The 576716-nt window shown below is 38.3% G+C and overlaps 1 protein-coding gene and 2 non-coding genes across 11 annotated transcripts; 1 reads left to right on the top strand and 2 right to left on the bottom strand.

The window, feature by feature from the left end:
• Positions 1 to 270750: 270750 nt before the first annotated feature.
• On the top strand, positions 270751 to 270940 carry LOC119260060 (U2 spliceosomal RNA). The gene has a single exon (XR_005128694.1). It is a non-coding gene; the product is annotated as a U2 spliceosomal RNA (small nuclear RNA).
• A 28596-nt stretch (positions 270941 to 299536) lies between these two features.
• On the bottom strand, positions 299537 to 523871 carry CCDC85A (coiled-coil domain containing 85A). 9 transcript variants are annotated; one of them, XM_054701516.1, is made up of 7 exons: positions 523617 to 523871; positions 515540 to 516497; positions 338635 to 338711; positions 312485 to 312619; positions 309339 to 309458; positions 305925 to 306023; positions 299537 to 301353 (listed from the first exon to the last, which is right to left on the bottom strand). In XM_054701516.1, the coding sequence occupies exons 1-7, from the start codon at positions 523869 to 523871 to the stop codon at positions 301264 to 301266; spliced, it is 1734 nt and encodes a 577-aa protein (XP_054557491.1). In that variant the 3' UTR covers positions 299537 to 301263. The 9 variants fall into 9 exon arrangements, 8 of the variants coding, with proteins under 8 accessions (XP_054557491.1, XP_054557493.1, XP_054557494.1 ...); XM_054701518.1 differs by lacking the exon at positions 305925 to 306023; XM_054701519.1 differs by lacking the exon at positions 312485 to 312619.
• On the bottom strand, positions 337593 to 337727 carry LOC119260078 (U4 spliceosomal RNA). Its single transcript, XR_005128696.1, has one exon. It is a non-coding gene; the product is annotated as a U4 spliceosomal RNA (small nuclear RNA).
• Positions 523872 to 576716: the final 52845 nt, after the last annotated feature.

Genomic DNA, 576716 nt, shown 5'->3' with positions numbered 1-576716 from the left:
ATTCCATTTGCTCATATGATTGTTTTCTAACCTTTTACTTTCAGTATGTGTTTATCTTTTGTGGTTAAATGTGTTTCCTGGAGACAGCAGAAGGATGGATTTTGTTTTTTAATCCTGCATGCTACTCTGTGTCTTTTAATTGATGAGTTTAATCCATTTACATTTAGAGTTAATATTGATATATTGGCATCTATATTTGCCATTTTGTTTGTCTTTCTTGTGATTTTCTTCCTTGCTTTATTCTGTTCTTCTTGATCATTCCTCTATTGGTTTTGGCTTTTGGACTTCTTGTAGAATTTTTTGTAGTGGGGGTTTAGTTGTAATGAATTTCTGGAGTTTCTGATGTCTGAGAAGTTCCATATTTTTCCTTCACAGAGGAAGGAAAGAGCTTTGTAGGGTAAAGTATTCTTAGTTGGCATTTGTTGTCTTGAAATTTGTTGAATATGTTGCTCCATTCTCTTCTTGCCCATAGTGTTTCTTCAGAGAAGGCTGAGGTTAACCTGATTGATTTTCCCTTGTAAGTTATCTGTTTCTTCCCCCTTGCCAGTTTCATTATTTTTTTTCCTTGTCTTAAACTCTTCAAGCTTTACTATTAGGTGTCTTGCTGGAGTTTTCTTTTCATCGTGGTGATTGAGTGTTCTTCTCACTTCTTTTATGTCTATATTCATCTCCTTTTTCATGCTTGGGAAGTTTTCTTCCATTATCTCCTTGAATAATTTCTCAGCTCCTTTGTCTCTCTTCTTACCTTCTGGAATTCCTATAATTCTTATATTTCCTCTCTTCATTGAGTCTGATAATTGTCTAAGGGTATTCTCATTCTTCTTCTTTTGCACTTCTCTCTCTTTTTCTCTTTTGGTTCTTTTTATGTCTTTATCTTCAAGAGTACTGATCCATTCTTCCATTTCCTGGGTTTTGTTTTCAATAATTTTCCAAGAGCTATTTGTCTTCTCCAGTAATCTTTTAGTCTCCTCCTTTTATTTCCTTTTTTAAGGTCTTATTTTTGTTCTTCAGTTCATTGGTCATTTGTCTCATTATACTTTTTAATCATGATGATTATTAATTCTCTATCTGACAGGAAGAGAATGTCTTCCATGTCATTGTTGTTGAGTTCTGGTGACTGATTTTCTTTTTGTGGTGTGTCCTTCTCCTGTGGGCTTTCTTGGTTCTTTGTACTTTTCCTTCTCCCTGATGTTTGCTTTCTAATTTGTTCTATGCATTGGGATGTTGGCCACTGGTATTGACAGGCATCTCTTTGGATTGCTCCTCCAGAGGTATCAGAAAATGTTTACCAGACTGGGACCACCACTGGTACGCCAAAACTCCACCAGGGTGTTGATGCTGTGGTTGTGTTGCTGGGCACTGTCTCTGACAGTTCCCTCCCTCTGTATTTTCTCAGTTCCAGCAGGGAATCAGTTAGTTGGTCATTTTGCTCTGGTCACTAGGTGGTGCTAGAGACCTGTACTTACCAACCTGTGCTTTCCCCCTGTAGTTCTCTGAGAAACGGAATAGGGGAGGGGAGCACCTCAACACAGGGCCTATTGCTCATGCTGGGTGCTGTGTCTGCCCCGTGTTCACCTGGTGCTGTGCCCGCAGCAGTGTGGATCCCATACCCTGAATTCTGTGCTCTAGTTCTCAATCTCAGGGTCTCAGACCCAAAACAACCACTGTCACCCTGTGCAGTGTCCCTGTTATGGCATGTTCCATGCCCCAAATCCTGTGCCTGGCTCTCAGTTTCAGAATGGGATCTTGCTCCATGCCTTGTTTCCCTTCTTACTCCCATTTGCATGGCCCACCCTCTCTCAGAGCCTGAGGGTGGTTTTGGAATCCCTGGCTTCCAACTATTAGGAAGCTGGTGATTTTGTTCTGGTCACTAGGTGGCGCCAGAGATCTTTCCTAGTATCCTTCCAGAGCTGTGCTTTTTCCTGTGGGTCTCCGGGAAACTTTTTCAGCACAAGCTTACCAGCTGGCCTTGGGTTATCTGTAGGTCTCTCTTGGATTCCTTATCTTCCTCCAATGGTGCCTGAGTCGTTTGTTCACCTCAGTGGTGATTCCCACAGGGTTCTCCACAGTTCCCATTCACAGGGTGTGGTGCCTGCAGTAGTTCCTATCCATTCACTGCCCCACATGATCTGTAGTTTGTTCTTGTTTTTTTTTTTTTTTTTTTCTTTCTGTTGGTCAGAGTGTACTGGCTTTGTGGGTGGGGTGGGTAGCAGGGTTCAGAGCTTTCTTCTCTTTTAGTCCTCTTTTATGGCAACTTTCCTCTTTGGGCTGTTTATCTTCTGTGTCCTGGTTTTCACAGGGACCTGCCACTTTTCCTCCCTATTAACTTTTTTGTATGGGAGGACTTATTGGCAGCGTTTCCCCGCTACCATGTTGATCTCTCTCTATATAAGATACATTCTTTATAATATGCATCAGTTCTATGAAGGAAAATTAAAGAAGGGAAATTTAAGTGTATTATGAGAGAGTATAATGGGGGAACTAAATTAGTTTTGGAATGCTGTTTAATATATCTAATAAATCTTTTAGAAGGTGAGACTTTTTATATGACCACGAGTTGTGCAGACAAACAGATAGAAGGAAGAGGGCCTTTGGCAGGAGTAATAATACAAGTCAGAGATGTGAGGAGCTGATCACACTTGATAAACTAAACCTGTGCTCACCAGGGAGATGCTTTTCCCTCTCTTTTTGGATCCTATCTGTAGACATTTGGTTGCTATTTCAGTGGGATCCAAACAGGAAACAGATGCCATTAGGATAATTTAGAAGGGGTTTAAAACATATAAATATGTGGACAGGTTGAAGTGGAACATAATGGATTTTTTAATTAACCTGAGATTTGTAATGATGGAGCTATTACTACCCTTATAATCAAAAGGACAAGGCAAAATCATATTAACAGAACCCAGTAATGGAGTATTGTGTAGAAAAGACTACTTGAACAGAGCAAAGACCTATCCAGGCAAAGTTGGAGCCACACTAAGGAATTCTGTCTCTCTCTTCCCTTCCTCTCACCTCCTGCTGGGACACCTCATTCACCAGCCTAACCAGAAGCCTCAGGGCAGAGGAGTTTTTTGCTATTGTCCATGCAGTCTACACAAAATAGGGTAGATAGATGACAGAATGTTGATCTGAGGAAGGAAACAGAAAATGCCTGGTGCAGTTAGTCATTTCCACAATGAAGAAGGGATACCAGAAAGAGAGTTTTTCCATAGGTCAGTCATATCTGATAAAACAGAAAAAAATAGATGCTCTCCATTTTAGCTCCCATTTTTATTTAACAAGTTTACTCATTTCTATTATTTCTCTGTCCATTTGGATGAATCTGCTTCTTACTGGCCAGATGGTTTCCATATTCCTTCCTAGGAATAACAGACCTGATAGTGCCCCACTTCTCAACAGGGGTCTCTAGCTTTTTTGTCAGCTCCTCTAGATCTAATGTTCCTGGTACAGCCATGAATATTTTCACCCATGATATTGTGTTCATTCCCAGGGTGTATGAGAGTCACTTGGGAAGTCTGAGTAAGCAGAATCTTGTCCTCTGGGGTTCTGGATCAGTGGGTTTGGCCTGGCAGTGGGTTTGGCCTGGGACACTGGAATTAATGTTTAAAACCTGCATCCTAGGTGGTCCTGAAGCATGTGATGAAAGGAACACTTGTTGAGAAAGTCTGGTATTGTTGCCACAGTAAAAATAGCATGTTGTTGACACAGTACATATCTGAAAAGACTCAATATAACAATATTTTGAAAAATGGAAGTTTTGGAAAAATGAATTTGGTGCAAAACTAGAAACATAACTATGCAGTGATTTACTTAATTTACAAGTAAAGCTAAAAATGAAGCCATGACATTGAATCCTGAGTTGCTAGTGACATATCATTTGCAAAGGTTTTACCAGTTTCTATGATTAATCTTCTGTGAATAATGGTTCATGGTGCGTTGGCTTTACATTTATCTAAACACCAACCCCTTTGCCATTTAATGAATTTTAAACCAAAACTTAAATTCACTAACGAAGATCATATTTTCAAAGAATCTTGCAAATTATTTTATGTTGTTATATATTTTTAATGTAAGCAAGCATTCCCTACACTGTATGTCAGTTTTGTACATTATAATTTCTGTATCAGACTTGGCTTTAGGGCAGAATCAACACACATTTTCTGTAAAGAGCTAAATAGTGTGGGGTCAGTCTCCCCAAAAGTGTCAGATAGGTTTTTCTAAACAGGCAAAGAGCAGCCTCTTGTCACCTTAGTATGGGAACTAAGGTAAATCAAGATCCTGTGAGCCTCAAGAGGTCTGTTGCCACCACTAAAGAATGCAGATTACTTTGTGTTGACAGCAGTGAGTCCCCTGAGGGCAGGGGAAGTGCCTTTCTTTTTCCTTCTTTATTGGAAGAAAAGATCATTGTGTATTTAGTTTCTGCCTTTTCCCTGATAAAAAGCAATTACTCATCTCCCCAGAACTTTGTTTTAAAATCCTCTTACTCATCACTCAATATTGTACTCAATATTGATTGCATGTGGGAATCTCTTAGGAAGATGTTTAAACTTTTGAGGATAGAACTGTTAGGGGGAAAAGGATGTCCTAAAGCTAATTCTGTTATAGAGCAACCCCGATATTAAACAGGTTCCTGGCTGTGGGTCCTCACCCGCGCGCTTTAAAGGGACTTATGAATACTCTACTACAGACACACACAAAAGGTTAATAAAAGGTTTATTTACAAGAGAAAAGGAAATAAGGAAAATGTACAACTCAGGGAGAAAAAAGGGAAATAAAGTCTTTAATGCGTCCTACCCGATCCAATGACCTGGAAACCCAAAGTCACTCTCAGAGCTGGCCGGACGCTGCGAGCTGACGGAGAGCCAAAAATGGGGGATACCCAAAGCCCACGTGTCTGCCTTTTATATCCACCTGGCTGCTTAACCCCACCCTCAGGTCCCAGCCACCTTCCCTTTGGTGGTGATGGGATTTGGAGTTCCCAGTGTCTTTGGCTTTGACCTGGGGTGGGGGTGGAGTCCACAAAGCCTATATGGAATTAGCTTTGGGGCATCCTTTTCCCCCTAACAATTCCACACAGGCTTTGTGGACTCCATGCCCACTCCAGATGAAAGCCAAAAGACATTGGGAGAGACAAATCCCGTCACCACCAAAGGGAAGGTTGCTGGAACCCGAGGATGGGGTTAAGCAGCCAGGTTTGGTATAAAACCAGACATGTGGGCTTTGGGAGATTCCCTTTTTGGCTCTCCGCCAGCTCGCAGCTCAGCCAGCTCTCAGAGTGCCTTTGGGCTTCCAGGTAGGTGGATTGGGTAGGACGCATTAAAGACTTTATTTCCCTATTTTCTCCCTGCATTGTACATTTCCTTAATTCCCTTTCCCTTGTAAATAAACCTTTCATTAACCTTTTGTGTGTGCCTGTAGTGGAGTGTTAATAAGTCCCTTTTAAGCGCGTGGGTGAGGACCCACAGCCAGGCAACCCATTTTATATTGGGGCTGCTCTGTAACAGTTTGGCACCCAAGGTGGTTTCCAAGCTACACCCGTGGTTGACCAGCCCAAAGTAATTTTCCTTGCATTGGTCACCATAAAGTGCACTAGGTCTGCAGGACTCACAGTAAAAATCTTTGTTTCCCATCTTGAAAAGTCTGTTGTTGTTTCCCCCCCCCCCCCCCCCCGTTTGTACGGCTCTTGTGGGTGTGGTTTTGACCCAAACGTGGCCTCAACCATGGAGGCTGCTCCGTAACAGAACCACAACCCAGACCTTGGGGGGTTGGGCATAAACTGATATTTTTACTGCTTCCCATATGCAACTTTTTTTTATCTTGCTATTTTTAAAAGTGAAAGATGGTAATTTTGTCATGGTCATACAATGTTTGAGACTTTGGTTAGCAGTTTAATTGGTCATTTTTATTTCTGTAATAGTCTTCTCTTCCATTTCTTACCCAGCTCCCCTTCCTGACATAGTCACTGCAAGCCACTCCTATTATTCTTTGTCACTGATCACCTGCAATGTCTGTTACCCTTCTCCCAACATATGCCACTTCCCTGTGCAAAAACCTATGAGGAATGGGCTTGATGGGAAAAGCTCACTACAGGCCTCGGCTGGAAGCATCTCCTCAGAGAGTTGATCAGGGTCACAGATTCTTCTTTGGAATGGCAAGAACAGAAATCAAAACTGCCTCAATAAGACCTTTTAAGCAGAACAGACAAGTTACAGAGAGGCAATTAGTGACAACTCCATTCAGGGGACTAAATGACAAGAAGATGCAGAAAGCCAGATGCACTGGCCACATCTCAGGCTTCAGGTCCAAGTGACCTCACTGGTCCCAAGATGGAGAGGGCCAGAGTTCAGTCAGGAGAGCACAGAGATGTCACTTAGTGGCTTGCAATTTAAACTTAAGTAGCATTTTTGTTTTTTAACTTGTATACTATTTTATAACTTTACATTGGAGACACTATGTTCTAATGCTAGTTTTTAAAAAACATTAAGTAATTAAATTGATAATTTTATAAACAAATTATACTTACTTTTTCCATAAAATTCCAACTTGCAATGCCACTAAATTTTAAAAAGAAGTTTTGTCATTTCTTTCCACCATTGTAATCACTATGATGCTTGCATGTCTCCTGATGCATGCACTGCTTTAGAGGATCTTTCTGTCCATTCTTACTGTCAGTACAAGCAAAGCAACAGGCCCTACAAACTCCATAATCTAGAATTTCTCTCAGTTAGCACTAATGCCTCATCTGTATGAGCCCAGCTAATGTTTCTTCTCTCACTTGCCAAGCCATCACACACATTCACCAATGTTAACAGAGTTCTCTCTTTCGGGGTCTATAGACAGTGAGGTGAGCCAAAGACTCAGAAAATAAAGCATATTTGATTGACACCAGATCAATAAATCTTGAATTCAGTGGCTCTGAAGGTGAAATGAAAAAATGGACTCTGTTAAATGTAAAACCAGCAGTGGCAGAGTACCACCATGAAATGAACGTTAATATTATCTCTGAACCCTGACAGCCGTCTGACACATGTCATGATTTTTAATATTAGGGAAAATCTGGGCACCTTTCATGTGCTTAAGGAAACTGCTGCTTCTTCCTTTCAGAATTATTTCTTTGATGACAAATGCATTGACTACAGAGAACAACTTTTCATTTCGTTTTACCTTCTACTTCTTTCCATGCTATTCTTCCATCTCATTCCATCTTATTTCCCAATTTGTTTCTCACATTTCTAAAGAATTGGCAAAGCTTTTGTTTTTAATAATTCATGGATTTAAAAATTCATAGTTGAGTATGTCTCTAGTCACAGTAAGCCAAATAACAAATTTGAAATGAATATGCAATTTCCCTTTGCTTACTTAGAAGCTAAGAATGATTGTGCAAAGGCAACATTTACTTGAGCAGGGATTTTCTGCCTGCTGCCCAAGAAAGGCTTCCTATAAACATGTAAACAACTTAACTAATGGAGATATATTTGCCCAGACACAACCTCTACAGGGGTCCCACAATTCTGCTGTTCCTATTACATTTTCTTAAAGATAAAAAATTAACTTTAAAAGTGATAGATAAATCCTCATCTTAGGAAAACTGCTTGATTTCTGTTCTCTATATTGCAGAGATTTATTGCACCCCTAAGATGATTATGAAAACCTAGTTACTATATTTCTAAATGTATTGTGTTATTAAAAGACATAATTTAGAAAAAAGTTCAAGCATTTATGGTCTTGCTATTTTTGAGTTGCTCTCAAGCTTGATTGATATCTGCCTACTGATGCTGTCTGCTACGATAAGTGGAACTACCACAGATCTTTAAAAACAACTATGTGAAACAATCACAAAATTATAAAAATCTCAGAACTAACATTTTCCTAAAACCAAGAAAAGTACTAAGTTCTGTTTTCTTTTTCTAGGCCCAGGGTGATGCCTCCCATAAAAGAAAAATGAAATGCTTCCTTTCTTTGCCCTTGTACTCTCAATCAGAGGTCCCTGGAAAACATTTACTAGGCAACCAAATCTTAAAATTATGCAGTGCCCCCACCTCAGTTTCTCTGGGAAAACCTATCAACTGATTAGTCATAACCATGGGTCCTTTGGCCCTGTATGAGGGGGAATGTGATGTCTTGCTGGGACATGAGCGAATTGTAGTGGCCTACAATTGTAGGGAGCTGGTAGATCCACCAGGCTTCTTTGCTTACCCCAGTGCATCCAGCACCTCAGAAACACTGAACTCGTGGGCCTGCACCTGATTAGGGTTTAGAGAGAGCCATGTCACTATTGAGCAAAAGCTACTGATTAAAGCAAAGTTAGTGGATGATAAAGATACTGCCTCATACACAGGAAAAAAATTACTAATTTCTTGAATACCTTGAAGGAGACTTAAGGGACTACAAATTCCAGTATTTTAGACAACCAACAGAGAAAAAAAATCACTGAACTCATTTTCTATGAACTTATTAGAAGAAAAAGCAGAGAAGCTGAAGTCTGCACATTGCTCATTTGAATATCAAAATGGAAAGAAAATTGCCTTTTTAAATCTCTCTTAGCAAATTTTATTGGAAAGTTTGGGCCTGATCTCAGAAAGCAGCCATTTCAAATTCTGATGGAAAGCCAGCAAAGCAGGGAACAGAACCACTTCTCACCTAGTGAAATCATCTTCCACACATTTCTTTTTGCAGAGTATGGATCGATGTAATTTGTCCTTAAGGACAAATTAAGTAGAAAACATTGAGATTTCAGGGTTTTTTGTCTAATGCCATATTAAGTCTCAAAAATGGACTCAAAAAAGTGTTGATAGGTGCTTACTCTACTTAGGGTACTTCTCCACATCACTCTGTAAACCTCCACCCTTGGACAGCTAGTGAGAAAATACTAGAAAAGTGTTATTTTTCTAAATGAGGAGAAAAGTTAGATAATTCATTATCTAACTTCCACAAGGCAGGATTGTCATTATAACTGCTATTTAGAAAACTTTAACTCTGTCTTCTGGTATAATATTCAAGACTATCTAAATGAAGAAGAATAAATTTCTATTATAAATTAAATTGGAAATTGGTAATTTTTAAAATGTTTATACACATTTTAAATAAAACTAAAAAAATAAACTCAATACAAAAACAAAGGAGATCACAATGAAAATCATAATGTATTTAGAACTTAAAAATCATAATGCACTTAGAACTTATAGAATTGGAAATATTATATAACAAGATGGGTATATCTTCATTTAGAAGTAAGACAGAATCTTAAATCCATTCATTACATAAGAAATATTGAAATGAGTTAAGCATTCAATCAGAGTTAGAAAAACAATTAGTAGACTACACAGACGGAAATGGAAATATTAAAAGTAAGAGCAGAAATCAATGAAAACAGAAAAATACTACAGAAAAAAATAATAAAACCAAAAGTTAGTTCTTTGAAACTATTACTTTTTATAAAATATATTATATATAATATTATATACAGAATATAGAAATATATTTATTTCTATTATAGTAAAATGAGAAAAGGTAAAATAACCAATATATTATTAAAAAACAAGGCTGACCAGCAAAGTGATGATTTAAAACCAGAATAATGTGGACAATTTATATGAATAAACCAGATAACCTGGATGGAATGATAATTAAGACTATGTAAGCCTTTCCAAAATTGACTTTAGAAGAATTTCAAACAATGTGAAAAAAAGAACAATCATGAAATAAATTGAATAAGTAGTTAAAATCATATTTTTCCAGCTTATTATTGATGGTTCTCCATACCTGTGCATTTATTCTAGCATGTACACATATAACACACATAATCCTTCCCCAAAAGACTCATGCCACATAATATTAAGAAAACATTATAAGAAATGTTAGAGGTTTAAGAAAACCTGTAAGAAGCATATAAAGTTTATACGATGCAAATTTTTTCAGACTTCAAAACAAAGGAAACTCATTCTGTAATGAGTATAATGTATCCAACTCATTGTATAATGAATAAATAATCTGGACTCAAAATTGTAGAAAGAGATACAATAAACACAGTAACATCATGCAAAATTCCTACACAGAAGTAAATCAAAATTATCAGAGTAAAAAAAAAAAAGCAAAGAACAAAAACCCTTATGACATATAGTACCAGTGTCAGAAATGGAAAAATGATTGGTTCATTCAGGACAAAAAGTGATAGCAAACCAGAGAAGGTAAGCTGGGGGCTGTTGTACTATACTGATGAAAACCCATTTTAAGGGTTAGAAGTCCTAAAAGAATAGGCAGTTTCTCTGTGGTGAAGTTCTCTATTCCATGAGAACTTTTCTGTTAATTGTGGAGTTATGGCAGAAGTAGAGTATAAAACTCCCAATGGCTTTCTGAATATAAACTAAGGACAAAAGAAGGCAATTAGCTTGCTTAAAAGCATCTCATACTGATTCACCAATCTCACTACTCATCAGAGTAATTTCTTTCTGCTAGGGCAACACGTCCAAGTGTTTAAAGAAGTAAACCAGTCATGCAGGAATAAGTGGTCCCCAATAAGAAGTCCATGCTGTGCCTAGGGAGGAATGTACTAGCCATCTGGGAGGTGTTCATCCAAATAGACCTTCACCACCATAATGTACAGTTGTCCCTGCTTATCGGTGAGGGGTACATTCCAAAACCCAGATGAGTGTCTCAAACTGATATTAATTACTAAGCTCGCTCGCACTTGCTTGCTCTCTCATTCTCGCTCTCGCTCTCTCTTTATATGCATTCATATTCTTATGTAATACATACCTATGATAAAGTTTAATTTATAAACTCGTTCTTAACCTAGATATTAGCAATCTAGCATATGATCTCTTTTCTTTCCTTGTTAAGTAAAGAACATTCACCTTTTCATGGATTCTCTTAGGTATCTCCTAATTGCCTGCATCTGTTGCTTTTGCATGTTGGAGCCATTATTGAGTAAAATAAGTGTTATTTGGATACAAATGCTGAGATAGGAGACAGTAGATATGGATCTGATAATGCACACAGCTCCTGGTGGTGAAGTCTACTGCACAGGGGCTTCAGTTCAAAGCAGACCTGTGGGACCTGAGGGGCCACTACTCAGAAAAGCCTGCCATTGAGAACCACAGATTGATTATTTCTGGAATTTTCTGTTTAATATTTTAAGACCAAAGTTGAACATGGATAATTGAAACCAATATTTGGTGAAATAACAGATAAGGGAACTATTTTCTTGAGGAATAGCCTGAGTGCTTCATAACCATGGGAGATGCCTCAGGACACAGAATGTCTTCAAAATTTTCAGTAAAGTGGTTGGATATTTCTCTGGAAACGTTTGAAGAAATGGAGCAAAGAAAGGAAAAGATTGTCATTGTGTTATGCAATCCACTTCTCTCCCACCATCCTGTCCTCAAGGTGTCCCTCTTGAGAATCAGTATTTGCTAATTTCTCCCCTGAACTGCCCCTTCCTTTGAAGACATTTCAACAAAATCTGTTACATGAGTCAAAGATTTTTTTTTTTTTTGGTCAGGACACAAAGCTTATGGATCTTTGTAACATATGTGTTTGCCTTTTGGTACCATCCACCTTTAGTTTCACAAAGGTGTAACTTAAATAGAGGGTATGAGGCAGTAGGTAAAGGAAGGTCTGCAAATGATTCCATTAAATAAGCAACCGTGATTTACTAAATATACTTCACATAGAATGTAAAATTAAAAGTAGGAATTGAACAGGGCTTAAATTAAGGAGCATCTCACAGAAACACTGCATCTTGTGGGAAGGCTCTGAGGAGAAAAGGAACTCACTAGATTGTTAGAGAACAAAATGACAAGTTTCTATAACTGTTAAGTTGCTGTTTGTGAAAGTTGTCATAACACAACTGATGTGTGTCAAGGCATATCAGGTACTGCAGCATCAGAGCATTGTAGAAAGAAAGCCACTGTATGCTGATGTGGACTGGAATGGTCCCTTATGGAACTAAATAGCAGTTTCTGGGGAAAAATTTCCCTTCCAATCTCAAGCCCCCACTATGGGTTGTGAAATGGTCACTTCTGATCCCACTGTCTTTATCAGGTATATGCTGAAAGCATGAAAAAATATTAAAGCTAATCAGAATGTCAGTTACAAAATTTAGAACTTAAAATATGTGATCCCAGAAGAATGTGCTTAGGTGTATAACAGAAAAATATGTCTACTGTAAACACAAGTAAGCATTTACATCATGCAAACATATCTAAAATGAAAGGAAAAATTTCACTGACTTATGTCCACACTCCCCTTATAAAGGTAGAAAATATAGTCAATCTGTCAACTGCTCTCATTTGATTTGTCAAATATTTATTTCAAGTCTAAAGTGACAAATTATGTTGGACACTAGGCAGAAACAAATACATAAAAGTATACTTTTGTTAAAGCATACTATTAACAAAGGTATAAAATATTATGTGGGTTGTAAAGTAGAAGAAATTATTTATTTATAGGAACTGGAAAGGTCAGAGAAACTGAAAATGCAAAGGGAAAGCCTGAGTGAAAAATGTCACACTAATAAGTCCAAAGTGTGGTTGGGAGTCTTGATTGGTCTCCTTAGCAGGAGCCTAGAGTACAGCTGCAAAATAATAAGAGGCTGAGAGGCAGGGTGGAACTGTGTTATTTGTTATTTGTGAAGCTTCTAATTCCTAAACTGAAAATCTTATTCTAACTCATTGGGCAATAAAGAGTTATTGATGACTTTTAAACACAGAAGAGTATCAAGTAGTAAAGATGCAATAAAATAGTGTCCATAGTGCCTCCCCTGGTGGCACAGCGTTTGAGCGTTGGGCTGCAAAGCTGTCCACAGCCTCTGCAGAGCCGGTTCTATCCCCAGCCACCGGCGACGGTCCCACATGGCACACAGACCTCTCTTGCCGTGCCTGCTGCTCCCCTCAGCAGTGTACTTCGGTCCTTCTGCCTGTTCTGCTCCCCGCTCTGGCTCTGGTGAATTCTCTTACCCTCCTGCGCTTCTGACTGTATCCAGTGCTTATATGGATAAATAAATAAATCTTTAAAAAAAAAAAAAAGAATAGTGTCCATAACTATGGACCAGTATTCAAGATAGTACCAATAATAAAGATAGCACTAATAAAGATAATTTCAGTGTTGCCTATTTATAATAACCATACAGATAAAGAAAGCATTGCAAGCATAAATCCCTTTAGAAAACCTTTAATCTTTAAGATGCCTGAAACCTGCCCCAAGGCCTAAGCATATCTTTTTTCTCACATGACCACAACCTATGTGTTCTTTCTTTTCCTACTTACTGGTTAGAAAATAGCATGTGTTAGGATAAGCTGGAAAAATTGTCTAGTTCTCAAGCAAATATTTGATTTTAGCAATATATATTGGCAAGACCAGAAAAACTAAAAGAATAGAAGAAAGATGAGTCGTTAGTTTTAATTAGTGTCAATTGTTGTTTTCCCTGCAAACAACTCCTGCTGAGGAAGCAATAGTATGGTGTAGGTGGAATGTATGCCAACAGCTTTCTCAAATTTCACCTGTCTTACATTTTTTTAAGAACTTGAACATCTTATTTTATTCAAGAAAATTGATTGGGGTAAACAGCTTTGCTTAATAAGACATTATTGCATTGAATTATTGGCCTTTGTTTGGCTGTCTGGTTTCAGAAGAGGCTTTCCTCTGTTGGTTCTGTTTTCTGACATGAAATGAGCCTTTAATATCAGTCAGCCGTTTGGTGTGTGTGCCCCCAATATCATATATTGTCTTCTATTTACTGTTAACAGGAGCCTCTTTTTAAAAATCTACCCCAATCATTTGCCTAACTTCAGGGTGAATCTTCATATCAATATAGAGCCAGAAAATTGCAGCAATCAATTATGAAACAAATGCACTGTGTCTGCAAAATTTCCTATTGCCCAGCTAATACCTCTCTGTGCAAACCTGTCACAACTAATGCACTGGACAGTCTTTCACATCCAAAATAATCTCTCTCTCTCCCTAGGGCAAAACCTAAAAATAGCAGGAAATTCAAGAATGTGCCACAGGCCAATAACAAATTTTCAGGTTGTTTTTGTTTCTAATTTAGTATGATAAAATTACACATACATCATTAGCTCTTCTTGAAGCTAAAGAAAAAAGTATATATGCTATTAGAACACTGTCAGTAAATTTTTCTTCTTGTTTTGATTGCTGTTGTTGTTGTTACTACCATTGCTATTAAAATATCCATGTCTTTGATTTTCACAAAAATTAAATACTCCTACAAAAATCAGTTTATTGTATAAATTAGTAAATGTTTATTCTTACAACTATTGTGGATAGCCATCCTCCCCACATCCCTTTTGAAATGTACTTAGAAAAAGCGTCATCTTAAATAGGATGTGACTTTGTTTTTTATCTCACTTTCTCTGAATTTTTCCATCTCAAAATGACCATTGATATGTTAACAGAAGTAAATATGAACTGGAAGTGCCAAGCATGACTTCTGTAGTTTCAAGACTGCTCCTGTGACTGTGTGATTTTGATTTTAATCTCTACTACCACCTCTTCTTCCTATCCTCTCATACAAAATTTGAGCTAGCTCATCCATTTAATTTTTTCATAGTTCTCCATGGACAGTGCACAAAGTTTGTAAAAATGCAACTTAAAAAGTAACTGTGCTCTTACAGGCCAATCTCCCTAATGAACACTGATGCAAAAATCCTCAATAAAATTTTAGCTATCAGAATCCAACAATGTATCCATAAGATAATTCACCACGACCAAGTAGGATTCATTCCAGGGACACAAGGATGGTTTAACATCCAAAAATCAATCAACGTTACCCAACACATCAACAAAAAGAAATATAAAAACCATATGATTGTCTGAACCCGCAGACTGATCAAGAGGTTCTTGGTGGGGGGGAGAGCAGCGACCTGAAAGAACAGGGGTACACCATGGAGGGAGACACATACATTCGGTTCAGCTAAAGCATGTCTCATTTATTTTTGGTTTCAGCAGGGCTTTATAGCCGGGGAAAAGCGGAAGAAGCAGGCCAACAGTGCCTAGCCAATGATTACACACATGACCTTATTTGGTGCTCTGGAGGTCATCATGCGCACTGGACCAGAAGGAGCACAGCTAATCCCGGAAGGAGGAAATGTCCCGATGTCACAGGGCAAGGCGCCAACATATGATAATGTCAATAGATGCTGAGAAAGCTTTCGACAAAGTGCAACACCCATTCATGATAAAAACCCTTGAAATTCTTGGGATACAAGGAACATACCTCAACATCATAAAGGCCATCTATGACAAGCCAACAGCCAGTATCATTCTCAATGGTGAAAAGCTGAAAGCAATTCCATTAAGATCTGGAACAAGACAAGGATGTCCACTCTCACCACTGCTTTTCAATATAATACTGGAAGTCCTAGCCAGAGCAATAAGACAAGAGAAAGACATCCAAGGAATCCAAATAGGAAAAGAAGAAGTCAAACTATCACTATTTGCAGGTGATATGATAATATACATAGAGAACCCCAAAAACTCCACAGAAAAACTAATTCAACTAATCAATCAGTTCAGTAAAGTGGCAGGATACAAAATCAACATGCAAAAGTCAGTAGCCTTCCTATACACAAACAATAAATCTGAAGAAGTAGAAATAAAAAAAAACATCCCTTTTATTACCGAAACAAAAAAAATCAAATATTTGGGAATAAATCTAACAAAAGAGGTAAAGGACCTATACAAAGAAAACTATAAAACACTGTTAAAAGAAATAGAAGAAGACACAAAGAAATGGAAAGACATCCCCTGCTCATGGATTGGAAGAATAAACATTATTAAAATGGCCACCCTACCAAAAGCAATATACAGATTCAATGCTATTCCAATAAATATTTCAATGTCATTCTTCAAAGAAATAGAACAATTATTGATGAGATTCATATGGGATCACCAAAAACCCCGAATAGCCAAAGCTCTCCTGAAAAAAAAAGAAGGGAATGGAGGCATCACACTCCCAGACTTCAAACTATACTACAAAGCCATAATCATCAAAACTGCATGGTATTGGAAAAAGAACAGACATACAGACCAATGGAATCAAATAGAAAATCCAGAAATAAACCCACAGATTTATGGTCAACTAATCTTTGACAAAGGAGCAAAGACTATGCATTGGATCAAAGAAAGTTTGTTCAATAAATGGTGCTGGGAAAACTGGGTCACTACATGCAAAAGAATGAAGCTTGACTACTACCTCACACCATACACAAAAATCAACTCAAAATGGATTAAAGAACTAGACATAAGACCTGAAACCATAAAATACATAGAAGGAAATATAGGCGAAACACTACGTGATTTGCACATCAAAGACATCTTTACAGACATATCACCCAAAGCAGTGATAGTGAAGGCAAAGATAAACAGCTGGGACTACATCAAATTAAAGAGCTTCTGCACAGCAAAAGAGACAATAACCAAAACAAAGAGAAACCCCACCAACTGGGAGAACATTTTTACACCCAACACTAATGATAAAGGACTGATCACAAAAATCTGCAAAGAGCTGATGAGACTCAGCAACAACAAAGAAAAGAATCCAGTCAAAAAATGGGCAGAAGAGCTAAAAAAAAACTTCTCGGAAGAGGAAATGCAAATGGCCAACAGACATATGAAAAAATGTTCAACATCACTTGTCATCAGGGAAATGCAAATCGAAACTACCATGAGATACCATCTTACACCAGTGAGAATGGCACATATTAAAAAAACTAGCAACAACAAATGTTGGCGAGGGTTGGAGAAAAAGGAACTCTTCTGCACTGTTGGTGGGAGTGCAAACTGGTCCAACCACTATGGAGAGCTGTGTGGAGATTTCTGGACCTACTAAACATAGAGCTTCCATATGATCCAGCAATTCCACTCCTAGGTATTTACCCAAAGGACACAGAAACATCAATTCCAAAGAACACCTGCACCCCTATGTTTATAGCAGCACTATTTACAATAGCTAAGCTTTGGAAACAGCCCAAATGCCCAAAAATAGATGACTGGATCAAGAAGATGTGGTACATCTATACCATGGAATATTACTCAGCATTCAAAAAAGATAAACACATGCAATTTGCAGCAACATGGATGGCACTGGAAGGGATCATGCTCAGCGAAATAAGCCAGAAAGAAAAAGAAAAATACCGGATGGTCTCACTCATAGCAGGAATCTAGAATACCTAAATAAGGGACCAGGAAAATGAATAACTATAAGAAAGTGAATAACCAGGAAAATGAACAACTATAAGAAAGTGAAAATCATAATCAACAAAAAACTATGAAACAGAGACACTTTTTTGGGGGGTGGGGGGAGGAGGGGAGGGATTGGGGTCAAAATAAGGGGGTTTCAATTGTATGGGGAATATAAAAATAAAATTTATTATTTTAAAAAAAAGTAACTGTGCTCTTCCACTTTTCACATGCTTATGTAAAAATGTGCAATCTGAAGACATGTACAGTTCCCATTTTTAGATGGGTTTAGTACATGTACTCAACCTGCAAATCATCTTGAAAACTTCATTTTAAAATTAGTTCTTTGGAATTACATGTATGAGTTCCACCACCAAATAAACCCACTTTAATTACAGCTTAAATTTATGATTGGAGAGATGGGCTCTAAAGATTAGTGCCTGAGGTCCTGGAGGCTTCTGGGTGGTATGCATGTCATGGAAGGAAGATGGAAACTTAGAAGGATGTGTGCATCTTGGAGGGATGATTCCAGGAGTTCTCATCTGTGAATTTATGAAGCCATGGGTTCAGAGTGCCAATGACAGCAGCAGTGTGGGGCCCTGCCAAAGGATTGTAGGGGTCATGCATTTAGGGGCACAGATATCATGCATTTAGGGGTGACATAGGGCTCTACATTCACTTATCAGAGTCCCTTGTGAGAGTTGTGTTTTGATTGTTAGTCAACAGAGATGTGAGCTGGCTTTATTTATTTATTTATTTTTTACTAAACTATTGATCAGAATACTGTCTTGCCACCTCTAGAAGCACTTAACTCATAAATTTCATATTTTTATATTTTTAATCTTGGAATGTTACGTTATTTTTGTGTAATAAAGTTGACATACAATATTTTGTAATGTTAAGGTATATACTATGTTGCTTTAATGTATTTGTATATTGGAATGTGATTGCTACTGTATTTATCATATTACATAATGGTTTTGATGTTAGCCTATGCAAGGTACATTTAAAATTCATACTAATATCAGTTTTATATCTACTATATTCCTGACTTATAGAAAATTTTAAATACAGAAAAATGAATAAAGTCTATGTTTGCCCTCAAACTCTTCATTGACTGTTAGTGTGTGAGCTACTGGGAGTATAATAATAATTCTGATTCAGTCTAAAAATATCATAATAATTGGATATACAAGTTAGTAATACAAATAGATGATTATAATTATATTTGGTGAGCCTTTACTCTAAAACAAGTGTTTTTTTATTTTTTTAAAGATTTATTTATTTATTTATACAAACGCTGGGTACAGTTAGAAGCGCGGGAGCGTGAGAGAATTCACCAGAGCAGAGCGGGCAGACTGATGAAGTACACTGCTGAGGGGAGCAGTGGGAGCGGCAGGAGAGGTCTGTGTGCCATGTGGGACCCTTGCCAGTGGCCGGGGATCGAACCGGCGCTGCAGAGGCTGCGGGCAGCTTCGCCATCCAGCGCTCAACCGCTGCGCCACTGAGGAAGCCCAAGTACTCTTTATTTTATTGTATCCTGGTTAACTACTCAATAATGGAGACATTTTTATTATTATTTTAAATATGGGGTCTCAGTTGAGACACAGCATAAGAAAGTAACTTATCCAAGGTAACATAGCTACTAGAAGATGGTGTAAGGATTTGGTCCTAATTAGCCTGACTCCAGAGTGCCAGATTAGAAGACTTCAATACAAAGGAGAGAGTGATTTATCTCTTCCTAGATGAGAGTTTTGAAAGATGACTAGAAGTTAACATGGTCAGTGGGGATATGAAAGCAACAGACTAAAAGGGGAAATAGTCTGAGAAAAAGCACAGAAACTGTATATAATCTTGAAATTCTAGATAGCTCAAATAATTCTAAATCTAAAAATACAAAGAAATAAATATTGACAAACGCAACTGGAGAGGTGAGCAGTTGAATGAAAATGTGGGGCCCTGAGTGGCACTGAGGGCTATTGAGAGACAGGGAGGTTTGTACAAAGAGGAGAGAAGTACTCACATTTGTGGTTTTTAAGTTGGCCATGACTATAGTAAGGGGGACGACTGGTTGAGTGGAGGACGATCCAAGACCAGACGATAATGAGGGGCCCATTGCACTGTCCAGACAAAAGAAGAGTGTGGCCTTGAGAGCCTGGGTGCAGCTATGACGGATGCAAGAGAAATCTGAGAACAACAGATCTGAATAATGATTTGACAGAGAGCAGGGACAGAGGTGGTTTGTTTGTGTGACTGCAGATTGTGATACAATTGTAAATAATTAGCTGTGGGTAAAGTCACTTACGTGGAAGACAGAATGGGCATTTTCTTTTGAAAATGGAGCAAATATAATGAACTGTTTTAAGTTCTTTTGAAAGTCTAGTTAAATGTAGCTTCGCTGACATTGTTATCTGATAGGCAACTGTTACAAAACTGCAAGGGAAAAACATCACCACAGTGACAAAATAACACCTCTTACATTGCATTAGTTATCACTGGGTAAGAGGGGCTTCCCCCCTTTCAAGTGCTTAGGTTAAATAACACTAATTCTTAGTTTCTTAATCCACAAAATAAACAGAGTGTCTCTAATACCAAAGCCATCTACTGCAGTTTTGCTACCTTGGCTGGTGCTGGAATTAGTTTCTTTCCTGTTTATGGAAACCCAGTCTCTCCTAAGCTTCAAATAAACACCCAGGATGTTCATATTGGCTTTCCAGGAGTTTTTGGAGATTTGTGGGATGCAATTTAAGAATCAGTGCTCTATGAAACTCAGAAAATCTCCACGGGATTCTGTTAAATGGCTATCGATTATAAACTAATTTTAGTTCATTTGCTTCTAAAGAAAAAAATCTGGGATGAATGCTTATTAATCCTGGGAAGAAACAATCATGAGAAAAATTACCCCTTACCTGTTTCAGAGACATGATAAGAAATCATTATTATTTTTAAAAAAGAAGAGATCATTGTTTGCTTGTCTACATGATTGATTTTATGGATGTGGACCTTGATAGAGGACAAGATTTAATTAGAATAACCTTACAATTATCCAGATAAAATGAGTAGTTAAAATGTGGATGGGCTATAGAAACAGGAGAGAGGGACAAACCAAAAAGACCAAAACAATAGTCCCTTTCACATTGTATTAAAAAAAAGTAATATTTTGTTCCTTCCCAACAAATTTCTATTGCAAGTTCCTAAACACTAGTACCAATCCTAGCTTACCAACTCAAGAGCTCCAGAATATCCAAAGGTAACAGACCTAAAATAAAGGACTGATTTATTCAATCAAGCACGCAAGTGTTTCACCAATTCAAATAAAGTCACAGAGTACAGTCATTAAACTACAATCAGTGTTCATAGACCCAAAACTAAAGGAGCAAAGCTCCAAACTATTTCTGTATCAGACTGAATCTTAGTGATATGTGTACACACAGACACACAATGTTCTTTATTCAACTGTGTTTTAAATACTTGTATTTTTCCTCTAAGGAACAAAACACAGCCTACAAGGAAACTAATATAATAATCGAAGAACTAGCAGTTCTGCTTAAGGACTTCTTATCTGTCACCAGTAGGAGAGATGTAGTATATTTCCATCCTCATCAGCATAGCTCAGAAGTCTGAGGCTCCTTTATGACAGGATACTTGAGTTCAGAAAAATTAATAAGTCTGTCGACTAGGATTGGTGTAAAAATGATTAGATAGATAGATGGATACATACATACATGTTCATTTAATTTTATAAATTAGAAGATCTTCTGCTGCTATTTTAGGGAAAAGAAAAATGATATTCAATCTAATCAATAATTCTGAAGCTATGGATATCTATAAAAGGTAATACAAATGAAAACTAGATTTCAGATTTCTTTGTAATTACAGAAGATTTTGTTATATGCAAGAAAATATGAAAGAGTTTAGTTTTTTAAAAAATTCTATAAGAGGGGCCTCCCTAGTAGTGCAAGGGGTTAAGCATCAGCACTATGAAGCAATCCACAGCTACTGCAGCACAAATTCCATCCCAGGCCAAGGACTTCTGTTGCCTGCTGCTCCCCTCAGCAGTATATTTCAGTCTTCCTGTTCTGTTTCCCACACTGCCTCTGGTGAATCCTCTCACTCCCCGGCACCTCTGGCCTGTACCCCAGTTCTTATGTGCATAAATAAATAAATCTTTAAAGAAAATAAAAGAAATGAAGAATTTTTGACTGTGTTGTTTGTGAGTATATTTATGCATTTATGTAAGGCATATAAAATTTTGAGCAAACAGTAAGTACACAGGAGGAAAGATCTTTTTATTTCCAAAATAATTTGTTGGATTAAAAGCTTTACATATCTTAAAATATTTCCATTCTAATTTCCTCAATCAAAATTTCAATTACATGTATAATACAACATTTAGCAATATAAAAATAAACCCAACTCCTAATGTATCATTTGTAAAGAGGAAATCTTAATACAAAGGATATTGAACCAGTTATACACCCAGCAGTTACTCATCTTAATATAAGATTAAATTTTCCCTACTCTTAAATGAGTCAAAAATGGGTCAATTATGGGGAAAAGAGGGCACAGCCCAAAGTGATGGAACAAAAGAGCAGCAATCAGAGTGAGGCTCAGCTCTTTCCACTGAAAAACGGGACTTTTAGAAAGAGTTCTTAGGCTTTGAATCTTAATCATTGCCTTTGGCTATCTCCTTCATGCTAAAGTCAGCTCCTTCTTTAGTTACAAGTTTCTTTAGCATTAACTGCCTGGGCAGTAATATTTTACTTTATTTCCCCACCCCCATCCCAACTGTTTATTAACACTGGGGAGAAAAATCCAGGCATCTGGGAGGTGTCAGCCTGTCATTGCCACAGTGACAGAGCAGCTATAAATGTTGGCAGAGATGTGACTTGCCTTGCAATAAAGAATCTGTCTCCTGCAAGGCACACGGCAACATATGAGTCGTACATCTAGCTTGAGTTGTCAACGATGGAATGCAAAATGCTGGTTTATGTGCATCTAAAGATATTTATCTTTCCCAAATAGCTTTAGTTGGTTTCCCACAGGGCTAGATCCAGAACTGTTAAATTTTTTGATACTTTCCCTTTTAATTTATCACTTGTGCTTGCCAGAGACAATTAAAAAAGATTAAGAATTTGGACACTTGAAGTGCTATTATACAAGCATTTTTCCTAGAGGAGGATTGTAACTCAGCATACTTAAAGAGATAATTTCCATGCTCTAATATCAGCTTAGATACAGCCATTCTATACATGTGTACTTTATATATTAAAATCTACAAAACACTTTAATGTACATTATTTCTTGCATTCTTTAAAGAGAAAAGAAGATGGTTCATTGTAGAGGGTAAAGTCTTTCAACAGAGCACCAAGATTCTCAGATTCTTGGAATGGTCAAGTCATTACACGTAGAAATCAGAGTTCTTAGAAAGTCACCTTACCTTTTTTAGGCCTGCTTCCTCTTCCCTAAAAAGTAAAAAATATTAGATAGAAAATAACAAAGGGCCCATGTATTTCTAACATTGTGCTATTCAAGGTAAGACAGACTTCACTCATTGAGTGAATTTCTTTTCTCCACACTAATGAGAACAGAAGGCTAAGAGCATTTAAGTAATCTGGCCTAAAGCTTAGATTTAATAAGTGTCTGTCCTAACATCATTCAGACATTGGAATGGAACCTCCAGATACCTACCCCATTCTTCCCTAGAAAGGTGAAGAAGGGCAGCAGACAGTGTCAGTGGTTCTTAGGGTGGTCAGATTCAACAAATAAAAATATAGTATACCTAGCTAAATTTCAATTTCAGATAATGAATATATTTTTGGTGGAAATATATTCTATGTAATGTTTCAAAAATACTTATGAAGTATTTGTTATTTACTTAAAACTGAAATTTTATATTATGTGCTGTATTTCATCCGGCAACCCTACTCTTCTTCCTGCTCCCTGAAGGAAAGGGAGAGAGAATTCAGACCATACAAGTGTTTGCTGCTTCCAAAGTTCATGTGAGAATTCTAGGTTGTGGTCTCTGAGACATTAAAATGTTTCCCTTCCACAGCATTGCTTCACTCCAGAACACTGGTGCTCCAGAAAGAAGAAATACTTCCTTATTCCTTTAGCTGCCTTGAAAAGTCTATTCTGTCCATCTTTCTTCTGTCAGTTCTATTTCTGTAGGCATGGGTCATGTTTCTGGCCCTTTTTTCTAAATTATATATTCTTCCACTTGATGCATTCTTTGTCTGACATTACAGTTGTCTCTATGGTATAGTCTCAACACTGCCTTCCACTCCTCCAAATCAGAACTCTTATTCTGGATTCTTAGCATATGGCTTGGAAATAGCTGGATTTCTGTCATCTCTATTAGAATTTAGATGAAATCCCTGATACAGGAACTTTCCATAGGGTTGTCCTCCAGCCATATCCCTCTGCCAAGACTTTTAGTGCTTCTAAACATAACCCATCACTCCCAATTTGGTGTTTTCACTCCCATTCTGCAGCAGAGCTAACATTAGCTAGACCCTCCAATGTGAGGTGTGGAATAAGAATTGGTCTACAACATTTGCCTTTTTATAAAATGGTCCATGGGGTCACAGTCAGCTCGAATTGCACTGTTCAGTATGGTAACCAACACCCACTTGGAGCTATTTAAATGTAAAATAAGTTCAATTAGAAATTCAGTTGCTCAGTCATAGTAGCTGTATTTCAAGTGCCTAATAAGTCACATGTATTCTGATAATGGCATTGATTAGCAAAGATATGAAATATTTTCATAGTCATAGAAAGTTTGAATGGTGCTACACTAGACCAAGGGTTAACAAACTTGTTCTGTAAAGAACCAGATAATAAATATTTTAGGCTCTGGACCATATTCTTCTTTGTTTTTCATAATGCTTTAAAAAGTAAAAACTATTCTTAACTACTAGTCATACAAAAATTTGCCACTGGCCAGATTTGGCCCACAAGTCATAATTTGCCAAACATTGCTTTAAACTATCTCTCACACTGGCATGTCCTCACTTTCCTATTTTTCATTTTATCAGCAAGTTTATCTCCTCAAGCGCCCTCAGTTAGCTGCCCCTGGCTTTGATCACATCCCTCAGTTCCTCGCCTTGCCTCATCTTAAGCTATATGATTAAGCTTTTGATTATTTAAGTCAGAAAGGAATACAAATGCCATCTAGAATCACACAGAGTAGTCTTTCAAATAGTTTACACTCTATAATTATTTTTGCCTTAGGAAACATTATATCCCCCAAAACAGGTAGCAGCTGACATCCATGAAGTCTCTCCTGTGGTCACTATTCTACTTGTCCAATACCTGGGAATTTCCTACCACCCTTAGCCCACATGATGAAACCCTTGCTGAGTGTCTAAGTATTTAGCTTCCATTTCATGATATGATGGACTATGAAGGGAAATAGTACTCCATAAAGTTTTTTTGTATAGTCTGATTGACTGAGGATATGAATTATACATATGATGTTTTTAATAATCATTAGAATTATTGCCACACTAACATGGAATATGGGATGGGGGAAGGTATTCTATTCTTACATACTACCTAGGTTGTCTAACTTTGCAGTCTATGTAGAAAAGAGAATTGGAGAAAAAGGGGAAAGTAGGACATATAAGGTTAAAGCTTGCTCTTTAGAGAGTGAAATATACATTATGTAGTTAATGGAAAAATATGACTTTTGTTATTTAAAAACTAATATGGAAGTCCTGTCAGCCCATCAATTGTAACCAGAACCAGCTAAATAAAGTATGGTAATTGCTTTTTATAGATATTGCCTACTTCAATCTCATTTTCTTTTCCTGGTTGGAAGAAATGAATGAGGAATCTGGCTGCATTCAACTCTGAAACAACATAGACATTCTTTTAAAGCCAAGACAACTGACTGAATCAGACAAAAAGCATTGTTTGACCTTGTACTAAATTATTTTACTTTCAAAGACACTTAGAAGTCTTAATGATAGGATTAGTTAACCATTAGCCTTAACAATAGAATTATTGCATCATAATAGAATTGTTCTATAGACAAATCCACTTCCTGCCCCAAGATCTGCTTTTATATGCAATACTCTTAAAATTTATTCCTTCATGTGGAAAGATACACCCACCTTCATTCAGGGACTTAATTTACTTTAAAACTCAATTTTATTTAACATGCAGCATGATCTCAATATTTAACAGCTGTGTTAACAGGAATTGATATACTGAACAGTTTTGCTAAGTGTTAGAAATATGACATCTAGTCTCTAGAAATTGTGAGTGGGGACAAAAATATCCTGAGGTGTAAAGTATAATGGAACTGAAAAGCAAAATCTTAAAAATCAATTAGCTGGCATCCACTGTTTGAGAGATTCTGAATCTAGGATAAATTCTGAATTTCTTTTTAAAAAATCTTACTTCTGTCATTTTGTCACAATCTGTGAAAATTAATAGAATGATAGAGACATAGGCTAATAATTCAGTACAACAAAGTACTACATTTTTTGGGCCTCCCTGGTGGGGCAGGTGGTTGAGCACCGCACTGTGAAGCTGTCCACAGTCTCTGCAGCGTGGGTTTGATCCCGGCCGAACGGTGAGAATCCCACATGGCACAGCAGACCTCTCCTGTCTCCCCTACTGCTCCCCTCAGCACTGTATTTCGTCAGTCTGCCTGTTCTATTCCCCACTCTGTCTCCGGTGAATCCTCTCACCCTCCCGTGCATCTGGCCTGTATCCCGGTTCTTGTATAAAAATAAATAAATCTTTATTAAAAAAAAGAAAAAGAAACTCTCTTGGCCTCCCCTTGTGGTGCAATGGTTGAGCACTGGGCTGCGAAGCTGCCCGCAGCCTCTGCAGCACCGGTTTGATCCCGGCCACCAGGGGAGGGTCCCACATGGTGCGACAGACCTCTCCAGCCATGCCCGCTGCTCCCCTCAGCAGTGTATTTCTTCAGTCTGCCTGTTCTGTTCCCCGCTCTGTCTCTGGTGAATTCTCGCGCCCTCCAGCACTTCTGACTGTACCCAGTGCTTGTATAAATAAATAAATAAATCTTTAAAAAAAAAAAAAAAAGAAACTCTTAAAAAAAAAAAAAGTACTACGTTTTTCATGGTACAAGGAAATAACAGGATTGTTTTTATTCATTGGCTTACCTTTTGTGAATTATGATACCAGGATTGGTTTGAGTTACTGACTGAATCAGCACCAGAATCAGCAACCTCATTTTCTAAAAGTCAGTCATGAGAAGGACAGCACTGGCGGATCAAGGATCCTATATGAGTGAGCAGAGTGGTCCAATTCAGCAGCTTCAGGTAGGACCCCGCCCACTGCTGCAAGACAATGGGCGAGCTTGAGACTGTACCACTAAGAGCAGTGACAACCCGTTACCATTAGATTTCCACGAGTTAGGCCACTTTCCAATTCTTTTGCAAAAAGCTGACATATCTGATTATAGTGACAGGCTGCCCATCTACAAGGAGCTATTGATGTGTGCAAGGAAATTGCTATCACTTTTTGGAGTTCTTCTGTAAACAGAGAAAGCTCCTTTCTGTCACACAGGACTGGGGAGAGAATTGCCCGAGGATGTTGGGGCAGGTGAGACTGATCTTCATTTAGAGAATTCAGTCTTTCTCCTATCTGAATATTGTTTTAAAAAAGAAAGCACCAAGATCAGACTGTCCTGGATAGAATGTAAAACAGTAAGAGTTGTCCATTTTTGTTGGGTAATATTTTATGTTGTAGATGAGCAATTGCCAAAGGTTTTATGTCTCTCCCACCACAAGGCGTTATAAATCTCCAAACCTAAATACCAGTTTACAGAAGTTCCCTGAAATCTAAATTAGCAGAGACTCTCACCACATTGATTGGAATTAACTGTCACTATTTTACATTGTTATTAAAAACAACTGGATGATTAGATGAAGGTAACTCCTTGATGGTGCATGTGTCCAGTTGAGCCAAGAAGAAAAGCAGAGTAGGATGATTTGTCAACTTGAAAAATTTATAGTTATAAAAGTATGTTAGAATGGAAAAGAATGGTATAATGTCAAATATATACAGAGAGCTAGTGATTTGCATGGAATCTAAAGTAAGAAAGAGGAATAGGAGAATGGGGAATTATAAATATTCTACAATATCCAGGAGGAATGTCACTCTTTCTCTAATCAGCTGGTACTGATTCACTGAGCAAAAAAAGCTTCTAGTATGGAAAACAGCATTTCATTGTTTTCCAAACTGTGTTCCCTGAAGCACAAGATTGCTTTTGATTATTTAAGTCAGAAAGGAAGACAAATGCCATATGATTTCACTACCACATGGTGCGTAAAGACACACAGCAGATGACCAAACAACAAAAAACAAAACAAACTCTGACAAAAAAAAAAAAAATTATGGTAACCAGAGGGAAGCAAGGATGGAGAATGGGAGGAACAGGTAGGGGGACAGATCAGATGATGGTGGATGGTAGCTAGAACTTTGCTGGTGGGTGTGGGTAATATATACAGTTATTGAGTTGTGAAGCTCACTCCTGAAATGTATATAATATTGTAAACCAATGGTAGGCAGTAAAAAAAAAAAAAAAAGGAAAAGTTCTCACCTTAGGGAAAATAGGAAAACAAAAACAAACAAAAAATTCAATATCTAGAAATGTTACAAAACACTATGTTGTATATCTCACTTACGGACTCACAATGCACATTAGCATATTATGGGCTCTGGGAGAATTCCCAACTAAAAAAACTTGTTAACTTTGCTTAGTCAGGAATTTTTAAAAACTTATTTGACAATGTGACTGTCCTGACTCCACAAATAGCTATTTATCTATGACACATTTTACAGATTAAAATATTCCACATAGGGCCTCCCCGGTGGCGCAGCGGTTGAGCGCTGGGTTTCGAAGCCGCCTGCAGCCTCTGGTTCAAACCCCGGCTGCTCCCCGGCCACCAGAGGGGGGTCCCACGTGGCGCGCAGACCTCTCCTGCCGCCCGCTGCTCCCCTCAGCAGTGTGCTTCAGTCCTTCTGCCTGCTCTGCTCCGCACTCTGGCTCTGGTGAATTCCCTCACCCTCCCGCGCTTCTGACTGTACCCAGTGCTTGCATAAATAAATAAATAAATAAATAAATAAATAAATAAATAAATCTTTAATAAAATAAAATATTCCACATAAACCAATTTCTGTGCCCTTAATTGCATGTTTAGGAAGCACTCTAAAATCATTGAGGTGGAATTCGGTATGAATCTACCCACCAGCAAAGCAATGGCCATGCCGAAGACCTGCTTCAGATTTTATTTTATTTTTTTAAAGATTTATTTATTTATGCATACAAGAAGGGGTACAGGCCAGAGGTGCGGTGGTGAGAGGATTCACCAGAGAGAGTGGGGAGCAGAACAGGCAGACTGACTGAAACACACTGCTGAGGGGAGAGGCAGGCGAGACAGGAGAGGTCTGCCCCACAATGTGGGTCTCTCCCTGGCTGGCAGGGATAGGGATGGAACTCATAGGATGGAACTCCTGCTGCAGAGGCTGCAGAAAGCTTCACAGTGCTGTGCTTAACCCCTTGCACCACCAGGGAGGCCCTGCTGCAGATTTTATGTTAGTTGTGTGTCCTCCTCATTTTCTGATGCTTCCAGACTAATTGCTAAAATGGAGTCTAAAAACAAAAACTGAGATCCTGAAGCAAAGCTTTCAATGTATTTTCATATTTCCTCTGCCCCTGCATAATCCTTTCATTGTTTCTCTCAAGAATGCTACAATTTAAGACGGTAAAAGAGAGAGGGAGAAATTTTATCAATTCATTCCTTTTACATAGCAGTAACAGCTTTTTACATGGTACCATAAACACATGCTTTCTATTTATTAGTTTTTATGTAGAATAAAATCGCATGATGTCAGCAGCCTTTCTTGGTTCTCCCACATATCCCAAGTACCTAGAACAATGCCTGGTCTGTTGTGGGCAGATGAATAAATTTTATCTTCAAATAGATATTTTTTAATCTCAGTTGCAAAATTATAGCATAAGTCATTTAATGTAGCAAAGTCAATTGGGTTAGAATTAAGTGAATTTTTTTCTAGGGTCCAAAAACAAAGAAATTAAACTGATAAGCAACATAAAACAACAATAACAAAAAATTCCACCCCATGCTGCCATAGTATGTTGTATTACCATAACTATTGATTTATATTATAAACTCTTCTACAGAAAATTTTTTCCATGGCAACATGTCAATTTCTATCATGATATAAACCCCCAAAAATAACATCAGAAACACTTCCAAACTAAAAAATAAATAAATAAATAAAACTAAGCAAAACATTGTAGCAGGCATATAATGTATATATAATGTATACACTTACATATACACAGTTTATGTGTATGTAAATAAATTTAAAATCTCCTGTGAAGCTTTACATCATTCTCATTTTAAAGTTAAGCAATTTATAAAAAATAATATTTAAATATCTAAATAAAACAAATATCTAATGCTTCAAACATTGCTACAAATAAGGATTTGAAATTAAATACTCATAGCACACTGGCACTTTATATGCAACTGCTAACTTATTATGTCAGTTTTGACTTCTTCAATCCCTAGTGAAAGATCAATGGCATCCATAGGGATTCTCTTTAATTACCATTCTTTCTATCTAAATGGTCTATTCTGACTGGAGAAGCAACTAATTTTTATTTTGACAGTTATTTGAATTATAGTAAATAATAAGAGGCTCAATACATTTATGTTTTTGGTGAAGCAGTCTGTTTGAGAAATAAATTTTGTATAGCCTCAGTAGAATTAGGGGGGCACTAGAAAAGAGAAAAATAAAGGAAGTTATTAGGAGATATAAAAGATCATTCCCAACTGGAATGATCTACTTTTTTTTTTCACTGCCAAATCAAGCTTATTCATTCTTTAATCCATCCTCCAAAGCTTTCCAAACACTACATAATAGTTTTGTGTGTGTGCGTGTATGTGTGTGTGTGTTGAGTATCTACTATTGTGAAGATTCTTATCTCTCTCACCTTCCTATTTTAGGACCAACTCTGAAATATTGCTTGGAAATCCCTAGCAGGTAACACCAATTACTCCATGATGTACCAAAGTTGTATATGTGATTTTAGAACTAAATGAGATAGGATTTACTGCTCTCAAGTATCTTTGTCGTTTTCTCTGTTACATGAAAGCAGCCTGTATTGAATGCCAATTCTCATAATATATTTTTTCAAGATTCATTTATTTATGCATACAAGAACTGGGCTACGGGCCAGAGGTACAGGGGGTGAGAGGATTCACCAGAGACAGAGCAGGGAGCAGAACAGGAGGATCCACTGAAATACAGTGCTACGGGGAGCAGTGGGTGAGACAGGAGAGGTCTGCTGCACCATGTTTGTTAGTACCCTGGCTGGGGATTGAACTCATGCTGCAGTGGCTGGTGATAGCTTGATAGCACTGAGTAACCCCTTGCACCAACAGTGAGGTCCCCCTCATAAGGGTTTAATCTTCCCACAACTCTACCCCTCAGCTCCCACTAGGACAGGATTAGAGCCTATGACTGCTGGGACAGCAGGCACAGGTATACTGTTTTAAGATTTGGTAAATATGCTAAGTTTGTTGTAGCTGGTTCCTTCTTCCCTTAAGAATGAAGTTCTTTTTTTTTTTTATTATGTTTTGATTTTGTTTTTTTTAAATAATAAATTTTATTTTTATATTCCCCATACAATTGCAACCCCCCATTCTGACCTCAATCCCTCCACTCCCGCCCCCACCCCCCAAAAAGTGTCTCTGTTTCATAGTTTTTTTGTTGATTTTGATTTTCACTTCCTTATAGTTATTCATTTTCCTGGTCCCTTATTTAAGTTTTCTAGATTCCTGCTATGAGTGAGACCATCTGGTATTTTTCTTTTACTTTCTGGCTTATTTCGCTGAGCATGATCCCTTCCAGCGCCATCCATGTTGCTGCAAATTGCATGTGTTTATCTTTTTTGAATGCTGAGTAATATTCCATGGTATGGTATATATGTACCACATCTTCTTGATCCAGTCATCTATTTTTGGGCATTTGGGCTATTTCCAAAGCTTAGCTATTGTAAATAATGCTGCTATAAACATAGGGGTGCAGGTGTTCTTTGGAATTGATGTTTCTGTGTCCTTTGGGTAAATACCTAGGAGTGAAATTGCTGGATCATATGGAAGCTCTATGTTTAGTAGGTCCAGAAATCTCCACACAGCTCTCCATAGTGGTTGGACCAGTTTGCACTCCCAAGAACAGACATACAGATCAATGGAATCGAATAGAAAATCCAGAAATAAACCCATAGATTTATGGTCAACTAATCTTTGACAAAGGAGCAAAGACTATGCATTGGAGCAAAGAAAGTTTGTTCAATAAATGGTGCTGGGAAAACTGGGTTGCTACATGCAAAAGAGTGAAGCTTAACCACTACCTCACACCATGCACAAAAATCAACTCAAATTGGATTAAAGAACTAGACATAAGACCTAAACCATAAAATACATAGAAGGAAATATAGGCGAAACACTACATGATTTGCACATCAAAGACATCTTTACAGACACATCACCCAAAGCAGTGATAGTGAAGGCAAAGATAAACAGCTGGGACTACATCAAATTAAAGAGCCTCTGCACAGCAAAAGAGACAATAACCAAAACAAAGAGAAACCCCACCAACTGGGAGAACATTTTTGCACCCAACACTAATGATAAAGGACTGATCACAAAAATCTGCAAAGAGCTGATGAGACTCAGCAACAACAAAGAAAATAACCCAGTCAAAAAATGGGCAGAAGAGCTAAAAAGAATGAAATTCTTAACCTGAGCCCATGGACACCCCGTGGGTCTGAAATGGAATGCAGTAGAAACACGGATCTGTGAATGTGTACATTTTTGTGGGTATGTGAACTTAAGTAGGGTTTCTTTAAAATACCCAAAGATCAGTAATCATGACAAGTTAGCTTTCTGTCTCCTCATTAAAATAAACATCCAGTTTGCCCACCAATTTTGAAGATGTCTGAATTCTATAATTTTGAGTTCAAACAGAGCATTCTCCAGCCTTCCCTGGTGGCGCAGGTGGTTGAGCACAGCACTGTGAAGCTGTCTGCCGCCTCTGCAGTGTGGGCTCAATCCCGGTGGGGGAGATACCCACATGGCACAGCAGACCTCTCCTTTCTCACCTGCTGCTCCCCTCAGCAGTGTATTTCAGTCAGTCTGCTTGTTCTGTTCCCCACTCTGACTCTGGTGAATCCTCTTACCTCCTGCACATCTGGCCGCTACCCCAGTTCTTGCATGCATGAATAAATAAATCTTTAAACAAACAAACAAACATAGCATTCTCCACTTCTACTCCAACTCATAAGACCACATCAATGCAATTACTTGGAAGGTTCTAGTTACAGTAGGAGGTAATATCTGGTAATGTTTAGGAGTATAGTCTTGGGGATAGGCAGTTAGACTTACGTCCCAACTCTGCCATTTTCAAACTAGCCTTGGACAAGTAATGACACATCTAATCCTAGTTATAAAATGAATATAAGAAGTATATCTGTTTCATAGGGTGGTAGTAACGAATGTGAAAAATGTGTGAAAAAATGGATACCTGAAGTACATGATAAATTTCTTTCTTTGGAATAAATATACTTAAAAATGTATCAATGGACTATTAAACTAATGCAATCACCCTTTATCTCCCTTCTCTACCTCTTACATGTCCTCAGTACTCAAAAGGCAGAGAGGCAATAATAGCTGAAGACTTGATCCTCAGAAAATGTCCCGTTTTAGCTACAAAAATTTCCAGTCTCCCTACATAAAGCAGAAAAGGAGCACTGAGAATTAAACAGTAGATATTTAGAAGCATATTCAGGCTTCACCCGCCTTTAATAAACTTAGATTCCTATAGACTGGTCACCTATTTATTTCACTATTTTAAATGTGTTAAATATTATTAATAATGGATAGAAACACATTTACACAAAAACAGTTTTACTCCTCTTTTTTTTTGCAGCCAAGCATGTTATGTTAATATTAAGATTTAAACAACAATGAGTTCTGATACTGTTGAAGATACATCTCAGTATTAACATCATTATTAATTAATAAGTGTTAAAATTTTCTAGAACAAAGTGAAGATAATTTTGGAGGTATAAAGTCATTGTATTTTAAAGATGGGAATCTTCTTTAAATATCAGCATTTTGGGGGAGCCCAAATGTCTCTGTGCCTAAGAGAATTTGGAGGAGATGAAGCTTTTTTTTTTTTAAAGATTTATTTATTTACTCACACAAGAACCTGGGCACAGGCCAGATGCATGGGAGGGTGAGAGGCTTCATCAGAGACAGAGCCAGGAACAGAACAGGCAGACTGACTGAAATACACTGCTGAGGGGAGCAGCAGGTGAGGCAGGAGAGGTCTGTCTTGCCATGTGGGACCCTCGCCGGCTGGCTGGCCGGGATCGAACCATCTCTGCAGAGGCTGCCAACAGCTTCACAGCACGGTGCTCAACCGCCTGCGCCACCAAGGGAGGCCTGAGATGAAACTTTTTGACTAGATAATTCTGGCTTCAATATTCAATAAATTAAGAGAAACTTCGGTTGCAGAGAGCTGCTAAGAGTAAAATGACAAGTCTTATGATTAAGGAAGAAAATTACTTCCCAAATGAAACAAAATGGGAGACTTTCTTCCACCTAACAGATTCTAATATTATCTTCTAAATTGACTCCCTCAAGTCTAGGTCTTCCAGTCTTGTTCATGATATCTAGAGAGCTTTGAGAATTTCCTAGTGGAATGTCATGGCCCTCAGCATGAGTTAAGAATCAGAACTAAGTAAAAAGACTTTTTTCTGATGAAGTTGCTGCTTTTGTTCAGGTTCTTGTGGGAACCCACCTGTAGCAGGAAGAGGTGCTATTAAGATCAGTGGTTCTTAAATGTTCACCTGCAAAAGAATCACCTAAGTGGTTTTTCTAATGGGCCTCACACTCAGTAGCTGATTTGATAGCTTGGGTTCATGGTTCACAAATTTGCATCTTGAATAAGTGTCCTGAGCAATACTAACCTGGTAGCCTAGAACCTTTGGAAAAACCAAGAAAACAAAACCTGAATGCTTATGGCCACAGTAACCTCCTTTCTCATGGTTTAGGTTGCCATGCTAGAAAAGGACATAATTCTGAGACTACTCCCAAGAGGATCATCTACCTGCAGACTGTGTTCTTTCTCTCAGAATAAGGTGGGTATGGTAATGGCATGGGCATAAGCTGGAGGAACGCGACCATAGCACATTGTCTATTTTCTGTACTGATGCATCTTCCAAGGACTCCCCATGATTGCAAAAGTGGCCCAAATTAGGAATGAGAAAGCTTATTGTAAGTTTCTTCAAATAAGTGTGTTGAACAAGCCATTCAATTTATCTGAATACTAATTTTCTGAAACATAAAATTAGAAGGTTGATATGAATATTTAAAAAATTTGAATCTTACATTATGTGTATGTGTGTAAATATTTTTATGATCTTTTTCTGACTACATAAAAGAAAGAATAAGAACACTTACATTTGTGCATTATTTCCAATCCATATAACCATTATCATCATTTCCTTCCCCAAGGAAGATACTTTTGTGATCAAGAAAGTTATCTAGGCTGCTGGGGAAGTAAAATCTTTGAGATTTACAACATCACTACCACTTGTTTTACCTCCCTCCCCCCTTTATTCTCATATGGTTGCATGTATTTTGTTTTTATTCTGGATTTGGTTACCATAATCCTATGTATTTATATATATATATATATATATATATATATATGTATATATATAGAGAGAGAGTAGGAAAGAGTATGACATAATTGTTAAACATGTGGAATCTGGCCATAAAGATCAGATACAGATACCTGTTTCTGAAGTTTACTGGCTATTTAATCACCTCATCTATAAAATGTATATAACTACCTAATAGAGCTGTCATGAACTGATATAATGCTTTTCAACAATTTAGTGCAGTAGTGCAATATTTGGCATATAGCAAGAGGTCAACACTAGTTTTTAGCATATGCCAGAGGTTCCAGTGTCCATAAGCCTTCCCCCACCCTAGCCATAACTTAAATAACTTAGAAATTGAGTTAAACATCAGGGTTAAGGGTGTGAGGTTATATGAGGGTGGGAAGGTCACTTCTTGACCATCTGCTTTTCTCAGCCACCAGTTCCTTATGCTCTCCTGTGTGCTTCTCTGCCCTGGGACTCTTGGCCCCTCCAGTGCTCCTGGGTCTCTAAGTTGCCAGCCCTGGAGGTATATTCCTCACGCAAGGGCCAGCAACCAGCTTCCTTCTTTTTTTAATTATTATTTTTTATTTTCTTGCACTGTTTTTCATTTCTGTATAGTATTTTATTTCTCTCCTCAGGTGTAGTCCCCATAAATTTCCCACAACCACATCACCTGTGAACTGTCACCATGGTCCCATGTGCTTTTCCTACCCCTGTTTGATCCCTTTCCCTCCCACTCCCCTGCTGTATGCCTCAGATCTATAGTTGCCTGCAAGTTTTGTCTTTTTTGACTTTTTTTCATTTTCCCTATATTCCTCCTATAGGTGTTATAATCCAATATTTTTTCTTTTTCCTCTGACTTATTTCAATGAACATAATTCCTTTCAAAAGGAACCTGAGCTCTGATTTTTTTTTTTGCAGCACCATTTATAATAGTTAATATATGGAAACAACCTAAATGCCCAAAAACAGAAGAATGGATCAAGAAGATATGGTATATATACACAATAGAATATTACTCAGTAAATCAAAAGGGATAATCTCATGCCATTTGCAGCAACATGGATGGAGCTGGCCTCCTTCTTAAGGGCAGTCTAGAGGTTAAGATGGACCACCAAACTTGTGGTCAGCAGCACATACAAGATGCCTTGTTCAATTCTCCAGTCCCTCATGAACATGTTGACACAGATCTCACTCTTGACATCTAGCCTTAGATGAAAGATCTCGGTTGACAAATAACCCTTGGATGGGGTGGCAGGAAATCCTTTCTCAGCCAGAGTTCCTCGCCAAACAGGCCTTTGTGTGGATTTATTCCTGCAGTCTCAATTCTATACCATTGAATTCTATGCCTATCCTTATGCCGATACCTTAATGTATTGGTTAAAGTAGCTTTTTTAGTAAGTTTTGAAATTAGGAAGTGTGAGTCTTCCCACTTTATTTTTCAAGGTTGGCTATTCTGCAGTCATTGCAATTCCATATAAATTACAATGATCAAATTGTCAGTTTCTGGAAAAAAAAGTCTGCTAGGATTTTGATAAGCACTGTGTTGAAACTGTAGATCAATTTAAGAGTATTTTCATAATAATATTAATACTATTAAGATATTGATGGATATTTTTCTAATAATTAGTCCTTTAAGTGATGTTTTATGTTTCTTAGTACACAAGTCTTGTGATTGTCCGTGCACACTGACAGTGCACAAGACTTTCCTTCTTTTTGTTAAGAAATACAATTATTTAGTTGTTTGATGTTACTGAAAATAAGATGATTTTCTCAATATTGTTTTATTTGTTCATTACTGTTGTGTAATAATACAGTAGTTTTTTGTATGTTATTCTTGTATCCTAAACTCATTTGTTAGTTATAATACTTCTGTGGATTCCTTAGCATTTTTCAATATACAAGATCATATCATTTGTATTCACAAGTACGGTTAAGCTTCTACCTCTCTAATCCAGATACCTTTTGTAACTCTTTCATTTCTAAATGCCTTCTATCAAGGCAATGCTGTATAGAAGTGGCAAAAGTGGACATCCTTTGCCTTGTGGAATGTGTGATGTGATAACTTCTCACTGAGGACGTGGGACCCTATGTCTTTTTTTTTTTAATTAATAAATTTTATTTTTATATTCCCCATACAATTGCAATCCCCCCATTCTGACCCCAATCCCTCCCCTCCCGCCCCCCACCCCCAAAAAGTGTCTCTGGTTCATAGTTTTTGTTGATTTTGATTTTCACTTTCTTATAGTTATTCATTTTCCTGTGGACCCTATGTCTTTGAATAACATACATTGATTACATTGTTGTAAACCTCAATTTAAAAAAAAAAAACAACTTCCAACAAATTTCAAAGAACTGGAAAAAAAGGAGACATTCTTGTCTTGTTCCTAATTTTAGGGCAGAAGATTTCAGTGTTTTGCTATTAAGTATAGGGTTAGCCATAGGTTTTTCATGCATGAATTTTATCAGGATGAAATAACTTTAAATCTGTTTTGGTTTTATCATGAAAAGAGAAAGGAATTTGTCAAATGTTTTTTTCTGCCTTTCCTGGCATGATCACATATTTTCTCCTTCATTTTATTAATATATTTATTTATTTTCACATTGATTGAATTTGTTCAAATGAATATTGACAACTTTGCTCCTATGTAGTTCTATTTCTTCCGCCTTCCTTTATGCTATTGTTTTCATAAAGATTAAATATAAATTGTCCCTATTTAAAATTACTTTTATGCAGTTCTCTTTTAATATGATTGCTCTTTTACTAAATATGGTTATACTGTCTTTTATACTTATCTGTATAGTTATCTTTACTGATGTTCTTTAATTCTTCATGTGAATTCAAGTTATAGTCTAGTGTCCTTCCTTTCAGACTGGAGGACTCCATTTATTGTTTTTTAGAAGGCAGATTGACTGGTGATGAATTCCCTCAGTTTTTGTTTATTTGGGAAATTCCTGATTTCTCCTTAATCTATGAAGAACAGTTTCAGTGAATATATGAATTTTGGTTGAAAATCTTTCCTTCAGTACATTGAATGTGTCATTCCACTGCCCTCTGTTTTCCATGTTTCTAAAGAAGGTCAGTTGTCAATGCGTGGCTTTCTCTGCTTTCAAAATTATTTTTTTGTCTTTGATTTTTTAACAGATTGATTATAATGTGTTTTTTTATAGATCTCTGAGTTTTTCCTGCTTGGCATTGTTGAGCTTCTTGGACATACAGGCTAATGTTTTCATCAAGTTTGACAAGTCCCTTCTTAATTTTTCAAGTACTTTTTTCTCCCAAGATTTCTTTCACAAGTTTATTTGTAATTCTGATTGTCTCTGAGAAACTCTTCTTCTTTTTTCATTTTATTTTTCCCTCAGTTCTCAGGCTGGATTCCAACTAAGTTCAATGATTCCTTTTTGTCATGGTCCTATGGAGGTGTTATCTCTTACATAACAACTAGACAGACCATCTTCATCTTCAGCACAGACATTTGCTGTTGGAAAACTTCTCGCAATAGGAAGTCATCTATGAGAATGACAGTGTATTTGCTACTACAAATACTACTGTGTTGTTGCAACACAGACTAGGAGTGGAAGTACTGAGCTTTAGATTTTTAACTTTACCTCATTCATTGTATAGATATAAATCAGAACAAAAGACCCAATCTTCTTCTCAGTGGATTTATTTATGTGACAAAGCTTTGGATGTTGAGATTTGCTTTGTTCAAAGGAAGCAAATGCTTTTACCCCAGTGGGACAAGTGGTAATAGGAGTGATTCTTATTTTTAATTTTCCCTGTTTGTGCAAAAGGAGACAGCTAAGTATCTTCATAAAGAGAGAATTTTGTAAGATGAAGCCAGGGGATTTAGTTCTAGATGGAAGAGAGCAGGAAAGAAGGCATTTATCCTGGCTTTTTTCATATAATTCATCTTGACTTAATGAGAAAAGCTTTTCATTCTAGAAGAAGAAAAATTGGTAAATGTAGAAGGGATGGCAAAATCAGAAATTCACCATTTTACAACCCCTAGTGAACTAACTGATATAAGCACAAGTCAAGAATGAATGCTGATCCTTTCAGAAGATTGGCTATTAGAGAATAGGTATTTCCAAATATCCAAGAAACCCACAGATCACTGGATTGTTGCAAAGAAAAAAAATAAAACTTTATAGTGGAAGCATCTCATTTTTGTCAGCCTAACCAGGAAATCACACTTAACATCACAAGAATAAATGGGGCCACTTATGGCTTCCCTGAAGTGATGTATTATAAAATATACGTCATCTTGCCAAGAAAATGTCAAACCTGAAATTATCAATGCTTTAGCCCTGACTTAGTGCTTACAGTAACTACATGAGGTAGAGTATCAAAATAAGTGACTTATCCATAAACAACTGGGAAATCTGGAATATGGGATATTAATATGCGAGTTGTCTAGTTTCTTCAAAATTCATTAAAAAGGAACTTAAGATGACAGTTTTAAGACAGGAGACATTAAGGAGTCAAACCAAATGCAAATCATGAAACTTGATTAGGTTTATACTAAAAATAGTTTTTGATTTTTGGACAATTAGGGAAATTTGAAGCAAATAGTAGTTTAATTATCTGTTGCTCTGTAACAAATCACTTTAACATTAATGACTTGAAACATGATTTGTTATTCTTTGGGTTAGCTGGGTCATTTTTCTGCTAGTCTCATCTGGATTGTTTGATGTATCTAAGTTAGCTGGCAGGTAGGCTGGGATCCAGGTTCAGTTTGGGGAGGTGGCCAGGACAATGCATTTATACCCTAGGTGGTTGACTTAAGGTTCCTCATCCCGCAGTTGTCTAAGAGAGCACTTAAATAGGAGGCAGCACATTCTAACATATGGAACAAAAATTATTAGACACTTTTACATTTTAATCTTAAAAACACATAGTGTCACTCCAGATGTATTCTACTGGTCAACAATAGTTGCCCAACTATAGTAACAAGCAAGATTCAGTGCAAGGAGAAGACTACATATGTTGTTGGGATAAGTGGCAAAGTTGCATTAAAAAAGGCATTTTGGCAGAAGGAAGCTATATTGTTGTTATCATATTGTTGTTATCTAGAATATCCTCACATTTACTTTCAAACATACATACATGTGCCTAGGTAAAACAAATACTCAAATATAAATAAAAAGTGCATGAAGAAGATAGATCTAATTATTCATTGTATAATTAATTCCTGTGGTTGGAAATATTATAGTTAAATGTTGAAATAACCAATTAATTAGTGAGACTACTAGGGATCTACCCAAAGGACACAAAAACATTGATTCAAAAGAACACCTGTACACCTATGTTTATTTTTTATTAATACTTTTTATTTTATATAATTCTTACAAAATTTTTCATTTTTGCACAATGTATGCATTCTCATTTTGGTTAAATTCCCCATACGGTTCCAGCCCCGCTATTTTGACCCTAATCCTTCCTCTCCTCCCCCTCACCCCTGTAGTGTGTCTCTGGCTTATAGTTGCTTGTTGATTTTGATTTTTTCTTTATTATAACTAGTCTTTTTTCTGGTCCCTTATTTAGGTTTCCTAAATTCCTGCTATGAGTGAGACCAACTGGTATTTTTCTTTTTCTTTCTGGCTTATTTTGCTGAGCATGATCCCTTCTAGCTCCATCCAGGCATATGAAAAAATGTACACCTATGTTTATTGCAGCATTATTTACAATAGGTAAAACCTGGAAACAATGCAAATGCCCAAAAATAGATGACTGGATCAAGAAGATGTGGCACAAATACACAATGGAATATTATTCAGCAATCGAAAAAGATAAACTAATGCCATTCACAGTAACATGGATGGAACTAAAAGGAATTATGTTCAGTGACATAAGCCAGAAGGAAAAAGAAAAATATCGGACGGTTTCACTTATAGCAGGAATATAGGGGAACCCAATAAGACATCAGTGTAAAAAATAATAACAGTACAAACACAACAAAGCAAAAACAAACAATTATAAATCAAAGACATACTTCAGGGGAGGAGGAAGGCAAGGGATCAGAAGGAGAGCACAGGGGACTGAGGTGATGGTGCATGGGTGAATTGGTGTGAATTGGTGAAGGAAACTCTATGGGGACTACACCTGAGGGGATGGGGAAGTGAATATTGTTTAAAAATGAACTATGATGTAAAAAAAATTAATAATTAAATAATAAAAAAGAAAGATAACCAACCTTAAAAAAAAAATCAGTGACAGCGGGATTTAGAAATTTTGTGACAGTGTAGGCTAAGTAGATTGAAATGTAAAAATTTTAATATGGTGGTTGGGTTCTAGTAGTTGTAAACATTGGGGTGACTTACAAATAGAGTTTTGAGTGTACTTTCACTTCTTCAAAGTCTAATTATAGTGAAGGTTTAAAGCAGAGTATCAACACAGATTTCTTGTTTACAGAATTTATACCTGCTTTGTAGGAAAGAAAATTTTCCAGGAAGTGGAAAAGAAGAGTAAATGTACATTCAAGACAATAAGTAGACAAGTTTGACCGGAAGGTCAGGATCAAGTAGTGCAATAGTATGAGATGTTAATTAGGCTGGTGGCAGATTTTAAAAGGGAGAAATCAGTGAAGTAATAAATACAATTAAGCTAAAGTATGACATGATATATAAAGTGCAGTTTTTATTATGAAGACAGTAAACAGTAAACAAAATACTTTTTTAGAAAGCTCATACATTTGGGCCACCCTGGTGGTGCAGGCGGTTGAGCGTCACACTGTGAAGTTGTTCACAGCCTCTACAGTGCGGGTTTGATCCCAGCCGGCCAGTTGGTGAGAATCCCACATGGCGAAGGAAACCTCTCCTGTCTTGCCTACTGCTCGCTTCAGCAGTGTATTTCATTAGTCTGCCTGTTCTTTTCCCCGCTCTGTCTCTGGTGAATCCTTTCACCCTCCCGCGCACCTGGCCTGTACCCCAGCACTTGTATAAATAAAAACTAAATCTTTAAAAAAAAAGAAAGCTCATACATTTGTTCAGATATGAAGTAACAAGAGTTTGAATAACAAAAAGGCTAGGTAAATCCAAGAATGAAGTTTGGCAGCCCTGGCAAATGTGGCAGTGGGAGGGGACAAATATGAATGAAGATATTGAACTGTTTTAGATAATAAAGATATGATTGAGTGTAAATTAAGAGCACGAAGAGAAGCTTGTTTTGAGCAAAAAAGATGACTTGTGTTATTCACATTATATGTGGATCTCTAAAGAATGAGATAGGATTTGGGAACATAAAACCTAAACATTGAATTCTTTTAAAGTGATAATTGTTCTATGGGGTATAGGGGGAATAATGTAGAGGGCATTTGGTTAAATTTTGAAAAAATCATAGCTGGTATCAGGAGAAATGATATTAACAAAATAATTGCTAAAATATACCTTCTAAGAGTCAAGCTATGTACTAGAAATTTTACTTATATTTTCATATTTAATTCTGGCAGCAACTGTGTATATTACCTACATGTAAAGATGATATAATTAATGCCCAACAATATTAACTAATTACTCCAGAGCAAAGATAAGTTTCAGTAGTGGATGGACAACTATGAAGCACATTAATCATTTATATGCAACCGGTAATGACATCTCACACTATACTTACTTTCATCACACAAAAAAGAACTGTATTATCTGCAGAACTAAAAAAATATTTTAAGAGTGCCTATGGATTATTTAAATGTTAAACCCCTATTCTGCAGAACCTATAAACCTAAGTTTTATCTACCTATATATCTCATGCCTAACATACACAGTTGCAGTTCTATAATTTGGGATTGCAAACCTGTTTATTTTCTCTTCTTCAGAGCATCATCTTTTCAGTCCTTTCTTGACTCATTTCCATCGACCAGATATTTTGCCAATGAATATTAACAGTCATATGAATCCACAAAGTAGGAGCTTATCATTGCATGATATTACTGTAACATTTGTCTTTTGCTTAAAAACCAACTCTTGTTTAAGGGATTGAATTTTTGAATTGTTGCATGTATTTTGGAGAAATGTTTTTTTAGTTTTTTAAAGATTTATTTATTTATTTATTTATACAAGCACTGGGTACAGTCAGAAGCGCGGGAGGGTGAGAGAATTCACCAGAGCCAGAGCGGGGAGCAGAGCAGGCAGAAGGACCAAAGACACTGCTGAGGGGAGCAGCGGGCGAGACAGGAGAGGTCTGCGCGCCATGTGGGACCCTCCTCTGGTGGCCGGGGAGCAGCTGGGGATCGAACTCCCGCTACAGAGGCTGCGGGCAGCTTCACAACCCAGCGCTCAAGCGCTGCGCCACTGGGGAGGCCCGAGAAATGTGTTTTTAAAAAGCACGCATCATGTGCTCTGCAAGTAACTTCAACTAGATACAAGTTAGCTCTAGAGGCATGCAGCCAGGGATACTACCTAATATAAACTACTAGGCAGGGATTAGTCATTCTCCAAAGAGGTGTGGTCTTAGCATCTAAAGCTTGGAACTCTGTGCATTAACACATGAGCTAATTTGTCTGACAAGTTGTCTGGAGGTAGAGGGCACCCAGGGCATAGTCAGTTCAGTAATGACAGCTTTTTTTGGTTTTGATTTGCTGTATGTAGAAAATAGTATGCAGAGATGTCAAGAATCTTGCTCAATGTTACACAAGATTTGGTATTAAAACCAGACTCCTGGTTTCCCAGTTAATTGTTCATGGAACAACTTCCTAGTTCATGGGAAGAACTTGAAAGGATATTTGGATGTTATTATAATAGAAGATCTCAGGAAAAAAGAAGTATTAGATTGTTGTTTTTGGGGACCTAAGTTTAATGGAAAGAGAATTTCATCAGTGTCATAAATAAAATAGTTGCACTGTGACCAAAGGGACATGTTTTGCATCTTCTAATGGCTCTGTGACTGGCCTCTCACTGGAACCCTGGCATCTTTGCTTGCCACCAGTGTGTAGTTAGTTCACTGCTATTCAATCCGTGCCACTAGTGCCTGTCAGTTGTACTCTAGTCTCAGCTATCGAAGATAGAGATAAAGCTATCTTCCTCAGCCTTTTGCTACAGAACTATCTAGAACTCTGTCTACAGACGTCTGGGGTGAATTTGAGTTCAGGATAAGGATTTAAAATTTTCCACCCTCATCCCAGTGTTTACAACCTGCCCTATTTTAGGCAGCTTGAATATTAGAACTCAAGACTGACTTTTTATCAGACCTGACAGGACATGTGCTGTACAAAAAAAGTGCAGTTCTGTCTGGAGACAGTTCTGTCCCTTACTATTTGGGTATCCTTTGGCTTATTATTTTGAACTTCTGAATCTTTACAATGTGTGTAATAATATCTATAACATTGTGAGAATTAAATAAGATAATATATATATAAAGAAATGTGCTTGATATGTATGTGTAACACAATACTTTTCCCCTCCATCCTTATTATGCACCAGTTTATGAAAATTCTTTAATTATTTCATCTATTTTTATTTTTCAAATGCCAAGTACAGTAGAGTGTAAATGTTCTGGACCTACTCAGAATAGAAATATTTTAATTACATTTGTTCTTTGGTAATAATATGATAATCCAGAATCATCTTGGTTATATTGGTAGTTTCTTAACTGATATTAAGGTTGAGCTAAGGCAGAGAACTAGGATAAGAAGAAGGAAAGAGAAAAGCAAACATCTTAAATCGCTGATACAATCAAGGAACAAAGTTAGAAAGAAGTAGCTCAGATACAAATATAGTATCTAGTCATTCCCTCGGTAACAATGTGCTTCCTATGGGCTAAGCCTGAATGGGAGTGGCAAAATAGTTAGAGTCACACATGTCATAATTGCTAAATGGGCCCACTCTCTACTCTTCCCTATAGCCATACTCTTTGCAATGGGAACTGGCAGTTACACTCTTCTTGAAATAGAGAATTTTTTTCTACCATTTGAAATTTACTTGACCTTGGCAATCCCTTAGGTCAACATAATGCAGCAAAAGTAACTGTGCCATTTAGTCTCAAACCTAAGCCATTTTTCTTGTTCTCTTGGAATGCTGACTGGCCACACTGTGCTGGAGGTGGAGAGAGCACTGGAGAGAAATGAGGGACGCAAGACCATACCTAGGGAATGTCCAGAGCAGAGCTGCTGACTACAGGTCCTGAAGGAAGATGACCTGAGATCTGAAGAATAATGCAGCAGCTTATAGAATCATGAGCTGTTGTTTTAAGCCACTATATTTGACATGGTTTATTAGTGAGTATGTGGGTCTAGAGTTCTTGACTTCAAAAAATTTACAATCCTGGGGGTGCAACTCAGATTAGAAGAAAAAGAAAATCCTTCCATCACCTCCAGAAGACAGTATAAAGCCATGGTACTTCACTCGCCAGGCTGTTAGGTGGTACCAAACCAAGGAAGCACGTGCGGATTGAGTAAAGAGGTATCCACTTTTAGAAGGAAATGCGGCAGAGACATGTCCTCAAGCAGAAATGTTAGAGCATGACACATTTATTAAGTGTCTTGTAGCTTGTGCTTGGTAATATTCTTGTAACAAGGTCGTGCTGTGGGTATAATTTCAGAACCCTTTGTTGCAAGCTCATAAATACCATAAAGTCAGCACTACTCTCTTCAGTATATGGCTTCAAGATCTGGGACTTTATTCATGAATTTGCATTAAGAATTTTAAGTGCTGCTGCCAAATTCTTCTCTGAGAAAAGACCACTTAAAATCAATTTGTAAAATAGCATGTTTTGATTCTTATTATAGTTCAATATAAAAAACCATGTGGTTGCAGTGGCTGTGGATAGATTCAGAGTGCAAAAAAAAAAAAAATTGTGTTGATGGGGGCCTCCCTAGTGGCTCAGGGGGTTAAGTCTCAGCACTATGAAGCTGTTTGCAGTTCAATACCTGGCCAAGGAGGTGGCCCACATGGCACAGCAGACCTCTCCTGTCTCACCCACTGCTACCCTCAGCAATGCATTTCAGTCAATCTGCCTGTTCTGCTCCCCACTCTGGTGACTCCTCTAAATCCCTGCACCTCTGGCCTATACCCCAGTTCTTGTATGCATAAATAAATAAATCTTAAAAAAAAAAAAAACATGTGCTGATGGACTATGCGTGATTTGGTGGTTGAGTGAACTACAGTGATCACACCTAAGAGAGAAAACCTATGTTATTATTAATTAAAAAATAAATTAAAAAATTAAAATAAATTAAAAAATTAATAAATTAAAAAATAAATAAATAAAATAAGATAGAACTGGAAAAATTCCCATATCTGTTTCAATGTCATAGAATGTTTTTTCCGTTTTCTTCTATTTTATAGCCATTCCATTAGCAGGTTCTGCCCATTCCAACTCCTCAGATTTGCTCCACTGTCTCCTCCTTGCCAGCCTCTCTAGATGACAGTAACACATCTCTTTCCTGAACTATTTATTGCCAGTTGCCCCTTAAATCATTTTGTATTTCCTTTCTTACCCTCCTCCATTCACTTAGCAGTCCTCAAAAATTATAAACCGGATCATGTTACTCTCCTGTTTAAAGTTATTTAAGAGTTTTGCTTTAAACTAAAAATAAAACCAGCCTCTGACGGTTTCCAAAATCTTGTACAATCTAGTCCTGTCTATCCCTCTGACTTCACCTTCCATCACAGTCTCCCTTATTCACCATATGTCAGTTGTGACCTGCTTTGCTTTAAGAAGAATTTGTGCAAGTCTTTTGTTCCTGCTCTCTATAGCCTGTTCCTTTCATCCTCGGCGAGGAGGATCTCTCCGTGGAGAAGCCTTCCCTGAACACTCCTTCTAATACAGACCCTTCTTCACTCTGAATTCCAGCACTTATTGTTTCTTTTATAAAATTTCTTATATTTTACTTATTCATTTATTTGTATCTTGCTTCCTTATTAATGATCCATAAGGGTAGATACTGCACTAGTGCACTAGTTCTTCCTAACATTGGCCATCATATCTGATACCGAGTAGTTCCCATAGCCATATGTGCAGTGAATGGAAGAAAGAATAAAATGCTTGCTGCATGCCAACCACCACACCATCTTAAATATGTCATATTATCTTCTTCAGTCCTCAAAAGTTTTGATGTGGTCTCTTTAAATTCCAGAACTCAGAATCCTAGCCAAGAATTGCTTTCACAGCCTGCCAACTTGGGGCAAGGGGCAGTCTTTGCATTGGTTATATCTTTTCTTTGTTTCTCTTTAGATTCTGAAATCCTTGAAAGTTTTTCTTTTATATTCTTCAAGGTGAATGCCCCAGGCATCATACATTCCATTATATGTGCATAGTGGTGATAAAAGTTCTCGGAAGTTTTTGCAACTTACAAACTCAGAAACATACCCTTTGAATATAGGTTTCTTTATGAAGAACTCTCTCAAAAACTGGTGTGTCACTGGAGATAACTGACCAAAAATCACTGTACCATCTATACTACTTACTGAAAAGCAGGTAGATTCTAGCCATGAAACAAGGGTACTTTACTGGTAATACACATAATCGTTGCTCCAAGTTTAACAAGGTTGAGCAGTTTCATTTCTATGTCACCACTGAGAATCCAGACTCAAAGAATCTAAGTGATGTGTTTAAAGTTGCATAGCTACTAAGTACTCAAACTGGGTTTTACTCCTAGTTTTTATCAGAATTCAAAGTTGACACTCCAATATTATCCTATATTTTCTCATTTGCCCCTAATTTGTCTAAAAATTTAGAACTTAATAGTTATCTGTGTGAATAGTACACTAGATAGTAGATAGAAAGAGATTCTTTTCACCTCAATTCCAAGCTAAAATATTTTGAAGGATATTTTTATCCACATGTCTTATTTTCTGAATCTTTATGACAAATTGCAAATTTCAAAATCAATCAGACATCTTAGGGATTGGCAAACATTTTTTTTGGAAGGTCAGATAGCAAATATTTTCTGTTTAGTGAGCCATATGTGTTTGTCACCACTATTCAACTCTGCTGCTGTGGGGTGAGATCTTCCTTAAGTAGTATGCAACGCATGAGCCTTTCTGTGTTTCAATAAATCTTTATTGCTAACAAAATTTGAATTTTTACAAATTGTCTGTCATAAAGTAATTTTTTCCCAAAAAATTTAAAAATGAAAACATACTTCTATAGCTCACAGCCTGTGTAAAACAGGTCATGAGCCCAGTTTGGCCTGTGGAGTGTGGTCCAGCCACAGAAGTAAAGTGGCATTCTGTAGGTGCCAGGATGGCTTTGATTTTCTTAATTTTCAGTAAAATTCTACATGCTCTTAGATGTGTTTTTGAAATCTCTAGCTCATCAATTAAGTGGATTCTGAATTAAAGACATTATTTTTCTTGAACACAAACATTATGTTTGCTCTTCAATTATAAAAGGGGACAAAGCATTAGGGAGAAATATTTTCAGGATTAAAATTCAATTATAGGGCCTCCCCAGTGGCACAGCGGTTGAGCGCTGGGTTGCGAAGCTGCCCGCAGCCTCTGTAGTGGCGGTTCGATCCCCGGCTGCTCCCCGGCCACCGGAGGAGGGTCCCATATGGCGTGCAGACCTCTCCTGCCGCCCCCTGCTCCCCTCAGCAGTGTACTTCGGTCCTTCTGCCTGCTCTGCTCCCCGCTCTGGCTCTGGTGAATTCTTTCACCCTCCCGCGCTTCTGACTGTACCCAGTGTTTGTATGAATAAATAAATAAATCTTTAAAAGAAAAAAAAGAAAATTCAATTATAGCACTATTATAAATGACATCTACTGATGAGAAGAATTAAGTCAATGAATTTACAACATTGAATTAATGTGCTTCCTATAGTCCTTTACTTTTGCAATAGTATCTTTGAATATAAAATAAGTGTCAATGGGCCTTTCCCGTGGCACAGCGGTTGAGCACTGGGTTGCGAAGCTGCCCGCAGCCTCTGAAGCACGGTTCGATCATCCAGCTGCCAGGTGAGGCACATGGAGCGCCGACCTCTCCTGCTGCCCGCTGCTCCCCTCAGCAGTGTGTTTCGTCAGTCTGTCTGTTCTGCTCCCTGCTCTGGCTCTGGTGAATTCTCTCACTCTCCTGTGCTTGTGACTGTACCCAGTGCTTGTATAAATAAATAAATAAATAAATCTTAAAAAAAAAAAAAAAAACAGCAAGTTTAAAAAATAAATAAATAAATAAAATGTCAATGAAAGCAAGTGGAAAAGAAGTAAGATAGCTCCTAAAATGAAAAATGTCCACAATGAAATCCACCGGCATTGGTGAAGCAAACCAGGTTTTATATGGTCTTTTTTTTTGGGGGGGGGGAGGGCAGCAAGAATTTGATATTTGAATACATGGTCCTTTTCTTCAGATTTATTTCCATGCTCGTCATGTATTTTATTTTATTTTAATATCATTAAGGTAATATTGGTTCACACCATTGTATATGATCCAGGGGAATAGGTTTTCACCTCCTGGGGTGTACATCACTGCACCCCACCTACCACCAGAGCACCCATATCCCTTTATCATATACCATTGGGCTCACTCCTGCTTTGTTTCCATCCCCACTTGTCCCTTTTATTAGTCTCAATTTTTCAGTCATATTTCTAGGCTCTGTTTTTCAGTTAGTCTTGCCAGTTCATTTGTTCTTCTGTATTCAACCTATCACGAAATAATCTGCTGTTTGCCTTTCTCTGTTATTTCACTTAGCATAATGCCATCCATGGGATGAAATCCTATCTATTCCTACCATGCTGTCCAAACATGATGGCATACCTTTAGATTTAATGAAATTGGCCTTTTAACACTTGGTGACAAAGTTCCTGGTTGAGCCTAAGCTGAAGTTCAGTCTGGCTGTGTCTGATGAACTGGAGCACTAGCAGGGCTCAGGTGCCAGGCAGAAGCTGACAGGCTTGGTAGGTAAGGAGAGAGGGCTTGGCTGACAAGAGTGTCCAATATCTGGGAAAATGAGGAGGAGTGTGAGCTCCTTCCTCTCTCAATCTAGGAACTCCTGAAATCTACAGCCAGATTCATTGAGTTAAAAGGCCTAATACTTCATTTCATTGCATAGACGCGAAGCCGACTTGCAGGACCTAAAGACAGGACCGTAGCTTTTGTGCTATGTAGCAGAAAACTTTCAAATAAAAAAAAGACAATATTTTTCTAGAGAGTTTGCATTTATTTCTTATTTTTTAATTTATTTTTAAAACATTTATTTAATTTTATATATGCATAGGAGAGCTGGGGTGTAGGCCAGTGGTATGGTAGGGGATGAGAGGATTCACCACAGACAGAGTAGGGGGCAGAATGGGTGGATCTACTGAAATACTCTGCTGAGGGGAGCAGCAGGCGAGACAGGAGAGGTCTGCTGCACCACATATAGGTTTCATAGTGTTGAGACTTTACCCTTTCACCACCAGGGGGGCCCGATTTTGCATTTAAGAAACCTGGACACATTTAGGTTTTTTGGAATTCCATTTCTTTATTTTTGAAATTTTACAGTAGCAGAACTTAATTTCCATGGATTTTAGTAGAATAAAATTATACCTGTGAAGAGTTAAGAATAGCTCCTGGACTTAAAGTTGTTCAATCAAAGCTAATTTTTATTTCATTATTACCATGAGAATTTTGCATTGATACTCCAAACTATCAGATGATAGCCCCTGCCAAAGCCTTATCCAAAAACAATTTGGAGTCATTGTTTCCAGACAAAGTCTAGAAAAAAAGAATATTGAAAGAAAGAGATATGCCTTAGGTGAGTGTGAAATTTCTTGTTTTACAGCTAAATATGTGCAACCAGACATTCTTAACTCTGGGCTACATCTCTTTTGCTGGATGTCATTTTTAGATTATGACAAAGTTTGCATGTCTGAATGCCCTCAGTTCATGCTACCCCTCACCTTCCAAGTGCCTCCAGTTATCAGCTTTAATTACTATAGCAAGACACAGAGAGAGGAGGGTTTGGGTGAACCCAAATTTTCCAAAGGGAGTTGATCAAGGAAATATTAAGTAGGTTAGTAGGTCCTTAAAATGGCAAGGACAAATTCTTACACAGCCAGTCATCCCAGCAGGCAGCTGTGACTGCCGATCACTGGTGCTTCCTCCAGTTCACCATGAACTTATCTGCTGCCTTTGAGCAAGAGCCTAGGAGTAACCTCCAAAAGTTACTGGTTTAAAATTTACATCCTCCTCTTTGCTCAGAGATTTGTCTTAATTTCCAATTGTATTGAAACACCTTAGTTTGTATTATTTTGGGGATTTGTTTTTCTTTTTAAAAATAATTATTTCGATAATATGTTCATCTTAGAAAACTTGAAGTAAATGAAATAAGCATAGAAATCTTCCATGATCCCAACCCTTAACAAATAAAATTATCATTGTGTCACCTTTTTAATCTATTTTCCACAGGAAAATTCATTATTTGATATAATGTATCTTTCTTTGCAAAATACAATATATTATGTGTACATACTTTTCTTTTTCTGCCTGCTGTTTACCTTCTACAATACATAATGAAGCACAACATTTCCACACCATTTAGTGTTATTCTAGAGCATGATATTTTTATGGATGCACCATAATTTATTTACCAATTTCCTATTTTTTACCATTTAGGCTTTTCCAAATATAGATTTATAGATAGATATAATTATTATCAACATACCAATGTATATTCCAGTATATATATCATCTAAATATATGTACATATAAAATATACACATGTATATGAATATGTTTAATTACCAGTTTGATAGCAAGTGGTATTATATTGTTTATACTATTTGTACTTTGATTAATGGTAAGGGATTTTTTTTTCATATGATGATTAATCATTTGTGTATCTTCATTTCTATCTTGCTAATCTGAGTTCTCTGATCATTTTCCTATTATTATAATAATTTAATTATTAATCTACATGAACTTTTATATGTGAAATTTATTAGCCACTGTTTGTCATATCTGTACGATAAAATACATATATTTTATTTCCTCTAAAGAAATAGGCATCAAACTGTATGTAGTACAAACAGTTCCTTTATAATTTCTTTCTCTGCTTTTAATCTTTAAAAGTCTTTTGTCAACTTGATAGAAAATAAACCTCTCATGCTTTATCTGTGATATTATTAGATACATTTTCTCATTATTTAGCTCTTAAATCCATAAAATAAATTTATGACAGTAAATTGATTTTTCTTTCTATATATGTACATTGTCTTTGAATTTACTCCATCTTCAGTATTTTTCTTTTGTTTTGTGTGCTCTCAGTGCTGTAGGAATATGCTGGGACTGCACCATTTTCATATACCTGAATTGTCATGACTTTTCCCTATTTGTCAATCTGACTGACTTCTTCCAAAGTCGCAATATATAATCCCGCATCTCTTTACCTGCATTTTCTCTGCTTAACATAATGTCTTATGGAGGGTTTTATTGATGTCTCTAGATCCATCTGTAGAGTCCCATTCCAGGCCTCTTCAGCAGCATCTACTTCCTGGAACAGCTCCACCCGTCTCCTGGATTGGCATGTGTCTGGGCCTCAAGGCGTCCTATAGTCTTACCTCTTTTATAAAAGCTATGTTTTTAAGAGTTTTTATTACTGCACAGGCAATTAAAGCCATCTCAATATTAACCTAAACATCTCTTATTCTTATGCAATTTACACTTCAGGATCACACAGCGAATACGAATATCTCATTTACAGGATGATCCACATCTTTTTAGAGATGACAGGAAGATAATTTTGGAGGATATTTAAGTCCAGATACCTATTATAGGTAGAATTCTAACAATGTGCCCTTCCCAAGAATTTTAGTAGTAATCCCTATGACTATGAATGATATGATGTTAACAATATTCATGACTGTATTATACTATCTGTTAAAGGCGACTTTACTGATGTAATTAACTTCAATAATCAGTAGACTTTAAATAGTGAGATTAATCTTTGTGTGGTTTGACCTAATCTAATCACATGATTCCTTTTTTAAAATTATATTATTTTTGTTGAGGTAATTATGGTTTACAACATTGTATAAAATTTGGGAATATGGGTTCATACCTCTTCAGATATATCATATGATTCCTTTAAAAGCAGAGAAATTCCTCTGGCCAGTAGCAAACAGTTGCTTGCATTGAAGATGAAGATGAAAAGGACCATGTGCTAAGGAATGCACGTGGCCTTTAGGAACTGAAAATTGCTCCAAACAGCATAAGGGAATTAGGCCTTCAATCTCATGACTGCAAGGAATTGAATTTGAACAATAATTTAAATGAAGCTGAAAGTACTACCTTTGGGACATAAAGGGTCTGTACAACACATCCCCAATATCTTGCTTGTCAATACATCTACAGTTAAAACTGGAGTTTCACGCAGGTACCATTCTTCTCACACTGCTCCCAGCCACAGACTGAACGTGGCAGCCATAAGTCTTGGGAGGGACTGCCCCTGTGGTGTTACACACTCCCTGCCCATCTTCCCTCCTTCCCTGCATCTTCCTTATAGTCAGGCTTGACCTGCTGTCTATAGGTTTTCCCTGACTCTCCTGATTTTCCCCCATTTTTTTCTCCCAGGCATTTCTCCTAATAGATTTCTTATACATTTGGTGCTTTTTGTTATCCGTATGAGTGAAGCAACTCCACAGGAAGGAGGGTCTACCTCACTGTGATTCACCAAGGACCACACAGGTCACACAGCTACAGGGCATGGGAAGGGAGAACCCAGCTATGAGCCCCAAACTTTACAGGAAACTGAAATGCACTAATTCTGACAACACAGTAGCGGAGTTCCATTATACCCTTGTCCCAGGCTCCACAGATGCCAGAAACAGGCCTGCACAGGGATGTGGGAGTGTGACCCATTCCTTATACAGCTCCTTTTATACTATGTACAGCTAGGTAATTGTACATTCTCAAATCATGAAAAGAAGATCAGCAAACAGTATTTTGGTATGATTGGTCCTCAGAAACTTTATTTGTGGGTCTCTTCCAGAAAGATTCTGCAGGGGTTAGACTTTGATTTCTAGGTGTCAAAGAAGGTCTGGGAAACAAAATGAAATTAATGAGTATAATTAATGTTTGTCAGGGTTCCATAATGAGGCAGGAAACAGTCACTTAGACTGATCACAGGGTAATGTTCTCCAGAGGGTGTTGTTGTATAGTTTAGTGACTGTAGTACTCAGCAAACATTTGGTCTGGAAAGGATATAGTTGTGAACCATAAGATATTTACTCCTTTTAAAGGCCAGCTTATAGCATCCCAGAATCTTCGCACTAAAAATGAGATCACTTTACCTTTGTGGAAACTGAGGTTCAGAGAGGTTAATTGATGTGGAGAAAGTCACACAGCTGGTTACAGATATAGCTGAAGCTGAAGGCCATTGTCAATAAGATCATGATTCACTGTACTCCTATGCTCTCAACTAAGGCATATTCCATTAAAGGAATGGTGAACAAATGAGTCATAGGTCAGAGGCGATGTGGAAGCAAGTATTATTTAGAGTCTGGTGTCACTTTCCACACGATTACTTCAGCTCTGTCATTGGGTCACCATGAAACTATCTGCTGATTTACACTGGGCTTCTATCCCTGTCTTATAAAGCCATCTTTGTAATTCTCACCAGAGATCATCCTCTGGGATGACAAACATCAATCATTAAAAATGACATCCTTAATTTTGCAGCCAGGGAGGACAATCTTTTAAAGCTGTCAGTGAAACAAAAGGGATTTTAGGAGATGTTGATGCAATCTCTTTAAAATCTCTGGAAGTTCCAAAGCATGAAGATATACTGTGCATTTTGGAATCACAGGATAAATTGTGTGCTGAGGTATGCCCCATACATACCCTGCTGTCAGTAGAGGTGAGGTTTGAGGCAACCAGGGTTCCCTGAAGTTCAATCATTAACTTGCTGAATGGCCCAGGAGTCAAAGGAGTTAATGGGCTTTATCCAGTACTGGAGCTGTGCAGGGCAGGCAGGGAGGCAGGGTAAACACACACTGCCTATTAGTCGTGTCACAGTGCAGGGATAACACCACCTGCCTCAGTTCTTCTTGGACTGGACAGTCATTAAAACAGCATCAAATGGGTTAGCAGTGAAAAGACCAATTTAATAACATGTATATGTAGATTTTACATGGTTTAAAATTCTAATAAAATGGAGTAGACCAGGGCTATAGCTCCTGTATTTAACCCTGGGACAAGGAGAGAGCGAGCAGGAGACTTCACATGACAAAGAGAGTATGACCCCGTCCTTTCACTTTGAGAGCAAAGATGAGTTTCTCAGATAAGGAGCACATATTCACTGATAAACCTACATCTGGATGATACCCCCAAACGACATGCTTCCAGATCATAAAGCGGGGAAGTGGTGATTAATTATTCATTTAGGAAAAGAGCAAATAACTGAGACAAGGAAAAAGCTTGTCTTGGCCTCCAGGATCTTTGCTGCCCTTAACGTAAACTAATCTGCACTCTATGAGTAATGGTAATAGACTCCATAAGGCTTACAAAGTCTTGATGGACCTTTTGGTCCTCACAAGGAGACACTTACTGGAAAAGACCTACTCTGAGCATACTGTTAAAGTCTAACTGTCCCTTTTGGAGGGACTGATCCCATAGTAGAAAGAAGAGACGAACAGAAAAGCCACTGAAAGAAGCAAGGAATACATGGGAACTCAAGGAGCACCAGCTCCTCTTTAGGGCACTTAAATAAACTGCATTACAGACCCTTGATTTTACAGAAACTAATGTCACCTTAATGAATAGTATCGTCTCCCAATCCCCTTCGTTAAATTTTCTAGGATATCAAATATGCTGAATCGTCAGCACATCAGTCTCTACAACTTTGTAAAAAAACAGATAGAGATAAAAGAAAGAAAGCAGATCTCTATTTTCAAGAAAGGTTGGGGGATGGGTAGCAAGCAGAAGAGAGGATTCTGGGCCTAATGTTCTTTATTCACTAGAGGCAGGGAGCTAATTAGTCTAAATAAGCACAAGCTCAGAGCACCAAGGCTAATGAATGTGTTTGCTCTCTCCAAGTGGAAAGGAGGAATCCTGTAAACAGCTGTAACTGCAGAAGGGCTGGAGGGGAGGGTTTAGAGGGTTCCTGCCACAGGAGGGGTTGCTGGTGCATCCTCTGCGGGAGATGTGTCCTCTTGACATCCATGTGTATGAGTATGATTTGTAGATGGGCTGGAGCAAGCTGGTTTGTAGACTCAACATGTATCATCCATACCAGTTTGGCCAGCTCCAAATATGCTTTTCTACTTATCCTGTTGGTTACTTTTGAGAGAAACTCTAACTGCAGCGATTATCGCATAGGAGTCTGAGCAGCTGATGACCTATATTGCCAGCTGCACTTAGTTTCCTGAAAGCCTCTCCTGTTTTGTTACCTGATTTGATGTTTTCTTTGTCTGCTCTTGGTCTGTGTTGAATTGTAGGTTTGCCACCAGTTCCCTGCAAGCTCTGGCTGCCCAGACTGGGGCTCTGGGAGGTGTGCAGTCAGGATGTCAGACTCAGGGGTAAAATCAGAACAAGGGGGTGGAATAATTTTCCTGTGTCATTGCTTGCTGACTTGGCATTTGGTGTAAATACCTCCTGCTTCCAAGATATCTCTTCCATAATTACCAGGCATGATTCTATTTTCAGAGCAGTAGCTTAGCGGGTATAATTAGAAACCACAAAGGCAGGTGTATTTTCTCTTTCTTTAAGGAGTGTTATGCTATCGTCATATAATCTTATGCTCCCACTCACACTAGGTATTTCTCATTCTGAATGAGAACATGCATTGGTTCTGAGATTCTTTCTGCTTATAGGTTATATTACTCAAAAACTGAAAAAGTGGTAAAACCCGGTTGACCAAAAGCTGACCAAACTTTGTACAGGTCTCTTCTGACTATAAACCTCTCATCCCTCTTTATTTAGAGCATTTACTTAAAAATATTTTTTTTTAGTATTATTTCTCTGCCCATTTAAGATATAAATCTTATGCAACCGAGGCACACTTTTCTCAAGGGTCTGGGATCTAATCTCCTTGAAATGTAATAAGGAAAGATAGCGTCCCTGCCTCCTAGTCTGGGAGGGTACAAATGGGAAGGTAGAAATCTAACTTTGGTGACAATTAGCAACCACTATGGCTGATCACATTGAGCATTTCTCCCCCAGCATAGTCTAGCACTTTCTTCGAGTTCTCATCCCAGTACTTAACAACACCCCTGACTAGTTTTAACAGAGTTAACTTCTCTCTCTCTTCCTATTGAATTAGTTCTGACCCCCTACTGCAATGTTCTTTACAGTTTTCCTTGACTGTTTAATTAAATTCTATACCGAAGTCTCTTGTTTCTAATACAGTGATTCAAATAAAATCTGTCTTGCCATGTGTAGGGTAAGGAAAAATGTCAGGCTTTTCTGCCCTCCCGCCATCAGGATAGATGATGGATCCTTGTGGTTCTGAATGCATGCCTGAATGCATGCCTCCAGGCGGGCACCTGGAGTAGGGTGTGGGCATAGGTAGATGGGATTCACCTGGGCTAAGACTGTGCTTTTTTTAAGGGCGGCATCACGGGGACACCAGTAGAAGCCAATGAAGAAGCCAAGAAGCAGCAGAACGAATGGAAGAGCAGAGAAGCAGAGAGAAGGCCAGAGAGCCCAGATAAAGTGACAATTTGCTGGGGGCTGGGAGGACTGCCAGCCTCCCGGCCCCCCATCACCCTTGCCTGATATGTACCTGGTAATCCCAATAAAAACCTGCAAAAACCCAGTCTTCATGGGATCAGAAAACCTTCACTGTGGCCAGTCCTGCCCTCTACACCATGTTTAATAAAGGTTAAGTTTGGAATGCAATTTCTCTTTATTATGTTGCACTTGAAATGTTATATTTTGTTTTTGCACAATATGAAAAGACATATCTTAGATTTTGGAAATGTATGGATCTAGACCTAAGCCCATAACAACAGCCTTGAGTTAGCAATATTTATTGCCAATTAAAAAACTACTGGCACCAAAATTATCTATTGCGTTCTTACCATGTGCTAAGCATTGGGAGGCAATGGTAAGCAAAAAGAGACATGATTTCTGTTCTCATACAATTTATTGTATGAGGAAAAAACAAACATTAATTGAAGAATCACACCATTTCGCCCCATGGTTCACTAGAGACTCTGCAAGCTCCACCTCTCTTTTATTTGATCCTCTCTTGAGCTACTGTTCTGGAGTCAGTTCTCATTCTCCACTCTTTCCTAATGACATAACATTTTCACCCTGATGATTAGATATTTTAGGTAATATACTAAATACTCTCCATCTAACCTCTCTGCACCATACCTGGACTCTGTCTTCTATCCTTTGCCACCCGTTCTAGGTTTCAGAAAGCTGGTTTTTCAACCACCTAAGTGATTCCTTCCTTGTTGACTGGTTGCATTCAAAGGAGGCAAAGTGGCTGATGTTAGAAAATAAGCAAGATGAGCCGAGAGAGAGGAAATAGTTGGGTGTTTGTTTCAGATGAACTATCTAGGAGTGATAGGACACAGTAAAATTTCTTTAGCAGGGCAGATCCATATCCAATGAGCTTCTATAGCACTCTTTTCCCCCTTTTTCTTCTTGAAGCCTAGGTTGGCAATGGCTTCTAGCTATTGGTAGTCTCTTGGAAACTCAATATCTTTTATTTTTAATATTTTCTATATAGTTATAAATATTCCTTTCATTTGAATGTCTTATGCCATCTGAATTGGACCATTTTCCTTCTGGAATCTTGGCTGATACAGATAATCTCACTAAAGCAATCTCTGTTTATGATTGCAAACTAGTCTTCTCTTGCTCCAACTTTAAGTTGAGAATTAGTGCTGATAATTCATATTCTGTTTCTCACTCTTGAGCACTCCCACCTAGGTTTAATTTCCATACCTTACCTAGCCCCAGGGGGTGTGGGGGTAAGAAGTTTGGCTAGTTATTTGCTGCTTCCTAACATGATGAGGCAGCTTCAAAATCTTAGCTCTAGTAGAGATGGTTTCTATCACCATACTCCTCCTAAAAATGCCTAAATCCACTTGCTCATGACAAGAAGTCCCCAGCTGTCCTGAGGATGAGATTTAGGGTTTGTTGACTGCCTTATTTGTGGCTTTTTGGTGTTAGCAATGGTTGTTAACAAGTGTTAGCAAGGGCATCACATGCTTAGATGTTTTACTTCCATCTCTCCTCAACAATAGACCTACCAAGTGGAGGCTCATAACATAATCTATGAGATGAAAACTGAGCAAAAATTATAGCTCTGGTTTCTGTTATTTAGGAATATCTCTCTCTCCCCAAATCCCAGGGCTCTTTCTGACTTAACAATTGAAGATTCCAGTTAGATTTCATAAATCAATATAGTCTTTCAGGGCAAGTTCTCTATTTGGGATTTAACTTTCCATTTCTCTCTTGCATTCCAGGGCCAAACAAAAAACTGTCCTTCTCAAGTTCCATTCCAAGAGCCTTTTCAGCTATGAAACTAGCTATCAAACTAGTAAGGCCATGCTAGATGAAGTCAGATGAAATTGAGAACTTTTGTTCTCAACACTTGCATGTAACAGATGCAGAGCTCTTGTGTACAATAGATGGGGGAAAATGCCCCAATTTCCAATGTGTGAACTTTTTTTGGCATTGAAACAGGCTAGTAGAAGCAACAGCAAAATGAAAGGAGTTAGAATATATAAAAGAGGGCTTTCTTGGTGAAGCATATAAAATGTCTACCTGTTTAGAAACTATTTTCTATTAAAAAGTCGGATGGAAATTATAATGGTTTTTAGCCCCATCTGAGATCCCCCCCAAAACAATCCCCTATTTTATAATCCCAGCTTTAAAAAAAAGTATTAAATTTTTTTACAAAGATTACACTCCAATTTCTGTTAGTTCTAATGCTGATGATATAATTTGGAATTTAGTATTTGATAATATAAAAATATATGCAATAAGTCAATTATGCATGTTTTATTCATGAACCTATCACCTGTTTCAAGTACTAAAATATTACCAACATTTTGTAAGCTACTACATGCTGATTTCTCATCTCACCCTGCTTCCATTCCAAAGGTAACCTCTGTTCTCAACAGACTGAAACTTCGATGCTAGGCTCAGCTAGTCATAGGCACATCCTTTTTCTTTTGTAGTCACTTCTATGATCTCTCCCTCCCTGTGCTTCTTCTCTTCCTAATGAAAATAGTTAGAACATAGCAAGAGATGACACTGATATGGAATAATGAAAATAGTGGTGACCATTTGTAAAGAACTTAAATGAAGGTCCCTAGCTTCCTTTAAGAGTGCCATTTAACTGCTAATTCAGTTATCAATTTTTAAAAAATATTTATTTATTTATGCGTACAAGACTGGAGTACAGGCCAGAGGTTGGGGTGGGGTGGGGTTGAGAGGATTCACCAGAGGCAGAGTGGGGAACAGAACAGGTGGATTCACTGAAATACACTGCTGAGGGGAGCAGCTGGTGAGCCCGGAGAGGTCTGCTGCACCATATGGGTAGCTCCCTGGCTGGGGATCAAACTCATGCTGCAGTGGCTCCTGATAGCTTCATAGGTTGTATCTTAACACCTTACACCACCAGGGAGGCCCCCGTTAATCAAATTTTTACTGTAACATTTGAGAAATAAATCCCTTATTTGGATTGTTTGAGAAGGTTTTTGTCATTTAGTGTCATTTCATCTGCTTGGGAGTAGCCATGCTACTTCTGTGATAAAATTCTGAAAGATTCAACTCACTCAACACAATTAACCCACTAATGTTTGCCTGTGATGGGGTAGAAAGATAAAAAATAAAGTAACATTAAAATATGTACTGAATTATATATCATAATAATAACTCTTACTAAGATATTTTCAAGAAATTAAAACAAATCAAGTTTGTAAGTCAAAGTGATTGTAGAACGGAGATACAATTATTAGACCTTTATACAATAGGATTTGTCTGGACTCAAAGACAGTGGGAAGAAGAGAATGGTATCTGACTGAATTATTAATCCAAGTCAATTTTTGAAATGTAGTGTCATTACCACTATTCCATATTGCTGTCTCTAAATTTCAAGGAAAAAAAAAAAGATAGAATTCAACACTAAGCTTAAACCACAGGAGAACTGATTATGAAACAATAGATTTCTCCAATGACTTATTATCAGTTTGCTCCTCAATCATCAATGCCCTTAAAGAAAATTATAAAAGAAATTTAGAAGAAGGGCCTCCCTGGTGCTCTAGGGGTTAAGTCTCAGCACTATAACCCCTGCGGCTTGAGTTTGATCCCCAGCCAGGGAGCTAACCCACATATGGCTCAGCAGACCTCTCTGTCTCACCCACTGCTCCCCTCAGTGGTGTACTTCAGTCAGTCTTCCTGTTCTGTTCCCTCCTCTGTCTCTGGTGAATCTGTTAGGGGGAAGTGATGTCCTGAGTTAATCCCATACAGGCTTTGTGGACTCCACCCCCACTCCAGACTAAAGCCATCAAGACTCTGGGAAAGACAAATCCCATCACCACCAAGGGAGGGTGGCTGGGACCCAAGGGTGGAGTTGGGCAGCCAGGTTGGATATAAAAAACCAAACATGTGGGCCTTGGGCTCTCTGGCTCGCGATCGCTCGCCTCCTGGCTTCACCGCTCCTGGCTGGCGGCCAGCTCTCAGAGCGCCATTTTGGGATTCCTAATTGGCGGATCGGGTAGGACTCATTTAAAACTTTGTCTCCCACTTTTCTCCCAGAGCTGTACATTTCCTCATTTCCCCTTCCCTTTGTAAATAAACCTTTTATTAACCTTTCACGTGTGCCTACAGTAGAGCATTGATAAGTCCTTTTAAGCGCGCGGGTGAGGACCCACAGTCAGGCACCCCGTTTTGTATCGGGGTTGCTCTACAACAGTTTGGCGCCCAGCGTGGTTTCCAAGTTACACCCGCGGTTGACCAGCCCAGACGGGGTTGCTCTACAACAAATCCTCCCACCCCCATACCTCTGGCCTACACCCCAGTTCTTCTACTAAATAAATAAATATTTTTAAAAGAACATCCTTGGTATGTTCCTAAGTTATGTGGCCAAATGAATCATCTTTTCAACTTCTATATTTCATAGCTTTCCACCTATATGGTAAGTTACATACATCTAGATGATAAGCTATGTATGCATCTATACATTTCTCAACAGAGAGATGCAGTAAATGACTTTCTCAGAAAGGCTATGTATTTTAGATCCGTATCTTGAATTGATTCTGTGCATGAGCACAGAGCATTCTCCTCTCCTGTTATATACTATCCACACACACACCCCACTCCCTTTCCCTGCCTTGAAAATGAAGGCAATGCTAGCTTGACTCCCAAGAATTGTATCAGAGTTAAATAAATAGCATGATTAGAGAAGAAAGGCTATGAAATAAGACTATAAAGCAATGCATAGAGGTGAAAGCAAGAGGTAGATATAAGTGCTGACTGAAATACTGTAACACAAACTGGAGCCTATTAAAATCCTTTTGAGATTTCAGGATAACTCAAGAGTCTATGGAATGCAGTATGAGACTTGTATTTCTCCTTCCATGCTAAGGGAGGGATGTGTTTGACAACACTTAAGTGGGTCTTCTTGCACTTTCTTCCTTTGGAGAATAGCAAAGAGAAGTGTCAGGTGGCGGGGGAGGAACTGGATGACTTGCTCCATGTCTCCCTCCCAAAGCCAAACCCACAGACTGTGCCACCCACAGGACTTCTCAAAATCATGGAGCATCAAATTGGAAAAACATGCGTCCTCCTCCTGGAGCGTGTGGAGGAATGTCATGTCAGTTTTTAGCGGGTTTAAATGATGAGGACATTATTTCCAGAGAGTTACATTCCAGGGCACGTCCTTCCCACACTGCACACAGGGTGCAAACTGCCCACTGTTTGGGTCTCTTGAGAGACTCAATTCTGGCCCCTTAGCTCTGAAATATTCCAAGGGAAAGGATATCCTTGAACACAACAGATTTCTTTTTTTCTCTTTGAATGTCTGTATCCAAACAAAGCACTTCATCTTCACCCCCTGAAATTCCATCACATCCAGCACAATGCCATTTCTTTTTATAAATACCAGTGTTGTTGTTGGGCCTCCCCTGGTGGTGCAGGCCGTTGAGCACAGCGCTGTGAAGCTGTCCATGGCCTCTGCAGCACCGGTTCGATCCCGGCCAGCCGGCAAGCTTCCCACATGGCGCGGCAGACCTCTCCTGTCACTCCCACTGCTCCCCTAAGCAGTGTATTTCGTCAGTCTGCCTGTTCTGTTCCCCTCTCTGTCTCTGGTGAATCCTCTCACCCTCCCGACCATCTGGCCTGTACCCCGGTTCTTGTATAAATAAATAAATAAATCTTTAAAAAAAATACCAGTGTTGTTTCTTAAAAATATATTGTGTCACAGGAGCAGTGGGTGAGACAGAAGAGGTCTGCTGCACTATATGTGTTACCTTCCCGGCTGGGGATCCAACACAGGCCCAAGTGGCAGATGATAGCTTCATAGTGCTGAGACTTTAACTCCTCCACCAACAGGGAGGACCTAGTTTAAAACTCTTTGTAGAGTCATCTTTCTTTGGGAATCTCTTTGAAATGAAGGGGCCATGTTTCAGAATAACTCCCCATTCTCTACCTCTTCTGCTGGGTTTCTCCCACATTTTGCTAAGACAGGCATCCTTCAGTGATTCTTACATATATTTATCTGTAGAATTATTGTACAAGGTCATTCCTTCATGATGAGGGCACCCCAAGTTCACCACAAGATAATTGTTAGTTTCCCCCTCTGCATACATCATTAGAACTATATTTTCTCCTAGAGACACAAAGCATGTGTCAGAATTTCAAGTGGCAGTATTTCTCAGCAGGTTCGAAAACCAGAGCATTTGCCATTGATTACTGACCCCTTGACCTGTTAGTGGTGTGACTTTGGGGAGTCCCCTCAGGCCCACTGTTCCCCTGCTCCATTTATGCTAGCATAGCCAAGGCCCAAGTGGGGTACAATGTTGCTACTTCAGCTAAACCTTCACGGTGATAATCACACAAGGTTATTGGGTCATCAGTAACTCTAGTTCCTATGCCTTAAGATACTATTTCTGGGGCCTCCCTGGTAGCTCAAGGGGTTAAGCACTGCACTACTATGAAGAAATCTGCAGCCTCTGCAGCCACAGAGCAACCCACATGGCGAAGCAGACCTCTCCTGTCTCGCCTACTGCTCCCCTCAGAAGTGTACTTCAGTAGATCTGCCTGTTCTGTTCCCCACTCTGTCTCTGGTGAATCCTCTCACCCCCCACATCTCTGGCCTGTACCTCAGCTCTTATATCTTGTATGCATAAATAAATAAATGTTAAAAAAAAGATATTATTTCTTCTCTCCAGAGTCTGGCCTTTTCCTACAATATGTTCTACAACAAACCTCTTCTTTCCAGCCTAGAACAAACCTTAAATTATTTGCTATGAAGGGAGCTGAATTATAGAAATTCAGTATTTGGGGCTGGTTACAGTCAAATGAAGTGCCTTCACACATCCTACAGATAACCAATTACTTTTATTTTTTATTATCAGAAATTCATTTTTTTTCCTCTGAGTGTCAGCTCTCCTCTCTTATTTTCACAGGAGTCATGTAATAATTATACTAAGAATAACAGGAACAGCTAAATTTTATTGGACACGGAATGTTGAAGGAGCTTCACAAAATACTTTCACATAAATAATTTTAATTAATCCTCTCAAAAACCCTGTAAGGAAGATTGTATCCCTTAATTTATACGGACAAAGAAACTGAAAATCAGAAAAATAAATGTTCCCGGGGGGTTGTTGTTGTTGTTGTTGAACTGCTAGGCAATTCTGTCTCTGAAAGTCTTCCAGCTTTGAGATCTAGGAATCTGAGTTTCCATTCTACAGGGTAGCATGACCTGGAGGCAAAGATTCAATGATGTTCACACACACATTATTTGTGGTGGATGCCATTATTCCCGTTTTATAGAAGGAACATAGAAGTTATGAAAAGATGAATTTTCTGTTTACTTATTTTCTCCTAGGTCCTCAAAAGTTTAAGAACTTTGTTTATAGAAAGGGTAGAGTAAAAACTTTAACAGCTTTAAATTTGGAAACAGCAACTAGAACTGCAACTAGTTTTGCTAAAAATCAAAGAAAACTGGCAACCACAACATTAAGTTTGTCAAATCTAGGAAACGACTCTTCTATTAGAAATGTGGCTGTCCATGAAGCCTCACAAATTAAGGGACTCCTAGCCCACCCACCTACACACTGTGTGCACACACATTGTCTCTAACTTTATCTCTGGAACCATCACATCAGTTACTTAGTTGAGTGTGTGTACATAACAGAGGCTACCACTGCCAGCACATGCTGTCAGTCAGGAAAGCCCTGGCTGCCTCTCGTGAGATCCTCTGCCTCTCCAGGGGCTGAGCCTCCCACCACCTATCTGATGCTGCTGAGGAAAGACAGGCTTTGAGATTATCGTAGGGAAAACTCAGTTTCTGCTGAATCCTCTATGTTTACCCACCCTAACCTGTGAGATGTTAAAACTGTGGGAAGAACTTTCTCCAGGCTGTATGAAAAAGCTGGAGAGATAAGTAAGCAATTGCACTTTTGCTAAAAAAAAAACCAAGCAACAACGAATGTTGGCGAGGATGAAAAAGGAATGGTGGTGGGAGTGCAAACTGGTCCACCACTATGGAAAGCTGTCTGGAGGTTCCTCAGTCTACTAAAAATGAAACTACCATATGACCCAGCAACTCCACTCCTAGGGATCTACCCAAAGGACACAAAAACATTGATTCAAAAGAACACCTGTACACCTATGTTTATTACAGCACTATTTACAATAGGTAAAACCTGGAAACAACCCAAATGCCCCAAAATAGATGACTGGATCAAGAAGATGTGGTATATATACACAATGGAATATTATTCAGCAATCAAAAAAGATAAACTCATGCCTTTCGCAGCAACATGGATGGAACTAGAAGGAATTATGCTCAGTGAAATAAGCCAGAAGGAAAAAGAAAAATAATAGATGGTTTCATTTATAGCAGGAATATGGGGAAACCAAATAAGACATTGGTGTAAAAAAATAACAGTACAAACCACAACAAAGCAAAAACAGACAAATATAAATCGGAGACACACTGCTGGGGAGGAGGAGGGAGAGGGATCAGAGGGAGGGAGAGAGGAGCACAGGGGACTGAGGTGATGATGCATGGGTGCATTGGTGAAGGAAATTCTATGGGGGCTACACCTGAGGGGGTGGGGGGAAGCAAATATTATTTACAAATGAACAATGATGTAAAAAATTTTTAAAAATTTAAAAAATCATACAAAAATTACAATGTATACTTCTTTAGGACATTAGCATATCCATTTTAAAAAATATTTTGCTGTCCTGGGAGTATAGTATCCTTAAACCAGGAAAACTTTTTGAAGTATATGGATCCATTGTCAAAATGATTACATGTTTTGTTTGCATACCAAAAAAAGGGGGGAAGATGATGTCACAGAGCAAGCCATACCAGTCATCCCTTTATCGTTTTCTAGACTGATTCTGTCACCTCTAATAATCTACTCAACTTGAGTGCTGCTTTCTACCAGCCATGTATCCTTGGATAAATCACTGAACTTCTTAAATTCCTCCATTTTCCCCACATAATGCACAGTACATCACACTTGACATAGGATCTGAGTTTCTGTCCCAGCTTTACCCTTACCCTCTCCTAGGCATTAGACAAATCACTTTACCTCATTGAGCCCTGCCTTTCTTATTTGTGCAATACAGAATAGGGATCACTACTTCCAGACTTCTTACTGTTTTTATGAAGATTGATAAGGAGGGGAAATATATTTTTGTGTTTATGCATATTTTTCTCTTCGTGCACTATAAAATTCCCTGTAAATATAGGAGATTGATACCATATTTATTCACAGAATTAGTGATGTCCAGTCTGGGAAAGCCCACTGAGCTCTCCCTTTTTCTCCGACCCACGTGTTTGTCACAGCATTGTATACTAAAGCTGGTGAAGATGGATGAAGAGCCGCAATCCCTCCCTGGCCATTAAGTCAACATACACCAGACTTTATTCCTTCCTCGGCTGTTTCTCTTCTCATGGGAGTCATGTGAGACAGAGGCATTAATATGACATAGATGGTTGTAAAAATGGTTTACCAAACCTCATAAAAGAACCCAGGTTGGGAACCCTGTAAGCTAGTTCCCAAAGCTTAGATCAGAACTTCTGTATTTAACTTGTACCCAGAAATGGAATTTCAAAAATAGTAATGAGAAGTCTTTCTTGAAAGTAACAGCATAATATTAGGATGAAAGAAACCAGAAATAAAATTAAATAGGATTCTTTTTCCATGATAACTTGTAAGTAGGCACATTGACTTTATTTTTTTTTTTGTTGAGCATTTTATTTATTTTATTTTTTTAATAATAAATTTTATTTTTATATTCCCCCATACAATTGCAAACCCCCCATTCTGACCCCAATCCCTCCCCTCCCGCCCCCCACCCCCCAAAAAGTGTCTCTGGTTCATAGTTTTTTGTTGATTTTGATTTTCACTTTTTTATAATTATTCATTTTCCTGGTCCCTTATTTAAGTTTTCTAGATTCCTGCTATGAGTGAGACCATCCGGTATTTTTCTTTTTCTTTTTGGCCATTAAACGTTATTTACTATTGGGCATCCCTTGTGGCACCAGAGTTAAAGGCTCAGCGCTATGAAGCTATCTGCAGCCACTGCAGCATGAGTTTGATCCCCAGCCAGGGAGGGAGCTGACCCACATGGCACAGCAGACCTCTCCTGACTCACCTGCTGTTCCCCTCAGTAGTGTATTTCAGTACATCTGCTTGTTCTGCTCCCCAATCCATCTCTGGTGAATCCTCTCAACCCTCCTCCAGCACCTCTGGCCTGCACCCCAGTTCTTCTATGTATAAATAAATAAATCTTTAAAAAAATAGTACCTACTATTGAAGAAATACCAATGAGTATATTCCTTCCTCTTCTCTCCTGCCTTTCCTTTTACCTTCTCTCCTTCCTCTCTTTATACTTTTTTAGGAAGGGAGACTGAGGACTTGGGAAAAACTTTACAACCTTGCCAAGCAAACTGACTTCACATTTTGATCCTGTCTAGCATGTCCCATTTGATAGTTTTAGGAGAAACTGTCCCTAACTTTTGCAGTTAAGGAGAAAAACAAAACCAAAACTGCCTCAAGTTTTTTGCAGTAGGGATCCAAGTTGCAGGAATGAAAAATACATTTCCCCTGCTCCTCAGTGCATGCGGGCCCAGGGACAGTGTTTTCTATTTTAAGGGGAATTGTTCTTCCTATTTCTAGTGTTTTTGGTCCATTTGCAAAAGAAAAAAAAAAAAGGTTTTACATATGGGTTGAAGAAGGTTTGGGGCTCCTCCAGGGACCAGTCTCTCAGGTACCTTTTCCCCACTTATTCACAAAAAGGATGCAAAGAGATAACTCCCCTGAAGCATTAAAGATGGGAGTGGGCTTGATTTTACACCTACTCTCAAAGCTGAGATTAGGGTTGCTAAAGTGTCTCTTGAGTCTGAAAGTAGCCCAGAATGGTGTTTCTAGCTATATCTCCCACCCACCTTCCACACTTGCCCAGGAGGTGCCAACATGCAACAGATCTGCAAGTTGGTCTCAGTAAACCTGCAGGGTCACCAACTGGTCCACATCTTCTCCCCCATAGTATTGTTTTTTCTCTCTTTGTCTCTCAGGGTTTACAACATGTAACTTACACTTCACAGAATTTAGCAAATACTGGTGATTTGAGAAAACAACATTTTGATTTAATAACATTGCATTTAGGGTAAGAGATGGAGGTTTTTCATTTTAAATATTATTTCATTATGGAATTGAAACATGTACAGCAAACTTGTCTTTGAAAGTTATTTGGAAGAGTAGGGATGTTCAGACAATGCCTTATGGAAAGAGCAAATGGAGGTACAGTCTATGTCAATATTTTTTTTTTTTTTTTGGTAGTTCTATTTTAGATATCTTGAGGAACTTCTGTAGTAGTATTTTTTTATTCAACTTTTTTATTTTCTTAAATTTTTGTGCAATATTTGATTTCTCCACTCAAATGTAGTCCCCATAAATCTCCCAGCATCACATCACCAGCTGTGTGGAGGTTCCTCAAATTACTAAAAGTGGAGTTACCTTATGACCCAGGGATTACACCCCTAGGAATCTACCCAAAGGACACAAAAACATTCATTTGAAAGGAAGCCTGCACTCCTATGTTTATTGCAGCACTATTACAATAACCAAGATATGGAAAAAAATATGTTAGTATTTTTTTTAATTTTTAAATTTTCTAATTTGTATATTTCTTATATCATTTTTCATTTTTTGCAAGAAGATGTGGTATGTCAGTGTTTCTTATTAGAAAGTATATACCATGGAATATTACTCAGCATTCAAAAAAGATAAACACATGCAATTTGCAGCAACATGGATGGCGCTGGAAGGGATCATGCTCAGCGAAATAAGCCAAAAAGAAAAAGAAAAATACCGGATGGTCTCACTCATAGCAGGAATCTAGAAAACTTAAATAAGGGACCAGGAAAATGAATAACTATAAGAAAGTGAAAATCAAAATCAACAAAAAACTATGAACCAGAGACACTTTTAGGGGGGCGGGGGTGGGAGGGGAGGGATTGGGGTCAGAATGGGGGGGCTGCAATTGTATGGGGAATATAACAATAAAATTTATTAAAAAAAAAAAAATAAAAAAAAAAAAAAAAAAAAAAAAAAGAAAGTATTTTAATTCTGAGGGATGGGAATTCGACTTAGATGGCACTTCTCATTTTCCCTATTACTCTGCACAAGAGTTCCCCAAAATTGTTCCTTTGGCCACTAACCTGTTATGAAAGATGACAAACATTTTGTTCAAATGTACTCAATAATTACTATAAGTTCATAATATGCTTTGACATGTATTATGACATGTTCTAAGTTCTATACTAAATAAACCAGGTTTTTTTGCAATTTTTGCAAATATTGTTGCTATATATTTTTTTTCTTAAAGATTTATTTATGAATACAAGAACTGGGGTACAGGCCAGAGGTGTGGGGGTGTGAGAGGATTCACCAGAGACAGAGTGGGGAACAGAACAGGTGGGTCGACTGAAATACACTGTTGAGGGGAGCATCGGGTGAGTCAGGAGAGGTCTGCTGCACCATGTGGGTCACCTTCCTGGCTGGAGATTGAACTCATGCTGCAGTGGCTACAGATTGCTTAACCCCTTGGTCTTAACCCCTTGTGCCACCAGAGAGACCCACCATATATATTTTATATACATACACATATATAATATATTATATACATATGTGTGTGTGTGTGTGTGTGTGTATATATATATATACACACTCCTAAGGTAAAGTGTTGGGAACTATTAGTTTGCATTATCCTTTTCTAGGATGATTAAGTCATCGTAAGTTCAGGTCAGTGTTAAACAACCAGAATCATAATCCAGTACAGAGAAACATGATGCAGAATTTTGGAGCAGATTCAAATTGAAAACATATCACCTCCTCAGGGCCAAGGGCACAGATCTCAGGGGAAGAGACTCGGACAGGGACCTCTTCTTGAGTGTTGTGTGTTCCACTCAAGAAAACAAATCTGAGACAAGGCCAAATCTGACTCTGAAACAAGCCCCTGGGGTGTGAGACACCTGTCTTTGCTATTCACTGGCTGGTTTCATGGGAAAGTGAAGAAACACCTACTGGTATTTCCTTCTGAAGATAGCAGGAATTTAGAAAACCTAAATAAGGGACCATGAAAAAGACTAATTATAATAAAGTAAAAATCAAAATCAACACGCAACTGTAAACCAGAGAATGGAGGTAATGGAGGAAGGAGGAGGGTCAAAATAAGGGAGGGTGGGAATTGTGAGTTGCACTCATTCCCTGGGAATTGTGTGGGGAGTAGAACCAAGATGAAAATGCATACATTGTGTAAAAATGAAAAAGATGTAAAAATGTATAAAATTAAAAATTAAAAAAAATAAAATTAAAAAAACAAACACATACAAGTAGTAAGCACAGCCTGTTCAAATACGATGTAGCAATTTATAGCCCCCGTGTACCCCAGGCAAAACCTTATAAAAATGTATTGATCTGTGGTTTGAACTGTCCTACCTCCTTCTTAACCTATAAAATTAATGTATTCATTTGATATATGACTTGAGTGTTTCAGAGAGATACTAGTGAGGCTACTTGCAGACAAACAGTCTTACTCCACTTATAAAATCAGGCCTACAAATATGAAGCCACATTCCATGATTGTTCATATTTAAAGAGCTGGGCAGGGGCATCATTCACATGCATGAACATTATTTGCCATCATCCTAGGCGCCTCAGGTGGTGCTATCGCTCTTGACATCACCACTGAAGTATCTGCAGCTGAAATACTGAGCTACTCCTGAGACCCTGCAGCACAGGGATTTCCCACAAGAAACACCTCTTATCGGGAACTCATTTGATGAGGAAGAAGCCAAGGGAGCAGGGAATGAGTGCAACTCAGTTTAAAGAGCTTTGCTTTTGTCTTACGATATTCAGTAAGAAAATGCTATTTGCTTTAAGAGTTCTATCACTAGCCTACAAGGAAGGCTTGTGTCAGTCTACATTCTCCTTATGGGTCTAGCATTTTATTGAATGTGTTTATGTATAAAGTGAATGTGACCTTTTCTGCATCATGTCTCCTGAGCTTATCATAAGATGTTGACTTGTGATCTGTAGGTCTTACAGAGAAAATATGACATTGGTACATTTGCTATGTATGGAAACACTTGTATTTACATAGGTATACAGCATTCTAATATTCTGGTGATAGCAGTGTGAGACTCTGGGTGTGGTGTGAGTATGAGGATCATTGAGTGGATAATATATCCTAAACAGGTTCTCTCTCTCTCTCTCTCAATACATACACATACATACACACACATATATATCATGTATTGTTTTATTGAGAACTAATCTAATTTTATAACTGGAAACAGACTTACAAAATTAATGGACATAGCTAAAATTAAAAGGTTATAGAAATTAGCAAAACAAGAATCTGGAACTAGGACCATATGCTCCAAGGCCCATCTTCTTTCACCTACTCAACACTAGATTGAGTCAGATTGGATATTGCTTAATTTTATGTGTTTAGAGTCTAACTGTGATGATTTGAATTCAGTAGGCAGTGGCTGTATATCCTTTTCTTGCCATTTAGCAGCTCTAGCGAGTGGTCTGTTTTTCATGGGTCAGATTGTCAACAGAGCATCAATAGTAGCCCTGGGACACTGCACCTTACCGTGAACCGTTGGTCTGTTTTTTCCCGATGGGATTCTCCTAATGCCATTTCAGTATGTTCTGACTTTGCTGGGCTGTATCTTTTTTTTCAAATGTTTAATATCTTTTTTAATAAAGATTTATTTATTTTTATACAAGAACTGGGGTATAGATCAGATGTGCGGGAGGGTGAGAGGATTCACCAAAGACAGAGCAGGGAACAGAACAGGCAGACTGAAGAAATACACTGCTGAGGGGAGCAGCGGGACTGACAGGAGAGGTCTGCTTCACCATGTGGGATTCTCGCCAGCCATTCGGGATCGAACCCATGTTGCAGAGGCTGCGGACAGCTCCACAGCACTAAGCTCAACCACCTGCACCACCAGGGAGGCCCTGCAGGGCTGTATCTTTATGCAGAACACTAATTACTATAGAGTTCTTGCTTTCATTCATGGATGATATTATGGTAAGATATGCTATATTAACTATCGTTTATAACCCAGAGAAAAAGAGCACTCTTGAGGTAAGGACCCAGCCTGAAACTTTGCCCTTGACAACATGGCCCTGGACAGGGCTGTTAGGCTGTACCTCTTACTATTCTAAGAAGGAGGAAGCAAATATAAAATGATTTGAGGGCAAGACTCTTTGAACCTGTGGTCTTGAAATTTTAGTGTGCTGATTTTCTTAGAGAAAGGATTCAAACAAAGGTAAGAGAAGAAGAGCACAGAATTAGGCTTACTCAATTATAAAGTAGGAACATCCTATGAAGAAAAGTTCTGTTTAATATGAAGAAAGTTGATGCTGAGACATTAGACATTAAGCTGAATAGAAACAATGAACTGAAAACAATGAAGGATTTGAAATTTGGAGTAAAGAGTAATGGAACAATTTATGATGTGGAAATTATCACTTTTAAAATATCCAGTGATTTTCCAGTAACTTATTTGTGAATTTTCCCTTAGGAGACATATGTGTTTACTCTCAGTGTTTAGGATACAGTGAACACTGGACATCTTACTGAAAAGAAACTGATCATGTCTTTATCTGTTCTCACTTTTAAAACTTCTGTGTTTAACATGGGTCAATTTTAGTTGTGCTTATAGTAGATACAGGCATAACTCACTCAGGAAATAAAAAGTATAGATGTAGTCTGAATATGCTCACTTATATGATTAACTTCCCTTTATTATTTTTTTTTATAGACCCATGACTCCTAAGGGATTGATGTGATCATACACTCTGGATATGTGCTTTATTCATTCATTGAAGTTCAGTGATATTCCCAAAAGGAGGTAGAAAACCACAGGAAATAATCTGTATTTAATTCCTAGAGGAAGAGAAGGCATTTGAAAATGTTCATTCTTAAATGGGTTTATGACTTAACCCTCACCAACTAGGTGAGGTCTTTGTAAATTCTTCTGGAACTTTAGCTTTCCCTTTAACAGATGGATTAAGACTTCTGGGATCAAGAACTCTGTTCCTCTCCCCCAAAGGATTCTTTTACACAGTGAGTCTGTCAAAGTCCTAAGCTAAAGTCAGGTACAGTAGGATGCCACAGAAGCAAACCATGGATGGGAAGAGATCTTGCCAGGAGTGGAACAAGAACTTTGAAGAATATCTTTAACATTTGAGGAATCAAAGTTTTATTTTTCCATAGCCACTGTATACTTTATCATTTACTTGTCAAATGTAAATAAAAGAAACAGACCCTGGTTCTAACTCCACAAGGTTTTAATAAACACACTAGCATGATGACATATGACTCATTTATTCATAAGTTTGTGTATATTGTAGTCGGTGAGTGGAAGGTGGGGGATCAGTGGAGATTTTAAGGTGGGTCTTTGTTGAGATTTTATTAACATACAAATCAAACAGATTCCTTTAGATATTGTTACAAATCATTTACCCCATTTCTTCCTCAGTCGCCTCCCTATCTGAAAGATAAATTAAAGTTAACCAAATGCACCAATGGAACAAGCATTCTAGTTTGAGGAAATGGGATTGATAAGGCATAGAATTATAAGCAGGAACTTATATATGTCACTAAAGTCAGTAAGGCTGACTTTAAGAAAGTGGGAACATGTGGTAGAGAAGGTAGAGTTAAAGAGACAGGTAATGAAGAACATCCATGTTTAGGATTGTGGTGACAAACTTAGAAGGACATATTAAAGTTAAGGGAAAGTCACAAAGTTAAGGGATCTATAACTCTAGAAGTAGGGAGAAGTAGAAGTAGGCGGAGCACTGTCACATTGTGATTGAAGATATCAAGGCTCTCGGATAGGATGGAGAGCCACCCTGTCTGCATACTGAAGATCTTGAAGATCTTGATGCTCACTAAGGGACCAAATGTTTTTATTGGTGAATTCTACAAAGATTTAAGGAAAGATTAGTGCCAATAGTTCGCAAAATCTCCCCAAAAGTTGACTAGGAGGGAACACTCATATATTATTTTACTGGAAAAGCATTACCCTGATATAAAAGTCAAACAAAGACCCTATAAGAAAAGAGAATTGGAGGCCAATATCTCTGAAGAATACAAATATAAAAATTCTCAACAAAATAAGCAAACTAAATTAAACAGCACATCAAAAAGATCTTATACCATTATTCAGAGGGATTTGTCCTTGGGATGAAAGAATGATTCAACATATGCAAATCAATATGTGTGATGTATCCCATTGATGGGTCAATAGATGTAGAAAAAGCATTTGACAAAATTCAACATCTTTTCATGATAAAAAAACTCCAAGCAAAATTATATAGAAGGAATATATCTCAAAACAATAAATATTGTATACTACAAGATATAGCTTATGCTCTACTTGATGGTGAGAGGCTAAAACTTTTCCTCTAGTTTCAGGAACAAGACAGTCATGCCCACTTATATTTAACATGTTGGAAATCCTCAGCAGAACAATCAGGCAAGAAAATAGATAAACAAAAGGAATCCAAATAAGAAAATAAGTCAGATTGTCTCTATTTGCAGATGACATGGTCTTACATATAGAAAACCCTAAATACTGTATCAAAAAAAAATGGTAAGACTAATAAATGAATTCAGTAAAGTTGCAGTATACAAATAGAGACAAATACTATATCACATCATTTATATGTGAAATCTAAAAGTAAAACTCAGAGAGGGTAGGTTGGTGATTGCCAGGGGCAAGAGATGGGATGAGGGATGTGGAGTGGAAGAATACATGAATGTAGTCAAAGGGTATAAACTTCCAGTTATAAGAAGAATAAGTTCTGGGGATCCAGTGTTCAGCAAGGTGACTATAGTTAACAAGACTTTTACATAGTTGGAAGTTGCTTAGACAGAGCTTAAAAATTCTACAAATACACAGACACATACACTTATTCAACATAGTATTTGATGTCCTTGTTAGAACTATCAGACAAGATAGGGGGGAAAGGTATCCAAGTCAGAAAGAAAGCAGAGAAAGAAAGCAGAAAAATCATCTTAATTTGCAGACGGAGAAAAATATATATATACACACACACACATATACATTAGTATATATATGAAATGCATATAGAAATATGTATATATGTATTATATGTACATATATAGGAAATACAAAAAAGAAAAGTTACAGCACATAAAATCAATAAGCATAAATCAGTTGCATTTTTATACACTAACAATGAGCTATCTTAAAAATAAAGAAAACAATCTCATCCATAAAGCATCAAAAGCAACAAAATAGGAAAAAATTTGGCCAAGGAATGAAATATATGTATAATGAAAACTAAAAATCTTTGATGAAACTGAAGAAGACAAAAATGAAAAGATAACACTGCTCATGAATAAAAAGATTAGATATTGTTAAAATGTCCATACTATCCAATACATCCATTCAGTGAAAAACCTATTCAATATACAAGTGACATTTTTCACAGAAATAGAAAAATCAATCCTAACATTATTTTGTATCACAAAAGACCTTGAGAGCCAATGAAACCTTGAGATAAAAGAATAAAAGTGAGATAGAAGAATATATGTAAGATAGAAAAAATGTGAGATGGAATCACATTTCTAGATTTCAGACTATACTACAAAGCTAGTAATTATATGGCAACAGACACATACATCAAACCAACACATAGTACACAAAATAACACAAAGTTATTTGTCAATTGTATCTCAATAAAAATGTTAGAATGCAATGGTTTGGTATATGGTTATATTACAAGATGATTATCATAATAAGTTTAGTTTAGTTAACACATCCATTACCTTGCATGGTTACAGTTACATTGAAGTAGTCACACAATTGGTGAGTCAGGAAGGTAGGATTTAATCCAGGAATATGATTCCAGAGTTGTTACTCTGTTAAATGCTTTCACAAACATTATAGGTTTCTCTTTCTATGAAATCCAAATATCTGAGTTCACTTCCTTTTACTCTAAGTAAAATTATTTAAATCTACTTGCCAACTGGACAAGCTAAACAGGCTAAGTCCTCAATGATGACCCGTTCAGCCCCTTCGTCTAATTCTGAGAGAAATCCTGGCTCCCCTTTAATATTAGTAATTTCAAGCCAAACTACCTTCAGAGAACATAGGTGATGTTGGAGTGTGACTTAGGACCAGTTAATCCTGAAGTGGGACAAAGGGTTGAAATTAACCCTAGAAAACCACTTATCTTAAGAAGATGTAATTTCACCCAGAACCACAATGTCACAAGGATATCCTACTTCCTCACAACGTTAGGTAGTTAAATATAATCTAAGTAAGTAGTTTAAAAGCTGTACTTTGAATAGTCTTTTTAAACCTGGTAAAAGCTTGGCCTCCCTGGTGGCGCAAGGGGTTAAGAAGCAACCTATGAAGCTATCCTCTGCTACTGCAGCACGATTTTGATCCCCCACCAGGGAGCTACCCACATGGCAGCAGACCTCTCCTGACTTGCCTGCCGCTCCCCTCAGCTTTGTATTTCAGTGAATCTGCCTGTTCTGTTCCCCACTCTGTCTCTGGTGAATCCTCTCACCCCCCACACCTCTGGCATACCCCAGTTCTTGTATGCATAAGTAATTTTTTTTTAAAGAAAAAGAAAAAACTGGTAAAATCTCAATGAAGGCAGCATGGGTTCTTTTTCTGGAGTTGACCACTGAAACTGGTCTCCAGTTTGAGGTCCTGCTAAGAAGTTATAAAGTAGCTCTTGACTAAGTTCTTCAGATTTCTCACTACTCTTTTGACCTATTCCTTCTGATATCATTTGGTCATTTCAGTACCTCTATCCTTCACCCCTATCCAGAGCTATCAGTTTGTTTCAGGGAGACTGAGAATATACATGTGAAAGGGGCTCACCTGAATGGCTCAGGTCTGAAATTCCTCCATTTGAAAGGAGAGGGTGAAGTGGGAAGGAAAGAGGTTCTAGGGTTGAGGGAAACACCACTGAGAAAAGTGGAGAGACTGGGAGCATAGAAGTATACCATATTAACAATTTTACTCATTCATGGTTTCATGCCATTTATGTTTATCTCTCAGAGAGTTATTTGTATTGATTCTTAAGTGAATGTCTCTTTTTATAACCATGGGGAAAAGCCTCTGAACAAATAAATATTATCAGGCCTAATTTAGTGCCAGAAAAATTGTATCAGTGAACTGCTTATCAGACACTTCCGTATTTGAATGAATTCATAAAACCCTGGACAGTGTCTTGCCTTGACCCAGCACCTAGAAATGATCTAAATGACTTTATTTTCCTCTGTGTCCCTTCTTCTGTGAAAGACCTAAGATATTTATTTAAGAAAAAGAAAACAAGTTAAAGAATATCTTTTTCTCTATCAACTTCTGTGGCATGATACCCAGGATTGACTTCCTAATGAATACTGTCAAATAAAGGGGTGATATGAGAGTGAGTTAACTGTACTAAGGGGAAGAGCACTGGAAGCAACCTTCAACTTTCAAAATTTAAGATATGGCATGTCATAATGTTCACGACACTTAATCTCTTTTTACATGTATGTGAACACATTGTGGTAGCTTATAGGTGCCAATGGTGTAACTCCTGAGAGTGAACTAAAAATAGCACATGAGCAATTATGCAGCCTTCACTCTGATTCTCTGTTTTCCCTGACAGTGGGCTGTCCTGGAACAATTCCAGAGAAGTTTTTTCTCTGTACTTTTCACTATCAGAACATCCCAGGAAGGCTTGGTTTCAGGTTCTGGAAACATGATGTGCTGTTAGTACTATACACAGCTTAGAGTTAGTGGGACTTAAGAGAAAAGGTGATCAAAATAAACTTAGGAAATGTATTTGGTTCATAAAAAGGTGACTCTCTCTAGGATATGCCATGGATTTAATTTTACATTACTCAACTTCAAGGGAAAATATATTGAAAACACTTATGTCCATGTTATGGATGAATAATGGCATCAAGTGATTCAAATATCTGTTTCCAATTTCATCAGTTCAGAGAAGTTCTTAAGCCTTGAGTAGAATGAGCTGATATTCACTCCATTTTTCAGACCAGGGAGCTGGAGGCCACAAATAGCTCAGGATTCTCCCTGGCCCAGTGAATTGCTTACATTTAATAAATGTTCAGTATTAAAAGCATCCAAATGTGTGCTGATCTGAAACAAACCCAGAATGCCTGCTTCTCATTTCTGCCTTTTGCTGCCCAAAGCCACTTGCATGATTCTTTTCTTGGCTTTCCTTCTCAGATAACTCTGGCTCTGACCTCTTTTATTGGAACTGGTTGGTGCACAGAACTAGTCCAGAGTCTTCCTCAATTTCTCAATCTGTGAAATGAGACATATATTTGAACATAGGATTTTAGCTATCAAAAATCTGCAATGCCTAACCATCTTTATTTTCTCCACCCATAAAAATTCATGAGTTATTTTATGCTTGGTCTATTTTTTATTTTATTTTATTTTTAATCTAAAGCAAACACTTTTGCATTTGAAATTAGTTGACTTTTAAATATTTTTATTGAGAATCAGTTTGCATACCAAAATAGTCACTTATTTTAAGTGTACAATTCAATGATTCTTCATAATATTACTGAGTTGAATAATTGAATTGAATAATCATCTCCACATTTTAGAATATTTTCATTCATTAACTCTTAAAGAGATTCTTCATGACTACAGGGTTGTGTCAACATCTTCATAGAAAGTAAATTGAACATAAATGTAAGGGTTGCTTCTATTTATCTCCAAATGAAACAGAATTAATATAGATACATGCATATATATGCCATACCTATATCTGGCTTTGTAGTAAGCTTTGAAATCAGGAAGTATAAGTACCTGACTTTGTTTTTCATTTCCAAGTTTATTTTGGCTATATTGAGTCTCTTGCAATTCCACATGAATTTTAGGATCAATTTTTGCAAAATTGATAAAACAAATACCTGAGATTTTGACAGAGATAATACTGCATTTACATATAAATTGGGGGAGTATTTTCATTGTAACATTCTCCAATCTGTGAACAATGGATCATTACCTTTATTCAGGTCTTCTTTAGTTTTTGCTTTATTTTATATATTTTCAGTATATATCTTATACTTTTTTACCAAATTTATTCATAAATATTTTCTTTTTTGTTACTTTAAATAAAATTGATTTTGTGATATCATTGTCAGATTATTCATTGCTAGTATATAGAAATGTGTGTTTGTAATTGATTTTGTATCCTGCAAACTCTGAGTTAATTGATTATTAGTTATAATATTTTGTGGGTTTATTATTTTATGTATACTAGATCATTTCATCTGCAAATATGGGTAGTTTTACTTCTCTCTTGCATATCTGAATTGCTTTCATGTCTTTTTCTTGCCTAATTGCCTGAGGTAGAATCTCCAGTACTATATAAAATAGAAGTGGCAGAAGTGAGCATCTTTAGTAATTTTTAAGGGAGACTGGATTTTCATCAAATGTTTTTCTGCATCTATCAGAATGATCATGTGTGTTTTGTCTTTTCTATTAATATGTTGTGTTGCTCTGATTGACGTTTTGTATTTTGAATCAAACTTACATTCTTGGGATCTAAAGAACAGTCTTTAGTAGTCTGTTATAGTTTTAAGGAGTTGCCATGAAGTGATGTTGAAGCTTATATATCCTTGTTGATCTTCTGAATAGTTGTTGTAACAATTATTGAAAATAAATTATTTAGATCTGCAATTATTCTGACCACTTTTGCTTTATGTATCACATTTGATGCTCTGTTCTTAGGTGCACATATGTTTTAAAATTGTTATATCTCCTTGGTGAATTGATCCTTTTATCATTGTAAAATATTATTTCTATTAATTTTTTTTCTAAAACTATTTTGTAATTAATATAGTTTCCTTTGCTATCTTATGGTTACTGTTAACATGACAGTCTCCATCGTTTTGCTTTCAATTTATTTGTAATTTTTTCATCTAAATGACACTTGCTGTGATAACAGATGTTTCTATGTGTGTGCTTTAAATCCATTCTAACATTCTGTGCTTTTGAGTGGATTATTTAACTTTTTTAACATTTGATGTTATTATTGATATGGCTAGACTTATATTTATCATCATGGCTTTTGTATATGCTTCATCTCTGTATTCCCTCTGTCCCTCCTTTACTGTCTTCTTTTCCATTAATTGGACCATTTCAGTTCTTTTATTGATTTGTTATTTGTGGTAAGTAAAATAATATACAAGGCAAGTGAGTCAAGGGTCTTGAGTTAGGGAAATTAACCTGGCCTGTGTGAGTGGGTCCAATGTAATTACAAGAGTCATTGCTTCATCCCTCTTGTCCCTCTTGCAGGGAGAAGGGAAATTCTTAAGATCATATGCCTTCTCTTTCTCCTACATATCCAGACTAAGCCTCTTGTTTGTCTTTCCTAGAAAGTGTCCTGAACTGTTCAAATTCGTGAGACTTCTCCTATCCCTACAGGGTAAGACTAAAATTTTCGTGTTTGCTAGCCATCTGCAAAGATTCACACTCATTCTCTTCAGGAGCACACTCAGGTTGCTAGTCATGAGAAGTGGGCAGGGAGGAGAGGTGTTCAGACTATTAGAGGTACCCATGGGCCAATTTGAGGATCCACAGTGAGGCACTGCCATTGGTCCATGGACTGAATCTGCAAGACCTTTGGTAGGATATATGGTCCTGCCCCGCTTCCCTGAACCTAGTCTCTGCCAGCCACTAAATCATGCTGATCCCTTCAGTATTGTGGGTGGGGTAAGAAGGAGTAGGTCACTTCAGCTGCATCCCATACAACTAGAAAAATTAACCCAGGCACTCACTCACTATGCTCTCACATCGTGGAATTAAGAGCTAAGGGGGGTCTCTCTTGGCACTGAGCTGTGGCACCTTGTACATTTGGATTCTCACATAGTTACTCAAATTCAGGGGACTTTGTCAAAATGGGTACACCATGAATAGGTGACAGTATAAAACTACGTCTGCTGACATCACCTGTGCCTGTTTTAAAATATTTTGATTATCAGTCCTTAGGATATTCTTTGGAATTACTACTTTATGACTCTGATCAGTTTTCTTATCTCTTTTCAGACAACTAATAAATATCTTTGCCCTCTTCCTGCTATTTTAGTTATTTGTATATTAAATTTACCAATTATATTTTATTTAACCTAAAACCATGCCTGAAATCCAGCACAGTAATATTGGGGATTTTTTTTAACATTAGGGATTTTTTTCCCACCACCCCAAAGAGTGCTAAGTTGCACCTTCTTCCAGCTGCTTTAATTCTGAAGGGCAGCACAACTTCATAGGAGGTGTTAACAATTCTAAACATAGTGTTAACTAATTCACTTTACTCTCCTGGTGGGAGGTGCTGGTGGTGATAGGGAATGAATTAACAAGGAGAAGGAGGGTAATTATTAAGTGCATACATGTTTCTCAAATCAAATTAGCACTTAAACACTGAGACACATGGACTTCTCATCTTTAGACATGTCATATAGTCCATTTAAAAATACTGCAGTATCTCCAAATTGAGGAGATTTAATTTGTAATTGCAGAGGATTTTCATCCTTTCTAGAAAAGTAAGCCCTATCAGCAAATTTGATAAATATACTAAATTCAATCCTGGAAATGACCATTTTTATTGTGATTTCTTCCCTCTGCTTCATTATGCATCAAAGAAAAATATTACAGGTTTTCTTCTTGGCTATTGTAGGGTAAGGAAAAATGTCAGGCTTTTCTGCCCTCCTGCCATCAGGATAGATGATGGATCCTTGAGGTCCTGTTTGCATGCCTGATGGCGGGCACCTGGAATAGGGTGTGGGCATAGGTAGATGGGATTCACCTGGGCTAGGACTGTGTTTTTTAAGGGCGGTGTCACGGGGACGCCAGCAGCAGCAGAAGCCAAAAGAGAAGCAGAAGCCGAGAGAAGGCCGGAGCGCCCAGAGTGAAGACCTGCTGGGGGCTGGGAGGCCTGCCAGTTTCCTGGCCCCCCAGCACCCCTGCTTGACATATTCCTGGTGAACCCCAATAAAAGACCTGCAAAAACCCACTAAGGACTCTGACTCCTCCTTTACCCGGTCTGCATGGGATCAGAAAACCTGCCCCGTGTCCAGTCCTGCCCTTACAGCTATTTAATACTTTCTCTGGTATTGGAAAGATCCTTCCTAGACTATTTTAACATGAAGCCTGCTCTAATTATTTAGATGACTCTGTTTCGCTTGTCTGTAAGTAATACTTTTATCTTGAGCCATTATTATAGAAGTCCTTCCTTAAATGTCAGGCTACTCATAGAGCAACATTGTTAATTATCCCCAGGTTGATTTGCTGTAGTTAAAAAATACTACCCAAATCATTGATATATGTCTGTTCTTAGTATTATAAATTAGATTAATTGCTGCTATTGACATCTTTTCTTCCATGTTTATCTTTTTTTTTTTTTTTTAAGATTTATTTATTTATACAAGCACTGGGATACAGTCAGAAGAGTGGGAGGGTGAAAGAATTCACCAGAACCAGAGCAGGGAGCAGAACAGGCAGAAGGACCGAAGTACACTGCTGAGGGGAGCAGTGGGCACAGCAGGAGAGGTCTGCACGCCATGTGGGACACTCGCCGGCAGCTGGGGATCTAACTGGCAATGCAGAGGCTGCAGGCAACTTTGCAGCCCAGCACTCAACCGCTGCGCCACCAGGGGAGGCCCTTCCATGTTTATCTTTAATGACTTCCTTTTGGATTGTAATAAACACATTGCTTATCTTTATTTGCTTTCTTGAGTTTTGGAAACTAAGGGTTCTCCTTTGTGAAGTTCAGTTTATTTCTGAGGGCTTTAAGGCTATGTCAGTGACATAAAATGTGATTACCGTCTTTTATTAATATTTTATCTTATATAATTATTACATCATTTTTCATTTTTGTACAATGTATGCATTTTCATTTTGGTTATATTCCCCAAACAATTGCACCCCCCCCCTTATTTTGACCCTAATCCTTCCTCACCATGGCCTCCCCCCACCCCGTAGTGTGTCTCTGGTTTATAGTTGCTTATTGATTTTGATTTTTTCTTTCTTACACTTAGTCTTTTTCCTGGTCCCTTATTTAGGTTTTCTACATTCCTGCTATGAGTGAGACCATCTGATATTTTTCTTTTTCTTTCTGACTTATTTCGCTGAGCATGATCCCTTCTAGCTCCATCTATGTTGCTGCAAATTGCAAGAGTTTATCTTTTTTTGATTACTGAGTAACATTCCATTGTATATATGTACCACATCTTTTTATTTTATTTTATTTATTTATTTTTTTTAATAGAGGCATGTTTTATTTATTTATTTGTTTGTTTGTTTGTTTGTTTGTTTATACAAGCACTGGGTACAGTCAGAAGCACAGGAGGGTGAGAGAATTCACCAGAGCCAGAGCAGGGAGCAGAGCAGGCAGAAGGACCGAAGTACACTGCTGAGGGGAGCAGCGGGCGGCAGGAGAGGTCTGCGCACCATGTGGGACCCTCCTCCGGTGGCCGGGGAGCAGCCGGGGATCGAACCAGCGCTGCAGAGGCCGCGGGCAGCTTCGCAACCCAGCGCTCAACCACTGCGCCACTGGGGAGGCCCCTGTACCACACCTTCTTGATCCAGTATTCTGTTTTGGTGCATTTGGGTTGTTTCCATTGCTTAGCTATTGTAAATAGTGCTGCTATAAACATAGGGGTACAGGTGCCCTTTTGAAATAATGTTTCTGTGTCCTTTGGGTAAATACCTAGGAGTGGTATTGCTGGATCATATAGAAGCTCTATCTTTAGTAGGTTGAGGAATCTCCACACAGCTCTCCATAGTGGTTGGGCCAGTTTGCACCCCCACAAACAGTGCAGGAGAGTTCCTTTTTCTCCACATCCTCACCAACACCTGTTTTTGCTAGTTTTTTTAATATGTGCCATTCTCACTGGTGTAAGATGGTGTCTCATTGTAATTTTGATTTGCATTTCCCTGATTACAAGTGATGTTGAACATTTTTTCATATGCCTGTTGGCCATTTGCATTTCCTCTTTGGAGAAGTTTCTTTTTAGCTCTTCTGCCCATTTTTTGACTGAATTATTTTCTTTGTTTTTGTTGAGTCTCAAAAGCTCTTTGTAGATTTTTGTGATCAGTCCTTTATCATTAGTGTTGTGTGCAAAAATGTTCTCCCAGTCGGTGGGGTTTCTCTTTGTTTTTGTTATTGTCTCTTTTGCTGTGCAGAAGCTCTTTAGTTTGATGTAGCCCCAGCTGCTTATCTTTGCCTTCACTATCACAGCTTTGGGTGATGTGTCTGTAAAGATGTTTTCAAAGTGCATGTCATATAGTGTTTTGCCTATATTTCCTTCTATATATTGTATGGTTTCAGGTCTTATATCTAGTTCTTTAATCAATTTTAAGTTGGGTTTTGTGCATGGTGTTAGGTAGTAGTCAAGCTTCATTCTTTTGCATGTAGCATCCCCGTTTTCCCAGCACCATTTATTGAACAAAATTTCTTTGCTCCAATGCATATTCTTTGCCCCTTTGTCAAAGATTAATTGACCATAAATCTGTGGGTTTATTTCTGGATTTTCTATTGGGTTTGAGGTAGTAGTCAAGCTTCATTCTTTTGCATGTAGCAACCCAGTTACCCAGCACCATTTATTGAACAAACTTTCTTTCTCCAGTGCATATTCTTTGCCCCTTTGTCAAAGATTAGTTGACCATAAATCTATGGGTTTATTTCTGGATTTCTATTGGGTTCCATTGGTCTGTGTGTCTTGTTCTTGTTCTAATACCATGCAGTTTTGATTATTATGGCTTTGTAGTATAGTTTCAAATCTGCGAGTGTGATGTCTCCATTCCCTTCTTTTTTTTTTTTTTTTTTTTTTAGGAAGGCTTTGGCTATTCAGTGTTTTTGGTGGCTCCATATGAATTTATGAATTTCATCAATATTTGTTCTATTTCTTTGAAGAATATCATCGAAATTTTTATTGGACTAGCATTGAATCTCTAAATTGCTTTAGGTAGAATTGCCATTTTGACCATGTTAATTCTTCCAAACCATGCAGAGGGGATGTCTTTCCATTGCTTTGTGTCTTCTTCTATTTCTTTTAACAGTGTTTTATAATTTTCTTTGTATAGGTCCTTTACCTCTTTTGTTAGATTTATTCCCAAGTATTTGATTTTTTTTTGTTTCAATAATAAAAGGGATGGTTTTCTTGATTTCTTCTTCTTCAGATTTATTGTTTGTGTATAGGAAGACTACTGATTTTCACGTGTTGATTTTGTACCCTGCCATTTTACTAAATGGATTGATTAGTTTAATTGGTTTTTCTGTGGAGTTCTTGGGGTTCTCTATGTACATTATCATATCATCTGCAAATAGTGATAGTTTGACTACTTCATTGCCTGTTTGGATTCCTTGTATGTATTTCTCTTGTCTTATTTCTCTGGCTAGGACTACCAGTATTATATTGAAGAGCAGTGGTGAGAGTGGACATACTTGTCTTGTTCCAGATCTTAATGGAAACGATTTCAGCTCTTCACCATTGAGAATGATATTGGCTATCAGCTTGTCATATATGGCCTTTATGATTTGAGGTATGTTCCTTCTATTCTGAGGATTTCAAGGGCCTTTATCATAAATGGGTGTTCTACTTTGTTGAAAGCTTTCTCAGCATCTATTGATATGATCATATGGTTTTTATATTTCTTTTTGTTGATGTGTTGGATTACATTGATTGATTTTCAGATGTTGAATGATCCTGTGTCCCTGGAATAAATCCTACTTGGTCGTGGTGAATTATCTTATGGATACATTGTTGGATTCTTATAGCTAAAATTTTATTGAGGATTTTTGCATCCGTGTTCATTAGAGAGATTGGCCTGTAGTTTTCTTTTTGTGTGTTGTCCTTGTTTGGTTTTGATATTAATGTAATGTTGGCTTCATAGAATGTGTTTGGCATTAATCCTTCCTTCTCAATTTTTTGAAAGAGTTTGTGAAGGATTGGCACTAATTCATTTCTGAATGTTTGGTAGAATTCATTTGTAAATCCATCTGATCCTGGACTTCTGTTTTGGGGGAGGGTTTTGATTACCATTTCAATTTCACTGATTGTAACTGGTCTGTTTAGATGTTCTATTTCTTCTTTATCTAGCTTTGAGTGCTTATAGAGTTGTAGGAATTTATCCATCTCTTCTAGATTTTTGAGCTTGTTTGAATATAACTGTTCATAGTAGTTTCTGATTATTCTTTTGATTTCTGCTGTGTCTGTTTTGATTTCTCCTCTTTCATTTGTGATCCTACTTATTTGTGCTTTCTCCTGTTTTTCCTTTGTTAGCTTGGCTAGAGATTTGTCTATTTTTTTTTTTTTTAAGAACTGACTTTTGGTTTCGTTGATTTTTTGGATTGATCCTGGAGAATGATTCATGTGCACTTGAGAAAATGTGTACTCAGATTTTTGGGGGGTTAGTGTTCTATAGTTGTCTTTTAAGCCCATAAGCTCTAGATCCTTATTTAGAGCTTTAGTGTCCTTATTTATTTTTTGTCTCTTTGATCTATCCATTGTTGATAGTGGTGTGTTGAAGTCTCCTACTACCTATGTGTTTTCTCTGATGTCTGTTTTCAGAGATGATAATAGTTGTCAGATGTGCTCCTTCATTTGGTGAGTATATGTTAATGAGTGAAATTTCTTCTTGAAGTATTGTCCCCTTGATCATAATGTAGTGACTGTCAGGGTCTCTTTTTACCTATTTGAGGTTGAAATCTGTTTTATCTGATATAAGTATAGTTGTTCCTGCCTTCTTTTTTGGTCAATTTGCTTGTAGCATTGTTTTCCATGCTTTTACTTTCAGTCTATTTTTATCTTTGGTAGTTAAGTGAGTTTCCAGGAGACAGCAAAAGCTTGTGTTTTGTTTTTTAATCCAGTCTGCCACTCTGTGTCTTTTTATTGAAGAGTTTAGTCCGTTTATATTTAGGATTAACATTGATATGTTAGCATCTGTATTAGCCATTCTGTTTGACTTTTCCCTGGTTTTGTTTATTTATTTATTTATTTTTAGTAATTTTTATTTTGGTCTTGTTTGATTCTTATTCATCCCTCTGTTGGTTCTGGTTTTAGGACTCCTTGTAGTATTTTTTGGAGTGGGGGTTTAGTTGTAATGAAAATCCAGAGTTTCTGTTTTTCTGGGTAGGTCCTTATTCTTTCTTCATAGAGGAAGGAAAGCTTTGTGGGATAGAGTATTCTTGGTTGGCATTTGTTGTCTTGAAGTCTGTTGACTATGTCCCTCCACTCTCTCCTTGCCATAGTGTTTCTTTGGAGAAGTCTGATGTCAGCCTGATTGGTTTTCCTTTGTATGTTATCTGTTTCTTCCCTCTTGCCATCTTCATTATTTTTTCCTTGTCTTGGAGTCTTGGGAGCTTTGCCATTATGTATTTTGCTGTATTTTTCTTTCATCATGGAAGGTTGGTGTTCTTCTTTCTTCTTGTATGTCTATTTTCAGCTCCTTCTTCATGTTTGGGAAGTTCTCTTCAATTATTTCCTTGAATATTTTCTCTGTTCTTATGTCTCTCTCCTCTCCTTCTGGGATTCCTATACCTCTTACATTTCCTTTCCTCATGGAGTCAGATAGTTCCTGAAGTCTTACTTCATTCTTTTTCATTTGTACTTCTCTTTCCTTTTCTGTTTTGGTTCTTTTTGTTTCTGTGTCTTCAAGAGTACTTATTCTTTCTTTCATTTCCTCCATTCTGCTATCACTGCTTTTCCCAGATTTCTTTAGCTCCTCTATCAATCCTTTGATCTCCTGCATTTCTTTAGGTACTCAATCTCATTCTTCTAATCATTGATTATTTTTCCCTTATTGTTGTTTTCCTTAATGACTTTATCAGTTTTTTAATCACAGCAATTTTAAATTCTTTTTCTGGAAGGCTCAGAAGTTCTTCCAAATCACTGTTGTTGCAATCTGGTGGGTGATTTTCTTTTTGTGGTGTGTCTTTTCCCTGAGGACTTGCTTGGTTGCTTGCAGTTTTTCTTCTCCCTGCTGCTTGTTTTCTAATTTGTCCTATGTGCTGGTACACTTTGTACACTATTGGCTGGCATCTTTTTGGTATGCTCTTTCTGGGATATCAGAAACTGGTGGTCTAATCATGTCAAATGTTGTTATGCCAGAAGTCCAGTAGGGCAGTAGGTACTATGAATGTGTTAATGGTTGCTGTCACAGAATATCTCCTCCTTCTGTAGTGTTTAATTCCAAAAGTGTGTCTTGAAGTCCCACAGACTGCCCTGGAGGTGGGGTGGCTAATTGTTCACTGGGCTCCAAATCTTTGGATCCCCCTCTGGGCTCCAACTCCCTACCAGGCAGGGCCTGGCTTGTGGGGGCCTTCAACTCACCTCTGGCTGTGGGGACAGTCCTCTCCCAGTTTTAAGCAGACTTGGTTGAAACAAAGGTTCCTATTTTAAAATGGCAAGTCAGTAGCGCACTTTTCTGCACCTGAGGTCTGCCCTGGCGGTGGCTGCCCTATCCTCCTCTGGGCTCTGACTGCTGGCCAGACGGGACCTGGTGTGAGAGGGTTTCACAGCTCACCTCTGGCTGTGGGGGCAGACCTCTTCCAGTTTCAAGCAGTCTTTGTTGAAGCCAAGGTCCCTATTTTAAAATGGTGAGTAGGAAGTGCACTTTCCTGCGCCTGTGGTCTGCCCTGGCAATAGCTCTGTAGTTACTTTCTTAAAACCTCTGAAATTCAGTATGTGAGATTTTATTGTTTTCTTTAGAAATTTAAGACATCTTGAGTGAACTGCTGTAATCAAACCAGGGTCCCAGAGTACTGGGAAATGAATGGCCAAGGTAGTTAATTGTTTGACTGATTTACTCCCAACAAGGCAGTTAAAAGTGCTTGACTAATTTGCTCCATATTCCTCAACTTACCTTGCCAACCAAGTTCCAACTGCCTTTCTTCAACTCAGAGAGCCCAAGCAGGGAAGACCGAGAGTGTGTGCAATCCTGATTTGGGGTAACATGAGAAGAATAATTAACATATTAAAATCTCCACCCTGTGAAAGTCTAGCCACTATTTTCTAACCGTGTGATGTATGTCCAAGCACGTGCTGCCTCAGTGCCCACATACATGATCTAGTACCTCAGCATCTAATCAACACCCTTCTTCTACTTTCTGCTCCTATATAAAAATGCTCTCAATTTCTGCTAGAATTCTCTAATAGATTTCAGGGAAATCTATCTATTGTCTTCACTGGTTGTAAGTAATAAAACTGCTCTTTCTTTGACCAGTTTGGGTCTATTGGTAGTCATAGCCAAGCAGCAAACCCCTTGTGTTCAGTAACAAACTTCATTTTCATTTTCCTTATAATATGAGCATCTGATTGGGTTACTTGTATTTCTTTTTTTATTACTTCAGCCCTGAAATTACAAATGCTCAATTCCTATTTACCCCTGTGATAAAATTTCCTGCAAACAATATAGCTACAGTGGAAATTTTTTCCCAGATTTTCTCTCCTTTATTGCTACCACTTGAAACTTGGTCCCAGTGTTTGGAAAAACTTATTATTCATCCCTACAGTATAATGACTTCTAAACTAGTCCTTCCAATACCATTTTTTTTTTCTTGGGGGACCTAAGTGGTGAAAAAGAGTTGAGGGATAGATGACAAGGAGATACTATCCATGTGCCACTGACTACAATGTTTCCTAGCTCCTATTCCTCCTTTTAGCTGCTTCCTAGTGCCACCTGGGCCAGGATTGTCACTGTTATAATGCTCTGTATCTCTAAACCATTCCTGTTCTTTGCTCCATCAAAGCTCCCACCTAGTTTCTTAAAATCTAAAGAATCTCCTTTATAAGTCAGGGGTCTTTCAATTACAAATTAAATGTCCCCAAACAAAATGATAAAGTTGGGTATTTGATTTATGTCATAGAACTGAAAAATCCAGTGGTATATAGCTTCAGCTGAGTTTGATCCAAGAGTTCATATTCTTTCAATTAAAGTCTGTCTTACTCCAAGTCTGTCTTACTCCAACTCTCCAACTTTCTTACTAAGGAATCTTCAAATTTGACTTTGGAACTTTGCCCAGCAGGCTGCTTTCTCCCTTTCAACTTTTTAACACAAAGGAAACCTTTATTTTTTGTAAACAAACTAAGTGTCCCAGAACAAATGAATGGGTCAAGAAGATGTGGTATAAATACACAATGGAATACTACTCTGCATCAAAAACTGTAAAATCTTGCCATTTGCAGTAGCATGGATGGAAATGCAAGGATTTATGCTAAATGAAATGAGTCAGAAGGAAAAAGAAAAATAATGGATGGTTTCACTGATATGTGGAATTTAGAAAAATCAAACAAAGGGTCAGACTATGACAAACCTTGAAAGCTGACCATAGATGTGAGCCATCCATTAGGGTAGGGGAGTTTAGAGAGGAGGGTCAAAAACAGGGGTGATGTGCACAGGGAATGTGATGGATGACTGTGGGTGTTTTGGTGGTGGGAGAACTATGGTAATCACACCTGAGGCAAAAAATATATATTGTCCAATAAATTTTTTAAAATATGAAAAATAAAACTACTATGTTAAAAAAATAAGATTGCTGTACACAGCAGTGAGCTTCATGGTGCTTCTGAAATTATATTCCAGATACTCTACAAATTAAATATATTGCTATATATGAGCTGAACCAATATCAGTCACCATTTTTAACATTTTCTCTAAGGAACATGCCTCCCCACCTGAAAAGTCCTTACATATAAAAATTTTTAGCACAATCTGGTCAGACTTACAGGGAATTGCCTTTACTTTCTTTCCTGTCAATAGCTAACTGAATTTTGCTGGGAATTCTATATTAGAATTTCTCACTGTGTGTGTAAAAATGCTTTACTGAATAAGCACTTGGTCCCATTTCTTTTAAGCCAGGCCCTTAGCCTAGATGAGTCATATTGTTTGGTTTTCTAAATCACTCACTACAGCAGTATTCAATTTTTGTATGTGTATAGTAGTTTTGACTAATGTTTGCTAATTTCTACATACCTTTCTCCCCCACATATAAAATACATGAATATGTACTGTCCCAAAACCCTGACTCATCTTTCTGTAGAAAAAATAAGTTTATATTATAATTTATGCAAGGATCATGCTAAGACATTGTCCAGCTTGTTCAAGCAGGAACAAGCAGACAATCCCAGAAAATTCCCTTATTACTGCAACTCCACTACCTGACAGTATTCTTGGGAGTTTCTAGGGAGTATTTTTATGTGGGTTCATAGAGTCCATGCTCATCAGAAATCTATTTCCTCAACCAAATTTCTTTTTTTAAGAGTATAGACTAGCTGTAAACTACCTGGTTTGAATCCTGGCACCACCTTTTAGTTTTGTGACCCTAGGAAAATTGCTTTGCTTCTGTAAACTTCAGCTTGCTATCTGGAAAATGGGAATTGTTTTAAGATTAAGTGAAATATGCATTTGGAGTAGTTACAGAGTACCGGGCATATGATAACTACTCCATACATTCCAATCATGTCCTACTGTGCTTCAGCTTTTTCTCTTTAAGGGCTCTTGCCCTGAGCACTAGCACAGCATCCTTAAAGTCTGCAAGTCCAGGGAGCTTCAGAACACTCTTCACTGCCATTTTGTATTCACCATGGAAATGGAGAGAAAGTTCCTGCTCACATTTGGCTCATGTGGTTGGCTTTCCTTGGAGCTGATTGGAGTTCAAGGTGGCTCACTCTTGTATTTCTCACCTCTTTTCTAGTTCCTAGTGCATTGAAAGATATCTTCTTGCAGGCACTCTTCACCTCATGAAAATCAATCAGTAGATGCAAAGTCTAAATGGAAATAACATAGAAACTAATATCTAATGCAACCATTAAAACATCAGTAACCTCACTTTACTACTGCCATGAACTCTGCACATAGAAAGAACTACTTTATACCTATATATTTTATTTTAAAATATATATCTGCCTATAATTTATCTTAATTTGTCTGTATATAGTAAGTGCATTCGTGTTCTACATTCATATAATTCAAGAGTTTATAGACATTTTGGTATATTTTGTTCACTGAATTCTACAATGCATTCAGCTTTTGTTTCCTTTCACACAATATTTTAAAACAACTTATTTAAGCAAAACAACTTAATTTTTTATAACAAAACAGCAGTGGCAATGAATTTGGTAAATACATTAAAACGTTTTCAAATATTTTAACTTTGGAATAACTACTTTTGACTGATGTAGTATTTTGTTTTAAACCAGCCCCAAGGATATGCAATGTCTATTTTAATATAGTTTTAAGATTATAAGAACAAACTAGTCCAAAATGAATTATTTTTAATGGGCAACTAGCCACTATAGAAAATATTTGGAATATGTTTTCATTTCTGATAACTTACAGTTTGAAAGGCAGGGGAGTATATAGTGTTATGATTATGTTAAGGGACCGCGGCCAGGTTCTCTTGTTTGAATCCTGGTTTTGCTAAATAGCACCTGTGTATGTTGGGCAAGTTATTGAAACTCTCTGTTACTTATCCTATGAAAACTTCAGTTTTCCCATCTGTAAAATGTAGGATAGTAGTCCCGATTCCATAAGATTACTGCATCAAGTAGCTAATATATGTCATAAAAACAGGGTCCCTGTACATATGAAGCACTTAGTTGGCAATTATTATTAGCTATGTTAAAAATGTTGAATAAAAGGAAAATTATTTTCACTCATTTATGTCACAAATATTAATGGAACATCCAACTATAGCAGAAACTGGGCTAGATTATGGACTAACAGGCAAGTGCAAATATTACTGCCCTCTAGTAGTCTTTGGTTTTAGAATTTTAGATGATTGCCTGCATTAAACATATAAATTTTGAAGAGTAGCTATGTTTATGAATATAGCTTACTGATGAAAAGGATTTATCTCTTGAATAAATGAAGAATTTTAAAATTTGTACTTAGTATCTATTTTTTTCATCCAAAACATCTAGATTTCAGGTAAATGTAGCTTTATAGATGAGTAGCTTTAAAGGAATCCAGGTGTCTAGAGAGAGTCTACCTACTAAAAATAAACTAAAAGAATTTCCATTTTTAATAGAACATTGTATCATTTGCTTCTTCATATATATTTATCTTTTTGTCCTTCAAAGAATGGGGGTTATTTAAATTTGAGTAACGCAGCTAAGTTCAAATAACTAGGAACCTTTTGCTGACAATATACATTATTTTCTTGAAATTCAGAATTGTCAACAGGAATTCTTAAAATTACACAAATTGGGAAAAATTCCGCTTCCTAATTATTATTGAGATTTGATGAAAAATGGGCCTCCCCTGGTGGCACAGTGGTTGAGCACTGGACTGCGAAGCTGCCTGCCACCTCTGCAGCGCTGGTTCGATCCCTGGCCCCTGGTGAGGGTCCCACATGGTGCGCAGACCTCTCCTGCCCTGCCTGCTGCTCCCCTCAGCAGTGTATTTTGTCAGTCTGACTGTTCTGTTCCCCGCTCTGGCTCTGGTGAATTCTCTCACCCTCCCGCGCTTCTGACTGTACCCAGTGCTTGTATAAATAAATAAATAAATAAATCTTTAAAAAAATTTTGATGAAAAAGACTACAAATCAATCTCTTGGGTAAATGTAAGCAAATTGACAATAAAGCATGTGTACTTAATTTTGAAGAGAAACTGACCTTGTACCAGTCTCTCAACCTTTCCTTTTTAACAGATGATTGTCATTTGCTCCCTCAGTGCTTTGAAGTCAATAACCATTGATACTCTCCTTTGGGACCACTTGTGCTTACAAAGGCAATATTTTACAATGAGGACAGTCTGCTGATGAATAGTGTCTCTAATGATACTAGGAAGAAATATTACTTTGAAGCTCTGAAATTCAAAAGAATCATTGCTGCTCTGTTCTTTTTAGTAGTTATTGAACAATAATTCTGCACAGTTGCCTACTAGACTTAAGAAGGAAAAAAATATGCTACCAGGGAGGCCCAGAGCTAGTCTGTTTTAAATTCCACTCTACCTTTCGGTTATGTTTTGGCAAGGGGAAAGATGATTCCTATCACTGAATATAAAGTGTGTTGTTAATAGTTCACTTTGTCTCAAAAAGTGCATTTTTGTGGCCCTCCCTGGTGGCACAAGGGGTTAAGATGCAACCTATGAAGCTATCCACAGCCACTGAAGCATGAGTTTGATCCCGGCCAGGGAGCTACCCACATGGCACAGCAGACCTCTCTCCTGACTTGTCCACTGCTCCTCTCAGCAGTGCATTTCAGTCAGTCTGCCTGTTCTGTTCCCCACTCTGTCTCTCATGAATCTTCTCACCCCCCACATCTCTGGCCCAGTTCTTGTATGCATAAATAAATAAACCTTTTTTAAAAAAGCACATTTTTGTAATACAGGGTAGAGTCAGTTTTTAGATAGTTTCACCCTTGTACTTTACTCTCCCTCTAACCAAATTCTCTTAAATTGAAGCTGGTGGAATGAACATAAGCCTGATGAGATGAGACAGCTACAGTATGCTTTTGTAGCACCCTGTCAAACCATTTGTCACACCATATTGTAACACATTATTTTACATTGCTGTCTTCCCCTCTATTCTGTGACCCACTTAAAGCAGAAATTGTGTTTTATTCATACTATTTCTTTAGTGCCTGGTATTATTTCTGTCATGTAGTAAATATTTAATTTCCAGTAAGTAAATAAACAAATGAAAATGAATGAATGAATGAATGAATGAATGAATGAATTTGGACTAGATCACTTTAAGTAATATTTTGTTATAGAGATATTTCCTAAATCTAATAAGAAAGCATGATACTCCTCAACCTAGTGAACAACAAAGTTGAAACTTGTTTAAACTGGAAAGGAACATGATATTGCTAAACATCATACTAATTGGTATGAAGTGATTGTGTGTTAAGATAGTTAAGACTTTTTCAAACATGAATATATTTCCATTATTATCAAATATAATTTCTAAGTAAGATTAGTATGACTCAACTCTACAGAATTTGTCCACTCTCTGAGATGTTGACAGAATTGAGGATATGAATCAAGAACTTACACTTAAAGACTTTTCTGTATAGCATCAGTCATATCTCTATGTATTTCATTTCAGTATTTGTAAACACATTCATTTTACAAGTACCTTGTATTATTCAATTCAAGCCAAATTAATCCAGTGAATTTCCCTTTAATAAATAGAAAATTTAGCTTGCATTCTCATCCACAGTGGCATTAATAATAATTGAAAACAAATTCCCAATAAATATTTATGGATACCCTTATTTCATTCATTATAAGATTTAATTATTTCATTGACTTTCTATTTTCTTAACTGAAATGACCAGTTAATGGAATTGATAAGATTAATTAGGCTGGTTCAGTGATTAATTTATTTATGTTTTTATGAGATTTTACAAGTGGCTTCCTCAAGGTCAATATAAGATTTGACTGATAAGCAGTCTTTTATAAAAAATAAAAGTTGTGCTTGTCCTTTCTTGAATTCTATCATGAATATATAAATGTAAAACTCTCCATAGAAAAGACAGAAATCTTTTGAGGTAAATTCTGTTCATTTGAAAGAACAAAAACCAATATATGTTGAGCAACCACTTTTTATTACATGTTATATGCGATGAACAAATATAGGCCAGACTGTGTACCAATAGACTTTCTGAGTAGATGATACTTTCTGAGTATCTGAATAGATGAGCACCAAGATGTGCTATCACAAAAGGTTTTTCTCTGATTCTTTACATAATACCAGTTTGTTTTTATACAATGCACACACAGAAATGTATTGACTATTGCTATGTGTAATTCAGATTTCAGAGATTTTAAATTTCTCGAATTAATCTATATAGTTATATATTACTCCTAAAATGCCAACATTTTGAAAAGTAAATAAATAAGTCTGTTCTTAAATCTAATGGTGTTAATAATATTGGGAAAGATGCAAACATAAGCAAGCACATAAGTAAAATGCATATATAATTTTCAGATGGTAATAAGTACTCTCGAGAAAGCTAAGCACAGTGGTGACTATGAGGACAATACACAGGGCTACAGTGTTAAATAAGAACCACAGAAAATACCAGTGAGGTAAGTGATATTATTTTCATTTTATAGAGGAGAAAGCTTACATTTCCAATATATATGGTTACTTTTCAAATTTCAATAGTGTTTCAAAGGGTTTGGTTTATATATTTATGATTTAAATTAAAAATTCAGTATAACCATCTTAAAATATAAATCAAACCAACATATTATAGCAAATGTCTTGGTAACAATTCATGGCAGCATTTACTTTAAACAACTTATGTTTCCAAATCAAAATCAGAATCAGAATCTTGGGCCTCCCAGGTGGTGCAAGGGGTTAAGACACAACGTATGAAGCTGTCAAAGTCTCTGCAGCGCGAGTTCAATTCCCCGGCTGGCCAGGGAGCAGCCCACACGGTGCAGCAAACCTCTCCTGACCTGCCCACTGCTCCCCTCAGCAGTGTAATTCGGTCAATCTGCCTGTTCTGTCCCGCACTCTGTCTCTGGTGAATCCTCTCATCCCACATACCTCTGGCCTGTACCCCAGTTCTTGTATGCATAAATAAATAAATCCTTAAAAAAAGCTTTGAAAAATCAGAATCTTGATTGCTTAATAATTATAAATAATGAAAATGAAAGCAACCAGCTTCAGAAGACATAGGAAATATCCGAAGTTACATACAGCACAATTTACATTGTCTTTCATAAGAAACAGTAACATAAATAATTACTTCTTTTTTTACATTTTTAAAAGGACAATTTTATTAGGAAACAGAGACAGGAAAGGAGAGGCACCAGCATGGTCACAGGCAGGGTGGAAAGTTGCCAAGAATAAATTATTTATTCAAATGAAGTTTTCAACAAGGTCAACAATAGGAACTATGGAAAGTGAAAGAAACAACAATAAAATGAAAGAATATTATATATTATACATAACAAAATAACATATAGAGAGATCCATTATCTGGTTCTTTATAAAAAAGCAAGTAAGACAGGTAAATTATACAAAATTAGAAATGAAAGTGAGGCAATAACTACCCAAAGAGAGAAAATAGAATTAATTATAAGTAAATATCTTTTTTTTTCAACACACCACTATCAACAATGGATAGATCAAAGAGACAAAAAAAAAATAAGGACACTAGAGCTCTAAATAAGGATCTAGAGCTCATGGACTTAACAGATATCTATAGAACACTAACCCCCCAAAATCTGAGTACACATTTTTCTCAAATGCACATGGATCGTTCTCCAGGATCAATCACATACTGGGACACAAGACAAACATCATCAACAGATACACCAAGACTGAAATCATACCAACCATCTACTCTGACCATGAAGACATCAAACTAGAAATAAACCATAAAAAGAAGGCAAGTAATTCTCCTACCTCATGGAGATTGAAACCCACAATACTGGAAGAACACTGACTAATGAAGAGATCAAAGAAATTTAAAAATACTTTGAGTTGAGCGACAAGGAGGACGCCAATATCATAAATGTATGGGAGGCAGCAAAAGCAGTAATATGAGGAAAATACATAGCAATAGAGGCTAACATCAAGAAACAAGAAAGAACTCAAAGAAACAACCTAATCTCAAAGCTCAAAAAACTAGAAAAAGCACAACAAAAAAACCCAAAAGACAGTAGAAGAAAAGAAATAATAAAAATCAAAGCAGAAATAAATGAAATAGAAACTGAAAAAATAATCCAAAAGATCAACAAAACCAAAAGTTGGTTCTTCGGAAAAAAAATAAAATTGTCAACCCCCTAGGCAGTCTCACAAAGGAAAAACAGGAGAAAACACAAATAAATAGAATCACAAATGAAAGAGGAGAAATCAAAACAGACACAGCAGAAATCAAAAGAATAATCAGAAACTACTACGAACAGTTATATGCAAATAAGTTCAACAATCTAGAAGAGATGGACAAATTCCTACAACTCTATAAGCTAGATAAAGAAGAAGTAGAACACCTAAACAGACCAATTACAAGCAGTGAAATTGAAATGGTAATCAAAACCCTCCCCCAAAATGAAGTCCTAGACCAGATAGATTTACAAATGAATTCTACCAAACATTCAGAGACGAATTAGTGCCTATCCTTCACAAACTCTTTCAAAAAATTGAGAAGGAAGGGACAATACCAAACACATTCTATGAAGCCAACATTATACTAATATCAAAACCAAACAAGGACAACACACAAAAAGAAAACTACAGGTCATTCTCTCTAATGAACATGGATGCAATAATCCTCAATAAAATTTTAGCTATCAGAATCCAACAATGTATCCATAAGATAATTCACCACGACCAAGTAGGATTTATTCCAGGGACACAGGATCATTCAACATCTGAAAATCAATCAATGTAATACAACACATCAACAAAAAGAAATATAAAAACCATATGATCATATGAATAGATGCTGAGAAAGCTTTCGACAAAGTACAACACCTATTTATGATAAAAGCCCTTGAAATCCTCAGGATAGAAGGAACATACCTCAACATCATAAAGGCCATATATGACAAGCCCATAACCTATACCATTATCAATGGTGAAAAGCTGAAATAATTTCCATTAATATCTGGAACAAGCAAGGATGTCCACTTTCACCACTGCTTTTCAATATAATACGGGAACTCTTAGCCAAAACAATGAGACAAGAGCAATAAGACATACAAGGAATCCAAATAGGCAAGGAAATAGTCAAACTATCACTATTTGCAGATGATATGATAATATACATAGAGAACCTCAAAAACTGCACAGAAAAACTAATTAAACTAATCAATCAGTTTAGTAAAGTGGCAGGATACAAAATCAACACACAAAAATCAGTAGTCTTCCTATACACAACCAATAAATCTGAAGAAGAAATAAAAAAACCATCCCTTTTATTATTGAAACAAAAAATCAAATACTTGGTTATAAACCAACAAAAGAGGTAAAGGACCTATACAAAGAAAACTATAAAACACTGTTAAAAGAAATAGAAGAAGACACAAAGAAATGGAAAGACATCCCCTGCTCATGGATTGGAAGAATATACATTATTAAAATGGTCATCCTACCAAAAGCAATATACAGATTCAATGCTAGTCCATTAAAAATTCATTGACATTCTTCAAAGAAATAGAACAATTATTGATGAAATTCATATGGAATCACCAAAAACCCCGAATAGCCAAAACGCTCCTGGAAAAAAAGAAGAGAATGGAGGGATCACACTCACAGATTTCAAACTACAAAACAAAGCCATAATAATCAAAACTGCATGGTATTGGAACCAGAACAGACATGCGCACCAATGGAACCAAATAGAAAATCCATAAATAAACCCTCAGATATACAATCAACTAATCTTTGAGAAAGGACCAAAGAATATACACTGGAGCAAAGAAAGTTTGTTCAATAAATGGTGCTCGTGGACTTTCCCAGTGGCATAGCGGGTTGCGCTCCACAATGTGAAGCTGTCCACAGCCTCTGCCAGTTCCATCCCCGCCAGCAAGTGAGTATCCTACATGGTGCAGCAGACCTCTCCTGTAGTGTACATTGCTCCCCTCAGCACTGTATTTCTGTCGTTTGCCTGTTCTGCTCCCTGCTCTGTCTCTGGTGAATCCTCACACCCTCCCCCACCTCTGGCCTGTACCCCAGCCAGGGGTATTTATATAAAAATACATAAATCTTTAAATAAATAAATAAATAAATGGTGCTGGGAAAACTGGGTCACTACATGCAAAGAATGAAGCTTGACTACTACCTCACACCATGCACAAAAAACAGCTCAAAATGAATAAAAGAACTAGACATAAGACCTGAAACCATAAAATATATAGAAGGAAATATAGGCAAAACACTACATGACATGCACCTCAAAAACATCTTTACAGACACATCATCCAAAGCAGTGATACTGAAGGCAAAGATAAGCAGCTGGGGCTACATCAAATTAAAGAGCTTCTGCATAGCAAAAGAGTCAGTAACCAATATAAAAACAAACCCCACACTGAGAGAAAATTTTTTGCACACAACACTAATGATAAAGGACTGATCACAAATATCTACAAGGAGTTGACGAGACTCATCAAAAACAGTCAAAAAATAGGCAGAAGAGCTAAGAAGAAACTTCTCCAAAGCAGAAATGTAAATGCCCAACAGGCATATGAAAAAATGTTCAACATCACTTGTAATTAGGGAAATGCAAATCAATACTACAATTAGATACCATCTTACACCAGTGAGAATGGCACATATTAAAAAACTAGCAACAACAAATGATGGGGAGGATGTGGAGAATAAGGAACTCTCCTGCACTGCTGGTGGGAGTACAAAATGTTCCAACCACTATGGAAAGCTGTGTGGAGATTCCTCAACCTGCAAAAGATGGAGCTTCCATATGATCGAGCATTTCCACTCCTAGGTATTTAGCCAAAGGACACAGAAACATTAATTCCAAAGGGCACCTGCACCCCTGTGTTCTTAGCTGCACTATTTACAAAAGCTAAGATATAGAAACAACCCAAATGCCCAAAAAAAGATGACTGGATCAAGAAGATGTGGTTCATATACACAATGGAATATTACTCAGCAATCAAAAAAGATAAACTCATGCAATTTGCAGCAACATGGATGGAGCTAGAACGGATCATGCTCAGCAAAATAAGCTAGAAAGAAAAAGAAAAATATCAGATGGTCTCACTCATAGCAGGAATTTAGAAAACCTAAATAAGGGACCAGGAAAAAGATTAATTGTAATAAAGAAAAAATCAGGGCCTCCCCGGTGGCACAGCGGTTGAGTGCTGGGCTGCGAGGCTGCCCGCAGCCTCTGCAGCGCCGGTTCGATCCCCGGCCGCCGGCGAGGGTCCCACATGGTGCGCAGACCTCTCCTGCCGCCCACTGCTCACCTCAGCAGTGTACTTTGGTCCTTCTGCCTGCTCTGCTCCCTGCTCTGGTGAATTCTCTCACCCTCCCACGCTTCTGACTGTACCCAGTGCTCGTATGAATAAATAAATAAATAAATAAATAAATAAATAAATAAATAAATAAATAAATAAATAAATCTTAAAAAAAAAAAAAGAAAAAAGAAAAAATCAAAATCAACAAGCAACTACAAACCAGAGACACACTAATGGGGGTGGAGGGGAGGGGAGAAATTAGTGCCAAAATAAGGAGGGTGGGAATTGTGTGGGGAATATAACCAAAATGAAAATGTATACATTGTGCAAAAATGAAAAAATGATGTAAGAATTATATAATATAAAATAAAATAAAATATTAAAAAAGTAAATATGATAGTCTCTCAAATTCTATTTAAAATCAAGAATGATTAATTTTTTTCTAGTGAAAAAGCTCATAAATTAGTTAAACTTGTTCTAAAGGATGTAGAAAATCTGAAAGTTCAAAAAACCAAGTCAAAATTGAGAAGAACATTTTTTATTCCCCATAAACATCACAGTGAGAAGATTTTACAGATGAAATATTCTAAATACTTTAGAAAGATATAATCCTAATTTTGTTCAATAATTTTTATAATATAAAAAAAGCAAAGTTTAAACAACAAAATCTGATAACAACAGAAAGGGAAAAATAAAACTGGCTGCAAAGTTTTTATTAATACATGAAAGGAAAAATGCAAAAAAAAATTTGGCAAATTGAATAGAGTGACATGAAGGATGCTTTAGTATTGAAAAACTAGTAATATTCTTTGCTTTATTAAAGGTGGAAGTAAATTACATGATTAGTTTGTTAGATGACAAAAATGCAGTGCTTTAAAACAATACTTAGTTGTTAATATAAAATTCAGCAAACTTAAAATAGAAACGGAAACTTCCTTCTGAGATAAATATGACAATTCAAAATTAAGCTTAGGGTATAATGTTGAAACTTTGTGTTACTATCAGGAAAAATACAGGGACACTCTCTTACATCATTATCATTTATTATTTTTCTGGATGTACAGCCAATACAATTGGAACCAAAAAAATGTTATATATATATATTGGAAAGTGTGGACCAATTTTGCATTTTGCAAATGACAGCACTATAAACCTAAAAAAAGCTAAAATAAATAGCTAAAAATTATTGTGAATAACTTAGTGGGATAATAAATAAAATCCGATAACCAAAAAAATCCCATATTCAAAAACTACCATTAAAAAACTGTAATGGAATAAAATATTTACTGTATCTGAAAATAATAATCAATGTGGAAAATTGTGAAAAATCTTTAATTTTTTTCTAAAGATAATAATGAATTACTGACATGCTTTGGGCAAGAATAATCTATGCTGGGCCTACCCTGGTGGCACACTGATTGAACACTGGGCTGGGAAGCTGCCCACAGCCTCTGCAGCGATGGTTCGATCCCCAGCCTCCGGTGAGGGTCCCACATGGTGCGACAGACCTCTCCTGCCTTGCCCGCTGCTCCCCTCTGCAGTGTATTTCGTCAGTCTGCCTGTTCTGTTCCCCGCTCTGTCTCTGGTGAATACTCTCACCCTCCTGCTCTTCTGACTGTACCCAGTGCTTGTATAAATAAATAAATAAATCTTTAAAAAAATTGAAAAAAAGAATAATCTATGCTATAAAATGTTTGTATAATTGGCATGAATTAGTTAACAAATGATGTTCAATAAATTGTCTTAACATGTGGAAAACTTTTAGATGGAACAGACACTGTAGTATAAAAAAGTAAGCAATGGAGTAAATCATTATGATATAGTTATAATGAGTCTTTTAAACGTGAAACAAATTTGAAAGTCAAAGGAGGGGACTGGTAAATTTAAGAATATAAAGATGAAATCTCTCAGCTAGTGCAAGAAAATTGAAATCACAGCAGAAATGACAACCTAGGAAAAAGCAATAGCTAATTTTCCTTTCAGTAAAGGGTTTATCAGTTAAAAAGAAAAAGTAGCTCAACCTTATAGATATGTAAACAAAAACAAAGAGGTAATTTTCTACCCAACCATCACAATATATTTGTAACAAACAAACAAAATCTGTAAATAATCTAAATATCAGTTATGATGTATACAAATGATAAAGTATATTGCAAAGATTTTATTTTAAAATGACGTATTTTTAACTAATAAGGAAAAACTTTCAAACTGAGCTTACCTGAAATTATATATACACAGATTTATTTTAAAGGTGAAAAGAGGATTCACCAGAGACAGAGTGGGAGGTTTCACCAGAGACAGAGTGGGAGCAGAACAGGAAGATCTACTGAAATACACTGCTGAGGGGAACAGTGGCGAGACAGGAGAAGTGTGCTGAGCCATGTGGGTTAGCTCCCCTGGCTGTCTGGGAATTGAACTAGTGCCACAGTAGCTGAGGCTTGCTTCATAGAGCTGATGCTTAACGCCTTGAGCCACCAGGGAGGCCCTGTAATAGTATATTTCTATTATCAGCATAGTAATTTCACTGAATGCAAAACTGGGTCCATTCTATGCTGATAGTCGATTGTTTCAAAATTCATCAAATAGAATTTATTTTTTATTAATATACATTTATATATGTTTTATATTGTTGTTCATTTTTTACTATGTTTAGTTTCTCCACTCAGGTGTAGTCCCCACAAATTCCCACCACCAAATCATGCATGAATGATCACCATAATCTCTTAGGCTCTTCCCACCTGTTTTGATATCTCCCCCTCCCCTATTGAGTGTTTCCAAGTGTCTCTGATTTATAGTTTGCCTGCTAGTTGTTTGGCTTTTTTTTTTCCCTGATCCCTTGTTTGGGCCCCCTGAATTCTTCCTATAAGTGAAACCATCTGATATTTTTTTTTTCCTTCTGACTTATTTCACTGAGCACAATCCCTTCTAACTCCATCCATTTTGCTGCAAATGGCATGAGTTCATCTTTCTTGATTACTGAATAGTATTCCATTGTGTATCTATACCACAACTCCTTGATCCAGTGATCTGTTTTTGCCATGTAGGTTGTTACCATATCTTTGCTGTAAATAGTGCTTCAATAAACATAGGGGTGCTGGTTTCCTATCAAAATAGTGTTTTTGTTTCCTTTGGGTAGATTCCTAGGAGTAGAATTGCTGGGTCACTCTCTAGCTCCATTTTCAGCTTTCCATAGTGGTCAGACCAGTTTGCATTCCCACCAACAAATGCTGGTGAAGATGTGGAGAAAAAGGAAAGCCTCAAATTAAATAGATTTTAAAGGGATAACAGTGGGAAATATAAAGACTGCAATGTGTGTAAGTATATTATGCTGATTTCCTACAGATGTGATTTATTGTAAATTTTTAAGAGTAATGTGTAAATTTGACATTTTTTCTTGGAGATACATGTTTAGAAATATGAAGTTCATTGTGTAACTTTATAGTAGACCATATAAAATATGTAAAAGCTAAATTATCAGGTTTATTATTCCAGTAGAACAGCAAGTGATTCAAAGCCATAAGTATAAAGAAACTTCTTTAACTGAAAACCAGTGGCCTTTTACGACTTATTATAATTTTTTATTAGTTTCATAATAAATTTTCTGTAGCTGTTCTTTCTGAGTAATAGTTATCTTAAATCTTTTTATAGTCTTATCTATTTCATTTAAAAAAATGTGTAATTTATTTTTGTTCAATTTCTGAACATCTCTAGCAAGAAAAGCTTTCTCTTTTGATCCTTTGCCCTATTATTCATCTTTGTTTTCAAGATTTTAAAAATATGTGAATAATTCTCATTCCTTTCTATGTAGAAATATTATTTTTAAAAACACTCTGCTCTCAAATATAAATCAAATGTAAATCAGAGAAATAAGGCTGATTCAGCCTTTGTATTAATAATAGATTACTAAAGGCTTAAAAATCAATTCATCTCTAGGTTAATTATCATTTCCCCTTTTTTCTCAGATCAGGTTGTATATAGTGATATTTTAACAAAGAAATAGGAAGTTTCATAAAAGAAATAATTATGGTGATTCTGTTACCAACAGAAGGTCCTAGAGTAGTTTCTACCTTATTAAGTGGCTCCTATACTTTCACAAATTATTTGGAATTTGGCTTAATAAACTGGTAGGATGACACTGCCTTTCCATTTTCTACCCAAGAAAATGAGAACTTAGTTCAGAAGTTGTATCTCTCAGCTGAATCGTCCTACAGGAGGGTCGGTGCTAAAAGAACTTCAGTTTTCCTGTCGCTCTGGTTTCAGATTAGCATAGATGCTTCCAACTTGAATCTGTCATCACAATTCTTCATCTAATCACAAAAACCTTGGAAATTGAAAGTTAATGTTTTGAACTTGAGTAAAAATTTAAAAAGGAAATGTATGTAGTTTACTGAGGAAAAAAACTCTTCCTTTTGCTGGGAGTACTCCTGGATTGCTGAGCTTCCCTACAAGAACATCTTACTGAAAACCAGAGAGCCCAGATGTTCAAAGACTGTACACAAAAATTTAGTGGAGGAAATTAGCTTGCAAATGTATGAGTTTTTTGAAAAGTTGAATACTTATTTTTTTTTAATTAAAACTTCTCTAGGGCTAATTCATATATATATATATATATATATATATATTTTAGAGATTTATTTATTTATTCGTCCAAGCACTGGGTACAGTCAGAAGAGCAGGAGGGTGAGAGAATTCACCAGAGACAGAGCAGGGAACAGAACAGGCATAGTGACGAAGTACACTGCTGAGGGGAGCAGCGGGCATGGCAGGAGAGGTCTGTTGCACCATGTGGGACCCTCACTGGCAGCCGCGGAACGAACCGGCTCTGTAGAGGCTGTGGGCAGCTTCCCAGCCCAGTGCTCAACTGCTCCGCCAGCAGGGGAGGCCCGCTAATTCATATTTTAATAAGGATGGTCAGTATTCCAGAGAGGAATAGTTACCAAACTTATATGATCAAGAAAACTATTTCTCCTCTACATAACATCTGTTTAGTAGAACACAATTTGAGTAACATTGATGAAAGCATATCTTCAGTCATCAAACAAATAGAAGAATTACCTTAATAATTTTACTTCCAGTAAAATTTCCTGCTATATATAAGTAAATGTGCACTTTAGAAAGCAAATTAAAAATATATCCTTTTATTGGTATGAGAATGAAACATTTTATGGTGTTTCAGGCCTCACCACTACCTAATAAAACTACATCTTGGAAATGATTCTATAAAGGACTTCCATTGTCCATGCTTTAATTTGTTTTGATTATTAAATTAGAATTTTGCTACTCATCAATGGTGCTAGACACAATGTCTGAGCCTTGTTCAGTTCTATAGGCCATCGAAATGTCAGGACTAGCTCCAAAAGCCATGTGATTTTCCCACTCTCAGGCAATGACTATTTTGGTTATGAAATGGACATATAAGAAATAAAAAGAGCATTTCCCTATGTGAACACTAAGTGCTATTGACTCTTAGAAAACTTAACTTGAGTGTGTGTGGTTATACCTTTAATAAATGTGGATACTCAAGCTAATTTGTCATCGGTCCTGATATTGTTAGGGAATTGAACTGTCATTGCTCTTCTCAGCTGAGGTTGTCTCTAATGAGCCCATTTATTAATGCGTATTTGAGGAAAGCATTTCTATTTTTCCTGACATATTTAAAGTCACCTTAAAATTGTGAGGACTCTCAGGCAGTTTGGTTTTTCTGTTACAACATTTGGCAGCTTACTTTTCAGCTTTTACAACACATCTGTGAAATTTCATGTCTGAATGATAGATTTTCTACCACTATTTTATTACATTATCCAACAGATCAATTTCATTGTGTTATTCCCTCAATTTCTTTGCGCTTCCACTCTCAAAATATGTCCATAGAAACTCTCACTCTTTACTGTCTTACAAACAGCAAATGGGAAATTGGTTCCTTTTTGTAACATTTCCTAAATTCTTAAAAAATGTCTGATATGAAGGGCAACAGAGTTCCTATTATGATGGAAAGAAGCAGAACGGTTATAAGATCTAAAACAGGTTTATGAATTTAGTTGGTGACGGTTTATGTGATATTATTTCAGGGTGCTCACAACACTAAAAAATGATGTCGCAAAAAATTCTCTTCTACCTAATAGGGTCTTGTCTGTTTGTCTTAAGCCCTTCGATCAGTGTTAAAATGTGCGTGAGCCTTCGAATTCTAAGTCAGATACATGAACAAATTAAGGTCTTCGAGTGAAATGATTTAAGAAGAAAAGTTGAGTAGGAAAACAGCCTGAAGAGACTGCATGAGGGTTATAGATAAATAATGGCAGGAGCAGGACAGGAAAGGACAGATAGAACCAGGGGACACCAGACACCAACAAATCTACTCTCCTACATGCCAGCTCTTGACCTCACTAAATCTTCTGAAAAGAAAAGGCCTGGCTAGTAGTGCTAATGTGAGTACTCTGAAGAGCAGATGACTTACTTTTTTGTCAAATTTTACTAAGAAATGTGATATATTTTTAAAATGTGATATGAGAAAGGAAGGTATCTTTGCAAATACACTACTTAAAATGTCTCATTGACTTTGGCTTATTTTTAGATAGGCTAAAAGTCTGAACCACATTTTCCTCAGTTGTTTGAGAGACTTGAGTTTTGGATTCTATGAGGCCAAAATCTCTTCATTTATCCAGATGCTCATCCTCTGGTTTCTTCTTTAATGTTTACACCCTTTGTCCTTGAATGTCAGGACTGTATGCTCTGGTAGGGACAAAGGCTGATGAAGGGAGGCTGAAAATAGTGGGAATCCAAGGACCTTAAATCTGTGTGACTAGTTTTTTTGGAACGCACAAATGAAAGGGCATTTTTTCAATGCTTTCAAGGCATTGCTAGTACCTTTGGCACCTATCAAAAGCATAGATACCTGGGCCTTTTTGAGAAGAGCTCAATAAAAACACATTTTTTGCCATGTTTTTGCCTTTGAACTTGTAGATATGTATTGATTGTATCAAAATGTTATTGTCCTCATCTGTAGCTTTAATGTTCCATATCCCATGTGTTATGTTAATTCATTTTCTTCACAATGATCATTTCTCCTCAAAAGAAAATCACTAAGGATTAGATATATACAAAATCTTTGATCTCCAGCCCAATGCTTTTTCTCACTTCATCATACTGTTCTTTAGTGAATCTTTGGGCTGACTGACCACCATCAAATGAAAAAAGAGAGAATATTTCCCTTAAGATATTCTAAAACATCAAGTGTTTGTCATGCATTTTTAGTACCACAAATCAAATTAAAATATGTGAAATTATCACACTTTGCAAAATAAATATCAGCATTGGTTTGTTACTTTATAAAACACTATTAGTTTATTTCGAATATAGAAAATGTATTTATGATTTACTGAAGATATAAATACTGCAAATATAAAAAATTCATGTTTTCTTGGAAATAAAAAAGGTAGGAATTCAAAGACAAGACATCTGCTTGTGCTAGTCCCTGCTTCCTCAGCTATTGGCACACCTGTTTGTTCCACTAATGAGCTTGTACCCAACCTGGTCCTTAGTTTGCAAGAACTTTAGAAAGTCAAGAGTTTATTGTCCAATAAAGTCTTGCTCAGCATGAACAAAATAATTCTTTAATTAAACTCCACTGTCATACATGGCAGTGATTTGTCCTGCCTTACTATGACCATGTGCTTCATCAGGTGCCTTCATCAGGTCTTGCTATTGCTATATCAGGTCAGCATCTTCCAGAAGGCTCTTTAGCCACAATCCCTGTGGATGCCTGGTCATAAGACCACCTCAAAGAATCTGGAATGTTGTGTCAGTAGATCACAGTATAAGCTCTTAGAGATTGAGACTAAGTTAGGCACCGCAGGCAGCAAAGGTGAACCCATATTTGGAAGGTATACTGATTCTAGTCAAGCTGAGTAGATGACTCAGTGTGAAAAAAAATATTCTAAGCTAATCAATCTGCCAACAAGAGGACAGATAGACTTCTTGAGGGATGTTGATATATGATGGCTCAGATTTGGCCTCTGTGGTCATTGTGTTATATATTCAGTGGTAGCAGTAAGTAGATCAGCTTTAGTGAGTGGGAGCTCAAGATATTGAACCTATGCCTCACTTTGATCCTTGCTACAAGGACTACTCAAATTACTCCTCTATTGTGCTAGTTCTAGGTGGCCAAAGATAATAACAAAGGCTGGCTGACGTCAACTGGCATGTTATTTTATCTACTTATTTGTTCAATGTCTCTTCAGAGATGAGCTCTCTCTGATGCGTGTTAATGTATGATCAAAGGTCTTCACATTCGTATATGCTCTCATAAGTCCATTATTATGTCCACAAATCAGTCTATATTCTAGCATGAAGGAATTTCTCTTTCCATACAAAGTAGATGACCATGTTTAACACCCCAAACAATTGGTGACCCCCAGCAACATTCATCCAATTCTAGTCTTCATAATTACTATCTTCCAATTTGTTAAAGGCTGAGAGATTGCAGCCACTAATGTATTCCTTTCCACTGCTGTCCATTCTCAATCCGTCATTAGTGAATGTTTTAACACTCGGTGGTGTTTCATACTAGGGGTTGTCAGTTTCCATCTACCCCTAGTGAAAGAAAAAAAAATCTAGATACCCAAATAAAGGGCACAGAATTTGAGGATCTAACAAAGATTTTAGAATATTACTTTTAACTCAATGAGATCCTAGCAGATCAAATAAACAAAGAAGAGCAGGTGGAAGATGATAGAAAAGAGATCTGGGAACAAAAACAGTTGTTCACTGAATAAATTGAAGTTATTTTAAAATGACAAGTGCTGAATGAAATGAGGACAAATGTTCAAAGCATGTTTAATATACCTAAATTAGCAGAAGAGATAATTTCAGAAATTGAAGATAAAAAAAATAAACAATTGACCCAAGTGGAAGAAGAAAGAGAAATAAGATTTAGGGAAGCTGAAGAAATTTTATGAGTAATGTCAGACTCCATGAGAAAAGTAAGCATAAGGGTAATGGGTATTTATTCCAAAAGCTGAAAGAGGTGAGAAAGGCACTATTCAAAGAGATGATAGCTATGAAATTCCCAAATGTAAGGGAAGAATTGAACATGGATGTCCAGGAAGCTGAAAGATCATCCAAATTTATTTTTATGTTCTGCTTTTACTCAATAATATGACACACACACACACACACACACACACATTTTAGTTGTGTGTGTGTGTGTGTGTGTGTGTTGGGGTGGGCACATATATATTGGCCATCCCAGTTACAGGAAACAATAGAGAAATATATCCCTATCAGCAGGGGGAATACATGGCATTGAACTATCAGAACTGCAGCACATCCATACCTTCCAGATCAATATGATGTTTGTTTGATAAATGCTCTAGAATTTATCTTTAGTGAACAATGGGAAAGGAGCACAAACTTCTGTATCCATTGACAGAAACCTAGAAGCAACCTAATGTGGTAGGCAAATGTTTTTCGTCAACTTCACAGAATATTGATCCCACTTAGACTTAAGTATGTCCATAGAAATAACAGAATGTTTAAAAGAAAATGCTAAGAGGAAAAAGGCAAATCATGCAATGTATTTATAATTGTGAGAAAACTATGCATATATAGAAATGTCAACACAATAGGACCATAGATGAATTTCCCCAGGGCACTCCTGGAATACCCTTTTCTTTTTTTTTTTTTTTTGATTTGGCTTGGTTTTTAATTTCTCTTTCATTTTCTTTGTTTTTCCTATTACAATCCCTTATATCCCCTTGACCCATTTCCTACCCTCTCTCTCTTAACCACAGACTTCATGGGAAAACACCCAAATTTCTAAGTGCAAACTATCTTCACCAAGACATAGCATCACTAAATTATCAATAACCTGTGATTTAAAAAAAGACATATTAAAGACTGCTAGGGAAATTAAAAAATGTAACATATAAAGGCAAACATCAGTATTTCATCAGATCTCTAAACAATACATTCAAGGCTAGAAAGTAGTGGAATTATGTATTTTCATTCTAAAAGACAAAAACTGCTGGTGAAGAATACTCTCTCCTGCAAAATTATCATTCAAAAATTAGGGAGAAATGAATACTTAGCCAGACAAACATAAAATCTAATGGAGTTTACCACCATCAGGCTTGCTCTACAAGAAATGTTGAAAAGATTACTTTTACATGAAAAGTTAAAAAAAAAAAAAACAAAGAACAGAAAGTTGTGAGCAAGGGGATAAATAGAAATACAGAATCAGAAGCATAAACAAGAACAATATGAAACAACAAAAAATCAAAGGGGAGAAAGAAAACGAATCTGTGTAGTCAAATGACAGTGAGTCCATGCCAGCACAGAAAGGACTGCTTTAGATATAGTATTTTTATCAGCAGAGGACTGGATAAAGAAATGATGGAATATGTATATACTCAATGAAATATTACTCAGATATTAAGAAAGATGAATTAGCGGCAAGGTGGAGGCAGAGTGAGGACACAGACTTGTCTCTTATTCTCAGACGGCAGCAGAACTGCTAGTTAGTAACTGCTGAAGGACTGGCACTCACAGGGAGCAACATCCGTGGAGGGGACCTTCACTGGGTCAGCAGTCTCCCACTGCAAGAGCCCAGCAGCTCCTGCTGAAAGCCACCGGCCCCAGGAGCCTGACTTCCAACCATCAACCCTGAAAGCCTGGTGGCTCCCACCGCAGAGTCAGTGGCAGTACAGATGCCAGCCGTGGGAGCCAAGCCCCATTGGCTGTGGTTCTTAGAGCAGTGAGGGAGAGGGACATGGCTAGGAGAGAAAATCCTCCGGTAGGAGAGGGATTGATTTCCCTTAGGGCACAGAGGCCAGTGCAGACTTCATCAGGGTGAACAAAGAGGAGGTTCATGGCACTGCCCCTTCCCACCTCCAGGGACTACCGTTGACCTCGCAGGCATACTGAGAGCACAGGGCTGATGGGCTTTGTACCCCAAATCCCAAGTAGAGGGAAACCAGGGTAATGGGGATGCCACAAACAGGAACCAGCCCTACCCCCAGCTCATCATAATAATGCTTGGACCCTTTCAAATCTTTCCTGGGACTTGTGGGGAAAAGCAACCACAGCTGAGCATTTTCTGCTTTTCTGATACTTGTGTCTTATTTTAATTTTGCCATTTACTGTTTTGTGCAGTCACTTCATTTCTCTGACCTTAAGATTTTTATCAGTAACTCTGTAATCTATGCCTTTCTCCCTTACGCATTTATTGTGAAAAACATAGCAGGGCCTCCCCGGTGTCACAGCGGATTGAGCACAGCGCTGTGAAGCTGTACACAGCCTTTGCAGCATGGGTTCGATTCCTGGCTGGCCAGGGAGATATCCACATGGCGCAGAAGACCTCCTGTCTCACCCGCTGCTCCGCTCAGCAGTGCTTTCGGTCTGTATGCCTGTTCTGCTCCCCGCTTTCTTTCTGGTGACTCCTCTCATCCCCCTGCGCCTCTTGCCTACACCCCAGCTCTTGTATAAATAAATAAATCTTTAAAAAAAGAATGTGAAAAATCTTTTAAAAAAAACAAAGCAATATGAAAGGAATAGTTTTGTGGTGCTATCACATCTAGGATTTAGAAAATAGCATGATTGGGACAATCATGAGAAAAAAGCTAAATGAAAGTTAAAAATCTTCTTTTCTTTTACACTGTATTCTAATTTACCTAGTGTCAGGATCATACCATTTTACAGAGCAGTTAGGAAAATGTAATTTAGTTTGTTTCAAAACAGAATCTGTGCCTGCATAACAACCAGTGGAAAATCGAGAAGGGCAGGTGCCAACAGATGACCCAGGTTCTTGCTTATATGCACTGTGTAAAAACTTCTGGTAGTTAACTGAATTTCTCTCTTTCACTCGTCACCAAGATGCTAATGATGAGTGGGCAAAATTGTAAGGTGGTGATAGCAAAGAAAATAGCCATTGAGATAGGAAAATGGGATTATAGTTGATGCCCTTTTAATAAGTTTTAAGGTAATTTGTCTCTCTTTGTACTCTCATAAGTAGGGCCCTTAGTCTGTTATAAAGTGGGGGGGCAGTCACTAAGATATCAGGGATGTAAGTGGTGACAGGATAACTTGTCTTCCCCCTCTATTGCAGTTTACTAGAGCCTTTTTAAATGGAGCAAATTGGTACGTCTTTATTTATTTCAGTTTATACTTTTTCATACAGTGGTTTCCTCATAGGCATAAATTATTGTGTTAACTGATTTATAGTTAAGTGATTTAATTGTAGGCCTTTGCTTTTTTTCGTGGTATCTAAGGACAAGAAGACTGAAGATACTTCAGGATGCCAGGGCCATAAGTTAAAAGGACCAGGCCCTGTCCTAAGGTCTGAGTCAGTGTGACCAGGCTGCACCCTGGGATGGGATGCTTAGGTAATTTAGGCACATTTAGCTCTCATTTTCAATGATGTTGAGAGGGAGAAAAGTCAGATATTTGTCAATTGGTAGGTGGAATTAAGCCTTTTCATCCCTCCCATTTCTCTGCTTCTTTAGTATCATGGGAACTTTGGAAATGCTATCACTTATTTTAAAATGTATTTATCCATAGTTATGAATAACCAGATATTTATCAGAAAATCTGTGTTAGTGGCTCTAGACGCTTAACATGTCACTGATGCAGAAATTTTATGGATTTTAGATGTTTCAGACCAAGAGAAAAACATTTTCCTTTTACCAGCAATGAGTGCCTCTCTTAGCATAATTTTTCTTTTATTACTATGCTATCCAGATCTTTCTCTCTAGAATTCAGAATGAGGAATGAAGGTGTGACACTACTATCTCTTCGCTAGTATTGCTCTAGTACTACTCTAGTCTTCTAGCATTCTCTTGCCTCCTGATTTTCCCCTACTGAACCTTCTCGCTTTTCTATAGAGTAATTCTTCCAGAAGATAAGTCCAAATATATAACTTCCCTGTTCAATTCTCCCATGGATTTCCATCGCAATTAGAGTAACCATCAGTTACCACCAGATCCTACCCACTGCCTTTCACATTTCATCTTTTGCCATGCTTTTCCTCCTCTCAGTTCCAAACTATATATCTTTCGAGTTCTGTGTTGTCTGATTCTCTGTAATCTCTGGTTCTTTACATGTGCTTTTCCCTCTGTTCCAACACAGACCTGGAAATCATTGTAATCTTATTTTGTGGCATACAGTGTTCTTAGTCTCTCATTTCCAGTTGTCCTCCTCTCTAGAGGCAGAAAGATGAAATGTGGATTTCAGTCTCATATGGGTGTTTGTTTATATCCTCTTCATTTGTTTACCTATTGAATCATTTCAATGGCAGCAAAGCTTAAGTTTAGTCCCTGGTATCTTGTGAATAAGAAAATATTTTCCTACATAGGGTACACTATTCTTTTCTTTCTTTCTTTCTTTCTTTTTTTGATGTCACGTTATTTAGTTTTTTATTTTATTTATTTTATTTTTTAAAATAAATTTTATTTTTATATTCCCCATACAATAGCAACCCCCTTATTTGGACGCCAATTCCTCCCCTCCCCGCACCCCACCCTCCAGAGATTGCTGGTTCATAGTTTTTTGTTGATTTTGATTTTCACTTTCTTATAGTTATTCATTTTCCTGGTCCCTTATTTAAGTTTTCTAGATTCCTGCTATGAGTGAGACCATCCAGTATTTTTCTTTTTCTTTCTGGCTTATTTCGCTGAGCATGATCCCTTCCAGCGCTATCCATGTTGCTGCAAATTGCATGTGTTTATCTTTTTTGAATGCTGAGTAATATTCCATGGTGTATATGTACCACATCTTCTTGATACAGTCATCTATTTTTGGGCATTTGGGTTGTTTCCAAAGCTTAGCTATTGTAAACAGTGCTGCTATAAACATAGGGGTGCAGGTGCTCTTTGGAGTTGATGTTTCTGTGTCCTTTGGGGAAATACCTAGGAGTGGAATTGCTGGATCATATGGAAGCTCTATGTTTAGTAGGTCAAGAAATCTCCACACAGCTCTCCTTAGTGGTTGGACCAGTTTGCACTCCCACCAACAGTGCAGAAGAGTTCCTTTTTCTCCACACCCTCGCCAACATTTGTTGTTGCTAGTTTTTTTAATATGTGCCATTCTCACTGGTGTAAGATGGTATCTCATTGTAGTTTTGATTTGCATTTCCTTGATTACAAGTGATGTTGAACATTTTTTCATATGCCTGTAGGCCATTTGCATTTCCTCTTCAGAGAAGTTTCTTTTTAGCTCTTCTGCCCATTTTTTGACTGGAATATTTTCGTTGTTGTTGTTGAGTCTCACCAGCTCTTTGCAGATTTTTGTGATCAGTCCTTTATCATTAGTGTTGGGTGCAAAAATGTTCTCCCAGTCGGTGGGGTTTCTCTTTGTTTTTGTTATTGTCTCTTTTGCTGTGCAGAAGCTCTTTAATTTGATGTAGTCCCAGCTGTTGATCTTTGCCTTTACTATCACTGCTTTGGGTGATGTGTCTGTAAAGATGTCTTTGATGTGCATATCATATAGTGTTTCGCCTGTATTTCCTTCTATGTATTTTATGGTTTCAGGTCTTATGTCTAGTTCTTTAATCCATTTTGAGTTGATTTTTGTGTATGGTGTGAGGTATTGGTCAACCTTCATTCTTTTGCATGTAGCGACCCAGTTTTCCCAGCACCATTTATTGAACAAACTTTCTTTGATCCAATGCATATTCTTTGCTCTTTTGTCAAAGATTAGTTGACCATAAATCTGTGGGTTTATTTCTGGATTTTCTATTCTATTCCATTGGTCTGTGTGTCTGTTCTTGTTCCAATACCATGCAGTTTTGATGATTATGGCTTTGTAGTATAGCTTGAAGTCTGGGCATGTGATGCCTCCATTTCCTGCCTTTTTTTTTTTCAGGAGAGCTTTGGCTATTCGGGCTTTTCGGTGATTCCATATGAATCTCATCAATAATTGTTCTATTTCTTTGAAGAATAACATTGAAATATTTATTGGAATAGCATTGAATCTGTATATTGCTTTTGGTAGGGTGGCCATTTTAATAATGTTTATTCTTCCAATCCATGAGCAGGGGATGTCTTTCCATTTCTTTGTGTCTTCTTCTATTTCTTTTAACAGTGTTTTATAGTTTTCTTTGTATAGGTCCTTTACCTCTTTTGTTAGATTTATTCCCAAATATTTGATTTTTTTTTGTTTTGATAATAAAATGGATGGGTTTTTTTAATTTCTTCTTCTTCAGATTTATCGTTTGTGTATAGGAAGGCTACTGACTTTTGCGTGTTGATTTTGTATCCTGCCACTTTACTGAACTGATTGATTAGTTGAATTAGTTTTTATGTGGAGATTTTGGGGTTCTCTATGTATATTATCATATCATCTGCAAATTGCGATAGTTTGACTTCTTCTTTTCCTATTTGGATTCCTTGGATGTCTTTCTCTTGTCTTATTGCTCTGGCTAGGACTTCCAGTATTATATTGAAAAGCAGTGGTGAGAGTGGACATCCTTATCTTGTTCCAGATCTTAAAGGAAATGCTTTCAGCTTTTCACCATTGAGAATGACTGGCTGTTGGCTTGTCATAGATGGCCTTTATGATGTTGAGGTACGTTCCTTGTATCCCAAGAATTTCAAGGGCTTTTATCATGAATGGGTGTTGCACTTTGTCAAAAGCTTTCTCAGCATCTATTGATATTATCATATGGTTTTTATATTTCTTTTTGTTGACGTGTTGGACAACATTGATTGATTTTGATTGATTTTTGGATGTTGAACCATCCTTGTGTCCCTGGAATGAATCCTACTTGGTCGTGGTGAATTATCTTATGGATACATTGTTGGATTCTGATAGCTAAAATTTTATTGAGGATTTTTGCATCAGTGTTCATTCAGGAGATCGGCCTGTAGTTTTCCTTTTTTGTGTTGTCCTTGTTCGGTTTGGTATTAGTGTAATGTTGGCTTCATAGAACATGTTTGGTATCATCCCTTCCTTCTCAATTTTTTGGAAGAGTTTGTGAATATAGGCACTAATTCATCTCTGAATTTTTGGTATAATTCATTTGTAAATCCATCAGGTCCTGGGCTTTTGTTTCTGGGGAGGTTTTTGATTTTACCATTTCAATTTCACTGCCTGTACTTGGTCTGTTTAGGTGTTCTATTTCTTCTTTATCTAACTTTGAGTGATTGTAGAGTTGTAGGATTTTGTCCATCTCCTCTAGATTGTTGAACTTGTTTCCATATAACTGTTCATAGTAGTTACTGATTATTCTTTTGATTTCTGCTGTGTCTGTTTGATTTCTCCTCTTTCATTTATGATCCTGTTAATATGTGCTTTCTCCTGTTTTTCCTTTGTGAGCCTGGCTAGGTGTTTGTCTATTTTATTTATTTTTTCGAAGAACCAGCTTTTGGTTTCATTGATCTTTTTGAATTTTTTTTTAGTTTCAATTTCATTTATTTCTGCTTTGGTTTTTATTATTTCTTTTCTTCTACTGGTTTTGGGTTTTTTTTTGTTGTTGTTGTTGTTCTTTTTTCTAGATCTTTGAGCTTTGAGATTAAGTTGTTTCTTTGAGTTCTTTCTTGTTTCTTGATGTAAGCCTCTATTGCTATATATTTTCCTCTTATTACTGCTTTTGCTGCATCCCATACATTTAGGAAATTGGTGTCCTCCTTGTCATTCAATTCAAAGAATTTTTTAATTTCTTCTTTGATCTCCTCATTAGTCCAGTGGTCTTCCAGTAGTGTGGTTTTCAATCTCCATGAGGTAGGAGAGTTCCTTGCCTTCTTTTTATGGTTTATTCTAGTTTGATGCCTTCATAGTCAGCAAAGATGGTTGGTATGATTTCAATCTTGGTGTATCTTTTGATGTTTGTCTTGTGTCTCAGTATGTGATTGATCCTGGAGAATGATCCGTGTGTGCTTGAGAAAATATGTACTCCATTTGTTTAGTGTTCTATAGATGTCTGTTAAGCCCAAGCACTCTAGATCCTTATTTAGAGCTTTTGTGTCTTTACTTATTTTTTGTCTCGTTGATCTTTCCATTATTGATAGTGGTGTGTTGAAGTCTCCCACTTTGTGTGTGTTTTCTCTGACGTCTTTTTTCAGAGATGACAATAGTTGTCTGATATATTTTGGTGCTCCTTCGTTTGGTAAATATGTGTTAATGAGTGTTATTTCTTCTTGAAGTATTGTCCCCTTGATCATAATGTAGTGACCGTTGGGGTCTCTTTTTATCTTTTTGAGTTTGAAATCTGTTTTATCTGATATAAGTATAGCTGTTCCTGCTTTCTTTTTTGGTCCATTTGCTTGTAGGATTGTTTTCCATCCTTTAACTTTGAGTCTATTTTTATCTTTTGTAGCTAAATGGGTTTCCTGGAGACAGCAAATGGTTGGGTTTTGTTTCTTAATCCAGCCTGCGACTCTGTGTCTTTTTATTGAAGAGTTTAGTCCATTTACATTTAGAGTTAATATTGATATGTTAGCATCTGTATTTGCCATTGTGTTTGTTTTTCCTTTCATTTTATTTATTTATTCTTTTAATAACTTTTTTTTTTGCCTTCTTTCGTTGTTATTCATCCCTCTGAGGTGCTGGCTTTAGGACTCCTTGTAGTAATTTTTGGAGTGGGGGTTTAGTCTTAATGAAATTCCAGAGTTTCTGTTTGTCTAGGAAGGTCCTTTTTCTTTCTTCATAGAGGAAGGAGAGCTTTGCAGGATAGATTATTCTTGGTTGGCATCTGTTTTCTTGGAGTCTGTTGACTATGTCCCTCCACTCTCTCCTTGCCCGTAGTTTTTCTTCGGAGAAGTCTGATGTCAGCCTGATTGGTTTTCCTTTGAATGTTATCTGTTTCCTCCCTCTTGTCAGCTTCATTATTTTTTCCTTGTCTTGAGAGCTTTACTATTACGTGTCTTGCTGTATTTTTCCTTTCGTCGTGGAAGTTTGGTGTTCTTCTTGCTTCTTGTATATCAATTTTCAGCTCCTTCTTCATGTTTGGGAAGTTCTGTTCAATTATCTCCTTGAATATTTTCTCTGTTCCTACATCTCTCTCCTCTCTTCTGGGATTCCTATAACTCTTATATTTCCTTTCCTCATGGAGTCAGATAGTTCCCGAAGTCTTTCTTCTGTATTTTTACTTTGTACTTCTCTTTCCTTTTCTGTTTTGGTTCTTTTTATTTCTGTGTCTTCAAGAGTTCTGATTCGTTCTTCCATTTCATCTATTCTGCTTTCATTGCTTTTCCCAGAGTTCTTTAGCGCCTCCATTTATTCTTTCATCTCCTGCATTTCTTTTACTTCCCTCTTTAGGGACTCAATTTCATTCTTCTGATCGTTGATTATTTTTCCCTTATCATTGTTTTCCTTTATGACTTCTGTCATTTTTTTAATCATGTCAATTTTAAATTCTCTTTCTGGAAGGCTCAGAAGTTCTTCCAAGTTACTGTCATTGCAATCTGGGGGGTGGTTTTCTTTTTGTGTTGTGCTTTTTTCCTGAGGATTTGCTAGGCTGCATGTGGTTCTTCTACTCCCTACTGTCTGTTTTCTCATTTGCCATATGCATTGGGACACTGTGTTGCTGGGACTGGCCGGCATCTTGGGTGAACTTCTCTGCTCCCCTATGGCTCCTCTGGGAGCCATCTGTCGGTTTCAAGCAGCCTTTACTGAAGAAAGGTCCCTGTTCTAAAATGCCAATGCAGGGATACGCTCCCCTGCGTGCCTGGTCTGCCCTGGCAGTGGGTTCCTGCTCCCCCTCTGGGCTCGGACTGCAGGTAGAAGGGGCCTGGTGTGGGCGAACTTCCCAGCTCACCTCTGGCTCCTCAGGGAGCCTTCTGCTGGTTTCAGGCAGCCTTTACTGGAGAAATGTCCCTGTTCTAAAATGGTGATGTAGGACGCACTCCCTGTGTACCCAGTCTGCCCTGGTGGTGGGTTCCCGCACCCCCTCTGGGCTCAGATTGCAGGCCAGAAGGGGCCTGGCATGGATGAACTTCCCAGCTCACCTCTCTCAAGCAGTCTTTACTGAAGAAAGGTCCCTATTCTAAAATGGCGATTTGGAGACAGGCACAATCTTCCGCGTGCCTGGTCTGCCCTGGCTGTGGGTGCCCGCTCCCCCTCTGGGCTCGGACTGCTGGTCAGAAGGGGCCTGGCTTGGGCAAACTTCCCAGCTCACCACTGGCTCTTCCGGGAGCCTTCTGCTGGTTTCAAGAAGTTTTTACTGAAGATAGGTCCCTATTCTATGGGTGTTGGTGATTTTTTTTCTGGTCACTAGGTGGCGCCAGAGATCTCTCCTAGTGTCCTTGGGGAGCTGTTTTTTTCACCCCGTTGGACTGGGGAATAGAGTGGGAGTGGTGGGGAAAGCCTCAACGGTTTTGGGGTGCTGTGTCTGCCTTGTGCTCCACTGTCGTGGGGAACCCACACCCCAAATTTCGTGCCCCGGGTTTCAGTTCCAAAGCCCTCAGGTCCAGGATGCAGGCTGTAGCCCAGTTCAGTGTCTGCAGAAATGGCGCCTTTTGCACCCCGCTCCCATGTCCGGGCGCCTGGTTTCTGATTACTCAGTGAGGGACATTCACCTCAGTGAGGGCTCCCGCTCATCTCCCCACAAGCCTAGGTCACAGGCACGGGGACCTGGGCAGCCGTGATCTGTGTTTGCTTTTCAAGCACGCCGCTTTCCTGTACAAGCTTATCGGCTGGCCTGGGGTTGTTTGTAGGTCTCCAGGAGTCTTTGTTTTTCTCTAATGGCGCTTGGAGCCATTCCCTCACCTCTGTGGTGAATCCTGTAGGGTTCTCCACAGCTCCAGTTCACGGGGTGTGGTGAGAAACAGTTCCTTTCCACTCACAGTCCCGCTTGATGCGTAGTTGGTTCTTGTTGGTTGTTTTAGTTTTTTTTTTTGTTTTTTCCTCCTTCCTGTTGGTCAGAGAGTGCCGACTTTGTGGGTGAGGGAGGGTAGCAGGGTTCTGAGCTTTCCTCCCTTCTAGTCCTCTTTTATGGCAATTTTCTTCTTTGGGTAGTTTGCTGGAGTCGTCCGTTTATCTTCCATGTCCTAGTTCTCACTGGGACCTGCTGCTTTTTCCTCCCTATTAACTTTTTTTTAATGGGAGCTCTTACTAGCAATGTTTCCTCACTGCCATGTTGATCCGCCCTGTTTTCTTTCTTTTTTTTTTTAAAGATTTATTTTTTATTTATACAAGGGCTAGGGTACAGGCCAGATGCGCGGGAGGGTGAGAGGATTCACCAGAGACAGAGTGGAGAACAGAACAGGCAGACTGATGAAATACATTGCTGAGGGGAGTAGCAGGCGCGACAGGAGAGGTCTGCCATGCCATGTGGGACTCTCGCCAGCTGGCCGGGATCGAACTGGCGCAGTGGAGGCTGCAGAAAGCTTCACTGCATGGTGCTCAACCTCCTGTGCCACCAGGGGAGGCCTTTCTTTCTTTTTTTTTTTAAGGTTTATTTATGCATGCATGCAAGTGTTGGGGTACAGGCCAGAGATGCGGGGAGGTGAGAGGATTCACCAAAGACAGACTGTGGAACAGAACAGGCAGACTGACTGAAATACACTGCTGAGGGGGGCAGTGGGTGAGACAGGAGAGGTCTGCTGCATCATGTGGGTTTCTCCCTGGCCAGCCAGGGATCGAACTCATGCTACAGAGGCTGTGGATTGCTTCATAGTGCGGTGTTTAACACCTTGCACCACCAGGGAGACCCTGCACTATTCTTTTCTGTGCCTTTGTTGACTGATAATTGTCTTCAGATGGAGAGCAATAGAACGTAATTTTAGTTGAGTCCTGCGAGGAGGTCTCCCATCTCTGAGAGCAAAAGTCAGGTGTCCTCCTGGGTAAGTGCATGCAAGGACACCTATGATAAGCTGTAGATACTACCTAATTCTTAGTGTTGGTATTAGAGAAGATGAAGGATTTTTTTTTTCAATAAGAACTAAATACCTGTCAAGATACTCTGCAGCACTAGCATGGAAAATTTTCCTGTCTTCTGCCAGTTTTCTGGGCTAGATTCAGTGAGTAGTTATTGGCATCATTATTTAGTAGGAACTTTTCTATCCACAGAGTTGATATGTCTCTGGTTCCTATTTTAAAAGTTTGTTATTCTTTTTCCCTTTAGCAAGAACAATGTTACTATCTGTTAGATTTAATGGTGGAAGCAAAGCAGAAGCAGCAGAGAATATGAAATTGTGATTTCAAGCAGCAACAATATTTAGGAAAGGAAACAATCCCATGAGACAGAATTGGGGAAACTTGATAGGTTTTCTGATTTGTCTTCTTCACAAAAGTATTCCTATGTCCCTAACCAATTTCATTTTCTCTCTACCATCTTCTCTGTGGTACGCCTTAAACATCACCTTAACTATTAAAGAAGCACTGACCATTAATATACCAATAGATTCTGTGTTTTCCTGTACTCTCTAGCATGACAATATAGCAATGTTTTGCCACCTTTAGAAACTCATAAACTCGTAACTTTTGATTCTTTTTTTTTTCCATGCTGACCTCTTTCTGAGGCATTGCTGGAGAATGTGTGTGTTGGGGGGGGGGAGGTAGGGGAAGAGATTTTACACATTGTTTTGTTCTTAGTCTTCATTTCAGAAGTTTGTAACAAACCCCCTACCCCTCAGCAAAGGGTATGTTACATCCCTGTTAGATAGCACGAACTGCAGGCATTGGGCTCTAAAACCTTAAGATATCTGTCTACCAAGAAGAGTCAAGTGATAAATGATGCTCCCATCTACCTTCTGGGAATATCCAGAGTCGAAATTTTATTCCAGTTGATGATTATATTACTCAGGCATTGAGCCAACATGGGCAATGGAGTCCAGAGGCATTAAGCATGTTCGTTTAGGCTGTAATTTCTATCTTATCTATTATCAACCTTTATTAGAGTAGTTAGCAAGTAGCTAAAATGAGACTAATTCTAGCTTAATTTTATTTCATTTCCCTTGTCTCCACTTAAATCAAAGACATTTACTAGCAATGAACTGACCAAACCTCTGAGTGAGGAATGGAAGGACTGAGAAAAGTAAATGCCTGGTTTTGCCCTGAGGCTGGACAAAGAGCTTTTAGGTTATGGACACTGATTCTGGGAGAAGCTGCAGTTTTATCTGGAGAGTACAGGAGAACATAGAATCAAGTATAAATACATTGTTTTCACTGCATTCAAGACAGTCTCGGCCGCTGTTTCTGTGCTCCTTAGGCTCAGGGCTAGAGGCTGGACAGTTTGAGAGTGGGCTGGAGCATCTGAGTAGTGTGTGAGCAGCATTACACAGAAGTCTCATATGCTCACACTTCAGACAATTCTGACAGCTGCTGGGACAAACTGTCTTCCAGGATAATTATACAAAGCCAAAAGCAGTCGGCAATTGTATTTACCATTATGAATTGTGTTCCAAATCTTATTCTCTCTGAGATACTCATTCTAATGAGCCAAAGATGCTCACTTAAACAATAAAAGGTTTTGCATGTAAGCATCTTCAAAAATGTTTTTATGCTGCCTGGTCACGTTACCACATTTCCATCTGAACATATTTTGATTCCTGTTAGATCCTACTATAGCCAGAACTCAGGTCTACAATATGTCAGAATACTCTGTGACAGGCAGTTCTTGAGAATTTGTTGTCTTGTTCCACCAGGAATAAACTGAATTTTGGGAATAGTGGCAAATCAATAGAATCTTTTTATGGTATTTTTCATCAACCTCGCTGAAAAACATAGGTTGCCAGATGAGTGAAATGAATTGACAAGAAAGTAGTTTTCCTTTTCAGCTTAACTTCTGAAACCAACCATGTGACAAGACAGTGGGGACTCAGAAAATGGAAACTCTTATCCATTATTTTTTAATGTTGTAACTCCCATTAAATTTCTGTTCTTTTTGCCACCTTGCATGAATTGCTTACTGATGATACGGATACTAATGACACAGGCTAGATGAAGTGTCTCTTATTTGCTCATTGAGACTTGTGAACGCCTGCATTATAGCTCTGACAGGCCAGGGGTGAACACATTATGATTTGCAGGCCATACCTTGCTCACTCCCTGGTTTTGTAAATAAAATTTTATTGAAACACAGCTCTCTTCCTCTTTTTAAGTGTTGTCTGTGGCCATTTTTGTGCTGTAATGACAGAGCTAAGTAGTTGCTACAGAAATGTATGGCTGCCAAAGCCCAAAGGTTTACTATCTGGCCTTTAACAGAAAATGTTTTCTGACCCCTGCTTTAGACTGTGAGTTCTTGAGAGAATAGGACTCTTGTTTCCTGTGAATCCCCAGTGCCTAACACAGTAGCAGAAGGCACTTACTTGTGCTATTAAGGTGAGCAGCGCTATATGTCAAGTGCTCACTGTCTCTCGGGCACTGCGATAAGTGTTAAATTCTTTTAGCTGCATTATTTATTCTTCACAAAAACTCTATGAGGTGGGTGTGCTACTATTTTCTGCATTTTACAGGTGAAGATATTTAAACAGAAAGAAGTTAAATGGTTTTTAAAAAGTCACATTACTGGCACAGCAGGTACGTGGTAGAGTTGGTATTCATTGGTGCAAGTCATCAGGCATGCACCATCTAGGTGACCCAAGGAAGGTCAGTACAACAGAGCAAAGGGTCCATGTCAGCTACAATAATTATCAGCAGAAAGAGTTCCAGCAAGGACATGTGCTAGGGAGCACTGTGGTAGAGAACAGAGCCTTTATGAGAAGAGGAGACAAGGTCATTTGCTCCTACTTTTTTGATACTTTTTTTTCCCATAAATATATATTTATATTAAATAAAATATATTTAATTATATTTTTCCCATATTATATTTAATCAATTATATTATATTTAACCATATTATATTTAAAGTAAGTTTGCATCCTGTACCTGTTCTGGGGGTTACAGGTTCAAACCTCTGGTAAATGTGAACTTTCACACCCTGCCCACCACCAGCACCCCAACAATCCTCTCTCACTGTGGCATTAGTAAATAGTGGTTTTGATTGGGTGGTTTGCTAGAAAGGGCTTAACCAAGGCTAACAGGCCAAAGTGAGGTGGGGATGGGGTTGGAAAGAAAGCAGGAAAGGCTGCTTAACTGTCTCTGGGTTAAGTCTTTGTATTCTGTGCTGTTTAGCCTTTCTGGGCAGGGAGCAGGTAAGGATTTAGCACTGAAGTACTAGTTCTGCTAATGACAGCACTTTGGACCAATTTGTATACTGTGTCATATCTCTCAGGAATTACTTTGAGGCATGAGGATTTGGATTTCAAATGGTACTAACTAAGCCAAGGGAACTCTAACATCTTGCCAGAACAACAGCAGGAAACTTCAACTGCTAGTAAGCGAACTGCAAGTACAGTCTACCTCAAAATTGCAGTAACAATAGCTTTTTTACATAGTGGACAGTAAATACAAAGAATTCATTACTGTATGAGTCTCTGAAAATTTTTACAAGAAAAATGAAAAATAATAGTGATGCAAGAAATATTTCAATATCAGACAGTTCTTAGAAGCCAATAATATGCTCAGAATATATTTATAAAATGAGTAGATAATTGTGTCGCTGAGTTTACTGACTGGCAAATACTTAGCTTCCTAACAAACTATTAATATTGATGTAGCTAAACATAATACATGAGTGTGTATGTGTGTGGGTATATGTGTGTGTTTGTATAGATGGCTCATTGATTCAACTAAGCATAGGATTTCATTTTCTGTTGTACTTTTTTAAAAAAGTGAACTAGAATTCTAACATTGTTGAGACTAGGCCAGGAATTTAAAATATTCTAATCAAATGATATGATAGTCTAAACTAACCTAAACTATTTGTAGGATAAATGATTTTCAGGCTTTTTTGCCCTCCCACCATTAGGATTGCCGTGTCTGATTGGGCACCTGCAGTTGTTATATTGTTGTGTTATTTACTTCTGTGGGTCATGGGAGGAGTATTGAGATAGTCACAGAGGGAAGCAGAAGAAGAAGCAGGAGAGATAAGGGGAGAAAAGAAGCCAGAGAAGCCTAGAGTGAAGATTTGCTGGGGGCCTGGAGGCATCTGGCCTCCTGGCCCCCAGGCACCCCTGCCTACTGTGTATCTGTTTGCCACACTACATGTAAAGCTCAATAAAAGCCTGAGAAGGCCACTGAGGGCTCCAGGATTCCTCCTTTACCAGTCTGCTCTGATCATAGAAAACCTGCTCTGTGTCCGTCCTGCCGCTACACTATTCTTTGATTATTTATTGATTCCTTGTGTTTTATTTCCTGTTATTATTATTCTCATCTTTCACTGTCATTCCAACCATAAAGCACTGTAGCCAGTGTTTATCCACAAGTAAGTGCTAAGAGTAGATGAGAAATTTGGCAAGCTTCATTTGATTTCCAGGGCACTGGCATTAGCAGTGTTATGACAGGTTAGTCATTTACTGAAAGGCAATGCCATTTTGCTTCAGATTGTCTTGTTACTACCTCTGGGGTCCACAGAAATCAGTTCTAAGTCCTTTGATGTTTTCACTTGTTCTGTTTTTCTTGAAGGATGAATGCACTAGGTTTGTTTTTATATATAATTTTACTCAATAAACTCTGAAATTACAATATGGAAAACATATAATTATGGAAGCAAGCAGAGCAATAATCATTTTGTACAAAACACCAAAAGCCTACAACCACAGCAATTAGTGTGGCATACCTAGCTGAGATCAAATTTGCATAGTGTTAAAGCCAAAGTGATGCTTCCATGTGGCTCAGAAGCCTAGAAGGTCTTCTCATCCAAAATGACTTGCAAATGATAAGCCATAGAAAACCAGCAGGGTCTCTTCAGTGACCTGTTAAATTTGTGTATCATCCCTTCTGAAATCACTTGCTTAGTTTTTTTCTTTCATTTCTTTACTCAACGGTGAATGGTTTTCATAATATTTCTACCATGAGTTTTAAAGGCATTGTTCATTCTGATAAATGTCAATGACTTCCTTTTGTTCTCATAGCACCTCAAAGGTGAATATGAAGTTACTTTTGCTTTCAAATGGCTTCAGTGTTCTAGTAATTCAAATGATTTGCTTAAGACAGTCTGAAAGTGTTGCTTTTGCTGAGGGATACAAGCTCAACTTCTGAATTCACATTCGTTTTCCTTAGTGCAAGAAAAATCACTTTTTACCTGACCCTAAAGTCCTCTATTTTCCTTTTTTTCAATCTTAGCTCTAAATAACTACAATATTAAAAATACCAAATTATATTTAGTTTTACTTTCACAATGTGAGTGAAGCAGGTTATAGCTGAATCTTTCTCAGCTTTGATATATTACTTGTAAATCCTTTGGGAAATAATATATGCATATAATGAAAACCTTGTATTAATGACAGCTGTAGTTAATGCTTAGGAATCTACTGTGTGCTAAATTCTCTACTGAGCCCTAAGGGAAAGTTATATGGATGAGGAAACTGAAACTTAAGAAAATTTAAATAATTATTCAATGCTACATAGCTAATAAGTGGTAGAGTTGAGATTCAAACTCAGGCAGTTTGACTCTGCTACCCAGACACTGGATATTGCTTTGCAACAATTTGGCATTGCAACAATTTGGCATTGCAAACAGGTTACAGACTGTAGGGGCAGATAGGGAGTGCATGTAGTTCCATGATGCCTTCCAACCAACATTTGCAAAGGGAGTATCAGAGTTTCTAAATAGTTCTACAAAGTTCTTTTAAGCCTTTTGTCATCTTGAAGAAAGTGAGAGGGAACAAAGAGCAACCTTCTCATTGCTGAGAATAGAGTTTTTGAGGGATTGATGTTATCCTCTACATTCTGTTCCCCTCACTGAACCATGACCAATGTGGATGATGGCCACTTATGCACCTTGGCCAAGTACCTGAAGTGTGCCTTCCATTTTGACAAGGTCACACTGTCAGTCACATTGTCATGCAAATGTTTTCTTGACCAATAACAAAGGAGTGAAAAGAATCTGTAGGATCTGTGTAGCCCTACTCTAGTAAGCCTTCATGCTGAAAGTGCTGGTCTTGATGAAGCCATAGACTCCAAATACTGACATAAGACTCTTCATACCTTTACAAGCATGACGTCCAGATGATGGTCCAGTGACCCAAACATGGAGTACAACGTGCAAGTGCTCCAAGCTGCCACTTCCTTTTAGATAGACCTGCATTAGTGCCACTGAAAAAGGTAACCAAAATGTCTTTTTGGCTGTGGAAAAAGAAGAATGCTGTTCTTTAAAATGTTGTTCAGGATGCCTCCCGATAAACTCTGAATTCAAATGAAAAGTTTGTTCCCAATTTCTAAGTTTACATAGCAGCTCTTTGTACTGCCCTTGCCATGACATGTCTCAATGTGTAGCAAACCTCTCTTAATAAAATGACTTCATAGTGGACTGTCCTCCCAGCTCTGTAACTGTCCTGCAATTAGCAGTTAGTAAATGCCTGCCCAGTATGTGTGGTTGTTTACCTGACTGTATGTTTCTAAGGGGCCACAAAAATGCACTGCATTCACAAAATGCTCTCGATTTGGTATTTACAGAGATAAATACTTAAGATTCTTCTAAAGAAATATAGTTTTAACCCTTTAAACTACACTAGAACTTTAGTCATACCAATTAAAACCAATTAAATAAAAACCCCTATAAGCTCTTACGGAAGAAGACATTCATCTCTGGTGAATCTCATAGAAAAAAATACCTTTGACAACATCAACGAATTTGTAACCTTTCAAACCTTTCAAAGATTTTGTAAATCTCACCTCATGCCTTTATACTTTAAAGATTTTAAGCTAGAAATAGATCTTTATTTATTTATTTATTTATTTATTTAGATCTTTAATACAGTAACTGAAAAGTTTGGTTTACCTTGTATTCTAAAAAAAAAGAAAATCAGATTTTTTATAGCAAAGCATTGCTCTCTGGTGATCTCTTTTACCTGTTTGTATTAACGGTATTATTTTTCACTGCAGCATTTTGAGGAGACAACTGGAATCTTTTATCTCAAGCCTCTATATACCTAGTTTCTTTTAGCTATCTTGCAGTATAAGTGGGACCCTAGTCTAGGCCGAATGTATTTGTCACTACATGTTGTGTAGATAAAATCACCAGATTTTTTTGTGTTTTTTCTAAAAAATACAAACTTCCATTTATATTGGTGGTTGTGGCTCTAGTTCTAGGATATATAAAGGAGTAGTAGAAACAGGCCTACCCTACACAGAAATGGAAGTTCTAGAACTTTACATTTAAAATATTTAGTTTTATCTTTCCTTATTTTTCAATAGGACTCTTTCTGAGTCATTGGGATATATCAATGAACAAGATAATCTGTTATGTCAGTTTTCTCAGGAGCTAATTTTTTCCTTTTTCCATCACTCTTTGGTAGCTATACCTATTTTGTGTTTATCACTCATAGAACAAATACGTATTTGTGTATCTTATATACCAAGTACTGTCCTAGTTCTCCGAGGTCTTGTAACTTTCTCAAACTGCTTTTTAGAGAAGTAAGTTGCATGCCCAAACTGATTTTACCTCTTTTTCTTCCAGACATAATAACTTTGAAGGGTAATTTGAATGTAGGGATCCTGAATTTAACTAAGGGAATAGGTATTAGAATACTGATCTGAAAACCTACTGTCTATAGGTATCCTTTCTGGTATTCACAACTGATAAGAAGCTTGAGTTAAAGAGATCTCAGGAATCTTACCTCTATTCCACTTTTACTTAGCAGGCAAGAGAGCTGAAACCACAGAGGTTTTAAATTACCAAATGCCTCACATTAAGGTTGTATCAGAACTCACATCAGCCTGTCTTTTCTGACTCTCAAACTGATAAATTTCACTCTACGAAATAATTTCAGTCTGATAAATTTCACTCTACATTGAATATGGGAAGAACCTAAAGAAAATGACCCTAGAGAGAACTAAACAGCTCAAAATTAGATTCAACCTGGAATTTGCAAGCTCTTGCCTGGGCAAAAGAGCCTAATGGAAGATTTCAGTTAGCCACACTTAAGGTTATAAACAGCTTTCACAACAAGAATTGCGAGGGCCAACATGTACTATTTACTGAAAGCATAAAAAGAACAAATATAAGTTGTACTGTGAAGATTTGGTTGAGGTATAAAAAGAAGTTCCCTGATATTAAATGTAGGAAGATATTTATGGGCAAAAATAATATTTATGTATTATTTAAAAATATTTGTGTGTGTGTGTGTGTGTGTGTGTGTGTGTGTGTTGCAGACCTCCCTTTGAAATGGGAAGGAATCCCATTGGAAAAATCCCCATCAGCCAGATATAAGTGGACCTGCACTTAGAGAGAATTTCTCCTGCTCTCGGGATCCCTGTGTTCCTCAGAGCACAGTCTGAATGCCCAGAAAGAATTTACCTTAGGGCAGAGAGTAACTTTGTGAGAGTGATTCTGCTCTGACATTCCAGGAAGAGCTCTCCAATCAGCCTGCATATTAAGAAGTAGTTTGCAATATACATGATATTCAGCAGTCATTGACCCATGCCCTTCATTTCAACTAAATTGAATAATCAATGTTTAACATAGGCCTGGCACATAGTGGGTTCTTGACAGATATTTGTTGAACAAATGCTATTCTTTGGTGCAGTAGAAAGCTCTAATTCTCTAAATGAGTTGGTGAAAAGCAATGACAAGTCAGTGGTGCAGAGTTAATTTGGGCTTCCTGTTCTCTCTGGACAATATATTGGATTTCACCCCATGGGCTGTCTGCCAAAGATAGAATGTTCCCAGTTCTGCTTGTGCCTGTAGCTGGACAAGAGCTGGGATGGCTGTAGCAGCAGCAACGTGAGACCCTGAGCCAGGACCAACCTGGCTCAGTCAATACCCTCCTGCTCAGTACCTCAGAAGTGTTTCCTGTTATAAAGTCTTTAAACAATAATGAAGGGAGGAAGGATATTTTTTTTTAATAATAAATTTTATTTTTATATTCCCCATACAATTGCAGCCCCCATTCTGACCCCAATCTCTCCCCTCCCCCCTGCCCCCTTAAAAGTGTCTTTGGTTCGTAGTTTTTTGTTTGATTTGAATTCACTTTCTTATACTTATTCGTTTTCCTGGTCCCTTATTTAAGTTTTCTAGATTCCTGCTATGAGTGAGACCATCCGGTATTTTCTTTTTCTTTTTGGCTTATTTCGCTGAGCATGATCCCTTCCAGTGCCATCCATGTTGCTGCAAATTGCATGTGTAATATTGAATGCTGAGTAATATTCCATGGTATATATGTACAACATCAACTTGATGCAGTCATCTATTTTTGGGCATTTGGGTTTTTTCCAAAGCTTAGCTATTGTAAACAGTGCTGCTATAAACATAGGGGTGCAGGTGTTCTTTGGAATTGATGTTTCTGTGTCCTTTGGGTAAATACCTAGGAGTGGAATTGCTGGATCATATGGAAGCTCTATGTTTAGTAGGTCCAGAAATCTCCACACAGCTCTCCACAGTGGTTGGACCAGTTTGCACTCCCACCAACAGTGCAGAAGTGTTCCTTTTTCTCCACACCCTCACCAACATTTGTTGTTGCTATTTTTTTTAATATGTGCCATTCTCACTGGTGTAAGATGGTATCTCATGGTAGTTTCGATTTGCATTTCCCTGATGACAAGTGATGTTGAACATTTTTTCATATGCCTGTTGGCCATTTGCATTTCCACTTCAGAGAAGTTTCTTTTTAGCTCTTCTGCCCATTTTTAACTGGATTATTTTCTTTGTTGTTGTTGAGTCTCATCAGCTCTTTGCAGATTTTTGTGATCAGTCATTTATCATTAGTGTTGGGTGCAAAAATGTTCTCCCAGTTGGTGGGGTTTCTCTTTGTTTTTGTTATTGTCTCTTTTGCTGTGCAGAAGCTCTTTAATTTGATGTAGTCCCAGCTGTTGATCTTTGCCTTCACTATCACTGCTTTGGGTGATGTGTCTGTAAAGATGTCTTTAATGTGCAATCACGTAGTGTTTCGCTATATTTCCTTCTATATATTTTTATGGTTTCAGGTCTTATGTCTAGTTCTTTAATCCATTTTGAGTTGATTTTCGTGTATGGTGTGAGGAAGTGGTCAAGCTTCATTCTTTTGCATGTAGCGACACAGTTTTCCCAGCACCATTTATTGAACAAACTTTCTTTGCTCCAATGCATAGTCTTTGCTCCTTTGTCAAAGATTAGTTGACCATAGATCTGTGGGTTTATTTCTGGATTTTCTATTTGATTCCATTGTTCTGTGTGTCTGCTGTTGTTCCAATACCATGCAGTTTTGATGATTATGGCTTTGTAGTATAGTTTGAAGTCTGGGAGTGTGATGCCTCCATTCCTTCTTTTTTTTTCAGGAGAGCTTTGGCTATTCGGGGTTTTTGTGATTCCATATGAATTTCATCAATAATTGTTCTATTTCTTTGAAGAATGACATTGAAATTTTGATTGGAATAGCATTGAATCTGTATTGCTTTTGGTAGGATGGCCATTTTAATAATGTTTATTCTTCCAATCCATGAGCAGGGGATGTCTTTCCATTTCTTTGGGTCTTCTTCTATTTCTTTTAACAGTGTTTTATAGATTTCTTTGTATAGGTCTTTACCTCTTTTGTTAGATTTATTCCCAAATATTTGATTTTTTTTGTTTCAATAATAAGGGATGGTTTTTTGATTTCTTCTTCTTCAGATTTGTTGTTTGTGTATAGGAAGACTACTGACTTTTGCATGTTGATTTTGTATCCTGCCACTTTACTGAACTGATTGATTAGTTGAATTAGTTTTTCTGTGGAGTTTTTGGGGTTCTCTATGTATATTATCATATCATCTGCAAATAGTGATAGTTTGACTTCTTCTTTTCCTATTTGGATTCCTTGGATGTCTTTCTCTTGTCTTATTGCTCTGGCTAGGACTTCCAGTATTATATTGAAAAGCAGTGGTGAGAGTGGACATCCTTGTCTTGTTCCAGATCTTAATGGAATTGCTTTCAGCTTTTCACCATTGAGAATGATACTGGCTGTTGGCTTGTCATAGATGGCCTTTATGATGTTCAGGTATGTTCCTTGTATCCCAAGAATTTCAAGGGTTTTTATCATGAATGGGTGTTGCACTTTGTCGAAAGCTTTCTCAGCATCTATTGATATTATCATATGGTTTATATATTTCTTTTTGTTGATATGTTGGATAATGTTGATTGATTTTCGGATCTTAAACCATCCTTGTGTCCCTGGAATGAATCCTACTTGGTCGTGGTGAATTATCTTATGGATACATTGTTGGATTCTGATAGCTAAAATTTTATTGAGGATTTTTGCATCAGTGTTCATTAGGGAGATCGGCCTGTAGTTTTCCTTTTTTGTGTTGTCCTTGTTCGGTTTTGGTATTAGTGTAATGTTGGCTTCATAGAACGTGTTTGGTATTGTCCCTTCCTTTCAATTTTTTTGGAAGAGTTTGTGAAGGATAGGCACTAATTCGTCTCTGAATGTTTGGTAGAATTCATTTGTAAATCCATCAGGTCCTGGACTTTTGTTTTTGGGGAGGTTTTTGATTACCATTTCAATTTCGCTAATTGTAATTGGTCTGTTTAGGTGTTCTATTTCTTCTTTATCTAGCTTTGGGTGATTGTAGAGTTGTAGGAATTTGTCCATCTCCTCTAGATTGTTAAACTTGTTTCCATATAACTGTTCATAGTAGTTACTGATTATTCCTTTGATTTCTGCTGTGTCCGTTGTGATTTCTCCTCTTTCATTTGTGATCCTGTTTATTTGTGCTTTCTCCCTTTTTTCCTTTGTGAGCCTGGCTAGGGGTTTGTCTATTTTATTGATTTTTTCAAAGAACCAGCTCTTGGTTTCATTGATCTTTTGGATTGTATTTTTAGTTTCAATTTCATTTATTCTGCTTTGGTTTTTATTATTTCTTTTCTTCTACTGGTTTTGGGTTTTTTTTGTTGTTCTTTTTCTAGATCTTTGAGCTTCAAGATTAGGTTGTTTCTTTGAGCTCTTTCTTGTTTCTTGATGTGAGCTTCTATTGCTATATATTTTCCTCTTATTACTGCTTTTGCTGCATCCCATACATTTAGGATATTGGTGTCCTCCTTGTCATTCAATTCAAAGAATTTTTAAATTTCTTCTTTGATCTCCTCATTAGTCCAGTGGTCTTCCAGTAGTGTGGTTTTTAATCTCCATGAGGTAGGAAAGTTCCTTTCCTTCCTTTTATGGTTTATTTCTAGTTTGATGCCTTCATGGTCAGAAAAGATGGTTGGTATGATTTCAGTCTTGGTGTATCTGTTGATGTTTGTCTTGTGCCCCAGTATGTGATCGATCCTGGAGAATGATCTGTGTGCACTTGAGAAAAATGTGTACTCCGTTTTTTTGGGGTTTAGTGTTCTATAGATTTCTGTTAAGCCCAAATGCTCTAGGTCCTTATTTAGAGCTTTAGTTTCTTTACTTATTTTTTGTCTTGTTGATCTATCCATTGTTGATAGTGGTGTGTTGAAGTCTCCCACTACGTATGTGTTTTCTCTGATGTCTCTTTTCAGAGAGGACAACAGTTGTCTGATATATTTTGGTGCCCCTTCGTTTGGTGAGTATATGTTAATGAGTGTTATTTCTTCTTGAAATATTGTCCCCTTGATCATAATGTAATGACCATTGGGGTCTCTTTTTATTTTTTTGAGTTTGAAGTCTGTTTTATCTGATATAAGTATAGCTGTTCCTGCTTTCTTTTTTGGTCCATTTGCTTGTAGGATTGTTTTCCATCCTTTAACTTTGAGCCTATTTTTATCTTTTGTAGCTAAATGTGTTTCCTGGAGACAGCAAAAGGTTGGGTTTTGTTTCTTAATCCAGGCTGCAACTCTGTGTCTTTTTATTGAAGAGTTTAGTCCATTTACATTTAGAGTTAATATTGATATGTTAGCATCTGTATTTGCCATTGTGTTTTTCTTTCCTTTGTTTTTATCTATTTATTCTTTTAATAACTTTTTTTTTTTTTGGCCTTCTTTCGTTGTTATTCGTCCCTCTGAGGTTCTGACTTTAGGATTCCTTGTAGTATTTTTTGGAGTGGGGGTTTAGTCTTAATGAAATTCCAGAGTTTCTGTTTGTCTGAGAAGGTCCTTATTCTTTCTTCATAGAGGAAGGAGAGCTTTGCGGGATAGATTATTCTTGGTTGGCATCTGTTTTCTTGGAGTCTGTTGACTATGTCCCTCCACTCTCTCCTTGTCCGTAGTGTTTCTTCAGAGAAGTCAGATGTCAGCCTGATTGGTTTTCCTTTGAATGTTATCTGTTTCTTCCCTCTTGCCAGCTTCATTATTTTTTCCTTCTCCTGGATTCTTGGGAGCTTTACTATTATGTGTCTTGCTGTATTTTTCCTTTCGTCGTGGAAGTTTGGTGTTCTTCTTGCTTCTTGTATATCAATTTTCAGCTCCTTCTTCACATTTGCGAATTTCTCTTCAATTATCTCCTGGAATATTTTCTCTGTTCCTACATCTCTCTCCTCTCCTTCTGGAATTCCTATAACTCTTATATTTCCTTTCCTCATGGAGTCAGATAGTTCCCGAAGTCTTTCTTCGTTCTTTTTCCTTTGTACTTCTCTTTCCTTTTCTGTTTTGGTTCTTTTTATTTCTGTGTCTTCAAGAGTACTTATTCGTTCTTCCATTTCATCTATTCTGCTTTCATTGCTTTTCCCAGAGTTCTTTAGTTCCTCCATTAATTCTTTGATCTCCTGTGTTTCTTTTGCTTCCCTCTTTACAGACTCAATTTCATTCTTCTGATCGTTGATTATTTTTCTCATATCATTGTTTTCCTTTATGACTTCTGTCAGTTTTTTAATCATGTCAATTTTAAATTCTCTTTCTGGAAGTCTCAGAAGTTCTTCCAAGTTACCGTCGTTGTAATCTGGAGGGTTGTTTTCTTTTTGTGGTGTGCTTTTTTCCTGAGGAGTTGTTAGGTTGCGTGTGGTTCTTCTACTCCCTACTGTCTGTTTTCTAATTTGTCGTATGCATTGGGACACTGTGTTGCTCGGACTGGCCGGCATCTTGGGTGAACTTCTCCGCTCCCCTCTGGCTCCTCCAGGAGCCATCTCTGGCTTCTGAGGGACCTTTCTGCTGGTTTCAGGCAGTCTTTACTGAAGAAATTTCCCTGTTCTAAAATGGCGATGCAGGACTCAGTCCCTGTGCTTCCGGTCTCAGGCACACTCTTCTGCGCGCCTGGTCTGCCCCAGCCGTGGGTGCCTGTTCCCTCTGTGGTCTCAGACTGCTGGTCGGAAGGGGCCTGGCGTGGGCTAACTTCCCAGCTGGCCACTGTCTCCTCCGGGAGCCTTCTGCCCTTTTCAAGCAGTCTGAAGAAATTTCCTGTTCTATGGGGTGTTAGTGACTTTTTTTTTCCTGGTCGCTAGGTAGCGCCAGAGATCTCTCCTATTGTCCTGGGGGGGCTGTTTTTCGCCTCCCCCCACCCCGTGGGACAGGGAACAGAGCGGAAATGGTAGGGTAAACCTCAACGGCTTTGGGGTGCTGTGTCTGCCTTGTGCCCCACCGTCGTGGAGAACCCATGCCCCGAATTTCGTGCCTCGGGTCTCAGTTCCAAAGCCCTCAGGTCCAGGACGTGGGCTGTAGCCCAGTTCAGTGGCGCGGGAATGGCGCCTTTTGCACCCGCTCCCGTGCCTGGGCCCCTGGTTCCTGCTCACTCAGTGAGGGACTTTCACCCCAGTGAGGACCTCCGCGCGTCTCCCCGCAAGCCTAGGTCGCAGGCGCGGGGACCTGGGCAGCTGCGATCAGGATCTGCGTTTGCTTTTCAAGCGCGCCAAGCGCGCAGCTTTTCCGCGCAAGCTTACTGGCCGGCCAGGGGCTGTGTGTGCGTCTCCAGAGTCTCTTTGTTCTTCTCTAATGGCGCCCGGAGCCGTTCGCTCTCCACCGCAGCGAATCCTGCAGGGTTCTCCACAGCTCCAGTTCACGGGGTGTGGTGGCTGCAATAGTTCCTTTCCACTCACAGTCCCGCTTGCTGCGTAGTTTCTTCTTGTTGGTCGTTTTAGTGTGTTGTTTTCCTCCTCTCTGCTGGTCGGAGAGTGCCGACTTTGTGGGTGGGGGAAGGGAGCAGGGTTCTGTGCTTTCCTCCCTTCTAGTCCTCTTTTATGGCCACTTTCTTCTTCAGGAGTCACCCATTTATCTTCCGTGTCCCAGTTCTCACTGGGACCTGCCGCTTTTCCTCCCTATTCACTTTTTTTTATGGGAGATCTTACTCGCAGCGTCTCCTCGCCGCCATGTTGCTCCGCCCCCTCGGATTTTTAGATATTGACAAGTCAATCTACCACTGAATGTGTGCCTTTGGAGAGCAGTAAGTAATTTTCCTGGGCTCACTGACTTTTAGGAAACTGACAAATGGTTTCATAACTGCTGTATGTGAAAGACTGTACCTTCACAGACAAGAGGACATTTTGCAGCACACCAATCCCCGACAAAGTATGATTTTGTGGTGCTTTCCCCAGCATTCTTCTTCTCTTTGTGGTACTTGTCATGGAAATTAAGTCAAATAACCTAGATATAAAGGAAAATGGAATTTGTCCCAAACATCACTAATCAGTTATGGAAATGTTTTACTTTTCACTTTTTCCATATAGATATGCTGCTTCTGTATAGTGCTAATCGGGGTAAATAGAATTATATTTTTCCAAGTTGAATAATTATAACAAATTATCATATCAGTGGCTATGTTCCTTTAGTATGTGTGTTACATTTTAAGACTCTATGTGATGCTTATTTAGAAAGTTTCCAAGTTTCATTAAAGTTACAACATGAAAAATTATATCAACACAGAAAATATTATCTTACATAAGTTTCATACTAAAAATGCTATACCACAGTCCAATTTTCTTTTTTATGAGATTGGAAAAAAAATGCAAGTTTAAAACCAATTTATCTCTACTTCTATTTACTACAGAAGTCATATTGTTGATTATGAGCTTTGAGTTTTCTACTAAATACCTTCTTACCTGCCTTGCTTTATTAAATACTCATTCATCATTTTTTTTTGTTATGGCCTTATTATCTTGAGAGGAAGAGAGAGAAGAAATGCTAACATGTTTAAATATTGAAATGTCAGGGTATTCACGCACACAGCATTTCACTTTTCAGGATGCATAAGCCATTACAAGTCTGGTATCTCTTTTAGCTTTCAGATATCAAGTTGATGTTGTGCCATTTTCTTTTCTGGAGGCAATTTTTAAGCTCATTAAAGTGTACACAGGACATGAAACTAGAGCCTGGACATTTCAGAACTGAGAGCATTTTTGGTTCATGGGTAGTGAGAAAAAAACAAATGTGCTGGTCTCACTGGCTATTTGTTTTTATAACACTTCAAGTAATAAAAACATCAACATAAATTTTGGGTTGGTTTTGTTCCCTCATTGAAGTTGTGCTCTAGGGAGTGATAAATCTCTATACAGCTGTGTAAATAGTATGCCACCATTGGGCACAAATGGAAGGGTCTTAGAAATCTTCGCTTGTAAAGAGTTGCATATGTAGAGGGACTAGAATAACTGTGGTTTAGGAAAGGAAGAAATAGTTGGAGCTGTTGTGTGGGGTTTTTCTGCAAAAGATTTTTTTTTCTGTTCAATATATTTTTTATTCTTTCCTGACCTCACAGGTTTGGTTAATCTGTCAGGCACACTACCATGACTTCTGTCCAACAATGTAGATATTAGTGATCTAGCAATTGTAAAATCAGAGACATTAAGAGAAAAACTTGACAAATTTTACTATAAAATTTTTAAATGTATAAAAAAAATCAGAAGCATCATAAAGGCCGTATATGACAAGCCAACAGCCAGTATCATTCTCAATGGTGAAAAGCTGAAAGCAATTCCATTAAGATCTGGAACAAGACAAGGATGTCCACTTTCACCACTGCTTTTCAATATAATACTGGAAGTCCTAGCCAGAGCAATAAGACAAGAGAAAGACATCCAAGGAATCCAAATAGGAAAAGAAGAAGTCAAACTATCACTCTTTGCAGATGATATGATAATATACATAGAGAACCCCAAAAACGCCACAGAAAAACTAATTCAACTCATCAATCAGTTCAGTAAAGTGGCAGGATACAAAATCAACACGCAAAAGTCAGTAGCCTTCCTATATACAAACAATAAATCTGAAGAAGAAGAAATCAAAAAAACCATCCCTTTTATTATTGAAACAAAAAAAATCAAATATTTGGGAATAAATCTAACAAAAGAGGTAAAGGACCTATACAAAGAAAACTATAAAACACTGTTAAAAGAAATAGAAGAAGACACAAAGAAATGGAAAGACATCCCCTGCTCATGGATTGGGAGAATAAACATTATTAAAATGGCCATCCTACCAAAAGCAATATACAGATTCAATGCTATTCCAATCAAAATTTCAATGTCATTCTTCAAAGAAATAGAACAATTATTGATGAAATTCATATGGAATCACAAAAAACCCCGAATAGCCAAAGCTCTCCTGAAAAAAAAAGAAGGGAATGGAGGCATCACACTCCCAGACTTCAAACTCTACTACAAAGCCATAATCATCAAAACTGCATGGTATTGGAACAAGAACAGACATACAGACCAATGGAATCGAATAGAAAATCCAGAAATAAACCCACAGATTTATGGTCAACTAATCTTTGACAAAGGAGCAAAGACTATGCATTGGAGCAAAGAAAGTTTGTTCAATAAATGGTGCTGGGAAAACTGTGTCGCTACATGCAAAAGAATGAAGCTTGACCACTACCTCACACCATATACAAAAATCAACTCAAAATGGATTAAAGAACTAGACATAAGACCTGAAACCATAAAATACATAGAAGGAAACATAGGCGAAACACTACGTGATTTGCATATCAAAGACATCTTTACAGACACATCACCCAAAGCAGTGATAGTGAAGGCAAAGATCAACAGCTGGGACTACATCAAATTAAAGAGCTTCTGCACAGCAAAAGAGACAATAACAAAAACAAAGAGAAACCCCACCAACTGGGAGAAAATTTTTGCACCCAACACTAATGATAAAGGACTAATCACAAAAATCTGCAAAGAGCTGATGAGACTCAACAACAACAAAGAAAATAATCCAGTCAAAAAATGGACAGAGGAACTAAAAAGAAACTTCTCTGAAGAGGAAATGCGAATGGCCAACAGGCATATGAAAAAATGTTCAACATCACTTGTCATCAGGGAAATGCAAATCAAAACTACCATGAGATACCATCTCACACCAGTGAGAATGGCACATATTAAAAAAACTAGCAACAACAAATGTTGGCGAGGTTGTGGAGAAAAAGGAACTCTTCTGCACTGTTGGTGGGAGTGCAAACTGGTCCAACCACTATGGAGAGCTGTGTGGAGATTTCTGGACCTACTAAACATAGAGCTTCCATATGATCCAGCAATTCCACTCCTAGGTATTTACCCAAAGAACACAGAAACATCAATTCCAAAGAACACCTGCACCCCTATGTTTATAGCAGCACTATTTACAATAGCTAAGCTTTGGAAACAGCCCAAATGCCCAAAAATAGATGACTGGATCAAGAAGATGTGGTACATCTATACCATGGAATATTACTCAGCATTCAAAAAAGATAAACACATGCAATTTGCAGCAACATGGATGACACTGGAAGGGATCATGCTCAGTGAAATAAGCCAAAAAGAAAAAGAAAAATACCGGATGGTCTCACTCATAGCAGGGATCTAGAAAACTTAAATAAGGGACCAGGAAAATGAATAACTATAAGAAAGTGAAAATCAAAATCAACAAAAACTATGAACCAGAGACACTTTTTGGGGGGTGGGGGGCGGGAGGGGAGGGATTGGGGTCAGAATGGGGGGATTGCAATTGTATGGGGAATATAAAAATAAAATTTATTAATTAAAAAAATAAATAAATAAATAAATAAATAAAAATAAAAATAAAAAAAAAAAAAAAAAGAAAACTATTCTGGGGCCTCCCTGGTGGTGCAAGGGGTTAAGCACAGCACCACAGCCTCTGCAGTACCAGTTCGGAGTTTGATCCCGGGCCGGCCAGGGAGCTACCCACTTGGTGCAGCAGACCTCTCCGGTCTCACCCATTGCTCCCCTCAGCGGTGTATTTCAGTTGGTCTGCCTGTTCTGTTCCCCATTCTGTCTCTGGTGAATCTTCTCCCCCTCTGCACCTCTGGCCTATACCCCATTTCTGTATGCATAAATAAATAAATCTTTTTTTTAAAAAAAGAAAAAAAAATCAGAAGCAAAATTCAAAACATTTATTCATTATAAAATTGCTTTTAGACAAAGAGATTTTCAATTATTTCTTCACATCCTTACCAACACCTATTTTTTTATGTTATTTTAGTTAATAACCATCCTAATTGGTATGATATAATATCTCATTGTGGTTTTAATTTTCATTTCCCTGATGATTAGTAATGTTGAACTTTTTTTTTTTTCCCCATCCACCTAGTGGTCATTTGTATGTCTGTTTTTGAGAAATGTCTATTCAACACCTTGTTTATTTGTGTTTATTTGTTTTTTGCTATTGATTTGATGCAGTGACCCTGGAAGAAATTATGCCAAGTGAAATAAGTCACTGTAGGACAAATACTGCATAATTCTACTCATATGGGGTAACTAAAATAATCAGAGCCCTTTGCATATGTATCAATGCATTAATGGCTGCCTATGGAAATCTGGGTGGAAAATCTTTATTTCCCAGTATATTAATGACAATCATCCATGACTGACTGAGCGAGAGAGAGAGAGAGAGAGAGAGAGAGAGAGAGATAAGCTACTAGAAGCAGACAATAAGACGGTAGTTATCAAGGGCTGGGGGGTGGAGGAGTAGACATGGGAGTTGTTGGTAATGTTTCTGTTTATAAGACTTTGCTGTTTCATTTATAGTATTGTGTTTATAATGTGCTGTAAGGCACAACACTATATAATCAGTACTGTAATGTACACTTCAAATTTTGTTAGAATGTAAATCTTATATATAAAGTATTCTTACCACAAAACACTAAGCAAAACAAAAACCCAAAGAGACAGAAGGAGACTTTTTGGAGTTGCAGATTGGCTATACCTTAATTGTGGTTATGGCTTCACAGCAGTATGCCTATGTCCAAACTCATCAAATGGCATGGATTAACTATGCAGTTTTTTGTATCTCAATTAGACTTCAATAAAGTTGTTTTAAAAACAGCAATAAAAAATAAACAAAACACACAAAAGTATAAAAAGCCATCCCACTTCAGGCATAATTAGAAAAATTAAAATTAAGTGTGTGTGATTGTGTGTATGTTCAAGACAGCACAGATGTTTGTATGTTGCTAAAAAGACATAGTGTTAAGTGCTGTGTAACCTCATTAGGCCTCAGCATACGGATTTGTAGTCTAATTATAGTAGAATTTGTGATAGGGAAGAGTTACATGAAGCTAGAGAGACATGATGGATCCTTGTGCAAAACAAAAAACTGGTAAAATTACAGTGGTTTGAATTTACATTCACAACACTTAATTCTTTTGAATCTAAATCTAACTCCATCATAAATTTCTTATGCTTGAATAGTAGGAAAACATTTAATATTTCCCCCCAGGTACAGTTTGATCTTGACAGACGAAAAATAAGCCAAAATAAGCTAACGGTAAACAAATCTATTGTCTGCCAGTCTCCTTTACTTCCTCTCTCTGAAAGGTATAAAGTGGGAAGACTGAAAGGCATGCTCAAATTCCTGTGCTCTAAATGAGTTCTACCATCCACTGCATAAAGACAAAGCATACTCTTAGTGCCTAAGATCTTCAATAGAAAAAAAACTTTGATAGAATCAGTATGCATAGAAGAAAGAGAAGAAAGGAAAATAATTTCCCAAGTAAACACCCAAAGTTACCTATCCCCTCTGGGTTAATGCCTAAATTGGGGCCACTGAGGCTCAAATGCTTGCTACAAGTCTAAAGCCTTCTGACAGGGAACACTAGGAAAGGGGCAAAAGGGGCCTGGCAAGTCTAAGCAGAAAATGGTAAAATCAAAGGAAAAGTCAAGATAAAGGCTGCTTGGGTCTCTCCCCATGGGTCTCTCACCCATGTCTCTCCCAGGTGTCTCTTTCCATGTCCCCAAGCTCCTGGTGCAAGTCCAAGGCTGTGAAGCAAACACGGCTTCTTCTGCACAAGTATGTCTGCTCCATATGCCTCTTCCCGTTCTTCTCGCCCCTCACAGCTCAGATCACCTTCATTGGTGAGGGAAGGGGGACAGAGAAGATGGAACCTCCCCTTTTTAGATTACACTGTCACAGTGGGAAAACTATTTTCTATGCAGCTATGATAACCCTATTTTTTTTTCCTTTTTAAGATTTATTTTATTTATTTATGCATACAAGAGCTGGGGTGCAGGTCAGAGGTATGGAGGGTATGTGTGTGTGAGAGGATTCACCAGAGACATGGGGAGCAGAACAGGCAGACTGATGAAATACACTGCTAAGGGGACCTGAGGGGAGCAGCAGGCAAGATTGGAGATGTCTACTGCACCTGTACCATGTGGGTCAGCTTCCTGTCTGGGGATCAAACTCATGCTGCAGGTAGCTTGATAATGCTGAGACTGAATCCCTTGCACCACCAGGGAGGCCCCTCATCATCCTATTGAAAAACAAAACATCCAGTTAGTCTGTAACACATAATAGTCAGTAATATGCTGCAAAGGGAATTTTTTATGCTTGAAGGTTCTTTGCATTTTGAAGACTATATTTAAGAAATGAACCTTTAGTGTAATGTCAGAGATAAGATCAAAAATGTCTCCAGGCTTCCTAAAAGTTTTAGTGATCTGAGGAGGTTTCTTAATCTTTCTGCTGGTATTAGTGTCTCAGCTCCCAATGCTTGGGAGCTTCTCTGACCCAGAAAAATAGTAGTCCAGATGCAAGGATTACATTTTCCAGTTTTACTAAAAGTACCGTTTTGTTTTGTGTTTTTCAGAGTCTTTCTGAATCTTTCTCTGCTGAATGATTTCAGCTGATTGAAGCTCCCTAGAAGAATTTCACTGAGGAAGAGTGTAAAGATGTATATTTTCACTGCAAATAGTGCTAGAAAGGATGTTAATTTTTTTTTCTGAAGCCTTAATATGTGTACCTACTTACTTAGTGTGGAGAAAACACCACCTCCTCATCCCTGATGCAGAAAGTAATTTCATAGAGGTAAACTTTTACTTCCGTGGTGAAACAAGGGAAATGTCAGTGTTTCTAGGACATGGAACATTTCGATTCCACTTCATAGTAAGGTATAAAAGTTCTTTTCCCGAGAGCATTTTTTCATTGGTGGGCAAAGAAGAGAGCAATAAGACACTAGATGAAGGAGAAAATGTTGTCACGGAGTAGTGAGAAACAGAAGGAAATGGCCGAGAGACTGAAGCCTTCAATATGCTTTGATGACAGTTTTATGTATGAATGCCTGGCCCTTGCCCACGGCCTCCATTTAACACTGACTATCAACTTTGTGACTGTAACTATGGCAGTTATTTAACGATTAGCCTTCTAAAGAGCTGGAAGTAATTACTAAAATGGTGCTAGACTTACTGGTAGTCTTTCCTTGTTTTTGGTTTTGGTTTTTTCTTACATCATTGCTCATTTTTGTACAGTAATTGATTTCTCCCCTTAAGTGTAGTCCCCACAGTTCTCCCACCACCACAGCACTGAGATCCATCATCGTATCCCCTTGTGCTCTTCCCTTCCCTGTTTTGTACCCCCTCCTTCCCACCTTCCCCCTGTATGACTCAGATCTGTGGTCATCTTTAAGAATGATTAGTCAATTGCCAAATCAGTTGGAATATGAATGTTCCAGGCATTCTACATGCTATTGTCCCATTAGGGGCAAATTCAAGCAGAAAGAAGGAAAACTGGGGTCTCCCTGGTGGTGCAAGAGGTCAAGCACAGTGCTATGAAGCAATCCACAGCCTCTCCAGCACGAGTTCGATCCCCAGCCAGGGAGCTACCCACATGGTGCAGCAGACCACTCCTGTCTTGCCCGCTGCTCCACTCAGCAGTGCATTTCAGTCAGTCTGCCTGTTCTGTTCCCCACTCTCTCTGGTTAATCTTCTCACCTGCCCTCCTGCACCTCTTGTCTGTACCCCAGTTCTTCTATGTATAAATAAATAAATCTCAAAAAAAAAGGAAAGAAGGAAAACCTAGAATGTCCTTGGCATGTTTCTAAAAAAATGTGTTCATGCTTTGTGTAGGGGTAAAAAGCTTATATGTGAATATAAAGAAACTGAACAAAAGGCCAAGGAAAAGACAAAACTAGAAAGATGACCACACATCTGAGTCATACAGTGGGGGAGGTGGGAAGAAGGGGGTACAAAACAGGGAAGGGAAGAGCATAAGGGGATATGATGATGGATCCCGGTGCTGTGGTGGTGAGAGAACTATGGGGACAAGTCAGCTAACTGGTCCAAAGTTGTTCGGTTACAAATATGTTTGACCCTGACTATCAGGGTGGGAGAAAAAACTGCTCACATCAAGATTATGGCAGGCATGCATTTGGACATAATAATTTGACATTCATTAACCAGAAGGTTTTTTGAAGATTATTTTATCCCTTACTGCAGTTGCTTTAATATTGAAATGGTAAACTCCGAATGGAAAGAACTTAGTTTTCCAAAATGATGATCTTATACATGACCTCAAGTATTGGAAAGTAATTTTTTAACATTTTAAATTCCAGTACTCTAAGTTATATACAATTATGTGCTATTATTGGATTATGCTTAAGACTCTTTAGGTTCATGAAAGATGCTTTCAAGGGCCTCCCTCATGGCACAAGGGGTTAAGCACCACACTGTGAAGCAATCCACAGCCTCTGCAGCATGAGTTCCATCCCCAGCCAGCCAGGGAGCAACCCACATGGTGTAGCAGACCTCTCCTATATCACCCGCTGCTCCCCTCAGCAGTGTATTTCAGTCTGCCTGTTCTGTTCCCCACCCTGTCTCTGGTGAATCCTCTCACCCCTTGCATCCCCAGCTCTTGTATGCATAAATAAATAAATCTTAAAAAAATCTTTATAAAAAATTGCTTTCAAGCTGAGAGAGAACTTGTTTGAGGTCCTATTGTCTAGAAAACTAATTTCTAGGATTTTATTTTTTAAAAGATTTATTTGCACCACCAGGGAGGCCCTAATTTCTAGGATTTTAAATAAACCTAGTGAGTGATGGGGATTGATTTGTATTACCCCAGGGTTCACATATTGAAGCCCCAGTAAACTGTGCATGGAGATGGGGGCCTTTATGGACACGATTAAGTCTAAGGGAGGTCATAAGGATGGGGTCTAATATGATAGGATATAATGCCCTTGTCACAAGAGGAAAAGACCATGAAACTCACACTCTTTCTCCTCTTGTACACAGGAGAAAGGCCATGTGAGAGTACTGTGAGAAGGTAGCTACCTGCAAGCCAGGAAGGGAACTCTCTCATCCTAAGTAATCACTGGTGTTGGTAGGGTGGCCTCCATAACTGAGAGAAAGCAAAATATCTGTTGTTTCAGGAACCCAGTCTGTGTGTGTGTGTGTGTGTGTGTGTGCGTGTGCGTGTGTGCATGCGCACACACGCACGCATGTGTTTTTATGGCAGTTCTAGCAAACTAAGAGAGGAGAATTTGTAAGGTGAAAAAGTAATGACAAAAACAAAATCTACCTCTGAAATTATTATATTAATAATAATCCTTTCAGGATTATCCTCTTAGGAAGCATTATTAGATCCCAACGTGGAAAACTCCTCACTGGCTATCTGGATTGACATGCTGTGAAACCTCAGGAAGTTACTGGACCTTCTCAGAAGGAGAAACAATGTGAAAATCATGGACAGTGTCACTCGGGGTTAAATATGTCTAGGAATAAGTGTTATTTCTGCCAATGAGAAATATTGAAAACTGTTGGTCATTTTTTGTTCAATGTACTGTAGTTTATTAACACAAGTTTTACTTAACTCTGTTGACAGTATTACTTTTCTTTTCTAGCAGATGACTAAAAATCTAGGGCAAATTCTAGCAATAATTGTGTTGAATCTCTTCAGGGAAAAAGTCAAAGCAATAATACTTATTAAAATTTTCAATGGCTTGAGTTAGCAGAATTTTTTCCTAAACTCAATATTTTCAGTTTTTGTTCATTTCAAAGCAAGCAAACCTAAGTTGTCTAAACTAGAAGAAAAGTTTCACATTTTCACAGGGGGAAAAAAGAGGAGGTTTTTTTTTTTTTAAAGATTTATTTTATTTATTTATGCAGAACCAGGATACAGGCCAGATGTGCGGGAGGGTGATAGGATTTACCAGAGACAGAGTGGGGAGCAGAACAGGCAGACTGACGAAATATACTGCTGAGGGGAGCAGCGGGCGTGACAGGAGAGGTCTGCTGTGCCATGTGGGACCCTCGCCGGCCCGCCAGGATCAAACTGGCGCTGCAGAGGCTGTGGACAGCTTCACAGCGTGGTGCTCAACCGCCTGCACCACCAGGGGAGGCCCAAGAGAGAGATTATTTTAAGGAAGATGCAAATTGTTAGGGCTAAGGGGAGCAACGGAAGAGACAAGAGAGGTCTGTTTCCCCATGTGAGTATCTCCCTGGTTGAGGATCGAACTCTTACTGCAGAGGCTGCGGATTGCTTCATAGTGCGGTGCTTAACCCCTTGTGCCACCAGGGAGGCCCGTATTTTCTATTCTTGTACTCACTGATACTAAAATTATTTTTGTTCTTCAGCACTGCAATGAAAGCATGAAAACTTACACTTTTCCACATTTTCAGACTCTGGGAAAAAATCTAGGCCTTGTCCATATTTAATAAAAGGTCTTAAACTTCTTTCCATATCATATGAGTCCATTTCAGCCACTTGGATTCTCATTAAAGGTTTTGAAAATTGTATTTATGGGCCTCCCTGGTGGTACAAGGGGTTAAGCACCGCACTATGAAGCAATCTGCAGCCTCTGCAGCATGAGTTCAATCCCCAGCCAGCCAAGGAGCAACCCACATGGCAAGGCAGACCCCTCCTGTCTCACCTGCTGCTCCCCTCAGCGTGTATTTCACTCAGTCTGCCTGTTCTGTTCCCCACTCTATCTCTGGTGAATCCTCTCACCCCTTGCATTTCTGGCCTGTACCCCAGCTCTTATATGCATAAATAAATAATCTTAAAAACAATAAAAAGTGTATTTATGATTCCTAAGCATAGATGATATATGTATTTACCTAAATGTGTGGATATATGTAGTACTGACAATGAAAGTATTATAAGGACACTGATTCATTTTTTTCTAGATAGACCTATGGAGGAGAGGGTATTTGATCTGGCTAAGGATGAATACAGTTTGAATAAGGGTAGATAATTTTTTAGGATAACCTTTGAAATTAACAAAGGAGCGAAGTAAAGGGAATGTGGAAGGGTGTCTGCAAGGAAATCACAGTGTTAGTTTTGGAGGAACTGAGAAAAAGTATGCCTGGGTGAAGAAAATGAATGGGAGTTGGGTCTAGATTATAGTGAGAGTAGAAAGGCCTCACATTTGAAAATCATTCTCAAAGACAGCAGTTTCAAACAATCTCCAATGATGCTTGTTAAAATGTAGGGTCCTAGGCCTCATTTTCAAGCTGAGATGTAACTTGATTGAATTGGATTTTTCTGCCTGGGTTAGAGCCTGGAATTTTGCTCTCAACAATAACAAATTCTGGTGATGTAGTTGCTCCCCATACAATTCTTTGAGAAACACCAACTTAGGACTTATAATACGTTACTGTGAATGTAACTTCTAGCAGGTCTAAATATATGGGAAGGTGGCAATGAAACCGTCTACCTCTACCAATGCCTAGTATTATTGCCAAATAATATCCATTCATGCATATGTATAAATAGGTTGCCCAGGGACATGGGACAAAACAAAATGCTTGCAAATACAGAACTTTTGTCCCATTTGGAGGCAGGGTAGGGGCTGTCTTGTACCCTTTATCTTCATTAGGAAAACAACTTACTTGCAATTATTGGTTTATGTATTATAAAGGACACAACTCAGGAACATGTATATGACTGTGTACTAAGGAAAAGGAAAGCTTTTAACACACCAATACAAACAGAGATCAAAAGGACCCCTCTGATTATGTGATCCTTGAGCAGAATCTTGAAGGATATGGAGAGCAAGTCAATCTGAGAAACAACATTCCAGGCTGAAGGAACAGTGAACATGATGGCCCTTAGATGGAATTTATGGGAGAAGAAAGAGTCCAGTGTGGCTAAAGAGAAGAAGGGTAATTAATTAAAGAAAAAGCAATTTAAAGAGTTGGAGAATATCCGATATTTTATGTCATTATTTTTTTAAAAAAAGATTTATTCATTTATGCACACAAGAGCTGGGGCACAGGCCAAGTATGTGGGGGGGGGGTGAGAGGATCCACCAGAGACAGAGTGGGGAACAGAACAGGCAGACTGACTGAAACACACTGCTAAGGGGAGCAGCAGGCGAGACAGGAGAGGTCTGCCTCACTATGTGGGTTTCTTCATGGCCGGCCAAGGATCGAACTCATGCTGCCAAGGCTGCAGATTGCTTCATAGTGCGGTGCTTATCCCCTTGCACCACCAGGGAGGCCCCTATGCCATTATATTCTCAGTATCATAGGAGAGGATTTGATCAGGTGATTGTATGTATTTTTTGACTTTGTTATCTTTTATTCTTTTAATTGAGGTTGCCATTGGTTTACAACATTTTTTTATGATTTAAAGATATAAGATCACACCCTTCACATGTATGTTACATATCATCTGACTGCTCTGGGGAGAAGAGTCAGCTGAGAAAGCAGAGCTGAAAGGTGGGAAGTGATGGTGGCCTACACGTCTCAGACCTAAACTAGGATGTATGTAGTGATACTTCAACCTCTTTACATGATTTATGCCTTCAAAAGATGTTTAACAATCCAACAGTGTTTTCAAACACCACCAACCGATTCTCTATTTCTGTAGATATCAACTAAATATCCTACAATTGAATTACTCAGATTTATCATCAAACTTTACATATTTAAGAGCTCAGTCCTGCAAGAGTACACTCACATCCAATGACATTCACAAGGATTGGCTCCCCAGGTTACCCACACTCTGTCCAACATGGCTACAAATCAGGGGTTTAACAAAACTCTCCCATTAGGTTTGGTAATTTTCTAGAACTGCTCCAAAACAGGAAAACAATTTACTTGCTATTACTGATTTATGTATTATAAAGGCTATAACTCAGGAACATGTAAATGGCTATGTACTAAGGAAAAGGAAAGCTTTTAACATCCTAATAAAAGGATACTATAACTGAGCATTTTAATGCTCAGCAGAATAAGTCAGAAAGAAAAAGAAAAATATCAGATGGTTTGGGAACCATAGACCAGAGACATTCTGTAGGAGAGGAGGAGGATGGAGGATCAGGACAGGGGTGGAAAGAGCACAAGGGACTATGGTGATGGTGCACAGGTGAATTGGTGGTGGGAATTTCAGGATAACCTTTGAAATCATACATTGTACAAAAACGAAGGATGATGTAATAAATATATAAATAAATAAAAATAATATAGCTAGTCCAAAAATAATAATAAATCTTAAAAAATAATAAAATAAAATTATATTCATCAAGAAATATATTTCCTAATTTATTTTTGTTGAAATGTGATCTATTGCTTTCTGTAGTACCATATTCTTAAAATAGGACATAATAAAATGGTTTCAAAATTGTTAGGATTTCAGCAGCTCTACATGAGAGTTATTTTTGTGAAATTAATGTCAGTACCATCTATATTAAAGAACATGTCTCAAGATTAAGAAGGTCAAAATCACCAAAGGTGACAAAAGTAGTTGGTAACATTTTAAATCATGAAGGACAATTTGAATTAACCAAACAATAATAATCACTGACTGTTAAGGTTTTCCAATAACAGCATGAGAAATGAACATATTTATATGTTGTTAAATGTTTTCTGCAAAGGAGAGAACTGATAAGTGTATGTTAATTGTAAAAATAGAAATAAAGTAACATACAGTTTAAAATTTTTTTGAAGTACTGTTGGTTTACATTGTTAGTATTTTATAACTACAGGCACACCCCTTGCCCCCATTCCATGCAGTCACTACAGCACACCCACCACCAAAGCACCCTCCATCCTCCACCACAGTCCATATGCTCTCTCCCCACTTTGTAACAGACACTTCTGAGCAGAAATGTAGTTGCCAGTGATGATTTCAGTCAATTTTGAAAAACTGAGATGATCTTCACCAGTTGTGACAATGAAACATCCCATGTGCTAACACATCTGAGGAATGTGAGCTTATTGCCCTAAACCCTATGTAGTGTAGTATACCAATGCCACCCAAATAAAGATAAACAAGCAAATAAATTTTCAAAGTGAAACATCAAGTTGGGTATTTTCTTATGACACATACTTCTGAAATGTTAAGTGGATTTAATGTGACCCAGGTAGAACATTTATGAAGTTAGGAAAGGAAAAAAGGGGGATAGTTTTGAAGTAGAAAAAATAGTAACAGGATAGTCTCCTCCTCAAGATAATAAAATTGGAGAGCAGAACATCCTATCTGGGTGCACTGGCACTTTCTGGTTGCCAGGGCTCCAGGGAGAGCTGACTGCATGTGGAGCTCTGGGCGCCCAGGCCTGGCTGCTCTTGCCCTGCACAGCTGTTGCCTGTTTGGGTGATCAGCTGGTGCTGCTATAACCGTCCTCAGCCTCCCGCCTGGACCTCTGGAGCCCATAGGTCCTAGAAGCCTAGTCCAGCTCTGCAGGGAGTTCAAAGACAAGCAGCTTGCCACAGGCATGCAGTCACCATTTCATCAGCAAGCTGGCTTGCCGCCCTTCCTGCTAGTGGGTTCTCTGTCACTAGGTGGTCAACAATCCCAAAAAACAGGAATGAAAGTGGTGCTTTCTTGGCCCCAGCTCCAGGACAGGGTCTGCGGCTGACTATATTATGAGATGTGAGGGGCCTTCACGTTTTGCATCATCCCTGCTTCTATCACAGCATATAAAACAAGAACGCCCAGATTTTTCCAAACAATTTTTATTTCCTCGAAGTCATAACTTTATGGAACAAGAAGCTGCTACTGAACAGGGCCCAGTATAGGGACTGCTTTCTTTTCTTCTAACCCACCACATAAAAATATATGTGTGGGGAAATAAAAAAAAAATCTATGATTAATTCTTAATCTGCTTAATGCTCAGTGAAAGCTTGTTTCTCACTAGGCTCTGATCCAATAGGATTGGTGCCCATATAAGTAGAGATACTAGAGAGTTCATTTCCTCTCCTCTCCCTTTCCTCTCCCAAGAGCAAAGGACAGGACAGAACACACCAAAAAAGTAGCCATCTGCAAATCAGGAGGAAAGCCCTCCCTGGAATGGATTCAGCTGGAACCTTGATCCTGGACTTCTAGCTTCTAGAACTGTAACTTAAGTCACCCAATCTATGATAGTTTGTTATAGCAGCCTGAAAAAGACTAATACAGGGAAATTGCTTAATTCTCTGTGCCTGAACTCCATTACTGTAAAATGAAGATAACAAATATGCCCTAGTGTTGCTTTGATGAGCCAAGTGCAATAGGCTCATCTAATGTTATTTATTCATATTATAATCATAGGAAGAACAAGTTTTCTTTATCTAGATAGAATGAGCTAATTTCATTTGATCTTTTTTCTTAAAAATGAATTAAATACATTGATTTACATTAATATTTTATATAGTAGAATGTATGAGACTGAGACAGATTTAAAGCCATGACAAAGAATAATGCTAAATACAGAGTTTGATGGTGTGTATAAATAGTAAATTTTTTAAAATTTTTGAGAGTTTGGGCTTTTTTGAAAGTATGTCTCAAACATGAACAGAGGTTAAGAGATGAACATTGTTTTAAAATTTTCAAGGCTTTGCAAACTACTCCAGTAAACAAATTGCAAATTGTCAACCTGAGAACTTACCTCAAACATTAAGGAAGAAACAAGAGTACAGAATATATGGTTGTAAGGGCAGGTCAGGACACAGAGCAGGTTTTCTGATCCAGCAGACTGGGTAAAGGAGGAGTCAGAGTCCTTAGTGGCTTTTGCAGGTCTTTTATTGGGGTTCACCAGGCATATGGCAGGCAGGGGTGCTGGGGGGCCGGGACGCTGGCAGGCCTCCCAGCCCCCAGCAAGTCTTCACTCTATCCAGGCTCTCCGACCTTCTCTGCTTCTTTCTCGGCTTCTCTTTTGGCTTCTGCTGGCGTCCCCATGACGCCGCCCTTAAAAGCCTAGTCTCAGCCCAGGTGAATCCCATTACCATGCCCACACCCTACTCCAGGTGCCCGCCATCAGGCATGCATTCAGGACTGCAGATCCATCATCTATCCTAATGGAGGGAGGGCAGAAAAGCCTAATAATTTTTACCTTACCCTACAATGATCCATTTTATTTTAGCCCTATGGTTCAATATGAAGTTTTCACTATAACCAACTGGATTTCTTTAATGAGTTGATATTTTAGTGTGTTGGAGACACAGATTCAATAAATTTAGTAAAAAGCAAAGGTCAGATCAATTGTTGTCATAGTAGAAATGAGTTAATTATTTATTTTTAAACTAGTAATTTCTGTATTCGATAAGACTTCGATGAAATCAGGATTTCTCTTAACACTAGTTAATAACTCATGGCACAGTTACATATATCATTGTTTAGTCAAATTGTTTACTGCATTAGATGCCTTAATAGAGTCTTTGGGATCCAGAATTGAAAGCAGATGTGTTAGTATGAGAGTGGGTAGGATTGGTAGGTGAGGAAGGGGAGGCAGGTAAAGCCATATGTTTTCAATGAATTGACTGATTGATCTAAAGAAGATTCTACCCTTGCTTAAAAAGAAAAACCTTGCTTGTTGCTAATACCTGTGGGGGAAGGATGCTATTCTGATAAGAAAATAAGAAACCTGAGGGTCTAGAAAGAGTATTGATGAAAATCCAGGCAGAGCAGAGAATACAGTTTTCTCTTTAAAACAAAATATATTGTTTTAAAGATTTATTTATTTATTTATACAAGCACTGGGCACAGTCAGAAGCACAGGAAGGTGAGAGAATTCACCAGAGCCAGAGCAGGGAACACAACAGGCAGACTGACGAAGTACACTGCTGAGGAGAGCAGCAGGCGCAGCAGGAGAGGTCTGCGTGCCATGTGGGACCCTCACTGGCGGCCAAGGATGGAACCAGCACTGCAGAGGCTGCGGGCAGCTTCACAGTCCTGTGCTCAACCGCTGTGCCACCGGGGAGGCCCTAAAACAAAATATCTTTTAAAACCATTCTCTCACTCATAGCAGGAATTTAAAAAACCTAAATAAGGGACCAGGAAAAAGACTAATTAATACAAAGTAAAAATCAAAATCAACAAGCAACTATAAACCAGAGATACACTGGGGGGGAGGGGAGAGGAAGGACTAGGGTCAAAATAAGGGGGGGGTGCTGCAATTGTATAGGGAATATAACCAAAATGAAAATGCATACATTGTGCAAAAATGAGAAATGATATAAGAATTATATAAGATAAAATATTTTAAAAAACTAAAAAAATAGGAATAGCATTGAATCTGCATATTGCTTTTGGTGGGATGGCCATTTTAATAATGTTTATTCTTCCAATCCATGAGCAGGGTATGTCTTTCCATTTCTTTGTGTCTTCTTCTATTTCTTTTAACAGCGTTTTATAGTTTTCATTGTATAGGTCCTTTACCTCTTTTGTTGGTTTATAACCAAGTATTTGATTTTTTTGTTTCAATAATAAAAGGGATGGTTTTTTGATTTCTTCTTCAGATTTATTGGTTGTGTATAGGAAGGCTACTGACTTTTGCGTGTTGATTTTGTATCCTGCCACTTTACTGAACTGATTGATTAGTTGAATTAGTTTATCTGTGGAGATTTTGGGGTTCTCTGTGTATATTATCATATCATCTGCAAATAGTGATAGTTTGACTTCTTCTTTTCCTATTTGGATTCCTTGTATGTCTTTCTCTTGTCTTATTGCTCTGGCTAGGACTTCCAGTATTATATTGAAAAGCAGTGGTGAGAGTGGACATCCTTACCTTGTTCCAGATCTTAATGGAAATGCTTTCAGCTTTTCACCATTGAGAATGATACTGGCTGTTGGCTTGTCATAGATGGCCTTTATGATGTTGAGGTATGTTCCTTGTATCCCAAGAATTTCAAGGGCTTTTATCATGAATGGGTGTTGCACTTTGTCGAAAGCTTTCTCAGCATCTATTGATATTATCATATGGTTTTTATAATTCTTTTTGTTGATGTGTTGGACAACGTTGATTGATTTTTGGATGTTGAACCATCCTTGTGTCCCTGAAATGAATCCTACTTGGTCGTGGTGAATTATCTTATGGATACATTGTTGGATTCTGATAGCTAAAATTTTATTGAGGATTTTTGCACCAGTGTTCATTAGGGAGATCGGCCTGTAGTTTTTCTTTTCTGTGTTGTCCTTCTTTAGTTTTGGTATTAGTGTAATGTTGGCTTCATAGAACGTGTTTTGTATCGTCCCTTTGTTCTCAAATTTTTGGAAGAGTTTGTGAAGGATAGGCACTAATTCGTCTCTGAATGTTTGGTAGAATTCATTTGTAAATCCATCAGGTCCTGGGCTTTTGTTTTTGTTTTTGGGGAGGTTTTTGATTGCCATTTCAATTTCTCTCTTTGTAATTGGTCTGTTTAGGTGTTCTATTGCTTCTTTATCTAGCTTTGGGTGATTGTAGAGCTGTAGGAATTTGTCCATTTCCTCTAAATTGTTGAACTTGTTTCCATGTAACTGTTCATAGTAGTTACTGATTATTCTTTTGATTTCTGCTGTGTAACCCTGAATAGCCAAAGCTCTTCTGAAAAAAAAAAGAAGGGAATGGAGGCATCACACTCCTAGACTTCAAACTATACTACAAAGCCATAATCATCAAAACTGCATGGTATTGGAACAAGAACAGACACACAGACCAATGGAATCAAATAGAAAATCCAGAAATAAACCCACAGATTTATGGTCAACTAATCTTTGACAAAGGAGCGAAGACTATGCATTGGAGCAAAGAAAGTTTGTTCAATAAATGGTGCTGGGAAAACTGGGTTGCTACATGCAAAAGAATGAAGCTTGACCACTACCTCACACATACACAAAAATCAACTCAAAATGGATTAAAGAACTAGACATAAGACCTGAAACCATAAAATACATAGAAGGAAATATAGGTGAAACACTACGTGATATGCACATTAAAAACATCTTTACAGAAACATCACCCAAAGCAGTGATAGTGAAAGCAAAGATAAACAGCTGGGACTACATCAAATTAAAGAGCTTCTGCACAGCAAAAGAGACAATAACAAAAACAAAGAGAAACCCCACCGACTGGGAGAACATTTCTGCACATAACACTAATGATAAAGGACTGATCACAAAAATCTGCAAAGAGCTGATGAGACTCAACAAAAACAAAGAAAATAATCCAGTCAAAAAATGGGCAGAAGAGCTAAAAAGAAACTTCTCTGAAGAGGAAATGCAAATGGCCAACAGGCATATGAAAAAATGTTCAACATCACTTATAATCAGGGAAATGCAAATCAAAACTACCATGAGATACCATTTTACACCAGTGAGAATGGCACATATTAAAAAAACTAGCAACAACAAATGTTGGGGAGGATGTGGAGAGAAAGGAAATCTCCTGCACTATTGGTGGGAGTGCAAACTGATCCAACCACTATGGAGAGCTGTGTGGAGATTTCTGGACCTACTAAACATAGAGCTTCCATATGATCCAGCAATTCCACTCCTAGATATCTACCCAAAGGACACAGAAACATCAATTCCAAAGAGCACCTGCACCCCTATGTTTATAGCAGCACTGTTACAATAGCTAAGCTTTGGAAACAACACAAATGCCCAAAAATAGATGACTGGATCAAGAAGATGTGGTACATATACACCATGGAATATTACTCTGCATTCAAAAAAGATAAACACATGCAATTTGCAGCAACATGGATGGCGCTGGAAAGGATCATGTTCTGCGAAATAAGCCAGAAAGAAAAAGAAAAATACCGGATGGTCTCACTCATAGCAGGAATCTAGAAAACTTAAATAAGGGACCAGAAAAATGAATAACTATAAGAAAGTGAAAATCAAAATCAACAAAATCTATGAACCAGAGACACTCTATGGGGGGTGTGGCCAGGGAGGGGAGGGGTTGGGGTCAAAATAAGGGGGTTGCAACTGTATAGGGAATATAAAAATAAATTTTATTAAAAAAAAACTAAAAAAATAAAACTCAGATGTTTATAACTCAGAAAAAAATTCTCTCCCTCTTAGTTAGGGTAAACATAGAATTTCAGCATCATCAGTAAATAATATTCTGTTTGCATGTTTTAGTGCAATCCTATAAAACTAGGCCTTAGTAGTAGGAAATTCAGTAATTGATAAAAAATATAATAGTATATTATATTCTCATGATGCTTATAATAGAAAGTAGGCTTTAATAAGCACTAGAAAAGTCCCAACTGTGAAAACCAAGTAATGAAACCTATAGGTTTAAAATAAGACACATTATAGCATTGTAATTTGTTTGACATCTGAATTAAATTATCTGAACTTATTATTATGCATTTGTATGTAATTAGATAATTTTTTGCCTACTAAGATAGGAATTCTTAAAATTCTATTAGTTATAAATAAAAAATGTACTTCGCATACACTTTACTAAGTAATGCTTAAGTAGAGTCAGAAGATAAAACCTTAAAGAGCTTGCTAAAAAAAAGTGATATAAAAACTATTTATTAAATTTCCTCCCAAAAATATGAGAGAGAATGAAAATTACCAATATATACCCAATTTTAAAATGTTGTTTTAGGACTAGTTTTATTTAACAGTAAATAGTGAAACAACAAAGAACAATGTATTTCTCAGTAACCTAAGAATATATTTGACTATAAACTTTCAGTACCCTCAGATGCTGTTTGCAGATATTGTCTCCTAAGCAAAGTAAATCAATGGGAAAAACTATTAAAATTAATAACATTTGTAAAGTGTCCACTTTCAAAGTAAATACTATAAATCAACAGACATGTCAATAATGAACATTAAAAGGAACAAAACAGTTGCATTAATGTTATAAAATTTGAAATTTTTAGAAATAAACCCTATAAAAATGTGTAAATCCATATGAACAAACTTAAAACCTCATGGGAGAAATAATAAAGGACTATTTTTCCTCTGTTATGTTCCTAATACTTTGAGTAATGCTGAACTCGCAGCATTCATGAACTGTTTGTTGACTAGTTAATGAATCAACTTTGTGAAATATGTGTAATAGTTTGGGAGATACTTTTATGGCATAAAGATATTGCTGTGTTGACATTCAGTATGTACGGTAAATGATGTTAAAAATCAGGCTTGTTTTCCACCCTTCCAACGCTGGCAGGGATGCTTGGGGTTGAGGTGTGCGGGCCCATGATTGTGGACACCTGGGTCCAGGGAGCGCAAGAATGTGCATGCGTAAACTCAGGCACTTGTGCCAAGAGGCCAGGGATATGAGAGCAGTGATGCTAGGCAGATCATTCTGAGGTGAGGCCATGAGATTACAGACTGAGAACACCAAAGAGATGTCAGAGAAAGGAAGTGCAAAGATTCACTGGGGGCTAGGGGCCTTGGTTGCTGCCAGCCTCCTGGTGAATGCCAGCCTCCCTGCCTGTTTTGCCTGTGTACCTGGCTCCCAGAGAGCAATAAAGACCTGTGAAAATCCACCAAGACTCCAGGACTCTTCATTTCTATAACCTGAATCCTTCGTGCATGTTTTCCACTAGAGATATATATGTATATGTAATGTTTCTGGGTCCTTTGGGTAAATACCTAGGAGTGGAATTGCTGGATCATATGGAAGCTCTATCTTCAGTAGGTTGAGGAATCTCCACAAAGCTTTCCACAGTGATTTGACCATTTTGCACTCCCACCAGCAGTGCAGGTGAGTTCCTTTTTCTCCACATCCTCACCAACATTTGTTGTTGCTACAAAATCAACACACAAAAATCAGTAGCCTTCCTATACACAAACAATAAATTTGAAGAAGAAATCAAGAAAACCATCCCTTTTATTATTGAAACAAAAAAAGTCAAATACTTGGGAATAAACCTAACAAAAGAAGTAAAGGACTATACGAAGAAAACTGTAAAACACTGTTAAAAGAAATAGAAGTAGACACAAAGACATGGAAAGACATCCCCTGTTCATGGATCAGAAGAATTAACATTATCAAAATGGCCATCCTACCAAAAGCAATCTACAAATTTAATGCTTTCCAATTAAAATTTCAATGTCATTCTTCAAAGAAATAGAAAAAATATTGATGAAATTCATATGGAGCCACCAAAAACACCAAATAGTCAAAACACTCCTGTGGAAAAAAAAAAAAAAAAAAGAAGGGAATGGAGGCATCACACGCCCAGATTCTAAACTATACTACAAAGGCATAATAATCAAAACTGCATGGTATTGGAACAAGAAAAGACACACTGACCAATGGAACCAAATAGAGAACCCAGAAATAAACCCACAGATTTATGGTCAACTAATCTTTGACAAAGGAGCAAAGAATATGCACTGTAACAAAGAAAGTTTGTTCAGTAAGTGGTGCTGGCAAAACTGGGTTGCTACATGCAAAAGAATGAAGCTTGACTACTACCTAACACCATGTACAAAAAACAACTCAAAATGGATTAAAGAACTAGACATAAGACCTGAAACCATAAAATACATAGAAGAAAATATAGGCGAAACACTACATGACATGCACATCAAAGACATCAGTACAGACACATCACCCAAAGCAGTGATAGTGAAGGCAAAGATAAACAGCTGGGCTACGTCAAATTAAAGAGCTTCTGCACAACAAAAGAGACAATAACCAAAACAAAGAGAAACCCCACCGACTGGGAGAACATTTTTGCACACAACACTAATGATAAAGGACTGATCACAAAAATCTACAAAGAGCTGATGAGACTCAACAAAAACGAAGAAAATTATCCAGTCAAAAAATGGGCAGAAGAGCTAAAGAGAAATGTCTCTAAAGAGGAAATGCAAATGGCCAACAGGATATGAAAATATGTTCAACATCACTTATAATCAGGGAAATGCAAATCAAAACTACAATGAGATACCATCTCACACCAGTGAGAAGGGCACATATTAAAATAATCATTGTTCATTTTTAAACAAAATTTCTTCCCCCCACCCCTCAGGTGTAGTCCCTATAGAATTTCCCTCACCAATGCACCCTTGCACAATCACCTCAGTCCCCTTGTTCCTCCCTTCCTCTGATTCCTCTCTTCCTCCTCCCTTGCAGGATGTCTCTGATTTATAATTGTCTGTTTTTGCTTTGTTGTGTTTTGTACCGTTATTATTTTTACACTGATGTCTTATTTGGTTCCCCTATATTCCTGCTATAAGTGAAACCATCCAATATTTTTCTTTTTCCTTCTGGCTTATTTCACTGAGCATCATTCCTTCTAGCTCCATTCTCGGGAGTGCAAACTGGTCCAACCACTATGGAAAGCTGTCTGGAGGTTCCTTGGTCTATTGAAAATGGAGCTACCATATGACCCAGGAATTCCACTCCTAGGGATCTACCCAAAGGACACAAAATCATTGATCCAATAAAACACCTGTACCCCTATGATTATTGCAGCACTATTTACAATAGGTAAAACCTGGAAACAACATAAATGCCCCAAAATAGATGACTGGATCAGGAAGATGTGGTATAGATACACAATGGAATATTTTTCTGCAATCAAAAAAGATAAACCCATAACCAGTTCTGTTTTAAGCCACTCGGGAAGGTCCCAAGTAGACATAATGAACAAAACAGACATAGTGGTTAAACTGAGTTAATCATTTAATGATCAAACCAAAGAAGATAGAAGAAAAAGAAAAAAGGTCTTTATACTAATAAAGCTGTTTTAACCAAAACAGCATGGACTGTTTGTCTTCAGTCAGGTTAAGAAACCAAAGTGCAAGTTACTTTTGTATCCTTTCACCCAATCACTTACAAACTAATTTTCACATTAGCTATCATAAATAAAGAATATTTAATTTATCTCATTCCTAATCTTGAATTTAAATTCAATGAGAACCACTGAAAACTTTCCAAACAGCTCCTATAAGTGGAGAAATTCCAGCTAAACAGGACTCACTAGCACGAGGTCACATTGGTAGGAAGATATTGGAGGAGGAGAAGGAATAGGGCAGAACATTCTGCATGGCCAGAGCATATTTCAAATTCCCTAATATATTGAATATATGAGTATTTGGAGTTATTCTTGAGAATTACCTTGCCTGACTTCTGAGGTACTATGTAACATGGCTTCAATTGTAAATTTCATTAAATGATATTATTTAGATTACAATGAATGAGTACTGCATGTTGCCCTTTGTTGTGACTAGGTTCAATATCTGTCCATTAAGTGAATGTCACTTCTCAGAATTCACATTGTTTGAAATGCCTTTATAGGAATGAAGAGTTGCATTGATTTTTGATTATGTCTAAAATGGGTCAGCGAAAAACTGGTAAATATAAGGTTTAATCTCTGGGTAGGGGAAATTTCTACATTTCATTTATTGTATTTTTATGTCTTAAAAATATGCTAACTAGTTATTAAGAGGTACCTTGTATTGTATGTCTGAAGAACAGATTTTTTTTTACTCTCATTAAATAGAGTACATATCCTGGGTTAAGCAAAAAATAAAATAACAGCAATGAGATTTGACCTTAAGTTTTCAGATGTGAAGGAAAAGAAAAAAATAGAAATGCAGAGAATTTAACAATTTTTATTTTATTTATTTATTTATTTATTTATTTTTAAAGATTTATTTATTTATTTATTTATTTATTTATTTATTTATTTATTTATACAAGTACTAGGTACAGTCAGAAGCGCGGGAGGGTGAGAGAATTCACCAGAGCCAGAGCGGGGAGCAGAGCAGGCAGAAGGACTGAAGTACACTGCTGAGGGGAGCAGCGGGCGGCAGGAGAAGTCTGCGCGCCACGTGGGACCCTCCTCCAGTGGCCGGGGAGCAGCCAGGGATCGAACCAGCACCGCAGAGGCCGCGGGCAGCTTTGCATCCCAGCGCTCAACCGCTGTGCCACCGGGGAGGCCCTAATTTAACAATTTTTATTTGTACTTTTTGACAACAGATAAATGTGAGAATGTTGTGTTTTTTTTTTTTAAATGGGAATTTGTTTGCTGGGTCTTTATACAGAGTACATCTAGGAATAAAATCTTCAAACATAAACAGTGCCCAAACTAATGGTTCTTGTATCGACCTTCAGTAAAGGCAAAGAACATTAAGTTGTGCCTCAGTGAAAGCAATTCTTTGAAGTGCTGAGATAATGTGGTAAATGTGCTTTACTGTCTGATGGTTTCAAACAGGAATGAATCTTGGGAAATCAGACAGATGGATGTCAGTGCATCCATTACAGTTTTTCAATATGATGAACAAAAGAAAACTTAAGATTCTATAGAATTTCTATGGAAATTCAGTCTTTTTTTGGCATTTAGAAGTACAGAAGAAGTGTTTATCTCTGAAGCAGTCATTAAAATCCCTCTAACTGAAATTATTTATGATGTCTGTACCTCATATCTAGTCTTAGATTCATGTATTTGTTTTCCTTGAAATAGGTAAAGATATTCAGTTCTATTTGATTACATATCTAGAAAATTATGTTCTTGTGGATATCCACAAGGAGTTAAATATTCAGAAAATAAATGAATTAGAAATATATTTATATTTTCCTAAGTAGCTTCCCAATTCAAAAACAGAAATTTAAAGAGTTAAGGCTCAGCAATTTATAGCTTCATCTTCTTGATTGCCATAATAAAATTCCATAGACCAGGCAACTGAAAATAAACATATTTTCTTACTGTTTGGAGTCTGGAGATAAGGGTACTAGGATGGCCAGATTCTGTTTCTGCCTTACTGTAGACCACCTTCTCTGTGTCCTCATCTGGTAGAGAGAAAAAACTCTTTCTAGAAGGGTATTAACTCCATTGTGAAGGCCCCACTCTCATATCTCACCTCAATCTAGTAAATTCTAAAAGTCTCATCTCAAATATCACATTGTAGGGTTAAGGGTTCAACATGTGAATTTAAGGGGAGAAAACACAATTCAATTTATAGTAACATTACCTGGATTTTTGTGCTGTATTCATTCCAGAATTCCTTGCAGCCAGTACTCAGAGTCAGTTTTTATAGTCCCTTTTATGTGAGGCCATCTGTCTAACCAAAAGAAATTAGAGTCATTTTAGAGGATGTGTTTCCTATTTCCCTGCCCTCCCTTTATTTTTTCCAGAAAGAACATTGTCAGTAGATTCAGTTTTGAATAAATCTGGAAATTCTTAAGTGACTGATAGATTGGATGGAATCGTGAAAAAGAGAAAGGTCAGAAACAGTGCAGAATTTCTAACAGACCTTTTATCAAGCTTATTTTCATACCCACTTTCCATCACACACAAAACATACCCATAAACTCATACTAACTGCCTAGTAAAATTTACTCATTATCCATATAAACATATAAATACATATAATGTGATACATAAAAAATAAAATCCCCAATCTTTTTACTTTACAGATTTCATACGAATCCACTTACGCAATAGGAAATTTAACACTGTCCCTTGTAGTCCCTTGTCCCTTTCCCTCCTCTCCTCTCTTAACCTCAGAGCACTCATGGTGTTTACTGATTGTCTGCTGATCTTTTTCAGGTGTTTTGTGTTATCAAATTGCTGTGTGAATGTCCAGTCTTTATAATTCTTATTTGTTTTACTGCACATAATTCTATCAAACTCCTTCCATTTTGTTGAAAATTACTGTGTTTTATCCTTTCTTATGGGTATATATATTACTCCATGGTGTGGGTATACCATTTCTTCTTGATTCAGCTGTCCATTGATGGAAGTTTAGGCTGCTTCTATGTCATAACTTTTGTAAATAATGCTGCTATGAACATTTGTAGAACATATGGATTTTTGTGCTGATGTTTTCATATTCTTTTGATATATGCTGAAGCATGAGGTTGCTGGGTCATACAGTATTCAATTTTAGGTTTTTAAGGTAAATCCAGATTGCTTTCCATAATGATTGCACCAGCTTTCTTTCTCACCACAGTTACACATTCACATGAACAAAATTTTCATCTGATTTACTTCATCACCACTAATTTCAACTGGATGCTGAAACTAAATATTCTAGACATAGGTGATAGGTGTTTGTGAACAGTCTTTTGTCTCTGGAAAAGGGGCTTGTATCATCTTATTAATATAACTGGTCACACCTAAATATCATGTTTATTCTTTGGTATAAAAATTAGAGTGTTATAGCTAAAGTATGTTTATATGATTTTATATTCTTGAAAACACATTATTTAAGTGCTTGAGGCCAAAGCAAGCATATATGAAAGAGTGAGTAGTTTCACTGTTACCTGTTATCTGTAAGTGCATTGTTTTATGGTTAGTAATAAATATGAGTCTTAAAATTCATGTGCTTTGTTTTATTGTATTTATGGGATACAGCTAATTAGAAGAGTGAAGACTGGGGTATATTCATAGATTTGTCTTATTGAACATTGAGCTCTTTGAGGGGCAGACTCTAACATACTTGACGGGACTTGCATAAATTAAAGGTTTCAGAATTGCTTATGGTCTGACTGAATAAATACCAGGATTACAACATTTAATTCAATCTCTTAATATGATTTAATAATGTATAGAAACAGCTCATGGTCAAATAAATTGATGTGCATCAAATTTGCAACAAAAAAATCACTAGCAACTTGTTTTGGTAATGTTTATAAAGATTTCTACTCCTCTAATTTAAATGTCAAAACTTTATTTCAACCAAAATATTATTTATGGAGTTTTACTTTCTTCTTATTAGTTTACTTTCTTTTCTATAACTTCATTTTTTTTAAGATTTATTTATAAAAGCACCGGGTACAGTCAGAAGCGCGGGAGGGTGAGAGAATTCACCAGAGCCAGAGCAGGGAGCAAAGTAGGGAGCAGAGCAGGGAGCAGAGCAGGCAGAAGGACAGCAGTACACTATTGAGGGGAGCAGCGGGCAGCAGTAGAGGTCTGCACGCCATGTGGGACCCTTGCCGGCGGCCGGGGAGCAGCCAGGGATCAAACAGGCGCTGCAGAGGATGTGGGCATCTTCGCAACCCAGCGTTCAACTGCTGCGCCACTGGGGAGGCCCTCTATTACTTCATTTTTGAAAAGTTCCATGAACTCAAAAAATAGTTCCTATGTCATTGAAAATTCTGGATGACAAGTCCTTAATTAAAGAATGTCAATGTTGGTTACTCTTTGATCATGTATAATATGCTTTCAGAGTACTTGAAACCTTAGGAAATTTTAAGTGTCTTTCCACTAAAATTCTTGAAAGAGAGACCAATATGATTGCAAAATCAAGCTCATATTGCAAGGGTAAGATTTCTTACCAAATTCTAGCTAACCTGAGGATTTTAGTCAATGCCAATTAAGGTAACTGTTTCATGCTCTGAAAAACTTCCTTTAGAATGAGTTAGAATGCATTTACTTGATTTTATGATTTTTTCCTTGGTGTGGATAGTTGATGAATACTGTTAACGTTTCATTATTAGACATGGCCATAGAATGGGAAATACGTGTATGAAAGTTGCAGAATCTTGTGTGTTTTTTAAAAAGTTTAGCTTCTGGGAGTTGGTGAATCCATGGCACTGCTTTCAATCTAGTGAAGTAGAATACAGAGATAAATGCTTTGATGCTTTATCTTAAAAAGGAGAATCAGGGCACCTTCAGGGAAGTGAGATATGATATCAATAGTCTATCATTTATAAATGTAAACAAATAGAATCAGCCAAGTATGCATGAGTTAGTTGAGACAGTGTCAGGAGTGAGTGGAGGAGGGTTTCCAATCAGTTTATTAGATGACAAATATTGGAAATGATAATTGCCTCGTGGTTTGACTGTCAACATTAGAGTCATACAATGTTGGTTACAATTTTCAGGTCTCTTAGTAGTTGTTTGCACTTGTGCAAGTCACTTTTCAGTGTCTGAGGTGTAATAATTTAATAATTGTCAGTTAAGGTCATTTAACTGCAAAATAAGTTTTCTGGAATATTTACAAATTTTAATCAGTATTTGTATTAAGCATTTTTGGTTCGTGTTAGACTGAATGTCTTATTCCTGTGATTTTTCCATTCTCAATTATCCAGAAATCTTCACTTTTGGTTTGAAAAGCAGAAGACTTGAGGGTTAATGATACAGTTCTTTGCATGCTGTATCTCATTTTTGTTAGACGTTTTAATAAGAGAAACATTTTTTAAATTGTCTAGCAATAAGAACATGGTCATTCCTTCTAAATTTTGATGATAAAATCAGGTGGATTGTGGTTACAGCTGATATGGAAATTGTGATCAATAGTTCCTGGGAGGCTAATCTACGCATCTTGGGCCATATTTGGATTTGCTTTATAGATTATGCCACCCGATTAATTTTACATGAGGGATATACAGGTAGGAATGAGTGTTAAGTGGAGCAACCTCATAAGGTTTATTTACTTATTTACTTTTTATTTTTTAGGGACTAGGAAAACCACATTTAAATTAATCAAGTCAGGGGCCTTCCTGGTGGCACAGGTGGTTGAGCGCCGCCCAGTGAAGCTGTCTGCAGCCTCTGCAGTACCGGTTCGATCCCTGCCGGCCTCGGAGCAACCCACATGGTGAGCAGACCTCTTCTGTCTTGCCAGCTGCTCCCCTCAGCAGTGTATTTTGTCAGTCTACCTGTTCTGTCCCCCGCTCTGTCTCTGGTGAATCCTCTCACCCTCCCACACATCTGACCTGAACCCTGGCTCTTGTATAAATAAAAATAAATAAATAAATCTTTTAAAAAATTAATCAAGTCAAAAATATCTGATCAAATCTGAAATTATGTTGAGCTTAACTCTTTGATATTGACATCAGGAATCCTAGCTTTGTTGCTTATTAGCTGTGTGACCCTGAATGAGTTACCGACTTCTCTAAGCTTAGTGCTTTCACTTATAAGATGTTAATAAAATTTCCTATACTATTGTAGATTTTGTCTAGAACTAAATAATGCAAGGAAATTATGGATTCACTCCATGGTATAAAATATATATCTGTTCAGAAAATAAAGGATGGTATCTGAGCCAAGGTCTTGAGATTTGAGAATGCAAAAAGGCAACTGACAGTTGTTGTGAAATAAAATGTTAGACAATTATTATATATACATTTATTTAATCCACAGACCAATCATGTTAAAGAGTTCTCATATTTATTTGTCAGGTGAGGGAACTGAGTCTTAGGCTGGCTTAGTAACTTGTCTCACAGCTAATAGCTGATGATGCCTAAACTGATCCACAGTTTTCCTATTCTCAGACATCATATTCTGTTCACATGGAATGTACTGTGCCCCTGGTTCTGCATTCTTTGCAACTATCAAAATATCATTATTTCCTATTCATTAGCATATTCCTTCTTATGCTAAGTGTATGTGCTTTACTTTGGCCCATGTTACTGCTTGATTTAGCATTGGTAAATTTGCTTCTATCCATTTTAACTGTCAGGAACTGCATGCTATTGAGTTTCTAGTTAGCAGTTATGGGAAAAGAGGGATGCGTTACACAGGTTATTTTGCAGAATTCTTTTTTGTTTTGTTTTTTGTTTTGTTTTGTTTTTTTGCCAGTCACTTTTTTTTTAAGATTTATGTATTTTATTTATACAAGAATTGGGGTACAGGCCAGATACTCAGGAGGGTGAGAGGATTCACCAGAGACAGAGAGGAGAACAGAAGAGGCAGACTGACAAAATACCCTGCTGAGGGGAGCAGCGGGCGTGACAGGAGAGGTCTGCTGCGCCATGTGGGATTCTTGCCAGCTGGCCCAGATGGAACCCACACTGAAGAAGCTGCGGACAGCTTCACAGTGTGGCACTCAACCGCCTGCACCACCAGGGGAGGCCCTATTTTGCAGAATTCTTGTTTAACTTAAAAAACAAACACATTCATCTTATATGTATTTAATGAGCAAAAGACCAATGGTATCGAATTCCTTGCTACCCTTTTGAAAAGACATAACAGATTTACTATTTTCTCATGAAATTACTCTTGGATTTACACTATAAAATGCAAGATCTGCACATCTGTGACAGAATCAGGCATGACTGAAAGATGAAGAGAATGTTAATACAATGACCTCCAAGTGCTGTTATCACTGTGTGTGTGGTCCACCTGTCAAAAGGCTTTCAGAGAGGGCACAGAAAATCAGAAATTCTACAGCTTACCCATATTACAGCTCCAAAATTATTTGAAAGTGTGAGGGGAACAGAATTGTTGATTTTGAGATATCCTGATATGTTAGTTACAGCCTTGACCAAATCCAATCTTTCATGAAAAATGGAGAAATGAGACAGAACAAGTTAATTTGTCATTCCCCTTACCCTTCATAGTTAATTGTATATTTTCTAGCTTGAAGATTGTTGGTAGATAATGCAAAATAAATATAAACTTAGACAAACTTCTGTATATATTCAGAATGCAAGTAAATTTGGTGTTTAAAACAGTGTTTGAAGGGCCTCCCCGGTGGCGCAGCGGTTGAGCGCTGGGTTGCGAAGCTGCCCACAGCCTCTGCGGCGCCTGTTCGATCCCCGGCTGCTCCCTGGCCCCGGAGGAGGATCCCACATGGTGCGCAGACCTCTCCTGCCACCCGCTGCTCCCCTCAGCAGTGTGCTTCGGTCCTTCTGCCTGTTCTGCTCCCCGCTCTGGCTCTGGTGAATTCTCTCACCCTCCCGCACTTCTGACTGTACCCAGTGCATGTATAAACAAAACAAACAAACAAATATAATAAATAAATAAATAAATAAAAAAAACATGCCTCTATAAAAAAAAAAAAAAAAAAAAAAAAACAGTGTTTGAAGTTTCGAGAGGAAATGCAAATGGCCAACAGACATATGAAAAAATGTTCAACATCACTTGTAATCAGGGAAATGCAAATCAAAACTACCATGAGATACCATCTCACACCAGTGAGAATGGCACATATTAAAAAAACTAGCAACAACAAATGTTGGCGAGGATGTGGAGAAAAAGGAACTCTCCTGCACTGTTGGTGGGAGTGCAAACTGGTCCAACCACTATGGAGAGCTGTGTGGAGATTTCTGGACCTACTAAACATAGAGCTTCCATATGATCCAGCAATTCCACTCCTAGGTATTTACCCAAAGGACACAGAAACATCAATTCCAAAGAACACCTGCACTCCTATGTTTATAGCAGCACTGTTTACAATAGCTAAGCTTTGGAAACAACCCAAATGCCCAAAAATAGATGACTGGATCAAGAAGATGTGGTACATATATACCATGGAATATTACTCAGCATTCAAAAAAGATAAACACATGCAATTTGCAGCAACATAGATGGCACTGGAAGGGATCATGCTCAGCGAAATAAGCCAAAAAGAAAAAGAAAAATACCGGATGGTCTCACTCATAGCAGGAATCTAGAAAACTTAAATAAGGGACCAAGAAAATGAATATAAGAAAGAGAAAATCAAAATCAACAAAAAACTATGAACCAGAGACACTTTTTGGGGGGGGGGGCGGGAGGGGAAGGATTGGGGTCAGAATGGGGCGTTTGCAATTGTATGGGGGAATATAAAAATAAAATTTAATATTAAAAAATAAATAAATAAATAAAAATATAAAGTCTCTTAATTAAAAAAAAAATAAAACAGTGTTTGAAAAAGCTTTAATTTTACTTGTAATGTAGGCTACACAAAAATAAATTGCTTTTATTTTTCAGATTTTAAATAGCATGAAAGTAAAATTAACAATCATTTCAGAGCATTACTTTTAATGGTTATTGAGTAGTTAGGGATTCAGATTCCTAGAACTTGTGTTTATCTTTCATTAATCAGAATTTCTGTAAGCAAGATCAATACAGAGTGATCTTGGCCCTTGTTGTGTTGTCCTTTGAACTCCTGCCCTTTACTCATATACTATGCCCAAATTTTAGCAAATCACCCTATGTCAGAAGAAAAATATAAGATGCCAAAAATAAGTTCTTTCAAATTTCTGTCCCATTACACACAAATTCATTTATGTACTCCAGTTAAAGAAGGAAAGAGTCAAGGCTGATCAATTTCTGGTGTTTTCCCATCCCTTTCGTTATTGAAACAAAAAAAATCAAATATTTGGGAATAAACCTAACAAAAGAGGTAAAGGACCTATACAAAGAAAACTATAAAACACTGTTAAAAGAAATAGAAGAAGACACAAAGAAATGGAGAGATATCCCCGGCTCATGGATTGGAAGAATAAACATTATTAAAATGGCCATCCTTCCGAAAGCAATATACAGATTCAATGCTATTCCAATCAAAATTTCAATGTCATTCTTCAAAGAAATAGAACAATTATTGATGAAATTCATATGGAATCACAAAAAAACCCGAATAGCCAAAGCTCTCCTGACAAAAAAAGAAGGGAATGGAGGCATCACACTCCCAGACTTCAAACTCTACTACAAAGCCATAATCATCAAAACTGCATGGTATTGGAACAAGAACAGACATACAGACCAATGGAATCGAATAGAAAATCCAGAAATAAACCCACAGATTTATGGTCAACTAATCTTTGACAAAGGAGCAAAGACTATGCATTGGAGCAAAGAAAGTTTGTTCAATAAATGGTGCTGGGAAAACTGGGTCGCTACATGCAAAAGAATGAAGCTTGACCACTACCTCACACCATACACAAAAATCAACTCAAAATGGATTAAAGAATTAGACATAAGACCTGAAACCATAAAATATATAGAAGGAAATATAGGCGAAACACTACGTGATTTGCACATCAAAGACATCTTTACAGACACATCACCCAAAGCAGTGATAGTGAAGGCGAAGATAAACAGCTGGGACTACATCAAATTAAAGAGCTTCTGCACAGCAAAAGAGACAATAACAAAAACAAAGAGAAACCCCACCAACTGGGAGAACATTTTTTCACCCAACACTAATGATAAAGGACTGATCACAAAAATCTGCAAAGAGCTGATGAGACTCAACAACAACAAAGAAAATAATCCAGTCAAAAAATGGGCAGAAGAGCTAAAAAGAAACTTCTCTGAAGAGGAAATGCAAATGGCCAACAGGCATATGAAAAAATGTTCAACATCACTTGTAATCAGGGAAATGCAAATCAAAACTACCATGAGATACCATCTTACACCAGTGAGAATGGCACATATTAAAAAAACTAGCAACAACAAATGTTGGCGAGGGTGTGGAGGAAAAGGAACTCTTCTGCACTGTTGGTGGGAGTGCAAACTGGTCCAACCACTGTGGAAAGCTGTGTGGAGATTTCTGGACCTACTAAACATAGAGCTTCCATATGATCCAGCAATTCCACTCCTAGGTATTTACCCAAAGGACACAGAAACATCAATTCCAAAGAACACCTGCACCCCTATGTTTATAGCAGCACTGTTTACAATAGCTAAGCTTTGGAAACAACCCAAATGCCCAAAAGTAGATGACTGGATCAAGAAGATATGGTACATATATACCATGGAATATTACTCAGCATTCAAAAAAGATAAACACATGCAATTTGCAGCAACATGGATGGCGCTGGAAGGGATCATGCTCAGCGAAATAAGCCAAAAAGAAAAAGAAAAATACCGGATGGTCTCACTCATAGCAGGAATCTAGAAAACTTAAATAAGGGACCAGGAAAATGAATAACTATAAGAAAGTGAAAATCAAAATCAACAAAAAACTATGAACCAGAGACACTTTTAGGGGGCAGGGGCGGGAGGGGAGGGATTGGGGTCAGAATGGGGGGCTGCAATTGTATGGGGAATATAACAATAAAATTTATTATCTAATAAAAAAAAAAAATTTCTGGTGTTTTCTACCACATCCCCTCCCCTTCTAGTTTCTTATCCATCAGCCATTATCATTTTCTTTCTTTTTTGTTATTAATCTCTTTTCACTGACCTCTTTTTTTAATTTATTAATATTAATAATTCAATAATTATTAAGAATCTGCTTGATCTCAGGGTATTTGTTAGTCACTGCAAATAAGTATGAGTGAAGTAGGAAACAGTAAAGTTAGATTCTGGTTGGTGGAGAAGAAATAAATAAGCAGATATACAATATAGTTAATGGTAACAGGTAACCCTAATGAACAGTTCACCACAAAGGGTAGTCGGGAAAAGGCACCACTGAGAAGGTAATATTTATGGAAAGATTTGTACGAAGATATTTGTGTAAAGGAAGTAAGAGTGTGGAACATGTGGTGGGGAAGGCATTTTAGCAGGGAAAACACTAAGCAACAAAGTATAAAGGGACTGCCTGAGGGTCATGCCTGCCATATGCAAAGACAACAAGGAACCCAAAATGGCTCAAACAGTGAGTGAAAAATAGTACATTCATCCAGGGCTCTCTAGGCAGTTTTTTTTTTATTTTTTTTTAAGATTTATTTACTTATGCATACAAGAGCTGGGGTACAGGCCAGAGATGTGGGAGGTGAAAAGATTCACCAGAGATAGAGTGGGGACCAGAACAGACAGACTGACTAAAACACACTGCTGAGAGGAGCAGTGGGCGAGGCAGGAGAGGTCTGCCTCACCATATGAGTTGCTCCCTGGCCAGCCGGGGATTGAACTCGTGCTGCAGAGGCTATGGATTGCTTCATAATGTGGTGCTTAACCCCTTGCACCACCAGGGAGGCCCAGTTCTTTTAATTTTGGTTTTTACTCTGAATGAAAGGAAGAGTGATTAGAGGGTCTGAGCAGAGGAATAGGGGTGATATTAGTTTTTATCAACATCATCTAGCCTCTGTGTTATAACATAGACCCTCAAGGGCAAAGGAAGAAGCAGGGGGGTAATTAGAAGGTGGTTACAAAATTAGAGACATGAACATGGTGTAAAATAGAATGGTGATGATAAAGTTGGTAACATGAGGTTAAAATATGGTGTTTTTAAGATGATAGGATTTGATGATGGGTAGGTATAGAGCCAGGAAGGGCACAGAGCAGGTTTTCTATGATTGGAGCAGATGGATAAAGGAGAGTCCTGGAGCCCTCAGTGGCTTTTTCAGGGTTTTATTGGAATTTTACTAGGTACACGGCAAGTAGGGGCCCCGGATGGGGCCAGGAGGCTGGCAGCCTCCCAGCCCAGGGCAAGTCTTCTCTCTTTCCTCTTTCCTAGTTCTCTGGCATGCTGTCTCTCTTCTTGCTTCTCTTGGCAAATATAAATACTGGCTCATGGCCCAAAGAAGGAAATAATACAACTTACAACAATGTAATGAAATGCAGGTGAGCACCCCCCCCCACCCCGCCCCAATCAGGCATGCAATCCTAATGGCCAGAGAGCAGGAAAGCCTGAAAAGCATTTACCCTACAGTAGGATATAAGGTATGAAATATTGGGCTTAAGAATGAAACAGACTTATTGGGGTTTCATTCTCTACCTGGGCTAAGAAATACTGGAGAAAGCATTACTCCCACCCTTAAAACAACAAAGTCAAAATAAGCTAGTATGATACGGGGAGGATGCTTGTGTTTACATGGGGGCAGATCCAACAGATCCTGCTAAGAATTTAGCTAAAATTGTTAAGGAGTCAGTAAGGCTGAGTGTGGACTAGAAGAATATAGATATAGGACCCCTGAGACCTAAACACATAAGGGAAATTGTACCCACTTGTAGATGCCTCTTTATGACCACACTAACTGTCATAAAAAAAAATGGTGGGAGGTTTGAGAAAAAATCCTTCATGGCACAGGTCTGGGAGGGAGGATGATCAACCAACTTGGCAAAAGGCAAGGTCACTCCCAGATTATTCTTCCTTATATTATTTTAAATTGCTGGAGGTGGGGGGAGCAACAAACACTGTCACACTGAGGACACATGAGAAGCATTTCAAATGGGGAAAGGGACAACAAAAGCCTTCTAATCCTGGAAGAGGTGAAGAAATATGTGCTAGATCCTTAACACCAGCAGATGGAGGATTAGGAGCACTGAGAAGCCACACACAAACAGGAACAGGGACACTGGGCCTAAGCTGTCACACAGTGACAGTGCCAATCACCTGATTAAAACACTTCAAATAATTTTTATTTTTTTAGTTTAAGCAAAAGCTACTCAGGTTATATTGAATTAACTTTTCCTTAAATATTGATTTTATAGTTATTCTTTTTATTTTAGTTTTTTCTCTTTTTTTTGAGGTAACATTAGTTTATAACAGTGTATATGATTCACATCTCTTCAGATATGTTACAACCCCACTCTCTACAACCCAGCACCCATAGTCCTTGATCAAAAGCATTTGTGCCCCCTCCTTGTGACTTATTTCACTTAACATAATCTCCTCTAGTTCTATGCATGTTGCTGCAAATGGCAAGAGATCATATTTGATTTTTACAGCTGAGTAATATTCCATTGTGTATACATAACCCATCTTCTCAATCCATTGCTCTGTTCATGGAAATTTCGATTGTTTCCATAACTTGATAATTCTTGATTATTGTCAATAGTACTGCAAGGAACATAAGAGTGCATCTATCCCTTAGAATTAGTGATTTGATCAAGTAATATTTAATAATTATGTTGAGAGAATTGAGAGAGAGAGAGAGAGAGAGAGAGAGAGAGAGAGAGATGTCTTCTCAGGAGCAGCACAAAGAAATAGCTGAAACTGAGAATGGAATTGCATTGACAGAAACCCTCTCAAACTAATCCCCTCTATAACTACAAGGTCATGCTAGGAGAAATTGAAGAATGCAGATAATAGCCATAGAAACAAAACATCTAACCTCATTCAAACTCTAAACATATTGAATCAAACCTCTGTGTTTAAGGTTTAGGAAAGGAAAATGAATACTTATTTCTAGTGCTAAATAATTTTTACTTAAATCTCAAATGACATACGTAAACAATTTAGTTTTCAGCAAAATTATAAAATGTAAAAAAAGAAAAAAGTTTACTCACTGTCAAGTAACCAGCTGAACTGAACTTAAATATGACATGAAATTAAAAATATCAAAAAGTTTAAAATATCAATGATTAATAAGATAAATATTGGAAACGGGGAGCAACTTTTTGAGACCATGATCCACAATAATCTTATATGTTAATATGTATGTAACATGGTGCCAAGCAATTTATGTATATTATTAAAATATAATCATCACTAAAAAACTTTTTGTAATAAATTTAGTTATCTCTATTTAAATATAAAGCAAACTAAGGGGTAGAGATTTTAACAAATTTATCCAAAATCATAGTTACTATGTAAGAGTGCTGGATTTTCTACCATCACAGCTTAGTATCTCCATAAGTTTCAAAAAAAGAAAACATGAACTGAATCTATTTCAAGTTAACAACCTAGGAAATTGTAGATAGTATACAATTAGTTGGCAAAAGAATGGTTAAGACAGAGTCTTGGGGTTTATCTTGATACTCTAGAGTACTCCAAGACCACTTTCTATCTTTTTTTAAAGATTTATTCATTTATACACACAAGAATGGGATACAGGGGCCTCCCTGGTGGTGCAAGGGGTTAAGACACTAACTATCAAGCTGTCCACAGCCTCTGCAGAACGAGTTTGATTCCCAGGCTGGACAGGGAGCAACCCACATGGCACTGCAGAACTCTCCTGATTCGCCTGCTGCTCCCCTTAGCAGTGTACTTCAGTCAATCTGCCTGTTCTTTTCCCCACTCTGTGTCCTGTGAATCCTCTCAACCCCCACACCTCTGGCCTGTACCCCAGCTCTTGTATGCATAAATAAATCTTAAAAAAAGAACAGGATACAGGCCAGAGGTTTCCAGGGGGTGAGAGGATTCACCAGAGACAGAGTGGGGAACAGAACAGGTAGATTGACTAAATATGCTGTTGAGGGGAGCAGCGGGCAAGGCAGTAGAGGTCTGCTGGGCCATGTGGTTCAGCTCCCTGGCCAGGACTAGAACTTGTGCTGCCTCTTAACCCCTTGAGCCACCAGGAAGGACCCTATTTTTTCTTTTTTATATATCCTTTAAAAACCCAAGCTGGGGGAGCCTCCCTGGTGGCACAAGGGGTTAAGCACCACACTATGAAGCAATCGCAGCCTCTGTAGTACAAGTTCGATCTCCGGCCAGCCAGGAAGCAACCCACATGGCAAAGCAGACCTCTCCTGTCTCTCCCACTGTTTCCCTCAGCAGTGTATTTCAGCCTGTTCTGTTCCCTACTCTGCCTCTGGTGAGTCTTCTCACCCCCCGCATCTCTGGCCTATACCCCAGCTCTTGTATGCGTAAATAAATAAATCATAGAAAAAAAAATAAAAACCCAACCTGCAATTCCAATCTGGTAGCAAAGTCCAAAATTATACTAGTTTACTTATGAATTATGCAAATTTATTTTGTAATTTACTACACATATTTTTTAATGTACTGATTAATTTTTTCCTTATAAAATACACAAATTTATTCCCTGTTTGCATGTATTTTCCAATTAGTCTACACTTTTGTACTTCAGGTTTCAAATGATAGCTTTTGTTGAAATATTACAAAATGAATTGACTAAAATATTCTCAGTATCTATCAAATATGTGCCAATAAAGTGGGCACAAGTGATAACAAATGTCTGTTAGCTATAAAGGACATTTTCCATATATGGTCTTATACTGCATCTTCTAGTTCCCCCTTATTTTATTTTTTAAAATTTTTTAAAAAGATTTATTTTTCATTTATACAAGAGCCAGGGCACAGGCCAGATACATGGGAGGGATTCACCATAGACACCATAGAAGATTCACCGTAGACAGAGTGGGGAACAGAACAGGCAGTTTGATGAAGTACACTGCTGAGAGGAGCAGCAGGCAAGACAGGAGAAGTCTGCTAGCCATGTAGGTTGCTCCGAGGCTGGCAGGGATCAAACCTGCACAGCTTCACAGTGCTGGGGTCAACCGCCTGCACCACCCTGGACCCCCCTCCATATTTTAAAGCGCCTCAGAAGCTTGCAAAATTAGAAGTAACTGCATTCATTCTGAATGAATAGGTATCTGAAGGTTTACAATGCAGCCATTATGAATGTGAAAAAGCAAAGTCACATTATGATTATCTTTGATTATAAGAAAATGCTTTTTAGAAAATCACTTGAGCATTTTTTCCTCCACATTTTATTGTAGATCATCCCACTACTTTAGTTATAGCTTAAAGCAGGTTTGCATAGAAAGAGAAAAAAAGTTTTGAGAATGCTTCAGTGCTTGATTTAATAAAAGAACAACCTCTGTAAGAATAATTTTAACCCTAGCATTCCCAAAGAATTAGCAGTTTTAAAATATAGGTAACTGTAGGGGCAGGATGGCCACTGAGCTGGTTATCTATGATCTGGCATATGGGTAAAGGAGAGTCTTGGGGCCCTCAATGGCTTTTTCAGGCTTTTATTGAGCTGCTACATATAGAGCAGTGGCCAGGTACACACAGGCAGGGGTGCTGGGGGCCAGAAGACAGGTAGGCCTACAAGCCCCCTGCAAGTCTTCACTCTGGGCTTCTCTGGCCTTCTCTCTCTTCTGCTTCTCTCCTGCTTTTTTTTTCTCTTGGTGATTATCTCTCAATACACCTCCCAAATGGCCCACAGAAGTAAGGATAGCTTGCAACAATGTAACAACTGCAGGTGCCCCATCAGACAGGGCAATCCTAATGGTGGGAGGGCAGAAAAGCCTGAAAAACCATTTACCCTACAGTAACTTTAAAATATAGGCATACTAATTTCCTGAATATGCTAATATACTTTTAATTTAAGGTAGGTCTATCTATTGAATAGACTGTACTGAATTCAAATGGATACATATACAGACTTAATAACATCGATATTAGAGCATAAAACAGAAATGTAAGTCTTGACCTCATAAAGTATCTTATTTGCAACACAAGATTTTAATACAGGTGGCACAAATCCCTAAGCAAAGAGTGTACAGTTACGTTTACCATTTTATGAAAGTATGTAACTCTTTAAGTTTATTTTTAGCATCTCTGACTTGATTTTCCCTTTGTAAATCTTTTTACAGAAAAGGAAGTCTTTGATTTGACCAGTTTGTTAAATATCTTTCCGAAGTATCTTTGTATATTTTTGATATGGTTATTATCTCATTGCCTTTAATATCTAATATAATATGGAATTTAATTTCTTTAGCACCCACATTATATTAAACATCGGAAACACCACATTGTTTTTTACTTTTTAAGTAAAGCGAAGAAACTCATCCATAAGAATTTCTAAAGTGTCTGCCATTGCTGTGAGGATATAATCAGGTATAGATGTGGAATCCCTGATAGCTAGTCTCCTGGGCATGTTCTAATCCTGAGGGCTCTGCCACTCTGAACTTTATTCTTTCCTAAAATAACAAAACGAAACTATATTATTTAAGTATCTGAAGAATTTTAAAGATTATGTAAAAAATTGCAAATTACCTTATTATGCAAGTGTTAGTAATTATATTCATTTTTCAAAATTAACATATAATTATTAAGTGTTAATCAACAAATATTCAACCAGAAAATATTTTTTACTTTCCTTTTAATATGTAGTTTTCCTCTTATTGGACACCTGAGCAAGTTTTCCAGATGTGATTATTTCATTCCTCTTTTAATTAAAAGTCAGTTCTTCACAGTGGGAATCTACTGAATTAATCTTCTGTTTTAGAAAATCCTGAACCTCACTCAGTGATTTGAATAAGTTCTGGTTGAATTGAACCCAATGTTTGTGACGACTGACTGCTTTAAAAGTACAAACTGCTTATATATTTGGAAAGGAATCCTAAAGTCAGGGGAAGAAAAATAAATATTTGTGCATATCTTTTACTTGGATACTGTCATTTAATGTAATATATTTTGGTTGGTTGGTTGATGTGGTAAAAGATGCTGCCATTATATTAACAGGTACTGTTACAGAAATTCTGGCCTTTTACCCAGGCAGAGGAAGAACAAGCAGTACTTCATGAAGTTGAGGTCAGGAAATGCTTTATTTCACATTCATGAGGTCTCAGACCTGGGTAGCTCCCTACAGTATGAGCACCAGTTTAAAGACCAAGGGTTCTTTTATACATAATTATCTTCATATTTGTTACACTGATAGCATCGATTTTCAGCAAGTACAACCATTTGCTGTAAAGTCCCCAGACCAGAGAGGGTGGGAGGGGGACAGGCAAAAGGGGAAAGAGGCAGACACCCAGAGATGGCCTTGGAGAGACAGACCGGGTTGAAGGGCTGGGCTACCATACCCTTTTGAAATGCAACTTTGTTTAGATAGGAGTGCTGAGACCCAGGACTTTAAAGGAAAAGAGTTGTTAAGTAAGCAAATGTTTTAATTATGCCTGCCTTGGAATGTTTCTTGCACCTGGGATGGAAGTTCTGCTGGGATCTTTATTATATCCATTTGCTCAATAATATATTTTCTCATCAATACTAAGTCTTTGTCAAGGATAACTATAAATAACTTACTAAAAGCATAATAACAAAAGATGTTTTTATTTATCTTTGATCTAAACATCGCCAGTATCCATGAAGAGAACTGATAGGTCAAAAAAAGTCATAGCATTGATAAATTGCACATAGGTAATCCTAGATTACATAAAGAGGCAGCCAAAATCAGAGGTGCAGCTGAATTTGACAAATTTAAGGGCAGTTGGGGAAAAAAATCCCAGTATTATGAAAACATAAGCATCAGGCCACTGTAAAACTGATAGAGAATTTTTAAAGTGCATTTTTTTAAAGATTTATTTTATTTATTTATACAAGCACTGGGTACAGTCAAAAGCGTGGGAGGGTGAGAGAATTCACCAGAGCCAGAGCGGGGAACAGAACAGGCAGACAGACGGAGGACACTGCTGAGGGGAGCAGCGGGCGCAGCAGGAGGGGTCTGCATGCCATGTGGGACCCTCGCGGGTAGCCTGGGATCGAACCAGCGCTGTAGAAGCTGCGGGCAGCTTGGCAGCCCAGCGCTCAACCGCTGTGCCACCGGGGAGGCCCTTTAAAAAGTGCATTTATTTAGTCTTCCGGAAAACAAAACCTTTCTCTTTTTTTAATTTAAATATTTTATTTTATATAATTCTTACATCATTTTTCATCTTTGCACAATGTATGCATTTTCATTTTGGTTATATTCCCCATACAATTGCACCCCCCCGCCCCAAACCTTTCTAAGCAAGTTAGACAAAACTTACGTGGTATTAGCTTTTGTAACAAGAAAGAAGAAAATGTTAAGATTAAGTTAGCTGATTAAGTTAGTTGATTTCACTTACATGTTTTACAATTTTTTTTAAAAGATTTATTTATTTATTTATACAAGCACTGGGTACAGTCAGAAGCGCTGAAAGGTGAGAGAATTCACCAGAGCCAGAACAGGGAGCAGAACAGGCAGACAGACGAAATACACTGCTGAGGGGAGCAGCAGGGTGGCAGGAGTGGTCTGTGCACCATGTGGGACCCTCGAGGGCAGCTGGGGATCGAACCAGCTCTGCAAAGGCTGCGGGCAGCTTCGCAGCCCAGCCCTCAACCGCTGTGCCACCAAGGGGAGGCCCTTACAATTTTTTTTACTATTGGTGGCTATCATATAATTCAAGTGTTAATAAATTATCTCAATATGAACATTTTCATTGTTATCCTTTCATGATTTGTTTATCAGAAATGCACCAACAAATAATACTGACTTATTGGGTCACAAATTACGTAGTTTTGAACCCCACTATATCTAAATTAGACAGAATCTGTTGAGGAGGGTATGAGAATTCTCTGGATGGCATTGCTTGGTTGCTTAGCAATCAGTCACCTGATGTGTTTGGGGAATGAGGCAGTGAGCAAGAAAGCTAACTAAAGAGAGAAGTTACCAGATCTTTTACAGAGGCTAATTATATGTGTGGTAGCATCTGTTTCAAGCATCTGCTTGAGTGTATAAAGTAATTGAAAGTAGGCCTTTAGATAAACTTCACTATTGAGAAAGAAGGATATGATAACAATTGTATTGAGTTGCTCATACAATTTTTTTTTTCTTAATATAGGGATCATATTCTCACGAGACTTCTAAGAATCTAAGATGTCCAATGTCCAGTAATGAATTATAATGACATTAGGATATAACATTTTGAAAAGATGTTCTTTGGCATTATTGTCAGTAGAAAATTTTAATCTATATGAAAGATTACATTTAAGGAAAGCGTTCTTTCAATTAATTCTCATATACAGAGTCCTTTCTCAGAAATGTGATTTCATAGTGTAACACAGTTTTCTCTCAAAAATATGGAAGCTGTCCAACAAAATTTTTTCACACAATTACTGCATCTAAATTAGAGTAAGGCTAAAATTCTTAACATTAGTTTATGTAACATTATGTGTGAGCTACAATTCAAACTTTTCTCTACCATGAGTGACTGATAGACAACTGAGTCTAATACGATAAGATCTCCTACTCCTTATGGATTTCTTAATTCCTCTTCGAATAAGGCAGGGTTTAAAAAAGTAATATAAAGACTGACAGTAAATTTCTATAAGAACTAGCATGAAAATTATAGAAAGAAATATTGAACAAAACCTCTAAACCATGATGTATTACCTATATGGTCATACTAAAAAAAAATTTCTAGAACATATATATTTCCCTCACATTAATTTTAGCCTTGACTACTTACAATTAACTTCAAGGTTAAATTTTTAAACAATGAATAGCATAATTTTTAAATTCAGATAACATTCATATAGCATAAAATTTAATCATTGTAATAATTTTAAAGTGTGTGATTCAATGATTTTTGGCATAGTCACATTGTACAACAATCACCACTAATCTAATATTTTAATCACCCCCCCAAAATAACACCTGTATTTATTACCATCAATCTCTTCTGCACTCCCCCAGAGCCACCTACAAGCACTAGTGTATTTTATGCAGCATTTTATTTGCTTATACTCAATATTTCAAATAAATGAAATCATACAATATGCATTATTTTATGTCTGGCTACTTTCATAATGTGTATAAGTACTTCAATCCTTTCTGGGGCTACTTCATGGACATTTGGGTTTTCCTGTTATGGCCATTATGAAGACTGCTGCTAATAGTGCCATGTACATCTGTATGGATGTATTTTTGCATAAATATATGCTTTCAATTCTCTTAGGTATCTAGATAGGATAGAATTACTGGTTAATATGTCAATACTCTGTTTAAGTTTTTGAACTGTCAAACGTTTTCCCTAACAACTGTACTATTTTACATTCCCACCAGCAATGTATACAGGTTCCAGTTTGTCCACATCATTGTCAACAATTTAATTTATTTATTTTTTACTATAGTGGTCTTAGTGGGTATGCAGTGGTAATCTAATGTGGTTTGATTTTAATTTCCCTGATCAGTAAACATAATGAGCATATTTTCATGTACTTATTACCCATTTGTGAATATTCTTTGAAAAAATATTTATGAAACTATCCATTTTCAAATTGATAGTCTTTATATTTGTTGCTGAGTTGTAAGAGTTCTTTATATGTTCTGGATACTAGACTTTTAACAGAGTTATTATTTGTAAATAATTTATTCCATTTTTGATGGGTCTCTTCAGTAGCTAAATAGTGTCCTTTGATGCACAAGTTTTTAATTTTGATGAAGTCTAGTTTATTATTTTCTTTGGTTGTTTATGCTTTCAGTATCATGCTAAGAAATGGTTCCCTAATCCAAAGTCAAGCAGATTAATACCTCTGTTTCCCTTGAAGAATTGTATAGTTTTTGCTCTTATGTTTAGGTCGATCTTTAGAGTTAATTTTTGTATGTTGTGTGATAAAAGGGTCTAAATTCATTCTTTTACAGTGGATGTCCAGTTACCCCAGATACATTTTGAAAGAGCTATTTGTTTTCATTGAATGATCTTCACATCCTTTTAGGAAATAAATTGTATGGTTTAAAACATTGTATAGGACTTGTGAATATTTTATTCTTCTTGGTGCTTTAGTAGATGAAATTTTCTTATTTACATTTCAGGATTACTTATTCCTAACATAGAAATAAAACTGATTTTTATGGTGATCTTATAGCCTATAATCTTGCTGATTCGTTTATTAGATGTAATATTCTGTGGATTCTTTAGGAATTTCTCTGTATAAGATCATGTTGGCTGTGATTATAGGATTGTTTTTTCTGTTTTTTCAAAAATGCTTTTAGAATTTTGATAGACATTACAATGAATCTCTAAAACACTTCAGGTGGTATGGACATCATAAAATATCAAGGTCATCCTCGAACACAGTCTGCCTTTTCATTTATTTATGTCTTTTTAAACTTGTTTAAGCTGTATTTTGTAATTCTCAATTGTACAAATTTTTCACTATTTTGTAGGTTATTCTTAGGTGTCATCAATACTGTTGTACAAGGCATTGTTTTCTTATTTTCCTCTCAGTTTGTTTGTTAGAAACTAATACATTTGTTTCCTTTCTATTATGCCTTCCTTTTATTGATAATATATAGTTGGTGAGACATCTATTTCATTTCATGGCTTCTTTTCATTCATTGATTCATTTTCATTTTTTAAGCACATTTAAAACAACTTTTATTTTTTTATTTTTTTAAACTTTTTTTTAAGATTTATTTATTTATTCATACAAGCACTGGGTACAGTCAGAAGCACTGGAGGGTGAGAGAATTCAAGAGAGCCAAAGCGGGGAGCAAAACAGGCAGACTGATGCTGAGGGGAGCAGCTGGCACGGCAGGAGAGGTCTGTCGCCATGTGGGACCCTATCAGATGTCCGGGGACCAAACCGGCGCTACAGAAGCTGCGGGCAGCTTCGCAGCCCAGTGCTCAACCGCTGAGCCACCAGGGGAGGCCCTAAAACAACTTTTAAATCTTTGTCTAGTAAGTTCAATATTTGGGTTTCCACAGAAAGAGTTTCTGCTGATTCTTTGTTTTGTATGGTTCATACTTTTATTTTAACATGCCTTGTTATTTTTGTTGAAAATCAGACATTTTTAATATTACAATTGTGCAAATTTAGAAATATTTCCCTTCCTCCCCTGGGCATTTTTGTATTATTGTCTGTTTGGTTAAAACAAACAAACAAACAAAAAAAAAAAAACCTTCTCTGATAAGAACTGTGTTGCTTTGGGACACACAGTTACAAAAAGAAATAGAGCCATATAAACTACACATAATTCGACTTGACCCTCTTCATTATTAACCTTCCTCTTTGCCAAGACTCAGTGTTGGGGAAATCAGCCAGCAGTTACCATATAGCTATATTTACTTAGAGCAGCAAACAGTAATAAATGTAGAATATGATTATCTCTTCTCTCTGGTACTTCCCCACCAGTGTTTACTCTCAAATATGGTGACCTCATGTAAGACTGGAGAATTGTGGGGAAGATGTATTATGATTTAAAATTAAGTGTTTGGGGAAAATTTCTACAACTCTACAGAGAGATATTAAAATGACAAAGATTTTGCTACTTTGTGTGTGTGGGGGGGGGGCACCCTCGCCAGTGGCTGGGGAACGAACCCCGCACTGCAGGGGCTGCGGGCAGCCTCACAGCCCAGCACTCTACCGTTGCGCCATCAGGGGAGGCCCGATTTTTCTACTTTCAAAATTAAATTTGTTGTGCATATTCTGTTTGTGTATATGTGTGTGTGAAGTAATTATTGACTTCTGTTAGTAACAAAGCTCCAGAATACTGTTTCAACTTGTTTAATTACAGTAAAGAGGTTTTGGATGTTATTCCTATCTGACACTTCAGAAAAATATCGGCTGAGTAATAGTAAACAAATATAGGAATTTATTGTTTATGAATTTTTGGTTATAATTTTTTATGGTTTTCCCATGAACTGTCCCTTCAAGTCAAAAAAATATATTCACAAAGGAAAAAAAAAATGTTCAGAGATGTTGAGAATAACCTAGAGTCAAATGTCTAAAAGGGGGCTAACTATAAACCATATACTTTCCTGATACCTTACACTTAGAAATATTGCATGGCATGTTTGAGTGACAGATGCTTAGTATGAACCATTTCTTTGTGAAGGAGTTCATGGAAATGATTCAGTGCAGTTCTGAAATTTTCCCTCAGTCTGTTCTCTAGGGAGGATAATCATTAAAATCATTTCTTAGCATAATGGTGTAAATGGGTTCTTCAATATTTTAAGCTCATCTCTGAGGAAGGGCTTGCCTGAAACCTTTGATGTTTTATAATCAGAGAACCTTTTTGATCTTGCTTGGTTATACCAATTTTGCATAATAATCCGCAGTCAACAATAATTCTATCATATTAAAATTACTCTCCTTTATGCTTGATGGTCATCAAAGGAGATTTGTTTTAGCCAAATTAATTGCCTGTGGTATAAATGCAACCAAAGGATTACTTTCTTGAGAAATTTAAAAGCTGGATCACTATCTAAATTTCAAGCATTATTGGGTTAAATTTAAGCCTTTATTTTCAATCTTGGGGGAAAACATGTTGTATTGGTATTCAAAATTATCATTACTAAGTATTTGAGTTTTCAGATACCACAATAAATAAGTCTAGGCCACCAAAGAGAATAGAAGTGTGCTTGGTTTTAAAGTAAGCTATTTATATTTCATTTGTACAAATAATGAAATATTTCTGTGAACCTGAGAGACATTTACTAAGCAGTCAGTATTCTGATTCTCTACAAGAGCGGTAATCAGAATGGATAGATGTTATGAAGAAATGGGTTTCAAGCTAGACCCCTTTGTCTTGGCTTGTTGATCTGTTTTAACCGTTTATAGGATTAGTGAGCCTTGGGAGAATAAGTACAAAAGATGTTTTCAAAAAAATAATTTAACCAGAGCCATAAGGTACTTTTATTACCACACATTCATAATTTTAATAATCCTGAGAGTATAGCAGTGTGCCACATCAGGTATATCTAGATATTGATAAGCAACTCCCTAGTGGTCCCTTCATAAGTTGTTTTTTTTAAAGATTTATTTATTCATGCATATAAGAACTGGGGCACAGGCCAGAGGTATGGGTGGCTAAGAGGATTCACCAGAAAGAGAGCAGGGAACAGAACAGGCAGATAGACTGAAGTACATTGCTGAGGGGAACAGTGGGTGAGAAAGGAGAAGTCTGCTGCACCATGTGGGTAACTCCCTGACCAGGGATCCAACTCATGCTGCAGTGGCTGCAGATATCTTCATAGGATGTGTGTTAACACCTTGAGCCACCATGGAGGCCCCCCTTCTTAAGTTGTTTTTTTTGCTATCACAGCAACATTTCCAGCCTTATCACAAGATGGGAGAGGAAGTCATAATTCTTAACTCCTATTTCAAGTGATATTATTAGTTCCATAGAGAAAAAGTAAGCTAAAGAAAAAAAAAGCATCTGAGTCACATGCCCAAATTTTAAGAACAGAGTTGGTGGTTGGCTCTGGGATGATTGGAACCCTGATTTGGACACCATCAGGGTTTCTTCTGTATTTGACTGATTCTTTCTGTAGATTGGTTTCTTCACATTGGCTCCACCTTCTTGACCTCATCTAGTCCTACTGATCTCCCAAAGTGTCCACCTCTTGATACCATCCCATTATCTGGGATAGTGGGGAGTTTGTGGGGTAGAAATTTGATAAGTTAATTTGGGGAGGAAAAGAGCATGCAGTTCTAGAACATTCCACTCCTGGCTGCCCAAAATCATGTCCTTCTCATACGAAAAATAAATTCATTTCCTCCCAACAATCCCAAAAGCCTTAAAACTTATTCAAGAATCAATTCTAAAGTCCAATTTTTCATTTATATATTCTTTTTAAATATCTAAAACAGGTTAGGGTGTATCTCAAGATTTATCATAAGGCCAAATTCTCTTTAATTGTGAGCCTTTGAAACCAAGTATATTATATACATTGAAAATACATTAGTGAGACAAGTATAGGGTAGACACCTTAGTTCCAAAAGGAAGAAATAGGAAAGCAGAAAGGGGTAATGAGTCCCAAGTGAGACTAAAATATAACAAGGCAAAAAGCATGAAAACTGAAGTCTCAAAAATAATCCTATTTGTCTTGATGCTAGGGTGGTAGTGCCCCATCCTTGGTTGGTAGGATAGCCCTTCAGTGGCTGTCTAATGTGGCACTGCTCCACAGCAGCTTTCTTCCTATGCTCTGTGGTTCTTCAGGATTGGGGGCAGTCCTGTGCCTGTGGCTCTTCTAAAAGGTCACATCCTTTGAAATGTAGATATTGTAACCATGTCCCCGTGATTCTGTGGAGTACATACATGCTAAGTTCCCTGCAGAGATCCCGTCTCCAGGCTCTGGATACTGGGGAAGTTGTGAAAATCCTGGTATATAGCTCTGGGCTTCTGATGTCATGGCTGATCCATACCAATCTCCTTATTAACATGTCACACCATTATTGTGCTACATGGACAGACTGAAAATTTCCGAATCTTTTAATTTCTTCCTTTTTGTAATTCCATTTTAATGGAATTATTTATTTTTCTTATTTTTTTCTTCTCATTTTATTATAGTCAACATACAACAAATCATACTTTCAGTAATTTGCTTAGAAACAGTTTCAACACAATATCTCTCACAAGTTCTACATTTTACAAAACTCTAAAACAAACACATTCAATGAAGTTCCTTGCCACTTTATGACAAGGATTGCCTTTCTTCAAGTTTCTGTTACTGAGCAACCCTAAGGGAAACAGAAATTAACCTGGGTTGTGAGACCTCACCTATATTTTAAGAACTTGGGACAAGACCCAAAAGCAAACACACAAAGAGAAACTTAGTTGTATTTACAAGGGGAGGAAGAAGAGGAAGGAGAGAGAGAGAGACAGATGATTAACTGGCTAGCATCCCGCCAGCAACACCATCAGAGCTGAGACCCCAGTGTGCAAATCAAAGCAGCAAAATCAGAGTGAGAAAATGCATGTTTTCAGTTTTAAGCTCACCATGGCTGCTTAGCTCTGCCCCTAGCTCCCAGCAGCACCCTGTTGAAGAAGTCAAGTCCATAGCATGCTGGGAGTTATACTCCTTGGCATCTGAGATCTCCTTGGGGTACAGATGGAATTAGAGTCTGTAAAGATGTCAGGGAGTATAGTTCTTTCAGAATGTCATTCACTGATGTGGCATTTACAGCTTACTGTTCCTCTAACAGTTCCAGTACTTTCTGTCTGAAACTTCATCAGAATAGCTTCTTCATGCATATTTTTTTAATATTTGTTTTATTTATTGCATAGGACAGCTGAGCTATAGCCCAGAGGTGCGGGGGTGGGGGTGCAAGGATTCACCAGAAACAGGGTAGGGAGCAGAATAGGTGGATCTACTGAAATGCACTGCTGAGGGGAGAGGTGGGTGAGACAGGAGAGGTCTGCTATGCCAAGTGGGTTAGCTCCCTTACCAGGCATCAAACTCAGGCTGAAGTGGCTGCCAATAGCTTGATAGTGCTGAGTCTTTAACCCCAGCACCACCAGGGAGGCCTCTTCTTCGTAATCTTTCAGAATTACTTAGGTATTTTCCAAGGAGACTGAGACTTTCTCTACAGCTTTCCTCTTTTCTTTGTCATCAGAATTTCCCTTGCCAGTCCATTCATGGCAATGTAGGCTTTCTCTGCAATACACTGCAAAATTCCTACAGCCTCTGTCCATTATGCATTCCAAAGTTACATCCACATTTTTAGCTATTTGTTACAGCAGCACACCAACTTCTCAGAACCAATTTTTGTCTAACTTGGGTAATTTTGGCAAAAATAGTATTAACTGGATGACTAATAAACAATAGTAATTTGTTTCTCTCATGTTCTGGAGACTGGCTGTCCAAGATAAGGGTGTCAGCAAGGTTGGGTTCTGCTAAGGGCCCTCTCAGAGGTTGCAGACTGTTGACTTCTCAATGTATTCTCAAAAGAACAGAGAGCAAGAAGAGAGAGCAAGCTCTCTTATGGCTCATATATACACACATACACACACACATATATATAAATGTATATATCTATATAGCTATGTGTAGATATACCTAGTTCTGCCATTCATCCATTGATATACACCTTTTTTTCCTTTTTTTGATTATTGTAAATAACACTGCTCTGAATGATGATTATACAAATACCTTACTGAGACCCAAATTTCACTTTTCAGGTATGTTCCCAGAAGTAGAATTACTGGATTATGTAGTCATTCTATTTTTGCTTTTTTGAAAAAACTGTTTTCATAGTGGCTGCAACATTTTACTTTTCTCACCAACAGTGCATAAGATTCCTAATTTCTCTACATCCTCACCAACACTTATTTTCTGTTTTTTTTCTTTTTGTTTTTTTGACATCCTGATGAATGTGAAATTATATTATTGTAGGGAATCCCAATTCCTAACCTATATCTCCATTCCTTTATCTAACACTTAATAATGTAACTGAATGATAGTGATTTTGTTATGAATAAATTTATTCCAATTTTAATTATTAAAGCACTTTAATACCTTGCCTGTTATTAACAAATAGCATGCAACCTACCTCAATCATACAGTGTCATAGGATTGTTACATGGTGGTTTTTAAAATGCAATGATATGATTGTAGTGTGTAGAGAAACAAAGTCCTGAAATAAATTTTTACTAATTTACCTGAAAGTGTGATTCATATTTTCTATTTATTATAAGAAGATTTATTGCTATATGACTTTCCTACCATCTCTCATAACCCCTTGGCCATTTCTCCCTATCTACTTCCTTATGCTAACCCCAGAAATCTCACTTTGTTTATTAGCATCCACTTACTTTTATAAGTACATTGCTTTGTTGAATCACCTGCTATATAAATGTCCAACATTTACAGTTTCTGGCTTGTTTTACTGCATATAATTCTATTGAACTCTTTCCATTTGGCTGTAAATGGTAACATTTCATCTTGCCTTATGGCTGAATAATATTTCACTGAGCAGATATAACACATATTCTTAATCTAATTATCAGTGAGCACCTACATAATTTCCATGTCTTCATAACTGTAAATAATGCTGCAATCAGCATTGAAGAGCTTATTATTTTTGAGTTGATGATTTTACATTCTTTAGATGTCTAGGAGTAGAACTGCTGGGTCATACAGTATTTCCATTTTTAGTTTTTTAAGATATGTCCAGCTTGCTTTCTGTAATAGTTGCACCAGTTCACATTCCCACCCTTAGGGTTTCTCTGCATCCTCTCCAGCACTTGTTTTGTTTTTTTGTTTGTTTGTTTTTGTGTTAAATATGTGCAATTCTCACAGTGTGAGATGATAGTTTGTGATTTTTAACCTCCATCTGTCTTATGGGAAACATCGATGAACATTTTTTCATATATCTATTGGTTTTCTATATTTTCTCTTTGGTGAATTTTCTTTTTAGATCTGCTACCAGTTTATTTTGTTGCTTTTCTGTTGTTGAGTTTCTTTTTATATATTAGATATTAACATCTTGTCAGTTTTGCAATGTGTAACTATTTTCTCCCTTTTATTAGGATATTGTTTTAACTTTTATTTTCTTTCTCTGTGTTAAAGTTTTTAAATTTGAGATTTTTTCCCTTGCCATGGGGAAAACTCTCCAAAAACATATTTAGCATTGACATCAAGGAATGTATCAGCAATGTTTTCTTCTATATATTTTATTATTTCAGGCATTCGATCTATGTATGGTTAATCCATTTGGAAATTATTTGTGTGTGTGAGGTTAGAGAGCAATCCAGCTTCATTCTTTCACATGTGAACTTCCAGTTCTCCTACCACTTATTAAAGAAATACTCTCTTCCTTATTGTTTAATCATGGCTGCTTCTCTTAAATTAAGTATTGATATGTCTGTGAATTAAATCTGGGCTTTCAATTCTTTTTCCATTGATCCATATATTTATTTTTGTTGCCAATGCCATATTTTTTTAGTGTTGTTACTTTATGGTATAAAGTCATGTAACTTGATACCTCTCCTCATTTTTTTTCTGGATTGCTTTTGCTATTTGAGACCTTTTAAAACTATATACAATTTCACTACTTTTTGTTTAATTTCTTTGAAGATATTTGTTGGTGTATTGATGGGGATTATATTAAATTTATATATCACTTTTGATAGGATAGTCATTTTGATTATATTGATTCTCCCCATCCATGAGCATGGAATGTCTTTCTACCTCCTTCTGTCACTGTCTAACTCCTTTTATAATGGTTTGTATTTCTCATTGTATAGGTCCTTCACCACCTTAGCTAGTTTAAATCTGAGGTGTTTGATTCCTTTTGAAATGATTGTGAGTGGAGTTCTTTTCATAATTTCTTCTTGTTCACTGGTTTTTTATTGTTCTCATCATAAATGCATATTGAATCTTGTCAAAAGCTTCCTTAGTTTCTATTGATATGATCATATGATTTTTATCTTTTTTTGTTGGTGTGATAAAATATATTTGTGTCCCAAGAATAACTTCCACCTGATCATGGTGTATAGTCCTTAACATGTAATATTGAATTTAATTTGATGAGATTTTGTGAAGAATATTTGCATCTATGTTCATTAGCAAAATATAAGTGCAATTTTCTTGTGTCTTTATATGTTTTTTGTCAGTGTATTGTTAGTCTCTTAACAGCTGAGATAAAATATCTGAAATACATATATCTAGGTGTTAGGATCTAGAATTAATAAAGGATTACTTCATATGAGTAAGATAAAAGTAATAATGCAACAGGAAATGAACAAAGGAGAGAATAATGAACAGAAAGGGAAGCCTAACCTAAACACATGTGAATAGAGTCTCATTCTCCCTGATTATTTGTAGAATACAAATAAAGTGCTGAAATTCAATTTCACATACATCAGATTTACAAAATTAAAATCTAATTTCGCAATTCATTTATTTGATGTGACTCTGGAGCAAGAACTCTCATATATGTTGGTTGCAACTTTCACTGATGACTTTGAAGTAAAATTTAGCAGCATCAGGGAATGTCAGTAATGGTTAAAAACCTTCACAGTGTACATCCTAAAGAAGATCTGATAACAACAGATAACAAAAAAACAGTGGGAAACACGGTCATGGTAGCTTTGCCTGTCATAGTGAATATTGACATGTACTAAATGTCCATTAGCAAGAGAACAGAAAAATATTCTGATTTCACAGTAAAATACTACACACAGATCAAATTAATGAACTAAAGCTACATAGTTAGACCTCAAAAACTTACACTAGCATAAAAATCAAGTTTTTCAATGATATGCAAGTTAAGTCATTTACATAAAGTTTGGAAACAGGAACAATCTTTCAGTGTGGTGTTTATGTATATGTACACAAGTAGTCATAAATAAAAACGTGCAAATGAATGGTGAATACCATATTCAAAACAGTGTTTCCTGGAGGAAAAGAGGATTGAGAAGAAACACATAGGGGCTTCAATAATTTTGAGTTTTATTTTTTAAGTTGAGAGTCTATTACAAGGATGTTTAGTATATGTGTCTATGACTTCATATGCCAGAAATGTTTTGCAATGATCTGTCTATCCTATTTAATTTGTCTGACTGTTGTCCATCTGTCACCCACCTGTCACCACCTTTCTGTCATCTACCCATCTGAAGCAATCATGACAAAAATTGATAGTAGCTTTGTAAGTATTATATTATTCTCTTTACTTTGCTGATTATTTTAAACATAAACATGTCAGTGTGAGGATAATAGATCAGAGGAGATAAGGGAATGCTATGCTTCTTGAGTAGCAGATGGAAAAAATAGTGAATCTGAAAACAATTTAGGAAAATGAATGGGTATCTCTGGAGACTACTTGAAAGTAATGGTTTAAGGGAAAGATCAGGTACATGGAGGGTTGATCTGTTTCTGTCCCAAGTCTCCTAAAGGACAATAAAACAACTTTTTCTCTTCTTAGAAAATACATTTTAAAAATGGTGATGTTGATATTTGGCACAAGATAAGTCCTCATCTATCTAATTTTAATGTTCACAGTTTACATTTCTTGTACACATATCTTGATTCTTCATCCAAATATGTGCATCCTAGAATATTTGCTATGGAGTCCAACAGAAGGAATTTTCTAGTATAGCTTGTCTCCTGAAAAGTCTAAATTTTTCAGCTTAAAGAAAACGTAGACCCTGTCAAGGACATATTCACAGTTTACAATGAACTGGCCTGGCATGAGATCTAGGAGAGATCCATTCCTTGACCCTGCATGTGGACATTTTGAACTTTGGACAATGGAAATGCTGATTGGGTTGAAAGAGTTCGTACAACTGAGAATCACCTATTGGGAGATGGATGTTGCCTAAAGACCTTGGCTGGAGTTTGCAGAATTTGCTGATCAAGGTTTTGGAAAGGGCCATAAAAATGGCAATGTTCAAGATTTTCATTGTTGATAAGAATCCAGGTGAAAAATGTCTATTACAGGCATTTTTTACCCCAGCTTGCCTTCTTTAGATCTGCTAATTCATCAGAACTTGCTGCATGTTGCTTTGTGGTCATTTTACTTCTTCACTAGTTCTAGATTTAGGATCTTTCTAAAAACTCTTATCTAGCCATGGTAGAAAGGCAAAACAACACTTTTATTTTCTTGCCATCATAACTCAAAGTTATTTAAGAGTTTGCCATAGCACTGTGTCTTTGTGCCCCACCAAATTCCTGGCAAATAATGGAAATTGCTTCTTCATTCTTCTATTCATTCCAAAAAAACCATTCCACTCATTTTTCTGTTCTTATATTGGTGATACCATTACTACAATGGTCTGAAAAGAGCTAATGGATACCATTAAGTGTTGCATTAACAAAGTAAGCAAGACTGCTTAACCACAAAGGCCCAACTTAGGAGACAGCGTACATTTAACTTTACAATTGGCCCTTGAATTACATGGGTTTAAATTGCATGGGTTCACTTGTAGACAGATTGTTTCTTCTCAGTCCCACCCTACCATTTCCTCCTCAGCCTACTCAACATTAAAGCAATGAGAATGAAAGTGTTTGATGGTCCACTTATATTTTCTTAATTTTTTCTTCTAGCTTACTTTACTCTGAGAATACAAAATAAATTACACATATAAAATGTGTTAACTATTAATGGTATGGTTTCTGTCAATAACAGGCTATTAGTTAAGTTTTGGGGGAGTCAAAAGTTATATTTTTTTAATGATCAACTGTATATCAGTCTAATTGGAGATGTGCCAATTTTCTATTATTGATTTTTATGACCCCGTCCCTTATTCAGAATCATTAAAAGTGAATTTATGTTTAAAACTAAATATATAGTTTTGAGCAGTTTTTATAACACCTATGGAGAAAAGAGATAATCCCAGTAACTTGAGGATTCATTGCAGTTAAGAGTATAAACTTAACTAATATATTTTACTCACTAAGAACAAACACAAATTACATTTTTGTTAGGTAGAAAGCTAGAGAAAAAACATAAATTAAATGAGATCTTGATTATAGAAAAGGGAAAGACTCAAAGGCCTATCTGTCTTTTCTGTATAAGAAAGCTTGCCTTCCATAAACGTCACAGAAAGAATATTTGCAAAATTATAATCAGATATTTCAGGAGCAAGGTCATGTTTCTGATTCGCATTCTCAATAATCACAAGTGAAGCATGTCTGAAATAAGCAGCCTGGGGGGTCTTAGTAACAACCTTTTGCTCAGTTGCTTGTATGCAACTTAGTCCCTGATATGAATCTTGCTTCATGTTAGACCATGTACAGCCATGAAGCAGAATCAACCTGGGGGGGTCCCATGACTACTTTCCCTTTACTTACTCCTTGGTATGCAACTATACAACTCACCTCCTGGTATATAGGCTCATCACATCTGACTATGTGCAGCTGCCAATGCAAACCCACGCAGAACCTTGCAGAAACTGAAAGTGTATATAAGCCTCTGACTTCCTACAGACAGGTCTCAGTCTTTGGATGTGAATCCACTGAGTCAGCATCGGTACAATAAACCTGTTTCTTGTTAGCCCTGGTGTCTTAAGTTTTCTTTGTGCAATATAGCACAACTAGTATCCTGTTTGTTATAGAGGGAACTTCAAGAACATTTATCTTTCTATTAATATTTCAGGGCTTTGATCCTAGGTTATCAAGATTGTGAGGAAGACTTTCATAGCATTTGATCTATTTGTTAGATCTGAAGACTGCTGCTTTTAACTTCTATTGAATCTCACATTTACAGGTAAAATCAGGCAGTATAAAGGCTGCTTGTACTTCTGGAGAAAGTATAGTTACCCAAAAAATGATAATATTTTTGGTCTCTCCCCATTTCTCTTATAAAAGTATGGATAGTACCATACCAGTCAGGCTTCTCTGCTTGTCTTTATCTATTAAATACATATGATTTATGATACATATGATACATATGAGAACTAAGTTTTCCAACCTTGGTGCCATTGATTTGAGAGACTTGATGATTCTTTGTTATTGTGCATTTAAGGACGTTTAACAGTATTCCTGCCCTCAATCCACCAGATGCCAGTAATACCCATCATGCTAATATGACAACAAAAATGTCTCCAAACATTACCAAATGTTTCTTATTGGACAAAATCGTTCCCAGTAGAGAACTATTTTAGAGATATATTTTATGAGCTTCCAAAGGGGAACACTGAGAAAAGGCTATCATTCTATATACAATCTCAATGATATTTGGATTAGGTTTTTAAACAGAAAGACATGTTTGAGGTTATTCTAAAAAATACATGAGGTGGGAACCTCTTCTTACAGAAGCATGATTGTGTAACAGGACTTGCCTTCTGTGTTCTGACTGATAGAAGCATAAATACATGGATCGCATTTCTATGCTATGTATGGAAATAACTAGTGTGAATGAAGATCAGTTTCTATACCAAAGGAGTAGACACTCCAGAGACGTTTTGCAAATGCCTGACCAAAATGAAAGTTAACATAAATCACTATTTACTCTGCATACTCATCAGTATCAAAAATAACTACTGGCTTTCATCAATGTAATCTACCAACATGTGTGTTTGTGTGTGTGTGTGTCTGTATGTGTATGCATAAGAATCTGCCTTTCTTGGCTATTCTTGTATCGTTAGAGAAAGAATAATAACCAGAGGGGTAGTTAAAGCCACTTAATTGGTATATGAATAAATGAAATGTTCAATTAAGAAGGCCAAATGCCAGAGATTTGAATTAGTTCAATGATTTTCTATGACTTGACATGGTACATTACTAGTGACTAGCATTACAAAGTGTTCTGCTTTATAAGACCCAGGGTTAGCTGTTATGCTTTGACTTCAAACAACTAATTTTGTTGTCATTTTTTTTTGTATTTTCTTATGTTATTCATTGTTTAAATTCCTAGATAATAGTCCATACTTATGTAAATATCTGCTATTATAAGAATATCCAAGATTTTATTATTCATTCATTGATCACCAAGTGTCATCCATTTTAACTCTGTTCAGCTACAAAATGGACACGAATTCTTATTTGACAGCTTTCAGCTTTTCAGTGACTTACACAAATTAAGCAGATTCTACTGTGCTTATAAGGAATGAGCTGCTTGAAGTTTGTGAGGTGTCTGCTGATTTAAAAAATTATCAACCATAAAATCATTTACTGTCTAAGTAAATTGGAAAGCTTCTATTACTGGTTGAATTTTCAGGGGTTTTTTTCGCAATAATAATAATAATGAATAAAAGAATAGTAATAAAATTATGTGCACTGATGCATGAAATAAATTTTCATAGCTATGATTTGTTCTGCAGGTCATGCCTTCTAGTACCCATTAGAGAAATCAGTCTCAAAGAGAAACCTAGCACTATAAGTCTCATGAAAAACACTCCTTAAAAAGAGAATAATTTTTCTTTATTTTGATACATGTATATTTAGAACTTCTTGAATACTAAAAAATAAGATTGTAGATGGAATCATTACTTTGAGCAAATAATGATTTTATGGGTAATTTCAACACAATGCCTTCACTTCTCATATAAGGACACTGAAATTCAGATATGTTAAATAATTTTCCCAAAGTATCATAGAAAGAGGACAATAAGCATAATAATACAGACTTACTAATTCTTCACCTAGTGGTATTGGTTTTCCATCATTTGATCTTTATGAACTTCAGGATTATTTTTCCTGGTCATATGATTATATGATTTAGATATTGAAGGTAGGGCCTCCCTGGTGGCATAGAGGTTAAGTCTCAGCACTGTCACACTATCGCCACTGCAGCCTGAGTTCAATCCCCAGCCAGGGAGCTAACCCTACATGGTGCAGCAAACCACTCCTGTCTCACCCATTGCTCCCCTCAGCAGTGTATTTCAGTAGATCTACCTGTTTTACTCCCTAGTCTGTCTCTGGTGAATCCTCTCACACCCCCTGCACCTCTGGCCCATACCCCAAATCTTCTATGCATAAATAAATAAACCTTTTTAAAAAATAGACGTTGAAAATAATTTTCAACCAAAAATATTTTCTTATTCTCTCACAAAATGTTTGTATATAACTTTCTTTCTTTTTTTTAGAGGCATGTTTTTATTTATTTATTTATTTGTTTGTTTGTTTGTTTGTTTGTTTTGTTTATACATGCACTGGGTACAGTCAGAAGCACGGGAGGGTGAGAGAATTCACCAGAGCCAGAGCGGGGAGCAGAGCAGACAGAAAGACCGAAGTACACTGCTGAGGGGAGCAGCGGGCGGCAGGAGAGGTCTGCGCGCCATGTGGGACCCTCCTCTGGTGGCCGGGGAGCAGCCGGGGATCGAACTGGCGCTGCAGAGGCTGCGGGCAGCTTCGCAACCCAGCGCTCAACCACTGAGCCACCAGGGAGGCCCTGTATATAACTTTCAAGGGTGATTTTAATTGTACTTAATATTTCATGGCCTGTGACATGCACATATAACTATGTATGTTATAAGGGCAGCTGGACACCTGAGTTGTATGATCCAAATGCTCTGCCTGAATCACTCTTATCTCTTCAGGTGCAGTTGATTTTACCTTTGACCTGCTGGATACCATTTGGCATTTTTCCTTTCTATCTGTGCTGCCTCAGTTAGGAATATTTGATCTACCTTGTCATAATCTATTGGTTGGCCTATACTTTTGATAGAGATTGTTCTAAAATGGGTCTGTGCTCTCCATGACCTCAATAATATAGTTTCACTTGAAGAATAACGTCAGTGTGATATGAAAGGTCTGCCCATTTTTTTTTTATACTTCTTCCTATCACTCCCACTCAGTAAATTACACCAGAGTCAGTGTACTTGCCTTACCACTTTGGACTTACAAAAAATTTCTCTTGAAATATCTTCTTTGATCCACAGTTTACTTAAAAGTGTATTATGTATGCATTTTCATTTTGGTTATATCCCCCATACAATTGTACCTCCCCCCTTATTTTGACTCTAGTCCTTCCTTTCCCCGCCCCCCACCCCCCCCTCCCCGATCCGTAGTGTGTCTCTGGTTTATAGTTGCTTGTTGGTTTTGATTTTTACTTTGTATTGATTAGCCTTTTTTCCTGGTCTCTTATTTAGGTTTTCTAAATTCCTGCTATGAGTGAGACCATCCGGTATTTTTCTTTTTTCTTTCTGACTTATTTTGCTGAGCATGATCCCTTCTAGTTCCATCCATGTTGCTGCAAACTGCATGTGTTTATCTTTTTTGATTGCTGAGTAATATTCCATTGTGCAAAGATGAAAAAAGATGTAAGAATTATATAAAATAAAATATTTAAATAAATAAATAAAAAATAAATAAAATAAAAATGTATTATTTAACTTTCCAAATATTTGGCGATTTTCCAGTTACCTTTCTGTTACTGATTTCTGGTTTGATTTCCCTGATGTCTGAGAAATCCTTTGCATGGTTTCTCTTCTTTCAGTTTTGTTAAGGTGTGCTTTATGGTTCTTAATGTGGTCTCTTTTGGTAAATAGCCCATGTCAACTTAAAACAAGTGTGTGTCCTGATGTTGGCTGGAATATTCTATAAATGTCAACTAGATCAAGTTGATAATACTGTCCAGGTCATGTATATTCTTAATGTTTTTCCTTCCCACTTGAATTATCAATTACTGATAGTTATTTTGAAGTCTTCAATTAGAATTATGGATTCATTTATTTATCCTTGAGTTTTATCAGTTTTGTTTAATGAGTTTTATACTTTTTGGTTAAAGTGAAAACATTCAGGATGATAATGTCTTTTGGGGGAATTGACCCCTTTATCATTATGTAATGCCCCTACTCTTCCCTCATAATTTTCCTCATTCTGATGTTTACTTTGACTGAAATTAATATAATTATCCCAGTTTACTTTTGATTAATATTAGCATAGTATATAGTTTTTTCTATCCCTGTACTTCTTATTCATGAGTATTTTTATATTTAAAGAGTATTTCTTAAAACAACATGTATTTGGTTCTTGTTTTTTTAAATCCATTTGACAATATCTATCTTTGAATTTGTTATGTTTAGATCATTCATGTATAAAGTGGCTTGATGTGGTTACATTATTACCTACCATGTGTATAACTGTTATCTACTATACTAGTTTATACTCACGCCCCTTTTTTCTGTCTCCTCTATTTTTAATTGAACACTTTATATGATTCCATTTTATCTACTCCCTTAGTATATCAATTATACTTCATTTTAAATTAATATTTTTACAGTAGTTTTATGCCCAGGAAACTGGGCAGATAGTACAGTGTTCTAATATACTCATCTGCCCCCTCATTATTTCAGCTATTATTAAGATCTTGCATTGGTGTGATACATTTATAAAAATTGATGAACTGAATGATACATTATTATTAACTAAAGTTCATAGTTTACCTATGCAAACAGTGTGGAGCTTTCTCAAAATATTAAAAATAGATCTACCATGTGATCCAGCAATTCCACTCCTAAGTATGTCTACCTGAAGAAAGCAAAAGCACTGATTTGAAGGGATATATGCAAACCTGTTTTTGCAAATAGTGCTACAATGAATATAGAAATGTATATCATCAAATTAGTGTTTTTGCAGTCTTCATATAGATGCATAGGAGAGAAATTGTTGGATCATATGGAAGATTTATTTTTAATATTTTGAGAAAACTCCATAGTGTTTGTCCATAAAGCTGGACTTGGGTACAGTCTCACTGACAGTATCCAAACATTGCTATTCTCAACACCCTTGCTAACATTGTTATTTCTGCTCTTTCTTATTTGGGTCATTCTCACATGTGTAAGGTGATATCTCATGTGGTTTTGATTTGCGTCTCTCTGATGATAAATGATAATGAGCATATTTTCTTGTTCTTGATGACCATCTGTATGGTAAGATTTGGTGGAAACTCACTAGTATAACAGTCTATTCATTTCATTTTTTAAAAAATTTGTGATTACTTTTGTTTCAATTACCTTATGTGTATATGTTCTATTCTTGTTTTCTATTTCTTCAGGTTGTGTGCGTCTAAGAATGTGTCCATATCTTCTAGATTAACCAATTTATTGGCATAAAAATGTTCATATTAGTCTCAATTTTCTATTTGGAGCTGTTATAACTTTTCCTATTTTATTTATGAATAGATGCATTACATTTTCTCCGTCTTAGTGATCCTAACTAGAGGGTTATCTATTTTTCTTATTTTTTGCAAAGAACAAGCTTTACATTACATTTATCTTTTGAACTGCCTTTTTGATTTCTATTTTGTTTATTTTCACCTCAATATTTACTTCCTTCTTTCTAGTTCATTTATTCTTCTTCTAGTGCCTGAAGGAATATAGCGAGATTAGTTGAAATCTTTATTTCTTTAATAGATCTCTGTTGCTATGTATTTCTCTCTCGATACTATTTCCGCAGTGTCAAATATTTTCACCTAAACAGTGGGCACATGTTACAGAGAAGATTCTGGGCTTATTTCACAGATATTTTCTCTTGTTCCTTTGCTAGAGCCACAAAGGAATCATTCTTGAATCTTCACTATGATTATCTAGTAGGATTTGTAGAGTTAAATCCCATAAATATGTGAAATCTCTCCAAGTTTATCACTCTAAACCTACAATCCGTACTCAGCAGCCAACAATTTATCAAAATCACCAAGGTTTCTACTATGATTCCTAGCTGGTCTCTGCAGGGATGTGTGTCCAGGGGCTTCTCAATGGGAGAAAACATCAGCTCTGACTGGATGTCCTTGTCTCTCGAGTCCTGGGCATGATAGCCCTGTGTTACCTCAGATCTCCAGGAGATCTGTGTTATCTCAGATGGGTGTGTTACCTCAGCCCTGTGTTATCTCAGATGGGTCCAAGAAAAGTATTTGATTTTCAGTGTGAGTATTTTCCATTGTAAGGGTAGAAGTGATGAACTTGGCTCTATATATGTTGGAACCGAAACTCCATGATCTCTCATTTCATTTGTGCCTCTGTGTCTTAGAATATATATTTTGACTCATCCTAGAATGCATTTTCCAAACTGTCATTTAGAACTCACCACAATATCACCACCTTGAAAAAATTTCCTATTTTTCTGTCAGCCTGCATCCCAAAAAGTTTAATCGTACTTTTCCATATCTCCCAAAATATCTAAAAGATTAGAAGACATTTACAGTTGGCCCTTGAACAATGTGGGTATTAGGAGCAGCAGCCCCACTTAGACAAAAATCTGTGTACCATGAATGTGGATCCCTTGGATAGAAAGAAATCCAGGTATAAGTGGAACTGCACAGATGTTGTTTTAAAGTATTAGATACTGTTTTATATACTTGTTTTGTGCTAATGTATATGTTGTTATCTTACACTGTGACCTGTATTTAATTCATCTTTTTGTCTGAAGTGTTTAAGGACACATAACAGTACATAGTACACTTTCAGTAAATATTTGTTTAGTAGATAAATTCAACATTACAGATGTCAAGGCTTAACTTTGTACATCTCTCTGGTCTAATTAATACTAGCCCATTATGATGGAGAAAGCTAATTTACCTCAATATTTATATTTCTTTCAACAAAAACTTTACAGCTGTGTAGATAACTACTCACGTTATGCCAAATATTTGACTTGAGGACAACTGAACTTAACTTCTATTCCTGTTCTTTCTCCCACCTTCATTGATAAAAAGATTGAAAAAAAAAAAAATTGGCGCAGAACCCTGCTCCCCTCCCCCGCCCACAGAGGCTGCACTCTCCGACCGGCAGAGAGGAGGAAACAACAAACCAAAACGGCCAACAAGAACAAACGACGCAGCAAGCGGGACTGTGAGCGGAAAGGAACTATTGCAGCCACCACACCCCGTGAACGGGAGCTGAGGCGAACCCTGCAGGATCCGCCGCGGCAGTGAGCGAACGGCTCCGGGCGCCATTAGAGAAGAACAAAGACCCCGGGAGACGCGCACACAGCCCGGGCTGCCGGTAAGCCTGCGCGGGAAACGCGGCGCGCTCGGGGAGCTTGAAAAGCAAGTGCAGACCGGGATCGCGGCTGCCCAGGTCCCCGCGCCTGCGACCTAGGCTTGCGGGGAGACGACCTAGGCTTGCGGGGAGACTCACGGAGGTCCTCACTGAGGTGAAGGTCCCTCCCTGAGTGAGCAGGAACCAGGCGCCCAGGCACGGGAGCGGTGCAAAAGGCGCCATTCCCGCGCCACTGAACTGGGCTACAGCCCGCGTCCTGGACCTGAGGGCTTTGAACTGAGACCCGGGGCACGAAAATTCGGGGCGTGGTTTCTCCACGACGGTGGGGCACAAGGCAGACACAGCACCCCAAAGCTGTTGAGGTGTACCCTACCATTCCCGCTCTGTTCTCTGTCCCACGGGGTGGGGGGAGGCGAAAAACAGCCCCCCAAGGACAATAGGAGAGATCTCTGGCGCCACCTAGCGACCAGGAAAAAAAAAGTCACTAACACCCTATAAAACAGGACATTTCTTAAGTCTGCTTGAAAAGGGCAGAAGGTTTCTGGAGGACCCAGTGGCCAGCCGGGAAGTTATTCCACGCCAGGCCCCTTCCGACCAGCAGTCTGAGCCCACAGAGGGAGCAGGCACCCACGTCCAGGGCAGACCGGGTGCGCAGAAGAGTGTGCCTGAAACCGGAGGCGCAGGGACTGCATCCCGCTTCGCCATTTGAGAACAGGGACATTTCTTCAGTAAAAACTGCCTAAAACCAGCAGAAAGCTCCCCCAGAAGACAGAGATGGCTCCTGGAAGAGCCAGAGGGGAGCGGAGAAGTTCACCCAAGATGTCAGTCAGTCCGAGCAACACAGTGTCCCAATGCATACGACAAATTAGAAAACAGACAGTAGGGAGTAGAAGAACCACACGCAACCTAAAAACTCCTCAGGAAAGAAGCACACCACAAAAAGAAAACCACTCCCCAGATTGCAACGACAGCAACTTGGAAGAACTTCTGAGACTTCCAGAAAGAGAATTTAAAATTGCCATGATTAAAAAAGTGATAGATCAGAAGAAGGAAATTGAGTCCCTAAAGAGGGAAGTAAGAGAAATGCAGGAGATCAAAGAATTAATGGAGGAACTAAAGAACTCTGGGAAAAGCAATGAAAGCAGAATAGATGAAATGGAAGAACGAATAAGTAATCTTGAAGACACAGAAATAAAAAGAACCAAAACAGAAAAGGAAAGAGAAGTACGAAGGAAAAAGAATGAAGAAAGACTTCGGGAACTATCTGACTCCATGAGGAAAGGAAATATAAGAGTTATAGGAATTCCAGAAGGAGAGGAGAGAGATGTAGGAACAGAGAAAATATTCATGGATATAATTGAAGAGAACTTCCCAAATGAGAAGAAGGAGCTGAAAATTGATATACAAGAAGCAAGAAGAACACCAAACTTCCACGACGAAAGGAAAAACACAGCAAGACACATAATAGTAAAGCTCCCAAGAATCCAGGACAAGGAAAAAATAATGAAGCTGACAAGAGGGAAGAAACAGATAACATTCAAAGGAAAACCAATCAGGCTGACATCAGACTTCTCTGAAGAAACACTACGGGCAAGGAGAGAGTGGAGGGACATAGTCAACAGACTCCAAGAAAACAGATGCCAACCAAGAATACTCTATCCGCAAAGCTCTCTTTCCTCCATGAAGAAAGAATATGGACCTTCCCAGACAAAGAGAAACTCCGGAATTTCATTGCGACTAAACCCCCACTCCAAAAAATACTACAAGGAATCCTAAAGCCAGAACCTCAGAGGGACAAATAACAACGAAAGAAGACCAAAAAAAAAAAAAAAGTTATTAAAAGAATAAATAAATAAAATCAAAGGAAAGACAAACATAATGGCAAATACAGATGCTAACATATCAATATTAACTCTAAATGTAAATGGACTAAACTCTTCAATAAAAAGACACAGAGTTGCAGCCTGGATTAAGAAACAAAACCCAACCTTTTGCTGTCTCCAGGAAACACATTTAGCTACAAAAGATAAAAATAGGCTCAAAGTCAAAGGATGGAAAACAATCCTACAAGCAAATGGGCCAAAAAAGAAAGCAGGAACAGCTATACTTATATCAGATAAAACAGACTTCAAACTCAAAAAATAAAAAGAGACCCCAATGGTCACTACATTATGATTAAGGGGACAATACTTCAAGAAGAAATAACACTCATTAACATATACTCACCAAACGAAAGAGCACCAAAATATATCAGACAACTGTTGTCCTCTCTGAAAACAGACATCAGAGAAAACACATATGTAGTGGGAGACTTCAACACACCACTATCAACAATGGATAGATCAACAAGACAAAAAATAAGTAAAGAAACTAAAGCTCTAAATAAGGACCTAGAGCATTTGGGCTTAACAGACATCTATAGAACACTAAACCCAAAAAAAACGGAGTACACATTTTTCTCAAGCGCACACGGATCATTCTCCAGGATCGATCACATACTGGGGCACAAGACAAACATCAACAGATACACCAAGATTGAAATCATACCAACCATCTTTTCTGACCACGAAGGCATCAAACTAGAAATAAATCATAAAAAGAAGGCAAGGAACTATCCTACCTCATGGAGATTAAAGCCACACTACTGGAAGACCACTGGACTAACGAGGAGATCAAAGAAGAAATTAAAAAATTCTTTGAATTGAATGACAAGGAGGACACCAATATCCTAAATGTATGGGATGCAGCAAAAGCAGTAATAAGAGGAAAATATATAGCAATAGAAGCTCACATCAAAAAACAAGAAAGAACTCAAAGAAACAACCTAATCTCGAAGCTCAAAGATCTAGAAAAAGAACAACAAAAAACCCCAGAACCAGTAGAAGAAAAGAAAATAAAAACCAAGCAGAAATAAATGAAATTGAAACTAAAAAACAATCCAAAAGATCAATGAAACCAAGAGCTGGTTCTTTGAAAAAATAAATAAAATAGACAAACCCCTAGCCAGGCTCACAAAGGAAAAAAGGGAGAAAGCACAAATACACAGAATCATAAATGAAAGAGGAGAAATCACAACGGACACAGCAGAAATCAAAAGAATAATCAGTAACTACTATGAACAGTTATATGGAAACAAGTTCAACAATCTAGAGGAGATGGACAAATTCCTACAACTCTACAATCACCCAAAGCTAGATAAAGAAGAAATAGAACACCTAAACAGACCAATTACAAGCAGCGAAATTGAAATGGTAATTAAAAACCCCCAAAAACAAAAGCCCAGGACCTGATGGATTTACAAATGAATTCTACCAAACATTCAGAGACGAATTAGTGCCTATCCTTCACAAACTCTTCCAAAAAATTGAGAAGGAAGGGACAATACCAAACACGTTCTATGAAGCCAATATTACACTAATACCAAAACCGAATAAGGACAACACAAAAAAGGAAAACTATAGGCCAATCTCCCTAATGAACACTGATGCAAAAATCCTCAATAAAATTTTAGCTATCAGAATCCAACAATGTATCCATAAGATAATTCACCACGACCAAGTTGGATTCATTCCAGGGCACAAGGATGGTTTAACATCCGAAAATCAATCACGTTATCCAACACATCAACAAAAAGAAATATAAAAACCATATGATAATATCAATAGATGCTGAGAAAGCTTTCGACAAAGTGCAACACCCATTCATGATAAAAGCCCTTGAAATTCTTGGGATACAAGGAACATACCTCAACATCATAAAGGCCATCTATGACAAGCCAACAGCCAGTATCATTCTCAATGGTGAAAAGCTGAAAGCAATTCCATTAAGATCTGGAACAAGACAAGGATGTCCACTCTCACCACTGCTTTTCATATATATACTGGAAGTCCTAGCCAGAGCAATAAGACAAGAGAAAGACATCCAAGGAATCCAAATAGGAAAAGAAGAAGTTAAACTATCACTATTTGCAGATGATATGATAATATACATAGAGAACCCCAAAAAGTCCACAGAAAAACTAATTCAACTCATCAATCAGTTCAGTAAAGTGGCAGGATACAAAATCAACACGCAAAAGTCAGTAGCCTTCCTATACACAAACAATAAATCTGAAGAAGAAGAAATCAAAAAACCATCCCTTTTTTTATTGAAACAAAAAAAATCAAATATTTGGGAATAAATCTAACAAAAGAGGTAAAGGACCTATACAAAGAAAACTATAAAGCACTGTTAAAAGAAATAGAAGAAGACACAAAGAAATGGAAAGACATCCCCTGCTCATGGATTGGAAGAATAAACATTATTAAAATGGCCATCCTACCAAAAGCAATATACAGATTCAATGCTATTCCAATCAAAATCTCAATGGCATTCTTCAAAGAAATAGAACAATTATTGATGAAATTCATATGGAATCACCAAAAACCCCGAATAGCCAAAGCTCTACTGAAAAAAAAAGAAGGAAATGGAGGCATCACACTCCCAGACTTCAAACTATACTACAAAGCCATAATCATCAAAACTGCGTGGTATTGGAACAAGAACAGACATACAGACCAATGGAATCGAATAGAAAATCCAGAAATAAACCACAGATTTATGGTCAACTAATCTTTGACAAAGGAGCAAAGACTATGCATTGGAGCAAAGAAAGTTTGTTCAATAAATGGTGCTGGGAAAACTGGGTCGCTACATGCAAAGAATGAAGCTTGACCACTACCTCACACCATACACAAAAATCAACTCAAAATGGATTAAAGAACTAGACATAAGACCTGAAACCATAAAATACATAGAAGGAAATATAGGCGAAACACTACGGGATTTGCACATCAAAGACATCTTTACAGACACATCACCCAAAGCAGTGATAGTGAAGAGAAAGATAAACAGCTGGGACTACATCAAATTAAAGAGCTTCTGCACAGCAAAAGAGACAATAACAAAAACAAAGAGAAACCCCACCAACTGGGAGAACATTTTTGCACCCAACACTAATGATAAAGGACTGATCACAAAAATCTGCAAAGAGCTGATGAGACTCAGCAACAACAAAGAAAATAATCCAGTCAAAAAATGGGCAGAAGAGCTAAAAAGAAACTTCTCTGAAGAGGAAATGAAAATGGCCAACAGACATATGAAAAAATGTTCAACATCACTTGTCATCAGGGAATGCAAATCAAACTACCATGAGATACCATCTCACACCAGTGAGAATGGCACATATTAAAAAACTAGCAACAACAAATGTTGGCGAGGATGTGGAGAAAAAGGAACTCTTGTGCACTGTTGGTGGGAGTGCAAACTGGTCCAACCACTATGGAGAGCTGTGTGGAGATTTCTGGACCTACTAAACATAGAGCTTCCATATGATCCAGCAATTCCACTCCTAGGTATTTACCCAAAGGACACAGAAACATCAATTCCAAAGAGCACCTGCACTCCTATGTTTATAGCAGCACTGTTTACAATAGCTAAGCTTTGGAAACAACCCAAATGCCCAAAAATAGATGACTGGATCAAGAAGATGTGGTACATATATACCATGGAATATTACTCAGCATTCAAAAAAGATAAACACATGCAATTTGCAGCAACATGGATGGCACTGGAAGGGATCATGCTCAGCGAAATAAGCCAAAAAGAAAAAAAAATACCGGATGGTCTCACTCATAGCAGGAATCTAGAAAACTTAAATAAGGGACCAGGAAAATGAATATAAGAAAGTGAAAATCAAAATCAACAAAAAAACTATGAACCAGAGACACTTTTTGGGGGGTGGGGGGCGGGAGGGGAAGGATTGGGGTCAGAATGGGGCATTTGCAATTGTATGGGGGAATATAAAAATAAAATTTAATATTAAAAAAAAAAAATAAAATTAAAAAAAAAAAAAAAGATTGAAAATTATAGAAGATTTTATAAAAACATTAGTATCTTAATTAAAGATATGGTGATTTTTTTGAAATATGACATTTAATTGGAGTATAATTTATAATGCAAGCTGTTATATATATCATATGATTTTATGTGACGTTCATTATCTACATCCCTCCTGATGTGATGGTTTTTTTTTTCCTCTGTGTGTACGTGTGTGTAAGGTTTATGTTTTATCCTTTTTCTTCCAAAACACCAAATAGAGTGACAGGTGAATATTAGAAACTCATGAGTCAATTTCGCAGGTAGACATTTATCAGTTAGACTACGTTTAAATAATAGTATCATAAAATTATTGCTGTAAATGCCATTGAAAATTGAAAATTCTATTAAATGTTTTGACACTAAATAAGGCAACTCCTCTGACCTGCTGATAACTAGCTATGAATGCTAGTGTCTGATCCTGTGTGGGAGGAATGTCATCTGGGAACATGAGAGCATTTCAAGCTTTATTGTAAAACACAGTGGCTGTATTCACCATATACATATGTTCATTTGTACTGAACTTCTCAATTGTTTCACAAATAAAAACAGTGCTTCTAGTGGATCTGCCAAAAGTTGACAATTTGAATTATTTATGGATGATTTAGATTCTAGGGTGATTTCCTGCTTGAATATTTCATGTAATTGACTGTAAATACAAAGTAGAATTGTTAGACTGATTTTTCTCTTTCTAAAATAAATTTGTGCTTTAGATTATATAACTTCCCTGAGGAATATCCTGAAAATGAATGGGTTAGATTGCTACATAGAGTGACTGGTAGATGCCGGAGGATAATGTTTTAAATTTTTGTTACTTTTATGCTTTAATATCTGCTTTTATTTATCTCATTTCCACTCTTGATCAGTCAGAACTATCTGTCACTCATCTGTTTCCAGAAGGTTAGCAAGACCAATCAGGTGAAAAAGACTCATCAATAAGTGGAGGGAACTTCATTTGAGCAACATTTATTATTGACTGATCTTTTCAGAAGCAAGATTACTTCAATATAGAAGTCCTAGTGCTGTAAAATTTCTTAGCAATGAAAGATCAAAATAATATAAGGATAAAATAAAAATACCCTGAAAAGGGGGGCAAGTTTATTTGAACATAGAAAACCAAAAGACTTATTTAAAAACCTTCAGAACTGTTGAATTGTTGTGAATCACAGTGTTAGGTAATAACTCTAAAAGTAGTAGTGCTTATTTCACTGATTTTAGGTACAATTCCAATTGCAGTCCATGTAGTTTCTAGTCATTTCTCAGTCCATGCCCACAGCCTTTTTCACTCTCTTTCACTCTTCGGGCAGGTGGCTGACTTTCTTTTTTGGTTGTTTTTTTTATTAATTGAAAAATTAAAGAAATGTTCTGAAGATTATCATTCATAAGAAAAATATAAAGCACATGTTAAAAACATCACTTTGTACTGATATTATAGTAAATAGATTTCTCCAAATAGCAAGATGATACTACTTTCATATCTAAGCATATTACCCTTACATAAAAAAAGTATAATAAAAGCACAACTTTGACTAGCTTAAATTTTAGTAGACCACATCTTATTTCTTGAAGAGTCAGTTCATTTATTTACTTCTTCAAAGAAATACTTAGGAGGGCAGGAAAATAAATCATTCTGTTGTTGTTATCATAGTCATGTAGCTCTTAATCTGAGTTCCAGGGGCCTTCAAGCGTATCTTAAATAATCAATATTTTAATATAGTTGACCTTTTTTTTAAATCTTATTGCTTGATTTTATGTATTAAAGACATTATCCTAAAGAGATATATTCACATAGACTTTTTCCAGTTTGCCAGAGAGGTTCATTGAACACATTACAAAGTTGTTAGCATAATGCTAGTGGCAAAATTAAAAATCCTTTTTGAGTATCGTGGTAGAAAATATTTTCTAAGTAGAATTGACTAAGCCGTTTATCTAATTTTATCCTGTAGTTGTAGAATTATATTGTGTTGCTCTTACAGAATACTAAGAAAACTCTGTCAATATCAATCCACAATTTTCAGTGATAGACTATGGATAGAATACTTTCTGCATTGTTAGTTTTTTTCTGAAGTGGTTTTTTTTCTTAAGTGCTCAGCCTTTCTTGAGAAAGGAAACACACAAATTGTGTGCTTCTTTTAAATTGTTTGTGGACTGGTTATAAACATGTTTTACTTTTTTTTTTTTAATGCTTCCTTCAGAATCATGAGCAGCTGCTACAGACATAGTTGTTGATAGAACAACCTACTAGACTCAAGACTAGGACACATATAATAGGATTCGGGCATTATATTTTCTTTTGGGCAATATCTCTCCTTCCTACCCACATATTTCTTTACCTTAAGTCATTTCAGACCTCTGATGACAAGCAAATATGTTCTTTGAAGGCTAACTCTTTACTTAGTACAATCATCCTGTAATGATACAGCAGTTCGTCTGATTAGCTTCTGCCTTCTAGAAAATTGTTTTCAAATTATCATCCATGATCTATTCTAAGTTATAAAATCAATTGAATGGATCATGATTAGCATTTCTTTTTAAATAGATTAGAATAGACCAGAATATGTCAAATGTATCATATGAATTAAAGACACACATTGTTTTGGTTGTGAAAAGTTGTTAGTATGCATGTGTGAAAAATGATAGGAATTATTGCATAAAATTTTATATGTATATATGTAATATATGTATATGTATAATAAAATTCATTTCCTAGTGTAAGTTGCAATCAAATAAGGCTAAAAGTAATTACTCTAAAAATTTTGGAAATAGCATATGATTTAGCATGAAGTTTATGGAAAGTCAAGAAAATATAAAAGCTAGCATACTTAGGTATAGGAAGGTAGATGTATTCACAGCTAGAGATTAGCAAAAATTATACTGAGACTTAATAATAGTAGTCATAATCCATGTTATCATACCTGGTATTTCTTGACTATGTGCCATACAGTGTTGTGAATTTCCATGAGTTACTCATCAGCACCCCCAATGATGGTTTAAGTTAAAAAGATAGTGTTATAATTTCACTTTTACTATTGAGAGAACTAAGATACAGATGTGCTTAGTAAGTTGGTCAATATTGTTCAGCTTAGAAAGTGGCAAACTTGGAATTCTAACAGACTCTCCAACTTGTAGATCTTAGGTTTTTAAACACTCCAGTAAATTGAGTCCCATATTAAATGTGATTGAAACATAAGAATTGCCTGCTTGAAATTTATCTTTAGAGCATACTCTATGCAGCGTTATCCTCCTCCAAAATAAATTTCAGACAATGGACATTCAGTACCTAACCCATTTGATTTTGTAAATGAGTTTTTCCAGAAGGCTTTAAGACTGTCTACAGGTTAATGAACTTGATACAATAGACTTGTAGACTTGTAAAAGAACTGTGCTGGCTGACTAGAGAACTGTAAATTTTGCTCTTCAAGTTGACGTGTTGTAAAACTCAGATTTCCCATCGTATTGAATTTTAAAATGACAATAAGATTAAGGGACATTTACTCAAATGCTTTTACCTTTCTTTCTTTCTTTTTTTTTAATAATAAATTTTATTTATATATTCCCCATACAATTGCAACCCCCCATTCTGACCCCAATCCCTCCCCTCCCGCCCCCACCTCCCAAAAAGTATCTCTGGTTCATAGTTTTTTTGTTGATTTTGATTTTCACTTTCTTATAGTTATCAATTTCCTGGTCCCTTATTTAAGTTTTCTAGATTCCTGCTATGAGTGAGACCATCTGATATTTTTCTTTTTCTTTCTGGCTTATTTCGCTGAGCATGATCCCTTCCAGCGCCATCCATGTTTGCTGCAAATTGCATGTGTTTATCTTTTTTGAATGCTGAGTAATATTCCATGGTATAGATGTACCACATCTTCTTGATCCAGTCATCTATTTTTGGGCATTTGGGCTGTTTCCAAAGCTTAGTTATTGTAAATAGTGCTGCTATAAACATAGGTTCTTTGGAATTCAGGTGTTCTTTGGAATTGATGTTTCTGTGTCCTTTGGGTAAATACCTAGGAGTGGAATTGCTGGATCATAAGGAAGCTCTATGTTTAGTAGGTCCAGAAATCTCCACACAGCTCTCCATAGTGGTTGAACCAGTTTGCACTCCCACCAACAGTGCAGAAGAGTTCCTTTTTCTCCACACCCTCGCCAACATTTGTTGTTGCTAGTTATTTTAATATGTGCCATTCTCACTGGTGTAAGATGGTATCTCATGGTAGTTTTGATTTGCATTTCCCTGATGACAAGTGATGTTGAACATTTTTTCATATGCCGTTGGCCATTTGCATTTCCTCTTCTGAGAAGTTTCTTTTTAGCTCTTTTGCCCATTTTTTGACTGGATTATTTTCTTTGTTGTTGTTGAGTCTCATCAGCTCTTTGCAGATTTTTGTGATCAGTCCTTTATCATTAGTGTTGTGTGCAGAAATGTTCTCCCAGTCGGTGGGGTTTCTCTTTGTTTTGGTTATTGTCTCTTTTGCTGTGAAGAAGTTCTTTAATTTGATGTAGTCCCAGCTGTTTATCTTTGCCTTCACTATCACTGCTTTGGGTGACTATGAACAGTTATATGGAAACAAGTTCAACAATCTAGAGGAGATGGACAAATTCCTACAACTCTACAATCACCCAAAGCTAGATAAAGAAGAAATAGAACACCTAAACAGACCAATTACAAGCAGCGAAATTGAAATGGTAATCAAAAACCTCCCCAAAAACAAAAGCCCAGGACCTGATGGATTTACAAATGAATTCTACCAAACATTCAGAGACGAATTAGTGCCTATCCTTCACAAACTCTTCCAAAAAATTGAGAAGGAAGGGACAATACCAAACACATTCTATGAAGCCAACATTACACTAATCCCAAACCCGAACAAGGACAACACAAAAAAGGAAAACTACAGGCCAATCTCCCTAATGAACACTGATGCAAAAATCCTCAATAAAATTTTAGCTATCAGAATCCAACAATGTATCCATAAGATAATTCACCACGACCAAGTAGGATTTTTTCCAGGGACTCAAGGATGGTTCAACATCCGAAAATCAATCAACGTTGTCCAACACATCAACAAAAAGAAATATAAAAACCATATGATAATATCAATAGATGCTGAGAAAGCTTTCAATGAAGTGCAATACCCATTCATGATAAAAGCCCTTGAAATTCTTGGGATATAAGGAACATACCTCAACATCATAAAGGCCATATATGACAAGCCAATAGCCAGTATCATTCTCAATGGTGAAAAGCTGAAAGCATTTCCATTAAGATCTGGAACAAGACAAGGATGTCCACTCTCACCACTGCTTTTCAATATAATACTGGAAGTCCTAGCCAGAGCAATAAGACAAGAGAAAGGCATCCAAGGAATCCAAATGGGAAAAGAAGAAGTCAAACTATCACTATTTGCAGATGATATGATAATATACACAGAGAACCCCAAAAACTCCACAGAAAAACTAATTCAACTCATCAATCTGTTCAGTAAAGTGGCTTTTACCTTTCTTCACAGTGGCCCCAAGCTCATTAAAATGCAAACAGGGCCTCCCCAGTGGCACGTTGGTTGAGTGCAGTGCTGTGAAGCTGTCCGCAGCCTCTGCAGCGCCAGTTCCATTTCAGGCAGGCCAGGAAGATTCTCACATGAGGAGGCAGACCTCTCCTGCTTCACCCGCTACTCCCCTCAGCAGTGTCCTTCAGTCCTTCTGCCTGTTCTGCTCCCTGCTTTGTCTCTGGTGAATTCTCTCACCCGCCCGTGCTTCTGGCCTGTACCCCAGTGCTTGTATAAATAAATAAATCTTAAAAAAAGTACTTCATCTAATAATAAACTTAAAGTAAAAATAAAAAAAATCTGAAAACATTAAAAATAAAAAGAAAGAAATGCAAACAAAACTAAAATCACCATGTCAAGCATCAGCTGGTTAGCAACCTGAATTGAAGAAGTGATTCAGTTTGGAAATTTCCTTAACATATACAGTGTACAAATTATGCTTCAAGCAATTTTAATGCATAAATTCCTTGGGGACCACTAACAAGCAGCCAAGGCAAACCTAAGTGAAATGGCCAGAAGGCTTTAGAGTTGATGTCTTCAGCCTCGTGAGAGCTGATCTTGTCCATCTTTCTGACATGTGCTCTCTGCATATAAGAAAATACTGTTGATTACATTAAAGCATTCATAAAGCCAGTCATTGTTTCCTTCACCAAATGTTCTAGTCTTTTTAGATATTTGTCAGTGGTGTCACAGATGAACAAGCAATTCCCAGACTCTTGAATTTCCCCAGAGGACTAAACTGTCAACATTTATGTTCATCACGGAAACCTTACACTTGAGAAAATATGATTATGATTTTAATCATAAAATGAAGTCACTTTAGATGTCTTAGTTTTCAAAAGAGAAAATAGATCTTCCAGTTTTATGAATTTAGTTAACATAATTTTGCTGAAATGGTTAGAAATTCCCCCAATGTATTTTCCCTTTTTTTAACTTCTTTTCCCCTAATTTCCATCCTCCCTCCTTTTTCATTTTCTTCCCTTTTTTAATACTTACTTTTATTCATATTCACTGTCCCTTTTGCATCTTTTCTTTCTTTCAATGTTTATTGAAATACTGCTCTTGTATGCCAGACACTGTGGCTGGGTCTAGGGATGCAACTGTCCTTGCCTATGAGGGGCTCAATTGATTGCCCTCTTGCTATTCATTATTATTCTTGAGATAAGCCGTTTTCTCACTCATTGCTTTCTCCAACATCTATTCTGTCTGTCCTCTGTCTCCTGTCCTCTTAATATGCTTGACTGATTTATGCCCAAGTACTGGATAAGTCTGGTTGGGTTTATGCTGTTCCACATGCCTAGAAATGACATTTAGCTAGATTATGACTTTGATTTTGCTTCAGAAAAAGGAAAATGGATCCAAGTTTAATGTAAGATATAATAAAGAAGGGAGGCAGTGACTTGTAATTCATTATTCTTGGATGATGTTGGAGATGCAAAATTTCTGCTTTATATCCTATGGTCCCTCATTGGCTGCCCGATTGCCTAAGATGACAGGTGTTCTAACAGGCATGAAAGCTTCAGATGTACATTTTAAAAATTCATTGAGAACATAGAACTAGTATTTACCCCCTTATCATTCATTATTCCAGTTCAAAGTCTACATAGTCATTAACATCAACTTTTTAATACACAAATCTGATTATATTCCTCCACTATTTAAAACTTACTTGTGGTAGCAATTGCCTAAATTAAAACAGCAGAGTTTACTAGCTCTGAATCACCCATATTGTAACTCTTGCAGTGCAGCATTTTATTTTACTCATTTCCCCTCTTTTGTCACTATTTACACTGTGTTCCAAATATATGGATTCATTCCCTGAAGGTCCATGTGATTTCATACTGTATGCCTTTGCATATTTATTTTCTTTATTACTATATTACTTTATTCTTTCTTTATTACTTTATTACTCCTCTCTGCAAATACTAACTATTCCGAGACAGCCAATCCATTTATCAAAATCATGGACTGGCATTATCTTCTTAGATCTTCCTTGAATTCCTAAACTAATCATTCACTCTTCTGTATTTCTTCTATATTTTGCACTTGATTTGTCTTCTCAATTATATTGAGTTACTTAAAGATAGAGTTCTATTTCAGTTTGCCTTGCTAAATAGGTAATCAATAAATATAGTTTTGTAATTTTTCATACATATTTATAAATTCTTGCTGTTTTTTTCTATAAAACTATACACTAAGGAACTTCAAGAATAAGTTTTATATGTTGCTATGCATGTGAAATTACTTGCATTCCCTATGATCTAAAGTTGAACTAAGTATGTGCCTTCTTATGGTAGGCTAATGTAATAGTGCTCTCACTCAACAAGTTAAATACTTATAGAGAAATGGAATTTGAATAATTAGATAACCATCAACTCTTCATGGAATAGCGATATCATTCAGCCAGTCTTTATTATTTATCAAGCTAAGAGATTTAAGTTAATGAAAATAATGTCACTGGTCAATATACTTTTTTATGTTTTCTGTTACTATGTTTGGTAAACTGAAGAGTGTTTTTATATATACAATCTCATTTAATTCTCAAAACTACCCTGTTGTTAAAATTGAGAAATTCTTACTTATAGAATTTCTAACTAAAGTTGCAACTTGCCAGGTACTTGAGACAAGTACCTAATTGGATGACTGGCAGATCAATAAGACAGGTCTCCACATGGTGGCATTTGTTGCCTGGGAGATAGTTCTGTATTTTATTTTATTAGATTTATTTTCATTTATTTATGCATATAAGAACTGGGTTATAGGCCAGAGTATGGGGACAGGGAAAAGGATTCACCAGAGACAGAGTGGGGAGCAGAACAGGTGGATCTACTGAAATATGCTGCTGAGGGGAACAGCAGGTAAGACAGGAGAGGTCTGCTCTGCCATGTGGGTTAGCTCCCTGGCCAGGAATTTAACTCATGCCTCAGTAGTTGGTGAGAGCTTGATAGTGCTAGAACCATGGAGCCACCAGGGAGACCCCTATTTCTGTATGTTAGTCTCTGGGTTTTCAAACTTGGCCTCAGAATTCTGATGTTCTAATAAATAAAGAGACAGATCAAACTCTTATGGGCAGTGTTATATCAGTCTTCTGGATTCTGATCATTGAAATAAGAATCTCTTTTAATTAAAAATTAAAATAAAGCATTACCAGTATAAGGAATTCATATCCACCAGTTAGTGAGTACACTTTCTTTTTGTAGCTAAATCACCTGCATTTCAAAACTATAATCTGAAGGTAGCTTTAAAAGCACTACTGAATCCAGACAAGGAGGATATAAATGGCTAATTTATCCATTTTTAATGGATAAAGCAGCTACTAGACTAGGAAAAGAGAGGTCATATCCCTGAATATTCACTTAAAGGGTGACTCTAAGTTGATATGTTCTATGCCAGGACTTATTTAGTTGTCAAGGCTCCTTTTTTAATTGATATTTTCTGTATAACCTATACAGGGTCTAACCAGAATATTGAAGGCTTTCTATAATAGAAGCTTTTTATAATTGAAGGGAATCTAAAACAACCAATTGGTTACATAGGTGATCACAGAATGGAGAATCCAAATGAAGTATCACTGAGGTTGGTGCTAGGAAGAATTAGCTACCATTTTTGGGGTAGGAGGATACCACTTCTAGAATCTAGAAGCAAGGTCATCCTGTGAGACCAGGAAGCTCAATTGGGTTGAGGTTGCCTCATGGGAGCTGAGTCACAGAGCCTGGAATTATCACATCAAGGAGCCATGGAAGCAACATCTTCACGGCACAAAGATACTATAGTTGTTAAAAAAAATACATAAGAAATACACTGACTTCTCCCTTCCTCCCACCTTCTAATTTTCCTCCAGTTCTTTGCAAAGGCTGGAATTATTTGGGATCCAGATAACAGGTATGTAATGGAGAACAAAATGATATTGGTCAGAAAGTCATTTTTCTTTAGACATATTCAGTTTTTATTTGGAAATATTAAATTTTATTAGCAATTTGAATAACTGACTATTTAAGATTATGCATCCATTGCAAGTTCAATCATACTTATATATCTATCACACTTGAAGGGCTCTAGCAAAGCAATTTCAATGGCAGTAAATAGGACTTATAATACTGTTTTCTTCCTTTGGTGTATGTGTTCCCCAGACCTGGAAGTCATAATTCCCTTTCTGTTTTTTTTTTATTTCCACTTTTGATTCAGTTTGAATAAAAATATGAAAAAAATATGAAAAAATGTGATTCAGTTTGAATAAAAATATGAAAAGCAATTACCTATGAACTAGGTAATTGATTTTCATATTTTTATTCAAGTCCTAGGAAGGAGTCAGAGGACTATTAGTGGGAGGGCTATGCAAGAGTTATTGACTGTCCAGCTGCTTCTGGTCAACCTTCCTGGCAATGAGGTGGTTTAACTGTGCGTGATAGTCTCAATCCTCATGAATCAGAGGTATGTGTTAAAGTTAATTGTTTAACACAGTCACTAAATTCAAGCACGGAAGAGGGAGCTGCCAATACATCAAGATTTAAGGGTATAGAGAGCTCTTACACCCTAATATTGGGTATCAGAAATGTCCCATTCCTGATGACCTTAATTGACATGCTCAGACATTTATTCCTTTGACAAAAGTGTCTTTACTGATAGAATGACTGATAGAATGAATACCTGTATATAGTATTATAATCATGCTTTTCTAATTTAGTGAGAAATCAAATGGATAGTTCATGTATACCATCATTTAAAAATAATGCATTTCTCACTTTATCATAATATTTGTCAAAAAGAAGATAGAATATTTAAAATTAGAAATGTCCATAGTATTCTGAATGTATATAGTTGCTTTTTTTATAAGAGAAGGGCAAAGGACTTTTATGATTGAGTACCTGAGGTCAAGGGAAGGAAAGGAACATAGAATCTTTGCAGAAGATGAGAGTGTGGGCCACAAATCAGCTTCTGTTAGTTGTAGACCTTCTATGAGAGAGTGAGCTGTCCTTTCACCAGGTATCAATGCCTTAAGTCTCCAAGAAAACCTTCAATTCAGAGGACATTTTTCATGTGGCAAATCTTCTTTGAAGGAAGCAACATGAGACTTTCAATTTAGTGTGAGGTCTTAATTGTGGCAGATAGCAATTTGACTACCATCACCTCAAGCAGGAGAGAGCCAAGAAAAACCAATTCTCTCATGAATCAAGGGAAAACATCCCATTCCACTTTTAGTGAGCTCAAATGGAATGGGTTCTTTATTCATATCGTTAGAGCTATAAACCCCAAGCTTCAGTTTTGATCCTTAGTCTTTCCTCCAGCTGTGGGATTTCCAAAGTCCTTCCCAACCCCACCTCAATAAAATCCTCAATTTCTTTCATCACTCTACATAGTGTTTAGTTTTCAGACCCTTTATCATCTTCCTTACCATCATCAAAATATGCCACATACCAGCCAGTACAGAGAATGTGGGAACAATTTTGTCCTGGACACTGTGCCTTTATACCACAGCTCAGGATTTCATGTGTGTTGGTGGCTATGTCTCAATTTTTAATGACATGACATGTACAGTTAACTAAAGCACCATGCTTTTACCTTTTCTTCACATGAAGTAGAGTTGATTTTAATCTCCATTTGGTGCTTATGAAGTTGATTTTTTTAAATCCTTAAGTCTGAGCTTTTCAATCATTGTTTCTGATACTACTTAATTTGGTCTGTCCTGATCTTCTATCACGTATAAGTCATTATAAGGTGCGGATATAGAGCACATTGCTTCAAAGTGCTATCAAAGTATTTAAAGAAAACACATAAAATTAGGTTACAAATAACTAATCTAGTTACTAGATGCTATGAGATTATATATTTCAAAAACTTAGAATTTTTCTCTGAAAAACCAACTGCATATATGCACACTTCCTCATTTATCCTTATTTATGTATGTCACCAAAATTGGGGCAGTTACTGTTTGCAAAAGAAGTTTCTACACATTTTTGGAAAAAGCTATTTAACTTTAAGAAAATTTCAATTGTATGTAAAATAGAAATTACAATATCCACTTTATAGGGATGTTTTTGAGATAAAATAAACTTAATAGTGATTGTAGTCCACAGATTATTATTTGCAATAAATATTTCCAATAATTAAGTTAAATTTGAACTTGAGTCATTATTCATTGTGCTGTGAGAAAAGTGACATCATTCTTGAAGGTTTGTAGAAGTGAATGAGAGGTAAGATTGTAAGATTGGATGAATTTGAGTGTGGTTGTTTAGGAAACTAGAAAGGAATAAAGGGGGCCTCCCTGGTGGTGCAGGGGTTAAAGACAGCACTATCAAGCTATCCCCAGCCACTGCAGCATGAGTTTGATCCCTGGCTGACCTCTCCTGGCTCATCAGCTGCTCCCCTCAGCAGTGCATTTCAGGAGATCTGCCTGTTCTGCTCCCCACTCTCTCTGGTGAATCCCCCTCTTCCTTTGCATGTCTTGCTTATAACCCAGTTCTTGTATGCATAATTAAATAAATATTTTTTTCAAAAAAAGGAGTAGAGAGCAAGAGTAAAAGATACTAGATAAGAGAGACCAAGATGGGTTTGATTACTAGATATTATTCTATTGTGCTTGATATACCAGCTGTGCATTGCAAGAAATAAGGAAGAAAAGGAAAGATGGGTGTTGAATTCGTAACTGTTTACCTAAACTTTGCAGGGTTTGAAGTGCTAGAATGAGTAAGTAGATGGTAGTCTCTCCGCTATTAAATGCTTTGGATTCTTAATTCCAAGAAAATAGCCTGGCTACAGTCATAGTTTACAGAACATGAAGACAACCAGAACAAGTATGGATGTGTTTGGAAAGGAAGTGCTTGCAGATACAAGACCCTATTAGAACACATTGCAGTGGTCCATTTGAGTAATGCCTAAGGCCAAGACTAGAGAAGTGATGCGGAGACATGAAGGAGGCAATCCGGAAGGGAGCATGACATTGGGTTCTTTCCTGCAGTAAAGCACTCAGTAGAAATACTTGTCTTCATCATTAGTCTATTCCTTTTTCCATTTCAGTAAATTGCAACTAGATAGACTTGTGGTTATCTTTGAGAGTCAGAGCTGTATGTTTCCTACCTCCCTCCATTCCTTGACTGTAGCATGAATTGGTAATTTGTTTTCTAGTGAATGCAGCTATTAGGGGAAATTGACTGACAATCAGTGTGCAGTGGGAAACAGAAAAATCAGCTCAACTCAGAATAAAGATAGATGTATTTGGAACATTTAAGTTCTTTTATGATCATTTTGCGCCTTTATAATTTCATAAGTAGGTAAAGTTATTTAAGTGTAAGTGGAATTTTATTTGTATTGTTGAAGATAACTAAATAATATGATTGATTGTTATTATATTCAGAGACAAAACACAAAACAACATTAATTGTTGTTTAAGGATTTTTTCAACATATATAAAACTTAAAAAGAATAAGAACTTTCATGTTTAAATGCACTTTGTAGCTTACAATTCACACCCTTGGATATTTTGAAGCTCAGAACAATTCTGCCAGGAAGGCAATATTTTCACAGAGAATCTAAAGAGGTTGAATGGATTTCATAACTACTTATCAAACTGACAAATAACAAATGCGAAATTGGCACTAAGATTTCTTATTTTGCGTGTGATGTTTTGCACACTGTTCCATACCAACTGCCTACGTCATTTTCATTAGTTAGAGTGGACTAAATCACAACGGGGCGGAACAAATATCTATCTCAAACTTATCCACCAAGTCCTGATTGGGGCCCTGTGCTGGGTTTTCTTCAATCCTCAACAGCAAGCCAGCAGCGGGGCCCAATCTGGTGCCTGGAGATTCATCATGACATAGGAAAGAGACTCTGACAAAGCTCATACAGATTTTTTTTTTTAAGATTTATTTATTTATTTATTTATTTATACAAGCACTGGGTATAGTCAGAAGTGCGGGAGGGTGAAAGAATTCACCAGAGCCAGAGTGGGAAACTGAACAGGCAGACTGACAAAGAAATACACTGCTGAGGGGAACAGTGGGCGTAGCAGAGAGGTTTGTCGCGGCTTGTGGGACCCTCGCCGGTGCCCAGGGATCGAACCGGCACTGCAGAGGCTGCGGGCAGCTTCGCATCCCAGCGCTCAACCACTATGCCACCAGGGAATGCCCGCCCATACACATTTTGAAAGTCTCTGCCTTGAATGACACAAATACTAATGTCCCCAAGCCATTGATGCAAAGTAAATCACAAATAACAGCCATCTTCAGGTAAGCAGGGACAGATGGACTATTTGTAAGCTTTTGAATTATTATCACAGCTGTTAAAAGTTAAAAATGAAAAATTAATACAAACTTAGGAAATTCATATATTTTGCTTTAAAGATAAGTTTAGCTTTTACCAAAGTTTATATATGAAGGGTTTGCTTTGTCTATTTTTCAATGAGCATAATTTCTTGACAACACAGTACAGGACAAGTCTGTAAGACAAAATCTTTGAGATGCTCTGTAGCCAATGTTGTTATGAAACTCTAAGTACCATCACTTTCTTGAAAACCATAGTATACATCAGCGTTGAAAGCCCTCCAAATACTCATCAACTCCAAAATTCATTTGAAGACACTCCTTCTCGTGTGTGTGTGCGCCATCTGCCAGCATCTTGACAATATAGGATTCCTTGGGAAATGCCATCTTGACTCCTTTAATGCCCCCCATTCTTCAGTCCTCCATATTCAATCTGCCACAAAGTCCTTCAGAATTCTATTTCAACAAGGTTTGTGAAAAAGCTATTGTAATAATCATACTAATGATATGCAATAGAAATTACTTAACATTTAAGAACCTCAGTTTGCTCATTTGTAAAATATATTTGGTAGTTTTTGTGAGGATGAAGCAAAAACATATTTAAAGCGCTTGACCCAGTAAGCAATTAGGTTTGATTTTCCTTTCTGCTCTTCCTCTTTCCACTTACATATTGGGAAAATATGTCATTTGCTATTGGTTTTTAAATTTATTTAGACAAAGTATTTCATGTGTATGCTTCTTAAAGATAGCCAATAAACAGTGGTCACATAAACTACCACATACTTTAACTTTGCTAATGTCTTAGAGAACCTAGAAACAGCATTGAGAGGACAGTATGAAGTCGTGGTTCCAGGCATTAGCATGTGTCAGAGTGAGTGAAAGCCAAAGGACTTGAATCAGCAAGGCTGATTGTCATTTCCATAATGAAGGCACATCTTGAGAATGCGCCTTGAGTAGTTCCTCAGAACAGACAATCAGAAACCTCCATTTTTAACATCCCATTTAGATTTGCTCCCTCTAGTTTTTCTTGGTAACAAGAAGACAGAACTATTTGTCAGAATAAGTATTGCTTACTAGAACTCATTTTTAAGTAATTTACCTTTAGGGCATATATAATGACACAGAGGCACTTTATGGGTCTTTCAGACGGTTGAAATAGGTAGCAATCACAAAAGACAAAGGCAGCCATCTCAGTGATACAAAGTAAATATACGTATATACAAAAAAATTAAAAAAATAAAAATAAATATTGCATACTTAAAGTCTCAGGGGGGCTACAAATCTTACTCTAAATAAACTATATTTCCATATCTGGCCAGAAGTTTATTCTGAAACAAAAGAAATAATGTCTTATTTATACCATACCTAGGACATACAAACCAGTGAAAGAGGCTGGTAGCAAAACCCATTTAAGAACTGATTCAAAAATCATTTTTCTGTCAACCTGATCAAGGTGCTTGCAAATCATATTCCCTTGTGCAGCAAATCTGTGCTAAATAATATTTCATAAAACTTCTGTGCCTTTAAGTGGGATGTTGTCAAAGTGTGGTGTGTGGAAAACTGAGAAAAATAATGGTTTCTTTTCACCAGCACCTTATTCTGATTCTCTGTAGCTCAATCGATGTGAGCCCTTTTTTCCTTTGTTCCATAAGTTATCCTCAGCTGTGAATTGTTATTTACTTCTTTATTTTTTAAAGATTTATTTATTCATACATACAAGAACCAGGGTACAGGTCAGACACATGGGAAAGTGAGAGAATTCACCAGAGACAGAGTGAGGAGCAGAACAGGCAGACTGACAGAATAAACTGCTGAGGGGAGCAGCGGGCACAACAGGAGAGGTCTGCTGCGCCATGTGGGATTCTCGCCCGCCGGCCAGGATCGAACCTGCACTGCAGAGGTTGTGGACAGCTTCACAGTGCTGCGCTCAACCACCTGCACCACCAGGGGAGGCCCATTATTTACTTCTTTTTTTTTTTTTTTTAAGAGGCACGTATTTTATTCATTCATTCATTTATTTGTTTGTTTGTTTTTGTTTATACATACACTGGGTACAGTCAGAAGCACGGGAGGGTGAGAGAATTCACCAGAGCCAGAGCGGGGAGCAGAGCAGGCAGAAGGACCGAAGTACACTGCTGAGGGGAGCGGCGGGCCGCAGGAGAGGTCTGCGCACCATGTGGGACCCTCCTCCAGTGGCCGGGGAGCAGCCGGGGATCGAACCAGCGGTGCAGAGGCCGCGGGCAGCTTCGCAACCCAGCGCTCAACCGCTGCGCCACCGGGGAGGCCCTATTTACTTCTTTATACAAGAAATAAAAGCTTTTTATTCTGGCCGTGGTGTTCTTTAAAAGGAGACATCTTTATCAGTTCTCTTGAGTCCAAGAGTGATTTTCTAACGCCAGTTTTAGAACTGACCTCTGGAGCTGAAGATTCATAAAACCAAATTTAGAATAGACATTATTCCTACTCTATAAAATTGATAAGGGACACATCATATAAAAATGCATATGAAGATGTGAACCTCTCTTCCACAGAAAAGGCTCTATTTACAATAGCTAAGCTATGGAAGCAACACAAATGCCCAAAAATAGATGACTGGATCAAGAAGATGTGGTACATATAGACCATGGAATATTACTCAGCAATCAAAAAGATAAATATGTGCAATTTGCAGCAATATGGATGGAGCTAGAAGGGATCATGCTCAGCGAAATAAGTTAGAAAGAAAAAAGAAAAATACCGTATGGTCTCACTCATAGCAGGAATTTAGAAAACCTAAATAAGAGACCAGGAAAAAGACTAATCAATACAAAGTAAAAATCAAAATCAACAAGCAACTATAAACCAGAGACACACTACGGAGGTGGTAGGGAGAAAGGGGTGGGGAAAGGAAGGACTAGAGTCAAAATAAGGGGGGAGGTGCAATTGTATGGGAATATAACCAAAACGAAAATGCATACATTGTGCAAAGATGAAAAAAGATGTAAGAATTATATAAAATAAAATATTTAAATTAAAAAAATGAACAAAATAAATAAATAAAAATAAACTTTAGTATCAATACTTAGGTAAAACTGAAAAAAAAAAAGAAAGCAAAAACTAAGAGATTTTGTATCTAATTTGGTGACCTACAGATAATTGCCCATTCATTTATCCCCCCAAACATCATACATTTGTTAGTCTTAGCAAAGGGGTAGTATACTTCTGTGTAATCTACAAATGATTTATTGCAGTCACACACTGCAGAATCAGGCTTGAATCCTAAACCTCACTCATCTTTTATCCTTGTTTGGCTCTGGCAAGTTATCTATCACATTAGTGCATAAGTGTCTCCATGTATAAAAGGAAGAAATAAATATTATACTTTTCACAACGGGTTAAGTGATACACTTAGATCTGGCCAGAAGTTTATTCTAAAACATAAAGTCTTATTTGTACCATATCTAGGACATAGAAACCATAAGAACCATTAACAAATAGAGTATCACATGACATTTACTAATTCCTTTGTTTTTTGATCAGTCTTTCCTTATGAATCTGTAAATGATGCATTTATGATGCTATGGTTTTGTTCTCAAGGAATTAACGGAAACTGATGCTAGTAAAAAAATTATAGAAAGCATTTCAAATAATTTAGACCAGAGATACTTAACTATAGGAAAACAGAGGCTGTAACACATAAATGAAGGGAATAAACAAACATGTCTGTATTTTACATAGTCACCAAGGTTTGTCCCAGTTAGCATCCTCCCTACTTTGTCCCCACGCCGCCTCCTCCCTTCCCTCTGGAAGCCTCATTTCTATAGTCAGATTTATTTTGGCTTTATCTGGCCATTTGTTTTGTTTCTCTGTATTCTACATATAAGTCACACAATCATCAGGTATTTGTCCTTTTCCTGTCTTAATTCACTTAGCATAATCCCCTACAGCTCCATCCATGTTGTCACAAATAGCAAGAGTGTTTCATTGTGTTTTTGCTTTTCATTTCCTGATGGTAAGTGGTAATGAGCATTTTTGCGTGTGTCGTGTTGACCATCTGTATGTCTCCTTTAGAAAAGGGCCTCTATAGCTTTTCTGCCCATTTTTTATTTTTTCTTCTTGTTGATATGTATAAATTCCTTGTATATCTTGGATATCAGCCCCTTGTTCAATGTATGGTGTGCAAATATTTTCTCCCATTTGGTATCTTCTTATTTTTTTTAATTTTTAAAAGACTTATTTATTAATGCATATAAGATCTGGGGTGCAGGCCAGAGGTGCAGGAAATGAGAGAATTCATCATCTCTAAATAATGATAGCTTTACTTGTTCATCATGTCCCAGAATCTCATTTCTAAGGAATCTGAAATTCTGGTCACCAAGTCCTGGTACAAGCTGTAGCTGTTAAAATCATCTATTTAACATCAAAATTCGACAAGTTATTATTCAGAGAGTTCTAAGAGTGGATTACTTGGTTGTTGAATATATTCTTCTCCTGCCACAATAACAACAGTCTTATCTTCTCCTGATGACAAATTGCCAGAGTGGTGAATCACCTTCTTGACTGCAGCTCCTTTGTTATAATACAGATCCTGAAGAACCTGGGTACCAGCTATTTCTTAAAATTTAACACTTGTGTTAAAACATCAGTGAACAGATTTGTAGAGAAGGAAAGCACAGATTTACTAAGTCTCTCTCTCTGTTGTCCTTGGACCCATGTATTCTATCTACTGGAGATACAGCACCTGATGATGACCATTTTGTAGAGATGTAGTATATCTTGGAGGATGCTATCCCATCTTCATTGGGTTTGGTCTTTGGGCTGGTGTCTCAGCTGTACTGTCAACTGGATGTTCTATTACTATGTCACACCAGCAGGTTCTTGTTGGTGTGATTTGTGTGTGGTATGACAAGCAGACCTCCTAATAATGTGGTCACTGCCCACTTCCTATGCTGTAGAGTATATTCTTGGGTCTGATACAATGTACATGAAATTTTGTGTCAGTGGGCCAAATTCTTTGTCTTTTGATAGTGTTTCTGGTAGCAAAAGCAATTCTTATTTGGAACATGTGACTATTCCAGTTAAATAAATCACTGTCTCTTCTAGAGTAGAAGAAATCCAGTGGGGTTAACTTGCTCTCAAGTGGATAGTTGGTCTCCTTGAGGAATGGTGCTATATGAGGGACACATTCATTGTTACATTATTGTGATGATCATGATATCAAATTAGCATACTCTCTCTGAGGCCATGTTAATCCCTCAGGTTCTCTCTCTTTCTGTGGTTAGGAATAAAAAGTATAGGATGGGCCTCCCTGGTGGCGCAGCAGTTGAGTGCTGGGCTGCAAAGCTGCCCGCAGCCTCTGCAGTGCCAGTTCGATCCCTGGCCAACAGCGAGGGTCCCACATGGGGCGCAGACCTCTCCTGCCACACCCACTGCTCCCCTCAGCAGTGTACTTCATCAGTCTGCCTGTTCTGCTCCCTGCTCTGGCTCTGGTGAATTCTCTCACCCTCCCACATTTCTGACTGTACCCAGTGCTTGCATAAATAAATGAATAAATCTCTAAAAAAAAAAAAGTATAGGAGTATTTTCTAAGCTGGGAAAAACTACTTAAATTTCTGATCCACCTGAGTGTTTTGAAACAGTCATGCCCTTGTCTTAAAAAAATGTAGGAAACAGATATATTGACCTCTCTCAGTCAAGGAAAACTTTCTCTTACTCTCTTGCTTCTTCCTAGAATTAATTTTCTTTTATTCCTTCCTTTGGGAGACATCCACAGTAATGTTCCCGATGAGTGTATGCTTAGGCAAATGAAGGAAGACCTCTTGACTTAAACTGCTTCTGATTTTATCCCTGAAAAAAAGTTCCATAGATAAGGAAGTGTTTTGAGGCTGGTTTCCTTATTGGAGAGGGCCAGGAAGAATACAGCAATTCAAATTCAATTTAACTCATCATCAAATGGTTTGTGAATCCAACAGACAGGAGAGATTGGGTGAGATGATTTAGTTGAGCAAAGTGACAGAATGGTCAATGAGACTGAAAGAATATTAGGGACCAAAAGAACCCTGAAGATTTATCTAATTTAACTCTTCTCTTATACGCAATTGGAATCTCAGGCTTCCAACTGGTGTCAAAGCCCAGCCTACTTTATTACCAGTCCAGTCTACATTTCTGACTCTTATTTTCATGGCTTGAATGATTTCTTTTTCTTGGTCAAAACCTAATAAAGAGATGTGCTGGGTTCTTGGCAAATTGACTTTAAATTCATGCTGCAATCAGTTTAAGGCTTAGATATTTTTTCCTGCAAGTTGTTACAATCAAATCACGGGGAACTGTGAGATATGATCTGTAATCATAAATCAAGCTAGAAATACTGAACAAAGGCAGTTTGTGTAGTGAAAATAACTGGATTGGTGGTTATATATATGGGCAAAAAATTCTTCTTCCCTCCCTTTCATTGCTGAAGCTGAAGGGAGCTGCATAATAAAAAGTGGACCTTTGAAGCCAGCAATGCTAGTTTTCCCAACTTGATAAAAGCATTTAATTCCTTTATCACCAGACTGGGTTTAAAAAAAAAAAACGATAATTCAGGCATGAAGAGATGAGACAAATGCTTCCAGGACTATTTCTGTTCCTGCCCTACCTGCCAGGATTTTTGGCATGGCATCAAACATGCCAAAAACAAATTTTTGGCATGGCCTTAAATATCCCAGCCCAGATGCCTGTCTAGGGAACAGAGGTTTTTAAAAAGGTTGCCTTCTGTTATGACTAGCTAACTGACAAATAAAGAATATCTGACAATTGAATCTTCATTCTCACATCAAAATTACAGTGAATATATGAACATGCAAAGATAAGCATAAGTAATATGGCTTTGTATTTCGTGGCCCACCCAGATTTCATTCCCGCTTCTAATATTAGAACTGCAATTCCCTTTGGGAAAGTTATGGTTTCTGCACCAGGTGTTGCATGGGTAGTGCTCTCATTTGATGTATGCTGTACAGTCATCAAAAAATGGTTTCGGTCTAACTAGACTCAGCCAAAGAAACCATCTTCAGCATTTAAATTTTTAGTGGTATGACAGGATGCAAAAATGAAGTTGATTCATGTAAAAGTTTGACTCATTCTAGAATATTGTTATCCAACAGATATTTCTGTAATCATGGAAAATATTATACATCTATGCTCAATAATATAATGGTCACTCACCACATGAGGCTGCTGAACTCTTGAAGTACAGCTAGCATGACTAAGTAACTGAATTTTTACATTGTATTTAATATTCAAATCATTTCTTCTTTTGATTTAAAGTCCCTTTTTTTTTCATGATGCAGTTTTTTACTGAAGTAACATTGGTTTGATTCACTGTATATGATTCTAAGGTGTAGAGTCACACCTCTTCAGATGTATGTTACCACCCCACACAGACCACCAGGGACTCTGTAGTCCTCCACCATTATCGCATTAGACCCCCCACCCCACTTTGCTCTCCACCTTCCTCTGCCTCCTCCCTCTGGTAGCCTAAAATTTACCATCATTTTTCTTTTCTTTTCTTTCTTTCTTTCTTTATTTTATTTTTATATTCCCCATACAATTGCACCCCCCCCCTTATTTTGACCCCAATCCCTCCTAGGATTTATTTTTGGTTTAGTTTTGTGTGACCATTTGTTTTATTTCTCTGTATTCCACATATGAGTAAAATCAACTAGTATTTGTCCATCTGTTTTGTTTTCGCTTATCATAACTCCCTCCAGTTCCATCCATGTTTTCACAAATGACAACTTCATCTATTAATAGCCAAGTAATATTCTATTGTGTATATATATACCGCATCTTCTTAATCTGCTCATCTATCCTTAGCCACTTAAGTTGTTTCCATATAGTGACTATTGCAGGTAGTGCTACGGTGTACATAGGAGTGCATATATCTCTTTGAATTATTTGTTTTTCATTCTTTGGGGAGATAACTAGGAGTGGACTTGCTGGATCATTTGATACTCTATTATGAATGGTTTGATACACCTCCATACTCTCTTCCATATTTTCTCCATACTCCATTCCTAACAATATATAAGGGTTCCTTTTTCATCATACCCTTCCCATGTTTCTGGTCTTTTTTTTAAACTTTTTAAAAAAAAGATTTATTTATGCATACAAGAACTGGGGTGTAGGCCAGAGGTTGTGGGGGGAGTGGGTGAGAGGAATTACCAGAGACTGAGCGGGGAGCAGAACCGGCAGACTGACTGAAATACACTGCTGAGGGAAGCAGCAAGAGAGTCAGGAGAGGTCTGCTGCACCATGTGGGTAGCTCCCTGGCCAGCCAGAGCTGGAACTGAGCTTCAGATGCTCCAGATAGCTTCACAGTGCTGTGTTTAACCCCTTGTGCCACCAGGGAGGCCCCTGTTTCTGGCCTTCTTGATATGAGCCACTTTCACAGGTATGAGATGTAATCTCATTGTGGTTTTGGTTTGAGTTTTCTTGGCAATAAGTAATCATGAACATTTTTCATTTTTGCATGTGCCTGTTGGCCATCAGTATGACTTCCTTGGAGAAGTGTCAGTTTAACTCTTTGGTCCATTTTTGTTTATTTTTTATGTGGTGATTATTGAGTTCTATGAATCTTTGCAAGTCTTTGATTTCAGTCCCTTGTCAGATGCATGATAAGCAAATGTTCTCTCCCATTCAGTGGGAGAGTGGTTGTCTTTTAATTTTAATGATAGCTTTTTCACTGTGTAGTAAGTTCGTTTTTGCTTGTTTCTCCTGTCCATTTCAGTACAGTCCTCAAAAACTTCCGTGAAACCATTACTATGGAATAGTTTTCTGTGTTTTCTCATGTCTAATTTTATGGTATCAGGTCCTATATCCAAGCCTTTAATCAATTTTGAGTTAATAATTGTATATGGTGTCAGTAGTCCAGTTTTATTCTTTTATAGTGGTTATTTATTTTTCCTAATATCATTTGTTGAAAAGATTGTCCTTATCTGTGTGTGTTTAGTTCTGCTCTATCTATTCTATTCCATTGGTCTCTGTTTCTATGTTCATTCAAATATCATACTGTTCTGATAGCTGTGATTAATGTAGCTTTGTAGTGTAGTTTGAGGTCTGGCAGTAAGATACTTGCTTTCTTTTAAGTTTTGTCAGGATTGCTTGGGCTGCTTATATCTCTTGTAGTTCCTTATTTGCAGATAGGAATGAAATTTAATTTTGTAAATTGATTTTGTGACATGCCACTTTGCGGTAATGATTTATTTTTTCCTACTAGTTTTTAGTATAGCCATTAGGGTTTTCTGTGTGTATTATCATATTATAAACAAGCAGTGACAATTTTACTTCTTTCCAAATTTGATTCATTTTATACCTTTCTCATGCCTAATTGCTCTGGCTAGAACTTAGAATACTATGTTGAATTGTGGTGTTGATTCTTGATATGAGCTCAATCTACATGAATTGATTAGTACTTTTTTTGTGATCCAATATATGGTCTATCCTGGAAAATATTCCATGTGCACTTGAGAAGAATTTGTCCTCAGTTTTTGGGGGATGCACTACCTGATAAATGTCTATTAAACCTCTCTGGTCTAGTTCCTTGTTTAAGGCAATTGTTTCCTTCTTGGTTTTCTGTCTGCTTGGTCTGTCCATTAATGGGAGTAGAGTATTGTCATTCCTCCTATTGTGTTGCTGTCAAGCTCTGTTTTCAGATTTGGTAATAGTTGCCTTATATAGTTTGGTGCTTTTTATTTTGGTGTATATATATTGATGAGTACTATGTCTTCCTGATATTCTGTACCTGTAATTATTATTAAGGTGCTGTCACGTGCATACACATGTGATAGTTATTTATTTAACTGGAACAGGCCAATTCTCTCAAATATTTGTGGTTTAAAATATTATTTAAAGACAAGAGAAAGACATCCAAGGAATCCAAATAGGAAAAGAAGAAGTCAAACTATCACTATTTGCAGATGATATGATAATATACATAGAGAACCCCAAAAAGTCCACAGAAAAACTAATTCAACTCATCAATCAGTTCAGTAAAGTGGCAGGATACAAAATCAACACGCAAAAGTCAGTAGCCTTCCTATACACAAACAATAAATCTGAAGAAGAAGAAATCAAAAAAACCATCCCTTTTTTTATTGAAACAAAAAAAAATCAAATATTTGGGAATAAATCTAACAAAAGAAGTAAAGGACCTATACAAAGAAAACTATAAAACACTGTTAAAAGAAATAGAAGAAGACACAAAGAAATGGAAAGACATCCCCTGCTCATGGATTGGAAGAATAAACATTATTAAAATGGCCATCCTCCCAAAAGCAATATACAGATTCAATGCTATTCCAATCAAAATTTCAATGTCACGTTGGCAGAAAACCATAGCAGGAGAAGAGATAAGCTTGTACAAGGTCAACAGCTGTTTCAAACACTAGGAGTTTCTTGGTCTGGAATTGTTTCCTTAAGTGGATCAAGTGGTTATTTTTTTTTTGGTGGGGGGGTGAGTCTGGAGGCTAGTTATAACCCACTGGAGCCTTGCTGTAGTGCTGGTAAGGGATGGGGGAGGAGGCATGGCCTGTAACCTCCCAATTCAATGTCAGTCTTTTATTGGCCCTATGTCTCTAGCCTGTGACCTTCACAGTTATTTCTTCTTGTGTAGCCTTTTCCTCAACAGAGATGAGACAGGAAAACTAGGAGGTTGAGCGAGGGCAGGGCCCCTCCCTCATGACTCTGGGACAAGAACTTTGGGGGGAAGTTGTTTCCCTTGGAGAATAGGCATTTGTTATGGAGAAGGCTTTGGGAATATTTCACAGTAATTTTACGATTCCCCTCACCCAGGCCAGAGACATAGGACATCTTTTTCAGATCTTTCTGTTGAGAACTTGGCGGGACTGGACTCAATCCCACCCCCCAAAATGTGACTCTCATTCTCCTGCTAGTCTATACTCAGTGTAAGGACAGGAAGGACACAGTGCAGGTTTTCTGATCCAGCTGACTGGGGTAAAGGAGTCAGCATCCTTAGCGGTTTTTGCAGGTCTTTTATTTAGATTTACCAGGCACATGGCAGGCAGAGGTGCTTGGGGGCCAGGAAGCTGGCAGGCCTCCCGGCCCCTAGCAAATCTTCTCTCCCTCTCTCTCCCTCTCTCTCCCTCCTTCTGTTCGTTCTTGGCTTCTCTGCTCCCGTCTTGGCTTCTCTTTTGGCTTCTAGTGGTGTCCTCATGACGCCGCCCTTAAAAGGTCAGTCAAATCCCAGGTGAATCCTATCTACATCCGCCAACACCCTTCTCCAGGTGCCTACCATCAGGCGTGCATTCAGGACCGCAAGGATCCATCATCTATCCTGATGGCGGGAGGGCAGAAAAGCCTGACATTTTTCCTTACCTTACACTCAGCCTCCAGCAAGTTCTCAAATCACCATCTAAATGTTCCTACCAGTTTAGGGCTGTGGCAGCTTCTGCTTCTGATAGGTAGATCTTGACTGTGAATTTCTGGGGTTTGCCTGTTTCTCAAGATTTCAGGAGAGCAGTTTGCTTCTACAAACTCAGTTTTCTGATGGGTTCAAGAAAAGTAATTTTCACTTGATCAACTTTTCTACTTTATCAAGTTTTTGCATATTGTAGGGACAGAGTGATAACATTCAAGCACTTTGCATGTCAGAGCTGAACTGACAATTTATGGACAGATCTTTTATTTACTCTACTTATTTACTCAAGATTTGCAAATATAGGTGCAGCAGACCTCTCCTGTCTCGCCCACTACTCCCTTCAGCAGTGCATTTCGGTCGATCTGCCTGTTCTGCTCCCTACTCTGTCTCTGGTAAATCCTCTCAACCGCGGCCCCTCTGACTTACACCCCAGCTCTTGATGCATAAATAAATAAAATAAATTAAAAAATGATTTGCAAATATATGTAAACAATACTTAAACAGTGAACTATTAGATTTAAGTTTATTGCCAATAACCAAACTCAAGTTCATTTTAGAAATAATATTGGTCCCAGTTGAAAATAAACTTCTCATGAAGATTCTAATTCTTCCTAGACCAGGATAGAGAAGGCATTCAGTTATAAAATAGATGGATATTAAAGTATTTTGCAAGACCATAAACAAGACTGCAGTGCCAGTGTCATTGACCAGATGGGTGGCTGAAGGCCTGTGATTTAATCTTTCTTAGTTCCAGTTTTCTCATTTGGAGGATGGGTTTTGAGATAATATGTAATGTATCAAGGAAGGCCTAGCACTTACTAGATGCTCAATGCTAGCTAGCAATTACTTTTTTTTTTTTTTTTCATAGAAGAACTGGGGTATAGGCCAGAGGTGGGGGAGGGGGGTGAGAGGATTCACTAGAGACGGAGAGGGGAGCAGAACAGGCAGATTTTACTGAAGTACACTGCTAAAGGGAGCAGTGTATTTAGCTCCCTGGCTGGGATTGACCTCAGGTGGTAGTGGTGATAGCACTGAGAATTAATTCCTAGACCATCAGGGAGGCCCATCAATTTTAGCAATTACTTTCAATGTAAAAAATGTGATAGAAGAAAGAATTCAAAACTATTCCAAGGAATTCAAAAAATACTAATTGTAAATTAAGTCCTAAAAGCTCAGTGTTATAAGGCAGATACAATGACCAGGAAATCAGCTACTTGGTGGCTATAAAAACAGGCAGAGACTCTACCCAAAGTACACAAAAGCATTAATTCAAAAGAAACCTGCACTCCTATGTTTTTACGCCTGAGGGGAGAAAGCAAATATTGTACAAAAATGCACAATGACGTTAAATAAATAAATAAATAAATAAATAATAAAAAAAAATTTCAATGTCATTCTTCAAAGAAATAGAACAATTATTGATGAAATTCATATGGAATCACAAAAAACCCCGAATAGCCAAAGCTCTCCTGAAAAAAAAAGAAGGGAATGGAGGCATCACACTCCCAGACTTCAAACTCTACTACAAAGCCATAATCATCAAAACTGCGTGGTATTGGAACAAGAACAGACATACAGACCAATGGAATCGAATAGAAAATCCAGAAATAAACCCACAGATTTATGGTCAACTAATCTTTGACAAAGGAGCAAAGACTATGCATTGGAGCAAAGAAAGTTTGTTCAATAAATGGTGCTGGGAAAACTGGGTCACTACATGCAAAAGAATGAAGCTTGACCACTACCTCACACCATACAAAAAATCAACTCAAAATGGATTAAAGAACTAGACATAAGACCTGAAATCATAAAATATATAGAAGGAAATATAGGCGAAACACTATGTGATTTGCACATCAAAGACATCTTTACAGACACATCACCCAAAGCAGTGATAGTGAAGGCAAAGATAAACAGCTGGGACTACATCAAATTAAAGAGCTTCTGCACAGCAAAAGAGACAATAACAAAAACAAAGAGAAACCCCACCAACTGGGAGAACATTTTTGCACACAACACTAATGATAAAGGACTGATCACAAAAATCTGCAAAGAGCTGATGAGACTCAACAACAACAAAGAAAATAATCCAGTCAAAAAATGGGCAGAAGAGCTAAAAAGAAACTTCTCTGAAGAGGAAATGCAAATGGCCAACAGGCATATGAAAAAATGTTCAACATCACTTGTCATCAGGGAAATGCAAATCAAAACTACCATGAGATACCATCTCACACCAGTGAGAATGGCACATATTAAAAAAACTAGCAACAACAAATGTTGGCGAGGGTGTGGAGAAAAAGGAACTCTTCTGCACTGTTGGTGGGAGTGCAAACTGGTCCAACCACTGTGGATAGCTGTGTGGAGATTTCTGGACCTACTAAACATAGAGCTTCCATATGATCCAGCAATTCCACTCCTAGGTATTTACCCAAAGGACACAGAAACATCAATTCCAAAGAACACCTGCACCCCTACGTTTATAGCAGCACTGTTTACAATAGCTAAGCTTTGGAAACAACCCAAATGCCCAAAAATAGATGACTGGATCAAGAAGATGTGGTACATATATACCATGGAATATTACTCAGATTCAAAAAAGATAAACACATGCAATTTGCAGCAACATGGATGGCACTGGAAGGGATCATGCTCAGCGAAATAAGCCAAAAAGAAAAAGAAAAATACCGGATGATCTCACTCATAGCAGGAATCTAGAAAACTTAAATAAGGGACCAGGAAAACGAATAACTATAAGAAAGTGAAAATCAAAATCAACAAAAAACTACGAACCAGAGACACTTTTAAGGGGGCGGGGGTGGGAGGGGAGAGATTGGGGTCAGAATGGGGGGGCTGCAATTGTATGGGGAATATAAAAATAAAATTTATTATTTAAAAAAAAAAAGAAAATTATATTTTAATTTATAACAACCATTCATAGCAATAGAATAATTGCATTAACAAACTCAGGAAGGAAGGAGGGACATGATGATCTTCATTTATAGAAAGGCTTAGAGGGGTAAGTCAACTTGTCTGTATTTCATGAGTGATAATCCAGAGCTAGAACCAATATGTTGGGCCCACAATCAGTATTTTGGCAAGGTTTGGGAGGGAATGGTGTAGCCAGAGGCCAGCAAAGACTAAGGCTTAGAGTTGGAAAGATGCAGGGTATTAAAGGAAGGTCTCAACATCTCAGGCTTTAGATGGTTCAGATTTGAAGCAGATAAAACCAGCATTATTCTTAATGACTCTGCTAACATCAAGTTGTTATCCCTATACAAAGAAGTATTCCTATTACATACTTTTTAAGTTTAATGAGCAGATTATTCCACTCAACAAAGCATAATGATTTTTGGAGGGCAGTTTTCTATTTTTGCAACTCTGATCTCTCTTTGAAACTTATGTTCTGCCTCTCTTACTTTTTGTAGAACATTTTCACTTGAAGTTTTAATTTTATCTTCAACATGTGAGATCTTAAATTCATTATCTTTCTCCCCAAACAAATTTCTTTTTAGGATGTGTTTGTAGACATGATTTTTCTCCCAATTGCTGAGGCTGAAAACTTTGAGACCATGCTTACTACCTCCCTCCTTTTTATTCTCCCTTTTCTAAGAGCTACCAGCAACTAATATTGTCTACATTTTCTAGTTCCTTTCGATTTCACATTTCTCAGGATGAAATAGAATCCCATTACTTCATTTTTGGATAACTTGAATAATCTCACAGTTAATTTTCTTCATCCCTTTCAGTTCATTATACATAAATAGTAGAGTCACTATACATATAAAATTCCAAAAGTGATATAGGATAAGGAAAGGCTATCGATATTTCAACAGTATTTCTTTTTTTTTTTTTTTTTTTTTAAATAGAGGCATGTTTTATTTATTTATTTGTTTGTTTTTGTTTATACATGCACTGGGTACAGTCAGAAGCGCGGGAGGGTGAGAGAATTCACCAGAGCCAGAGTGGGGAGCAGAGCAGGCAGAAGGACCGAAGCACACTGCTAAGGGGAGCAGCGGGCGGCAGGAGAGGTCTGCGCGCCATGTGGGACCCTCCTCGGGTGGCCGGGGAGCAGCCGGGGATCGAACCGGCGCCGCAGAGGCCGCGGGCAGCTTCGCAACCCAACGCTCAACCGCTGCGCCACCAGGGAGGCCCCTCAACAGTATTTCTTATTCTAATATTTGCTTTATCCTTCTCACTACTATATTCCCACCTTAGAATGAAAACATGGGCATGGGCATGAAAACATGGGCAGATGACTGTCTTGCCTAGTGGTATTTTGACTCCTTTTCCTTGATTGTGGACAGGACTTGTAACTTGCTTCTAACCAATAGAAGATAGCAAAAGTGATGGCATGTCATTTACATGATTATATTATGGAAGACTATAACTTCCATCTTGGCTTTAGACTAAATATTAACTCTTTGCTTGCTGGTTTGATGGATCATGTTACCATATGGATAGAGACACATGGCAAATAAATAATATGGCTGACATCAAACAAGTTGCTATTGCCATCATCTGACAGCTGTAACTATGATAACCACATGAGCATGGAAATAGATCCTTACCCAGTCAACCTTCAAATGAGACCTCAGCACTGACTAGTTCTTTGATGATAGCCTTATGAGAGACATTGAAGAAGAGGACCCAGCTAAGCCTGTTATGATTTCTGATCCACAGAAATTGGGAAATAATAAATGTGTGTGGTTTAAAGCAGCTAAGTTTATAGTAACTTATATACATTGATAAATAATGCAAATCCTTGTATCTATTCAGTAGTTAATATTTGACAATTGAATAAAAAAATGAAATGATATCTTTGTAGCCATATAAATTAAAAATCCATACATACATTCTTTTTTTGATTGGTATCTCTTTTGCTATACAGAAGCATTTTAGTTTGATGTAATCCCAGCTTTGGGGGATGAATCTTTAAAGATGTTACTGAGATGTATGTTATGTGGTGTTTTACCTATATTTCCTCTATATATTTTATGGTTTTGGGTCTTATGTTCAATTCTTTTATCCATTTTCTGTTGGTTTTGTGCATGGTGTGAGGTAGTAGTAGTCCAGTTTCATTCATTTTGCATGTGGAGGACCAGTATTCCCAGCACTATTTATTTATTTATTTATTTATTTATTTATTTATTTTTATTAATAAATTTTATTTTTATATTCCCCATACAATTGCAACCCTCTTATTTTCACCCCAATCCTTCCCCTCCCTGACCACCACGCCCTATAGAGTGTCTCTGGTTCATAGTTTTTTGTTGATTTTGATTTTCACTTTCTTATAGTTATTCATTTTCCTGGTCCCTTATTTAAGTTTTCTAGATTCCTGCTATGAGTGAGACCATCCGGTATTTTTCTTTTCCTTTCTGGCTTATTTCGCTGAGCATGATCCCTTCCAGCACCATCCATGTTGCTGCAAATTGCATGTGTTTATCTTTTTTGAATGCTGAGTAATATTCCATTGTGTATATGTACAACATCTTCTTGATCCAGTCATCTATTTTGGGGCATTTGGGTTGTTTCCAAAGCTTAGTTATTGTAAACAGTGCTGCTATAAACATAGGGTGCAGGTGCTCTTTGGAATTGATGTTTCTGTGTCCTTTGGGTAAATACCTAAGAGTGGAATGGCTGGATCATATGAAAGCTCTATGTTTAGTAGGTCCAGAAATCTCCACACAGCTCTCCATAGTGGTTGGACCAGTTTGCACTCCCACGAACAGTGCAGAAGAGTTCCTTTTTCTCCACACCCTCGCCAACATTTGTTGTTGCTAGTTTTTTTAATATGTGCCATTCTCACTGGTGTAAGATGGTATCTCATGGTAGTTTTGATTTGCATTTCCCTAATGACAAGTGATGTTGAACATTTTTTCATATGCCTGTTGGCCATTTGCAATTCCTCTTCAGAGAAGTTTCTTTTTAGCTCTTCTGCCCATTTTTTGACTGGATTATTTTCTTTGTTTTTGTTGAGTCTCATCAGCTCTTTGTAGATTTTTGTGATCAGTCCTTTATCATTAGTGTTGTGTGCAAAAATGTTCTCCCAGTCAGTGGGGTTTCTCTTTGTTTTTGTTATTGTCTCTTTTGATGTGCAGAAGCTCTTTAATTTGATGTAGTCCCAGCTGTTTATCTTAGCCTTCACTATCACTGCTTTGGGTGATGTGTCTGTAAAGATGTCTTTGAGGTACATATCATGGAGTATTTCGCCCATATTTCCTTCTATGTATTTTATGGTTTCAGGTCTTATGTCTAGTTCTTTAATCCATTATGAGTTGATTTTTGTGTATGGTGTGAGGTAGTGATCAAACTTCATTCTTTTGAATGTAGCGACCCAGTTTTCCCAGCACCATTTATTGAACAAACTTTCTTTGCTCCGATGCATAGTCTTTGCTCCTTTGACAAAGATAAGTTGACCATAAATCTGTGGGTTTAATTCTGGATTTTCAATTTGATTCCATTGGTATGTGTGTCTGTTCTTGTTCCAATACCATGCAGTTTTGATGATTATGGCTTTGTAGTAGAGTTTGAAGTCTGGGAGTGTGATGCCTCCATTCCCTTCTTTTTTTTTCGGGAGAGCTTTCGCTATTCAGGGTTTTTGGTGATTCCATATGAATTTCATCAATAATTGTTCTATTTCTTTGAAGAATGACATTGAAATTTTGATTGGAACAGCACTGAATCTGTATATTGCTTTTGGTATGGTGGCCATTTTAATAATGTTCATTCTTCCAATCCATGAGCAGGGGATGTCTTTCCATTTCTTTGGGTCTTCTTCTATTTCTTTTAACAGTGTTTTGTAGTTTTCTTTGTATAGGTCCTTTACCTCTTTTGTTAGATTTATTCCCAAGTATTTGATTTTTTTGTTTCAATAATAAAAGGGATTTTTTTTTTATTTCTTCTTCTTCAGATTTATTGTTTGTGTATAGGAAGGCTACTGACTTTTGCGTGTTGATTTTGTATCCTGCCACTTTACTGAACTGACTGATGAGTTGAATTAGTTTTTCTGTGGAGATTTTGGGGTTCTCTACATATATTATCATATCATCTGCAAATAGTGATAGTTTGACTTCTTCTTTTCCTATTTGGATTCCTTGTATGTCTTTCTCTTGTCTTATTGCTATGGATAGGACTGCCAGTATTATATTGAAAAGCAGTGGTGAGAGTGGACATCCTTGTCTTGTTCCAGATCGTAATGGAAATGCTTTCAGCTTTTCACCATTGAGAATGATACTGGCTGTTGGCTTGTCATAGATGGCCTATATGATGTTGAGGTATGTTCCTTGTATCCCAAGTATTTCAAGGGCTTTTATCATGAATGGGTGTTGCACTTCATCGAAAGCTCTCTCAGCACCTATTAATATTATCATATGGTTTTTATGTTTCTTTTTGTTTATGTGTTGGACAATGCTGATTGATTTTCGGATGTTGAACCATTCTTGAGTCCCTGGTATGAATCATACTTCGTCATGGTGAATTATCTTATGGATTCATTGTTGGATTCTGATAGCTAAAATTTTATTGAGGATTTTTACATCAGTGTTCATTAGGGAGATTGACCTGTAGTTTTCTTTTTTGTGTTGTCCTTGTTCAGTTTTGGTATTAGTGTAATGTTGGCTTCATAGAACATGTTTGGTATTGTCCCTTCCTTGTCAATTTTTTGGAAGAGTTTGTGAAGGATAGGCACTAATTCGTCTCTGAATGTTTGATAGAATTCATTTATAAATCCATCAGGTCCTGGGCTTTTGTTTTTGGGGAGGTTTTTGATTACCATTTCAATTTCGCTGCTTGTAATTGGTCTGTTTAGGTGTTCAATTTCTTCTTTATCTAGCTTTGGGTGATTGTAGAGTTGTAGGAATTTGTCCATCTCCTCTAGATTGTTGAACTTGTTTCCATATATCTGTTCATAGTAGTTACTGATTAATCTATTGATTTCCGCTGTGTCCGTTGTGATTCTCCTCTTTCATTTATGTTCCTGTTTATTTGTGCTTTCTCCCTTTTTTCCTTTGAGAGCTTGGCTAGGGGTTTGTCTATTTTATTGATTTTTTCAAATAACCAGCTCTTGGTTTCATTGATCTTTTGGATTGTTTTTTTAGTTTCAATTTCATTTATTTCTGCTGCTTTGGTTTTTATTATTTCTTTTCTTCTACTGGTTTTGGGGTTTTTTTGTTGTTCTTTTTCTAGATCTTTGAGCTTTGAGATTAAGTTGTTTCTTTGAGTTCTTTCTTGTTTCTTGATGTGAGCTTCTATTGCTATATATTTTCCTCTTATTACTGCTTTTGCTGCATCCCGTACATTTAGGAAATTGGTGTCCTCCATGTCATTCAATTCAAAGAATTTTTTTATTTCTTCTTTGATCTCCTCATTAGTCCAGTGGTCTTCCAGTAGTGTGGTTTTTCAATCTCCATGAGGTAGGAGAGTTCCTTGCCTTCTTTTTGTGGTTTATTTCTAGTTTGATGCCTTCATGGTCAGCAAAGATGGTTGGTATGATTTCCGTCTAGGTGTATCTGTTGATGTTTGTCTTGTGGCCCAGTATGTGATGGATCCTGGAGAATGATCCGTGTGATCTTGAGAAAAATGTGTACTCCTTTTTTGGGGGGGTTAGTGTTCTATAGATGTCTATTAAGCCCAAGCACTCCAGATCCTTATATAGAGCTTTAGTGTCTTTACTTATTTTTTGTCTTGTTAATCTATCCATTGTTGATAGTGGTGTGTTGAAGTCTCCCACTACATATATGTTTTCTCTGATGTCTGTTTTCAGAGATGGACAATAGTTGTCTAACATATTTTGGTGCTCCTTCGTTTGATGAATATATGTTAATGAGTGTTATTTCTTCTTGAAGTATTGTCCCCTTGATCATAATGTAGTCACGGTTGGGGTCTCTTTTTATCTTTTTGAGTTTGAAATCTGTTTTATCTGATATAAGTATAGCTGTTCCTGCTTCTTCTTTGATCCATTTGCTTGTAGGATTGTTTTCCATCCTTTAACTTTGAGTCTATTTTTATCTTTTGTAGCTTAATGTGTTTCCTGGAGACAGCAAAAGGTTGGGTTTTGTTTCTTAATCCAGCCTGCGACTCTGTGTCTTTTTATTGAAGAGTTAGTCCATTTACATTTAGAGTTAATATTGATATGTTAGCATCTGTATTTGCCATTGTGTTTGTCTTTCCTTTGATTTTATTTACTTATTCTTTTAATAACTTTTTTTTTGGCCTTCTTTCATTGTTATTCGTCCCTGTGAGTTTCTGGCTTTAGGATTCCTTGTAGTATTTTTTGGAGTGGGGGTTTAGTCATAATGAAATTCCAGAGTTTCTGTTTGTCTGGGAAGGTCCTTATTCTTTCTTCATAGAGGAAGGAGAGCTTTGCGGGATAGAGTATTCTTGGTTGGCATCTGTTTTCTTGGAGTCTGTTGACTATGTCTCTCCATTCTCTCCTTGCCCGTAGTGTTTCTTTGGAGAAGTCTGATGTCAGCCTGATTGGTTTTCCTTTGAATGTTATCTGTTTCTTCCCTCTTGTCAGCTTCATTATTTTTTCCTTGTCTTGGGAGCTTTACTATTATGTGTCTTGCTGTATTTTTCCTTTTGTCGTGGAAGTTTGGTGTTCTTCTCGCTTCTTGTATATCAATTTTCAGCTCCTTCTTCACGTTTGGGAAGTTCTGTTCAATTATCTCCTTGAATATTTTCTCTGTTCCTACATCTGTCTCCTCTCCTTCTGGGATTCCTATAACTCTTTTATTTCCTTTCCTCATGGAGTCAGATAGTTCCCGAAGTGTTTCTTTGCTCTTTTTCCTTTGTACTTCTCTTTTCTTTTCTGTTTTGGTTCTTTTTATTTTTGTGTCTTCAAGAGTACTTATTCGTTCTTCCATTTCATCTATTCTGCTTTCATTGCTTTTCCCAGAGTTCTTTAGCGCCTCCATTTATTCTTTGATCTCCTGCATGTCTTTTACTTCCCTCTTTAGGGACTCAATTTCATTCTTCTGATCATTGATTATTTTTCCCTTATCATTATTTTCCTTTATGACTTCTGTCATTTTTTTATCATGTCAATTTTAAATTCTCTTTCTGGAAGTCTCAGAAGTTCTTCCAAGTTACTGTCATTGCAATCTGGGGGGTGGTTTTCTTTTGTGGTGTGCTTTTTACTGAGGAGTTCCCTGGTTGCGTGTGGTTCTTCTACTCCCTACTGTCTGTTTTCTAATTTGCTGTATGCATTGGAACACTGTGTTGCTGGGACTGGCTGGCATCTTGGGTGAACTTCTCTGCTCCCCTCTGGCTCCTCTGGGAGCCATCTGTCGGTTTCAAGCAGTCTTTACTGAAGAAAGGTCCCTGTTCTAAAATGTCAAAGCAGGGACACGCTCTCCTGTGTGCCTGGTCTTCCCCAGCGGTGGGTTCCCTCTCCCCCTCTGGGCTGGGACTGCAGGCCAGAAGGGGCCTGGTGTGAGCGAACTTCCCAGCTCACCACTGGCTCCTCAGGGAGCCTTCTGCTGGTTTCAGTCAGTCTTTACTGGAGAAATGTCCCTGTTCAAAAATGGCCATGCGGGGCGCACTCCCTGCGTGCTCAGTCTGCCCCATCGGTGGGTTCCTGCTCCCCCTCTGGGCTGGGACTGCAGGCCAGAAGGGGCCTGGTGTGGGTGAACTTCCCAGCTCACCTCTGGCTCCTCTGGGAGCCTTCTGCCGGTTTCAAGCAGTCTTTACTGAAGAAAGATCCCTATTCTATGGGGTGTTGGTGATTTTTTTTCTGGTCACTAGGTGGCTCCAGAGATCACTCCTAGTGTCCTTGGGGAGCTGTTTTTTTCGCCCCGTGGGACAGGGAATGGAGTGGGTGTGGTGGGGAAAGCCTCAAAGGCTTTGGGGTGCTGTGTCTGCCTTGTGCCCCACCATCTTGGGGAACCCACGCCCCGAATTTTGTGCCCTGGGTCTCAGTTCCAAAGCCCTCAGATCCAAGACGCGGGCTGTAGCCCTGTTCAGTGTCCGCAGAAATGGCTCCTTTTGCACCCTGCTCCCGTGTCCGGGCACCTGGTTTCTGATTACTCAGTGAGGGACATTCACCTCAAGCCTAGGTCGCAGGCATGGGGACCTTGGCGGCCGTGATCCGAATTTGGTTTTCAAGTGCGCCACTTTCCCGCACAAGCTTACTGGCTGGCCTGGGGCTGTTTGTAGGTCTCCGGGAGTCTTTGTTTTTCTCTAATGGCACCTGAAGTCGTTCGCTCACCTTCACGGCGAATCCTGCAGGGTTCTGCACAGCTCCAGTTCACCGGGTGTGGTGGCTGAAATAGTTCCTTTCCACTCACAGTCCTGCTTGATGCATAGTTTGTTCTTGTTGGTTGTTTTAGGGGTTTTTTTGTTTTTGTTTTTTTCCTCCTTTCTGTTGGTTGGAGAGTGCCGACTTTGTGGGTGGGGGAGGGTAGCAGAGTTCTGAGCTTTCCTCCCTTCTAGTCCTCTGTTATGGCAACTTTCTTCTTTGGGTAGTTTGCTGGAGTCGTCCGTTTATCTTCCGTGTCCCAGTTCTTGCTGGTACCTGTCACTTTTGCTCCCTATTAACTTTTTTTTAATGGGAGATCTTACTCGCTGTGTTTCCTCGCCACCATGTTGATCCGCCCCCCAGCACTATTTATTAACAAACTGTACATACACAGTGGAATACTACTCAGCAATCAAAAAGGATAAAGTCATACCATTCACAGCAACATGGATAGAGCTGGAAGGAATAATACTCATGGAATAAGCTAGAAGGAAAAAGAAAATATCAGATGGTTTCACTTATAGGAGGAATATAGGGGTGTCAATTAAGAGATCAGGAAAAAAGAATAAGTATAGTAAATAAAAAACAAAATTAACAGGCAACTATAAACCAGAGACATTCTACAGGGGAATGTGGGGGGAGAGGGAGCAAAACAAGAGGGAAGAGAACAAGGGACTATGGTGATGGTGTACAGGTGAATTGATGATGGGGATTTTATGGGGTCTATACCTGAGAGGAGAAAACATATATTGTACAAAAATGAAGAATGATGTAAAATATATATTTTTAAAAATGAATATTTTTAAAAGGCTTTTAAAAAGCAGCTCAAAAAATCCATACATATATTCAATATACCTCCCCTTTAAAAATGTTAAAAAGTACTTCTTAACAATTAAGAAAAATTAAGTTAATTTTAGAACTGGAACCTAGTCTGAGGTAATTTTCCCCAGTGTATGTTGTTATGTGGTGTGGTGAATGAGGTAGTTTCACTTAATTCATTTAGTGCTTCTGAGTTTTGGTTGTTGTTTGATGGTTAAAACATTTACTGTCACTGAACACAGAATGTGTTTAATTAAATATGTGATCTGTATTTTACCACACTAGTTAATTAAACCTTTGTAGAAATAAGGAGAGTGCTCCTTTTTATTTTCTCAGAGATCTTGAAGTTCCAAAGATATTTTTGCCACAATTATCAAAGAGTATGCTTAGTTAAATTTGTATTATTTTTAAATAACACCATCACCAATAACACCATTGTCCTATATTACTGGACATTCAGAAAGGAAATCACATTATAAATTGAAATGTTACAAATATGCATTAAAAATTCTATAGACATTACCTCAGTAGTAAAGAGTAATGACAAGATGCACCTTAATATTTCATATATCCTATAAAAATTTATATTTGTAAAAATTTATAAAATTATCATTCAAAAAAATCACAATTCTCTTAGGAAGAAAAAAGTTTCAACAAACTGAATATCAACACAGTATAGTGACATATGGGGGTATGTATTTTTGATTGCAAGTATTAAAGACAAATATATGAGAAGACAATATGTTTGTTAGGAAGTTGAAACTAGTAGCAATTATGTTTGCACTCATTATTTCTGGAATTTTTACTGGGGCTTTACATTTTGTTACTATGGCAGGTTTGCTGTTTCTATTCTAAGTCATTTTTACTGTGTTTCACCAGAATTCTCCTCTGTCCATTCTACCTTTATTGTGATTGTGCTTAAAACTGATTGCATAAAACAGAAAACAAGCTTAATCAATTATATATGCCAGAAAAAAAATTTAGCAAACAGAATAATAGTATATTTGACAGCAGTCCCTGTTAAAAAGAAATTCTTAGTGGAAGACCTAATTTCAAAATATAATTTGGAAAGAAATGATAAATTTAAATATGCCATTTCTAACTGAGATGAGAATACAAGTGGGCAATTCACTGTTTGGATTAGATAATTGTAGTTAAAAGAAGTTATAAAAAGCAAATAAAAATTACAAATTCAAATTTCAGTTCAAGTAGTTGGTGAAACTTATCTTTTTTGTTCAAATAAAGGTGAGGTGATACTTGTGGAAGAGTCAACTTGTAAATCCATTGGCTTCAATGTAGTATTTTATGGAGATTATATATTTTTTAATTGAAATAACATTGCTTTAGATCATGGTATAGGTTTCATGTGTACAACCTTACAAATCAGAATATGAATTTTATGGCCCACTGAGGACCTTATGTTTGATATGTATGAACTGGGATGAATTTCAAGAAAGAATATATTTAGGAAGTAGAGTAGATAATGGAGAGTAGAAACTTTGACCTTCTATCCTCTATCTTAGCTTTCTTGTATCTTTTGGGGGGTGTTAACAGCTTTATTGAGATAAAATTTATATATAAACTCTACATATATAATGTGTACTGTTAGGTGAGTATGGATTTTTGCAAAAACCCATGATATCATCATGACAATCAGAGAATAAACATATCTGACACCTCGCAAATATCCCTTGTCTTCCTTTGTTTCCCTTTTCCCCTCTTTTTACTGGTGAGAGCACTTTGCATGAGATTTATTCTCAATAAATTTTCATGTGCACAAAAATACACTGGTAACTACAGTTAGTATTGTTTGCAGATATCTAGAATGTATGCATCTCACATAACTATAAACTTTATACCCATTGAATAACAACTTAGCATTTCACCACCCACCAGTCCATTTTGTATTCTTTGCATCTATGAGTCTGACTATTTTAGACATGTCTATAAATGTAATGATTTAGTTCTATTTACAGGTGCATTTCACACATGACCAGGGTGTCCCTGGCAAGCAGGTGGTCTTAATGGTATGTTGTGATGACTATTGGAAGCATGGACTTAATAATTATCCACAATAAATCTGGTATAGAATTCAGGAAATTTAAAAAATTCATAAAAATTAGAAAATCTTCTTGTATTTACTTGGAAAGACCTTAGAAGCCACTAACTGGAGACTTCCCAGAAGTTGCTAAAGGACATAATTTTCTCTCTAAAGTAATAGGGATTACTCTCCATTTCTTTGTGTCTTCTTCTATTTCTTTTAACAGTGTTTTATAGTTTTCTTTGTATAGGTCCTTTACCTCTTTTGTTAGATTTATTCCCAAATATTTGATTTTTTTGTTTCAATAACAAAAGGGATGTTTTTTTTTGATTTCTTCTTCTTCAGATTTATTGTTTGTGTATAGGAAGGCTACTGACTTTTGCGTGTTGATTTTGTATCCTGCCACTTTACTGAACTGATTGATGAGTTGAATTAGCTTTTCTGTGGAGTTTTTGGGGTTCTCTATGTATAATATCATATCGTCTGCAAATAGTGATAGTTTGACTTCTTCTTTTCCTATTTGGATTCCTTGGATGTCTTTCTCTTGTCTTATTGCCCTGGCTAGGACTTCCAGTATTATATTGAAAAGCAGTGGTGAGAGTGGACATCCTTGTCTTGTTCCAGATCTTAATGGAATTGCTTTCAGCTTTTCACCATTGAGAATGATACTGGCTGTTGGCTTGTCATAGATGGCCTTTATGATGTTGAGGTATGTTCCTTGTATCCCAAGAATTTCAAGGGCTTTTATCATGAATGGGTGTTGCACTTTGTTGAAAGCTTCCTCAGCATCTATTGATATTATCATATGGTTTTTATATTTCTTTTTGTTGATGTGTTGGATAACGTTGTGATAAAGGACTGATCACAAAAATCTGCAAAGAGCTGATGAGACTCAACAACAACAAAGAAAATAATCCAGTCAAAAAATGGGCAGAAGAGCTAAAAAGAAACTTCTCTGAAGAGGAAATGCAAATGGCCAACAGGCATATGAAAAAATGTTCAACATCACTTGTCATCAGGGAAATGCAAATCAAAACTACCATGAGATACCATCTTACACCAGTGAGAATGGCACATATTAAAAAAACTAGCAACAACAAATGTTGGCGAGGGTGTGGAGAAAAAGGAACTCTTCTGCACTGTTGGTGGGAGTGCAAACTGGTCCAACCACTGTGGAAAGCTGTGTGGAGATTTCTGGACCTACTAAACATAGAGCTTCCATATGATCCAGCAATTCCACTCCTAGGTATCTACCCAAAGGACACAGAAACATCAATTCCAAAGAGCACCTGCACCCCTATGTTTATAGCAGCACTGTTTACAATAGCTAAGCTTTGGAAACAACCCAAATGCCCAAAAATAGATGACTGGATCAAGAAGATGTGGTACATATACACCATGGAATATTACTCACCATTCAAAAAAGATAAACACATGCAATTTGCAGCAACATGGATGGTGCTGGAAGGGATCATGCTCAGCGAAATAAGCCAAAAAGAAAAAGAAAAATACCGGATGGTCTCACTCATAGCAGGAATCTAGAAAACTTAAATAAGGGACCAGGAAAATGAATAACTATAAGAAAGTGAAAATCAAAATCAACAAAAAACTATGAACCAGAGACACTTTTAGGGGGGCGGGGGCGGGAGGGGAGGTATTGGGTTCAGAATGGGGGGGCTGCAATTGTATGGGGAATATAACAATAAAATTTATAAAAAAAAATAAAAAAATAAAGTACATGGGAGGATGTGCAGATATATAAATATATCATTTTATAGTGGGGGCTTAAGCATCCTTGGATTTTTGTGTCTGTGGGTCTGTAAAAAAAAAAAAAGTAATAGGGATTACTCTAGTGGTGGAGGGGAAAGAGAAGGTTGGATTTGGGGTGTTATTATTATTTTTTTTTATTTTTTACATCATTGTTCATTTTTAAACAATATTTGCTTCCCCCCACTCCCTCAGGTGTCGTCCCTATAGAATTTTGGGGTGTGGTTATTATCTACCAGCCAGGATGATAGAAAAGGCTGTCATTAAAATAGATTCCCTAATATAAATGGCATGATGAATGCCAGAAATTGGATGCCAGGTGACTTCCATGTACAGTGGATGCATTTGCCTTAATGGTCATCGAAGGCAATAATTATAATCAGGATGCCTGGACCATAAAAATCTGTGACAAAGGTTAAGAGTTCATAAGAGTTCTACATGTGTGACAGATTGACAGTACACTATAACATTTCTGGATTCGTAAAAATAAAGTGACATCAGCTACTAAACCATGTTTTGTCAATATCCAGTTCTAAATTAGTTTGCAGACCCAGGATCCATTGGATCAAGGAGAGGAGACTAAATCCTTCACATTACTATAATTTTATATATCTGAATGTAGTAAAAAGTCCATGTTTTTGTTCCCAAAACTTTCTATGCTTCTGCACAGGGTACAGTGCCCTGGGAAGGAAGCATACCCAGATTTTTCAAGTGAGTTCTGACTTGACACTGACATGTGATCAGTTGTAGAGGCTTATGGTGGACCAGTTGTAGTGGTTGGTGTCATGACTCGTTTCCTACTTCCTTATTTGAAGTGATTTTAGACAGTGTTTCTGTGATTGTTCTTCCTCTTTTAAAAATGTGAGAATATCTTGTTTTCACTCAGAATGGAGGGTCATTTTCACTGTGGAGCTGGATAAATGGGAAGGTGTGAGTGGATCTAAGTGATGCGAAGAGTGGTCTATATCAGGCACCTTTTCAGTTCTACTGCAACTGCTTTTGACCTCATCTGCTGCTAGTCCATGGCCACTTAATTTGCCTCAGGTACTGTGATGACTAACAACATGATAGCAATTTGTCTCATCCTTGTATTCTGCATTTCTTGCTTTTCTACTTGGGACTTCATGGGTTGCCAGAGGTGTGAAATGACATAGAATAGACTTGTACTCATTTATGTGCAATATTCTTAATCACTCTCCACCTGGACAGACTCTCTTAAAGTGCAGTAATACACCTTTTCAGAAGACAGACCTACTAGATCAAACAAAACATTTTGTGCTGGATTTAAAACAGTGACAAGCTCTATAATACTGTATCTCCTATTTACTTTCATTCCTTTAATAGCCTTCTCTCCACTTCCTTCCCTCCCACTTTCCTGGGATTTCTCTCACAACAAAGTACTGACATACAAAATTTTGCCTCAAGCTCTTTTTCTAGAAAAACTAAACTAATGATACCACATGCATGAGATGTCTATATTTACTACTTAGAGCTGATTTTTTCAGAGTGGGGAACAAGTTACAGTTCAGTGTGTTGTAAAGATTATTGTTACTTGATCCCTTCAATAGAATCAGTAATTTTCTCCATTTTATCACTGTCAATTTTCTAGTACATATGTTTTTCATTGCTTTTACCACAGTGTTTTACAATGGTTGGCAAAACCATGATCTCAAGAGCCATATCTTTTGCCTCTTTGGATTCCTGTTATCATTAACGGTCTCTGGGACATAGAATAAAAGCAGTGGTTTTTATGGAGCAAATTAATGAGTATATTAAAAACTATTATTAAGATCAGATTTTGTCTATTCATTTATATATATAGCCTTCTAACTATCTCTATCTCCCTATAAAATTCCCCTTTGAGAATGAGAATGAAAAAGATAACAGTAAATGTCTTTAATAAAGCAATAGAACGTGAGGTTACTTGTTCAAAGTCAAAAAATTATATTCTTTGGAGAGATCATTTTTATAGCTTTAGTTAGGAAGCCTGAATTGCTTCTTTGTTTGGGTGCCAGCAGATTTTGTTGTTGTAAGGGTTTTCACTGCAATACTTACACTAGAAATAGCAAATGTAAAAAATGACATCATTTTCCCCCAGAAGCTGAGATGACAATGGAGAAATTTCACTTGCAAATTAAATACTCAGAGCTTCGTGTCAACACGGCATTCTTGAGAACATTTGTTCACAGATCCCTTTGCATGACATACCTCTCTGTTCCAACCTCCATAAGGACCCAGTATAAATATTATTCTGATATGTCAGTGTCACTTCATTTTTGTGTCACAGGCTACTTGCTAGTCCAACGCCAGTCATTGCTTAACTCTCATAGGGTAAGAGAAATGTCCTTTCACATCCAAGCTTCACCAGCATAGGCATTTTATGCCTCTCATCACTCATCTTTCCAAGTTAAACCTCATGCATTTGCCTAAAAAAATCATCCCCCAAAAGGCACTAAATCATGGGTATTTCAAAAGTATAAGATCTTTGGTTCTGCTTCTAGAAAACAGTTGCCAATTATTGAATTATTGTAAGTGTTCAGAAAGTATAAAATCATAATTTTCTCACCAATTGAAAGTGTGCTACTCGCATGTAATTATTCCTTATTGTTTTCTGATATGAATGTATTATTTATGGGTGAAAATAAAAAAGAAAATCATTCCTTGTTTGTTCAATTTACCTCTTTATGATTTATCCAAACTACTTAATTTAGTACTTTTCTTTGAGCACTGCATTGTGAGATAATGCATCCTACAACATATCTGCACTCTCTCCAGATTATTTATTAGAAATGAATTAAAACTCTCCAATGCTCTATTCTTTATTATGTCTTAAAAAATTTCTTAGTTCCTGTCAAGGTGCCTAATATTCCTTGTTTGAATTTGATGTAAAATGCTAGGAAAGCGTGGGCAGTCTCCACACTGTCAAGGAGAAGTGATCCTCAAATTCAATAAAATTTGTAGCTATTTATTTTAGACTTGTAAACCCACTTGTCATTTTCAATTTTCTGTGCAATCATCACACTTAAACCAAAGGAAGTATAAATATTAATAGATAAAGTCATGAAATTAACAAATATGATCAGTTTATTAACTAAAACCATTTTAAAAGTGGCCACATAGATTTAGGAAAACAAACCTCAAAGTTGCATAAGAAGTTCTGAATTTTGTTTGCATTTTCTGTGATCTCAAATGCTAAAGCAATAGCATCCTTGATGGCAGTGAACAAGAAATGCTTGTTAAAGTAACTTAACAAACATAACCTAACCTTGTCCTGCGTTTTTTTTTAACATTGTTTTTGTAGCTAAAAAGATACTGGGCTTCTTGGACTGATTAAGCCCCAGAAGGGAAGTGTATGGGCAAACAATGACAAAAGTTTTGGAACTGACTGCCTTGCTTATGAGCTGCCCGTTCTAATCATCATTGCTCATAGGCTAAAATCTGACACTAGTGGTGAAATAAAAGGATGAGGACTTGGGGATTGAGTTCATAAAGTTCAGTGACAATGAGAGGGAAAGGGGTACACAGTTAATGGAGAGCATACTACTACTTCTGATTTATTATTGGTTTATTGTTGGTTTATTTATTCTGGTTTATTATTGAACATCTTCCCCATCTCACAATAAGATGAAAACAATTCAAAACTATAATGATTTAATGTGCTCATTTGTAGACTTTTCCTTACCTTGTTTCTTGCATATACTTATACACTCCATATTCTGCTATTTGTTCTTTTATACTAAAATGGGGCTTCTTAAAATTGGCTCTATTGACATGTGGGTGAGTTGGTTATTTTATGGGTGAGTAGCTACTGGGCAATCTGTTGCATCACACACTGCTTAGCAGCAACCCTGATTTTTACCTACTGGACTCCAGTAGCACAACTCTCCTCCACCCCAGTGTTTCTGGGTATTACCAAATACCTTGGAGAGGGGAAATGCCCCCCATTGAGAAGGACTATGTGAAAAGAAATTTTAAAAGTTACATTAAATATGACGATACTAGCCACCATGTTTAAACTCAGTTGTTTTACTCAGTGTACTTTTTGTTCACTTTATACTTAAGTGCCAGATATTCCTGGTCATCTTACCTTCCAAAATGTAATTAAAGAACTTAAGCCATAACATCTCATAGATCTACCTCCTCAAGGGGTTTTGAGTCGTCTCCATCCAGTAGTTGGAAGAAGAGACCAGGAAAGTGGAACTTCTCAAATGTGGCACTGTTTACATGAGGAGTGCACTAATTATTTGGGGGGCAGTTGAAGCTGGTCTTTGTTCTGAATCATAAGCTATTCAGGAAAACTGCCCAATTTTTAACTATGTATCCTTAATTATAGTAGGGAAAATAGTCTTTGGTCTCATAGATAAACTGGAAGAGCTAGACCCTAGATCGGCAGTCACAAGCAAAATTCCACTTAAAAGGAACAAGTTATAAGTATTTGGGACAAAGGTGGGTTGTCCCTCAACCCTCTTTGCTGCATAAATTTGGAATGGTTTATTTTCTTCCATGTAACCTCTCAGTTTTGGGCACCTGATAGTTTTGGAGAGAAACTAAGCTCTTGAGGGAGTTCTCCAAGTTTCTGATACAAAAATTATTTTAAGTCATTTCCCTTGAAGAAAAGGAAAACAAAGGATCTCAGAACTTAGACATATATAGTTCCATTATTAGAGTAATGATAAACATATTTTTGAGACATTTAAATACTTATCATGTTGCATATTTATTTGTACTTATATAATATAGTAAGTTTTAAAGAGCAAATATCTGATGTTATTTTGACTATGTCCTCACTGGCTTGTTTGGGGCAAGTCATTGCACTTCCTAATATACTTGTTCTGTATATATAAGACAGGTCTAAAATCACATTGTCTAACTTCATTAATTAAATTGAGAACTATGTTTATAATTTTATTTGAAAAATTATTCAGTCTAGGTAATTTTACAGTATTGTATTTATAAAGCACTACCTACCTGTTATGCCATCCTCTCAATTATGAGTCACTATGTGGGGCTGGTTACTGATTCAAATATTGATCCAGTAGATACAGGAATTCTGAATTACCTGAAGATAAGAAGATTGAGTGGCTGCATAGCAATCTTGTGAGCCCAGGGAGCAAACCTATTTGTGAAGACCCCAGTAAGGCTATTAAAAATGAATCTCCTCTCTGAGGTGGGGGCTGTAAAAACCTTTGTGACAATACTTGAAGTAGAAGGAAAATGAAATTCTGTAAGCCAGAAAATGCCTTCATGGGAAGTAACCAGAAATTTAGGACTTGATTTTTGATGATTGAATGCCTCAGAAATGTCTTTGTTACAAGACTCTCAAAGGAGCTGCCAGAGTTCAAATACTCTATTCCTAACCTTTCTGCAGCAAAGGGCCAGTATCCCTATTGTTGAGCCAAATTTGCTTTGAGCAATATCCTCCTGATATCAGCTGTCCTTTACTCATTGTGCACTGGACCAAAATTGGAAAATAATTCTTACATCTAGAAAAATTTCCTACCTCACTTCCATTAATCTTCATGAGTTTATGAGTTAACCTGCTACCTAAATCAATACCTCACCATCCTCATATTTCCCAGATATATCCCAGACTTACATTCTAGTTTCCAATTAGATTAATTATACAAGGAAAATTAAATATATTATTACAGCCTATGTTGAAAGAAGTACTTTCACAAGAAATCAATCAAAATAGGGCAAAAGTACAATTCAAACTAATTTTTAGTATTGGCAATATTTAAAGTATTTGAGAAGATTTGAAAATATTAGTTTGAAATGTTATTAAATCAGTGATTTAGCTGTAAATTAATACTTATGATTGTTCAGGTTTTTTTTTTATCTCAGTCCAGAATCCCATCAGACTCACATATATTTATAACAGGTGATGAAGTCATTCAGGTTACTCTGAAACTCTTGTTCTGTCACATGATTCCACTGTCATGTAAATGTCTTACTCTGATAATAAGGAAAGAAAAGATAAGTGGTCTGTTTTGGGCATTGTGGTTTGATTTTTTTCTTTCAATGACCTTTAAGAATTGTTTATGCCAAACACACAAAACACGTCACCTGAACTAAGAAGAAGTGTATTTTGCAGAGTTGATTCCTATTAAAGGATGAGCTTTAACAGTCAAGGGCCTGAATAAGCCAGGATGTAGACTATTGATCAGGAGAATTGCAGCATTGGAGCTCACTGGGAAGTGTACTTTTGCTATTCAAGTAAAATCAAATCTAGCTGCAAGAATATTAGGATGATTCCTTGAAAGTACCAAACAAAAAAACCTGTCTAAGGTGGAGAGAATTCCAACTTTCATAAAAATTTAGGTTAAATCTGTTACTCTAAAAGGAACGGAAAATGGGTGATCTGGGAAAAGAATGATTTGTCCAAGGTGTTATACTCTATTTTTATTGCATCTGGATTGACCTTTTCCCAGACAATGAGGTAAAAATGTACTTGGTTTCTAGATATTTTACTGAACATATGAATATGGATTATTTGGTCTGTGTTTCATTGGACTGATACTGCAGCAAAACCACTAAACATTGGGAAGCATTGTATAGTTCTCCTTGCTAGATCTCCCTGGCATATAAAAACAGAATACAACATATTCTATATTTAAAGACACATTCCTTTTTATGTGACTAAGATCCACAACATTTGACTGTGGGAAGGAAAGAATATTTCCTAAATGGTATTAATAAATAATATATTAATTGGCAATTATGGCTATTTTGACCTTTTCTATACTTGACTTTGTATGAACAGGAATATAAACTTACCAAAAATTTGCCCCAGCGTTCAGTGACTGGAATAGCAGATAAACCTTAAAGACAATTATAATTCTCAGGCAGTGGGATGATTTATCTAATTTGACAGTAATCCTATATTGTTGATTATATACTTTGGGGTTTTTTTGTACTGCTTTCATTGTATTTGTACACATACTGGCAGTTTTATTATTTACCCAGCATACAGTTATGTTGAACACCTCAGAAAATAATTACTTTTAAAGAATGACATTATTCACTTCTTAAAATCAGGTAGTATATGGTCATTTCTTCCTTGTATATCTGTTTTTTCTTGAATCTTTTTAGAACAATACTTTTCAGACCTTAATGTCCATGTGAACTGTGTGTTCATTTTGTTGAAATGAAGACTCCAATAGTAGCTCTGGCATAGAACCTGAGAGTCTCCATGTCTACCAAGCCTGCTGTTGGTGGTGAGGCTGCTGGTTTTGTGACATTTGTCAATTATGTAAGAGTTACTATGTACATAGCTATTCTAATAATCTCTTGGGCCATCCTTATTCAGTATCTCCATCTTTATGATACATCTCATACAGTTTTTAGAGCCATTTTAGTAGAGAAAATCTTAAAGTGCAAATAGCAATTTATGACATACTTCTGCAATGGAATAATTGCTTGGCAGATAGCGTCAAGTTCTTTTCTACTTAAAAAAAAATAAAAACCTGTTCATCTTAAATGGAATGTCTGTCACTGTCCTTGAGAATCAAAAGGCATGCATTTTAGTTCTATTTCTGCTACTGGTTGTGGGTTCTTAGGTAAGTAATTTATCTTTGTCTCAGATTCATCAACTATAAAATATCTATTTTTTCCTCCAGAAATCAAATACAATTCTTGGTGTTAATCAAAATATGTTGTTGGATAATCATCAAGAAGAGTTCATTATTGTAATGGCATTCCTTCAAAAGGTATTGAAAATATCAGAGATATAAGCACTTTTGCATAGGGAATCTTCTATCAGTGACTTCCACAGTGATAAGAAGTAAGGACCAGTTATTTTATGTGTTAAAAGTAATGAGAAGTTGGATAGCAGCTGTTGATATTGCACAAGCTAAATTATTAACATATATTAACCTTGGGCCTCCCCTCGTGGTGCAGGTGGTTGAGCGCAGTGCTACAAAGCTGTCCACAGCCTCTGCAATGCCGGTTCGACACCGGCCAGCCGACGAGGGTCCCACATGCAGCAGCAGACCTATCCTGTTGCGCCCGCTGCTCCCCTCAGCAATGTATTTCGTCAGTCTGCCTGTTCTGTTCCCTGCTCTGTCTTTGATGAATCCTCTCACCCTCCCACGCATCTGGCCTGTACCCTGGTTCTTGTATAAATAAATAAATCTTTAAAAAATATATATTAACTTTGCACTTCACTTAGGGGAAAAATTTATCCTATACCATTGTAAAATATGGTGACATTAAATTTAACTGAATTTTTATAAATCAACTTCAGTATTTTTACAGTACCTATAAATTTGCTTCAGTATTTCCAAGAGATTTTCTCATAGTTTGAGTTCAAATTATCTTTTTTTTCTCAATTTTAGGCCTATTTTTTCCCCTCACAAAAATGACAGCCAATACAAATATATATATAAACAGAGAAAACGAGGCTATTAGTAAAGTAAATGCTCAGTTTTTCATAAAACAAATTGGGTAGACTTTACATGTTTCTTTCTGGATCTCCTGCATCTAAACTCCATTTACCTATCGAGGGTGTCCTTATTTTAGCATTTCCCATATTCCTGGAGCTGATGGTTCTTGATGTGCCATCCTTCTCACTGTCATTTGTCCCTCTGTGGGTCACTCAGGAATATCAGAAACAGCTCTTAGTTATATCTTTATCCAAAGATAATTGTTAAGAATACCTTGAGAGAAAAATTTGGCACTTGGAATAGAAAAAAAATAATATCCTTCTATGTCTAGTCCTAAGAAAATATTTCATTTTGAATTAACAATCTTATTCAAAGCAAAGGAGTAAGAGGTGTTCTGACCTCCTTGATTACACTCTTAATTTAGAAGGTTTTTATCTTTAAATGTTCTATATAATATATGCCAAGTAGATGTATACGAGGGTATTTTGTGTCCACTTGAAAGTCTGAAAAATGAGCTAGAGGAGTCTTCCTTGTCTACAGATGTCTCTCTAAGCCCATCAGCAGTCTGTCTGGCCCTGGATAATAACATTTTAAAAGATGCCTTAACCAAGCCTCAAACTGCACACTCAAGTAGGGAAATAGATATTTTTACAAATAAAAAATGTTTACTGCTCAAAATATGGAGTTGTCTGAAAAATATTCACCAAAGTTACAAAGTAAAATAAAGTCCTTTTTAGAATGTATTAATTGAGTTTTGCAGTAATCATAAAATTGACTTTCTAGCTTTACCATAGATATCGACCTTTTGATTTGAATCATAGGTACAATCTGGGATTTTGTGAGTGAGGATACTGAACAGAATACATACCTGAAATATAATAAAGTTAGTAATAAAGAATACCTACCAAGAAATCACTTTTTAAAAAAAAAGATTTATTTATTTATGCATACAAGAACTGGAGTGTAGGCCAGAGGTGCAGGGGGGTGAGAGGATTCACCAGAGACAGAGTGGGGAGCACAGGCAGACTGACTGAGATACACTGCTGTGGGGAGTAGCAGGTGAGACAGGAGAGGTCTGCTGCACCATGTGGGTCAGCTCCCTGCTGGGGATTGAACTCATGTTGCAGTGGCTGGTAATAGCTTGATAGCACTGGGTCTTTAACCCCTGTGCCACCAGGGACCCCCCAACTCCCGCCAAGAAATCACTTTTATTTGACACCTCAGCAGTGATCATTGAGATCTGACAGATTTACAGTTAGCATGTGAATGGCAAAAATATCATTTTTTTATAAGTGGGAAACAATGTTAATAGGGAAACATTGTTTTGTCACACAATAATCATCTATTGAAGAAAATAACCACTGTACCAGAAAGACTTATTTTTTTTTGATGTATGTATTTGTGGGGGGCAGAACTTGACAGCTGTTTCATTTAGGAAAAACATCATTAATACTGAAATTCAAAACTTTAGTTGCAACTGGCTTTTAGACTAGCCAAACATGGGCCCAGTTCTAGCTAGTATTTGTACAAAGACCACACAGTTCTCATTGCCAGGCTGCTTTACATAACCCAGAAGAGCAGCTGTATAATTTGACTTTATTCTGGGAGCTGGCTTGAATCAGAAATAATTTCTATAATATAAAAAATGATTTGATAAGTTTCCTGTTTCCATGTTTGTACAGCAATGATCGCTCATCCCTTTGGAATTATCTGTGGAATAACTAGGCCCTCAAGACCTGTTTAGTTAGTGTTTTCATTCACAAGACACTCAGTCCCCTGGAAAGCAGTAACATTTACTACTCAAAGCAGATCCTGAAACAAAGCATTAAAAAATCATAACTCATAATAACAAATGCTAACATTAAGTTATCACTGTTCTTCAGAGGGATATGATTCAAAGATGCTTTTTTCACAGGCTTTGGTTTTTCCCTTGGCAAAGTGATAGTGTTTTCTCATCTGGGCTCTAATGTCTGCCTGCGTGAGAATTGACATGGGGGAGAAAGCCCTGGTTTGCTCTCTGACTGAGGACTCTGGGCTCTCTTGACTTTACATTGTTTGGCTGGTAGCTGGTAGCTGGCCAGGTTTTCCATCATTCTTTTCTTTTATTCACAATACCAGATTTCTCCCCTCTGGTGTAGTCACTATAGTTTTCCTACCACCAAAGTGCCCACAGTCCTCCACTGTACTCCACCATGCTCTCCCCTCAACCCCTAATCTCTAATGCTCTTCTTTCCCCTCCTTCTCCCTCCCCTCCCGAGAGTCTCAGATCTACAGTCTCTTAAAAGGTCAGTCTTATAGTTTGTCTTTGTCTGATCCTTTGGTTTCTCTAGATTCCACATATAAATGAAACCATCTCCTTCTGGCTGACTTCACTTAGAATAATCTCTTCCAGTTCCATCTATGTTGCTGCAAAGGCCTCCACATTTGAGATTCATAAAACAAATTACAGGAGGCAACAACAACCCAGGCCTTGACTCCACTTTGGAGTGCCTTTGCTAGAGGTAGCCATTTTGTCAATTTCTGTTCTGAGTTTATCTTTTTTGATCACTGAGTAGTATTCTGTTGTGTATAATTCCACATCTTCTTGATCTACTCATCTGTTCTGGAGCATTCAGGTTGTTTCCAAATCTTGGTTAAAGTAAATAGCATTGCTATATTAAAAAATGGGCTAAGTAGGAAATGCTAAATAGGCCCTTCTCCATCAAAACACGCAGATGGCCAACCATCACATGAAAAAATGCTTATCATCATTTATCACCAGGGAAAATGCAAGTCAAAACCTCAGTGATATGCCACCTCACACCTGTGAGAATGGCCTATCTCAAAAAGCCAGAAAAAAGTGCTGAGCAGGGTGTGAAGAAAAGGAACCTTCTTACACTGTTAGAGGGAATATAGACTGGTCTAGCCCCTGGAAAGAAGTGTGGAGATTGCTCAAAAGAGTAAAATGGATCTTCTTTATGACCCAGCACTTCCACTCCTATGTGTTATTCTTTTCAGTAAGACCCCAATTTGAAATTCACAAAACAAATTGCTGGAGGCAACAACCACCTAGGCCTTGCACTCTACTTGCCAGCCTTTGTTGGTAAGTTTTTGTGCTTTACCACTTTTAAGTACAGAAAAGGAAAATATACAGTTCATTCTAAATGAGTTCATGAAATTTAAAGATAGTTGTCAGGAAAGTTAGTTTCTCATAAAAAAGGGAAAAGCTAGGATTAGCGTTTATTTGCAAAATGAAAAAGTACCCACCTTTCACTTTCCAGGAAAATTTGTGATCTACTATTTTTTTTTTGATGGTATATCATTCCTTAAGCAAAAATAGCAAAACAATTGAAACAATAGTCTAAATATGATAGTGATATCAATTGGTGTTTTACATCACATATGCAAACGTTTTTATTATATTTGTTAATACATGTACACATACTTGTATATATGTACATATACAAATGTATTTATATATAATATATATAAATGTGTATGTGTGTATGTGTATATAGTAAACATAATTATTTCTCCATTATCACATTATGTCCACTTAGATGAATAATTGAATTTTGGTCTTTTGAATAATTAAAGTGAAGCTGCTATTTTAACTCACTCTGACTTTATTTTGCTCCTGCCACATTTTTTGCAAGTGTTTTGTCATTAATCTCAAAGTGATTCTCGTTCTGTACTTTATGGTATTCCCTTTGTAGAAGTTAGGTTTGAAGAACTATATTCTTTAGCAATAGAGCCTCTCTGATTATGGATAAAAATGAGAGGAGGAAGAGTAGTGCTCTGTGAGCACGGAGCCCACAGGACAAACATTAGAGAGACCAGGCTTCTCCAATTTCCGCTCTGAAGCTGCACTTCTTCTGTCCAGCAGGCCTGAGAGCAAGAGTAATGAGCAAAGGACTACAAGGATTTATTCAAACACAGCGGAAGGTACAGAGAGCATTCAAAATCACAATGGGATTAATAGGCAAGGAATTTGGAGCCCACTGATCCATTGCTTCTCAAAGCATTGTTTGGAGCCTGTCTGGCAGAATAGTCTAGCTGATTGAGTCCAGCTTCATGGGCTGTGGGCCCCAGGTACAGGCATGCCAGGGGTTTTTTAAAATATCCCCTAAAGTTTGGAAATCACTTGTTACAATTTTAAATTTCTTCTAGTAAAATTGCATTAACGTGAATATCTCATTATCATCAGTATCAAAACAGCTAAGATTTAGAAATTACTAAATTGAGAAATTACTCTGCAGGAGAATCTGTTTTACATGCCTATATATTTTTACAACAATCCTATAAACTAGTATCATAAAAGCGATCATAAAGGAAACAGGCCAGAGAACTGAGGAGCCTTCTCAAGTTTACAACAATTACATTTGATAGAGTCCAATTTCTTCTTTTATCTGACTACTGAGATACATTAGTGTTAAGAGAATATATTGCTATTTTCAGAGACTGAACTGGTGTTAATAGGAAATTTTTTAAGAAATAGAATTAACTCAAATCACTTGAAATACAGTCTGAATAGCTTAGTCTCATCTAGTCTTTTATATTAACCAAAATATTGAAGTTCACATTTAAGTTAAAAGAAGGGAACATATGGATATGGATACGAAATAAGAACAGCATATATTCTCTGAAATTTTTCTTGGGAACTTGTACTCTATATAGGCAAATGTCATCTGAAGACTAGTGAAGGGTCTTGTGGGTGTGAAATACGTTTAGTTTCAAATTTGCCACCATTCTCATTGTCCAAATATTCTTTTCATACACTTTCCTCTGACGTTCCACTTCTTTTACTGAAAGTATTTGGCATTTTAGTACATAACTGGGTTAGTTTTAACAGGTCCTTTAACTATCAAATAATCCCACAGCCACGACATAATCTATGTACATGAGACTGCACAACATGGTGAAAAGAATCATGAATTTATATGGACATAGTTTTGATTTCATCTCATGTCTAGATATACCCTCTCTTCGAGTACCTTATGTCCTTTTATAATGCATGTGCAACATCCCTATATGTTCATTTTGGACTTTGTTATAAATCCTTTGTGTTGTTTCAGGGTTTTGGGAACCAAAGCCCTAAATCTTTTGGATGCCATGGAAAGTTCTTGCAAAATTTAATTGGCACTTGGTAATATCCCCGTTCTTTGAAAAAAGAGCATTCTGTTAGCAGTGTCACAAAAGACACTCCTTTGAAGAAAGGGTTTCATGATCAGAAACATTTGGGAAATGCTATATAAGATATCTGCCCCCTTGCAATTTTATAACACATGTTTCAGCATATTAAATTTTTGGAGAAATCCTTTGCCAAATTAACTTTATCTTTGCTAAATCCAGGATTTCAAGGACTTATTTGACATAAAACTTTCTGCACATATTTTTTATTATACCTTGGAATTAATATCCATGAAATTTCTGGTGGGAAATATTCTGTTGATGTTTTAATATAATGATGAAGGGGTTTTTTTGTTGTTGGGAATATAGCACTATCTCCCCCCCCACCTGCTCCTACTCTCTGTTCTGTCTTGACTTTTATTGTGAGAGATAACAGCTATCAGAAGCTTTTTAGAGCCATCATGCTGTCTTCATAGAGGAAAAAGCTCCTTAGGTCCTGTAATGCCAACAACGAGAATACATGTTAGCAAAGATTTTGTTTAGGAAATACATGAATGAAGCATTTAAAAATATAAAGGGAGAGGACAATGATGCCAGGGGATTTCCAGTATAAGCTTCATTTGTTAATTCTATATTAAAAGGTAGGCTGTATAGAGAAGGGTTGCAGTCATTTAAAAGATTTGGCTTCATATCATAGCTCTCCATGATTTTGAATGCCTACACATAGCCTCCTAAGGTCATGTTTTCATAAACATGGTGTATATAACCACCTCATTTTTTAAAAGATTTATTTATTTATGCATACAAGAGCTGGGGTACAGGCCAGAGGTGTGGGGAATGAGAGGATTCACAGGCAGATTGATTGAAATACACTGCTAAGGGGAGCAGTGGAAGAGTCAGGAGAGGTCTGCTACACCATGTGGGTTGCTCCCTGGCTGGCTGGGGAATGGAACTTGTACTGCAGTGGCTGCGGACAGCCTCATAGGTTGTGTCTTAACCAACCCCTTGTGCCACCAGGGAGGCCCCTCACCTCATTTTTTTAATGTGAATAGGAATGCCTAAATTATAGGTAGGTGAACAGGTGTGGACATCGCTTGTGTATAATAATATCTCAAAAGACAAAATTATAGAAGTAAAAATATAAAAAAGAAAAGTGGAGACAGCTGTTATGTTACCAAACACAAGCACATTTTTCTTTTGTGTGTGTATAAAACATGGTTATATTATATTAGAAATATAAGTTGTTCTGCATTACACTAAACAACTGATGAAAAAATAAAACAAAATTAACCAATCTTTGCTGATTATATAAACATCCAGATGTTTGGCACCAAATAGATAAAACATCTGGCTCATGAATTGAAATTTTTCACTTTTCATATGCAAGTTTTAATGACACTAACTTGGTATGTATTTCTATATAAAAAAAATCCTTCCCAAAGTAGTCAAATGATTGGTGCAAAAGAAATTTATAGAATAAGTAAATATTTCAAATTCTGATATATTTTAATCTCACAATTAACTTTTACTCCCCAATTTCATGTCCCATTCAGTTTATTCCACAATTTTGAATCTTATTATATAGCAAACTCTGCATTAGGTAATATGGATTTAAAAGCAAAAACAAAACAAAACAACCCTGCTTGGAGAAAGAAGAAAGCACAGGTTAGAAACAAAAGGTGGCATCAGTATTAAAGTCATAGCAATAGGCACATGTAGGGGCAGGATGGTCACAGGGCTGGTTCTTTATGATCTGAGCAGACTGGGTAAAGGAGAGTTCTGGAGCTGTCGGTGGCTTTCTCAGCTTTTATTGAGCTTTTGCATGTAGTACAGCAACCAGGTACATAGCAGGCCTCCAAGCCCAGGGCAAGTCTTCACTCTGGGCTTCTCTCTCTCTTCTTACTCCTGTTGTTTCTTGCCTTTGCTTCTCTTGGCGAATATCTCAATACTGAGCCATGGCCCACAGAAGTAAACAACACAGCTTACAACAATGAAACAACTGCAGGTGCCCCATCAGGCAGGGCAATCCTAATGGTGGGAGGGCAGAAAAGCCAGAGAATCATTTACCCTATAGCACACAACAGGGGTCACCCCTTTCCAGGCTAGAGGAAATAGAGGGGACAAGGAATGTTGTCCCTTCCAAGAGGGAGGTGACATTGGTGCCAAATAGTAAAGACAAATAGTTATATATCAGTTAGAGAAGGATATACAAGGAATGGAATATACAAGGAATGGAGGGTGTTTGGTAACTGAAACAGCAAGGGGAGGTACTTAACAGCTTTCTCTTATGTCAGTGGGAACAGTGTTGCTCAGAGCATGAGGGCAGGAATATGGAGGACAGACTCTGAAGGGTGACCGGTAGCTGGTAAGAAAGCTACTACATTTGTTTGGGATGTGAGAACACGACCTTAAGAGAAAGGAGGTGCAGAGATATAAATGAGCTCAAAACAGCCCCATTTGGTACTATAAGGGGTAGGGAGTGAAGGGCAGGCAAGTTTGCATATGTCCTTTAGGCTTCTGATTGGATGATAGGGAAATAATGACATCTCTATATATGTGTGGATAAATATGGTGAATCTAGTTTTTTATATCCATGTGAGGCTGAGAGAAATGACTAGAATGTCAAAAAAAGTGATCTGGATTGAAATACTGATTTTGTAGATGTTGAAGTCCGAGTAGTAATAAGAAACACTATACTCATTATGAACACTATATTTGAAATAATCTGTAGCTTCATTTAAAAAAAAAATGATTTAGAGCATCAATGCAATGGGCATCTCTTTTGAAATTGTTTTATTATGAATTCCATTAACTAATAAACTTGGATCATTAGAAATTTGGAAATAAAGAAAATTATTTATGCCTTGGTAGCTCTTTGAGTCATGATGCTAGTGCTGTTATATGTTGATCTTAGCCAAAGCTATATGATTTTGTCAGTTACTCTTTAGAAAACACTTTATTCTAATTTGAAGACTAAAGACATGAAAGGTATTGTCTTTTATACTCCCTAGTGTCCATTTGTATATCTGAAGGAAAGTATATTTTTTAAATAAAATTTTTGTCTGTGGATCTAAATAACAGAAAGAAACTTCAGTGTCTAAACTGTTGAATAATTCAACAGTATATGATACATAATATTAATTATTTCTGATGGAATTATTTCTGGCTTAAATCCCAACTACGGAGTAGTCCTTTATTATTGACTGTTTCAGCTCACCATAGGATTTCTATATTAATACAGCTATTCTATGGAAACAGTAGGTGATCTCCATAGTTAGACTTTGGAGCCTAATCCCCCCTGTCATTTGGCTTTATCCATGAAGCAAAGGAGATTTGAGTTTTGTCTAGAGTTTGATAAGAGCCACTAATACACAGCTTTAAATAGGAGGCAAAGCTGAACTTCAGAATAGCCATCAACAGGTTATGACTTTGCAAGTCTCCACAGCATGATATGAAATACAATCTTCAATATTATTTTACCTCTTCAGTGACAGAATTTGGAATGAATCTCACTTTCCTGATAGCAAAGGCATCTTCACTCTATATTACACTAACACTATACATTATTAACCTCAAAATAACATTTGCTCTGCTTTATTGCTTAAACAACATGAAAAAATTAAAGTGATAGTTTAATTTATTGAGGGTAATGTCACACATTAATATCCATTACCTGGTTCACATTAATTGCTTTTGTTATTTCTTTCTAACACCATGATTTATCACAAAATTCATGCTAAATGCTTTGGCATATACTTTTAAGCCAATAAAGGACACAAGGTGAGAACATTTGTATCAATGCTTCAAAATACACAAATTAAAAATTTCATTATCTAATGTGTAGTTAATGTTGAAGTGTCCTGGACTGCACCCCAAATGTCTTTGGGTTGTTGTAGTTTATTGAATCAGTATCCAGTGCCTAAACATTGTGTTTGGCAATCATGTGCCCTCAAATTCATTAAGTCTTGAAGAGCTCCTTTAATGCCACATAGTAAAGACAAATAGTTATGTATCAGTTAGAGAAGGATATACAAGGAATGGAGAGTGTTTGGTAACTGAAACAGCAAGGGGAGGTACAAAATCATTCTTTAATGCCATCTTCTGCTGAAGAGATTGACATAAGTGATTCTCTAGACAATACCACATTCTGGTTTTGCCTTCCCTGCCTGCCATGGATGTCCTTGCTTATTCACATTACAAAAGAAATTCAAAAGCAACTTGCATAAAGTAAAACTTCTGCTTTCATAACCAAAATGAAATAAAAAAAGAACAATATAAGCAGTATATTATATATGTGATTTGTATCACCGAAGAGAGTATATGGGGGAATATTTAGCATGTAATAGGTAGTTGTTTATTTTTTTCTCATACTGCTTTTTTAATTTTTTAATTTTATATATTTTTTACATCATTTTTCATTTTTGCACAATGTATGCATTTTCATCTTTGTTATAGCCCCCATTCAATTCTAAGCTATGGAAACAACCCAAATGCCCAAAAATAGATGACTGGATCAAGAAGATGTGGTACATATACACAATGGAATATTACTCAGCAATCAAAAGATAAACTCATGCAATTTGCAGCAACCTGGATGGAGATGGAAGGGATCATGCTCAGTGAAATAAGCCAGAAAGAAAAAAAGAAAAATACTGGATGGTCTCACTCATAGCAGGAATTTAGAAAACCTAAATAAGGGACCAAGAAAAAGACTAATTATAATAAATTGAAAATCAAAATCAACAAGCAACTATAAACCAGAGATACACCACAGGGGGTGTATCTTTTGAAATTGTTTTCTTATAAATTCCATTAACTAATAAACCACAGTGGGGGGAGAAGGGAGTAGGATCAAAACAAGGGCGTTGGGAATAATTGGGTAGTTTTGCAAAAATTGCAGAAAGCAAATAAACTGATATAATCAGGAAAGCCAATAAACTGCACACAGGAAAAAAACAAGATGAAAAAAATAGCAAGGTAATTTACCATCATTTGGTAAATCTTAAAATTGATAAAGGGAAAATCTTAAAATTGATAAAAAAAGATATATATAAACACAAAGATAAGACTGATGCCCAGCTTCTTGGAAGAAATAATATAAATAAATGAAAGATATTTTAGAATAATTTTTTTTAAAGATTTATTTATTTATACAAGCACTGGGCACAGTCAGAAGCGCGGGAGGGTGAGAGAATTCACCAGAAACAGAGCAGGGAGCAGAGCAGGCAGAAGAACCGAAGTACACTGCTGAGGGGAGCAGCGGGAGGCAAGAGAGGTTTGAGCGCCATGTGGGACCCTCCTCCGGTGGCCGGGGAGCAGCCGGGGATCAAACCGGTGCTGCAAAGGCTGCGGGCGGCTTCGCAACCCAGCGCTCAACCGCTGTGCCACCGGGGAGGCCCAATTTTAGAATAATTTTTAACATATTAAAAGAAAAAAGACTGTCAAATTACAATTGGGTAATTGACTAAAAATATTTTTCAGTACCAAAGGCAAAACAAGGACATTTTTATGCTGAAACTGGGGAAAAAATGTACTCCCAGAGACCACTACATGCAATGTTAAATAAAACCATTCCATCATTAGAAAAAGATAGGAGATGAAAATTAGTATTGACACAGAAAAGTAAATAACATTGGAAAAACCAAGTATGTGAATAAATGTAAAACTATTTTCTTTTAATTCTCTTGAAAAATAATGGGCTGTTTAAGGCAAAGGATGACAAAAAAGGTTGACAGACCTAATTTGTCCCACACCCTATTTCTTTTACAGCCTGTGAGCTAAGAATCGTTTTTACATTTTCAAGGAAAATAAGACATAAACAAAAGCAAAAACAAAACAAAATCATTTATGTGAAAGAGAGACCTCATGTGATGTGCAATGCAAGATATTTATCTGCCATATACAGAAAAAGATCCTGGTTTAAAACAAAAACACTAATGATGTATTTATACCATATGGAAAATTATAATGTATTAAAACAATAGAACAGTGTTAATGAGAGGGAAAATGGAATAGTAGGATCACAAGATTTTTCTTCTAAAAGTGATATTTTACTTCAATATGAACAGTTAGTTAAGTAGTTGATAACATAACCACTTGAAAAAGATGGATAATCAGTAACTAATAAAGGAAATAATAATGGGCTAAAAAATAATCAATTATTCCAGGAAAAGGATATAGTGATCAGAAGGGGTGAATAAAAATGAGTAAGAAGATGGAACTAAATCTAAAAATATTGATAAATCACATTAAATATAAATGGTCATGATACCCCAATTAAAAGGCAGATTTATCAGAGTGCATAAAAAAGCACAATATGATATTCTGTAGTACATATTAAGCCTCATTCAAAGATAAAGACACAAATAAGAAAGTCAAATGATAGGAAAATATAGAGTGCTAAGTTAATATGAAGAAAATTAGAATGCTGAATTATATATGACAAAATTAAAGATTATTATATCAATGAAATGGATCATGTTTTAATGATAATGTATAATAATCATAAATGTCTATATGCCTTAGGCCAAAGTTATAGATAAATGAAATAAAAATAAAATTTAATGGAGAAATGGCTATTCCTAATTCTAGTGGGAAATGTCATACCTTATAGAAAAAAAAAAACATAAGTAAGGATATATGAGTTGAATAGCATCATAAACAACTTAACCAAATGGATATTTTCAGAACTTTGCGCTGAGTATTAGCAACATATCTATCCTTCTCAAGTGCACATAGGACTCGTGCCAGAGTAGAACATATCATAGTCATAACGCATGTCTCAGGTAATTGAAAGTTTTCAAATCAATCAAAGTGTGCTCTGTAACAAACCTGGGATTAAATCAGAAAAACATAGAAGAAAGAAATCTGGAAAATTCCCCCCCAAAATAAACAACTCACCTGCAATAACACTTGTTTAAAGAACAAATTGAAATCAAGCAGGTTCACATTAATTGCTTTTGTTATTTCTTTTTTTTTTTTAAGATTTATTTATTTATTGATACAAGCACTGGGTACAGTCAGAAGCGCTGGAGGGTGAGAGAATTCAGCAGAAACAGAGTGGGGAACAGAACAGGCAGACTGACGAAATACACAGCTGAGGGGAGCAGCGGGCAGCAGGAGAGGTTTGTGTGCCATGTGGGACCCAACCCCGGCAGCCGGGAAGCAGCTGGGGATCGAACCAGCGCTGCAGAGGCTGCGGGCAGCTTCGCAACCCAGCACTCAACCGCTGTGCCACCGGGGAGGCCCTGCTTTTGTTATTTCTTTCTAATGCCCTTATTTATCACAAAATTCATGCTAAATGCTTTGGCATATACTTTTAAGCCAATAAAGGAAACAAGGTGAGAAAACTTGTAGACTGAATGAACTTGGAGACTGAATGAAACTGAAAACAAATGTTTTGACACAATTCTTTGGATGCAGTTAAATAGTATACAGAAGAAATTAATAGTGTTAAACACATGGTAAAAAAAACAAAGGTGACATAAGCTTCCTTCTTAAGACTAGGAAAAGAAGGGCAACTTTTCTCTCCTCAGCCCTTTGGCTAAGATCAAGTGGAATATCAGTTCTTATCAGTTTAATATCTGATAAGTGCTTTCTCTGAGGTTAATATATTAAAAGGATTTTTGGAAATAGAAGATGGAAGAGGAACTTTTTCCATTCACTATACGCATCACCCTATATTGCAGAACTTCGAGGAACTACATACCACCTTTGGGGGAAAATTGGAAAAAAAAAAACAAAAACAAACTTAACCCAAAGTAAACAAGAGAAAAGACAGAGTGAAAGAAAGAAGATGGAAAAATGAAAAGAGAGTAAAATCAATGAAACTGAGAGCTGGTCATTAATATGACTATTCCTATTTATTTTTATTATATTTATCTTTATGATCTGTGGAACACAGCCTTGAACTCTTATTTTTCCTAATTTTGCCTGGAAAATATGAATATCTGATGTAAGTGTAACAGCTTTATTGTTCAAAGTCAGGGCTCCAACAAGGAAAGATGATAATAGAAGCAGCTTTAAATGGGGTCACAAAATATCAATTTTAAATGCTCTCTGATAGGTGACACTGTTTCTACTTCTGTGAGTGGGAAGCATATTGATGATAATCTTCACTTTCCACGTATGCTTTTCAGATTTCATCGTATGCATAAAAGTCTCATAAGTCATCTTCCCCAGATGAAATTATTTTATTGCTCAGTTTCTTTGAAAAATAACAGCAGCCAACTTTTCCTTGTTAACATTTATTCCCAAGCATATTTTATCAGATTGGATCATGTTTTTGAATAAATAAGGCATTTTTATTCATTTATTCCATAAAGTACCCATTAATTTTTCCTATGGTAGGCTAAGGTCTTAGTTTAAAACTCCTAAGATTTCCTGGAAATATAATTGAGAATCTCTGGGGTCATGAAGACAATTAGTCAGCTAAGGTAACCTTTTGTTATCACAAAGTCAGTAATCTGACTCTTTTAAACAGTGGGCTTCTGGGCCTCCCTGGTGGCGCAGTGGTTGAGTGCTGGGTTGCGAAGTTGCCCGCAGCCTCTGCAGCGCCGGTTCGATCCCCGACTGCTCCCCGGCCACCAGAGGAGGGTCCCATATGGCACGCAGACCTCTCCTGTCTCCCGCTGCTCCCCTCAGCAGTTTACTTTGGTCCTTCTGCCTGTTCTGTTCCCCACTCTGGCTCTGGTGAATTCTCTCACCCTCCCGTGCCTCTGACTGTACGCAGTGCTTGTATAAATAAATAAATAAATCTTTAAAAAACAAAAACAAAAAAGCAGTGGGCTTCTGTCCTACCATATTTTCAGACTTTTTTAAATTGCAGCTTTATGAGGCATAATTGACAAATAAAACTGTAATATATCGCCTCACATTTTCTTTTGAGAACTTTTAAGTTCCAATCTTGGCAAATTCCAATTACACAGTAGTGTTATTATTAGATCCTCACTGTTACACATTAGATCCTTAGACCTGCTTCATTTGAGTAGTTGAGCTTTTGTCCCCATTCACCAGCCTCTCCTCCCCCAGCCCTATTGCAACTACTTTTCCACTCTGTGTTTCTAGGAGTTTGATTTTGTCTTTGTTTTTAGATTCCAATACAAGTGACCTAATATACAAGACCTTTTTAACCCTCAAAGAGTACTGTGATACACCCTGCCTTTTCTGACTGCATGAAAGCTTAATTATTGGCAAGTTAAATTTTTCAGTTTGTGAACAACTCTGAATGAAAGTGCAATTTTCACGTCATCACCTACATTAAGAAAATTCATCGTCAAGTGACTCTGGCACATGTGGTCTGATCAGAAAAATTTGTGAATTATAAGCAATATCCGCTCACCTGTCTTGGCTTCAATACATTTTCCTAAACATGGACAATGTGGTCTAGCTGGCTAATCCCAAAGGAGTCAAAGGATACTAAGAATAACCTAGAATATCAAGTACATGGTGAAAGTTACTATGTGAAGTAGGATGGCTCTATCTTGGGGCCCACAGCCTTCTCTTCCTGTTCTCCCCTTTGCTTCTTGACCTCCCTATTTCTTCATCTTCATTTATGCTTAGGATTCCTCCCTTTTGTTTGAAACTAGTATATTAAATTTTACTCTCAGAAAGGAAAACATAGAAGAGAGTGCATGGCTTGGAGAGAGACTGCTTGAAATCAAATCCTGACTATCACTGACTGCTGTGTATCCTGGGCAGGTTTATTAACTGCTTTGTTTAGTTTACTGTTCAGTTCAGTAAAAGGAAATCCATCCAATTTGTGAAAATTAAACAAATCAATCCATTTGAAGGCATACTCAGTAAATATTTGATGAGTGTTAACCATCACTACTATTTTATCCATCTTTTAAAAATTGTTATGATACTGATTTTTGTTAAATTTCTAAGGGACATATGGTTATTAACTCTATCTGGTCTCTACTAATGAAGTCATGTGATGCTTGGTTAAGCATTAGGTAGCCAGAAGGGAGGATATTTTAGGGACAGCTACCTTTCTGGTGCCTATATTATGATAATCACCTGTTTTCTGGCATCTGCTACTTGACATATACCTAGTGAAGCAATATAACTATATATATAATTTAATTTTCATTGGATACAGATGAATCACTAAAGTGATTTGCATATTTTCAAAGCAGGCACCGACACCATTAACTTTAAGCCAAGATTACTCAGGAATGTCTCAAATGCAAGTGTTTGGATTGGTTAGCATGAATACACATACACAAATATACATATTCCCCAACTATTCTCACCATGATTACTGTCCATAGATTTTGAATTGTCCCACCCCAACCCCCTGACTCCTTTATAATTGACTGCCTGCTGTTCTTGACTCAGGTGTGTTTAAAAACATTTGTTCATGATAAATACCTTATGTCCAGAATGCTTATATACCTGTTGAAGACAGGCCTTGCAGGACCTGACAGGTGACATGTCTGCATATGGGTGGTTCTGGCATGATCACTCATAATGATTCTCAAAGGGAGTATGAGTAATTCACATTCAGATGTCCTAGCTCAGGAATGTATATTAAGAAGCTCACCAATATTAAATTTTGGTTCAGGAAATTACTTCAGAGACCATATCTCAATTTTAAAGGCATTTCTAGTAAAAATAACTGATGTAACTGTTGGTTAACAGTCTCACCTTTCATATTTGAAGATATTACTCAGTGAGATTCATATCCCACTGAGTCCTCATTATGACCCTGAGTCATGTATTAAGATCCACATTACTATGGCTTGCACACTGTTACTCTGTGTGTTTGTAGGGTTTGTTATGCCACATTGTCTGAAATGACTCTCCCCTTAAATATCAACTCATAAAATACCCATTATAAAATTAAAGCTCTGTCCATTCAAGAAAATGTAGGCATGTAACTGAATAAGGGGTGTATTATGATGTAGAGAGCTTGCCTGTGGTGCCACAGTATCAAGGGGTAGCATATTTATTCTGGTAAGGTTGCTTTCATAGGTCACCTCTGTTTAAGGATCTAATTCAGCATTTTCCACTGCATATTCTGAGAACAAAATTAGTTTGCTGTTTAATGCTTGACTTCTCAGAATGTTTATTATTCCTAATATATATTTGTGAGTCTGGAGGAGGGAAAGGGACATAATTTTCAACATTGCCCACATTTATCTAATCATAGAATCTTTTTTTTTTAAATAAAGACATAAAACAACTGGTGTTTTCTTAGTAAATCTCCAAAACAGTGGATTTACTTGAGAAATAGGAGCTTCAGGGAAAAGTTCAGAGGTGAGGACAGTGGAAGGGAATCAGTGGTGGCCTATAGCTGCTCCTCCTGGCTCACTAGTGCTAAATGTTAGATTTCCAAGAGTTATATAAGCTGATTGTCAAGGACAGCAATTATTAAAACTTAAATTACATAAACAACCAAAATAATATATATACACATGTATTATTATGTATATATACATAAGTATGTATGTAGATAACTTTGTCACCTCTTTCTAATTATTTTATGTTATTACATATGGTCAAGGTTATTGTGTTATTTTATTACAGAATTGTGTGCTATTGTGCTGTTAGAAAATAGGTTTGGCTGATTTTAGGACAAGGAGGTTTGGCTGATTTTAGGTGGTCTCTAGATCAAGACAGGGAGGGGACCATTGTGCTCTTAGTCAAAGTGAATTATTACTGAAATATGTTCTGTAGAATGAAAGCACCTAATACAACATTAGGACTTGATCTAACTCATATGTTGATTAGAAGTTGAGATCCAATGTGGGTGCTATACCAGAGTTTTCATCTTAGTTTCAGTGGGAAAAACTCTCCATCTGATAGACAACATATATATATTTTTAGGGAACCATGCTTATTCTAAAATAATCCATATTTTAAATGACTAAAACATACGCTTATACACAGCATGCGCTGGGAATCGTACATTTACTTTCTTTTGTCATAATTATCTTAAATATTGACTACTTTTTTAGAATTCAACTTGTTAGATATCAATTTCTTTTCACAATGGCAATATAGCCATTGAACAACAGGCATCACAGGTCTAGTTTATATGCATGCTGATAATCTATGATATGGGCTTCCTGGAAGCACAGATTTAATCCGAGGCTGTCTTTAATCAAGTTTCCTCATCAATATCTAGAATTGTGTAAACACAGGCAATGCTAATTTATACTGGTGCTACTTGAAGCCTAAAAACTTAAATTATTCCAATAATTTTTCATTTCACTTGTATTCCTGTTTATATTGCTCATCCTCTGTCTTCCTTTCCTATTTCAAAGTTAAAGACCTCTACTATACTGATAATTCTGAATTGATTATGCAGCTTACTCAACTATATATCACTCATGCTGGATGCTTTCCCAATATCTGAATATTAACTATCACTTTGTAAAACAGAAATTATATATTTGCCCCTCTTCCCATCCTGCAAATATCAACTCCAATTTTAAATGGAACCATTTGGTATTCTCACTGCATGAATTTATACCTAATATATTTTGTCTAGGAAGTGTTAATGGCAACAACCTACTTCCTTGGGCACTTGGTAAGGGTTGATTAAGAAGTGTAAATGGTGTTGGCTTAATATGAATAAAATGAAGGGTGCTTTCTGCAGTGTTGTTTGTAATGAAATAAAAATTTCCTGTACTAAATAACATAATGGTACAAATAGAAAACTATGACACAAGTTTAAATACAATAGAAGAAAAAAATAATGAAATAGTGAAATATCATGTAGTTAAAATTATATGGACACACTGATCCTAAATTTATAGATATCTATTAATGGGTTTCTGTATATTGCTTACAAGTAAAAAGATTGAAAAACATATTGAATAATCAGGGTTTTTTTTTTTTTTTGAGTAGAAGAATATTCAGGTTTTTTTGTTTTTTCTGAAAATTTCAAATTTCTGTTATGGTCATGTCTATTTTTTATAGTCAGTACTTAAAATGTCATTAGTGCAAAAACAGAAGTTGCCAAAACCAGTGATTCTTGCTTCTCTCTTCCCAAACAACTTTATTTGATGAAAATATGTAGAAGTCTGATGAAATTGTTCCAATTTCTGCATGTACTCTCATAGAACCATGAGTTTTTTACAATTCAGAAGGCCATTTGTTCTTTTATTTAAAAAAAAAGGAATAATTATAACTGATGTATTATTGATTTCAGGTGTATAATGTTTGGTTTCAGGTGTACAATTCAGTATTTGTATATATTATGAAATGATCTCCTGTAGCGCAACCAGCCCATACCAGGTAGGTTCATTACCAGTTCTAGCAGCCCTGTTGGTGACTTCATGCTCTCTGCTGTTCATCATCGCCGTACTCTGTCGCACTCTGCCGCTCTCCACTGCACTCCTCCATCCACTCCACTCCATTCCTCCATCCTCGGCACCACACCACACTGCACTGCGCTGCACCATGCCACGCCACACCACGCCACACCACACACATGGCGCCATGGCACATGGTGCCATGCCGTTTGGCATGCCATACCACGCCATGCCACAAGGTGCCACGCCGTTTGGCCGAGTGTATGTGCACAGTGGGAGGGCAGGAAAGCCTGACTCGTTTTCCCCCTACTTGCCCCACAATCCACCCCCTCAGGGTTTTCCTCCATACAGTCTATATACAATATTATACAGGTTTCCTTTAACAAACATAAACACTGCAGCCATGGCCCACAAAAGCAAACAGCATACATCACAATATAACTAAGTTCAGTTCTCCTAGGAGCGAAAAGATAAAGAAGTTATTGGTACCAGCAATGGGAGAACCCTCCCATCTGGCAATATACATGCCAATTGTGCATCCAAAGATAATATTATAGCTGGCATCAGTGGCCTCCCAGGTCATGAGTACCACACTGGCTTTGCCAGAGAAGAGGCAGTAGAGGGCTCTACATGTAGCTAGAGTGGAGAGCTCATAATAGGCCACAGAGTCATCACAAATGTCCCCTTCAGGATTACCCACTGATCTGCCACTGCAGGGTGGGTAACACACACCCGTGGCAGCCTCTGTGCAGTCACCCATGGTGTTATCTGTAAATTGGCCTCCAGGCCACGACTCCAAGGGGCTATCAGAGCCACCCAGCACATGTGGGGAGCCTTCACAGTCCAGGGACATTCCCGGTCCACAGTTTGCCCTGGGTCCACTCCAGTTGGGGCTGGCAATAAAATGTTGCCCTGCTGTCCAAATCCAGGCTTTAACAAAATATCCGAAGTGTGTATCTGCAATCGGATGGGAGCAGCGGCACGATGCAGCAACGCCTCCACTGGAGCCAGGCTGCTATTCCTGCTCCTCTCTTAGTGTTCATAGCACATCCCACAGACATCGGCTCCACCTGGTCAGTGTCAGAGCAGGGTCAGTAGCTCTTAGCCCTTGCTTTAGCAGTCCGTCATAACGCTCTATGATCCCTGCAGCTTTGGCATTACAGGGAGTGTGAAACTTCCATTAAACACCCATGTCCTTGGCCCACTGCTACACCCGGGCTCCTGTAAAATGAGTCCCTTGGTCACTCTCCACTACCAGTGGACATCCATATGCAGCACATAGGCGTGCCAGTGTTGCCAAAACTGCCTTTTGGTCCGCATGTGGAGCAGAGTAAGCTACCAATAACCTGCTAGCAGTGTCCACACAGGTGACTGCATTCTGTTGTTCATCAGAGTGAGGTAGTGGTCCAATGATGTCAATCTGCCAGTGTGTCAGGGGTAACTGCCCCCGCAACACCAGACCTGTAGATGCAAAAGGTCTCCAGGGATAAGTCCTGGAACACACTACACATTGTTCACAAATAGTCTGGACCTCCTCTAAAGTTACAGGTAGACCCCAGGCATGCACAGTGGCCCACACTGTCTTCTGCCCTGCGTGGAGCAAGCATCTGTGCAGCCACTGCCCAACATCCCGCCCCAGAGCAATTTCAAGCCATCGAACCCAGGCTAGGGTATCTGCTTCATTGCTGCTTGGTGAGGCCAATGGGGCATGTCCTGTGACATGATAAACAGTCACCTGCTTCTGATGCCCCAGGCCCCATAGATCTTCCCATAGGGCCTGGCCGCACAATGGCTGATGCATGACTGTCCAGTCATTTAGATTCCACGTGGAAATCCACAGTGTCAGGCCCCTGTACACAGCCCAACTGTCCATACAAATTACTAGAGGGGAAGGCTCATGGACCACCACAATCCATATAGCTAGCAGTTCAGCCCATGGGCTGCTCTTTCCTGTCCCGGTTTCACATCAAATAGTGTCTATTTCTGGGTATACGGTCACAGCTGTCCAAGATGCTGGCTGGCCCCAGCTGGAGCTGTCCGTATACCAGGACTTTGCTGGAATTGGTGCTCGTCCCTCCTTGTAGGGACTAGCTTCAGGTTCAGCTTCTACACAGGCTTCTGAAGTGGGTTCCATACTGACATATGTCACCGGACCAAGAACCTCCTGTGCCGGGGACCAGCCTCCGGCAAAATGTCCTGTCAGGGTTTCTGAAAGGATGAGACGGCCTCGGCGAATACGAATGAACTGAAACTTAGGGACTGAGGGGAAGGGAATGAGAAGACACCGACACTTGGTGAGGTGTTAGTATCTTCTGCCGAAAGGCTCAGCAGGTTCTTTATTTATACATTTTTTGCAAGCATTGAGATTACATTATCAAGTGCATAGAAACAAAGCAGAAACAATTAGTGCATTTCTTTTTTTATGGGCTTTTGGCCACTACGTGTTTTTAGTAAGAAGGCAAACTTCAAGGTTAATAAAAAACTAAGTCTTACACTAAAATTCATTGTTTTAGCTAAACAATAACCTAAGACAGTAGATAGCCACCAGTACATCCCTATCAGCCAAAGCCTAAGCAAAAAAAGACTTTTCTTATTCTCAATGGCCTTCACAGCAGGGGCTGGCTGCTACCCAGCTATCAGAACTTTCTTTACCTAGAAACTCCTTAACTCAAATAGCTTCGTTTAAAAACTTTTCCAAGAAACTTTAAGAGAAGGCAAAAGAAGGACCTATTATAATTATTGTATTGTAATGTTTGTCAGGTGTGTTTAATAAACCATCTCCCATTGTCAAGTGGGCCAAACTGCCCAACAACTAATTTTTAAACAAACAATTTTTTGTGCTATTTACTTATGCTGATGTATATAATTTATTGCCTAATATACTTTTTGATTATATATATAATTTATTGCCTAATATACTTTTTGATAAATTTTTTTTTCTCTATGAGCAAGAACAAAAAGCAAAGGGATGCCAGATCTTCAGCCCCACGGTGTGAGGCCTTTTTTCTTTGCTGCTTGTCAGTATCCTATCTGGCTGGAGCAACAAGGCCTCCTGCAGCACTCCTGCAACTCCGCCCTTAAGGGGCTAGTTGACAGGGTGCAGCGCTGTTCTAGGTATGCTCCCCACTTTGCCAAGGTGGGCGTTTGAGCAGTATCACTATGGGGTTTTGTCATCCAGTCTGGTACCCATCCAGCTATTGGGTAAGTTGTTCTCACTAAGACAGGAGCTGTGGCAGTTATACTTTCAGTAGCTAGTAAGGCTGCATATACCGCAGCTGACTTTTTCAATTAAGGGATACCTAACCTCAGCCCCCTTCCAGAGTTGGGGCCAGAAGCCAATAGGCTGTTGTAGCCTCTCTGATTTCTGCCAGAGACCCCACCCAACCCTTCCTGAGTAACATGCACATCTAGCTCACAGGGTCGGGCTGGGTTAAAAACTTGCAAGGCCTGAACAGTCTTTATAGTTCGACTGGCTGTGGCAAATGCTGCATCTGCCTCAGCTGACCAATCCCACCTGGCCCCCTTATATATCAACATATACAAGGGTCATAGGAGCTAGGCCATGTGAGGTATAAATGCCCTCCAGGAACCCAGCAGGCCCAGAAAGGCTTGCAGCTGCTTCACTGTGATTGGAGTGGGGTAAGCTTGTACTTTATCTATCATAGCATCAGGGATAACCTTTGTCTTACCGACCAAACAACCCCCAAGAACATAACTGACAGTCCAGGCCCCTGCAGTTTGCTTTTGTTAATTGCCCAGCCACATGTTCTCAGGTGTGTCAATAGGAGAGGTACTGCCTTTTCCAAATCTGCAAGAGAGTCACTAGTCAATAAAATGTCATCAATGTAATGATACAAACTCACTGAAGACGGCCCCTCCCACCAGGCCAAATCTGCTGCCACCAGCCCATGGCACAGAGTAGGGCTGTGCAGGTAGCCCTGTGGAAGCACAGTAAATGTCCATTGCCGGCCTTCCCACGTGAAGGCAAACTGGTCTTCACGTCTTCACTCTCTGGAGCTATATCTATCAAAAAAAAAAAAAAAAAAAGCATTTTCCGGATCAGCTACAAAATGATACATGCCTAGCTCATAGCTCAGACGATCCATCAAGTCTGCTACTGAAGGCACAGCAGCATGTGAGGGGCAATCTACTTTATTTAACTCACGATAATCCACTGTCATGCCCCAAGAGCCATCGGGCTTCTTCACCAGCCACACCAGCAAATTATAGGGGCTGTGGGCAGTTCGCACAATGCCCACTTTTTCCAATTCTGATATTGTGCCTGTATTTTCTTTGTGGCCTCCAGGCAGCCGATATTGCTTGGTATTAGTCACTCATCTAGGGACTGGCAGTTGTATGGGTGGATGCTTGGCATGTCCTTGCACCACTGCCTTTACCACACACACTCTAAGGCGAAACTCTCCAGCTGTGGTCTCTAGACATAAGCCACATAGTACATCCACCCCCAAGATGCACTCCGGGATGGGTGATACTTATATTTTATACTCCTTGGGGGGTAATTGCCCAATTCTCCAGGGTAGTCCCACTGCTATCACCTTGACACTCTGACCTCCATAGCCATCAGTGTAACAAGTAGACACTTGAAATTTTTCTGGATTTCCATAGAGCAGAGTACATTCTGCTCCTGTGTCTACCAAAGCCAAAACTCTTTGCATGTTAGTCGGGGACAAGTGGATGGCAAGCTCCACTTGTGGCCTCCCGTCCCTACCCATCCCCCGTGGATGGGTGCCTTGGCCCTCACCCTATTCGAAAGTGATCAGGCCATCGCCCGAGGATGGGGTCGGCAGCAAGTGGTCTTCCAGGTGCAGGGCACGTGCCTGAAGCTTCCAGGATTCCCCTAGCAGCAGTCCTTCTCACAGGCGTGTGCCTCTGGTCCTCTTGCAGTTGCTTCCATAATTCTAACAAATATGCATTGGGCTTCGCATGTATTTTAGTGCGATCTACACCTGCTCTCTCTAAATCTTTCCACATTTGGTTACGGGTAACTTTCACAGGTTCTGTGATGCCAAGAGACTTCATTGCCCTCCTTGGCATTCCTTTTGACCTTTCAACAATTACCAGTATTCCTTTCTGAGTTTGAGAGTGCCAGCTCTCAACTTTGCCCAAGCTGGCTATCATTGTTGTGACATCGTGTATCTGGCGTCCCACAAAGGGTGTTAGAACTGCCATGAGGGATCCAAATGAGGATGATGGGCCACTCTTTAATACCAAGTCTCTCATCCCTGCTGTGAAACGCTCATCATCAGGACAATGAGTACTCACATTGAACATGGTCTGCAGCATCCCCAATTCCTAAAGTACCTGTGCCAGCTCAGGGTACGTCTGCCATCTGCTCACTGTCTCCGGCACGTCTCCTGCATCAGCCCATATTGTTCGTATGGCAGCCATTATCCATTCCAGCACAGTGTGATCTCCCTGGCCATATTGCTGGCTATTCTGCAGTCTCTGTCTCAAGGATGGGTGTAAAGTCACTGAGGCCAGTGTCTCCATCTCTTGTGCCGTGCGAATAATCCCATCCACCCCCAGGTCCCACAGACATAACAGCCAGGCTGCCAAGGGTTCCCCTGGTTTCTGGCAGAACTGTTTGCCCAAGTCCACCAGTTCCGCCTGGATGTATGGTCAGCACGTAGTAAAGTCTGTCATTTGTGGTGGTCCAGCAGCCTCACCCGCTGTGGCCATGGGCCGCTGTTGCTTCATTTTCTGAGTCACCACCAGGCATGCCCAGAGCATGGGATCAGCCTCCCTCTCCTCCTCTCCTGAGAAGGATTGGGCATCTCCGGAAGGGCGGGTTGGTTTCTCCGAACTTCTTCCTCCAGAATCCTCAAATGTTGTTGCAGTTTCTGCATCTCTTCCCGCATCTCATCCCGTACTTGCTGGATCCTGGATTGCTCTTTCTGCCTGGACTCTCGCAGAGCTGTGACAAACACCCATCCCACGGCCCCTGCCACTTCACGGGCACTATATCCATCCAAGGTCTCTTCTATTTCGTACAGGGCCTGTTGCAACTGCACCGGGGATCCATCATCTCTGGCCATTCCTGGGGAAGTGCCCACTGGGAGAGGAGGCTGGCCACTGCGTACCATCTGCTTGTGGCTGGCCATCCTGCAATCCCTCCCCAAGTTTCAAAGGGTTCCATACCCGTTTGTGCCGAACCATCCTGCTTTGAACCGTCCTGCCGTCTATGCCAAATGTAGAGCAACCAACCCATACCAGGTAGATTCATTACCGGTTCTAGCAGCCCTGTTGGTGTCTTCATGCTCTCTGCTGTTTGTCGTCGCCATACTCCGTCGCACTCTGCCACTCTCCGCAGCACTCCTCCGTCCACTCCACTGCACTCCTCCGTCCTCAGCACTGCACCGCATCGCACTGCGCTGTGCCACACCGCGCCATGCCATGCACGTCACACCACACACGTCATGCCACTGCCACACGGCGCCACGCCTTTTGGCCAAGTGCACATGCACAGTGGGAGGGTGGGAAAGCCTGAAGCTTTTCCCCCCTACTTAACCCACATCTCCCCTGTAAGTTTAGTTACCATCTGTAACCTCCCACAGTTAAGTTTTAGAATTTACCCTGTAAAACCTCTTCATCCATTTTGGCTATATCTCTAAGTTTTGTTGTTTGTTCATTTATTTTTAGACTCTACATCTAAGTGAAATTATGTATTTTTTCCTGTCTGATTTTTTTCTCCTAGTATTACTCACTCAAGGCCCACCTATGGCAGGATTGCATCAATTTTTTTCAGTTAATTATTTATTATTATTTATTTAATTTTATTTTATATAATTCTTACATCATTTTTCATTTTTGCACAATGTATGCATTTTCATTTTGGTTATATTCCCCATACAATTGTACCCTCCCTTATTTTGACCCTAGTCCTTCCTCTCCCAGCCCCTCCCTCCCATAGTGTGTCTCTGGTTTATAGTTGCTTGTTGATTTTGATTTTTGCTTTGCAGAAGAGTTCCTTTTTCTCCACAACCTTGCCAACATTTGTTGTAGCTAGTTTTTTTTAATATGTGCCATTCTCACTGGTGTAAGATGGTATCTCATGGTAGTTTTGATTTGCATTTCCCTGATTACAAGTGATGTTGAACATTTTTTCATATGCCTGTTGGCCATTTGCATTTCCTCTTCAGAGAAGTTTCTTTTTAGCTCTTCTGCCCATTTTTTGACTGGATTATTTTCTACATGCAAAAGAATGAAGCTTGACTACTACCTCACACTATGCACAAAAACCAACTCAAAATGGATCAAAGAACTGGACATAAGACCTGAAACCATAAAATACATAGAAGGAAATATAGGCGAAACACTACATGACATGCACCTCAAAGACATCTTTACAGACACATCACCCAAAACAGTGATAATGAAGGCAAAGATAAACAGCTGGGACTACATCAAATTAAAGAGCTTCTGCACAGCAAAAGAGACAATAACCAAAACAAAGAGAAACCCCACCGTCTGGGAGAAAATTTTTGTATACAACACTAATGTTAAAGGACTGATCACAAAAATCTACAAAGAGCTGATGATACTCAACAAAAACAAAGAAAATAATCCAGTCATCCATTTTTTTAAGTAGTGTTCCATTGTGAGTGTGTGCTTGTGTGAGTGTGTGCACACCACAACTACTTCATTCATCCATTATTAGGTGCATTAGTTACTTCCAAGTCTCCCTATTGCAAATATTCCAATTTGGTCATTGTAAATAGCGCTGTGATGATCATGGGGAGTGCAAGTGTTCATGTAACATTTTGAATTAGTGTTTTTGTTTTGTTTGGATAACCAGATGTGGAGTTGATGGATCACATGGCAGTGCTAGTTTTAATTTTTTGAGGAATACCCATATTTGCCGTAGTGGCTGCACCAATTTATATTCCCACCAATGCTGTCTGATTAAGGGAATTCTTAGACAATCTTGTTATTTCTTTTCTTTTTTTATAATAGCAATTCTAACACGTATGGTAAGGTGATATCTGTATGTCTTGGAAAAAATGTTTATTTAGATCCTCTGCCTGCCTTTAATACAATTTTTCTTTTCTTTTTTTTTTTTTTTAAGATTTATTAATTTATCCACACAAGCACTGGGTACAGTCAGACACGCAGGAGGGTGAGAGAATTCACCAGAGCCAGAGCGGGGAACAGAACAGGCAGATGGACAAAATACACTGCTGAGGGGAGCAGTGGGCGGCAGGACAGTTCCACGTGCCATGTGGGACCCTCACTGGTGGCGGGGGATCAAACCGGTGCTGCAGAGGTTGCGGGCAGCCTCGCAGCCCAGTGCTCAACTGCTGCGCCACCAGGGGAGGCCCTTAATATAATTTTTCTACTGAATTTTGTAAATGCTTTATATATTTGACATATTAACCCCTTATCAGACATAACTTGGAAATAGCTTGTCCCATTCGGTAGGCTATCTTTTCGTATGTTTTCCTTTGCTGGGTAGTAAATTCTTAGTTTGATGTAGACCTACTTCATCTAGATATCTTTGCTTCTATTTTTTAGAAGCATTTAAAAAATTTCAGCTCCCAAACTACATGTTTTATTTAACCATAAAATTCATAGACACTCCCATTCAACTCTAATCTATTTTCAGTTAACTCATTAATGGAGTAAGATAGTGGTCCAATTTTATTCTTTTGTATGCTGCTCTCCAGTGCCCCCAACTCTATTTACTGATGAGAGTTCTTGCTCCACATATATTCTTCCCTCCTTTGTCATGAATTAATTGACAATTAATGGTCAATTTTTTGGTAGATTTTTTTTCTGGGCTCCCACTCTCTGTTCTACTGATGTATGTTTTTGTTTATATGCCAGCACAGTACTGTTTTGATTTCAACCTGTGCGATACATGTTGTATGCAAACAATGTATGCAATGCAACTTGTGTGATACAGGTTGAAATCAGGAAGTCTGCCTCTAGCATTTTACTTTCTCATGATTGCTTTAGCTAGTCAGAGCCTTTTATGGCTCCTTATAAATTTTGTGGTGTTCTATTTTGCAAAAAATCCATTAGAATTTGATAGGGACTGCATTCACTCTGTAGATTACTTTGTGTTCATATGGACATTTTCTTTATGTTATTATTTCGAATCCATGAGCACAGAATATCTTTCCATTTCTTTCTGTCTTCAAGGTCCTTTATCATTGTATACAGTTTTCAGTATACAAGTTTTTCACATGTTAATTTTATTACTAGATGTTTAATTGTATTCTTTATTTAGTTCATGTTGGTATACAACACTATATGCATTAGGGGTATAGGTTCACAACTCTTCAGCTATTTTACCGTAACCCATCTATGGTCGTCAACCCAATATAATGAGTTTCAGTGTTTAGACTGGACATCCTTGTCTTGTATCTGCACTTAGAAGAGAAGCTTTCAATTTTTAACCATTTTGCATATATAAGCCATGGTTTTGCCTTATTCTTGAGGTATATTTCTTTTATCCCAATTTTGTTTTTGTAAAATCATAAATGGATGTTAAATATTGTCAAATATTTTCTCTTGATATGATTTTATCTTTCCTTTTACCAAAGTGGTGAATTACTTTGACTTTGTTATCCCATCCTGGAATTATTGGAATAAACTCCACTTGGTCATGATCTAGGATCCTTTTTAATGCAATTGTAAACAAGTACGTTTAATTAATTTCTCTTTCTGATGGCTTGTTGTTAATGTAAAGAAATACTTCTGATGTTTGTGCTTTGATTTTGTACCATACAACTTTACTGAATTTGTTAGTTCTAACAGTTTTTTGGTGTCTTTAGGATTTTCTGAATATAAATTATGTCATCTTCAAAGAGAGACAACTTTACATTCCAATTACCTGCCTAATTTTTCTAGCAAGTACTTCTACTAATGTGTTGGATAAAATTGGGGAGAGTAAGAATCCCTGTCTTATCCCTGGAAATACAGAAAAAGCTTTCAGATTTCACTGTTGAGTATGTTGTCAGCTGTGGGTGTTTCATTTATGACATGTATTATGTTGATGTATGTTCCCTCTATATTCATTTTATTGAAAGTTTTTGTCATGAATTGATGTTAAATTTATCAAATGTTTTTTTCACATCTGTTGAGATGATTGGTTTTTAACATTTCATTTTCTTAATGTGATGCATTTTGATTGATTTATAGGTATTGGACCATCCTTGCATCCCTACATTAAAGCCCACTTGAATATAGTGTACAATCTTTGTATTGGTGAATTGTTTGCTATTGTTTTGTTGAGGATATTTGCATCTGTGACCAGCAAGGATATTGACTATTTTTCTTTGTATGATGCCTTTGTCTGGTTCTTCTATTAGTAATGATGGCCATACAAAATGAATTTGGAAGTGTTTAATCCACTCCAATATTTTGGAAAAGTTTAAGGAATATAGGTTTTAAATTGCCTTTGAGTGCTAGAGTTGTCTAGTATGGCTGTCTGGTCCTGAAATTCTATTTTTAAATTGCCTTTGAGTGCTAGAGTTGTCTAGTATGGCTGTCTGGTCCTGAAATTCTATTTATTGGGGAACTTTTTTATTATTCAGTCTCTTCCTCAGTGATGAGTCTATTCAGATTTTCTATTTCTTCATGATTAACTCTTAGAAGATTGTACACATCTAAGAATTTATGCATTTCTTCTAGTTGTCAAATTTTTTGTATTAAATTGTTCACAGTATCCTCTTAGGATACTGTTATATTTCAGTGATATTAGCTGTAACTTCTCCTTCATTTACGATTTTATTTCAGCCCTTTTTTATTGGTGATAGCTAAAGGTTTGGTTGTCTTTTTTTCCTGTTGTCTTTGTTAGTATGTATTTCATTCATTTCTCCTTTGAACTTCATTATTTCTGTATACAGCTGACCCTTGAACAACACAGAGGTTAAGGTCACCAACCTTCCCTCCCTTACAATCAAAAATCAACTAATAACCTGCTGTTGATCTGAAACCTTACTGATAAGTCAATCGTGTATTTGGTATGTTACATGTATTATACACTCTATTCCTAAAGTAAGCTAGAGAAAAGAATGTTGAGAAAACACATATAAAATACTAAAAGTTTGTTATCCGTTCACAGGTAAATCTGTATGTAAGTGGACCCACACAATTTATTTATTTATTTATTTTTAAAGATTTATTTATTCATTTATACAAGCACTGGGTACAGTCAGAAATGTGGGAGGGTGAGAGAATTCACCAGAGCCAGAGCGGGGAACAGAACAGGCAGACTGACGAAATACACTGCTGAGGGGAGCAGCAAGCACTGCAGGAGAGGTCTGCACGCCAGGTGGGACCCTCACCGGGTGGCTGGGGATTGAACAGGTGCTGCAGAGGCTGTAGGCAGTTTCGCAGCCAAGCATTCAACCGCTGCACCACTGGGGAGGCCCGACCCACACAATTTAAACCCATGTTGTTCAGGGGTCAACTGTTTACTGTTAAGTCAATATCATCTAATGTGATTTAAAGTCAGTATTTCCCTATTGATTTTCTGTCTGAATGATCTATATATATTGACATTAATGGATGATTAACATCTAATTTTATTTGTCAACCTCTCCCTTTAGGTCTGTTAATATTTGTAAATATTAAATTCTTTTGTTGGACTAACCCTTTTATCATTATACACTTTGTCTTTTATTACAGCCTATTTTGTCTGGTGTGAGTATGGGTAATTAGCTTTTTGTTTCCATTTACATGGAATATCTTTTTCCATCCTTCACTTTCAGTCTCTCTGTGTGTCCTCACATATTCACAGAGGTATGTTGTTATTTTATCTATTTAGTCACTATATATTTTTTAAATATTTATTTATTTATTTATTTATTTATTTATTTATTTATACAAGCACTGGGTATAGTCAGAAACGCGGAGGGTGAGAGAATTCACCAGAGTCAGAGCAGGGAGCAGAGCAGGCAGAAGGATCGAAGTACACTGCTGAGGGGAGCAGCGGGCGGCAGGAGAGGTCTGCACGCCATGTGGGACCCTCCTCTGGTACCAGGCCGGGGGAGCAACCGGGGATCGAACCGGTGCTGCAGAGGCTGCGGGCAGCTTCGCAACCCAGTGCTCAACTGCTGCGCCACTGGGGAGGCCCTAGTCACTATATTTTTTATTGGTGAATAATTCATTAATATTTAAGATGATTATTGATAGGTACTAGTTAATGCCATTGTTGTTTTCTGGTTAGAGGTTTTTATTGTTCCTCTCTTACATTTTCTTACTCTCTTCCCTGGTTGGTTTCATGACTGACTTTAGTGTTATGCTTAGATTCCTTTAGAAAACATTGTCTTTTGTATAACTGCTATTGGTTTTTTTTCTTTCAGATTACACTGAGATTCATATATAACAGTTACAAATGTGTGTTTTAAGTTGATAGTGACTTCAGTTTGAATGCACTCTAAACATTCCCCACCTCCACACAAGTTTTTATGCTTTTCATATCACATTGTTCATCATTATATTTTGTGTTTTCTTTGAGTATTTTTTCCCCACTACTTTTGTCTTTTAACCTTCTTGGTACCTTTCCTGGTAGCTTTGGAAATAACCACTTACCTTTACCAGTGAGACTTTTACTTTCATATGTTGTCTTAGTGACTTTGTTTTTTAGTCTAAATTGGTTTCATTAACATTTCTTATAAGGATGGGTTAGTGTGATGAACTCCTTTAGCTTGTCTGGAAAGCTTTGTCTTCAGTTCTAAAAGATAGCCATACCATGGGGCTATGAATGTATCATGTTACTTCCTTCTGACCTGCAATGATTTTTCAGAAAAATCATCAGATTGTCTTATGGCATCCTTTTTACAGAGCAGGTTGTATTTTTAAGTTTATCTTTCATTTTTGATATTTTAGTAATGTGTCAGAGCGTAGGTCTTTTAGTTGATCTTATCTTACTTGAAACTCCCTGTACTTCTTGAATCTAGATGTTTCCTTCTTTATATTAGGAAAGTTTTCAGCCATTATTTTTTCAAATAACTTTCCTATCACTTTCTCCTTTTGGAATGCCTATAATGGAAAAATTAATGGAAAAGTTACTCTGCTTGATGTTGTACCCTTGTGCACAATTTTTTAAAATTTTTTCCTGCTCTGGAATTCCACTATGCTGTCTTCTTAATCAGTGAGCCACTTTCCTGAATCATCTAGTTTGCTGTTGAACCCCTCTAGTGTATACTTAAGTATTGAATTCTTCAGCTTTGTGATTTCTATTCTGTATTTTATTACATTTTCTCTCTCGTTGTTGAGGTTCTCATTTTGTTCATCCATTCTTCTCCTGAGTTCAGCAAGTATCTTTTGTGACCATAACTTTTAATTCTTCGCAGTTAGATCTTTCTTCTTTCATTTGAAATATATTTCTCTTCTATGTTTATGGAATAGGCAAGCTAGCCTTCTCAGTCTTGAGGGAGAAGCACTGTGTAGGAGATGAAACTTACTGTTCAACTTTGCTCTAGTTCTTGGTTGTCTCTCAAACTTCTGTAATTATCTAAACAGCATGCTTTGTTTTTGATAGATCCTGTAGTTGAGGAATTCTTAGTGTCCCAAAAGGAGGATCCTGGTTACCACCTACTTTCAGGTCAATTAGTAACCATACCGTCAGGCAGTAGTTTTAAAGTAGGCAAACACATAATCCCTTGGGACTGCAGTTGTGAACCCTGTTGTTATTCTGATTATGAGATCTGGAGGGTTGTCCCCTGGGCAAAGTTACAAAATTCAGGGCTCAGATCAAGCTCCTCTCTGGAAGAAACTGGAAGCAGTTGTTAAGGAGAGTACAAAGACAGTGGCTCCATGCTTACCTCTCCCGAGAACTCCTCAGAAATCTCATGTATTGTGATAAACGTGAAACCTGTCCTTCAGTTGAAACTCCAAGACAAGTAAACATACTTCCTTCATAGAAGACTGAACCATATACCCAGTATTCCTGGGTGATGTTTTGAGGTTGGTAGATAGCCAGGAACTGTCTTTCTGATGGTTACAGTTCTGCAGGACTCAAACATAAGGCCTCCTTGGTCCGGCTATCAAGGAAAATCCCCTCATAAACTGGGTGTGCTTACCAGCATTACTAAGTCAATGGGAGAGTGCTGTGTGTGCATGTGCCCACTGGCTTTTTCAAAGCTGCTGGTGAATGCTGTGATTGCTTGTCTGCTGTCAGAAGAAAGGCAGAAGAAGAACTGCTTGTATGTAACACAGCTACTCGTGCCCCCTGTTTCAGCAAGGTAGGAGAGTGCTGCTTAGGTGCATACATGCCCTTGCATCAAGGTAGAGAGAGAACACACAAATGGCACCCACAAATACCTCCAACTCTGTAAAGTCTCAACTAGCATCAACCCTCTAGCATGTCTCAAGATTAGCAAATGAAGCTCCCTCATACACAGTCTGAGCATTTTCAAACTGCTGCCTCTGCACTGGATCCCAGGGCAAGTGAGTCTGCAATGTGATCCATTTAAAATGGAATATCTTAAGTTTCCTACATCCCTTAAAGTCCTTTGGCTATGAAAATTAGTAGAACTTAGATCCAGATGTTTTGGGGCCTCTCCTGGTACAAGTCCAGGGGGTGGGGACACAAACTCCTTGCTCCTCAGGGTGAAGCTCCAGATTTGTGAGCTCATTCTATTGTGGGGCACCATACCAGAGGTGGGGTTTGGTGAGACTGTATCTCAATCTCCCCTACATGTCTCAATGGATCTTTTATCCGTTACGGTGGAGGATCTGTTCACCTAGTCTACATATCTTTTTCAGAGGGAACTGTTCCATAGACAGATGTAGACTTGGTGTGTCCCAGGACCTTTCTATGCTATCAACTTGGACCAGGCCCCCCAAATCAAACTATCTTAAAGATGGTAAAAGAAAGTTGCATAGAAAGTAAAGAACATGATATACAAACATAATACAAATATGAGTAACATGACAGAAAACAGCAAATAATTCTGGAGCTGAAAGCTATAATAACTAGCTAATTCAAGAGATGGATTCAAAGACAAATTTGAGCAGTAAAAAGAATCAGAAAACATGAAGATAGACAATGGAAAGAAATTTATTGAACCTGAAGAACAGAAAGAAAAAAAAGTGTATTTTCAGCAGTCAACGTATATCTCATATTTGTTATCGAGACAATCATATTTAAAGACTTGAAAGAAAAGAAGTAAAATTAGCCAGGCTCTACTTGGTTTGAAAATATCAATTTTTTTGACAAGCTTCTAGCCAGGCTAAATTTAAAAAAAGAGAGATGACACAGAAGGTGAAAGTAGACTAAAAGGATGATGCAGGGAACTTATGAACAACTCTATGTCCACAAATTTGATAATGTAGATGAAATGTATCAATTTCCTGAAAGATATAGTCTTCCAAAACATCTAGGAAGAAATAGACAATCTGAGTAGCTCTATATTTAGGTAATTGAGCTAATAATAATCTTCTAAAATAAACACTCATCCCAAAAGATTTGGTAACATACCAAACATTTAAAGAGGAAATTATACCACTTCTCTATAATCTCTTTCAGAAGATAGAATGAGTATGGATATTTTACTCTGATTCTAAGAGTCCAGTATACCCTAATACCAACCAGGGAAAAGTAAGAAAACTACCGGCCAATACTTCACATGTATAAAAATTCTCAACAAATTATTAGCCAATCAAATACAACCATATTTAAAAAGAAGTACATATCACAATGAAGTAGGACTTATCCCAGATACTCAAGGGTAGGTCATTGTTTAGCAGTTAATATACTCCATCACATGATATCAAGTAATGCTAAGAATGACAAAACCCATCACTTATTCAAGATAAAAACTCCCAGTAAACTAGAAATAGAGGGGAAGATCCTCAACTTGATAAAGATCTTTAAAACTTACGGCAAATGTCATAGTAGTGGGAAAGTACACATACCCCACTAAGAGAGGTACAAGGCAAGGATGTGCCCTCCCACCACTGATTTTCAACATGGCACTGATGATGACCTACATCATTCAATAAGACAAGAAATGAAATTATATGTGAACTCACGAATTCTCTGCATTTTGCACTCAATTTTGTTGTGAAACTAAGTTTAGTTAATAATTTCCTGTTTGTAGATTAATAAAGAAAATATTGTTCAAAGGAAAGGGAAAACTGCCATACTTGATTTTTTAAAAGGCAGGCTTAGACAGATATTTTTATGAGAAGCACAGAGATAGACTGAAATTACAAAGATGGAATAAGATACTACCTAAATATGACTTAGAATGCTGTCATTATTATTATTGGTATCAAATTCAGTAGCCTTCAAGGCAGAGAATATAATAAAATATGAAGAAGTATATTCCATACTTAACTGAGCTTCCTTCCTTTCACAGATGTTGATTCCTAAAATAAACTTTCACCCCAAAATCAATCTCAGGATTGATTCAGAAAACCCAATCTGAGTCAGCAAAGTTGACTCAACATACTAAAAAAAAAAAAAAAAAAAAAGCTAATTAAAATAATCAAAGAATGAGGCAATGGCCACAGTTGATACAGAAAAATGTTTAGCAAAAGTCATCACCAGTTCATTATTACAAAAAAGCCACTCCACAACTATGCTTAGAGCTTCCAGACCTCATTTCAACTGTGCAATGAGCCATTACAGTAACTAGGGCCTTGATAAGAGCATGTCGACCATGGAACAAAAGTCTAAATCATCCCACCTGGACCAGCCAAAATGCTGAGATTGGGAGGAATTTAAAATACATGATAGAGGACAAGGAAGATGAAAATCAACAATGGTGTTGGAACAAATGCAGCAACAAGGGGTGTGGGTCATCCCACTAATTCCTATAAAATTCCCCTAAAAATTATAACACCTACCATCTGGAAGAACTTGTGAAAGGTTAAACTTAATGTTAAATGCAGCTGATCAGAGCAGCACAATGGGAAGTTGTGTCCTATCACCCTCAGATCCCTCTGATATTTCTGTCTATCCTGCTTCCAGCTTTCATGTGCTTTTTCCTCTAATGGGTTACACCTGTGACTGTTCATTGGCCTACCCTTCTCAGGTTACCAGAGTCACTTATACAGAAATCAGACTCATATTTTACATTCTCACTAACATCCCACACCCTTGCTCCGCATCTGGTTCTTTAAATGACAGGTGGTGTGGCAGGAGGAAAGCCCAGCTTACTTGACTTGGCTCGGGATGACCACTTAGGTATAATGGATATTTCAGTGTTCTTTGCAGCATCATCTGAAGCCTCCTTCTAGAAATAGTGAGCTGTCTAGACTTTGTCTCATACTTCCCCCATTTCCTTTCCAGTGTCTGAGGAGAGCACTTTCCCTTGCACAAGAATCTGAATCAGCTTCTGGTTCTTCTAACTTGACTTAGCCTAAAACATTTTGCGGTAAGCTTACATTGCACCTTGTTTTCTATTTTATACTCAACTTACGGGTAATTACTTGTTCAAAATCTATCTTTCTTATTAATACATAAATTGTGTAAGTCGAAGGACTGAGTCGTCCCCCTGCTCCATCCTTAGTGTCTAACCTAATTTCTGACAGACTGATTCAAATACATAATGAATATCAATGAATGAACTAACCAAAGGGTCAAGATTAATGAATTAGTGACATATTTGTAAATATTTTTAGGGAAACAATGCTTTATTGTTTTTAAGTATATTTAGACAGATAAATGAGCCCTATTACTAAAAAAATACAAACCTTTAGGAATATGTTGGTCAGTTTTTGACCTTCTGGACATTATTTTTTTTATATATTTTCAACTCTGATCATTTTCCTTAGAAGATGTAATCAAAACATGTGCCCAGTAGGTATCAATTGCATTGGGTGCCAAAGTAATCCTAGTCATTTTCCCCTCATTTTCCATCCATAGTTATGATTTTGACCGTGGTCAGAATATCTGATTCTTTCACGTCATCAAGAAACACACATGGTGTGAGCCCAAAACCACCATCATTGCTGCTAAACAAGGCCTCAGCAAATAGTTTAGGTCATTAGAGAAGTAAATATTGGAGAGAAAAGTCCTACATAAATCCACACAGGGAGCTCTTCATGGGAAGGAACTGACTCTTGGTGTGTACTCATACAATGACACCAAATTGCTGCAAGTAGATTTCCTGAATAATTTTAAGGCAAAGAATATAGAAAAGAGCACATGAAAAAAAAAAATAGTTCTCTCTGCTAGCCTGCCTAGACTTTTAACTACCAAAGGAAACACATTTGATACTTTGTTTCTTAAAATCTTCTTCAAGTTCTCTTTTTGAAACCTCTGTGAATTTAATACATACCATCAAATATAAATGCCGATTTTTAGCTGTAACATAGAAAAAGATGTGTTTGTTAATCACGGGACTTGCACCATCTTTCCTTTGGTACTAAAGGATCTTGGCTCAAACTAAAATAAATTAGGATTCCTGCTGTGAGTTGAAAGAAGTCCTGAAGAAAAGTCAATGTAGATATCTTCTTTATAAAAGCTGCATGCTAAAATATCAGATATATTCATACCACTTGAGAAAAGAATGAGAGCAATGTTTGGCTTTACTTACCATAGGAAGAAGCAATTCAGGAAATTTTTTAACTCAGTAACTATATGTGCATTAATTATATGTGTGTGTATGTATATATAAGTGTACATATGTATAATTTACTCCAGGTAGACTAATTCCAAAGACTATATTCTTAACTATTTTAAACAGATAGCTATACAAATTAAAGTGGGATAAACAATCTCATCATTAGATAAGCATGTGACTGTCTACATTAGTAATTCAACACTATACATACATAGAGCACTATTCAGGATTATGTGATAAAAAATTAGCAAAGGAAGATAATAAACAAGGTTATTAGACACCTCTGTAAAAAAAATTCATATATAAATTAACAGTCTATAGGTCACCTAGGGATAATTCTAAGAAAATATGTACAAGATCTTCATGGATAAAAAAACATTCGCTAAATGGTTTTATATAATATATAAGTAAATCTGAATAAATTCAAAGATAATGGAAGAGAAAATTCTGACAGGTTGATTAAAATTGAATCAACTCCCAGGTAGGATTTTTATGAAAATTGATATTAAACTTTAAAATTCATATGGAAGAGAGTCAAAATAGAAGAGCAAAATATCAAGATATAAATATATAGTAATTAAGATTGTGATAGTGGAAGGATATTAGAATTTCAAACACACTGTTCCTATGTGACATTCATACCAATGTCCCTTGTCACCATCTGTGACTGACCGTGACAAGCCCTGCGGTAGACTGGATAATGTATGCCTAACGTTAGAAATTGCCACAGTCCATGAACTTTGGCTCCTATGTCATGGAAGACTTGTCATCATTCTGAGTGTTCTGTCAAGAACACTGAATTTAGGAACGAAGAGCAACTTAGTAAGACATGTTATCTCTGTCCTGCAGGTCAGGAAGCAGGCTCAGTGAGGTTAAATTTTTCAAATGCACAACTAATCATAGTCAAATGCGGAACTTACCCAAAATCCGTCTTGTGAGGTCAGATGGCCTTTATTCGATGCTGCACTTAGCACAGCACACTTCATATGTTGCTTCCTGTCAAATATGATGACACTCTAACTTCTATTTTATTTACTAATTCCCATCACAAATGTCTATCATATAAAGTTGGACCATATAAAATTGTCAATATTTTACCATCTTTGGAAAGGAAGGACTAGAGTCAAAACAAGGGGAGAGGTGCAATTGTATGGGGAACATAACCAAAATGAAAATGCATACATTGTGCAAAGATGAAAAAAGATGTAAGAATTATATAAAATAAAATATTTAAATAAAAAAAGCAATTTCATATGGCTCAACCTAAAATATTTTCTTTGTGTAATAATATGGAGAAATAATTTAGAAATTAACATATGAATTCCTTACTAGACATCCTTGAACTTATTTGGATTATACCTTGTTAAGCCAGATAGGTAGAGGATTTCTAGGAATGAATGACAAAATTTCTAAGGGAAACACAGTTTGCCCTTGATGTGGTTTGGAATGTGGGTTGGATAGGAGATGAGGAACTTAGCATTGCCTCAAACTGTGCAAATGAAGAGACAAATTTATCCATATTGCAAGGATAATGGAATCTTAACATTTTCCTACATATTTCTTGAGAGCAGTCAGCACCAGATCTGTGTTTACTTACATGGTAGCAGTAGGCATTCATTTGAACTTTCCTGAACAATTATTCCAATTAAATGTCAACATTTTACTGGATTTCACAGAAGATGATCAAATTTTTTAGAGTACTTTGAGCATGTGCTTGAAATGTAAAAGGTATTCATTTAAAAAAAAAAAAAGATTAGATTTGTCTATCAGCTACAAGGCCAGTAAGAATATTCTGTCAAGATAAAGAAATTAATCTTTGTTCCATAAACTAATAAACTGGTCACATAAGAGAACTCTGCCCATAATTTTTAATAGAGCAATTGCAAAAATCAGCCCCTCAGCTGTCCAATTACTATAGTAAGTAAAACAGTATGATATTAGAATAAAAATGAACAGATGAATAGAAAATAATTGAGAGCAGAAATAAACTCATACTTTATATGGACAGGTAATTTACCAGAAAGTAAGCAAGAGTACACAAAGGAGAAAGGAAAGTCTCTTCGATGTATGGTGTTGGAAAACAGGACAGTCATATGCAAAAGAGTGAAACAAGACCACTATCTTATACCGTACATAAAACAGTAACAATGGTTCAAAGTGGACTAAAGAGTTGGGTGTTCAAACCTGAAATCATAAAATTGAATAAAGCACAGGCAAAACATTTCACATCACTGGCTTCAGGGATGTCTTTGGGGGCTCAACAACAACAAGGAAAACAAAAAGTAAAAATGAAACTATCATTATAATGAAGAAACGCCTAACTGACTGAAAGAAAATATCTGCACATCAAATATGCGACAAGGGGTTGATAATTAAGATCTACCAAGAACTCATACAACCCAATAAAAAGAAAACTAATCCAATGAAGTGCTAATAAACACTTCCCCAAAGCCAACATATAGATCTTCAATAAGCATATAAAAAATGCTCATCAGGGCCTCCCCAGTGGAGCAGCGGTTGAGCACTGGTTTGCAAAGCTGCCCGCAGCCTCTACAGCGCCAGTTCTATCCCCCGCCACTGGCACGCAGACCTCTCCTGCTGCCCGCTGCTCCCCTCAGCAGTGTACTTCATCAGTCTGCCTGTTCTGCTCCCCGCTCTGGCTCTGGTGAATTCTCTCACCCTCCCACACATCTGGACTGTACTCTGGTTCTTGTATAATAAATAAATAAATAAATCTTTAAAAAAAAATGGTCATCATTGGGCCTCCCTGGTGGTGCAAGGGGTTGAGCACAGTGCTGTGACGCTGTCTGCAGTCTCTTCGTGTGAGTTCAACCCCCAGGCAGGGAGCTACCCACATGGTACAGCAGACCTCTACTGACTCACCCGCTGCTCCCCTCAGCAGTGTACTTCGGTCTTTCTGCCTGTTCTGTTCTCCACTCTGTCTGGTGAATCCTCTCACCTATCACACACCTGGCCTGTACCCCAGCTCTTGTAATCATAAATAAATAAATCTTTAAAAAAAATGCACATCATCGCTTATAAAGGAAATGCAAGCCAAAACTGCAGTAATATACCATCTTATACTTGTGAGAAATACCTCTATCAAAAAGACGAGAAATGACATTTGTGCAAAGAAAAAGGAATTTTCATACAGAGTTGGTGGCATATAGACTGGTCCAGCCCCTATGGAAAACACTATGAAGATTTCTCAAAATATTACAAATAGACCTACCATATGATCCAGCAATTCCACTTCCAGGTATCTACCTGAAGAATACAAAACACTAATTCAAAGGGACATATGCCCTTCTATGTTCACTGCAGCACTATTTTCAATAGCCATATTGTGGAAACAACCTACTTGCTAAACAACAGATGAGGTGCATATCCACAATGGAATATTACTCAGCAAATAAAGAAAAAAAATGAGGGCCTCCCCAGTGGCGCAGCGGTTGAGCGTTGGGTTGCGAAGCTGACCGCAGCCTCTGCAGCGCTGGTTCGATCCCCGACTGCTCCCCAGCCACTGGAGGAGGGTCCTGCATGGCACGCAGACCTCTCCTGCTGCCCGCTGCTCCCCTCAGCAGTGTACTTCGATCGTTCTGCCTGCTCTGCTCCCCGCTCTGGCTCTGGTGAATTCTCTCACCCTCCCGTGCTTCTGACTGTACCCAGTGCTTGTATAAATATAAATAAATCAACAAATAAATAAAAAATATTTAAAAAAAAGAAAAAATGAAATCTTGCCACTGTGACAAAATAAATAGACTGGGGGGTGGGGGGTTACACTAAGCACAGTAAGTCAGAAGGAGAAAGATAAATACTAGTTGATTCCACTTATATAAACAATACAATCTCTAGAAATATGACCACTGAATTGGTGCTACCAGAGGGGGTCCAATGGACTACAGTGCAAGACAGTGTGTTTTGGTGGTAGTTGTGTTGTGTGAACAGACATCTGAAGATGAGACCCTGTATACCCCTAAGTTACATACAGTTTTGTAAACCAGTGTTACCTCAATGAAAAATTATACAGTTTAAAAAAAAGTTTGAGTTAATGCTAAGTGTAGGAAGCTTCATTACAATGTTCCTTGTGATTTCCAAGAAGTATGTGTATGGATGTTCTCCAATTTATGTATTTTAGCTCTCCCCCCACAATGTATAAGTGTCTTAAATACAGAGGCCAGGTTTTGCATTTCTTTAATATTTCCCTCTACTACACTTCCTTCTCATGAAAAGTTTTAGTGATAAAACAATTCAATAAGTTGATATTAAGCCATAGAAATAGTGAAGATTCTATATAATCCACTGATTCTAAACTTTTAACTGCATTATAACAGAAATGGTGTGAAAAAGAAATCTCTGAATATTAAGTCCCTTATTATGAACATATTTAGAAGGATGCCTTTTTTATATTTAAGATAATCATCTATTACTATCATTACCATCATCATACAGTACCATTATGATACTTAGTGACTATTAGAAATCAGTTCAATTTGGGAAGAATACGTTAAAGAAAAAAAAACACTGAGATTAAATAATTTATTACCATTTCTAAGATGAACACATTTACTTGATACTTAATTTTATGCAGAACTTTAAAAAAATAGTTTTAATACAGTATCAAAATGTACACAAGATTTTTGTCAAAAGACCAGTGTTCCTGGTATTATCGTCTGCAGGCTCTACTGCAGGCACAAAAACTTGTTTTAATTGTCAGTGTAGGAATACAACAATTTAAGGATAAAAGGTTTTCTATGTGAGAAGGTGTAAATATAGCAAGCAATTTTCTTTTACAGAGTAATAGTATTTCAAAAATATATAACATATTAAAAGTAAGATAAGCTTAAATGGTAACCCAATTATGGTAATTAGAGAGATAATTCTATAGTAAATTAATTCATAAATATTTTCTGAAAATAGAAGATGAGGTTTTCTCCACACTAACATTTTAAAAGTATAACAAAATCCTTCACATTCCTTCACCAATGGCAATTAATACACTGTGTAATGAGCCCATTTAAAAACAACAATAGAATATCTTCTATGAATCAAATCTAATTCAGAAGAAATTCAAAAACTGGGAATTGTTGCATTCCTACTTTTATAATCTTAAACTACAGTAAAAACGTAGCATTCTGTCACAGGCCTCTTGCACATTCATACAAGAAACTATCATTTCATTTGGATAAACACAAAATACTTATCATAGCATTTCCAATACACACAGTCTAATATTTATATATACCAAAATAAGAAATAAACTAAGCAAAGCTAGCACACCTCTTTTTCAAACCTCAAGCAATCTGAACAAGAGCTTTTAGCCTCAATAATGGACATGCAGTGTCAGTTTCAGAAAACATTAGATAACTGCTATAGGCAAAGAAAGCTTTTTTCATAAATGCAGTGCAATATTTTAAAGTTTACACAAAGATTATTAAATGTCACATGTCTAGAAACTAAACTGCAGAAACTGACATCTCATAGCTGGAATCACTTAGAAAAATTATGTTAACTTGTTTTTTAATTCAAATTGTTAATATTAACATCAATGGAGATACTGAATTAATACAGAGGTTGATATGTCCCCAAAATGTGTCTTTATAAACAATACATCAACATTAAAAGAAATAATAGGCTTGTTTTGATCAGATGACATACATGGTACTCTGATGAGCATTCTACAAAGTCTTGCTACCCTTCTAGCTGGTAAGAATTTATGTGATATTTTAGCACCTCAAAAGTAAACAAACAAAAAGAAAACAGAAATGTAATCTTACCTGGCATCCAAATTAATTATGCATCAGGAACTAGTATGTTGTTGCCTAAAATATAAGAAATAGATGCCTAACTCTCAAACTTGGGAAGCTAGAAGACACCTTTTCTTATCTTCAATACAACATGGTAGAAAACTACCACCATTATATGCAGTGAGTCAACTCTACCAAAACCACTGGATTCTCCCAATCATGCAGATCTGAGGAATGAACATTGTTTCTGTTCTAATGAAAATAGTGGTACCAAAATGGTGGTTTCAAAGCTATCTTGTTTGACTGCTGTGGACACCAAAGTGAGAGACATAAAATACAGTTAGTTATACTAAAGGACTTAGAGGGAAAAGGATGCAGTGAATCATTGCTCCATGTTATTCCATATTAGTCCACCTTTGTGGAATCCTCTTCTCTCTGGCAGTGGTGATCACATGTTTGAAAAGAGAGTACTTCTCTCACATTGGTCCTTTGTACTGGTTTCCAGACAAATGTTGTCTAATTCCAGGACAGGAACCTGCAGCATCGCCAAGTTTCCTCCATACAACCTTAATCAAAAGAAAAGAGAAAAAAAAAAAAGCATCTTAATTGTCCTCTTCTTCCATGAGATCTCAAGTTTTCTAAGGGGGATATAGAAGAGGAGCAATGCAGAATTTGAAGACAAGAGACAATACCCACACAAATGCCACACAAACAATAAAAAGTGATGCAAGCTTGTAAATCACAAAAGGTTCTGATGGAACTAGTAAAGGTGGCAACCATACAGCCACTAGTAAATCCTCCCCTCTTTTTTTTTTTTTTTTTACAGAGAGGACATGGTAGCTCAGTCATCCTAAATCTTGGCTTCCAAACAGTATGCTATCTCAGATTACAAAAAAAAAAAAAAAGCATCCAAATGCTGAAAAAAGAATAAATTAAAGAATCACTGAAAAAGAGTCAATCAGAGTATATTAAAAATTGGGCTCTTTTCAGAAAGCAAAAGAAAAATACCGGACGGTCTCACTCATAGCAGGGATCTAGAAAACTTAAATAAGGGACCAGGAAAATGAATAACTATAAGAAAGAAAAAATCAAAATCAACAAACAACTATAAACCAGAGACACACTATGGGGGGTGGGGAAAGGAGGGTTTGGGGTGAAAATAAGGGGGTGCAATTGTATAGGGAATATAAAAATTTTTTTAAATTAAAAAAAAGAAAAAAATGGGCTTTTTTGAGGGGCAATAGCAAAAGGTGAGGTCAACAATTTTACTTTTACATTTATATTCTTTTTTTCTTTTATGCTTACATCATTCTTAATCTCCTCAAGGAGATACCAGTATGCTGACAGAACACAGACACATATGAACAGCCAAAACCCTACAAGAGTAGTTCACTGAAAAGATTATGTTCAGATTGATAAATCCCACAAAAATTCACATTGCTCTAACATGAACACAAAACCAGTTGGTTCATTAATAGAACAGATATCCCAGGAAAACCCAAATCTCTTCATATTGACATGTGAGAATGTATGTCTAAATCAGTCTCTGTCTTTTTTTTTTTGTTTTTTTTTTAGAAATGTCCCATCATATTTGAAAGGCATTCTAGTTATGGTCCTTAAATATTTGTAAAGGAATGATACAAGAGTGGATGACTCACATTGTCCACAGGAACTAGGAAAGTCTCATCTCACAATAAACTGTGAAGTGATAGAAATACTGAATCAGGAAACCAAGGGATGCTCCTGACTTTCCCTTTTTAGTCTTTAAGTAGACTATACACTCACACCTACCCAGGATGCTTTGAAATTCTAGTTTACAAGCTAAGAAGATTGCAAGACCTCAAAGGATCATATGCAAGCAGTAAATGCTTACACTTGAGTGCACCTCCCCTAAAGTATTCACATGTACAATGCAGTGGGATCTTAGCCCTGAAATTACCGCGTGGTGCAAAGAAAATCTTTTTTTTATTTAAATATTTTATTTTATATAATTCTTACATCTTTTTTCATCTTTGCACAATGTATGCATTTTCATTTTGGTTATATTCCCCATACAATTGCACACCCCCCTTATTTTGACTCTAGTCCTTTCTTTCCTCGTCCATCCCCTCCCCCCCATAGTGTGTCTCTGGTTTATAGTTGCTTGTTGATTTTGATTTTTACTTTGTATTGATTAGTCTTTTTCCTGGTGTCTTATTTAGGTTTTCTAAATTCCTGCTATAAGTGAGGCAGAACTAGGCAACAATACAAAGGTGAACAGCAGTGATGTGCTCACTGAGAGAGAGATAGGTGTGTTTTAACATGTGACTAAGGTGACAAGTATGTCAACTGTTCTCCAGGAATTTATAAGCAACAAACACATCTAAAACTAAAACCATTTCTAGGGCCTCCGCGGTGGCGCAGCGGTTGAGCGCTGGGTTGCAAAGCTGCCCGCAGCCTCTGCAGCGCTGGTTCGATCCCCAGCCACTGGCGAGGGTCCCACATGGCTCGCAGACCTCTCCTGCCGCCCACTGCTCCCCTCAACAGTGCACTTCTGTCCCTCTGCCTGCTCTGCTCCCCGCTCTAGCTCTGGTGAATTCTCTCCCCTCCCGCGCTTCTGACTGTACCCAGTGCTTGTATAAATAAATAAAAAAACAAGAGTTCTCCTTTTTAAAAAAATAAAAAAATAAAAAAAATAAAACCATTTCTACAAAGAGGTACATATAGTGTTTCTTTCTTTCTTTCTTTTGTGATCTCTCTTGCCTGTTTCAAGTGCTGCATAGAGCAGTTAGCATGATGTTGTGTTTCTTAGAGAGCAGCATGGGAAGAGAATAAAAGCACTTCATGTTTTCTACCCCACCCAATGGAGCTGTGAAAATGCAGCCCTTCATTTTATAGATAACATCAACATATCCCCAGGAGTACTACAAACTGAGGCCAGAGTTATCTTAAGTTCTACCTGAGTCTTGTAACATTTTCTCATAATGTGATATTGATTATATTTCTGTGGTTTCATAATCACTTCATCTATGAAGCTCTCGCAAGTTGTAGTTTTCCTTATTCACTGTCTTTGATGTTCATATCATTTATAATGATGACACAAATATTTTAGATCAACACTTTCCTCTTGGCTTTTAATAGTTTCCAAATACAAAAGTGCTAAAAGTCAGATTTGGGCTGTCCCACAATATTTTCTCTTATTTGGGGAATCAAGGGCTAAAGCTGATTAGTTAGAAAAAGTGCCCTAGAGAACTTTCAAAAGTAAACAGGAGGGAAAGCTTTTAACTTCATGAAGTATCATATGTAGGAAGAAAACAACAATACCGCTATATGCTGTCTTTTGAAGCATTTTTTTGAGACACAGGCAAACCAAAAGACTAATAAAAAATGAGTTAGGACCCAGTCCATTAATGGGGTCACTTATGTGATTAATAAATGACTTTTCTAATGTCCACAAATCTTTCATTAAAGAAAAGTAAAGAAATGATCCTGGCATTTTTTTACAGAAATTCTGGCATTAAGGTGATGGAGATGATCTCCTCTCTAAGATGCATTGATTGCTCCTCTTTTGTGAGGAAAGAAAATGGAAGTCTCCAAATTTACCACATTTAGAGAAGTGGAAAGAGCTGGTTGTCAAGAGATCTAGGTATATGCCTGACTTCACTGGAGAACGATCTGAACAAGTAAATTAATTTCAGTGTCATAGTTTCTTTAAACACAGAATACTAAGATCAGGGTTCCTGACTTAGGGAGGCCTTTCCAAATCACCTAGGTTCTGGGGTGAGACGTCAACATGTGAATTAGGAAGGCGCTCCATATACTACTCTGCAGAAGTCACCCTCCAGGAGTTCTCCAGAGCCACCTCTGATTCTCCAAGTCCTAATATCTGAACAGTACTTCTCTCTCAGTAGATGAGTCAATAACAGTCATTGCTAGCTATACATTTCAAATTCTGAATTTATCTGAGGGAAGTACTCAAATTGAAACTCTTTCAGAACAAGTTGAAAATCTACAGAAAGTAAAAATAGCGATGTATTTAAAATTTATGACATCAGAGCTTTAATACAGACAAAACACAAACACACGGAAAAGAAAAATGGGTACCTTGGAAAGGGCTGCAAAAGAAAAGTCACAACACAAGGAAGCAAGAGACAAATTCTTACCCAGCACATATAAAATACTTGTAACATATGTAACATAAAACTTAAGTAACATATACCAGGAACATTTTAAGGAGGAAGATAAGTGTCTAAGAATATCTGGACCTAATAGCCTAATGCTTCAGGGTATTTTGAGCAATTTTGATATCCTAGTGGATAAAGAATATAAGAATAAAATATAAAACCAATTTAAAAATCAGCGCTTAATATAACCTGTCAGTTTTTTTGCTTTAAACAAACATCTTCCTCTACAACACTATTTAGCTCTTTAATAAACTTCACAAATTATATTGCTGATTAAATGATACATCCATGCATTATACCCCAAAATTTAAAATTCAGGGATTAATAATAAAATCCAAACTACATCAATGATTACATAGGCTATGCAGCATGAAAACAGCATGTTGAGTCTTCACTGTGCTCCTCTCTGACTTCATAGGTAGATTTCCCAATATCTATCTCTATCTTAAGTTCCAATATATCTATAATATGTCCCCTTCCTATTTTCTGAACTCATATTAACCAATGAAAGGTAAAGATACTATTTGGCAAAATATGAAGCAATATATACCTTTGAAGAACTAAGCAAATATTACATATTAAGATGATCTTTCCCCAAGGATAGCTACAAATATATCTGAAGGCAACTATGTTCTCTTTATCAGATAACATTGGTATTTAAAAAACTTCTTAAAAGTATGAAATGGAATTCTTTTTATCAAAATGTCAAGTACATTTTAGACAAATTTAGAAAAGATCGTTCTGGAATACGGAATTGGTTGATAATCTCTTACCTAAATGGTCTGCAATGTGATTATTATGTTAATAAGACTGCAATAAAATATACTAAGGATAGTCATAAGGGGAATTCATTTTCTTATGAAAATGTAAACTCATTTTTGGTCAGCATTTAAAAAGTCAGTATTCATAAAGCAGTAACTAAGCTGTGATGAAGCTTTCAACACAGAATACACAATAAAGCACATTAAACTTACATTGCACATTTCTCTGACTATAGCTTTTTCTGTCTCACTAAGGTCATGTCCATACTCTTTACCCTGTTGACGATCTATAGTTTCCTGAACATCTGAGACCTGGATTTGTGGAAAAAGAAAAGCAAATTTCACATGGAAATTAACTTGTTAGTTAAGAATAAAACCATCAAGGTGCTCCACTTTGTAAAGCCTACAGTTTTCTCTGTGTCTGCATATCAGAGTGGATGAGTATATGGCAAAATCTTTAAACATAGTTGATTGTTCTGAAACCCCCATCTGAGATCAATTCTACTTGATTCAAGACTCTATTAAAAACAATCTGTTGCATCACTGATAGTCAGTTGAATTCTTTAATGTCTAATTAGGTGCATTTAGTTAATCTGGTCATTAAGATAACTATATGAAGATAGCCAATGATACTTGCTCCATTGTAAAAATGAGCAGTATAATCACATGCCCAACAGTCCACATAATATGTAGACATAGCCAATAGGAAGGATGACTGGAAAAGATGATAGTGACAGGGGAGCTGGTCAGAAGCCAGGAATATGTACATATGGATTAACATTATCACTAATGACCTCATAGTTCTTGCCTAGACTTATTCCCAGTGCCTAGGAAAGGGCTTTAAATAGCTCACTGAGAGTAGTGGTTCCTTACAGTGAAAATATTTTAGTAACAGTTTAAATAGTTTCCATTAGAGCAAAGTGTCTGGGGATGAGAGGCTGTTAATTTTAGAGGCCTATGATGAACTTCTCTAAATCATACCTGAATGTATTAAAAATTATTTTATAGAGATCATTAAACTTCTTGTGTCCATACTTTCTATAGAGTACAAAAATTTTGGCTTTGAGTACTTTTATATTTCTCCTCATCAGCTTACAAACTAAAGCATTAATGTAGCATAATAAACCAATGCTTTTCTTAAAAGTTTCTATAGAATCTACTCTGAATGCTGCTCAACTCTGGTTCTATTGTCATCATGGTGAGTGCTGATGGCCACACCTAAGAATTTGCACTAATGAACATCAGAGCCAAAATAAATGACTCAAGCATGAAGTGGGACCTTCATGTCAAATTCATTTATACTGAGACTACACTGATATTTACTAGAGTTCAATTCTATAATAAATAATCTAATTCACAAAGTACTCTCTTGTTAATCGAAACAACTGGTCATTATATGTGGATATGACTGTAATAGATGAAAGCCTCATCCTGTTACTCATCTCAGATTAGTAAATTCACATCCTTTACATACTTAGAGGAAACAAATGACTGTGCTTCTTAAATATTCATAGAACACTTAAAAGGCTGGAACAAGCTCATTTGCCTATGAATTTGATTTATAATGCATCACAGAGAAGTGTACTTCAAATCAGTTAATTTCTCACTAAATGAAGTGAAATTCCAATTAATAATTATCATGAAGTTTAAAGCAAGAAAAGTGTGGTGTTGTTATAAGTAAGATAATTTCTCATCCTGATTTATAAATCTTGCCCCCAAAGCAGGACCACAGTGTTTTCTAAAGTCTGGATTATTGTTTGTTTTGTTTTTCGTTTTTTGTTTTTTTCCCAGATCTCTCAAAAGATGAGAAACTGAGCCATTGTTCTAGTTACTCCTTTGAGAATAGATAAACATGTCAGCTCCAGATTGGTGGGTTTCAAAAACAAGTGGCTACATATCTTTTAGTTACATAGAGATATTCTTAAAATGCATTTCCCCTAGAATGTGCACATATTTCTGTTTCAGGTCACAGTTGTTAATGAAGGAAACATTCTATATTCAAGAGTCTCCAGTTATCCAATAAAGATGCTTTAAGTAAGGACACTTTCGAGTTCTGATTATAACATAATATCTTCCTCTTGAGATAAAATGTTATAGGAAAATTAGAGAACAAGTTCAGTGAGAATTGAAGAGCTCTTCCTTGCCTTCCCCTTCCTTTTTGGATAAACTAACAGCTGCATTGAGAAATTTGGGAAAGATTGCGATGCAGCCCTGTATGCTAATCTGATTCAAAATGCACTTGCCATTTAATAAATCAACAGGCTGAAATAGCTTTCAAACTGTTTGAAAAAGAGGGCAATGTGTTGCTTTTGGAGTATGTGCACATACTACTACTACTATAGGATTGAAGTCACTCTCTGCTCTATTTTTTATTTCCAAAATACTTTTCAGACAGTTAGCTACTGATTCATGCTAAAGGAACAGCATGCTTAGCATGAGCTGCTCATGCTAAACAGCATCAAAATGCTACTGCAGAGAGCATAATAAACCAACTTGCACCGGATGCAGGGCAGTGTCCTGCACTGTGGCGGCCCTTCCCAGGAATTCCTTTCAGTTGCTCACTTTATGAGTTGCCCCTACCAACACAGGAAATGCATGCCCACTAGCCACCATCATGCTTCTGTATAGCAATCAATATATGCTTGGGGAAAGGAAAGTCATTCTGTGTAAGTTACAGCAAAAGATAATAAGGAAGCTAAGTTTTTGCCTAAAACCAAATCTTTCCCAAATCAAATGTTCTAAAGTTCTCATCTGCTTTTGGGTGTCCCAGGAAAAGTGTGCCTCACTCTGAGAGTACATCTTCATTATCAAAGTGATGACAGGAATGTTTTGAAATGTATATTGCAAAGCAGGACTAAAGTACTTTACCTACTTTATGGCTCAGAAAGGTCTGATCAAGGCTACATATGTTAGGAATTACATAGATAACTTGGTATTGATTAAAACTTCCAGAAACAGCCCCAATTTTTAATATGATTTTTATTGCCTGAGTCAGTTTCTTTGCTAGGTAAATAGGTATTTTTTTATTATTTTATTCATGGTGCTTACTGATTATTAGTTTTGCTTATTGGAAATTCTATTATTGGTCAAGAAAAGTAAATTATAAATTTCAGCCAGATCTTTTTTGAAGCCATCACATAATCTTAAGTAAAAGCCAAAATTAAAATAACTTTATAGGTAAGATCAGATACATCTATTGCCTAATAACTTCAGAAAGAAGCATGAACTAGAGCTTGAATCTTTCTGATATGGTATCCTTCCTTATTTTGACCTTCCCCCTTAATTCCCTATATTTGAAGACATCTGTGATACAAACATTGTACATAAAATGCCTATAACAATATTTCACACATGGATAGACATGCACATCAAATTTCATCTGTGATGCAGCTATACATGAGTCACAATACTCAAAACAAAATGATAAGAGATTCAACCATAAGTACTCAAACTCATTGTTTTAAAAAACTAAAATCATGTTTCAAAAATTAAGAAATGTCACAGTGTAAAGGGTCAAAACAATAAGTATCTATGATTAAAGCAAGACTGTGAGGATTACTAGACTACAGCAAACAAGCAACAACACAACTGAAGTTCTGCATAAATGGTTGCACACAAGTCAGTTACCTTAAGAGAATGTACCACGGGTTCAGGCTGCTGAGAAGGTGTGGTATGTCCACTGAGGCTAGCTGGAGAGTTGGGTGAACTGTTAGTCCCATCAGCCCCTGATGACAACCTAAAAGAACCCTTAGTAGAAAATCAACAACTTTGTTACTAAAACAAAAGTCGTTTATAACTGTATAGATGTCATTCAATATTGATTTTCACTGCCAAATAAGAATTAACCATTTTTCCCCTAGCCTGTCCTAAGTGGCTCTCAGCCTGCTACTTAGAATACAATTGCTGCTTGACCAGTAAGGAAACTTAACCGAGAGGCATCTCTGTGGATGTCTAGATGTCATCTCTGATTTACCAAAGAGCAATGCCCCCTAAGGAATGACCATTAAGGATATTTCAAATACAATTTTGAAACATAAAGATACTCAAAAGTAGAGAATTTGTGAGTTATTCCATAGCTGAGTTAAACATGCTCACTCAGCTACTCAAACGCCATATTCTATATATCTCAGAAAATGCATTCACATCACATTTTTACATTGGAAAAACCATGTCTCTTATAAAACCCTTACAAAAACCTAGTGTGGAATATTTTCCAAAGACATTTAATGAAATTAAATACTTTCTTTAAGAAAGAATTCTCTTATTTTCTGGTCTTTTAAACAAGAAACAAAACATCACAAATTGCATTTTAGTTTAGTGACTCTGACGCTTAATTATGAGAAATAAGAAGCTGGGCATGATTAATTTGATCTTTGGGTGTGATCACCCATACAGGAACTGGAAAGCAGTAACAACTGTTTTTCTAGGGGTCACTTGGGGGAAGACTAGTGGGTCAGGAAAGAAAAAGAGAGCAGCAGTTAACCTACTCTCCTAAAAAACAAAAAACAAAAAAAAAGTCTAATTGGAATTTTCCAAACCTGTTTTTCTATAAATCGTTATACTCAGAGGTCCTGACAGATTTTAATTTCTCTAACACATCTACATATCTCTTTTCTAATAGATTAATTACTGTTCCATTCAAGTTGATCCTATGAATCTCATCCCCAGAAAAAGCCACTGAAGGTACATCAAGTATGAATTCATAAAGGGGAAAAACAGTGGGTTGGGACATTTTCCAGCATCTATAGAAGAGCTACTACATGGTACCTTTTAGGGATTGGAGAGAAAAACTGAGTACAGCAACAATTATCGACATGGGATATATGTAAACCATACTATTTCGAGATAAATTGACAATTCCCATTAATTTAAAAAAGATTATTATTGATGAAATTTGAAATAGTTTCTCCTGTCCCTTGACCCTGTTCCCTACATCCTCAAAGGCTCCCTTTGCCTTGATGTCCCACAAACCAGCTAAAGCCATGATCTTTCCCTTGCTCAAAGAGTTATACAATCAAATCAGCTCTTGCACCACCCTTACTAGCCTATAAGCACAAGCAACAGAGGAATATAACATTTTGATAACTTGTATGGCTCCCGTCCTCCATTGCTAGTAACAATTAATAGTTGGTGGTGACATAGGAAAGTCAATCATAATAGTGCCAACCCATTCTGGGGAAGAACTTTAAAATTTGTTTACCTTGTTATTCGGATCAAATCAGACATAATGGTACCCAATAGAGAAATATAAGAGAAACTGTTTAAAGTTTAAAGATGGTTATGGGCAAACTCCCCTCCCCATCCCACTATTAAATCTGGGACATCGTCTTCCTCTGTGGAGATCAAATGGTTCCCAAATGAAGGATCTATGAAGGAATCTCTTCTTCCCTGAATAACTGGGGTCCTCAACTATGTTTTTCCCTACTGGTACCACCCTTACTTAACTCCTTTAAGAAGGCATCTGAGGTTCTGCAGAGTTTATGTCAAACCTGATTTAGGACTGACCAATGCTCTGCCATTTTTCCTATCACACATTAGTCTAACTTGGAGGCAATAATCTTTTACCTTCTTGACTACTCTCTTTTCAGTTCCTTCCTCTCAAACTTTTTTCTGCCTGACAAAGTGACAGGCATTCGGTTTTTACTCTGTCTTTCCAGACATTTTGAGTGAAGGCAATTTCTAAAATGGTTAGGATTGTTTAAACTTAAGAAGATTCCTGTTCTACCTTTATTCAGAAGCAGACATTATTTTAAGGAAACTGGTAAGATACATACAATAGTAAAAGGCTACAGCAGAAGTACAGTGGGAGGGGAAAAACTTATTCTTCAGGAATTAAAGTCATTTGTTGAATGACTTTATTCAAATTTACTTTCTAAGCCATGGACTAGTAACTACCAGGAAGACCAAGGCTTGTATTTTATGTGAAGCCACAAAGGTCATAACCCAAATCCTCCTAAAGTTGTATACCAACAGGTGTGAAATAGTTCTCTAGATTATAACATGATCAAGCACCAAATTCTATACATCTCATTCAGTTGCTATCAAAGGTTAAAACTTCTGTGTACTTAGTGGAATCAGACCAATATTTAGAGAATTATCTCAGTTCAATCAATATACTCTCAGTTGACTAATACATTTTCACTGAGGTATTTTTTGAAATGTGTTACTGAATGAAATACCAGTATAACAAATGATTTTAAACAGTCCCTTGAAGTTTATTTCAATGAGATTAAGCCAGTGGATATAAATTTTGTAACTTGGCTGCCTCAGAAGACAGGGAATTTAAAGAGGCAAATCTTAACAAAATCAGAAATGTCATGTCCAGCTTCAGGATGGCTGAAATTTAAGTTACACATGATGATCGCATTATACCCAGCCCACCCCTTGGGTCAGTGGTCAGTTTGAAAGTGCAAGGATTATCTTCCTGGGCTGGGCTAGAAACAGCTGATGGTATCTAACTAACAATTCATTTCCATGGCTACCAACCTTTTCAGCTTTTTTCATGAAAGGTACAGGGTACCTTTGTTTTTCCCCAGTGTTTGGAGTTATTTCAGCTTTCCCCCCCCCGTTTCAGAAGAAGACAAAACACAAAATGCTAAAGGCAACTGTTCAGGAGATGAACGACTGCTCCCATTTCCCTCCCCAGACTCAAACACACAGTCACTTTCACGAGTACAGACATGTTCTCCACCCCCCAGCAGAACTGTGCCTCTAGCAACAGAGCCATCTGGTTATGCACAAGCAAATGCAGTGACTGACTCATCTTCACTCACCGGGAGAGTGGGCAGGCATCGTCCTATTCCTCGGCACCCTTGCCACCACTGCAAGACCCGCCGGGCTCTGGGCCCCCAGCCTTTCTCCATATTTGAGCTGTTTCTAGTTGGAGGTTGCCTTCTATTCTGGGTGGCCTTATATTTGGAACAATATAGTACAATCACTCAGAAAAAAGTACTGTTTCCCAAGTCTCAAGAAAGCAGATAGAACAAGAAGCTTAATGAAATGGACCACAATGACCACAATGGCGAGCTGTACGCAGCATGCACCTGTAACTAGGGAGAAAATTAAACAGTGAAGTCTGTATATTAAGAGGTAAGACTGAATTTTAAGAAAGGTTTTTGGCATAGGTGTTACTACTTTTTGAGCCATCAAGTAATAGGTGATAATATTAAAATTACAGATAAATTAAGGCTATTTAGACAAATGTATGCTACAGGTGTTATTTGTGAGAAACTGAATAACCTTAAGTCTTTCAATTATGTAAAACTGTAACTTCAAAATTAAACAGAAATTGTAAACCAACTCAGAGCATTGTACCCTTTTGTTAAGAAACACAAGTTTGGGTAGATCTATATTTAATATTATTCACAAGAACTGACTCTGTATCAAATTCTCAGCAAAATTTTTGTACATTAAAGAGTATGTAATCAGCAAAAAGGTCATCACTGCATTAAAATAACTATTTTACATAGGATAACTAGCAAAAGTTTTTAAATCAGTTAATCCTAAAATAGCTGTACTAGCAGTATTATATAACTAAAATAAGAAGCTACCCAAAGAATTCCCTAAATTTGTCTTTTCCCATAACCAAACTGTATAATTTTAAATGATCAGCAACAAAATGAACTTACATTAACATTATTTCCTCTCCCTGCCTAATTTCACTGAGATCTTTATCTAAAAATGCTAGGTCCGGAGGAGTAAAAAATACATATTTTAATGTGGAAAACTCATAAAATAGTAAAAAAAATCCAATATGTAAATGTTTACATTAATTTTAGGAGATTGAAAATGATAACATAGTGTAGAATTAAGGATACCAGAGGAGGAGTGTGGGGGGGAGGGGAGGAAAAAGGGGCCCCATGGACAGTGGTGAAGATTTTGGGTGCTTTAGTTGTGGGTGTGATGGGGTAACATACACCTGAGAGATGTGAAGCTGTATCTCTAATTCATACACAGTGCAATAAACCACTGCCTCAATAAAAAGCACAATTAAAGAAAATATCATAATTTATTAGTTTCCATTAATTCATTTTCCTAAAAATATGTGCTCTATTGTGAATAATACTTTAATTTTTGGAAGCTGAAAAATACAGAACATGTACAATGGTCTTAAGGGATGCAAAAGAGGAGCAATGATAACCAACAGTTGGTACTTACAAAACTCTTCTCTGAATATTTGAAGTCTGTACCAGTTACCTATCAAATAAGTAAGTTACTCATATTCCTCACATATGAAAAAAAATGCTATATTCTCACTTGGACCATATCAGCCATTTTATAATAGCAACACTGATTTGAACATTGCTCTTTCACGTGGCAGTGTTTATTTCCATCATCATAATAAATAGCTCTTTGTTATCTCTACAGTTGTCAATCACACTGTTTTAAGAAGATAGCTTCATAAAATATAATTATGTCTTCAGTAATTGGGGATTGAAGTTGTTTCTTGCAACTTTGGAGATTGAAATGGGGGACTCCTGATCCTAGCCATTGACTGGGTAAACAATTACAAACAACCACAAGAAAGTCCTTTCTATTTTCTGAGTAATTCTGTTTTCTGCAGTTTTCAAACATTCCAAATTAATAAAAAATAATGATTCTAGGGCCTCCTTGGTGGCACAAGGAATTAAGCACTGCACTATGAAGCAATCCACAGCCTCTGCAGCACAAGTTCGATCCCCGGCTGGCCAGGGAGAAACCCACATGGCGCAGCAGACCTCTCCTGCCTCACCCACTGCTCTCCTCAGCAGTGTACTCCAGTCAATCTGCCTGTTCTGTTCCCTGTTCTGTCTCTGGTAAATCCTCTCAACCCCTGCATCTCTGGCCTGTAACCCAGCTCTTACATGCATAAATAAATAAATCTGAAAAAAAAAAATAATGATTCTATCATTCCAATAGAAATCTACATACTTGTCAGTTATTAAATATAGAGGAATACAGAGTTACCTGCAAGTTATTTTGTATAAAAGATGGTTCATTGTAAATGCTAATTGCAAAGTAATGCTTCTGTATTAAGATTTTGTGGAAGGTAAATTATGATTATTTACTGTGGTTAAGTATTCATCATAGAAATCATGCATTCTGATGCTATAAGCAAACACCCTAGTGCAGGAAGAAAGCACTTCCTCCTGTCTCTGAAGAGAATGAATATATATTAGCACTTCTTTGCCTCTTATCACTTGATATTGGGCACATGGTCCTGAAAATACCTGCTCTTTAGAATTAAGAAAAAAACGAAGGTATTTTTAAAGATCATTTCAATGAGAAGAAAATCTACTGCTTATTTGTATCACAGTAAAATTATTGTAACATAAGTTTCAAGAAAACTGACAAGATTAAATTATTGTGATTAAGTTGTATTCTTGTTATTTTATTACTTTGAATGCTATTTTAATCAACTGTGTAGAAGTTTCCAGTCTTTGTTCTCAGAGATAAGTACATTCAAAAATATCTTTAAGAATAGCAGATTATAAAAAAAAAGAATAGCAGATTATTATATTTTTGTATTTTAGCATATAAAAGACAGGTTTCCCACTTAGATATAAATCAGACATGATGCATTTGTAAAGAAGCTTGAGAGCATGACTCTTATCTATTATAGGAAGTCAACTATGGAAATCTGAAAATTGATCGACTAAAGTTGCTTCCTGTTTGTTAAAGATGTTTAATTTTTTACAAGTCCTGAAGCTAGGTCAAACTATCATACAGTGGGTCATATTTCATCGGAATTCATGCCTAGTTTAGCAGCCAGGGGAGGAAGTCATTCTTATTACAGGGTAAGAGCAGATGCTTCACATAATATCAAAATATTATTTTGTTCAGTTTGACCAGTCTTCGTTCTGACATATTGCAAAACTAACACAGTCAAAACTCAGAAGAGATTTTAAAGGTTACCTTGCCAAACCTCCAAGATTCCTGTGAATGGGCTTAGAAATCCTAGGAGACCCTCTAATAGAGATGATATTTCATGCTACGCCAGGTAGGTGCCTATTCCAATAAATTTTTGTTGAAAAAGAAGTACACAATAAGGTCAAATTTCTAAGGTTTCTAGGGCCACACTGCATTGGTTCAGATTCCTGATCTGATACTTAGAGCTTCATGACCTCTCTGTGCCTCAGTTTCCTTATCTATAAAATGTGGGTAATTGTGGCACAGTGATACCTCTGCAGGTTTGGTCTCTGACATGAAAAGAGCTCTTCAAACACTGCCTGGCCCACATTAAGTGCTCAATAAGCATTTGCTGTCATTATCATGAATGTTTTTGTTTTGCTTTGTTTGTCAACACATTTTTTAATTTGTCAATCTACTTATAGATATTTGTATTTAGAACAGTAGTTCTCAACCCAATATTATTTACTCCTCCAGGGGCAACACTGGCAAAAATGTATGCAGCCATATTAAGTTGTCAAACTGAGCAATCTCTGTGGGCATTTAGTGAACAGAGGCCAAGGTTGCTGCATCTGACAATGCGCAGGACATCTCCCTGAAACAAAGAATCATCCAACCCAAAATGCCAATAGTGCTGAAGTTGAGAAAACTAGATTTAGAGTAAAAACCATGTTGGAAGGCTGCAAATTAAATTTTCTGGTGACAGCTCCCTAGCAGATTTTGCATATGAGCACAAGCTGCCCACATACTTTAGAAGTTGTGAAGATTTTAAAGGAAACTAAGATTAGACCTCAAGTGGTGTAAGTTTAAAGACATCCATATTTCCACTCCTAATAGGAAATTAGTCTTTCTAGCAAAAGAAAAAGAATTAAAAATATACAAAACAGCCTAGTATAAAACGGCAAGGCTAGCAAACAGAATACAACGTGGTGAGACACAGGGCACAGGTCCAAAGAGCAAAGAGCACTCAAAGTGGGAGTACAACACTCTGCAGCACTTTGAAAACTAAGACACCAGTTCCATGGAGAACAAAATTGGCAGAAGTTGCTTTGTAGAAATTATGGGGGCCTGGGAGAGGGAAGCTTCCTTGGCAATACAAGGGTAAAGACCATATTTAACTTTAAGCAGTCATACTGGGAGAGAATAAAACTGCCAGCAAATGGAAATGAGGGAGCCGATACACAAAACCCACTGCAGAGCATAATAGGACATGTAGAAGGAACAGGGAAAGGAAATCTGGGCCAGACCGCTAACCATTCTTTTCTTCACAAGTGGCTAAGTGAGGGCCTTCCTGGTAGTGCAAGGGTTAAAGACAGTGCTATCAAGCTACTGCCAGCCTCTAGAGCATGAGTTAGATCCCTGGCCAGGCAGGGAGCTAACCCACATGGCACAGCAGACCTCTCCAAGCTCACCCGCTGCTCCCCTCAGCAGTGTATTTCAGTCAGTCTGCCTGTTTTGTTCCCCACTCTGTCTCTGGTGAATCCTCTCACCCCCTGCACCTCTGGTTTACAGCCCAGTTCTTGTGTGCATAAATAAATAAATCTTTAAAAAAAAAAAGTGGCTAAATGGCTGTTTATGTTTGTCTCCTCGATAAGTAGAAGGCTCCTTGAGGGTATATGTCAGAGCAGCTCTCAATCATTAAGTTCCCACTATAGGTTAAGATTCTTAGGGCAGTCAAAACATTAGTAAGACTGGCTAATATGAACACCTATTACATGTTAATACTATTAAGAACTAACTGTTGATAGTCTCAATAATTTATACTCCATAATGATTTCTTTTGTTTGGTTGGCGCCCTAGAGGCCTCCTGTTTTATGTGCTCATCATTTAGCTCCTGGATGCAAGGAATTCAGGAGATTCTGGGGAGGCACCAAGATGGTTTGTGATTATTCAGAAATCAGAACAGAAACATATACTATTAAATGGTATGGATGAAGTGGTAGTTACCAATTGTACATCATCTCTGTGCTCATTTGTTTTTCTCCAGTCCAAGCACATAACTATGGCTGCAAGATTCTCCACAGAATCTTGTACAAGAACTGGGGTACAGGACAGAAGTGCAGGGGGTGAGAGGATGCACCAGAGACAGAGTGGGGAACAGAGCAGGCAGACTGACTGAAATACACTGCTGAGGGGAGCAGTGGGTGAATAAGGAGAAGTCTGCTGTGCCATGTGGGTATCTCCCAGGCTGGGGCTCGAACTTATGCTGCAGTGACTGCAGATTACTTCACAGGTTGCATCTTAACCCCTTGTGCCACCAGGGAAGCCCAAGGATGGTATAGTTACTTAAAGAATTTGTTGAGATTTACTGACAACTCACTTTGTTATACTTCAAGTTGCACTATAAGTGAAATACAATAGCGTTCCTACACTATGCAGTTATTTTATCCAAAGAATAGTCTCTGTTCTGTTCTATTTAACTTTCTTCTCTTTGGATTTTGAGTCTATCAATATTTTTCTAGAACCTGTGCTTTTCTAAATGCCTCCCACTGGTATGACTCAAGATGCCCTCTCGATTCTAGTCCCTTATTCATATTTGTGTCCATATTCTGTCACTGCCTCTCACACAGTTATCTATAAAACCCGTTTCAATCCTGTTGGCTCTGTTAAAAACAAGCTATGATCATGTGAACCTTACTTTCATAGTTTATCATATGGTTTTTTTTTTTTTTTTTTTTTTTTTTTAATTTTCTAGAGGCATGTCTTATTTATTTATTTATTGTTTGTTTGTTTGTTTGATACATGCACTGGGTACAGTCAGAAGCGTGGGAGGGTGAGAGAATTCACCAGAGCCAGAGCGGGGAGCAGAGCAGGCAGAAGGACCGAAGTACACTGCTGAGGGGAGCAGCGGGCGGCAGGAGAGGTCTGCGCGCCATGTGGGACCCTCCTCTGGTGGCCGGGGAGCAGCCGGGGATCGAACCGGCTGCAGAGGCTGCAGGCAGCTTCGCAACCCAGCGCTCAACCGCTGCGCCACCGGGGAGGCCCAGTTTATCATATGGTTTTAATTACTCATCTGAAGTGAACTAACAAGACTTGTTCACAGTTCAATTTTAAGCATCTTTAATGATGACATTTCATATATCTTAGTGCTTCTTGAAGTCATTACACTCAACTTTTGTATCACTAATCATGATAACTAGCATCCTCTCTATACACAGTTCTTAAAAACTTTATTAGTGGATGATTAAAATCTATGTGGGTGACTGGTTTTCCCTCATCTGAAAAATAGTTAAATAGTTGTGTAAACAGTCATGTACCTATGTAGTTGGTTATTACTATTATTACCAACAATTTGTCAGATAACTGAAGCACAATATTAGGGCCTAAAATAAATGAAACTAACACTTCTATGATGGTCCATATTTGGCAATTTAAACACAAACTAGGGGCCTCCCTGGTGGCACAAGGGGTTAAGACACAACCATTGAAACTATTCACAGCCACTGCAGCATGAGTTCGATCCCAGCCAGGGAGGTGACCCACATGGTGCAGCAGACTTCTCTTGTCTCGCCTGCTGCTCCCCTCAGCAGTGTATTTCAGTCGGTCTGCCTATTCTGTTCCCCACTCTACCTCTGGTAAATGCTCTCACTCCCACCTCTGGCCTGTACCCCAGTTCTTGTACGCAAAAATAAATCTTTAAAAAAAATAAACACAAACTAAATTCTGACCACTCACTAACCAGTTACTATTATTTAAGTAAATTTATCATGAAAGTCTTAAATTAATTCCATCTATTCTAAAGCTACTGTGGAGCTCAAACATATTATGATAGTAACTGAAAAGATCAGTAGGGATGATTAGCAGTTCAAAAGTAGCAACTTTTTTATTAGGACATCCAAAGTGTATGCTAATTTCCATCAAAATCATGTAATGCCAAACATCAAGTGATAAAAATAAACTATCATCAAAAGGGATATTGTTCTGCACTCCAGTGTAGGCCAATCTATACATTTCCAACTGTTCCCAGGTAGGGAAACCAAAAAGCAATATTTATTCACTAATTCTTCATTTATTATGCCTATTAATGGCTAAGAGAAATGTCTAAGGTATAAGGTGGAGTCACAGTAGAGTTGATAAGGAGCTTCTATTCAGAGAACCTGAAATTTTAGGCAGTTGTCATATTCCAGAGAACAGAAGTAAGTCAGAAGGATGTGGTCCTGGAATGAGAAACAACAGCAAATGCCAAGGCTGACATGAATGGAAGAAGTGGATCGTGGAGAGTCCCACCCTTGTGAAGGATTTGAAATTATTCACTGAGGCATGATGTGTGATAAGTGTATTTTTTTAGACCAATCTTATAATGGTGTAGAAAATAATTTGGGTGGAATATGACTAGCTGGGATGAACTAGGAAATTAAAGAAGTTCAAGGAAAAATGCCTACTTATTACCTATATTGGATGATAACAGAAGGAGTGAAAAAGAATGATAGTGAACAGTTAAAGGGCAGGACTCTATATGTCTTAATGATTATTTGAATATAGGCTGTGAGATAGAAAGAGGAATCTATGATGGTACCCAGCTTTGGGCTGGGTACCAGATAAACAGTCATGCCATTAACAAAGATAGGAAACACCAGAGGAAGTAATATATCTCACTCCATCAGGTTTTAATGTCAAGATCAAAGAAGTAATTAACAATAAAAAGCCTAAAAGCATCTTTCAGAAAAACACTCCCAAGAAGATTTTCTTCTGACACATAAAAGAACATTTACAAAATATTTAAATTGTAAATGATTCTAACTTCATTCCTTGATGAAAATATCTGCTCAAACAATATAACATTCTTGGAAAAGAAAATCATTTTGAAATATCTGTGACTCTAGGTGAAAAACTTAGAGATTTATAAATACAGTACCCAGAAAAAAAAAAATGAAAGTAATTACCGATGTTAGCAGGATGCCTTTTCACAAGAATTAGAGAGGACAAACCCCAGGAAGAAAAGAATTAATATCTTGAAAGTACTAAGACAGCCAACACACTGCATCTCTGTAGCCAGAGTGACAGCAGACAAAGAATAACAATGAAGACCTGGTTAAAAAAAATAGCTGTTAAACAATAGGTAGGATGTGTGGACAATTAGATTTTCCTACATTCCACTTTCAGGTATGAGTTTAAGTGCTTAATTCTTATCTTTTATTAACCATACAGCTCCCAGGGAGCTGACATTTCTAGAAAAACAGAAGAATTATACATCTAAATGCCTTTCTAATCAGTTTGACATTATGGTTTCTGAGAGAAATGTACCTAAATACTTTTAGGGACTGGGCTTATAAAAAGGGAGAAAGGGAAGAATGGTAGGATAGAGTCAGGGCTTGGAACTCCATTCTTATTGTCAACACAAAAGCAAAAAAGCAATGCTAATTAACACTGCATCTGACATGCAGAGCAGCACTCCTTCAGAGCCCCCTACAAGATACACAGCTAAATTCTCAGGAATTAAGCAGCTACTTAAATACTTGTTGACAAAGAAATATTTAACTTTCAGGTGGTGTTTGCTGTCCTGGCTTTAAGGAAAGGAAGAGTCTTAAATTCCTCCAATGAATCCTCCAGTACAGAAAGGTCCTGCACAAAATGAAGGTCAAGCTAAGAGGGTGGTGGGCAGTGTGCCTCATTCAAGGGCAGCTGCCTCTCCAGGATCTGCATTAATAATACAAGTAGGTACAGCTGCTTTTCAGACTGCAATTTGACCCAGGCCATCTGCTGGAAGTTCCACCTAGGAGCGTCGACAATGATCCTACACTCAAAGGTTTACAAAAACAAGAGAGACCAAGATGAGCACAAGGTAGCCGCTGGGTATGCTTGATAATAAAATTACCAGCCAGGAGAAATGAAATCTCCCACTAGTAAGAACATCCGTGCGAACAGCACAGAGGTAAGCATCGTGAAAGGCTGAGTGCGGTTTTCACAAGCATCTCTTATTAAAAAGGTAGAAAATAAGTGTTTTGGAATGTAATTTTTTATGCCATGTCTCCTAACATAAATAATTTGTGATGGAATACAAGATTTCAGGATTCCAACTAGGTATGCTCATTGAAGTATATAATACTCAATAGTAAAGTCCAGGACCAGATAGTTACAAAATAATGTTTCAGAATTAGTCTGTAACATACAAAACTAATTCATAATTATGGGAGATTAAAAACATTAAGTCTTAATTTTAAGTCTGCATTACACTGCTTTCACTTTCCCTAACCTTAAATCTTACTGAAGCCCAGGGCAAAATCCACAAATCTCTTTTTTCCGGAATACTTATTGACAAGATATTCTAATTTAGGCCTAGAGCCATGTATTCATCCACCTTTTGATCAACTGCCCTGAGCTCTTCCCTGAGTCCAGACATGCAACTAATTCTGTGACATCACCTCATCGATGGACAACACTTCAATTTACCATGTCCAAAATAATACTTGATTCCCCCACACCTGCTAACCTGTTCCCACAGTCTTCTCCATCTCAGTAAACGTGACCACCTATTGTGCAGTTGCTTAGATCAAAATTCAAGGCGTCATCCTGCATTCTTCACACTGTGTCACTCCTGGGCCATTCACTGCACATGTCTATGTGAACAGTTCCTCCTAAAGTTATCAGTATCCAAATTGTAAAGCTATCTGGAGTCTCTTCCCCTATATACTTCATGCAATCTGCCATAAAGCACTCTCAGCACTACTCCAAAATATACTGTGAATGCAAGCCTCCTCCTCTTGACTCTACCCCTTAGTTCAAGCTACCATCAGTCCTCTATTAAACTACAAAACTAGTTGCCTAGTGGGTGTCCCTATGTCTTCTCTCCCTGCCTCTATCTTTTTTGATCTGGTCTCCACTCAACACGGACAGTGGCTTTTGAAAATGTAGATCAAGGGCCTCCCCTGGTGGTGCACGCAGCTGAGCACCACGCTGTGAAGCTCAATCCTGGCCGGCTGGCAAGGGTCCCACATGGCGCTGCAGACCTTTCCTATTGTGCCCGCTGCTCCCCTCAGCAGTGTATTTTGTCAGTCTGCCTGTTCTGTTCCCCACTCTGTCTCTGGTGAATTCTCTCACCCTCCCGTGCATCTGGCCTGTACCCCAGTTCTTGTATAAATAAATCTTTAAAAAAAAAGAAAAAAAAGAAAATGTAGATTGATATTGCACCCCACTCCTCCAATTGCATTCCATGAACTCAGACTCAAGCCTCCACGCTTGGCCTTGGTCATGAAAGCCCCCCAAGTCTGTTCCCTGCCTTGCACCAGCCACACTGGCCTTACTGCAATTGTCTTTCATATGTCTCATTCATTCCTGCCTACATCTTTTATCCTGCCTCCTATGTGTTCCTTTCTGGCCATAATCTTTTCCTTCCTTCAGGCCCTTTCAGATATCACTTCCTCAGGGGCCTTTTCTAACTCCATATAAAACACTCCTCATGCCAGTCACTCTACGATTTTATACCTTGCTTTTAGTTTTCTTCCTAGTGAGGATCATTTCCAAGTATTACATATTTGTGTTTTTTTTAAAGATGTATTTATTTATACAAGCACTGGGGTACAGGCCAGAGGCATGGGAGGGTGAGAGAATCCACCAAAGACAGAGCAGGGAGCAGAACAGGCAGAAGGACCAAAATGCACTGCTGAGGGGAGCAGCAGGCGAGACAGAAGAGTTCTGCCGCGCCATGTGAAATCTCCCTGGCCAGCCAGGAATTGAACCAGCTGCAGAGGCTGCGGAGAGCCTCACAGCGCTGTGCTCAACCTGCTGCGCCACTGGGGAGGCCCCATATTTATGGTTTCTTAAGTAATACTTCAGCTACTAAAATATAAACTGCATGAATTTCTTATTCAGTCTGTATTACCATTGTCTAAACAATCTGTACATTAAAAAAACATAAAAAAAAGTCAATGAATGGCTAATACAAGCCATCTACCTTCCCTGGCCAAAATTTCATTTCATATTTGTTAAGGGCTGTTTTGATTCACTAAAACAAGTAGTCCCACTAATCACCTATCATTGAATTAATATTCTATATCAATCTAACAATAATTGTCAACATTTCTTAGTCCAAGTAGCAGGTTACTATCTTTGTCTAGGCTATATGAGGTTCTGGAAATCATCCTGAATAACTGAAATAGAAAATAGTTTCACTTCATGGGTCTGCACAGCCTTTGACCATGGCAATGCTGCAAACCATGTGTGATCTGGTTGCAAGTTTTTATTTTTCCTCAAGTGTCTAGGTGAAAGACCTGGTAGAAACAAATGGCCAAAATTCTGAGAGCTTTAGCCAAGTAATGTACCTGGCCAAACCTTGAAAGGCACAATGAAAATTTTCTGAAAAGTGACATTGTGAAACTTTAGAAAAGGTTAATTTTCAGAAGGAAATTTTCAATTAGGATTTTTGCAATAGTGTCATCCTGGAAAGCAGTAGTGATAAGTTTTCAAAAGGCTGGAGCTGTCTTTAAAAAAAGAAAAAGTAAAGATTTTGCCACCTCAAGAGAGAAATCAAGGTAACTAATGAGTACCACAAGACGTCTTCAGTACTCAAATGGAGAGACTATCAATTAGCTTCATGTGGTGGCTATGAAGGGTGATGACAAATAAACCTGATTGCAAGGCTTTCTGGAAACACTAAGTGCTATCCAGAGCCTGAAACTGCCAGGTGGCCTTCTGTCAGGACATCAGCATCTCAAATACATTTGACTTTCCTTAAGCTCTCTGCCACTACCCCGCCCCTTCTGATGTCAGTGGGTCCTGGTGACAAAGACAGAAAGTGTGGATTCTTCTCACTTTCCTAGAGGTCTTGCTCTAATCCACACAAAACATGCTAGGAACCTGAACTAGCTTTGCTTTACTCCTTTGGGATCAGCTAGGAACTTCAAAAAGAGCATGAGACATTGCATTAATGGCCAGTTAAAAGCCATTTGTGTTCCCTTTCAAGTGCGCTAACACCATAATTAAAATCCCTATGATTGCCAAAAATCACATGAAAGGAAAAAATTAATATCAAAGATCTGTAGACACAGAATTCACTCAGTTTTGCCAGTGATCTCCCACTTTCTCATCCTTTCATAAAAGGTCCTCATTTGGGGGGAAAGAAGGAACTTAACTGACTTCTTACCTCCACCTAAGCCAGAAATGGATTCTTCACTCCCGATAAATAAGGGTTTAGAATTGTACTTGTGAAGACTATATAGAAATTCATGTTCTTTCCAAACTGCCAGCCATGTGGTATCTATTTTAAAGACAAGCCAGCTCAATGGTATCATCACAGCAGTCTCTCTAAGACATGCAAGAATAGTCAGGACAAAAAAGCAATATAATCAATCACCTACTAAAGTAAGCGGCAGTCCCCACACAGAGTTCCAGCAAAATGCAAATATCCTGTAGGATGGCACCACAACAGTAAATCCTTCCCACAGGGAGGACTGGCTTTTTCAGTTCAAATGCAAGCTTCCTGACCCCCCAAGACTTTCACACCAAGGTCTGTGGTGTTTTAGAGAAGAGAATACCTCTTTGCCTGTTGCTTAACCCTCCTCTTATTCAATCACAGCACATTTCAAATCCCAGACATTAATAACGTAGGGCAGGTTTGGAGAGGATAGCACAAAGGAACTTAAACTGATGAAAAAATATTTATATCATATTTTTTGAAAAGTATTTTTGCATAATAAAATCTTTATGTATAAATGGAAATTTGAGTAAAAAAATCACAGACCAATTTAAATATGAGAGATGACTTAAGAAAGTGACAAATGATTTTCATGTGGAACAGGAGTCAGCCAACTATTATCATAGTTCAACTCAGCCCCCTTGACCTGTGTTATGAAGAAGTTGTATTTGAGAACAGCCACATATGTTGACATATTCTCTGGCTGTTTTTCAGATGTTTTTGTGCTACAATGGGAGACATGAGTAGCTGTGACACATCATTAGGCTTAAAAATCTGAAAAAGCTTATCACCTGGCCCTTTGGTTAAAAAAAAAATGCCAAGGTTGTTGCAGGCTTAAATAGTCTGGAAAATTTCTGGAGAAGGAAGAAAATGGTTTAAAGAAAAATTATAAATGAAACAGGAAAAAAGTAGTGAGTAGACAAATATTATTTCTTGAATAACCACATAGCTAGGGTCTAGAAATGTCCTGAAGAATACTAAAAAGATCACTGTCCCAAGCAGAACAAATCATTAGAGCAATGAAATCTCTTAGTGAAAAAGCAAATAAATGAACTTGAAATGAAACACAGTTCCTCAGCTCATTCCCAGTCAGAGCCCTGAGATACCACATGGGAAGTTTGTTTGGGAAGGTGATGGAGTTTTAAAGCTACCTTGCTTCAAGAGAAACACACTTGCCACGTGATGGCTTTCGGTGACATGAGAAGAACACTGGTGTAGTGGTAACCAAATTTGAGCACAGACCTTGCCTCTGTCCACTAGTGAACATTCTCTCATCTCAAAATAAAGGTCATCCTAGGGGCCACAGTAGGAATGGGATTAAGATGGACTCTATAAGGGTCCAATATCCAGGGCATCAGCTGATACTCAGGATGAGATTGGTGTTTTGTGAAAGACAAACCTTCAGGGTGGAATGGGTGACTCAATCATCCCCACCATGTGCAGTGTCTACACCTGGAGGCAGAAGTGTCTACAGAGTTACAGATTCTTGTATATCATTACCCTGCTGGATGGACATTTCTCTGTTTCTCACAGAGAGACATGTACATTGTAGGCTACAATTGCATCATTTAAAGACATATAAAAATAAAAGACCATATAAAAATAAAAGAATTGGATACTATTCTTTCCATAACCTACAATATCCCTCCTTGGACCCCAAAGACTTCAACCTCTAAACAAACACTTAAGAACCGTAAGACTGACATCGTCAAGCAAAATTAACACAAAAGCTACATCTAAAATAAAAGGTATAACTTAAGACAAAATATTAAAAATGTGATTTTTTTAATTCAAATATTTTCTCATGCTAGGACATTTAATATCCATAAGTACAGAAATATCATAACCAGAGGAGAAGTTGGGGAATGGATGGGGCCTACTCTAGCGGTCAGTCAACAACCAAAATCAAGAACAGTCTGAGGAGGAGAGGTCAAAACCTGTATGTGTGAGAAGGGGGGTTGGTGGACAGAGAGAGCGCTGTTCCATCACTGTGACCCTAACCTGGAGATCATTTAGGGGGAAAAAAGGAACTGGTCTGAGGAAACATCACCTACTACTGGTTGCAGTAATGACACATTTACAAATGTAGGTGGGCAGTTTTTTCAAACAACTTATTGATATACAAATGACTTTGTGTTTAGAAACTACTGAGTAAACTCTACAATAAACCCTAAATCTTTTCCTACACAAAATTTTTTTAACGAACATCACAGATCCTTATGTCATAAAACAGGTAAGGTAATGTCTGTAATTTATTTCAGAAGCTCTTTCTTCAAACTGCTCTCTACACTCGCTTTAATCAGCTTCACAGGTTAACACACTGCCAGGTTACATAGGCTCATTGAAACTCCACCTAAAAGGTGCTCTCTAAAAGGACTGTGTAAACTGTAAAAGCAAAACTGATCATCTCACAGTCTACCTCCTACCATCCCTATTCTATTCTCTATTTCAACAACAAAATCTGAAGAAAGGCTCACTCAGGTGGGTGGAAACCTGCTCATTGTCATCCTAAAAATGTCCAAGTGTTCCTGATTATGCTTATTTTCAGCATGTGCTTCTATATAAATGTCTGTATTAAATGATCACAAAATCTGAGTGCATAGGCATGTTATACAACATGCCCAATATTAATTTTAAAAGTCAATAAAATAAAAAATAAAAATTCTCATATTGTCAAAAAAAGGACCAGTGCCTTTCTTGCTAACTTATTTCCGATGCTTCAGTCCACAGAATTAATTCTGAATATATATTTTCTTCCTCTCTACCTATTTTCTTATGTGTATCACAAATACTGCTGACTTTTACTTATATGCAAGTCCTCTTGTTATTTTCCTCAGTTTAAGCCACACTGCCAAAAAGTCACCATGTGACAGCTCATCTTTGTCAACTCTTTCTCATCTCACAGTAATTTCTTTGGCTTATCTCAGAATTGAATTTCTGGATAGTATGTTATATTTTAAAATAAAGAATGTACACTGTTTGGGCATAAATGGGAGGTTGAAAGAAGTTAATTTTCTACCATTCCCAATAGTGTTGGCATTCTCTTTTATCATAATTTGAATTCTTCCTGTGAAATGTCTTATCTCTACATAGTATATAAAATCCTTTTAAATGTTTTTTAAATGTGGTATTTTTAAGATGTCTACATTAGTTTATGAGTTCAGGAGAAACTATCATAAGTTCAGGTGATCTTGACAATTTATACCAACTTTTAAAAGGCATTTTCTGCTCAAATAGCCATCCTTTAAGAAAATACAGTGTTATTATCAGGAATGAAGACTGTTCACAACCTGGACTCAAAGCACAATCCACGACACCCATAGGACACCATCCACTGAGGCCAGCTGAGTAGCAGCACTTGTTAGAATTAAACTCACTCTTGACCAGCGTTGCTCTTTCTGTTCTTGACCTAAAATCATTTTCCTGTGGGACTTGGTAACTTTGTAAGGCTCTAAGACATGGACAACAACTGTTATTTGCTCTTGGGTCAACACATTCAGGACCAAAGAAACCCCACCTTCCAATGAAGAAAGCAGAGGCCTCGGCACCCAACCAGAGAGAAATCCACAGCATTTATAATACTCATCTTAATGATGTCTACATATGGATATTGTGGGGAAAACTAGTGTCTTAATGTTCACTAACAGAGGAGTGTGGATAAAGAGCAAAAATAAACATTGAGGGCATTGCACATTGTTTTTCAAAATACACACACACTTACACTGCTTATTGGCAATGTGAGCCGCAGTGGGCAAGTATATGGGAATATATGGGCCACAAAAAGGCATGCCCATGAATGCACATTACTTAAGTTTACTAGCTATTTTATGAGATTTTATTGACTTTATAACCCAATGAGAAAGACTAAACAATGACATAAATGGTGCTTTAAATAAATAGATACCTGATAGGATATAAAGTTGCAAGGAATTTTATATCAAAATAAAAAGTGACACATCTACTTTGTGCCTGCATTACACAGAAACCTAAACTTTCTCTGGATAGTGTCCACAGATTTACAGAATCTAGTAGAAACTTCCACACCACCCAGGACAATCCTCTTTTACTTATGGCATAAGGCTCAGGTGCCCCCTGACCTGAATCAGGAGGCCTCCTGATTCAGTAATTGTTCTAGCACAGTCCCAGATCCTCCTGTGATTGACTGACCACCAACATGGTGCTAAGTCATTACTGACTATGTCTCACCTTTCTAAAAATGAATCATCATGTTTTGCTTATTTTTCATGCAATGGTAGCTTTTAAAATATAATTCAGGAAAGTCTCCAATCACATAAAAATGTGTTTACTGAAACTGTCCTGTTTTCTCCAAGAATATAACTGCCTTTGTTACATTCATTATTTATATTATATTTTTATTCAGGCAATACAGATATTGCGTGCACTGCATTTATACTTTCTTGTTTATTATTTAAAGTTACAGATATAGGTAGGTAACTTATTAAATTATAAAGAGACACCAGCTTTAAGTTTTTAATGTGTTATAAGCATGTTCACTCTCCTCAGACTACAGGAAGGAAAGTAGAAGTACAAGATTTTTTACATGAAATATGCCTAAACCTCATTGTAGGAAAGGTCTGCACCAGCAAGAATGCATTGTTCAGCATGGCTTATATGTCTCTTTTCCAACTGTCAGAGGTTGGTGACCTCCAGTGGGACATGAAGATGGAAGGGAGAACATATTCAAATGGGAGTCGCTGCACATGTTTATAGGCATCAACTAAGTTTTCATAATTTATGGCCCTCTTGATATCCATATTTCAATAGTATCTACACTTAATTTCATAACTTCATTCTAAAATCGAACACCAAGGCCTCCCTTGGTGGTGCAGGCAGTTGAGCACCAGGCTGTGAAGCTGTCCGCAGCCTCTGCAGCACGGTTCGATCCTGGCTGGCCGGCAAGGGTCCCACATGGCACAGTAGACCTCTCCTGTCGCGCCCACTGCTCCCCTCAGCAGTGTATTTCATCAGTCTGCCTGTTCTGTTCCCTGCTCTGTCTCTGGTTAATCCTCTCACCCTCCCACAAATCTGGCCTGTACCCCTGTTCTTGTATAAATACATAAATATTTTAAAAAAATCAAGTAACAATATAAAAAATAAATAAATAAAATCAAACACTACACAGTATTTTCCATCACTTTCTATGAGCATGTTTCCATGTACTTTTAGAAAAGGTAAGACTGCTTAATCTTTAACTTGGATGTTTTTTTAATCGTATGTTAGATTTTTTAAAAAAGGCAAAAGGAAGAGTAGAAAGTCATTTCTAAAAGTAACCAGGCAACATTCATTTCTTACACTTCCAGCTCAAATTTTCTCCAATATTCCTGATACTGCTTCTCATTCAAAATTTATATTTCTAGTTGATATTCCTACACAGCAAAACCTGGTGAGTGGTCCATAATTTTTTGTGACAAATTCAGTAAGGACAGGTAACAAAACTGTTAGATAATAATGCTTTTATAATAAGTGACACAGTTATTTTCCATTGCATTTCTAGTTCACCTATTTTCTCTCACTAATATAAATGTCTAATCATACATAAGAGATCAATAAACAAGAAACCTCTATCATGAAGGTGTTCCAGAAGAATGTAAATCCCCTCTTTTTGGGAGCTTCCAGTTTCCCTAGACATTTTTTTCTATGAATTTTACTACGATATTTTCTCTAGTAGACTAATATTTTCCTTCTTTTTTTTTTTAGGTTCTTTAGCATGACTTCCCCCCCATGAATTTACTTTGTTTCTTTGTCTACTTGTCTTTTATACCAAGTCACCTACACCACTTGTGTAGCTCCCACCTGTCAGCTAAAAACGACTGAACTATACATAACAAAGCTCTTTTTTTCTTCACATTTTCTCTAAATCATCATGATTTGTAAAATTAATCTACAAATACTGTTCCTCTCTCTGGTGGAGACCATTTTCCCCCAAATATGAATTCAGTAGCAACCAGTCCTCCATGAACTTAACCAGTTTTCACCACCAGTAGCAGCCAATTTCTACTCAGGTTGTGCAGTGCAATTAGTTGCTAGCCATGAAAATATATGAATATTCTGCATGGTATTCCTCAGGAGTGGCAGCATGGAAATTTCCATGTCAATAACAATTGAAGAACCCCACCACTTGCTCAAGTACCCTGAAAAGCATTATTCTATGCTTTTGTGCAACAATTACCGACTTTTTGAGAGCAATTCTAACCCTAGAAGAGACAGACATAAATTTTTATGTTCCTATAAAACGAAAATGACTAGCAAAGGATCAAGTCAGGAAAATAGTATAAGGAGAAAGAAATTACAACAATAAATATCTCCATAGCAAAGTAAGGAAAAGCCCATGAGGGGCATCTCCATGTCAGAGTCCCTGTCTCTGCCCAGCAGGCTGGTCTTCTGCCTAAGCACAAGGTGAGGGAGCTTCAGAGATGCAGTCTGAATGAAGCTGAGGTGTGTTGCCATGGAAGTGAGAAGCTCCACTTCTTTAGCTGTGGTGGACCCTCCTCAGTACTGCTGGCGACAGTCACAGGTTCTCTTTCTTTGTTCAGAAACTGCTCTGAAAACAGCCCTGCCTCTTTCCCAATTGACTGCATTGTGAGGCTACACTGTAACCAAATTACAGGGAGATTTTACATTTCCATTCCTAAAATTAGATTCTTGTGTGTGTGCTAGCACCACCAAAATAGAAACACTCCCTGCAAGGGGCCCACTCAGTAGTGATCTGCATTGCCAAGCCTTTCAAACACACTTGCTGAACCTACGGCACACTGCAGGCAGGTGCCGCGAGGCAATCAGGTACCTCACTGCATCTGCAAAGTGGCTATGAAATACTGGTATCAAGAGGTGGCTGGTGTGTTTGGGGCAGGGTCTCTGGGAAACAAAGGACATATAATGCTTTCCCAGCAGATGTCAGTGCTAAAGCATTTGGTCACAGGAAACAGATTTCCCAGTAGGAATTTAAACAAATGCACTTAATTGACTTCAAAATCTTAGCAAACAGCTTATTTCATGTCTCCAGCCCTCTTTATGATGCAAAATCCAAACACATATTGGGTGAAAACAATTTAAGCAACAAGTTATCTTTGCCTCTTGGTTATGTCTGAATAGTAACTGACATCTTCAAAGGGCAGCAAAATTTATAATAAATTCATTAGACAAGCATGCTGTATTATACACTTAAAGATATTTACTAGTTGTAGATAAAGCACATAAACCTATTGGCCAGGCCTGGATCCTTTGTGACCACCAAGGAAAGGACAATGGGATGATTAGAGAGAGGTTTTAAGTTCAGGCTGAATGTTAACTTTCTTGAAAAACCACTACTGTAATTATTTGATCCTTTTCCCACCCCTTCTAGTTCACTATGAACAGAAATGCCATCCTGGACTTCATTTGATTACATGCAAACTTTTTCTTCAGATGTTGGTATCTTTTTGTATAGGAAAACAACTATGAACCGAAATGTATTTTTTTTGTTTTTTTTTTAATATTTTATTTCATATAATTCTTACATCATTTTTCATTTTTGCACAATGTATGCATTTTCATTTTGGTTATATTCCCCATACAATTGCACCCCCCCCTTATTTTGACCCTAATCCTTCCTCTCCCCACTCCTCTCACCATATAGTATGTCTCTGGTTTATAGTTGTTTGTTGATTTTGATTTTTACTTTATTGTAATTAGTCTTTTTCCTGGTCCCTTATTTAGGTTTTCTAAATTCCTGCTATGAGTGAGACCATCCAGTATATTTATTTTCTTTCTGACTTATTTTGCTGAGCATGATCCCTTCTACCTCCATCCATGTTGCTGCAAACGGCATGTGTTTATCTTTTTTGATTGCTGAGTAATATTCCATTGTGTATATGTACCATATCTTCTTGATCCAGTCATCTATTTTTGGGCACTTGGGTTGTTTCCATATCTTAGCTATTTTAAATAGTGCTGCTATAAACACAGGGGTGCAGGTGCCCTTTGGAATTACTGTTTCTGTGCCATTTGGGTAAATACCTAGGAGTGGAATTGCTGGATCATATGGAAGCGCTATGTTTAGTGGGTCAAGAAATATCCACACAGCTCTCCATAGTGGTTGCATTTATGGTCAACTAATATTTGACAAAGGAGAAAAGAATATTCACTGGAGCAAAGAAAGTTTGTTCAATAAATGGTGCTGGGAAAATTGGGTTGCTACATGCAAAAGAACGAAGCTTAACTACTACCTCACACCACGCACAAAAACCAACTCAAAATGGATTAAAGAACTAGACAAAATACCTGAAACCATAAAATATATAGAAGGAATTATAGGTGAAACACTACATGATATGCACCTCAAAGACATCTTTACAGACACATCACCCAAAGCAGTGATAGTGAAGGCAAAGATAAACAGCTGGGACTACATCAAATTAAATAGCTTCTGCACATCAAAAGAGACAATAACAAAAACAAAGAGAAACCTCACCGACTGGGAGAACATTTTTGCACACAACACTAATGATAAAGGACTGATCACAAAAATCTACAAAGAGCTGATGAGACTCAACAAAAACAAAGAAAATAATCCAGTCAAAAAATGGGCAGAAGAGCTAAAAAGAAACTTTTCCAAAGAGGAAATGCAAATGGCCAACAGGCATACGAAAAAAATGTTCAACATCACTTATAATCAGGGAATGGTTTTGAAGTGTGTCATGCATGAAGTTCTAAAATGCAGGGTGGTGGTGGGTTTGTGTTTTTTTTCATTTATGATGGATACCATGACTTTAAGAAAAAAATGGAAGGCGTTCCTTAATGTATAAATAGACTGTCTAACAAATGTTATAGCTAAGTAGATTCAGTGTTAATTTTTAAGATAAGTGTTGAAAAAATTCATAATATGAAAAATAGACTTAGCAACTTAATTACCCTGAACTACATTAATGGTAAAAATGATTAAAGAAAATACCATTTGTGGATTAGAAAGAACAGTGGCTAGGCCTATGTCTTAGCCCATGTTTGTTCTTAATTAGCCATTTAGCCAGGACTATATTCCTCACCTCCGTGGATTTCATATGCACTTATTAAAAGAGGGGGTTTGAACCCCCTTTTTCTAGGTGAACTGCTCCTCAGGGTAACTCAACAGTAGATGAGGATACATTCCAAGTTATTCCAGCTAATAAATAGAGAGGGAATATTGCTCTATTGCAACCTCCCATGAGTCAATGGATCTAGGTGACATCCTCACAGCTGCTACCGCCAGCATAAGAGAGAGGGGCAGAAAAAAAAAAAAAAAGAGGGGGTTGACCTATGGGCTATGTAAATTTCTATCCAGCTCTGAAAATCTTTGACTCTGGCCAGAGAAAGTTTGTGCTTTTGTGCAAATGTATATGTAAAATAGGTATGTGCCTCTTAATTTTGATAGAGAATTTCTTACAATTTTATACCATAGTGGATCTTTTCTTTGTAAATGCCTACTTATGTCATAGAATTTAAAAATTAATAAACCTCATAAATATATATATGTAGTATGTATAAAAGTAGTACCTATAATTATTTAAATAACAGTCTTGATTTGGAGTTGATATAATTAAATTTGTAAACAAAAGACAGACCAATCTGAGCAGTTTTATAGTATTATGAATTTCATGAGATTGTATGTAATACCTTGAAATATTTTAAAATATAGTAGGCAAAATAAGTTCATATTTTTTGTGTACAAGGAAGAATATCCTAGGTTCAGGTGATCTTTAGCAATCACTTACACCCACTTTCAAAAAGAAATATTTTCAAGGTGTAGCCATGTTGTTGCATCTTGCAAGATTTCTTTCATTTAAAGGCTGAATAATATTGGATTGCAATACCACATTTTCTTTATCATCGTTATGGACATTTAAGGAGACAGAGGTTGCTTCCACATCTTGCCATTGTGAATAGCACTTCAATGAAATTGGAGGTGCTAATGTCTTTGAGATCCTGATTTCAGTACTTTTAGTTCCTTTGGAGAAATACCCAGAAGCAGGATTACTGGGTCATATGGTAATTGCAAGCTAAGTGAAATGAGCCTGTCACAAAAGACACATACTGCACAATCCCACTTATATGAGATACCTAAAATACTCAAACTCACAAAGCAAAGAATGGAATGGAGGTTGCCAGAGGCTGAAGGGAGAGGAAATGGGGGATTGTTAATCAACATGCATAAAATTTGTTCAGTTAAACAAGATAATTCATTCTGGAGATCTGATGTGTAACAATGTGCCCATAGATAACAATACTGTCTTGTACACTACAAAAATCTGTTAAAACCTAAATACCCCAAAAGAAAACGTGGTATAAATACACAATGGAATATTACTCAGTGATCAAAAAAGATAAACTCATGCTATTTGTGGCAACATGGATGGAGCTAAAGGGGATTATGCTAAGCAAAATAAGTCAGAAGGATAATAACGGATAGTGTCACTTATATGTGGAATATTGGGAAAACTAAACAAAGGGCAGACAAAGACAAACATTAAAACCATCTTTGAAGCTGACCACAGAGCTGAGGCATCTGGAGGGAGAGTGAGAAGGGGAGAGGCGGGATAGGAGTGGAGGGAGGGGAATAGCATAATGGACTTTGGTGGAGGCCTATGGGTGCTTCTGTGGTGGCAGAGCTACTGTGACCATACCAGAGGGGAGTAATCCTATACTGTCAAAATATCAACAAGGATGTAAAAGAATGTATTTCAGTAAAAATAAATAAAATTTTAAAAATCTGTTGAGGGTAGACCTCATGTTAATTCTTCTTACTAAAAAAATAAATTTTCTTTCCAAATAATACCTAACAAGGCATTTTCTGAAAATAATGAGGCTTCTTATTTTAGGATACCTTTGAAATATTTAAATCCACAAACTGGAATTACAGTATAGCTCAGTGGTCCCTGCAGGATACTGTGGAGCTGTAGCTGAACAATGACCTGCCTTGCCATCTGCCCTTCATTCTGTAACTACTGCACCACGTTTGCAATTCCTCTTTGTCCCTGAATAGAAACAACTCAATGTTAGCTGCATTATTTACTTAAAAACACTTCATTCTGTAACTTTGTAAAGGTTTTAAAACATGGACACCAGACTTGATTTATACTTGGGCCTACATAATATAAGAGGAACCTCACCATTTACAAATTAAAAAACTGAGAACTTTGCACCTGACCTGAGAGAAGCCACAATTTTCTGTTGTGAAATTTTATATAAAAGACAAAAGTTTTATATAAAAGACAAAAATAAGCATTAAGAAGATTATTTCCTCCAAAAGAAAACTTTTACGTAATTAGTCCAAATGCTAACTTATCAGCAAAGAGCAAGGTCACAGCTGCAAAGGTATCTGATATACTTGGGATTGCAACTGCCAAGTACATACTTATTCCAGTTTAAACAGTCAAAGACAAGTGCATATATTTTTATAAACCTGGGAGTAAACAGGAGTACCTTCCAATCAAGGCACAGCAAGAAACTTACAATTGAGAATCAAGTATTCAGACATTGAGACTAATTTATGCAGGATGTGAGCTTGTTGCATTGAATTGACCTTGCAACTCAACATGATGCAGTCAGAGTAGTTTCTGTAGGGAAATCTCTAAAGCATTTATGACAGTACCGATGACATCTAAGAGTAAGTTCATAAGCCTGTGTTACCCCTTCCAAGTCACAGGCTTCCACAGGATTCCCTTTACATAATTCTTACTGATCAGAGATCCGTTTATTGTTTTCCATCCTCGGGTCTCCTCTGCTGTCTATATTGATTTTAATTTGTATTTATACAGGCATTTGCAATCGATGTTTCTAAATGAAGGCAACACTCTCCAATAGAAAGATTGAACAGAAATAATGTTGAACTGAGATATGAAATGAATTGCATTCTTTGTGTATGTCTAATAGCATATTTCAAAAGTGGATTTTCTTTGCATTAAATTACTATGTAGGTAGCTGTTTAACTCTGAAATATTGTTTTTCCACCTTAACATTGCCGAAATCAAGCAAGAATCTGGCATCGTAAAACTGGCACCTTTATTTCCTTTCTTAATTGTACATATGATAATGGTGCAGCCACACCATTAACATCTTAAACTCAATAAAATATGATTGTTCCTAGCCACTTTTTATAAAGAAAAATCTTCTTTGGCAGAAAATTAGAAATACACTTAACAACATATATTTGAACACTTTAAGAATTGCTTAATCTCTCTTACTCTTAACTACACAAGTACTATGTATTTAAAAACACATATATACACACAGATACACACATACAGATACATCTGTGTACCCCATACACACACATAACTAGTAGAGGTGAAGACTTTTGGTTTCCCTTTAAGACCGCTAACACTTTTACAGATTTTTAAATCATTTTGCAATCATTTTCATACATGCTGTGTGCCTCTTATTCAACAGAAAATCACATGTGCTAGTGTTACAATGATTGATATCAGCCTCAATTCCCATTCAGAGAGAAATGCAGCCTGAGAGATGGTATATGCATACATAATATTCACAATAAGCTAATTATATATTTTTTAGGTTTCTTGGAATGGAGAAGGTAACTGTTTGCAGCTAAGGGTCCTAGTATAGTCAGACTATAACCCCAATATAAAAGGAAAGACAGCAAAGACAATTTTAAGATATCAAGTATAGAAGAACAAAGAAAGTAACTCTATCAGCAGTAATTTATTTCATGATGTAAACAGTCCCTCCAGTCATCATGAGTTTTGATATATATATTTAGTTTAAGAAGGTAGGCGAGTAAAATCACTTCATTTCATCTCGTGATTTTCAGACAGATAGTTGGGCAGTGGAAGAAAGAGAAAAGCATTCATAAGTGCAGTGCCTGACAGCACAAATAATCATTCATGACCAAAAGTAGTAAAGACCTAAAATATTTTCCCAAAGCATCTTTGGGGAAAGTTTTCAATTAGCAGTAATCACGCCTCGGATAAACCTCATTGGCTATGATACTGCCACTGCGCAAAGCTTCCCAAAGTATATTTACATTAATGTCTATATATCTTCTCTTGAGTTAAAAAATCTATTCCTCTTTTCATTAAAAATACTGTTTACTAGCTATTGAAAGTTTAATGGTTCCTCTGTCACTAAGGAAATAAAAATAATCACCAGAATGTGGAAAGAACACTAGGAAATAAATGCTTAGAAAATGCCTTTTTATAAAATATTAAAATCTATGACTGTCTACAAATCTGTAAAAGAAACCTAGAGTCAGTAGATATTTTTCAACTCCTCAACCCAGTATTTCCCAAGAACCAACACCTCAAAAGATTAACATCATTCTGACCAAGATATCAGCAAAATAAAATAATTTTATAAATCTATGGTAAGACATTAAATCCAAAAATTGTGCCACTTTATTTCACCAGGGAAAAGAAGTAAGCCCCAAAGTAAAAACTGTCAATTCTAGTCATCATTTTGTTGCACTGAAAGAATTCAATTATATCACAAAGAATTTTAGAGAACACTAATTTAATTAAAATATGAAATGTGCTACCTATATCTTTCCCTAGCTCATAAATTAGCAAATGTTTTATGGAAATGAGTTCCTTTCCTATATTCACCAGCTACATGTGTGATATATATGAGTAGCACTACCAAAGTGCTTCTTAGTTTTTCTCCTTTCTACTTCTTAGTTTTTCTCCTTTCTTTCAAAATTATTTTATATTCTAATTTCAAACATCTGCATCCTTTAGTATTACACTTAGCAATATGAATAGGATGGCCATTATGGAAATTAATCACATCTACATTGATGAATGACTATTTACAAAATGATTTCTATCATTTGAAGGAGAAAATATAATTGAAACTTTAAATTCCAAATAAAATGCTACAAATGACACTGACTAGCTATGAGCTCCTGAAGTCACCCACCTGGGGCAGCATGCGATTTTCTTCCTCCAGCTGTCTTACTCTCGCCTCCAGCTGCCTAACATAGGACAAGGTTGATTCTAAAATTGAAAAGAAAGAACTCACATTATACATACAGGTCTTGTTTGGTACACTGTCAGGATCATTCTGGCTTGATTTATTTAAATCAGGTAGTCCTACTGTGTTATTTAAAACAAAGGAAATATTGCTCCCAGAAAAATGATAACAGAGGTCACTGGAACTACAAGTAATTTCAACAACTTTACAAAGTTAAGGAGAATTAGAGAAATTTATATTTGGTGAGATTGAAAATTTTTGCATACCTTAGACATCAGACATCATAAAGATAGTTATTCCTTCTTTTCTACTTACCTTGTGCATTTTTTAACTTTCAATGAGCTGTCCCACACATAAGACTTTTTAGTAATGTTCATTATAACCAAAATAGTCAATAGTAAATACAGGAAATAAACAATTAAATATTCAGCATCCTTCATTTTCCCAATAAATACCCCAAGTCTTAAGAACCATATTTACTCTTCTCACAAAGTTAAAAGTCATATTAACTAATTATTTAGTCCTGTTGTAGCCATAGTAATACCATAGATAGTAATACCATAGTATAGTAATACCATAGAAAATGGCTACAACAGGACTAAATATTAGTTAATATGACTTTTAACTTTGATTTTTTTACTGAGTGTTAACAAAGACTCAATTTTAACTCAAATCTTTAGTAATCCAAGGGCAGATCCAAAATTGGTTGTTATCATTTCTCTACAAACTCAGGTATATGCTGAAAGCTCAGTATCAGAATCATACTTAAAAATCTTTTATAAATCCTAAAGTAAATCTTTATGTAAGTGAAAATATTCAAGAGTCATCAGAAAATAATATTGTCACCACACATTCATCACAGAATACCAAAAATATTTCAGGTACAGTGGAAATGTCCATGGCAATAGACTTCCTCCAAAGAATATTTCCACAGTAAATAGTAAAGCATATCTTTCTCAGTACTGGTTCTCCAGTTTCAGAAATACAGAAGAGCAAGAGGCAGGATGGTAGAACATTTAAGAAGCAAGATTCTGGGGCCCCTAACAATCTGAAGTTAGGATGGCTCCTGATGCAAATTAATACCGTGATCTGAAATCCATGGAAATTAGTTACATGAACTCAATTCCCTTTCTGTGATCTCCAAAATAACAACATATTTCTTTTCTTAAAATACATAAGAGGCGGTCCCCGGCACTGGCATTTTGCAGCAGGGACCGTTCTTTGGTGGAGACTGTGTGAAACAAGCAGAAGGCTCACCGAGGAGCCAGAGGTAAGCTGGGAGGCTTGCCCATGCCGGGCGCCTTCTAGCCTGCAGTCCCAGCCCAGAGGGGAGCAACACCCACCACTGGGGCAGACCGGGCGTGCAGGGGAGCATGCCCGGCACCGGCATTTGCAGCAGGGACCTTTCTTTGGTGGAGACTGTATGAACCCAGCAGAAGTTCCCCGGAGGAGCCAGAGGTGAGCTGGGAAGGTCGCCCAAGATGCCGGCCAGTACCAGCAACACAGTGACACAAGGAATACAGCAAATTAGAAAACAGGCAGTAGGGAGTAGAAAAACCACATGCAACCCAGCAACTCCTCAGCAAAAAAGCACACTGCAAACAGAAAACCATCTATCAGATTGCAACGACAGTAACTTGGAAGAACTTCTGAGCCTTCCAGATAGAGAATTTAAAATTGCTGTGATTAAAAAACTGACAGAAGTCATAAAGGAAAACAATGATAAGGGGAAAATAATTAATGACCAGAAGAATGAAATTGAGTCCCTAAAGAGGGAAGTAAAAGAAATGCAGGAGATCAAAGAATTAATGGAGGCGCTAAAGAACTCTGGGAAAAGCAATGAAAGCAGAATAGATGAAATGGAAGAACGAATAAGTACTCTTGAAGAAACAGAAATAAAAAGATCCAAAATAAAAAAGGAAAGAGAAGTATGAAGGAAAAAGACCGAAGAAAGACTTCGGGAGCTATCTGACTCCATGAGAAAAGGAAATATAAGAGTTATAGGAATCCCAGAAGGAGAGGAGAGAGATGTAGGAACAGAGAAAATATTCAAGGAGATAATTGACGAGAACTTCCCAAACGTGAAGAAGGAGCTGAAAATTGATATACAAGAAGCAAGAAGAACACCAAACTTCCATGATGAAAGGAAAAATACAGCAAGACATAATAGTAAAGCTCCCAAGAATCCAAGACAAGGAAAAAATAAGGAATCTGACAAGAGGAAAGAAACAGATAACATTCAAAGGAAAACCAATCAGACTGACATCAGACCTCTCCAAAGAAACACTACGGGCAAGGAGAGAGTGGAGGGACATAGTCAACAGACTCCAAGAAAACAGATGCCAACCAAGAATACTCTATCCCGCAAAGCTCTCCTTCCTCTATGAAGAAAGAATAAGGACCTTCACAGACAAACAGAAACTCTGGAATTTCATTACGACTAAACCCCCACTCCAAAAAATACTACAAGGAGTCCTAAAGCCAGAACCTCAGAGGGACAAATAACAACAAAAGAAGGCCAAAAAAAAAGTTATTAAAAGAATAAGTAAATAAAATCAAAGGAAAGACAAACACAATGGCAAATACAGATGCTAACATATCAATATTAACTCTAAATGTAAATGGACTAAACTCTTCAATAAAAAGACACAGAGTCGCAGGCTGGATTAAGAAACAAAACCCAACCTTTTGCTGTCTTTAGGAAACACATTTAGCTGCAAAAGATAAAAATAGACTCAAAGTTAAAGGATGGAAAACAATTCTACAAGCAAATGGACCAAAAAAGAAGGCAGGAACAGCTATACTCATATCAGATAAAACAGATTTCAAACTCAAAAAGATAAAAAGAGACCCCAGTGGTCATTACATTATGATCAAGGGGACAATACTTCAAGAAGAAATAACACTCATTAACATATATACACCAAACAAAGGAGCACCAAAATATATCAGACAACTATTGGCATCTCTGAAAAGAGACATCAGAGAAAACACATACGTAGTGGGAGACTTCAAGACACCACTATCAACAATGGATAGATCAACAAGACAAAAAATAAGTAAAGACACTAAAGCTCTAAATAAGGATCTAGAGCGCTTGGGCTTAACAGACATCTATAAAACACTAAACCCAAAAAAATCTGAGTACACATTTTTCTCAAGCGCACACGGATCATTCTCCAGGATCGATCGTACACTGGGGCACAAGACAAACATCAACAGATACACCAAGATTGAAATCATACCAACCATCTTTTCTGACCATGAAGGCATCAAACTAGAAATAAACCATAAAAAGAAGGCAAGGTACTCTCCTACCTCATGGAGATTGAAACCCACACTACTGGAGGTCCACTGGACTAACGAGGAGATCAAAGAAGAAATTAAAAAATTCTTTGAATTGAATGACAAGGAGGAAACCAATTTCCTAAATGTATGGGATTCAGCAAAAGCAGTAATAAGAGGAAAATATATAGCAATAGATGCTCACATCAAGAAACAAGAAAGAACTCAAAGAAACAACCTAATCTCGAAGCTCAAAGATCTAGAAAAAGAACAACAAAAAAAACCCAAAACCAGTAGAAGAAAAGAAATAATAAAAACCAAAGCAGAAATAAATGAAATTGAAACTAAAAAAACAATCCAAAAGATCAATGAAACCAAGAGCTGGTTCTTCGAAAAAAATCAATAAAATAGATAAACCCCTAGCCAGGCTCACAAGGGCAAAAAGGGAGAAAGCACAAATAAACAGGATAATAAATGAAAGAGGAGAAATCACAACGGACACAGCAGAAATCAAAAGAATAATTAATAACTACTATGAACTTTTATATGGAACAATTCAACAATCTAGAGGAGATGGACAAATTCCTACAACTCTACAATCACCCAAAGCTTGATAAAGAAGAAATAGAACACCTAAACAGACCAATTACAATTAGCGAAATTGAAATGGTAATCAAAAACCTCCCCAAAAACAAAAGCCCAGCACCTGATGGATTTACAAATGAATTCTACCAAACATTCAGAGAGGAATTGGTGCCTATCCTTCACAAACTCTTCCAAAAAATTGAGAAGGAAGCTATAATACCTAACACGTTCTATGAAGCCAACATTACACTAATACCAAAACCGAACAAGGACAACACAAAAAAGGAAAACTACAGGCCAATCTCCCTAATGAACACTGATGCAAAAATCCTCAATAAAATTTAACTATCAGAATCCAACAGTGTATACATAAGATAATTTACCACGACCAAGCAGGATTCATTCCAGGGACACAAGGATGGTTCAACATCCGAAAATCAATCAACGTTATCCAACACATCAACAAAAAGAAATATAAAAACCATATGATAATATCAATAGATGCCGAGAAAGCTTTCGATAAAGTACAACACCCATTCATCATAAAAGCCCTTGAAATTCTTGGGATACAAGGAACATACCTCAATATCATAAAGGTCATATATGACAAGCCAACAGCCAGTATCATTCTCAATGGCGAAAAGCTGAAAGCATTTCTATTAAGATCTGGAACAAGACAAGGATGTCCACTCTCACCACTGCTTTTCAATATAATACTGGAAGTCCTAGCCAGAGCAATAAGACAAGAGAAAGACATACAAGGAATCCAAATAGGAAAAGAAGAAGTCAAACTATCACTATTTGCAGATGATATGATAATATACATAGAGAACCCCAAAAACTCCACAGAAAAACTAATTCAACTCATCAATCAGTTCAGCAAAGTGGCAGGATACAAATCACATGCAAATGTCAGAAGCCTTCCTATACACTAACAATAAATCTGAAGAAGAAGAAATGAAAAAAACCATCCCCTTTATTATCGAAACAAAAAAAAATCAAATACTTGGGAATAAATCTAACAAAAGAGGTAAAAGACCTTTACAAAGAAAACTATAAAACACTGTTAAAAGAAATAGAAGAAGATACAAAGAAATGGATTGGAAGAATAAACATTATTAAAATGGCCATCCTACCAAAAGCAATATACAGATTCAATGCCATTCCAATAAAAATTTCAATGTCATTCTTCAAAGATATAGAACAATTATTGATGAAATTCATATGGAATCACAAAAAAAACCCAAATAGTCAAAGCTCTCCTGAAAAAAAAAGAAGGGAATGGAGGCATCACACTCCCAGATTTCAGGCTATACTACAAAGCCATAATCATCAAAACTGCATGGTATTGGAACAAGAACAGACACACAGAGCAATGGAATCAAATAGAAAATCCAGAAATAAACCACAGATTTATGGTCAACTTATATTTGACAAAGGAGCAAAGTATATGCATTGGAGCAAAGAAAGTTTGTTCAATAAATGGTGCTGGGAAAACTGGGTCGCTACATGCAAAAGAATGAAGCTTGACTACTACCTCACACCATACACAATAACCAACTCAAAATGGATTAAAGAACTAGACATAAAACCTGAAACCATAAAATACATAGAAGGAAATATAGGCGAAACACTACGGGATATGCACATCAAAGACATCTTTATAGACACATCACCCAAAGCAGTAATAGTGAAGGCAAAGATAAACAGCTGGGACTACATCAAATTAAAGAGCTTCTGCACATCAAAAGAGACAATAACAAAAACAAAGAGAAACCCCACCAACTGGGAGAACATTTTTGCACACAACACTAATGATAAAGGACTGATCACAAAAATCTGCAAAGTGCTGATGAGACTCAACAACAACAAAGAAAATAATCCAGTCAAAAAATGGGCAGAAGAGCTAAAAAGAAACTTCTCTGAAGAGGAAATGCAAATGGCCAACAGGCATATGAAAAAATGTTCAACATCACTTGTCATCAGGGAAATGCAAATCAAAACTACCATGAGATACCATCTTACACCAGTGAGAATGGCACATATTAAAAAAACTAGCAACAACAAATGTTGGCGAGGGTGTGGAGAAAAAGGAACTCTTCTGCACTGTTGGTGGGAGTGCAAACTGGTCCAACCACTATGGAGAGCTGTGTGGAGATTTCTGGACCTACTAAACATAGAGCTTCCATATGATCCAGCAATTCCACTCCTAGGTATTTACCCAAAGGACACAGAAACATCAATTCCAAAGAACACCTGCACCCCTATGTTTATAGCAGCACTGTTTACAATAGCTAAGCTTTGGAAACAACCCAAATGCCCAAAAATAGATGACTGGATCAAGAAGATGTGGTACATATATACCATGGAATATTACTCAGCATTCAAAAAAGATAAACACATGCAATTTGCAGCAACATGGATGGCGCTGGAAGGGATCATGCTCAGCGAAATAAGCCAGAAAGTAAAAGAAAAATACCGGATGGTCTCACTCATAGCAGGAATCTAGAAAACTTAAATAAGGGACCAGGAAAATGAATAACTATAAGAAAGTGAACATCAAAATCAACAAAAAGCTATGAACCAGAGACACTTTTGGGGTGGCGGGAGGGGAGGGATTGGGGTCAAAATGGGGGGGTTGCAATTGTATGGGAATATAAAAATGAAATTTATTATTTAAAAAAAATACATAAGAGGCTCCAGTCCTTAAATTCACAAATGTAACAATTAAACTCATCTCTGACTAGTTTAAAACACATCTATTTTCATTCAATATTTGTAGAAAGTCCCCATCATTGCCATTAACATAGCCACCACTGATCCTTGAGCATTCTTTACACAAAATGTAGGACATTAGGTAGTAATGTCCTCATTTTTCATCTCAGCAAAATGTTGGACTAGCTATATGGGCTCTTCCAAAGAGGGATGGGGGCGGGGGAGAAGTACACTGCATAAATGAATAGCAAATAATGATTTTATGAATCTGCTTTACTCTAGTAAACTAATGTGATTTGCAGATCATCAAGATGTGACTGTATTTTCTTTTTTTGTACAAAAATGAACAACGATGCAAAAATATATAAATAAAAATAAAAAAAATCTAGATAAAAAAGATGTGAATGTAAATTGCCTGATTTAAACACTTTTGCAAGTCTCTAAAAAAACAAAAGTTGCTCAGAAATAATCTATTTAAACCATATTAGGGCCTCCCCGGTGGCGCAGCGGTTGAGCGCTGGGTTGCGAAGCTGCCCGTGACCTCTGCGGCGCCGGTTCGATCCCCGGCTGCTCCCTGGCCACCGGAGGAGGGTCCCACATGGCGCGCAGACCTCTCCTGCCGCCCGCTGCTCCCCTCAGCAGTGTACTTCGGTCCTTCTGCCTGCTCTGCACCCCGCTCTGGCTCTGGTGAATTCTCTCACCCTCCCGCACTTCTGACTGTACCCAGTGAATGTATAAACAAACAAACAAACAAGTAAAATAAATAAATAAAGCATGCCTCTATTTAAAAAAAAAAAAAAAAAAAAAGAAAAAATTTAAACCATATTAAATATTGTGTTTAAATAATACAATTCCTTAGGCCATGATAGCCAAGCAGCTGTAATAAGTCCAGACAATTCAGGTGACATCTGAAAAATGCTGCTGAATAGATTTGAATTCAGTGACTATCTTCATTTGCACTGATCTAGTTCTCATTTTAAAATATTTTCAGTTTACATATTAGATGGTTTCAGTAAGTTTTCACCAAAATTGTAAAAGTCCCATCAGTTCAAATGGGGGGTTGGGGGAGGAAATTCCTGATTTTGGAAAATATTTCCTAAGACCAAGTTTAATGTCTTGTTAAAAAAGCTGAAGTGCAGGTCTTTGTTTCAAAGCATTCACTGCAAACATGGGTTGGAACAGGAATATTTTTGGACAGGTTGAGGCAATGAAAAAAATTGGTTTTTACAGTGAAGACAAAGCTAAGGAATGTTTTGAATTTGTTCATTTAATAAGTATTGTGTTACTGATCTGTGTCAGGTACTGTTCTAGGATAGGGATGAAGAGGAGATCAATTATTTCAAGTCTTAAATTCCTCAGAATATAAATTGTTTTCATATTGCATCCCCATGTAATGCTTTCTAAAAAGTTCTGTTGTTCTAGGCTCTTACTCTGTTGCAATTATTACTTAATAGTGAACAGACACACTGAATGAGAAAATTTGTTTTGGAGAAGGAGTACAGGAAGAATATCTGATCTGTATGCATAAATAAGAGAACTCATGCTGCTAGTTGCTGCATTCATTAAGAAATTGATGATATAATCAGGGGAGGGGGAAACTTTTGGAATATACTATAATATCACCACTGAGTCCCCAAGTTTCCATAGAAAAACCATCAGAGAAACTACCCAATTTGTGACATGAGAAAAAAATATGTATTTGTTTTGCTAAGCCCTTAGGATTGCAACATTTATAATCTATAACCAATAATGTGATAGAAAGTATGTAAACATTTTTAAATAAAGCATTTTAAATAACAGGATAAAGTATAAGAAACATTTTACTTTAAAATATTCACACTACAGGGGAACTCCCCAGTGGCACAGCGGTTGAGCACTGGGTTGCGAAGCTGCCCGCAGCCTCTGCGGTGCCGGTTCAATCCTCAGCTGCTCCCCGGCCACCGGAGGAGGATCCCACATGGCGCGCAGACCTCTCCTGCCGCCCGCTGCTCCCCTCAGCAGTGTACTTCGGTCCTTCTGCCTGCTCTGCTCCCCGCTCTGGCTCTGGTGAATTCTCTCACCCTCCCGCGCTTCTGACTGTACCCAGTGCTTGTATAAATAAATAAAATAAATAAAATAAACAAATCTTTAAAAATAAATAAATAAATAAAATATTCACACTACACTCCATTTCCTAGGTCTAGATGAACATTAGGGGGAAAATACCTGACAAAATCTGATGTAGAGGGAAGAAAAGAAGTCACTGGTATGCTGGAATTATGCTGGTTCTCCCTCCTTCCATACTAAAGGAACTCTCCAAAGTATTAATTATGGTATAAACTATAAAACAAGCTGGTTTTGCAGTCATTCCCAGTGGACATGGAGAACAGCCCTGCTGAACTTACAGAAGTTAACTGACAGACGCCGGCATCTGCAAATCTGTTGCACACACACCACATGAGAAAGTACTATAATTTGAAATGATCATTACATCGTATACCAGTGGCTGACAGCTGCTAAAACTGAAATTTGACAATGTCATTTTGGCTTTCAGAACGCTAGATCAAGGCTCCAAAATAGCACGCATGCTCCCCCACAATAAAATAACCAAATACTCTGCTATGCTCTACGCAGACACATAATAATGCATTCGAGAAAAATCCTATCTTCTAGAAGTGTATAACCAGTTGAGGGAAAGTAAGGGGAAAAGAAAGGAAATGATAAGGTAATATGAAATTCAGTGCTAAATTGTGTGAAATGGGAAAGCAGAAGAGGTCAATATTTTCTCTAGATCTTATAAGGAGAAACTTGAGCTAAGAGCAGCAATGGAACTTTGATAGGTTTGAGAGACATGAGTGGAGTCAGAGGATAGAGAAGGGCCAGAAGGCAAGGAGAATATTCACGTTGTAAACAGAGAAGAGTAAAAGGAAACAAATGAATGAACAGAAAGGGAATCGCTGGTGAGAAGGAGAAAAAGTCAAATTCAATCTTGGATCAGAAAAACCAATGTTCTAATTGCAGATGGCAATGAGTTTTGACCTCCCCTATTTGATCTGCTACTGTGGAAACCTATGGGCATCTATGCCATCACAAAAACAAGGTTAAACCAACCATACTGCTGTGAAAATCGAACACCACTCTCAAGGTGTACTTTGGGTACCTATTTTCAAAACAGAAAAACAGGTCTCACTATATACTCAATTTTCTTTCAACCTGCAAGTATAAATTCACAGTACCTCTTGAAATAAAATAAAGAAGTCATAAGAATTCCACTAAATTCTTCTTCTAAATTATTCCAATTTTAGAACTTGAATGCACTTTAGAGATTTCCTAATCCAACAAGCTCCTGATCCCTGACTCATTTGGCAGATGAGAGAATAAAGTCCAAAGATAATGAACGTACATCTATCACTAGGGATTAGTCAAATATATTCAAAAGACTTCATTTCATTGCTGAGCCATTACAGTGATTCCTATATTGGATCGTTTAATCAGCAAGTAATGTCAAGCTTCACGTATAGAAAAACTAAGTAATTTTTTTCTTACTGATTTTAGATATGGATGAATTTTCACCTTTACAATAACTTGATATTTTCCTTAGACAAAATCCTCAACTTGATTCCACTTCAATTTACCTGAAATGCATCCAATCAAATAAAGCAACTCTTTTTCTTCAGTTTGAAAACACTCTGATGAAAGAATTAAACACTCTTTATTTCCCCCCTGGTTCTAAAGCAGCAGCATTTTCCCCTGAGAGGAAAACATCCATCCTTGAAATCACCCATGATTACTCTGATTATTGTACCTAAAAGGCTTGTCATTGGTAGTTACTACTGTCTAATGTTTGTCCAATTTCTGAGTGGTTTTGATTAGATGAAGTGCTACCTATTCTCCAAAATTTCATGGTAGAAAATAAAATCTGGTAATGGTCCATTCTAAGACAATTACAGTATTTGGAAGAAAGAACAAGAGAAAAATAATTTGGAAAACTAAAGTGGCCATGGGTTCAGAGATATTAACTTTTTCTTTTCTAAGAGTTAGTCTCCCTGGAAGAAAACAGACCAATGGCCATGTGATTTCAACTTAGAGGAAATCTCTTAATAACTCCAAACTCTGAAGACACTGCCTGGATTAATTCTAAATTAATCCTACTGTCCACAGGCTTTTACAGATTCCTAAGGAAATTACTTCAGAACTACATATTTTAAAATTTATTACTGACTCAAAATGTTTCTTTTTCTTCCTTAGGCAAGCAAAGGTCAATCTACTCCTTAGCATTCACATTAGCTACTGAAATAAAAGTGATTACATTTCTCACTATAATCAGCATTTTCAGATTTGCCTGGATATTTAATTCAGACTACCTTATTGGCAAAGTTAGAATTTGAGTGGGGGTTTTGTCTTAAATAAGTAAAAAAATGGCATGAGGTTTTGCTCCTGTTTATTATCTATGAGGCTAATTCTATCCTCCATCTCTAATTCAGCTCCATCTCTCTATGCCAACTTAGAGGTATGAGATGCTATTTTCTATTCTGCCCCTCCTGTGTGGATCATTTCACTGTCACTCAAGGTCCTCAGTTCTCTTAGCTCTCAGTCTCTGCCCACACCTCCCCTGGCCAAATAATCATTCTTCTCTGTTTAGTCATTCTTCTTTTTCCTAGTTTATGCTAAAAAAATAGCTTTCTGTAAATTAGAATATTCAAATATTCTAATATATTGCTTTGTATTATCATTTACTTCACGATATTGGGGGTTTGGAGAAAGATCAATGATGTACAACAAAGAACTCTACCTGCTTGTGCTGTTGAGTTGGCCCTGTAACACTGAAGTTCAAGAATTCTAACATTTTACATTCTTCCTATTCCAGAAATCTCTGTTTTTCTTCTCAACTCATTTGTCAATAAAGCATATATTGAATGCCTTGTGATTTCTCTTTATCTAGTTTCTAATTTTTCCTAACATGCTACATGAATGTATTCCCTTAAGTCTTCTACAGTGACTGGTGCTTTTCCCTGCCGGGGTTTAGTGCATACTTGTTGATCTACTTTACTAGCAAGACTTCTTTACCCAGTAGTAATTAACTGCTGTGTGCCACACACTGTTCCAGGTTCTGGGTTGTACCAGCAAACAAGAGCAGTAAGGTCCATGCCATCTTGGAACTCATATTCTGTGGTAAAGGCAGACAATGAAAAGCAGATGTAATATTTTATGGAGGTGGTATGTGCAATAAAGATAGCAAACCTCCGAGCACTAACTTGCAGGGGAAGATCTGGGAAGGAAAGGTGCTTCAGGAGGCAAGACCTGGGAAGGGTTCTCTGGGGACTGCAATCTGCAAATTAAGTCACCTGCAAAGACCTTAGAGGAGAGAGAGTTCTAGGCAGAAGGAAAGACAGGCCCTGGTTAAGAAGACTCACATTCCGGAATCTACTCAGGATTGGGGAGTGGCAGCAGTTAGAGAAGGCTGCCTTGCCACCAGATTCCATGCTTACATTGTTAAAACCTACACTCTGACTGCTTACAATTAAATCTAGAATTAAACCTTTCACTGTGAGGCTTTCCTTGTGACAAAAACCTTAGCATAATACCTGGCTCCCCCTTCTCACACACCCCACTTGCCATTCATCAGGAAGCTCTGTTGACTCCACCACCAAAATATCCTCACAGGGCCTCCCTGGTGGTGCAGCAGGTTGAGCACAGTGCTGTGAAGCTGTCCGCACCCTCTGCAGCGTGGGTTTAATTCTCGGCCACCCAGGAAGATTCCCACATGGCGGGACAGACCTCTCTTGTCGCACCTGATACTCCCCTCAGCAGTGTATTTCTTCAGTCTGCCTGTTCTGTTCCCTGCTCTGTCTAGGTGAATCCCCTCACCCTTCCGCACCTCTTGCCTGTACCGCAGTTCTTGTATAAAAATAAATAAGACTTCAAAATATCCTCACAACAATCTCCTAATGAGGACCCTGCTTCTATTCTGGTTCCCTCCTCCAGGTCTATTTTCATTCAAAGTCTACTTTAAATCCACAGCAGCCAGGATTTTCATTTTTCTTTTTTTTCCATTGATTTTGTAGCATATTTATTTATTTTAATAATTAATGTACTTTACCTGAGGTAATACTGGTGTTTTCTTTCTAACTGCTAAGTCCCACGATCACATTCTCCATTCCGAATCCTGAAGGAGCTCACTATTTTGCTCAAGTAACAGTCAAAGTTCTGAAGGAGCCCAGGAGAGCCCTGCATGGTCTAGCCACCTGTTGCCCCTCTTCACTCTCCCTGGGGTAGCCACATGGCCTGCTCTTGCTCCTGCTGTCCCACTTTGGGGGAACGCTCTTGTCCCAGGTAATTGCCTGCAAGTCTTTGTTCCAATTCACCATGTTGACTTCATTTAATTCTGCAGCCCTCCCCACCCTCTGCCTCACACCATGATCTTTATGCCACTGGACTTCTTTATTTTCCTTAAAACATTTCATCACCTACATTAGCTTATGTTTTATTGAATATGTTTATTGACTAAAATCTGCTTCTGGCCATCAGAACACAAGTTCCACCAAGGCAGGAAATCTTTGTTGCCTTGGTTTATGTATTCCAAGTGCCTGGAACAGTGTCTAACACCATAAAAATTATTCAATGAGTCAACCAACGAATTACAAACCTAGTGTCCTGAAAGGCAATGAGTGCATAGTACTTGCCTACACTTCTCCATCACTCTGGGCACGATTTGTATTTCAGTGGAGCCTAGCATCAATTCTATTGTGCTATCTATAAAAAAGGTCTATGGAACATTCAAGTTTGTGTGGAATCTTCAAGTAGACTCTCAAATTATGTCAGGTCCAGTCATTTGCAGTTAATTTCATAAGAAAACCTGAAATGGGCTTTCACCAAAGAAATCTGAATATATGTAAGAGCAAATGGTGGGAAGGAGAGAGAAAGGGAAAGAAAGTGGAAGGAGCAGGGGGGACAGAAAAAGAAGAGAAAGAGAACAGTAGTTGTGGGGGGCAGGCAAAACAGAGATCATTTCTACCACTAAAATCTTGGAATACAACTAGATATCTTTCAGCTAGAAATCTGTTTACATCAATAAGGTTCAGGTTCTCTTTGGGTTACAAGCACCCATGGAAGGAATTTAAACTTCAAATGGATATTCCTCCCAGCCGCTCTTCGTGGGAGTACGCTGAGGCCCAGAAGCAAGCCTAGCTGAGGGGCTCAGGGCAGGTGTCATGTGGACTGATAAGGGGCTTCCAGTTGTCAGACAGGAGGGTGGTGGGCACTGTTCATATCAAAACAGGCTATGCGTCTTTGTGAAAAGGAAAACCTGTCATTCAAAGGAAAAGAGAAGCCCAGCCAGTTGCTATCCTGTTTGTTTTAATCAAGAGGAAGACTGGAAATATCAAATCATTTTCAAGAATGCTTTGATAGAAAAAAATGGTCTTAGTGCAATATGAATTGCTGTATTTTCTGAAATAGTCTTGATGTTTGAAATTTCTATAAAATAGCAAAATGGACAATTGAAATCCAAAGACTTGCATATAAGTGCTTAGAAATAGGAACAAAAATCATCAGGGTCTATCTATGTCCTAACTTTTGTATCAGAAAAAATCACCATATGTTTGTATGGGTCACTCATCTTGCCAAATGGGAGACAATGGCATTTTGTATATGTGCTATTAGCCCCCTGTTGTCTTATTCCCTGGGATTTGACATCTAGTACTGTTAACTTCTATTTCCTTCTCTCTACAAGCTGGAGGCTCCAGTGGGGACACAAAGCCTCAGACAGTGCTTTTCCAAGCTGCCCAGAACCAGTGTGGGTTTGCATTGGAAAGTGCACATTCACTCACTGTTGAAGAAAGGAAGTCATTAATGTCCTCACCATTCTGTTCCCACCTGCCCAGTGACTACTCAAAGTTTTCTACCAGTAGGACAGTTTGAAGTAAACTCAGAAATTTTCCCACCTTGGGAAAAAAAAAAAAAAAACAAAAACGCACCAAATAACAAGCAATCTAAAGTGGTATCTAGCTTAGAAGGATTTTTTGTGTCCCCAAATTGCCTTCATCTTTACTGTTCCTTTTGAAAGCACCAGCCCCACAAAGGAGGCACTAGGTAAGTAGCAATAAATTGGGACTACATGGAAAATATTTCAAATTGTAAAGAGTTGTTTAGTAGGAGTACCATTTTAACCACTATGTAGGGTTAAAATGAGTCTTTCTTTCCTCTGTTATGCTGCTGTTGCTGCTGTTGTCATTTCCTAGAGAAAATAACTGCCTTTTCCCAATGCCAAAGGAGAAAAATTGATGTCATTTTAATAAATGTAACAATTTCCTTCAATGTGTGTGGCTCCCTTTTAAGTACATCTTGTTGGTTTTGTCAATGAATGCACAAGGAGGCAAATTTGTAAGAAATTTTCAAAAGGCCATAATCTCATAAAAATGTTATTTTTGCTTAGAATAATTTTTTGACATTTTATGTACATTTAGCTATTTAAAAGCTTATATGGAGTTGTCTTTTTTGTGGTCATAATTTCCTGTAAAATAAGAATAATTTCTATTAAATTATGCAACAAAGCATCATTAATTTGGACCCTATCAGTGAAGAATTCATAAAAATTTCATTAAATTTAACTACTTCTGTAATGGCTATGAAACAAGAGTCAGCAAAAATAATGCCCAGTGTAACAATGAAGGGACAGTCCTTTTATATAAGCAAAGTTTTCCCAACATTTTAGTGTATCTATCTGCCTATAAAGTAAATATAGATAACAATCAATTCAGTTAATTTAAATAAAATTGGAGAGGGTACACACTTTGGAACTTTTCTTGTGTTAGCTATTTTGCTGTATTTGTCAACAAGTATTTTGTAATCACAGTCAACGTATATTTACTGAGTTCTTACTATATGCAACACACTCAAGTACTACAGACGCCACTACAAACAACCAGGCTTCCCTGTTCAAGGAACATTCCCATTAGTAAGGAAAGCAGGCAGACACAGGCACATGAAAGCACACTGATCCCCTATACATCCCCTGTCACTTTAGCTTAAATCTAGATCACCCAAGAGGGCCAAGTTCTGACCTGAATGTGCAATGGAATTTGCAAATTCCCCAAGATGGCAATGAGCGAGAGGCATTCCAAGAACAGAAAGAAAGGTGTAGAGGACAGAGTGAAGTGGAAAAAAAAAAAAGAGGGGGAAAGGGAGAAAATCTGCAGGAAAGCACAGGAGACTCAGCCCGTGTTGTTAGTAAACTAAGGCAAGAGCTTGGAATTTGTATTATTTGGCATGGAGAGCCATTGGGGAAGGAGTGTTTGCTATATTATGTGATCATCGGATTTATACTTGCAAATGATCATCCTGGCCACTCTGCAAGAAAGAGAAAAAGAGTCAAGAATGAAGGCAAGGTGATCACTGTCGGGGGAAGGAAGGGTCCTGTAGGAGATGAGCTAAGGGGTGATGCCGGTGGTAAGTGAGTCACGGCAATGGTGCAGCGAGCAGGAGCCACACTCAGTATGTCTTCTGGAGGACGAGCTGACAACATGTATGTATAGGGTAGAAGTGAGACACTGTGAAAAAAATGCAAAGATAATGGCTAGTTTCTAGGAGCAACTGTGAGGTGACATGGAGAAGAAGCACGACTGGGTTTTGAAATTAACAATTTTATTTTGTTTGTTTTTGGCTTAATATGTCTAACCAGACATCTAAAGTAACCTGAGTCTGGAGCTCAAAGACAAAATTCAAAGTCTCGGTTTAAAAAAAGTTATTATAATAAAATAAAAATAAAAATCAACAGGCAACTATAAACCAGAGACATTCTACAGGGGGGAGGAAGGAGTTGGATCAAAACAGAGGTGGGAAAGAGCACAAGGGACAATGGTGATGGTATGCGGGTGAATTATGTATTTCCACACGGTGGAATTCCACGGGGACTATACCTGAGATGATAAAGCATACATTATATAAAAATGAAGAAGGAGTTAAGAAATATATAAATTAAAAAATTAAAAATAAATAAAATCAAATAGAGTATAATGATATACTGTAATTTGAAAAATAGTCTTGGTTTAAATGTGAAAGCCAATGATTTAGACCTGCTTCTGGAAGCCTGGGAGCTGGACAAAGGTCTGAGTGCAGAAGCCTGGCAGAGGGAAGAGTAACCTGGCAGACACCATCCTCGGTGCCCTTCTCCCCTACTCTGGTCTCACGAGGCTGAGCAAGCAGTGTCCAGCCTCCGTGCAGTCACTGGCACAGACCTATCTACTTCCTGCTTGGGTACATTTTAATGAGCTCTTTCTGTCCTTCTTCACTCTCACTTCTGTTTCATTACTAAATCTTCTATTTTCTGGTTTATTTCCTGCTGCTTCCTGTTTGTGTGCTTTTCTCACTCTTAATTTGGGAATCCCCGCTCTCCCACAGTAATTCTGGAAAGACTGAAATAAAGTAGTGTGACTAAGAATGCCAGCTTTGTGGTTTCAGTACTCACTCATCAAATAGGAATATTGAAGTAGATGATCTTTAAGACTCCAAGAACCACAATTCCTGGGTTATAATATAATGCACTTTACAATAATTGTTATTAGTGGCTTAACTACAAAAAGCAGCTAAGACAGGATTTCTAAAAGTAAGTGTAAATTATGATGATATTCTTTAGTTTATTGATCCAACATATTGGGGAAGCAGAGAATATTTAAGGCACTGCGATCATGTTCTGAGAAAGGAAATCAGGCACATTCTTGTGATAATTGCAAGCCAGTGCTCATTACAGCAGCAAGACATGGTCATTTGAGGCTTGTTTATATTTAAAAATACTCTTCTTGAAGAATGCCTCCTCATAGATTTCTCTCCTAAACTCTATATACTTAAAAATACCTTCCACTATAGAAAAGTTATCACACTAAGGAAAAAACTCAGTCTCGGTATACAGGAATATTGGTTGATGCCATTGTTGAGAACAAATTACTGGACGCTTGCAGTAATAACAAGGAACAACCCAAAAACTATAAAAGCATTACTTAATCTAAGCATTTTATGTGGCAATGGTATTCTAACTAAATTTATTATATCAAGTTTTTATTTCTACCTTTAGTAAAAGTGTAGTGGGAAATAAACCTCATAATTCTATTAAGTACAGTCAACACAGGACAACCTAAACACATTCACCCTTTTAGAGACATTTTACTATAGTGCAGTGGAAACAGCAAGTTCTGGCCAGGAAAATTCTGGCTGATCTCGAAGTTTACTTGGGCTCTTCTAGAGTTACAAGGATTCCACCGTCTTGTCTTCATTAAGCAGTTACTAGGCAACAACAGACAATTTGATCAAGCAAGTAGATCAGATGACACAATATAGCTAATACCTTTAATTTATCACATATTAAGCATTTTGCTTAAAAGACAACTGCATTGTTCACAGAGGAAATTAGGAAGTAGGCAATATTATCTCCATCTTAGAAAGACTGAAGGCTTAGAGATATTGAGTGACTCCGTAAAGTCACAAATCTGGTAGGGTGAATTCTGGAACTCAACCTGCAGTGTTATGGATACTCCCCATTGTTTGAGAACACAGACCCTGAGCAGACAGAGAGAGGCCAGATCAAGAGATTATCAAAGAATTTAATCAGCACCAATAAAATCTGATTTATTTATAGTCTCCTCCTTATCACTCTTCCTAAGCACTACACCATCACTCTGTTGTACCACTTGTTGAAAGAATGAAAAGGAATTTTTACTAAAGAAAAAAAAAAAGTGTATCACCTCCTCTGTTCCTTTGATGGTGTCCTTATAAGAATCAGCCAAAGTGAAGGCAGCAAATTACAAGAGAATTTGATGTCCATCACCTAATAGAAGTAATCAGAGGCTTTCGGACAAAAGTTGGTTATTCCCCTAAATCAAGTATCTCAATGCACTGTTTTTAAAGTAACCATCCTTGACCACAAAATCCTATGGACCCTCAAAGTATATATCAATACTTATGAGACATAAGAAACTGGAGAAGGTACAATAAACTTCTACACTCAAAATAGCTATAATCTTCAAGTACTGGTTTCTAAAGTTCCATAAAGCATTGAAATTACAAGCATATCAAGCAAAAGGATATTTTAAATTCATTTTGGCTTTACAATGAATATTTTAAATTATCTTCTGTTTATACCAATTTTCAAATTGATTATGTATTACCCTACAAATGTTGTATACTGTATTATAAAATGCCATCCTGAAATCAATGATTTTTATTCACCCTCACAAAATATAAGAGTGCTTCTTTAACTTTCAAAGCAAAAGGAATAGAAAATCTTAGACATCTCATTTGAGTTACCTCTTGCTGGTACATAGTTATTCTGTTTAGAGAACACCCTAGCTTACAAATTTAAAAAAAAAAAATGTAAACCAAAAAGTAAAAAAATGAAACAGACTGAAATCCTAAAACAAGCTATTAACTATGTTTTATTCATCTTCATAACCCACATCTGGCGCCAATAGTAAATCTCAAATAACTGTTAAACTAAGGTGCAGAACTCTTCAACATGAAAATAAGGACCTGTGTGTTTTGAATTAAAATGTCTGTATAATAAAGTTCAAGTCTATAAGAGTCAAAAGAAAATGTGAGAAGTTGATGTCAAAAGATAATTGTGAATAAAATACAAATAAGATAACAATAAAAACAATAAAAACATTCCCCTTTAGAACACACCAAGATATAAAAAAAAAAAAAATAGAATACACCTGGTCCCAAATGTTTAAGTGAGGTATTCCAATTACAAAAAATAATAATAATAATTAGGGCCTCCCGGGTGGCGCAGCAGTTGAGCGCTGGGTTGCCAAGCTGCCCAGAGCCTCTGCCGCACCGGTTCGATCCCCAGCAGCTGTAAGAGGGTCCCACATGGCATGCAGACCTCTCCTGAGGCCGGCTGCTCCCCTCAGCAGTGTACTTCGTCACTACCTGTTCTGCTCTCTGTTCTGGCTCTGGTGAATTCTCTCACCCTCCTGTGCTTCTGACTATACCCAGTGCTTGTATAAATAAATAAATAAATCTTTAAAAAAAAGATACTTTGCTATTATGATCAACCTAATTTGATTTATGTATATTTTTATTTGTCTTTTTCTCAACAACAACAAAAAATAATAATTAAATGTTGTCACACACTTGGGAAAAGTCCATTGTCATAAGTTATCATGGGGCTGGGTGGAAGGAGGTAATTCTAAGAGGTGCTCCTGCCTGTACATCCCTTTAATTAATAATTAATGTTATTCTGTTCTGGCTCCTCTGAGAGAACCCAACTAAGGGGATATTGTCATTATGCAAGAACAATTATGAGTCTATTTTCTCCCGAGAATAAACATGGTTAGATAAGAGTTTAAAACAATGCAAGAAAGTAAAGGATCTACTAACATAACTGCTTCTAAATATATCCTTCTCTTCTCTTTGGACAGCTCAGCTTTCTGCCATTTGCACCAAAAGCCCAACTGGGGTGTCCACTGCAAGCTACTGGCTTAGCAGATTTAGTGAAAAAGAGCCTCTTAAATCATTGCATTAGACACAGCTTTAGTACAAGATGAATGATTTTTAATTTGCAGTCTGTCCTTAAATAGTATTCAGGAATATTGAGGTAGAATACAACAGTAGGCCCATGGCCCATATAAATCTAAACTCATGATAAATGATGGATAACTTATATTTAAAAATGTATTTATCTTTCCCTAAATGATTATTTTAACTAACTGATCTACAGATAGATTAATCTTCTTAATCTAAATAACAACTCACAACTTATTTTTCCATTGCTATTTATGTGGGGGTGACTAAGAAGTCAATCTATCATTAAGACGCCAACTTCTCTTACCCCATTGCTACTATCAAACTTAGAATTTAGCTCCTAACATACACGAAGAAAAATAAATTACTTGAAAAGGGTACACATTATAATTTTGGAAATCATGCTCATCAATTCCACGCAAGTAGATAGACCTAAAAAAACATTTGCTTCATGATCAAGTCATTGCTATTTGATTCATTTCTCAGAAGAGAATATATTTTAGAAGCTTAGTCAAAGCCTCCACATCAGCTCAGAAGGATCTGCCCAAAAAAGGGAGCATCACAGGGACTTTCTCACACCCACAGGGTCAGGAACTGCCTGATTCTGTTTACTGTTGATTGGAACAGTAAAAATACGCTACACAAAAGAGAATATAATCAAGTGGGACAACATCAAACTAAAAAATTTATACACAGCAAAATGAACTGAACTATCACTAAAATAAAACTGCACCTTACAGAATGGGTGAAAATATCTGCACATTGTACATCAGGCTGAGAGCCGATATTTAAGACCTACAAAGAACTCATACAAGTTAACAAAAAGAAAACAAAGAATCCAACCAAAAGTGGGCAGAAGAGCTATATAGGCCCACTGCAAAGAAGTCATACAGGTGGCCAATATGAAAAAATGATCATCACTTATCATAAGTTAAATGCAAATCAAAACCACAATGAGATACCAACTCACACCTGTGAGAATGGCCCATATCAAATAGATCAGAAATCTTGGCAAGGACGTGAAAAAAAAAAGAACCCTTGTCCACCGCTGGCATAAGGTAGACTGGTCCAATCCCACAGAAAAATAGTATGGAGGTTTTTCAAAATATTAAGAATAGATCTATTGTATGATCCAATAATTCCACTGCTACCCAAAGAATGCAAAAACACTAATTCAAAGAGACGTATGCATTCCCATGTTCACTGAAGCTTGCTTTACAATAGCCAGGCTATGGAAACAACCTAACTGCTCAAAGACAGATGAGTGGATTAGGAAGATGTAGTATATATATATACACAATGAAATATACTCAGTTATTGGAGGAAAAAAAAAAAAAAGATGAGCCCTTGACCCTTGACTTCTGCACCAACATGGATGGAACTGGGAGCGACTTTGCTAAGTGAAATAAGTCAGAAAGAGGAGGACAAATAACGGATTGCTGCAGGAGGCCTTGATGCCCCAGCCCGATAAGACACTGGCAAGCAGCGAAGCTAAAGGGCCTCACACCGTGGGGCTGAAGATTCCTTGTGCCTCACACCGTGGGGCTGAAGATCTAATATTCCTTCATTTTTTGTTCTTGGTCATAAAGAGAGACAAAATTTCCCAAAAAGTACATTAGGCTATAAATTATATGTATCAGCAGACTGCAAGCAGTTGGCATGGAAAATTACCTGTTTAGATATTAGTTATTAAACAATTTGGCCCACTTGACAATGGGAGATGATTTATTGTACATATCTGACAAGCAAACCAGCACAACTATTATAGTAAGTCCTTCTTTTGCTTTTTTTAGAAGTTTCCTTTTTATTTAGAAGTTTCTTAGGAAAGTTTTTAAATGAAGTTAACTGTGTTAAGAAGTTTGTAGGTAGAAAAAGTTCTGATAGCTGAGCAGCAGCTGGTCTCCGGCTGAAGGTCATATGAATAGAATAGTCTTTTGATGCTTAGGCTTTAGCTGATAGGAATGTACTGGCGGCTATCTACTGTCTTAGGTAACTGTATAGCTGAAATAATAAGTTTTAGTGTTAGGTTTGGTTTTTTATCTATTAACCTTGAAGGCTACCGTCCAGCTGGGACCCGTAGGAGCCAGTAGCCCTTGGGAATAAAATACACTAATTGTTTCTGCTTTACACATGATAATGTATTTTTTTTTTGATTACTAATAATGAATAAATAAAGACCTGCTGAGTTTCTCGGCAGAAGATACTAACACCTCACCAAGTGTCGGTGTCTCTTCATTCTACCTCATCCCCTTCCCCTCAGCCCTTAAGTTTCAGCATTTAAAAAAGATAAACACATGCAATTTGCAGCAACATGGATGGCACTGGAAGGGATCATGCTCAGCAAAATAAGCCAGAAAGAAAAAGAAAAATACCGGATGGTCTCACTCATAGCAGGAATCTAGAAAACTTAAATAAGGGACCAGGAAAATGAATAACTATAAGAAAGTGAAAATCAAAATCAACAAACAACTATGAACCAGAGACACTCTATGGGGGATGGGGGGCGGGGAGGGGAGGGATTGGGGTCAGAATGGGGGGGGTTGCAATTGTATGGGGAATATAAAAATAAAATTTATTATTTAAAAATAAATAAATAAATGAAAGGTTAAAAAAAAAGTTTCAGCCCCTTACAAGTCGCCGAGGCCGTCTCATCCTTTCAGGAACCCCTGACACGACATTTTGCCGGAGGCTGGTCCCCGGCAACGGATGACATAAGTGATGACTTATGTGTGGAATATAGAGAATCCAAAGAAAGTATTAGGTAAAACCAAACCAGTAATAAACTCAGCAATCTGTCAATTTGAGGCTACCAGAGGGGGATAGGGAGGGAACAGATCAAAGTAGGAAGGGGGCCACAAAGAACTATGGTGCCTTGGTCACAGGGATGGTGTGAACATTTACCTGAAGGATGTGGTCCTATACCTCTAAAACATATACTTTTGCAAACCAATGTTACTGCAATATATTTTTTTTTTTTAAATATAGATGGCACAGTAACTCCAAAGTTAATTTCAACATAGTCTCCCCGGAGCTCTAACCCAGTCTCCTGTGCAATGTTTGATTTGTCCTCTATTTCTTCCATACCTGCAGAAGCTAAGTTATGACTTACTTTTCAGTCTCTCAAAGGCTATGTTTGCACTCACTGCACAGTAACCTTGCGTGTGGGGTCCAGTGAATGACCTCGTCTACATCTGGGACATTCTCAGGCTCTGCATGTCTGGCACGTAGATCTCCTGCGTGACTTCAACACAATAATGATATCAGTGTGCACACTGTTTAATTAATCCTAGCACCTTTTCCACATATTTTACTCCACTTTTATCAGGACCTGAAAGGAGCATGTAACATTTGCATATTTCAAGACATTTACCAAGAGTTAATAAGTCCTTTCAAATTTGTTTCTTCAGAGTTACTCTGAAATAAAAGGTTTCCAATTTTTAGAAAAACCTCAATTTGTTAGTGCATTCTACATTTTTATATGTTGTTTTTACAGTGAAATGGAGAATATTTAATCCAAAATCAGGATATTCTTCTTGGACAATGTCAGGATATTCTTCTATGGTCTACAGCCATTAGATTCCAGCTAACTCAGCATAACCTGCTGTACATAAGAAGTTACACACTATGAAGCCTTTAATGTACTTGGGCCATCTAGATTCAGTCTCAGACCTGGACTTATGCTACAAAACCAATGTCAGGCTGGAGAGTCCATACTGCATCTTAAGGAAAGCAAAGGCCAGGTGGGAAGGCAGGTACTACACCTTCAAAGGAGGCACCTTCAGAAAAAAATCCGGTTGGGAGATGACTGGATTTTTCCCTGCCTCACTTCTAGGACCATGTACCTTTCTTATTCATTTGCCTCTCCTAAGTTTTACTAGGAACCTACCAGACAGTTCCAAGATTTCTCTGACCCTGCTAAGCCTGTGCAGTGTTGCCTTTGTGATACCAGAAGAACCAGATGCGAAGATGCTGCTGGGATCTGGTGTAGAATAGTAGTTCAGAGCATGAATGCAGAGCCAGTCCGCCTGTATGTGAATCCTGCCTCTAGCACCTATTCTGTGGTCTTGTGCAAGTTATTAAACTGTTGGGTCTCAGCTTCCTCATTTGTGAAATGGAGTGATAAACATACCTACCTCTTGATTGAGAATTAACTGAGTTACTATGCATAAGGCAACCTAGGATACTGTCTGGCACATAGTAAGTCTTGCTAATTATAATACTTGCCCCCAGTCTAGTGCTAAATGTCCCTTTGATGCCACCCTACCCCCCACACACGTGTCAGGCCCTCTCCAGCTGAGTAGATTGATATTTGCTTTGCCCTCCTATTCCAGTGCCATGATGGCAGATGAGACTATGCTGAATGCAGTTCAGTCTTCAGCCTAAGCTTCTTGTTCTAGACTTTACTGGGTTGCTCTGTCTTAGTCATCATAACAACACTGGCAAATAATAGCAACGCCCTTTGAATGTACCCTGAAAACTGCATTGATCAATGAACATAGCAGTAGGAATCGGAAATGGGAGTGAACACCAGATTAACACAAATGGGCAAGAAGATTAAAAAAAATAGCAAATGCCTTCTGTTTTGCAGCATCAATGACTAAATGCATACAAAATTCACTTGACTATTATTAGTAAACTGACCAGTTACACTCTGGCTGTTTTTAAATACTGAATTTAGGTCAAAACAAAGGTTACCTAGAAATAGCATATGTATTCACTCAACAAGTAGTTGAATGTTGCAGATAGACAGAAATGGAGAACAACAAAAAAAAAGTAATAGAAACAAGAAAATAAATAATTTAAAAGTGTAAGGGTGATGAAGGAATGACTGATGATCAGGGAAGTCTTCTCTGAGGAAATGGAATTTAATCAATACTAAATGAGTAAGAACCACCCATGGTTAGAGGATGAGTATTATATGAGAATGAGTATTATAGACAGAAAGGACAGCATGTGTAAAAGCCCTGTGGTGGTGAAAAGCAAAGTTTTTTTTTCCTTTTATTTTAGCAGAGTATCATTTAAAGTGTTAATCAGCAAGTCTCTATGTGTTTGCAACCAACTTGCTTAAACCATTTGATTCCTTCCAGATCAAGAATTCTATCTGTAGGAAGTAATGTATTGATAGGCACAGATAAGGCAGCATATATTGGCTCTAGTACTTTGAACTTTACACAAGTTTCAAAAGAAGTCATTTCCACTGTAGATGACACATACAAAAGTTATCAGCCTTCATCAGAAGAATAAAGATGAATCGATTGAGTTTCAGAAACTTTGTGGTGAATTGGCTTGTTAAAAAAAGAGGAAAGAAGTCATGAAACCTCCCCATTCTGCCCCCATCTTCACATGTAAAGGCCTATATGATTTGAGTACAAATATGGGATGGGCAGAGAAAGTAGAAACACAGCAATAGGCAAGTAAATTAATGATTGGCCTGGAATTTAAAAAATTACTTTAATATCTTTTTCTAAACTGACATGGAGATTTTAAAACGTTTTGACTCCAAAGATTGTTCCAATTCATCAGCCAAATACCACTTCATGGAGCTTTGAAACAAATATCCTTTTCAAATCCCTTCTGAAAACTTCAATTCCAATTATGAACACAACTCCAATATTTCAGGTAAATTTCCTCTTAATGAGGAAAGAGAAGAATCTGGAGACAGATCAACTAGGATGCCTGGCTAACTATTTAATTTTTTACTTAATTTTGCAAGTTAAGACAGCCAGCCTATTTCATACATTAATATTTATGAAAAAAGGTATAATGTTTCATTGGAGAGAAGCTTTGGGGAATACATTACATCCAGCAAGGCCAACTTCGATTTTGGGACTGCTGCATACTCATACAGGTGTGTTCCTTAATACAGAAGGCAAACCTCCAATTAACATGCAATTTATTCTGTGAAAACATCTTCACAGATAAATTACTCAAATGGATGATTAGGAAGCCATAGTAACTATATATTTTAATTATAGTTTGAGCTTGAAAGGAAAATCTTAAATAACTAACTGGTCTCTACATGTCTTTGCTGAAATGCTTTGCTATGGGAAAGTGATACTATTTAATAACAGAAAATGAAGAATCTATCACTTTACTATCTTGCACTTACTGTGTACATCTCCTATAACATGTGACAGCCTTAGTTAATTTTCCAAGATATAATGCTAAAATGTTCCCTATGTCCACTTGAGCACAAAACAAAAAATAAACATGTAATTATGGTTTAGAAATGTTTTTCCAGCCAAGGGTAAGATACACACATACACACAAAGACATTTTAAAAACTATCATTGACCTTTTCAATTTATTGCATGTCGGTGACACCTATTTGCCATAGAAAAGTGACATTTTGCATTTTGTGAATAATTGCCTGAAGCAGAAGTGGGAATCTTTAACCACACATTTGTTCAACAAACATTTATGGGCCATCAACCATGTGTCTGTACTGAAAAGAAAAATTCTACTACAATATATATAGCAGAACATCTCCTTAATCTGTGCTTTCTGGGCATTTTTGCTTTATCCTCATAATAGTATTGTTATTATTCAACAGATAGGATGAACAGGATCCAGCAAAGTTTGGTGACTTTTTCCAAGTCAGGGTCTAAAATTACATCTATATCTGCAACCTATTTAAGATTTCATAGAATTGAACAGTCAACTTCAACAACAGCCTGTCAATTGTTAAGTAACAAAGCCAAAACCAAAACTCCAGTGAACCACTAGACTGGCCTTTCCACACACTCCATAGCACCAGAAGTCCTTTATGTGGTCCTCAGACCCAGTCAAAACCAGAATTAAAACACTGGGACCCTGTCTTCTAATATATGAGAGGAAAATATGTCTTAGGACTGTTTTGTTATTTAACATTACATTCTTACGCCACCACTCCATGTAGTCCCACATCTCTCAACAACTGGCCTGTACAGTCCTATTCACCTGGGAAAACTCCAACTTAAATACAAAGCAAGGAAATACTGGGATCCCTTGCTTCATCCAGGGTTACTCCATTTACTTCCCCAGGTCCTACACATCCACTTGCTGGCTCAGAAAGGGGGCTCTCATTACCATTCCCTGACACAAAATGTACTGCCTTGCACAGGACAAGATTTCAAATGCATTTCCTTAAGGAGGTTTGATTTGCTTATGTCTTTTCCCAGCTCAACATGTCCCTTTTCTTTGTACAATCTACAAACCCGACCTACCTTACAACAGCAGGCCCTCAAGACCTTCCATCTCAGCAGAGCCTCCCTTGACTACACTACAGCCTATAGTGGCCACTCCTTTCTCTAATTCATACCATACTTTCCCTTCACTCAATGAAATGCCAGAGACTGAACAGTGGAGTCCATTCTAATGTGTCTGACAGTCTTACCTTCCCAGTTGCCTGTGTTCCTTTGAGGCAGAAGTTGGATTGATATGCCATGGTGTCCAACACAAGGGTAAACATGTGGAATAAGTGACATAAATATTTGCTACTTGAGTAAATATCTTTAGTCTTATCTTTTTAAGATTTATTTAATCAGGGATAGAAGAGCTGGGGTATAAGCAAGAGGTGCGGGGTATGAGAGACAGTGGAGACAGACAGAGTGTAGAGCAGAACAGATGGATCTACTGAAATAAATTGTTGAGCAGAGCAGCAGGCAGACAGAAGAGGTCTGCTGTGCCATGTGACTTAGCTCCCTAGCTGGGGAGCGAACTCAGACCATAGTGGTGACAGCACTGAAACTTAACCCCTAGGGCAACAGGGAGGCCCAATACCTTTAGTCTTAAAGTCATTAACATAACTTGATCCAATCACTAAATACATTCACTTTTATTTCCATTAAGTTTATGAAATTTTCCTGTTCCCAGAAGGCTGCTGGGAGCAAAAAACCAAGCTGCTCTTAAGCTATTTATGCAAAATGCAATCTGATAAAACAATTAGTGTTTTTTTCTTACTCTTGCTTACAAAATGTTTAAACAGATTGCATGGAAGGAATTACCTCAGTCAACCCCATGGGAGGCAGGGTGGGTAGGCAGAATTCCAAAAGCTTATTTGTAAATCAGTTATTTGAAAAGAATAAAACACTTTCCCGATGGCAGAGGTTAGTTTTCCAGAAGAGTGTGACAAATGAAGTGAGAGGGGCTTAGGGAAAAACAGCTCCAGGGAGGAGAGAGAAGCAGATCTGGGAAAACTGACTATGCCCACAAGGTTCTAGGAGGAGACGGGGGAACAATGACAGGTGCTTTCCCACCCTTTCCTCTTGTCCTGATCTGGAAATCAGAGTCCTATGCTCCAGTGCTGAAGACAGGGACCCCCAAATAGCAACGGTGTCTACACTGTAACATTCAGGAAGAAAGAAAGGAGGAAATACCAAGTTAAAGTTGTAGGGAAGGGACCATTCATGTCTCCCCCAATTGGACAAGTCATTTGTGTATCAGCAGCTTCATAAATGAACAGGAGATGGACTATAAATTTTGCACAAATGGTAAGCATCAGAGAAACCACGGAACCTGTCTTTCTCAAACTGCGTACCTTCAAATTCTAAAACCCCCCACCAAGCCAGCAACCACCTGGAGAAAAGACATTCCATGGTCAGTTTGAGAATGACTAAAAAAAAGAACACAGGTCATCACTAGTTACTTTAAGGTAATGTACATTATTAATCTTAGCAATGCTGGAGAAAGATATACCACACAGCATTTCCAGAACTATTTTAATGCAGAATACTTTTTGCAAAGGACAACACTAATGGAAGAAATTTAACCCTTGTGCATTTTGCAGTTGGTGAAACTGAGGCCTCGAGAAGCAAAATAATTCCTAGGGATGACAGGATTAATATGAGGAAGAGTAGGGATTACAACTCAGAATTTTCCTATTGCAGGTCATTACTCCTCCTTCTATACACCACATAGCTTGGAACTCCCAGGTGCATTTGTGAGGCAGTTATACCTAAGCCCCACCTTCTTTCCTCATAATCCCAAGGCTCTGCTTTTTCCCTCCATCCAAAGATATGCCCAGATTCAGTCAAGACTGCCCTTGACTCCTGCCCCTATCTACTTGACTTAATACTAGACCCGCTCTCAATTGCCAGTTCACCCTAATCTCTGCAAACTACTGGCTACCAGAATCCCCATTACAACATGGCTGCTCACCAATCAAAAACATCATCTGCTGCCCTAATGGACCTCATCAAGGCCTATTACTGCTTGGCCAACACCACAAGCTACAAGCTCCATTGACTACCTACTGGAAAGCCCCCCATTAACTCTACTGGATCAAATGCAAGCCGCTGCCCTCCCTTTGCACACATGGTATGCATATCCCACCCCAGTTTCTTCTACCAGCCACAGAACTATTTGTTGCCACAGGGAACATCATGTAGCAGTGCCTGTATGACAAGCTTCTGCCACAGCAAGTATCCATGGTAACCAGATGGGGCCAACAAATAGAATTAAAATCCATAGATAATCCCCCCCAAAGTTAGCTTAGCCAATAGATATTTATCAGAACAGTGAACAGTTGGTAAAACTGAGTATACTGATTTCCAAATCTGCTTTGATGCATTATGGTCAGCTGGACAATCACATGGCTTAAAGAAAGAGCCTGGAAAGAAGAGGCAGTCATCCCAGCCTTGGCAAAGAGAATAAACACCATCTAGGAAATGAAACAGATGAGGGTAGGATGCAAATCAGGATATCAGTCCTTCTTATTTCTGCATTGGATTCAACAATTTATTAAGGGTCTATGGTGTGCCAGGTACTATATAAGGATTGTAAAGAAATAGATATGTGATTTTCATAGGATTGTTGGAAAAAATAAAACTGCAATGCATGAAAAGATGTTTTGTTTTGTTTTGTTTTTTTAAATTATTTATTTATTTTATACAAGAACCAGGGCACAGGCCAGATGTGCAGGAGGGTGAGAGGATTCACAAGAGACAGAGCAGGGAACAGAACAGGCAGACTGATGAAATACACTGCTGAAGGGAGCAGTGGGTGAGGTATGAGAGGTCTGCTGCAACATGTGGGACCCTTGCCGGCCGAGTGGGATCAAACCGGCACTGCAGAGGCTGCGGACAGCTTCACAGCGTGGCGCTCAACCACCTGCACCACTAGGGGAGGCCCAAAGATAGATGTTTTAGATGACCATTGAGGTAATAGAAGACAGAGTGTTATCACAAAAAGAAATACAATTTGTTGCCAACTGAATTGGACAATGACAGTCATGAATGTTCAGAACAATAATGACAACTCCTCACCCATAAACATAATGAAAGATTTTCAGGTTGCAAAACACATCCTGAAGGATGGAAGGGCCTCCAGCCTCCACAAAATAAGCATATTAAGACCTATCCCATGTGAGGATTAAATAGATGGTTGTGAATGAAGCATTCTGGAAGCAAGGAGAGCTCTGTAAACATGGTTATCATGCTTTCACATTTCAGGGTCAAAACCTACATGGACAGGTCTATCCTTGATACATAAAACTCTAGAAATACTGTATCAAAATGGTTTCAGGAGTTATGAATATTGACAGATTTTCAAAATTAGAGATGAATGTATTACTAGCACACAGTAGGTGCTTAATTGTGTCAAAGGAATGCAAAACCTGAAATATTGGATAGACAGAATTTCCAAGTTAAAAATCTTAAAATTGTTTTTTAAAGTAAATGCTGATGAAGTAAATCATATTTTTCCACTGAGACTATCCTGAACCTGGATGTTTGTTTCTGATAAAGTATTTGTGGTATTTATAGCTGTCACAAATATGACCTACAGTGTCATGAAAATAAAGATAAAATAATCCTAAGTCTTTACAATCATGTAAAGTACTAATGATATAATACAGGCACTGTGCATGATGCACAGGGCTGTACACAGGGCCCAAAAGCACCTACATCACAGAGCACAGCCCTATTATTATATTATAAATTCAAACCCCAACTACTGTGGTGAGTATAACATTAAACATTCATTTAACTAACAATGTTTACCTTGCCTTTTGAGCACTGTCTCCACTTGTTCAAACATAATACAAGAAATTCTGATTTAGACTCCTAATTTCTCCTTATGCAATCTCTTAGCGCAAAAAGGGTGTTCAAAATCATATCATCAACAGAGAGCTACCCTTTGAGAAATGGGTAATTGATAGATATTCACTATTGATAATGACAGTGACAGTGGTCTTTATTCCTCAAAAATGCTTCTCTTGGGCCTCCCTGGTGGCTCAAGGGGTCAAATCTCAGCACTATTAAGCTATCAGCAACCATTGCAGTATGAGTTCGATCCCCAGCCAGGGAGATAACTCACATGGAGCAGCAGACCTCTCCTGTCTTGCCCATTGCTCCCCTCAGCAGTGTACTTCAGTTAATCTGCCTGTTCTGTTCCCCACTGTGTCTCTGGTGAATCCTCTCAGCTTCCCACACCTCTGACCTACACTACAGCTTTTGTATGCATAAATAAATAAATCTCTAAAAAAATACTTCTCTTCATTGCTGCTAGTCTTGCATCATTTGAAGCTAGAAAAGCAGATGGCCAACGTCACATTCAAATATGCCACCAGGAAACAAGTGTCCTGAACCTCTTTATCCACTGTCGTTTCCATTTCACACCTGAACTTCCGAGGAAAGCAGGGCTTCTCAAACACGGATGAGCATTCACATCACTGGGGAATCCTTTTAAACTGTAGATGTGGGATCAATAGGACTGGCTGAGATAGCACATAAGTTGTCCATCCATAGACACCCCTTTGAGGGGCCTGATACTGGAGCATTAGGGAGACCTGAATCCCTGCTCTACCATGCACCCCTGAACCAGCTATGAAACCTTGGGCAAGTCACCCAGCTTCCAGAACTGCTTTGTCATCTGCAAAGGGGAAATTCTATTGTTACATTTGGGAATTATTGTAAAGATAAGTTGAAATCACATAAAAGCGCTTAGTATCTGACATCTGTCACTTTATTGCAATGTCATTAAAAACAACCACTCCCACCACACAATGATGCACAGGTTGCCAGCTTGTGTCTTTCAGAAGCAGTCTCAAAACAACTCTCATCAGAATTGCTAAAACCGAAATCGACATATAGAGCAGTGATGGACCCTGTCCAATGGAATAAGGCCCTGGGACCTGAGGAATGGTGGGAATTATGTGGTACCAATGAGGGCAGGAAGGAAATAGAAATCTGCCAGAGAAGAAGATGCCCAAAATGACTTTAGCGATTGAGACATTAAAGTTTATATTCTCCCACCTCCCCCATGCCTCTCAGGTTTATCACCAGAGAGAACCAAAAATTCTAAAGAGTTTAAAAAATGGAACAGAATATAAATCAAAATCATCCTTTCCCAGGCCTCCCCTGGTGGCACAGGCTGTTAAGCGCAGCGCTATGAAGCTGTCCACAGCCTCTGCAATGTGGGTTCGATACCAGCCGGCCAGCGAGAATTCCACATGGCACAGCAGACCTCTCCTGTCTCACCCGCTGCTCCCCTCAGCAGTGTATTTCAGTCAGTCTGCCTGTTCTGCTCCCTGCTCTGTCTCTGGTGAATCCTCTCACCCTCCCGCACATCTGGCCTGTACCCAGATTCTTGTATGCATGAATAAATAAATCTTTAAAAAAAAATCATCCTTTCCCTCCTGTATCTTAAGTCAAAATACCAGCAATAAAAGAAGTAATATATCCATGAAAATGTCAAAGGACACTGTTATTGTTCTTAGGGTAAGTTGGGGGAGGAAATGGTGCTATCTGACATTTTCTCCCTAAATTGAAAGTCACATCATGAAGGAATAGGAGTGCTTAAAGTTCTGGATTCAAAGAAGACAGGCAAATGGAGCAAAAGGTGGAAGGAATAGGGTTTCTGCCATCTTTGTGCTTTTGGTCTGTTTAGACCTTAAGCCTAAAATGAGAATCTGCTTTTCTTGTTTCTTCCATGGCCTTCCTGGAAGTCCTCCTCTGCTGCTTTTTTCTCAGGAGTGCAGAGAGCTCCAGTCCCACAGCTGGATGTGGAGGGAACAGTTATAACAACAGGAATTCCATTTTCCTTTTTCCACATTCTTGGGGTCACATTCTTAAATAGACATTCTCAGATGCAGCCACTTAAAAAAGTGACAATTTTGTCTGTTAATAATCATTCAGTGAGCCAAGCCAAGGGATTGTGAAATCATTTAATATGCTCAGATGACCCAGTCATGTAAAACTGAGTAGATATTTTTGTTTGATTGGCCTGGTTGGATTGATTTGATTCTTAACATATAATCATGATGATGGCCCAAATTTACAAGGGTCCTCATAAAGTGGAACAGAGGAAATCCATTTTGTGTAAAAGGGATTATTTTGCAAGCTCTTCTGTCCTAAAAAAATACTGGGGTTTCATGTTACTTCTGGTAGCTGCAGCTGACAGGAGTAAAAGAAAGCTTCTATGCAGAATTCATGCTAACTTCAGCCTCCTCAGCTGGTCCATCAGACACCACCTCCTGTATTTAGGGACAGCCCTCCTCCCAGAATTCTCTTATCAAATCAAATTTATCAATTTCCTTTTATCAAAATCACCAAGCACCCACTAAGTATTCAGCTACATCAGTGACAGGTCATGACTTTCACCCAAGGCATGTCCTGCTCTCCCCAAGACTGTAAGTGCATGTTAAACAGCCGCTGGAAACAGAGATAGCAAATGATTCTAGTCCTGTAACAGCTGGACAGGATCTAGACTATAATTTCTTTAGGCCTCTGGTTCTTTATATGCCATATGGGACAAACTGAGGTAAAAGTTGATGATGTAAACTGTGCCTCTTCCGGGGCCATGTATAAATGTACAAAGGTCCAAGAACTGAAAGAGAGAGAATCTTTTTCTCTATTAGGCCAATAACCCATTATGTTATATGATTTAAGAAGCAACTATCAAGTCTTAAGTGACAATCTACCATTCAGTCAACTATGCTATGATGAAGCCAGGTCCAAACCCCATTGCCAAAACCACAGCATATTCTCAGAATCATTCAGCATTTAGCTAACATCCCCACAGCTAGCACAACAGTCAGTCACTGACAACCTTTCTACAGTGGGACACAGGATAGCTTCCTTTATTTGTCCAAATATTTCCTAAAGCTGCTTTCTAACTGTGACAGTCAAAAGATGAAACTTCAAGTGGATTCATTTCCCCAGTTCACCCAGCTGCCCCAAAATTTACTTTAAAAATCACTTTTGTGGTTATCCAAATGCTACACACAATCCTGTCATCTCTCACATCAGCATCGCCATTATTTCTCTCTGAGCAATATTTTACATGCTGGTATTCAATAGGCTACCACTATGCATACCATCAAACGTTCTAGAAACAGCCTGTAATGGCAACTAGGGTCTGAAGTTTTTATGATAATTAAGCTGGCAATATCATTTAATGTGTTGAAAGCTGAAATTCATAAAACATATTTACTAAACTGCTGTTATCTGCATCATTGCCTATCAGATTTAAGAACTGGGTCTAATGTCAAGAAAGACATTTGATTTTAAACATTTAACATAAAATGCTTCTTTTCTTCTGAACAGTCCTTGGACAAGAAATAAAATCTGAAATTTTACTCTGCGTTACCTTATGAAAAAGTTTTGTTGCATTAAGTTCATTTACTTTTTTCTATTTACTTATTTCCATGTAAGAAATGCCTAGATTTCCATTTGAGTAACGTATTTTTTTTATTTTTAACATATATTTTAATAACACTCAATATATTCAAATTATTATAATATTTTCCCACTATTTCAAGCAGTCTCAAGTGCCAGTTGAGAGTTTGGTAATTTAGAAGTTGAGAAAACTACCAATTCTTTCTAACTCCAAAAGCAAGCTCTAGTTCCCAGAGGGAAAGCTTGCAAAGGCACAGTCTTCTTTCTCTTCTTACAGTAACCTGTTAAGTTGCAAGGCCAGCATTCCATCTCAAGTCTGTGGGACTCTGAAGTTAAACTAGCTGGACTGGAGTGCAGAGTGCTAGTGTGCAAATTAAGAAGACAGTACATGGGTGTAGATCTGACAAAGGGCCAAGCTCAGAGCATACCCAATAAATAAAGCTCTCTTTCCTTCCACTCACAAATCAATGCAGTTAGACATCTCTGTATTCAGTGCATATTAGTATCAACACATATAGAACCTTATGGAAAAGACCTACCTAAAGGTATTATTAAGTTCAATTATCTAGTTGAGGGAATCTGAAGCGCAGAGAAATTAAGTCTCTTCTCCCCAACTACCACTTCCCACAAATTTCATACAGCTAGAAAACAAAAAAAAGCCGAATACAAACCTAAGTCTTTGGGTCCAAAATAAAAGCTCAATCTTACTAGAATACACCTTAAACGGACTGTCACTGTTCTGCAGCGCCCTGTATAAAAGTCACTAGCTAAAATGTACATTGCCTGAATCTACAACTTTTGGGTAAAATTATTGATGAGCTCCCCAACAATGTGCTCCTTTTACTCCCAAACAATTGAAGAGGAGGGCAAGAAGGAAGTCTTTCTTTACAGATGTACAGATACTCAAAGAATAGGCTTCAGAACCAGAACATCTAATGAACATCAATTAAACAGCTCACTTGTGGAAGAAATCAAGATGTCCATTAGTAGGCAAGTGAATAAGCTGGCAAATCCAGACAATGAAATATTATTTAGTGTTAAAAAATAAATAAGGGCCTCCCTGGTGGTGCAAGGGGTTAAGACACAAACTATGAAGCTATCTGCAGCCACTGCAGCATGAGTTCAATCCCCGGGCAGGGAGATACCCACATGGTACAGCAGACCTCTCCTGTCTCACCCGCTGCTCCCTTCAGCAGTGTATTTCAGTAGATCCACCTGTTCTGTTCCCGACTCTATCTCTGGTGAATCCTCTCACACACACCCCACACACACCACTGACCTAGTTCTTGTATGCATAAATAAATAAATCTTTAAAAAATAAATAAATAAGCTATCAAGCCATGAAAACATGGAGGAACCTTAAATACATGTCATTAAATGTAAGAGCCAATCTGAAAAGGCTACATACTGTGTTATTCTAACTGTAAGATATTCCAGAAAAAGCAAAATGGATGGCTCAGTGGTTGTCAGAGGGAAGGAGAGCAACAGATTGACAGTGCACTTTAGAGGCAGCAAAAATTATCTGATATTATAAAGATGGATATATGTCATTATACTTTTGTTCACACCATAGAATATACAACCCTGTCAGGTAAACCATGGGTTTTGAATTATTATGTTGTGTCAATTTATGTTAGTCAATTGTAAACCACTCTGGTGAGTCCCGTGTTAAGGCTATGATGGCAGGGGGTGGGGCAGGAGGAGGGAAGGGGAGTATATGGAAAAAAACCTATACCTTTCTCTCTATTTTTATTGTAAATCTAAAAATGCTCAAAAAAGATTTTTAGATAATCTTACTTAAAAGTTCTCTGAAAATGATGACTTGCACAGCCTTTTCTATTTGGGGAAATGTCAATATTTGCCTAAGATTGTTTGGGCCACAAAAGATCCTCCTTAAGTGTCCAGTTATGCTATAACAGTAAGAAGTAAGATGATCTTGGGATGAAAGAGCCTCCAAATGGGAGTGACTCGTGTCACCAAATAGTCATTGAAAATGATGTCAGTCTGCCTATGTTCAGAAAAACCTTTCTTGCATTGTCATCCAGGGCCAAGGTTACCTTAACTGTCAATAACCACCACTCAAAGCACTTAAGCAGTCAGTCCCATACATGAATCATACCCACCTGCCTATATGTAACAAATGCATTTAGAAAGGTATGTGTGTATGTGTATGCAAATCAAAGTTTCTATATGTCAAATAATTTTATATAAAGTTTGCTTTAGTAAGGTCCCACATCTGCCACAGTAGTGCTATAAGCAGGTGGGAACATCTTGGCATTGAAAAGAATAGAACTAAGCAATCAACTTTGTTTCACTGCTGGCTAATGCTACCATCTGTGTGCACATTCTGTTCTTTCATCCTAAACCATCAGTGGGTTCACAATCTTGCCTTGCTAAACAGCAGAGCATGTGGACAAGCCATGGACTTCAAAGCCTTGGAGACATGTCCTCTAATCCTGATGCTTTGAATTATCTGGTACACTACTTTGGGAAGTCTTTAACTTCCCTGAGCCTCAGTTTCCTCACATGGAAAATGAAGATAACAATTTGTAGAATGGCTATAGAATAAGAAATAAATGACACAAAATGAATACTCAATAAATGATATGCTAATTATTACTTTTACAGGCAAATATCTAAATAGCAAACCCAAAGTCTCCACGCTTAAGCATTAATGTAAGAAAAAGGACTACTTGTTCAACAAATATTTATTATTTCATTAAATATCTATGCTACCTCCTATGTTACTGGTTAGACCCTAGGGTTATTCCCATGAATGAGAGACCCAGACCTAGCTTAACTCAGTGAAAAGCTGATCTGATTACACTGGCCTTGAATCCAGCTGCTCTTTGATAATGTCCACACTATGGAATTAATATTTCATCATGGTAAACATTGTTTACCAACTATATGTTATTTTTATTGCTTTGCATACTTAAAAGCACGTAAGTTCCTTAACTTATAAGATTACAGCATGCAATAAAATGAAGGAAAGTGAGTTCAAAATATTTATAATAAATCACTTACAAAGACTCAAGTTCATCGATTCAAAGAACAGGAAGTGAATTATAAAGCAAACCCCCTAGATTTCTCTGGTTTGGAGTATAACTCTAGATATATTTTATATATATTTTTTAAATGCTTAACCTTATCTTTAGCTTAAAATTCTAACTTACTATGAGAATCACATGAATTTTGAACCTACAAAACAACTCCGAATTCTCAACCTGAACTAGGCAAAAAATCTTTCAAACACAATAATATTTGGAAAGGAAAAATTTAATGCACTTTGGATGACAATCTCCTTGAGTCTAGTGGTATCTTATTGCATTATCTTGTTGAGAAAGGCAAATGCTGCATCTTACTTCTGTAACTCAGCACCAGCCCTGGCATGGCACATAGTAGGTATTCAACAAAGAGCTATTGCCTAACCACGTAGTGAACATGCTTATTTGAAATTCTAGTATTTCTGACTATTGTTAGCTAGAAAGAGTAAAGAATGGATCGTGCTATGGAGTGAATATTTGTGTTTCCTCAAATTCACAAGATTAATTCCTAACCCCCAATGTGATGTGATTTAGAAGCGGTGTCACTGAGAGATAATTAGGTCATGAGGATGGAGCCTTCATGGATGGGATTAATGCTTTCATGGGGGAAAAAAGAAAAACACAAAAGATTCTCTCTCCACTATCTAAAGAGACAGCAACTAGGAAAAGGGTCCAGAACCTCAATGAGCTGGCACCCTGAACTTGAATTTCCAGTCTACAGAATGTGATAAAGTTATGTTGTTAAACCACCACATAATTTTTATAGTGGCCTGAGCTAAGACAGGACTTGATATGGGGTTACATATATGCAATGAACATAGGGTAAATGAAGCATTTCTAAATCGTTTTCACTAACTTAATCTTACGTCCTCACAATTTCTCTAAATTAATTATATTACATAACACACAGTCACAACCCTGATCTGAGTTAACATTCAAGTAGTTCTATAAAACATTTTCAATCCAACTCAAAAACAATTACTCTTTAGGAAGATAAAACTTGTTGTTCTACGAATTGCTTGTTAAGTCCCACAGAACTTACAGCATAGGAGAGAGACCATAACCTTCTGTTATATTTACCATTGTAGATATGTCATTTAGCACAGACTAGCACATTGAAAGCATTTAGAACAACCTCTGAGAAGGGAGGGAAAGCAGGAGACAGCAGCCAGTCCCTTCCTGGTACAAGTTTTAGAGTTAGTTGAAAAGCAAGGTGTCAATCTTCAAATTGTTATTTTTGTTTTCTAATGTCATATGGAGAACAGGAGTACTTGCTTATTAATCAGTAATGCTGATTACAGAATCAAGAGTATTTTATGCTGAAATAAATTCAGCAATTAATCAAAGCCAATGTGCCCACTTTTAATCAAGGAATGCTGAGGTACAATTTGCTGAATTCTGTTAAGTGATGAAACTGAAGTCATTATTGAAGCCTGTTAAAAGGTAAACTGAGGCACATTAAAATATTGAGAAGTTTGAGCAAACATTGATTGGAGTCAGGCAGTGCCAAACCAAAAGTGGTATGAGCACTCCACCAATATGTGCTAAGGCAACGTTTTTATAGTGAAGATTTGGAAGCAAACCAAAGCAATTATTTGATTGATTACAACTTAAGTGGTTGTGTTATTTGGGAAAACTTAATTGCTCTTTCTTTTTTGGATTGGTTGGTTGGTCTTTTTTTTTTTAATGCAATTTTTTTTTTAAAGATTTATTTATACAAGCACTGGGTACAGTCAGAAGCGCAGGAGGGTGAGAGAATTCACCAGAGCCAGAGCAGGGAGCAGAGCAGGCAGAAGGAACGAGGTACACTGCTGAGGGGAGCAGCGGGCGGCAGGAGAGGTCTGCGCGCCATGCGGGACCCTCCTCCAGTGGCCGGGGAGCAGCCGGGGATCGAACCAGCGCTGCAGAAGCTGCTGGCAGCTTCACAACCCAGCGCTCAACCGCTGCGCCACTGGGGAGGCCCCTGGTTGGATGGTCTTAAGTTTCATTTTCTTGAACTTGACCGTACTTATTGTAGCTTGGATTTTGGTTTGCTTAAGTTAGATTCAGCATCGCCACCTGAATCTAATGGCCTCCTGGTTTAAATGTTTCCATAATACTGATCTTGCTGCTGTGAGGCAGACATACAAATTACAGAATCTTTTGGAGTCAGTATCTACCAATGGTGTCATTGCCTCTTGAATAAATGTGGTAGCATAGCTATATACCACCAAGAGTCCTCCCCCAACTGCAAACACAGAGCAGTAATTTTTAGTTTAATAGAACAGAAGCAGAGATTCTCCAAGTTGAAATCCCAACTCTACTTCTTACCAACTATGTGACCTAGAGCAAATGACCTGACTTTTCTGTGCTTCAATAAAATGGGAGATAATGACTACCTCACATACTTGAAAGATCAAGTAAATAAGTACTGTGAAATACTTTAAAACAATACCTGCTAAATTTTAACTGTTCTGTAAATGTCAGTTTACTAATGAACATATGTATTCACCTCCATTCCTTAAAGTGACAACATACCAGTAGCATTATGCCATAAATATATTCGTGACAACCATTTTTACTCTCAATTTCTTAGTAATCCTGAAAAAAAAAATTGTCCATGGATCATCAAAATAAACATTTTTGTAAGTTTACTAAACTCAAATATTTCCTGCAAAATTCCCAGATTCCTCCATGGTTAAAATTTAGATTAAGAATCGGGTAAACCCTATTCTTTGATATACTTGCTATTTCAACACTTCTGAGTTTCACCTTCATCACAGCATTACTGTGGGTTACCCAACAGTTTTTCCCATGATTTGAATTTCCTATTTTGCCCCCATCAACATGCAAATAAAATCAGAGTGTTATTTCACCTCATAATTAAGTCAATTTGGCCCAGTGAACTCTTGGATAAATGCACCTGTCCTAGAGGAAATTATCAATGCCACTGCACAAAAATCAAGCTTGTGTATGTATGATTTAAGTCATTGGATTTAAATTCTAGTCAAGAATCCATAGCTAGTGCCATTGTTTTGCATAAGCAGGAGAGTGTTTCAAAAATATGATTGAAATATCAATTCTATAAATTCTTTTTTTTAAGATTTACTTTATTTATACAAGAGCCAGGGTACAGGCCAGATATGTGGGAGGGTGTGAGGATTCACCAGAGACAGAGCAGGAAAGAGAACAGGCAGACTGACGAAATGCACTGCTGAGGGGAGCAGTGGGCGAGACAGGAGAGGTCTGCTCACCATGTGGGTTGCCTCGAGGCCGGCAGGGATCGAACTGGCACTGTAGAGGCTGCGGACAGCTTCACAGCGCTGCACTCAACCAACTGCGCCACCAGGGAGGCCCAATTCTTTAAATTCAGAAAGTCCAAATAAATAAGTAAATATTAAATTAAAACTACAGAATTAAAGGTGAGTCTTATTGTCATTGACACTGGTCATGAAATGAGATGGGATTTCAGATATGTTATATTTTCTAATGAGAATGCACTTACAACAGTCCAGTTCATACCTGTGCAAGAACCACCATAATTGCTGCCTTAATGAAATGACTTAGGTAACTGCTTTCATTAGATGAAAATCACTGGAACATAGAGACACAACATCCGTTTACTCTTTCTATTCTCATCATTATGTCTTTCACAGCTCCTCCTGACATTACTTGATATGACAAATGTCCTCAACTCTTCCCAAAATGCCCTTGAAGACCATTAGCTCCTAAGCAACCTACATTAGAAACACATCAACCAATATAATGCTTGTCCATTAATGATACCAGAACATAAGAGTCTGAACTGTATTTTCATACTTACCCAATAATTATTCCATGCATTCAAAATCAGTTCAAAAACTTTATGGGTATAGTAACTTCCCCTCAATCAAGGAAAAGGGTGTCTGTTTCTCATCTGCACTATAAACACAGCACTTAGAGAGGAAAAATAATAATATGTTCCCATAAAAACGATCTCCTCATTCTCTCAAATCTTGCTCACAGCAATTGCCAATCCTTGGCGTCCATCTAGCAAGACCTACTTCTACTTCCAAGCTCAGGGTTCAAATCCTTCCATGTTCAGGGTTCAAGTCAAGTTCTTTTCTTCTTCTGACAATCCTTGCTGATGTTCTTCCATATCTTTATGCAATGAATACTGATTAAGCACTTTTCTGTGACAAGTTTTATACTAAGAATTGAGGGATGCAACAGAGAAGAAAATAGGAGTTGATGTGCATTCTGAGTTCTTTAGTCCAATACAAGAACTTTTAAACTATTTTTTGTTTGAACCACAAAATTATGCACACTCTTTCATTTGGACATTACCTAACTATTTCTCACTAAAGGTCAGGGCATAGAGAATAAAGTGCAGAGGTCTTTAGAAGCTTGCTCCAATCCAATACAATAAAAAATAGAAAGAATTAGAATTTAAAAAAAACAAAGAATTAGAACATAATAAGGTAGGTGTGTCAAAGATGTTGGTGATAAGGATGTAGAGAAAAAGGAACTCTCATTGGTGGTGGGAATGTAAATTGGTGCAGACACTTTGCAAAACAGTGTGGTGGTCCCTTGTAAAACTACCGTATGGTCCAGCAATTCCACTTTAAGGTATCTATCTGAAGAATAGGAAAACACTTACTGGAAGAGATAGTATGTATCCCTGTTTGTCACAGCAGTGCTTACAATAGCCAAGATATGGAAACGGCCCAAGTACTCAACCATGAAGGAATGAATAAAGAAGATATGGTGTATATACATTATGGAAATACTACTCAGCTATAAAAAAGATGAAATCTTACCATCTGCAGCAAGGATGGACCTTGAGGGGATTATGCTAAGGGTAAAGTCAGAGGAAGAAAGACAAATACTGCACGAGTTCACCAATTTGTGGAATATTAAAAAAGCAAAAACAAAATGTCTTAGATTCTAACCACAGAAAGGTGGCTACCAGAGGGGAAGGAATGTGTAGAAGTGACCAGCTGGTTGGTGGTAGATAGTGAATGAACATTTGGTGGCAGGCAAATTACCTATCAATTCTAGGTCTCTGTCTTTAAAATGAGCTTAGAGATAGTTCTTAGTTTAGTGGATTGAGTCAATGTGTATAAAACATGTTTTTAAAAAAGGTGTAAATGTTCAATGACTATGCCCTATTGTTTTTAATGATGAATCTAGTCATATGACAAAATTCCAAAGTGTGCTTTAAGTCTCTAGATTTTCTGAGAAATCACTGACTAGAACTCAAATCCCCATTATTACCAAGAGTCTACAGGTTTTACATTTGTGCCAAGGTCAGAATATCCTTGAAGTTTCAGAAGACAAATCAACAGGTTCATTCAAAAGAGGTCTGGCACAGAAAAAAAAGAAAAGCACAGACCTGGGAATCTGGAATACTGACCTGATTCCTTCCTTACACAGGCGAGGGTGACACTGAGCACATGGCCTAACTTTTCCCCCCACGCAGGAGCTCAGCTCTGATGCTATGTTCATAGTCGGTCGATTTCATCTGCCCCACAGGGCTAGGATAAACATGAAATGAGAGGAAGAGGAAATTGAGATACTGTTCTGAATTCTTACACTAGCCCCATATCAAGATATTAATGCCGTTAAGGAAAGTGACGGGAGGCTAGGGTGGAAAGTACCAGCTGATTTCATGATGACACTGGCAGGGAGTCACAGCTAACACTATTATTTCAAGGATCTAATCCAGTCTTTCTGCTTGTAATGATCTGTTCCTCATCTTACCCAGTTTCTTGATGCAGGACAAGTGTTCAGTGGCTATTATCCTTTCCAATCTACATAGCATCTTATAGGTCACACGAGTCTTACAATTGTAAATGACCATTCTTTTCTTTCTTTCATGCCACTCATCCAACAATTTCTTGCCAAGAAATGTATTTCTAGTGCAAAGCTAGGAAACAAAATACATTTGGCTTCAAAACAGAGTACAACCTTGGGATTCTAAGCAGAGATTGTAAATTTTAATTCTCTATTGCAGCACAAACACACCCAGGCAAGAACATTAGAAAAGACTAATCAAGAAAAAAATCAGCAGGGGGAATCTGCAGAGGGTCACTCTCAATTTAGCACAGCCAAAGCTAACAACCTTCTTCTATGCTCTCCTCCTATTAAAGATGCCCTGTAAACAAGCTACCCAATGATACTGCTATAGTTACCACAGTTACCAAATTGGCAGGCAATATTCTCTAAGTGCACTAGGCCAAGAGCTATGAGTTTCCTGTGTAACTTTCACTCTTCCAGACTGAGTACAGTTACAAGAATAAGAGTGGAGTTACAAGTCATCAATAATGCATAAGGACTATAGGTTCAGAAAGCTTTATTCCCACCTGCCGTACTAATGCATGCCTAAGCCTGGCATTTGCTACAGTGTGACGGGATTTGCTACTCTTTGTGTCCAAAATGGTAATGAGAACACAGAGGTGAGGAAGAATCTGTACCTTTGATCCAGTCTTTCGCCTCTCTCCAGCTGTTCATCTACTCTGCTTGCAACTCCCTCCCAGGTCTCTCTCCTCCAGAATTTTGAAATTTGGCTGGCTATTAAAATCAAAGCATTTGAAAGGCCTGAAAGTAAACAAAATTGATGTGCATAGTTAAATATTTTCACTCCCTCTTCTAGATCTGAAATTTCCAACCTTGCACGACTTTACTTCCAATTAAATTATCTGTCTCTCCCAATTTCCACTGCTCCCAATTCTAGGTTAGTGATGTCACCACCAACCCTTAGTATAATCGCCAACACACCAAGGACCCTAGAAAGAGTTGAAGAAATTTTGAAACTGGAAATGGTATAACAGATTTTAAAACTTCCATAAATTTAACCAGTCCTTAGGGAATGCATGATACCATATATTAGAAAGATTTTTCTTGAGAATTTTTGAAATAAGAAAAATTCAGCTGCAACAAAATTCAAGATATAAATACTTAGTGAGGTATTAATGTGTCTTTAACCAACTGTAGAACAAAATCATGTCTCCACAATGCAGCCTATAATGCACATGAAGAAGGGTTCTCCATTTAGATTTCTTTCAAATCTGGATTCCATAGTGTTTCCAAGGCAGTGCAGACGTCAGTCTACAATTTATTCACACAACCAGAAACTCCACTTCTACAAGTATTTCTACATCAAATTCAGACCACTGGGTATCATTTTATAATCTTGTACATTTTCTCTCCTGCTGACATTTCTCAACTGGTACAACTCAACTTTAAATTGCCAGGAAATATGTCCTTGGCATAAGCTGCCATTCAGCTAGTATATCCACAAATAAGAAATCACCAGCTCTCTATGTAACATCAACCCCAAGGCAGCTCCATGGCCACGGAAGCTGGCTCTGGTATGTGGGCTGTGACCTTGTAAGTCTTTTCAGCAGTCTGTGTGAAATGGTACAGTTGCAAATCACAGTTGAAACATTTCCCACAGATGAATATCTGGTTGGTGGCTGATCATGGTATCTTAAACATGGAACAGGTAGGAAGGTAATACCATTTTATAGTCCTTTTTTAAAAACACCCTAAGTATTTCAAGTGGCCAGTGCCAAGCTCCAATTAATTGTATATCAAATGCCAAGCACTTTGGCCAAATGACCAAATGATACTATGGACCCAATTCAGTCATCAATATGCAAAACCCCCAAATCATCTCAAGCAACAAGTTCTGACACTTAGTGAATAAACATTTAGTGAATTTAGTGAATAAACATTCACTAATTTAGTGATTTAGTGAATAAACATTTTTCCCACTATGCTGTGCTATTGGATTTCACTGAGAATAGTGTACCCATGGCTTAGGGACCTCTGAGTTTAACACAGAAAACCTATCAATGAGGATCTACTTTCCAAGACCCCGTACAGTGATGCCACTCAAAATATTCAGTAAATTAACACTTGCTTAAGTAGCTGTTGTCACATATGCCAACTCTTGGCCCAAAAACTTGAACAGTCCATATATACATGCTTTGGAAACAGAAAAAGATGTTTCTGTCACACAAAGATCACAAAATGGGAAACAAAAGTTAGTATAAGGCTGGGACTCAAAACTTAAGAGAAGGATGTGGTTTTTGAAACACAACTTACCACCGCTGTAAGTTTCCTCAACTCATCCATGCTCCAAAAGACAAAGAAGAATCCATTTCAGTGAAGCAACCTCTCCTGGCTTGCCTCCTGTTTCTCTTGTTCACTTTAGCACCACTGTGGAAGCATTTGTAATGTGCTTACAGACACACACATCCACCTCTCCACAGGTAAGTATTTCCTCAGTAAATCCCACTGAGAGTGCACTCCAGAAAAAGCAGTGCTTGCAAAACATCTCATGATCATTTTTCAGAATTCAGAATGAAGTGACTAACCCCTGATATGCAGTAAAAATGATTAAATGCAAATACTACTGTGCCTCAGTAATATTTTATATATCAATATGTTTTCAAAAGACATTTCATTTTAACTGCTTTTTTATATGACATTATTCTATTTTAGCACATGCAATGAAATAATCTTCCATGAAAAAAAAGAGGCATTTCTGGTCCATTTTAAATAAGGAACTGGATAATTATTGTGCTATTATTTGCCATGTAAATTGTTTAAATTGCTAACTCTCCCCTCTTTCCAGTCTTATTCCTTTCCAAAGAGAATGGAAACTTCCCTTCCAATGGAAATGGCTTCTTCCCTCATGCCCAAAACACACAATCCAGGTGTTCCACCTATGATTCTTTTATAAACAAGCCATTGCCTGGATGAAAAACAGTCAATCTAATACCTGTACATGCTCACTCAATATCAAAAACCTCCAAAATTCCCTTACCCACTCTAGAAGCTACCACCTTGCTTTAAGAAATTCACTGGGCCTTGGGCCTCCCCGGTGGCGCAGAGGTTGAGCGCTGGGTTGCGAAGCTGCCTGCAGCCTCCGCGGCGCAGGTTCGATCCCCGGCTGCTCCCCGGCCACCAGAGGAGGGTCCCGCATGGCGTGCAGACCTCTCCTGCCGCCCGCTGCTCCCCTCAGCAGTGTACTTCGGTCCTTCTGCCTGCTCTGCTCCCCGCTCTGGCTCTGGTGAATTCTCTCACCCTTCCGCGCTTCTGACTGTACCCAGTGCATGTATAAACAAAGCAAGCAAACAAAACAAAACAAAATAAATAAAAACATGCCTCTATATAAAAAAAAAAAAAAAAAAAATTCACTGAGCCTCCCCAGTGGCGCAACAGGTTGAGTGCAGCACTGTGAAGCTGTCCGCAGCCTCTGCAGCATGGATTCGATTCCCGGTCGGCCAGGGAGATTCTCCCACATGGCATAGCCGACTTCTCCTGTCTTGCCCGCTGCTCCCCTCAGCAGTATATTTTGGTCAGTCTGCCTTTTCTGCTCCTTGATCTGTCTCTGGTGAATTCTCTCACCCTCCTCTGCCTCTGGCCTGTTCCCCAGTTCTTGAATAAATAAAAAGAAATCTTGAAAAAAAAAAGAAATTCACTGATGGGCACACCCACCACGCTTCCACAATGAGGACAGTGCCTGGTGGCACCTTCACAGGCTTCAGTTTGCTTCAGAAGATTGTCTTTTATTGTCAATTGCTGCTTATGAAAAAGGAAAAAAAAAATTACCATATTCCAGGGACATTTCAGTTCTTATGTTGCAAGAGTTCTCAAATTATTTCATAGGATCCTGGCATAGCTCAGCAAAAAGAAATCCTTTTTTAAATTACGAATGACTCTTTGGGATAAACATTTTACACAGGTGCAGTTATGGTGACAAAAGTGGCACACATGGCCAGGAGACACAAAGCTTCTAGAAAGTAGAAGTATTGAGAAGGCAAATAAAAAGAAGCAATGATAGCTGTACCTGCAAGATGTTGCTGCTGTCCTCAAGTCCTGATGTTATTTTTACATGGAAGAAAGAGAAACTGCTGCCTGTAGATTGTACATGTTAAAAACTGGCTTCTTCAGACACAAAGAAATGGAAAGACATCCCCTGCTCATGGATTGGAAGAATAAACATTATTAAAATGGCCATCCTACCAAAAGCAATATACAGATTTAATGCTATTCCAATAAAAATTTCAATGTCATTCTTCAAAGAAACAGAACAATAATTGATGTAATTCATATGGAACCACCATAAACCCCAAATAGCCAAAGCTCTCCTGAAACAAAAAGAAGGGAATGGAGGCATCACACTCCCAGACTTCAAACTTTACTACAAAGCCATAATCATCAAAACTGCATGGTATTGGAACAAGAACAGACACACATACCAATGGAATCGAATAGAAAATCCAGAAATAAACCCACAGATTTATGGTCAGCTAATCTTTGACAAAGGAGCAAAGACTAGGCATTGGAGCAAAGAAAGTTTGTTCAATAAATGGTGCTAGGAAAACTGGGTTGCTACATGCAAAAGAATGAAGCTTGACTAATACCTAACACCATGCACAAAAACCAACTCACAATGGATTAAAGAACTAGACATAAGACCTGAAACCATAAAATACATAGAAGGAAATGTAGGCGAAACACTCCATGATATGCACATCAAAGACATCTTTACAGACACATCACCCAAAGCAGTAATAGTGAAGGCAAAGATCAACAGCTGGGACTACATCAAATTAAAGAGCTTTTGCACAGCAAAAGAGACAATAACCAAAACAAAGAGAAACCCCACCAACTGGGAGAACATTTTTGCATACAACACTAATGATAAAGGACTGATCACAAAAATCTACAAAGAGCTGATGAGACTCAACAACAACAAAGAAAATAATCCAGTCAAAAAATGGGCAGAAGAGCTAAAAAGAAACTTCTCTGAAGAGGAAATGCAAATGGCCAACAGGCATATGAAAAAATGTTCAACATCACTTGTCATCAGGGAAATGCAAATCAAAACTACCATGAGATACCATCTTACACCAGTGAGAATGGCACGTACTAAACAAACTAGCAACAACAAATGTTGGCGAGGTTGTGGAGAAAAAGGAACTCTTCTGCACTGCTGGTGGGAGTGCAAACTGGTCCAACCACTGTGGAAAGCTGTGTGGAGATTTCTGGACCTACTAAACATAGAGCTTCCATATGATCCAGCAATTCCACTCCTAGGTATTTACCCAAAGGACACAGAAACATCAATTCCAAAGAGCACCTGCATCCCTATGTTTATAGAAGCACTATTTACAATAGTTAAGCTTTGGAAACAACCCAAATGCCCAAAAATAGATGACTAGATCAAGAAGATGTGGTACATATACACCATGGAATATTACTCAGCATTAAAAAAAGATAAACACATGCAATTGGCAGCAACATGGATGGAGCTAGAAGGGATCATGCTTAGCGAAATAAGCCAGAAAGAAAAAGAAAAATACCAGATGGTCTCACTCATAGCAGGAATGTAGAAAACTTAAATAAGGGACCAGGAAAAAGAATAACTATAAGAAAGTAAATATCAAAATCAACAAATAACTATGAACCAGAGACACTCTATGGGGGGGGCGAGGAAAGGAGGGCTTGGGGTAAAAATAAGGGGGTTGAAATGGTATGGGGAATATAAAAATAAAATTTAAATTAAGAAAAAGATGTTAAAAACAATACTGGCTTCTTCATTTGTAGGGCTGCCTGCCTCCCCTCTCCATATCATATATGTAAGCAAGATGTCAACACTTTACAGACTTAATAGGAAAGTAGTAAGAACCTTGGCAGCTAGATTTTCAGAATCCTAACATGGAAATCCTCAGGCACATAGCACCTGGGCAGCAACACTCTACACTCAGCCTCTGCCAGGCCTTTGCCTAAACCCAAGAGCAAGTATCTTGTGGAAGGCAGAGGGATTCCTCCAGACACCGTCCTTACCCTATTCCCCAGAGAAATTTCCTGACATTAGATAATGATGCTAAAGCTCATGAGAAAAAGTCACTACACAGACACCACCTTCTTAGTTTGGACAGAAATTATTTGGAACAATAGTGAATGACAGCAGAATCCCACACCCCCAGAGAGGTGTCACTTATCTTTATTGGAACCAGGCACTCACCACCCACACCACTGACAGCCTTCTGAGGGCCCGTAGGGTACACACCGGCAGCATCCTTTCAAAAAGAAGTCTACCTCCTTTCTATTAACCACGTGGAGGCCGAGTTTCTCTGTTATAAGGAGTGAAATGCTACCAGCATATAACCGGTGTTGTATTTATGTCATGCCCCATATAGAAAATGTGGTCCTTTGTAAAGGAATCAACCCATCTTGGAAGATCATGGTTTAATAACCATTAAGGAAATTTTTATTTAAATATCACCACAAAAAAGAAAAACTATGTTTAGGATAAAGTTCAGAAATTGTGACTCTATGATCTTACAAGTAAGTGTCAATTGACTTCTGTCCTTGAACCATTGACTTAGTTAAACCATTTTTTTTTGAGGGAGTGACATTTAAAGAGGTGTCTAATTCATTAAAAATGAGAAACAACTGGCAAGTTAAAGCAAATATGGGCAGAAAGGATATAGCAACTAATATCTGGCATACTCCTTCAGCAATCTGGATATTTTAAATATGGTTTGAAATCCTACCCCCATATCAGATAGCACAGACTAGTTGACTTGAATTTCTGCTATCACATGTTTAGTCCTCATGACTACACAAACCACTGCTGGGAGTATCGATATGAACAATATCATCTACCCTGGGTATTGCAGGTAACTAGCAATTAGAGGTAATGGCCTTAGGAACCTCTACATACTACTTCAGAGTTTAGCTCTTTTTTTTAAAGTGGCGACTCTTATACTAGACTGGGGGCAGGGGGTCAGATGTTCAACACTCTGACCTGACAACTTGTAAATAATATCACTTTTCATCCATTAATCATCATGTTCTGATGCTGCTTAGATGAATGTTTTATCTGTCAATCCATCCCTACATGATCACAAAGCAAGTAACAGAAAGAAAAAAAAAGATGTCAATTCTCAATTCTGATTAAGATCAGCAGGAAGATAAATTCCAAGATAAATTCCACAACTAGGAGTGTCAGTGATTGGATAACCCTGAACTTATATTCCTATAGAACACAAAATAGTATGATCTGAAAAACTGATTTTAAAATCCCAATCTGGTATGCCTTTGTATTTTCTTTTCATGAAATCCTCCAGCCTAGAACATTCCAACTTGTACCTCTGGTGAGCAGAAAATGAGTCACTGATAGGCCATAGACAACCAGCCCTCCACATCAGGCTCTCATCCAGTTTGGGGCAGGGATGGAGGTGGTGGGGGCAGGGAGGGTGCTGAGCCCTTATTCTTGTGCTCTCCAGCTGGGTGTGGCCTGGCCTCCTCACTACACTCTGCTGTACAAATACTGTAATATTTTGTGTGTATGCCATGTCACTAAAAAGGCTGGTGTGCTACTCCATCTTGCCATCCTTTCCTTCAACTGAGCTGTCACAACAGCGTTTGCAGGATTATTTAGCGTCTTTAAAATATCAAAAGAAAAAAAGAAATCACACCCAAGTATAGGTTTGCACACTACATCATTTCAGCTTCCTTTTATAGATGCCATGATCAACATCAGCCATAATGCAATGGGATGACACTTAGCCAGGAACCAAATTCACAATAATGAAATTCTCCTCTATAACAGTAACATTGAAACTATAGGCCCTTGGAAATATGTTTGTAATAGCACAACTAAGGCAACTGTGCTTCAGCATAGATCCCTAGTTACCCAGAAGAGATCACATGGTGTGTCTTTTTCATTTTATTGCCCAGGTTAGAGGCAGGTACAAGTGACATACAACATTACAAGTTTGTCGGACTAATTTCTTGTCCCTCAATCTACCATAAATGCAAATGATTATTCCTCTCCTTTTCCTAGGGGATAGAAAAGTAGAAGGTAGAGGGGCTTTGTAGCTCCCCTGAAAGCCAAAACAGAATGGTCTGAATCAAAGGAAAATAAAATGTGTATTCTCAAGTTTAGAATTACTTAGAAAGATGGAACTCAAAATACATCTTTGCTACAATAATGTTAATTTTATCATTAGAAATCATTTTAAAATTTTTTTTTCCTGGAACTTTTGAATTGAGGTAACATTGGTTAATTAACACTGCTCATGATTTAGTGAATCATTGTGGGCACTATTTATAGTAGCTGTTATGGAAACATCCTAAGTCTCCAACAACAAATGACTAGATAAAAGATATGATATCATCATGAACCACTACACAATGGAACACTACTCAGCTATGAAAAAAGATGAAGTTTTGCCATTTGCAACAATATGGATGGAACTGGAGGGATTATGCTAAGTTAAATAAGTCAGAAAGAGAAAGCAGATACAATACGATTTCACTCACATGCGGAATATAAAATGTTTTTTATTGAGGTACCAGTTTTACTAAAGCTTAGGTCTCAAATTTGCCTAATTTTCCACACCTTTTTAAATATTATCCTAAAAAATAAATAAACAAATATTACCCTAATCCAAGTTAGTCTTTGCCATTTATCTCCTGAACCTGCAACAGCCTCCAATTGGCCTCTGTTTCTCCATTCTTTCCCCTAAAATTTATTCAAGAGTCAGCATGAACTTTCCAGTATGTAAATTAGGTTACATCATTCCTTGTAAAGGACTCCGTCAGTACTTGCTGAATAATAAATGATCAAATGAGAAGACACAATATAGCAGGATCTATCTGTGCACTTCTTTTCTTCTTGAACCACTACTCAAAGATGAATATATCAAGACTCTCTTAATTCTCATACTATTCTATTTTTATTCCTCACTATTTGTTACTAAGTGAGAAAGCAATACATTTAAAATTTCCAAGATTAGAGTTTCCCAATTTATCATTAGTTGTGCTAATAGTGACTACCATATACTCTATATTATTTCTGAAAATTATCACCGCAAAAGGAGTTACATGCTATAAGGAACCTGGGAATCATTCCACATTTTTTCTTTTTCTTTTTTTTCTTTTTTGCCTTGGTAATTTCACAATGCACATTAAAATATCAAAGGCTCTAAAAGAATTGCAATAAAAAAAAGCCTGATTAACTTTGCTTATCCTGAAAATTTCTATCCTCATTTGACAACAGAATCAATTTTTCTACCAATACCAATTATCATCCCTAAGAACCAGCATTTCCCAGAATACACCTTAGAAACAATTTTCTAGATATATGCATAGAATAAAAATGCCAATAGATACTTGCTGGTTTCAAGGTCAAGATGCTTGTAATAGAAATTTGAAGCATTTAATAATGACAGTTGAAAATCAAAAGTCAATGATATATAGACCGGAGGCTAATTATATGATTTCAGAATTACCTACACTATTTGTTTCTGATTACCTTTTGGATAGTCACCATCGGTGATGCTACAATGAGTTCAATCCAAAGGTGAATACACATGGAGAATTAAACAGCAAATTTCATCACCATGTAAACAATCTGTTTGACCTCGTATGTCATAGCTGAGAAGCAAAGAGTCAACATATTTAAGCATAAACACAAGAGATGGCAAAAGGCTGATCTCTTTCCCTGCTACCACAAATGATGATTTTCAGAGGGCCACTCCCAACAAAAGCTGGGGGAAAACGCACTAAGGACAATAGAGATGTCATGCTGATATTGGTAAAAGTTGCATCTCCACCACTTATGTAGATTATACAGTTAATGATTACAAACCAAAATAGCAAGGATGACAGAAAGATAATGGATTGAGTCTAAAACTGATCTTTAAGTGATTATAGAGAGATTTAGCACTTACTGCCAATTGAAATGTCAGTGCTGATACAAGAAGAAGGAATTATAGAAGGATGTGTCTCACTTTAGTACAGAGCAGAGAAGCAGAGAGAATAGGAATTCAAGACCCAATTAAGAGCAGGAAAGGAGGATCTGTGTCAACCTGGAAAGTTGTCCCCCAAATGCACTGCATAAGGTCTGATTGAGAGTCTAGTACCAGAATTAATTCTTCAATTTGATCGACAGTTAAAATAGAAAATAGAAAATACTGATAATGAGGTTATAATTTACATCCAGCATGCTGTTATATGACTAGAATATTCTGGTTGGCTTTGAACCGTATCACCACAGGAATTAAAAAAAAAAACATTAAATTACATTTCACTAATTTAGAATTCATGACAATTCAGACAGCAAAGCTGAAGTTATATACTCTGCAAAGAGTATTTGGTAAATGGGCCTCCCTGGTGGCATGAGGGGTTAAGATGCAGCCTATGAAGCTAACCGCGGCCACTGCAGCACAAGTTCGATTTCCGGCAAGGGAGCTACCCACTTGGTGCAGCAGACCTCTCCTGATTTGCCTGCTGCTCCCCTCAACAGTGTATTTCAGCCAATCCACCTGTCTGTTACCCACATTGTCTCTGGTGAATCCTCTCACCCCTCACACCTCTGGCCTGTACCTCAGTTCTTGTAAGCATAACTAAATAAATCTTTTTTAAAAAAGCATTTGGGGGCCTTGCCTGGTGGCACAGGCGGTTGAGTGCAGCGCTGTGAGGCTGTCTGCGGCCTCTGCAGCACTGGTTCAATCCCGGCCTGCTAGGGAGGGTCCCACATGGTGCAGCAGATCTCTCCTGTCTCTCCCACTGCTCCCCTTAGCAGTGTATTTCGTCAGTCTGCCTGTTCTGTTCCCCACTCTGTCTCTGGTGGGTCCTCTCGCCCTCCCGCACATCTGGCCTGTGCCCAGATTCTTGTATAAACAAACAAACAAATAAACAAACAAACAAATAAATAAATCTTTAAAAAAAAGTATTTGGTAAATACATGAACAGAAGAAAGACGATGATAGAGGTGACAATGAGAAGGCTCTTCAAGATCAGGTGTTTGCTTTCCTCTCTAGTCCCATTTCTCACTGTCCCCCACTGTTATGCCACCCTAATTTGGACTCTATATTCCCAGCATACTAAATCACCCAGCTTCCCAAGCATGCCATATTTCTTTAAGATGCTTCCCCCACTTAGAATGTCTTCCTACCACCAATATCACTCCCTCTTTGCTTAGTTAATTCCATTTACCTTTCATGGTTTGGCTTGGATGTCTCCCTTCACTTCAATTGTATCAAACGTATCTCCTCCGTGTTCACACAACTCTATCAGAACATTTATACTATATCCTATTGTCTACTTACTTGACAGTTTGTTAGGTCTATTCCCCCAGTATATGCTGTAGTGAATAGTAATCAGTGATTGGTAAATATAGGTACAATGAGTAAATACATGAAAAATTCAATATACTAGAGGAGACAAAATAGTGATCATCTAAAACTAAATTCAGCCAAAGATCAGAAGCCATGGGTCCTGGGGCCAACAGACTTATGAATCTATCTGCTTTCATTTGACTTGCTAATTGCAATTTGAACAGCTCTACCTACAGCCAGGAATCCTAGTCTGCGTCCCAACACCAATCTCCTCCCACATCTCTGTTCACAACGATAGAACACAATGTCGTGTGAGTTAAAAGTGTCATTACATATGATTATAAGTCTCTCTTCACATAGATCTTTAGAAATAATTATCACTTTTCCACCATAGAGAGTAGATGTGATGCCCCCACCACCCTGCCACAAGTCATTTGAATTATTTGTGCAGATACTTACCTACAAATGTTCAAGTTTCATTGACTGAAAATGGTGTCAATTGTGGTACTCTGGTCTTAGGATCTACAAATTAGAACAATCAGACTTGCTTAAAAGTTATACACACATATATGTACAGTAGCTATACACACATACATGCATGTGTGTATGTGTGTGCATCTGTGTGCAGTCTCTTTGTATCAACACATGTGTACATGTATACATAATATATGTATGTATGAAGAAAGACAAAAAGATTTTAGTGAAGATAGGGGGAAGCATAAACATTACCCTAGGAAATGAAATGCATTTTTCTACTTGTGTGTTCTAAATATATACCACTGAACTTGATCCTGAAAATGTCATTTTCATGCCAAATTAAGGTGAACATAATTATGAGTGATAGATTGAAATTACACAATTAAAACATCCTTTAAGGCTCAATATGCAGACAGACATAACTGATTCTAACTCATTTCACAATTACATTATTTATTGAAAAGTGTAACAAAAACATTAAACTGGTTTGTATTATAAGAAGAGCTTAAAAACTGTGCTGATTTTCATTATAATTCATTTCTGGTTTTCTGCTTTGTGAAGTATATAAGCAACTGATTATTTTGATGCTAAAAGAAAAAAAGAACAAAAATAATTGTTTAAGTTTGGAGAGGTTGAGAGTGAAGATAAAGTCTGGTGAGTCATGAGTTTTCTGTAAATAAAAATGCTGGGATTGTGATCAGATACAAAACTATTCATCATACTAATATAAAGACCACCCCATCTCCCTCAGCACAGTCCATCCCTCTGCAATGAGTAGTTACATTGGCTTAGTGCTCCCTCTCAGTGGTGGAGAGTAAACTGTCAATCATCCCCAAAAGCATCCTGCTCTTGGATGAGGCTGACATAAGGCCCTATAAAAGTACTTCCAAAAAATGCTGGAAAGAGATATGTCCAAAACTTCCTGAGAGCCTGGGCTGAGATTCATGACAGCTCTAATGAAGAGGGGAAACCTGAAGATAAGAGAAAAAACTTAGGAGTCTAAAGTCCTGCTTCAAATAGGTAAGAAAATTTCACACTCCCAAAAGTAGCTCTCATTTATATGCACAGAACCTTGTGTGCTAGCTGCTACAATATCTCATTTCTTAAAATCAAGAAAACCATGGAAAGTGAAAGAATTCAGAAAGGTTAAATGTGAGAAAATGAAAAAGAATAAATAGCCTTGGAAGCCAATAAGGAACTACCATATAATATAGGGTCTAAAATATGGAGCTTGGCATAGATCTGATAAAAAGAAAGAACACAGGATAACACAAAATCTGTCATATAACTCTAATATGCATTCCACAGAGACTGTTCCTTCTACTTCCAGTCATGACAGAATAATTGGAACTGGACTTGCATAAACTAAAAAGTTGTAGTGGGAAAAAATGGGCAAATTTTCAGACATAAGACAATAGGAAATGGCAAGCAGTAATCTTTGAAAAAAGGAAAGTCCACAGGATAAGCCCATGTTGGCCCTGAATTTCGTCTTAAGAGCACTTTTCAGGATTAGCACAAGGGGCCCAAGCAAAACTTGTGTCTCTGAACCAAGAAGATGGAGATCAGAGCTTGAAGCCACTGAAGCAACTGGACTTTGTGGAGTGGAGAACTGGTCAAAAAGAAATTCCTGAATTTGGAAATGTCCACCACCTAAGGATTGAGTTGCACAAGTGCAGAGTATAACTGTGTCAGGTTAGCAAAGGCTTAGCCATGAGCAAAGAAACTGGATGTTACATTAAAATTAGATAAATGGAAACTCTGCTGTATCCAGAGGAGCTCCAAGCAGCTTAGCATTCAGGTAAGACCACAGAAAAGCCATACTTGGAGAGAAATCAAACTTCCCAAAGTAAGGTCCATACCATAAGGTTTCACAAGACTAATGAAACCTAATATTAAACAGTCCTAACAGGATAAAATCAAGTCTAAACTAACCAGAAGGATCCATCAGTAATTAAACTATATGGTCAGGGGCCTCCCTGGTGGCGCAGCGGTTGAGCGCTGGGTTGCAAAGCTGTCAGCAGCCTCTGCAGCGCTGGTTCAATCGCCAGCTGCTCCCCGGCCACTAGAGGAGGGACCCACATGGCGCGCAGACCTCTCCTGCAGCCCGCTGCTCCCCTCAGCAGTGTACTTCGGTCCTTCTGCCTGCTCTGCTCCCCCGCTCTGGCTCTGGTGAGTTCTCTCACCCTCCCGCGCTTCTGACTGTACCCAGTGCTTGTATAAATAAATAAATAAATCTTTATAAAAAAATAAAAAATAAAAAAATAAACTATTGGTCGGAACAAAAGCTAGCCTCCTTCAAAGAAGAATAATAACATTGCAAAACACAACAAAGCAAAAACAGACAATTATAAATCAGAGACATACTGCAGGGGATGAGGAGAGAGAGGGGTCAGAGAGAGGGAGGGAGGAGCACAGGGGACTGAGGTGATGGTACGCGTGTGCACTGGTGAAGGAAACTCTATGGGGACTATACCTGAAGGGGTGGGAGGAAGCAAGTATTGTTTAAAAATAAACAATGATGTAAAAAATTAAAAAAATTAATCTAAAAAGAAAGAAGTAAAAAATAATCCAGATTCCCTGTAATTATCCTAGGTGACTACAAGTAGTAGTAAAGTGTGATTCACAAGAAAAACAAGCATTTAATATGAAGATCTCAAGAGATAACACAAATATAGGAATGAGTAGAAAGAATTTTTAAAATTATTTTATATATGTTCAAGGATTTGAAGGACAATATGGACATGAGTGAACAGATGGCAAAAACTCAGCAGAAAAATGAAAAATATATAAAGAACAAATGCTAGCACTGCAGAGTAATAAGATGAAAATTAAAAAGTCACCAAATGGATTTATATTTTTTTAAATAATAAATTTTATTTTAATATTCCCCCATACAATTGCAAACGCCCCATTCTGACCCCAATCCCTCCCCTCCCGCCCCCCACCCCCCAAAAAGTGTCTCTGGTTCATAGTCTTTTGTTGATTTTGATTTTCACTTTCTTATAGTTATTCATTTTCTTGGTCCCTTATTTAAGTTTTCTAGATTCCTGCTATGAGTGAGACCATCCGGTATTTTTCTTTTTCTTTTTGGCTTATTTCGCTGAGCATGATCCCTTCCACCGCCATCCATGTTGCTGCAAATTGCATGTGTTTATCTTTTTTGAATGCTGAGTAATATTCCATGGTGTATATGTACCACATCTTCTTGATCCAGTCATCTATTTTTGGGCATTTGGGCTATTTCCAAAGCTTAGCTATTGTAAATAGTGCTGCTATAAACATAGGGGTGCAGGTGTTCTTTGGAATTGATGTTTCTGTGTGCTTTGGGTAAATACCTAGGAGTGGAATTGCTGGATCATATGGAAGCTCTATGTTTAGTAGGTCCAGAAATCTCCACACAGCTCTCCACAGTGGTTGGACCAGTTTGCACTCCCACCAACAGTGCAGAAGAGTTCCTTTTTCTCCACACCCTCGCCAACATTTGTTGTTGCTAGTTTTTTTAATATGTGCCATTCTCACTGGTGTGAGATGGTATCTCATGGTAGTTTTGATTTGCATTTCCCTGATTACAAGTGATGTTGAACATTTTTTCATATGTCTGTTGGCCATTTGCATTTCCTCTTCAGAGAAGTTTCCTTTTAGCTCTTCTGCCCATTTTTTGACTGGATTATTTTCTTTGTTGTTGCTGAGTCTCATCAGCTCTTTGCAGATTTTTGTGATCAGTCCTTTATCATTAGTGTTGTGTGCAAAAATGTTCTCCCAGTTGGTGGGGTTTCTCTTTGTTTTTGTTATTGTCTCTTTTGCTGTGCAGAAGCTCTTTAATTTGATGTAGTCCCAGCTGTTTATCTTTGCCTTCACTATCACTACTTTGGGTGATGTGTCTGTAAAGATGTCTTTGATGTGCAAATCCCGTAGTGTTTCACCTATATTTCCTTCTATGTATTTTATGGTTTCAGGTCTTATGTCTAGTTCTTTAATCCATTTTGAGTTGATTTTTGTGTATGGTGTGAGGTAGTGGTCAAGCTTCATTCTTTTGCATGTAGCGACCCAGTTTTCCCAGCACCATTTATTAAACAAACTTTCTTTGCTCCAATGCATAGTCTTTGCTCCTTTGTCAAAGATTAGTTGACTGTAAATCTGTGGGTTTATTTCTGGATTTTCTATTTGATTCCATTGGTCTGTATGTCTGTTCTTGTTCCAATACCATGCAGTTTTGATGATTATGGCTTTGTAGTATAGTTTGAAGACTGGGAGTGTGATGCCTCCATTCCCTTCTTTCTTTTTCAGGAGAGCTTTGGCTATTCGGGGTTTTTTGTGATTCCATATGAATTTCATCAATAATTGTTCTATTTCTTTGAAGAATGACATTGAAATTTTTATTGGAATGGCATTGAATCTGTATATTGCTTTTGGTAGGATGGCCATTTTAATAATGTTTATTCTTCCAATCCATGAGCAGGGGATGTCTTTCCATTTCTTTGTGTCTTCTTCTATTTCTTTTAACAGTGTTTTATAGTTTTCTTTGTATAGGTCCTTTACCTCTTTTGTTAGATTTATTCCCAAATATTTGATTTTTTTTGTTTCGATAATAAAAGGGATGGTTTTTGATTTCTTCTTCTTCAGATTTATTGTTTGTGTATAGGAAGGCTACTGACTTTTGCGTGTTGATTTTGTATCCTGCCACTTTACTGAACTGATTGATGAGTTGAATTAGTTTTTCTGTGGAGTTTTTGGGGTTCTCTATGTATATTATCATATCATCTGCAAATATTGATAGTTTGACTTCTTCTTTTCCTATTTGGATTCCTTGGATGTCTTTCTCTTGTCTTATTGCTCTGGCTAGGACTTCCAGTATTATATTGAAAAGCAATGCTGAGAGTGGACATCCTTGTCTTGTTCCAGATCTTAATGGAATTGCTTTCAGCTTTTCACCATTGAGAATAATACTGGCTGTTGGCTTGTCATATATGGCCTTTATGATGTTGAGGTATGTTCCTTGTATCCCAAGAATTTCAAGGGCTTTTATCATGATGGGTGTTGCACTTTGTCGAAAGCTTCCTCAGCATCTATTGATATTATCATATGGTTTTTATATTTCTTTTTGTTGATGTGTTGGATAACGTTGATTGATTTTCGGATGTTACCATCCTTGTGTCCCTGGAATGAATCCAACTTGGTCATGGTGAATTATCTTATGGATACATTATTGGATTCTGATAGCTAAAATTTTATTGAGGATTTTTGCATCAGTGTTCATTAGGGAGATTGGCCTGTATTTTTCCTTTTTTGTGTTGTCCTTATTTGGTTTTGGTATTAGTGTAATATTGGCTTCATAGAATGTGTTTGGTATTGTCCTTTCCTTCTCATTTTTTTGGAAGAGTTTGTGAAGGATAGGCACTAATTCGTCTCTGAATGTTTGGTAGAATTCATTTGTAAATCCATCAGGTCCTGGGCTTTTGTTTTTGGGGAGGTTTTTGATTACCATTTCAATTTCGTTGCTTGTAATTGGTCTGTTTAGGTGTTCTATTTCTTCTTTATGTAGCTTTGGGTGATTGTAGAGTTGTAGGAATTTGTCCATCTCCTCTAGATTGTTGAACTTGTTTCCATATAACTGTTCATAGTAGTTACTGATTATTCTTTTGATTTCTGCTGTGTCCGTTGTGATTTCTCCTCTTTCATTGATGATCCTGTTTATTTGTGCTTTCTCCCTTTTTTCCTTTGTGAGCCTGGCTAGGGGTTTGTCTATTTTATTGATTTTTTCAAAGAACCAGCTCTTGGTTTCATTGATCTTTTGGATTGTTTTTTTAGTATCAATTTCATTTATTTCTGCTTTGGTTTTTATTATTTCTTTTCTTCTACTGGTTTTGGGGCTTTTTTGTTGTTCTTTTTCTAGATCTTTGAGCTTCGAGATTAGGTTGTTTCTTTGAGTTCTTTCTTGTTTTTTGATGTGAGCTTCTATTGCTATATATTTTCCTCTTATTACTGCTTTTGCTGCATCCCATACATTTAGGATATTGGTGTCCTCCTTGTCATTCAATTCAAAGAATTTTTTAATTTCTTCTTTTATCTCCTCGTTAGTCCAGTGGTCTTCCAGTAGTGTGGTTTTTAATCTCCATGAGGTAGAATAGTTCCTTGACTTCTTTTATGGTTTATTTCTAGTTTGATGCCTTCGTGGTCAGAAAAGATGTTTGGTATGATTTCAATCTTGGTGTATCTGTTGATGTTTGTCATGTGCCCCAGTATGTGATCGATCCTGGAGAATGATCCATGTGCGCTTGAGAAAAATGTGTACTACGTTTTTTTTGGGTTCAGTGTTCTATAGATGTCTGTTAAGCCCAAATGCTCTAGGTCCTTATTTAGAGCTATAGTTTCTTTACTTATTTTTTGTCTTGTTGATCATTCCATTGTTGATAGTGGTGTGTTGAAGTCTCCCACTACGTATGTGTTTTCTCTGATATCTCTTTTCAGAGAGGACAACAGTTGTCTGATATATTTTGGTGTTCCCTCGTTTGGTGAGTATATGTTAATGAGTGCTATTTCTTCTTGAAGTATTGTCCCCTTGATCATAATGTAGTGACCATTGGGGTCTCTTTTTATTTTTTTGAGTTTGAAGTCTGTTTTATCTGATATAAGTATAGCTGTTCCTGCTTTCTTTTTTGGTCCATTTGCTTGTAGGATTGTTTTCCATCCTTTAACTTTGAGCCTATTTTTATCTTTTGTAGCTAAATGTGTTTCCTGGAGACAGCAAAAGGTTGGGTTTTGTTTCTTAATCCAGGCTGCATCTCTGTGTCTTTTTATTGAAGAGTTTAGTCCATTTACATTTAGAGTTACTATTGATATGTTAGCATCTGTATTTGCCATTGTGTTTGTCTTTCCTTTGTTTTTATTTATTTATTCTTTTAATAACTTTTTTTTTTTGGTCTTCTTTCGTTGTTATTCGTCCCTCTGAGGTTCTGACTTTAGGACTCCTTGTAGTATTTTTTGGAGTGGAGGTTTAGTTGTAATGAAATTCCGGAGTTTCTGTTTGTCTGGGAAGGTCCATATTCTTTCTTCAAAGAGGAAGGAGAGCTTTGCGGGATAGAGTATTCTTGGTTGGCATCTGTTTTCTTGGAGTCTGTTGACTATGTCCCTCCACTCTCTCCTTGCCGTAGTGTTTCTTCAGAGAAGTCTGATGACAGCCTGATTGGTTTTCCTTTGAATGTTATCTGTTTCTTCCCTCTTGTCAGCTTCATTATTTTTTCCTTGTCCTGGATTCTTGGGAGTTTTACTATTATGTGTCTTGCTGTATTTTTCCTTTCGTTGTGGAAGTTTGTTGTTCTTCTTGCTTCTTGTATATCAATTTTCAGCTCCTTCTTCGCATTTGGGAAGTTCTCTTCAATTATCTCCTGGAATATTTTCTCTGTTCCTACATCTCTCTCCTCTCCTTCTGGAATTCCTATAACTCTTATATTTCCTTTCCTCATGGAGTCAGATAGTTCCCGAAGTCTTTCTTCATTCTTTTTCCTTCATACTTCTCTTTCCTTTTCTGTTTTGGTTCTTTTTATTTCTGTGTCTTCAAGCGTACTTATTCGTTCTTCCATTTCATCTATTCTGCTTTCATTGCTTTTCCCAGAGTTCTTTAGTTCCTCCATTAATTCTTTGATCTCCTGCATTTCTTTTACTTCCCTCTTTAGGGACTCAATTTCATTCTTCTGACCATTGTTTTCCCTCTTTAGGGACTCAATTTCCTTCTTCTGATCATTGTTTTCCTTTATGACTTCTATCACTTTTTTAATCATGGCAATTTTAAATTCTCTTTCTGGAAGGCTCAGAAGTTCATCCAAGTTGCTGTTGTTGCAATCTGGGGAGTGGTTTTCTTTTTGTGGTGTGCTTCTTTCCTGAGGAGTTGTTAGGTTGCGTGTGGTTCTTCTATTCCCTATCTCTGTTTTCTAATTTGTCGTATGCGTTGGGACACTGTGTTGCTCGGACTGGCTGGCATCTTGGGTTAACTTCTCCGCTCCCCTCTGGCTCCTCCAGGAGCCATCTCTGGCTTCTGGGGGAGCTTTCTGCTGGTTTTAGGCAGTCTTTACTGAAGAAATGTCCCTGTTCTAAAATGGCGAAGTGGAATACAGTCCCTGCGCCTCCGGTTTCAGGCACACTCTTCTGCGCGCCCGGTCTGCCCTGGACGTGGGTGCCTGCTCCCTCTGTGGGCTCAGACTGCTGGTCGGAAGGGGCCTGGCATGGGCTAACTTCCCAGCTGGCCACTGGGTCCTCCAGAAGCCTTCTGCCCTTTTCAAGCAGTCTTAAGAAATTTCCTGTTCTGGGCCTCCCCGGTGGCGCAGTGGTTGAGCGCTGGGTTGCGAAGCTGCCAGCAGCCTCTGCGGCGCCGGTTCGATCCCCGGCTGCTCCCCGGCCACCAGAGGAGGGTCCCACATGGCGCGCAGACCTCTCCTGCCGCCCGCTGCTCCCCTCAGCAGTGTACTTCGGTCCTTCTGCCTGCTCTGCTCCCCGCTCTGGCTCTGGTGAATTCTCTCACCCTCCCGCGCTTCTGACTGTACCCAGTGTATGTATAAAACAAACAAACAAACAAATAAATAAATAAAAAAAACATGCCTCTATTAAAAAAAAAAATTAAAAAAAAAAATAATAAAAAAAAAAAAGAAATTTCCTGTTCTATGGGGTGTTAGTGACTTTTTTTTTCTGGTCGCTAGGTGGCGCCAGAGATCTCTCCTATTGTCCTTGGGGGGGCTGTTTTTCGCCTCCCCCCACCCCGTGGGACAGGGAACAGAGCGGGAATGGTAGGGTAAACCTCAACGGCTTTGGGGTGCTGTGTCTGCCTTGTGCCCCACCGTCGTGGAGAACCCACGCCCCGAATTTCGTGCCCCGGGTCTCAGTTCCAAAGCCCTCAGGTCCAGGACATGGGCTGTAGCCCAGTTCAGTGGCGCGGGAATGGTGCCTTTTGCACCGCTCCCGTGCCTGGGCGCCTGGTTCCTGCTTACTCAGTGAGGGACTTTCACCTCAGTGAGGACCTCCGCGCATCTCCCCGCAAGCCTAGGTCGCAGGCGCAGGGACCTGGGCAGCCGCGATCCGTGCGCCAAGCGCACCTCTTTTCCGTGCAAGCTTACTGGCAGCCCGGGGCTGTGTGCGAGTCTCCCGGGGTCTTTGTTCTTCTCTAATGGCGCCCGGAGCCGTTCGCTCACCGCCACGGCGAATCCTGCAGGGTTCTCCACAGCTCCCGTTCACAGGGTGTGGTAGCTGCAATAGTTCCTTTCCACTCACAGTCCCGCTTGCTGCGTAGTTTGTTCTTGTTGGCCGTTTTGGTTTGTTGTTTCCCTCCTCTCTGCGGGTTGGAGAGTGCTGACTCTGTGGGTGGGGCAGGGGAGCAGGGTTCTGCGCTTTCCTCCCTTCTAGTCCTCTTTTATGGCCACTTTCTACTTCGGGTAGTTTGCTGGAGTCATCTGTTTATCTTCCGTGTCCCAGTTCTCACTGGGACCTGCCGCTTTTCCTCCCTATTAACTTTTTTTAATGGGAGATCTTACTTGCAGCGTCTCCTCGCCGCCATGTTGCTCCACCCTCCCCCCACCAAATGGATTTAATAGCAAATTGGAGACTAAAGAATAGAGGACTGTGAACATGAAGATATATCAATAGAAATTAAATAATTTGAAGATATAGATATAGCAAATTTTAAAACAGTCTCATTGAAGAAATGTCAATAATTCCTACAGTCTAACATGTGTAATTGCCAGAAAAATATTTTAAATGGCTAATTAATTTCCAATTTGATGAGAAACACCTGCTTACAGATCCAAGTAACTAAGAGAGTCATTAATTGATAAATACAAAAAAAATCACAATTAGTCATATAATGTCAAACTTCTGAAAACAAAAAATACATAGAGTATCATTTTTAAAAGGATAAAAGCTATCAGGAAAAGAAGACATGACCTCTAAAACAATGATCCGAATTACAACTGATTTCTCATCAGAAATAATGAACACCAAACAACAATGAAATAGCATCTTTTTTAAAAAAGATTTATTTATTGATGCATACAAGAACCAGGGTACAGGCCAGAGGTGTAGGGGGATGAGAGGATTCACCAGAGACAGAGCAGGGAACAGAACAGGCAGATAGACGGAAACACACTGCTGAGGGGAGCAGTGGGTGAGTCAGGAGAGGTCTGCTGCACCATGTGTGTAGCTCCCTGGCTTGTGCTGCAGTGACTGTGGACAGCTTCATAGGCTGCGTCTTAACCCCTTGCACCACCAGGGAGGCCTGAAATAGAATCATTATACTACTGGGTATAGAAAAATAACATGCAAACCTATAATTCTATAGTGAGTCTATCCTCCAAACTTGAGGGTGAGACAAAAACATATGCAGACGAACAAAAGCTAAGAAGATTCACCTATAGTAGACCTGTACCACAGAAAGATATTTTTGCTATTGAAGGAAAATAATCCCAGCTCCACACTTACAATACAGGGAAGAATACAATACAATACAGCACAGCAAGTGGTAAGATATATGGGTATATATAAAACACATGTATATTTTTTCTTAATATCATTAGAAGAAAGCTGACTATTTAAAGGTAAAATAAGATAACATTGTATGGTTTACAGTGCATTTACAAGTAAAATAAATAATGCAACCACAAGAACTAGGGGAAGCAAAGGAAAATCAGATAGAGCAAACAAAAAAAAAAGCTGCGTAAAGTTAAAATTCTACTGAATTATATCAAAAAGTACATTAAAATGGAAAGGAACTAAATGCTCTAATTAAAAAGTAAAAACTGCCAGACCAGATTTTAAAAATCCAAATATATGCTGTCTAAAGAGACTAACAAAGACATGTGTGGGTCAAGGTAAAAGGACAAAAAATAATACATATGCATATTAGTTAATATGCATAAGAAAACTGGTGTGACATACGTAGTGGGAGACTTCAACACACCACCATCAACAATGGATAGATCAACAAGACAAAAAATAAGTAAAGAAACCAAAGCTCTAAATAAGGACCTAGAGTAGTTGGGCTTAACAGACATCTATAGAACACTAAACCCCAAAAAAACGGAGTACACATTTTTTTCAAGCGCACACGGATCATTCTCCAGGATCGATCACATACTGGGGCACAAGACAAACATCAACAGATACACCAAGATTGAAATCATATCAACCATCTTTTCTGACCATGAAGGCATCAAACTAGAAATAAACCATAAAAAGAAGGCAAGGAACTTTCCTACCTCATGGAGATTAAAAACCACACTACTGGAAGACCACTGGACTAATGAGGAGATGAAAGAAGAAATTAAAAAATTTTTTGAATTGAATGACAAGGAGGACACCAATATACTAAATGTATGGGATGCAGCAAAAGCAGTAATAAGAGGAAAATATATAGCAATAGAAGCTCACATCAAGAAACAAGAAAGAACTCAAAGAAACAACCTAATCTCGAAGCTCAAAGATCTAGAAAAAGAACAACAAAAAAACCCCAAAACCAGTAGAAGAAAAGAAATAATAAAAACAAAAGCAGAAATAAATGAAATTGAAACTAAAAAAACAATCCAAAAGATCAATGAAACCAAGAGCTGGTTCTTTGAAAAAATCAATAAAATAGACAAACCCCTAGCCAGGCTCACAAAGGAAAAAAGGGAGAAAGCACAAATAAACAGGATCATCAATGAAAGAGGAGAAATCACAACGGACACAGCAGAAATCAAAAGAATAATCAGTAACTACTATGAACAGTTATATGGAAACAAGTTTAACAATCTAGAGGAGATGGACAAATTCCTACAACTCTACAATCACCCAAAGCTAGATAAAGAAGAAATAGAACACCTAAACAGACCAATTACAAGCAACGAAATTGAAATGGTAATCAAAAACCTCCCCAAAAACAAAAGCCCAGAACCTGATGGATTTACAAATGAATTCTACCAAACATTCAGAGATGAATTAGTGCCTATCCTTCACAAACTCTTCCAAAAAATTGAGAAGGAAGGGACAATACCAAACACGTTCTATGAAGCCAACATTACACTAATACCAAAACCGAACAAGGACAACACAAAAAAGGAAAACTACAGGCCAATCTCCCTAATGAACACTGATGCAAAAATCCTCAATAAAATTTTAGCCATCAGAATCCAACAATGTATCCATAAGATAATTCACCACGACCAAGTAGGATTCATTCCAGGGACACAAGGATGGTTTAAGATCCGAAAATCAATCAACGTTATCCAACACATCAACAAAAAGAAATATAAAAACCATATGATAATATCAATAGATGCTGAGAAAGCTTTCGACAAAGTACAACACCCATTCATGATAAAAGCCCTTGAAATTCTTGGGATACAAGGAACATACCTCAACATCATAAAGGCCATCTATGACAAGCCAACAGCCAGTATCATTCTCAATGGTGAAAAGCTGAAAGCAATTCCATTAAGATCTGGAACAAGACAAGGATGTCCACTCTCACCACTGCTTTTCAATATAATACTGGAAGTCCTAGCCAGGGCAATAAGACAAGAGAAAGACATCCAAGGAATCCAAATAGGAAAAGAAGTCAAACTATCACTATTTGCAGACGATATGATATTATATATAGAGAACCCCAAAAACTCCACAGAAAAGCTAATTCAACTCATCAATCAGTTCAGTAAAGTGGCAGGATACAAAATCAACACGCAAAAGTCAGTAGCCTTCCTATACACAAACAATAAATCTGAAGAAAAAGAAATAAAAAAAACCATCCCTTTCGTTATTGAAACAAAAAAAATCAAATATTTGGGAATAAATCTAACAAAAGAGGTAAAGGACCTATACAAAGAAAACTATAAAACACTGTTAAAAGAAATAGAAGAAGATACAAAGAAATGGAGAGATATCCCCTGCTCATGGATTGGAAGAATAAACATTATTAAAATGGCCATCCTTCCAAAAGCAATATACAGATTCAATGCTATTCCAATCAAAATTTCAATGTCATTCTTCAAAGAAATAGAACAATTATTGATGAAATTCATATGGAATCACAAAAAACCCCGAATAGCCAAAGCTCTCCTGAAAAAAAAGAAGGGAATGGAGGCATCACACTCCCAGACTTCAAACTCTACTACAAAGCCATAATCATCAAAACTGCATGGTATTGGAACAAGAACAGACATACAGACCAATGGAATCGAATAGAAAATCCAGAAATAAACCCACAGATTTATGGTCAACTAATCTTTGACAAAGGAGCAAAGACTATGCATTGGAGCAAAGAAAGTTTGTTCAATAAATGGTGCTGGGAAAACCGGGTCGCTACATGCAAAAGAATGAATCTTGACCACTACCTCACACCATACACAAAAATCAACTCAAAATGGATTAAAGAATTAGACATAAGACCTGAAACCATAAAATATATAGAAGGAAATATAGGCGAAACACTACGTGATTTGCACATCAAAGACATCTTTACAGACACATCACCCAAAGCAGTGATAGTGAAGGCGAAGATAAACAGCTGGGACTACATCAAATTAAAGAGCTTCTGCACAGCAAAAGAGACAATAACAAAAACAAAGAGAAACCCCACCAACTGGGAGAACATTTTTTCACCCAACACTAATGATAAAGGACTGATCACAAAAATCTGCAAAGAGCTGATGAGACTCAACAACAAAGAAAATAATCCAGTCAAAAAATGGGCAGAAGAGCTAAAAAGAAACTTTTCTGAAGAGGAAATGCAAATGGCCAACAGGCATATGAAAAAATGTTCAACATCACTTGTCATCAGGGAAATGCAAATCAAAACTACCATGAGATACCATCTTACACCAGTGAGAATGGCACATATTAAAAAAACTAGCAACAACAAATGTTAGCGAGGGTGTGGAGAAAAAGGAACTCTTCTGCACTGTTGGTGGGAGTGCAAACTGGTCCAACCACTATGGAGAGCTGTGTGGAGATTTCTGGACCTACTAAACATAGAGCTTCCATATGATCCAGCAATTCTACTCCTAGGTATTTACCCAAAGAACACAGAAACATCAATTCCAAAGAACACCTGCACCCCTATGTTTATAGCAGCACTGTTTACAATAGCTAAGCTTTGGAAACAACCCAAATGCCCAAAAATAGATGACTGGATCAAGAAGATGTGGTACATCTATACCATGGAATATTACTCAGCATTCAAAAAAGATAAACACATGCAATTTGCAGCAACATGGATGGCGCTGGAAGGGATCATGCTCAGCGAAATAAGCCAAAAAGAAAAAGAAAAATACCGGATGGTCTCACTCATAGCAGGAATCTAGAAAACTTAAATAAGGGACCAGGAAAATGAATAACTATAAGAAAGTGAAAATCAAAATCAACAAAAAACTATGAACCAGAGACACTTTTAGGGGGGCAGGGGCGGGAGGGGAGGGATCGGGGTCAGAATGTGGGGGCTGCAATTGTATGGGGAATATAACAATAAAATTTATTATCTAATAAAAAAAAATAAATAAAATCTTGTAGATCAATGTAAAAAAAAAAAAAAAGAAAACTGGTGTGACTATATTGGTAAAATAATAGACTTTAAGAAAATATGTAATACTGTAGATAAGGAGCAGTACAAAATGATAAAAAGGCAAAATTTGGGGGAAGATATAACAGCTAATAGTATGTGTGTATAATAACAGCACATCAAAATAAAGGCTGACAGAACTAAAGAAAAAAAAAAGAGACAAATCCAGACCAAAATAATTTCAATAGTCTAATCAGTTAAATAATTTGACTATCCTAATACATTTCAGTAATCAACAAAAAGGATTAGTAAGTATTTCTTAATCAGTAAAGATTTAGGAGATTTAAAAAGCACTATCACTAATGGACATTTAAAAATCATTATATCCAGAAATGTCAGAATTCATATTTTTGAAGTGCAAATAAATGGCTTACTCAAGAAAGAGCAATGACAATCACAGTAAATTTCAAAATGTTCAAATTACTATAGTGTGATATATAAAAACAATGAGATTAAAATAGAAATTAATAATATTTAGACATCCTCAAGTATTTAGAACTTAAGCACACTTGCAAATAACCTGTTTATCAAAGAAAAATTTTCAAGAAAAATTGAAATTAATGAGTGATAACTACAATATCTCAAAATATATGGGGTACAGATAAAACTTCGCTCCACAAAAGACAAAGTCAAGAAAATAAGACAAGAAAAGTTTTTGAGAAAATATTTATAAAATACATCTGATAGGACTGTTATCCAGAATATTAAAAAGAAATTTTAAAAAGCTTAACAAGAGATAAACCTGATATAAAAATGGGCTAAAGACCTCAACAAACCTCCTCCTCAAAGAGAAAATACAGATGATAAATAAGCACATGGAAAAAATGTTCCACGTGATATGTCATCAGTGAAATGCAAATAAATATGTCACTACATCCCTATCAAAAAGGCAACCCAGACACAGATGTTTAATGGAATTTTACTCACAACTTCTTTACCCCATGGTACAAGAACTCACTGTTGTAACAAGTTTCTTCTCTAAAAGCCTGTCCATGTTTTAGAAGGGCAACAAAAATTCCCAAAGATCTTGTTTAGACAATACTGGCCACATACCTAATCAAATCTGCTGGAAGGTCAGCTTCCCAATTCACAGTCTACTGAGTTGCGTGCTAACAGAGCTACCAACGCAGACTGGAAGAAAAGGAACTCTAGAATGCAGAGCCTCAAAAGCTCTCTGAGAAACCACATCTGAACTTGTGATACCTGAGAGCAGGGATTCTCACCAATCAGCAATTCCACCATTTAAGAAAGAAATGGTTTTGCCCTCTTCCATTATGTGTTCTGCTGGTCCCTAATACACAAACTGGAGGAAAAAGGAACCTGGAAGAGAGGTTAAGAAAGTCGGCCATCACAAGTCCATGCCAAGGCCCTCAGATTGAGCCCTGGGACATGAGGATGAGGTGAACCTCATGCCAGATATCAGCTGGAAATATGCAGCTGGACTTGCATATGCAGGTTGACTGGACTTTGTTACCTATGTGGCCAGAAATCTCTGGAATGTACCCAAGTTGTCATGAAAATTCAGCAAAAAGCATCTCAATATATCATGGTGAAAGGGTGTGAGTAAAGAAAAATGAAAACATTTCATGTAGGTACCCAGTACTGTTTGAACTCTATAAACCAGATTATATTATGACCAAATAAGTTTCTTTTCAAAAATTGACAGTAGAGCAGAGGAAATACTCAAGTCAATACAGAGAATCTGTCATCACGGGATGACATTAAAGACACAAGTTCTAGTGCATTATGATCATGACAATCACCTAGCTGGGCCTCTAGCCAGGACTGACGTCCTGAGCTTCTGACCAGCATATCAGCTGCCCACTGGACATCTCATTCAGAAGTTTAAGCTCCCCACATTCAAGAAGTTCAAGACTGAAATCACAATCATCTACCATCACCTTAGTTTCTCCTCCTATGTTCTCAATGGATCTGACTGTGCAGTATCTATGTCCTTGCTAACCTTCATCAGCTCTGTTTTGAACTGTTGCTTTCCCTACAACCTTGTTACCCAATCCAGGTATAATCCTAGGAATAATTCTACATTTACACACAAAGTTCCAATAAGTTCAAAAAAAAGTTTAATTAGTTTCTAATTTTACCTAATAGTGCCCTATATCTATTTCATATACTGTAAAGTTCTCTCAAAGCTATCAATCTGACTAAACTGATTGTGACTTTTTTCTTCTGAACCAAATTCAAACAGGATACTTATAGAGCATGAGGAAACATGAGCTCAGCCCTAGATACTTGTTTCTCTGACTCACATCTCTGAGTCTTTTATTCTTATTAGCAAAACCTGATATTGAAAAGGTACCAAATCAAGATAGATTTACTTAAAAGTTTTATGATAAACATTTTCCCTGTTTCTCAGAAATGAGAACAGACTTATATTTTGTGGATTAAACTACCAGAACAAAATTTAATTCATCACAGATAAATCTAGGTATAAAGACGTACAATGAAAATAAATACTACCGGCCTCCCTGATGGTGCAACAGGTTGAGCGCAGCGCTGTGAAGCTGTCTGCAGCCTCTGCAGTGCTGGTTCAATTTCCAGCCAGCCAGGGAGATACCCACATGGTGTGGCAGACCTCTCCTGTCTCATCCACTTCTCCCCTCAGCAGTGTGTTTTGTCAGTCTGCCTGTTCTGTTCCCCACTCTGTCTGTGGTGAATCCTCTCACCCTCCCATGCATCTGGCCTGTACCCCAGTTCTTGTATAAATAAATAAATAAATCTTTAAAAAACAAAATAAAAAAGTAGGAAAATAAATACTACCAAAAGAGTACAGGAATGTGTAAATAACTGTCTATAATACCCTGCAGCATGTGATCAAACTATCCATTTAGAACTAGGACATAACACAGGCCTTTGTACTAGTCTATACATTACACAGACACAGTATTAGTTGATAGTGAAATGCTCTGTCCTCAACCCCATTTTTCACTCTATGTCATGCTAGGTAAATACAGGATGTTGCTATACAGGTCAAAAGCCAAGGTCTTATATATTTCTGTCCCTGAGCTTACCATCTTTATGCTGTATCTGAAGCAGCCTAGACCTTGACCTAGCATCCTGATCTGAAGCTTCTTGCCTCCTCAGACACAAGGGAAATGCCTGCCCTTATCTCTGTGTGTCACCTCCCTGACACAGATTGCTGTTCAGCAACAATAACCTTCCAATAGGTCCAATCCTTTGAGATAGAATGATGGATCAGGAGGAGGTTGACAGGAGGGGTATGTGAATGGGGTGTATAGATGAAGCCAGAAAGTCTTAGTACCATTAGCCTGTCTCTTTATAAAGCAACCTCAGCCTCTATCCTGCAACTCCCTTGGCAAACCTCACACCTGCTGTATAGTGTCTGTGGACCAACACAAACAGGCTGCATTAAACAGGGTAGGGGCAGTTCAGGCTCACATACAAGGCGTCCCACTTTAGTTATGTTTTTACCTTCTTGGACTGTGAGTCCCGCCAACATAGCCAGTGATAGCTGTCTGCTCCTCTCCACTATACTTAGATGTCTGGATCCAATCCTTTGTTTACCAAAACATGCAAGGATCTACCAGTCCTCCCATTGTCCTCTAGCCAATGCCAATTCTTTACTCAAATTATCCTTATCTCTACTGAAAACCAGATCCTCACCAAAATCAACCACTCCACCTCAATGCTAATCTGATTCTTGCCCCATGACTCCAGTTCAGTGACTGGTTTAGGGCAGCAGAGTAGTGTCCTAGTCACACATTGGACATAGGAGCTCGTCAGACGAGAGTTCCTTTCCAGCTCTGCCACTTATTAGCCGTAGGATCTTGGGCAAGTCACTGCATCTCCTTGAACTTGTTTCCTCTTGTGGAAAATGAGCAAAATAAATCCTAGTTCAAAGAGTTGTGATGATTCAAAGAAATAACACAGCAATGCTCAATAAGCACAGTACATGAAACAGAATAAGCTCTTGAAAATATTAATCCACCAAATGTTCACTAAAACTAGAAGTAAATTCAATGGCTTCCCCATGACAGACTGCACAAATAGGGAATTATCATATGGACCCTGCCTGATTCAAGGTCCTAGATTAATCACATTTAGTGCTAATTTCTGGATGCTTCTAAACCCTTCAACCCAGAAATTCACAAGAAAGCCAATCTCTCAGATCCATATCCAGTGCACATTAAAACAGAAAAAAAAGACTATTAAAATTTTAAACCATAAAAGTAACTACAAAATTAATTTCTCTAGGTTTAAGTTTATTTAAATGAAAAACCCACTATCTCAGGAGTACAATGTAGTTGACACAGTACTGCAGAAATCCACAAAGTATCTACCACTTTTCATCCCAAGTGTTTAAATGGAAATGGTAGGATACAATTCTATTCAGATTTTCTTGCTCTTTGATATTTTAAGACATTTTCTTTGCAAATCTGAATAGTAGCATCCTTCTACCCAATTACCCAGGACTCTTAAAAATCAGCCTTCCAAAATATTTAGTGAGTAATAGGGTAAACAATTTTTTAAGGTAATGTTCTTTGCTATCAAATTACATGAATAGCACTTAACAAAAATGATGTTAATTCTTCTGAGATTCCTGAAATTTTGTAAATTTCTATTTTCTAAGATAAATCATCTAAAGTTCTGTATTCTCTCATAAATCAGTATAAAGGAAAGGTATAAATCAGTCAATCCTGACTTCATAACCACGTGTACACTTAGCAGCCAAGATCTTAATTCCTGTAGTGAAATCAAAACAGGTAGGGCTAAACTGACAGGCTATTTCTGCACAAAATGAATCTGACACTCACTTAGCCTGACAATGCCACTGTTGTGAGTATTTAGCAGACAGAATTTCTTACAGCAGTCAAGTGACAGATACGCTTAGTTGAATATGAAATAAAAATCACCTGCAAAGTTAAATGTGGAAGAAAAATGTAATAGTGCTGGTTACTGTAATGGATCATCTGAATGGGGGTTAACTCCTCTTTGTATCCCCCTCCCCCATCAGCCTAACTTTTGCATGTCCTTACTAAAAAAAAAAAAAAAAGTCAGCTATTTCCCCCCTATACATTCTTTAATGGGGGTGAGAGGTGTAATGCTAATGGGAGGAGTGAGAGAACATCAACTAAATACAAGGAAAATTTAAATCCCATGCTTAAATTGGGAGAAGTAAATGTGACCCTGGGGACTGGCATTGCTGATGAGGGAACATGCCATACTCTTTCCCTGGAGAGCACTCTTGGTAGTGGATTGGATGAATCATCAATACATATTAGCAAAGGCAGGTTTACTGTGCTGATGATGAATTTTAAGCTTTAGGACTCTCAGTTGCAAGGGCTTCTTTCAAGTGTTTGTGAGGAGTTCTAGCAACGTGTTCACACAGACTTAAGTTTTTGCAAGTTCTGCAAAAGGGAGATGGATATCACTACCATTCACCGAAAGTTAGACTTTTCCTCCTTTACATACACACAGACCCTGTCAGGCGGTGCGGTAATATCTGGGCATTTGAAGACTCACCTAAGGACCAGTTACATTGGGAATACATTCAGTAGGCATTAAGGATACAGTTATGTGCGTCCATGCTTAGAGTCCTGGTGGAGAAATCACTTCCAGGAACTCCCCTGTCATACACTGGCTGTTCTCCCTGTGCAACTACACAAAGACAGTGGGCCAGCAATTGTGAAATAAATGTGGCCACATAGCCCAGCACCAAATAGGAACGGGGTAGGGAAGGAGAAAACAAGACTTGAAATGAATGTAAGAGGTAGAAGTCAGTGTGAAAGTTCTACAAATCTTACAAATAGGTACTCACAGTGGAGGAAACTTGCTTGAGTCTCCCAAATTTGCAGCAGTGCCAAAATAAATAGAAACAAAATATAAAATAAAAATTTCAACAAGCAATAAAAAAGTTCAACCAACCTTGATAGAAGGAAGACAATTATCTGTCCAATCTCTCCGTAAAAAGTATCACAAAAACCATAGTTACATGGGGCCTCCCTGAGTGGTGCAAGGGATTAAGACACAACCTATAAACCTGTCCATGGCCACTGCAGCACAAGTTCGATACCCGGCCAGGGAGCTACCCACATGGTGCAGCAGACCTCTCCTGTCTCAACAGCTGCTCCCCTCAACAGTGTACTTCAGTCAATCTGCCTGTTCTCCTCTCACCACCCCCCAACACCTCTGGCCTGTACCCCAGTTCTTGTATGCATAAATAAATAAATCTTAAAAAAACATTGTTATATGAACTGATCAAAGACTGGTACAACCAAAAATGTTATTCAAATAAAAAGGACAATGAAGACAAAGTGTTCAATTTTTTTCTGGATACTGTATGATGGTGGTGGTATTTGTCTTGTTTTTTTTAAATCTGTAATTTATCGTTATCTCTTTTCTCATGCTAAATATTCCACTTATACCTAATCACTTATTTGTTTTCCTTTAAGATGTCCTCCAAAATTTTGTTTCACTAAACCTGGATCTCTCTATTCAATCCTTGTCTTCACCATTCCAAACGATAGTTGACTATCATTCCTAATAATAATTTGTATGTGTAAGTCCCAGAAACCTACAAAATTTAGTTTTAACCTGAGCAGATCACTTCAACCCCCCCCCAAAATAGTGGCGTTAACCAGAAATATACTAAAAGTATAATTTGATCTAAGATTTTCTTTAATTTGTATATAAAGCTTCAAGGGTATCATGTAATTATCATACAGAAAAGTCAACATAGAAAGTGTAAGATTTATGCTTGAAATTTATGTTTGAAATTATTGACCTCGGCATTCTGAGTCTAACCAACTTCACACCATTTACCCATTTACCCACTAGGCCCCTTTCTCTAAATCATGTTTAAGGAGAACCTTCAGATGTCTTTAAATCCTAGTAGTTAGATTTTGGCTAATTAGGCTTATAATTGTAAGTAAGAGTGGAGTTCAAAATAATCTTTGAATTATACTGAATCCCACTCTGCAGTAATCCTAGTGAAGGATGGGTCTATTTAGTTATCTTCTGAGGTTAACTGTATAAAACAGAGTGAGTTTTATGCTCCACAGGGCTGTGAGCACAATAAGCCTGCTGGAAAGCCCCCTGGGCTACCCGGTATGCCAGCAAGCCTGAGCCGTGTTGGCATTCAACACTAACCCCATCTGGCTCCAGTCACAATACGCAAAGGGTCTGCATGCTATAATGAATACACCAATTACCTTTGTGAAGAATTTAAAAAAAGAATGCATGGATAAAAACAGAGTTAAAATGATTTAGGTGAGCACCAAATGTCAAAAGGCAATGAGCACTTGAAATATTCACTGCCGAAAGGTTTAATCAATTTTTTCAGAGTTCTGAGTTTTTGATTCTGTTATTTTGTTTTGTTTTGTTTTTTGCTTTGAAAAAGATAGAAATAGCCATACTGGTTGTTAAAGAGATCTGCCCAGGGAACTGGCTTGAATGCTTTTCCGTAGCTTTGGCTAGGGGTGGTGAGAACTGGCAGGAGCGCAAGGTCTAGGAGGTGCTGGAGAAGGAGTTATTCTCTATTTTTAGCGTTGGTGAAATTGTTGCATTTCAGAATAGCTTCTACTTCTCAGTTGGAAATACCACAAACCAAGCCCATGAACTTATTTCATTGTCCATAATTGCATACTACCCTATCTCTACATTGCATATTTTTTAAAAATGATAAGGCTGTCTTCATGTGTAGAAGCACATGTAGAAACAGAAAAAACTTCAAATATTTTATTCTCAGTAGGGAATGGGTCTAACAGTTAATCACTTTTTATTTAAGGAAACCCATATTTCACCCTCCTCCCTGTTAATGTTAATGCTCTTTTATACTACTCTTCTGTAACAACAGTAGAAAAGCTATAATTAATGCTAATACAGCTTTTTTATTATCCTCATGCATGCAACTTTCCAATAGTCCTTTAAAAAAAAAATTTTTTTTATTTATTTATGCATAAAAGAAGTGAGGTGTAGGCCAGAGGTGTTGTGGGGGTTAGGGTATGAAAGGATTCATCAGAGACAGGGTGGGGAGAGCAGGCAGATCTACTGAAATACACTGCTGAGGGGAGCAACAGGCGAGACAGGAGAGGTCTGCTGTGCCATGTGGGTTAGCTCCCTGGCAGGGGATCCAACTCACACCGCCCGCAGTAGCTGCTGATAACTTGATAGCACTAAATTTTAACCCCTTGCACCACCAGGGAGGCCCCCAATAGTCCTTCTTAATGAAGACATAACCAAGGACCAAAGGTGTAAGGAGGTGACAGAGCAGTCACAGAAAAGACAGAGGTTGAGGGAGAAACAAACAACAGGAAACAAGAAGCTGCTTAGCTCACATGAGACTGGAAATTCGAAGATATGAGCAAGTACATTGTAAATTCCAAGGCTTTCCTTAATACATTTCATATAAATCAAGGTTAATCTTTACTGGTAACTGCATTAACAATACTGTTCCCCACAGAAGATAGATCACTCCAGAAGTTGTTTCCAATACAGGCAACTTTGACATTGCTTGCCATGTGGTTAACAGAAGAATGGCTTTTCTTTCTTTCTATAGATATCCTTCCCCCTTTCAAAGTTTCTTCCTTTCTCACTTTCTCTCTTACTACTCCCTGAGGAAGACTTAGGAGTGCTGCAACCCCCCACCCAGTAATTACACTATTTAAGTTCCAGAGGAACAGGCTATGAGGAAAAATAAGGCAGGTAAGGGGCAGAAGTAACTTTATGGGTGAGGAGGCCATTATTATATTTGGTCTACAGTCAAGTCCATGAAGGCCTCCTTAAAGAAGCAACATTTCACCAGCGATCTGGATGAAAGAAGGATCTAAATCATGAAAAGCTCCTAAAGGTGAAAGACAGGGGGAACAGCACATGGAAAGGCCATGAGGTAAAAGTATCCACACCCAGTGTGACTCAGGAGTAAGAACACAGGGATGGCCTAAAAAGGAGTTACCAAGGTGAAGGCAGAGAGAAGCAAGGGCCAGATCACAGAGGGTTTGCCTTTTAAGTTATATGAGGAATTTGCTTTCAGAGTGTAAGAAGGGAGGCAAGTAGATTCAGAAGGGTTGTAAATAAGAGTGAGATAACAGATCACTCTGGTTGCTGTGCTAAGAATAGAGAGTAGGGAGCAATAGTACACGCAGGGAGACCTGTTAGGAAGCCAAAGCCATAATCCATGAGGAAATGGTAGTGGCCTAGACCAGAGAGCTGCTAGGGAAGAAGGGGAAAGTGGAAGGATAAAGATTCTAGATATGTTTTGAAAGTACAGCCAGCAGTATTTGCTGGTAGTTTGGGTATGAAATTTGATAGATAGATGAGATTTGAAAGAGTGAAGGGTGTCTCTTTGGTTCCTGGTTTAGGAAACAGAAATGATGGCCCCATCATCAGACTATTCAGGCAACCAGAAGAGCAGGTCCTGGGGGCATAAGAATATTACAAGCTTGGATGGACATGTCAAGTTTGAAAACTTATTGGATATTTAAGAAGAAATATCAAACAAGCAGCTGCACTTAAGAATCTGGAGTTCCAGAGGGTAGCCAACGTAGCAAACAAAATTTGAGAGTCATGAGCACAGAGAAGACATGAAGACAGGATCAACACTGCAAACTGGATGAAATCACGTGAATAGGGTATGAGTGGAAATAGAAAGGAGAGATGGTTGAGGATTAGAACACTAGACAGTCCCATGATTTCATTTGCAAAATGAGGACAATTTTTAAAAGATCAACAGAGCGAGCAGAGGCGTCCTCATGAATTATCCTATTTTCCTCACTGTAAAAGGTAAATGAACCAAATCCCCAAAAGCCAAGCTCTCTCCTGTAAGAAGAAGGCCGCTAAAACTTCTACACAATCCCATTCACCTCTTATTCCAATATGTGTGCTTCCTACAGAGATAGACATACACTCTCAAAACTACACCCTCACACACTCACATGCAGGTTACATCCACGGGACCAGCCCAATGTACAGATCCAGTGCAATTTAGGAAACACAATTGGGATTACCCCAACCAGCACGCCACCAGAACAAAGTAATATCCCAGAGCATTACTCCACTTACCTGGGAAGGCAGGCAGAGGGGTGAGGGAAAAGGGAAAGTATGGTGAATTTTGACGTCCTGTAGAGATTCAACTCAATGGCATTGTATATTTTCCCAAATGGGAACAAAACTCAGTAACTGAATTATTCTATTGGTCTCCAACAGTCATTCAAGTTTTTTTAAAGTATTTCTTTGTCAAATTTTAACTGGACCACCACATGCAAAAAAATGAAACTAGACCACTACCTCTCACCACGCACAAAAATCAACTCAAAATGGATAAAAGAACTAGACATAAGACCTGAACCATAAAATACATAGAAGAAAATATAGGTAAAACACTACAAGACATATATCTCAGTAACATCTTTATAGACTCACCACCCAAAGCAAAGAAAGTCAAGGGAAAGATAAACACCTGGGATTACATCAAACTGAAAAGCTTCTGTACAGCAAAAGAGACATTAACCAAAACAAAGAGACACCCCACTGTTGGGGAAAAAATTTTGCACTCCATACAACTGATAAGGGACTGATCAGAAAGATATACAGAGAACTCACAGGACTCAACAAAACAAAGTAAACAATCCAGTCAAGAAATGGGCAGAAGAACTTAAAAGACATTTCTCTAAAGAGGAAATGCAAATGGCCAACAAGCATATGAAAAAATGTTCAACATCCCTTATCATCAGGGAAATGCAAATCAAATCCACACTGAGGTACCACCTTACACCAGGAAGAATGGCACATATCAAAAAAACTAGCAACAAATGTTGGCGAGGATGTGGTGAAAAAGGAACTTTCCTACATTGCTGGTGGGAGTGCAAACTGGTCCAACCACTGTGGAAAGCTGTCAGGTTTCTCACTCTACTAAAAATGGAGCTACCACATGATCCAGCAATTACACTCCTAGGGATCTACCCAAAGGACACAAAAACATTGATTCAAAAAAACACCTGCACCTCTATGTTTATTGCAGCACTATTTACAATAGGTAAAACCTGGAAACAACCCAAATGCCCAAAAAATAGATGACTGGATCAAGAAGATGTGGTACATATACACCATGGAATATTATTCCCCAATCAAAAAAGATAAGCTCATGCCATTAACAGCAATGTGGATGGAGCTAGAAAGAATTATGCTCAGTAAAATAAGTCAGAAGGAAAAAGAAAAATATCAGATGGTTTCATTTATAGCAAGAATATAGGGAAACCAAATAAGACATCAGTGTAAAAAAATAGTAACAAAAGCAAGTCAGATCGGGTGTGCAGGGGAGCACGTTCCCGCATCGCCATTTTGCAGCAGGGACCTTTTTTGCTGGAGACTGTGTAAACCCAGCAGAAGGCTCACCGAGGAGACAGAGGTAAGCTGGGAGGCTTGCCCATGCCGGGCGCCTTCTAGCCTGCAGTTCCAGCCAAGAGGGGAGCAGCACCCACCGCTGGGGCAGACCGGGCGTGCAGGAGAGCGCGTCCCCTGCACTGGCATTTTGCAGCAGGGACCTTTCTTGCTGGAGACTGTGGTGAACCCAGCAGAAGGCTCACCTAGAAGACAGAGGTAAGCTGGGAGGCTTGCGCATGCTGGGCGCCTTCTAGACTGCAGTTCCAGCCCAGAGGGGAGCAGCACCCACCCCTGGGGCAGACCGGGCGTGCAGGGGAGCACGTTCCCACATCGCCATTTTGCAGCAGGGACCTTTCTTGCTGGAGACTGTGTGAACCCAGCAGAAGGCTCACCGAGGAGACAGAGGTAAGCTGGGAGGCTTGCCCATGCCGGGCGCCTTCTAGCCTGCAGTTCCAGCCCAAAGGGGAGCAGCACCCACCACTGGGGCAGACCGGGCGTGCAGGGGAGCACATTCCCACATTGCCATTTTGCAGCAGGGACCTTTCTTTGCTAGAGACTTGTGAACCCAGCAGAAGTTCCCCAGAGGAGCCAGTGGTGAGCTGGGAAGGTCGCCCAAGATGCCGGCCAGTACCAGCAACACAGTGTCACAAGGAATACGGCAAATTAGAAAACAGGCAGTAGGGAGTAGAAAAACCACATGCAACCCAGCAACTCCTCAGCAAAAAAGCACACCGCAAAAAGAAAACCATCTACCAGATTGCAACGACAGTAACTTGGAAGAACTTCTGAGACTTCCAGATAGAGAATTTAAAATTGCTGTGATTAAAAACTGACAGAAGTCATAAAGGAAAACAATGATAAGGGGAAAATAATTAATGACCAGAAGAATGAAATTGAGTCCCTAAAGAGGGAAGTAAAAGAAATGCAGGAGATCAAAGAATTAATGGAGGTGCTAAAGAACTCTGGGAAAAGCAATGAAAGCAGAATAGATGAAATGGAAGAACGAATAAGTACTCTTGAAGACACAGAAATAAAAAGAACTAAAACAGAAAAGGAAGGAGAAGTACGAAGGAAAATACCGAAGAAAGACTTCGGGAACTATCTGACTCCATGAGGAAAGGAAATATAAGAGTTATAGGAATCCCAGAAGGAGAGGAGAGAGATGTAGGAACAGAGAAAATATTCATGGATATAATTGAAGAGAACTTCCCAAACACGAAGAAGGAGCTGAAAATTGATATACAAGAAGCAAGAAGAACACCAAACTTCCATAACTAAAGGAAAAATACAGCAAGACACATAATAGTAAAGCTCCCAAGAATCCAAGACAAGGAAAAAATAATGAAACTAACAAGAGGGAAGAAACAGATAACATTCAAAGGAAAACCAATCAGACTGACATCAGACTTCTCTGAAGAAACACTACGGGCAAGGAGAGAGTGGAGGGACATAGTCAACAGACTCCAAGAAAACAGATGCCAACCAAGAATACTCTATCCCGCAAAGCTCTCCTCCTCTTTGAAGAAAGAATAAGGACCTTCCCAGACAAACAGAAACTCTGGAATTTTATTACGACTAAACCCCCACTCCAAAAAATACTACAAGGAGTCCTAAAGCCAGAACCTCAGAGGGACGAAATAACAACAAAAGAAGGCCAAAGAAAGTTATTAAAAGAAAAATAAATAAATCAAAGGAAAGACAAACACAATGGCAAATACAGATGCTAACATATCAATAGTAACTCTAAATGTAAGTGGACTAAACTCTTCAATAAAAAGACACAGAGTTGCAGGCTGGATTAAGAAACAAAACCCAACCTTTTGCTGTCTCCAGGAAACACATTTAGCTGCAAAAGATAAAAATAGACTCAAAGTTAAAGGATGGAAAACAATTCTACAAGCAAATGGACCAAAAAAGAAGGCAGGAACAGCTATACTCATATCAGATAAAACAGATTTCAAACTTAAAAAGATAAAAAGAGACCCCAGTGGTCATTACATTATGATCAAGGGGACAATACTTCAAGAAGAAATAACACTCATTACATATATTCACCAAACGAAGGAGCACCAAAATATATCAGACAACTATTGGCATCTCTGAAAACAGACATCAGAGAAAACACATACGTAGTGGGAGACTTCAACACGCCACTATCAACAATGGATAGATCAACAAGACAAAAAATAAATAAAGACACTAAAGCTCTAAATAAGGATCTAGAGTGCTTGGGCTTAACAGACATATATAGAACACTAAACCCAAAAAAATCTGAGTATACATTTTTCTCAAGCACACACAGATCATTCTCTAGGATCGATCATATACTGGGGCATAAGACAAACATCAACAGATACATCAAGATTGAAATCATACCAACCATCTTTTCTGACCATGAAGGCATCAAACTAGAAATAAACCATAAAAAGAAGGCAAGGTAGTCTCCTACCTCGTGGAGATTGAAACCTACACTACTGGAAGTCCACTGGACTAACGAGGAGATAAAAGAAGAAATTAAAAAATTCTTTGAATTGAATGACAAGGAGGACACCAATTTCCTAAATGTATGGGATGCAGCAAAAGCAGTAATAAGAGGAAATATATAGCAATAGATGCTCACATAAAGAAACAAGAAAGAACTCAAAGAAACAACCTAATCTCGAAGCTCAAAGATCTAGAAAAAGAACAACAACAAAAAAAAAAAACCCAAAACCAGTAGAAGAAAAGAAATAATAAAAACCAAAGCAGAAATAAATGAAATCGAAACTAAAAAAACAATCCAAAAGATCAATGAAACCAAGAGCGGCTTCTTCGAAAAAAATAAATAAAATAGATAAAGCCCTAGCCAGGCTCACAAGGGCAAAAAGGGAGAAAGCACAAATAAATAGGATAATAAATGAAAGAGGAGAAATCACAACGGACACAGCAGAAATCAAAAGAATAATTAATAACTACTATGAACAGTTATATGGAAACAAGTTCAACAATCTAGAGGAGATGGACAAATTCCTACAATCACCCAAAGCTAGATAAAGAAGAAATAGAACACCTAAACAGACCAATTACAATTAGCGAAATTGAAATGGTAATCAAAAACCTCCCCAAAAACAAAAGCCCAGGACCTGATGGATTTACAAATGAATTCTAGCAAACATTCAGAGACCAATTGGTACCTATCCTTCACAAACTCTTCCAAAAAATTGAGAAGGAAGCTATAATACCTAACACGTTCTATGAAGCCAACATTACACTAATACCAAAACCGAACAAGGACAACACAAAAAAAGAAAACTATAGGCCAATCTCCCTAATGAACACTGATGCAAAAATCCTCAATAAAATTTTAGCTATCAGAATCCAACAGTGTATCCATAAGGTAATTCACCACGACCAAGTAGGATTCATTCCAGGGACACAAGGATGGTTCAACATCCGAAAATCAATCAATGTTATCCAACACATCAACAAAAAGAAATATAAAAACCATATGATAATATCAATAGATGCCGAGAAAGCTTTCGACAAAGTGCAACACCCATTCATGATAAAAGCCCTTGAAATTCTTGGGATACAAGGAACATACCTCAACATCATAAAGGCCATATATGACAAGTCAACAGCCAGTATCATTCTCAATGGTGAAAAGCTGAAAGCATTTCCATTAAGATCTGGAACAAGACAAGGATTTCCACTCTCACCACTGATTTTCAATATAATACTGGAAGTCCTAGCCGGAGCAATAAGACAAGAGAAAGACATACAAGGAATCCAAATAGGAAAAGAAGAAGTCAAACTATCACTATTTGCAGATGATATGATAATATACATAGAGAACCCCAAAAACTCCATAGAAAAATTAATTGAACTCATCAATCAGTTCAGCAAAGTGGCAGGATACAAAATCAACATGCAAAAGTCAGAAGCCTTCCTATACACTAACAATAAATCTGAAGAAGAAGAAATGAAAAAAACCATCCCCTTTATTATCGAAACAAAAAAAATCAAATACTTGGGAATAAATCTAACAAAAGAGGTAAAGGACCTTTACAAAGAAAACTATAAAACACTGTTAAAAGAAATAGAAGAAGATACAAAGAAATGGAAAGACATCCCCTGCTCATGGATTGGAAGAATAAACATTATTAAAATGGCCATCCTACCAAAAGCAATATACAGATTCAATGCTATTCCAATAAAAATTTCAATGTTATTCTTCAAAGAAATAGAACAATTATTGATGAAATTCATATGGAATCACCAAAAACCCCGAATAGCCAAAGCTCTCCTGAAAAAAAAGAAGGGAATGGAGGCATCACACTCCCAGATTTCAGGCTATACTACAAAGCCATAATCATCAAAGCTGCATGGTATTGGAACAAGAACAGACACACGGACCAATGGAATCGAATAGAAAATCCAGAAATAAACCCACAGATTTATGGTCAACTAATATTTGACAAAGGAGCAAAGAATATGCATTGGAGCAAAGAAAGTCTGTTCAATAAATGGTGCTGGGAAAACTGGGCCACTACATGCAAAAGAATGAAGCTTGACTACTACCTCACACCATACACAAAAACCAACTCAAAATGGATTAAAGAACTAGACATAAAACCTGAAACCATAAAATACATAGAAGGAAATATAGGCGAAACACTACATAACATGCACATCAAAGACATCTTTACAGACACATCACCCAAAGCAGTGATAGTGAAGGCAAAGATAAGCAGCTGGACTACATCAAATTAAAGAGCTTCTGCACAGCAAAAGAGACAATAACAAAAACAAAGAGAAACCCCACCAACTGGGAGAATATTTTTGCACACAACACTAATGATAAAGGATTGATCACAAAAATCTGCAAAGAGCTGATGAGACTCAACAACAACAAAGAAAATAATCCAGTCAAAAAATGGGCAGAAGAGCTAAAAAGAAACTTCTCTGAAGAGGAAATGCAAATGGCCAACAGGCATATGAAAAAATGTTCAACATCACTTGTCATCAGGGAAATGCAAATCAAAACTACCATGAGATACCATCTTACACCAGTGAGAATGGCACATATTAAAAAAACTAGCAACAACAAATGTTGGCGAGGGTGTGGAGAAAAAGGAACTCTTCTGCACTGTTGGTGGGAGTGCAAACTGGTCCAACCACTATGGAGAGCTGTGTGGAGATTTCTGGACCTACTAAACATAGAGCTTCCATATGATCCAGCAATTCCACTCCTAGGTATTTACCCAAAGGACACAGAAACATCAATTCCAAAGAGCACCTGCACCCCTATGTTTATAGCAGCACTATTTACAATAGCTAAGCTTTGGAAACAGCCCAAATGCCCAAAAATAGATGACTGGATCAAGAAGATGTGGTACATCTATACCATGGAATATTACTCAGCATTCAAAAAAGATAAACACATGCAATTTGCAGCAACATGGATGGCGCTGGAAGGGATCATGCTCAGCGAAATAAGCCAGAAAGTAAAAGAAAAATACCGGATGGTCTCACTCATAGCAGGAATCTAGAAAACTTAAATAAGGGACCAGGAAAAAGAATGACTATAAGAAAGTGAAAATCAAAATCAACAAAAATCTATGAACCAGAGACACTTTTGGCGGGGGGAGGGGGTGGAGGGAGGGGAGGGATTGGGGTCAAAATGGGGGGGTTGAAATTGTATGGGGAATATAAAAATAAAATTTATTATAAAAAAATAATAACAATACAAGACACAACAAAGCAAAAATAGACAATTATAAATCAGAGACATACTGCAGGGGAGGGCAAGGGAGAGGGACCAGAGTGGGGAGAGAGGAGCACAGGGGACTGAGGTGATGGTCCACAGGTGCATTCGTGAATAAAATTCTATGGGGACTATGCCTGAGGGGGTGGGGGAAACAAATATTGTTTAGAAATGAAAAATGATGTAAAAAATAAAAAAATGTAAAAATAAAAATATTTAGTACCATAAACTAACACTACTTCAAAGTTTTAAGTGGGTAGGGTAGGCCAAGGCAAAGAACCTGTCGGCTTCCCTTATGCCTCAGGGCACTGGTAACCCTGGTGGATGCGGGACTCCCAGAATTCTGTGCCTCTGGATATAATGCATTTCTGCAAGATGTCATCGTGCCCAGGAAAGGTCAGATTTTATACACTCTAATTAAGTACTTTCACTTGCTTTGTGTTGCTTGCAGAATTTCTAGTGCTATTCTGAACTAACTATTCATTTGGTCCCTGCTGGTCTCTTTGTTAATCAATGCTATAAGTGGTCTTGAAAAAAATGTTCTCTCAGGCGCCTCTTATTTTCAAAGCAATGTAATTGAAGCTGCAGTTATACTCTGCCAGAGGAATGGAATGATGCAGTTCCGGGAGAAGTGGGCAAACCAGACACCCTGGTTAGAGCCGTGTGGCTGAGTACTTAAATGTTCTATTCATGAGTGTTGTGCTGGCATCAACCAGACATCCCCTCTGCCATGGCACTTGCCTGTAATGACTCTACTGGAAAGTGTAACACTGAGAATCAGGAGACAGTGATGTGATGCCCTGTCTGAATCTGTGTGAACTGGAGGCCTAAGCTTGCTGTGTTCTCTCACAAACATGACTGCTGCTTATTATCAGATACCACAGAGAATTTAATGACCCCTTGGCAATGTGTGGATTGTTTATTAATGGCTGCTACTGGGGAAGAACAGCTCCCAGTGAGGTGAAGACAACTCTTGATTACCTAGGGGCAGTGACCTTGAATTACACTAGTTTAACCAGCAATACTTAATCTCACCTTCTTGGTCATCTAATGCAAAAATCCCTTAGAAACCGTGGACAAAATGGGTAACAGCCAATTATGTATTAGACTGAGTGAGACATTTCCATCAATTCATTATAGAAAAGAGTGAAACAATTCTTTATGAGCAAATTGTATTCTGTTTGAAATAAATCCCCAGTATCTCTATATCTAAAGCACTCTTTATTGTACCCTTTATTCATACAAAAAATTTAAATCTAAAATCAGTATTAAATTAGTTCTGAGTAACATTCTTCAGTTATCCAAACCTCAATCAAGACTTAATCAGTTTAATATACATGAGGGGTAATTGTATAGGTATAGAAAACTAGCCCACATTCCTGTGAATCCTCTCGTTTCCTCCACGATCCTATTCCTGGCATGTGAAATCTCATAAACTGGGTCATGCAGTTGTGTCCATTTAACTTCAAAACAATCCAAAAGTCTATTACACATCATAGGGTAGATGTTCACTATGTACATATTGAGCAACATATATTTGACTTTATTATTTCTTTCCTACCAGCCAGAGGAGGCAGGAGAGTGGATGCTCACAAGCAGTTAAGGATAAGGAGCCAGCACAAGGCTTTGGCTGGGCCTCCATGCAATGGGAGTCATGACACACGAAGGAAGAGCATGGAAGAGACCATGAGACAAGTGCTCCAAAAATTCATGTCACCTGCATCATCATTTGCCTCAAATCATTAGCATTGTTTCTACTTTTCAAAACAACAGTTTTTATGGCTTTTTCACTTCACCAGGTGGGAGGTCCTTGAGAACAGGACCCATGTCATACTCCATGCCTTGGACAGATTGGATGCTCCCTCAGTAAAAGGGTAAACTGAACTAAATAAAATAAGGAACAGACTGTGAATACAAGCGAAATGCTCCTGTGGGGGTACAGGTATGCACAACTTTAGACTGGTTAAGTGAGATCAATCTTCACACATGCATTGGTTACATGATGTATGAATACTCAGAATAGCAAAACTTTGCTGACGTCACTTCAGATATAAGAGGATGTGCATGCAGCATCCACAGAGGAGAGGGAAAGTGTGAGAACACCCAAGCTTATAAACTACCCATATTGCTGACCTATTTCTACCTGCACAGCTTAGGGTCTCAGTTCTAAACCAAGAAGAACACTGTAGTTTGCATGCCCTTCAGTTTCCAAAGTGCTACCACTCTTTCTTCACAGTCTCCCTGGTGAAGGAGACTTCATTATCCTCACTTGAAAGAGGAAAAAAAAAAGCATTTCCTAGAAGCTATTCTAGGCTCCAATTCCAGAGTTTGGTGTCTATTGAGGGCTGTGTCAACTTTATCACTAAACCAGATTGTTTTCATCTCTTAAGGGAAAAAAAAAATGGTACAAGATGGTTTTGTAATACTAAGGTGCATCTTTAAAATTATGTTGGTTGCTGTGAAAGCAAGATCTAATAGGCAAAGTTAAAATGCCCTGGAGGGCTCCCCTGGCACAGCAGTTGAACGCTAGGCTGCGAAGCTGCCCACAGCGAGGGTCCCACATGGCGCGCAGACCTCTCCTGCTGTGTCCGCTGCTCCCCTCAGCAGTGTACTTCATCAGTCTGCCTGCTCTGCTCCCCGCTCTGGCTCTGGTCAATTCTCTCACCCTCCCATGCTTCTGACTGTATCCAGTGCTTGTATAAATAAATAAATCTTTAAAATAAATAAATAAATAAAATGCCCTGGAGCAATACAGAGACTATTCAGGCTAAGATACTTAGCCAAAAATTGAAACAGTAGAAATGTTCGTAAAATGACACTCTTTCATATGTGCAAATGACTGGTTCCTTATGCCCACATATGCACATGCTGCCAGCCAGCCTCTGAAGCTCATGCCAACTCCGGGCCACTTCACACCAAAGAATGCCTCCTGGCAGCAGCAGCACCTAGTGAAGAGATTACTTGGGTCATGAATGTAACCCGATAGCGACTCGGCCCAGTCCCGCTCATTAGGTGAACAACACCACAGCACACTGCTTCTCCTGCTGGCAAATAAGCCACCATGACATTAGAGCCGCCCAAGAAAAATTGGACAAATTTATCATGCTCATGGAAGCCCAGGTTTAAATAAATTAGTTCCACCGAAGTTATATTTTAAGCACGACTTCTCAAATTATGAGCAGTGGCAAGTATCTTGACAAGAGCATTGATCAAAGGAAAAACTCTTGCGATTACCTAGCAGAACCTACCTGTATTTTTTTTAGCCCTACTCCACCCCAATTCTATCTGAAAGCCCTGGGACAGTGAAACTGGAAAAATCTTTTCCCCACCAGAAAGATGAACGTCATTTTGGGGAGAGCATGCGTTACTGATATTGCGTCCACTACCATGTCCAATTTTCTCTATCATTTTGTTCTATTCTATTTCTCCCAGACACTTAAGATCAACCTTATTTTCACATTGGTATTTCTCTGGTCGCCTTCAGTCTCTTGCTTTCTGGCCTTCAGTTTCCTTTCACATCTTACTTCTCTTCATAGCTGCTCTTTTGGTTGCTCATCATTTACCTCAAATCCCCCCATTCAATATGAACACTTGAGCAGACTTAGCCAAGAAAATATTGGGAGTCTCAGCAACATAGATTCGTAAGGAAGCAGACCACTTCAGTTTGGTGGAAATGATCCAGGTATCAAACTGGTTCCCAAGATAAGCAACGGGAAGGCCAGTATTCAGTGTCCAAAATGATGAGAAGAAATCAGATCTGACTGTGCCATCATCACTTTTTGAAGGGGTCCACTTTCGCCAAAATAACCAAGCAAATGTGTGGTCTTCAGTACATTTAGAAGAGGCCTCAGTCAATGGCTTTGTCTCTAGTCCCTGGAGATTAGGCTCTAGGGAGGTCTTGACAGTGCGCTAACCAAGAAGAGGGGTTCCATTACCCCAGGTGCAGGAAGAACGTTAACTGGAAATTGAAGAAGCTGCCCAGATGAAGTCTGCCAATGCAGAGAGAACTACCTAAAAGCCAGAATTTACCACACCCATACCAGACCTAAATCCATGTCCCCACCTGCCAGTGGATTAGGAGCTCCCAGTGCCCATTCCTTGTTTTGCTCAGGTTGGGCCTGAACCAGGAGCAGGAGGCTTGGGAGGTACGGGCTAGGGATATCAGGGCTCAGTGGTTCTGTGGCCACAGCTCTTTCTCAAGTCTCCTCTGCTGCCCTCCATCTCATGATTTCACTTCCAATGTGTCAGCCTCTAGGAACATGGAGGAATAAAGCAGTAAAAGGCCACAGAAATGAGCCACAAGCAACACCAACCAATTGTATACTCCCATCACTTCAGACTCTCCAGTCCTATTTCTGTTAACTTTCCTGCTCTTTCATCCTATGCATTATCCTCAACTGGCGAACCCAGTACTGCCCCCCAACTTCCAAAAATTTCAAGAGATAGATAGCACAAAACTATTAATCCAACCTCACCTGGCCCTCAAGGTAGCCCAAACATTATTTATTCATCTAACATTAAACTCTGAATCACCTGAACTTTAAAAATTTATTCTAAGCCTTCTCTCAGCCCTGCATCTTACCCATCCACTTACCTCAGCAAAGGACTTCATTACAATTTTTCTTGCATTCTCACTTGAAAATTTCTATTTTGACCTTCCCCCTCACAGCTAAGAAAGAAAGTTTCCCACATTGCTTAGCCAAACCCAGACCTGGTCTCTTTTCTCCTCTTGACTTTGCAAAAATGCAACTTTGTTAGCTAGCACTTTCCTCTTGTAATTCAACCTAATTTTTCTTACTGATTTCTGTTGTCACAGTAGATCCCTATCCTAGATCTGATTTTCCCTTTTAAACTATCATCTTATTCAACCAAAACTCTGACTGGAAGCATCTATACTAGAACGTCAAACAGTCTCATCTCATGGCTAATTCTGGTAGAAACTATCCATAACTCTCTGTGGCAGGTGGCTCAGGCTCTGCCGGGCCATGCCCAATGGTGGAGCAAGACAGGGAAGAACAGCCTCGAGAATACAGCATATCTGCAGACAGGGCCAAATACACTGTTTTCACCTTCCCACCATTCACCCCATAATTTCTTACATCATAGCCTTCAGTGAGATCATACTGGATACATGCGCAGACATCTTCTCATTCCTCATTTTCCTCACACCCTCCTACTGCAAATTCTTCCACTGGCTTTTATATCACACTACTAGCTTCATTCTTCTATAGTCCTGGCCACTCCTCTTCTACCTACTTTCAGAGTCACACTCCCCCCTCACCTCTGATCTACAGCTGCACTGTTCTCCATCTCTCCATCTGCACACTGCCTTCTCAGACACAGTTTCACTATTTCAATATCATGCCTGTGATTTCCAACTCGACACCTCAAAGAAGAGCATCACTGAAGCAGTAGTCCAATCTTGTGACACTAGCTAAGCCCCAATAAAAAAATAATACTTCCTCCTGATTTGCCTTTTTCCTTTGACAGAAAGGATATCAACATCTTACTGCCATCTGTAACCTCTTTTTACTACCCTCTATCAGATCAGATACAATTTAAGATCTACATCTTCTCCTTCATGTCAGATTCAGAAAGCTTCTTTTTCCAATATGTACAAATTTTTTCTCATTTACATCATCACATGTATAAGTTAGCTTCCTCACTTATCTGCTTGCTGCCAGTATCTCTTCTCTCTAAAGCATCTTATCCACACCTGAATATACCTAATTAAGTTCCTTAAATAGTTTTTAAAGCCATTCTTTCAGTTTAAGTACCGACTTCTCACTCAGATATCTGAGAGCGTCCACTATAACCAATTCTACCTTCCTCCCAGATGTTTTCATGTGACCTCTCCACCCTTCACCCTTGTTTCTGTGAGATAGGGAACTTCACACCCTTCACCCTTCCCATCCCACATTCCTCTCACTGAGCTCTGCCCCTCATTGTACTCTTACTCCATCTACCCATTTTTTTTTTTACCACTTTACCATGATTTAGATTCACCTTTTAAGTTTCCACTAATCAAAAATAATGCTTTCATTTTGTAAACATGTTTCACTTTCGGTCTCATCTGTGGAATACATCACATTTTAGCACACACTGTATTCAAGCCTTTCTACCATCTCTTGGAGGTACACACATGATGCTATGAGCTCTTGTTTGTGTTTACAGAATGCATATACTACAGCACTCTGAACAGGGAAAAAAGTCATTAAATGTTTTGCAACTTGCATAAAAGCTGAGCGGTCTATCCTATAGTGACTTCTAAGGTCATGGGGCATTTGAGTTAGTCTACATTCATGTATTGGAGAGGCGACTTCCATGTATGTGGACTTCGGTGGACTGTTCCCCACTATGAGTGAGATTTCTCCCAGTTGCTGTCAAACATTTTTGACAAGTTGAATCTGTTTGGGATCACTACCAATTATTTTTAAAATTCAAGTACAAGATGAAAAATAAATGGCATTCATCCAGCAACACTTTACAACTGGTGCCTTAGTTTATATCTTTTCATATGAGTCTGCCAGAACTGTTCACTTCACAATGTCTAAAGTCACAGGAAGCTTACTGAGGTATGTGTGTGTCATTCGCATGACTTAAGCATTGGGTCAAAAGGTCTATATTTATCTGGTGGGGCAAGAGAGCCAAATCCAGCCAAACAATACCTAATTCAACCATGTAGTTCTTAAATTAGGATGAAAATGGCCTGCCCTACTTTGATTTTTTTTAACTGAACATTCAATATATCTAATCCTCTAAAAAAAAAAAAAATCTGACTTAATACTGCAAATGAATTCTGATGGGTGTAATCCAGTCCCTCTCCTTATGCATGAGTTATTTTAGTCAACCACTTTATAATTGCATTTTCTCTAGGCAATTCACAGCTAGGCTGACTGACAGGTTTTAAAGTGATAACACAGATCAATAAGCCACAAAGGACAAGTTGTGCCCACTTTATACATAGTAATATTAAGAAGGTTCCTAATATCTGGAAGATATTCTCATTAGGGCCTCCCTGGTGACTCTAGGGGTTAAGCAATGCACTATGAAGCAATCCGCAGCCTCTGCAGCATGAGTTCGATCCCCAGCTGGCCAGTGAGCAACCCACATGGCGCAGCAGACCTCTCCTGTCTCGCCCGCTGCTCCCCTCAGCAGTGTATTTCAGCCAGTCTCCCTATTCTGTTCCCCACTCTGTCTCTGGTGAATCCTCTCACCCCCCGCATCTCTGGCCTGTACCCCAGCTCTTGTATGCATAAATAAATAAATATTTTTTTAAAAAAAATTCTCATTAATTAATTCTCATACACAACCCTAAAGGGTACCTTGACTCTTCTTTAAAAGATCTGTAGTCAATTCTACTTAGAGGTTGGGTCTATGTTCCCATAAAAAGAGCACAATAATAAATCCACAATTATTCAAAATGCAACATTTACTACTGTTTTTAATTTCTTCATAGACCCTTTATCGAGTCCTCAGCATTTTAGCCTGTAATCAAGATACATTTGAATTTTCATGAGCTAACTTGAATATTTAGTCCTGGAGGCAATTTATTGTACATCTCAGGATTAGGAACAGGAAATGTCTAAGGATCTTGTATTCTATATGTGCCATGTACATCTTTTCATCTCTCATGAAAACCTCTACAGCAGCACCGCAAATACTTATATTTTCAACCTCTCCTCCCATCCTCTGCCCTTATCCCTAAGAGGGCAACTCTCCTCCTTGTTACTGAAACTAACTCGATACTACGTTCTTATCTCCTCTAAATCCTGTTCTTCCTACGTTTTCACTTTTTCTCCACATTATTCCTAGTCTATCACCATAATTTTAGGATTCACTTGCTCCCTAAAAAAATCCTCACCTGTGACTTCAACAATAATCTACCATGATTCCGTCATTTCTTTCTCTTTCCTAGGAGATCATCAGTAGCCTCCCCGATTCCAGAGCTGGTAATCTAATCTCATTCTCCACCTTCTGTAACGTCTGTAGCATTTGACAGGCTTGGCTGATGCTTCCTTCTGAAATGCCCCTACCTGGCCTCCCATAGCTCCATGTGTCCTCCTTTGCTGTCTCCTCTTATGTTTCTTTGGTTTATTCTTTTTTCCTCCTGCTGCATGTAAGTGTTCCCCAAAGTACAGTTCTGACCATTTCTCTCTCAACTTCAGTTTTACCTGTCACTATTTGTACATCTCTCAAAATGCCATTTCCCACCCTCACTTCTCACTCCTCCTGGAAGCTCTACTCCTGCATTTCCAACCCTGCTTTCCACGTTCTAATTTTCCAGACCAAACATGACCTTAGCCAGACTCACTTTCTCACTCTTCAAATGGCTGCCACCCCCTTAACCTTGTACCTTAATTCTATCTTCACCCAGGTGCTAAGCGCTGTCTCCCTCTCCTTGATACCTTCCCCCTCCACACATATTTTATCTGTTACCAAATCATCCCGAGATATCATTTGCATGGTTACTCATAAGGTATTTACTTCTTTGATGTGCCATAATCACCACTTCAAACAAAAAGACCTCATTACTATCACCTCAAACAAAAATATACCCTCCAATCCCATGCAGTTAGGTGGGGACGCACAAACAGTCTGCCCAGTGTGGCCATGAATGGAAGTGGGTTACTTCTGGATGGGGATAGAAAAAAGCAAGCTGTTAGGATTCTGTGCATTCCCTTGTCGGGCTGCAGTGCCCAGCAGTGTTCCAGAACATGAGGCCTCCATCAGCTGGGTCCCCATTATCTACGAACAATGGAAGTTCCTCACCAAACTACATCTTTCACATGGGGAGAAAAAGCAACAAACCTCTGTGAGGCTAACATCCTAGAATATGGACATTAATGACTTCCTTACACATTATCTGGTCTGCTTTCTCTCTTACCTCTTCAAACTACCTTATTACACAGGATGCTTTTCTCAAAAGCCTCTCATGTCCAACTGATAATATTACTTCTCCAAGTAAATCCTTGCTGATATCTCTAACCAGATTCAATCTCTATTTATATGTTCTTATAACACTACCTATTTCACCAACAATGTTATTTAAAATATGCTTCTATAAGCAATATGAGTACAGGGACATCATGCCTATTTTAGTTCACCATTAAAACCCAATGTCTATTGTAAATAGTGCTGCAATAAACATAGGGGTGCAGGTGCCCTTTTGAATTAATGTTTTTGTGTCCTCTGGGTAACTACCTAGGAGTGGAATTGCTGGATCATATGGAAGCTCCATTTTCAGCAGATTGAGGAGCCTCCACACAGCTCTCCATAGTACAGCAGTGCAGGGGAGTTCCTTTTTCTCCACATCCTCGCCAACATTTGTTGTTGCTAGTTTTTTTAATAGGTGCCTTTCTCACTGGTGTAAGCTATGGAAACAACCTAAATGCCCAAAAATAGATGACCAGATTAAGAAGATGTGGTACATACACACAATGGAATATTACCCAGCAATCTAAAAAGATAAACTCATGACAACTGCAGCAACATGGATGGAGCATGAAATGATCATGCTCAGTTAAATAAGCCAGACAAAAAAAAAGAAAAATACTGGATGGTCTCACTCATAGCAGGAATTTGGAAAACCTAAATAAGGGATCAGGAAAAAGACTAATTATAATAAAGTAAAAATCAAAATCAACAAGCAACTACAAACCAGAGACACACTACGGGGGGGGGAGAATGGAGTAAGATCAAAACAAAGGTGGTGAGAATTTTACGGGGACTATAACCAAGATGAAAATGCATACACTGTACAGAAATGAAAAATGATGTAAAATGTATATAAAATTAAAATAAATAAATAAAAACCAATGTCTAGTACAGCATGAAGAAATTAATAAGCAGGTGCGAACTAAGCCACTGCTGCTCATCTTTTTATCTACAGTGAACAGAGTGCTTGACACAGTGCTTAGTTTTTAATATGAATTAATCGATATTTCATTCTCATACACAATCAACATTGGCACATATGTCCCATCACGTTCACTCAACAGTTTCAGAGCAGGGTCCACATTTCCACCACTGACATCACTGCTACAACCACCTCAAGTCCAAATGTAGAGTCAGCATCAATAAAACCCAGGAGCATCACTGAAGACGCATCTGGGACCCCTCTGAGCACTTGATACATGAGTTGTGGAGAGAAGCTGGATGCTTTCATAGTCATTAAATCCAACAAATGTCATCAATTCTTCATGCCACTACAATTACTCCAGCTAAATCTTGCCTGCGAAAAGGGAAAATATATATAAAATACACACTGAAACGTGTGTCCACGCACACACACGTGTCTATCTCCCCCTCGATAAGAGTTGAGGAGCATAAGAGATTCAAGAGTAACAGGGGCAGGGCCTCCCCGGTGGCGCAGCGGTTGAGCGCTGGTTTGCGAAGCTGCCCGCAGCCTCTGTAGCGCTGGTTCGATCCCCGGCCACCAGCGACGGTCCCACATGGTGCGCAGACCTCTCCTGCCGCCCGCTGCTCCCCTCAGCAGTCTACTTCGTCACTGCCTGTTCTACTCTCCCCTCTGGCTCTGGTGAATTCTCTCACCCTCCCATGCTTCTGACTGTACCCAGTGCTTGTATAAATAAATAAATAAATCTAAAAAAAAATATGTAGACCATACTGAAAAAAAGAATTTTTTTAAAAAAGAGTAACAGGGGCACAGTCTTTTGACACCCCAAAGCATCACTCTGTGACTTAGAGTCATCAAAGCCAACATTTGTTTAGATAGGTGCAAAACAAATCACACCTGTCTTTGTTCTGCCAACATTGTTCCAAATCTGCATTCTTCACAGCCATTTTAATTGCTATGGCAAACAATCTCAGCAACTGGTATCACAATTCTTCCATGTCCCCAAGCCAGAAACACAAGTCAACCTTGACACCTCCTCGTCTAGACTCCATGGTTAACCCATAAGCAAGTCCCATGAATCTTTGCTCTGAAAGATGGTTCAAATCTACCCATTCCTCTGCACTGCTGTCACCACCCTGAACCAAGCCACCTCCTCCCCAGCTGAGAATGTTGCAATAACCTCCTATCTGGTCTCCCCGTTATTCACTCTGATCCCTTTTTCAATCCATTCTCTGTCCTGTACCCAGGGAGATCTCTTTGTAAAACAAATTTGACCCCCATCACCCTAACTCCACTGCCTGTTGAATCAAAATGCCAAAATAATGATCCATGAGACTGGCATCTGGCATTGTCTGGTCTTACCTGCCCCTCCAGTCCCATCCTGTAATAGGAGTCTCTTTTGTTCGACCTCATGTTGGTCTTTCAGTTTCTCAAATGCTTCCTGCTCCCAACCTCCTGGATACTTTTATCAATTTTCACCTTAACTCCTGTCCTACTCATTCTTTAGTTTTCAACACACATTATACTTCCTAGGGAAGACTTTTCTGGCTTGGTTGGTACTAGATCCAATCTCCACTTCTTAAGCTAAAAATGGAAAAAGTATATGATCCAGCAACATCACTTCTAGGTTATTATAAAAAAAAAGTGAAAAAAAAACAAAACAGGCCTCCCCAGTGGCGTAGCAGGTTGAGCGCAGTGCTGTGAAGCTGTCCTCAGCAGTGCAGGTTCGATTCCCAGCCAGCCAGGGAGATAGCCACATGGCGCGGCAGACCTCTCCTGTCTCGCCCACTGCTCCTCAAAGCAGTGTTTTCAGTCCTTCTGCCTGTTCTGCTCCCTGCTCTGTCTCTGATGAATTCTCTCACCCTCCCGCGCCTCTGGCCTATACCCCAGTTCTTATATAAAGAAATAAATCTTTAAAAATATCTATATAAAAAACTAATACAATAAAGATTTATGCACTCCTACATACATAGCAGCATTATTCACAATAGCTAAGAATGGAATCGAACCAAATGCCCACCAAAAAACATGAAGAAATTATGGTATATATTCAATGGAATACTATTCAGCCTTTCCAAAAAAAAAAAAAAAAAAAAAGAAACTATGTTTTGGGACAATATGGATAGACCTTGAGGCAATTATGCTAAGTGAAATAAGTTAGAAAGTGAAAGATAGTTACCTCATGGATTCTCTCATTTGTAGAATATAAACAACCAAAGAATACAAGCTGGCAAACACAACAAAAATAACTCTTAGATTCTGAAAACTATGGTTGCTTTCAGTAAGGTGAAGGAGTGGGGTGGGTAAAAGAGAGTTCAGTAGGGATGGGGTAACAGGGTGTAGGCCCTGGAGCTTTGGTGGAAGATAAATGAGGGGTGAAGTTCTACTCCCAAATTTATTAATTTTTATAAGCACATGATAAATCAATACAATTCTGAAGGACAAATAAAAGAGAAAAAGTCACAATCTCCAAAAGAATATGTGGTATTAGAAGTTACAACCATGTTTTAATCCTGTTATAGGACAAGAAGAGGGTCAGCCCAAACCCCGCAAACCTGCCTATTCTAAATGGGTTCTGCCATCCGCCGCATCAACACAAAACATATGACACTTTAATGGGAAGGAACTTTAATAAAAACTAGAAAACAATACAGGTAAGGCAAAGAGTCTAGTTTCTAAATGAAGCACCCAAAGTTACCCATCCCCTCGTGGGTAAAACTCCATCCATATGGGGTCGGCCCAGAGCAAGGCCCCAAAGCCTGCCACAAGTCTAAAACATCTTCCAGTGGGGACCCACAGAAAAGGGTCACAAACAACCAGACAAGCCCGGAAGGAAAAGAGCAAAATCAACATCAAGATAAAAGCTGCCATTGTCACCTCCCCACGGGTCTCACCCACATCTGTGTCACCTAGTCCACGACCAAAAGACAAGCGCAGTTTCTTCACGTGTCTCTAGGCTCCATGTGCCTCCTCCAGGTCTCCTTGCTCCATCCTGCTTCTTTCCTCAGTCTCTTCTCCAGCTTCTCCTCTTCCTGCTCAGCTCCACCCTTCCTTGGGTGGGGCAGGGAACCTGGAACCTCCCCCTTTCCTGGGGACCACCCTGTTACAATCCTTTGATAGGGAGTAAAACTTAAACATTATGTGGACTTCCCAGTGCTGGCAAAAGTTTGTTGATCTGGTGGTGATGGCTACACGGAGTGCTGAGTTTGTGAAAATTCATCAAGCTGTACTTTACATGTGCTCTTCTATTTGTACATTATACCACAATTAACTTAAAAATACCAAGAACACCATGTTCATAATGTATTTTATCATTTTATATTAAGCATTTTCACAGTTATATTGTACATCACTGGATTAATATTTATTTATTTATTTATTTATTTATATTGCACTATTTCATTATGCTCCATGGAAGCAGGCTGTGTTGTTCACTACCAACTCTATAATACCTGGTCTAGAGAGGTACTCAAGAAATATTAGAACATGTGACCAGTGCAACTCTGATGGGGTAAATCTCACATTGAAAGTCAAATTGAGTGGCACAGAATATCTGGTAGAAACAGTAGTTACTCTCTCTCCTGCTGTGGATAGTCCACTCTTTCGGGGCCCCTCTAGCCCCCTAGTGCTCATCAGGTGTGATGAACACACGTGCATTATCTGTGAAAAACCAAGATCCATGATGTTCAGGAAGGCACAAAGGAGGAATCAACCAATAAAGGTACCAAAGGACAGAGGGCGTAGAGGTGTCTCATTAGTAAGAACTGAATTAGCACAAAGAGGCAGAGAAGGCAAAGAGGAAGAAAGCAGTCTGGATTAAGATGCCAGGAAGGAAGGAGCAACTGGTCCTGTAGCAGCCACACAGCCTAAGGAAGTTTTTTTTTTTTAAAGATTTATTTTTTTTATTTACACAAGCACTGGGTACAGTCAGAAGTGCAGGAGAGTGAGAGAATTCACCAGAGCCAGAGTGGGGAACAGAATAGGCAGATCAACCAAAGCACACTGCTGAGGGGAGCAGCGGGTGGCAAGGGAGGTCTGCTGCACCATGTGGGACCCTCGCTGGTGGGCGGGGATTGAACCGACGCTGCGCTGCAGAGGCTGCGGGCAGCTTCTCAGCCCAGCACTCAACCGCTGCGCCACCAGGAGAGGCCCATAGCCTAAGGAAGTTTAAGCCAACAGAGAGAAATAAATAACATTAAGATCAGAGAAGGGAAAAGATACAGCAGAACCCACTAAAACCAGCAATTCTGGAAAGAAAGAAAAAAAAAAACCGTGCCAAGCCCGAACAGCAACCAAAGTGACAGTCACCACTCCCAGAGGCAAAGACTCATGAAACCCAGCAGCATTTCCCAAGAGCCACCTTATTTCCTATACGCAAAGACCAACTTTTTCAGAGAATACTGAAGCAGCAAATACATACTAAGCATATAATATGTGCCAAAAAAAAATGATCAGGGCTGGGCAGATGAAGCGTCTACCACCTACCCAAAGGAAAAGAGCCTTCTCCAGGAAAGTGAGCGCACACACCCTTCTTCCTCCTCCCATGGCCACCCCACAGGGCAGTGCCAGTGCCAAGCCTCACCAGATGCACCTGGGGGGGAAACTGGTGAGTCCCGGGACCCGGATATACTAGGTGAAGAAGAGCATTGACCAAAAGTATCCAAAAATCGAAAAAACAAAACACAAGGGAAAGAATGAAACTAAAGTGGAAAGAAAACAAATATAAATCAATCAGGATGAAACACAAAATAGGAGAGAAAAGATGTCAGATAAGCATGCTGGGACTCTAAAAAGAAGGAAAGAAAAAAGATGAATTTTTTTTCTTGCTCCCAGGAAAAAAATTATAATAAATTAAAAGACCAAATTAACAGGCAGCTATTAATCAGAGACACTCTTCAGGGGAGAGAGAGGAATCAAAACAGGGGAGGGAATATTTCCTTCCACAAGGGACAATGGTGATGGTGCACGGTGACTTGGTGATAGGAATTTTGTGGGGACTACACCTGAGAGGAAAAAAAGCAAGCATTGTACAAAAAGGAAGAATAATGTAAAAATATATATAATTAAATTTTAAAAATAAAGAAAAAGATGAAATTTTCAATAAGAGAATTTTGCATCTAAAATTCTTCGCCATGCTACTAATACACCTCCTGCATTCACTCTGATCCAGTGGACTCTCTGAAATGACTAATGGTCACTCAAGGAGCAGGAACCAGACTGTATATCAACCAAATGCCTCCATTTTTCTGAATGCTTTGATTTTTTTTTTTTAAGGAAGCATATATTAGCAGGATGAAGAATGTTATAATCTTTCCTCTGACACAATGACTCTGATAGTGGAAGAAGAGAAACCCTATTCACTGTTTCCCAGAGACTTGGAATTCTCAGTCCTCAGCCTGAATGTCCTGGCCTGGCCTCTCTCTTTCCCCTCGCTCTCTCCATATTCATCTCCATTTCCCACCCCATATCCATCTCCCTCCCTGCCCCAGATTCTTCCCTGGTTCAACTACTAGCTTAACAACTGTCCTGCCAGATGCCCAAGAAGAGCAGTTTCTTACATTTTTCCCCATCTAATATGTATCATATTCTTGATACACAATATAATATGCTCTCAATATTGTTCCCAACAGAGTTTCTATGTTTCTAACTTTAAACTAAGAACCACAGGCTACATATCTGCAAGACTGGCTGCAGAGAAATAATTGCAAGAATTCACCGTAGTCTCTGTGAATCACAGAAGAGTGTTCCGGGGACATTTCTACTGCTAATGCTTAGAAGAGCATTCTAACTTAATATCTCACTGGGTTTTGAGTGGGAATCCCAAAAAATAAAACAAACACTGGGCCCCTCAATGAGTTAACACTTGCTTCCAGATGTTTTCTTCTGTCCCATAAGGCCATCCCATCCACTTCAGTCTTACAGTGATCCTGCAGCTCCTGCCTGCAAGATCCATGAACACACAGGCATCACATGCAGCTCCTGCCTGCAAGATCCATGAACACACAGGCATCATCATGAAGCCCCCTTTCATGCCAGCACACCAATGGCATTTACAGCCTCAAGCTCCTCAAAAGCAGAAACAATGCAAAGAGTGAGGCAACACAGTCATTTAAATATAGCTGTGGCTAAGCTTGGCAGTGTTACAGCAAATTAAAATTTTAATGAGACAGAAAAACGCTGAACCCTCAGAAAGTTTATCAGAAGAAGGGGCATCTGAAGGACACAAATTCCCCAGAGCCCAAGTGTAGAGGGTGCAGAGGATACTATATTCCAGGGCCGCTCAAGGTCAAAAATTTGCACCCTACAGGCTTCCAATTGTGGGAAGACCAGCCTTCTGCAAATACGCTGGCGTTTACTCAGCAAGCAAAGCAAATGGATGCAGACTTCTTGAAAGCGCAAATAAATTGATATGTAACAAGGTCAAGTGAAAGATGCTACATAAACAAAAGAAACTGACCCACATACAGTCACTAGACCATGACCCAGTGACCAGAAGCTGCCACAGTGTGTCACCTGATGTTGCTCTTCAGGGAGGTATTCACAGAAGGACTGTGAGCAACAATTTTTCTGTGTGCCCTTCCAGATTCTCCTGACCCTACTCCACCCTGCTCTATGCCCCTCAGAAGGCTGCACCACCGGGTTTCCCTGACTTCTTACTTCTCACTGAGCTAGCCAAGAAAAGGCCTCAGCAAAGGGTCTTCTTCCTGCCAGGCTGAGGTCTGGCAGTGGTAGACAAACTAAGGCAGAGCCTTGCCCCCCCAACCCAGGCTGACAGTTACATCCTCGCCTGCCCCAGATCTGATCTATATGGAGATAGCAGTGTGTCCTTCCAGTCCCTGGCTCCCCCTAGATTTAGTCACCAAGCAACATCTGCAGGAAACTGGACAGAGGAAAGAACATGAGGTCCTGGCAGTACCCCCTCCCCCACTCCCTTGCAGAGCATCACCTTGGGGTGTCTGCATTCATCCCACAACTTAAGGTCCTGACTTTCCTTTTGCCAAGAATCCCACCTGCTCTTGCCAGAACCCCGATGAAGTACTCCCTGGCATGTTCCTCACAACAGCTACAAGAGCTAAGAGTATGGATTGAGGCATCTGACTCCCTGACTGGAATTTGGATTTTGTCAGTCATTATTTATGTGAACTTGGACCAGTGAGCTGACTTCAAGCTTTCTCATCATTGGATCCTAATGAAAGCCAGAGAGCTCAGAGTGTTGTCAGGAGCTCAGCCTCTGTCATGTGAAAGTGCCCAATCACTGTGAGGAATATTCTCATCCATACTATTCACAATGGTCACTCCAGGGCTCCTCCCTCCCTGACTACCATATTGCTAGAAGCTGCTAGTTGAAATAGAAATATCATGGGAGTATATGGGAAATCTCCACACCCTCAATTTTTCTGTGAACCCCAAACTACTCTAGAAACTAGTCCTTTTAAAAAGCAAATGGAAATACCTCAGGTAGGCAGGGCACATTCAGTAGCTAGGACCACCTAAGACCACCTGTCACCCACAGCAGAGGTCCTCCAGACATGACCAACACCTGGACATAAAGGGAGGGCTGGGATGCCAAATCTTTGGAAACTGTGGCCTCAAGAGACAGGTCAGCCATGAGGCAGAGAAGACAGTGAGGCCAGATGGGTACTCAGAGGGCCTGGGTCATCTGCTTCCCTGTTTTCCCAGCAGTCATCCATACACACCCAACAAGCATGCAAGTCTCCTTCTAAGTCCACCATCCCATCTAAGTACCTGATCAGGAGACAAGGGTTATCCCCCAAATAGGCTGGAGAACTGAGCAAGGGAGCCCCATTCATGCCCAGAATAGGCCCTTGCCCTAAATCCATCATCCTTCCAGCTAGCTGGCAGGACATTCTCTCTCCAAAACTGACATTTCTGTGGAATATTTAGAGAACAGAAGCATTTATCATGGTGATATATCCTGACTTCCAGAAATTGAGACATCTAGAAATAGCCATCTGAGTAATATCACTTACATCCCTTGTCACTCTCTGAAAGGATCCAATGAGAGAAAAGATAAAGTTGCCGTAACTTTCTGCCAAGAAGGTAAAGCATGATTACACCTGACATCTCCCCACACTCCAGAGAACCAGTGCCATGTTTCTGAAGCACTCTTCCGCCCTGCATATGCCTCTCTAAATAACTCTGCTACCAGCAAAACACTGGTTCCAATTTTATTATCCTCAGATTTCATACTTGTTTATTGAATCAATGCATCCTTTCCTTTCTCCTGGGATCAAGAGGAGAGAATTAACAGAGCTGTAGTTTATAAAACTGCATTAGATGGGAAAACATCTTCTTTCTTCACTGACCATCATATCCTCTATCATCTTTTTTAATCGTTTAGATTTTTTAATAGTCTAGTCTTCTCCATTTCCCATTTTTATCAAAGCACAAAAGGAGATACTTACCAGTCACCATCAAAGCAAGTAACAGTTTGGAAATAACCAAACAAAAAACTTCAAATTTAAACTGTGACTTCGAGAACCATGTCTTTCTCTGTAGGCTCCTTCTGCATTAAAAATCTAAATGGACTCAGCAGAAAAAAAGAAGGACAACACTAACTACATTGACAGTGACCAGACACACCCTCTTAGTGGTCCAGGTGTGTGAACTATTCAAGGCAGAACTGCAGGAGAGTCTCTTCTGAGTTTCTTTTCTCTTTTTCTCAGAAACAAACAAACAAAAAATGTCACATTCCATGTCTGTAACCCCTAGATAAATATTAAAATTCAAATTTTTCAGTACTCACTATCACTGCACAGTGTGTTACTCTCACTTGTCCTCCCAGGCAACATACTTCCACTGCATTTCCATGTCTGGGCACCCCAGTGCCTCCCCACATGAAGAATCAGGAGAGGAAAGGTCAGGAATCAGAGGACAAGGTCAGGAAACTACTGTGTTCTACTTCCCCATACTAGGCAGTCACCTTCTTGGCACACTCAGATTGGTCTTGGTTCCTGGTAGAATGTGCACTATGGCCTAGTCATATTTGGAGAGACATCATTGAGCTGGAGGCATGTCTGAGTCTTGTTATAAAAATAATGTAAAGTGGAGCCTCACTAAATTTTCTTTAAAAGATATTACTGAAAATTATAAGTCACAAACACTTCACATATATTTGGGTTGAAAGGATGAGTGAAATGATTATATTTTCAAACCATGAAGTCAGAAGGTCCTAAAAAATCCTAAAACCCTAAATTTTCAAAAGCAGAAGATGGAAACAAATCCAATTAGTATATTTAAGCTCTTCGTTTTTAAATCTCCATGGAAAAAGTCTACCTGTGCGTGGAAGGATAAAAACAACTCAAAATCCACATGATCTGAGTCCTCTCTGCTCAGAAGCGTTCTTCTTTATTTATAGATGACCATCTTTCTAAGATTTTTTTTTTGAATACTGTCTCTTTCCAAATGTCACCATTTAAGATGTCAAATACAGGTACACAAAAGAGGAAAACACACACAGCAGGAAAAAGTTTCTCAGGACCAGCTCAGGAACAGCTTCGCAAGGATCATCTCAAATGTCTAAAACCAAAGTGAACCAATGACCCTCGAATGGCTACCACAGTCGATTATGTTACGCGTTTGCTTTCAAATGCCGATTCCAATGACACACCTCCATCATCTCTCCTAACAGCCCAGATGTCTCTAAATTATATTAAAAATTACAAGAGGCATTCCAATGTAAAAAACTTTTCCTTTCAAGATAGTAGGCTGGACATCAAACATTGACAAAATCAAATACAGTGTTATAAACCAATTTTATCAAAAAAAAGTTAAAAAATTAAAAGATACAAGTAAAACAAGAAAATATAAAAAGGATTATATGCCATGACCAAGTGAGACTTAATGTTAGGACTGTGAGGTTTGTTAAACCAATGTGATATATTTACACCAATGTAATATGCTGTATTGCTAATATAAAGATAATTAAAAAGCCAACAAAATCCACTATTTTTTCATAATTAAAAGCTCAATGATATTTCTTTCTGGAGTGATGAAAGTATTCTGGAATTAAACAGTGTTGATAGTTGCACAATTCTGTGGATTTATTTAAAACTACTGAACTGTACGCTTTTTAAATTGATGTATCATTAGTTTACAATACCATATTTAATTTAGGGGCATAGATTCATACCTTTTCAAATTTATGCCATCACACCACACCCACCACCAAAGTACCCATAGTCCTCCACCACAGAACACTGGCCCCCCCATTATCCGCAAACCCACTGTCCTGTCTAGTGGCCTCAATTTTATAGTCCTATTTCTAAGGGGAGTTTTGGTTCAGCTTTGTCTATTTGTTTGTCTATACCCCACATGAGGAAAATCATCCAGTGTTTTTCTTTCTCCTTTTGACTTATTTCTGCTTAGCATAATCCTCTTTGGTTCCATGAATGTTGTCACCAATGGTAAGATTTCAATTCTTTTTACACCTGAGTAGTATTTCCCTGGGGACACCACTCCTTCTTTTTCCACTCCTCTGTTGTTGAGCACTTAGGCTGTTTCCATAATTTGGCTATTGTAAATAGTGCTTTTTTTATTGTAATTAGTGCTTTTTGCGTTCTTTGGCTAACTACCAAGGAATGGAATTGCGGATCATATGGTAGATCTATTTTTAATATTCTGAGAAACTTCCATGTTGTTTTCCATGTGGGTTGGACCAGTTTACATTCCCACCAACAATGAATGCTAGTTCCTTTTTCTCCAAACCCTCACTGATATTTGTTTCTGGGTTTCCTTGAAAAAATTCGCATGGGAGTAAGGTGGTTTCTCATTGTGGTTTTGATTTGCATTTCCCTGATAAACGATGAGGAATATTTTTATGTGCCTTTTAGCTATCTGCCTGTCTTCTCTGGAAAAGTGTCCATTTAGCTCTTTTGCCCATTTTTGAATCAGGTTCTTTCTTTTTGTTGAGTTCTTTATGGATCTTGGATAGCTTCCCCTTGTCAGATATACAGTTTGTAAATATTCAATCTCATACAGTAGAAGGTATTTTTATTTTAGTGATAGCTTCTCTTGCTATGCAGAAGCTTTTTAGTTTGACAGAGTCTCATTTGTTTATTTGTATTTTTGTTTCCCTTGCCTTTGGAGTCAAATTACCATAAATATCACTGAAGCCAATGTCATACAGTGTTGGTTTGTTTTTTACCTTGTATTTTATGATTTCCAATCTCAAATCCAAGTGTTTAATCCATTTTCAGTTAATTTTTTATATATGGTGTGAGAAAGCAATCTATTTCCATTTATCTGCATGTAGCTGTACAGTTTCTACAACACCATATGTTAAAAAGACTTTCTCTATTGTATATTCTTGGCTCCTCTGTCACAGAATAACTGTCCACACAAGTGCGGGCTTATCCCTGAGCTGTCAGTTCCATCCTATTGGTCTGTGTGTCTATTTTTATTCCTGTAACATATTGTTTTGATTACTGCAGACTTGTAGCATAGTTTGAAGTCTGGGAGCACGATGTCTCCATTCCTCTTCATTTTTGTCCAGATTGCTTTGGCTCTTCAGGACCTTTTTTGGTTCCATATAAATCTCAGTAATATTTGCTCAATATTTTGGAAGACTCCCATTGAAACTCTAATAGGATTTCACTGAATTTATACATTACTTTGGGTTAAGATGGGTAATTTTACAACATTAATTATTGTAATCCATGAACAAGGGCTCTCCATTTCCTTGTGTCTTCTATTTTTTTTTTTTTCTAGTCATGTCATATAGCTTTTGTTAAAACAGGTCTTTCACCTTCTCTGTTAGGTTTATTCCTTTTATACGCCACTGCAAAATGAGATTGTTTTCTTTTTAAAAAATTTTATTTTACATATTTTTTACATCATTTTTCATTTTTGCACAATGTATGCATTTTCATCTTGGTAATAGTCCCCATACAATTCCCACCCCCCTGAGATTATTTTCTTGACTTCTTTCTCTTCTAGTTCATTATTTGCATAAAGGAACACAACAGACTTTTGTATTTTGATTTTCTAGCCTTTCACTTTCCTATAGTATACTGATTTTATTATATCTAATAGTTTAATAGAGTACTTAGTGTTTTTATGTATATTATCTTGCTATCTGCAAATAATAGTTTTACTTACTTTCCTGAGTTGTACACTTTCATATGAATTGTATCTCAATTTTTTGAATATGAAATTTAGTGGCATGCAGATTTTCAGAGTATGCAAATCTTAGTAAAAATCAAAACATTCCATTAAAAATAAACCATTAACATATATAAATAAATAAAGAAATTTGATACAAAGCTCAAGTTATGATAGCTCTTAACTGTATGATTGCAGTAGACTTCCAAGGGAATTCAACAATTTATCATATCACACATACTGCCAGTAGCAATCATTGAAGGGTCAGGTCAATGCATTTACTGAGTTAGGCCAGGCCATGATCTTTCAAACATCCAAAACCTGGGAATAATCTTTAGCTTGCTCAGAAGAATCCAAGTTAGTAAATGTTTGTTAATGAATGCCCTTAATAAAGCAAAATTCACACCAAAAATTATGTGCAATAATCTTCATAAAGTTTTCATAAAATATCTATCATAAAAATCAATAAGTCCAGTTTATTTCTATGTAAGTAATGTGCTTCTGTGCATTTCAGAGCTATTTTGCAAGGCTCCAGACCCCAACCTACTGATTTAAAATACGTGTGGCTACTTTCCAGCAACATGCAGTTTCCTGCAAAGTTATTTTGAAGAGGAATTAGGGACATGCCAGATAACACCTACAGAGAGTTATCTGTCAGCCCATACAAGACATTAGTCAGCCTGGCCTCATAAGCATATCACTTTGTCGTTTCCCTTTTGGGCTTCATTATCCAGACTTTTCTCTCCTGCCCACTTTCAAACAAAAAGATTAGTATGACATGTACCTTGAGTATGAGGACATTATCTCTTTATATGACCCAAAGAGGCTGTCTGTGCAGTCTCCACAATCCTATACATCAGGATGCATGAACTTGACATCAGATGCAAAAAGACAGTGAAATGTCTGTCTCCCTAGGGAACTTAAAAAGTACCTTCTTCTCACTTCAATATTTTAAACTTGAGCATACTTTGGTGAGAAAATCTCTCTCTTTTCAAGTTCATTTGCATTTATTTTCAGCTGCCAAGGAAATTCTTAAGTAAAAGGATCCATTTTGGCCTCACCTTTGTGCAAGTTTGTCAGGCTTTTTATATCCCATCATACTCACTTCATCCCCAAGCCTGAATGTGTGAGTGATGTGAAATTAGCCAAAAGGTACTAGATGGTCTTTCAGAGAAGTAACAAAGTAGGCCAAAAGGCCTCCAGGCCCCAGGCAAGCCTTCACTCTGGGCTTCTCTGGCCTTCTTTCTCTCCTCTCTCCTGCTTCTCTTGGTGACTATCTCAATACCCCTCCCATGGCCCACAGAAGTGAGTAAGACAGCTTGCAACAATATATCAACTGCAGGTGCCCCATCAGGCAGGGCAATCCTAATGGTGGGAGGGCAGAAAAGCCTGAAAAACCATTTACCCTACAGGGCCCTTCCCTACAGAAGACTCTATATTTCCTCTCATATCCATCTTTCCTATACATTTATATACTTGGCTCATCAAAATGCATTTTAGTAGGTTGCTAATCTAGGCAAATCCAAATAATTTTTAACTTTCCCACATTCTAAATGTATTTTTTTGAACAATGTTCAACAAATGAAAATATGGGCTACGTGGACTGTGCTGGGAATAAGTCAGATGAGTCCTCTTTTTAACTACATATATAAAACAACATATATGTAATTTATTTTTTTTTTACTGAAAAAGTTGAGTGCTGAGTGTTACTTTTTTAATTTTTTTTTAAATTTTTTTAAAGATTTATTTATTCATGCATACAAGAACCAGGATATAGGCCAGATGTGCGGGAGGGTGAGAGGATTCACCAGAGACAGAGTGGGGAACAAAACAGGCAGACTGACTGAAATACACTGATGAGGGGAGCAGCAGGCATGACAGGAGAGGTCTGCTTTGCCATGCGGGTAGCTCTGCGGCCGGCCGGGATCAAACCTGCACAGGGAGACCCCAAGTGTTACTTTTATATTCACCTGCCGCCCCATGGAAGCATGACACATGACAAAGGGCATTAATGACCAGAACAGTCTGTGGACCGGTTCACAGCTCATCTCTGCCAAGTTGACTGTGGCTGAACTTGAGGAAGTCACTATCTCTTCAAATCTAGGCTTTGAACTCTACACAATGGTGATATTCTTATCAACCTTTTATAGTTGTCATGAGGATTCAACAAGAAAATAAGCATCATGTGCATAATAGCGACTGTGGCACTAGATGAAGCCACCTGTCCCTAAGGGTCTCAGAGCAGGCTCCTAGTATTTTCTTCTTTGTTTACAAAAGAACTAACACTTAATTAAGCACTCCATTATAGCAAACTTTCTTTTTTATTATTATTCAATGGTTAGAGGTAATATAGCATCACAGTGAACCAGTGGTGAGATAAGTTTGATTCTCAGCTCTACTGTACACTGGTGACCAAATTTCTCAAACTCTTGGAACCCAGGCTCCCTATCTTTAAAACAGGGGATGGGACATTCTTATAAATTGCTTAATAAAATGTTTAACACACAATAGTGATTACTCTGATTACTTATGAACACTCTAAAGGGATTTCTTTTCCTATTGAATTCCTTTAGGTATAAATCTGCTGAATCTTCATCTTGGCAATGAAAGCAACATCAGGACAGGAACACCTGCTATACCTGCTTTCTGCCTCCTGCACCCAACTTTCTCAGCCAGAGAAGCTAAAGCTAGGCTCACTTGCTTTCTAAATCATAATTTTAACAGCAACAGGAAAAAGCTTGGAGAACTAATTGCAGATTATGCGTGCTAAGTCATGCCAGGAATCTAAAAGGACATTCGTCACTGCTGAAATGCACTAGCCATATCTGAGCAAAAGCCTTCCATGCTGGGCAGTCTGCAATTAGCCCTCTTAGTAAGGCTACAGATTCCAGGTCCATCCCCAGTGAGAATGCCAATATAATGCTGCTGAAACAAGCACTATTTAGAAATTCCCTTTGCATCAAAGTAGCAATTTTGTATAGAGTAGCAACCAACTAAAATATATTTTGATGAAACATGCACATAAATTCATAAGAAAGCTCAGCAAGACAGGGTATAATACTATCAATATTCTTGTAGGAGAGGGCCCATAATTTTTACCTCTCATTTTGGGCATGAGAACAGGAAAAAGCATGATGGGGACTTAAATAAGCATGATGGGTATATAATTGTAAAAATGGGAGGCCAAAATGCTAAAGCAGCCATCTAGAGTGATAAAGGACTCATTCACGAGATCTGGGCTCTCCTCATTCTGCCACGAGGTAAATAGGACACTTATTTTATCTCATCTGCTGAGTCACCACCCCCTGTCCTGACACTGTACAGGCCAATTTTAGATTCTGAAATGGAATGTGCAAAAGGTGAGTGGAGAGTTGAGGTAAAAATTAATTTCTCACAAAAGGTTAAGAAGCACCTCTATGCTTCATTAGTTGTCCTCCCTCCTCTCTTTACAGTAAGTATTCCTCCCACCTCCTCTCTCATGATCATCTGTACTTGACTTCCAGCTCCAGAGAGAGGCCAATGGGTTGTGAGAGTCAGGCACTGACCACATCTTCTCTCCCCTGGTCTTCCAGCTGCCCCAACTCTCTCCCATCCATTCCATTCCTCAGACGCAGGACTGTGTCACTCTCTGCGCTCCACAGGGCACACTCTCTGCTCCTACCCTCAGCCACAGCAGATCTTAGAAACCACATTATCTCTCCCAGGCATCACACAAGCATGATTCCCTTATTATCCCCAATAATTACAAGCAGCCCTGAAAGGAAGCTATTAGTCGATTATTGATATCCCCAATATTTTTCTAACTCCTATTTTCTAACATCTCTATTGGCAGCATCGTTCCTTGAACCCCAACGAAACTGAATTTCTCACTCTTTCCTATTTAAGTCTTGTCATTCTTCCCTTGGTTCTGGCATGGACTTTCCCTCCAACAGGAATCAAAGATGATCTCTAACACACCTCCTCAAGAACTTTTCATACTTGTTAGCCAAAAATAGTATTTTTTCTTAATTATTAGATATTTTGTGCCACTATTATGGGATTCCCATTTGATATCATGCATCTCTCTTTGCTCTACTATACTGCCAGTATTCCAAGAGACTGAATACAATGTGCGAGAAAACAGGTATATAACACACATTGGCTTAAGGACTACCTTCTGGATGAACACCAACTTTGAGAAGAAAGTCTGATTTCTATTTTCACTCTCTAATCCTACATCACTTACCGACAATTTTGTTCTTTTCCCTACTGCACCTTTTTGATTTATGTATAAAAATCACTATCAAAATAAGTCTCTTATGGTATTGTATTACTTTTTTTTATTTTTTATTTAAATTTTATTTTTATATTCCCCTTACAATTACAACCCCCTTATTTTGACCCCAGCCCTCCTTTCCCCGCCACCCACCCTCCACAGAGTGTCTCTGGTTCATAGTTATTTGTTGATTTTGGGAGTGTGATGCCTCCATTCCCTCCTTTTTTTTTTCAGGAGAGCTTTGGCTATTCGGGGTTTTTGGTGATTTCATATGAATTTCATCAATAATTGTTCTATTTCTTTGAAGAATGACATTGAAATATTTATTGGAATAGCATTGAATCTGTATATTGCTTTTGGTAGGATGACAATTTTCATAAAGTTAATTCTTCCAATCCATGAGCAGGGGATGTCTTTCTATTTCTTTGTGTCCTCTTCAATTTCTTTTAACAGTGTTTTATAGTTTTCTTTGTATAGGTCCTTTACCTCTTTTGTTAGATTTATTCCCAAGTATTTAATTTTTTTGTTTTGATAATAAAAGAGATTTTTTTTTTATTTCTTCTTCTTCAGATTTATTGTTTGTGTATAGGAAGGTTACTGATTTTTGCGTGTTGATTTTGTATCCTGCAACTTTACTGAACTGATTGATTAGTTGAATTAGTTTTTCTGTGGAGTTTTGGGGGTTGTCTATATATATTATCATATCATCTGCGAATAGTGATAGTTTGACTTCTTCCTTGCCTATTTGGATTCCTTGTATGTCTTTCTCTTGTCTTATTGCTCTGGCTAGGACTTCCAGTATTATATTGAAAAGCAGTGGTGAGCGTGGACATCCTTGTCTTGTTCCAGATCTTAATGGAATTGCTTTCAGCTTTTCACCATTGAGAATTATACCGGCTGTTGGCTTGTCATATACGGCCTTTATGATGCTGAGGTATGTTCCTTGTATCCCAAGAATTTCAAGGGCTTTGATCATGAATGGGTGTTGCACTTTGTCGAAAGCTTTCTCAGCATCTATTGATATTATCATATGGTTTTTATATTTCTTTTTGTTGATGTGTTGGATAACGTTGATTGATTTTCGGATGTTGAACCATCCTTGTGTCCCTGGAATGAATCCTACTTGGTCGTGGTGAATTATCTTATGGATACATTGTTGGATTCTGATAGCTAAAATTTTATTGAGGATTTTTCCATCAGTGTTCATTAGGGAGATTGGCCTATAGTTTTCCTTTTTTGTGTTGTCCTTGTTCAGTTTTGGTATTAGTGTAATGTTGGCTTCATAGAACGTGTTTGGTATTGTCTCTTCCTTCTCAATTTTTTGGAATTGATGTTTCTGTGTCCTTTGGGTAAATACCTAGGAGTGGAATTGCTAGATCATATGGAAGCTCTATGTTTAGCTATCTTTTGTAGCTAAATGTGTTTCCTGGAGACAGCAAAAGGTTGGGTTTTGTTTCTTAATCCAGCCTGTGACTCTGTGTCTTTTTATTGAAGAGTTCAGTCCATTTACATTTAGAGTTAATATTGACATTTTAGCATCTGTATTTGCCATTGTGATTGTTTTTCCTTTGATTTTATTTATTTATTCTTTTAATAACTTTTTTTTTCACCTTCTTTTGTTATTATTCGTCCCTCTGAGGTTCTGGCTTTAGGACTCCTTGTAGTATTTTTTGGAGTGCGGGTTTAGTCGTAGTGAAATTCCAGAGTTTCTGTTTGTCTGGGAAGGTCCTTATTCGTTCTTCATAGAGGAAGGAGAGCTTTGTGGGATAGAGTATTCTTGGTTGGCATCTGTTTTCTTGGAGTCTGTTGACTATGTCTCTCCTCTCTCTCCTTGCCCATAGTGTTTCTTCGGAGAAGTCTGATGTCAGTCTGATTTCTTTTCCTTTGAATGTTATGTTTCTTCCCTCTTGTCAGCTTCATTATTTTTTCCTTGTTTTGGATTCTTGGGAGCTTTACCATTATGTGTCTTGCTGTGTTTTTCCTTTCATCATGGAAGTTTGGTGTTCTTCTTGCTTCTTGTATATCAATTTTCAGCTCCTTCTTCACGTTTGGGAAGTTCTCTTCAATTATCTACTTGAATATTTTCTCTGTTCCTACATCTCTCTCCTCTCCTTCTGGGGTTCCTATAACTCTTATATTTCCTTTCCTCATGGACTCAGATAGTTCCTGAAGTCTTTCTTCCGTCTTTTTCCTTCATACTTCTCTTTCCTTTTCTGTTTTGGTTCTTTTTATTTCTGTGTCTTCAAGAGTACTTATTCGTTCTTCCATTTTATCTGTTCTCCTTTCATTGCTTTTCCCAGAGTTCTTTAGCGCCTCCATTAATTCTTTGATCTCCTGCATTTCTTTTACTTCCCTCTTAGGGACTCAATTTCATTCTTCTGAGCGTTGTTTTCCTTAATGACTTCCATCAGTTTTTTCATCATGGCAATTTTAAATTCTTTTTCTGGAAGGCTCAGAAGTTCTTCCAAGTCACTGGAGTTGCAAGCTAGTGGGATTTTTTTTTTTTTTTTTGGTGTGTCTTTTTTCTGAGGCGTTGCTACTGTGCTTGTAGTTTTTCTTTTCCCTGCTGCCTGTCTTCTAATCTGTCTTATGCGTTGGGACACTGTGCCACTGGTACTGGCTGGCATCTTTTTGGTGTGTTCTTTCAGCAATTTCAGAAACTGGCAATCCAACGAGTCAAAAACTGTTATGCCAGAAGTCTAGTGAGGCAGTGGTACTTTGAGTATGTTAATGGTCACTGTCACAGAATCTCTCCTCCTCCTGTGTTTAGTTACAAAGGTGTGTCTTGAAGTCCAACAGACTTCCCTGGAGGTGGGGCAGCTGAATTGCACTCTGGGCTCCGACTTCCTGCCAGGTGGGACCGGGCATGTGGGGGCCTTCAGCTCACCTCTGACTGCACAGGGAACCTTCTCCTCTGGCTCCACGGGTAGCCTTCTGCCAGATTCAAGCACTCTTTATTGAAGAAAGGTCCCTGTTTTAAAATGGCGCTTTGGAGACAGGCACACTCTTCCCAGCACCCAGTCTGCCCCGGCCTGCCCCAGCCTGCCCCGGCCGTGGGTGCATGCTCCCCCTCTGGGTTCGGACTGCTGGCCTGAAGGGGCCTGGCGTGGGCAAACTTCCCAGCTCACCTCTGGCTCCTCTGGGAACCTTCTGCCGGTTTCAAGCAGCCTTTATTGAAGAAAGGTCCCTGTTATAAAAAGGCAGTTTGGAGACAGGCATACTCTTCTGCACGCTTGGTCTGCCCTGGCCGTGGGTGCCCGCTCCCCCTCTGGGTTCGGACTGCTGGCCAGAAGGGGCCAGGTGTGAGTGAACTTCCCAGCTCACCTCTGGCTCCTCTGGGAGCCTTCTGCAGGTTTCAAGTAGTCTTTACTGAAGAAAGTTCCCTATTCTATGGGGTGTTGGTGATTTTTTTTCTGGTCGCTAGGTGGCACCAGAGATCTCTCCTAGTGTCCTTGGGGAGCTGTTTTTTTTACCCCTTGGGACAGGGGAACAGAGTGGGAGTGGAGAGGGAAGCCTCAGTGGCTTTGGGGTGCTGTGTCTGCCTTGTGCCCCACCATTGTGGGGCTCCCATGCCCTGAATTTCATGCCCCGGGGTCCAGGACGCGGGCTGTAGCCCAGTTCAGTGTCCACAGAAATGGCGCCTTTTGCACCCAGCTCCCGTGTCTGGGCGCCTGGTTTCTGATTACTCAGTGAGGGACATTAACCTCAGTGAGGGCCCCCGCGCATCTCCCCGCAAGCCTAGGTCACAGGCATGGTGACCTGGGCAGCCGCTATCTGAGTATCCTTTTCAAGTGAGCTGCTTTTCCGCACAAGCTTACCAGCTGGCCTGGGGCTGTTTGTAGGTCTCCGGGAGACTTTGTTTTCTCTAGTGGTGCCTGGAGCCGTTCGCTCACCTCCACAGGGAATCCTGCAGGGTTTTCCACAGCTCCAGTTCACGGGGTGTGGTGGCTGAAATAGTTCCTTTCCATTTACAGTCCCGCTTGATGTGTAGTTTGTTCTTGTTGGTTGTTTCAGGGTTTTTTTTTGTTTTTTTCCTCCTTTCTGTTGGTCGAAGAGTGCTGACTTTGTGGGTGTGAATGGGTAGCAGGATTCTGAGCTTTCCTCCCTTCTAGTCCTCTTCTGTGGCAACTTTCTTCTTCGGGTAGTTTGCTGGAGTAGCCCGTTTATCTTCCATGTCCCAGTTCTCACTGGGACCTGCCGCTTTTCCTCCCTATTAACTTTTTTTTAATGGGAGATCTTACTTGCAGCGTTTCCTCCCACCATGTTGATCCGCCCTCCAATCGGTATTGTATTACTTTTCAAAGCACATCTAGTGATGGTATTTAAATCAAAACTCTAGTTGGTTCTTTAGAATTTAACCATTAATAACAAGAAATTAAGGGAGGAACCTATGCAGAAAACCTCCTTTTTGTACTCTATTAACTATTCCAAGTAAAGAGATTATCCACATTTTCATTTAGACAGCTTGCAGATTAGGAGTAATAAATTAGTTGCAGATTAGGAATAATAAATTAGTATTTGGAGTCATACTTTTCCCCTATCACACTGCACACCATTGAAGACAGCATTTCATATAATTCACTGGAGGTCTTTTCAGCTTGTTCACAAATCTGCATGGAAATTTATGACCCCTAAACCTAACATCTGTTTTGACTTGTTTCTGATTTTAGTAAACTTATTTTTCTAGCGTGAGATGAACTCATTTATGCCCAGGTTTATAGGTATATGAGAACATATAATAAGCTATTTCTATCAAAAAGATAAAAAAAACTGTTTAACCTTTTATAATGTGGTAATTATTACTCAATAAATAATTAAAACAGTGTCTTCACTAAGTCAGAAAACACACAGGACAAGAAAAGAATGTGTAAATACTCAAGTGAAGGAAGATAAATACATAATCAAGGGGTTAGAAAGATTAGATCAATTTTGAATGTCTTTAGGAAAGGTCTAAGCTGGCTCTAGAGAACATATTTGACAGGGAAATGAATCCTAGAAATGAGGAAAGGGTAGTGACAAATAATGGGTGAAGCAAAACAGGCAAATTTGAGAAAAAGACTGAGTTGCAAAATGAGTCAAGATGGGAATAAGTAAGAAATACTAGAGAAAATTAGAATCAAGGGAGGTTTAGGTTTGTTTGTTTTTTTTTTTTTTTCAAATCAGAAAAAATAATTTTTGGCCAAGGCATTTTGAAGTGATAAAACCAGTAACTGGAAATGAAAGGCTAAGCTAGCTCAGAGGGAGGCCGTTCAATTCAACTACTATTACTGGGGTTCTACTAAGGGCAAGGTGCCACGCTAAGAGCTGCTGAGCAAACACAGATAGAAATGAAAGCCCCTGCCCTCCAGAAGTCTGGTGAAATGACAAAAACAAAGCCTGCACTACTCCTAAAACCATGAGACAGGGCAGAGCAAGAGAGCTGTCAGAGAGTCTCGCACAGAGATACTGAGGAAAAGATACTGAGCAAACTGTGCACTATTTTCATTTATGGAAAAAAACATTCAATAAACATGCAAAAATGCCTTGTGTTACCAAACAAGATGTAGACTTGATCATTCTAATGGGATTAGGCTCGGAAGAAATAATTTGGTAATGACAGGACCAGAACTAGCTCTGGCAAAGTTGAATGTTAACTATTTGGACAGATATTTTAAATGCTGATGAAAGATCTTCCAGCTAGCCTCTTAGTGGTGAGAGTGTTGTTTTAGGTGCTACCCCACCAAACCTTTAAACGTTATCCCTCAAGCTCCTAGCTCAGAAGCATGAAAATACTTGAAAAACCTAGCTCTTGGTACATTTCCATGGATCAGCTGCCTCTTCCCCCTTTTATAACCTTAAGTGTAAGTTGCTCCATTTTTGCTAAGCAGACTGCATAAGAGGACTCAACAAAATGGGGTCAACTCAAGCATCCTCAGTAAAAGCATGTGGTGAGAAACACAGCACAAAGGCCTCCTTCAAGGAGCTGACCGTAGCTACAATTCAAAATTCCTCATCAAGGCTCTTCCCAGATTCATAAAGAACATCTGAGAACCCCTAAAACATCCCTGAGAGCAGGTGCAGCTCAACTATGGCCCCAGGACTTAATCCAGCCCACTGCCTATTTTTGTCCAGCCCACTAGCTAAGAATGAGATTTACATTTTATAGATCTTTTAAAAAGATGAACATGTCTCTTTTCTGTTTTATGTCTATATAGACTTATTTATAAACATTTTTATATTGCTATTGAAACGTAAAGCTTAACTTTTGTAACAATTTTAATTTTGTATCATGTGAAAATTATACAAAATTCAAATCCCAGGCCTCCCCAGTGGCGCAGCGATTGAGCGCTGGGTTGCTGTAGGGTAAAGAAAATATCAGGCTTTTCTGCCCTTCCGCCATCAGGATAGATGATGGATCCTTGTCCTGAATGCATGCCTGATGGCGGGCACCTGGGATAGGGTGTGGGCATAGGTAGATGGGATTCAGCTGAGTTAAGACTGTGCTCTTTAAGGGCGGCGTCACGGGGACGCCAGCAGCAATAGCAGCAGCAGCAGCAGCAGCAGCAGCAGCAGCAGCAGCAGCAGCAGCAGCAGCAGCACCAGTAGCAGTAGCAGCACCAGTAGCACCAGTAGCAGCAGTAGAAGCCGAAGCAGAAGCCGAAAGAGAAGCCGAGAAGCAGCAGAACGAACGCTAGAAAGCCTAGATAGAGTGAAGACTTGCTGGGGGCTGGGAGGCCTACCAGCCTCTCAGCCCCCCAGCCAGCACCCCTGCCTGCCATATGCCTGGTGAACCCCAAATAAAAAACATGCAAAACTACTGAGGACTCTGACTCCTCCTTTACCCGGTCTGCATGGGATCAGAAAACCTGCACTGTGTCCTGTCCTGCCTTTCTAGTTGCGAAGCTGCCCGCGGCCTCTGCGGCACCAGTTCGATCCCCGGCTGCTCCCCAGTCACCGGAGGAGGGTCCCACATGGCGCGCAGACCTCTCCTGCCGCCCGCTGCTCCCCTCAGCAGTGTACTTCGGTCCTTCTTCCTGCTCTGCTCCCCACTCTGGCTCTGGTGAATTCTCTCACCCTCCCGCGCTTCTGACTGTACCCAGTGCATGTATAAACAAACAAACAAACAAATAAATAAAACATGCCTCTATTAAAAAAAAAACTCAAATCCCATTGTCTGTTAATAGTTTTACTGGAACACAGCCACATCCATTTGCTTATATATTGTCTATGGCTCCTTTGGCACTACAATAGTAGAGCTGAGTGGCTATGACAGAAACCTTTTGGCTCACAAAGCCAGCCTAAATATTTACCACAGTGCTTTTGCAGAAAGTTTGCCAACTTATATTTGAAAGTGTGCCACGATTCCTCGACACAAATGTTTAGCATGAGTTCAAGGGATAAGACAAAGAGCTGCATAGTGTTCTCATTCCAAAAGAGTCTCTAGTAGTAAGGAAGATAACAATCTAATTTTGGTTCCTCAGTCACCAGCCAAGTGATTTCACCTGGGAGCACCTGCGTTTCCTTACCTTTCCTGCAGACTATTGTCTACCAATTAACAACCTAAGTCTGCTAGGTCCAGGACTGGCTGGAGAACTCTTAGCCTTGGTTTTCAGCTCAGACATAAAATCTTCTTCCACATTTCTGAAATGTTTGTATTTGCATAACATAAAAGGCATTGGTCATACAATGGCACAAAAGATGAAAATCTTCTGAAGCACAAATAAACTTTTGCTGTTATCAGTAATTCTTTTTTTTTTTTTTTTAAAGATTTATTTATTTACACAAGCACTGGGTACAGTCAGAAGCATTGAGGGTAACAGAATTCACCAGAGCAGAGCAGGAAGCAGAGCAGGCAGACTGACAAAGTACACTGCTGAGGGGAGCAGCGGGTGGCGGGAGAGGTCTGCACACCATGTGGGACCCTCGCCTGGTGGCCAGGGTTCGAACCAGAGCTGCAGAGGCTGCGAGCAGCTTCGCAACCCAGAGCTCAACCGCTGCGCCACCGGGGAGGCCCAGTTATCAGTCATTCTTAATGCCTTTTAAAGTCACAAGTGCCATTGAGTACAATCACGTATTCATTCATTCAACAAATAATTGAATTCTTCTGGTGTAGCAGGCAGACATAGACGGTGGGTAGCATGAAACAAATGACATTCTATGAGAGAAACAGACAAACAGAAACCTATCTACATTCATAAACATTATGCATACCCACTTGCATACATATGCATATAAATGTACATATACTTTATACATATACATTATACATACACATAAATATATATTAGTTATATATATTTACTATATAGTAAATTAATTAAAAAATAAACACAAAAAATGTCAATGCATAACAGTTACGCAAGGATCTGGGAAAGAGCTTCCCCAGTAGACACCACTGTGATCCTGCAGACCAAGGAATGCTCTGGGAGCCCCAAACTTGCACATTCTAAAGGGATCTGGCCACACATGTGCCCAAAGAATAAACATACTCACTATAAAAGAACTCTAATAAAATTAGTGTACAAAGAGAAGGATATTCCAAATAAAACATCCAAATTACCCATCCCCATGTGGGTAAATGCCCATCCAAACAGGGTTGTCCCTAGCAGGTTGCTGAGCCCTACAAGATTAGCACAAGTCTAAGGCACCTTCTGGAAGGGAATTGTAGAAAAGGGGTTCTAAAGCAGGTTCCATAAAGAGCCAATGGAGCAAAATCAAAGTACAAATTAAAACATCTGCTATTGTCAGCCTCCCCACATGTCTCTTACCCACATCTCTTCCAAGTGTCTCTACAGGTCTTTCTTCCATGTGTTTTTCCTAAGTATCGCAAGACTCTGGTGCAAGTACAAAACCAAGAAGCAAGTGTCCTTCTCCACATGTCTCCCCCTGAGGCCCCTGCTTTTCGAGCTACATGGCTTCACCTGGCCACTCAGTTCCCACACCTCTCTAGTTCCCAAAAGCTAGTCCACAACAGCTGCATATAAATGGGGGTGGGGAACATGGTACCCGCCCTTTTCTGGAGATGCCTCTGTTACACTACCTCAAGCAGAGGGCCTATGGGGGAATGGGCTCAGGAAGAACAAACAAGGACCTGATGGCCCAGAGCACTGAAGAATGGCACAACTCTGTAAAAGGAGGTAAGAGAATTTTGATATAAGCCACTAATAAGTTTTAATGAAGTTTTAATAAGTTTAATGATGAAATCCGATTTGCTATATGGAGCTGAAAAGGTGGCAGCTGGGAGATAGAAGCAGAATAGAATTTTTCATGCAAGAATAATGGTGGTGCTTGTCACTAAGGTCAATGTAGTATATTTTGGAAGTAGAGTTAAGAGAATGGATTTTCATTAGTTTTTTGTCAGATATAGAATGTGCAAATACCTTCTCTCATACAGAAGGGTATCTTTTCATTTTTATTTAATTTCTTTCACTGTGCAGCAGCTTTTTACTTTGATGTAGTACCATTTATTTACTTGTTTTTTTTTTTTTTTCCTTTCCACTGAAGTTGAGTCTCCAAAGACATAGCTGATGCCAATGTAGTAGAGCATTGTATCTATGCTCTCTATGGTTTTACCTCCTACATCCAAGCCTTTCATCCACTTTGAGTTAACTTTGTGTATGGTGAAAGAATGATGTATTTTCATTGTTTTGCATGTGGATGCCAGTTTTCCCAGTGCCATTTGTTGGAGACTTCACTTTTTCATTGTATATTCTTAGCTCCTCTGTCATAAATTAACTACCCATATATGTATGGGTTTATTTCTGGAATCTCACCTCTGTTGGTGGAAATGTACTGTGGTCCAACCCCTATGGCAAAGAGTACAGAGGTTTCTCAAAATATTTAAAATAGATCTACCACATGTCCTACCAATTCGACTTCTAGATAGCCATAAAAAATATATAAATATTAAATTCAAGGGAACAGATCTGCTCCCGTGTCCATCACACTTACAATAGCCAAGGTATGGGGAAAACCTAAGTGTCCAATGTCAGATGAGTGGCTAAAGATGTGGGATATATACATAATGGAACACTACTCAGGTGCAAAGGAGGTGAAATCTTGCCATTTTGTGACAGCATTGATGGAACTGGAGGGGATTATGCTAAGTGAAGTCAGTCAGAAGGAGAAAGACAAATACCAGGTAATTTCACCCATGTGGCAGACAGAGAAACAAAGGAACTGACAAACTGAACTAAAACAAACCCTAGAGCTATGCCTATAGAACTGAGGCTAGTAGTGGGGTGGGGAGGGACCCAGTGGCCCATCGTGGAGGATTATGGATGCTCTGATGTAGATGTGCTATGTTAACATATATCTGAAGAAGTGTGAACTAAATCTCTAAATTATATACAGTGCTGTAAATTAATGTTTCCTCAAAAATAAATAATTGATTCCCTCCCCCACACAAAGGAGAAAGAGTGAGTCTCAGATAAAGGACGGCCAGAGAGCTAATTAAGGGGAACAAGATGTCACAAAAGCCAGGAGACAAAGCATTAAAAGGAGAGAATGGCCATCTCTGTCCAAAGCTACTGAGTGGCCAGCAGCACAAGAGTGTCTCTATGATCACCAGCACGGAGGTGATTAGTGACCGTAGGGAGTTATCTCAGTGAAGTGGTGGAACCAAAGAACTACTGCAGGAGGTAAGAAAAGAATGAAGTGGAAAAAGGAACAACAAACAACACTGATGAAGCTAAAAACCTTTCTTCCAGAGTGGGGAAGAGTGCACACTAATGCGTGAAGCATCAAATATTAGAGTAAGTTATGAATGACAGACATTGCCAAAGCCATGATCTCCTTAAGGTTCTAGGCACCCCATTAAAAAACCTTGGTCTACAGTGAATACCTACTGCCAAAGCTAAACTATTTCACCTAATTGAAGCTAGAAATCACAAGTCCGTAGACAATTCCAGTTATTAGGTCTATCTTTCCCATGAAGCGCTTTTCGTTAGAATATATTTTTCAAATAATACAATCACCTGGATTCAGAAAGAAGCCACTGGCTTGATTACCACCAGATGAGTCAGTGGACTCCAGCAGCTTCTCTGAGACACTGTTAAACTGATTCTGCTGTGCAGACCCACAGCCCTAAGAGACTGCATTTCAGGGCTCCTGGTACCCAACTTGCTTTTCCTTCCATTTCAGGCTGGGGAAACTGATTATCAAAGTGTTTTCTCAAGCAGGCTGCTAACATGTTCTGATTTTCCCAAATTATTCCAGAAGACACTTGTGTCACACCAACTGAACAGAGGATATCGTCCCTTCACACCCTAGAGTCAGAGTTTGAAACAGATAAAGTACTCCTCAAGGAACTATTCATGGCACTCATTTGCCCCCAATCTCTTTGCTTGGCATGCTGCCCTTTAGGATAAGGAAAAGATAGCAGACAGCATGCAAGTTTACTCAATTTTTAAAAATCCTCAGCAATCCTAAAATATAAGAAGTAGATAAGCAGGGCTAGTCCAGATCATGCTGCACAACTCACCTCCACACCTCAGCAAACCTTCAGTAGCAAAAACATAAGACAAAAAGCAGAGTTTGAACTGTTAGGGGAAAAGGCTGCCCCAAAGCAAATTCCATACAGGCTTTGTGGACTCCACCCCCACCCCAGGTCAAAGCCAAAGACACTGGGAACTCCAAATCCCATCACCACTAAAGGGAAGGTGGCTGGGACCTGAGGGTGGGGTTAAGCAGCCAGGTGGATACAAAAGGCAGACATGTGGGTTTTGGGGCGCTCTCCATTTTGGGGCCCTCGGCCAGCTCGCGGCGTCCGTCTAGCTCTGAGAGTGACTTTGGGTTTCCAGGTCGTAGGATCGGGTAGGACGCATTAAAGACTTTATTTCCCTATTTTCTCCCTGAGTTGTACATTTTCCTTATTTCTTTTTCTCTTGTAAATAAACCTTTTATTAACCCTTTTGCGTGTGTCTGTAGTAGAGTATTCATAAGTCCCTTTAAAGCGCGCGGGTGAGGACCCACAGCCAGGAACCCGTTTAATATCGGGGTTGCTCTATAACAGAACCAGAACAGTTTATACCTGTTCTCATATTTCCTCCAGCATTTCCTACTCAGTCCTCCTTAGCCTCTCCAAAGGCCAGGGTCCAGTCTGAAAGCCCAGTGCCTGGCAACAAGCCAGGCCCTAGCATTCCCAGAGCTCACAGTTTTGCAGATGGAAGACAATGAACCAGTAAAAATAGACAAGAAAATTTCAGATGGGATTACTACTTTGAAAAAAACAAATAGGGGTGGGGTGCGGGGAGGGGAGGGATTGGGGTCAAAATAAGGGGGTTGCAATTGTATGGGGAATATAAAAATAAAATTTATTTTAAAAATAAATAAATAAATAAATTAAGTAATATGTTTGATTTCCATGATTATAATGCAAAAATTGAGCATGTTTGTTACTACAGATACAAACCTAACCAGAAATAAAAGATATTTGTTCTCTGGCAAAAAAAAAAAAAAAGAAAAAAAACAAACAGGAGCCAGATGTGAGAAGCTTCTCTAGGTTGGGTGGAGGATGCTCTCAGAAGAGCTAGTACATGAGCTGAAACCTGAATGACAAGGAGTTGGCAGCCACGGAATAGCTGAAGAAGAGTGTTCCACTTAAAGTCTCAAATCTCCTTTCCAACACCAAGCTTGAAACCACTGGAAAATAATCTAGGCTTTGCAGTTTGGTAGCAGTGCTTCTATTAGTGGGAAAATAAATATGAACTCTTGAGATTGCCTATAAAAAGGAATGAGTCATTACTTGTTTTTATGATGTTTTCAGTGACTAATTAAGAGTAGGGCACACAGAGAAATAACTGCTTGTACTTTTGGAGCCTGTGTCCAGGAATGACATCATCTGCCCTAGAGTAAGCCTATATTCCTAAACTATCAGTCATGAGTCAGCTAATATTGTAAAGAGAAAAGGGTTTAGTTAAATTCTCCAAGTAATTGTGCAAATTTCATCCAGTCAAGAAAATATTTGAAACACAGAAAATGAAACTGAACATGAGATACAGAAAACAGAATGTTGACTACGCTGGATGCTGCCAAATGCCTTGTAAAATATTTCACTGTAGGATTATGATAAGACCTTCCAGAATTTTTTAAAGTTTGGTGTAGCATCATTTTATTGACCATTAACATCTGTATCAACCTCACCAATATTTTGACAAGAAAAAAGTGTTTCTACTGATATATCAGGGGCAAAATTCAGATACATCTTGATGCTAAATCAAAGTTAACGCCAAGGTGAAAATTATACTGATTCGTTGGTGAAAACCCATTCATTGGGTCTGATTCATCTTTGCTTCAAATAAAACTCAAAGACAGGGGAGGCTCTTTAAAGTCTAATTTGTACCATACAGTATTAAAAATTGATCACTTTATGTGTTTCATTAAAACAGGAATTATAGATTTGGTTGTTTTTAACATGGTTCTTCTATCTTAAAAATAATAAGTTTGGGGCCTCTCAGATGGTACAAGGGGTTAAGACACAGTACTATGAGGCTATCTGCAGCCACTGCAGCACGAGTTTGATCGCCGGCCAGGGAGCTAACCCACATGGCGCAGTAGACTTCTCCTGTCCTGCCCGCTGTTCCCCTTAGCAGTGTTTTTGGTCCATCAGCCTGTTCTGCTCCCCGCTCTGTCTCTGGTAACTTCTCTCACCCTCCTGTGCTTCTGGCCTGTACCCCAGTTCTTGTATAAATAAATAAATCTTTAAAAAAATAACTAGCAATCACTGACCTAGAGCTATTTTCATTTCTACCAGCTATGATTTAAAAATCTTAGGCCCCCCAAAATAATGTTTTTAAATAACCTCTATTTTAAAAAAATTCACAGAAAATATTCACATGTCCCAAAAAACTCAGCCCATCAAAAGAAGAAAATTAGGTAGATGAGAAGTAGTACAGATATTCACAGCCATCAGTCTGTCTTGATGACCAGGGAAATGTAAATCGAAACCACACTGAGGTACCACCTTACACCAGGAAGAAAGGCACATATCAAAAAAACTAGCAACAAATGTTGGTGAGGATGTGGTGAAAAAGGAACTTTCCTACTTTGCTGGTGGGAGTGCAAACTGGTCCAACCACTATGGAAAGCGACAGGTTTCTCACTCTACTAAAAACGGAACTACCACATGACCCAGCAATTACACTCCTAGGGATCTACCCAAAGGACACAAAAGCATTGATTCAAAAGAAAACCTGTACCCCTATGTTTATTGCAGCACTATTTACAATAGGTAAAACCTGGAAACAACCCAAATGCCCAAAAAATAGATGACTGGGTCAAGAAGATGTGGTATATATACACGATGGAATATTATTCAGCAATCAAAAAAGATAAACTCATGCCATTTGCAGCAACGTGTATGGAGCTAGAAGGAATTATGCTCAGTGAAATAAGTCAGAAGGAGGGGCCTCCCCTGGTGGCACAGGGGTTGAGTGCTGGGCTGCGATCCCTGGCCACCGGCGAGGGTTCCACATGGTGCAGCAGACCTCTCCTGCCGCGTCCACTGCTCCCCTCAGCAGTGTATTTCGTCAATCTGCCTGTTCTTTTCCCCCGCTCTGGCTCTGGTGAATTCTCTCACCCTCCCATACTTCTGACTGTTCCCAGTGCTTGTATAAATAAATAATCTTTAAAAAATAATAAAAGAAAGAAGTCAGAAGGAAAAAGAAAAATATTGGATGGTTTCACTTATAGTATAGGAGGAGTATAGGGGAACCAAATAAGACATCAGTATAAAAAAATAAAAACAGTACAAAACACACACAAATAAAACTAAAACTGATAATTATAAACCAGGGACATCCTGAAAAGGAGGAGAAGGGAGAGGGATCAGAGGGAGGGAGGGAGGAGCACTGGGGACTGTGGTGATGGTGCACAGGTGAATTGGTGATGGAAATTTTATGGGGACTACAAAAGCAAATATTATACAAAAATGAATGATGTAAAATATATACAAATAAATGTAAATTTAAAAAAGTTTTTCTAAATAAAGGACCAGGAAAAAGACTAATTATAATAAAGTAAAAATCAAAATCAACAAGCAACTATAAACCAGAGACACACTATGGGGTGGGGGAGGGGAGGAGGGATTAGAGTCAAAATAGGGCAGGGTGGGAATTGAATGGGGAATATAACCAAGATGAAAATGCATACATACATTGTGCGTAAATGAAAAATGATGTAAAAAATATACAAAATAAAATATTTAGGAAAAGGCTCTCATAAACTAATACTGAAGAGTAAAACACTTATTTATGAAATGACAAAGATTTAGCTACATTCATCCAAAGAAAATAATTTACAAGGAGATAAACCCAAAGTCTGCTGGTAGAAGTACCCATGTCACAGCAATTCTGAACTATGGTAGGAAAATTCTATTGTTGGCTTGCTTTCAAAAACAAAGAGATAGTAGGAAGTAGTTTAGGGTCTTCAGAATCGTCATAGGTATCCAGTTCTCTTTTGAGGTTGCATGATGGAAAGACTTAATATGAACACTCACTATTTAAATATATTGCCGAATGACTATCAAGGTTATAAGTTAGATAAAAGCACACCTTTTCTCATCTTGATTTTGAATCTTAATATGATCCAATGGAGTGGAATAAAATAAATAGAACAGGGCATGTATGTCACTACCTTTCAATGTTTATGTAAATATCAGCAAACATTTATTGTGCACTTATCAGGCGGTATGTGTCTCATTTAAATTTATCAGGACAAATGTATATGTTGGGTACTGTGAGTGTTATCAATTTACAGATGAGGAAACTGTAGCTCAGAGAATTTTGTTCATATACAGAGAATTTTGTTCATATCACAGAACTTGAAAAATTAAAACTGGAAGGGCTGTCACAAAGGAAGCTCTTTGTTACATAGTTTTTCCTTGATGTTCAAAGGGGTAACTTGGCTCTGCTCTCTGCCATATCCTTGAAAAAAAAAAATCTCTTAATCTTTCAGCAACTCAGTTGAGTGTATGATTCTGAAATATGATGGATCTACTTTGAATGTCACAGAGTGGTGAGCATGGTGCAAATAGTACTGGTATAAAAAAAAGTCTGTGAGTCACAATCCTTAAAATCTAGGTGAGCAAACTTCATAATGGTAATCAGACCGACCATCAACGGACCTCATAGCAAGTCGACAGGGCATTCTGAAAAAGGCCTGTAGGGACCTTCAATTGTGATAAAGAAGAAAGATTTGATCAATACATAGTCACCACAAATACACAACTATTAAACACACTGAGAAGGTGGGCAGATGCCAATATACCAGATACTGATTATGAGTAGTTCCTGGAGAAATAAGGCCCCTGGGCTGTCATTTTCTTGGAAGGGACCAATGAAAAGGACACATCTGCAGAGCTGCAGTCCAAGCAGTATCTATATAGCTCAAGTGGACAAAACCAATTCTTGATTAAAGTATTTCTTGCAAGATAAATACAAGGAAGTTACTGCTGCCACAGTCTGTTTTCCTCTCCCTTTAGGGTATTTTTCCACAAATAATGAAATAATTTTAATAAAAAAGTGAATACTAAAACCCGGAATTATTTTTAAAATCTAAAAAGATTATCTTTCCTTCTGTTGCCAAGCAACACAGTTTTGCATGATACAATCTGAGACCTTGATTAACATTCTCAGTTGTATGGAAAAAAATATAGAAACAAGGTATCTTGATTACAGAATAAAGTTGTTTTTTTTTTTTAATAAATGAAAGAAAAGAAATTGGACTCATGTTAAATCATCTGATTTTTACACTGGAAAGAGCAAACCATGGATTCTTCAAAGGACTCAGTTGTCAGAGCTAATAAAGGCAAATTCTATGCAGCTACTCAAGTTGCCACAGCCATATAAAATCATAGCAATGTCACTCTTAACACATTAACTATAATTATGCATTTTCAGTACTGAGTAGTTTTTGTTAGCTTTTGCACGCTTACTGCTAGAATTTGCCTGCTGAAATTACTCAGGATGTATCCCTGTGAGTTAAGTAATCATATAACAAAGAAAAAAATCATGAATATTCAGGTACAAAATTCTGAAGCTGCAGACCCAGTCTGTCTTTACAGCTTTCTAATTGAACTAAAAGTCCAAAATCAAAATTATGGTCAGAAACTTGAGATATTTTAAGGTGTGAGTTCAATGATTGTTTACAATTTTCCAAATGGTTGCACCAACTTATATTCCCACCAACAATATACAAGGGTTACCTTTTCTTACAGCTTCACCAACACTTGTTGCTAGTCTTTTTTTTTTTTTTTAATGTAAACCTCTCTCTTTGGTATGATATGACATCTCAGTGGGGTTTTTCATGTCCCAAATAAGTGATGATGAGCATTTTTTATGTATTTATTGGCCATCTGTATGCCCTCTTTGGAGATATGTCTATTCGAATCTTGTGCCCATTTTTTAATTGGATTTTTTGTTGTTGAGTTGTTTGAGTTCTTTGTAGATTTTGTTCTTAGCCCCTTGTCAGATGGATAATGTGCAAATCTCTTCTTTTCGTTTTATCAATTTCCTACTGTGCAGAAATCTTTTAACACAGTCCCACTTGTATAATTTTGTTTGCTGATATCATCGATCATCTTCTATGTCCTTTATGGTTTCAGGTCTAATATCCAATTCTTTAATCCAGTCTGAATTTACTTTGTGTATGGAGTTAGAGTGATTCAATTTCATTCTTTTGCTTGTGCTGTCCAGTTTTCTCAACACCATTTGCTTAAGAAATTTTCCTTTCTCCATTTCATGGTGATGGCTCCTTTGCATTGATTAACTGTTGATATATATTTGTGGGTTTATTTCTGGTCTCAATTCCAATCCATCGATATATGTGTCTATAAGTGGTCTACTACCATATGTTTTAATTACCATAGTTTTTATTTTGAGGTCAAATAACATGAAGCCTCCATTTTTTTTCTTTTTTCACAAGATTCTCTTAGCTATTTGGGGTCTTTCCTGGTTCCAGACAAATTTCAGTATTATTTGTTCAAGTTCCTTAAAAGTGTCACTTGAATTTTGATAAGGATTGTATTGGATTGCATTGACTCTGTGCATTGCTTTAAGACAGTCATTTTAACAATATCAATTCACATATCCATGATTATAGAATATCATTTATCTCTGATGAAAGAAAACATGGTGTCTTAAAGTTTTCATTTTACAGGTTTTTCACCTCCTTTGTTAATTTTATTCCTAGATATTTAATGATTTTGAGACATTTGGAATTGGGATAGTTTTCTCAAATTCTTTTTATCCTTGTCTATTGTTTTCATATAGGAATGCAACAGATTTTTGTATGCCACTTTACTAAATTACTAGAAATAAGTGAGTAGAGTCTTTAGGGGTTTCTATGTATATGATCATGTTACCTACAAATAGTGATAGTGTCACTGTTTCAATCTGTATTCTTTTTGTATTAAGTTGTTATCTAACTGCACTGGATAAAACCCTGAATACTAAATTAAATAGAAGTAGTCAGAGGGGGTTCCCCTGTGGTGCAGCGGGTTGAGCACAGCACTGTGAAGCTATCCGCAGCCTCTGCAGCGTGCCAGCCAGGGAGAAACCCACATGGCGCAGCAGACCTCTCTTGTCTCACCTACTGTTCCCCTCAGCAGTGTATTTCAGTCCCTCTGCCTGTTCTGCTCTCCACTCTGTCTCTGGTGAGTCCCCGAACCCCAGTTCTTGTATAAAAATAAATCTTTTTTAAAAAAAGAAGTAATCAGAACATACATCCTTGTCTTGTTCCTTATCTTAATGTAAAAGCTTTCAGTTTTTTAACCATTGAGTATATTAGCATTTGGTTTGTAATATATTTTCTGTATATTTTTATATTCCTTCTATCCACCATTTTGTTGAGATTTTTCATCATAAAGAATGCTGAATCTTATCAACTGCTTTCCCTGCATCTACTGGTAAAATCGTATGATTCTATCTTTCCCTTTATTGATATGCTGCATTACATCAATTGATTTATGTTGAACTACCCTTGCCCCCCTGCCATAAGTTTCCCTTGGTGATAGTACATGATCTTTTTAATAAATATTGAATTTGGCTTGCTTGTATTTTGTAAGTTTTTGCTCTATGTTCAAAGATAACGGTCCGTAACTTCTTTATGTATGATATCCCTTTCTGGCTTGCTACCAGGGTGATAATGGCCTCATAAAATGTGTCCTGAAGTATTCTCTCTACAACTTTTTAAAAATGTTTGAGAAGTATAGGTGCTAATTCTGCTTCGAAGGTATGGTAGAATTCTATAATGTAGCCATCTGGTCCTGGATTTTGTTTTCAGAGAGAATTTTGAATATTGTTTCAATTTCCATATTTGTGATCTAGGTTTTCCATTTCTTCCTGCTTCAACGCTGCTAAGCTGCATACTTCTAAAATTTATCCTAGGTTATCTATTGTAATTAATTAGTGTATAGCTGTTGAATTGTATACTTTAAATTAATTAATTTTATAAGTGAATTATATCTTAAATGAAGTGAGGGAGAAGGGGAAAGAATTAACAGAGGAGTGGGAGAAAGAGAAAGAAGACAGACAAAAAGCACCACTACATAGTTGCAGTTTATCTTAATAATTATTTAGGTTAATGAAAGACCCATCTCATCACCTCTATCTTCTATTCCTGATGAAGCCATTCTAGGTATTTTTATGGCCAGACTCCTGGGCACAACAGTGATGATCAAAATGTATGAGCATTGTTAGCTGACTGGATATAGAGGCAAATTTCCCTTTAGACTCTGCCTCAAATAACTGGCTAAGACTATCTGAGAGAATATGTATTAGTACGGTCAAAACCTTTTTTCTTTGATGTCAGTAGCTGTCCTTTAAATGGTAATTTTATATCAAACATGGAAGCAATAATTCCAATCTCTATTTTCAGTGGATAAGATTAAGATAGAACTGAGGGTCATCTGTTTTCAGGACTCTGTAGAGAATGCTGCCAGACTATGGTATGTGAATCAAACTTAGCCTGCTATGTTTGTAAATAAAGATTTATTATAATGAGGTCATGTTCATTCATTCAAATATTGCCTATGGTTGCTTTTGTGCAGAGTTGAATATTTGTGAAAGACCTGCAAAATCTAAAGCATTTACTATCTATTTCTTTATGGGAAAAAACTATCAATTCCTACTCTAAAATAATGACTTATTTGACTTATAAACACACACATTAATACTCTCCTCTTCAAAGATTGATTTTGTGAGCAGGGATGCCACCATTGCTCAACGGTCTTCTGAATCTCCTCTTGGGTCTGTCTTTAAGATCCAAAATGCATGCTTTTTAATATCTTAATGAATGAACACCCGGGCACTTCTAGATAGGTATGCAGCTGTTTGGAAGATGTAAAGTCAAGATAGGTAAAACTATCATTGGTTTAAAAATCAGGTATGACTATGAAACAATTGAGCTAGAATTTCCATAAAGCATGTAAACTGCCTCCTAAAGCAATTTCAAATGAGTTCCAAAAATCATTTTTGAGTAGAGACAGTATCTTTGAAATAATTGTTGACTCTCCTACTGTTTTGCTCTGAAAAAGAAAGCTCATTTAGGGCCTCCCCTGGTGGCGCAGGCGGTTGAGCGCAGTGCTGTGAAGCTGTCCGCAGCTTCTGCAGTGTCGGTTTGATCCCGGCCGGCAGGCGAGGGTCCCACATGGCATGGCAAACCTCTCCTGTCATGTCTGCTGCACCCCTCAGCAGTGTATTTCGTCAGTCTTCCTGTTCTGTTCCCCACTCTGTCTCTGGTGAATCCTTTCACCCTCCCTCACATCTGGCCTGTACCCCAGTTCTTGTGTAAATGAATAAATAAATTTTAAAAAAAAGCTCATTTAGATATATAAATTCTGGTATATTGGTTAAATCTGTCTCTTTACTTCCAAGTCACATCTCACATTGGGTACTAGGATATGATTATTATCAATAGGTGGGAAAATGTCTGCTATGTCTCCTGAATATTGTATGCCAGGAAAACCAATTTACAAAGACATTGTCTCTCCATGGTTCAATTATACCTGATGGGCTCCCTAATAGCTGGAGGGCTTGCACATCTTCTCTACCTAGGTCCAGAAATTCATTTTTCTATGAAAGCATTCCAACTCAGTGGCTCTTACAATGCATACCTCTCTTTGCATGATTGTACAGAAAAAAAAGAGGGGTGAGGTGAGGTCCCTGTATTTTATATGCTTCCCAAACATTATACATACGATACAGCATAATGGGGTCTATATTTCATTAATTTCAAAAGTGATGAGTCATTTTTAAAATAAAATACAGCCAAAGATCTCTTCTCACGGTACTACTCACAAAAGCCAATGCAGAATTCCATCACCTAGATTTTGTAGTCTTGCTTTTTTCCATAAAGTGTAGTGAGAAATTGTGGGAGAAGGCTCTAACTTCACCAAATATTTCTAACTTTTTATGATTTTGCTTCATTTTCTTGTCATGTCTAATTTGAAGTATTTTCACCCAACATACCTTCACTGAATCTTTCCTTAGAAAAATAACTCATTTTATAGTTATGTTCATCTGTCTACACAAATCTCATTAGCCTTCAAGGTAACACTAACAAGTGCCACTAATAAACATATAACTAGGCATGGCAGCACACAAATGCCTTGGCAGCTGTGGTTTAAAGTATCCAGAGAAGCCATGTGCAAAAGCTGACTCTCCTCTTGAACGGGCATCAATGAGCACAAACTCACGATCTATGGCTCATCTCTTATTCATATGCTAGTGCCTGGAAATGGAATCAAAAAAGCAAGGAACCACAAAAAACACCAGGAGAATTATGATCTTAAATGTGGATGTTTTCACAAAATGGGAATTTGTTTAGGAAAGGGGGAAATACAGTCCAACTCAGCGGGTGAAATGTAAGGGGAGATGCAGGAGTGGGTAGACTTCAGCAGGAATGGAGAAGCCATTCAGAGTCAGTCAAAACACCCATCATCCTTGGCCATCTGCATAGTCTCTTCCTTCTAGATTCAGGAAAACATTCATTACATACTATTTTTGGTAGCATGATATAAAAGAGAAGAGCTTATCAATGGAGATCAACTTTTATTTCTGTTTTGTCAGGTAAAGTCAGCCTTACTTAGCTTCAGACAATCCATTTGTGGTTTGTCCTATCATTACACACACTGACATTTCTGAAGAGTGATCTTTCCGGAATGCCACTTAGCTACTGAGAAGAAATGATGAAGTATAAGCTGCCTTCTCAGAAATGTCTGACCTGCTAAGTTGCCTGAAATGAAAGGAATATGAAGTGATGGTGTTTCTGGAAAACAAAGCACCCTCCCTTTATGTGGGTTTTTTGGCCTACTTTATTCTTTGATACTACGCTTTTCTTTTTTCAGCATTATAAGGTAAGCTACTTCAAAAATTTATTGACAGCTTATTGACTTGCTTTAAGCAATCACATCATATTCTCTTACATCAATAGTTTAGTATTTGCCTTTATATTGTATACGCTTGGCTTCATTCTTAAAAATCCCTAAAATATTTATTCTGCCATGTTGAGGTTATCTGATTTACAGTCTCTTAAGGAGAGACTACAATGGTGGAGCAAGAGAATTTCAGACCTCAAAAAAAAAAAGAAATCAAAAGAAGAAATATGTGTGCCTATGCTGACAAACATTCATATGCAAAAATGGAACTTTGAAGAACACTATCATCTCAGAACTCCCTGAACAGATCTTGACTTCAGAACACCAAGCTTTTGTACTTATGATTTCCTACAACCCAATGACCTTCCTCTTCACTAGCAAGAAAATCCCATTTCTCTTTAGAATTAACCTCAGTGAGGCTCTCCCTCTTTCCAATATAGTCAATCACTTCCTCCTGCTTACTCCAGTAGATCACTGCAGTGACCTCTTCCATTTATCCTGCTGTTTTGTGATTGCTTCTGACTGTCACCCCAGCTATATTTCAGTCCCGTGAAAAAAGAGATAGCATGTTTATAAGTTTTATCTACCCCAGAGTATTGCATTAAGCCTGATATATAATGGATATTAGAAAAATATTTATAGAATTGAAAACTAGAAAAAGGAGAATGTTTGCTTGTCAGGGGCAAAAGTAAAGATACTATTTGAGTGGAAAGGATATTATGCAGACACTTTGGTAAATGATATTAGGCACAAAGATCTCTGAGAGCACACAGGAGGGATAAACAATCAAAAATGAGGGTAAAGCAAGGAATGAATCTCTAAAAGCAAGGAGGTTGGTCGGCATTCCTAATAGAGCAAAGCAGCATAAACACAAAAAATTATGAATAGTTGGAAAGGCAAAAAAAAAAAAGAGATAGGATTTATGACCTTACAAGCAGTTTGTTTTTGCAGAGGTTTGAAGAAGGAGCAGACAAAACATGAGGCTAAACACTTAAAATTGGGTGCATTTTTATTGTATGTAAATGGCACCTCCATAAATTTGATTTTCAAATGCAAGAACATAAAAGTATTTTAATGTCATCTTTTTTATTCTGAGTGTACCCTCTAACAGCACATCTATCTCCTCATGTGTCTTTTCTCCACAATTACCCCACACAGATGCCTGGGAGACCAGACTGTTTTTCATCTTCACCTCACATGATGTCTAACACAAGGCAGGGCACATGGAAAGTAATCTACGCTAGAGCTATTAGCAATGGACCTAAGGGTCCAGAAAAAATATTTGTGTGTGTGTGCGCTTGTGTGTGTGTGTGTGTGTGTGCGGGGGGGGGGGCACATGCATATATACATGAAGTCAAGTGTGAAGGCCAATAGTCTTAAAATTTAACAAAGCCTTCCCTGCATTACTACAAGAATCTTAGTTGACAGAAGAAATGAAAGAGGGCTTAGAGAATTCAGACCGTTGTAGTTTGGGTGATAATATGAGAAAAAACAACTTGCTCAGTTTCTTCTTATCCAGACCCTTTTACAAATCAGAGTCCTAGGGAAAAGGTGGGGCTGAGAGAGATGAAAAAGACTTAAGAGACACAATAACTCCATGCTGAGAGTAGACCAGGAAGGATTTGTGACTGGAGCCCAGTTGGCTCTAAAGGATATTTTGTAGGTAATTATTAAATTTCAACTACAGACCAGGGAATATATAAGATATAAGTTTATTGGCATGAAAAACTAAAGATTAATTGGGAAAAAAGATTAGATTACAAAATAACATGAATGATTATTTTTTGTTTAAAAACATACAGAAATGGATAAGGAAATTGTACCACTGTAAACAAAGGTAAACTATGATAGCAGAAAGTTGACATTTTTCTTCTTACATTTTCTAATTTTCTACAATGTATTCCTATTGCTAGTGTATGAAGATTTTAATTTAAAAAGTAGGGAATTATTTAGCTTCTATAACAAATATTATTTGTTTTAAAATAATCTAGTTTACTATATGGACTACAGTTCCCATTTTACATTTGCTTCTAAACTCTCACAAATAGAGATATGCAGCACTATATCCACAGTCACATACATGATATATCTGCCAAAATTACTTAAAAGCATTTTCACTGCAGAATATTTTACATTGCTGAAATTCCTTTTTTTTTTTTTTTTTTTGCTTTTGTTTTGGTTTCTGAGCAAGATTTTTCACACAAGATGTTGTATCAGACAAGATGCCATATGTCCCCAAACCTCAGCAGGAATAACTCAGTCCGTAAAACAAATTTAATGATGCTTTTCCATAAATTGACTTCCCTATGATCCTTAAAATATGCACATATTTTAAGAAACCAATAATCAGGTAAACTTAATTAAGAGAGATAATTATTACTAACAAAAATGTTTGAAAATCAGATTCAGAGATGTATATTCAGATGTTTGCCATGATTTCCATGTACAATTAATACAGGCTGCTTTAATCCTTGGGTAATTAAGACACACTACCTTATATTTTTAGAAAGATTATTATTTGGAGTATTTTGCTTTTATTGCACATTGAAACTTTTCCCCTCTTGCATTCTAGATATTTATATCTTTGGTAAGAAAATACCTTACAAATACTGGCTCTCTTTACATGTTATCAACACATGGGATTAAAGAAGTGAAATAATTAGTTTCTAGTTATTTTTCTTCCAAGACCAAACATTCATGCATTTTAAGGCATGAAGAACATATCACGACCTTCAATTGAACATGGCTAAACAAAAGAAATTTCATCCTTGAAAACCAACTAAGAAATTAAATATAGAAGAAACTTTGTGTTAACTTCCTTAGTACAAGGACACAGTAACAACTCTAAAGTACAAACTATGAACCACACCCAAATAATGGAGGGCAGATACTATCCACACCTCCTCATACATGAGTAGAACCAGGTACCCCTAGAAGCTCAAATCAGACAGGGCCTCCAAGGGAGGACATTCGAATGGCAAAGACAACCAGATGGAGACATGTATATGTTTGGGGAGAAGGGCTGGGGAAATGAAGGTGGTCATAGGGAATATATCTGGAGGCAATAAAAATTCACAACAAGCCACAAAATGTCATGGAAGATAGAGCTAAAAGAGAAACCCTTTTTTATAACATCTGCATTTCTGTTACCTCTGACCTAATTGTAGAGGAAGGAGACAGAGGAAAACAGCCTGGCCAGGAGACTGTGCAAAGTTTCTGACTGCAGGGGCTTTTCTTTGAATCACATCACCAATTAAAGGCTAAAATTGAAGGAAATATGAAACCACAGGACAAAAAGGATCATCTTTGAGTGAGAGGACTTTCGGAAGAAAAACCAAAACTACACCTTCAGATTGTCCTAGTTCCTATTCCCTTTGTCCCATGAGAAAGAGATGAACATCAAAAGAAAACCAATAAAATAGAGAAAAATTTCAGGCAATTAGTTCCTCATGTCTGCAGAGAAATTTTAGATTAAAAAACTCATAAAAGGAGAAACTAGTTTCCCAAAGATGGCACAGTCATCTTAAGAAATGAAACAGAAAAATGAAACTATTACTGAAATGATAAACATTATGAGGAAAAATAGAATGACTATAACTAAAATCACAATAAGAAACAAGAAAAAATTAAGTCACCCAAAAAAAAAGGATGGGAGAACTGAAGGACAATAGGCACAATCAGTACGTAGAAGAACATAGAAAAATACTAAAAATATAATAGGCCTCACTAGAAATATCTGTAATAGGGTAATGCCCAGGGCAAGTGGAGGTTCCAGGATCCCTACTCCATCCAAGGAAAGGTCGAGCAGAAGCTAGAGAAGACAGGGAGAAGGAAGGAGGAGAGATCAAGAAGGAGACCTGGAGGAGGCACATGGGGCAGAGAGACATGTGAAGAAGCTGAGCTTGCTTTTTGGCCTTGGACTTGTATCAGGGACTTGTGAGACATGGAAGGAGACACTTTAAAGAGACAGAGACATGGTGAGAGACCCATGGAAAGGCTGACAATGGCAGCCTCTATCTTGATTTTGAGTTTGCTCTTTTCCTTCCAGACTTGCCTGGTCCCTTCTCCCCCTCTCCTATGGGTCCCCACCAGAAGGTGCCTTAGACTTGTAGCAAGATTTTGGGTCTCAGCGATCCTGCTTTGGGCCAACCCTCTTCTGGACACTTACCCATGAGAGGACAGGTAACTTGGGGTGTTTCATTTGGAAACTATACTCTTTCCTTTCTCTTTTCTCTATTGCACACTCATTCTATTAAAAGTTCCTTTCAACTGAAGATCATACATACCAGCGCATGTTTTGTCTTGATGTGGCAGATGGCAGGACCTATTTAGAGAGCAGGATTGGGGTGCTGGGGTACCCCTCATCCTTCCAGGTAACATACTACTCTGCAACATGTTGCATTATCTAGTAAAGACGAAGACGCATTCCTATGACTCAGCATCAACATCCCACAGGATACGCCCCAGCAAAACCATGCTTACATATACCAGCACACACGTAAAAATACGCCCAACAGCTTTTTCATAATGGTCAAAAGCAGTGATGGAGTTGAGAGCAGGCTGCCCCAAAATGTGCCACTCGGAATATTATTTTGAATTGAAGTTACTTAACTACTTCATTCCAATGTTTATTCCAGCATTATTTTACAATAACCAAGTATTGAAAACAACCTACATGCTCTCTATAGACCCAGGTTTCTCTCTATATATATTCTATTCATATGTGGTATATAAAGAAACAGAACAAACGAGAGAATTAAAAACCTTTTAGACTAAGACTAAAATGAGTGGTTACCAGAAGGAAAGAAGGAAAAGAGTCGCTGAGGTTAATTGGTGGCAGGAATTTTACACCTGAGAGGAGAAAGCAAATATTGTACAAAATGAACAATGATATAAGAGATATATAAATAAATGAATTTAATAAAAACAAAGGGTCAATTGTCTGGTGAAGGATAGAGATGGACTTTTAGTGATGAAACTAAATGAAACATATATATATATATACAGATGTTGGTTGAGAGTGACGCATGCCTCAAACTTTATAATGCTACGTTCAGTTTCTTAACAAAGCAGCAGCAAAACCATTGTGACATTCCTTTGTCCTTGGAACCTGGAGATTAATTCTCCCACCTACCCTCCTTGTAACAGAAGGGTAAAAGGCATCCTTATCACCAGAGATAGCCTTTTCAGTAGTAAATTCCCAGTGCAAACAGGCTTTGCTACTTCTTTACTAATCTATAAACACAAACCTTTTTTTCTTCTTGACTCTCCTTTGTTTAAAAGGATATAAAAGCAAAATGTTCTGATGATTATTCTAAGCCCCACATCTATGGGATCTCCATATGCATAAAATTAAATTTGTTTTCTACTGTTAATCTGTGCTATGTCAACATTAGACCAGCTAAAGAAGCCAGAGGGGGCCTCCCCTGGTGGCCCAGCGGTTGAGCTCTGGCCTGCGAAGCTGCCCGCAGCAGGGCCAGTTCGATCTCCGGCCACTGACAAGGGTCCCACATGGCACGCAGACCTCTCCTGCCGTGCCCACTGCTCCCCTCAGCAGTGTACTTCGTTCCTTCTGCTTGTTCTGCTCCCCGCTCTGGCTCTGGTGGATTCTGTCACCCTCCTGCGCTTCAGACTGTACCCAGTGCTTGTATAAATAAATAAATAAATCTTAAAAAAAAAAAAAAGCCAGAGAGAGAAAAAGAAATTTTCCTTCCCTACAACAGTTAACGCCTTTAAGTCCTAAGTAGAATGGACATATATTTTGTGCAATATTCATATGGTGCACTCCTATATAGCAGGGTTCTGCAAACATTTCTTACAATAAGTGCCAGATAGTAAATATTTTCAGCTTTGAGAGGCTATGCTCTCTGTTGCAACTACTTAACTTTGTCAAGATAGCACAAAAACAGCCAGGGACACTAGATAAATGAGTGTGGGCGTGTTCCAATTTAACTTTATGGACAATGAAATTTGAACATCATAATTTTCATATCATAAAATATTTTAGATATTTTTCAATTATTTTAAAAAGTAAAAACCATTCTTAATTTCCAATTATACAGAAGCAGAGCTTACCAAACCCTGCTATAAATACAGCAATAAAAAGTGAACAAAGCATAGCCACCTCCAAAACTGACAAATCTGCAGACATAATGTCCAGTTTTAAAAGGTGAGCAGTTCAAAAAGAACATATACTAAAAAAGAAAAACATAATCATATCAATAGAGAAAAAGCATTTCACAAAATCCAACAACTTTTTTTAAGGTAACATTAGCTTGTAACACTGTTTATGATTCAGACATCTAGATCACACCTCTTCAAATATGTTATCATATCACACAAATTCTTAACTAAAAAAATTTAAACTAGGAATAGAGTTTGATGAATAGTTTCATCAATGTGGGTAAGGAATGTCTACCAATAGCCTACAGCTATCCTCACACTGGATCCTTTGCCCCTAAGATTCAGAATAAGGGGTGGTTGTCCTTTCTGACCACTCCTATTCAACAACATACTGACAATGATGATGACTTTTAGGATGAATTTGTATGATGAATTTATAGATACAACAAAAGCATGAGCCATGAAAAAAATGTAAGTTTGACTTTTTTTGAAACTAAAAAACTCTGCTCTTCAAAGAATCCTTAAGAAAATGAGAAGACAAACCAAACAGGCTGTACATATTTGCAAAACATGCACTTGACAAATAACTTGTACACAACACAAAAAACCCTTAAAAATTCTGTAGTAAGACAACCCAGTTTTAAATTGGATAAAAGATATGAACAGACATCTCCCCAAAGATGATATACAAGTGGCCAATAAACATGAAAAGATATTCAACTTCACATGTAACTAAATAATAACGTGAAGTATGCATTCAAGCAAACTAAGCTATACCATTAAAGGAAAGAATGCTGGTACTAAGACCACAGAGATAAGCAAGGAAATGTTGATTCTTGTTTTTTTAAACCTAATTATTTTTATTCCTTTTTTCTTTTTTTTTAATTTTATTTTTATATTCCCCTTACAATTACAACCCCCTTATTTTGACCCCATCCCTCCTTTCCCCGCCCCCCACCCCTGCCATAGTGTGTCTCTGGTTCATAGTTGTTTCTTGATTTTGATTTTTTTCTTTCTTATGAGTGAGACCACCTGGTATTTTGCTTTTTCTTTCTGGCTTATTTCGCTGAGCATGATCCCTTCCAGCTCCATCCATGTTGCTGCAAACTGCATGTATTTATCTTTTTTGATTGCTGAGTAATATTCCAATGTGTATATGTACCACATCTTCTTGATCCAGTCATCTATTTTTGGGCATTTGGGTTGTTTCCAAAGCTTAGCTATTGTAAATAGTGCTGCTATAAACATAGGTATGCAGGTGTTCTTTGGAATTAATGTTTCTGTGTCATTTGGGTAAATACCTAGGAGTGGAATTGCTGGATCATATGGAAGCTCTATCTTTAGTCGGTTGAGGAATCTCCAGGAAGCTTTCCATAGTGGTTGGACCAGTTTGCACTCCCACCAGCAGTGCAGGAGAGTTCCTTTCTCTCCACACCCTCGCCAACATTTATTTGTTGCTGCTAGTTTTTTTAACATGTGCCATTCTCACTTGTGTGAGATGGTATCTCATTGTAGTTTTGATTTGCATTTCCCTGATTGCAAGTGATGTTGAACATTTTTTCATATGCCTGTTGGCCATTTATATTTCCTCTTTGGAGAAGTTTCTTTTTAGTTCTTCTGCCCATTTTTTGACTGGATTATTTTCTTAGTTTTTGTTGAGTCTCATCAGCTCTTTGTAGATTTTTGTGATCAGTCCTTTATCATTAGTGTTGTGTGCAAAAATTTTCTCTCAGTCAGTGGTGTTTCTCTTTGTTTTGGTTATTGTCTCTTTTGCTATGCAGAAGCTCTTTAATTTAATATAGTCCCAGCTGTTGATCTTTGCCTTCACCATCACTGCTTTGGGTGATATGATAATATACATAGAGTACCCCAAAAACTCCACAGAAGAACCAATTAAACTAATCAATCAGTTTAGTAAAGTGGCAGAATACAAAATCAACACACAAAAATGAGTAGCCTTCCTATACACAAACAATAAATCTTAAGAAGAAGAAATCAAGAAAACCATTCCTTTTATTATCAAAACAAAAAAATCAAATACTTGGGAATAAACCTAACAAAAGAAGTAAAGGACCTATACAAAGAAAACTATAAAACACTATTAAAAGAAATAGAAGTAGACACAAAGAAATGGAAAGACATCCCCTGATCATGGATCAGAAGAATTAACATTATCAAAATGGCCATCCTACCAAAAGCAATCTACAGATTCAATGCTATTCCAATTAAAATTTCTCTTTCTTCAAAGAAATAGAAAAAATATTGATGAAATTCATATGGAGCCACCAAAAACCCCTAATAGCCAAAACCCTCCTAAAAAAAAAAAGAAGGGACTGGAGGCATCATCATACTCCCAGATTTCAAGCTATGCTACAAAGCCATAATCATCAAAACTGCATGGTACTGGAACCAGAGAAGATACACAGACCAATGGAACCAAATAGAAAACCCAGAAATAAACCCACAGATTTATGGTCAACTAATCTTTGACAAGGGAGCAAAGAATATGCACTGGAGCAAAGAAAGTTTGTTCAATAAATGGTGCTGGGAAAACTGGGTCACTGTTAGTACAGGGCTCACCAGCAGAGGGACCTGGGGTAGTGGTTGCTTCCGCTCAAGCCTGATTTGGCAAAAGCTGATGCAATAATAACCGGATGTTATAAGAGCCACATAAAGCGCATGTGCAGGCCACGTAAAGCGCATGTGTAGACTTTCCTATATCTATCCCTGCCCCTCGGTAATAAAGAGAGTTCCTGCTTCTAGCCAAGTGAGTGTACGCATCTTTCACCCCCAGGCCCTCCGCCGTGTTCCTGAACCCCGTTGGCCTGCGGGACAGACCGACAGGTCACTACATGCAAAAGAATGAAACTTGACTACATCCTCACACCATGCACAAAAACCAACTCACAATGGATTAAAGAACTAGACATAAGACGTGAAAACATAAAATATATAGAAGCAAATACAGCGAAACACTACATGACATGCACCTCAAAGACATCTTTACAGAAATGTTGATTCTTAAAGGCAGATAGGAACAGACAAAGAGGGAGGAGGTGACTGGGAAACAGTAGGAGTTCTGGGGAGACACTTACGATCTGTGTCTGAGCCAGGCAAGGGTATTTGGGAATTTGATTTATAAACAATTCTTATACCTGTATAGATTAGTTTCATTCAATTTTCTCCATGTCACTACAATAAAAATATTCAATATTTTCAAGATATAATAGAAGATAATGAGTCAGTAGGGCTCACTCCATCCCACAAAAAAATTCTGATGCATATCAACTTCATGATATGCACAGGCCTGACATCATGGCATACAAGGTTACACTGTGGTATATTTTCTACATAGAAAAGCATGTAACATTCATACGGTGGAACAAGTCAGATCAGCCTCCCTTTTCCACCCAGCACTCAAAGGAAGAGGTCTGTGAAATGATTTCTGCCTACCTTTCATCTATTCCGCATGGAGAGATATGTAAAAGGTCCACACATGAATGTAATGTTTATTTCTGGATAATACAAATTTGGGGTTGTTTTTTCGTGCTTTACTCTAAATTTTCTAGGTTGCTTATAAAAGCAATAAATTTATATTCTTTTTTTTTGGGGGGGTGAGGTGGGTATGTGTGGGAGACATATAACTTTCACTTTGATGATGTTTTAAATCGACTCTAGTCTCAAACTGCCCAAGTTTAAATTCAGACCTGCCTTGACCAGCAAATAAATTCAACTCTTAACTGGTTTACACATACTCTTACTTTCCACTTTTTTTCCTCTTTAAGTATACCATCCTTGACTCGTCCTTGATACCAGCATTTATCTTGGAAATAAAGGAATTTGGCCAGCAAGAAGAAAGAAGCCTCACCCACTGGGTAATTAGCATCCAAAAGTTTTCACTTTTACCTGTCATTATCATTTTTCATTACCACGAATACTCACCCACAGTTTCTAAACAGTGTAGCAATATTTGGATTATCCTAATAATTCATCTGAGACATTTATGCTAAACAGATGGCGACTCTTCTAATAGTCACAATACCTCATAAGGTAGAAATTATTACCATCCTCTTCCTATAAATGAGAAAACTGAAGCCCAAAGAAGTTATACATGTCAAATGTCAGTCAAGTAGCCACTGGAAAGCCAGGACTCAAATTCCTATCTGGCCCCAGAGCCCATACTCTAAACAACACTTAACAATAGGGATAATTTGGAGACATGCTTCACTTAACAATAGGGATACATTTGGAGAAATGCATCATTTGGCATTTTTGACATTGTGAAAATGCCAGAGAATACAATGACACAAACCTGGGTGGTATAATCTAGGACATACCTGGGCGATCTAGTAGTGCCTATTGGTACCACCTTCATCATGTGGTCTGTAGTCAACCAAAATACTCAGCAAACCTGACTGTGTGTGTGGTTGTGGATGTTAGCTTTTCCCCTAGGATACAGGGCTCATCTATATTCTTGTCTCAAAGAGGGTTCAAAATCACCACCTACACCAGTCAAGGCCAGGCCCCCATGCCAATCTAGCTCTTTGGACACACCTGGTGTCACATGATGACCTTCCACTCCCCTGTCATGTTCGGCTGCTGACCACACTCCCTCACCTGGCCCCCAAATGTTAATTCACTACTAAGCATTGTCCTACCAAAACAGCCACCCATGATTAGGTCACCTTTAAGAGACAAGACTATTTTTGGTTGTTCTATTTTCAGTACCAACATTAGACTCTGCTCTTTCTATGCCTGAGTTGAAGCAAAGGAAAAAGAAAATCATTTCGACAGCAACTTTTTTATACTTGAAATAAATACTCTTTAATATCCAGTCATTAAAAGTGCATTAGTCTCTTTTCAAGAGGTTCCTAGAGTGCACAATAATAAAAGTTTTAAGAGGCAGCTCAATCTCTATTTGGCCTAGATCCTAGAGTCTGGGTATTCAGACAAAAATCGTCTATCTCCCTCTTCCTCCAAGCCCCTATAAAAAGGGAGTTCCTAGAAGAACTACTTCTGTTTGAAACAGGGAATTTTAGGTTTGGTTCTTGGCCACACAAAGAACCTGCTGCCAACTACAGACAAATCTAAATCCTTTATAAAACAAGATTGTGAGTCTCAAGTGCTATTGTACCTCCTTGCCATCCCAGCCATTCTGAGCTTCTGTCTACAAAGGGGGAATGAAATACAGGTAGATGTGAAATACTGACCACAGGGCCCTAGGACCAAGCAGTGTGCTTCAGACAAATTCTGGACATGGCTCAGAGCACATTCAAGAGCTTTTCTTCTTTTTTTATAAACAATAATGACCATAGTGATTCATTTGAGATCAGTCAGCTGCCACAGAAGTGGCACCTCCTAGCCCTCCTTGGTCCTGTGATGTTCTATCCTCACTATAGACAGTTCATGACAGCCTACAATCTGAAGTTTACTAGCTTCTAAATGATGGAGGTTAAAAATGGCAAAATAAAGAGCTTAGAGTTGAAGAAAATGGCCATCCAGCTGTCAAACAAGAATAAAATTGGGTGTAGTTATTCCCCTCTGGAGGAAGGAAGGGACCCAACATTTACCAACTGCTACTACTCTCTGCTACTGACTTCCTGTCAATAAGGCAGAGTTCCAGGAAGGGAGGGAAACTGCCCCAGAATAAGCAGCTCAGGCAGAGACTAACCCAGAATCTGCAGCGTGCCTGGCTCCAAGCTTACGTCCTGCCCAGTACATTCACTGAAATGTACACCAATCCAGAGACATACAAAGGAAGGTTTTCCTTGACATTTAGCAGACTAGGCTGCAACAGGGTGGTCCCCAGGAAAGGGGGAGGTTCCCTGCCCCACCCAAGGGAGGGTGGAGCTGAGCAGCAAGAGAAGAAGCTGCAGGAAGAGACTGAGGAAGGAAGCAGGATGGAGCCAGGAGACCTGGAGGAGGCACATGGAGCCTAGAGACACGTGAAGAAACTGCGCTTGTCTTTTGATCGTGGACTAGGTGACACAGATGTGGGTGAGACCCGTGGGAAGGTGACAATGGCAGCTTTTATCTTGATGTTGATTTTGCTCTTTTCCTTCCGGGCTTGTCCAGTTGTTTGTGACCCTTTTCTGTGGGTCCCCACTGGAAGATGCTTTAGACTTGTAGCAGGCTTTGGGGCCTTGTTCTGGGCCAGTCCCATTTGGATGGACTTTTACCCACGAGGGGACGGGTAACTTTGGGTGCTTCATTTAGAAACTAGATTCTTTGCCTTACCTGTATTGTTTCCTAGTTTTATTAAAGTTCCTTTTCATTAAAGTCTCCTATGTTTTGTGTTGATGCGGCGGATGGCAGAACCCATTTAGAATAGGCAGGTTTGCGGGGTTTGGGCTGACCCTTTTCCCTGTCCTATAACAGATTTGGCGTCCAACGTGATTTAGGACAGAGCCATCCGTGGTTAGTCAGCCCCATGGGGAAACTGGGCTTCCCTATGGCACTGGCTACCATAAGCGCAAATGTGATTTTTGGTTTCTCCAGTGTGTTTGTTTCATATGCCGATTTGCTGTTGAAAAACTGGCTTGGGCTTTGTGAAGATTCTGTGTGTTTGTGTGTAATTTGTTTGTAGTGACTTGCTAAGAGATTTTAATTTGTGGAAATTTTTTTCTGTGCCAGTTTTACTCAAAAGATTAGGCAGTACATTGGACCATGTGGCCAGATCAAAGATGGCGTCTGAGGCCACTTGGCGTGCTTTTATAAAATTCAGAGGTTCTTGTTGCTAGGACTTTGGAACTTTTTTTTCTTTCTTTTTGTAATCTCTGCTGTCTCATTAGCATTTCTAAAGGCAATAATGGTTCTTCAGTGGTATGTTGCTTTGTCTTTGGCTACTTCCTGCTCTTAGCCTGATGCATTTTGCAAGCCAATTGTGGAGCAGTGGTGTTTAAATTAGCAAATGTATGCCTGGGTGTTAAGGAAAGAGTAGCCTTATCAGTAACTGGTAATTGCTGGTATCCTTGATGGATTCTTGGAGATAACTTGAATTTTTGCAAAGTCTGGATCAGAAAAATTAACAAGATCTTGTCTGAGTCTGAAAGGATTTGCTGCTGTGAATTTTGTCTACACAATTTTGTTTTGGGCATGTTTGCCATTTTGAATACTGGATTTGTTCAATTGCTGGTGTAAGACAAGATTCTAAGTTTCTGCTTCCTACTGAGGAAGGTCTGTTGTGGAAAGCACTCTTTAGGGTGCATCATGTAACTGTACCAGGTTTTCATACCTGTGTTGTTGTTGTCCCTCCCTAGTGTGGGGGAGGTGTAATCTGTGCTTAGATGTTTAATCTGCTCTTTCAGCTTCTGTCCCAGAGTGGCTAACAGAAGTAAGGAGATGACTCCTTTTAATTGAAAGTTAATTACTGATAATTTGATTTTGCTTTTTCAGGTTCTATTCCAGGAAACCCAAGGAGAGCCTGCTTGGTGGCTAACAAGAGATGACTCCTTTTGCTTAACTGTTACTTTTATTCTTTCAGTTGCTGTACAGAATACCCCAGGATTGACTTCTAATAAAAAGTCTTCAACACTGAAAACCCTAAGGTGATAAACAAGGTCATGTAACTCTTGTGATTAATAAAACTTTTCCTTCCTATTTCCAAAGTCTTAGTTACATAACATATTCTACGTGGCATAACTAAAAAAAAAAAACTGTCTTTGTCTATACGTTGTATGTCTGTATGTCCTTGTGTCTAACTGTCTTGACCTCCAGTGATCGACAAATTGGTATACATGGTGCCCATAGACGTTGAAAAAAAAAAAAAAAAAAAAGAGTCTCCAGTTATGAGAAAAACAAAAAGTTATGGTTTGGTTGTCAACATTGTGCTACTGAACTAAGCCGGTGCCTTCATAGAGACTGAATATTGTTGTTTCTGTTAATTTTCTGATATTTATGGCAAAGCTTCCCAGAAATCTAAAGTACAAATTTGGTAGCCTGTCATTTGACTGATGCAAGGAAATTTTGTGGATCCTCAGTAGAGCTCCTGAGACACTCCACAAAGTTTCTCCCTTTCCTCCTGGGAAAGGCATTAGATGAATTTGTTCTATTTGGCTCACCTAGTAGAGTAAAACTAGAAGGGAAGCATTGTCACTTGGGAAATCGGGTAATAACACCTTGACCTGATATGGATGTAAATTGTCAATGATGATTGTCTCCTTGTAATATTGTATACTTCAATTGTTTAATATCTACAGGAATTGTTTCTGAAAATATAGGGAGAAAAGGTCTCAACAGATTCCTATTGATGGAACTGTTGAGAGTAAAACTTTTCTACTAAGGACTGAATAGACTTGGAAATACACCTCATATTTACTAAGTTTTCCTTGACATAATACTCATGATTTTTTTGCATTTTGTTCTAAATCCACAAAGTTTTCTTGTTTTGGTGACCAGGATCTGCAGCAAGGTTGTAATTTTTTTTCCAGCAAAACTAACTTGTCACATTTTCTCTCCCCTTGATACCAACACAGCATACAAATAGTGGTAGTAATTTTTGCTACTTATCTTAGAGTCTGTTTTTGCATAACTTCCATAGGGATTTTGTCTGTTTTAACAAAAAAATTGGACGCGAGTTTGATTGTGTGGTTTTGTGTGGAGTTCTTCCAGAAAGTTGAAACAGAGCTGAACCAAGAAGAGGAGAACCTGTTTGCCTTGTTTGTAGGGTTCCAGAGACCTCCAAAGAAGATGAGGAAGCTTGCCTCCATTGGCAGGACTGGACAACCCGGCCAACGAAAAATGCCCTGGTACCCTCGAGAAGAGGAAAGCCCAGGTGGAGTCTGATGAGACCAACTTTATACCTGAAGCCTGCATCGACCAGATGCCAACGGTTCGCTCTGATCCTGTATGGAATATTTCAACAAAGCCAGCTAGAAATTGCTGTTGGTTGTTTCTGCCCTGTGATTTTATGCAAAAATGGGAAAAATGGTTTAAAGGTAGATTTAATTTGCAAACTTTTGCTATGCTATTAAAGTTTGGGATCAAGGTTGAGAGAATTCGTTTTTGCATAAGTTGAACCATTTTAACATTTTTTTCCCTGTGATTTTGATATATTTGCTATCTTGTTTTAGCCAGTTCTCCAGATTTTTTTTCTTTTGGCTTGGATAATGGACTATTTTTAAGTAATGAAACTGTCATACTGGACATTCATGGACAATGCTGCTGACTAATTGTTGCTTTTCTTACACACATTGTAACCCTGAAAAAAGACTGTCTCCTAAGACTACACCCTGAGATCTGTGCCACCATAGATATGGTGGAATAAAAATTAAAAGGGGGGATTGCAACAGGGTGGTCCCCAGGAAAGGGGGAGGTTCCCTGCCCCACCCAAGGGAGGGTGGAGCTGAGCAGCAAGAGAAGAAGCTGCAGGAAGAGACTGAGGAAGGAAGCAGGATGGAGCCAGGAGACCTGGAGGAGGCACATGGAGCCTAGAGACACGTGAAGAAACTGCGCTTGTCTTTTGATCGTGGACTAGGTGACACAGATGTGGGTGAGACCCGTGGGAAGGTGACAATGGCAGCTTTTATCTTGATGTTGATTTTGCTCTTTTCCTTCCGGGCTTGTCCAGTTGTTTGTGACCCTTTTCTGTGGGTCCCCACTGGAAGATGCTTTAGACTTGTAGCAGGCTTTGGGGCCTTGTTCTGGGCCAGTCCCATTTGGATGGACTTTTACCCACGAGGGGACGGGTAACTTTGGGTGCTTCATTTAGAAACTAGATTCTTTGCCTTACCTGTATTGTTTCCTAGTTTTATTAAAGTTCCTTTTCATTAAAGTCTCCTATGTTTTGTGTTGATGCGGCGGATGGCAGAACCCATTTAGAATAGGCAGGTTTGCGGGGTTTGGGCTGACCCTTTTCCCTGTCCTATAACAAGGCTAGATTTAAGCCTTCCTATTTTAATAAAACACACAAATACACCATCAGGACACATGAATTCTACTTAAAGGTCATTCCTCATTCTCCTCCCAGGTATCTGTATTTTCCCCTTTTAGTGGGGAGGACATTCAATGATGCCTTCTTATCTGTCAAACAGGACCCTGAAGTAGGTTACTCTACCCCATTCCAAGTACCATCTGAATAAATTGCTGTCTGAATACTGCAAGAGTGATTTTGGAACCAAATCACTGGTGGGCTTGTCAGCCATTCCATAAACATTAACCAAGAGTCCTATTTATGTTGAATACAAGGACAAAAGATGGTTTTTGCCCTCTTAAACTTGAGTTTGGAAGACAGGTGGTAAAAAAAAAAAAAAAATTAACCTGGGATTAAGTGCTCTGGGATGTTTGGAAGACAGGTGGTAAAAAACAAACAAACAAACAAACATGAACCTGGGATTAAGTGCTCTGGGATGTTATAGAAACCAAAGATGAGGCATTTGGCACAGAAGGAGATAGAGAGCTAAAGCATTAATTATAGGATTCAGCCAGTATACTTGGAAGCAAATGGCCAGTTATAACCACGACAAGTTAGGGTGTGAATGCAACAGACAGGGTACGAGTAACTTGGATGAGGCCTAAGAAGTAGGCTGGGTCCAAATCCTATAGGACTTCCTGTGCTATTTAGAAATGGAGACTGAGTTTCATCAAGAGGCACAGAAATGCCACTGCCAGCTTCTTAGAAGAGAATTAATATGAGCACATAGGGTAATTAGGAAAAGCACTCTAATACAGAGAAGAGTTTGGAATAATAGAGATTAAGTAGAACATTTACACAGTTACTGGATGTCCCAAGTGAGAAGTTTTATGAATCTGAGTTAAGGGAGTGGGGACAGATAAAAGGAATATTTAGGAGAATAAATTGCTTAATTTGTTGACACTCTAAGATGATAAGCAAGAGAGTAGGATTCAAACTTGGAAGAGGAAGGCTTCCCCGGTGGCGCAGCGGTTGAGCGCAGCGCTGTGAAGCTGGCTAGGAAGATTCCCACATGGCACTGCAGACCTCTCCTGCCCTTTGCAGCGAGGGTTTGATTCCCAGCCAGCCAGGGAGAAAGCCCCAAGGCGGGGCAGACCTCTCCTGCCTCACCCACTGCTCCCCTCAGCAGTGCTTTCAGTCTGTCTGCCTATTCTGATTCCTGCTCTGCCTGGTGAAACTTCTCACCTTCCCACACCTCTGGCCTGTACCCCAGCTCTTGTATAAATAAATAAATCTTTAAAAAAAATCATTAAAAAAAAAACAACACTCAAACTTGGAAGAGGAGAGTTTGGAGAATATGAAAAGGAAGATAATAATTTTAGAAACTTTCTCTTAATTTTTAAAAACTATGATTGTTTTAGCTCTTAACAGTTATAGAACTGTAGCACCACTAAATAATATTCCATTATTTACAATAATAGAGGTAACACCTACAGGATAGTTTTAAGGTAATTAAACAAAGTGCTTTGCCAGTTTTCTTGAAATTAAGGCAATGCAGGAGAAAATGAACATATCCAAGAATAAGACAGCACATTTTCACAACCACAAATACTGGCTATGACCAGTGCAAGCATGGAGCAAACCTCAGCAGAGTATCTCCCTTGCCAAAACTCATACAGATTCCTAAAAGGATTATGCAGTGTGAGTCCATGTTGCCTTCTACACTTTCCCCCAAGAGGAAAAAATGTTAGATTTATCATTGTGAATGGTGACAAAAGATAAACTAACTAGAATTTAGAATTCAGTTACATTTGGATGTAGCCAAAAAAAAAAAAAAAATGATCCTTATTCGATAATCAGATACTAGACTAAACCAGTAGAGCCTGGTTGTAATGTAATCGGGAGCTGTATAAACGACAGCAAATGGCAACAATACTTTCCCCTTTGATGGTTTTAAATCTCAGTTGCAAATTCCTTGGCAGTCCATTGAGGGTGAGGCCTACATGCCCCTTCTCCTTACATGCTGGTGGGAGACCACTTCAACCCAGGGGTATAAGAAAAAAGACAATATAGCATCTGAAGTAAGGTCCTAGAAGACCAGATGGCTTTGCCTTATTCTGCTAGAACATTTGCTCTTGAATCACTGAGCAGCCTTGTAGGGAATCTGATTAGTCTGAGGTCATCATGTTGCATAGGCACACAGACCACACAGAAAGCCTGGGAAAGGCTTACAGATTCAGAGGATGTCCAAGGATGTCTTTTCATCCCAGAACAGGTATATATGAGCGATACCATCACCTCCAGGTGATTCCAGCATCCAAAATTTGTCTCCATGGGGTTAAGTCTCAGCGTTATCAAGCTATCGCCAGCCACTGTGGCATGAGTTTGATCCCTGGCCAGGGAGCTGACCCACATGGTGCAGCAGACCTCTACTGTCTTGTCCACTGCTCCCCTCAGCAGTGTATTTCAGTCAATTGGCCTATTCTGCTTCCCACTCTGTTCTGGTGAATCTTCTCATCCCCCACACCTCTGTCCTATACCCCAGTTCCTGTATGCATAAATAAATAAAATTTTAAAACAAAATTTGTCTCCCCACTGAGGCCCCAGACACTGTGGAGTAGAAACAAACCATTCCCACTATGCTTTGTCCAAATTTCTGACCCACAGAATCCACAAGCATAATGACACTGTTATAAAACAATAACCCTGTGTGCCAAGATGGGTTGTTACACAGCAAAAGAAAATGAGAACAGTTTAACTAAAGAGGCCACCACTGCTTTGTTTCTGCTGTTACCATGTGGGGGAGCTCATCAGTCAAAGATGTGCTCAAGTGGATGTCTGGGATTATGGCCTCTAAAGCAAAGTAGGAATTCAGTTGGGGAATAAACTAGTCTAAAGCACAATTAAGTAGCTTAATATGAGAAAAATCTACACATGGATGGACAAGTACCCACCTCAACAGATCTGTCTGATCTTCCTTTACACTGTGTTTTAGCATCTCCACAAAGACAAAAAACCAAGACCTAATCTAGGTTTACTCAGGTCTTTCTTTATACTAGTCTCCAAAAAAGAAATAACAAGTCTCCCCAGTTTTCTGCATCTGATAGAGACTGAGCAATAGTCAGTGCACTATAGCACACAATCAGTTGAAACTTTTACCCAAAATAAAATATCAACCAACCAAAAGGGACCATTCTCGTTTAAACAACTCAGTTGGGACTTTTGTATACAAGTCAATATTCAGTTTTGAAAGAAAAAAAATAATAAACTTCTATCTTTAGGACTCACTAATTTTTATGAAATATCACCCAAGCCTAAATTAATCTTCTTAGAAGTGACTACGTTTTAATTTTCCTTTAAGTAGCAAAATCGCATGAGACTTTGAGCAAGGATTTTTACCTCCAAATAAGTTGCAGTGGGCCTCCCCAGTGGCGCAGCAGTTGAGCACTGGGCTGTGAAGCTGCCCACAGCCTCTGCAGCGCCGGTTCAATCCCCGGACACCGGCGAGGGTCCCACATGCCATGGAGACCTCTCCTTCCGCACCCGCTGCTCCCCTCAGCAGTGTACTTCGTCAATCTGCCTGTTCTGCTCCCCGCTCTGACTCTGGTGAATTCTCTCACCCTCCCGTGCTTCTGACCTGTACCCAGTGCTTGCATAAATAAATAAATAAATCTAAAAAAAAAAAAAAATAGGTTGCAGTCTGCAAATTAACACTATTTACTGTCTGTGAAATCCCTGTACCCCTGCCTTCTGCAAAGGGAACTATGATGTTAATTATTATATCAAAACTTAATAGCAAAGAAAATCTGGATATGAATTCAGACTGAAAATTCAAACCTGCCACACTTCTGCAGTCTAGTTAGAAGGCCTTGAGAAAATGATGGTTCATAGAGAAACAGATGCTGACACCAGGGCCCAAAGGTTCACTCCTTTCCTTTCTACCTGCTTGAGTTAGACCCCCATGGGGGTGTGCAGAAGAATGCCTGCTTCTGCCTGCCTGGACGATCAATGGGGGGGATTTCTGAGATTTGATATGGGGTACCAAAGGAATTTCTGGTTTCTCAATATTTGAGGAGAAACTGAAAAATATGAAGTGCCCAGAGCTCCCAAGATTGACGGGAATGTCCTGAGAATAAACCGAGAGCTCTCCCAGTACTGCTCCCCACCCCCACTAGCTTGGGGCATATGTACTGGGTAAGCCTGGAGGAGAAGAATAAGGTGGAAGCCAGGGAATATCATCATGAAAGTAATAATATCACTATGAAAGTTTCTCTCTGAGACAAGCTGGGCTCAAAACTCTGAAAGGGGTTCACCGTGTTCCCAGTAAGTTCTAAGCCCACCTAGTCAAAACTAGGCTCTTCTAATGATAGATTTACACCAACCGAGGATTCCAGGAGCCACAACTGCAGGGAATAAAGGCACTGGCACTGCTGTTACATATACACCCTGCTGAGGTGAGATGATCTCCAGTGAGTCAGAGTGGGGAGAGAAGGAGAGAAAAGGGGGAGTGGAGGAGAGAAAAGGAGAGAAGAGGGAGGGGAGCAGAGGGGAGGATGGATAGAGGAGGGTGGGGAGAGGCGAGAAGGGGGGAGGAGAGGAGAGCTAGAACAAAATTTCATTTTAGTGATAAAAGCAATAAATCAGGTTTTTTTGAGCTAATAAAATGTAGTATCATGAAACCATTAAAAAGTAGTTCTGAAATAATAAATCCTATAAGAACTAAGAATTGAGGTAACAGGCGACTCAAGAAACCTAAAACTTACATACAACCTTTTCCAATGACAGCCCACAGATGTCACAATAAGATCACATTTATCTAACTACGCTGCTGAAAGAAATTTTGCACAAATAGTTCCACAGTAAGAGGAAAAGGGGAAATTCAAACAGGAAAAAACTATGGTAAATTCAAGGGTAGATGTTAAGTTATATTTATTTGGAAACCTTGTTAGTTCCTATAAAAAAAGCAATCAGAAATCTCAGTGGCTATAGGCAGAGGTCAGCAAAAGTTTTATTTCCTTTAAAGAATTTATATAGTCTTATCTTCAGCCCCAGAATACATGACAAATAATGAACAGATGTTGGAGACTCAGGAGGAAACTGAAGGTGAAAGTTTTCAAAGAAGCACCAATTTAAACAACTACTTAAAAAAATAAAACCCCATGCCTATAAATTAAGTTGATTGTATGTTTTCAAAACATCCTTATCATCACAACTGAGACTACGTACATATACTCAGTGATAAGAAGAAGCAAATGGTATTATTTCAGACCACCAATTCTCCTGTCAGAATTTCTGCTTCTATATCCAAACCTTTTGCTTCTTCTAGTGTCTCTGGGTTAGACCAGATGTTTTCATACATCAGGTCACCTTTGTTCAAGTAAAAGCTTAAGCAGAAGCATAAATACACCAAATGCAGAATCACCCCTGTTGAAGGAAGGGTACCTGTGGTGGGGAGTGGGGGTATAGGGCAGAGCTTACCTATTCTTCCCTGCTTCCCCCAGGACCCCCATCTTGCCCCTCTTTAGAGCTCAAAGAGCACAGCTTGAAACTTTTTACTATAGGTTAAAATGAGTTAAAAATACCCAAGTGGAAAAAACATCAAAATGAATTAAATGTGAAGACAAAATTAGGTTAATTTTACTACACTAGACCAAGTAAAGGGTCAACAGTTTCCTGATTGCTTTTCTTCTCCCTCTATTGTCTTAACAGAATTAGTCTGTTGATTTTCACTTAGTATATTTCTGCCTTCTGAGCAGCTAGGCCATATTTCCCCCAAAACCTTACAACATCTCATTACTAACTCAGGAGATATTAGTCAGAAGATGGATTTTTCTAACTGATGAATCTCACTGTGAAAAGTCCCCCAGTAAAGAAGATTGCATAATTCAACAATAACTCAGCATAACTTCTGCTGAAAAATAACGGAAAAGGATTAAATGATAGTATAAATTTGGGTACATAAAACCCTCAAACATTAATCATTGTGAAACCTCTTAGTTCAAGAGCCCTTAAGAAAAGTAATAAAAAATACACTATGAGAATTAAACTGAATTATAAAGCCCAACAAGAGTTTTTCCTTTTTTAAAATGTTAAGAAACAAGCATTCTTGGTCCACTTACGTTAATCACAGGCCTAAAGAATGGTGAATATTTTACATTTGTCTCTATATGAGAAACTAATAGCACTATCAGGGGAGCTGCCTTAGGTAGCGCTTAACTCCCACCCTTTCATAATCTAACCTCCACCCACATTCTAAAATTATCTAACAAAGACCACAGCACAGACAAGCTACAACCTACCAAAGACTCACCAGCACAGATCTAATCGACCATTAACACCGTCTTCTCATTTCCACCTCTGCACCATCCACCTTCCTCACCCCCTGCCAGCCTACCCAAATCCAATCACTCCACGGCGCTCAACCTCACACAGGCCTCAGAGAGCAACCTTCCCTGACATAGCACCCATGTGCCCACAAGACCACAGCACCAAAAGCTAATGCTGCCCATTTAGTTCATGCTCAGTGAAATAAGCCAGAAAGAAAAAGAAAAATATCAGATGGTTTCACTTTTAGGAGGAATGTAGAAGATCCATTAAGGGATCAGGAAAAAAAGAAAGTAATTATAATAAAGTAAATATCAAAATCAACAACCAACTATAAACCAGAGACATTCCACAGGTCAGGGGGGGGAGGGAATAGGATCAAAACAGGGGTGGGAGTACCCTCCTGACTCGCCATTTTAGAACAGGGATCTCTGCGTCCAGAACCCACCTAGTGTGGAACTGGAAAAGGACTGTCCCCACAGCCAGAGGTGAGCTGAAAAGCCCCCAAAAGCAAGGCCCTGTCTGGCCACCAGTCAGAGCCCAAAGGGGCATCCAGCCACTGCCCAGGAAGACTGTAGGTGCAGAGAAGTGCCCTCCTGACTTGCCATTATAGAACAGGGATCTTTGCATCCAGAACCCACCAAGACTGTGTGGAACTGGAAAAGGGCTGCCCCCACAGCCAGAGATGAGCTGAAAAGTCCCCACAAGCCAGGACCCACCTGGCAGAGAGTTGGAGCCCAGAGGGGGATCCAGTGATTTGGAGTCCAGCAAGTGATCCAGCCACTACCAAGACAGTCTTTGGGATCTCAAGACCCAGCTCTGGAATTAAACAAATACAGAAGGAGATTTTCTGGAACAGCGACCATTAACATCATCATAGTACCACTGCCATACTGAACTTCTGGCATAACAGTATTGAACTCGACTGACCACCAGTTTACAACATCCTAGAAGAACACACCAAAAAGAGGCCAGCCAGTACCAGTGACACAGTGTCTCAACACATAGGACAAATCAGAAAACATGCAGCAGGGACAAGAAAAATTACAAGCACCCAAGGAAAAAGACATACCCAGGAAAAAGACACACCACAAAAAGACAGTTCAAACACCAGACTGCAACAACAGTGACTTAGAGAAATTTATGAGTCTTCCTGATTGAGAATTTAAAGTTGCCATAATTAAAAAACTGAAAGAAGTTGAAAATGATATGGGAAAAATAATCAACGATATGGGAAAAATAATCAACGATATGGGAAAAATAATCAACGACCAGAAGAATGAAATTGAGTCCCTAAAGAGGGAAGTGAAAGAAATGCAAGAGTTCAAAGGATTAAAGCGGGAGCTAAAGAACTCTGGGAAAAGCAAGCAAAGCAGAAGAGATGAAATGGAAGAACAAATAAGTACTCCCGAAGACACAGAAATAAAAAGAACCAAAACAGAAAAGGAAAGAGAAGTATGAAGAAAAAAGAATGAAGAAAGACTTCAGGAACTATCTGACTCCATGAGGAAAGGAAATATGAGAGTTATAGGAAACCCAGAAGGAGAGGAGAGAGACATAGGAACAGAGAAAATATTCAAGGAAATAATTGATGAGAACTTCTCAAATGTGAAGAAGGAGCTGAAAATAGACATAAAAGAAGGAAGTATTGCACACCAGAATTCCATGATGAAAGGAAAAATATAACAAGACACATAGCAGTAAAGTTCCCAAGAATCCAAGACAAAGAAAAAATAATGAAGCTGACAAGAGGGAAGAAACAGATAACATACAAAGGAAAACCAATCAGGCTAACATCAGACTTCACCAAAGAAACACTATGGGCAAGGAGAGAGTGGAGGGACATAGTCAACAAACTCTAAGACAATAAATGCCAATCAAGAATACTCTATCCTGCAAAGCTTTCCTTCCTCTATGAAGAAAGAATAAGGACCTTCCGAGACAAACAGAAACTCAGGAATTTCATTATGACTAAACCCCCACTCCAAAAAATACTACAAGGAGTCCTAAAGCTGGAACCAATACAGGATGAATAAAAAAGAAACAAGACAAAAAAATTATTAAAAAAATAAATAAAACCAGAGAAAAGACAAACAAAATGGCAAATACAGATGATAACATATCAATATTAACTCTAAATGTAAACGGACTAAACTCTTCAATAAAAAGACACAGAGTCACAGGCTGGATTAAGAAACAAAACTCAGCCATTTAGCTGTCTCCAGGAAACATATTTAAATAAAAAAAGATATAAGTAAAAAAGATAACTAAAAAAGATAAAAATAGACTGAAAGTAAAAGGATGGAAAACAATCCTAAAAGCAAATGGACCAAAAAAGAAGGCAGGAACAGCTATGCTCATATCAGATAAAACGGATTTCAAACTCAAAAAGGTAAAAAGAGATCCCAACAGTCACTACATTATGATCAAGGGGACAATACTTCAAGAATAAATAACATTCATTAACATATACTCACCAAATGAAGGAGCACCAAAATCTAACAGAAAACTATTATCATCTCTGAAAACAGACATCAGAGAAAATATATATGTAGTAGAAGACTTCAACACACCACTATCAATAATGGATAGATCAATGAGACAAAAAATAAGTAAGGACACTAAAGCCCTAAATGAGGGGATCTAGAATTCACGGGCTTAACAGACCTCTATAGAACACTAACCCCAAAATATCTGAGTACCCATTTTTCTCAAGTGCACAAGGATCATTCTCCAGGATCAATCACACACTGGGACACAAGACAAATATCCACAAGTACACCAGGACTGAAAGCATACCAACCATCTTCTCTGACCATGAAGGCATCAAACTAGAAATAAACCATAAAAAGAAGGCAAGGAATCCTCCTACCTCATGGAGATTGAAACTCACAATACTGGAAGAACACTGGATTAATGAGGAGATCAAAGAAGAAATTTTAAAAAATACTTTGAGGTGAATGACAAGGAGCACACCAATTTCCTAAATGCATGGATGCAGCAAAAGAAGTAATAAGAGGAAAATATATAAGGCAATACAGGCTCACATCAAGAAACAAGAAAGAACTCAAAGAAACAACCTAATCACACATCTCAAAGAACTAAAAAAAGAACAAAAAACCCTAAAACCAATAGAAGAAAGGAAATAATAAATTCAAGGCAGAAATAAATGAAATAGAAACTTAAAAAACAACCCAAAAGATGAATGAAAACAAAAGTGGGTTCTTCGAAAACATAAATAAAGGCTCATAAAGGAAAAACAGGAGAAAGCACAAATAGATAGGATCACAAATAAAAGAGGAGAAATCACAACAGACACAGCAGAAATCAAAAGAATAATCAGAAACTACTATGAACATTTATATGCAAACAAGTTCAACAATACAGAGAGATAGACAAATTCCTAAAACTTTACAATCACCCAAAGCTAGATAAAGAGGAAATAGAACCCCTAAACAGACCAGTTACAAGCAGTGAAATTGAAATGATAATCAAAACCCTCCCCAAAAACAAAAGCCCAGGACCAGATGGATTTACAAATGAATTCTACCAAACATTCAGAAGCGAACTAGTGCCTATCTTTCATAAACTCTTTCAAAAAATTGAGAAGGGACAATACTAAACATGTTCTGTGAACACATTACACTAATACCAAAACTGAATAAGGACAACACAAAAAAAGAAAACTACAGGTCAATCTCTCTAATGAACACTAATGCAAAAAACCTCAATAAAATTTTAGCTAACAGAATCCAACAATGTATCCATAAGATAATTCACCACGACCAAGTAGGATTTATTCCAGGGACACAAGGATGGCTCAAAATCTGAAAAACCATAAACCTAATCTAACACATCAACAGAAAGAAATATAAAAACCATATGATATTTTTTTTTCAAGTGGCATTTCTTTATTTACATTTGCATCTTCAAAATAGTTGCTTGTTGCTTGTTGATTTTGATTTTTACTTTATTATAATTAGTCTTTTCCTGGTCCCTTATTTAGGTTTTCTAAATTCCTGCTATGAATGAGACCATCTGGTATTTTTCTTTCTGGCCTGTTTCCCTGAGCATGATCCCTTCCAGCTCCATCCATGTTGCTGCAAATTGCGTAAGTTGATCTCTTTTGATTGCTGAGTAATATTCCGTTGTGTATATATACCACATCTTCTTGATCTGGTCATCTAACAAGGGGGGTGGGAATTGTATGGGGACTATAATCAAAATGAAAATGCATATATTGTGCAAAAATGAAAAATGATGCAAAAATATATATAAAATTTAAAAATAAAAAATAAACAAAAAAAAACATATGATAATATCAATAGATGCTGAGAAAGCTTTCAACAAGTACAACATACATTTATGATAAAGGCCCTTGAAACTATCGGGATACAAGAAACATACCTCAACATCATAAAGGCCATATATGACAAGCCCATAGCCAATATCATTCTCAATGGTGAAAAGTTAAAGCATTTCCATTAAGATCTGGAACAAGACAGGATGTCCACTCTCACCCCTGCTTTTTAATATAATACTGGAAGTCCTAGCCAGAGCAATAAGACAATATAAAGACATACAAGGAATCCAAATGGGGAAGGAAGAAGTTAAATTATCACTATTTGCAGATGATATAATAATGTACATAGAGAACCCCAAAAACTCCACAGAAAAACTAATCAAAGTCATCAAGCAGTTTAGTAAAACAGCAGGATGCAAAATCAACACCCAAAAATCAGTAGCCTTCCTATACACAAGAAGAAGAAGAAATCTGAAGAAGAAATCAAGAAAAACATCCCTTTTATTACTGAAACAAAAAAATCAAATACTTGGGAATAAACTGAACAAAAGAGGTAAAGGACCTGTGCAAAGAAAACTATAAAACACTGTTAAAAGAAATAGAAGAAGAAACAAAGAAATGGAAAGACATCCCCTGCTCATGAACTGGAAGTATTAACATTATCAAAATGGCCATCCTACCAAAAGCAGTTTACAGACTCAATGCTATTCCAATAAAAATTTCAATGACATTCTTCAAGGAAATAGAACAAATATTGATGAAATTCGTATGGAGCCACCAAAAACCCTGAACACCCAAAGCTCTCCTGGAAAAAAAAAAAAAAAAAAAAAAGAAGGGAATGGAGGTATCACACTCCCAGACTTCAAGCTATACTAAAAAGCTGTAATAATCAAAACTGCATGGTATTGGAATAAGAATAGACACATGGACCAATGGAACTGAATAGAAAATCCAGAAATAAGCCCACAGATTTACAGTCAACTAATCTTTGACAAAGGAGCAAAGAATATGCAATGATCAAGAAAGTTTGTTCAATAAATGGTACTGGGAAACCTTGGTTGCTACATGCAAAAGAATGAAGCTTGACTACTACCTTACACCATGCACAAAAATCAACTCAAAATGGATTAAAGAAGTATACATAAGACCTGAAATCATAAAATATATAGAAGGAAATACAGATGAAACACTACATGACATACACCTCAGTAACATTTTTAAAGACACATCACCCAAAGCGGTGATAGTGAAGGCAAAGATCAACAGCTGGGTCTACATCAAATTAAAGAGCAGCAAAAGAGATGGTAACCAAAACAAAGAGACACCCCAAGGATTGGGAGAAAATTTTTGCAGAAAACACTAATGATAAAGGACTGATCACAAAAATCTACAAATGCTGATGAGACTCAACAAAAACTAAGAAAATAATCCAGTCAAAAAATGGGAAGAAGAGCTAAAAAGGAAGTTCTCCAAAGAGGAAATGCAAATGGCCAACAAGCATATGAAAAAATGTTCAACATCACTTGCAATCAGGGAAATGCAAATCAAAACTACAATGAGATACCATCTTACACCAGTGAGAATGGCACATATTAAAAGAAACTAGCAACAAAAAATGTTGGCGAGGATGTGGAGAAAAAGGAACTCTCCTGCACTGCTGGGAGTGCAAAATGATCCAACCACTATAGAATGGTATGTGGAGATTCCTCAACCTGCTAAAGATGGAGCTTCCATATGACCCAGCAATTCTACTCCTAGGTATTTACCCAAATGACACTGAAACATTAATTCCAAAGGGCACCTGCACCCCTATGTTTATAGCAGCACTATTTACAATAGTTGAGTTATGGAAACGACCCAAATGCCCAAAAATAGATGACTGGATCAAGAAGACGTGGTACATATAAACAATGGAATATTACTCAGCAATCAAAAAAGATAAACTCATGCCATTTGCAGCAACATGGATGGACTGGAAGGGATCATGCTCAGTGAAATAAGCCAGAAAGAAAAAGAAAAATACCAGATGGTCTCACTCATAGCAGGAACCTAAATAAGGGACCAGGAAAAAGACTAATTACAATAAAGTAAAAATCAAAATCAACAAGCAACTATAAACCAGAGACACACTACAGCGGGGGGAGGAGGGAGTAGGATCAAAACAAGAGGAGTGGGAATTTTATGGGTACTATAACCAAGATGAAAATGCATACACTGTGCAAAAATGAAAAATGTGAAAAATATATAAAATTAAAAAAGAGAGAGAAAAAGAATATAAAAGATTGAAACCCCCCCCCCAAAAAAAACAGGGGTGGGAAGACCTCAAGGGACTATGGTGATGGTGTACAGATGAATTGGTGGTGGGAATTTCACAGGGATTACAATGAGATGAGAAAGCATACACTGTATAAAAATGAAGGATGATGTAAAAATATATAAAATAATTTTTTTAAATAAAGTACAATTTATTAAAGCCAAAAAAAAGTGATGTTAATGAAGAACAACATTCATGAAGTTCATGAAGTTCAACATTCATGAAGTTGCCTTCCTCCTCCTGTGGACATGTCAGACCATCAACTTCTACTAAGGGTCTGGAGCTCACTTTTTTGCTCTAGCTCCTGTAGTATCTATCATCACCCTGCACCCACATGGAGTACATAATCAATATTCTTTGGGTAATTGTGTTTATAGATGCATTATTCTCAAGCTTCTCATGTACAACTGGCAGACTCCAGAAATTTATGCAAAGTAAGTGAAATCTGAGTAGAATTCAGTTTTCCAGTACCACCCAAACCCACGAGCCACAGGACCAGCTGTCATTTATGTTTACTTTACTATGTTATTTATCTCAGGAAAAACTCTGATTAGCCTTTAATTTGTTGTAATAAATCTCTATTATCCCTGACATTATTTAGAAGATGTGGCTGCCTGATGAGTCAAGACAATGATATACAATGAAACTGCTGTAGAATTTGCCCTTCCCTTCAGTTAACGGTACCCTCCCAATTTCATTGAACAGCCTTACTCCAAACTAGTTCCAGGTCCAGCTGTAGAATAATAGGATTCACTGAAAGGCAAAAAAGGTAAGATCTTATCTTCTACCCACATGTTCCAGGAAGACTACCAAAATTTGGCTAGCTGGAACATAACAAAAGCACAGGAAGAGCCTGACAGTCACTGTCTTGTCACTGGCTTGCTCTCTTCCAATCTTTAGTTGGCAAGCCATCCTCTCCCATCTAGTGCAGGGATAGCAAAGAGACTAGCGGAAAAGCAGCCTGCAAGTAGAGTAGAAAGTGAATGTCACTCCTAGGGTAAAGTGAAAACCTGATTCTCCAGAGCACCATTCCACTAAGCAACATGGGAAAGATGTAAGAATCCAGACATGTTAACCACATGGCCAACCCACTGGCAATCTGCCACCCATCAATGGGAAGAAACCCAACATCAAAAGACTTCAGAACAGTACAAATCCCAATCACCTCCAACTATAGTCTCGTTAGCTGTTAAGGGATGTTCACTTATCACCACAACCACTTCAAAGGGGACTGGGTCTATTCTGACATTGCTAGAGGAACTGCTAGAATCTGAGACATTCCCTACCAGGCATAGTATGTAGAGAGATTTAGCTCACTTGTTCTCAGGTCATGCCTTGCACATGGACTTCCACTTAAGCACACAATCTCTCACAGATAATGTCCACACTATTCCCTGTTATGAGCCCAGGCCTAGCTGCGTCACTTCTACCAGAGGCCTGGTGGGCTAACAAACAGGGAGCAGTGCCCCAGTACAGCTAGTCAGACCTAGCTGTATATTATTAGGCTATATATTATTAAAAAAAAAAAAAAATGCAGACATGTCAAGATGCATCAGTTTAATATTGCCAAATGTTTCTTAGGGGAAAAAAAGACTGCCCGTCACTAAATATTTTTTTTTTTCTGTTTTAAAATGTCAAATAACCTTTCTCTAGGAAATGACCATATGAGTAGATGAGTATTATATATGGTGCACCCCTAACAAATGTTGGTAATTTCAAGTTTATTCTCAGGTTATGCTTACTTGCGAAATCTAAATTCTGGGACTCCTTACTAACAAAATCTCTTCCAAGCCCCCTGAGAGATATATTTTCTTCTCAAGTTGATGGTGAGCTAAAAGGTCACAAAGAAAGAAAATAGCAAAGCCAATCCTGTGTCTAAATTCCCAGCTGGGCAAGTATGCCATGAGGCCTTCTATGGGGTATAGCATTTTTCTGTTTGTTTGTTTTTAACTCTGTGAAAAATTTAAATCATTTTTTTTTGTTTCAACAAAACTTTATTTCTTATTATTTCAATAAGACTTTATTAGTACATAAAATACATTTAAATAAATATCACTTTTATTCACAAAGTAGAATTTGGCCAAAGGAGATTATAAAACTGTCTCATTTTAAAACTATAAAGTCTAGATACCATATACCATTTTAAGGATGTGTTTCAACACAGCACTTTTATCCACAAATACCCAATGTATAAGTAATCAGCTATTTTCCATGAGTAGTATGATATTACCAGCCAATGCCAGTAAAAGCCTGTTGTATACATGGCCCTATATAACACTGTCAATAATAATTTTTCCAATCAGAGACATATTTATGTGCTAGGCCAGTAAACCCAAAGTGGGCAGTTTTGAGAATGCAACAGAAAAAAAGTTTAAGAAACTAAAAATGAAAATTAGGTGACATAATTTTAAGGTAAGAAAAGCTGAAGTACTGGTCTCCATTTAAATGTAAAGGGATACTGGAAAATAAGCAATTTTTAACCCTTTTCTTCCACAGACTTGAAAGAGCTAAATTCCAAACTTGTTGCTGTGAAAGTCACTACAGAGGGAGAGCTAGTCATGACACACCACCTGGATAATGTTTGTTTCTAGACCTCTAATTGATCATAATTGAAAACGGATGCTCTTCCAAAATATCCTCATCTGTCAGATAAGCAGCTAAATTCAGCCAGCTTCCCCAGGCCTCCAACACCAAAACACTCTGGCTGGCTCCCACAGTAATGAAGAGGCCTGCCCTGACAATAGCATAAGACTTGTGCCCATTAACATGCACCCCCAAACAGAGACCCTCTGAAATCCTTCATGGTGTAGCCCTCACAGCACCTTTGTCTGCTATTTCCAGCCCCTTGTCCTTACTGTTAGTCGACTCTTACCTCAATTTACTCTTAGTCACTTCTAATCCATCATCTGCAGATATGACTAATGACTTGCCTTTCAGGGTCTTATTCTGTTTGGGTAAATGGGTGAACTGGCACTTGCTGTCTAGGGAAACAGAAGAGATGCTGAATTAATGAGAATGGTTAATTTGAATTTTCAAAAGTAATTTAACAGACCAGGCTGCTTTGAACAGAAATCTGCAACTCAGATATTCTGACCTTTTAAATGCCATCAAAAGTGTAATATAAGTGTACTTTACTTCTGCCTATAGTAGCATAAATCAGAATAACTGGCTTAATTAGTTTTGTTTGTAGTAAGCTGAGTTATGAAAAAACACAACTCCTAGAGAGCAGTTGGTGTTGCCATCTGGCCCTTCCCTTTTCTCCAGGTCTTTCCCTTCTGCTTCTTGACGTCCAGAAGCAGACAGTCCTCCAGATACACAGCATTCTGGCTTGTGAATGCAAGCGGATGTGTGAGGACAGGACTATCTTCAAGAGATTGTTCATCTGGAAAGAATGTGGTCTTGAGGTGGAGAGAGTCCATGCAGGCTAGGAGCAGATGCATCTCAGTCATTGTCCACCCAGCTCTGAGCTATGCACCCTCTCTGCTGAGTCAGAATCAACAGACCTGCGCTCACCTTCTCTAAGTCTGCTCTTCTTTGCTACCTCTCTAAGCCAGAGTCTACTGATGTTCACCTTAACTAATTCTCACCCTTGCTGATCTCTGATTTAAGGAATTTCCAACAAGAATGGGGAAGAATGTTTCACAATTCCATTTATGGTCTTTATTGTTAATATGACCCCTACCTCAAGTGGCCTTGAAGTCTAGAAGAATCAAAGTTTCTTTTCATAAAAGTGATTCCATGCCCTGGGAGTCTTGATTTTAGTCTTCCACTAACTAGCAACTGGCCTTCGGCAATTCACTTTACTTTTTGGAAGTAAATTCTTTCACTCAGAAAATGGCAAAGTTAAACTAGATAAAATGTAGAGTACTTCACACTTTGAGATCTATGATTCTGCAACTTCCTAAACTAAACACAACTCTAGACTCATAATTTCAATCTATTCTTTTAGCATCAAAATGAACATACATTCTCAGTTAACTGAACTAATGATAAAACATACAGTTAAGAAGCAACTATAGACACTCAGGAAGCTGTAACTACAGGCTATAGAGCAAAATCCCGAGTTTCATGCAACACTGAGTAAAACATCTGACTGAAAAGTCAATTCACTCAAGAAGCATCAGAGACTACCTTCAAATTCCTAGAAATCAAAAGTTAACCAAAACAGCCTATCTCTCAACCACAGATAGCAGGAGGTAAAAGTGGTGCTGTAAATATTTTATCTATAGGTATTTGTAAAATTCTAAGATGCAAGGATTCACTTTCCTTTAAAACTGAAAATGGAAATGAAAAGGAAGTATAAAAAGTCATTCAATATCTAAGTCTAATGCATTTAATGTTCTACTAAATATAAATACAAAAACATTAACTACTCTGTGTGTGTGCAATTGTGGAGAATGAAAAAAAGAAATAACTGAAATAAGTCTGAGCAATCACTAAACCCAACCTTCCTCTCAAGCACATGCTATCTCATAGAAGAGCCTACAGAGAACTAAATAACTAAGGACTTGAAGGGGGGAAAAACACTAAAGGAAATATTACTCCTGAAGTTTTTACTTATCTGTTAACTGAATGTGGGCCTAGTTTCAATTCAGAGCTATGTCCTGAGACATAGATAACGATCTAAGTACAAGCTTTATAATACACATAACTCTAACACGTGAAAACTATAAAAGACCCAAATGTGGTTGAATTACCCCATTACTGTCATTTATTTTCGGGACAGGGATACAACCAGGATTGCCTGCATAGAGGCGATAATGCAACCTGTTATTCCTCTGCCATTTTCCCCTTTTCTAAACACCTCTTCTGTCTCTTTGAAACTTAAGGACCCTCTGTCTTAGAAAGCACAGCTACTCTTTTTATTGGAAACTCTTGAATGGCACTCTAAAGAGGAAGCAATTTATGTCAGGAGCAGCAATAACTTGATCCTCACTCTTTTGCAGAGACTCTTAAAAATTAGAGCTGAAATTTCATATCTGTATTCCCAAGTGTCCCATGGTCTACTTGACATTGAATCTCAAATTTCCTAAAATTCTTGAAACTCAGCCCATTTTAAACATGAAACTTTTCTTAATATGTCCCAGAATCAAATTCAAAATAATTTTCCTCAAATGTGCACAATGCTTGCCATCAATATTATATATGAAAGCACTGTTTTAAAGGTAGGTGATTGTGTTAAAGTATCTAAGAAGCAAATGCATTTGAGTTCCTCTATTACAGAAATATCTCAATTTTTTTTACAAGATTTATTTATTTAGTTATTTATATAAGCACTGGGTACAGGTCAGAAGTGCGGAAGGGTGAGAGAATTCACCAGAGTCAGAGGGGAGAGCAGAGCAGGCAGACCTACGAAGTACACTGCTGAGGGGAGCAGCAGGCGGCAGGAGAGGTCTGCACGCCATGTGGGACCCTCACCCGGTGGCCGGGAATCGAACCGGTGCTGCAGAGGCTGCGGGCAGCTTTGCAATCCAGCGCTCAACCACTGCGCCACCGGGGAGGCCCTAAACATAGTTCTTTTTTTAAAAAAATAGCCAACTAAAGTCAATGAATGTAGGATCTCGCAGTTCCATCCAAAGCAAGATGTTTTGAGGCCTCTAGTCATCACAAGTGGCTGAAACTTGAGAACTAAGGTCATAAACTTCAGTCAGGAAAACTTAATCCATCAAGAACACACTGACCCAATGGCACTACACAAGTAAAACAGCACCACTTTTTTTTTTAAAGGTCTGGCTTCACACTCTTATTTCTGACCAGTGAAACTTGACCAAGATCCCCATGACAATGTTTCCAGAATAACCTATTGTGACTGAGTAAATATGTAGTCCTGCAGCAAATCTCTGAATTGTACTCATTTGACATTTAGAAAAACTAACTTCCCTTTCCCATTCCTAGTCCTAAAGTAAATTACAAAGAAAAATACAACAGTTCAACAGTTACATGTTTTCTATTATATCTTTTGAAAGAAGATACAATGAATTAAAAAATATACTTAACTGATTTCATGTGGGTCTCAAGGACTGACCATGATCAGTTGAAAGAGGTTCTTAGTTGATTTCAGAGCAGAAACTGGCCTATGTGACTAAGTACTGGGAATACATTTGAAAACTTGTTTGACTAAACATAATCAAATGAATGTTGTTCAGACGCAATATCCAAGTCAATAAAAATGCATGTGTGAATATACATACACATACCCGTACAACATACACATGATAGATACAATGTCCTTAGGTGCAAGACGAAAATGGTCCCTTAGGTTTAAAGAATGTTTATAGCTTTGTACTACTATTTCCAGTGGAGTTGAAAACCTTACACTTTATAAGAAAATACCTTTGTAAGCCATCTAGATCTTCTAGTAATAAATAGTTTTCCTTTCTGATACTTTGCAATTTCATAAATTATATTTGTACTATTAAGCATCCTATGTCACTATCTCAAAAAGTATTCCTATGATAAATACAATATGCCCTGCACAGTACAATAGTGTATTCTGTTTTTCAAATCTTAAATTTGCACAGGTTACCAAATGATAATGCTAAACTTGAAGATCACAAACTATTATATCATTCTTTAACCATCTGCCTGTCAGTTCACACGAACAAAAATACAGAGGATCTCAATTAAAATCAGCTGTAGAATTATATAAGCGTTGAAATTTTTTTTCTAAAAGACACAGCATTTCTATTCTCTAAATTCATTTATAAGTGATGTTCTATCTTTTTCTAAGCAAAATAGAAGATTTATGAGGGCAATTATTCATGCTATAGTGCACCAATACTTAATTTACTTGCTTTAGAGAAGCCCCGCTGGGCTCTCCCCACACAGGTTATCTTCCCCTCAAGGACATGGCAATTTTGTATTATCGGCGTTTTTCATTCTCCTATTAATAACCTCAACATGGGATAAGGAACAGCCTTAAAATACAGGGTAAAACCTGTAAACTGGGAGATTTTCAATGCAGTATTCTCCTGTGGATAATATTCATTAGCATGGCAGGCACTGTGTGGCCCACATGTGCCATCAGTGTCCAAGTGGCTTAGAAACCTACTGTAAGGGCAGAACTGGACCACTGAGCAGGTTTTCTGATCCAGCAGACTGGGTAAAGGAGCAGTCAGAGTCCTCAGTTGTTTTTTGCAGGTCTTTTATTGGGGTTCATCAGGCATATGGCAGGCAGGGGTGCTGGCTGGGGGGCTGGGGGGCTGGGGGGCTGGGAGGCTGGGAGGCCTCCCAGGCCCCAGCAAGTCTTCACTCTATCTGGGCTCTCTGGCGTTCATTCTGCTGCTTCTCGGCTTCTCTTTCGGCTTCTGCTTCGGCTTCTCCTGGCGTCCCGGTGACGCCGCCCTAAAAAGCACAGTCTTAGCCCAGGTGTACCCACTCCAGGTGCCCGCCATCAGGCATGCATTCAGGATCAGAGGGTTCCCTCATCTATCCTGATGGCGGGAGGGCAGAAAAGCCTGATATTTGTCCTTACCCTACACCTACACACCTATTTATTCATCCTGACATGAAGGCTTTAAACAGCAGTGCTGATGCTATGAATCTCCCACTACCACATCACCCCTGGACTGTCTTCCCTTCCCTGTTTTGACCTCTCTCCTCCCCTTCCCCTTCTGTATGCCTCAGATCTAGAATTTGCCTGCAAACTGTACAAAAATGAACAATGTAAGAAAAAAAAATTAAAAAATTAAACCAAGAAATAAAAGTAGTGTTGAGCTACTCACATAAGAGAGCTCTCTACATTAACCTAAGAGCCCCACACAGCAAAAGCTTATATTTTTTACCTAAACCCCTAAAAATAGAGCATTGTCAGAGCACCTGGGTCTGGGGTTCAGGGTAAAGGTTTTACAGTACATGCTGGATCAGCCCTTCTGAGTCCTAGAATTCAGCAAGTGGAAGGAAGAAACAAACTTTCTACTTCAGAAGAAGCCCCAGTGCTTGAGAGCTTCCCTCCACCAAAGCCTGGCCTAGACTGGTGTCACTCATCAGAATCACCTGAATAAGCTCTGCAGCGCGCTCCAGGCCAGACAAATCCAATTTACATCTGAGCATGGGGCCTTGACACTGTTTTGTTTTTTTTTTTGTTTTTTCAGAACTACCCAAGTGATTTTAATCTGCAGGCAGATGGAAGTTACTACTCTAAAGCAACAGTTTTGAATAAGAGGTTATTTACCCCTGACATCTGACAGTGTCTGCAGACAATGAATCTGCAGATAAATGAATCCCCACTCTCAACCACGCTGAGGCTCTCTGTTTGTGTTCATGTTTAGCTAGAAGTGACCATTCAATTACTTTAAATAATAAATAAGAAACACAGCAAGTTAAATGAAGAGATATAAACCATAATATCTTACCTGTCACAAGCAGGGGGCTGCTGACAGACAGTGCTAGGGATGTTGTAAACTTCCCAAAATGCACAAACACTCCCTCACAATAAAGAATAACCTGGTTCTAAGTGCTAATAGTGTACTGTTGGGAAACCTTGTTCTAGAGAAAAAGTGGATGGGATAAACAGCCTGTTTCTTCTATCTCTAGAGATACTCAAAAAAGCAATGAGCAGCTCCCAGGAGGCAGACATGACCCTGACATTCCATCCAGCAAGGCCAAATGAGTTCTGAATGGCCCTTGAGAACACAGTAAATAATGAACTCCCTCACATGGGCCCTCCTTGGCTAGGGTGATGCTGAAGGAGGGCATGACGCTGCTCACTGAAACAGGAGCTAAGATGGCAAAGTAAATTCAAAGGATAATTACTTACACAATTTTTCACAAGAAGATAAGAAATGAAGACTAAATTTTTTCTTCCTTTGATTCCATCTCAGTTGCTGGTAAGCAGCAACATGTGCTTCTAGAATTGAGATTACTGGTATTACTTTTTCATCTAGATTAATACTGTCCAATGGATGAACTGCTGCTAAGGGGCCCTGATCATCAGATCATCTGTATCTGAAAAGTCAATAGAGCTATTGCTAAAAGAACCTGAATCATCTACAACATGCAGACCAGATAACTACAAAGTTATCTGTTGAAAAGCAAAGATCTGTTAGCTGGTATCTGGAAGCAAAGCCCTTGGTTTCATTGTGAAAAGGAAACTTTGACACAGAAAGTTAACCTAATCTTGTATTTCAATGGAATCAGATAAATGAATCCCCACTCTCAACCACGCTGAGGCTCTCTGTTTGTGTTCATGTTTAGCTAGAAGTGACCATTCAATTACTTTAAATAATAAATAAGAAACACAGCAAGTTAAATGAAGAGATATAAACCATAATATCTCAATGTGATAAGTGTTGAATCCACCCAACCTTTGCAAATACAATTCTCTACACATTGAAAAGAAATAGCTAACTAACTTCTAAGGAAGTAAACACATTCGTGAACATTTTATTCTTTAAGGGTTTTTGTTTTTCTTTTTTTTTTTATTTTCACTCAGCTACCTTAAATGGTTATATAGCCTTAAATACTTTTAAGAGAGGAAAAGTACCTAACCTTCATCTTTGCACTACAGTTGGAAATTAAGTCAACTGCTTTAAACAAAGTTTATCAATTTCTTCATGCACTAAGTTTGTAATAGAAAACACAGGAATATTTAAAGATGCCCAAGATACAGTCAACAAACTAATGATCTTCCTGTGTGCGCATGTGTGTGTTTGGAGAGAGTACATATCCCTGAGGTAGGATAATATCTCTCCAATACGTATTTCATGTCTTTCATTCTGCCAAGATGCATACACTCTTCCTACTTGCTTTCACCTGCTTTTGTTCATGGCAAAAAATGCAAGCATTTATCCAAAACACTCATCACACCAACAATTCTTTCAATGACTCAGCAAATCTGCGATTTGGGATTAACTTCACTACTGGTTCCTAGCAGTTTATTCAACCAAAGTGTGTAGGGATTTAAAAATATGAAAAATCATGGCCTACCATCCATATCGAAAATTAATTTGCAACAGCAGGATAAATACAAGCTACGAATACCCAAGTTTATAGGTTGATGATCCATAAATATCTCATTGTGCCATTTCATTTTCCAATTAATTCCTGAAATGAAAAGATAATGCAAATGTGCTACAAATATACTTTGGTGAGGATATCAGCTGTCAGCAGATTTGTCACTCAAAAATGAGAACAGTAAACAAACGCAGTGTTATTCTAAATAATGCATCCATGTTACATTAAATTTTTAACTAAATAGAATTATTGGTAACTTAAAAAATAATTACCTGACCCAAGTTTCTGAATCCAAGAAGTAAACCATAATATGCCATCCTTATCTATCTACCTATCTACCTACCTATCTGTGTATCTACCTTACTTGATGCAAGGCATTGTTTAAAAGTTGCATCTAAAATCTGTTTTTTGGTTTTTTTTTAATACAAGCCTTTTTTTTTTTTTTTGAAAGATTTATTTATTTATACAAGCATTGGGTACAGTCAGAAGCGAGGGAGGGTGACAGAATTCACCAGAGCCAGAGCAGGGAGCAGAACAGGCAGAAGGACCGAGGTACACTGCTGAGGGGAGCAGCGGGCGGCAGGAGAGGTCTGCGCGCCATGTGGGACCCTCGCCAGTGGCCAGGGATGGAACTGGCGCTGCAGAGGCTACAGGCAGCTTCGAAACCCAGCGCTCAACCGCTGTGCCACCAGGGAGGCCCTAAAATCTTTACTTGTAAGTTGATTAAATTAGAGGAGCTCCTTATTAAAAGAGTCCTTTCAGAAGAATTATTTGGAAAGTGAACCACCTGCTCCTAAGTAATATTTTTGTTTCAACATACAAAGTTTCCTTAAAATAGTACACACATTTACTGCTCATGCTCATTAAAAAGTCATCAAGAAATAGAAAAGGCATTTCCCCGTTAACCCATTACCCCTGAAGACAAGCTTCATGGCCAATGGCCCACATCATGATAGTAACACAACCAACACTTCTTTTAAATGACTTGGTCCCTTGTGAGAACTACACAGTCAAGGCTGCCCATAGCAATCAGGGAGGCCTCCCTGCCCCTCCTGAGAAGTGAATGAAGCCTCAGCCCACTTGGTACAAGTCACCCAAAGCCAGGAAGCCTCAACCCAACAGGTAAATTGGCTTCACCCAGCTTCCTCCTCCCAGCAAGAGCAACTGAGAAAGTACATCTTCCCATCTTTCCCACCCTCTCTGGTTCCATTTGCACTTAAAAGAACACTGGATGCACTAAAAGCCAAGCTTCAGGAGTCAATTTTCAGCACTATGAGAAAAGGATTAGGATGAAATAGAATCCAACAGTTAAATCCCCAAGTACAATATTGAAAATTTACCCCTTTGTGTCACTGCTAAAATTGTCAACCTGCACCATTACTCAGAGTTGGCTGCACAGACTCCAGAACAGCTTCAAATAAATCATAAAACCTCCAATATTTTGAATGAAAAAACCAACAGTTTATAAAACCAATCATTTTAGTTCTAACTCAACCATAAGTAACATAAAAGGATTGTGAGGGTTTTTTTTTTTTTTTTTCAAGAATGATTTTTTTCTCTCTTGAGTTCAAAGTGGTTTCAGAACCAAGATGCAGAAAATTAAACCTCTTCCAAAAGGTTTAAAAGCTCGGGTTTAGAGCCGCCTCAGCAAATGCAAGGGATGTTATGCTTTGGAAACCAAAGAAGCATCCAAATACATCTGTACATTTAAAAGACGAACATTTAAACAACAGGCCAAGATGTCTCATAATGTCAAAAAGCACTTTTCAGATTCAGTTTAGGGGAGTTGGTGAGTGGGTTGGGTGGATTTTGAGTAGGAAAGGGAATCATTTGATCCATTTAAGATGCAAAGAAAAGACACATTTTCCCCAACACAAGGGAAAAATCCTCAAGGTAAAGTAAGGTATAGTAATAGGCACTCAGGCAACCCAACATCAAGCTTATTTAGGGACACCACATTTCCTTTTAATGTTTTATTGTTTATCATACTAAATATTCATTTATTCCTACACACAAGCTAGTGACTGGATTCAAACACCTTTTGGTTACCGATTCCACAAGTGGGTTCTAGTGGAAACTTCAGGTAACTAGAAAAATGCCCAAGTTCAAAATGGGAGAATCTTAGAGTGGTTCTGTTCAGCTTCAATATTCAGAATCTCACCCTGACCAAGACCCAGGAGTTAATGTTCTTCTTTCTCCAGACCCCCTCATCCACAATCTTCTCCAAGCTTCCCTGACAAGTAAAACAGTATAAACTAAAACAAATGAAGGAAAAGAACCACATCATGATCTCAGGACAGATATGTGTTCTGTACCCCTGTGCCTGGCCTGTACTTTCTCATGTAGCTGGAATGCCCTTCAGCATTGTTAGCTCTTGCACCCCATTTCCCCCGCACATACTGACCCACCATTCATGCCACTGTAGACACTCCGGTGATGGGGTGACAAGTCCTCCTGCGCCGACCTTCGGAGAGTGCCTTCCCGGCTGCCTCCACCACCGCCTCCACCTCCTCCACCCGCATGTTTGTGATCGGGGCTCACGGCATAATGCTGTTTGAGGTGCTCGGGGCTGGTACCCCTGGCTCTGGGCAGATGCTCCAGGCTGCCACCGAGGGCATGCTTCTGAAGATGCTCAGGGCTGCCTCCGCTGTGTCTGGCATGTTCAGGGCTGCTCCCCGGCCTGTGCTTCTGGAAGTGTTCTGGGCTCCTGCTCAGCACGTGCTTGGGCAGCATCTCTGGGCTGCTCCCAGGGCGAGGGTGCCTTTGCTGTTCAGGACTGCCCTTGCACAAGGGTTTGTGGTGTTCAGGGCTCGGCCCTTTGAGTGCTTTAGAGTGGTCTTGAGTCCCAGTGGCCCTGGGTTTCTGTAGGTGCTCAGGACTGGTGCTCCTGTGCTTGGAGTGCTCCGGGCTGCCCTCTCCCCGGGACTTCTGCAGGTGCTCAGGGCTGCTGGTGCTCGCATGGTGCTTGTGGTGGTCCGGGCTGTCAGTGCTGCCTGTGCTAGAAGTGCTGCTGCCATCACCCACATCCCGCACATAGGGGGCAGTGGTGGCAGCAAGCTGGCACAGGCTGGCCTGGCTGTCGATGGAGCAGCGGCTGCCTGCACAGCCCGCACCTTTCTCCTCATCCAGCAGCACGCAGAGCTCCTTCAGCTCCATGTTCTCCTTCACCACCTCCTCCTGCTTCACCTCCAGCTCCTTCAGCTTCTGCAGGTATAAGGCCACCTCCTTGTGCATCACCCCAGCAGTGTAGCGGCCCAGTCTCTGCCACTCCCGGGACACCCTCTTGCCTTTCTGCCGGTCATCGTCGAGGAAACAGCAGAGGTCCCTCAGCTCCTGGTTGTCCTCCTGGAGTTTCTGGTTGATATCCTGAAAAGAGAGACAAAGCTAATCAAAGGAGGCATTGGTAGGCCCATCCTTTCTAGAAGCCAGAGAGTCTGGAATAAGTGAATTGTCTGTGATGTCAGATGAGAGGGTAAGAGGAAGCTGAAGATTTGTAGCTCTGATTACAAATAAAAATAGGTATTAGTAATGCTTCCTGCCCAATGCACTACTTGCATTATCTCATCTAATTTTCACCAAAACACTTAGGAGATGATTATTAATGGTTCTTGTACAAAAGGGGAAACATAGCTGTCACAAAGCTTTACTTGTCCAAGGTCACCCAGTCAGTGTTTGCAAGAGCAGTCAATTAACAGGAAGTCAAAAAAAACAAGAAGGGGTGAGGAACTGTCCCAATTTCAAGGAAGTAAGAAGGCTGCTTGAGACCTGGGAAATGTTTAATGGTTCCAGGGCATCAGGCCTTTTGGTGTTGTTTTAGCCCATGGCACAGGATGAACAGCACAATCCCCCATGGGGAACAGTATAACTGCTTTCAAGTGGCCCTCCAGCACTACACACCGAACCCCAACTTTCCACACCCATTTGATGCCTCCTGGACAGGGTATCACACACCCCACAGAGCAATGCTAAGCTCCTCAATGGTACCTCCATCCAGCCCTCCTATCATTCTTTATGAGACTCTAGGGCTATTCCTGGCACATCCCTTCCCTCACCTTCTGAGTCAAATAAGTCTTCTGAACTCCATCTGCTAAGTATCTCTCATCTTGTCACTCCCAGATTTAAAACCCTCATTGTTTCGCACCACCCTTAGGACAAACCGTAGCGCCCTTCAAGAGTCACAAGGCCTTCATCCTCTGACCTGGCCTAGCATGGATGGCAATTCATTAGTTCATCTGAAAACACTTAGGAAGCATTTACCACGTTCCGGGTACCAGTCTATGGACACAGCTAAGCCCTTGACATCCCTGGGCTTTCATTTCCGTGACAAAGACTGGCAAAAAGCAAGCTGAGAACATAACATCATGTAGTGAATGTGCCAGGAGGAAAGCGAAAGCAAATTAAAAAAATCTAGTTTTTTAAGAGGAAGAAAACATTTGAGCAATGACTTGTGTGAAACTACATTTTTTTAAATTTCCAAATACATACATGTCCACGTGAAAATATTTTCATCTATAGTAAAGAATTTTCACAGTACAGAAAATGTCTGGAAAAGAATTTTTCTTCTTTTTTTGTTCCCCCCCCCACCAAACCACTTGTGCCCATTCCCCATCTGCCTGCCTTCCTCCCCCACCCTTTCTTCCCTCCCCTGTTCCCTCTAGTAACCATTATATTCTTTTTGCTGAGTTCAAGATTTATTGCTATTAGTCTTTGCATATGAATATTTTGGGGGTATTTATATCTACAAAATTTACAAAGTTCTTACACAATCCAACAACAACAAAACAAACAACCTAATCAAAAAAAGTGGGCAAAGGACCTAATAGACATTTATCTAAAGAAGACATTCAGGTGGCCTGTGGACATATGAAAACCTGTTCAACAACACTTATTATAGGGGAATTGCAAATTATAACCACACTGGCATACCACCTCGCCCCTGTGAGAATGGCCCACATAGAAAAGAACGGAACCAACAAGTACTGGAGAGGTTGCTGTGAAAAAAGGAGCTCTCATCTGCTGTTAGTAGGAATGCAAATAGGGGCAGCCCCTGTGGAAAACAGTAGAGAGATTCCTTAAGAAAATAAAAATGGAAATTCCGTATGACCTGCAATACCTCTATTAGGTATTTATCCAAATAACATGTAAACTCTAACATGAAAAGATTTATTTACACCTATGTACATAGCAGCACTGTCCTCAAAAAAGAACATGTCAGAGAAGAAAATCCCAAGCAGAGAAGAGCAGACATAAAAGCCCTGAAGCAAATGTTGCTCCAGTTGCAGTGAGGCCTGAGCGCCCAAAGCACAGTCAGCGAGAAGAGCAGAGCTGGGAAGGGAGATCTCGGCAGGTCTCCAGGGCAGGTAAAGCTGGCCTGGTCAGCCATGGGGAGGATCTGAATTGTTGACAAGCTGAGGACATGGGTACGAAAGAGGAATACAGAATAAGGAAGAAATCTGGAGACTAGGGGCCTGGAAACATGGCAGCAGTGAACATTAAAAGCACCCCCTCCCATCATGCACTGAGTCCAACACTAGCCTAGCTTCATGTCCCCAAGGACAAGCCCATCCCTTCTCTCCTTGCAATGCCTTCCTTGCCTTCCATTCAACTTCAGGTGGCACCTGATAAGCCACTTCCCCACAGAAGTCATCACTGACTGAAAACTCAGGTCTTGTGACCCAAATCCATCTAAAACAGAGGTTCTCAGAGGAAGGGACTGTATTCTTTTATATGTGAATTGATATCAACACTTCCTCTGCCACTGACTAGAAAAATAAACTACAAAAAAAAATAAATAAACTCCTGCCATTCACACCATGCCCCTCCTGAGAGCCATAGGCCTCAGAGAGGAATGATGTTCAAGACCTGAGGAAGAGGATTTGTGCAGCTTAGTTTTCATCTCCAACTCTAACTCTTGGAATTACCAATTCTGTTTCCTTGCTTCTAATACCCATCGCCTCCTTTTGTTCTTCACTGGCACTTTCTGACCTCAGGTCAGGCCATTTTCATAAGCCTCCCATCTGTTCTCCCTGTCTTGGTCTGTCTTTCCTTCTGCCTTCCCTCACTTACTCCAACCCAAGCCCTCTGCAGCTTGAATGCTCACTGAATATTCTCTCTCCTGTGGGTCAACTCCATCACCTTCCCTTTGCTGGGGAAAAGAAATAAACCCTTTGTCCAGGCCAGAGAGCTGTTTCTCCTACCTTTCCACATTTATCCCCTTCTATGTCAACGAATTATGAACCTTGATTATGTCGAGAAAATACTGTCTTCTCCCCCATATGAACTAAAGAGGAGAGATTTCTCTAATTCTCCCAGGCATGAATGAATGAATGAATAATGAATAAATAAATAAACATTCCTGCTCACTGCTGAATGCCTGAACAACATACTAGAAGGGCCAGGCATGAAAGAATGAATGAATGAGTGAATGAATGAACCTTCCCATTTTCTACTGAATGCCTGCAAAACATACTAGTGAAAGAACTCACTGGACATGATTTTTTTCTTTTATCATAGAGACATTCTAGCTTCTGGAAGGTAGAGTCCATTTCAGTGTCTTCCTTTGCACTTTGACACGCCATGCATACAGTGAACACTTAATATCTGTGCATGACACTGACTAACCCCTAACCCTGTGGCTAAAACAGGTTACAGCTCTAACTAGGAAAAAAGATTTCCTATTACTCTTCACAGCAAGCCCTTGTTATGTTGTAGCCTATAGTATTGAGGGAATAAATTATTCTTTGACATTGATGCTTTAGGGGAAATTAGAAGCTGTACATAATCTGAGGAAATAATACTTAAGTAAAATTAATCTTTCTAAGCTTCAAAAATTACTCCATGTTTAGTTTAATCCTGGCATTTCATAGAAAGTTAAAATCATGTTCTTCTTCATCTAAATATACTTTCACTTGAAATTTTTTGCCTTTAACTACCCAACAACTCTTCCTGATTGATCCATAATTGGGAAGTGAACGGGACCTGTGCTATCTCAGGCCTCAGGGAGTTAATGGCACAAATGAGGGACAATATATACTTCTCGGTATCTCAGCTAGTGTGGAAGCGGGGCAGGTATTGGCCCGTCCAGTTTTCTTTATCACAGTTCCCGCTACCTATTAAGTTTTCTTAGGAATATTACTTACTCTCCAATTTTAAGCCATTTTCTTTGCCTTCTGTGGAACAGTTAAGCAAGCAGTCTGATAATAACCTGTAAGCCAACTTCTTCAAATCTTCCACGTGGAAACATAGGCTTTCTTTTTCAAAACATTGTCTTTTCACTGGCACAGGCCACCAGATATTATCCAAGTATCTAAAGTGGGCTTTTAAAATAGTAGACCGAGTTCCTAGCATACAACTCAAATTTTCATTCTTAAGACTCTGAAGTACTACATCGGTGGTTAAGAATTATTTTAATTTTCTTCATTTCAGGAGGGAAAATTGATATGTTAGGTAGCAAGGAGGAAAATTAATGTGTTGCAGATAATAAGTCTACAGAAATTCACTTTTCTAAAATTTCCCCAACCTTCAAAATGCCATGTCAGAGCAGCCTGAGTGCTGGTACAAGTTGGCTGTGCATAGGCCTGGTTCTCAGGACCGGCTTCCTACACCACCAGGCCCCTCACCGCAATGTCCTTTCACCACCACTTTCGGGACCATACTTCATACCCAGAAAGTGCCAACCAACCAAAAGAAAAGGAAGTCAGCCTATTTTGAATATTTCATATCTGTGACCTTGAGAAAACAACTTCATTGGTGTTTCATCTACATATCATTTAGTCCTCATCATACCTCAAGTGGAATTAATATCCCATTTAAAATGCAGATGAGGTAACTGGGGCTTCAAGAGGTTAACAATTTGTCCAAATTGTTAAACTCCAAATCTTTAATTTTCCCACTACCCAGGCCTCCTGAGTGTTTATAAACAAGTCAGCCAGAGTTTAGATGCAATCACAGGACCCTCAAAAGAAAAAGAACTGATCCTCCCATCCCCCATGTCTACAGCTTAGCACCACAGAATAGCCTTGAAAATACTGAGATACAATTTCAAGGCGCTCATAAAAGAACATAAAAAAGAAAAACGTGATGGCCTTAATTATCTTAAATATGATGTCCTCCACTGAGGATCCCATGTCATCAGATGGAAAAATAAACAACCAAATAAATAAATAAATGTTCCTTCCAGTTAAGATGAAATATGAAATAAATAAATGTACCTAACATTTACTCAGTCGACCACATTTATTGATCACTGAGGTATCCAGGGGAGCTCCAGTTGAGATGATGAAGAAGAGAAGGCTGGCTCTCAGCAGGCTTTACCACAGCTCCTCAGGGGTAGGCCAGAGCCCTTGAAGCTGCTACCTAGCAGCTCAGGGATAATGGGAAGGAGGAGCAGAAGTTGTGGCAGAATGTAACCAGCCCCACCATTTCTGAACTTGATAAAGAAGTGGCGTGGAAAGTCTTTTAATGCCAGATCATGAATCTAGACCACAAGGAGACTTTCCTACTTGGGGTGGATCTACCCTTAACTGACCTCACAGATATCTTTCTAAATGAGGCTGCTGGAATGAAGACCAAAGTCTCCTGCTACTCACTCCTAGGTGTGTGTACACACACACACACACACACACACACACCAGGAAAAGTAAAGACCTTTCAAGTATTTCTGATTTATTATGTGAATGTTTTACACTATTATTAATTGTGCTAATTATCATGCTCTAAATTATTAATAAAGTCTTTAGAAAAGCAATAATTAATTAAACAAACTTCCAAGTCACATTACAGTTCATACCATGGAAGAAGTTTAAATTGGAGGCTTATGAACTATACCTTTGTCCAGCTTTGCCTCAGAAACCCAGATTCTGGAGACACACAGCAATACATTTACAGGTATGCTCCTGATGACAATAACCTCCGTTTTTCTGTAGTCAAGTCCACTGTTAAATCTCCCCGTACATTAGCATAACTTATTGCCACAAACCTCTAGGAGATAGTTATCATTTGCATTTTATTGATGAGTAAAATAAGACTGAGAAATTAATTACCCAAGCTCACCCTACTGGCAAAAGAGGTTTCTAGATGCAAAGGCACCTCTCTGAAATGATCTTCCCACTGCACTGGCCTGCCTGTCATCCCTCAAGAGTCTGCTACTTAATAAGTACTCCACTAGTAATAAATTACACCAAAGGCAGAGTAAGCCTTGGGATTTTTCTGACTGTGGGAGCCTCCTAACTGCACCCACTCTAGGGACTATATGACAATCTGCTGGGACCGCCAGGAAGGGGCACCTCCACCTGGACTGGCCTAGCACCCAAGTGAGCAGTTGCTGTTCTGCCCCACCCCCACCCCCTTTGCCCCAGAATCCCTGAGCTGGAGCGCCGAGGCGATTAAGAAAGCGACTGCAGTCTGAGGCGCCTAGTGGGAGTGGAAAGGGGACAAGAACAGTGTGTGCCTGCGGGAATTTGCTTCCTGAGGTCCCCGCAGTGATTTCGTTTGTGTCTGGCTTTCTATAAACAAAGCAGAACAATGAGAGGAAGGAATATCAGGAGGCACCGGCGCAAGCGGTGAAGGGAGGAAGTTTGCGGTGCAGGGCCGGCAGGGCGGATCCCGCCGCCAGCCCGCGGCAGCCGGCGAGGGGCACGCTCCTGGCACACTGGCGCTTTCCAAGGAGAAAAGAAAGTTTGGGGTGGTAGGGTGATTATTCCTCACACCCTCTTTGTCTTTTTCCTAATAGCAATGCGGGAGGGATGACTCCAAAGGAAAGCATCGCTGGCCGACACTTTGGGTACCGTCCAAACAGCCTGCCTCTCCCAGTCCGGGTGCCTGTGCCCCTCCTTCCCATGATGGGGGAAGCTGAAATCGAACTAGGGTCGACGATGGGGGAGGAAACCCCTGGTGACTCCGCGCACCCGAACTCGGAGAAGGCACGCACGAGAGCAGGTGTGAAACATAAAGGCGGGCCTTAGGGTCCTCCGCACCCGGCGACATGAGCCTGTTCTTAGGGTGGCGGCCGGCGCTCCTCCCGGGGCGTCCCCAGTCTCCCTCCCGACACGGCGCCTCTCCTCACCCCTCTGCCCGCCGGAGGGCTCGTGACGACGCCAGAGCAACTGCGCCCCCGGCCCCCAAAGGAGATGCCCCGGAGCCGCCCCCTCGCTCCGCGTTCCCCGTGCCCAGATGGAACCCGCCTCTCCAGGTCACGGATCTTTCGGACGCCCTGGGCAGGTCAAGGCTCCGCGGGCCCGCCGCCCCCCCCCCACGCGCCCGCCACCCTCCCGGCGCATCGGCCTCCCGGGGCCGTGCCCCCGGCCACGGAGGGCGGCGAGCGATAGGTCGACGTAGCGGAAAAGGGGAGAGGACCCGGCACCTCCAAAGTTGGGAAAGTTTCGGAACGGCATGGGGAGCAGGGGTGCACTCGGCAGGCCGGGGACGATGCCTGGTTGGCCGCGACAGGGGAGCCGCCCGGCCCCACCCCCCGGGCGCCGCGCTCACCTTGAGCCCGCGGATCTCGCCGAGGTGCAGCTGCAGGCGGCGGTTCACCTCGCGGATGAGGTTGCTGTGGTCCAGCATCGCGCTCACCTTCTCGGCCTCGGCGCGCCGCAGGCAGCGGACCAGCTCCTCCTTGCTCCAACGCAGCAGCTCCTCGTCCGACACCTTGGACAGGTCGTCCGCGGCCGAGGCCGGCGACGGGCCGCCGGGGGTCGGGGCGCAAGTTTCCGCCGCCGCGCCGGCGGCCGCCTTCGACATGGTGTCCGCCGGGGCAGGTGCAGCGGCGGCCGGAGGCGCAGCGACTCCCGCGGGCGCGGCGGGGCCGCCTCCGTCCACAGCCGCGCGCTCGGCGACTCAGCCGCGCCGCCCGGGGGCCCGGGGGCCGGGGCGGCAGGGGTCGCGCCGGGCGGCCATCCTACCCCGCCATCCCCGCGCGCGCCCCCGCGCGCCCCCGCGGCCCGGCCGCCCGCGCGCCGCTGCCGGGGCGCGTCCCAGCCCCGCGCGAGCCCATGGCGGGGGCGCCCGGGCCGGCGCCGCCGCGGAGACGCGCGGAGAAGCGCGAAGCCGGCGGGGCGTCAGGCAGCCGCACCCCGCCGCCCGGCCCCCTCCTCCGCCGCGAGGCGAGAGCGCCGCCCACACCCAGCCGCTGGCGCGCTCCCCGGGCAGCGCACTTTCCCCTCGCCCGGCGGCCCGGCTCCCCCTCTCCTCGCCCGCGCGCGCGGGCGCCGCCACGCCTCGGGCCGGCTCTAGCCCGACCGCCGCGGCTGCTGCTGCGCCGCCTCGGCCGCTCGGCCGCCTCCCCGGGGCTGTCCGGGGGAGCCTCGGCTTTGCAGGGAGGAGAGGGGCGGGGTGGAGGACGTGGGGGGAAGTAAAGGCTGCGCGGCAGGAGGAGGAGCCTGGAACTGGGGGGCCCGCAGCCGCACCTCCAGCGCGGGCCCCGCACAGCTGGTGCCGACCCTCCTCGCGGCCCTCCTCCCGGCCTCCTCCCGGCCCTCCGAAGCGCGCTCCCTGCGTTCCGCCGGGGGAGGCTGGGGCGCGCGGGCGCGGGGGAGGCGGGAAGGGGGAAGCGCTGTGAGCGCGGGCGCCCCCGTGTGGCCGAAGGCGCCCCCGCCCCCGCCCCCGCCCCCGCCCCCGCCCCGCCCCCGCCCCCGCCCCCTGCGCCCAGGCTCGTATCTGCGCAGGGAAAACCTGGGCGGCCCAAGTGAGAGATGCTTGGCGTTTTGAAGGATTGGAATTCAGGAAAGATGGAGAGCAGGACCTGGAGGCTCGCCGTTTCTTTTTACTTTAAAAAATGGAAGAAATATTCGGGGTGGGGTGGAGAGGGAGCGTTTAAGAAAATCCTAAAAGTTTGAAAGGGGAAAGAGGCTTCGGGCACTGATCTTTAGGGACGACCCACCCTCAGGCCTCTCTCTTCTAAAACTCCACTACTTTGTGAAGACGCTTCAGGGAAAGATACGGAATCTTATACAATTTTATTTGAAAAACCTCAAAGCCATAAGGGGAAAATAAAATACCTTCATCTCCTACTTCCTCAGGCCTGAATTTTAAGGTCAGCACAGTCACCTCTCTGAGCCAAGCTAGGCCCTTTAGGCAAACTGAAATGCCAGCCTAGGAGAGTTCAAGTTTCCTCTGTGCCTCAGGCTGCCAAGTACTTACAGATTAGTCTTTTTTGTGATGGTAATTTCTGGCACTGGGTCTAGGTGTTCTATCTTTGGCATTCAATATTTCCTCCCTCCCCAGTTCTCCCCCAGAATCGTCTCAGCATTTCCTTAAGAAGTGGATGCTTGATCATGGAGGACAACGGGGTGAGAAGGGTGGGGGGTCGTGACCACTACCTTCCCTTGCTCACCTAGATGGCCTTAAAGCTTCCCTCAGCTTGACTAAACGTTAGACAGATTTCTTCCTGGCTACAGACCCTACCTTCCCTGTCTTAGAGCATTTACTTTAGAAAACTTTCTTTTATAAATTCTTTCTCTGAGGTCTTGAGATGTAGATCCTCTCCCAGTTTCCAGGAATGTCTTTTTAAGGGCCTTGGAACCATCCCTTTGCATAAAGGTAGCACTGTTATAGGACAGGGAGAGGGGCAGCCCAAACCCCGCAAACCTGCCTATTCTACATGGGTTCTGCCATCCGCCGCATCAACACAAAACATAGGAGACTTTAATGGGAAGGAACTTTAATTAAACTAGGAAACAATACAGGTAAGGCAAAGAGTCTAGTTTCTAAATGAAGCACCCAAAGTTACCCATCCCCTCGTGGGTAAAAGTCCATCCATATGAGATCGGCCCAGAACAAGGCCCCAAAGTCTACCACAAGTCTAAAACATCTTCCAGTGGGGACCCACAGAAAAGGGTCACAAACAACTGGACAAGCCCGGAAGGAAAAGAGCAAAATCAACATCCAGATAAAAGCTGCCATGGTCACCTCCCCACGGGTCTCACCCACATCTGTGTCACCCAGTCCACGACCAAAAGACAAGCGCAGTTTCTTCACGTGTCTCTAGGCTCCATGCACCTCCTCCAGGTCTTCTGGCTCCATCCTGCTCCTTCCTTCCTCAGTCTCTTCTTCAGCTTCTCCTCTTCCTGCTCAGCTCCACCCTCCCCTGGGTGGGGCAGGGAACCTGGAACTTCCCCCTTTCCTGGGGACCACCCTGTTACAATCCCCCCTTTTAATTTTTATTCCACCATATCTATGGTGGCACAAATGTTAGGGTGTAGTCTTAGGAGACAGTCTTTTTTTAGGGTTCCAATGTGTGTAAGAGAAGCAACAATTAGTCAGCAGCATTGTCCATGAATGTCCAGTATGACAGTTTCATTACTTAAAAATAGTCCATTATCCAAGCCAAAAGAAAAAATTTGGAGCATTGGCTAAAACAAGATAGCAAATATATCAAAATCACAGGGAAAAAATGTTAAAATGGTTCAACTGATGTAAAAAACCACAAATTTTCTCAACCTTGATCCCAAACTTTTAACAGCATAGCAAAAGTTTGCAAACTAAATCTACTTTTAAACCATTTTTCCTATTTTTGCATAAAATCACAGGGCAGAATAACTAAGCAGCAATTTTTAGCTGGCTCCGTTGGAATACTCCATATAGGATTCAGAGCGAACTGTTGACATCCGGTCCGTGTAGTCTTCTGAAAGAAGTTGGTCTCATCAGACTCCACCTGGGCTTTCCTCTTCTCGAGGGTACCAGGGACTTTTCGTTGGCCGGGTTGTCCAGTCCTGCCAATGGAGGCAAGCTTCCTCACCTTCTTTGGAGGTCTCTGGAACCCTACAAACAAGGCATACAGGTTCTCCTCTTCTTGGTTCAGCTCTGTTTCAACTTTCTGGAAGAGCTCCACACAAAGCCACACAATGAAACTTATGTCCAATTTTTTTCAGTTTAAACAAAATCCCTATGGAAGTTATGCAAAAACAGACTCTGAGATAAGTAGTAAAAGATTACTACCACTATTTTTATGCCGTGTTGGTATCAAGGGGAGAGAAAATGCAAACACAAGTTAGCTTTGTTGGAAAAAAAAATTACAACCTTGCTGCAGATCCTGGTCACCAAAACAAGAAAACTTTGTGGATTTAGAGCAAAATGCAAAAAAATCATCAGTATTATTATGTCAAGGAAAACTTAGTAAATATGAGGTGTATTTCCAAGTCTATTCAGTCCTTAGTAGAAAAGTTTTACTCTCAACAGTTCCATCAATAGGAATCTGTTGAGACCTTTTCTCCCTATATTTTCAGAAACAATTTCTGTAGATGTGAAACAATTGAATTATAATATTATAAGGTGACAATCACCATTGACAATTTACATACATACCAGATACTACTGTTAACATTTTGGACATACCAAAGTTTTTTTACCATTTTCCCAAGTGACAATGCTTCCCTTCCAGTTTTACTTCATTAGGTAAAAGCCAAATAGAACAAATTTATGTAATGCTTTCCCAGGAGGAAAAGGAGAAACTTCGTGGAGTGTCTCAGGAGCTCTACTGAGGTTCCACAAAATTTCCTTGCATCAGTCAAATGACAGGCTACCAAATTTGTACTTGAATTTAGATTTCTGGGAAGCTTTGCCATAAATATCAGAAAAGTAACAGAAACAACAATATTCAATCTCTATGAAGGCACCGGCTTAGTTCAGTAGCACAATGTTGACAATCAAACCATAACTTTTTGTTTTTCTCATAACTGGAGACTCTTTTTTTCAACTTATACGGGCACCATGTATACCAATTTGTCAATCACTAGAGGACAAGACAGACAGACACAAGGACATACAGACATACAACATATAGACAAAGACAGGTTTTTTTTAGTTATGCCTCGTAGAATGTTATGTAACTGCAGTTTTACTCCATAGGCTCAGAAAAAAAATGTCAAAGTCCAAAAAAAAATGTGGAGTGTTGCTGGCAGAAAAATTTGCGGTTGTCATCCTACAAACCTAAGACTTTGGAAATAGGAAGGAAAAGTTTTATTAATCACAAGAGTTACACGACCTTGTTTATCACATTAGGGTTTTCAGTGTTGAAGACTTTTTGTTAGAAGTCAATCCTGGGGTATTCTGTACAGCAACTGAAAGAATAAAAATAACAGTTAACTTTTAAGCAAAAGGAGTCATCTCTTGTTAGCCACCAAGCAGGCACTCCTTGGGTTTCCTGGAATAGAACCTGAAAAAGCAAAATCAAATTATCAGTAATTAACTTTCAATTAAAAGGAGTCATCTCCTTACTTCTGTTAGCCACTCTGGGACAGAAGCTGAAAGAGCAGATTAAACATCTAAGCACAGATTACACCTCCCCCACACTAGGGAGGGGCAACAACAACACAGGTATGAAAACCTGGTACAGTTACATGATGCACCCTAAAGAGTGCTTTCCACAACAGACCTTCCTCAGTAGGAAGCAGAAACTTAGAATCTTGTCTTACACCAGCAATTGAACAAATTCAGGATTCAAAATGGCAAACATGCCCAAAACAAATTGTGTAGACAAAATTCACAGTAGCAAATCCTTCAAGACTCAGACAAAATCTTGTTAATTTTTCTGATCCAGACTTTGCAAAAATTCAAGTTATCTCCAAGAATCCATCAAGGATACTAGCAATTACCAGTTACTGCTTAAGGCTACTCTTTCCTTAACACCCAGGCATACATTTGCTAATTAAAAACACCACCGCTCCACAGTTGGCTTGCAAAACCGGTCAGACACAGGGCAGGAAGTAGTCAAAGACAAAGCAACATACCACTGAAGAACCATTATTGCCTTTAGAAATGCTAATGAGACAGCAGAGATTACAAAAAGAAAGAAAAAAAAAAGTTCCAAGTGGCCTCAGACGCCATCTTTGATCTGGCCACATGGTCCAATGTACTGCTTAATCTTTTGAGTAAAACTGGCACAGAACAATTTCCACAAAATCAAATGTCTTAGCAAGTCACTACAAACAAATTACATACAGACACACAGATCTTCACAAAGCCCAAGCCAGTTTTTTCAACAGCAAATCGACATATGAAACAAACACACCGGAGAAACCAAAAATCACATTTGCGCTTATGGTAGCCAGTGCCATAGGGAAGCCCAATTTCCCCATGGGGCTGACTAGCCACGGATGGCTCTGTCCTAAATCACGTTGGACGCCAAATCTGTTATAGGACAGGGAGAGGGGCAGCCCAAACCCCGCAAACCTGCCTATTCTACATGGGTTCTGCCATCCGCCGCATCAACACAAAACATAGGAGACTTTAATGGGAAGGAACTTTAATTAAACTAGGAAACAATACAGGTAAGGCAAAGAGTCTAGTTTCTAAATGAAGCACCCAAAGTTACCCATCCCCTCGTGGGTAAAAGTCCATCCATATGAGATCGGCCCAGAACAAGGCCCCAAAGTCTACCACAAGTCTAAAACATCTTCCAGTGGGGACCCACAGAAAAGGGTCACAAACAACTGGACAAGCCCGGAAGGAAAAGAGCAAAATCAACATCCAGATAAAAGCTGCCATGGTCACCTCCCCACGGGTCTCACCCACATCTGTGTCACCCAGTCCACGACCAAAAGACAAGCGCAGTTTCTTCACGTGTCTCTAGGCTCCATGCACCTCCTCCAGGTCTTCTGGCTCCATCCTGCTCCTTCCTTCCTCAGTCTCTTCTTCAGCTTCTCCTCTTCCTGCTCAGCTCCACCCTCCCCTGGGTGGGGCAGGGAACCTGGAACTTCCCCCTTTCCTGGGGACCACCCTGTTACAGCACCTCTAGATCTTATTCTCTCTGGGAGAAGTCTAACTTCTAGATCCTCCAGTTAGCAAGCACAGAAAAACCCCCCACAATCCCCCTGCCTCTTGTCCTCCAGCACTTTTCCACTATCTCACCCCAGAGCTTAAAAATTCTCTTGCCTCTTGTTTCAACAGAGTTGAATTCAGTCACCCTTTCACTGTATGTAATAGTCTTAAATGAGATCTTCCTTGTCTGTTTAACTATGTCCAGTGTGATCACCTCCTCTACTCTCTCGAACACAGAAGGCTCTCCTAAACACAGTTCCTAAGACCACTTTTGGCACAGAAAAGGAAAATGTAAGTCAGAAAAAATGAGTTGAGTCCTCTGTCAGTTGTTAGTTCTGGTCCTTGAGCAAATCTAACCTTACTGATACTCAGGGGCAGCTAGTGGGATAATGTACATGAAGTGCCAGAGCACCCTGAGGAAGTTTTAATGTTTCTAATTTAGGAATTGATAAAGAATAATTATTGGACCCTTAATGAATAACGACAAAATATTGCATAAATTATAGTGTTTCACGTCACTAAGGCCATGAGGGTATCAGGAATTTGCTTGGCTTCTAACAATAGGCACTCAAATGTAGTCACTTTAAGAAAGCATTTATTTTATCTCACATAACTAGTATTCTGAGATAGGTCTGGTGTCTTCATGTCATCAAAGACTTGGGTTCCTTCTCTGCTCAGCCATCCTTAGCATGCGTGACTGGGCCACAAGATGGCTGCTGGAGCTCCAGTTCATCTACAGTTAGGATGCAAAGCAAATGGGAAAAAAGGACATGCCCCCTTGAAAAGATGTGTTGTTATATTGCCACCCTCCAGCTATAAGATAAGGCAGAAAAAATGTTTTTTTTTTTAAATTGGGCTTATTAATATCACAAAATCAGAATTGTTTTAATAAGAAACAGAACAGATACTGGAGAGGCAACTCACTGTTTCATAGGCAAGTGAACTCTGTAGTGGTGGACTCTATGTAAGGTAAATGGAAATGTCTAGAACCAACCAGGTTGGCCATGAAGTCCTTATGGTTTTCACTTGTTGTGCCCAAGGTCAGCAGACTCGGCGAGCATAGCCTCCAAGAACCCAAAGACAGCTGATGCAAACACAAAAGGGAGTTTATTTCAGACTCGAGTCCGGGTTCACGGCACCTACCAACACAGTGGCAGATACCAAGAGCCCCGAACAAAGGAAGCAGAGGTCTTTTAATAAGTTAAATTATGCTGGCAGTTACTCATTGGCTACAAGGATGCGTTCTCCAACTTTGCCCGGCTATCATTCTAAGCTGACTGGCCAGGCCAACATGCAGCTCCAACCTGCAGCTCCAATTACAGCAAGTTTGCCCTCATTGGTGACCAGAGAGTAAGGGTGGAGTGAGGGTCCAAACTATCTCTGGAATGCAGTCTTTACCCAGCAAAACCTTAAATTGTAAAATGGCAGTTACACAAAGCAATGGCTATGAATACTTATGCTTGGTTCCACACACTCATATATTGTTTTGAACCAACTCCATTCCATCCCAGCTCACTATCACCCAGCCTAGCTCTCACCTGACAGCCCTCACTGTTTCTTTGGACTCTTGCATCACCTCTCTCTCATTGCTTTCCATACAATCCCTCAGCGAACTATCTAAAAGAGTCAAATGTAGCTGCTTCACCCATAAGATAGCTCATAGCTCTGTGTATGAGAAAATGTGATGTTGTTGAAGCCACTGAAATGGGGGAGATTTATTGTGCAGCATTAATAAAATAGCAGATATAGCTTCTGTGCCTAACTACCTTCAATGGTTCAATGGCATAACCTCTCCTCAGAGCAGAGTCACATTCCCTAGCTGAGCACATAAGATAACCACAGTCTGCCCCTCACCCACCAGCTCCACCTCCACCATACCTTACTCATATATCACACTGTTCAGTGCCAAACCACCCATAGCTTCCTATTGGCTCCCCATACTTCTGTGCCCCACTGATACTTTTCTCTCAAAGGCATGCCATCCCCTATCTATTTCCCCTGGACAACTACTGTATTTTCCAGGGACATCATCTCCTCCAGATTCTTGCAATGAGCCCAAAGTTCTCCAGTGGAGGCAGAGGTCCATATCCCTTTCCACTCCCATAACTTTGAGCACATACCTCTAAGTCAGCATGTAACACAGATTATTGAACTACAAGAACTTATAGGCAGAGGTTCACATTAACCCAGCCAACTCCCAGCAGAAGTTTAGCAGCACTATAATTGAATATTCTCCCTTTTCTGCTTTCTCCAAGCCCTGCAGACTCTGTCATGCCCTACAGAAATCCTTGGTACAATGAGAGATACAATTAAGGACATTGTTCAGTACATGACATGATGCCTGACTACACCACCACACCTCCTCCACATGGGTTCTTGGCTACCCTTCAGTTTTAATCTTCTAGACACTGGATTGTACAATTGGCTGTGTATCCTGTTTGTACTGGCTGCTGGGAAATCAGATTGAACTTGTGGTGCGCCTTCATCTACTTAGGTAAGAGTTAATGGAATATTATTTGTTGACTAACTTGACTTCTATCATATCTTACTTTCAAAGTTTCCCCTTGCAATTTCTTCTTTTTTAACCTTGCTCCATATCTTATCTTTGTAAGTTACCTGATACATAAACACACACACACATAAATACATACATATGTGTATGCAAGACAGAAAGAAAAGAAGGAAGGAGCCTGCAGAAAGGAGAAGCAGCGTGCATGGCTTTAGGCCAATCCTAGGCCTAGCACAGAGGCTTAGTGAATGAGAAGGAATTCCTTGGAGATTAGGAATCCCTTAGCTTACAGGAGATTCCACTATGGATTTATTCACATCTTGATTACATGGAGGGATAGCGTGAATCAGAGAAGCAGGGCTTACCACTTTTCACCCCAAATGTCCACCTTACCATGGAAGTTATAAGGTTACTGACTGGGGTCAAAGTGTTCACTAAATTCCTCCCTATCTCTTTTGGGGTCACAGGGTATAACCTGGGGAACTAGAATTGCATCTCTGGCATCAGTGATGTCAGGTAAAGCAAATCCTAAAGAAATCTACCGTGTTTTCTTTTTTATGGATTACAGTCAAGAATTTATTTTGAATGTTTTCATAGTCAATGGGAAAATGTGGTTTGGCACACTTAGTTGTAGCCTATAAGTTTTATTATATTATATTTTTTAATCAGTCAAAAAATATTTTCTAATTTCCATTGTAATTTCTTCTTTGACATCAGCTACTTATATGTGCCCAGTTTCATTCCTGAATATTGAGTTTTTTAATATGATGGGGATTTTTATTTAATTTAATTTTATATATTTTTACATCATTTTTCATTTTTGCACAATATATGCATTTTCATCTTGGTTATAGTTCCCATACAATTCCCACCCCCCTTATTTTTATACTACTTCCTCCACCCCTCCCCCACCCCCATGTGTCTCTGGTTTATAGTTGCTTGTTGATTTTGATTTTTACTTTATTTTAATTAGTCTTTTTCCTGGTCCCTTATTTAGTTTTCTAAATTTCTGCTATGAGTGAGACCACACAGTATTTTTCTTGAATATCCTCATTTGGCCTAGAACTTAGCCAACTCTCCTAGCATGATGTGTGAATATGAATTTCACAAAACTTTAGAAAATGCTTTAGGAATCTGTTATTACTGCTCATAAATATAATGTGCCAATCCCCAGAGGTGGTCTTTCAGAGCTGGAAGTGTGGCTGACTATGCTGCTTCAATCTGCATTAAATGTCCCAGAGGGAAGGTTACATAAAAGTGCAAGAAATTCATGAAACCAATTTGGGTAGCAGCAGAAAACAAAACAGAAACAAATCAATGGCTCTCTGGTTCATTGAATTTCATCTTCTTCTTGGACACAAAGAACTCTTATAATCATATTACTGCTACTCTTTCACCCACCCACCCCCACCCCCGCTGTGACTGAGCACCAACCATAAATTCTTATTTTGAGGGTGATATGTCATGTACTGCAAACATGACCTCACTTTAGCCTCTATTGCAGAAATCTGTGTGATACCACAGTGCCCTGCATATGTGCAGTGTGAGGGCTTTCTTTGAAAATTGTTGAACAAAATAATCCTTTGATGTGTGTGTGCGTGCGCATGTGCATGTGCATGCGCTTGCATGCACACTTGAGTTTGTGCGGGGTTTTGCTTTTCCAGAAATTTGAAGAGAACTTGGACAATGCGAGTTGAAAACTAGATTAGAATACATAATGATAGCCCAAATAAACGTAACCATCTTCTCAGTGAAACAAATATTAAAATTTGTACCCGCCAGGATCTCCAGTGTTTGTTCTTTAAGGAAAATAAACCTCTTTAAGGAAAGTATGCTCCTGGTCATATTACAACATTTTCCAAGGAATAAAATGTTCTCTAATGTTCTGAGTGGCCTATCAGGCCTATGAGGAAGCCTGAAAAGCACCCAGGTGGCAGGACAGCAGCTCAACAAGAGAAGAAACCTAACCTCCAGGCACCCCAAGTCACAGGGACATCCAAGTGTCTCCTTTGCAGCTCTGTTTCTACACCTTTAAAATGAAAAGAACACGCATCAGTCATTCCTTCTGGTATTAAAACAGTGAAAGGATATGTTTTTGAAAAACACAGATTGCCACAACAAAATGCAAAGTTTGGGCCTCCTTGGTTGTGTACGGGTTAAGCGCTATCACAGCTACAGCCTGAGTTGGATCCCTGGCCAGGGAGCTAACCCACATATGGCACAGCAGACCTCTCCTGTCTTGCCCACTTGCTCCCCTTAGTGTATTTCAGTAGATCTGCCTGTTCTGCTACCCACTCTGTCTCTGGTGAATCCTCTCACCTTCCCCGCACTTCTGGCCTACACCCCAGTTCTTGTACGCATAAATAAATAAAAATAAATCTTAAAAAAATAAAAAGCTTTTTTAAAATGCAAATTTTAGGTATTTTTTATGAATGTCACTCATCACTATTTTGCTATACGTTTCTCTAACCAGCTCAGGTATTCTAAATGTTTACCTCAAATTACCAGATGAAATAAAGCCCTTAATTGTCTCCATCCCTCTAGAGTTATGAGAATCTCCCATATTATAAAACAGAAGCTTTAAACCACAGCCAAACTCTAAGGTACATAAGGTACGTGGAAAGGTACAACCCTCTTCCCACTTCTCCACACCCAACTCCACATACACTGCCAGAGCCTTACTTACTCTCTGGGGAAACTTCATGTGAATTGGCAAAATGCACCTCCTTCTTGGATGATGAATCAGTAGTGTATCATTATACTCATTATAAGGAATTAGCTCATACAGTTATGGAGACTGAAAAGTCCCAAGATCTGCAGTAAGCAGGCTAGAGACTCAGGAGAGTCAACGGTATAATTCTAAGTCTGAAGGCAAGACACCAATGTCCCAGTTCAAAGGCAATCAGACAGCGATAGAGAATGCTTTATCGACTCTTTTGTTGTATTCAGGCTTTCCATGGATTAGAAGAGGGAGGCCCAGCCATGTTAGGAAGGGTTATAGGCTTTACTCTACCTATTATATGTTAATCTAATCCAGACGACCCTCACAGTCATACCTGCAATCATGTGTAGTTAAGTATCTGGGCACCCCATGATCCAGTCCAGTTGACACATGAAATTAGCCCTCACAAGTAGAGTGCAGGTAGACCATGGGTTGCATTCCAGGCACCACCTGCTGCTCAAGTAGACATCCTAGTAGACATCCCTCTTCTCTCCCCCACCCATAGTGTGTCTCTGGTTTATAGTGGCTTGTTGATTTTGATTTTTTCTTTAACATTCCTCCAAAAAGAAGTGAGGGTAAACTTTCCCCATAAAAGTTTCATGTGTGCAATCCATAAATATTTAATGAAGCACAGCATAGAATGAATGGCAGTTCAAATAGATTTAAAAAAAAAAAGCCTTGGTTGTTGTTAGATAAGAAATATAAACAATATAATTAGAGAAATCTGGGTAATATACAGTAGTAGTTCTTGCTATGGTAACAGGTTAAGAAACCAAACATGACTCTGAATGCCATAGCACATAGGAGTCCTGCCTGCCATGTTAGGAATAACTCTAAGGAGTGGCCTTTTTCTTCACCAACATCCTTTGTGACTCCCTCTATCCCAACATAGTTTTTGGACTGATCATGGCATTAGACTCCATGTACTACGTCACAAAGGTTATTTCACCCTACAACATGTTCAAATGTAACCTTCTTTTAATATTTTACTTGGAGGCACTCAGATAAGCATCTGAGTTACATGGTTTACAGAGGTCAAGGGGATGATGCTGAGCCCTTTTTTCAGTGGGAGAAGTACAGCTTTCCCTCTGACCAACAGGTCTGTGTAACATATTCAATTTCCTCTTAGCAAGGAATAAGAGAAAGTAGAAAATCGAAAGAAAAGGAAAGACAAACACATAAAGAAGAAAAAATGAGTTCACAAAGTAAAGAATCATGTAAATAAATAACAAGTGACAAAGCATTTAATGAATTCTAAGTCCTAGAAATGCCACTTCGCAGAATTGTAGCATATGGAGCAAATCACTGTTTGCCAGTCATGGACAGGGTGCTGTCAAGTTTGACATGTCTGACAATTAGGATGGGAACAGGGGGAGCCTGGAGACAATGGTTTGGGGCTGGCATCAAAAACAACCAAAACAACCACCTTTATCATTTCTCCAAAAAGAAGTGGGGTAAACATCCCCCATAAAAGGTTCATGTGTACAATCCATAAATATTTAATGAAGCAGAGCATAGAATGATTGGCAGTTCCAATACATTTAAAAAAAAAAAAAAGCCTTGGTTGTTGTTGGATAAGAAATATAAACAGACAGCCGACCAGACCAGACATGCAGGAGAGTGCCTCTCTGCCTTGCCATTTTAGAACAGGGACCTTTCTTCAATAAAGACTGCTTGAAACTGGCAGGAGGCTCCCCATGGAGCCAGAGGGAGAAGGTTCCCTGTGCAGTCAGAGGTGAGCTGAAGGCCCCCACAAGCCTGGTCCCCCTGGCAGGAAGTCAGAGCCCAGAGGGGGATCCAGTGATATGGACCCCAGAGTGCAATCCAGCTGCCCCACCTCCAGGGAAGTCTGTGGGACTTCAAGACACACCTTAGTAATTAAACACAGAAGGGGGAGATATTCTGTGACAGTGACCATCAACATACTCAAAGTACCACTGCCTCACTAGACTTCTGGCATAACAGTATTTGACTTGTTTGGACTGCCAGTTTCCGAAATCGCCAAAAGAGCACATCAAAAAGATGCCGGCCAGTACCAGCTGCACAGTGTCCCAACACATACAGCAAATTAGAAGACAGGCATCAGGGAAAAGAAAAACTATATTCACATAGCAACCCTCAAAAAAGACACACCACAAAAAGAAAACCACCCACCAGCTTGCAACAACAGTGACTTGGAAGAACTTCTGAGCCTTCCAGAAAAAGAATTTAAAATTGCCATGATGAAAAAAATGACGGAAGTCATTAAGGAAAACAATGCTCAGAAGAATGAAATTGAGTCCCTAAAGAGGGAAATGAGGAAATACAGGATATCAAAGGATTAACAGAAGAGCTAAAGAATGCTGGGAAAGCAGTGATAACAGAATAGAGGAAATGGAAGAATGAATAAGCACTCTCAAAGACACAGAAATAAAAAGAACCAAAACAGAAAATGAAAGAGAAATACAAAAGAAAAAGACTGATGAAAGACTTTGGGAACTATCTGACTCCATGAGGAAAGGAAATATGAGTTATAGGAATCCCAGAAGGAGAGGAGAGAGACATAGGAACAAAGAAAATATGCAAGGAAATAATTGAAGAGAACTTCCCAAACATGAAGAAGGAGCTGAAAATAGACATACAAGAAGCAAGAAGAACACCAAACTTCCATGACAAAAGAAAAAATACAGCAAGACACGTAATAGCAAAGCTCCCAAGAATCCAAGACAAGGAAAAAATAATGAAGCTGACAAGAGGGAAGAAACCGATAACATTCAAAGGAAAACCAATCAGACTGACATCAGACTTCTCCGCAGAAACACTACGGACAAGGAGAGAGTGAAGGGATATAGTCAACAGACTCCAAGACAACAAATGCCAACCAAGAATACTCTATCCTGCAAAGCTTTCCTTCCTCTATGAAGAAAGAATAAGGACCTTCCCAGATAGAAACTCTGGAATTTCATTACAACTAAACCCACACTCCAAAAAATACTACAAGGAGTCCTAAAGCCAGAACCTCAGAGGGATGAATAACAATGGAAGAAGGCCAAAAAAAAGTTATTAAAAGAATAAATAAATAAAATCAAAGGAAAGACAAACACAATGGCAAATACAGATGCTAACATAACAGACATCATACATCAGAGAAAACACATATATAGTAGGAGACTTGAACACACCACTATCAACAATGGATAGATCAATGAGACAAAAATAAGTAAAGACACTTAAGTTCTAAATAAGGATCTAGAGTGCTTGGGCTTAACAGACATCTATAGAACATTAAATCCAAAAAATTCTGAGTACACATTTTTCTCAAGCGCACACGGATCATTCTCCAGCATTGATCACACACTGGGACCCAACACAAATATCAACAGATATACCAAGATTGAAATCATACCAACCATCTTTTCTGACCATGAAAGCGTCAAAATAGAAATAAACCATAAAAAGAAGGCAAGGAACTCTACAACCTCTTGGAGAGAGAAACCCACACCACTGGAAGACCACTGGACTAATGAAGAGATCAAAGAAAAAATTAAAAAATTCTTTAAATTGAATGACAAGGAGGAAACCAATTTCCTAAATGTATGGGATGCAGCAAAAGCAGTATAAGAGGAAAATATATAGCAATAGAGGCTCACATCAACAAACAAGAAAGAGCTCAAAGAAACAACCTAATTTCAAAGCTCAAAGAACTAGAAAAAGTACCACAAAAAAACCCCAAAAACAGTAGAAGAAAAGAAATAATAAAAACTAAAGCAGAAATAAATGAAATTGAAACTAAAAAAACAATCCAAAAGATCAATGAAACCAAAAGCTGGTTCTTTGAAAAAATAAATAAAATAGACAAACCCCTAGCCAGGCTCACAAAGGAAAAACGGGAGAAAGCACAAATAAACAGGATCACAAATGAAAGAGGAGAAATCACAACAGACACAGCAGAAATTAAAAGAATAATCAGAAACTACTATGAACAGCTATATGGAAACAAGTTCAACAATCTAGAGGAGACGGACAAATTCCTACAACTCTCCAATCACCCAAAGCTAGATAAAGAAGAAATAGAACACCTGAACAGACCAATTACAAGTAGCGAAATTGAAATGGTAATCAAAAACCTCCCCAAATGCAAAAGCACAGAACCTGATGGATTTACAAATGAATTCTACCAAACATTCAGAGACAAATTAGTGCCAATCCTTCACAAACTCTTCCAAAAATTTGAGAAGGAAGGGATAATACCAAACACGTTCTTTGAAGCCAACATTACACTAATACCAAAACCGAACAAGGACAACACAAAAAAAGAAAACTACAGGCCAATCTCTCTAATGAACACGGATGCAAAAATCCTCAATAAAATTTTAGCTATCAAAATCCAACAATGTATCCATAAGATAATTCACCACGACCAAGTAGGATTCATTCCAGGGACACAAGGATGTTTCATCTGAAAATCAATCAACATAATCCAACACATCAACAAAAAGAAATATAAAAACCATATGATAGTATCAATGGATGCTGAGAAAGCTTTCGACAAAGTGCAACACCCATTTATGATAAAAGCCCTTGAAATTCTTGGGATACAAGGAACATACCTCAACATCATAAAGGCCATTTATGACAAGCCAACAGCCAGTATCATTCTCAATGGCGAAAAGCTGAAAGCATTTCTATTAAGATCTGGAACAAGACAAGGATGTCCACTGTCATCACTACTTTTCAAAATAATATTGGAAGTCCTATCCATAGCAATAAGACAAGAGAAAGACATACAAGAATCCAAATAGGCAAGGAAGTAGTCAAACTATCACTATTCACAGATGATATGATAATATACATAGATAACCCCAAAAACTCCACAGAAAAACTAATTTAATCAATCAGTTTAGTAAAGTAGCAAGATACAAAATCAACACGCAAAAGTCAGTAACCTTCCTATACACAAACAATAAATCTGAAGAATTCAAAAAACCCATCCCTTTTATTATCAAAACAAAAAAAAATCAAATACTTGGGAATACATCTAGCAAAAGAGGTAAAGGACCTATACAAAGAAAACTGTAGCACACTGTTAAAAGAAATAGAAGACACAAAGAAATGGAAAGACATCCCCTGCTCATGGATTGGAAGAATAAACTTTATTAAAATGGCCATCCTACTAAAAGCAATATACAGATTCAATGCTATTCCAATAAAAATTTCAATGTCATTCTTCAAAGAAATAGAACAATTATTGATGAAATTCATATGGAATCACCAAAAACCCCAAATAGCCAAAGCTCTCCTGAAAAAATAAATAAGGGAATGGAGGCATCACACTCCCAGACTTCAAACTATACTACGAAGCCATAATCATCTAAACTGCCTGGTGTTGGAACAAGAACAGACACACAGACAAAGGGAATCAAATAGAAAATCCAGAAATAAGCCCACAGATTTATGGTCAACTAATCTTTGACAAATGAGCAAAGAATATGCATTGGAGCAAAGAAAGTTTATTCAATAAATGGTGCTGCGAAAACTGGGTCGCTACATGCAAAAGAATGAAGCTCAACTACTACTTCACACCATGCACAAAAACCAACTCAAAATGGATTAAAAAACTAGACATAAGACCTGAAAACATAAAATACATAGAAGGAAATATAGGCAAAACACTACGTGACATGCACCTCAAAGACATCTTACAGACACATCACCCAAAGCAGTGATAGTGAAGGCAAAGATCAACAGCTGGGACTACATCAAATTAAAGAGCTTCTGCACAGAAAAAGAGATAATAACCAAACAAAGAGAAACTCCACCGACTGATAGAAAATTTTTGCACACAGTGATAAAGGACTGATCACAAAAATCTACAAAGAGCTGATGACGCTCAACAAAAACTAAGAAAATAATCCAGGCAAAAAGTGGGCAGAATAGCTAAAAAGAAACTTCTCCAAAGAGGAAATGCAAATGGCCAACAAGCATATGAAAAAATGTTCATAAACTATAAACCAGAGACACACTATGGCGAGGGGGGGTGGCGGGGAGAGGAGTGATTTGGGTCAGAATAAGGGGGGTGCAATTGTATGGGGAATATAGCCAAAATGAAAATGCATACATTGTGCAAAAATGAAAAATGATGTAAGAATTATATAAAATAAAATATTAAAAAAAATTAAAAAATGGCATTCAGAGTCATGATTGGTTTCTTAACCTGTTACCATAAGAAGAACTGCTAGTGTATATTACCCAGATTTCTCTAATTATATTGTTTATATTTCTTTTTTTAATATTTTATTTTATATAATTCTTACATCATTTTTCATCTTTGTACAATGTATGCATTTTCATTTTGGTTATATTCCCATACAATTGCATCCCCCCCTTATTTTGACTCTAGTTCTAGTTCTTCCTCTCACTGCCCCTCCCTAATCCCTCCTCCCATAGAGTGTCTCTGGTTTATAGTTGCTTGTTGATTTTGATTATTACTTTGCATTTATTCGTCTTTTTCCTGGTCCCTTATTTAGGTTTTCTAAATTCCTGCTATGAGTGAGACCATCCCGTATTTTTCTTTTTCTTTCTGACTTATTTCACTGAGCATGATCCCTTCTAGCTCCATCCATGTTGCTGCAAACTGCATATGTTTATCTTCTTTGATTGCTGAGTAATATTCCATTGTGTATATGTACCACATCTTCTTGATCCAGTCATCTATTCTGGGGCATTTGGGTTGTTTCCATAACTCAGCTACTGTAAATAGTGCTGCAATAAATATATGCATGCAGGTGCCCTTTGGAATTACTGTTTTTGTGTCCTTTGGGTAAATATCTAGGAGTGGAATTGCTGGATCATATGGAAGCTCTATGTTTAGTAGGCTGAGGGATCTCCACACAGCTCTCCATAGTGGTTGGACCAGTCTGCACTCCCACCAGCAGTGCAGGAGAGTTCCTTTTTCTCCACATTCTCACCAACATTCATTGTTGCTAGTGTTTTTTAATATGTGCCGTTCTCACTGGTGTGAGATGGTATCTCATTGTAGTTTTGATTTGCATTTCCCTAGTTACAAGCGATTTTGAACATTTTTTCATATGCTTGTTGGCCATTTGCATTTCCTCTTTGGAGAAGTTTCTTTTTAGCTCTTCTGCCCACTTTTTGCCTGGATTATTTTCTTAGTTTTTGTTGAGCGTCATCAGCTCTTTGTAGATTTTTGTGATCAGTCCTTTATCACTGTGTGCAAAAATTTTCTATCAGTCGGTGGAGTTTCTCTTTGTTTGGTTATTATCTCTTTTTCTGTGCAGAAGCTCTTTAATTTGATGTAGTCCCAGCTGTTTTTTATCTTTGCCTTCACTATCACTGCTTTGGGTGATGTGTCTCTAAAAATGTTTTTGAGGTACATGTGATGTAATGTTTTGCCTGTATTTGCTTCTAGATATTTTATGGTTTCAGGTCTTATGTCTAGTTTTTTAATCCATTTTGAGTTGGTTTTTGTGCATGGTGTGAGGTACTAGTCAAGTTTCATTCTTTTGCATGTAGCGACCCAGTTTTCCCAGTACCATTTATTTATTCATTTTTTTTAAGATTTATTTATTTTTAAACAAGAGCTGGGGTACAGGCCACAGGTGGGGGAGGGTGAGAGGATTCACTAGAGATGGAGCAGGTAGCAGAACTGGCAGATGACAGAAATACACTGCTGAGGGGAGCAATGGGCTCAACAGGAGAAGTCTTCTGTGCCATGTGGTATTCTCGCCAACCAGCGGAGATTGAACTGGCACTGCAGAGGCTGTGGACAGCTTCACAGCGTGGCGCTCAACCCACTGCACCACGGTGGGGGGTCCACCAGCACTATATATTGAACAAACTTTCTTTGCTCCATTGCATATTCTTTGCTCCTTTGTCAAAGATTAGTTGATTGTAAATCTGTGGGTTTATTTCTGGATTTTCTATTGGGTTCCATTGGTCCATGTGTCTGTTCTGGTTCCAATACCATGCAGTTTTGATTATTATGGCTTTGTATTATAGTTTGAAAACTGGGAGTGTGATGTCATCATTCCCTTCTTTTTTTTTTTTTCAGGAGAACTTTGGTTATTTAGGGTTTTGGGTGGCTCATATGAATTTCATCAATATTTGTTCTATTTCTTTGAGGAATGTCATTGAAATTGTTATTGGAATAGCATTGAATCTGTAAATTGCTTTTGGTAGGATGGCCATTTTGATAATGTTAATTCTTCTAGTCCATGAGTAGGGGATATCTTTCCATTTCTTTGTGTCTGCTTCTATTTCTTTTAACAGTGTTTTATAGTTTGTATAGGTCCTTTACCTCTTTTGTTAGGTTTATTCCCAAGTATTTGATCTTTTTTCTTTTAGTACTAAAAGTGTTGGTTTTTTTTTTTATTTTTTCTTCTTTAGATTTATTGTTTGTGTATAGGAAGTTTACTGATTTTTGTGTGGTGGTTTTGTATCCTGCCAATTTACTGAACTGATTGATAAGTTTTAATTAGTTTTTCTGTGGAATTTTTGGGGTTATCTATGTATATTATCATATCATCTGTGAATAGTGATAGTTTGACTTCTTCCTTGCCTATTTGGATTCCTTGTATGTCTTTCTCTTGTCTTATTGCTCTGGCTAGGACTTTCAGTATTATATTAAAAAGCAGTGGTGAGAGGGCCTCCCCAGTGGCGCAGCATTTGAGCACTGGGTTCCGAAGCTGCCTGCAGCCTCTGCAGCGCCAATTCAATCCCCGGCTGCTCCCGGGCCACCGGGAGAGGGTCCCACATGGCAGGCAGACCTCTCCTGCCGCCCACTGCTCCCCTCAGCAGTGTACTTCATCCATCTGCCTGTTCTGCTACCTGCACTGGCTCTGGTGAATTCTCTCACCTTCCCGCACTTCTGACTGTACCCAGTGCTTGTATAAATAAATAAATAAATCTTAAAAAAAAAAGGCAGTGGTGAGAGTGGACATCCTTGTCTTGTTCCAGATCTCAATGGAATGCTTTCAGCTTTTCGCCATTGGGAATGATATTGGCTGTTGGCTTGTCATACATGGCCTTTATGATGTTGAGTTATGTTCCTTGTATCCCAAGAATTTCAAGAGCCTTTATCATAAATGTGTGTTGTACTTTGTTGAAAGCTTTTTCAACATCTATTGATATTATCATATGGTTTTTATATTTCTTTTTGTTGATGTGTTGGATTACGTTGATTGATTTTAAGATGTTGAACCATCCTTGTGTCCTGGGAATAAATCCTACTTGGTCGTGGTGAATTATCTTATGGATACATTTTTGGATTCTGATAACTAAAATTTTATTGAGGATTTTGCATCAGTGTTCATTAGAGATATTGGCCTGTCATTTTCTTTTTCACGTTGTCCTTGTTTGGTTTTCGTATTAGTGTAATGTTGGCTTCATAGAACGTGTTTGGTATTATCCCTTCCTTCTCAATTTTTTGAAAGAGTTTGTGAAGGAGAGACACTAATTCATTTCTTAATGTTAGTTAGAATACATTTGTAAATCCATCTGGTCCTTGGTTTTTGGTTTTGGGGAGGTTTTTGATTAACATTTCAATTTCACTGCTTGTAATTGGTCTCTTTAGGTGCTCTATTTCTTCTTTATCTAGCTTTGGGTGACCAGAGTTGTAGGAATTTGTCCATCTCCTCTAGATTGTTGAACTTGTTTCCATATAGCTGTTCATAATAGTTTCTGATTATTCTTTTGATTTCTGCTGTGTCTGTTGTGACTTCTCATCTTTCATTTGTGATCCTATTTATTTGTGATTTCTCCCATTTTTCCTTTGTGAGCCTGGCTAGGTGTTTGTCTATATTATTTAATTTTTGAAGAACCAACTATTGGTTTCATTGATCTTTCGGATTGTTTTTTTTTTAGTTCCTAATTCATTTATTTCTGCTTTGATTTTTTTGCTTTTTTTAGAGTTTTAAAAATTTATCATTTTTTACATTTTTTAGATATTTGCTTCCCCCCACCCCCTCAGATTGAGTCCCCATAGAATTTCCTTCCCCAAGGCACCCGTGCACCATCACCACAGTCCCCTGTGCTCCTCACTCCCTCCCTTTCACCCTTTTTCCTTCTCCTCCCCTGCAGTATGTCTCTGGTTTATAATTGTCTGTTTTTGCTCTCTTGTGGTTTGTACTGTTATTATTGTTTATTTACACTGATGTCTTATTTGGTTCCCCTATAATGCTGTTATAAGTGAAACCATCCAATATTTTTTCTTTTTTCATCTGGCTTATTTCACTGAGCATAATTCTAGCTCCATCTACATCGCTGCAAATGGCATGAGTTTATCTTTTTAATTGCTGAATAATATTCCATTTGTATATATACCACATCTTCTTGATCCAGTCATCTATTTTTGGGCATTTGGGTTGTTTCCAGATTTTACCTATTGTAAATAGTGCTGCAATAATCATAGGTGTACAGGTGCTCTTTTGAATCACTGTTTTTTTGTCCTTTAGGTAGATCCCTAGTAGTGGAATTGCCGGATCGTATGGTAGCTCCATTTTTAGTAGACTGAGGAAAATCCAGACAGCTTTCCACAATGTTTGCACCAGTTTTCACTTCCATCAGCAATGTAGGAGAGTTCCTTCTTCACCGCATCCATGCCAACATTTGTTGTTGCTTGTTTTTTTTTTTTTTGATATGTGCCATTCTTGTTGGTGTAAGGTGGTATCTCAGTGTGGTTTTGATTTGTATTTCCCTGATTATCAGGGATGTTGAACATTTTTTCATATGCCTGTTGGTCATTTGCATTTCCTCTTTGGAGAAATGTCTTTTGAGTTCTTCTGCCCATTTCTTGACTGGATTTATTGTTTTTGTTTAGCCGTGTGAGTTCTTTGTATATCATTGTGATCAGTCCTTTATCAGTTGGATGGAGTGCAAAGATTTTTTCCCAATCAGTGGGGTGTCTCTCTGTTTTGGTTAATGTCTCTTTTGCTGTATAGAAGCTTTTCAGTTTGATGTAATCCCAGGTGTTTATCTTTGCCTTCACTATCACTGCTTTCAGTGATGAGTTTTTAGAGATGTTACTGAGATGTATGTCTTGTAGTGTTTTACCTATATTTTTTCCTATGTGTTTTATGGTTTCAGGTCGTATGTCCACTTCTTTTATCCATTTTGAGTTGATTTTTGTGCACAGTGAGAGGTAGTGGTTTAGTTTCATTTTTTTTTGCATGTGGAGGTCCAGTTTTCCCAGCACCATTTATTGAACAAACTATGTTCCATTGCATATTCTTTGCTCCTTTGTGAAAGATTAGTTGTTGAGATAAGTGAGGCTTTCTGGGCTCTATATTCAGTGCCATTGGTCTGTGTGTCTGTTTTTGTTCCAATACCAAAATGTTTTAATTATTATGGCTTTGTAGTATAGCTTGAAGTTTGGAAGTGTGATACCTCCTTTCTCCTTTGTTTTCATCAGTAGGGCTTTGACTATTCATGTTTTTTGTGGTTCCATATGAATTTCATCAGTATTTGTTCTATTTCTTTGAAGAATGTCATTGGGATTTTTATTGGAATAGCATTGAATCTGTATATTGCTTTTGGGAGGATGACCATTTTAATAATGTTGATTCTTCCAATCCGTGAGCAGGGGACATCTTTCCATTTCTTTGTGTCTTCTTCAATTTCTTTTAACAGTGTTTTATAATTTTCTTTGTATAGGTCTTTCACCTCTTTTGTTAGGTTTATTCCCAAGTATTTTATTTTTTTGGTTTCAGTTATAAAAAGGGATGGTTTTCTTGATTTCTTCTTCTTCTTCCGATTGTGTATAGGAAGGCTACTGATTTTTGTGTGTTGATTTTTGTATCCTGCTACTTTACTGAACTGGTTGATTATTTTGAGTAGTTTTTCTGTGGAGTTTTTAGGGTCCTCTCTGTATATTATCATATTGTCTGCAAATAGTGATAGTTTTACTTCTTCTTTCCCTATCTGGATTCCTTGTATGTCTTTCTCGTCTTATTGCCCTGACTAGGACTTCCGGAATTATATTGAAGAGCAGTGGTGAGAGAGGACATCCTTGCCTTGTTCCTGATCTTAGAGGAAAGGCCTTCAGCTTCTTGCCATTGAGAATAATGTTGGAAGTGGGTTTGTCATATATGGCTTTTATCATGTTAAGGCATGTTCCTTCTATGCTGAGAATTTCAAGGGCCTGCATCATAAATGTATGTTGGACTTTGTCAAATGCTTACTCAGCATCTATTGATATGATCATATGGTTTTTATTTTTCTTTTTGTTGATGTGTTGAATTACACTTATTGATTTTCATATGTTGAACTTATGCCCCTGGGATGAATCCCACGTCATCGTGGTGTACTATCCCTGTGATGCATTGTTGGATTCTGTTGGCACAGATTTTGTTGAGGATTTTTGCCTCAGTGTCCATTAGGGAGATTGGCCTGTAATTTTCTTTTTTTGTGCTGGCTTTGTTTGGCTTCATAGAATGTATTTGGTAGTATTCCTTCTTTTTCAATTTTTTGAAAGAGTTTGTGTAGGATAGGCACTAATTCACTGCTGAATGTTTGGTAGAATTCATTTGTGAAGCCATCTGGGCCCGGGCTTTTGTTTTTTGGGAGTGCTTTGATTACTGCCTCAATTTCGCTGCTTGCAATTGGTCTGTTTAGTTGTTCTGTTTCTTCTTTGTCCAGCTTTGGATGATTATATCATTCTAGGAATTTGTCCATCTCTGGCTAGAGGTTTGTCTCTTTTGTTTATTTTTTCAAAGAACCAACTTTTGGTTTCATTGATCATTTGGATTGATTTTTTAATCTCTAATTTGTTTATTTCTGCTCTTATTTTTATTATTTCTTTTCTTCTACTGGCTTCAGTGTTTTTTGTTGCTCTTTTTCTAGTTCTTTGAGATGTGAGATTAGGTTGTTTCTTTGATTTCTTTCTTGTTTGTTGATGTGAGCTGTATTGCTATATATTTTCCTCTTATTACTATTTTTGCTGCACCCCATACATTCTGGAAAGTGGTGTCCTCCTTGTTCAACTCAAAGTATTTTTTAATTTCTTCTTTGATCTCCTCATTAGTCCAGTGGTCTTCCAGTAGTGTGGATTTCAATCTCCATGAAGTAGGAGAGTTCCTTGTTTACCTTTCATGATTTATTTCTAGAGTGATGCCTTTATGATTGGAGAAAATTGTTCGAATGATTTTGATCTTCATGTATCTGTTGATGTTTGTCTTGTGGCCCAATATGTGATCAATTCTGGGGAATGGTCCATGAGCACTTGGGAAAAATGTGTACTTGGATTTTTATTTTTGGGTGCAGTGTCCTACAGATGTCTGTTAAGTCCATGAGTTCTATGTCTTTATTTAGGGCTCTAGTGTCTTTGTTTATTTTTTGTCTCGTTGATCTGTCCATTGGTGAGAGTGGGGTGTTGAAGTATCCCACTATATATGTATTTTCTTTAATGTCTGTTTTCAGAGCTGATAATAACTGTCTAATATATTTTGGTGGTCCTTCATTTGGTGAGTATATGTTGATGAGTGTTATACCTTCCTGATGCATTGTCCCCTTGATCATAATGTAGTGTGCATCTATGTCTCTTTTTACCTTTTTTAATCTGATGTCTATTTCATCTGATATAAGTATGGCTGTTCCTGCCTTCTTTTTAGGTCCATTTGCTTGTAGGATTGTTTTCCAATCTTTTACTTTCAATCTATGTTTATCTTTTGTGGTTTAATGTGTTTCCTGGAGACAGCAGAAGGTTGGATTTTGTTTTTTAATCCCTCCTGCTACTCTGTGTCTTTTTATTGATGAGTTTAATCCTTTTACATTTAGAGTTAATATTGATATGTTGGCAACTGAGTTTGCCATTTTGTTTGTCTTTTTTTTTTTTTATTTTCTTCCTTGCTTTATTCTGTTCTTGTTCATTCCTCTGTTGGTTTTGGCTTTAGGACTTCTTGTAGAATTTTTTGGAGTGGGGGTTTGGTTGTAATGAATTTCTGGAGTTTCTGATGTCTGAGAAGGTCCATATTTTTTCTTCGTAGAGGAAGGAGAGCTTTGCAGGGTAAAGTATACTTAGTTGGCATTTGCTGTCTGAAGTTTGCTGAATATGTTACTCCATTCTCTTCTTGCCCATAATGTTTCTTTGGAGAAGTCTGAAGTTAACCTGATTGGTTTTCCCTTATAAGTTATCTGTTTCTTCCCCTTGCCAGTTTCATTATTTTTTCTTTGTCTTGGGCTCTTGCAAGTTTTACTATTAGGTGTCTTGCTGTAGTTTTCTTTTCATTGTGGTAATTGGGAGTTCTTCTCACTTCTTGTATGTCTATATTCATCTCCTTTTTCATGCTTGGGAAGTTTTCTTCAACTATCTCTTTGAATAATTTCTCAGTTCCTTTGTCTTTCATCTCACCTTCTGGAATGCCTATGACTTACATTTCCTCTCTTCATGGAGTCTGATAATTGTCTAAGAGTATCCTCATACTGCTTCATTTGCACTTCTCTCTCCTTTTCTCTTTTGGCTCTTTTTATTTCTATATCTTCGATAGTACTGATTCATTCTTCCATTTCATCGATTTTGTTTTCATTGCTTTTCCCAGAGTTCTTTATCTCTTCTAGTAATCTTTTAATCTCCTGCATTTCTTTTCTTTCCTTTATTAATGTCTCAATTTCAGTCTTCAGTTCAGTGATTATTTGTCTCAAATCACTTTTTTCCTTTTCATTTTCTTTCTGCTTTTTAATCACAATGATCATTAATTCTCTATCTGATAGGCCAAGAATTTCTTCCATGTCATTGTTGAGCTCTAGTGACCGTATTTCTTTTTGTGGTGTGTTCTCCTGTGGGCTTGCTTGGTTATTTATATTTTTTCTTCTCCCTGTGGTTTGCTTTCTAATTAGTTCTATCCATTGGGACGTTGTGCCACTGGTGTTGGCAGGCATCTCTCTGGAGTGCTCCTTTAGGGGTGCTCGAAACTGTTTACCAGACTGAGACCAGCAGTGGTAGGCCTAAACTCCACCCCGGTGTTGGTGCTGTGTTGCTGGGCACTGTCCCTTATAGTTCCTTCTCTCTGTGTTTACTCATTTCCAACAGGGAATCAGCTAGTTGGTGATTTAGTTCTGCTCACGAGGTGGCACCAGAGATTTAAACTTGCTGACCTGTGCTTTTTCCCAGTGGTTCTCTGAGAAATGGGGGAGGGGGGACAAAGGGGAGCACCTCGACACAGGGGATCTTATTGAAGCTGGGTGCTGTGTCTGCTCTGTGTTCACCTGGTGCTGTGCCCACGGGTGTATTGATCCCATGCCCTGACTTCAGCATTCTAGGTCTCAGTTCCAGGGCTATCAGATCCAAAACGCTGGCCGTCACCCTGTGCAGTGCCCGCTGTTATGGCGCATCCCAAGCCCCAGATATTGTGCCTGACTCTCAGTTCCCAAAGGATGGGGTCTTGCTCCAGGCCTTATTTCCCCTCCTTACCCCTGTTTACTAGGCCCACCCTCTCTCAGAGCCTGAGGGTGTTTTGGGGATCCCTGGTTTCCAACTATCAGAATGTTTGTGATTTTTTTCTGGTCACTAGGTGGCGCCAGAGATCTTTCCTAGTGTCCTTCCAGAATTGTCCTCCCCCCTCCCCCGTGTGTGCAGAAGAACAGAGTGTGAGTGGCATGGAGGGCCTCAACAGCTTGGGGGTGCTGTGTTTGCCCTGTGCCCCACCATCATAGGGATCCTGCGCCCCAAATTTCATGCCCCGGGTCTCAGTTCTGAAGCCCTCAGATCCAGGACACAGGCTGTAGCCCAGTTCAGTGTCCACAGAAATGGAGCCTTTTGCACCCTGCTCCCATGTCTGGGTGCCTGGTTTCTGATTACTCAGTGAGGGACATTCACCTCAATGAGGGCTCCTGCGCGTCTCCCCGCAAGCCTAGGTTGCAGGTGTGGCGACCTGGGCAGCCAGGAACCTCAATCCGAGTATGTTGTTCGAGCATGCCGCTTTTCCCGCACAAGCTTACTGGCTGGCCTTGGGCTATTTTTAGGTCTCCATGGAGTTCTTATCTTCCTCTAATGGCGCCCGAGCCATTTGCTCACCTCCACGGCAATTCCTGCCCAGTTCTCCACAGTTCCCATTCACAGGGTGCGGTGCTTGAAATAGTTCCTTTCCACTCACAGTCCCACTTGATGTGTAGTTTGTTCTTGTTGGCTGTTTTTGTTTGTTTGTATGTTTCCTCCTTTCTGTTGGTCAGAGAGTGCCGACTTTGTGGGTGGAGAAGGGTAGCTGGGTTCTGAGCTTTCCTCCCTTCTAGTGTTCTTTTATGGCAACTTTCTCTTCTCCTGCAGTTTGCCAGAGTGGCCCGTTTATCTCCCCAGTCCCAGTTCTCGCCAGGACATGCCGTTTTTCCACCCTATTAACTTTTTTTAAATGGGAGGACTTAGTCACAGTGTTTCCCTGCCACCATGTTGATCTCTCTCTCTCCACTTTGATTTTTATTATTTCTTTTCTTCTACTGCTTTTTGGGTTTTTTGTTGTTCCTTTTCTAGTTCTTTGAGCTGTGAAATTAGGTTGTTTCTTTGAGTTCTTTCTTGTTTCTTGATGTGAGCTTGTATTGCTATATATTTTCCTCTTATTACTGCTTTTGCTGCATCCCATACATTTAGGAAATTGGTGTCCTTCTTAGTCTGTCATTCAAGTATTTTTTAATTTCTTCTTTGATCTCCTCATTAGTCCAGTGATCTTCCAGTAGTGTGGGTTTCATCTCCATGAGGTAGGAGAGTTCCTTGCCTGCTTTTTAAGGTTTATTTCTAGTTTGATGCCTTCATGGTCAGAGAAGATGGTTGGTATGATTTCAGTCTTGGTGTATCTGTTGATGTTTGTCTTGTGTCCCAGAATGTGATTGACCCTGGAGAATGATCTGTGTACACTTGAAAAAAATGTGTACCCAGATTTTTTTGGTTTAGTGTTCTATAGATATCTGTTAAGTCCGTGAGCTCTAGATTCTTATTTAGAGCTTTAATGTCCTTACTTATTTTTTGTCTCGATGATCTATCGATTGTTGATAGTGGTGTGTTGAAATCTCCTACTATATATGTGTTTTCTCTGATGTCTGTTTTCAGAGATGATATAGTTGTCTGATATATTTTGGTGCTCCTTCGTTTGTTGAGTATATGTTAATGAGTGTTATTTCTTCTTGAAGTATTGTCCCCTTGATCATAATGTAGTGACCATCTGAGTCTCTTTTTACCTTTTTGAGTTTGAAATCTGTTTTACTTCATATAAGTATAGCTGTTCCTGCCTTATTTTTTGGTCCATTTGCTTGTAGGATTGTTTTCCATCCTTTAACTTTCAGTATATTTTTATCTTTTGTAGTTAAGAGAGTTTCCTGGAGACAGCAAAAGTTTGGGTTTTGTTTCTTAATCCAGCCTGTGGCCCTGTGTCTTTTTATTGAAGAGTTTAGTCCATTTACATTTAGAGCTAATATTGATATGTTAGCATCTGTAGTTGCCATTTTGTTTGTCTTTTCTCTGGTTTTATTTATTTTTTAAAATGATTTTGTTCTTTTTTGGTCTTGTTTCATTCTTATTAATCCCTCTCTTGGTTCTGGCTTTAGGACTCCTTGTAGTATTTTTTGGAGTGGGGGTTTAGTCGTAATGAAATTCCAGAGTTTCTGTTTGTCTGGGAAGGTCCTTATTCTTTCTTCATAGAGGAAGCAAAGCTTTGCGGGATAGAGTATTCTTGGTTGGCATTTGTTGTCATGGAGTCTGTTGACTATGTCCCTCCACTCTCTCCTTGCTTGTAGTGTTTCTTCGGAGAAATCTGATGTCAGCCTGATTTGTTTTACTTTGTGTGTTATCTGTTTCTTCCCTCTTGTCAGCTTCATTATTTTTCCTTTGTCTTGGATTCTTGGGAGCTTTACTATTACGTGACTTGCTTGTATTTTTCCTTTCATCATGGAAGATTGGTGTTCTTGCTTCTTGTATGTCTATTTTTCCTTTTACACTTGTTGTTTCTTAAGTAACTTTATTTTTTCCCATTGGAACATTATTTTCTTTTTTTATTTTAACATTTATCATTTTTTACATTTTTCAGACAATATTTGCTTCCCTCCACCCCCTCAGATTGAGTCCCCATAGAATTTCCTTCCCCAAGGCACCCATGCAACATCACCATAGCCCCTGTGCTCCTCACTCCCTCCCTTTCACCCCTCTCCCTCCTCCTCCCCTGCCATATATCTCTGGTTTATAATTGTCTGTTTTTGCTTTGTTGTGGTTTGTACTGTTATTATTTTTTTTTACGCTGCTGTCTCTTTTGGTTCCCCTATATTCCTGTTATAAGTGAAACCATCCCATATTTTTTCTTTTTCCTTCAGGCTTATTTCACTGAGCATAATTCTAGATCCATCCACGTCTCTGCGAATGGCATGAGTTTATCTTTTGATTGCTGAATAATATTCCATTGTGTATACATACCAATGGAATGGTATGTATGAAAATAGACATACAGGGAAAGACAAAATCAAAACCACACTGAGATACCACCTTACACCAACAAGAATGGCACATATCAAAAACACAAGCAATAACAAATGTTGGCGTGGATGTGGTGAAAAAGGAACTCTCCTACATTGCTGGTGTATAAATACCATCTTCTTGGTCCAGTCATCTATTTTTGGGCATTTGGGTTGTTTCCAGGTTTTACCTATTGTAAATAGTGCTGTAATAAACAGGTGTACAGGTGCTCTTTTGAATCACTGTTTTTGTGTCCTTTAGGTAGATCCCTAGTAGTGGAATTGCTGGATCGTATGGTAGCTCCATTTTTAGTAGACTGAGGAAACTCCAGACAGCTTTCCACAATGGTTGGACCAGTTTTCACTTCCACCAGCAATGTAGGAGAGTTCCTTTTTCACCGCATCCACGCCAACATTTGTTGTTGCTTGTTTTTTTGATATGTGCCATTCTTGTTGGTGTAAGGTGGTATCTTAGTGTGGTTTTGATTTGTATTTCCCTGTATGTCTATTTTCAGCTCCTTCTTCATGTTTGGGAAGTTCTCTTCAATTATTTCCTTGAATATTTTCTATGTTCCTATGTCTCTCTCCTCTCCTTCTGGGTTTCCTATAACTCTTATATTTCCTTTCCTCATGGAGTCAGATAGTTCCCAAAGTCTTTCTTCATTCTTTTTCATTCTTACTTCTCTTTCCTTTTTGTTTTGGTTCTTTTTATTTCTGTGTCTTCAAGAGTACTTATTTGTTCTTCCATTTCATCTATTCTGCTTTCAATGCTTTTCCCAGAGTTCTTTAGCTCCTGCATTAATCCTTTGATCTCCTGCATTTCTTTTACTTCCCTCTTTAGGTACTTAATTTCATTCTTCTGATCATTGATTATTTTTGCCTTATCATTGTTTTCCTTTATGACTTCTGTCTGTTTTTTAATCTTGGCAATTTTAAATTCTCTTTCTGGAAGGCTCAGAAGTTCTTCCAAGTCACTGATGTTGCAATGTGGTGGGTGATTTTCCTTTTGTGGTGTGTCTTTTCCCTGAGGACTTGCTTGGTTGCTTGTAGTTTTTCTTGTCCTTGCTGCTTGTTTTCTAATTTGTCCTGTGCGTTGGGACACCATGTCGCTGGTACTAGCCAGCATCACTTTGGTGTGCTCTCTCTGGGATGTCGGAAATTGGTGGTCCAATCAAGTCAAATACTATTATGCCAGACGTCCAGTAGGACAGTGGTACTATGAATATGGTAATGGTTGCTGTCACAGAGTATCTCCTCCTTCTGTATTTGTTTCATTTCAAAGGTGTGTCTTGACTGCCCTGGAGGTGGGGTTGCTGGATTGCTTGCTGGGCTCCAAATCACTGGATCCGCCACTGGGCTCCAACTCCCTGCCAGGCAGGGCCTGGCTTGTTGGGCCCTTCAGCTCACCTCTGGCTATGGGGGCCTTCAGCTCACCTCTGGCAGCCCTCTCCCAGTTCCAAGCTGTCTCGGTTGAAGCAAAGGTCCCTAATCCAAAATCACAAGTCATAAGGGCATTTCCCTGTGCCCATGGTCTGCCCCAGCTGCGGCCTGATCACCCTCTGAGCCCCAACTGGTGGCCAGATGGCGCCTCGCATGAGGGGGCTTCCCAGCTCACCTCTGGCTGCAGTGGCAGTCCTCTCCCAGTTCCAATCAGTCTCAGTTGCAGCAAAGATCCCTATTCTAAAATGGCGAGATGGAAGGGCACTTCCCTGCACCCTTGGTCTGCCCCAGCAGTGGCCTAAAGCAAAGGTCCTTATTCTAAAATGGCGAGTCAGAAGAGCACTTCCACAAGTTATTTTCAGGGCTTCTCCATGAGATCTAAAAACCTAGAAGGGAATCTCAGATCTAAGGAACTAGAAGCCTTGAGAATAGTGGTTTTACGTGATTTTTCACACAATAAGTGTAAAATTCCAAACTTGTGGCTGTCAAATGTTTTTGCTGCAAGATCAACTAGCCTTATAGATTCACAGTTTAATCACAGTCATTGGATACCTCAGTTTCAGGACAGCCTGCCTAGTAGAAATCATGTGTTAGGCTCTTCACTACCCTTATTATTTGAGTTTCCACTTAAAGAACTCAGCTCTCAACCTCCTAGGGAACCGTGGCATCATACCTGTCATGCTCACCAGACCATGTCCTTGCCAAGGTAACCTGGTGTCATTTCCTCATATCATCATTTGTAAGTCCAATGGGCATCTTAAACCTAACCCATCCAAACCTGAACGCTCATACTCTCCCAAACTTTCTTTGTGCAGCTTCCTACTTCAGCAATGACAACTCCATTCTCCTACTTATGCAGGCCAAACCATGGAGTCATCCTTTAACTTCTTCTACCACACTACTCATCCAAATTCATCTGGAACCCTATTGGCTCTACCTTAAAATACACCCAGAAACTGACTGCTTTGCACCATTTCTACTGTTACCACCCTAACCCAGACCACTACCATTGGTTTCCCAGATCAATGCTGCAGTTCCAAACTGCACATCCTGCCCCTTCCCTTTGCAGCTTTTGGTGTAGTCTCAACAAGCATTAAATATAAGTCAGATCACATCACTCAATGAACAAAACTCTCTAGTGGCCCCCGAGCCACTCAAAGTATAATAAAGAGTTCATATAATGACCTGGAAAATCACTTTTGACCACCTACCTGGCTGATTGCTATTATTCCCTCCTTGTTCACTCTGTGCTGACTCTGTCCAGTTTTCTTTGACACAAAAGACTCAGTCCCACCTTAGAAGCATTGCACTTGTTTTTCTCCTGTTCAGAATACTCCTGTCCCAGATTCCTCATTCCCTCACTTGTTCAGGTCTCATCTCCATAAGGGAGTCCTTAGCCACATTCTGAACATGTAACCTCCTCTCTCTCCAGCACTTCCAAATCCCCACCTGATGAGGATAGGCAGGGATGAGGTGGGGGTCTCTCTTCACACTACCCCAAGACTATCTAATGTTTTGCCTTCTTGGAGCTGCACAATCTGGAACATGACCTCCTAGGTTTCCAGAGAAGGGAAGAGAACTTGGAGAAATGGCACATATCACTTTTATGCATATTTCATTGGCTTCACCTAGTCAGACAGACAGGTTTATGTCATTATGAAAGAGCTGGGGAATTTTAAGTCCTTAGAAAGAAAGGAGAACAAGGCATGTGTGAATTCTATACCACAAACTACAAGCTGTTTCCTTGGAAATCCCTCACTGATTGGGCAGTAGGATCCTTACCTCCCTATCTTATTTCTCTAAGATTTGTCTTAGATTGATTCCACGCAACATATTTTTTTTCAAGATTTATTTATTTATGCACACAAGAACTAGGGTACAGGCCAGAGGGATGGATGGTGAGAGGATTCACCAGAGACTGAGTGGGGAAGAGAACAGGCAGACTGACTGAAACACACTGCTGAGGGGAGCAGTGGGCAAGCCAGGAGAGGTCTGCTGCACCACCTGGGCTGCCCCCTGGCTGGCTGGGGGATCAAACTCATGCTGCAGAATTCTTCATAGGTTGTGTCCCAACCCCCACGCCACCAGGGAGGCCACCTCAACAAATATTTTTGAGTGCTTTCTATGTGTCAGAGTGAATGCTACTAGAGATACAAAATGCAGATAGTGCTGTATTCCTTGCCCAGTATCCACAGCTGGCAGGAGAGCCACCTACAGGATGTGACACTGACCATGCTCTCCCAAAGTCAATGGCAGGATGTGTATGCCCCATGCAGGACAGAGCAGTCTTATCATTCCAAGCAGAGTTCATGTCCTATGGAGCAACACCCAGTTAAGATTTCCTAAAACTTCTTTTTTTTTAAATAATAAATTTTATTTTTATATTCCCCATACAATTGCAACCCCCCCATTCGACCCCAATCCCTCCCCTCCCGCCTCCCACCCCCCAAAAAGTGTCTCTGGTTCATAGTTTTTTGCCGACTTTGATTGTCACTTTCTTATAGTTATTCATTTACCTGGTCCTTTATTTAAGTTTTCTAGATTCCTGCTATGAGTGAGACCATCCAGTATTTTTCTTTTTCTTTCTGGCTTATTTCGCTGAGCATGATCCCTTCCAGTGTCATCCATGTTGCTGCAAATTGCATGTGTTTATCTTTTTTGAATGCTGAGTAATATTCCATGGTATATATGTACCACATCTTCTTGATCCAGTCATCTGTTTTTGGGCATTTGGGCTGTTTCCAAAGCTTAGCTATTGTAAATAGTGCTGCTATGAACATAGGGGTGCAGGTGTTCTTTGGAATTGATGTTTCTGTGTCCTTTGGGTAAATACCTAGGAGTGGAATTGCTGGATCATATGGAAGCTCTATGTTTAGTAGGTCCAGAAATCTCCACACAGCTCTCCATAGTCTTGGACCAGTTTGCACTCCCACCAGCAGTGCAGGAGAGTTCCTTTTTCTCCATACCCTTGCCAACATTTGTTGTTGCTAGTTTTTTTCATATGTGCCATTCTCACTGGTGTAAGATGGTATCTCATGGTAGTTTTGATTTGCATTTCCCTGATTACAAGTGATGTTGAACATTTTTTCATATGCCTGTTGGCCATTTGCATTTCCTCTTCAGAGAATTTTCTTTTTAGCTCTTCTGCCCATTTTTTGACTGGATTATTTTCTTTGTTGTTGTTGAGTCTCATCAGCTCTTTGCAGATTTTTGTGATCAGTCCTTTATCATTAGTGTTGGGTGCAAAAATGTTCTCCCAGTTGGTGGGGTTTCTCTTTGTTTTTGTTATTGTCTCTTTTGCTGTGCAGAAGCTCTTTAATTTGATGTAGTCCCAGCTGTTTATCTTTGCCTTCATTATCACTGCTTTGGGTGATGTGTCTGTAAAGATGTCTTTGATGTGAATATCACGTAGTGTTTCGCCTATATTTCCTTCTATGTATTTTATGGTTTCAGGTCTTAAGTCTAGTTCTTTAATCCATTTTGAGTTGATTTTTGTGTATGGTGTGAGGTAGTAGTCAAGCTTCATTCTTTTGCATGTAGCGACCCAGTTTTCCCAACACCCTTTATAGAACAGACTTTCTTTGCTCCAATGCATATTCTTTGCTCCTTTGTGAAAGATTAGTTGACCATAAATCTGTGGGTTTATTTCTGGATTTTCTATTCGATTCCATTGGTCAGTGTGTCTGTTCTTGTTCCAATACCATGCAGTTTTGATGATTATGGCTTTGTAGTATTATTTGAAGTCTGGGAGTGTGATGCCTCCATTCCCTCCTTTTTTTTTTTTTTCAGGAGAGCTTTGGCTATTCGGGGTTTTTTATGATTCCATATGAATTTCATCAATAATTGTTCTATTTCTTTGAAGAATGACATTGAAATTTTTATTGGAATAGCATTGAATCTGTATATTGCTTTTGGTAGGATGGCCATTTTAATAATGTTTATTCTTCCAATCCATGAGCAGGGGATGTCTTTCCATTTCTTTGTGTCTTCTTCTATTTCTTTTAACAGTGTTTTATAGTTTTCTTTGTATAGGTCCTTTACCTCTTTTTTTAGATTAATTCCCAAATATTTGATTTTTTTTGTTTCGATAATAAAATGGATGTTTTTTTTATTTCTTCATCTTCAGATTTATTGTTTGTGTATAGGAAGGCTACCAACTTTTGCGTGTTGATTTTGTATCCTGCCACTTTACTGAACTGATTGATGAGTTGAATTATTTTTTCTGTGGATTTTTTTGAGTTCTCTATGTATATTATCATATCATCTGCGAATAGTGAGTTTGACTTCTTCTTTTCCCATTTGGATTCCTTGTATGTCTTTCTCTTGTCTTATTGCTCTGGCTAGGATTTCCAGTATTATATTGAAAAGCAGTGGTGACAGTGGACATCCTAGTCTTTTTCCAGATCTTAATGGAATTGCTTTCAGCTTTTCACCATTGAGAATGATACTGGCTGTTGGCTTGTCATAGATGGCCTTTATGATGTTGAGGTATGTTTCTTGTATCCCAAGAATTTCAAGGGCTGTTATCATAAATGGGTGTTGAACTTTGTCGAAAGCTTTCTCAGCATCTATTGATATTATCATATGGTTTTTATATTTCTTTTTGTTGATGTGTTGGACAATGTTGATTGATTTTCAGATGTTAAACCATCCTTGTGTCACTGGAATGAATCCTACTTGGTCGTGGTGAATTATCTTATGGATACATTGTTGGATTCTGATAGCTAAAATTTTATTGCGGATTTTTGCATCAGTGTTTATAAGGGAGATTGGCCTGTAGTTTTCCTTTTTTGTGTTGTCCTTGTTAGTTTTGGTATTAGTGTAATGTTGCCTTCATAGAATGTGTTTGGTATTGTCCCTTCCTTCTCAATTTTTTGGAAGAGTTTGTGAAGGATAGGCACTAATTTGTCTCTGAATGTTTGGTGGAATTCATTTGTAAATCCATCAGGTCCTGGGTTTTTGTTTCGGGGGAGGTTTTTTATTGCCATTTCAATTTCGTTGCTTGTAATTGGTCTGTTTAGGTGTTCTATTTCTTCTTTATCTAGCTTTGGGTGATTGTAGAGTTGTAGGAATTTGTCCATTTCCTCTAGATTGTTGAACGTGTTTACATATAACTGTTCATAGTAGTTACTGATTATTCTTTTGATTTCTGCTGTGTCCGTTGTGATTTCTCCTCTTTCATTGATGATCCTGTTTATTTGTGCTTTCTCCCTTTTTTCCTTTGTGAGCCTGGCTAGGGGTTTGTCTATTTTATTGATTTTTTTGAAGAACCAGCTCTTGGTTTCATTGATCTTTTGGATTGTTTTTTTAGTTTCGATTTCATTTATTTCTGCTTTGGTTTTTATTATTTCTTTTCTTCTACTGGTTTTGGGGTTTTTTTGTTGTTCTTTTTCTAGATATCTGAGCTTCGAGATTAGGTTGTTTCTTTGAGTTCTTTCTTGTTTCTTGATGTGAGCTTCTATTGCTATATGTTTTCCTCTTATTACTGCTTTTGCTGCATCCCATACATTTAGGAAATCGGTGTCCTCCTTGTCATTCAATTCAAAGAATTTTTTAATTTCTTCTTTGATCTCCTCATTAGTCCAGTCATCTTCCAGTAGTGTGGTTTTTAATCTCCATGAGGTAGGAAAGTTCCTTGCCTTCTTTTTATGGTTTATTTCTAGTTTGATGCCTTCATGGTCAGAAAAGATGGTTGGTATGATTTCAATCTTGGTGTATCTGTTGATATTTGTCTTGTGTCCCAGTATGTGATCGATCCTGGAGAATGATCCGTGTTCGCTTGAGAAAAATGTGTACTCCGTTTTTTGGGGGTTTAGTGTTCCTTAGATATCTGTTAAGCCCAAAAGCTCTAGGTCCTTATTTAGAGCCTTAGTTTCTTTACTTATTTTTTGTCTTGTTGATCTATTCATTGTTGATAGTGGTGTATTGAAGTCTCCCACTACGTATGTGTTTTCTCTGATGTCTGTTTTCAGAGATGACAACAGTTGTCTGATATATTTTGGTGCTCCTTCGTTTGGCGAGTATATGTTAATGAATGTTATTTCTTCTTGAAATATTGTCCCCTTGATCATAATGTAGTGACCATTGGGGTCTCTTTTTATTTTTTTGAGTTTGAAATCTGTTTTATCTGATCTAAGTATACATGTTCCTGCTTTCTTTTTTGGTCCATTTGCTTGTAGGATTGTTTTCCATCCTTTAACTTTGAGTCTATTTTTATCTTTTGTAGTTATATGTGTTTCCTGGAGACAGCAAAAGGTTGGGTTTTGTTTCTTAATCCAGGCTGCAACTCTGTGTCTTTTTATTGAAGAGTTTAGTCCATTTACATTTAGAGTTAATATTGATATGTTAGTATCTGCATTTGCCATTGTGTTTGTCTTTCCTTTGATTTTATTTATTCATTCTTTTAATAACTTTTTTTTTTTGCCTTCTTTCGTTGTTATTCCTCCCTCTGATGTTCTGGCTTTAGGATTCCTTGTAATATTTTTTGGAGTGGGGGTTTAGTTGTAATGATATTCCAGAGTTTCTGTTTGTCTGGGAAGGTCCTTATTCTTTCTTCATAGAGGAAGAAGAACTTTGCGGGATAGAGTATTCTTGGTTGGCATCTGTTTTCTTGGAGTCTGTTGACTATGTCCCTCCACTCTCTCCTTGCCCGTAGTGTTTCTTCATAGAAGTCTGATGTCAGCCTGATTGGTTTTCCTTTGAATGTTATCTGTTTCTTCCCTCTTGTCAGCTTCATTATTTTTTCCTTGTCCTAGATTCTTGGAAGCTTTACTATTATGTGTCTTGCTGTATTTTCCCTTTCGTCATGGATGTTTGGTGTTCTTCTTGCTTCTTGAATATCAATTTTCAGTTCCTTCTTCACATTTGGGAAGTTCTTTTCAATTATCTCTTTGAATATTTTCTCTGTTCCTACATCTCTGTCCTCTCCTTCTGGTATTCCTTTAACTCTTATATTTCCTTTCCTCATGGAGTCAGATAGGTCCCGAAGTCTTTCTTCATTCTTTTTCCTTCGTACTACTCTTTCCTTTTCTGTTTTGGTTCTTTTTATTTCTGTGTCTTCAAGAGTACTTATTTGTTCTTCCATTTCATCTATTCTGCTTTCATTGCTTTTCCCAGAGTTCTTTAGTTCCTCCATTAATTCTTTGATCTCCTGCATTTCTTTTGCTTCCCTCTTCAGGGACTCAATTTCATTCTTCTGACCATTGTTTTCCCTCTTTAGGGACTCAATTTCCTTCTTCTGATCATTGTTTTCCTTTACGAGTTCTGTCATTTTATTAATCATGGCAATTTTAAATTCTCTTTCTGGAAGACTCAGAAGTTCTTCCAAGTTATTGTCGTTACAATCTGGTGGGTGGTTTTCTTTTTGTGGTGTGCTTTTTTTCCTGAGGAGTTATTAGGTTGCGTGTTGTTCTTCTACTCCCTATTGTCTGTTTTCTAATTTGTCGTATGCATTGGGAGACTGTGTTGCTGGGACTGGCCGGCATCTTGGGTGAGCTTCTCTGCTCCCCTCTGGCTCCTCCAGGAGCCATCTGTCAGTTTCAAGCAGTCTTTACTGAAGAAAGGTCCCTGTTCTAAAATGCCGATGTGGGGACACACTCCCCTGTGCGCTTGGTCTGCCCCGGCGGTGGGTTCCCGCTCCCCCTCTGGGTTTGGACTACGGCCAGAAGGGGCCTGGCATGGGTGAGCTTCCCCGCTCACCTCTGGCACCTGAGGGAGCCTTCTGAAGGCAGTCTTTACTGAAGAAATGTCCCTGTTCTAAAATGGCAATGCGGGACGCACTCCCTGCGCATCTGATCTCAGGCACACTCTTCTGCATGCCTGGTCTGCCCCGGCCTTGGGTGCCTGCTCCCACTGTGGGCTCAGACTGCTGGTCTGAAGGGGCCTGGGGTGCGCTAACTTCCCAGCTGGCCACGGGCTCCTCCAGGAGCCTTCTGCTGGTTTCAAGCAGTCTTTTCTGAAGAAAGGTCCCTGTTCTATGGGTTGTTAGTGACTTTTTTTCTGGTCGCTAGGTGGCGCCAGATATCTCTCCTAATGTTCTTGGGGAGCTGTTTCTTTTTTCACCCCATGGGACAGGGAACAGAGTGGGAATGGTAGGGAAAACCTCCACGGCTTTGGGGTGCTGTGTCTGCCTTGTGCCCCACCGACATGGAGGACCCATGCCCTGAATTTCGTGCCCCAGGTCTCAGTTCCAAAGCCCTCAAGTCCAGGACGCGGGCTGTAGCCCAGTTCAGTGGCCGCAGGAATGGCACCTTTTGCACCCCACTCCAGTGTCCGGGCGCCTGGTTTCTGATTACTCAGTGAGGGACTTTCACCTCAGTGAGGGCCCCCGGGCGTCTCCCTGCCACAGTCCACGTTTGCTTTTCAAGCGCGCCGCTTTTCCGCGCAAGCTTACCGGCCGGCCCAGGGCTGTGTGCAGGTCTCCAGAGTCTCTGTTGTTCTCTAATGGCGCCCGGAGCAGTTTGCTCACTTCCGCAGCGAATCCTACAGGGTTCTCCACAGCTCCAGTTCACGGGGTGTGGTGGCTGAAATAGTTCCTTTCCACTCACAGTCTCACTTGATGCGTAGTTTGTTCTTGTTGGTCGTTTTAGTTTGTTTTTTACCTCCTCTCTGTTGGTCGGAGAGTGCCAACTTTGTGGGTGGGGGAGGATAGCAGGGTTCTGCGCTTTCCTCCCTTCTAGTCCTCTTTTATGGCAACTTTCTTCTTTGGGTAGTTTGCTGGAGTCGTCTGTTTATCTTCCGTGTCCCAGTTCTCACTGGGACCTGCCTTTTTTCCTCCCTATTAACTTTTTTTTTAAATGGGAGATCTTACTCACAGCGTCTCCTTGCCGCCATGTTCTGCATCTTCCTAAAACTTCTTGAGGCCACTTAGAAACTTATGGAACCATTATTGATATATGTAACTACATAACTAATCATGACCTCTTTTATTCAAGAAATAATAATACACAAATGTTCATTTGATTGCAACGATGAATTGAGTACAAAAATTTGCCTCCTTTGAAATTCACGTGTATTCCATGAAATTATTTGCAGCAATTAGAAGCAAAAATCTAAACATATTCATAAGGATAGTGTTTTTTTTTTTTAAATGCAATGTTAGTAGTGGAAAATTAAGGTAAGGCAAGATTTACAAATTAAATTAAAAATACGTATACTCAATACCACAAGCCACTATACACATCCAATATATGTGGTAAGAACTCTGGAATGTTGCTTATGGAAGAGAAGGGAGAACAAAGTAGGGATCAGGATGGAAGGTGGAAAGTAGAGAAGGAAAATAAATGAGAACATCCTGCCATGGCCCCTGGAGCCAGTGTGCCACCTACTGAGGGATATTTACTAACTTATCAAATATTAAATTTTCCATCTAAATTCCTTTTCTTTTTTGAAGAGGCACTCAAAAAACCCACATTTTTAATAGATTAATAAAAAGGCATCAATCTGAAATTAGTCTGTAGAACAACAAAATATGCTGACAAGTCTGCTTTGTATGCTTCTGGACACAGAGTTTATCCTGTAAGTAGATAACAATAATATCTATTTTTCTCTATTAAGTTAACAAGCCAAAAACAATCTTAATGCTCTGCATTAACACAGGTATGAAGAAAGGAATACTTTCAAATTACTGAGAGGAATGTAAAATGACACATCTTTCTAAAAGCGATATTTATTGAAATCCATAAATGTATTTATAACCTTTCTCTTAAGACTTATACTTGTAGGAATACATCATAAGAAAAATAACTTATATATATAATCAGTTTTATCTATTAGATGATGTTTGAGGGGCCTCCTTGGTAGCACAAGGGGTTCAGATGCAACCTATGAAGCTGTCCATAGCCTCTACAGCACGAGTTCAATCCCCAGCCAGGGAGCTACCCACATGGTGCAACAGACCTCTCCTGTCTCACCCACTGCTTCCCTCAGCAGTGTATTTCAGTCAGTCTGCCTGTTCTGCTCCCCACTCTGTCTCTGGTGAATTCTCTCACCCCCCACACCTCTGGCCTGTACCCCAGTTCTTGTATGCATAAATAAGTAAATCTTTAAAAAAAGATGATGTTTGAGGCAATATTAGTTGAAATAATAAAACATTTCAAATAAAAAATTCTCAGTCATGAGGAATCGGTTAGGTAAATAAAGATGTATCTATATGATAGAATTATATTTAATATGTAATAATATAAGAAAATGTGATATATTTTATGATATATTTTAAAGCATAGCATTTTAAAACTTGCCATAGAATTCTATTTTTTTAATATTTATTTTATTTATGCATACAAGAACTGGGGCCTAGGCCAGAGGTGTGGAGGGGCAGGTGAGATGATTCACCAGATACAGAGTGGAGGGCAGAACAGGTGAATCTACTGAAATACACTGCTGAGGGAAGCAGTGCCTGGACTTGAACTCTGCCACAGTGGTTGTTGATAGCTTGATAGCACTGAGATTTTAAGCCCTACACCACCAGGGAGGCCCCATAATTCTAATTATGAAAACAAGAGGGATGTACATTAAAATGCTAGTGGCAGATATCTCTGTATTAGCATATTATTTCAATGAAAATCTATTAAATGGTAGCATTATGTATTATTTTTATAATCTTTATTCTTATATATAGTGGATATACATTACCATGTAATGTATATTATAAAGTATTATAATAAAAATCATTAGTGAGGGCCTCCCCGGTGATGCAGCAGTTGAGCACTGGGTTGTGAAGCTGCCCAAAGCTTCTGCAGCACCGGTTCGATCCCCGGCTGCAGGGCAAGGGTCCCACATGGCACGCAGACCTCTCCTGCCGCCCGCTGCTCCCCTCAGCTGTGTACTTCGGTCCTTCTGTCTGCTCTGCTCCCTGCTCTGGCTCTGGTGAAGTCTCTCACCGTCCCGGCCTCCCTTCTGACTGTACCCAGTGCTTGTATAAATAAATAAATCTTAAAAAAAAATCATTAGTGAATATATAGGATTAGAATACCACCTATTCTATTACATTATGTCCCAAAAGCACAAACATACTAAATTTTTAAATGATTTGCATCCCTATTTACAGAATTCTCAGATTTTTTCTACATGTACATTTCAATCATTACTCAGTCTCTTTACTATGTCATCTTCAGCCACTGCATTATTCCCATGTTAAAAATTAAAGAGAAAGTCATTTTGAGATAGGAGTACCAATTATCAAAATATTCCCTACAGTTTTGTAGACCTCAACCAGGATTTCATTAAACATTTTATGAAGGCTCTATTTGCAATTCAAATCAAGGGAATCCATTTTGTCACCAACATGAGTGTTCTATAGTTCAGTAATGTCAGAAGAGAATTTGTTATAGGACAGGGAGAGGGGCAGCCCAAAACCCCGCAAACCTGCCTATTCTAAATGGGTTCTGCCATCCGCCGCATCAACACAAAACATATGAGACTTTAATGGGAAGGAACTTTAATAAAACTAGGAAACAATACAGGTAAGACAAAGAGTCTAGTTTCTAAGTGAAGCACCCAAAGTTACCCGTCCCCTCGTGGGTAAAAGTCCATCCATATGGGAATGGCCCAGAGCAAGGCCCCAAGGCCTGCCATGAGTCTAAAGCACCTTCCAGTGGGGACCCACAGCAAAGGGTCAGAAACAATCAGACAAGCCCAGAAGGAAAAGAGCAAAATCAACATCAAGATAAAAGCTGCCATTGTCACCTCCCCACGGGTCTCACCCACATCTGTGTCACCCAGTCCACGGCCAAAAGACAAGCGCAGTTTCTTCACGTGTCTCTAGGCTCCATGCGCCTCCTCCAGGTCTCCTGGCTCCATCCTGCTTCCTTCCTCATTCTCTTCTCCAGCTTCTCCTCTTCCTGCTCAGCTCCACCCTCCCTTGGGTGGGGCAGGGAACCTCCCCCTTTCCTGGGGACCACCCTGTTGCAATCCCCCCTTTAAATTTTTATTCCACCATATCTATGGTGGCCACCCTGTTGCAAAATGACAAGGCATTATGATTCACTTGAAGCTAAAAGTTATATTAAACTCAAGTTGACTTTTACTTTAATAATAAAGAATAGCTGTATTTAATTTTTTTTAACTTTGAGATATAAAACCCAGGAGGGTTTTATATAAAATAAGCAAGAGTTGGATTGGGCTAAAATCCAGAAACTGATATAATTTCTATTTTGGTATGGGTAATAGCTAGTTCCAATTATCTTATCACTTTAATAAATGAATGTTCTCAGGGGGAAATAAAATACCTCGCACACAAAGCAAAAACTAGTCTGGATCCAGATTTAAATTTCAGTAAGAGAAAATGTTACCTTACGAAATCACATCTTTAATTCCATGTAATGGATATAACCATAAAACCAAATGTATTTTTCAGTCTGTTAAGCACACATCAATGCAAAAGTAAGGCCTTTTGCAGTCAGAGGAATACTCCAAGGCAAGAATTTGCAGTTAACTTCATTTGGAGGACAGTATTTTTTAAATGATTACCTATTAATCTAAGGTGCCATGAAGACTTAGAAAAGCAAGTGATTTTTTGTTAGATATGCATTTGTAAGCCCTTCTAAGACCATCCATTACTTTGAAATATTGTCTTCTTTGATATAATTGTTTAAATTATATTGTGTAGATTGTGTGAGTTATAGTCAACTTATTCTATCAGATGTGTTCAAAACTCTTAGTATGAAAACATTAAGAAATTGATTTTGATATCTTGTTTTTAAAAAATGGTAACCTGTTTAGATCTTTAATTCTGCTGATAATTCCTCCTCCAAAGAGGAAACCTATCCTTTTATCACATACTATTATGGACTGAATGTGTTCTCCCAACATTCTTTTGTTCAAGCCCTATCCACCTCCCCCCCAACCCATGTGGCCATATTTGGAGATGGGTCTTCTAAGGAAGTAATTAAGATCCAATGGGGTGATAAGGCTGGGGTCCTGATCCCATAGGATATCACTCTCTCTCCTTGAGAGCAAAAAACAAAGGTCATGTGCATACAAAAGACAGCCATTTATAAACCAGATAGTGCTCTCACAGGGACTAAACTGGCCAGAACCTTGATCTTAGACCACTACCTTCCATAACTGCAGAAAATAAATTTCTGTCCTTGCCACCCAGTCTATAATACTATGGCAGCACTAGCAGACCAATATATAGTTATTTCCTATAATTTATATATCTATATGGAACTTATTTTATGTCAAACAAATTTGACTAAGTCCTTGATTGTTTGGGTTCTACTAAATATAAGCTGCTTTTGTTGTGCCCAAGATCAGCAGACTCGGCAAGCATGGCCTCCAAGAACCCAAAGACAGCCAATGCAAACACAAAAGGAGTTTATTACAGACTCGAGTCCGGGCTCACAGCACCTACCAATGCAGCAGCTGATATCGAGAGCTCCGAAAAAAGGAAGCAGGTTTTTTTTTTTATAGGGTTAAATCATGCTGGCAGTTACTCATTGGCTACAAGGATGAGTTCTCCAACTTTGCCCGGCTATAATTCTAAGCTGACTGGCCCAGCCGAGATACAGCTCCAGCCTGCAGCTCCAATTACAGCAAGTTTGCCCTCATTGGTGACTGGAGGGCGAGTGTGGAGTGAGGGTCGAAACTGTCTCTGGAATGCAGTCGTCATTCCCAGGACAGCAAAACCTAAAAATTCTAAAATGGCAGTTACACACAAAATGACAAAGCAATGGCTAAGAATACTTATGCTTGGTTCCACACTTCTGCTCTCTAGACTTGGAATACATTTTGCAAATTGAGGATTATTTATGTGGTTCCCACACTACCATTTTCCATTCAATAACAAAAAGTGGTAGATGCTACTGACTGGCCACAGTATCCATTTCTCCTGACTCCAGACTGGACTTCATAATCTCTGTCATAAATACAAAACAAATCATCGTAAATTGACAGAGACAGATATTTAGGATGAAATCTATTCACCATACATGTATTAGACTATTGGCTCACTGAGTATGTGACTACTATTTTATTTCTTTTTTTTAATATTTAACCCTTCACATGATAGAAACTCAGCAATTACTGAATTAAACAAACTACATTCCTAGTATAAATCTTCTATAAAGAAAATTTCCTATACAAGAGCTTTGGGCCTTGAGGTAAATTAAACTTGTCTCGACTCTACACCAATGCATGAGAAAGAAAGCCTCGTGTATATTTTTGACGTTGAATTTGTATCAAGTATGAATAACAAGTCATAATAATGATCATAAAAATAATTCATTACAATAATACATAATTCATAATAATGAATGGTGTACTACATCATCATTATGTATGAGGCTCAATGCTGGAAAATGCAAGGACACAAAGGAGTGGAAATTCTAGCCCCTTGCATTGAGGCACTCCCCATCTAGTTAAGATATTAGACTCTTACACATGAAAATTTCACTACAATACCAACAAAATGACAAGTGCCACTGCCAAGTGAATGGTTTTGACAATAAGGAACATACGTGTTCAGAGGAAGCAGAGGGATTTTTTTTTTAAGTTGGAAAGGAAAATGGATAGATGAGCCAATTCCTACAGAGTTCAGCTCTTCTTCTACTCTGTCATAACAAGTTCTCCTATTGTCTTCTGTTGATTTATCTGATTACCTATTCAGGATAGTTGTTACATATTCTCCAAATAGGTGATGTTGCCTGTACTCCCCTACCCCCAAATGTGAAAGGCAGCTAGAGAAGAATGATTTCCTAAATCCTTAAGCAGCCAGGAGATGCAGCATGCCCTCCCTTTGATGATTCAGTATCCTGTGACCAAAGTCTTGTCATCCTGAAATGTTCTTATCCTCAACAGAATTCACAACAACAGAAGAAAGGTGAGGGTTCCAGAGCCATTCATTAGAAAAAAAAAAATCAAGAAGCAAAACATTGGTTGGTTTCCTACCTTCATATAGGCACTTAATGAATGACTTAACTTACAAATTATGTCAGGAGAGCAGAATTTACTTTTTTAACTAAGAAAAAATTTGACCTTGTTGGACTAGTTGCTGTAAATCATCATTATCTTTAAAATTACTGAGAAAATAGCCTGTAACACATCACAGTATAAGCAGTAAGAAAATCAGCAGTGTGTTTTGCTGCTGTGGTTATTTACTAGTACTTGATTACTGAGAAATTCTAAATCATTTTGTGAGCCTGTTAAAATTCTTTTAAGTGGAAATTAGATGAAGAGACAAATTATCAAGCTCATATGTGTGGGAAGATTCAACATACCCTTTAAGTCCTAAAGCAAGTGACAGCCCAGAGTTTACAGAGTAGTTCACTATAGTAAATGCTAAGAATCATGTCCCAAATTAGTTTTTCCTGGCCAGCATCCAGTTTATTTATAGAATGAGATAAAAGAAATATCCCAGGCTTCATGCTGGGTGCCATAAAGAGCCATCATGTTTTTTCCTCTGAATTAAAACAGAGGAAATCTTGTTTTCAAGATATAGAACCACCTACGCTTTATCTTTAATCCTAATGCTTTAATATACCTAGTGCTCAGGATAACAGGAACCCAAAATCTAGGAGAAGAAGTCACATATTTCCAGAAATGAGGGTTAGTGCCTTCATTTTGAGAAGATCTAGGAATCGTTAAAGCCTTCTATATATAAAAAGGAGAAATGTTTTTATTATTAACTCACTTTCTCCACCCACAAGCAGAATACTACATCAACACTAAGGACAGAAATATTGCCAAAGTGGGAAATGAGGGAGTAAAGTGTGCCCCTCTTGTTCTGACTTTTGAGGATGTAAATAGCCCAGGACCATCCCCAGTCCCTCCTTACCTGTCTCTTCTGGCACACAGGGGGCAGAAAGGCAGAAGCTAGGCTGCTAAGAGCATGTGTCCAGCTCTCCACACTACCAGTTCCCCCTCCATCACCTGCTTAGATGGAGAAATAATTGTGTATGTGGTTTTCTGTGTCTTCTCAGAAGAGAAATCCCCAAAGGAATCCCCATGGTGACTTTTTATTTGACTAGAGTCCCAGAGATGTGAGGGAGGAAGGAAAACAAAGAGGAAGAGAAAGAAATCATCATTATTGAGCTCCTAGTGAATGCTAGACATCTTAGATATTCTATTAATTCTGGCAATCAGATATAGAACATTGGATTCAGATGACACCTGGATTTGAATCCCAGCTCTGCCATTTATTATCCAAACTAACCACTCCGAAGGTCCATAGTCTCATTTGTTAAGTGGGATTGATAATAACAATAGTATTCTAGGTTTATAGAGAAGATTACATGAAGTCATACATGTAAAGTATTTAATGTAATAAATGATAAAAACAATTTATCAAAAAGTTAGTTCCAGGGCCTCCCCAGTGGTGCAGCGGTTGAGCGCTGGGTTGCGAAGCTGCCCGTGGCCTCTGCGGCGCCGGTTCGATCCCCGGCTGCTCCCCGGCCACTGGAGGAGGGTACCACATGGCGCGCAGACCTCACCTGCCACCCGCTGCTCCCCTCAGCAGTGTGTTTCATTGGTCTGCCTGTTCTGCTCTCCGCTCTGGCTCTGGTGAATTCTCTCACCCTCCCGTGCTTCTGACTGTACCCAGTGCATGTATAAACAAAAACAAACAAACAAATAAATAAAATAAATAAATAAAACATGCCTCTATAAAAAAAAAAAAGTTAGTTCCATTTTGCATCTATAGTATATGACTCAGAAGGGAAGGTAACTCCCCAATCAACTCATATCCAGAAGATGACCCCTTTTCTCCTAAGATGATGTTTAACAAACACAATATTACACAAGAAGGCATATGATTTTTAAGGCACATGACTTCTTTATACATTCAGATGTCACTTACTAAACTCCTTTCATAATAATGTGAAACAATGATCTTTGATAGTGCCTTTTAAGTCTTGCATGTCAGTCCCTGTCCAAGGCCATCTTAGAGTTTTAGAATGAGAATTCACCAAACACAGGGCTCCATGAGCTCCTTCCTGCCAGACCAACCTCTCCTGTTGCCATTCCCCATCTTTTTTTTTGATGGGGTTCTTTACTCCTATTCCCCCAAACTTCTGGCCTGCACTTCAGTACATCAGCCCTTTCCTACTCCTCCTGATGAGAACTTACCTATGGATCTTGTGGTAAAACAATAACTCTCACTAAATATCATACTTACACCCCTATATGCCCTGGCCCGCTGAAAGTGATAGGACCATCTGATTAAATCCAGCCAGTGAAATGTAACCAGAAATGATATATTTTCCCTTTGCACGGAAGTATTAAAAACTCCATTCCAGATTCTCCAGTCTCATTTCACCTGCTGTAGAGTATGAAGTTTAAATGACCCAGATGATGTAGATACTGAAACAGCAGAGCCTTGGTAGACTTGGGTGCCATGTGGAGCAGATCACATCATACTACACTGGATACTGTCTATGTCTGAGAGGGAAACTTTCATCATGTTAAAACACTGATTTGGAGCATTGTGTTATTATTGCATAACATAGCATGTCCTAATTTATAGAAAAGTCAATTCCTGCCTGTAAATCAGAAGTGGTCTCTTATACTTGGTCATCTCCCCAAGGCTCCTATATTAGCTTTACTTTTACCTTTTAGATTTTCAGCACCTTACATTCCTAACATGCACAAAACTTGAAATTCTAGCTACCTCCTAGGAGTTCATTATCTGAATCCTTCCTTTTGTTTTCTTTCCCAAATACTACCTCAACTCAAAGGCCATCAGGAGCTGATCCAGTTGGAGATCTGCTAAATCACCATAATAGACAATGGAGCAGACCACTTTTAGCTAGGTCAAAGAGAGTCTCTGGAGCAAAGAGGGGTAAAAAGAATGTGATCAAAACTGCATGGTATTGGAACAAGAACAGACACACAGACCAATGGAATTGAATAGAAAATCCAGAAATAAACCCACAGATTTATGGTCAACTAATCTTTGACAAAGGAGCAAAGAATATGCACTGGAGCAAAGAAAGTTAGTTCAAAAAATAGTGCTGGGAAAACTGGGTCACTATATGCAAAAGGATGAAGCTTGACTACTACCTCACACCATGCACAAAACCAACTCAAAATGGATTAAAGAAATAGGCATAAGACCTGAAACCATAAAATACATAGAAGGAAATATAGGCGAAACACTACATGACATGCACATCAAAGACATCTTTACAGACACATCACCCAAAGCAGTGATAGTGAAGGCAAAGAAAAGCAGCTGGGACTACATCAAATTAAAGAGCTTCTGCACAGCAAAAGAGACAATAACAAAAACAAAGAGAAACCCCACCAACTGGGAGAACATTTTTGCACACAACACTAATGATAAAGGACTGATCACAAAAATCTACAAAGAGCTGATGAGACTCAACAACAACAAAGAAAATAATCCAGTCAAAAATGGGCAGAAGAGCTAAAAAGAAACTTCTCCAAAGAGGAAATGCAAATGGCCAACAGGCATATGAAAAAATGTTCAACATCACTTGTCATCAGGGAAATGCAAATCAAAACTACAATGAGATACCATCTCACACCAGTGAGAATGGCACTTATTAAAAAACTAGCAACAATAAATGTTGGTGAGGTTGTGGAGAGAAAGGAACTCTCCTGCACTGCTGGTGGGAACTTTCCTGCAAACTGGTCCAACCATTATGGAGAGCTGTGTGGAGATTTCTTTTTTTTTTTTTTTAATAGAGGCATGCTTTATTTATTTATTTTATTTGTTTGTTTGTTTTGTTTATACATGCACTGGGTACAGTCAGAAGCGCGGGAGGGTGAGAGAATTCACCAGAGCCAGAGTGGGGAGCAGAGCAGGCAGAAGGACCGAAGTACACTGCTGAGGGGAGCAGCGGGCGGCAGGAGAGGTCTGCACGGCATGTGGGACCCTCCTCCGGTGGCCGGGGAGCAGCCGGGGATCGAACCGGCGCCACAGAGGCCGCGGGCAGCTTCGCAACCCAGCGCTCAACCGCTGCGCCACCGGGGAGGCCCTGTGTGGAGATTTCTTGACCTACTAAAGATAGAGCTTCCATATGATCCAGCAATCCCACTCCTAGGTGTTTACCCCCAAACGACACAGAAACAGTAATTCCAAAGGGCACCTGCACACATATGTTTATAGCAGCACTATTTACAATAGCTAAGATATGGAAACAACCCAAATGCCCCAAAAGAGATGACTGGATCAAGAAGATGTGGTACATATACACAATGGAATATTACTCAGCAATCAAAAAAGATAAACACATGCAGTTTGCAGCAACATGGATGGAGCTAGAAGGGATCATGCTCAGCAAAATAAGTCATAAAGAAAAAGAAAAATACTGGATGGTCTCACTCATAGCAGGAATTTATAAAGTCTAAATAAGAGACCAGGAAAAAGACTAATCAATACAAAGTAATAATCAAAATCAACAAGCAACTATAAAGGAGAGACACACTCGGGGGAGGGTGTTAGGGAGGGGTAGGGAGAAGAAGAACTAGAGTCAAAATAAGAGGGGGGTGCAATTTTATGGGGAGTATAACCAAAGTGAAAATGCATACATTGTGCAAAGATGAAAAATGATGTAAGAATTATATAAAATAAAATATTAAAAAACAAACAAATAAATAAATAATTAAAAATAAAAAAATAAAAAAAAGAAAGTGAGTTGTCATCTCAGAGATCAGGGATATGTGTGCTGAAGCTGAAGGTATATCTCAGAAGTAAGAATTCAAGTCAGAGTCTTGGAGCCAAGTGACTCAGAATGGAAAGATAAAGCCAATGGGAAAGTGAGCTGTTTTCAAAGGTCCTGAGCAATTCTGTTTAATTCTGATTGTTGTACACGGCAAGCAAGTTTACAAGGGTAATCCTGGTTGTATTCAAAGGTCCTGTGTTTACTGGCACAGTAGTGCTGACCTAGTCACTGTGCTAGTTGATCTATTCAATCCTATCATGCTTCCAAATGTCCTAGGAAACATGCTTTATTCCATGCTCCTTGTGCAGCATCCCCTCATTCCCCCACAAAAAAAATGTAGCAATTCACATATATCTCACCAGTGGACCCCAACAACAAGCTGAACAACTTGTTTCTTATTCTAAAAGCTTACAATTTCATTCACTTGTGTAAAGCAATTTGCCCAGAATAAGCACAGAGCTAATTGAGGAACTTTATGACTAATTTCTCAAGCCAAACAAGATGTTCACATAACCTTTGAACATTCAAGTTTGTGACCAGGTTATCTGATTTGGCTATGAAAGAAATAATTACACCTTCTACTCTAAATAACATTAAAAATCAATGTGCAGTGGAAAAGCTAATTAAGAGTATGAAATATTAATTATCCTTTTTGGTCTTTTCATTAAAAAAATCCATCCTTCCTTCATTTGTTCTATATTCAAAGTTGAGCTGTAGATGATGTGTCTCTGAATTTACAAGGCTATAACCAGTGATATTTACAAGATAAATCTTCATATCACACACACTGAATACTCAGTGAGAAGTAGGACACTGCCTGGTAACTCCTCTATTATTGATACCTGAGTATCTCGAGATAGTATATCTTTTCATGTAGACCAAATTAAGTTTGTGATTAAATGTAAAGTTGAAAAATCCTATTTCAGGCCTTGGGGTGTAGTGAGAAGAGATATTGTCCCCAACGCATTTTCTAAAGTGACACACTTTACATCAAGCCAAATGATTTTACCATGAAGGAACACTGAGTCCACATCTCATGTGGCTCCCACACTGTTAACTTCCATCTGACCATATTTAAGAACAGATTCTGTTGTTCAGTTCCATTACCTTTCAAAAATTATCTTTTCACTTTGTGCATGCAGGATCTAATATATCCTATTCATCTTCTGCCAATGTAATCTTGCTCATTCCTGCTGAAATGAGGAAAGCAAGAGTTTATAAAAATGAATGCTTTTAAAATTCGAAATTTTAAGATATCTTCCAATTCGAAATTCTTTTCTTTCATAGAGTGCAAGTGCTGCTATTTAGAGCCTGTAGAAGTGAATTGTCATTGTGCTTTTCAGACCACATAAAAGTTTGATTGGGTTGTGAGTAAACAAACCAGTTGAAATGGGAAAACTTATTGGAGATGATTCCTCCGGCACATATTTCACAATGGTAGCAGATTCTACTTCTCCTATGTGAAACTTCTGGTGCACTGTCCCTAAAAGGGGAGGTAGGAGAACCCTGAAACCAGTTAAGGTAACCAAACTAATAAAAGTAAGCATGGGTACACCATTGTCTAGGACTCTGGCACAGGCATTGTCCCCCACCCCCACCCCTTTCTCTTGGAAGATGTCTGAGCTCCTTACTGCAAATGCCTGTAACTGCCTCAGGGGTCTCCTCTGGCTGTGGGAGCACTTGACCACCCTTAGGGTACATGAGAGTCCTGGAGAGTTAGTACCTCTAGGAGAAGTCAGCAACCAACAATGAGGGGGTTGGTGATAGATACCAATTTATTTGCCTCTCAGCTGGGAAATTCTATAGCATCTTTTACTCTACCTCCCAGGGATCCCCCAGGAGGACTGAGTTTCCATTGCCCAATGGTACCTGTTTAATAAATTGTCCTTTACACATGTCTATTTTACTTCTCAATGCCTTTACTGGTACTTCCATTGATTGTCTTCTAGATAAACAACTTAGAGTTGAATCCTTGTCAAGGGTCTATTTCTAGAAGTTTCCTTTGAAGAATCAAAAGGAAAGTTGTCTGACTCCTAGAGATGGATACCTAATCAGGGAAGGGCACAGTGATTCTGCATCTCTGAGATGCAGAATGGGGATTACTGTGAGCTCTA

Source organism: Talpa occidentalis, unplaced genomic scaffold (genome assembly GCF_014898055.3).
Source record: "Talpa occidentalis isolate TD23 unplaced genomic scaffold, MPIMG_talOcc4v2.1 talOcc4.5, whole genome shotgun sequence".
Lineage (NCBI taxonomy): Eukaryota > Metazoa > Chordata > Mammalia > Eulipotyphla > Talpidae > Talpa > Talpa occidentalis.
This window is presented reverse-complemented; position numbering and strand designations above follow the sequence as displayed.

What these genes read in the sequence shown, in the direction of transcription:
- CCDC85A (XM_054701516.1), bottom strand. Translation starts at nt 523,871, where the DNA reads ATGTCGAAGGCGGCCGCCGGCGCGGCGGCGGAAACTTGCGCCCCGACC. An exon ending in AAAATCGCATGCTGCCCCAG is followed by an intron (nt 312,620 to 338,634) that starts GTGGGTGACTTC and finishes TCCAAATATAAG; the next exon opens with GCCACCCAGAATAGAAGGCA. An exon ending in GATGCCTGCCCACTCTCCCG is followed by an intron (nt 309,459 to 312,484) that starts GTGAGTGAAGAT and finishes TTTTCTACTAAG; the next exon opens with GGTTCTTTTAGGTTGTCATC.